The 576716-nt window shown below is 38.1% G+C and overlaps 22 protein-coding genes, 3 long non-coding RNA genes, 1 other non-coding gene and 1 pseudogene across 51 annotated transcripts; 16 read left to right on the top strand and 11 right to left on the bottom strand.

Moving 5' to 3' along the window:
• The first annotated feature begins 79775 nt into the window (after positions 1-79775).
• Positions 79776-82553, top strand: LOC143147436 (nephrin-like). Its single transcript, XM_076312681.1, has 7 exons — positions 79776-79821; positions 79943-80245; positions 80476-80751; positions 80897-81187; positions 81305-81483; positions 81964-82384; positions 82459-82553. Exons 1-7 carry the CDS (start codon positions 79776-79778, stop codon positions 82551-82553), a joined length of 1611 nt encoding a protein of 536 aa, XP_076168796.1.
• A 966-nt stretch (positions 82554-83519) lies between these two features.
• LOC143147247 (uncharacterized) lies at positions 83520-87066 on the top strand. The gene is made up of 4 exons (XM_076312336.1): positions 83520-83630; positions 83777-83904; positions 84664-84850; positions 86557-87066. The coding sequence occupies exons 1-4, from the start codon at positions 83528-83530 to the stop codon at positions 86979-86981; spliced, it is 843 nt and encodes a 280-aa protein (XP_076168451.1). The 5' UTR covers positions 83520-83527; the 3' UTR covers positions 86982-87066.
• Positions 87067-95671: 8605 nt separating this feature from the next.
• On the bottom strand, positions 95672-109169 carry LOC143147529 (cytochrome P450 4C1). 2 transcript variants are annotated; one of them, XM_076312840.1, is made up of 14 exons: positions 109152-109169; positions 103541-103814; positions 103126-103235; positions 102626-102716; positions 101948-102133; positions 101208-101301; positions 100417-100519; positions 99925-100027; positions 98258-98364; positions 98097-98165; positions 97637-97805; positions 96719-96898; positions 96011-96219; positions 95672-95934 (listed from the first exon to the last, which is right to left on the bottom strand). In XM_076312840.1, the coding sequence occupies exons 2-13, from the start codon at positions 103692-103694 to the stop codon at positions 96050-96052; spliced, it is 1536 nt and encodes a 511-aa protein (XP_076168955.1). In that variant the 5' UTR covers positions 103695-103814; positions 109152-109169; the 3' UTR covers positions 95672-95934; positions 96011-96049. The 2 variants fall into 2 exon arrangements, with proteins under 2 accessions (XP_076168955.1, XP_076168954.1); XM_076312839.1 differs by lacking the exon at positions 109152-109169 and adding an exon at positions 105548-105773.
• A 17-nt stretch (positions 109170-109186) lies between these two features.
• On the top strand, positions 109187-110544 carry Arf102f (ADP-ribosylation factor 2). Its single transcript, XM_076312841.1, has one exon. The coding sequence runs from the start codon at positions 109617-109619 to the stop codon at positions 110157-110159; it is 543 nt and encodes a 180-aa protein (XP_076168956.1). The 5' UTR covers positions 109187-109616; the 3' UTR covers positions 110160-110544.
• A 740-nt stretch (positions 110545-111284) lies between these two features.
• LOC143146669 (E3 ubiquitin-protein ligase ZNF598) lies at positions 111285-115249 on the bottom strand. The gene is made up of 3 exons (XM_076311151.1): positions 115114-115249; positions 114178-114755; positions 111285-114054 (listed from the first exon to the last, which is right to left on the bottom strand). Exons 2-3 carry the CDS (start codon positions 114589-114591, stop codon positions 111727-111729), a joined length of 2742 nt encoding a protein of 913 aa, XP_076167266.1. The 5' UTR covers positions 114592-114755; positions 115114-115249; the 3' UTR covers positions 111285-111726.
• Positions 115250-116162: 913 nt separating this feature from the next.
• On the bottom strand, positions 116163-117354 carry Taf12 (TATA-box binding protein associated factor 12). The gene is made up of 3 exons (XM_076311685.1): positions 116953-117354; positions 116694-116886; positions 116163-116562 (listed from the first exon to the last, which is right to left on the bottom strand). The coding sequence occupies exons 1-3, from the start codon at positions 117220-117222 to the stop codon at positions 116435-116437; spliced, it is 591 nt and encodes a 196-aa protein (XP_076167800.1). The 5' UTR covers positions 117223-117354; the 3' UTR covers positions 116163-116434.
• Positions 117355-117933: 579 nt separating this feature from the next.
• Ac13e (Adenylyl cyclase 13E) lies at positions 117934-127375 on the top strand. 3 transcript variants are annotated; one of them, XM_076312770.1, is made up of 9 exons: positions 117935-118111; positions 118194-118467; positions 118939-119238; positions 119302-120767; positions 120843-121097; positions 121163-121614; positions 121696-121851; positions 121970-122169; positions 122248-127374. In XM_076312770.1, exons 3-9 carry the CDS (start codon positions 118949-118951, stop codon positions 123926-123928), a joined length of 4500 nt encoding a protein of 1499 aa, XP_076168885.1. In that variant the 5' UTR covers positions 117935-118111; positions 118194-118467; positions 118939-118948; the 3' UTR covers positions 123929-127374. The 3 variants fall into 3 exon arrangements, with proteins under 3 accessions (XP_076168886.1, XP_076168885.1, XP_076168884.1); XM_076312771.1 differs by having other exon boundaries at positions 117934-118467; positions 121163-121610; positions 122041-122169; positions 122248-127375; XM_076312769.1 differs by having other exon boundaries at positions 117935-118467.
• Ranbp21 (exportin-5-like protein Ranbp21) lies at positions 125098-133814 on the bottom strand. Its single transcript, XM_076312777.1, has 9 exons — positions 133387-133814; positions 131700-132400; positions 131309-131617; positions 129637-131040; positions 129307-129561; positions 129078-129201; positions 128646-128982; positions 128196-128565; positions 125098-128112 (listed from the first exon to the last, which is right to left on the bottom strand). The coding sequence occupies exons 2-9, from the start codon at positions 132384-132386 to the stop codon at positions 127951-127953; spliced, it is 3648 nt and encodes a 1215-aa protein (XP_076168892.1). The 5' UTR covers positions 132387-132400; positions 133387-133814; the 3' UTR covers positions 125098-127950.
• Positions 133446-135781, top strand: Nup37 (nuclear pore complex protein Nup37). The gene is made up of 4 exons (XM_076312778.1): positions 133446-134026; positions 134489-134686; positions 134787-135151; positions 135240-135781. The coding sequence occupies exons 1-4, from the start codon at positions 133877-133879 to the stop codon at positions 135490-135492; spliced, it is 966 nt and encodes a 321-aa protein (XP_076168893.1). The 5' UTR covers positions 133446-133876; the 3' UTR covers positions 135493-135781.
• Rig (gem nuclear organelle associated protein rigor mortis) lies at positions 135652-141704 on the bottom strand. 4 transcript variants are annotated; one of them, XM_076312776.1, is made up of 17 exons: positions 141492-141704; positions 140759-141076; positions 140332-140690; positions 139932-140255; positions 139600-139855; positions 139294-139522; positions 139125-139209; positions 138675-139062; positions 138195-138504; positions 137867-138106; positions 137655-137802; positions 137319-137576; positions 137048-137258; positions 136770-136976; positions 136601-136688; positions 136253-136516; positions 135652-136107 (listed from the first exon to the last, which is right to left on the bottom strand). In XM_076312776.1, the coding sequence occupies exons 2-17, from the start codon at positions 141065-141067 to the stop codon at positions 135881-135883; spliced, it is 3903 nt and encodes a 1300-aa protein (XP_076168891.1). In that variant the 5' UTR covers positions 141068-141076; positions 141492-141704; the 3' UTR covers positions 135652-135880. The 4 variants fall into 4 exon arrangements, with proteins under 4 accessions (XP_076168891.1, XP_076168888.1, XP_076168889.1 ...); XM_076312773.1 differs by having other exon boundaries at positions 135655-136107; positions 136253-136688; positions 141492-141702; XM_076312774.1 differs by lacking the exon at positions 141492-141704 and adding an exon at positions 141171-141444 and having other exon boundaries at positions 135655-136107; positions 136253-136688.
• Positions 141705-143013: 1309 nt separating this feature from the next.
• On the top strand, positions 143014-150978 carry LOC143147435 (lipase lipl-3). Its single transcript, XM_076312680.1, has 14 exons — positions 143014-143529; positions 144476-144656; positions 145866-145980; positions 146492-146735; positions 146869-147027; positions 147105-147332; positions 147625-147800; positions 148684-148720; positions 148869-149049; positions 149221-149335; positions 149625-149868; positions 150304-150462; positions 150534-150761; positions 150832-150978. The coding sequence occupies exons 1-14, from the start codon at positions 143413-143415 to the stop codon at positions 150976-150978; spliced, it is 2331 nt and encodes a 776-aa protein (XP_076168795.1). The 5' UTR covers positions 143014-143412.
• A 5606-nt stretch (positions 150979-156584) lies between these two features.
• On the top strand, positions 156585-213324 carry LOC143147023 (UNC93-like protein). Its single transcript, XM_076311839.1, has 6 exons — positions 156585-157202; positions 171116-171846; positions 179659-179878; positions 201605-201767; positions 205312-205579; positions 209617-213324. The coding sequence occupies exons 2-6, from the start codon at positions 171132-171134 to the stop codon at positions 209934-209936; spliced, it is 1686 nt and encodes a 561-aa protein (XP_076167954.1). The 5' UTR covers positions 156585-157202; positions 171116-171131; the 3' UTR covers positions 209937-213324.
• Positions 213325-215373: 2049 nt separating this feature from the next.
• On the bottom strand, positions 215374-221839 carry Hs3st-b (Heparan sulfate 3-O sulfotransferase-B). 2 transcript variants are annotated; one of them, XM_076311449.1, is made up of 4 exons: positions 221496-221839; positions 219088-219705; positions 218083-218573; positions 215374-216969 (listed from the first exon to the last, which is right to left on the bottom strand). In XM_076311449.1, exons 2-4 carry the CDS (start codon positions 219588-219590, stop codon positions 216845-216847), a joined length of 1119 nt encoding a protein of 372 aa, XP_076167564.1. In that variant the 5' UTR covers positions 219591-219705; positions 221496-221839; the 3' UTR covers positions 215374-216844. The 2 variants fall into 2 exon arrangements, with proteins under 2 accessions (XP_076167564.1, XP_076167566.1); XM_076311451.1 differs by lacking the exon at positions 221496-221839 and having other exon boundaries at positions 219088-219450; positions 219534-219663.
• A 2190-nt stretch (positions 221840-224029) lies between these two features.
• On the top strand, positions 224030-254252 carry Axn (protein axin). Of its 2 annotated transcripts, XM_076312053.1 has the most exons (8): positions 224030-224443; positions 248845-249000; positions 249328-250132; positions 250479-250643; positions 251302-251981; positions 252112-252419; positions 252593-252891; positions 253012-254252. In XM_076312053.1, exons 2-8 carry the CDS (start codon positions 248934-248936, stop codon positions 253136-253138), a joined length of 2451 nt encoding a protein of 816 aa, XP_076168168.1. In that variant the 5' UTR covers positions 224030-224443; positions 248845-248933; the 3' UTR covers positions 253139-254252. The 2 variants fall into 2 exon arrangements, with proteins under 2 accessions (XP_076168168.1, XP_076168169.1); XM_076312054.1 differs by lacking the exon at positions 250479-250643.
• Positions 254253-258000: 3748 nt separating this feature from the next.
• On the top strand, positions 258001-274635 carry Esp (Epidermal stripes and patches). Its single transcript, XM_076311932.1, has 11 exons — positions 258001-258547; positions 269867-270045; positions 271087-271340; positions 271439-271640; positions 271831-272051; positions 272138-272309; positions 272480-272647; positions 272907-273068; positions 273185-273325; positions 273420-273565; positions 273766-274635. The coding sequence occupies exons 2-11, from the start codon at positions 269868-269870 to the stop codon at positions 274111-274113; spliced, it is 1992 nt and encodes a 663-aa protein (XP_076168047.1). The 5' UTR covers positions 258001-258547; position 269867; the 3' UTR covers positions 274114-274635.
• A 1911-nt stretch (positions 274636-276546) lies between these two features.
• Rpl32 (ribosomal protein L32) lies at positions 276547-278031 on the bottom strand. Its single transcript, XM_076311131.1, has 4 exons — positions 277934-278031; positions 277569-277693; positions 277295-277447; positions 276547-276747 (listed from the first exon to the last, which is right to left on the bottom strand). The coding sequence occupies exons 2-4, from the start codon at positions 277659-277661 to the stop codon at positions 276589-276591; spliced, it is 405 nt and encodes a 134-aa protein (XP_076167246.1). The 5' UTR covers positions 277662-277693; positions 277934-278031; the 3' UTR covers positions 276547-276588.
• A 439-nt stretch (positions 278032-278470) lies between these two features.
• Hecw (Hecw ubiquitin protein ligase) lies at positions 278471-284727 on the top strand. Of its 2 annotated transcripts, none has more exons than XM_076311130.1 (9): positions 278471-278605; positions 279330-280616; positions 280967-281248; positions 281464-281662; positions 281742-282277; positions 282368-282705; positions 282775-282975; positions 283060-284019; positions 284174-284727. In XM_076311130.1, exons 2-9 carry the CDS (start codon positions 279372-279374, stop codon positions 284283-284285), a joined length of 3873 nt encoding a protein of 1290 aa, XP_076167245.1. In that variant the 5' UTR covers positions 278471-278605; positions 279330-279371; the 3' UTR covers positions 284286-284727. The 2 variants fall into 2 exon arrangements, with proteins under 2 accessions (XP_076167245.1, XP_076167243.1); XM_076311128.1 differs by having other exon boundaries at positions 278489-278782.
• Positions 284728-289265: 4538 nt separating this feature from the next.
• Khc (kinesin heavy chain) lies at positions 289266-299507 on the top strand. Of its 4 annotated transcripts, none has more exons than XM_076312322.1 (14): positions 289266-289900; positions 291788-291929; positions 292091-292264; positions 292369-292637; positions 292725-292971; positions 293049-293285; positions 293349-293695; positions 293785-293988; positions 294059-294199; positions 294716-295000; positions 295083-295268; positions 295349-295552; positions 295628-295922; positions 299183-299507. In XM_076312322.1, the coding sequence occupies exons 1-14, from the start codon at positions 289742-289744 to the stop codon at positions 299188-299190; spliced, it is 2898 nt and encodes a 965-aa protein (XP_076168437.1). In that variant the 5' UTR covers positions 289266-289741; the 3' UTR covers positions 299191-299507. The 4 variants fall into 4 exon arrangements, with proteins under 4 accessions (XP_076168437.1, XP_076168433.1, XP_076168434.1 ...); XM_076312318.1 differs by lacking the exon at positions 299183-299507 and adding an exon at positions 296430-298996; XM_076312319.1 differs by lacking the exon at positions 299183-299507 and adding an exon at positions 296372-298996.
• Positions 299508-299541: 34 nt separating this feature from the next.
• Positions 299542-308538, top strand: LOC143147238 (uncharacterized). Of its 3 annotated transcripts, none has more exons than XR_012992203.1 (3): positions 299542-300786; positions 301552-302101; positions 302221-302359. XR_012992203.1 is itself a non-coding variant. In XM_076312327.1 (3 exons), exons 1-3 carry the CDS (start codon positions 302022-302024, stop codon positions 308399-308401), a joined length of 300 nt encoding a protein of 99 aa, XP_076168442.1. In that variant the 5' UTR covers positions 301869-302021; the 3' UTR covers positions 308402-308538. The 3 variants fall into 3 exon arrangements, 2 of the variants coding, with proteins under 2 accessions (XP_076168442.1, XP_076168441.1); XM_076312327.1 differs by lacking the exon at positions 299542-300786 and adding an exon at positions 308374-308538 and having other exon boundaries at positions 301869-302101; positions 302217-302408; XM_076312326.1 differs by lacking the exon at positions 299542-300786 and adding an exon at positions 302531-302657 and having other exon boundaries at positions 301869-302101; positions 302217-302408.
• Positions 303928-307021, bottom strand: LOC143147236 (uncharacterized). Its single transcript, XM_076312324.1, has 6 exons — positions 306630-307021; positions 306441-306558; positions 305787-306143; positions 305437-305715; positions 305050-305345; positions 303928-304967 (listed from the first exon to the last, which is right to left on the bottom strand). The coding sequence occupies exons 1-6, from the start codon at positions 306719-306721 to the stop codon at positions 304136-304138; spliced, it is 1974 nt and encodes a 657-aa protein (XP_076168439.1). The 5' UTR covers positions 306722-307021; the 3' UTR covers positions 303928-304135.
• A 47-nt stretch (positions 308539-308585) lies between the features above and the next one.
• On the top strand, positions 308586-310498 carry Rpt6 (26S proteasome regulatory subunit Rpt6). Its single transcript, XM_076312325.1, has 6 exons — positions 308586-308771; positions 308838-308982; positions 309099-309509; positions 309581-309807; positions 309874-310149; positions 310236-310498. The coding sequence occupies exons 1-6, from the start codon at positions 308736-308738 to the stop codon at positions 310374-310376; spliced, it is 1236 nt and encodes a 411-aa protein (XP_076168440.1). The 5' UTR covers positions 308586-308735; the 3' UTR covers positions 310377-310498.
• A 299-nt stretch (positions 310499-310797) lies between these two features.
• LOC143147235 (pre-rRNA 2'-O-ribose RNA methyltransferase FTSJ3) lies at positions 310798-314193 on the top strand. The gene is made up of 6 exons (XM_076312323.1): positions 310798-310952; positions 311135-311598; positions 311670-312612; positions 312691-313146; positions 313233-313617; positions 313701-314193. The coding sequence occupies exons 1-6, from the start codon at positions 310886-310888 to the stop codon at positions 313951-313953; spliced, it is 2568 nt and encodes an 855-aa protein (XP_076168438.1). The 5' UTR covers positions 310798-310885; the 3' UTR covers positions 313954-314193.
• A 641-nt stretch (positions 314194-314834) lies between these two features.
• On the bottom strand, positions 314835-315272 carry LOC143147433 (uncharacterized; annotated as a pseudogene).
• LOC143147240 (uncharacterized) lies at positions 314889-319741 on the bottom strand. 4 transcript variants are annotated; one of them, XR_012992204.1, is made up of 5 exons: positions 319060-319741; positions 317724-318609; positions 316268-317614; positions 315266-315471; positions 314889-315199 (listed from the first exon to the last, which is right to left on the bottom strand). It is a non-coding gene; the product is annotated as an uncharacterized LOC143147240 (long non-coding RNA). The 4 variants fall into 4 exon arrangements; XR_012992207.1 differs by having other exon boundaries at positions 315266-317614; positions 317724-317997; positions 318081-318609; XR_012992205.1 differs by having other exon boundaries at positions 314889-315220; positions 315266-317614.
• On the top strand, positions 316904-548564 carry LOC143147241 (uncharacterized). Of its 8 annotated transcripts, XR_012992215.1 has the most exons (10): positions 316904-317157; positions 317946-318601; positions 319471-319802; positions 319891-320032; positions 320108-321713; positions 322490-322553; positions 322640-322787; positions 323389-326578; positions 326952-328359; positions 329192-333624. It is a non-coding gene; the product is annotated as an uncharacterized LOC143147241 (long non-coding RNA). The 8 variants fall into 8 exon arrangements; XR_012992214.1 differs by having other exon boundaries at positions 322640-326578; XR_012992210.1 differs by lacking the exons at positions 323389-326578; positions 326952-328359; positions 329192-333624 and having other exon boundaries at positions 322490-322753.
• Trnav-cac (transfer RNA valine (anticodon CAC)) lies at positions 420518-420590 on the bottom strand. The gene has a single exon. It is a non-coding gene; the product is annotated as a tRNA-Val (tRNA).
• On the top strand, positions 482358-488808 carry LOC143147233 (uncharacterized). Of its 2 annotated transcripts, XR_012992202.1 has the most exons (5): positions 482358-482835; positions 482907-483272; positions 483360-484522; positions 484600-484825; positions 485523-488808. It is a non-coding gene; the product is annotated as an uncharacterized LOC143147233 (long non-coding RNA). The 2 variants fall into 2 exon arrangements; XR_012992201.1 differs by having other exon boundaries at positions 484600-488808.
• Positions 548565-576716: the final 28152 nt, after the last annotated feature.

Here is a 576716-nt window from a genome sequence, read left to right as displayed (position 1 = left end):
TATTCGGGAACAGGACATGGTATTTCCGGTCTAGAATCCGGCTACTCGGGGCGTATGTTCATTAACATCGTCATTAATTAGAGACATTCGTGGACGAGGTTTAATGCTCGAAAATATAAAAAAAAATTCGTGAAATTTACGTAAAAATACGTATCGGGAATTTGGTACAGTCAGCGTGATATATTGGAAATTTTATACAAATTTTATACCAAAGATATTATTTTACCATGATCGTGAAACGATGGGCTAGGGTTACGTCGACGTTTAAATCGATTTATATTTAAAATGGTCTATCGATTGTCTAGATAGAATTTGAATGCAACGGGAAACATTAAAAAATGTAAATTTATATAATTTAGGTTCAAGTTCGAGCAGATCTTTAGTACGGTAATACCTTTGACGCGAGAAGGAATAAAATGTTGAGGCAGAGATCCGAATAATTTCTTCGTACAATCTCATTCACCAACGTATATATTAATAAAGGTCGGGAGAAAAGAATAATAGCTCGAGAGATTGAATTAAATGTCTTATGTGTACCAAGAGAAGAAAACGTATTTGAATAAATATCGGTCGATGAAAAACCATGGTAAAGAAAGTGAATAGTCTATTAAAATTAAAGACAATATAAACGAGATACGTAATAAGTAGTGTACTCCAATATTGATCGGCCAGCCGTGAAAATATATTTTATATCAAACGATTTAAAATACTTATTAATTGTTTAACTTAAAAATTATTTTCTTCCAATATTCAACTCAATTTATAACTGTAAATTTACTGAAAAGCAATTTTCTTTAGATAAATCGGCTAAACGATAAAAATGAAACAAACTCGAACCAAGCAAGTAGTCTGTACCTTAAATTGGTCAGACCTGTATCGTATAATTTAGTAAAGTAAACAAACTTGGATATTAAACTAATTGGACACTATTTAGATGAAAGAAATATTACGATTTATTTCAACAATAAACGATTACACAAACCCAAGTACGAAATTCGCTCGCTATACGATGACACGCCATATTTCCTTTCTCGTTGGCGCGTTCGCGCTTGCGCCGCAAACTTTGCAAACTCGCGCACAAGAATGACAAAATTGGTAACAATAAGAATCCTCAAAATTTCCCAAAGGCTCCGTAATACCTTCCAGAGTCCCCCGAGTTTAAATAACCGATGTCAGATTTTTTTTCGCAGCAATATTCTCCGCGCGGTGCATTAAAAATTTAAACATGGCTCGGAGGTTAGTAGTAACCGCCATGTTTCCTTCGTGGCGCGTTTGCGCATGCGCCGCAGGTATCACAAGCTCGTCCACGAGTATCGCGAACCCTGTTGAAAATACTAATCCTCTCAATTTTCCAAAGGTCCACGCGATTCCTTTCAAATTCCCCCGAATTTAAATAACCGACGCAAGATTTGTTTCGCGGTGGTATTCTTCGTACGATGCTTGAAAAATTCAAACACCACTCGGAGGTTAGCAACCGCGCCATGTTACCTTTCACCGGGTCTCGTTCGCGCACGCGCAGTGAGTTTAACACACTCACCCTGGCGTATCACGAACCCCGTTAAAAGTAATAATCCTTGAAATTTTCCAAAGGTGAACGCGTTTCCTTTCACAGTTACTCGAGTTTAACTAACCGACCTACGATATTTCAGCGACAGTGTCCTCCGTACCGTGCTTGAAAAATTGAAACACCGCTCGGAGGTTAGAGTTCGGGAAAACTTGGCTCGATTGTATCTCGAAGAACAAACCCCCCGAGCGGAACACGTTCAAAGGACCCTCTTCGATCTCTCTTGGCACACGATTTCGCGCGTCCCGATTCGTCCCGTGATCGTGCCCGGGACACCACGCGCGTGTCCCCGAAACGACAGACACGGGCACCCGAGCGTTTCGAAAATACGTTTACCCCATCGTAATCCTGAATAACGGTGTAAACAATATCGCAAACAAACGCTCCCGGCTCTAATCGCATTTACATGTAGACAACATATAATGATAATAATAACAGTCGCGCAGCATATTGAAAATTAATTGCGCGGAATACCGCGTGCAGGCGCGCGCGCGCGCGCTGGCGCACACGCTCCTGCACTCTCGGCTCCGGCCTTTGAAGCCGCCACGGGTAGAGTGTAAACGCCGAACTTGCTGAAAATTAATTCGATCGGGCAAAGTTTCGTAGCGAGAGTTACGCGGTCTTTTCGACGGAGCCGGTTGCGCGAATAATTATTTATCAACGTAACGTTTCCAACAACGATACCGTCGAAATGACCAACGAACGCGAAACGAGCCAATCTAATCACCGAATCGCAAAATGGTGGCTCGGTGTTGGACGTTAGCGAGCCACGATCGTCGGTAAGAAGTTTTTTCGCGCGTTCGGTCACTTCATCACGTGCTTCTTCCTGACCTGAATTCTCGATCAATTAACCCGGAATATTTTATCAACGGTCTACAAACATGACCCCGTAACCACGGTCTGGTATTTCGAAGCGGAGATCATTCCCGACCGGTTCGTAGACCAGAGTCCCTCGCGGGCTCTCGCCTTTTTCGTTAACGAATCCACTCGAACAGCCGTGTAACATCACGGAGCCCATTTGGTGTGTTTGAGGTAGCAACCAGCCACGGGGTGTAATCAAAAAGTAGAGAAATAATGATTCGGGTAAATTGGTCGTCGATGAAAAACCACTCGTAGGGGAACGGAGCGAGTATTTTTATTGGAATGTTTTCGATCGTTGGTACCTTCGGATTTCTTCGGTGTGGAAGACCGCGGGAGCGAAGCTGCAATTGAAATTTATACGAACGAGAAACGTCTGCGAACGAAAGAAAAATTGATTGTAAATGAAAGGTTACTATTTGTCGAGGAATTTGTATAATAGCGATAGTCGTTCGCGAAGCTGGTAACATCGAGGTGATGAAATTTCATTGTATACGTGATATCGGAGTATCTTAATTTAAATATATTCGATGGACAGAGGTTGGAGGAAAATGTATTGTAAATACACTCGAGTAAGAATCGTTTGATCGAAAAATTTTTGTCACGACTACGGCTACGGGTACGGTCTAAGAATAGAAAAGTAGAAATAAAATTCTATGGAGAGTGAAACGAGATAGCAACCTAGTGCTGAAATTATCAGTGCGGAAATAATGTCGCGATAAGAAAACTGTGTGTATTCGTCTGTGTGGCACAGTGGTGGGAAAGTACCTGCTGCATCGATGCAAACAATAAGATCGGGTGCGATATAAGAGCAAGAAGCGAACCGCACAGCGAGCACTTCGAGTCGATATTGAATCCACTTATTAATAATACTCGCAGCAAGAAGTCATTCGGTGTTTAACAGAACCCAAAGCTGCTGCGTGGCAAACAGCCACGCTCAGAACACTGGTTTACCATTTATAATACAAATTCTCCCGTTCAAGCACGGGACTGAATCCGCTTAATTATAACACGTGTAAATACAATTCAATAATGCGAATCGACCAATGGAAAACACGACACACGATTGCTGATACATTCCCGACGACGAAATACTTTCACTTGCGCGTACGAAATTCAAGAAAGTGGAAAAATTTACGTGAAGATATTACGTAATTTACGTAAGAAAAAAAAAAGTGAATGGCGTTTATTCAACAATTTTCGATCGTAGGGATTGTTTGAGCTACGTCGATGAACGAAATGTAACTGTTCCCGAGAAATAACATCAAATGGAAAACCAGTTTCTTAAGAACAATTTTTATCATCTTCCAAATTCCAAAATAAGTGAATTCTATTTTCAGAGAATTCAAAAGGAAACAACCAATTGTAAATATTTCGTCTGTGTAAAGTAAAGAAAAAGTAAATAATCGAAAATGCTTTCATTCTACGAATGAGATTTTTTTTGTTCTAATATGGAAAGAAAATATTTCAAAGATTCCATGCATGCTGTGTTCTCGCACGTTCGAAAAACTTCTTCCAACAAGAAGAAATATTCTCTTTGACTCCGTAGCATCGCTCCTCGGTATCCTCTGAAACAATATTTCTCGATTCTCAGAGCAAACAATCCCATCGCCTTAAAGACCGACAACCCGGTCGAAAACCTTAACAATGCGTAACAACGCTCGAACCCTGGAAAAACGAATTCCCCTCCAATGCAAAAAAAAATACACTCTCTTGCTAAAAAAAAAAAAGAGAAAAAAACAAGATAAGTAAAGTCCAGCAAGAGATCGTTGGCCAACTTACGAGCGTACGAGCGCGTCATCGACGCGTCGCGGCGCACTAAAGGACGTCCATCTTCCCGACAGCTTGTTTTCCAGTTTCGACGAATTTACTCCCGTGGTCGAACAGACACAACGCGTAATAATTCACGCGAGGCTAGGTGACCTAGGCACGATTCACGTGGAACGGGCGAAACGGCGAATTGTCGGTGTGCCTGGTCAAGAACAATCGGTGGAAAAATCGTGAATTAATGAACTCTGTACGCCGGTGAACGAGATCCAGCGTACCTTTCCCCTACCACCGCTGCATACCCCCACCACCGGCGGTAACACGTCGATTTTTCGAAGCGGGTTTCGGAAGACATGTATACGGGCTCGCGCGACGCGCGTACCTACGTGACGAACATTTTTAAACCGGGGCGACGAACGCTTTGTCAGGACTACGGATGACCCACGCGGATGACAAACCGACACGGAGGTATCCGGGGCCTTAGCAAGCGTTTATTTATGATCCGCCGCCGTTGCGGACAGCCAGCCGCCGAATCGGATTTACTCTTTGAAATGGCGTTCGATCGGTGCTCCGTGCACGGAATCGGCGATCGGCTTCGGGGAAGAGATTATTGCCCCTCCCCGTTCTACCCCCACTCCGTACACTCGGCCCCACCACGCCCCCTCCCGGGAACCCTGTCCGTTCGTTCTCTCTGTCTTTTCCGCGACAGAGTACGTGTGTCGCGCGGCCACGTACGTGTATAAAGGGTGTCTCGAAAAGTGGCAAATTCCAAGGACGCTCGCGGTAACCGCCAAAACGAGCAAAACGGTCCCGTTCCACCACCGGTTTCAATATCGTTAGTTCTCGAGTTTACGAGACGTCTCGTCCCCCGAGCTTTCAACAGCGTAGCAAATTACAGCGTGTTTCCAACTTTTCGTATAAATAGCACGGAAGTAATCGAAACAACCATCGATAAGATCTATTTAGTCTAGTTACGAAGTAAACTACAATTTCACGCACGATATTGTGCACGCTGGAACTCTCTTTGTCTTTCACCCCGGTTACGTGTTATCTTATGGCCGAGAAGATTCAAGACAACGAGATCGCGTATTCGAATTACGGCACGTGGACTTTTTTGGGGAATTTATTTGCCCGAGATTATCGACGCTTAGGCAATACTCTTTGGGTAAATAGTGTAATAGTGTAATTCTTAGGGTAGATAGAGGATAAGAATAATTATCGTCTCATTGTCGTCGTCAATTTCTTTCGTTGTTTCTTCTTCTGGTGATTCTACAACTACAGTTAGATACAACGATACAACGTAGCAGGTTTATTGCAGTTGTACCGATATGTCATTCAGTAGCAATAGTAGTCACTTTAGAAGTCGTATCGAACACGTAGGCTAGTGTGAAAAGGGATAGGTGATACCTCACCCGTGAGAGAATCTCGTAATTCTGAAGTAATGTTATCGGTATCCATGTTTGTCGAGACTTTCTCGATGACTACCGTACAAGTTCGATACCAAGTTCCAAGGACACCTTGTATATCGTACATATGTGTAAATCGTGGAACGTCCAGTTAGAAGGATGGATCGGTTTAAGGGAAACTGATTTAGAGCACATTCTCCGCGGAAACGGTCGCCCTTTGTAGTGCGGTTTTATTTATGAAGCGGCCATGTAAGCGGAGTTTATTGGCGATACCTTTGGGCAGTACGTTTTCAAGCTGTTGAATATTTAAATGAGATCTGGCTGCCCCTATAAAGCACACTTCCTTGGAAGCTATTGGGAAATCCCGACAACTGTCTATATACGGATCGTTGATAATCATACGAGACACTGTCCGTGGTTCTTGGAAGGAATCCGCGAAACGACCTTCCCTGTGTTTTTTCATGGAACTTCGTCGAGAGGATTCTGGAACGGTCGAAAATAACGGTGTACGTATATTTTTTGGCTAAGGGACAAAACCGTACTCCAAAGTTTCGAGTTTTCGATGGCTTCTCGCAAATCTTTAGCTGTACAGTGGTGTCTAAAATCGAGACAATTATCAATACGACTGGTGGAAAGATCTCGTACTATTATAAGGTAACGAATCACAAAGGTGAGAACGACTCGTATAGTGAATCTCAGCATTTTATCAATAACCGAGGCACTGCTATACGAGGAAGTCTTTTAAGTAGATTCTATACGATTCTCGATTGCAATAACCTAGTGTGTACATCAGTGGAGAAGAAAATGAATAAAAAAGGATGGTAAAAGGAAAACTGCTTGTCAATGTAATAAATAGAGAGAACGACTGTCGATTTTAAATAAGTTGTTCATTAATTTTTAGATATTTATTCGATTGAATACAATTTCAATGTGTTCATCGATTCGATCAAAATCTTCTGCAGGGGCAACGTTTTTAAACATCCCATTGGATTTCTCGATTATTTGTAATTAGATACCGTAGTTGAGAATATGATGCTCCGATAACTGAAACATTCGTCTCATACATATATGCATAGCTTGGCAGTGGACGTGTTAATAGCTAGTTGATGGCCATCGGGAGTGGGAGAATTGATATTGAACAGTCACGATCATGAGAAGACGCATTGGCACCGAAGTGATTATTCTAATTGATACCTGTTTAAGTTACTGTTTACTTGTGTTAGGAATCGTTGATCATTGATCACAATATTTCGTTACTTGATCAAAAATGGGGGAAATGAACTCTGGACAATATTCGTGACCCGAGTTGAAAGTTTTCTCTACATTTCTCAGGGATGTGTTGCTTTTCGATTGGACATTTAATGTTCGTTGATCAGAATATTTTACAACGAATGGTATTTGGTTCTAGGACAAACTGTTGGAATACTCTTGATATTATCGCACGTTGGAATTTCGAAATTCAGAAGCTCTCGCAATAGTCTTTTGTCTTGCAACAGTAAAATTCTAAAATAAGAGATTCAACGGTACGTTTTATCTTTGGTTTCAAACAAAAACTAAACTGTTTCTTGTTTCTTTTGATGCCTAGAAGTTATCTAGAAGAACGACGGACTTGAATGCGTGAGAACAAAATGTCGTGACACCGATTTAACGAAGCTCAATTTTAAGTACAGAAGTTGCACAACTCTCGGTACTTAACGTAATACTATTTAGAAACTTTCGGGTCATCAGCGATCCAAATGGAGTGCACGAAAATAGAATTTTCAAGAAACGAGGTCCACCTAACTTAGGGGAAATCTAGAATCAGATAATTCTCGAGAGTTTAACTGCCTGGCAGTTATTTAGAACATTAGGCTTAAATGCATCGTTAATAAAACGTCACAACTGTCGGTCAGATTGGCACAATTTAGTTAATACGATAGTTGGGGTCTTGGAATCATCCGCAATCAAAATTAAATACGCGAACCTTGATTGACCTCGATTGACCTTGATTGATAATAACAAAATTCTAAGACGAAAATTTACCCGATACTTTGAACTTTATCGTATGAGATCATTAATTCGGTCACGAATTTCATTATACGATGGTGCAAATTTCGAATATCGTTAATAATTGGTATCGTTAAATAATTGTACATTTTTATCGTTTTTTCAAACTGCTTTCAAACACTTTCAAACACGAAAAAAAATATTGCTGTTCAAAATGCAAGAATCGCGTCTCGTTCCATAATCACTCTCGCGTTATTTTTAAAATAAAATTAGTTTCGTTCTTCGCGGAATATGTTTACGCGAGTGAACAAAATTTGTCCCTCACTCGTCGTCGCACCTTAATCGAAAAAATTACCGAACAAAAACCAATTGTATTTTTGAAAACAACCCGCAATCGGTATACAAACGTTAAATACAGACAATGCTTCGTTCTATATTTATCTAGATTCAAATTCTAATTTCGAAATATTTCTTACACCCGATTCGTCGACTTCGATTGAAACGATTGCAGCACTTCCCGTTCAAGGAACGCAAGCATCCATTCACCATTGAAAACAAAAATGGTAACCTTGGTAGCTCGAAAATATGTGGCCTTGTAAAAAGATTGCGTCGGTCACGTGTCAGGGTGGATGCAAAATATTTCGTTCGCCACAATCGATTTGTTCGTTGAATGACGCGTAAATCACGCCCAGTTACACAACATCTGTATCCGTTTTCCCGCGGATTAAAAACAATTTCACGGATGGTATTTTCTCTACGTCGCTTTGTAAATAACAATTTTTACGTTCCCGCAATTTTCGAGGTGGGAATCCTCTACATATACATATATATATATACATGTGTATACTCCGTTTCGAATACAGCGCGCGACAACGAATCGGTCTGTCGCGACGACGTGCTGGCAAACGCGAAAGAATTAAATACCCTGCTCGTCCACGTGCCCGATTTTCCTAGAGATATTTCGTTCGATTGTATTTTACGTGCCTGTGCCTCGAAAGCTTACCAGACACGACCCCCCATTAGCGTGGGATTGAGATACACTCGATCGGCGCATCCATGTGGAGTATTTCCGCGTGAACTACCAATTTGATACTAAAATGTCATCCAGTTGTTCCATTTGGTATAGACAAGACCTTTCCAAATCTCTATCAGCTCTGCAGGTCGATATACCAGTTGATAACGCAGCTCATCCGTCGAGATGTTCGTCATCTCTAATATGCGGTGTATAATGCACCAGTGCCCCCATGATCGGCAATAGGGGGACCATCCTCTCCATAGTCCGTGTCAGACCTCCACACGAGCGGTTCAAAGTAGTGATAAAGTTTTCGTATGCGTGTGCTCCCTATTGAGGGCCTTTCATCCCATGGTGGACCTGTGGACAGGGTTGTCAAGCCCTAAAGGATTCCAGTCACCGACTCTGTTTGGTGATTCGGTCAGGTGACTCTGTCAGGTGATTCTGGCAGATGACTCGGTCTCTCTTCTATACCGAGACGATTGACACACCACCTTACCGAATCTTTCTTTTAGAGACACTCTTAACAAAGTAATACACACACTCGACTCTACTCGACGCACCACTTGCATCAACTGGACTATTTTCATTTAAGTTCACACCAAACTCGAGTCTCTCAAGTCCACGTACAACGCACAGTCGGTAAATGCGTACAATCCTTGCGCATCACTCTGGATACGTACACACATATACACCTCGCATTGCCTACCAATCGAAACAGAGAATACAGAGAAGATTATTCGTACCATGATTGATTAAGAGATAGCACGTACAGAGTTCGAGTCCAAATTCAGTATTCGCGCTAGTAAATCTCGTATCTTTGATACACTTGTACACATTTCGGATATACTCTATCCTTTTCGCTTGCATCCCATCTATTCTGCCATTTTCCACACCACCGAGCCTCGATCAATTTCGTCCAATCATCGACACGCGATAATTTCACATCCTGTTCCATGAAAGTTCATGCGTCAGAGTTTGCACGACCTCTATGGAAACCGTTCGGCACACATTCAACAATCACTTACCATATTCATACTTCGTAACACTACCCCGTGCACTTGGTCCGTACATCACGCTCATCGCTAGCGTACCTTTATATATCACTTTCATCGTTTTCTTCCCCAGACCCTACTCTTTACGAAGTACTCTCCTCGGCCAATCTACTGTATTTGTCATTCTTCTCTTGAGGTCCATCAGGTGTGGCTTGGAACACATTCTGTAGCTCGTGCTCACACCCTGATGCTTAAATTGCTTCGCGTACCTGGCTCTTATCCCATTTACGGGCACACATGGCTCTCCGTGCGCCTGACGAGTCACCCTTCGCTTACGCAGGGACAATTAAATTCGTTCGTAACAAGTTTATCAAATTGCGGGGTATTTATCTTTCGTAGAACGATCGCAACGCGACGCGACACGAGCCCCGCGCGCCGATGCGCACGCGCAGCTGCGCACGGTAATAACCGCCTGGTCGTAAATAACTTGATCGGGAACGTACCTTTCGTACGGGAGGGACTGCTCCACTGTAGAACAAATATTTGCGATTTATATACACCGATTTATTATAAATACACATCGACGACTACCGTTCGAAACATACGCGCGATATTTCATCGTATTAAGACGCGTCGCGTACCGCCACGGCGATCGACCCGATCCCCAGTATATATCGTGCACCGAAAAACGCAGAGTCACCGATGCACCGAAATCCAGACGCAATAATGGATGTCGAGGAATCGTTACGCGACGTGTCATATTTTAGCAGCTGACGTCAACGAAGAAAACAGTGGCGCGATACCGCCCTCGGGAACGAGGGATTAATATGTTCCAGGGCACGGAGACTCTTAATCGGGAACGATTCCTCGTCGAGCACATTGAAGAGGATTTTCAGGTCAACGATTGAGTAGGCGCTTGGATTTATTGAAGAATTTCATTTCTACGATGTCAGAAACCATCTATACCGGCTCCCGTCTATGTTGGTGATTTTATTTCTTAACTTCCCTCTGGTTCGTCGTATCGATCGTAACTGGACGGGAGAATTTGTGAAATTGCGCAAATATCGGATTCCGGAGAATCGTTTCTGCGTTTGTCATTTCTTAATGTTAACCGAAAATTATTGTACGAATAGTTTTTTTTTATAGTGACTTTCATATACGAGAACCGTACATAATTCCCGTAACCCTCGGATTCATGATCAGACAAGTAGTATTGCTATATCTATGGTCGGGCAAGTAGTATCGCCGTATCCATAGTCGGACAAGTAGCGTGACTTCCGTCTACGGTCAGACAAGTAGTATGACTCCCGTTTATGATCGGACAAGTAGTATGGGCTCCCGTCTATGATCAGACAAGTAGTATGGGCTCCCGTCTATGGTCAGACAAGTAGTATTACCCCCGTCTGTGATCAGACGAGTAGTCTGCGCTACTATAATGGCTATAACATCGTTGAAAATCATCGTACTTTAATGTTCTTACGCTCGTTTGAAAGGCAAACGACTGCGCTATCCGACAATCTGACCAATAATTTACTATTTTTTTTAATGACGTTCTCCCCATAAAGATAAGCCCGAATGTAACCTTATTCGTGTTAGTTTGAAGTCACGTGTAAAATGAAGCACTTTTGAATTTCACAGACACGCGCGCATTTGAATATGGTCTTGTTTGTACTCATTCTCATCGTAATAACCTCATCGATAGATTAATAATACTTTCGTAAAGATACGACGGAAAATGTACAAAATGTTACATTGTACCGTTGGTCGACGCACCGAGGCACGCGCGGCATTGCTTTGAAGTTTCGGTCACTCGATCACTGTTGTTCTATCTCGCTTATTCTCGGTGTATCCCATTCACTACTCTCTTCGAGCGAGAGTTTGTCCAGTTCCGAGAACAAAGTCTCCCTCCGACCTCGAATTGATGGCAGCTGGCGGACCCGATTTTTTTCCTTAAAACCGAGGATTACTATTTTGAAGGGGAGTTTGTAGAGTTTGAAAAGGTAAATACCGGCTTGTAAATAATATTATTGTTTCGTACGTACGTTTATTCGAACGTTTCGTTCATTTTTCTTTTTTTTTCTGCCCCTTCAGCAATGACATTGTTTAATCCAGATTGTGAACAGACTCCGGAATAAAATTGTTATCTTACGTGTATATAGAAATATATTCCTGCTTTTATATCGTCCGCTAAAAGTTACATTTTTTCTGTAAATTGTTACGACACACCGTGTTTCGTATCTCTCATTTCTAAACATAATAATTTGTCCACATATCGGGCTACATTTCGCCTGTCATACGGTAACCAACGAATGATAATCCCGTATATTAATTTAATAAAATTCAACGACTTCCTGGAAAAAGTTTCCCGCTCGACTTATTATTATACTCGACCAACAGCCACGATACGTTACTTGACAAACAAGGAATTGCACGGGATAAAATTAAGTGTGTTTTTACGATGCACAGTTTAATCCGCAGCAACTGGTAGCTTACCCTTTATTAAACCCGCTTTTATGCGTTCCAATTTGGCAATTCCGAGGAATAGAAATACCTAACAATGAGATGGAAATCTACAAGTCGTTTAGTCAGTGGACAAGTTTAACTGAAACGACCGACCGGAAAAAGAAAGGGTCGTTATTTAACGGGGGAGTTTCGCACGGTTCTTAAATAGAAATTTAGAATTAATTGTTCCGCGGCGTAATCTTCGATAACTATTTGCGGATTAACAGAGAATCGACTCTTCATCGGGAGAGGATTATTGGACTAGTACCTGCTGCGAAATCTCTTCGCAGACGCGCGCCGTGTTTGCCTACGATATTTTGAGGTCCCTTTTCAATGCAAATAGGTCGCGAAATCCTCGTTCCAATTTTTGCGCGTCGTTCCATGATGAATTCTACTCCGAGAAACGATCCGCTTAATCTTTTTGCAAATTTACCACGTTAATTGGTAATTCTAAAGACCCGGTTTTCACAAACGTTTAATAACCCGATCTGTACGTGTTTCACGGTACGTGTGTATAAGACAGAGTACAATGTATCGTCTCTGTTTCATCGTTTCGAAGCTATCGATACGTGACACGGTCCACGGAACTGGAACAATTTGTATGTATAATTTCGAGGCCAATTTAAAAAATAACGTTAAACGAGGGGGAAAGTTCAAAGAGGGCTACACTTTCATAACCGTACTCGCGTTTCAGCGTTTTCGTTAACGAGGATATTTATTTTAAATATTCCACCGAAATGATCAGTTTTCGACCGCTTCGTGCCTTTTTTTCTTCGCGCGGAACCACGAGAGGGTTATTGCGCGTATTTGCGAAAAGTGATCTTCTTCGAAGCGTACACTAATTCGGGTACAGTCGATACAATCGTGTTTGAAATAAAATTTTCGATCGATTGCTCCAAACGTTTTTCGGTACGTAGAAATATAATAATTAAAAATAATGCACGAAATTCAAGTAAATATACTTACAGAATTACGAATTTAACTTATTGTCTTTACACGTGACAAGTTATACTATACATATCATTGTATTCCGTAATATTTATAAATGACCAATTCATTTTCCAGTATTAATTAAGAATACTTATCAACGATCCTCTACAATATTTTCAAATCATCAATTTAGATAATTTGTACCCAGTACAGTAACACAATAGAATCTCCGTTCCAAGTGTATTGAAATAGAAATACTCTTTCAAGAACTGACCCCTTTTTTTAATCGTACCTTGAATTTCTTCCAGCATTGTTTCATAGTTAAACGTAAACTCGTCAAAAATCTAGGGAACATCGATTATTGGCCCAAGTTAAACGTTTTATCCTCAAACGAACGTTCTCGTCGACGAATTCGTTAATGAACGAAACACTTCGACAAAATGAAACGATCAACGTTGAACGCGAGTTTTTCGTGACAAATAACGCGTTTAATTCTCGACAGCGTATATTAATTTCCCCCGATTGTGTGGGATCGTTCGTTAACCGTGATTTTCGGTATTTGAATAACCGTGTCGTCGATCATTATCGCATTTCAAACAGTTGGTCCGTATCGATGTCATGTTGCTCCTGTTTATCGTTTGCAAAGACAGATGGAACATAAATATTCAACGCTGTTGCGCAATTAACGCTGGAATAGAGATATCGATAGAATAGACGCGTCCGATATAAACGTAGGAAACTCGAGTTTCATTGCCGATTCGTTTAATCGTGCGACTCCTGCAAATTGTGCATCGATAAAAATATTTCCCATGAATATATTCGCAGTTTCCTGAGACCACTTCGCGCCGAGGGTTCTTCAACGGTTTGCGAAATAACCGTGTCTGATAACAGTCCGTTGTTTCACTGAATGTACAGGGTGGTCCAAGAAGATGCACCGTTAACATACAGGTAGAAATTCCTCGTGAAAAAATGAATGGAAAACGTGGAAGAAGATTTCCTCGTGGGTGGCTTCGTTTTCGAGAAAAGTGACTTGGAAAATATTACGGAGCGTGTTTAATTGAAATTAAGAGATCTATTTCTATTAGAATTGATTTAACGTTATAATTAATTAAAATTGATTTAACGGTTCACGCTACACAAATATGCGAACGAAGCTTAAAAATAGTCGTTCGTAACGAAAAATACTCTTTATTCTCGAGAAGAAAGGATCGCACGAGAAAATTGTATTCTCAATACATTTTCGATTAATCTTTTCTCAGATTATTCTCTGTCTTTGATACGTAGAATTATTTACTCGTTATTATTATTATTTCTCTCTATATATTCATCTCCCTTGCCGAAAAAAAGAGGTATGTTCGATGTTAATTTTTTCGTGACCTCGACGACGAAATTCCTCATCGTTCCACGCGTGGTTTTATTAAAAACACTTATTTACGAGTTTGTTGTCGGCAGACGTTCTCCTTAATTCGAACATTTCGCCGAGGAGTTATTCGAGTAATTCCCTATCGAAAAATATTATTTCCAAGCGTCGTATCACGTTAGATTTTTTTCGTTGGGAAAAGTCTCCCTTGTTGTAGCCGGCACTCGTAAAAAAAATTCTCGTCTCCGATATATTGTCAGGGGGGTTCCGACATAGTCGTGTCGCAGAACCATTTTCCCAGCTGCTTTCTCGAATTCCCAGAGCCCCGACGACGGCACGAGCTCGTCTTAAATCTTCCACGCAGAAATTCCACCTTGATATCATGTATGCTTTCGGGGTTACATTCCAGTTTATCCTCTAACGATTGCTTTGTCGGGCCAGATTCTTAGAAATGAAGCCCTGCGAACGACAGTCGGTCTCTCATTTGAATCGTCTTACGGTGCACCGAGAGTTGCATAATGTCGTGGCACGTGCTCTTTAACGTGGATAAATTCGCAAGATGGTCCCCATTCTTTACCAGTCAGTGAATTAAGAGCACAATAGCACAACGATAACAAGAATGTCCCAATTAAATATATTATTTAAATCGTTTCTTCGATCGTTACGAACCTTCTAATTAACACTCCTCGCTTTCGATGACCTGCTTGAAATATATTTTACTCGTATCTACAGAGGCAGTTCTGTGAAAATTGAAAAAGAGAAACAAATATTTAATAGGATAGGAAATTTTGTCCTTGTAAACGTATTGATTCAATCGAATAATAATAATTGTAACAACAATAATTCAATAGAATAATAACAATAATCACAATTCAATATAACCATAAAATAATGATAATAATAATATTAACAACAACAATAATTCAATAGAATTATGATACTAATAATTTAGTCGTTCCATATTAATAGAAATCCAATCACGTTATAACAATAATAATAATAATTCAAAGGCAGTGTAATAATCCCAACATCGCGGTGTCAATTTTCAGAGCGATAAATTTCTCTAAACGTAACCTCAAAACCGAAGGATTTCTATCCTTTCGATCCCCCCTCTCGAAACAAGAGTCCCATACTTTCATGGTAACTCCGCTCCAATTTCCCTATCGGTGGACAACAGTACGCGATCGCGGTTCGATCTTAATTTTAGCTGGCGGTGATCAATCTTTCGAACGATGCGTCTCGTCAGTAACACGAGAGCGATTGACGCGTCGTTAGCGTGCGAACGAAATCGTCGATACTTCACTCGATTATAGCGCGCAAAGGAAATCATCGATAACTCCCTCGGTTATAGCGCGCAAACGAAATCGTCGATAACTCCCACGGTTACAGCGCGCCAAAAAATCCATACCTCCCTCGGTTACAGCGCGCAAAGTTGTAACGTGCATTAGATCAGTTAGTTTCTTAGTTGTTATTTCCAATATTGACTATTAATTTTCCCCACAATTTTTTGTGAACTTAATGTTCCCCTTTTTCGTGAACTCTACACAATCAACCAGAAATTTTACAGAACTTTCAAAGACTGTTTCATTTTTCTGCAATCTCTTGTAAGGAGAGCACAGTTACAAATTTACGATTTCATTATTACCGGTTACCTGACGACAATTTTCTTTCCATAATAATGATTCAATCGCTGTACAATAATACCAACAATTCACATCGTAACAATAGTAACAATTCAATCGCACCGCATTGATAACGACAATTCAATTGCAGCGAAATACATAATAATAATAATTCAATCGTACGATAGTAACGATAGTAATAATAACAATAATGATCGAATAGAGCAATTATAATAGAAATGGTTCGACTATGATAAGCTCGTAATGCGATTAAATATTTTTTGCCAAAGCCGATAAAGCAATTTGTAAGTTTTCGCTTGTCAATGGCCGTTATAAATGCGCGGACGCAGTTGCAGAAATTTTAGGTATTAAATATCGACGAACGTCATTGTCATACGCGACAATGGGTTTATCATCGATTGCGAAACTCTTTGTACGAAAATGTTCGCTAGAAAAACGGTATCAACTAGCTTTATGTTGCGATATCGAAAATACAAGTTCGTCCTGTCACTCTGGTTTTCAATGGTATTCAATTTAGACAACTGTTGCAACAGTTCCGTGTTGAGGATGTACGCTTCGACAACCGATGAAATAAAAAAAAAATAATTGCCACTTAACACTATAGTCCAAATACACCGAACAGTAGATAATAATTGCTCTTCGTTTCGTTTCCATTCGATTCGAAACGGACGAAACTCATGTTTTCGTAACTAACTAAACTATTTTGAACATCCGTACTTCGTACGCAGCGATATAAATTTTATTACCTCGATATCTCTGCCACATGATTCTTTTTAGGAACAATATCTATACGCGAACAATCCTCCACGAGTAATAATTCCCTAGAAATCTTGTTCCTCGTTGAATAAAAATTCCGAATACACGATAAATCTCGCAAGAAAATTCTTCGATGTACTCTTGTATTTGCAAAAAAAAATTCAAATTTTCATGCTCCAGGTTGAAGAAAAACACAAATACGAAAATTATTTCAATACAAATAAATTCCCATTTCAAGATCACAGGGATTTCGATTGTTTCTTCTCGACTAATCACACCCGAGCTATATTTTTTCTTCGCGTTGAAATAATTCCCCTCGATAATTCATAATTCGAAGAATACAACGCTGTCATTAAAATACACATGCAACGATGCAAAGTGAGCAAGAAAATAATTCCAATGGAAATAAATTTCCATTCCAAGATCACCGGGTAGACGAATTTTCTCTTTTCAATGTTTCCATTCGAAACCTATTTTCTTTTTTTATTTTCTGTGTTTAATAAAAATATTCTCTGCGTTATTTAAAATTTTATTTTATTTTCCACGCGTGAAAATATTCTTCAACGTGCTCGTGGTCCGTTCGATAATTCACAATTCGAAGAACACGAGACGGTGTAATCCACGGGCGTGCAGATACACATCCGGCGATGCAACGCATCATTCTCGTGCCACGAGTTTATTAAGTGCATTAGCGCAGTCCTCCGCCCCTAACCGTTGACCCGGATAGCGTAGGATACACGAGGCGCGCTCTATTTAGCGGACGCGTAATAAGCTAACGCGAGGTTTCTGCTACGCGCGAGCGACGTCGTGCCGCGGTGTCACGTACCCGATATTTGTTTCCCCCTGTAATAAAGCTGTATCCGTGGCTCCGGCTGAAAAGCAAGAAGAGGATCAACGCGAGAACCGAGTAGAGAACTTTCGGCCGATCGTGACCGTGGATGGTGGGGGAAGCTCTACGGTTGGACGGAAGGGAAGTTTTCTCACGAAAGATGACCGCGCGTCGACGAATCGTCGCGCGACGATCCGCGACGCCGATGGACTTCCGATCCCGCGATCGGTTTCGATCGTAATTGCCTGCCGGTTTCATTTCCCAGAAGCATCGAACCGAGCGACACCCTCGACGACGACCAGCTACGCGCAACGAAAACTTAACCGCTCGGCAATAGAACCGACCGAGTGGGATCGCCCCCAGCGCCGAAACAACGTAGTTTTTCATTTCTTTGCGACACACCAAGCGTACCAAACCCGTTGGGTACAATTTTACGATAAAACTCGTAAAGGGTTGAATAGTCGAACTTGTAAAGATGCGAGAACGTGTACAAGTAACGCGGTGGTCATTTCGATTCTATTAACAAGGTTTTGAAAAAGTTTTTCTTTTTGTGGTATTTTTTGAGGGAGTATATTTTTATTATAGTTTTCGATAGGAGTGGAAGATTGAGTAGTCAAACTTGTGAAGATGCGAGAATGTAAATAAATGATCCGGTGTTCATTTCGAATGTATCAATACGTTTTACTTGTATAGTATTTTTTGAGGGAGTATATTTTTATTATAGTTTTCGATAAAACGAGTGGAAGGTTTAATAGTCGAACTCGTAAAGATGTGAAAATGTAAATAAATAACGCGAAGCCCATTTCGATTCTATCAACACGATTTACTTAGATGGTATTTTTTGCATATTCAAGTACGACCTTTAACAGTTTCTTTTGTTTGCATATGCAAGCATAGTTTTCGACGCGTTATTTATTTAAACCGTTCCTATAAGGCAACTCGTATCGGTTTCTCCGTGTGTTTACTCGATTTGTTCTGCGCTTCGATTATCTTATATTTTTATACACGAAGAGCTCATTAGTATTTTCGTAATAAGTTTTCGTAATAATTAGTTGTGACATTTATGTAGACCTTATTTTATGAGTTACTTCGTTTCTCGAGTTTAAGTACCGTTCCATTCTAGTCCTGGTTCGTAATTCTGGTTTTTATTTAATACACATGTAGAAACTTACATAATGCTTATTTCAAGAATATTGTATTTTTAAGGTTTTTCAGCAGTTATTTTATTACGGTTCCCCTGTTTCTGTATTTTTCTTGCCTCTTGTTCTCCCTTTTAATAATATTCTTTTACTTTCAACGAATACGTTAAAGACTTGCACGGATCGAGTTGTCGACTAAATATTTACACATCGGACGCAACTTTTGCAATCTCGAGTAATTAAATAATTTACCACGAATTTTAACTTTTCCTGGTACGAGTCCTCCTCGAGGGAAATAATTTTAACGAAATTTTCCAAGTTCATAGCAAAACCGAAAATAATGTTTTTTTCTTTAATAACTCGTATTCCCATCTTGATAAAAATAAAGGTGGCAAAAATGCCACATGATTTTTTCTTAAAATTTCTTATCGATACTCGCAACATTTTATTTTCGAAAAAAAACTTGTTCGATGTTAAACGATCGCTGTAAATTTTAAAGCTACGTCTGTTACATTTCGTCCGAACCGAAATCACTCAGTTCGTGTGGGTTTTCTTCGTGTTTCTGTCCTCAGACACCGAGCAATCCATTATTGCAACAGCAGTTTGCCCTACACCACGCCCAATGCGACGTTTATGTGTCTTATTGATGCATACTCCCTCTGCGACGCCGTGATTAATACACTAGAACTGTTTACAATACTAAGGCCAATATTATTACGATTATTACTAACGTAATATCACGACAGCAAGACAAAGGAGACAATGATATCAGCGATTACAAGTAGGGAATGGTGTCGAACGAATTAGGGTGAAAAAAAAAGCCAGAATGAAAATGAATGCACGATACAGGAAACAACATTTTAATTAAGTAGATTTATTACTTAAAATATTAAAATATATTTTTAAATTACCATAGGTAGTCATTGAAGAGTTATTTTTTATAGTTTGCACGACCAGAGACTTCGAATTTGTAAAACGATAGAGATATAGTCACGAATGAAAATGAACGCGTTAAATTTATTATACTTGCCTTTCTTTCCTGCGAACCCAGCTGGTGCGCATGGAGACAGTAAATTTTTTATCGGGCTTGATTTTTCGATAACACTGTTTTAAATTGAACATGAATTCGAGATTCCGAATCGCACATGTGCTCTTGATCGTACAACTTGACGCAGAAAAAAGAAGATGCTCTTTTTACACATAACGAATAAAATTTTACTATCATAATGGGCAGGTTACATATTTTCTACGAAACTACATGCTAAATACGTGCATTTTTCTTTCACGTTGATAACTTTTCCTTTATATCGCCCGAGGTGAATTAAGAAATTCTACGAGTTTGTTTTAAGTGGACACGTTATTTCTGAATAGGATATATTTATGTTACTGGCAACGAGAATTTTTTTTAAATAAAATTTTATAACGCGCGTGTGGAGCATCCGTAGAATGTTTAACGAACGAGTAGGATAATATCTTTCCAAGAAATCGGAGAATATAAAAGACAATGGCTCGAAATGATTCTAATTTTTCGATAAAAGTGCAAGTATCCCTTATTATTACGATACGCAATAAGGGACGAATGACAGAATCTTAACTATGCAAATCTGTCCTGGCAACGTAAGCATATCTTGTACTAATAACGCACCATATGGCACGGACTATATAGTATTACGTCGAGATAATGCGATACGCATGTAAATGCAACTAATACATGCATACATGACACTAAACTTCTCAAAGACAGTTCAGAACTATGTTTCAATAAGCTTCCATCGTGGAAGCTAGTGGTTAAACCTGAATTGAATAATTCACAATAAACCTATTAATAACGATGCAATATCAGTACGAATAAACAGTCGGTTGTGAAACCGATTCGCCGCTTGATCAAATATTTTACCAACAATTACAAAAGCAAAGACGATCGTACGAATGGTATCTCGTTCGCGCAAATTCATAGAAACTTGTTCTTGAAAACGAGAGCAACTCTACCATTTTTAAACATTTTCATCTCGTTGGTACAAATCCGTACAAATTTGTTTCGAAAAAGCAACAATATCCATTGTTGGATATTTTTACTTCGATCGTACAAATCCATGCATGTTCTTGAAGATAGAAACAGGTGTACCATTTTTATCGTGCGAAAAAAAAACTATTCGAAAAATATTACACGAAATAAAATAATTCGAAGCAACAACGCGATACCGAATTTGTTTTCATCGGCGCCATTTTTCCACGAAAGTAAAAGGAATAGAAAAATCGACAAAATAAGAGACGATTATAAATTTGTCAATACACGTGGTAACATATTTACATCGAATTATTACAATTTATCTGCAACTTGGATCAAACATTACAAATAAACAAACAAATCTACAATTTGTCAAATTTCATAAAACCTACGACTCCCAGCAACGTCATAAATATTAAACATTTCAAAAGTCATACTTTTCGTTATTACGAAACCAGGTTTGCTCAGATGATCTACAAAACGAGCAAATTTTCGACCAACTTTACAAATAAACAAACGAATCTACAATTCGTCAAATTCCGTAAAACCTGCGACTCCCAGCAACGTCATAAATATTAAATATTTCAAAAGTCATACTTTTCGTTATTACGAAACCAGGTTTGCTCAGATGGTCTAGAAACCGACCAAATTTTCGACCAACTTTACAAATAAACGAACAAATCTACAATTTGTCAAATTCCGTAAAACCTACGACTCCCAGCAACGTCATAAATATTAAATATTTCAAAAGTTATACTTTTCAAAGTTTCCAAAAGTTATTTCGAAACCACGTTTGTTCAGTTGGTCTAAAAAACGAGTAAATTTTCTCATAGAGTCACCGGGTGGTTAGCGGATCGCCGTCACGGATACCCGATGGGAGAGGAAAATCGGTGTGTTTGTTCAAAGGAACTCCGAAAGTGGCTTCTTCGGTTCCCTCGTAGTCTCGTGGCCCTCGTGATATACGTTACTGTACGCCGTCTTTGACAGCCAATAGCGGGAACAGTAAGGACCGATTTCTGTACCTTCGATCATAGCCCCACGGTATTTACGAAATCTGTACAGATCCCCCTATTCATGCGCAACCATTTGTCTGAAATGGGGGCACGCCCGCGCGCTACGTAACACCACCGTATGCTCAATCTCTGAAGGGTGACTAGTTGGTGCGTTTCATCCCTCTTGCAATCCTCCAATTCCGCTCGGAGATTATCCCCCGCCGGATCTACGTTATTAATGGTCTCCTTTAGCGCGATTCCCAAATGGAGATCGCTGGAAATATCTGTAATTATGGTTTGTTACGCAATTTCCTGGAAAATAGGCATTGTTCCGTTACGGCTTCCTTTTCCGTGGTTAGTTAACCAAAGTCCGCTGCCCTAACCCGAGAATCGCTCGGGGAGTTGGATCGATTTTCCTTCGCAATTAAGTGACCGGGTAATATCGCGTGGAAAGTGTGGATCGCATAGGCGTAGAATCGATATAATTCGATCGATATAATTTCCAAGCGATCCTCCACGACGATCCACTGGCCTCGTAGAACCTAACCTTGAATCTTTACGGAACCTTTCGAATTTTTTCAACGAGGATACGCTGCCTCCAATGGATAGAAATTTACGCGAATCTTTTTATGGAAGTTTTCGAATTTTCTAAACGACGATACGCGACGATCTTGGTACGGATGAAAATTTACGGGAATTTTTTACGGAAGCTTTTGAATTTTTTAAGATACGCGTTCTGGGAAGAGTGAATACGTGGAAAAATTTTCGGAAATATTTTCGAGCGTAGAGATTGTATTCTATAAGTAATGGTGGTTGTGTAAAAGTCTTTTGAAGCTCGTTACGTGGCACGTGATATAGAAATATCGTTGATTTGTATTATTGTATTAGTTACCAAACTAATAGGATAAAATTGTAAAATAGGGACAGTGGTATAACTACTTTGTATCGTCAAAAATTATACCACGTATGAAGTTATTAATCGGTGTGATTTGTATAGTTACGTAGGTGTAAAGGAAAAGGGTGACATTTTACGACGTGGTAAGTTTAAATGAAAACACCCTCGGAAAGTGTACTTTTTACGTATTAACCGTGGAACGAGGTGCTCCGTCTTCAACGATCGAATCGACTCCTCAAAATTCAACAGTTCTTTCGTTGATCTTCGGAGCGATCTCCAGAGTTCGAAATCGCCCAGGTTGGGAATCTTTGGTCGTAGTCTCGAAAGATAGAACTTGCAGTCTCCCGTCCAGCAGGAAAGTTCCGTCTATAATGTCTTCGATCCTTAATTAGGTTCAAATTGCATTAGAGGGTCCGGCTTTGCGCGTAGTAAAGTGTTCTCTCTCGCGTAAAATGACCAAAGCCCCGTACAACGCGCGAGAAAAAGTCAAGAGCCGAGTGTGAACCAATGAACGAGTAAGAATTGACCGAAGGTGCTCGAGAAGTCGAAGAGATGTCCTCGAACAATTTACAAACCCTCGAAAACGTGTCGATACACTCATAAATATTCGTTTATCCAAGCTTTGCACGCAACACACCTAATAACGAGTTCACTCTATATTTATAAAAAAAACTTGGCAGAATTTCCACCAATTGATCCTCAATTTCAAAATACATTTTCTCTGAAACATGTGCTTCGTTACGAACCGTATTATTTTCCATTGAATTTGGACCAGAACGACCGATTAGATACAATGACAAAGACATTTCTTTATTTCTCGCTCTCTTCACGAATTTCGCAAACTTTCGACTACAATTAAATTCACACGATCTCCCTAACCATCGAATGCACCAACTTTTGAAAACATAATCGAACCAGATCTTGCGTAAGAAACATCACCGTTTTCGTTCCTTCGAAACGCAATCTATTCGCACCGATACACATTCTATCGATCACAATCTACGATAATCCACTAGAAAGCTCGCGTAAACGCGTGTTAAATATCCATTATCTGATACACTCGCCAGGAGTACGAGCTAATTACCGTCTCGTCGTACTCGTCGAGCGAAACATTTATCATCGCGTACGATACTCAGCCGGTGTCGCTAATTTTTTGTTCATCTTTCCGCGATACGGTTGGAAAAATAATCAATCCTCTTCGAGTTCCTTCCGGTATCCACTGTTTTTTTAAAACATCTCTCGCGTACGACGGAACGGGAATTCTCGAGAACGAAGCCGAGGATAAACATCCTCCTCCGTCGTCTAAACGTTAAACGAACAGTGTTCGACAAACAGACGCATTTCCATTTTCTATTTACCTTTCATACGTCGTCGTTCGGTGCGCGCTTCCGATCGCTCGATTCCCCCTTACGATTTCCACGTCGCGCGGTACTTAAACGCCGTTTTCTTCGCGAGTTATTTCTCGTTTCCAGCGAAATTCGCTCGCGTTTCGTCCCAACGGGCGTACAAAAATGTCCCCCGGGATGAAACGATGATCGCGCGTGACGTTCGCGAGTTATCGGTCCGCGAGTTCCATCGTACACGCCTCGTCCCAGTAATAAACGATCGGGAATGTTCGCGAGAAATCGAGCTGGTCGGCTCGCGATACATCGAGCCGGTTTATCGGCTTCGCGACCGTTCAGCCATTGACCGATCTCGCCGCGAGAAATGAAACGATTCTCGACGCTTACGTTCGCTGCGTTCTCGTAAACCAGAACGGGGGTGAACGAATTTCCACACGGCGATCTTTACTGCCGCGCATTGTAGCTCAACGAAAGCGAATAGGCGTTCCGTAGGGCGCCGGGTAAAATTTTTATCACGCGGGTACGGTTATCACTTCGGAGAGACTCGATCGAGAAATGGTAACCGTCCACCCGGTGAGTTCCTCGAGCGGACGAGAACGTAGAATTTGGTAAAAGATTGACGAGACATCGCGGAGGGAAATGTTGAATCGTAGGAATAGTGTATATTTTTTTTACAAGGCTTTTTTTTATATTGCGTGCATTCGAATAATACGAATCTATTCATTTTTGGAATAACAGCGGAGAGTGTCATTGGAACGGTTTTAATATTTTTTCGTAATACTTCGCGTAGATTTTACAAAGTTATAGAAATTTATGTCCGCGCGTGACAAAGTTTAGCAAATCGTTTCCGTTAGATAAATACGGAATGTACAGCTTTCTGTAGTTATCTCGTTTTTGGGGCGAAATTACGAACTTATTTTTCCAACGAGATCCTCGTTCGTAGTGAACCATTCTTCGATGCTTTTTACCATTTGTAAAATATTGTACAGAGTCGATGAAAATTATTAATATTGTTCCGATAGATTCGTCACGTATGTTTACAGGAACTCTTCGCGTTAATAACGTAACGATCGCTCAATTGCGTACAGAGAAGATAAAATGGAGAATGATTCGTAGACGGATAATAATATTTTCAAGTGGTCTCGTTTATCGAGAAAATCGATTTTGAAATATTTATCGAGCAGTGCTGTAGTTCGATACTATTTGTCCGGCGCGTCTGACCATCGCTCGCTGTTTCTACTTGCGTTGGTGTTTCTAAATATCGATCGTGGTACGGTATTTCCTGTTTTGATTGGTTCCAATTCTAATTAGTCACGAAACGGTAACATCGACGACAAATATATATAACATCACCATCGATGTTCAGAAACACGAACGTAAATAACACTAACGAGTAATACGAGTAAACGCATATCTTAATCTCACGCGTTTCCTAAAAACGTTCAAAATCGATTCACTCGAGAAAGAAGCTACGTGTGAAAAATTTTATTGCGCATCATCGATTCGATTTTACAGGAAAAATAACAACCCCCACGATTTTCCCGCAAATTTTGTCCCAGATTGTACGTCCGATCGTTTAAACGCTTTAAACAACGAGCGGAAAACACTGTGCTTGTGCAATTAACATTCGTACCGAACGAAATTGTTCTGCGCTTTGAAGATAAGAGCCAAACAATTTCTACCTTCGCAATCACGATAAATTTGATCAATTGCAGCCATTCAACGGCAATTTAAATGCCGAGCGTTAACAAAAGTCCAGCGAACAATTCAAAATCCAAGAGAGAATATTGAAGCACTTCGCCAGCCGAGAGATTCGAAGTTCGCGAAGGTGGTAGGTTACAAAAGTCCAAATACTTCGATGCAAAAGTTTAAAAGACCGGTTAGAAAGTTTCCATAGTTCGTTGCAAAAGTTCGCCTAGTTCCGATTTTCGAAAACCGATCCGTTGCTAAACGAAAGCTTTTCATACTCCACGATCCTATTATCCGAGTCTGTTAATTGCTATTGCAGGAAGAAACTCGGTATCTTTCGATTCGTGATTAAAATTTGGAAATTTCCTCGACAGGTATAAATAAATGAAACGTAACGTGTAAACGATACATCGAATTTCCGTATGTAAAAATTAGCGACTCGTCGCTCATGATTTCAAACTTTGGCTAAATTTAAAATATAACTACTTGAAATTTTATTCGAAATTATTATTTTGAGTGGTGAAGACCAAAATAATTTGAATATAAAATCGAACTAAAGAAAGAAAATAATTTTACCTAATTAGTGGACAAATAAAATGGTAACATTATAATTTGAAAGTTCGAGCATTGTATTTGATATCTCTTACGAAAAAAAGGATCTTTCCTCTTGTAAAAATATAATGGAACTCGGTAGTGTGTCCATGAAAAAAATGATTAAAAAGTTGAAGAAAATTATTGGTTGAAAGTCTTGGTAATATTTACGTGGTTCTTCCAAGTGCACAATCTAAAACGACGAGTCTGTATTTCATCAACTTTACAGAATACAGAATCCACCTGGAAACGCAATAAACTAGGATTTGGTCCAATCCCTTGACACTTTAGTGCGAAACGCAAAGTAGATTTTTCAAGCTGGTGGTCTACAAAGTCGTTTTATTGCAAACATTATGCAACTCCGATTCATGGTGTATTTTATCTTCGTATCGACTATTTTACGTAAATATCGAGGTAAAGATTAAAAACTGTACTCGATGTTTCGAAACCACGAATCTAACGTAACGTATAATGAATCAATTTCATTCGTACAAAACAAGAGAAAAAAAAGCAGAAAATTACTGAAGAAGTAAAATATTTAAATTTAATTGAACTGGAAATATTAGAAATTTCAATATTCAACGTACATTTGAAACACTCAAATTTGAACTACCACAGATTTACAGAGAGAGAAATTACACCAAAACGTAAAGTCGTATTGTCTTACCAGCTACGTAACATTTGCGTAAAAGTGTACCGAACCTGGGTAAATAATTACGAAACGAAAAGGACAATCCGACCCTCGAAATAAGTACGTTGCATAAATTGAAGATAGCCGATACCGTGTCGCGGAACGGAAGGTAAAAAGAATTCCCAATCGTAGTACGGTGAAAAGATGTTTCGTAGCATCAGATAGAGGTCTTAATTTCTCAACGGTCTCGATTCGAATGCCACTCGAGTCCCGAGGAAATAGTTTCCTTCCTTCTTTTCAATGATACCGCGTTAAGAGACATTATTTCACTTAATTGCCCGTAGGGGATGGGCGTTCGGGGTACCATCCCCGAGAAGCTCCCGCTTCGATAAGTCCATGCCCCTTGGAGCAACGGTAAGACACATCGGGGAAGAAGTTACGGGGTTGCGGAAGAAAAAGGGAGGAGTGGCTCGAATACCGGGGAAAATAAGCGTCGTGACGCGCAGAAGAGTAACGAGCAACGATAAATTAACCGTTTGAGTGCCAGCCGACGCGATCGCAGTTCCCCATTTACTACCAAAAAGTGTTGGTCGAACCCTTGGGAACAGTTTCGTCAGTGATACGTTACCTTTAAATCGAATAGATAACGCATCGCTGTTTTAAACGCAATTTTAACGCGCGAATTTTCGGGACGCGTGAAAATCGAAACCGCCTGTTGACTCGAAAGCGTGGTAACGATACATCGAGCACCAGCAGAAGCAACACCCAGTTTAACTAAACAATGTCATCCGACGCCCAATAACGCTCCACGTCTCCAGTCATCGTTCAATGTCCGCCCATGAGGATGTATGGATTATGTCAAGAACGTATCCCAGCCCTACGACCGACCTGTACACCTTTGAACAACGAAACAACATCGAATTATCTGCCTTCGAAGCATCATCAACGTTCAGTTTAATAGACACAAATTGTACACAGCGTTTACAACGTGTGAGAAATAAATGTATATTTATTGTCAACGAACGGTACCAATTTGGAAAGTTTCAAGGGTTTTTTTAATTAGATTCTTCTTTCTCGTAGGTAAAACTAAATTTTCCATTCGGAGAGTTTGTTGGACTATCACAGTTCCCGCTGGATGGCGGGATTCTAAAGGTAGATAGCTTTTTTACATACCGTACAACCACGTTTTGTAAAAGTATGCAAAATATGGAAATTCCAGAAAGTAATAACGCAAGACTGATTATCTTTCGTTTTTGGTAACTTTATTTCAATTAAAAAGCTAAATTTGAACACAGGGTACTTTGAACAAGGTGTAATTGGAATTATTTAAAAATACAGTAATAACGTTCGGTAGGAATATTTACCAAGTATTCGGTATAAACAGTTTTAGACGCTCCGCGATGTACAATATTATCGTACACCGTGTTTAATAATATTACTTATATCCGGTGTAACATGCAGAGCGATTTCCACTCCCAGTGGAAATGTCTCGTTTCTTCTCAAAGCGAGACAATCGCATTTAATATCGTAAATTTGTTCCTACTTTCTCCAATTCGGAAAACCATCGTGGTTTTGAATTGAAATTAAAATTCAATCACTCCTTGTAAGATACAAACGCATGTATACGAAATGTTGAAATGAAAATGTTCCCTTTGAAATTACGTACACGATTCGAAGGATTTCATCGAGGTGCTAGTTTTCGACAGCGGAAAAGCTTCGAGTCAATATCGTAAATTTGTTCCTACTTTGTACCTGACGGAGTTGATCGAGCTCGGGGCACACGTCTGTCTCGAATATCTGCACGAAAACGGGAATCATTGCAACGCGCGAAGCGTCGAATAAGAGGGACAAAGGAACGAGACGCGGTGTAGCGTCCGTTGGCATTTCTTTTTTTTTCTTTTTTCGAAACGAAACGGTAGAGGCGGCGCTATCGTCGCTGCTCGTCGTTTCCCGCGCGCCCTCTCGCGTCCGCGTTCGGCACTCGAACGGTTAACGGACGCGGTGGATAGAGCGCGCAACCGTACGTTAACCAACGAAACGCTCCAGCCGCGCAACGATTCCTCCTTTATGCACCGAGCATGCCATTTACTGAGGTTTGATACCGCGCAGACTTTGGTGGCTGTCTTTCAACACCGAGTCCCGTCGAATAGCCTCGAGTGCGCGTCGACGATTGAATGGCACCCTTGCTCGAGGATAAAATGAGAACTAAGGAGACACTGGGGAAAATTAATTTCGCTCGGCGGCCGTCTCGATGCGCGAGCTCGGAATTGAAAGGTTTCCTCGGGAAAGGGAACAATTTAGAAATTGAAATAAAATATAAAAAAAAAAAGAAAAGAAAAAAAGAAGAGAATTTCGCGGAGAGGGGGAACGAAGACGGAACGATCAACGGTCGTTCAACGGCCCGGGAAACGTGATAAATAAATTTTTAGATCGCTGACCGTTAACGATGAATAAACTGGAATGACGATAATGTTTGCTTCGTTGCAGTTAGTGTTGTTGAAGGTAGAATTTTAATTGCTATTTTACATAGCGAATACCAACGCGAATGCAAATCCACTCCTTCCGATACAACAGCTCAAGAAATACGACGGTTTTAGTCGAAGAGTCGACAAATAAAATGGAAATTTATTATTTTTTTATTTTTATACCGTCTCAAGTAACGAATGATATATATAGAGAGAGATTTTCGATCTTGAAATAACTCGTGCCCGTTGCAATGGTGGAATTTAGAGAGAACCGAATCACGATTGAATTCGATCTGAGACCAAAGTATTTCGCAGGGGTCTGAATGTTTGATAAATTTTTCAAGTACATTAGCGGATCGGTATCTTTTTATTTCAATTTACGGAAATAGCGTTTGAAGTAAATACCTTTGTTAAAAATTACACGGATAAATATTATTTTGAAATTAATCAAACTATTTGCTATTCAATATTGGAGGGACATATTTTATCGAGCTCTGATTATAACTGACAGAATGTGGAAGTCCATATTAATACGGGTAAATGGGATTCGGAGAACAATATAATTGACAAGGTTTAGCAGAGATTGTTATTCTACAAGCTAATACAAATTAATGAAATGTTCCTAATGAAGTGTGGGATAAACGTGCTGATAAATTGATGAAACATTCTCGATGAAGTGCAAGAAAAACGGGCTGATAAATTGGACACATTCTTGATAAATTACAGTGAACGATTGCCCCTAAATTGCTCAAACGTTGTTCGTAAAGTACAGTGAAAAATTGCTAACAGATCGGGAAAAAATATTATTAACCAACTTGAATGAAAAATTGCTGATACGGTATTAAATTGACTTCGATACGTACCGTGGAAACTTGTTTAATAATTTGCTCAATTGTTATTCGCGAACAGTAATGAAAGATCGTTGCGGGAATAAGAAAAATATTACCGATAAATCGATCAATTATCGTTCTCGAGTTTGAAAAAATATCAGTTGTCAACTTACCAAGGAATTAGTAGAGTGAAGTATGGCAAAAAGTTGTCGATAATTTGTAAAATATTTACGATTATTTCGTTCGAGCAAGGTTTCCTACCGTTCGTTACATTGCATCGAGCTTTCGAGACCCTTTTGTATTGCATTAACAAATTGAATTTACATTTCTGATTACCAACTTCTACACGATTAAATCTACGTTTTTAGTAGTCAATTTACCAGTTACGCTAAGCTTTCGAATTTCGTGCAATTCGCCCACCTGCTTCTTACACGATTAACATTTGAATCTTGGCTTTACTCGTCTGCTTACATTAAATCTACGAATTTTATGCCCACGGTTCCCTTTCTCTCTTATCTCATTAAAGTTAGATTCCGTACCTTTTCCCAGTTATATTAAACTTTCGTATTTGTCCACTCATCCACCGCCCCTGCATTAAATTCAGGCCTCAGCCACTTCTTCTGCCACATTAACCGTTCAGGTTCCATACTTTCGGAATTTATATTTAAGAGACAGACTTTCCTTCGCTGCATTCAAATTTTCATATCGAACCTCGTAAATTTTCCTCTCCGTCCTCGTCGTTTTGCAACACCTCGAAATTAACTTTTGATCCTCTGTACAATTTTTTTGAACTTTGCCACCGAATCCTCGGCTTCGAGTCACGTGGACCATCATTTTTTTTTTTTTACCTTTATCTGCAATTTTAATATTTAGAAATTCGTGCAACTTTTCACATCGAACATTGTAAATTTTTGTATCGTCTCTAACACGTTAAACTTAGATTTTGAACCTTTGTACAATGTTTTGAATTTTGTCACCGAAACCTCGGCTTCGAGTCACGTGGCTTTACCTGCAATTTTAATATTTCGAGATTCACTCGATCGCGAGAGTCCGTATACGAAATATTTATCGCTGTACAATTTCGCGAACAATATCCTCGCTTCTTGAAAGGGATACGGAGGCGTCTGGTCGTTCAAATTTCTTCGATCCACGATCACGTTTTTAATAGGATACCGTCGATATTCTTTATTATTCAGATTCGAACGCGCCGCCCTCGAGGGAAAATCGAAAAAAAGTCTGCGCTATCTTCGAGGGTCTCCTTCCGTTGAAAAATTTTTCATGAATTCCGTGACTGCTTTATTAAACTTTGGCCAGATAAAGCGCACGCGCACGAAACAACGTTCCCGGCTGTGCTTATCAAGGTTTATAAAAATTCATGATTCTCGAGTGGTAACGCACGAATGGATAGACGCGGTTTCTCTCTCTCTCTCTCTCTTTCTTTTTCGCTCACTCGTTCTCTCCCCTTGTACATGCATTCACTGACGTGTACAGAACGCGCGACAGAAAGGGAACAATTTGTTCCGTCGACAATCGTATAAACATTTTTTTCCGGGCGCTGATGAAATCTAATTACACGCGTATTTCGTCGTTTCCATTCCGTTAAAGAGAAACTCCTCCCGTGCATAATTATTTCCTCTTGAAATTGCTTTTTAAAAGTGCAATTCCTTTTTCTTTATTAACCATCGGGTGATCCGATATGCTTCTTACCGTATCCTCGAATTTCATCATTTTCGATCTCCCGATACATACCGTGCACGAATTTCAGAAATAATTCCAACGATTATATTCGCGAGAGAATTTTGCAACGCGTTCTTCGCGAATTACTTAGACGCGTATTTTTCAAGGTGCGAAATTTCCACCGGTGTATTTCAAACTGCAAAGAAAATGGCTGCTATCTGTGTGCTGTGTTTCTTCCTAGATTTGTTAAAGTACGATACAATTGAGAAATTACAGATACAAAAATAATATAATAATATAATTGCCAAGATATGCTACAATCGAGATTCTAACTCGAGAATTAAAATACAAAAATAAACTAATAATAGAATAATACTGTTACCGATATGTTAGAATCGAGATTTTATACAGTGAATCTTTCGATCAAGTGTCAACGAAGTGTTAAACTGCTAGAAATTTGATCGAAAAATACTCTGCGATGATAAATTAATTCGAAACCTCGAAATTCGTTACTTACGACCTATTCACGTCATTTGGATGATCCTTCAAATTTGAATTTTAATAGAAAATTCGTAACTTCTGACTCGTGTACGTCATTTGGATGCCAGAGGAACACACGGTGGAAAGAAAAATTCCAGTTTCGCGATCGCGAGTTAAAATTACACGTCGTGGAAGGGGGGCACACAAGAGGAGAACGGTGGTCCCGTCTTGAATACCATCAACCGGAGGACCGAGTCGAAATCTCGTCGCCAAGTCCATGTTTCGATTGTGTTAACAGCAAACATACTCTGGTGCAATGTCAACGTTCGGAAGTCGGTGCTCGTTGCCGTCTACAATCGAAATGTGGGTCGCGCCAATTAATATTATAATTCGTCGTACCACAAAGCTAAATGGAAACTATAAATCGTGCCGAGGTCCTGGAATCGTCGTTACGATCTCCATTATTCTGTACACGGGGACGTTAATGTCGCATTGGAAATATAGCGCGTGATGAATTTCCATTGTCTCCCACTCCGTGCCCCTTTCTTTGCACGCGCGACGTCGCTGCCCACCGGAAAAATAACGTCGTTTTCTAGCTACCTGACGTCTCGTATTATTTACTAGCACCTTTTCCTTTTGCTTCTTATTGTCGAGTGAAACTCCGTTCCTTTCGAGAGGATCGCAGCGAACACCAAGAACGCGCTAAATTTTTTACTTCGCACTTCGTGATACGAAGATCTCATCCAAATGAGGAATATTAGAACTTTCTTTGAAAAATTCCTACTCGCGTTGCGATACTACCTTCACCGTATTACCTTCTTCTATTTTTAGATAATATCGTATCCTATTTGGATCTCGAGAATAAATTGAAAATGTACACGAGGTTCTTTTTATTGCCATTACGTTAATGATCTATGAATAAAATTGTACTCGAGTATATTGTTTCTTCGAAGAACGTTACAGCTTCCATATTATTGTTCAGAGGTAAGCAAGATTCTCATCCGGAGAAACGTTTCGAGTAACGAATAGAAGATAAACAACGTTGAATTCGTTGCTCGTTTAATAAAAATTAGAACTTGAAATATAGGATTAAATATTTCACAACGCTCGATATAGAGGTTTATTAAAATTTACCTTCATCGGCTTTCATTCGAATCAAATTTCCCTGTCTCGGATTTTGCGAGTATTTTCATAATCCACTTCGAAATTCAAAGTAATTTAAATAATAAAAGGATCGGTGAATCGAGAGGCAGTGTTGTTAAAATAAATGAAAAATGTTCGAATCGACGTACAGTCGTTTGCAAATGGTTACGCAAACGATATAAATTACAGTATCGCGAGCAACGCGATTATTTTATTAAATTAATCAGTGGTTCTTGTATTTACACATGTAATCTCTTTCCCGCCATTTTCCCTAACCTCACTTTAGAGTTCTTCGTCCGCCGTAATTTGTCTCGCGCTTCACCACATACCCTTTTATACCAACGTTATACATTTTTCACAACCTTCTCGCACACAACCACCGTCCATTCATTCATCTAACCGAAAATCCAACACATTTCGAGTTGTTTGTTGGATAAACCAGAGAATACTTTTAGAATTGTAATTTTATTTTCTCTCGTCAACGGACCGGAAACTTTAATTACAGAAAAATAGAAAAGGGGTTTGTACAAAAATTACGCAACAATGTTCACCGAACTCGTTCGGTAAAGATAAATAATGTACAAAATGTGCGTAATGATATTTATCTGACTCGTTTAGAAAAAAAAAATACGAACGAATGAAAAAACGTAACGTCCGAGATAAACGATACTTTCCAAGTGATACTACATTACAACTACTCGGATAGAGGATAATTTTCCGAGTAACAGCTTCCCTGTCAGAAACAAAAAAGTAAACGCGTAAAGTTACCGGAGCTTGGAAAAAGGTAAAGCACGCAGCTTGAGTAAAGAGCGGCTTAAAAAATCGATTTCACGATGCAACTTCCGTGACTGTCGCATGCCGGAAGTACGAAGTCTCGTGTCAGTGACGAAGATGAATCGCGCGTCACGTATAACGTGACAGCTTATTACTACAACTTTTCAGCGAGACAATGTCTCGATGCAACGAAGTTAATCTGGTATCTGGTATTCTCTTATCTATCATCTTCCTTACGTTTACGTACCTTCGATGTACCGTGTAATATTCAAAATTGACCAGAAAATGATCATAATTCAATTGAGTTCAATTCGATGTCTCCGCGGTAACTTTATCGAAAATTTAACTACAAATTACTTGATTTATAACAAAAGAAAATATTCTTACATTTTTCCGTACTTCTTCATCGTCCACTTATTTTTTTAGAGAAAGAAGCGGGGAAAGAATGAACAATATTCAAAATTGATCGAAAGATGATCATAATTGAATTTGGTTCAATTCGATCTCTCCACGGTAACTTTATCGAAAATTTAACTACAAATTACTTGATTTGTAACAAAAGAAATATTCTTTCATAGAGAAAGAAGCGGTGAAATTAATAATAATCATTCATAATGTACAAATTACTTTAGCAATTGCGTACAATTTCCCTGCCCTTCTTTCGTTCTCGAATTAGTTGGCCGGAATCTGATTTTCATTTGAATATTTCGTCGTCCAGAAATTACACAAATTAATAACAAATCTCGTATATCTAAATAGAGTGCTAATCGAATCATTTTTCCACGTAAAATTCCCAAATACGTGAACCACGTGTACCGAAAGAAAACAACAACGAGAATTGAAAAAGCAATTTCAGAAAAATACAAATTAGCGTATCTCGTAATACGCCGGAAACAATTCGCATCGACGAGTACATTTTTCTATCCGGCGAGGGGGACGAAGAAAGCTGAAAATTATGTTCCGCGAAAATTGCATTATCCTCTATGGGTTTTCTATCGCGAGTTTCACCATGGTGGTTGTATTACTTCTTCCAAACTTTATCGTCAAGTTTACACGATTGTTTGCACACGTGTGTTTCTGTACCAAAACGTTATATTATTACACGATCTACATTTTACCGCCGCCCGCGGCGAGAATTATGCATAATTATCCGCAATTATTACGATGCGAAAGGCAGGTCTCACCTTTGAACGCGGTAAGCAATTAACAGCCTTTCCAGCCACAAGCAACTCTTTAACTCTTAAAGGGCGGGAGAACAGTTTCGCGAAATTCTATGGAAATACAGGCTAGACGAACGTCTTGAGAAAGTAACCGATTACAATAAAGTGCACGGCCGTGTGCAAGCCGAGCGTAATTAAAGAACGTAAAGCGACGTAACAACCTACCGCGGAATATTTCCCCTCGGTCGTCGAGAATCGATGTTTACCTAAACCGGAGAAGCGTACGGGGGCCAAAAATCGAATAATAAAAAAAAAAAAGAAAAAGGAAACTCGATAATAACGGAAGTCCCCTTTTTCTACCACGGTGTATTTAAAAATTTGATGAAAGGGGACTCGATAACGTCTCCCACTCCCGAGACGAACTTAAAATTCGCGAGGATGGAATTTACGATCCTCCAACCTCTCCCTACCGTCCTCTCCACTCTCCTTCCGGAATTGGATAGAAAAGAAAATTCGATGATAGATAAAATCTAAATTAATCCACGACAGTGGAAACTTAATACCGACGGAGTTCGCCGATAATTCATCCCGGGAATAAAAGTAATAGAGGAAGAGTAACGAGAATTAATATACGGAAAATTAAACCGGATTATCAGCACGGCTGACTTTCACCGTTACGATATTTTCGCTAATACGACATTCCTCGATAATGTGTTCCGTACGCGTAAACAATGCCGGTCGATACTCGGTCCCGCGTGAAAATCGCGAACTGTCACGAATTGCCTTTAAAAGCGCGTGTTTTGATAAACACCGTGGCGTTTCGACGAGTACTTCGACGTGTGTTTCGACAACGGTCGCGTATCATCGTTTCGAGTAATTCCAAAAATGATTCTTTATCCGTTAGATTTCGTTGGAGAATCTCGTCCGCGTTGGTTTCCCCCGTCTCGAAGCGATTTTTTTCTTTTTCTTTTTCCTTTCCTTTCTTTCTCTACCCCAGGTACGTCCATAGCGAGTTATATAAAGCAGCGGCGGCGGCGGCGTCGGCGGCGGCGGCGTCGTCTCCGGCTACCTCCGGAGGCATCTTTTCTCTTAATCCTACCAAAACGGAGGATGCGTGTCCGACAATCAAGCGGAGTGCTCGCCGCGAATACAGGATAGGATTCCCTTTGACTGCACGGAAAGCAGCAAACTTCTTTTTCGTTGCGCGCCAGGGAGGGTAGACTACGGGCGTGCCTTTCGTGCTTATTTAAGAGAGGATACTATGCAAACTTATTGTGCCCGGTTGAAAACGACCATTCAGACGCGCGATAGATGAAAAAAACACGCACGCGGGTGGCAGCGACGGGGTACGGGGGGCCCCCTCCTCGCGGTATGCGTCCACGAGGACCATCGAGCGAAAAAGAGGATCGCGGAGTACGAGGTTAAGTACCTTTGATCGGGATAACTGTTCCTTTCGTTCCCCCGTTAACAGTCTCTACTGGGTGTTCTCGGACTGTTTCGACGAACACGGTTCATTCCATTCATTTTTTATTCGACGACTTCATTCGTTGAAGAAAAATAACAGAAACGGAATGTGTAAGCACTTCTCGTTCATTTGTTAACAATTTCTACCGGGTGTTCTTCCACTGTTTCGACGAACACGGTTTATTCCATTCATTTTTTATTCGACGACTTTATCCGTTGAAGAAAAATAACAGAAACGGAACGTGTAAGCACTTCTCGTTCATTTGTTGACAATTTCTACTGGGTGTTCTTCCACTGTTTTGACAAACTTGATTTATTCCATTCATTTTTTATTCGAGAATTTTATCTGTTGAAGAAAAATAACAGAAACGGAATGTGTATTACTTCTCGTTCATTTGTTAACAATTTCTACCGGGTGTTCTTCCACTGTTTCGACGAACACGGTTTATTCCATTCATTTTTTATTCGACGACTTTATCCGTTGAAGAAAAATAACAGAAACGAAATGTGTATTACTTCTCGTTCATTTGTTAACAATTTCTACCGGGTGTTCTTCCACTGTTTCGACAAACTTGATTCATTCTATTGATTGCTTATTTAACCAGTTTGTTCGTTATATTAGGAGAAAATAACAGAAACGGAATGTGTAAGCACTTCTCGTTCATTTGTTAACAATTTCTACTGGGTGTTCTTCGACTGTTTCGACGAACACAGTTTATTCCATTCATTTTTTATTCGACGACTTTATCTGTTGAAGAAAAATAACAGAATCGGAATGTGTAAGCACTTCTTGTTCCTCCATTAATACTTTCTACACGGTGTCCTTGGACTGATTCACCAAACTTAGTTTATTTTATTAATTCTTTATTCAACGATCTTATTCGTTGTATTAAAGAAGAATAACAGACATCGAATGATATTGAAACCGGAAACTATTACTTATGTTAAAAAAGAATAACGAAAACAGAATGTAAATATTTTCGTTTCTCAGTTAAGGCTTCCGTCCCTGAACTTTTTCGCGAAATTTGGTTCACTCCTTTTAATTGTATTATATTTCCGTATTACATTTCTCTATTGTATTATATTTGTATTATACTCGTATTATATTTCTATTATATTTCTTTTATTCGACAACTGTATTCGTCGTGCTGAAGAAAAATAACAGAATATAAGTACAAAAACATCACATTCTGTAAAGGCAAGATGAAAGAGCGGAGTCCGGGTTAGGTCGAATACCTTTGATCGGGATGAAACTCTTCGTCTCCTTCCCTCGTTACCATTTTCTACAGGGTGTCCCTGAACTGTTCCACGGAACGTAGTCACTCCCGTTTATTTTTATTTAACGACATTATTCGTCGTATTGGTAAAACTAACGAGCTAAAATCGATCCACTTCTTACATTTCTCATCGTAGTTAAGATCATTGGCTCTCTGGAAGAAACACTCTCTTCACATATTGGATTATTCGTAAAGTCGTTTCATTCTCTCGATGAAATGAAACACGATTTTTTTAGAGCGTACAAACATTTTATTAAATTGTATCTCCAATTTGAAAAACGAAACGACTTTCCAAACAAGCTAATATTATTCCAAACCAAACGATTCAATTATCGATTATTTGCAACTCTCGTTTCCCTCGAACGAATCGAATTCTAGAAGAAAACCGGAGCAACGTTTCGTTAAACAATTTATAAACACCCTGTACGCGTCTCACCGTTCGTTGAAACCGGGCAAGACGTTAAACGAATCCTTTATAAACGAAAACCACCACGAAAGTTTACGATCTTTTCTCCTCCGCAAATTGCTCAATCACCGTTCGTCCGTACGGAACGTGCCTAGCCCGTGATATACCCAGTGATTTAGAATTAAATCGGCGTTGTCTCCAATTACGTCGATTAATTCAACTTTCCCGTTGATGCGCCGCGCGTCGAAACGAGCGCAGCCTCGCCCGAGCAATCAGACTTTTTAATTGGAGAAGCGGTTAAACGAAAACACACGTAACAAGAGCACTCTGTGGTTTTTCACTCCATTGAAACGGCCTCCAAAACTACACTTCAATTTCCTTCTAATGAGGCGAAGCTGTTCAGTAACTTTCTGAATGTTCCCCGGTTCTGCCCCCAAGGTGTTCGTTTTCACGTGACCGTATTTTTAACATTCCTCCGGTTTTCGTTCCGTTTTCACCGATAACAATTTGCACGATCCTCGCGGACAGCGAAGCCGGTCTCGTTCCCGAAGAATGCAAAATAAAATAAATTCCTCGCGCCAACGGGGGAACGAATGCAAGGCGAAACAACGCTTAGCTTAAATCTTTCGCGGGGAGGGGAAAAGAAAAAGAAAAAGCAAAATCGGTCGAAAGTCTTTGAAAACGTTGAAAAATTAAACCGCTGATTTCGTAATTTAACGGTTCGCTCGGTGAACGTTCCTCTTCGCTTTTCATCCGGGTAAATTAATCCCGCGAAGCCCCCCTTATTTTTCGTAATTCATAAATTTGTTCTATGAATTTTCATCCTGAGCTTCTGTACATCGCGGTGGGTAAAATTTGTCGTTTATTCTTACCGGAGGGAGCTCTGTGCAAATTTAAATATCGAATTGCCCGGTAACAATACCCGGAACTATTTTCGTTACAGTTTTATCGTTGATGTACGCCACGTCCTTCGAGTTGTCGCATAATCGACACTAGCAGTATCTGAAATTCTCCGGTATATGAAAATTACAATCCGAAAAATATTTATCGTGTACACGCTCCCTGTTCGTACATATTTAAACAAAATTTCTCAGTAAATCTTAAAGTCAAACTTTACACAAAAAAAATCGAACAAACGTTTCCGAATGTTCTCCGAGAATATTTGTTTAAGAAACTTATACAAAATCTCGAATTGACTCGCGGATTTATTCAGTTCAATTATGATTTATGAGTTAAATTTAAACTCATTTTCTTTCATTGAGACACGTCGTGACGCATTCCGTGTTAATTGTAACAAATCTCGTCAAACGACGTCCCAGTGGAATCAGTTGACGTAATAAGTTTCTCCGATCGGGATAAAAAAAGAAGCCATTGGGAAAGTTTCGAAAGTAGATACTTCCAAACGAAATCCACCCCTCGGTTAGTTAAATAGAACTCCCCGGCACGCATATCCGACTTTAAGTTCTTCCCTCCCGGTTGGTCACGTCGACTTCTGACATTTTCTGTCGAACTCTCGGCGAATGGGAATTAACTCCTCCGCCGTTGGATAGCCGGGACGAAATGAAAGGCTGTAATTGAGAAGGAGATCGTATCGGGCCGGAATCTGCATCGATAAGGGATATTAAATGCAGCCGGACCGAGGAGCGAGGCCAATTAAGCGCCACTGAAAACGGATTATCGCGATCGTCGTGGACGTCTTAATTGTCAGTAACTTCGTCAGCCTTTGAAGATTGTTCGTCTTGACGATGACTCGTCTTTTTCCTCTCGTTGAGAAAAAGAAAAAAAAAAAAAAAAAAGAAGAGTCCCCGACCGGGTAGAACGATATTTTACGGACATTCCTGCGGCCGATAAATGGTACAACGCGGCGAACCTTTCGGACCTTTGCGAAACGGTATTCTTTAATTTCGAGCTTTCAGACTCGCAGCGATCGTAAACGGGGCTTCGTGTACACGGCCCGATCGCGATCTTCTAATGCCCCTTTTTCCCCCAAAGAGAATCGTATCGTGCTTAATTGCAACCGATGCCGCGGAAAGTATGCAATTCGAATGCAATTTGTGCGCAATTTGTGCGCGGCTTGACTCCGGCGGTGGTGCCACGATATAAATTGTGCGGGAACAGTTGGTGGAACCGGTTGGAAAAATAACCGAGTACAATGAAATCTTGTTGCGCGATACTTCGTTCTTGGGAATAATCGAATTCGAATATTCGAATTTTTCGAATTTATTCCTTATAGGATTTTCCTATAAACGTTGGCGCTAGCGATACCGCGACCAATACGTAACGATACATTTATCAGCAACGATAATCATTCGCAAATACATCTAATTCTCGCTCGTTAGATCGAATTTCCGCCAACCGGTTCTCTGACCATCAATTTTCAAATTCGATTTCTCAAATTCTTGAGAATCGAGCGTTCGAACGAAATTTTGTGCTTCATTTTCGTTACCTGATTAACGAGTCGGTTGTTTCTGGTCACCTGTAGATTTATATTGTCGGGAGTTGGAGAGAACTGCCTCGAAAGGAACGCGAAGACCGATTGGTTGGAATGTTTCCCCCTCCAGTTTGCAACGCTCGCGAGCGAGCTTACGAACACTGCCATCTATTGGACGGTGTTGAATTTAGCGTACTTCCCAAGGAATCGAGAAGCGTTGCTTTTAACGATGTTACAGAACTGTATAAAGTACGATTAGATTAACAAATTGTCTTCGATACTTCTTAGCAAGAAAATATTAATTTTCATTAGCTTCGTTTGGAAAAGAATTCGATCGACTAGCCCTACGTATAAACTCAACTTATATAGAAATATGCGTTGCTTTTATCGTGTTAGAAACAGTTACATCTGTACAAAGCGCGTGTAATCCGGGGAGAGTAGCGAATTGGTCCATTCATTGCTTGGAAAGTATTTTCTTCTAAACGAACTTCAAAAACTACTTCTCTGTCCGTAATAACGGACGATCGTGTTTCATCGAATAAAGATCTTGACCCTTTATCGCGCTCAGTGTTTACCAAATATTGTCTTTAGATGTTTCACCGCGCGAACTGTTTAATAGAAATTTCCTTTAAACGCTTCACTGTCCAGAATATTTGCCAGAATTAGTCTTCGGACACTTCGTTACGCGGAATATTAATCAAAATAATTTACGATTACAAACAAATAAATACAATATTCTCGAAAGCATCGAGTGCCCTGTTCATTACGGTGGTACAATTTTTTTGAGCCAATCTGCTGCTGGTACGGAGCTTAGACACATTCAACGTGGAAAGATTTATAGTACCAGATACTTAAAAGCGATCCGACCGAAGTGTCTACAATAATGAAGCAATTCCCTTCCATCTTCCGTTGCAGGGAGTTCCATTAGAAATAATTCGATTCGATGCGGAGCAAAAACTATTTAACGAGTGAATCAGCTGTAATATTCATAATCCTTCGTTGCGCTGTTCAATTTACGTCGTATCCGTGGAACTTGGTAACGCGATAATGTTGGAAGGAGAATCTTATTAGCGCGAGGACGTCGTGGTTTATGTTCTTGGATCGGATGGGGAACAGAGAGTAGGGAGGGAGGGGGGGATGGGTACCTTTTATCGGGATTAATGCCCGTGCTAAGCTTTATGTTCGAAAATTTTACTGCAAGGAAACCCGGGAGCGAACGAAGCCAGTGGAAACGGCAAGATAAAACGGGCTTGTACCTTTATCATGTTTTACAGAATAAATAAACTGTCCTTTACGACACGCGTTTACCCGCGAAAGATACTCCGGTGGCTTCCTACTGGAAATAGGAGTAAAACGTGGAATACTATTAGAAGTGGTCAAATGTGATGAAGCTGCTCGCTAGACCAGAGAAAAGTCTTCCCTTTTACCGTGTGTCCTTTTGGTTGGAATCCACATTAACACATTTATCACCGCGCGAGCTCGCGTACAGTATACGAAGCAGTGTATTTTTTTTTTTTTCTTTTTTTTTGTTCCACCACGTGGTATAAAAACTTAATCCTTCGCGTATGATGAACTAATTCGGTTAATTCGAGATCTGGTATTTATCATACGAAGTGAAGGTAAGTAAAATTCACGATGTTGAATAACGTTTCTTAAAATCGACCTGAAATTCCAACGGGAGAATATCTTCTCGAAAATCCGACAGTGAAGATATTAAACTTTCAGTGGAACGTTTGTAAAATTGTTCAAAAATTACATACCTTATCGAAAAATGATACATTTTCATTCCAATTAGTACCGATATTATTATTCATAAATTTGAACGTAGCTCGGTTCTCGGTATCGAAACACAGAGCTACGAGTGTACGTGAACTCCATTGTGCAATACCATTCCGATATTTAACGATCGAGAAAAAGTGCCCGTTTAAAAAATAATTCGGTACAAAAATAACGTACATCTCCTCTGTTATTTTCACCGATTGGTGCTTGAACGTTTCCAGGTAAATTAATGTCGTCGAGAGAGAGAGAGTTCTCTGTACGTAAAAGGCGTAATTTCTTTTCTGCAATGTACCGAAACATCATCGAATTATCCAAGAGTATCGTAACAGTATCGAAACGCTTTAAAATATAAAAATTTCCACACAAAGTAACCCGTACCTGACAATCCCAAGATCTGGATAATTTACATTTTCACTGTATTTCGCTAAAGTGAAAGAAAATTTCGTTAAATTTCCTATAGTGGACACCGATGTTATCGTCGGGCCGCTTAAATGCAAAACAAATACCGAACGACTCGATTCGCGGCGAAGCTACTTAAAAGGGAACAACGTATCCAGACGAAAGGGACCGGAAGTTGCATAAACCATTCTTATCGGGATCCCGGATTAAGCATCGAACGGAACAACTTCTGTTTTGAATATTTAAATAGTCGATCTCTCTCGTTCGTTATACAAGCTGGCTCTCCGAAGCGTTCTGCGGTCGCTCATCGTTGCAGACACTCGGCTCGACCGTAGACAAAATTGCAAATCGGAATCTCGAACCGCTTGAAATCGAATCGGCCGTGGAAATTGCTGCGCCGCGTTTTAGCGCTGGAAGAGCACCTCGCTTACGATATTTATTAACCAACGTGTAGCGATTTACGTTAAACGGCGACAACGGTTGTCGAGACAATGGCTTTCCTTGAACGAGTTCCAGACAAATCCGTTTCGTCGACAATGGAGATAATACTGCGAATTTCTGGAGCAGATCCTCCTCCCTGGCCCCCCATCCTACCCCCCGTTAACCCCTTCGCTACCAGCACCGGCCGACGTCGAATATTTTCAGCCGCCGGACGAGTTTCTGTTTAAAAACCAGGACGATTATTCTTTATTAAATGTGTACACAAGAACCTTCAGGACGGAAACAATGGACGTCGTTACGATTGTTTTCCGCATCGTTTAGAATTCAAAAGGACGCTGCCCGCTCGGGAAACGAATTTTTCTTTAATTACAACTTCTTGAGTGCGAGTCGCGTGTTCCCAAACGAAGAAAGAACCGGATCGTTCAAACGTGTGATTTAATTTCTCTCCTTTTGACGTTACGCGAGTATATTTATACCCCATATTCTTTGATCGTGTTTTCAGGAGAAACGAACAAAGAGACGCGAGTACCACCACTGTCCTCCCCCCACCCCTACTTCTTTTAATCAAGGGGGTCGTTAAATACTAGTAACGAATGTTTCGCGATCGATCTTGTTCGGTACGCGTCGATCGAGATTGTGAAGTTTTATTTAGAAATTCTTATATTTTATTCAGCGCCATGTAAGAGTTTTGATATCGCTTTCGTTACACTCTGGAGTATACACGATCGATCTTGTTGGAAACACGTAGATCGAGATGTAAAATTTTATTTAGAAATTTTTATATTTTATTTAATTTCGATTAATGGAATATTCCAGAAACTATAAATACAGTTTAGGTATTCACACAGAAACGTCACTTACATTCAATTCTGTACGTTTAATTTGCACACGACAGGTATTTACCGTAGCAATTATTTACCGTTATCTGTCCACTCTTATCTAACGGAAATTATTATCTAACCGTTGGAAACACGTCGATCGAGATTGTGAAATTTTATTTAAAAATTCTTATATTTTATTCAGTGCCATGTAAGAGTTTCCATATCTCTCTTGTTACGTACAATTATGTACGTTTAATTTGCACACGACAGGTATTTTTGCCGTAGCAATTATTTACCGTTATATGTCAACCCTTACCTAACGGAAATTATTATTTAACCGTTTAAAGTGCGTTGAATCTCTCGCGCGAATATTCACGATCGCAAAACTTGCGTTACCGACTGTTTTCTTCGAAATTTTATCAACGAACGCGAAACGAGAACCGTGCACGGTGATAATTACCAAAGTTAGAAATTAAAGCGGCGAGAAATGTAATACATTCGTTGAAAGCGAATAATTTAATTAGACCGCGTTGAACAAAAATTTCCACATTTGCGACACGGATGAATAGAGGGAAATATTGCGGCCACGGTGCAACCATAAATCTTCGATGATGGCCTCCGTACGTAGTACGAATTCCCATTTCCTTGAACGAGATATTGACGCGAGGTGTCTGGCTGGAAAATTCTGACCAATCGGGAGCCCGCGTTCCTTCTGGGATCGTTTTCTTCGGCTCCCGACAATACACGCGTCGTGGCGGTTCGAAAGATTAAAATTCGACTACTTCGGTGGCTCGATATCTGTGATATAGTGGCCATAGAAATTGCACCGATCCATAGAAATACGATTACACGAATACGTGTACACATTGCAAATGTATCAGTCGCGTTAAATTGTCTCTTTGCGATCGATTGGATTTTCTATAACGTAAATTATACAACGTGAATAGTTTTGCACGATAATACGAACGATCGATGTTCATGCAGAAATTCGACTAAAAATATTGAGAGTTTTAAGGTAATGGAATTTTTACAACCATTATTGTACACGTATCTTGATAGTTTCGTTCCCAAAATATTGTCGCTAACGATACAACAACCGATGGTGAACATATTCCCATTTATACGTACAATACCAGGGAAATAAAAGGGAAGGGTAGGGGCAAATTAATTTACGAATCCAATCAATGTTCCGTTTCGATAATTGTGACCCGAGTATCGCGGGCAAAAGCAACATTGGTAATTAAGTAATTTCAAAAAGAATATCAAAACAAATTGACCTCTTTTTGGGTAATTCACGTGTTAAAAATTGAACGTATCGAAGTGTCACTTTCAAATTTCCTCATCGTTCGCGGCAAAAATATAATCAATTTCATTTTGTGCCCCGTTCCAACAAACCCCTTTCTATACGTGCAATTCTCACACTTACCGCAAACTGCAAAAATAAATAATCGAAATTACCAACTCGCACCACCGAGTAACCGTATCGTCCGTTTTGTACATTTACAACGAGCTCGTTAATATATTGTCAATGAAACACGTTCTCAGAACGCGTGCTCGATTTCGATTAATTTATTTACCCGGGGACCAGGTCCACGAAATATGGCACGAAGAATAAACGCGTATTCAATCGGCGAACTCTCCACGGAGATCTATGCGGGAATTCTGTAAAGAGTCCACGTGAATTCATTTCACAAAGCGCTTTCAGACTACCGGAATCGCCATGATCGATCAACTCGCCACTGCCGATCGCTGTTCCCCGAAAACACGGTTAGGGACCCGGTGAAACGCAGACGCGTCTATCCGACATCAAAAGATACAGTGGCTGCAAACACTGTAAAACGCAGCCGACACACGGGGGCACACTTTGAAAAGCGAAACGTGGAATGAAAATGCGAGGTGGGGTCTCTACGCTAACATTCAGGCATTCAACGTTGGACCTTCAGCCTCATTAACACGGTGCTTCGTCGAAAAAACAAGTTTGCACGGAGCGAGAGGGAACGGCGGCGGCAGTTTCGTCGTGAAAAGAGAAAACGCAAGTAATAAAAATTCTGAAATAAAGAAGGCACATTCGCGGACTACCCGTGTTATCTCCGCGAGGTTGAAGTTTCAGAACTCGTAAGAAACAAGAAGGTCCCTCCTCGCTCGTCTATCCCTTTCCACGCTACCGCGATAGAAATCTCTCTTGTTTAGGAGTTATCGAGTTACGTTCACGCGTTTCTCGATTACTTTCGTCCTTGCACGTCGGGATATTAGAAAAGTTTTCGCGAGCTTTGATATAAATAAACCGGTTGGAATAGGGAACCATCGATACATCTGTCCAAAGTTTCTAGGAACGAAGAAGATTCAAAGCGACAACACGATCCTCGTTCGTCGATCTTCGAACGATTGTGCGAATTTAGAAATTGAACGTACGTGTCGTTATTCCTGAAAATGTTAAACAAGGTTCTTCACGAGCAGAAACGCAATTCGTTGAACGGAGTTAAGAGTAAGTATTTTCTATGTGATTTAAATTATTCAAAGATCGTTCTTTAGAAATTCGAGTACAATTTGTCCACGAACGTCGCGAAATACATTCGGAGAATTTTATGACCGTGAAACGACGATACAAGGATTTTTAAAATGGCGATGTTTACTCAAGGTACCGTCTGGATCTCGAGCTCTGTGATTTTAGATCGTTTTCATGTATCAAAGGGCAATTAAAGAGGCGTCATTTGGTGGACGATGATCAGCTGATTGCTGCGTGGAATGAAAAGAAAATTGGGAAGTAATTCTCGAATACTGGTATCGATGTTTCGATCAAATGTATGCAGAGTACACCTAGTGCCCTACAATATTACAATATCTCTCCGACTGTGTACTTCTTTTTGGAATACTTCGAATAATGTGTATACTTAATATAACTATACGTTATATTAACGAAAGTTACGCGTGTACGCAGCTACCTTGGATAGATATTAAAATCAAGTAGACGGTAAAATTGTAAACGATTCATAATATTTTATTATTAAATTGTGTTTGCATCAACCGTTACGGATCTTAATAACACCTGGGGCAGAATCATCAACCAACATTGTAACGCCCGGGGCTCGCGAAAACGTACGTTCACTCTGCAGCTGGTGTGCAAATTGCATACCCGTTCAACTAAATTTCGTACACTGTAACAATTTTCAATCTAATCTCTATAAATATAGTCCCCTGCAGGATGCCAATAGGCATCTACCAACAGATGATATCCAAATAACCATTATTCTCGTTTCCTATCAACCAATTTATGCTGTAACTCCGTGGGCTGTTTTCCGTGATAGCCTTCGAGCAAAATAAACTGATCGTTAACGCATAACCGAAGAACAATACCGAAACGATGTATAATTTTACGAATGTTTTTCAAAATTCTGGTATCGTAAAATAAAAAAGAACAACCTCTAAAGTAACAATAAAAATGTAATCACGGTATAATACCGATACCTAACAGCGACTGACGTGCAATGCTTATTCGTTTCACTCGTTTCTAATGTATTTTTAATTCCACAAAATAGATACACGAACACAAAGAAGAACGAAAAGTGTACAAGTATACTTTAGATACACGAATTCAAAATTGTGAAATTGATTTCTTGCGAACGATTGTGGAATTGGTATCGTCGTGTCTTGTTTGTAAAAATGTACTCAAACTACATATAAAATTGATACACTAATACTTCTAAACCGTTCTTGGAATCGTTATCTAAATATCGACTCTCGACCGCCACCGTTCGTAAACCCAAAATAAACCTAAAACAATCAAAAACCATTATCTCGCGATAACGATCGTTCTTATTCCTTCAAGAAACGATTCGGACCAATCCCCTTCGAACGAAACTTTCATACGCGCTTGTAATTGTTTCGCGATCAAGGGACGAATCTCTGACACGGGGCGTTGGATCCGAAACGAGGGGTCTGGCTTGTTTCTTCCTACGAGACAACTTTCACCCCGTCCCCCGTAATCGGCGTTAGAGGACGGCCCCCCTAAATAATGCAAAGTGTCCCTGAATAATGCATGCGACCTGGTGCACTCAGGGACGCACGAGCGGTGTAAGTAACGCATTAACAACCGGCGTTAGAAGTGCGCGGTGCACGCGGTCGGACATTAAACCGTGTAGAACAGCGGCAAAACACTTTTCACGGAAACTAGGCCGCCGCCAACTTTCCCGGTTTTCAGCTTCTCCGCGCCGCGACCGCTCGGTGTTTTCTTCTCGCGCTCGCGCGCGTGCGTGCGTGCGTCGACACGCTGTTACAGCGAGCATCTGGTGAACGCTGTATTTTCCGCGTCGCCTACCGAAATAAGACGATTGTCGGGGAATAACTTGCCATCGGTTGGTCCGGCCTTTATTTTCGAACTGTACCAACGGGGAAAGTTCAACGCGCGTGCAGATTCGCCTTCCCCCTCCACAATACCCATTCGCAACGTGCTTTTCCCCTCTTCTTGCGAAAAGTTGCCCGCGAGAACGCTTTGAAAATATTTCGACGACGAGAAATTACTTTAGGGAAAGGGTTAGTCGTGATTATTGGTGGATGTAAAGAAACAGGGAGTATTCGTTGCGAATGTAACGAAGTTTGAAACCTTTGCGTAGAAAAGTTCCTCGAGAGAATGCTTTGAAAATATTTCGATAACGAGAAATTACTTTAGGGAAAGGGTTAGTCGAGATTATTGGTGGATGTAAAGAAACAGAGAGTATTTGTTTAATTTTTGTATTTGTCGAAAGTAACGAAGTTTGAAACCTTCGCGTGGAAAAGTTCCTCGAGAGAGAGCTTATTTGTTGACTTTTTTTATTATTCTACTACCAGTGATGCGCAAGTTTTGGGCCATCGTGTGGAAATCGTGTATTTAATTACTACTGCGAAGACGTTCTGAACCTCTGATTGAAAGAGCCTCTTAAGAATTTATTTGTTGGTCTTTTTATACAATTACTACGCAAGAAATTTGGAACCTCCAAGTTGTGAGGCTCTCAAAAGAGTCTATTTGTTTTTTATTTGAGTCTATTTGTTTTAATATTTTTCGTTCTTGAATATTGTACGGGTCGTGTGTATAATCTGGTAATTGTTTCTTAATTTCATTTCACACTTATCGTTTTGATTGTGCGATACTATTTAAGTAGTTTTGTGTTCTCCCGAAAATGGAGAACCGGAATTTTTACACGTATGCAATTTTCCTCCGGGTATTGTTATAGCTCTCGAAATTTCGGAAAAGGAGAGGTTCCGTCTAGATCCGCCACTGGTTTGTAAATGTTACAACGAGATTATACAGGCTTTGCACGGGAGCTTAGGGTGATTCTAGAGACAGGTCGGGAGTATAGCAATTTTCAACGTGAATGTAGACAAAATTAGTACAGGGAAACTACTTTGGTTCAACGAGGTCTGGGTTCCTGTAACCATATGTTACTCAAATGTTACCCCGATACACTTGCAAAGTATAATTCCACTTTTTCAGAAGAACAATATATATATATATATATATGTATATATATAATGGCCCATTTTACATCTATATTTAGATAAGAGATCGTACATTTTTATAAAAAAGAAAATTGTTACGACAGTAAAATAATAACAGTAATACGATGTCATTGCATCGAAATTGTGTACAATATTAATCGAAAGATTAAATAAAATATGATACGTAGAAGCAGTGCTGAGGCAAGGTATAGCTACGCGTTGTTAACCTAACCTAAATGTAATCTATGTTTTTTATAATGCAAACAAGGAGATCATTATGACATATGTTTACTTTTTTGGAACATTTGCGAAACCATACAACCCGTATAAAAGTTTGAATGTAACGAAAACTGAATACTTTATGAGATACTTGGAAATAAAACGTGTTTAAAGTTACATTAGGGAGACAGATGGTACATCTATATGGTACAACGCCGCACCGTGAAGAAGATCCAACTTTAAACATGTTTTATTACCAAATATCTTCCAATGTAGTAAATTTTCAATGTTCGTAATACTTTCGTACACTTAGAGTACCAAAATGTTATCGATGTATGTATAAAAGTACGTCGTTCCATTTAAGAGAGAAAATAATGCATTAATGGACAATTGAACACAGACTGTAAAAAATTAAAACGCATTGAACCGTGTAATATTTATTTCCGTCGATTGATCTTTTTCTGTAGTTTTCTTTAAACAACTGACACTCCTTAATCGATTTCGAAAATCCTAGATAAAATTTGATTCGAGTAAAATCAACGTGTGACGATTTTATTCGCACCGTTTGTTCGATGATCAAAATACAAAATCGGTGAAATAAAAGGGAAAGTTAACAGATAAATGATATCTACGCTATATTTCTCATTATATACGCTAAAATAAAGTTGAAGTAAATTTTGATCACACATCGCGAATAATTGAAACTCTTTATTCCCGCATCCTTGGATTTGTTTCTTTCGAACACGAGCCGAAAACTCCGTTGTGCGTAAATATAAATACACTGCTGTTTGCCAAACGAAAAGAGATACAGTTATCGAGTACAGTGCTAATCGTATATTGTTGCGAACTATCCATCGAAATCGTGTCGAAGGTCTATAAACGTTACGATTGCACCGATGCACACCGATCGTTGCACAGCGAGCAATACGTGCATCTTATCTCCTTTTTCGTAAACACTCTTGCAACTTCCGCAAATATCATTCGCGCGTTTCTGCCTACTCGAGCACGTTCGAGAACCGCCGAATCTTTCGATAGAAGAATGACACGTTTCGTTCGCCACTTTATTTACGTCACACGTAAATTACATCATACCAACACGTCCAACCGTTGGATTGTTTCTTTTGCGAATTCGTATATAAAGAGTATCTCACCGTCTCTAACCGCATTGTAGTCTCGATTGCAAAACATCGTCATGAATAACGGAGCTGTAATTTCTATTTTCGTCGTTTTCGCCGCGATCCCCTATTTGCAATCTTGTTACGGTTTCAAATACAACAATAGAGGTATCGATGTAGTGACGTACGGTGAACCGTGTGCCTCGTCGCGTCAATTCCCAATCAAGATCCAGGTACGTAGAAATTAAAGTTTACCAAATCGACGATAATTCGAATCGATCGATTTCGATCGTTCGGACACTCGGGGAACAAAATTGTGTTTAATGGAAAAACGAAAAGGAACAGCGACGGATGTGACATTTTTCAAGAAAATAATTTCAGGGACCGCATCGTACGATACCGGATGAGAAGGTACCGTTGTCGTTGGATCTCAGAATCGAAGGTGACGATCGCACGAGGCAACGTATCATAGAAAGACGTCCATCGAAAGAGGCCAAGTCGAAGAACTCTTACTCTCCTGTCATATACGTAAAACCAGCTCCGTAAGTTTCACGATCACTTGCTCGTGACCGAGCAACTTACTTTAAACATTCCAAGTTTCGTATTTACAAACGCTAATTCCTCTACGTTCCTTTTTCTAGAACCGTTCCAGAGATCCGAGAGACAATTTATCCGAGTCCGATAACTTACGACTTTCCGGTTGAAGTGCGAGCTAAGAACGCAATGTAAATTTCACGATAACTCACTCGTAACCGATCGACTTATCAAACATTTTCCAAGCTTAGTATTCGTAAACGTTAATTCACTTACGATCCTTTTTTCCAGGGCTGTTCCAGAAATCCAAGAGACAATTTATCCGAGTCCGATAACTTACGACCTGCCGGTTGAAGTTCGATCTAAGAGCGCAATGTAAATTTCACGATAACCTCACTTATGACCGACCAATTAATCTTGAATTTTCTAAGCTTCGTATTCGTAAACATTAATTCATCCACGTTCTTTGTTGTTTTTTTTAGAACCGTTCCTCAAGTCCGAGAGACGATTTATCCGAGTCCGATAACTTACGACTTGCCGATCGATGTTCGAGCTCAGCCCGCTGAAATCCGAGAAACGATTTATCCGAGTCCGGTAACTTACGACGTGCCGGTTGACGTTCGAGCTCAGACTGCTCAATTCCGAGAGATGATTTATCAACCTGTTGTTCAAGAAATGATTCTGTAAGGAGTGTGAGCGTTCGTAACAACTCGTGTCGAACGAAATCCTCGGTTCCATAATCGAGACTTCGGTGTAACAACAATGTCGGGTTATTTAAGGAATATGAAATTTTGGTGAACTGTGAAAAATCTGGTAAAAGTTAATAATAGTAATAAAATGTCTTCGGCATATCTCGTTAATTTTTCTAAACCCAAAAACTCCCCCCAAGGGAAATACACTTCCTCTTTGTTACAAGAATCGCACAATACGAATTCAATTTATCAGAAGAAAGAAAAGCAATAAAATAATTTTCGTCGCGACAATTACGATCGATTCGTCGATCTTCGAACTGTTGGCACAATTTTCCATACACGACACAGACGCGTTTGTTAAACGATTACTGGCGAACGATCTTCGATTGTTCGATCCTCGAGAAAGTTTCTCGAACCAAAGAAAAATTCGTTAACAATTTTTTACAGAATCGAACAACCGGCGCCAAACGTTCGACGCGATTCGATCGAAGCAGACACCGATTCGTCGTCCCCCCGTAGATGTAAACACGCCCTAAGAAGGCCGCCCATCGTAACGGAACACCACGGGTGTACCATCCGCGCCGAATTCCATAACAAATTCGATTCCCTACCGTGACGAAGCTAACGTCCGATCAGTTCCCGCCAATCGAATCAATCACCTCGACAAACACGCGTCGTTTCCCTCCCCTGTGTGTGTACGTGTGTGTGTTCGAGAAAAAGAACACGAAGGGAGAGAGAAAAAAAGAAAAAGAAAAAACAAGAAAAAACCTCGAGAGAACGAAAACACGGTTGACTCTTGACAGACGGAAAATAATTAGTTTTCTCCCTCCGTCGATAGGGAAGTTCGCCTACGGAGATGCTCTTTTCTTCTCTCGAACGATTCGCGTGCGTCAGCGAGCTACACTCCCCCCATCCCTCCCACCTAGCCCCCTCCCGGTACAGCTCGAACGGTCCGAGAACTTTTCAGACACACTTTGTACACTCGACGCCCGTTCGAAATCCCGTGGCGATACAGCATTCGCTCATTCAATTATCACTAAACCCTGAAACAACTCTCCGCTGCTCCCACCGCTCCACTTCGATGCCGCGCGCCCCCTAGCTCACTTAACTACGTCCTACCTCACCCCCCCTGCTCCATTCTTCGCGCATTCACCAAACCCGTGGAACGCAACGCGTGAATCCAACGTCGTCCCTCCTCCCACCCAAACCTCCCTCCCGTCCATTCTCTCGCGACCGTGCCACGTTCCCCCTCCCCAGTCCCTCTCCCTACAAGTTTCGTCGACGTCGCTGCAATCCCGCGATCCAGCGATATTGCTGGACTTCCAGCTCACTGTTCTAGAAAATGTAAAATAGGCGCTTCTCCGAGCGACACGCGCCCGCGAAATCGCGTTCAATTTTGCTTGCGTCTGATAGAGAACGGAGGGGGGACCGGAGAGACGCGGAAGGGGGCTGGTTGGATGTAAAAGGGGATTTGAGGGGGGAGAGAGAGGGGCGATATAACGAGAGCAGAGCGTGGGTGGTTTCCGGGAGGACGGAATGCGAATTGCTTCATCCACGTTGCGTCTAGACCCCCCGTCCCCCATGGGGAGTTGGGAGGGGGCCAATCTGCAACGCATCTTTTATTCGGGATTGTTCCGTTTCCGTTGGTGCGTTTTGTTTCCTTTTCCCTCTTTTCTTCTTGTGTTTTTTCCTTCTTTTTTTTCTTTTTTTTTTTTGGAGATTAATGAGTCGTTTCGTCCGCGGTCTCCGGTAAGAGGGGGCCCGGGGGGATATTTGTTTTACGCGAGCACGGACGAATGGTTTCACGCGGAGGTGTTGCAGCAGGAAAGTTTCTCAAATGGCCCGGTAAGGAGTATCTCGTGAATTTTAAAGGGACGCTTTTGGACTCGCGCGACGCAACTTATGTATATTTTGAGGTTAGGTTTCGGAACAGCACCTCTGTTGCGCCTCGCCTCTTTGCATATTTGGCTTTTCCCGTGTCTCGTTTCGCGCGGTGAACGAACGTTTACCGTGAGCGCGTGTCGCAACCTTTTTGACGGGACAAAGACGTTGAATGAAAATAGACAAACGAGACTTTGGATCTACGTTCGAATTAACGTCGATTTGGATGAGAAAGAGTAGGTTTCGTGGCTGTACATTGCAACGTGTCTTGCTAGCCTTTCTTTCGATTACCCACTTATCATTTTTTTGCAATAGTTCGAAAAACCTTCTATACTTTTCGAGCAAACGTTAGGGTACTACAGTTTCGAAGAAGCTACTTTGGAAAATAAATTTTCAGGATTTTAGACTCGCACCGAGAATTTTTAAAGGATTTTTAAACTTGTAGAGAAAGTAAGATCGACTAGGGTACAAATGTAATTTTAAAATATTTTTGTCATTTGTAGTCGTGGATTCGATAACCTACGTTCATGCCCCAAATACACCACAAATCATCTGGCAATCTATTAGAACGCAAGGTGTATTTGTTTGATGAGTTCGAAGCAAATGGTAGCTACTTAGCAACGATCAAATTAGACGAACGAACTGTATTAAGTAATCGAAGCCATTTCGTAGAATAATCGCAATTTTGGTCGATGTCAAAGCACTTCGTGAAATTAATTAATTCAGAGTTGTTGCAAAACTCTCGGAGCATTTTGTGCTCGATTGTCAGAAACTTATGTTCGAGATAACGTTCGACTGAAATTTTGCACCGAACGTTTCAAATATTGTTGCCATTTTAATTCAAAATACAAACTACCAAAATTTTGTACACAAAACTTACCGACGTATTATTAATTTCTACCTCTCACAGATTCTAGGTGCGAAAATAAATCCAAATTGTGAAGTAACGTTCCAAATTTCATTTTCAAGAAAAAAAAAAAGAATCGATTTTGAAAATTCCTTGGACACGCGTGCGATAAAATACGACTTGGACGCTACTGGCTGATCGTTACTCGTCGTTTCCGCTTCTAGGGCCCGGTGTATATATTCCCCGTTGCGATCGATTGGCCATACACCTATAAGGATAGTAAAATCGACCTTAAGCAAATAAGAGCACCGTCGATGTTTACGGAACACAAACACAAGTGGAAATGCACAGCGATAGTCGGACACGCTAACCGAATCCAACTCGGTCGCACGTGTGCCCGTTGAATATTCAAAATCGATTTTCGCGAAAACGAGGTCGTGTACGAAAAAATTTCGTTCCACATTTTCGATTTATTTTTACGCGCGAGATCGCCCCCTTGTCCCTCTTCAACTCAATTACACCACTCGTCGCAAAACTCTTCCCGCGATAAACCTGTGCACGCGACCGCTGAACAATCCAGCGGATACTCGTGTCTACGCCTCCATTTAAACCTTTCGTCCACCAAATGAGATAAATAATCATTTCGATTGGTTATTTATAACTCGAAATGGAAACGCGCATTCGAATTATTGATTTCAGCCCGGCAAATAAATATTTCTACCGAGTTTCAATCAACCTGGAAATTAATTATTTCGCAATTAACCGACACCCGATGAAAACGATTGTTTTCTATTTTTTACTCTTTTATACAACTTTCTCCTACCCGAGTTCTCACCAGATTCTTTCAACAATCCTTCGGTTGCAAAGGAACAGCCGTGAGTTCCTTTTTTCCCCCAACGAACAACGTTACGCTTCTTCGGGGGACCTTAGTCCACTCGCACGTGAAAATTTATAGTATTGCGCTCCTAATTCCTCGACGACAACCAGGATGAGGGTATTGATAACAACGAGCTGGACAATACACACCGCTCGATGATAAAAAAAAAACACTTGCAGGAGAACCACGAGGAAAAGTAGAAAAAAAGTTCCCTTCTTCCCCCTCTTTATTTTTTTTTTTCTTGTATTCCTTCGAACTTGGTTCCTTCTTCATTCCTCCCCTTACCCTAATCTTCACGCTCGGGACAACCGACAATTTCGTCGGATAAAAACGAACGTGGACGAATGCTCCGATCCTCCATTTTACCGAAGGAAAGAACCCAACGTAGCATTCATTCCCTGTAGGAATTACGCGCGACGAGGGTAAAGGTATTCGACGAATAATAGCTGCCATATTTTCTTTTGCTGTCCACCGCGATAACAGCATTACTAAACCGTGTTTACCGTTCCCCGTGCTCTCTCGCCACTTAAACGGGAACGTCTTTCTTCTCGCCTAATTTCTCCCTCTATTCCCACCAGCGAGCTTCCGCTCGCATTCGTGTACCACCGCCACCATCGTCTTATTTCTCCCTCAGCGACTGCATTTCCCTCTCCGCGTTCCCGAATTAGACACCATCGCGAATTTTCCGTGAAAACGGTCCCAGAAACCGTTGGTTTCACACTCGAACGAACCGTGACGAGAAATGACAAAAAACACGAATCACCACTTCGAGATAAGTTAATAAAATGTAAATAGCGAAGGACAGTAACGAGTGGAAGTATTGATTCTCACGTTGTTTGTTATCGAAGACAAAATATTGTACACGTGGGAGAAATTTATAGAAACAACGTTCTCCTGTACACCTGTGTGCCTGAAATTCTTGAAAATTGTGGATCGACGTTTATTCGAGAAGATTGTCTGTGACGATATCGTGCTAAAAAGAATAATTGAAACGAGAGTATTCTTAGTATCGGGAATAAGAATATTCTAAAATTGTAGAATTCGATGGAAAAAACCGCGATGAAAAAATTCTCCCACAGCGATACGATGAAAGGATGTAACGAATGAAAATATCGAAGAAAATGAATTCGAGTCTCTTTCGATCGGACTCGGTGAACGACGATAGTTCTCGTCGGATCAACGAACCCTCGAACGAAGATTCTGGAATTACAAAGAAAGAATAATCTGTCCACCGGAAGGTAGCAACGTAACGAAATGACGCAACCGAGAACAAGAGAGAGAAAGGAGTCGACGGTCCCCAATTGAGTTCGCAAAGTTTCGTTCGTTCTCGTTGAATCGCAACAGATGAACTACCCAGACGAACTTCACCCCTGTTGTATATCACGGTCCAGGGTTAAGTCCCTATCCCCTTAATCCGTTGCGGAGCGGTGCGCGCATGAAGAATTCCATGGAGAGTAACTCGCGAATCAAGAGCTACTACTGCCGTTGTATACCGTTCGACGTTGGTTGTTGGTCGAAAACGTATTTTCCAATATCGATAGCCGAGCTTCCTAGATGGAAAGACTCTTCCCCGACGATGCGCCGTACCCTTCGTACCGATCGAAAGAACGCCGCATCGGGCCAAATGAAGTGGCAAATAACCGTTACTACGGAGTTTCCTGGTCAATGCGTTTGTGGTTCCTTTTTCTTTTTTCTTCTCTTTTTCTTTTTTTTCGCAAAGATCGTTTCTACGCCCGAAACTCCGTCCCGCGAATTTTGAGAACTCTCCCGTGTTTATCGGTTGTCGAGCTCCATCGAGAAGCTTCCCTGTTCGTAAAGAAAAACGAGTATCGACGGTGAAAATATTTCCGGGACAATATACCGAGCGTAACAATGACGTGGCAGGAAAACGGGGAAAGTAGAGTAATTGGGCAAGACGGGCGACGCTGGAACCACAATTCGAGAAATCGAAAACTGATCGAATTTTGACCAACCACAGCCTCCGGGATACTTTCGGTTCAACGTGGTAAAAATCGACAAATATTTTCTCCCTACTTGTTCTATCGCGCGAGTTCACTCGGAATTTCTAACGCTCGAAGTCCTTCCGTATTTGCATCGTACATTTGAGGTTAGGTTTTAATAACAGCGCTTCAGTCGTACCTCGCTCGTTACGTATCTCCGAACTTGTTTCGTTCGATTTTACATTCGTGTTTGTATTCATCGCGTTTGTGTAATTAAAACGTTAAGTAAAGGGGAATAATAATTAAGCAAAATTTCAGACGGATTTTTGTTTCTTTTAAACTCGATTATACCGTTCGGTAATATCTTGAATTATAAGACTTGAATTATAAAATTGTAAGAAACTTTATGGAAATATTTCAGTCATCGTTTTCAATTTGCGATATAGGAACGATTAATGTTCCGTAATCGTCGAGTAAAGATGATACGACAAATCATTTTGGTGACCGTATGTATATATTTATATACATGTATATATGAATGTATGTATGAATATATGCATGTATATATGTGTGTGTATATATATATAAAGTCTTTCTATTCAACGGATACGTGATATTTATTAAACAAAATAAAAATACATTTGTTACCATTACCAATATTGATAAAGTTCGATTTATCGATAAAATAGAAATACTAAGTTATTTAATCGCACCCATAACTCAGAATCACGCACGAATCATTTCTCTTTTATAATAATACGTGTCTCGATACTTTTTGTTGCAGCGCCACCGCAGAAAGTAGAAATCAGCAACTACCCGAACAAGAAGAAGATCGAGGTGAAGGTTGGCGAATCGCGTCAATTGGAATGCATCGTTCGATCGGCGAAACCTGCTGCAACGATCGTCTGGTATCGCGGAAACGTACAAATCAAAGGGGGTGACACAACGATTACACCAATTTCCATCGAGGGTGGTAAGTAAATTCGTCGCTTCTCGTTTCACCTCTTAAAATTGACGAAGTGTTATTGCGTGCCTCGAACTTCTTATCTACGCGATAAGAGTCGACGAGCATCGGAGTTCTTAAAGAGGACAATTTATATCGAGCTTTGTCCCGAAGACTTATTTGCATAAGAAGATGTATTCGGGGCATTGTTCAGGATTCCTGTTTACAGGACGATTAAAAATCGGTGGGAATGAAAAATTCGCGGATATATTCCGGGCTTAAATATTAAGAAAATTGTTGCGTTAAATACACACTCGTCGTCGATAAACGATGTTCACGAATGTTCAAATACTCCGAATTTGAGAAAAACGTATGCGATTCAAAGAAAATTGAAAATTTTTAAAATTCATTATTTATCGTATAATAAGTTTGCTTCAGAAATAATTACACTGTGAAAGACTACGAGTGGTCTTTTATCGTTAAATATAGTTATCGAGTTACAAATCTTTGAAAGCGTTCTCTTTTAATCGCCCTGTACGAGCTTGTACATTTTTTGAAAATTATTTTCGATGTAAGAAAGTTGTTGACGAAACGTCTGAACGATTTCTCCAATTCTTACACTTACATAAAATTTGCTTATCGTATTTCCTACTATAAATGAAACTACCTTCGAATGTGGAATATGTATTGAATTTTCGTCGTAAAATTGTTTCGCATAGTTTCGTTTAACGTACAATTATAAAAATGAAAAAATTGTTAAAATCGTGTTGAATAGTTTGTGAGAAACTTGATGGCGAGAAAATTGTAGAGTTACGAGGTATAAAAAACAGACTCGTAGTTTAAGTCCGAGGCTTGGCACGAAAATCTTGGAAAGTAACAATCCCAAAGCAGAACTCGAGTCTCGACAAGATAGATCGAGCGAAAATAATTGACACGGGCTGATAATAGAAACGAGACGAATGAGTTTCCTTGCCGAAATTAAGTTCCCAACCCTCTACGATCTTCTCGAGCTATGATTAATCTTTGTTTACTCGATCGTGGATTACAAAGTTAATTACATTATCGCCGTAGGAACCAGTGGGGACGAACGGATTCTTGTTAATCAAATTTAGGCGAACAGAGATCGAAAGGTTTCCTCTGAGAACGCGATCGGCTTGATTTAAGAAAAAAATATTAAACTCGTCCGCATGAATATTCATTAACGTAATTTTCTATTGCACCGAGAGCTCGTGGAAGAGGTAGTTAAAAAAAATTTTAATTATTAGCGATATTTCATAAAATTGTACTCCACGTGGATGAAACCCGGATATTTTTTAAATAATATTATTATTATGATTGTACGAACAATAGCACGTGTAAAATATTATTACTTTATTTTATTTTGCTTATTCAACGTTATTACGCGAAATGAAAGGGCACTGGTATGCGATGTAAAAACAAACGAAACGACAAGTATACAAGCGTGTAAAAGACGGAGGGCGACTAAAATGTTATTATTAAAACCAGAGCCCGGTCATTATTACAATACATAAATATTAATGCGTTACGTTTCACGATTACTTCAAAATACAATCGTTGTGTTTAATTTTAAAAGATAATTGCAAAAGCAATGAATTTACACCCGAAACAGTGAAACAATGAAGAACGAATAATCCCGCATCAATATTTTACCTAAACGATAATAACTGGCCTCGCGGTGTAATTCGATTTCGCTTACTTGTAATTCTCTTGATCGTATCTTTTTCAACGAATCGTAATTTCGTTCGCTATTCGACCGAAGTGAATTTAAAACGTAAAAAGGTGCCGGTTTGCAAAATTACTTCTTTAATCCTACTCCGATACCCATTTAAACGTCGCACAAATTTTCTGATACGGCACTTACGATCGAACAGTGTCACCATAAACATTTTTCACCAAGTGTCACTCTTCGCGAAGGAGACATCAACGCGAAAAGAAATAACAAAACAGAAATTATAGAAATAATAGCAAAGAAACAAAAAAGAAATTATAGAAATAATAGTAAAGAAACAAAAAAGGAATTATAGAAATAATACTAAAGAAATAAAAAAGAAATTATAGAAATTATAGTAAAGAAACAAAAAAGAAATTATAGAAATAGTGATAAAGAACGAGAAAGAAATTATAGAAACAATAATAAAAAAAAAACAAAAAAGAAACTACAGAAATTGAAAAAAAAAACAAAAAAGAAACTACAGAAATTGAAAAAAAAATTAAGAAGAAATATATACGAATAACAAACGAGTAACGAAGAAATAGTAAGAAAGAAACTAATTCAATTGTTCGATACTGTTCACACCCAAATTGTCGAGCTCCCCGCGGTCTTTTGCGTCGCATTAAAATTCAAAACTGCGAGTAACGATAAACAGTACCAACGTGGCCCAGTTTTAGCTCAAGAATCGCCGGAAAAGGCGGGTCTCAGCCGCCCTGGAAGCCAAAGTAGAAATTCTTCCGCGTTAATCCCGCCGAACATCGGTCAATCGATCAGGCACAAAAGCAACGCTTAAAGTGGATTCCGCGCGTCGATTCGGGCAGACCTTTCCGAACCTAATTCCCCTTAATCCATTTTTACTGACAATTAAAGTCTCGAGGCACCGGGAACGTGGGTTACAGAGGCGTCGGGACGCTGGCACAACAATTCGAGTCGGAAAGCGACGGATAGAACGAAGCAAGATAAAACGAAGAAGAATCAACGAAGTAAAATAAAACGAAGAAGCGAACGAAGTAAGATGAAACGAAGAAGAACCAACGAAGTAAGATAAAACGAAGAAGAACCAACGAAGTAAGATAAAACGAAGAAGCGAACGAAGTATGATGGAACGAAGAAAAACCAACGAAGTAAGATGAAACGAAGAAGAACCAACGAAGTAAGATGAAACAAAGAAGAACCAACGAAGTAAGATAAAACGAAGAAGAACCAACGAAGTAAAATGAAACGGAGAAGAACCAACGAAGTAAAATAAAACGAAGAAGCGAACGAAGTAAAATAAAACGAAGAAGAACCAACGAAGTAAGATGAAACGAAGAAGCGAACGAAGTATGATGGAACGAAGAAAAACCAACGAAGTAAGATGAAACAAAGAAGAACCAACGAAGTAAGATGAAACGAAGAAGAACCAACGAAGTAAGATGAAACGAAAAAGAACCAACGAAGTAAGATGAAACGGAGAAGAACCAACGAAGTAAAATAAAACGAAGAAGAACCAACGAAGTAAGATGAAACGAAGAAGCGAACGAAGTATGATGGAACGAAGAAAAACCAACGAAGTAAGATGAAACAAAGAAGAACCAACGAAGTAAGATGAAACGAAGAAGAACCAACGAAGTAAGATAAAACGAAGAAGAAGCAACGAAGTAACATAAAATGAAGAAGCGAACGAAGAAGAAGAAGAGCGAACGCGCGGAGAAATAAAAGAAGAAGAAGAAGCAGATAAAGAAAAAGAAGAAGAAGAACAACAACAACGAGAAGAAGAAAAAGAAGAAGAAGATAAAGAAAAAGAAGAAGAAGAGCCGCCCAGGGTTTTCGCTCGACGGTGAAGAGATGAAGGAGCAATCTTCAGTAAGTAAAATCGGCCCAACCCGGGAGCACTATCGATCCGCACGAAATGCACGACTCCGAAACAAAGGCGAACGTCGCGAGAGAGGGAAACGTTATAAAAGACGAGTGCCGCGGAAGCAGAAGTAATAGGCGGGACGCGATGGAAAAAAGGCCGTAATTGTCCAACCGGGCAAAGACCATGGCTCTCCCGACCACCCAAACCCCTCCTCTTCTATCTCTCATCCTCACCACCCCCCCGATTGTATACAATAATTAATGAATATGAAACAGACCAGTTCGTCGCGACTCGGCTCGTTATCTTTATTTAAATCCCATGAACGTTGAACCGAGTGGAGGGGGGGTCAACAGGGAGTTAAGGAGACCTTGGAGGATGACTTCGAAGGTGGTCGACGTTTTAATCAACCCGAAAGATCTGTTTATCCCTTCGTTCCGGATACTTCAGACAATGCATTATAAAAGCACCGGGTACCGACGGGTGGTTGGCAAGGGGTCAGGGTGGGGAACACCGAGAGAATGTTTAACGAAAGACGGTGTCCCGGTGATCCGTGGCAATTATCGACCCAAGTTGTTCAAGGATCGTCGGAGCGTGTCCGATAACGCGAATGCAAACGCGATCGGTTCGATAGCGATTGAACGATGCGGGGACGAAGTCAGTTTCGTGGATTTTTAGCTTAACGGATATCCCAAAGTTCTAGGGGGTTATTAGAAATCTGTTATAGCGAAAGTTGGGTCCGGTGAATATACTTCGTCGTGGTTCAAGATCGTTGTTTTATTAGAAATCTGTTATAACGAAAGTTGCGTTCGGTGGATATATTTCGCCACGGTTTAAGATCGTTGTTTTATTAGAAATTTGTTATAGCGAAAGTTGCGTCCGATGAATATATTCCGTCGTGGTTCAAGACCGTTGTTGAACACGTCGAGTTTTATTCGCGCGAAACTATCCTTCGAAGTCCCGTGGTTCTTAATCGATACGCAGTAACGTGTTTTTTTATACGAGGGACAATATTGTCTCGAGCGGAACTCGAGCGGAACACTCGAGAGCGATTAATCGTTCGAACGGTTTTCAAGACGCGGGATATTCAAATTAGCACCGAGAACAAGGAGACGAAAATAAGTGGGAAAAATTTCCGGTAAAATCGAAACGATTCGGTGACTCTCGATTCGTTGCTTCTCAACGTTCACGAGTGTCGATTTTATGCATTTGCGACACTATGAAAAACATACCACGCGTACGTAAAAATTATACGCGATAATATTTTATTTCGCACGGATGCACAGTTTCTCCTGCACAATTTTCTGCACGCTTTCGTTCCTCTTGTTCCCCGTACGCTATCAATCCATAAAATCCAATTACCCCTACGAGGAGAATTTGTAATCGTAGTTATTTTACGCGCGAACAATCGTTCGTCCCGATGTTTCTCGTTCGCTTCGAAGGGCAGAAGTTGTTCTCTCCTTATCTCGGTGTAGTCGTAGGCCAGATCCTCCAACAGCGGAGACTTTTCCACATTATTATTCTTCGCGAGTTTGAACTCGTGTTCAAAGAAACGTGTCTATACATATTCTATTACCGATTCTTGAAACTTTCTTTCTTACCGGTCTCGTGTACAACGAAGATTCGAAAACTCTAATGGAGGAAGATTCGCGTCAAAGTGTCGCGGAACTTGCCGCGACGGTTTCCAAATACCGAAGGGAAATTGATAGAGAGGGAAAAAGCTGGAAAAGTGGATCCCACGTGAACACAACGAGAATCAGAAGCACCGGGGACGCTAAGTATGCAGTTCACCGCTTCGATGCTATTCCATCGCGCCATTCTCGGATCGAGAAGTGACTCGTAACGAGAATTGAATAATGTATGATAATCGACGTCTCCTCGATGGCTGGTTTCATCGACCACCGAAGCTCCTGGTGGAACCACCGTGGCTACAACCCTAAGAAGGAGTTGCTGACTGATCGTGGCTACCTTGTTGGATCACCGGAGAGTCATGATTATCTTATATCGGCTGGTATAGAATCATGGTCCGCTACTTGGATTATCCGAGAGTCACGGGCCCCTAATTGGATTACCGTGTGTAGCCACCCTAATTGGACCACTACGGTCATAGTTAATTTCGTGGTCAACGCTCGGTATTCGTTACATTTTCCAAAAGCGAGACGAGGCTGTCGACAGCACGCTTTAGACGATACAGAAATTAACCGGTCAGATTCGTCCTCTCAAAGTTCTTTCGTTTCAACTGTTCTCGTCGCGTGGACGATTCTCGAGAAGATTAAAAGAAAGAACCTTCTCGAGGAGTCGTGCGAAACGTCCCTGTTCAAAATTCTTCGAAATCGGGACACTTGAACAGTTTTACTTTGTAAATGAGGTTCGAAGCTTTGGTTCGTGAATATCCTGATCGATGAAATCAGTGGGTTGTTCGGAAAATCGTTTCGTTTGTTTTTTTTTTAGTGAAAATGAAACACGATTTTTTTTAGAGTGTACAAATATTTTATTAAATTATGCATTCTCCATTTTGGAAAACGAAATTACTTTCCTAACAATTCGATATTTTCTTCTTGTACCTTACCTCGACCGAATGGAAATTTCGTTAATCGTGATCCAACGTTTTCGATACGACTAGTAGTATTTCGACGGAGAATTAATTATACGAGTACTGTGTTTTAGGAAAAGTTTTTAAATTTGTTTATCCTCCGTTTGTGTGTAACGTTTTAATCGTAGTAAATTCGTTTCGCATTGTATCTCACCGGCCTTCCTATACAGTAACGATGTATGCGTAGGTTCTGGACGCTCGTAGAAACGAGACTTTAAAAGGAAATGTAGTTACTCTCACCTGTACTGCTATACACCATGAACGGTAGAACAAAAGGCAAAAGAATTAATTTCTGTACCGACGTTTTTATTTCCGTTTTTTATGCGTTTAAGATTGCTCGACGAGCCACTCCGGACTAAAAAGTACAGCAATTTGAATGTTAAGTACCTTAAAACAAAGGATACTTCAGAAGGATACAATTAAACAGAAGTACCGTATTAGTACTTTCTTTTTTTTTTACTTTTGTTTATCATTAAGATACCGGCACAACTTACGTTTCAAATTTACCAGTCGTTGCACTGCTCGAAATAATTTCAGAGTCGTTCGTACAAGTTGCAAATTCACTAAAGAGTGTAACGACAGTTTCGAATGGTATAATAACAGAGTTGTCTATCATCCAAACGATTTTACATTTTCTTATTTATATTTTCATACAATCCATATTCTCTTATTAAATAGAATCGTTCATCGTAGATGAACGCGATCGATCGTAAATATTTCGTCTTTACGAATCGAAGAACACGTGAACAATTTAAATGATAAGGAATCGTTTCATTTTACAGAAAGAGACTACAATTTGAGGTGAAACACGTATTTTCGTTTAAAAAAAAAAAAAGTATCAAAACGAAATATTTTTCTCCGACTCTGCAACATTATCCTTAAAATGATGTTTGTCAATTTGCAACGTAAATAATTTTATCGTCAAAGAGGAGCTGCAACGAAATAACAAGGTGTAGGAACAATGAAGAATCCTCGATGGCTGCAAGCATAAGTTGCGTTTACGCAAATGTTTGTTTTTCGACCTTGTTGAAGTTTTCTTGTCACCGGTTAACATTACCGAAGCAAAAACAAGCGCGCTTCGTCGAAAAAGTTGTATCCGGAAAATAGTGAGTAACGTTAAACCGAAACAGAAGAGAACACCGGAGAAACAATTGCAATTAATATCGTCCCTGACGAAAATATTTTTAACGGAACGAACGCGGCTGAATTACAGACGAAAAATCTTCGTGCAGCCTGTACGACTATAGATTAAACTTTCAAGCTGCTGGAACAAGTACTGCAAACCATAGTTACGACCCTGGAGATCATGAAACGTTAACTATGTTGGAGGAGCACGAAAAGAAGGGAATATGGGGCGAACACAGAGGGAAGTGCATTGTTGGAAAGGATATAATGGAGCAACTAAGACACTCTATTAAGTTATTCTCTAGTGTGCTTTCAAAAAACACTGCAGAGGAGAAGAGGGCAGCGTTTAAATATTAATACGTGCGAAAAAATAATTCAACGCTTTTTTTCAAAAGAAAAGGAACCTCTTGATGCCTTTTACAGGAATATTCGAGGCAACGCATCGGGTGAATCGAGTAGAGCGTACAATAGACTCCATTTTCTTTTTTTTTTTCTAGAGACATACGCCGGTTAAAAAGCACAAATTATCGTCTAGCAAAAATTAATCGCAAAAATTGATTCCCACGAACGAATCGAAACGGGACAGTTCGAAGTAAATGATTCAAACGTTCGAAACACTCGAATTCCTTTGAATTAACAATATTCCTTTCCGTCGATTAATACTTCATTCCTGACACGGTTTATTTTCAGATTTCCTTTTCATACGAAACAATTCGAATGGAATATAGTTTTCACCGATTAACTGGAGACTTATTACGCATCTTTTATTTATTAAATATTCTCTGTCAGAGTACACTGCGATTAGACACTCGGTATATCTACGTTCAGTTCGCAAATCCACAGTTAAGTGTTCGAAATTTCGTTCGTATTAAATTCCGAAGAAAAAGTGACGTAATCTCGAAACAGAACAAGTCTAGACACTATTATTAAAATTACCAATAGTATTTAAATCATTACTATTGTTACAATCCTTAAAATAATCGTAATTATTAAAACGATTCAAATTACAAAAATTATTACTATTATCGAAACTTTTCTTATCGGATATTACATCTTATATTACATCTTTTATCGGAACGATTCAAAATTCAGATCGATTATCGTTATTGTTACCAAAATTCTTCAAATCGTTCTTACCGTTGGAACGAAGAAAATTATCAGAATTGAACCAACATCGTTAACAACGTTCACCACCTATCCACGTCGAACTTGCGGCATATAGAAGAAGGTAACCCGATTTCGAGAACGTTACGCCGTATACTAAATACAAGTTGACGAGATTCGAGCAGAATAAAAGTCTGAACGAAATTGAGGTCGCGGCTGGATCCAAGTTTGAAGCGGCGCTTAAACTTCTCTTCGACTTCCTCGGACGTTTTTCGTCAAAGTGGCCACTTGCTTTGCCGGATTTATCAAAGAATACGAACGTGTCCTGAGGGCCCACGGATCCATGTCATCGTCCTCTTTCCCACTTGTTACATCTTTTAACGGAATAGTTGCTTTTGTGGTAGCTCGCCACTTCCTTACCTATTCGAAAACTTTTACGATTTCCTACGTAGGTTCTCCACCGCGCACTGTGCTTTTACGAGGTATTCGACGGCCACCGTGTTCCCATACTCGCGCGGGCGAATTTTTAAAGCATTCATGGGGTCTCTTGGACCGCTCGCGACAAAGTGTCGCTCCCCTCAAAGGAATTCTCGGCCATGGTAATCGCATCGCTTAATAAAAGCGGTACGACGGACACGCAAACTTTGTACGTTGTAATCGCTGTAAAGTTCGTTGCTCGGTATACGCGACTTTTTCTGTATTTTTTTTTTTTTTTTTTTTTTATTTTTTTTTTTTATTATTACTCAACGTTACGTCACGCGTGCAATATTCGTGCGTTCGAGCGCGTTTCGCGTCACCATTTTTGCGCAACGTACGTTGTATAACCGAAGAGTACGACGCTGGATAAAATTTCGATTCAACGAGAGAAATTTTTAAGAAAATTTTCACTTCGTTATGCGTCGAGAAATTTGATTTTATTTGCGAATCAAAAAACGGATATCTCTCACCATCGAGAACGCACGAAGACGGCCGGAATTTTTTATCCGGATTCAAATTTCGAACGAACAAAGAATGGAACTATCTATTACAAAAAATATTTATTACATAACGTTCTCGTTACAATCTTTCAGTCCTCGTATTTTCAATTTCTCCGGTAATCTTATTATTAATCAAAATACAAATCTATAATATCTTCTCCGATAGAGAAAACTAAACTTCAACTCGCGTTGAATACAAATTATTAGGTTGTTCGAAAAGTCGTTTCGGTTTCTTTTTTTTTGGTGGAAATGAAACACGATTCTTTTAAAGCGTACAAATATTTTACTAAATTATATATTCATTTTGGAGAAGAAAATGACTTTACGAACGATTTGATAGAATTCGAATTTGTGGAATGAAAATTTTTGAAGAAGTAACAATTGATAATGTGTCCGATCGAACGAACGTAATACAGTTCGGTATTCTTCGTGAATTACAAACCGGTGGAATGTCGAGATCGGGAGAATTTGTTATTTCTTGGTACGTAAACGAGAATCTGAAACAGTAATTTTGCAACGGCAGAAAAAGAATGTACGGTTGTAACGAAAATGGAGGAATAAAAAGTAGACCGGAATTCGACGAATATTCGCCCCGTAAAATAATTGCGAGATAACAAGATTTTTGCATTTCGCAGCATTACTGTTGGGAGACCGACGGGCTGATTTATTAACAAGAGAAATTAAACGCGGTGAAACGGGCGAAAACGTTATTATACGTGTACAGCGGGGGGAAATTATTTCATCCCGCCAAAATGGAAAATAATTTTCGCGAGAAGAAAATTGGCCGGACCGGAAACGTCTGGCGGACAGCGCGGCACCGCGCTGGTGAAAATCCTATCGCGGCCGGGAGAATGGGAAAATTTCTTGAAAAATTAAAAGTCAACCCCGTGGTCGAGCAAACACGAAAGAAACAAAAAAATCCAAAATTCCGATGTATTTGTTTTCCGCGTGCTTCCGACCGATCGGAAGAACGGAATTGAAACTCGCCCGACAAATATTACCAAATCCCTCGAAACATCCGAGCAGAACGAAAATCCAAAACGAATCGAATTGATTCAATTGGTTTGAAATTAACCGAGCAAAATGATACGAGTTAATTTTAATACCGTGGCCTCGATACGAAAATATTTATCGAAGAACGAACGAACGATGTCCGGGTTCTACGTACCGAAATTACAACTCGAACTCGAATTCTCTTCCGGGTTTTACAAACTTTGTTCACTTATTTAAGGTACTCGAATTACGTTTCTTTTTTTTTTGTAAAAAAGAAACTTGTACTCGTTTTGATGATCCGCAAACGAGTTTACAGACTCGCTGAAAGTAGATAAATCTTCATGAAAAATAAAGGTCCCGGCTCGAAATGTCCGTTAGTTTTTCCGTTATTTAAAATTCCATCTGCTTTTGCTTCCGAACCAAATGAGCTGTAAGCCAACGCGGAAAAAAATACAATTTCGTTTAGAAATCAAGAGAAAAGGAAGAACCACGATTCCCGCACTTCAGGAAAAATATAGAATTACCAATTACATTGCAGTTACTAACGCGGAAATTAAATTTCATTTAGAAATGGAGACTCGGCAATGCACGTGCGTATATCTTGCGAAATTACCGAAACATATCACGGAAAATTCACTTTACAACCGTGAGGTTTCAATCTTTCTACGTGCACCGCCGTTCTTAGCGTCGGTTAGGAAAAATAACGTAAAAATAAAAAAATTGTAATCTCTCTCGCTGCTCATAAATTGATGTCGGTAATGGTGCCTTTAACGTTATTCAATATTAAAATGTACTCAACGTGTCGACTGCTTACGTACACCGTGGTACAAACATCACGTTTGTAATGTAAACGTAAATATACGAACGTTGCGAAGTAAGAAAGTAAAGAAACGATTAAATCTCGTGATTGCTTAATAAATTTCTTGCTCTCTTCACTTTACAATGTTCGCGATACGCTTGAATAATTGTCACGCGTTCTTTCACCTTGTACTTTCACACGATTAATCTCCCATTCATCTAGATAACACGTGTCGAGTTTCGAGTCAATCGGTTTGACGTTTAAAAAATAACGCGGAATTCAAATCGACCGGTGATGATCGGGACACCCTGTACACGGTCGAAACGTTGACTAAATTCTACACCTAAATATAGTTACAAAAAAACCTTAACCTTACAACCAAAGATATATCTCTATTACCAACGAAGATGAACAAACAGTTCCAAACGATTTAACAAATATTTATCCCTCGAGAAAGAACCGAATCTTGTCGCAAAAGTGTTCGATAAAAGTTTCTAATATAGTTCTTTCGAAGATACTTTGATCTATCCGCGCAATTTGACTACAGTCACTAGAGTGTAATTTTACGGAGCACTTTCCGCGTTGAAATAACGGAGTTGTTTAAAAACCGATCAAATTGGATTTCGTGGAAGTCTCACGAAACGCAGGAACTTCTTGCGGAAATGAAATACGGATTCGAAAGGCACGTTCGCGCGTACCAGCCATCCGCCAATCGGATTTCGCACTTCGAGGCAAAATTTCGGTGGTTTACGACTAGTTTACAACTAAGTTCCGCGAGTTAGTCTACTTCTAACTGTGCACACGCAACTTTCTCTACTCCTGTCGTTTGCACACGTTCCGGCCCACCAAATTCCACGGATGATCGTTTTCTAAGTCAATAGAAGCTTTTCGCTGATTGCGTCTCTGCGTTGTCTCTCCGTTTCATTCGATGATCTGCCATTAATTGGACAATTCGAATCATTCGTTCTCGGTTTTACCTCGAGATTGCCAATTGCTCGAAATCGATACTTCGAAAAGATGTAAAATTCCGATAATGGACGACGCAATTTTTCTTAAACGATTCGACTAATCGTAATCGAGACAACTGTAAACGATCTCGTGAACATGGTACGGATGAAATAACGTGTAAATAATTTATTCATACTGGTACCACACAATTTTGATATTGGTCTCGCTGTTTCATTTACTTCGAGCAGCGGTGAAGCGCGCAGAAATTTGTTATTCCAAAAGATTCGATACACTTTTAAAGTCGCAAAGTTTGCCATCGATACGAATTTCTTATAATAAATATTTCATATTTTAAACGATACCGACGGATCCCCGATAGATCGGATAATCAATATTAAAAATACGACGAGATAATCGTTTGATTAATGCGGGAAAGTGTATACGATAATATCGTGTGCGTATTTGCATCGTTGAAGACACGTATCAATTAACCGAACAGCAATATCGTTAAAATTAATTAATATCGGACAATAAACTTCAAAGTGTCAAGTTCTTGGTAGAATAATTAATGAACATTTTGGGACCGCGGACGTGAATGAAATTTCATCCAGGTATTTTTAATATATTGATCATTTCGCTCTGGAGGTAAAAAATGTGGGAGGGACGAACAAATTTTTCCCTTTCATCAGAGACTTCTCCTCCGCGCCATATTAAAAGATTCTACTTACCGAAACTTCGGAACTCCTCCTTAGAATCTTTAAAAAACGAGAGAAATTTATTCCAAGCCCCTTTGCTCGATCGAATAATTTTCATTCCGCTAGGAACTGGAAGTAAATACTTTTCGAGAAACGTGAGACGTTATTTATTACATAACGTTCTCGTTAAAATCATTCAGTCCTCGTATTTTCAATTTCTCCGGTAATCTTATTATTAATCAAAATACAAATCTATAATATCTTCTCCGATAGAGAAAACTAAATTACATAGCGCTCCGATACAACTTCGATACTTGCACGCGAACCTCGTTAATCGCACCCTGTTGACAAATGTTGAAAGGGACAGTTGCATAACGAGTGAAAATGCGCTGAAAATGAAAGTAACAACTGGTAATCGGTAGTGTGGATACACACACGACCCTCGAAATCGTTCTTATCGAACTAAATTCCCTGTATAATCGTACCCCGATACTCGCACGAGTGTCCGACCCCGTTTTCTTGCAACTCTTCAAATTTCACTGCATTTAAGCGATAATTTCCGTAATATTTAAATCCCCCTTACTTTCGCATCGTAACTAGTCACCGTTTCCTTACGAACAAAATATACGATCCCTCGTTAACAATCGCCGTATCGTACGAACGGTTTCCAACCTCGAGGAACAAACGATTCGATAGCGTTATCGAGGTAACTCGAGAAAAAAAACGCATTACCCCATCGATACACGGCGTCGTTCGTTGGTAAATAAATTTTTACTCGTCGATCCGCATATTTCACTTTTATTACCGATTAATATATGTACGTGCGCGCACGATCGCCGAATAAACTCGTGTATAATTCTTCGATATTCCGGGCTCGATTAAAAGAGACCTAATAAGCGTTAAATTAATTGGCCCTCGATCGATAACGCGCGGTACCGTGGAATTTGACATTTTTCGGAGGGAATCTTTTACCAAGCGCGCCGCCGCGTTGAATGTTCGGTCCCGCGACAGGTCTGCACAATGAAAATTCTCACCGTATTAATTAAACGGCGTATTAAACGGCGGTGTTTCGGCGATTAGACGGATCGTCTAGGCGAAACGAATTGCGAGGATATTCTCGAGGTGGGCGTATCGAACCCGAGCGAGGCACAAAAGGGACCAAGTTAAAAGAAAAACCGCGGCGGAACTTATCGCGCGATTCTCGAAATGAAATTGGACGAGAAACGCGCACGGTATCGTGGTAAATGAAAATGGTGCAAAACCGATCGCTCGCGGATTCAACGAGAATCCCCTTTTCGCTGCCTTTTTCCTCGACGCAACCGTGGAGGAACCACGGCCGCATTTCCGGTTTAATACCGTTCGTAACTGACATCGTTGCTGAACCCGCGACTTCTGAAATGAAATAAAGAGGCATCGCTACTTTGGGTAAAAGCCTGTCCGGTCTTGTTTAACGATGATTCAACAGCTTAACAGCCGGTGGTACCGGCCCCGACACTTTATTCGCGAACGATCGAGAATGCGACCTAAATAAATATCAACGTAACACCGGTGATGTAACGGACGTCGAACTTCTTTAAAATAATGCCGGACCGTTTATTGGGCAAAATGCTGTCACAGAAAGAAAGAGAGAGAGAGTTAACCCGGCGAATATTTCGTTTGTCGACGTTGAAACATTTCACGGAGTCATACAAGTAGATGTACCCCGTATTTGATCAGACAAGTAGGATTGTCCCGTCTATGGTCAGACAAGTAGTGTTGCCCCGGCTGTTGCCAAACAAGTAGTATTTATTTTCCGTTTATGGTCAGACAAGTAGATTTACCCCGCGCGTGGTCAGACAAGTAGATTTCCCTCGCTTTGTGGCCAGACAAGTAGATTTCCCTCGCGTATGATCAGACAAGTAGATTTCCCCCGCTTGTGATCAGACAAGTAGATTTCCCCCGCTTGTGATCAGACAAGTAGATTTTCCCCGCGTGTTGTCAGAGAAGTAGATCCCCGTATATGATCAGACAAGTAGATTTCCCCCGCGTATTGTCAGACAAGTAGATTTCCCCCGCATATGGTCAGCCAAGTAGATTTACCCCGCGTGTGGTAAAACCAGTAGATTTGCTCCGTCTGTGGTCAGACAAATAGAATTGTCCCGTCTATGAGCGGACAAGTAGTATTTGTTCTCACTTGTGGTTAGACAAGTAGTATTGTCTCGTTTATGATCAGACAAATGGTGTGACCCCGTCTATGGTCAGATAAGTAGTGTGGCACTCGTCTATGATCAGACAAGGAGTATTGCCCCGTATGCGATCGGAGAAGTAGTATGACCCGTCTATGATCAGACAAGTGGTCTGCGCTACTACAATGGCTATAACATCGTTGAAAATCATCGCACTTTGATGCTCTCGCGCTTGTTTGAAAGGCAAATAACCGCGCTATCCGATAATCTGATCAATGATTTTGCTAACTTTTTTTTTAAATATCGACGACGATAATTCGCCCGAAACGGAGATAAATATTTTTCAGACGTGGGATGTCGGTCGATTTTGATGAGATTTTATTCTTTTTTTTATCGATTTAATTCGGATATTTAATCAAGTTTGTAACGTTTATAACGGAGTTTTAATTTTATCGAATGAGAGTTTGCGAAGCTGTATGTATTGTTGAAATTTAAATCGTAATATTGGACGGTATTAATAATCGCGAAATTTTACCAGCTTGGAAAGAAATGATTGTTTAACGGTGAACGTTAAAGATTTCAATATTTGTAAATACATAATTTCGAAATAAAGAGGTTCCGGTATGAAACATTTATGCGTGATTGTCGAAGGTGTAATCGTTTCGCGTAATAATTAATAGCGTTTAGTTCGTAATAAGAAAATCCGAAAAAAGCGATATAATTTCCTCTTTGTCGAAAGAGCACGTATTTTATATTTATAACGTAATGACTATTCCGGACGCGTACAGCATAATTAATTGTCTTCAACGAAATTTAGTCAAATAGATGTACATGGATTAAATGTCTGATTTAAAGTATTAGAATTATCAATACTACACGTAAAATGAATAATTCTGTAATAATTCTCCGTTTATGAAATTCTAAATAAGTGACTAAATAATTTTCATAGAATTATTCATTAACCAATGAAATATCAGATTTGTACATTAGTCGATAGAAAAGTTTGTCCGTGGGTGTTCTATCCCATGAGAGATTGAAGGTACCTGTCCTTTCAAACGTTTATTATTAATTGAAAATAGAAAGTGGATATAATACAATTATCGTGGTGTTAAAAATACCGTGTAAAATCATCGCGAATTCTTCAATGGTGTTTCAGACAAGGAACTGCAAAAACCTGGCGAAAATAAGAAGGAATTACTCAAATACGACACCCATGGTTCCATTACCATAATTCCCACCGCGGATGACAATGACATGGACTACACCTGCGAGGCCAATCATACTGCTATACCAATCGACATGCCCTTAAGGGCCACTATCAAGCTTTCCGTGTTTTGTAAGTACAACGTTTCGCTATACTTCTTAAACAAACTGCACGAAACGTTAAGGGGCAATAATATCTATTGTTCGTCGAATAAAAACAACAAACGTATTTGTACTTAACGAATAAATATTTTCTCGATCGGACAGTTGTGCAAATAATTTTTCGTTCGAATGAAAATTCTAAAATTATTCCAGAATCGCAAGAAATACAAATTTCAAGTAACACCTAATAAATCGTTCAATTTTCAAGCGTAATTCGTTAAATCTCGACATTAAAAATTATCAAGTCTACGTACATTGTACGAAATAATTTCTCCAAAAAAAAATAATTCCACAGCATATTATGTTTCTTTCAACAAAAATCTTCGCGTATGCGTGAAACGAACAATTCTCAAAAATACCTTTAACAGAAATGTTGTTCTACCTATTGTTACGAAGCGAAACATATACACATAGAACACACGAATAACGATTCAAATTTCATTCAAACATCCAACTTTGCACGAAGGCTCGCCCAAATAACGTTCAATCGTACTCAAGACGAATATTACACATTACGCTAGAAGATCAAAGATCCTATATTGACCCGTAATTTATACGTTCAGTTAAACTTATTACATCGGTCGAGTCACATTAATTAATCGTCATACGCCGATCCGGCAGTCACGTATTAATCTTCCGTATCGTATTTCTCGTTCGTTTCCATCCGGTGAACTTTTATTAAGAAACTTTTTCCATTAGTGGGGGAACAGAGGTGTCTGAATTTCAGGGTTTTCAAGACTCGCGCGATTGAATAATTTTCAGACCTGCCCGGTATGCCGTACATCGAGGGATACACCGAGGGTGAGACCGTGAAACGTGGACAACAACTCGAGCTAACTTGCCGATCGCGTGGCGGGAATCCACCGGCGCAAATCGTTTGGTACAGGAACAACGAACAGGTCACGACGGTGTATCGGACCGAGGACAACTTCTCCGAGAGCGTGTTGTCGATCATCGCGAGAGCCCAGGACAACAACGCGAGATACAGGTGCGAGGTATCCAACATCATGAGCGTCGAGCCCATGAAGGTCCACATCGATTTGACCGTGCTTTGTGAGTATCTTCGAACGATGTGCCCGTTGCATCGAAACGCGTCGCACGTCTACCATCCGTGACCCAAAAACCGTATCGAAGAGTTCGAGGGCGTGACACGGTTACTGGGCACATTTGGGCCACGTGTGAATCGAAGTACAGTCGAATGAAACCAATTACAACGGACAGAATGTTGTACAGGCACGTGTAAACCGAACTGTAATAGAACAAGACAACACGAGAGACAGATAGGGCGTAGCTAACCGTTAAAGATACCCCTTGAACGTCAGGTTGATTTCGTTCGAACTGTACGCCCTTCGATCCCTGTTAGTGTAAAATACCAAGTCGAAACGATCTTAGATAACCCGTGTGTATCAATATCGACTTCAAGCACGAATACAGTGTAGATCTGTCCCACTGAACACACCAACGCGTGGAACCAATCCTCGATTCACTCTCGACCCATCTGGTGCTCGTGATATTATACATTATTGTTCCAGAATTACGGTTATCGTAATAACGATGACCGAGGGTGCTTTCGATCCTCTCGTTCCGTTGCAAAGTTAAATGTTACAATACACTTGGGAACAATTTTTCACCCGTAGACATCGAGCGTATGTTAAACGGACGAACGGTTTAAGATTAAATCAACGGAAACAACTCGATTCCCGGTCAGATCCCGAAACCTCGTGAACAAACTATCCCGCTCTCCTCTTGCGGGTGTCACCGTGTTCAAGTTGCTCGGTTTCAACGCACAGAGAGCTGGAGGAGTCGATTAACCGTGGCTGCAATTGTTTCCAGTCGCTCCGGCCGGGGTGACGATCACCGGGCCCACAGAGGCGAAAGCGGACGAGCAAGTGGTAATCACTTGCACGACGGAGAACTCAAATCCGCCGGCAGACATAAAGTGGACGGTCGACGGTCACAATTTCGAAAGTAACGCCTCGAGGACCGAGCCGGCGCCCCAGGGCGGATGGATCACCACGTCCAACGTGACGTTCAACATTAATCGCAGCATCGTCGTGATATGCGACGCGTCGAACGTCAAGCTCACGGAGAACGTCGTCAGAACGCACACCATAAACGTGATTTGTGAGTACACGATGAGCAATTACCTCCACGAACGCGTTGTAAACCTGATCCGCGAGCAATCTGGACCGTAGTTACGGGATTAATACGAAACTAATCCCGAGTTAGCCGAGGACTTCGCGCTGTTCCGCGTCTTGTCGGTTTATCCCCATGGATCCGTGAATTTCACACCCACTCGGGCACCGATATACCCAGACGAACTCTAATGGGTTGTCTCGGCTCTCTTTCGATCCACACGTAGTACGCTATTAGTCGATAATTAAAGCTGTGCAACCGAGGCGAGAAAGTATCGAGAACCGGGCAGTACCCACGATGGTTGTATCTTCCAGGCCCTGTGGAAAAATTCGTGACAATAATTAACGATAATAAAAATACGACGATAATTAACGTTAAATAATCAATAATAAAAATGATAGAAATTAACTTTCGTCGACCTGTTGTTTGTCGATAATCGAGACTATTGTAATTGAGGAAGGAACGAATGAAGAATCGAATAGTAATGTAGCTTCTCAAACTTTTCAGTTAACTTTTTCATCGAGATTGTAATTCGAACGCTCTGAAAATTAACTGCTCGAAGGAGTATCTTTTTGCTTTCGATGATTGCTCAAAATTATGCGCCATGGGGTATTCTTTACTCGTTTTGTCGTGCACAGTTCCACCGTCGCAGCTCAGGATCACCGGTTACGAGAAAGGAACGACGATTGATGCTGGCACGGTGTTGAAATTGGTGTGCACCGCCACCTCGGGAAATCCGCTGGCCACTTTAACTTGGTACAAAAACGACAGGAAGGTGAGTGAATTGGTAATATACATCGCGATGTCTTTGGACGGACCTCGATCAACAATCGAAACCTCGAAACGTGTCCATAGTCGTATATAGTCGAGAGTCGAAGAGATTCGGCTCGAAGTGGAAGATGAGGTAAGGAGGAACGCTTCTCGACTCTCGTGAATTGTGTTCCTCGTGCCTTGCGAGTTGGAAAGTAGTCCAATAGATGTCACTTTGTAGACAATTGGGTTGGGCGTGTGCGTCACGAACACGGGGTCAAAATTCTGACCAATGAGAGCCGCGTTCCTTCTAGAACGGATCTTTTCGACTCCCAACGATACATCGCGTTATTAATATAAGACAAAAAATAGAAGAGTTTCAAAATTTACAAGAAACTTCAAGTGGATCTCAAGTTCTCGCATTAAACGAATTATAGAAAATTTGTATAATATATTGTACCACCATCGAGTGAAACAATTTCTCTCGAACAGAGAAAACAAGTTATATTCTTCTCGATCGATGAAACGTGAATTTTCCCAGGCGATTTAACGTAACAATTTTACAATGTTATTGCCTTCTCGGTCAACACGATATTGCAAATGTTGTACTTTGCTACTGTATTCTTTTTATCCGACTTTATTCCCAGGAAGAATATAAATATAAGCGAAAAGTGGCGACTGTATTTACTTATGGATATATTCTCTATTTCAGATACCCGGGAGCACAAGAACCAGAGACCAAGCTGTGTCCAGCGAGCTGACGATGCTCGTCAACGCGTCGGACAATAACGCGCACATACGATGCGAGGGATCGAATTCCGCGACCGAATTTCCTCTGCGCAAAGACTTCAAACTGAAAGTCAACTGTAAGATACGATCGAATACGTACAGTGTCTTGAAAACAGTTGGCGCGAAATTTTCATATCGCCCCGTCGAAACGAATGAAACCTTCTCAACGAACAATTACAGAATTTTTTTTTCTTTTTCGGTGAAACGATATTTAAAAATATTTTTGTGGCAAATTTTCCGAAAGAATGTTTCTTATCTTTTCGAAATCTATTCGGTGAATTTGTTATATTTATTTATCCGTTGCGAAATGTACGCCTGACACAGGTTAAAGTACTCCAGAGCCTCGATAGTCGTACGAGAATCTCGTTCGTTGAATTGCGATGACACGTGGAAGGGATGGTCACTTAGCAACCAATGAAATTGGACGTGGAAGGAAATAGTGATCACAAGCAGTGGAAATGTACCTACTGTATAATTGGGGCTCTTAATGGATTGATCACCTAGTTACTTACAGGATATTTATATACGCAAAAGTAAACGATCGCTTTATTGGAAATATTACAAGTTTTTATAGTTTCTTTGCATATTTGTACAAAATATCTCTCTATCGATATACGATATTCTATTAGAAGAATTAAAAGGAGAATGAAAACGTATTTTTAACTTACCGTGCTGTGGATAAATATCTTGATCGAGAAATTATTGATTATCCAAAGAAGGAAAGTTTCATTTCGTTCGCCGCTGACTTGCTTCTTCGACATTTCAGACCGATGTTCGTTAAAACTATTTCGATGATTTCTACGAATGGTACATGCCCCCAAAGTTCAGCTCCAACTTCTTTCAACGAACTGTACATTAACGATCATCGTTTTTTTTTCTATCGAGTGAACTCTCAATTTTCATCGAAAAATTTCCTTTAATCAGTACCCCGGCTGCGATCGATTAACAATTGACACGTTTTTCTGCCTCAGTCCCACCCGACAAGGTTAAGATCTCTCGCGAGCCCCACGACCTACACGCGGGTCAAGAGGGTCGTATCATTTGCGAATCGAGCAGCAGCAATCCAGCGGCAGAGATGTCATGGTGGAAGAACGGTATTCCCGTCCAGGGTACCAAAAATGGCACTAAATCTGGCTTGTACGGTGGATTTCTATCGTTCGTGGAGCTCACGTTGGACATCACGGATGATATGAACGGAATGGTCTACACTTGCCAAGCGAAGAACAATCAAATGAAGAGATCCATTCACGATGCTACCACCCTCGATGTGTTGTGTGAGTACACGACTATTAACGATAAAATTAACGTTGATTAAATCTACGAACCGTCAACATTGTACCAACTTTGATACTCTGTAATACACGCTAAAATATAGTTATCATTTTTTTTTTTATTTCGTTCTGTACGATGATACACATGTATATATATACTGATGTAAATCACGAGGCAAACTGCAACAATCGGAAAGAAAGTGCTAAACTGAAACATCGACTTTGATTCACAGACAAGCCGATATTCACCTCGATAGATCCTCACGAGATGATCGGGATGGAAGGCGAACCGTTCATGATCTCTGTCTCGGCTATAGGCAATCCTAATGAAATCAAGTATACATGGACCAGAGATGGTTTATCGTTGGCCAGCAACAGCAGACGAATATCAGTTCGAGGTTCCATGTTGAACATTACCAAATTGGAACGTCACGACGCTGGTACCTACATATGCGAAGCGACCAACGAAGAAGGGACGACGTTTTACCAATTAAACTTAACCGTTCAGTGTAAGTACGAGCAATTTGTAGACAAAAAAAAGGAAGTCTCGCGGCCGCGTAAGGTTCCTACAGTCTGCAAAAAAAATCCAAGTTCCAGAAAACACTTCCCTCGGTAAGAGTTCTTCGTGTTTGATCTTCCACCGTGTGTTTCCAGACTCTGCAAAAATTAAACGTACCTCGCAGTCCGGGATGGTATATCCGCCAGGAATCGAGGCAAAATTGTTCTGCGAGGTGGACGGTAGCCCCATAGGTGACGAATACGTCACGTGGCAGAAAGTTGGTTCGAACTCGGAGCTCTCCGGACGATATTCCACCTCTTTCATCAACAAGACTTCTTACCTGCACATCGAAAATCCTGATCAGGAGGACGTCGGTGAATATCAGTGCAAAGTCAACAATGGAATCGGCAACGTCACTTCCGAGCCTATTCTCTTCATTACGAATTGTACGTAACACGTTGTTCGATCGATGGAATTTTTATCAAACGTACTCCCATTCGAGCAAGAAACAATACTCGCTGACGACGTTTCGGTTGTCTTAATGAAATATCATTTCGTTGCAGTCAAACCGCAAATGATGAACACACCCCTAACGAGAAGGGCAGCGGCGAACAATGGGATAAACGTGCAGTTGTTTTGCAAAGCGCGGGGTTCCCCGTTGCCAAGATTCACCTGGACATTCAACGGGAAAACCTTGCTGCCGAACGCAACAGAGCACAAATACAGCATCACGCACACGGACGTAAGTTTACCTGCTGAACTCGAATCCTTGAGAAACGATAAGGAATCGTGAGTTTCTAGCAACACGGAGTAGTTGGTTGTTCGAGGCCAAGGAGAAGTTATCTTGGTTGTATATTTTGGCCACATGCGTGGTGTGTATCTTTACCACGACGTAAAAGTGGGAGTTGCGTTTAGACTTGTTCGGGATTTTTCAACGAATCATCAAAGATCGCATTGGTACATGTTGGTGACCCTACATGTCCTTGCGGGACGTGTTAACTGTCATCCTCGTAAAATAAAACGAGTATAGGATTCTTCTCAAAGAGAAATATAAGGTTGACTTTGAAGTGTCCTCGACACCGTTACAGGTGTCCGAAAATAATCGCTTCGCCTCGTGAGCCTAACTTCATATGCTTTCTACGAACGGTTAACCGAAAATTATCAATTTTATCGTTACACAGCTTACTAAATCGTTCTTCGTCCATTGTTCCCTTTCTCACAGTTGAGCGAACTATTTTCCGAGTCGACCCTAACCATTCTCCGTGTGACGGCCCTCGACTACGGTAAATACGAATGCCGAGCAATGAACAAGATGGGACAGTCGACGGATATCATACACTTGGACGTGACGTCACCGCCGGACAAACCCAGCGATCTGGAGGTTTACAACGTTACCCACGACTCCGTCACCCTGATGTGGAAGAGAGGATTCGACGGTGGCTTACCGACATCCTACCAAATACGTTGGAGGGAAGCGCTCGACTACGAGGATCGATATCACTATTTGGACGTTTCCCCGGGAGAATATAAAACCATGATAACCGGTTTGTCCCTGGGGACTTACTATGTGTTCAGCGTGAAAGCCATTAACGAAAAAGGGGACAGTGGCTTTCTACCCGACCTGGTGAAAGTTCAGACGCTTCGTAAGTCTTTGGAATTACAGTAAGAGAGTAATACCAGTCGCTGTGTGTGTGCCGTAATTATATTGCTTCTTTAGAGCGTATAGTACCTAGCCATTTGGATTTATACCATTTTTTAGCGCTAACAGTCTCCGAGTGGATCGTTGTTGCGACAACGGTGCACGTTTACTAACAATCTCTCGGTTGATGCGAATATATTCACGCGATCGCTTCAATTACCGTATACGCGTTCCCGTATCGTGCATACTTTATTTACCACGTGTTGCCGATAGTACGGCAACCGGAATACGTTTTAATATGTAGTGTCGCTTAGTAGAGGGACAGTAATAATTTTGTCGAGCGAGTGCAGCTAATTCGTACCTTGATTATAGTACTGGTGCTAGTCGGCAATTAATATCCTGCGTGCTTCCGTAACGAAATTTTCTGCAATTTCTACGTTTAACGGAATCGTACAGGTATTGTTCAATTCGCGGTAACGTATCTATCGGCGAACAATAATCGTGGTTCGCGATGCCCAGAATTTCTGGATCCCGCGGACCACGTACGGGACGTACGCTTCGATCGGCGTGAGCTCTTAAAGTGTAACAATCCATTTTAACGAGTAACTGCTTAAAGCGGATGTCGTCCATTAACAACAAAGAGGAAGTATCGCGAAGAATACGCCATTTAATCGACGACCCGCCATCGTAATGCAAACTGTCCCGTGATTGTATACCTAATCACGGATTCAAAACGAAAGATTACCATTGCTGATGGACCCTACATGTGCTAATGAAATGTCGCGCGAGAGCATTTAATAATCGATCGGCGTGCTAAATGTAACTAACATTTGTGGTCCGCCGTTGCATGAATAACAATTCGGTGATGGGTGCGTTGGCTTGGCTTACAGGGGAGGCACCACCTACCGACGTGACATCCAGCGAGATTAATTCTTCCTACATCATCGTCATTATCATCACTGTTTCCGCCTCTGTTTGCCTACTCATTGCTGCGCCCATAGTCTTTGCTACATTAAAATCGAAAAAGAAGGCTCAACGTTCCGGTAAATATAATCACTATCGTATATCTTCTTTTTCTGCTTATCCTCTAGGACCAAATAACGCGGAGAATCTGCCGGACGTTCTCTTGGAGAAGGGGGATTTTGCAATGAATTATATCTATACGTTTGCTGCAACCTCCCTCATCTTTTTTGTCATTAATATCCTGATCATCGTGTTGTGGTACATTATGAGAAAACGAAATAAAGATCGTAAGTGAAATCAATTGAATCGGGAGCGAATGCGTTCCGCCAGCGAATTATTCAATTAATTAATTTAAAAGAGATAAGAAAAACGGAGAGGCACAGGCCCGTGGAAGCGACGAGTTTCTCATCGCATCCGTTCTCTCTTTGCACAGGGATTAACAAATCGCAGACAGCGGATATGTACGCACCATCCACCGTCAATGGAGACACCATGACCGGTGAATTAAGTTCGGTGTCGGACGAGAAGAGCGACGTTAACTTCGACACTAACGATTACGTGGTCAGTGCGATCAGTCAGTATGTTCTTAGTAACAAGTAATGCCGGAGGGTAGGTTTGAGTTCTATTAACACATTTCTGTTTCGTTTTACTTCCGTTCGGACCCCTTTTCCACACTTCGGTTCGAATTCGAATCCCTGCCGAACAACTGTGACTCGAATCTCTTTCGATTATTTTTCTCTTCTGTCGCATCGTGCTACCTCTTTCGTATACTACTACTTCATCTTCTTCTTCTTCTCCTCCTCGTACTTCTTCCTTTGTATCTCTTTCTTCGTAACACTTACTTCGTATTACGATTTCGATAACCAATACAGACCCTCCTTAGCGGGGCCTGATCCAGTAGTACACTTCTTTCGTATACCAGCTCTGTAACACTTTCGTTTTCGTTTTCCAATTTTCTTTACACTTATCAGAATCTTACTTCGTTTCTTACAGTATCCTTAAGTATAGACAGGTTTTGGGGTGGATGATTAGAACTATTTCTCATGCACGTATACACACGCCGAGCAAACCTCGTAATGTATCAGAATGATGAAATTCGATAAACCCGAAACAGAATACGAAGCGTCCGCTTCGGTCGCATATAAACCATCGGTAACCTGCTTCATACTGATACGCTACGAATAAACGGAGCCACGAAGCTCCACGAAATTATTCGATCTGGTATTAGCATTTTTAACGACACGTATAGAAACGTTGCAGATTTGTCTCTGCGACGTGCGGCAATTTAACCGAACGCTTTCTCTCTGTGTAACGCAACAGGACGAAGGCCGAAAGACAGCAGCTAGCACGTATTTAATAGATCAAACTATGCAAGATTTTGGGAAAGGGAACTTGGAGATGCAGGTGCATCATCAGGGAACTTTAGGTCGTCGTGGCAACCACATTCAACCACCCATGAGTATGGACTCGCCGCCGCAGCGAACGACAGCCAGTGGGACACTTTCTGGTATGTTATTTTCCAACGAGTTTCAACTAATTCTCTTGCCACGAAACGGTGTGTATAAAATGTATTGTATTTCATGATAATCGAACGCGACAACTCCCCCGAGTGACAGACGTTTTCACGTATTAGGATCCGAAAGGAGGAATCTACGAACAGGAGCCAAGACAGAGAATTAGTATCGTCAAACGATCGGTTGCGACATTTAAAGTCTGAAACAATTCTCCAGGGTATAGTTCAACCGTTTAAAAATACGAGACCGAGTATTCGACACTTCCGTCCGCTAATTTAGAATATCAAAGAGAAAATGATCAATCGCTCGAACATCTAAAGTCCTCCTTGACATAGATATGTCGAAAAGGATCAATCTTATTACAACCTGGCTACCACGAAAAGTAACTACGAGTCTCGTATTTTTAATCGTTGGTGTAAGACACGTTGCACGTGTACCTTTGAAAAAGAAAGTGTAGTTTACACCTAGGAACCAAGCCCTCGGGATTGGAATATGTTTTTCGAAAACTGTCATCCTTGTTTTTCTTTGACCGACCCCGTTTCCGTATCGGGGTGAATCCAATGAGAGCGTAGCCCTCTTGAAATTACTCGGGGTTTGTACTCTCTATCTCCTCTCTCGAAGCAGGATTTAGCCTCAAGACGATAACTGATAAACCCCCCGTGTAGAGGGATGATTCCGAGATAGTTAGACCTAAGGTTTACCGTTGCTGCGAGAGACTCCCGGTCGACGATGAGAACACATCGAAGACCTGGGGAACATCGTAAAAACTCTTACTGCAGGACTCGAGAGAACGGATCGTCCAACGACTCAGGTCCACTTAGCTATCGTGTTGGGACAAGTGTAAAACTCAACTGTCCATCCCCCGTGAGTAGGGGCTCCTCGTATGGTCATGACCCAAAAAAAAAAAATATGAAGAACCACTCGAAGACGGTGACGGAAGATAATCGGCGAATCCCTGCAACCCCCGTTAGCTACCTCGGTTGGCGTCGTCTCCCCCCAAACAGCGTGCCTTTACCGACTAACTGCGTCTAGAAACCCCAAGCCCAGTAAATTTCCAAAGTACAGGATGATTCTCTCACCGGTAGACTCCAAAGGAGTGCCACCGCGCCCAAACATCGCGGCGATGGTTCCATATTGGTCGGAGACTAGTCAGGATGATTCAGAAGTACACAATAATCGAAGAAAATGTTCAAAGTATCGTGCATACAACGGAAGCCAACAATATACTGTGTAAAGCTGAGAAGTTGACCTCTGGAAGTAATTGAGACTCGTATCGGGTGAAAGATTTTAATCGGCTTTAAAGACAGCCTGCAGTTGACGATAAGTAAAAATTGCTTAAAGGTTCCTCTATGACGCAACACTACGTTCCCCTCAAGGGGGTACTCTGGTAGTTCAGTTTCAAAAAGTCGATAATATTCTTTTCCAATACTTTGAACATTTCCTTCGATCATCTGTTACTCGAAAACCAAAGTACACGGGACATACGTTTATAGGACACTTTTTAGATTCGCTCTTTGAAGTACAGACACGTATATCCGAATCCCTCCGCGTTCGTAAGACAGAAAGAGAATAAGTGGGTGGCGTTCCTTTGCGATGATCCACTGACGAGAGAATCACCCGGTAGCCATCGATGATCGATAACCCAAACGGCGAACAAGAGAGAGCCCCGGCCGCTGATCGAACTTTCCCGACATTGCAGTTTCGAAATCGAGCTACATCGGGAACCCGAGCCCGGCGCCGCCGAACGACGTGAACTTCTACAGCGTGGAGATCGACAACGGACGTTACATGGGCTACGAGACGAACCACAGCCCGATCCCGGTGGTGGAGCCTGGCACGGGCGCTTACTATCCATCCATGAGCCCCACGGGTCACATCGTATCAGGACACTTGAGCAGCGGAACGGGTACGTTGACGCGCAGCAGGACCCTGCCCCGTCCCGTGCCGCCGCCCGACGTCACCGTGATGACCGCGGGTTCGAAGTCACCGATCCCGCCGTCAGTGCCCCCACCACCAGCGACCTTCGCACGCTCGGTACCCGGGAATCCCCACTCCCACGGTCACCCGTTGTCGACGTTTACACCGACGCCGGCCTATTCCGACATCGACGGCCATCTTGTCTGAGGATCGCCCATCTTCGGCCCCAGTTCGGTGCGCGGTAAATACCGCGCCGTGCCGAGGGACGAGACTATCACCGTCACGGAAAGAACCACCCGGCTCTAATCCCAACAGAGAGATGAACAAAAATAATAATAATAATAATAATAATAATAATACAAACAAACAAACAAACAAGAATACACGCGCACGCGGGTGACTGAAAACGGACGGATTCACGGCCTCTGTATGTTCATGAACACGTCACCGATCGAGGTCCATCCCCACGTGGCAGCCCCCCTTTTGGTTCGACGAAGTGGGGGGCAGGGATGGCGACACTCGCGGGAGTTTCGTGTGGGTGTTCCGACGACCTTAAAAATCCTCTCTTCGAACACGAAAGAAAGTAAGAAGCATGTAAATACTCCCCAGAGAGACCGTACCCAAACCGTGTACGGTATTATTAACACGTAAGTTTATTAAGTACGCGGTACAATGTTACAAACCGGAAACGCAATTCCTTAAGTTCGTGTTTGTTGGTATTCGACTTGCGTTTCGCGCGGTGGACGGACGTTAACCACCCCGACCCGAACCCGGGGGTGTTGTCCCCCCCGTTTAAGCGCGCGCGTACAGTTTACGTTTTTCACGCATATCACGCGCGTTGATAAGTAGCACGAACAATCGACGGCCCGGTGAACCGAGCTCAGGGTGGAATACACGCGCTCCAAGCCGATCGCTCGCCGCTTGCTCAATGATGATGATCGTTTCTACGTTTTTTGCGCTCGCGTGCACAACGATCGTGATCTATCTACGTCGTTGCGCGCCGACGAAACAGACGAAAGACGTGTACGTTCGACGATTAGCGCGACGTCTATATACGTGGTCCCGGGATAAGATGAATCGATGTATCCCGCGCGGGGAAGAACGAGGGGTTAACACAGGTGGAAAAAAAAAAGAAATTAATCGAGCGAATACGTTTCCCGTATTCCCCGTGAGCACAGAGGTATATTATGGATTTTACGATCACGTTTATGCCTTACTACTCTTATCTTGGAATAAGTTACTCGTAGTTTGTACCAGAATCGTTTCGACGAACTCGTCACGATCCAATGGTAAAAACCGACCGCGAGTCGTTAGGCGAACGGAGGATGATCGACGGATCCATTGTAAACGTGCTTTCTAAACTCGCGCCGAGATCGTCGTTGATTCGGGACACGTGTGTGTTTGTTAAATCGATTCTCGGTTACGTTTCTCCGCGACGCGGTCGGTGAGAGATTTGTCTTTCGACGGTTTGCTGGCCGCCATCTTCAAAACGATCTCGGTTTCGACGATAAGTTCGAAACCCACGACGGATCATCGAGATCACGGTACGGTCGAACCGTCGACGAGCAATCGACGACACTGCTGCCCTCTATCTCGGTATCATCGTCAAGTCGCGTTCGCCATGTTTTTATATTCGTTTCGTAAATACATACGACCGTCCATGGTGTTTCGTTTGCAAATCGGTCGACAGATTGTCGGCGTCCCGTCTAACCGAACAGTTCAGGCCGGCTTCTTGTTTGAAATTCGATGGAAGCGAGACAATCGTTTTACACAGGGAAACAGTTGACGACGTTTCGTAATCGGTGGTGATCCGAGTTAATTTCCTTCTTCCCATTTTCCACTCTTGCTCGTTACACACGACGCGTTCTCTGTTAGATTGAACGGATCTTACTTATTAAACGGGGACAAGAGGCGGCGCGACGCGCAGTCGGTCGGTTGTTCGACGTGGAACCGCGTCGCGACGCACGCTAAGAAGAGAGAACGAACTCGAGGAGCTCGATAGGTACTAAAATACTAGGCGACGTTTAAATTAGGGAATCCCAAGGGGAACGCAGAAAATACGTGCTAGCGACGTTCATTCGGCCTTCTAGAGGCTGAGGATACTACAATTTAGCGGATCGCGTTATTTCACGAGTCGAGACGGACAGTCGAGACCCGATTCCCGCGCTTTTCGCCAACTTTTCAGGTTATCGTTCAGCGCTCCCTCTCGGACGCGAGACGAAGCTCGCGAACGCCGCTTCTTTTCTTTTTTTATTCGACGAGCTCCGGCTCCGTATCGCGAGAAATATATACAAAGGGTTCGCGTTGTTATTGTTCAGCGTTTTTTTTTTTCCCCCACCAACGAATAACGCGAAACATTTTTCACTATTCTTCGTAGGGAGGCTCGAGTCGATTTTTTAGATTTTCTATCGATTTAAAATCGCAATGGCGGCGAAAGTTTCTCGAACGAATATCTCGAAACTCGAAGTATTCTCGAACTTTGTTTACGATTCGACGAAACCGACGATACGAATCGAGGGTGGGAGGTTGAGCAAAGTCCCGGAACTCTTCTATCGCGTCTTTCGCGGATTACGTAACGCTGTAACTTTCTACTTGTAAAAAAAATCTCGAAATCGTTCGTTCGCGAGAAAAATGCAGGACGTTAATAACGCGATCACCCTGTACACACATACATACGAACGAGAACGTATTTTGCATTTCGTGATCAATCTTTTACTCTTTTTTACCAAAATTTAATATCGACTTTTTATTGATCGAGTCGAGTCGTTCCCTTGCGTTGCGAAACCTAGACAGAAAGCACAGTTTCTTCACTGCCGAGTCCAGAAGTCAATATTACGAATAGTTTTTAATGTTCGATTGATTGCATTTACCGTATAATCACCGTTACGAAAGCTTTCGCGCCAAGTGAAACAAACGACGGCCACGATTTCGAACATTGTACGCACGGTTACGGTGATATTCTGTTCCGCGTGTTCGACGGAATCGAGCTTTTTCATTTTCGCCAACGGTGTAATTTTTTACATTCCGCCAAAACGATTTGGAGTCGATTTTTCGGTTGTCGAGGTAGACACGTTACGATGATACGGCACAAATACGAACGACGAAACCGTGACTCTCTAGAGTTAGGAGAATATCTATAGGGTGAACCGTTTTCACGTGACGTCCAACGCGTGCTGATTTTGTTTACGTTTTGTCGCGTTTTGTGAACAATTTGGTTGCCCCGGCGAACAAAATCGGCACACACGTAGCGAGTAAATTGTTTTCGATTGTTTGTTACAAAAACGCGGTACAGTTGGTGATATTTTTATAATTAAATTTACGAAAAGGTTGCCAAATATTTACAAATATCGCGCATTCCCGATAATATTTGTAACGTAGCCAATAAGTAGCTCTCTCTTCTTTATTTTTTTTTTTTTTTTTTGTTATTGTCGACCCCTCGTTGAACGGGTCGATGATTGCCGACTGATAGAGACCATTTCTTCTAAGTAACGGAAGTTCGACTACTTTCACTGCCTGATTTTTTATTCCTGTACCGCGAACACGAACGTTTTATACTTAATTGACTTAAGATAATTACTATCACGTGAAAGCCGTTGACTTTTCGTAACATTTCGCTATACGTATTTTCCTAAGATAGCGATATAGCTTCGAGCCACTTATATACATATATATACTGTCAAAAACGAACAAAAAAAAAAAACGTATAATATCGCAACGAAACGATAGGATATTAAAAAAATCCCCCGAAAACCGAGAGAAAATACGATCAACATAATCAGCGAAGTCTATAAATACGGAGATAACGAAAACGAAACGAAAACAAACAAAAAAAAAACACACACATACACACACCAAGAAAAAATAGGAAAGGAAGTAAAAGTGAGTGTCTTGGAGTAGTGATATCTTCAAAAAAGACAATAGTACATAAGTTTAGTTATACGAGTATGAGTTTAGTTAAGAATAAACTATTTCCCTGGCACAGCCAAGTTAGAAGTTGCATTTGCACGAGGGGTCTTTGTGCAAAACGATAAGGACAGAAAAGACGTAGTTCAACTAAATGTTTATACATATATATTTTTGCATTTATTTCCATTAAAATTGATTATCCTTGTAAATAGTGCGATATGTCTCAGCGTTTCACACACTCCGGAAAAAAAAGTAATTAAAAATGGATCATATGAGGGTCTCACTTTACCTAAGCTATAATGAAATATTGTATAGGGTTATTAACGCTAGGCCACAAATTATATCTTGAAAGAAAGAAAAAGAAAAAAATAATTATTATCCAGTTATCGGAACGAGACAACGTCTTTCCGTTTATCGAAAGCCTAAGTAGTCGACATATATTTTTGAAGAAGAAAATATGAAAAAAAAGGGGGGAGAAAACGATACGAAAAGACCGCGCGCACGTTTGGCCTATTATGAAGGGGGGGAGGACATCTCGCGGACGAACACGATGACGCGTGTAACGCCCACGAGTGACGGGAAAACTCGTTGAATCAGTCGACAAGTGTAAGTTTCGTTCAATTACCATGAAAGATCACGATCGATACGCGCCCAATCTGAATAACTTCCATATATATATATATACACATACTTACATACATACATACAAACGTACATACATTCACACATACAAACAAACGTACATACATACATACATGCATACATACAATCACATACATACATATATACATGTGAATTTCAATGCAAACTAATCGTGGAAAGGGAAATAAAAAAGAAAAGAAAAGTTCACGTCCGATGTTCTCTGTGTACGATCATCGGGGCATTACGTTGAGAAATCTACGCACGTCGCCGCTTCTAATTTGGCTCGCGTATCGTACGGATATAAAAGTTAAGATAGACGTAAGTAGAATTGCTCCAAAGATACACGGAATGCGCGCGCATCGGCTCGCATATCCCGGACACACGTGCACGGACAGCGCGCAGGAATTAAACTCGCGATTAATCACGAATATAATAAATACCGAGAATCATCCGCGCGAGCGTGCAGTATGTGTTTTTTTTTTTCGAGCAATTGTACTTGTCGCGCACATCGGTGCCCCGAGCGTGAACAATCGACCCGTAAACGATGTATCGACGATCGATCGCATCCTACGCTATTTTTCACTTTCTTCGTTCTCTCGCGATCGTCGATCGTTCATCGATTCGCGCGTATACCGCTCGAGGCGCCATCTGTTATGTCCTTGGAGCACATGTAACGGAAAAGACACGAAATAAACTGAACTCGGCAAGAAGCCGGAATTTTGGGGGGGAGGGGGAAGGGTGTCGTTCGAACGGAATCGATATGTATACTTTCCGCGCCGTTGTCATGTGTGTTTTGTGCTTGAGAACTGTTTGAAAGTTTTACGAATAACGTTTTCGTAGCATGCGCTATTGTTATTTCATTACCGGGGAGGACACTGATTTGTTACAGTAGATTCTACAAAGCTTAAGAAGAAAAAAAAAAAAACGTGTATTGTTAACCGCTGCTGTTGTGTATGGAGCCGCACCGTTCGGCTTAGACTGATGATAAAATTCACGTATGCTCAATTAGAGAACATGTTTGCGCATAATTAAGAATTCTATTTACATATACATGTTTTATATTTGTAATTAATAACAAAATCATCTATACTTAATATTACCTGATATTATTAGATTATGTAATCTCCAAAGTATTTGCTCATCAAAGTGCTAGGCATGTTAGACGGACCGATATTCGTCCAAAATGGTACCTTGGAGATGGACATACCATCTAACAGTACGATATTTCATATTTTACACAATAATTAATAATTCCGTTGATTATTCTAAGACATAGTCAATCCTAATTATACAATCATTAAGGTACGAAGGATAAATTAAACGTTTTACATGTATATAATGTAAATATACACTTAGATAGACACGAAAAATGAAATGCATAACGAATTATATCAAATTAAGAGGAAAACGATCGAGAGCTTTCGTAAATAGTTCGTAAATGTATTCGTATCACTTTTGATGCTTTTCTTTTTCCTCGTATTCGTTTTTTTTTTCTTTCCATTCTTTTCCATTGTGAGAAAAAAAAAAACGAATGAAAACTGTAACGATTCTCGCCGACGCTGAAAGCGACGCGTCGTTCGCTCCGAAGAGGGCGCTGCGATGAACGACGCGGAGTCGCGGCGTGTAACTCCCGAGTTTCGAAATCGCCGAAAGTGACGTGACGAATTTTACCGTAACGAACTTATCCGTTCCAAATTACTATTTCAACAAGAGGCGAAGACTGGATAACCCTGAGCCGTTTACTCGTTTTTTATGATATTCGAACGACTCGATTTTACATTCGATTCGATTTCTCGTTCGATCGAACGAAACCACGAACTTTCGATTACAGTACGGTATTCTTTGATCACGATAATCGATTTTTGCGTTTCGCTGTACACCGACGGCGAGAAATCTCGCTCCTGACACGGACGAACGACCGATTGCTTTGAGAAGCCTCCTGAAACGTCCGCGAGCAAAAATTTGGAAAAAAAATTCCACTCGATGTTACGCGACGAACGATAAAATGTATGTAACGACAACGTTCATTTTGCGATTAGATTCATTGGAATTATTTTGTTGAGAAACGATCGCGAAACGGATACGAAAAAGTTACCCGAACCTGATAATAATTAAATTGGAAACGAAATTTCAACAAATAGGGAGAAGTGGCTCGTTTCAGGATCACAAAAGCAGATTTCCTGCCCGTCGAACAGGGAAACAACAATTTATCACGTATATCGAGCGATACAAAATAAACGATGTGTCGTAAATCATTAAGCGTATCATCGAATATATGTTGCTTCCGTTTGTGTGCCAACAAGAAAAATCGACATTCTCGATGTATAAATATATGGATACATAGCGAGACGCTATACATACATACTGTTACGCGGGCCGCCGTCACGGCTTAAATTTTGCGATCAGAATTTACAATGCAATGTAATTCTTTTGAGCAATCATCGCTGTTCTTAAGTACAACCGATAATACTGAAGAGGTAATGATGCTTTCCGATGAACGAAAGCAAAACAAAAGGGGAGACAGAGAGAATGAAAAAAAAACCGTGTAATATAAACTAAGATACCAGCAAAAAAAAAATGGTACATTAATTACTTGTATATATACATAGTATTTTTACATTCTAATTCTAAATTACATTTCCAATTCTAAATGGTATACATTACTCTGTGAGCTTCGCTTGTCATCTGTGTAAAATCATCGATAACGTTCTGACGTTCGTTCATTGTAAAAATTGTAGTCAGAAAAGCGTCTATCGCGAATCCGCGAATGCGGCGATGCTCGGCAAACATTAACCTCCCTGTCCCGTTCCCTCTCTTGTGCTCGTTTCACTGCACCCTCTGCACAAGATTCAATACACACGCCTCGTGCCTTCATCGCAGTTACATTAATTAGACACTTTTAAGGTTATGGGTCGCATCTAGTACCACTAACCGCGACTATCCCTGCGAAGAGTAGTTGTCGACTAGTGGTCGTCTGGGATAATGTAAACACAATCGATCGAAAAGCACGTCGATAAAGGCAGAATTCCCGGTTCGCGTCTCGGTTTCAATTACCGTCGAAAACTGTGTTACCAATTATTTGCGTTTCTACGTTTGTTTCCGTTGTCGTTCTTGCAAATAGTTGCGCGTATGCGCACTAGATGCGACCGTACCCGAGTAAAAGTAAAGAGAAGGAATACTTCATTGTATACATACATCGTGTTACGGTGTATTCGATGTTAATATGCGTAATTTAACTCCTACTTAAACTATGCTCATAGCGGATGTGATCGTATTTTCCGAATAATGTTCGCGACGTCTAGAACGAGGAACGACACTCACTGATGTATTCGATGATCTTTTGAATTTTTTGTCGTAAACGCAAACACGACATTGCCCGACCCGTGTAAATTTGCGCACCGAAGTTGTTTTATCAACGGAGGAACTGCCAGAATCCGTTTTATCGACTTATCGCTATTTTTCGTTTTTTTACACATAGAGACAGAGCGAAGCTCAACATACTAGTCCTTACTTTAAAACCAAAGTAAAGAGAAAAAACATTGTGTAGCTTTTAAGAATCTCCATTACGTATTCACACCTGTGTGTCTATACAGAAGACATAATTATAATTAATAATTCAATCATCGTAATTAGGTAAAGGACTAACCGATAAGCGAGTAGATAAAAGGAATAAGCCGCTCGTTAAGTGTATCGTTTTATTTTAATTCATTTTTTACGATTAACATTTTATCTAGCAACTTTTGTCGGCTAGGAATGTAAATTCTGTATCTGTACATTGTTTTCCTATTTCAACTATTAAAAGTGATCGTCAACTAAGCATTGTTTTTATTTCATTCTATCGCCAAATATACCCGAAGAACCCTTCCTCTTTCAAAATCCCGTTGCACAGGGTAGGCAACGTAACAGATTAAAAATTACTTTCTTAAGAACTATTAGTAATAGCGACAAGGATTATTTTTTTTTTACAATTCATTGGGATCCTTTATACGAATAATATGATATGTCTGCTTGCTTCAGAATGAAGAAGAGCAATACTTCGTTTTTTTCTTTTTACATCGATTCATTTGAAACGAAACGAAGATGGGTGCCCTCTTGCGGTTAAAGGAAGTCGAGAAACAATAGTACCAACGTTTGTCTCTTAAAGAATTCTAGTAAACTTTTCCGACATAAGAAATAAAAAAAATTGTTTACTTCAACGCTTTAGTTTAGAAAAATACTTAGATAGATAGAAAGGGACAATTGGTTTCATTTTAATAGTTAAAAACCGTACAAGAAAACTTCAGTCGTACGATCGATATGAAAAGTTAACTTTTGTTTTATAAATTCATGAAGAATTATATAATCTAGAATATGGCAAAAATTACTTTATTATCCTAATTAAAGGTATTACAATGTTCGCAGCTTTCTCTTTACAACATTTTTATCTTGAAGTTTGAAGCTTTAAAAAAAATAAATTTCAAAATACCAAGTATATAGAAATGGAGAATTTCTTGACCTTCAATAATTTCGAAAAATGACGTAATAATTAACGTCAAAAATGACCTTGAACTCTTTTTTTTATTCCGAAGCCACACGTCTTCTGCTTATAACCAACGTATTTGTAACACGGTGTCTAGAATTTGAAATATCATTGAACGTGAATCAATTTTTATTGTTATTATTACCAGCACGGACACGTATCTACTTACTGCTCTGGAAGTTCATGTTTCGTCATCGACGTGTGGTTTTCAACACATGGCCTCAATGGGAGTAAATTTTATTCGAAGTGAATTCGTAGGACGTATAACCAGATCGGCGTCAATAGATAGATCTTTCAAACGGTCAACCGACTCGAAATAAAAACTATTTAATAGAAATGCTAATGTTGTTTTTAGTTCCATCATAGCAAATCGCTGTCCTGGAAATGAAAGACCAAGACCATCAGTAAAAACATCGTTCCCGAAATCCATAAAGCGTTCAAATTTAAATATCTGACATTTCAATTCTAGTATAAAATATCTTTCATTTGCAATCTCTTTCAACAGTGAAGAAACAATTTTTATTCAAATTGGAGTTGGAAATAAAAAAATAAAATAATAAAGTTACATATTTCAAGTTGTTAATTTATTATTAATACTTACATTTAACCTATTCACTTAATATTTAACCTAATATTACTCATTCTTTTTAAGCAATAAGGAAAAGTTACTTGCAACCTCAGATACTTTAATGAAAATTATTATCAACAACATGAAAAGTATATAAAAATATAACAACGATATATTATTAACCAACGTACTAACGAATTGGTGTTACATAAATTTTTATATTGAATAATAAATAAATTAATTACTATAGTATCAAAAAAGATAAATTGTTAAACAGTTCGTAATAAAAATCTTGTAGGTTTTCCTTACCTATGCAATTCCGTGGTCCAGCACTGAACGGTATATAGGAATAGGGATGACGTCCTTTAATATTTTCAGGCAAAAATCTATCCGGATTGTAAACTTCCGGATCCGGCCAATACTTTGGATCCCTATGAACATCTATAATGTGCACATGGACTGTCGTTTGAGACGGTACATTGAAATTACCTGAAAACATTAAATTCCTTATCCCAATGCATCGCATGAATATCCTGTCAGACATACAAACAAAAATAAAATTCTGAACACAGAACATTTGATATACAGTAGTGCCCGACTATGTAGAAAAATATTGCCCGGATACATGTTAAAGAATCATCCCCGTCACTGTTTACGTTTCTTCAATAAATATTATAATTTTTATATTCGACGTTGCATCTTCGTGAGACTATTATCAACAGATTATTAAGGTTCTCCTGTTAAAAATAAGTCCAAACACAACTTTATTCCGATTATTTTTAATTACAAGCATTCGAATGTTATTAAAAAATGATTCGCGTAACGTCCAACTAAAAGTCGTCCGGATACGTATTTAGTTTCAATCTCGCCAATTCGTTGGCAATATTCTCGCGAAAATGCAATGAGAAATATAAAAGGTTTTAGTTTACATTGGACGCGCGAGCAGTGTCGCTTTAAAGTTCGACAACCGAGCTCCTGTAATACGAGACGCGTTTACTGTTGCATTCACTCTTGGTGTACATTATTCACTCTTCTCGTCGAATAATTCACGTGTAACTGGGTCTCAAATCGAGATAAAAAGGTAGATTCCTGAAACGAATTCGCGACCAACCCCGACTACATGAAAATGTCCAGTCTCGATTTTTCGCGTATAGTCAGGTACAACTATATAATTGTTAACAACTGTATAATTAATATACGTATATAATATATAATAATAATAGTTACTTAATCGCATATTCATTTCCGGGCAACGCGATATAAATGGTACGCTTGGATAAAGTCGAAGAGATTCCTTAATGCATCTCTCGAGGTATTGCATATTTTGTAGACTGCTCATGGTTACTTTGCCGTTATTTTCTTCCATAACAGCTTTCACTTCTGCCCTCGCACGTGCCTGAAACCAATCGTTAAACGAAATGATCTTTCATCGAGAATATTCCGTTTTTTAAAATAATTAACGGGTCCACCATTCGAAAAACTATTCACCGGACTCTGAACAGTCTAAGACTCTATCTACTCGATCCAATCCAGAGATGAAACAAACATTTATTTATTTGATGTAAAAATTGTTTGTTGATCTTTTGTTAAATTTTGTTGCTTTCTGTGGTGAATTTCATTCGTTCTTAACACTATCGTGAAATCAATTTGTTAATTACATCGATTAAATTGTTCAGAAAGGAGTCACCTGTATTTCTTTGTTTTCAGCTAGAAGCATAGTGGTGAAACAAAGGCTCACCGCCGTGGTATCATGTCCCTGAAATTAAAGAACGAGTTTTTATCGAATTTATTCCGCGAGAATATTTGTAGAATGATAGAGATGTACAAAAAATGGATGGAAACATTTACCCTAAACATAAAGGTGTCAACTTCTTCCCTAATACCTATGTCGTCTATTTGATTATTATTATGAGCTGCTATTAGAAGATCAAGCATGGCAAGCCTCCTTTTTCGAACTGTGAACAAATGGAAGCATCTCGTGCAGTATCAAGTAATAAATTGCAATTGTGAAAATTTTATTTTGCTTCAAACGAGAAATATTTTTGACGAATATGTTTTGTCTTGCGCGATAGATTCTCATTGTACAGTAAACAAATAAAATTGATATCTTTATCTGTACCTAAATTATGTTTATTTAATAAATCAATATATATTTATTATAAATTAATCATAAATAGAGAAATAATTAATTACCGTAATGATAAAAATATAAATTTCCTTTGTTTACTATAGAACAGATATCGTTGGTGTACTGAATGTTGTTGATTACGAAATATAGAAATACTAACCATACCAATAGATAAGTGCGGTCATCGTAGATAAAGTCGTTATCAATTCAATGTTCTATTAGTGAAAACGATGTTTGAACAATATTAAATAAAAAAAAACTTGTACACTTAGTTTTTAAAGTATTTTACATATGTCGCATCAAAGTAACCATTAAAATCACGAATAAATATTTATAACTAAATTTTTAGATAAAACGACACGGCAATATCGTCACAAAGTTAATAGCTGTCATGGGTCAAAATCGATTTGAATCTTTCATTCGTTCTAGAACAGAATAATTTGTCCCTGAAAAGGTCAAGAATGAAACATCTCTATCGTCGATAAGAAATATAAATCCTCAACCGTGTGCAGTCAATGATGATTCAGGAAAACGTCCACGATTTGGATTGGAAAATAATTAGCTTCCCAGAAGAATAAAACGAGTATCTTTAATTAAGAAACGCGAATTTTGTATGCAGATAGGACAGCTCAGCGATTTGCAGGCAAGGCGAAGAAACTTAGACAACAATGATCTAGGAATCTTGTTCGTTACATTGCATAAAAAAAAATGGAAGAAATGTAGCACCGAGCAACAAATTAAATTGGAGATGAAGGTAACAGATAGCAATACCCATGGATACAGTTGGAAGCTGGAAAGTTGGTTCTCTGGTTAAAAGAAATATTGTGACACGTTTAAAGAGAAGTTGGACAGTGTCGAATAATTTTTGCAATCTTAAATGACTAACTAAAACGTCTGACCCAAAACGATCCGCAATTCCTTCTAGAGGTCAACTTCTCATCTCTGCACAATAATAAAGATCTACTCTGTAAATAGACCTCCTGTTTACTGAATTGTTCTTTTCATATATTTCTTTACCAAAGTGTTTTACCTGTCTATGAATAAATAAATAAATTGTTTACTTCGATCATTGCACGAATTTCGATACTTGCACAAATTATCGAAATTCCATCTGTTGATTCAATTATGTCTAATAAAAGCGAATAAAATAGATCCAATAAAGTAGCTCTAGAAGTGAATCACACTCGTGATTATCTTTATTATGAAAATCTTCCATTGCTGATTTGGAACGTAATAAAATTGTAATTAGCAGACTCAGTGATTTTCGTGTTTCGTAAATTCACGGTATTGTCGAAATATCAGACTAAAGATTACTAATCAGAACTTTGAACTGTCGCTACAACAAGGAAATCGCAAATATTATAATCAATGAGCATCAATCGCTTACCCCCGACATCACTGCCGCCTTCTGTTTGATTAGGATCCTCAGTGAAACCAGTCAGAAATCGGCCGTTAGTCTCTTTGTGATAATCCTTCCTTTCTTCGATCACCTACAACAAATCGTTAACGTTATTAATATGTATCGATTTGAACGGGTGTGTAAAAAAAGAATCGTCGTAAAATGATACTTCCTGTTAGAACAAAATCACTGTAAAAGTTCAATCAACGACTTATTATTGATTAAAAATGAACATTTTATGTTATTTAAATTAAACAATTTTACGTACATTTTATGTTTTTTTAAAAAGAAAACAAAAATATATTTTGATTGGACATAAGAAGAACGATGGAGAAACGTAAGTACCTTGTTGAACATGCCCGTGTAACAATGTATAATACACGACTATATCGCTCACGATATATCGTTTAGGCGTACGATGGTTTAATTGAGCAAAAAAAGAAATATAAACAATAATTTTTGGTTATAAATAATATTTACCTCTGTAGTAAATCCGTGCAATATTTTGAGTACTTTCGCTTGATACCATCCTTTGGGAAAGAATTTAAAAATAAAGTCTGAATGGAACCACGGTCTTACTAATCTACAAAATTAATTATAAATAAGTATATTATTAGTATACATATATGAGTGTGTTATATGCACCTGATGTACGAATAAAGATATAACCGCAGTAATTGGTCATCGAAAGTATAAAATGAATGGTAAATCAACATTTCGGTCGTGATTTGGACAATTGACACTAAGAAGACTAGCGGAAATGCACGTTTTCAATTTAAGTAGCTACAAATATTTGTTTTAGTGTTACATAACTTTTGCACGACTGTTGTCGTTATCGAGACATCGGAATTTTTGTCATGTAACATCATTTATTTCGAGAACGAGTGATCGTCTACGATCTAACTACGGGCGTCCAATTTGAGATATTTTTCATTAAAAAATCGCGGTTCCATTTCTGCTTCTGCTCTCGTAAACGTGAAACATACAAGTTGTCTAATTACAATATTTCCAACGTACTATTTTATACGCGAGCCGTGCCCGTTGCTTGTATTTTCTAAGCTTATAAATTTCTAACAGATACTTTTTTCCAATTATTCGTTAATTCGAAAAGAAATTTTCATTTCTTAATTTAACAATAAATCGTGTTCCCTGATGAAGGTCCCAGATCGGTTTCACAAGTTATTTTACACTTCAAAAAAGTGCCAATTATTCTTGACATTTCGTCAACTACCGTTTAAAATAATTGTCAATGTGTATCTGAAATTATTTACCTGTAAATTAAAAGTTTTCCTATATCGTACACAGCTTTCCGATACTTTTGTTGGAACGGTCCTTTATCCTTCAACGAAGTTCCCATCGCGGTCTCTGAAAACGTATCCGCGTGAAACACGTACAAAAACAAATTTTAAACATCGAACTGTAACCAAAAGTCACAATTTATTGTCCCTCGTAATTTTCTAAAGACTGACGTTCTTGAACAGACACCTTCGATTCCCTTGAAAAGGAAAATGAAAATACATATTTATGGTTAAAAATAGAAAACTTGTACTGCACGAATTCGCAAATAATACTTCTCCCAAAGTGGAAAGGAGTAGTGAGAACTATAATAATAAAAGACGAAAGATTGGTGCTGTGACATTAACAAGAATATAAGATATCACGCAAGCTGTAATCACTAACATTAGAAATATCTTCGTTGAAAATTTTTGAAAATTTCTCGTCGTTGGAAAAATTGGCCTGAAATTGTTCGAAACGTAAAAAGAATTCTATCAAAATAATTGTATTAAAAAGTGTACGTGGTTCCACATCCGTAAAAACAACCCTCCTATAACACGGCCAATTCGAGAATTATCCAAATCTATTAAGTCATGTTACATTAGAAACTGTGTTACAAGAATATTGTATCATCGGAGAACTGTCGCAATTTTTTCACGATATTATATCGAAGTATATAAAGAAGTTGAGTTTGTGCTATTAGCGTACGTCCCGAGTAAGATAATTTATAATTTACCACATATTATGTTCAAAGTGTGCTCGCTGTAGAAAGGCATTAAATCTTTGATGGATGGACCCCCTTCTTTCTTCAAGTTAGTTGACAGACGCTCCGATTCCTCGATGAAAACGTCAGCAAATTGTTGTAACACATTAAAATGAAAAGCTGGTGTCAATATCTTCCTGCGTACTTGCCACTTACGACCTAAGAAAGATCAAAGCAAAAGCAAGTGATACTCGAGAAATCATATATTAATAGTTCAATGAAAAAGATTCGTGAAGATAAGAAAATCATTGTACCGAGTGTACATTTTGTGTGTGCCGATCATAAACGGAACAAAAGTTATTTTTTTTAAAAAAAATATCGGTCTAATGGTAATTTAAAAACATTTCAAAGAGAATATACAATTCTTAATACTGTAATACTTTGAATCTTCGATAAATTGTACGCTGATAATTCTATACATAGAATAACGAGAAGAATGCATCAATGTAAACAAAAATACAAACGTGATACCATTTAAAGTAAAACGTAATTACGCATTGTACGTGCAATGGTGCATCTCCGAAAGAATAAAAATCACATTTAACGTGCACCGTTTACGAATAACATTGAAACAATTCTGAGTGGTAAGAACTATTGTTTTCTCGGAATCACCCTGTAGAAATGATTATACGAAGAAAAGAAAAATGGTACCTGAACTGGTAAGAAGTCCGGTGCTGAACCAAGGCATCAGAAGATCGTAAACCTCGCTTTTCCTATTGGCTTTGGAATTTCCAAGAATCGTCTAAACGCAACAAAAGTTTTTTGAACAGCTGCTAACTAGTTCAGCTACTTGAATCAATTGATAGGCTCGGTGTAATAGAAAATAATGAAAAATATCTACGAAGTATTGAATTTGTACATTTTCCTTACGCGATATAAAACGTTTGTATCTCAAATAAATGTATAATATATTCTATTGTGAAATTCATTTACGCGTGTGTATACTTATTAAAATTATATCTTTGTTTTTATTGCGTTTGATCTTGCATGTTTATCTTGTATATATCCAATAATAAAAATAAAATGTTTGAAATATATCTTATTTATGCATACAGTGTTTCTTCTTTTTACGAAGACCAAGTACGTAAGCAAATGTGACGTTATACTAATATTTCAAAATTAGTGCCAGATCTAAACAACTTTTTTCTTGCCTCAATGTCGTCCGGGTGACGAATATTAACGAATGGCATCAGAAAAGTCCAGACTCTATAAATCGGATAATACTGACTGCCCAATTCTCGTACGTGGTTCCAAATTCCAGCTACAATAAAATACGTGTACCATATTGTCATTAATCTAGTACCTTTTCTAATCTCTGCTCGAATAAACGGAATTCGATCGTACTTTTAATTCCTTCGTTTTTTTTTCTTCTTTTTTTGAACAGATTTTAAAACAAAAAATTATTTACAATTTTGTTCAAATCCTTCGTAAAATTACACTCCTCGTACTCACTTCTATCGATACCAAAAATGCACCCACTCGACTTTGAAATTGCATTACTCGAGAAGAGATTTGAAAATTCGAAGAGAAACGAAAACAATGGAAATTAATCGAACGATTGTTTACCTGGGGAGGATGGGAACTGGTACAGATTCCCAAACAATGGCATCACTTGAGGACCCGGTATTGAGTTGATCTTCCTTCCCAAATTTCCATAATGTAAAATGAAAAAGTGCAAAAGCAGACCCAGAGCTATCAAAAATAATATCCCGGTTATCATTTTTGCCAAGAGTTTAACGCTGACCAATTTTCAATCGATTTCTTCTATACGCTCCTCAGTTTCGTGCAATCTGTACGATTTTTATCATTGACGTAATCCGCGTTAATGGGTGTAGATATGCTGTAAAATAACAAAACACTTTGTTATGTATTCATATTTCCCTATTGTATTGTTATACGATAGTTACTACATTCTGAGTAGATTGATCGGAAATTTTGTATATTTACATCGACGAGCGGGTTAGTGTCTATTTAACAAATTATTCCCAACCGTTTTCGTTTAGACAATTGCAAACTCGTTTCGTTCTAAGAAAATTATACGATATCACCCGATATTATACGTATAATAATAAAATTATAGAATTTTTAAAAACGTGCGAATCAATTGATATCTACGGATACGTATTAACAAATTAATAAATATCTAATTATTAGAAATTAACAATGTCAAAGCTGTCGCGTGAATCTTTTACGAGACGACCGCGATCCAAAATTTATTAATTATATGGTATTCTACTTTTACAATAAATTCTTCAAATGGTCTATCGATGAACTATGTATAAAAATAAATATTTCCTGTTACGAATTTGCACAAATCTATTTTCGATGAATCAAACGAATGCAAACATACTATCAACAATCACATTACGATCGGCAGTTGTTCCGATCGGTTTCTAAATATAAAACACGGCTGGTTGTTTTTATTCTAATTCAACGACGAACCTCACAAATATTTGTTACTTCACTGAGATTCTGCAAAAGGAACTGATTTAGTCAACTTTCGAAAATCCATCTCAGCCGATGATGACTCGAACTTTAATTTACACGCAAACAAATATCGCAATTCGTTAATTTACAGAAGACACAACAAAAATTTCAGATAAGAGTTTATACATCGACATAACTTTCAATTGATAAGTGTCACATAAATAAAACAAACAATTCGTTCGGGAGTACAACATTGATAAAATGATCACTGCAACAATTGTTAATATGAATTTTTTTACGAATATCGATAATACTTAAGGTTATTAAAGTTAAACATAGACTTCAATGAGATTTGCGTTGTGTAAATAAAAATTTGATTCAAGAAAATACTTTTCATCTTATAAGTAAAAGTTTCTTCGAGAACGAATTATATTTCTTGATATAAAAATGAATGGAAATTGAAACTAACACATAAAAATGACATTGAACAACAACACTTATCGCTTTCGAGACAAGATTGATATTATTCTATTTAATTATATTCACGATCACGGTAATATTTAACTTCTGTATTTAAATTTCGTGTTGCAGTATACAAACGAATTTATAAATCAGCACATGCGAGATACTGTCTTTAAGAAAATTAACCACATTGACATTTTATTATTTCTTCACTTTTATCGACTCTTTCGAGATTTTATTTCCAATCAACTTTTTAACATTGCCTAACTATCCATTCACAACGACAACTTAATACTCTACCCGACAAAAACTTGTTACATAAATACAAATTTATTTGCAAAAACCTATATCATTTTTTTAATTTTACTTCTCTACAAAAACTGAAGTTAATGCCTCTTTTTCTAGATATTATTTTTTCCCAAAAAATATACGAGATCCAAAAATTTCTCACTCATTTTTCCCCGCTTTGTGGCGTTGCGACACGTTTTACATTTTAATAAATTGATTGCAATAATGAATATTCTATTTCAACGAAAATCTAAAGCAAAGGGGTTGAAACTCGTCTATAAAAATCTTTGAACCAATCTTTGAAAATTAAGTTCGGACTGTTACTTATTTACTAAAACTTTCTCGTTGATAAAATGTTCCAAACACCAAACAAAAGTAACGTAACGAATTGCTTACCGCTTTAAACGTCCCGATCCTACGAAAACGCAACTAATCCAAATTTAAAGTCCTCTAGGTCCAGTTTCACGTAGACGGTTTACACATTTGACTCAAGGTAAGAGTGCCTGCTATAACAGTATCACATCGTCTACTGTCAACGCAGATAAGTACTCGTCACAAGCTACGTAGGCATTCCCACTACGGTGCACCACGTAAAAAATGTGCATCAATCATACAGAACGTTTATCACAATAAAATCTATAATCGTCATTTACGACAGGCAACGTGCCACCGAACTGCAAAACACTTTCTTTTTTTATTTCCTCTTTTTCTATTAGTTTTTTCTTTTTTTTTCTTCTTTTCTTTTCTTTTCCATTCGAACGTGTCGATCGTCTTGAATTCGTATTACAATCACTTCGTACGATAGTTTTCCAATTCGGAAAGGCACAACCCCCGAAGAGTGAGAGCGCCACACAATCCATGGAGGGGGCGGGCGTGGAGAGGGGGTAGAGGGCCGTGAAAGATGATTTTCAATTCGAAAAGGTGTAACCAACATAAACGAAATTTAACAACTTACCGTTTTCTCAACGGATGAATAATTATCTTCTTTTCTCGGGGAAGAACGCCTTCCGAAATGTTCGACGATCACTATCATAAGACACACCCACACCGAAACGGTACTGATTTTCCAATTGCACGTTTCGTACAAGTGTACGGGAAGTTGGTAAAAAATGAAGGGTGGCGTACGACACTAAAGTAAGTAACAAGTGCTTGGTTAATATACAGTTTCTGTATCTCGAACTGTCAGCCATTAATCGAGCATTTAATTACATTTTCTTCGCTCTCGTTGTTCTTCATTATCAACCTATATGTAAATACCCATTTTTTGGGGTGTTTGACCGTCACTTTTGTTTTTAATAATAATTCCTTTCTTCCTGTTTATCGTGCGCCAAGTCAAACGATCGTCTTCTCTTAAATGCTCGTACTTTCGTGTTTATAAAAAGTGTCCCAAGTGTTCCATCCGTATCCAAGCGTGCTTCGCATAATCGTATCACGGGTGTCTGCGCGCATATGCAAAAATTTCGAACCTCTCTCGAATCCCCCGATTCGGGCATTTTCCAATCGCTAAAGCGAAAAGGTTTTTTTATAATACCGTGAGACGAAAATATTGCCACAATTAATTGCAATATCGTTTAAATACATCTGTCGATTGTATTCATCGATTTTACGATATTATAATACGTTTCTTAACGAAGAAGAAGGAAACGAGACTCTCGACGTTAGTGAAACCAAAAATCGCTTCTCACCTCAAGCACGTACATTGATCGACTCGATGACAATAAAATGTCGTGAAAATGTCAGACAATTTGTGTAAAAAAAAAAAAAAAAAATAGTAGTTTTGTAAGAAAATAATTACCAGAGCGTTTACGTGCGTGTTTGAAAATTTACGATAAGAACACAATGGATAGACACAGACTCAATCGGTCTTTGTTCGATTAAGATAAAACGTCTGTAAAAGAAATGCTTGTGAAAGTTTACTTGAAATAAAATTTTAATAATTGTCTTTATTTCCTTCTTAACTAAAATATTTTTTAAAAAAATGTACAGTGTCTATTGAAAGAAACACAAGTGATCTTGACGACTCAAAAACTATTGTCTCGAGTAAAATGATTCCCTCGTTAACAAGTTTGCCCCTTCGGATTGAGGGGAGCGTGTTACACGTTTGATCTGAACTTGAAACTAAACAGATTAAAAATCGATTACGATATACATTTATCAAATCGATAAATTGAGACTTAACGATTTATCGTGCGATAAATTCTAAACATATCATTGATACGACTGTCTAAACGAGAATTATACAATGCGCGCAATTAATGTACAACCTGTCGTACAATGTCTCCATATCGAGTGACAGTACGGTGCTGGTGTACAATTATCGTTGCAATTTAACATTGTAAAATAAATCATTACGTCTATGACCCCCGCATGACCCCTATTTCTGTTTTTACACAATAAAAATTTTCCACTTTGAAATCAATGCGGTAAACAATTTTTTTACTGGACAAACCAAAGTACATAATTGTAATGATCATAACACCTTTATTGCTGCCGTATGTGTAAGCTTCGTTTTGGTAATCGTTTTTCGGCGATACAAAGTAAAAACGCAAATGGCCTACGCGTGCAATGTTATTTTGTTCGGATCCTGCTCCGTTCGAGCCAAGAATTTCATACTTTACGTTGAAATGCGACGCAAACATCGAAAAGGAATGCGTTAAAGAAAACTGTCGAAACAAGAAAATCAAAATTCAAATGGACCGCAGAAAGGATAACTGGAACATTTTATTTGGAGCTTCCTTGAGAAGAATGGTGTAATGAAAAAGTTTTAATTTACAAATTCGATGATTTCGGAAAATGTAGGAATTTTTGCGCAGGTCCTTTTATAATAAAATAATATTGTAAATCGTTCTGAAAACCTGAACGATTTCTGCGCCGCGCAGAATTAATTCCAAAATAAAATTCTTATTTTGCAAATTTCAGATCAAACGTCTGGTATGGAAATCTTTGTAAAAGTAAATATCACCTGTTTCGTTAAAGTTTCCTCTATAAAATATGTAATTTCTAGCGCGGTTATTTCACATTTAACGTGTTGACGATCCCACTCGTATCGTCTTTCTTATCATAATGAAAAATAATAATCGGTTCTTCACTTGTTACCGATAAGTATGTAAGCAAATCTGAAAACGTTGGAAAAAACTAATAAACGTCCATTTTCTTTAAACCTTATCTATAATTTGTTTTAAATATTATTTTCGTTGATTCTGATTTTGATTTCGATTGAATATTTTACAACTCCAGGAAAATATTGAAACTAATATTTCACGTTCGAGCTTAGAAAATACTTCTACATAAGACAACTATTATTATTTTTAGATATTCATTTAGCAATAAATTACTATTGATCGAAAGAAAAATAGATTCATTTGAAATAGGCGCTAAGAACAGAATGGGATTTTAGTTCAGCCGGAAAAGTATTAGGTAGCGCTGGAGAAGACATTTTTACGTTGACATACTCAAAAAACATCTACCAACTTTTATTCTTTGGCTGTCCTAATTTTCTTTTTCGGAAATGACGTACGATAGTTATTTTAGGTTGGCAATAAAGTTCGCACGTTTCTTGGACTTTCTAAACTTGCCTTAAAGAAAAAAAAGAAGGAAAATATATTGTATTAAAAAATTCTACACATTATAGAAGGAAAATAGAAACTCGAAAATGTTACGTCTAAACTTTTTAATCGATAAAAGAATTAAGACAATTTTAAGTCATTTCTGTAGATTAACGAATAATTTTTTATCAACGATATTTTCTATTGCCGTCTAAATATGGTACCTCGTACAAATTTGTGTCTATAATTTTAAATAATTTAATAATACTACTAATCTGATTTTAAATTATTTTAATGATCGCGATATAGAGCATTTTAAAATTTGTGCAAACTATTAACTAATATTCCAATGTCAATGTTTTCATATTATCATCTAAAAGTCAATCTTTTCAAAATCAGTAGATATAAATTGTTACAAAAGATCCACTTTAAATTACGCGCTTAGGTATACATACATATAGAGAATGTGTTATATGGCAGACTGCGAGATTTGCGATGCTCGGTTTACGCCATAATGTCTCTCATGAATTTCAATGATGAAATAATTTTATGTGAATTTTTTAACCGTATCCATTTGTACTTATAATATTTTGATACTCCAAGAAAAGTGGCTGTACTAAATTCTGAGATAATATATCGCTCGGTACTTTTAAGTAAGAGTTGGCGTGCGTGGCCAATTTTGCCAACTATTTCCGGAATAATAAGCCACCGTGAGGTGACGTTTGCTATTATTGTCCGTAAGGTGTGTTAACGGCATCATTGGAAACGTCGTCGCATCATCGAAATCTCAGAATATTGGTTTCCCATGCAAAACATTGGATCGCCTACTAAATGTACTAACGCGTGACTACAGTAAAATTTTTATCAATACAAGAGTATTAATCCGAACACTTTAAACGTGCAGTGTTTTTCCAAACAAAATGGGCCTAACAATCAGCGGTCTACTCACCCGGCTCTTTGGTAAAAAGCAAATGAGAATATTAATGGTGGGTTTAGATGCTGCTGGAAAAACTACCATACTATATAAGTTGAAACTTGGTGAAATTGTCACAACGATACCTACTATTGGATTCAATGTTGAAACTGTTGAATATAGGAATATATGTTTTACGGTGTGGGATGTTGGTGGCCAAGATAAAATCAGACCACTCTGGAGACACTATTTCCAAAACACACAAGGCCTCATTTTTGTTGTTGACAGTAATGATCGTGAACGTATTGGAGAGGCTGAACGTGAATTGGCAAACATGTTGAAAGAAGATGAGCTTCGAGATGCAGTGCTGTTGGTTTTTGCTAATAAGCAAGATTTACCAAATGCCATGTCTGGTGCAGAACTCACAGATAAATTGAGACTTAATTCATTAAGTGGACGTCATTGGTACATTCAAAACACTTGTGCTACGCAAGGACACGGACTTTATGAAGGACTAGATTGGTTGAGTAATGAATTAGCTAAGAAGTGATAAAGCACTGTCGTTATTCATAATCTTCATGAATAATTTATTCATTGAGCATGGACGTAGATGACAAGTTGCAATCTCCGTTTTATCAGTTTATGCACTATGTGTACGATTAATACCACTGTGATTCTAATTTCTAAGAAAAAAACTACTTGGAATAATAGAGTAACTTGACTGACTCAATGATCATAAAGTTTACATAGGTTTCATTTTTTAAATGAAATTTTCCTTCAATAGAGAAGAAATTATAAATTAGATGAGTGTGTGAATTTAACAGTTACATTTTATTTGTATGCTATTTACGATTCTAACTTGTAGAGTTATAAGTTTACTTGAAAGTGTATTGAGTTTGAAATAAATAAAGAATATATCTACGTTGATTTCAGTACATATATTGTTTCCATTTTAAAAAATAAGTACTGTAAATGTCATTTACTTGGAGTATTACTAACAATTTCTGTTACAAAATAGGAGAAAGTATAAGTGAATTTATACTTGTATGCACTTTACTCTGTGTCTATGCAGTAAGACAGAAATGAAATATTATATATAACATAATTTCATGTACCATTTTTACTATCCTGTTTTTTGAATAAAGAATAAGTAATAAATTATAGTATGAGTAATACTAACAATAAGTCTTAAGAATAAGCATTTAAAAAACTTTTATCTTTAACAATCATTACATACTATTAAAATTTACAAACTTTTTCTTATTCATAAAAATAATTATTCTTATTGTAAAGTATCACATATTTATAAGTGAAGAAAAGAATTTAGAAATAAAGATATAAAATAAATTATAAATTTACTTTATATTTGTGTTCCACCATTGCTATGTTCTTTTATAACAAATTTAAACTTGATAATTACAAAACGCGAAAGTGGAAAAGAAAATTATAGTTTATAGTCTTATTATGTAACTCAATCTAGTAACTTTATTACAGTACAAAACAGTACGTTTATAATAGCTGCACTGTATAATACATATTATATAAAATAATCTGTTAATATATGATACTATTTTTATACACTATAAAATTCTATTCCATTTTTATTCCATGAAACACAATGAATAAATTAAAGAAATGTTTTTACTTATGAATAATATATACAGACATATGGCGGAATGGGGAATTGTTTAAAACATTTTAGTACAAGATTTATGTACGAATATCTTATCGATAATGTGTCACAAGTGTTAAATTGTTTAAATTAATTTACACAAACTTTATTATAATACAGAGAATTATTGACTTTTTTTGCTATATTTGTATTTCATAAAATTATTAGTACAACCATTCAATAACAAATTTTCTTTATTTTAGGCAGCAATCACACAAGTCATTGAACAAATACCAAATACAATATGGTAATTAATTTGTTCAAGCTAACTTTAATACTTAAACTGACAGTTGGAATATGTACCATATGTTTTAACCTCAAGTTAATTGTGATTATCTTACAATGATGCCATCCACAAAAATAGTTTGTTCAGCATAGTTCCTTTATTCATATCTTACAGAGTCTTGGTAGAATTTGTAAGTTAACTAAAGGAACACATTTATACTCATTTACGTACCCAAGAATTTGTTTGAAGTGGTGCACTGGTTTTTCCAAGAACTGGAAAATGATTTTCTAATGTATGACTAGTCATGTGTGTTCTTAAATCAGGACCGTTCTTCAAAACTTGGCCACAGGTCGCACAAATTTCTAAACCTTTAATCTTATTACCACTTTCCTTTTTGTGAACTTTAAATAGTTCCTGTTGCTTTACAATATCAGGCAGTAAAACTAGAAGCTCGGGAAATACAGTCTCAAAAGCGCTGAGACCCATAACTTCACGACAATGCGTGTAATAGTCTTGTGCATTACATGTTCCTTGACGAAACAATCCACTTATATATCGAAATTCCTCAATCTGGTCTTGTTGCACCAAAACTTCGTTAACTTTAGCGACGAGACATTTATTCCGTTTTTGAAAATCCAGAGGAGGTACATAGTTGTATGTATTATTGTGCTTACTATCATCTGGCAAGATAGAGTAACTCTCTCCAGAACTGTTTGTAAAAGTTAATCCATTACTGCTGTTAAGTTTATCCATACTATTGTATTTTATACAAAAACCAGGTGGTGGAGGGGTTGTTGTTCCAAATCCAGGTGGTGGATTTGTAAAACCAGGTGGCTTGGAACTGCTGCTACTTAAAGCTGGGAATTCCTCTAAATGACGAACATTTCTATTAGTAGAATTTAAGCTATCTATCTTTAATTCAGTACGTTTCCTCTGTACTCCATTAGAAGTATTACAATCTGTAACTGTATTTACAATAGTTTCATTATCCAAATTTTTATGTTTTTTCTTATCTTTTTTAGTAATTTGCTCTGTTTCCTTTGAATGTTGCACATTTATATTTTTTGATGTATTCTCACTATTACTCACATTATCTGTATTTTGCATAAACTGAGAACTTGATTGTACAGTATCTATGCGATGCGTGTTCCATGGATTTTTTGATATTTTAGGTGTTTCATAATCTTTCCTTACAACAACAGTACTTACATTCATTCTTGAACTGCTAGTATCATTACTATTGGTATTATTATTAGTACAATTTTGTTTAACTTTTTTCTTCTTTGTTTTTCCTTTTGTTATATCAGTAGTTGTTTTCACATTGTTACTGTTATTGGAACTTTGTGGTTGACCCCAAGAAGGTACTACTGTAATTATTGATTGTTTCTTTGATTTGGATGTCTTCGATAATGTAGGAAAATCTTCACCAGATTGAATAGATAGTGGAGAAGCTACTAACAGTGGTGATGCAACTTTTTTAGGTTTTGGTACAGACATTGATGCTGATTTAGAACAAGTCCATTGTAAAACTTCTTTCCAGTGAGCTGAGTTTGCAGTACTAGTTGATGGTTCTACAGCACCTAATGCAGGAAACTCAGATTCCATTGAAAGTTGTGCAGGACGAATTCTAATATTAGGACCTGAAACTTTTGTAGTGACAATCCCATTTGGTTCATGATTTACTTGAATAGACACATTGGAAGTTGTACTCTTTTGAGGTTGTGTACTTGATCCTGAAGCATTACCACTGGATACACTGAAGTTAACAGTTTTAGAAATACTTGTACTTGCCGATTCTAACCCCAAAGCAGGGAAATTTTCATCCGTAACAGCAAGAGGCTGTGGTCTTATGGTGCTACGAATTGTTACATTTCCTCTACCTTTATTTTGAGTTAAGGTAGGTACAATAGGTGCAGTGTTACCCAGTGTTGGAAATTCTTCAGTACTCTGTACATCTACAGATGGTTGACGTACAAAAGTAGGTTCGTTGTTTGATACAAATACATTTGAATTGTTTGGTGTTATTGTTTGCTGATATTCCCTGAGATTATAATCTCTTGCACCATAATCTCTTGAACTCCTGGAAGTTGATGCACCTAACATTCTTCTTCTGTTCATTCGATTATCACCGCGTGGAGCTAGAGTAAATTCTAACTCTAACGTTCTTGCTTGTTTAGCAGCAGCTTTGCTCAACTGTTTACTGTGAACACTTGCCTTATGCACTTTAAGATCTATATCAGTCCTAAAGACACTTGTAAATTTTTCCTCAGAACACATGCCTTCTTCACACAAGAAATGTTCCTGTCTGAAATGGTCTCTGAGGTAATCATACGAGCTGTAATACTGATGTAAACCATCTGCATCACAAAAATGACAATACAAATGATCTCGTCTCAAGTGTCGAAATAATTCATCATTATCCATATAACGCTGATCACAAAATTCACATAATGGATGTCCTTTATGACTTTTATCATCGATATCTCCTTTTCTTCTATGTTGTGCAAGATCAGACCTTGTATAACAGCGCCTTTCATGGGAAAATATCTATTGTAACAAAAATGAACATTTCTTAAAAACCATAAAATCATAAAAATACTTCATATTTAAAACAATTCTTTAATAAACTTAAATTGATTAATTTACCACTGTAAAATAATGTTATTTTACCTTCAAATTTTCTACACACAAATCGCAATAATGCAGCATGTGTTGATGTCTCATATGATCTTTCAAGCTGTTAAAATTATGAAACACAGGTTTTTCTTTACAAACATTGCAGCTATTCGCCAATAAATCATAAAATTTACTTTGAATGTCAGATGTATCGAAATAGATATTATATCGAGTGTCTAACAAGTTGCCTTTATGTAAATAACGGAAAGGTTCTATCTCCCTCGTAAATACAACTTTTGGTAAATCTTGACGACAAATGGGACACTCATTCTGGCAGCATAATACTCTCATTCGAGTACTACATTCATAACACACAGGGTGTTCGCACATACCAATACTATATATATCAACATTTTTGTAACACACAACACAGGTGTTGTTATTCGTACTATCATTGCTGGCAGACATTCTTCTTAATGAAATTTCCCTTGGAAAATATCAATTTTTGTCAATATACACTCTGCTTGCAGAATGTTATAAATTGTTATTTTGTATTGATATTATTTAATTTTTAACGAATTTCTGATTTCAATGAAATAAATTATATTATCTCCTATAATACTCTGCACAATCTGCAACAGAATTGACATTTTAATCTCGATATTTTATTTGTTATAAATATAATTTTAGTTTTCACGATCAAATGCAACTTGCGAATAAACTTTAATCAATTATCTGATAAGTATTTTACTTAAACCGATAAAATACAATACAAATGCATAAAATCTGCTTAATATAACTTTTTTATTTAACTAGTAGAATAAAGATGTGCATGTTCAAATGATACTTCACAATCACTAGAACTCCGATAGAACAGATATTTGACAAAAAAAGAACTGTTTATATTTTAGATATTAATAGTATACAATGCTGTCTCGTAAATTACTAAAAATGTTTTTTATGGAGACGATATAAGAAAATGAATAATACCGTCTGGAAAATGTTCCAGTAAGCAGATGGTAAAATCTCACAGGACGTCCCTGAAAGAAAAAGGTTATCACGATTTATATACTAGACTGTGGTATGTAATGTCAGTTTGATGAATTCAACCCGATGAGCAAGCAGGTTCCGGTTTCTTGTCTTACAGTCATTGCTAAGTCAAAGAGTCACTAGATCGACTAGTGATTTGAATCTAGTGCCTATTTCGATCAAAATTCAGTCTACTTTAATATATTGACTCTCAGCTACTATTCGTAACACCTTCCACCGGACCAAAACTGTGAAAGAGTTAAGTGCTATAGCAAACTTGAAGCCGAATTGGAATAGCTGTTATCAATGCACATATTGTTTATCTAAAGGTAACTGAAAAAAAAATGAAAGTTACAATGTTAAGAGTGTATTTTATCCACTATTTGGAGTGTTAAGAGAACCCACGATCACCTACATACGTTAAGAAGTTCAAAACTCGAATCGTCACGTAATTCAGATCAACTTATTTTGACAATTTAGTAAAATCTTTTTTATTATATATTTTTTATTGTATTTGTTTCTAATTTTTATTGTTTAATGTAAAAATGATTACACTTGTTTCATTTCATAAACAAGGTCTTGTTTATACGTAATGATTTGTAATATAAGCAGCTCATTACTCTTTCTCGATATAACTTTGAATATCTAGTTTATATCTGTATTTGTGACTCTACAATAAATAAACAAAAAAATAAGTGGATGAATACAACCATCTAATTTGCCCTTTATGCCAAAATCCACATTAACACCATCCTGTGGCAGAAATCTACATCACCATAATAACAAGTATTACTTCTATTGCAATACACAAAAAGGAAGTATTATACAATTAACAAAATACGTTTAAATTTTAAATTTATAATAATGTTATAAAAATTAAATAATGTTATTTAAATTTCAAAAAATAACATTTTTTTATATACATTTGGAATATCACATCAAATTTACAAATGTCAAAAACCGTTGCATTTACCATCTGACTAAGGAAGAAGAATATTGTAACACATAAATTCTTATAATATTCAATTTATCTATTCCTTATTTGTATCATATTTAAGTAACTACTAATTTACTTCAAGAATAGTACTTTAGTTATTCAATTTTAAAGTCACTTCACATTTTAAATTATACATTGCAAGAACTATGTATAATTCATAATTTTCATTTACTTACAAATATCAGTGACACATGTTATTATAAATGTACTGTCATGTAAATATAAAAAAACTGTCACTTAAAGATAAAATAACAACAGGTATAGAAGATAAAATATATAGGAAGACTAATATTTTTTGATTGATTTTCGTATAAGCGCCAATCTCTGTTTATGTGCCTCTGTGACTGTTGCTCGTTTATATGGACGCACCTCATCTGTACCAAAACCAGGGATCCACATATTCCAATTCCTTTCTGAAAATAAATAATTTATATAGAGTCATATATCTCATTTGATTACAAAATTGAAAATTTAAATTAACTACGATGTAAAAAAAATTTATAGAAGTAAAATATATATAAAAGAAAAATGTAAACTAACTTACCTAAATGTAATTGAACATCTTTTACTTCTACGGTATTGGCATGACGATGCTTAGCCAACAAGCATGCTGCATTTACAGTTGTTTCCACAAAGTCATCTGCCAATTGTAAAAGCATTTCTTCAACTTCTTCATCTAATTGTTCAGTGGGATCTACCTCTTTGACAAGATCTTGTAACCGTGTTTTGGTTAAGAACTACAAATCGAAAAAATTGACAATTATGCAGTACACGATCGTCTTTAAATGCAACAAATCGCGTACCTGTGGAAAATCATTAAAGGAACTTTGTTGTTGTTGTTGTTGTGTAGATGGTTGTTGCGCTACTTGTTGTTTTGGTGGTTGCGTTACAAATTGCGTTTGTTGAGACTGAGTCTGAGGCTGCAAAATCTGTACTACTGTATTGCCACTTTGTATATTAGGCACGGTAGATGATGCCTGAGTATTAGGTCCAATAGATTGTATACTGCCAAGCACAGGTGTCATGTCTGATCCTGCGCTGGTAGTCTGTACGAGGGCAGTTTGTTGTGACATTTCTTAATCCCATCAATTATTATGCTCCCTTCACTGTCGTTAAGGAAATTCACATAATTTTAACCTGTAAAACACAGCCATTTGTTACGATCAGACCACGACTCTGCTATATCAACGTGCAAACAAGCATGAAACAAATGTCTCTAATGTCATAACTTTGTAGTTTTAATGTAGTAATATTACAGATGTAATACCAATTTTACCACACAAGATGGCGCAATTATCGTTTATATTATATGAACTAGGAACTACCATGTTCATAGTTCCCTAAATCTCTACTTTCCACTTGAACGTGTCAATTAAATTTAACTTAGTTTCACCTTAAGCATTACAGAATTTCAAGAAAAAGATATTAATTACATGTTCTTAAATTATCTTATACTTTTTGTTTTTTTATTGTGTATTTCATTTTATTATTTCATTATTAAAATTATTAAATGTTCTATTAACTGAATAAAAATTTTCATGGATACCCGATTTGAATTAATTTTGATGTTTTTCTTATTTAGCCAAGTTCATTACATTTTATACTTTACTTTCATCGAACTTTGAAACTTCGAGTACATACATATGCCTTGACAGATATTCGCATGATTTATAAACCAATGAGTTTTTTGACGTCGATACTTTGTTATAAGATACTAATTTCCATTAGATGTCCAATCTGTTTTCTATCTTATTTGTGGCGAAACGTAATTTCTTTACATTCCGTACCCCACGAATAGTGAGCAAATTTTGATAATAGCCATATTGTTATCCTAAAATGCACCTCTAGCAGAAAGCCCGCACTACATTGACTTGAGTCGCTTGGAGCCCTCTACTATGAACGTTTCAAAGCGCAATGTTTTGAACTTTGAGCTAAATATTTCTCCATTCCGTAACTTTCATTGTTAGTTTAATTTATTGTCTTTAAAGCATCACTAAATATTTTAACCCATAAGCTTTCTATTCCTGGGCGCTGTCATCGATAGATTCAAGATGGCTATGGTGCATTACGGAAGAGAAAATTCGAAACGTTCGAATGATAATTGTTAATAATATATACTTGTAATCGCATCGCAACGAATTCAATTTACGTTTTTGTGTACAAGAAGATATTTTTTTCTGCAAACGTTAAAAACGCCACGCAAAAAGGACAAAAATCAAAATGACAATTTTTGAAGCAAGCTGATTGCACGAAGAATCTCCGATGTCAGCAGGGAGGATGATTTTCTTAGTTTTGTGGCGATTTCGCCAGTGATTGAGGTGAATTAATTGGATATAAGTTTCTCTATTAAAACATTATCGTACTTAACTGCATATTTTGTTTTTATTATAGAATCATACTTTGTAGATTATGTTAGGGAACTTGCTGTCATTTAAAATAAATGTTCCATAACCACCTTAATAATTGAATAAGTCGTACATCGATTATAAGTTTTATTGTATCTTTATGTATAAATACGAAATAATTTCAAATGATTCTAAGACTTTAAAATACTATTAATTAAAATTATTATTTTGCAACAAGAAGAATAAAATAATATTAATAAAGAATACATTTGTATAATTTATCATATAACAACATAGACTCAACAAGCTAATTTAATTATATAATTCATATATTATATGATTACACTTTATTTTTCTCTTTCAAATATTATTACATAAAATGATTTACATTTACTTTTGCTTTATTGTAGAAATAATACAATCTGAAATAATTTCTGTTTTTAGTATTATTTGAATGTCAAGCATGACTCCTCCTTTAAATCGAAAGCGAAGCTCATCTGTTAGTTTTACAAGAGCTAAGGATAACAGTGAAGATGCCACAGATGAAATCCATATATCTTTAGCACCATATATACAAACCTATTTGGCACACAGTGGTCAAGGGCTTGGATGTTGTGGAATTAGCCTTCCAGTACCATTTGAACGTGCAGCACCAAGATCTTGGTGGAATCCTAAATTCGATTCGGAAATACTTGAAGAACAATTTAAAAGAAGTGCCTTTCCACAAATTAGATTAAGATTCCGGTATGTTGCAGAAAAATATTTATATAATTAGTATTAAAAATATATTACTTTGTATTATTTCAGGTATGCTCTAACATATATATTATTGGTTTCTTTATCATGGTTGGCATATTTTGTAATAATTGGAACAGAATATAGTACTACAACATGGCCAGCCATAGCAGCAGTTTTCACAACTGTCGGAGCAATGGTATCAGTGGTCTTGTATTTAACACATACAGATTATTACAAAACCTATCTACTACCAATTTCACTAGCAGTTGCATCTATGCTTTGCATCCTGTCTTTACTTTTTCTCGCAATAGTACCACCCTACATAGATGGCTTAACTCTAGTCGGACATTTTGCACTATGTTCTGAGATTTTATTATTGATTTACACTGTGTTGCCAATGCCACTGTATGTTTGTGTGGGGATATCAACAGTCTATTCCTTTCTATTTGAATTTTTGACTGCCTATCTATATGGTACAAAAACTGCAAGAGAAAAATTTTTTAGTGAACATAGTTTATCAAATAATTCTACAGGAAATGATGCAGTACTAGATTATACCAAAATATCAACAGTTGCATACTCTTCTTTGAGAAATTTCAATGACAGTCAATTTTCAAATGTGATGCACAATGACAACGAATATATAACAGCAAATGTAAAACAAGCACCATATTCTCAAGATTTAAAACTGTTATCTATGCTTGGACTGAAGTCATCTAACCAAGAAACAATGATGGGCAGATTATCTGGAGTTTTGAACGATACAAATGTTCTTAAAAACTTGAATTCCAGCATAGTATCAGCAATAGCTAATGTTAATTCCACTATAAATGCTTCATCTGACAACTTAATTTCCAAAGGTATAAACAATACAACCTCAGTATTGGGGGAAAGTGTATTGACCCATAAAAATGGTGAATTGTCAAATTATTTCTTAAGTAGCAACATATCCAATCGACCATTTTCGGACGATAATTATTTTTCTACAAGTCTTGGAATAAGAGTCCTAATGCAAATCTGCATCCATCTGATAGGTATACATATTTTAATAATGACTTTTGTAAGAATGCGTGGTACATTTATGAAAGTTGGTCAATCCCTACTGGTCCGGCGTCAACTAGAAATGGAAAAGCAACTTAAGGAAAAAATGATTCACTCGGTAATGCCGCCCAAAGTTGCAGACTGGTTAATGGAAGAAAGTGAGCGTGAAAGGGAGCGTGAAGATTCTTTAAAAAAAGGATCAATACCGTCCAATAATACAGATATACGTTCACTGTTTCGGCCATTCAATATGCATTCAATGGAGAATGTTAGTATCTTATTCGCTGATATTGTTGGATTTACACGAATGAGTTCTAATAAGACTGCGGAAGAACTAGTAGGCATTTTAAATGATCTTTTTGAAAGATTTGATGATTTATGTGAACATCATGGGTGTGAGAAAATTTCCACATTGGGAGACTGTTATTATTGTGTAAGTGGATGCCCGGAGCCAAGACCTGATCATGCAAAATGTTGTATTGAAATGGGATTAGGTAATTTATCTTTTTTTTTATTGTTACATTGTAAAAAGATAACATACAAATAAAAAGTAACCTATGTATGTTCAGCCATGATAGAAGCTATAAAACAGTTTGATATCGAGAGAAGAGAGGGTGTTAATATGAGAGTTGGGGTACACACTGGAACTGTACTCTGTGGAATTGTAGGTACTAAAAGATTTAAATTTGATGTATGGTCTAATGATGTGACACTGGCAAATAAATTAGAAAGTACAGGGAAACCAGGAAGAGTTCATTTAAGTGAAAACACTTTGAGTTTTCTCAATGATCGATATATTACAGAAGAAGGGGATCTGGTAAATGGTGTGTAAATTGTTTGAATTCACTGTATTCAAGATTTGATAAAAACTATTGTTTTCTTATTTTAGGTATTAAGACTTATTTCATCAAAGGTCTAAAATCAGATTTCACCAACCAATTCATAACAAATATTGCATCTCCAAAAAGTATATCACCTCTAATGCAGACGCGGCATCGCTTGGCCTCTTGCAATAGTCAATCTAAGTCGAAATATCATTATCTCCATATGGTCACTAATGCAAGTAATTATAGAATGAAAGCAAACTCTCTGCCGAGTATTCTAGACTTAGAAAATGGAGATACTGACACTGCAGATGAAAAAGAAAATGTGAATAAAAGTCCGATATCTGTTGCTAGTTATGGAAAGAAAAAGTTGAGGAACAAACCATGGAAATACTTACAACGACAACGAACTACTGAAGAAATGACTCCACTAGAAATGGAAGAAGCCAAAGCAATTATTACCGAACGATCGAAAATTGAATCTCAATCATATGAAGATCGCAATGGATTTAGGCAGGTCAATCACATCAATAAAAAGTTTTTACTTCAACCTTTAATCATGTTGACTCATTTGTATATAAGTTGTATCTCTTTGCAGAATACGTCTCAAAATGATATTGAAATGGATCCAAACCCTATACCTTCTAGTCCTTTATTGTCTGGTCAAGAGCCACTCAGTCGTGCCTCTTCTATGTGCAGTAGAAAAGATTCTGGAATCAGAAGTAATAGCAGACGTAGCAGTATACAGCAGCAGGTATTACAAGAAACATAATGATACAACCGCATTAAAAGAGTATCCCACCGTTATAATTTCATTCATCTACAGTGTTGGTATACTTCTTTTCCTCCTGCAGTTCATTTTCACGTTTTAGTTATTTTTGATGAATGGTATGGCTCAAGGAGACTTATTGGCACACAGAGTGAGTGGCTATTATACTTCTAGTTCGACGTTGAACTCTGTCCATGAGCCGTCGTCTTCGGTACCACCTTATCCGTTTCCTCCAGCAGTCACGGATACTTTTGGTGCATGTTTTCATAAGTTAAGAAAACAATCTGATCTGCAATTAATAAGGTGAATCAGATAATATAATTTCATTTCATGAATTTTAAAGAATGTCGTATAATTCGTACGGTTTTATTTTTCACGTAGGTGTGTTCAAGATAATGTAAGTTCTCAACGCTCGTACTTCGTGAAACCACCACTTTCGAGTGTAACTCTTTTCTTCAAAAACAAAGAAATGGAAAAGGAATACAGAGAGAATGCTCATAAGGTCAGCGAATGTATCAGTGGTAATCCGCCCACCCTGGCTACCTCGAGATTCAATACGTATTTTGATATTTTAATTTCGGCGTTGGTATACACTGCCGTCACGGTTTCGCTTTTTTTACTTTGCGAGCCGACATTATACTATATAATATTTTTTGTGTGTGCTACTACAATCCAAATTATAGCAGTGTCTCTTTGTGTTCGGCAACTTTTATATCCGGACATGGTTCACGCAACGTTTATACAACAAATATTTAAATTCTTTTCGCAATGGTATCCTTGGCATACTTGCGGTGCGATTTTGGTTGGTTTACCAATTACGTCTATACTTCTCAATTATTCGTGTAGCAATTTACATCACTTGAAAAATTTTGAATATTATTATGGATATTTGATCTTTGTCGGTTTAGTTCATTTTTGTAATTTTACACAACTCAATTGCTGGATGAAGAATTTCTTGGTAACGTTTATGGGTGTACTATTTCTTTGTCTTGTAATGAATTACATATCGTACAATCAAGAAAATCTCGGTAACCAACTCACTAACGATTCGGTACATCATCCACGTTCCTTGGCAAATCAACGTGTCACCGATTTAATTACGAATAAATTCAACGCAAGTGCTATGAAAGAAATGGACGACAATACTCCTGCTTTTATATTAAGCTCCGCGTCGAGAATTATTCTCACGAGGCAACGAGAAGCAGAAATCAGATACAACGAAAGATTGTATAGTTCCGAGATTTTTTTAGATATGATACTTTTACTGATGTTAGTTTGGTTTTTAAATCGTGAATTTGAGATCAGTTATCGGTTAAGTTTCCATGGAAATGCGGTAGCGGCACGAGATAAAAGTCGTGTCCAGTCGATGAAAAATCAAGCCGATTGGCTTTTGCACAATATTATACCGAAATATGTTGCTGATCAGTTAAAAACAACCGCCAAATATTCGCAAAATCACAGGGCCGTAGGAATCATTTTTGCAAGTATAGTAAATTTTAATGAACTCTATGACGAGTCTTACTTAGGCGGCAAAGAATACCTACGCGTGCTCAATGAACTTATTGGTGATTTTGACGAGTTGTTAGAAAAACCGGAATTCTCGAACGTGGAGAAGATCAAAACTATTGGTAGTACGTTCATGGCTGCGAGCGGTTTAAATCCACAAGTTAGACAGCAAAGTAAACACGAACAAGCACATCTCTTTCAATTGATAGACTTTGCTATGGCAATGCATAAAGTAATATATGACTTTAATAGAGATTTGTTAGGTTTTAAATTGATCTTGAGGATCGGTTTTAATTATGGCGATGTCACCGCCGGAGTGATTGGTGCTACGAAATTGTACTACGACATCTGGGGTGATGCTGTAAATATAGCGTCTAGAATGGATTCTACTGGAGTAGCTGGAAGAATACAAGTGGCCAAAAATGTTTTGGATGTTCTATCAGAGCAATACGAGTTCGAGCCACGTGGTCAAGTGTATGTTAAGGGGAAAGATAATATGGATGTGTTTTTGTTGATAGGAAAAAAGAACGATATCAATACAACGACACACACTTAAAAACGTTTCCAGCGCCTAACGATCAAGCTGAACTAATTTGCCTACGAATTATTCGATTGCACGTTACATTTATCGAACGTACGATCTATTCTGGATTAGGCTTTTAGCGATATTTCGATCTCGTAATGAATTGTATGAATTGCGATGAACGTAACCGTTAACGTTGCAAGTAAAAACCAAAAGTACCTTACTCTTCAATTGCTCGCTCATTAAAGATATTTATTCTTAATGAAATGTTCACTGTATTTTTTTTACATAATTTAAGAACATCAGATGCGAGACCTACCAAAACCTACCTTTACAAAGTACAAAATCAGATTGATTTTGAAATTATGAAATTTTCCCTAAATATTATTGCGAAGAATCTGCGCGAGACATCTATCGAGATAAATAGTACGCGTCTCTATTGTTGTGTGCTTTCTGTATGAATGAACGAGTATATGACCGACTACTGGTCATTGTCGACAGTTCCTAGTAAACGTGTGACTTATTTGATAACTTAGTTATCTCGTGTATGAAAAGCTTTCTGATATTTTCTCTCATTAATTTTTTCGGTTTCTACGAGATTATATGGTCCACTTTTGTTTCCTTGTTCTATTGCGAATTGATCAGAATTATTTATACAGTAAACTGGATATGAAAAAATGAAAAGTCAGTTTCCAAAATTATAATAAAATATCTCGAATTTTACAATAACTTAATGTTTAGTCTATCAGTAATTTTTATGTGTGTAAATCTTGAGGATCTAGTGGCCGAATGATAATATTCTCTTTAATTATTTTTAAAAACAAAAGTGGAACTAAAAATAGCTCTAAATCCTTTGGAAGATTAGTGATGGTTATATCCATTGAATTGTTATTTGAGAAACGAGAGGTTAAGATTTAAAATGCCGTGACCACTGTTCTTTTTTTAAGTTCTATTACAAAGACTTCAATTTCGTATACCTTTATTTTTATTTCAGAAGTATTGCAATTTCTATACATAAATCCCATTTTAAAAATATACAAATGATGCATATATTTCTTTAAAAAATACTTTATAATTTTAAATAGTTTCAATTTAAAACGAAACGTTTTTACAGTTTGATATTTTAACAAAATTAATTCTTTACAAGTCTTTATTGTATAATTCTTTATAATTGTATCTTATAATAATCTATACAGCTAGAATGGTATGTGTTATAAAAAAAAACAGAAACAAAAATTATTTTCAAATTGTGATATAAAATTATATTTTATACTACTTACATCATTAGAATAACGTACTTAATTAAAATTAGAGATAATAAATATAAATGTTTTCCTAATGACGTAAGAGATAAGGGATGTAATTTTTGCTAATTTTGTAGTTTGTTTGACTATATTTATTTTATATGTATGATGAGTGACGGTATACGAAATTTAATTATTTATAATAAAATTTGAAAAAGCGGTCACAGCATTCAAATTTAAATGTTCGCTTCCGAAGCAGCCGCACAATGCACACGCTTATCACTAATCCTTACAAAAGATTTCAAGCTCTTTGTAGTCTCAGTTTTAATTTGTAAACAAATGTATATGAAACGAAATATTTTACATAATAGTAGCGTCGGATTCTGTATTCACATCACAGAAATTTTAGCAAAATCCTTGAAAAACCAACTGTAAGGTTTCCTTATCAGGAGAACATTCTTTAAGACTTTACAGACCAGAAAATTATGACCGAAACTCTCGTCTGACTCGGCTGCAATCATAAACATTAATTAGATAAATACAATTCCGGATTATTTTCCACTGACTTCTTGTATGGTCAAGATTACACCATAAAAAACCTGTTTTAAGGTTATTATAATTATCAGAAACATAGTACTCGGTAATTTCATATAAAATTTACATTCTGTTCTAATTAAACATATAGTAGAAAATAATGATTGGAATCTTATTGTAATATTGCTTTAAAATTTACATCAATGATTACCGTTTCAATAATAAAGCCGCGTTTCATAAATTATCATTCCGCCATTTTTTACCTTAAAGTTTATATATTTTTTTTGTTAAATATCGGTAAAAAGATATACAAAGATATAAAAGAACAGTGAAATATCGTTCAGCATTTTACTGCAATCGTATCCCAAAGACTATCTTTTACAGGTTCAGAACATGAAGTTTCTTAATGTCCCATTTTGTATGAGCATACATACATATGTACAAAAAATACAAAACATGTTTTTGACTCTATTTGTACTTATTTCAAAATGAGTTAACAAGTTTTGTGATTTTGATTAATGTACAGTTGTAAATGTAAACAAATTGAAGGAGTTAGGGCGAAGTATTTCGATTTCATTGATATCTGGAGCACGTAACTTCGTGCATTTTGAAAGGAAAACTTTTAGTACCTATCACGGTACTTAGTTTAACTTGTAATAAAATTTGAAGCTGATCAAAACTTGTACTCTTATAATAATCTTAATATTTTGTGGTAAAATATAGATCTTTATGAATTTTGTTTAATAACATATGACTTTAATATGATAGGCAAATTTCTCATATTTAACAAGACGTAATTTAATATCGAGTGCTAGTATTTGAAACATTTCGAAATACGTCGAAATAACAAAAGTTGTCGATATTTTTAATCGCTACGTGCCCATTATTATAAATCTTTTTAAATAACACGGCCTTTATCGCGATAGTGCTTCGTTTCTTTTACAATATGCTTTACCATAAGATTTCTAAATTCCACTTCTGATGATTGTCGCATATTAAATAAGTGATCATTAATGTCTACGATGTTATGTAAAGTACTGTCACTATTTGATGTCTAATAGCGACTATACAAAGTACTAATCCGAGTTTCGTGCGATAGTTACAGTGCTATATTCTTCACAATAATAGAATAAAATTAAAATAATTAAAAGAAATGTAACAACAAAACATGGTAGTATTACATTTTTAAACATATTTAACATTTAAAAATATCCGCGTGTAAGCAAGTGGAATGCTGCATTCTTGTCAATTTTAAATGTTAAGTAAAAATTGCATTTAATTATAGTAACCTGTATATAAAAAAAATTGTTCTACATTAAATGACTCGACTTTAAAGAATGTTCACTTTGTATCTTTTAAGCTACCAAGAACTCCTAAATGAAATGTTTAGGGTAAAAATATTGATTAAAAGTTATAATGTACAGCGCTTTGTGAAAGTACCGAGAAATATACACGTGTTACTTATCCAAAAATAATTACAAACGATTCAAGTATAAATTTTTACACCAAATTGTAAAATTGTTTCATATAAATCAACAACCTCTGTATTGTATATTATAGCGAAATATTGTTTACAAAAACTGTACTACACATCACATGATTTTTAAAAATCATGCTGTTTTACATTGTTATAAGAGATTTTATGTAAATCCAAAAGAATAGGAATAAATGCGTGCAACTTAATATACATTTGCTTGATAACACATTTAGACATTTTTTCCAATTTGTCATATTAGAATTGCTGCATGCTGCATGCTGCTCTTTAGCGTTAAATGTCCTATGTTACAAGTTGCGTATTTATACGCACCACGCACACAAACATACATGCACTCTCTCTCTCTCCCTTTCTCTCTATGTGCACGCATTCTGGATACTCATTGAACAAAATGTTTCCTGTATACGATGAAATCCCGAACCAAAAATAAGACAGTTTTCATAAGTAACATAAAAATTTTTACAAACTATTCACAACTGAAGTTGAATACGCGTATAAGCATAATATTTTTGTATTCTGTCCTTCCTATATCTATGTTGAGTACAGTTCGTGTCACTACGCTAATCCAGACTACATACACGTGTTCAACCCCGTAGATAATTTAAACAAAAGAATGTTGTTCGTAACAAACTTATTTCATGAAACCTTCTTATTTTAGGTACAGGATTTCTTTATTTATAGTTCAATCTTCTTTCTGTAGGAAATCGTTTTCACGACGACGACTTATTCTTTATTAATTTAGACCATGTCTTTGCAATATGGTCATCTAAATGTAGTTTCTGCTACGTAGGTCCTACAAATAAAGCTGCAATCCCACACTCAGTCGCATTCTTAGAGATTTCGTCCACGTGTATCGATTGCGGTTTTCCAAAAACTTCTATTCGTGGTAAGTTATCTATCTTAACTTCTTTACGGAATAATTGACCAACGCTTCGACCGATGAGCTGTAACAAGTATTGTGTAGTATATATTAAGAAAATAATATTTTCTTGCCCCTTAATTTTGAAACTGATCCAACAAATTTTACCTGGTTCGTGATTTTCTTGAAAAGATCTTTCTTGCCTTTCTCAACTTTATTTCCTTTAGTACTAACTACAGCCATCTTTTCATCGAAACGCTGCAGGTCGGTAGGATTAATACCCGGAATTTGCTGCATTACTTCGATAATGTTTGGAAATTTAGGTCGTAAACATTCATAAACTTGTGCACCCAAAGTTACAAGTGAACCTTGATTGGCTTCATGTTGTCCATGAAGCTGTAAACCTTGAAGAATTGCTACCATAATATGAGCAGCCATAGCTGGTGTTAAACTACCATCAGCTGCTAATGTTCGCACAACTGGCCCTGTTAACATTGTAGCTTTCAAACTTGCGTTTGAATCATTCCAAGCCAAAGCCCTAAACAGAACAAGAGTTGTTTATTTGATATTTATTTCTATATTTATATAAATAAATACTTAATTAAAAGTAAAATTTACCCTAAAACGCATAAAACAACACTATGACACGTAGATGAGTGTCTGAGAACAAATGTTCCCAATTCGCTAACAACTTCAGCGACTATGCTATTTCCACGTGATGTCGGAGGATCTATAGCCATACCACACATGTCTTGTTCCATAGTATCGGGAGGAGTTGCGTCACTAGCAGCACCTCCAACAAGAGCTACTTTTAGCACATCCACAAAATCCCTCGTCAAATTTCGATTTAACATGTCAGCAATAACTTCCTGTGTATCAGTATTTTCTTCGTCCAAACCACCAGATTCATAGAGATGTGCAATATATTGCCACTTGGCACTTAATCTTTGGCACACTATTAAAATACAATTAAAGTTTACACTTTTATTTATATAAACATGAAGAAAAAAATAAACAGCAATGCGAAAACGAAAAATTAAAATATCTTACTATGTGTAGAAACATGAGCCAATACAGGTACAAGAACACTTTCATAAAATGCAGGTGGGCAAGAGTATATAAATGGTTTCATGAAGACGCGTATGATTGGTCGTAATCTATAATCTGGAATCAACTGAAAGAAAAAGATGAAACTTTGCTAAGATGTAAACAGCATTTAGAGTCTTTTCTATTTCTAGAATAGAAATATTTATTAAACTAAAGAAAAATAAATAATTACCTCCATGTTAGAGAAAACTGAATTGATAAGTGCTGGTGCCAAACCAGGTAATTGATAAAAATCTCTTCCAATCATATGACATCCACTACCTAACATATGATAGCACTGATCATGAACAGTACTGAGAAATGATTGCATACGAACTAAAGCTGTACTAGTAGATTGATCAGGTTCAGAAGCATTATCATTTGTTACATTTAAACCTAAAAGGTTTGCCTTTTCAGATTCCAACAGTTCATGAGCATTTTTATATCCCTAATAAAAAAAAAAAACAGGAAGCATTATGTATACTTTTGTTTAGTTGAAGGAAATTATTCATGATTTTATTACCTCTGATAAAGTTGATAATGCTGCAGGAGTGAAGAGTGCATTCATTGTCCTGAGCAATGCAAATAATGTGGGTAGTACTGGAATTACATGTGGAGTAGCAGGATTTCTATATACCGGATTTCCGCTTTCGCTAAGTGCAGCTACAAAACTACCTCTTGCGGCACGATCCGGATCATCCGGAATAGAACACCGCTTCACAACACTCAATATTGTACAAACACAAATCATTAAGTCACTTCGATTTTGGCCGACAGGATCTTCAGTTATACTTTCAACTGGTGATCTATTCAATCCTATGAATCTCATTAATTCAAGTGGACCTTTAAATGCTTCATGTCCAAGAGTAATAAATTTTGCAGATCCTTCACCAATCACTTCGGCAACGAATCTAGTTTGTCTTTCATAATCGCAAAAATGATTCGATATCAATAAAAGTGCTTCATAAAGCATGATAGTCTCCATTTTAGATAATGAACTAGGTTCTCTCGCTAACCCACGAACCATTGTATGTATTTGATCAAAAACTGGAAGAAGTAACAATGGATATTTTAAACTAATCTTGACCATAAGGCTGGCTGCATGACGTCTTACATTCTTTGCTGCTCTAGATCGAGTACCCTTCGTTTCACCGGGCGCTTCAAATACCAGAGCAGCAAAGATTTTTTCCAGAACTCTCGGTAGGATGGCTACTCCTGGCATAGCCATTGAACCAGTTGACATGGATAAGAATACGAAGAGAGCACTAATACAAGAAAGTAAAGCTGATAGTAGCCAAGGGTCTTGTGGAGCATAACCAAGGCACAATTCCAATAGTTGAAGGCCAGTTTGTACACTTGGTCGTTCGTTAATCAATAAAATTCTTGATACAACAGAATCTAATGCTTGTGCAAGAGCTTCCCATTCAAGATATTGTGGATCATTTTGATCACTTTTATATCGAAGATTTGCCATACTTTTTGTTATTTTAGCTGTCAACCATTGTTGTACATAAGTAAATGTTACTAATGGTGCTACCATTGTTGCTTGTCGGAATCCTTCCAATAAATCAGTTCTGAATCGATGAAGAAATACATTAAATTCTTCTTCTGAATCATAGTCTGCAAGACAATAAGTGCTCATTCCATTACTTTGTCTACCATGTGGATATGCTATTTTTATTAACTTTGGTGCTGTGCTTTCTACATATTTTGGTATGTATGTTAACAACAATGGATCCTGCTTTATTTGTTCGTGTTTAAACAACATTATCCAGATTGCATTTGCCATGTGTATTAGTGTTAAGCTTGAAGACATGGTAAAAGTCAACACAGTATCTAAAAATATGTTGAAATGTGTTGGTCGGATGCTAGAACCATCATCTTTACCCCAAAGTGTACATAGTTGAGTTGCCATTCCAGTTAATACCTGCATTTATATTTAATATTAGTCGATTGTTAATGACACTTAATTAAAATGAAGTACAAATCAACTGGATGTCTTTTGAAAGAAATATTATTAAAACGTAACTTAAATTTGAATAAGGTGCAGTAAAAATTTGTAAAATAAAAAAATAAATATATCATAAAACATAGGTTTTCCATATTAAATGATTATATAATAGATATCAAACCATTATGAATATATAATCAATTTTGTACTCCATGAGAAGAAATAAACTAACAATAAGAATTACCTGTGTAAGTTTCTTTAAGAATAAGTAATGGTTTTCATGAAACTCGTTTGATCCAGTAACAGATGGTGCTGCAGTTGCTGCAGAATAAATGTATCTCAAAGCATCCTCAGAAAATAAAATCATTAACTGTTTCCTATCTTCAGCTTTTCCTCTACGATTTACAATTTGTAACAAACATTCAGCTGCTGAACATTGAAATATCGGATCTCTCAACAGAAGACATAATATTTGCAATAATCTACCATCTTCTGCCATGACATGATTAATTGAAATCCACTCCACAAATCCAGTTAATGTAGATAATACTACCTACCAAATAAGAATAATTTAATACAATTTTATAAATGTAACTCACAATTTTTATTCCTTAAAACTTTTGTATTAAATGTACCTGTACAACTTTACTGTGTGCTGCTGCTTCAGAAGTACACCCTAAACTATTCTTCTTTTGAAACTCAGAAAAATGCTGCTCCATTAATCTCAAGAAAAAGCTAAAAATCTCAGCCATATTTGTATTAAGTGCTTGATATATATCCTTTCTTCTTTGATTAGATTCTAACGTTTGTAACAATGCAACATCTTCTACGAGTCTTAGAAACACTAGAAGGACTAATTCAGTTTGACTTTCACCTCTTGTACAAGCCTGACTGAGTTCAGCAAGTAATGTGGGCCATTGTTGTGGCCATTCTCGTTTAATCATTTCTACCACAACACGAGAAAGAGCATCTTTAATATGAGCTTCCTCTTGCAATAATGGTTCTGTACCTTCTTGAAGTAGCTTCATTGCATTTTCTTTTATAAATATCTTTTCTGATTGTGATATTTGTGTCCATCGATACTTAATACAATGCTCCATAAGTTGTAATCCAAAATGACGAACTACAGAACTTCTGTTGGGTGACCTCTGTGCTAGATATAAGCCACATTGTGCACATAGAGGGGAAGATTCCTTAAATCGCTCACAAGCATTATATACTTCTAAACGTTGCTGTTGTGGTACATTTGGTGACATCATCACCTCAACCACTTGGGCAAGTTCTGCTGATATTTGGGCAACATCGCCCACTCCGAACTCCATTCCTATCTATTGCACTGTAATGAAAACAATGCATAATAATTGAGTGTAATTTTCTGTATAAATTTAGATAATCTTTTCATTAAATAATAACTTAAAAATAAATTGTACAATGTTTAGATATACAATTATGATTCATATTATTTCTTCTTAAATCCTTTTTATGCCAGATCTATTGTAATGAATAAAAAAGATTAATTACAATTTCTTAAATTTTCATATCCTTTTATTTTAGTTTATTAGTTTTAAATTAAAGTATTGATATAATATCTATAAAAAGTATCGGAAACAGAATTACAAAATCTCTTGTGACATCTGCATGCTTCTTTTAATATCTTAAATATAAAGAAAAGATTACACTAGACATTAATAGCGTTTATTAATTAATTAAATTAACTTCTTAACCAAAAGAATTAATGACTTATCATAATATGTGCAAATGATGAGTACTTTTATGTGTCATAAGTTTAATGTAAAATTATATGTAAAAAACATACAATTGGTTCTGTAATATTAAACCTCTAAGACTGAGTTCAAGAGACATAGACTGATTTATCAATTTCTACACCAAGTGAAGAGAAAAACCTATTAACAATGTTTTCATCATTTAGAACAGCACTTTTATAAATATAACATATCAGCATTGAACAAAGTTTTATTTTGTCTTCAACCGCAAAATATTTGCAAATTATACATAGGAAATCTTCTTAAATGATAGAAATTTTAAAGAAATGAATTATAAAAAGAAGTTCTTATATTTCACAAAATAACATCTTTTTGAAAATTCAAAATCAGAGATAAATGAACGAAGGTAAAGATGATTTACGAGATATATTAAACCTTTGCACGTTTTACGAGAGTTTGTGTGGCTTAATAAAAATTAATACAAAAACCAAATAAAGCGAAATCGCGTAATTATAATGCAAGAAAAACACGAGGCGAAGCAGCTTGTGAAGTGTGCACAGCATGTCTTGGTGAGCATGCCTTGACAGAAGGTACCCACCTCGTAACGCGATCGTGGATCGAGACAGATCGAAGATACACGTCTGGCAAAATTGCTGCCAATACAGCCTGTCAATTCATATCTGGTCGTCGTTCAAGTAGTCAAAAACTCGCGGCGTGCATAAGCGGCGATCTTATATTTAGTCAAAGAAGTTCACTTCCGAGAGATACGCGGCACGTTGAACGATTACATATATCACACGTAAAATACGTACTGCCCTCTAGATGATTTGAATTCGATCTAACCTCACCTTATAACGCGTGCATGTTTTTATGTTTATACAGATCGGAATTGAAATTTTAACATAATATTATTAGCAATAATTATGCTATACAAATATTAAAAAATTACAGAAGAAATTTTTAACTATCGTTTACCGTTCATACACGATTTATTGAAACTCCTTCAGATTAGATTTTTGAGTTAACTTTTTTGGTGAAACTTTGAAGGTTATGCCGGCGGTTTCTTAAAAGCGATAACACAAAACACGATGGATGAGGCTTTGATTACACCGCCTACGTTTCAATTACATTTTTCCAAACAAATATATTGCGTTGAATTATCTCCGTATGAATGGTCTCAGCATTTAATTTGTATCGCACTTGCCGAAGAAATTGTAATTGGTACTATTAAATTTCAGGTAAAATCTTTTAACTTCGTCACGTACACATTGCATGTATGCCAAACGCTTAAAATAAAAGATATGTCACTTAGAGTCGAGTAAAATTTGAAATAGTAATACTTAATATATTATTTTAAATAATGAATACCGAAACAAATTTAAATAAAATAGGATTCTATTTCAATCATAATGAATCCATTTTTTCTTTTTAGTGGCATATTGTATTTCATATTGTAAAGGCTTTGTGTAGTACATTTAAGTTACATTTTATAGAAAACGAAATATGTTTCTAATTAAGAAAAAGAAAAAGAATTCAAAAGTGCAATTTAAAAATGTATACTTCTACATTTGTAGAATAACAACTATTTGCAGAAGATATCATAAGCTATCTGAACAAATGTTCTTATTTAAAAAAAAAAAACAGTTATTAGAAATAAAATAAATCCAATAAAATCATAATTATTATTTATACTTGTTCAGGATGAAGATGAGACAGTAGAAGATATTGCTTATAGTCCGTTTAGAACATTTCGTCATGATACCAGACCTCATGCTGTTGCTTGGAGTCCAGAAACCTCCTTGAGTGTTGTACCAAAAGTTCTTATGTTTTGTGTTGCTGGGGCAGATTTTAAAATAAGATTATATAGTAGTGATATGAATAACAATATTGTGTATGAGGTATGTTTGAAAAAATATAAGATATAATATACAGATTACTATCTATTTTATATTCATTATTAATGATAATAATAATAATAATTTTCTTATCTAATATAAGCTGGAAGGACATAAGGATTATGTAAACTCAATTTGTTATGAAACCGAAGGTGAAATATTGGCTTCAGTATCTGATGATCATACATGTAAACTTTGGGCTGTAAAAGAAGATGATAAATGTATTTCTACATTTTATTTAACATCTCCTGGAATGAGCATCTGTTTTCACCCTGAAAAATCTGGCAAACTTCTTGTAGGAGAAAAGAATGGACTGATTCGCATGTATGATGTACGAAGTCAACAAGCAATTATGTCTTTAGATACAGATGTTGTTCCTTTAATGTCAATTGATTGGGGACCTAATCCATTGAAAGTAGCAGGCGTAGCTGCTGAAAAATTAATACTTTGGGATATATTTAAAGTTAGGTAATCACAAATATACATCAATTAGAAAATTATTTGAAAAATAAGTTAATAAGTATTATATGTTCAATGAAAATGTTTTTATTTCTAGTCCACCTCAGGATTCAAGGCCTCTTCATATAGAAGGTGGATTAATGGTAAAATTTTCACCTGCTTATGAATATTTTGTAGCAAGTATTGGCAGACCAGATAATTTATTAAAAGTTACAAATATAAAATCTGAACAAGAGGTAATTTGTGGTCAAGTCAAGTTAATAGGTGGAATATCATGGCATTATAAGTTACCATATATTTGCGCTGCAAGTGACAGAGAAATCCGTTTTTGGAAGGTGACTTTGAATTAAAAGCAATCATTATGCTTTGTTGCATATAGTATAATTATTTCGTTACAACTAAAAATGTAAATGTTTTATAATGTTTACTTTTATAAATAAAAATCGTATTTTTCTAATTTATTGATATCCATAATTTATAAATCGCATATAAATATGTTGTATGACTTTAAAATTATGTAAACACATGTTTAGGAACTGGTATACTATAGGATATGGGATATACTATATAATTTGGTACATTTATTTTTTATCTGTACATTGCATGTAGAACGTATCCTTTTTAAAATAAAAGTTTTTATTTATTAAAAAACGAACAAAAATTCTTTAATGATTAAAAACAAAATATAACAAAGTATTGAGCATTGAATCTTTTGATTACCGACCATGACAGTTTTATTCATGAAGTAGCATTTGTCCATGCTTTGGAAACAGTTTCTAGAAACTTAGTTTTAATAGTTTCATCCAATAATTTGCTAGCTAATTCATTTGCCCTACTATAAACTATGACAGGATTAGGAACACAAACTAGTTCATCAAGTAACTGTTTCTTTTCGGTTTTTAACTCGTTCAATTCTTCTACAAGAGGTTCTGTATGTTGCTCATTTTCATCTTCTTGTGATTTACCTAATGAAAGAATTAATATTATTAATAAGACTTTTATTTAAGTTTGTTATAAATATTCTAAAGTTTTTAATACATCAAACAGATATTTAAATTTAACAAAGTAAAAACGGTTTTAAATTAATTCGATAATGTTTACATTACTTACACAAAGTGGATGCTACTTGACCTTCTAGTTTATTAATTTTATTTGTAATTGACCACTGTCTTACTGCTCGTTTGTTTAGAACGTCCTCCATTAAATCATTAATTAAAGTTATATAAGTCTGAATTTTATTATACACATTTTCTTCATCTACATTATCAACAAGCCAATTTAAAAGAGCATAACATAAATAAGCCCGTAAACTAATTGATACAGGATATTCAGTTTTCGTATAAATGCTTCCTTCATTTAGTGGACTTTTAGCATCTAATTTTATAATAACTCCAATCAATAAATTATACTGATTTTCAAGATCTTTTCGATGCAATAATTCAAATTGAGTAATGGTACCTAATGCAGTGACAATATGTTTTAACTGTTGTCGTTTTTCAATGGAAACTATTGCCATTGCAAGTTCGTAGCTAACTGTCAACCATAACTGAAATTAAAAATTATGGGATAGAACGATTCAAATGCGTATAGTCACTAAGTATTATTTGTTTAAAATTATTGATCTTACCATCTGCTCATTCTCCAAAGTACAACACAAGTTATTTTCACATAAATTAGTGTAATAAGAACTACTGTTTTCACAAATTGTTTCCAATTCTTGAAGCAACCCATAATTTAATTTTTCATTCAACCACATTTGAATCATATCATGTGTCACATTTTTGTCAATTACTTTTTCGATTTCTTGAAGGACTAATAAGTGTACTTCTCGGTACTAGAGTATAATTATGTTTCTGTAGATATTAAATATGTAAAATGTAAGAAGAATATATTATATAAACGTACCTTGAGGTATGAAAATTTTGTGATTATACTTTGAACTAAATTATATTTTGAATTTTTCAAAGCTACAATTACTGCTTCCTCAGCTAAAGACTTACTAAGAATATTGTCACCATATAAAAGTGCAATTTCAGCTGCAGTTTGTAAACAAGCTGCATCCTCACGACGTGTAAGGTATTTTACTGTATCAGAAAAGGCTCCTAATTTAGCATAACTGAAAGTAAAATTCAAAAATCATATACAATCTATTATGATTTATAACTTGACAACTTACATATATGCTGCTTCTTCAAAATGACCTGTATGTGCTTTATATTTTGCCCAATTTGTTAATACACTTATTAGGACTGGATCGTCTGATTCAAGTTTACATCTTGCAAGAACGTAAGCTTCTTTGAATAAATTCACATTTTGAAATACTTCTATGGCTTTGTAAGTTTTGTGTATGCAAAGTAAATATGATACTGCTTTATAAGGATTTTTTTCACTTACTAATTGATATGCATATAGTTCACACATTTCTTTCCATGTTCTAAAATATATAATTGCTAGATTTGTTTCACAAAATTTTATTCCAATTACATTTTAGAATAAAAATAGAATTGTATACTTCATAGAGAGACTAGTTGACAACGAAACAAGAAAGTCATTGAGACGTTTCTCTTTAGCAGCTTCTTCTAAAGTTTGTTTAAGATTATCACACCATATGTCCATTTCTGTTGCTTCATTATATCTATTTTCCTCGACATGACTACATCCTACATATTGACAAAAGATAATAATAGAGATATGATTATTTTACTTAAATAATAAACAACTTACTTTCATTAATCAAATATGCCATAAAATCTTCCTTTTTCGAAAATAATGGCGTCAAATGATAAGACATGTCTTGCTGTTTTTCTTCAACATTTACATTCTCACTTTGCATATTTTTTACAACATTTATGAGAGTGTTAAGCAAAAGTGTCTTATTATTCATTGTCTCAGTACTTTTTGCAAAATATGGTATTCGATTAGCTTTTTCCTTTTTTACTTTTGTCACTGACACTGTCTTTGATTCTGAAATTAGAGATTGATAAAAGTTCATTATTTATGTTATGGTAAGAATAATGTTTTAATAGTAGATCCATGAATATAATTTTCATACTTTGTGCAGTTTGAGAAATGTTTGAAATTGAACACTCTGATATAGTATCAACTAATTCTGTTACACTATTTTGAACCAAAATGTCTGTGATTTTGTTTGCTTTTGTTTGCTTCTTCTTATTTTTCTTTGTTGATTTTTCATGTATCTTTTTTTGAGGCAAATTACTAGCGATTTCCCATATTCGTACTGTAAAATCTGCAGAGCCTGTTATAATATAACCAGGATCTAGTGGACTCCACATGCAACACAGTACAGGACCACAGTGTCCTGTATAAGTAGCTATTAATTCTTGTGTTTCAATATTCCATACCTAAGAAATAATTATTCTTGTATGTAAATAATTTGATTACTAATCAGTTTTTATTTGCTTTTAATACTATTTCATTTTTAATTATTATTTTAATACATACAAAACTTTCCCCAATTTAATGGGAAAATTACTTTAAGAACTACTGTATTCTGACATAAAATTGATCTTACCTGTGCAGTATGATCATAACTACCAGATATCAGTTGTCCACTAATATATGGGCTCCATGCCAAACAAACAACACTTTGAAGATGCCCAGTTAGAGTAGCTATAATTTCATGCACCTTATAATGATCACACTTTTCCTCATTCTCATTCTCATTCTCATTCTCATTTTCTTCGGAATTTTCTAATTTTGTTAAATGGTCTACGAAATTGGATAGATCGAATATAATTATTGTAGTTGATTCAAAAGCAACAGCTAAATAATTTTTGAATGGAGAATATGTCGAATCTGTTGCTGTACTTTCAGGATGCCATACCAAGCAATGTACCATTACTGAGGATGATTTAGCATATCCACACAGTTCAAACTTGCGATTAAGAAATAAAATTGATCTGGAAGATAGTTAAAGTACTTTTACTTAAATGAATTTAATATAAAGTATCTTAGAACTTACCCATTCTCAAATCCAACTGTTAAGCAAGAAAAATCTGGTTTCCAAGAGAATTCTGTGCATTCTTTTTTTAATACAGATGTCGGTTCTAATGAATAGAATTACAATTTTATGGTAAATACTGTTTAATAATATTACAAATATTAATTAATAATTAAATGTAAATTACTACCTTCATTTGGTTGTCCTGGATTATAGAATACAAGCTCTCCTTCTGCGCAAGAGTATAAAACATGCTGTTTACTCTTTGGATGAGGACCCCAACCTATCGTATATATTATATTTCTGTGATATGGCCTACACAAAGTGGGTGGCTTGTTACCATTCACATCAAATATACCAATTCGACCTTCTGCAGTTGCATATGCTAATAAATTTTCCTTTTCAGGATGCCATGATATCTGTGAGCAATATAATTGCTTCATGTGATTCATTTGTAATAATTCATATATAATTTAAAAAATATATATATTCTTACCGTACGAATCTTCCCTTTAATCTTTTGCCATAAATATGTTATATCAAAGGAAGTATTATGTGGTTCTGACAAATTCCATAATCGTAACATAGTATCCCCAGATCCAAACGCAATATGTGAAGTATCTAATGGACAGGCAGCAATACAATAAACATATCCACTTTGTGTGAATATGTCATATTCTATTTCAACATTATTTCCTTTTATTTCACAGCAAATAACTCTACGATCTTGTGCCAAAGTCCAAATTTTCAGCCTGTAATTGATTAAAAGTATTTTAATTTATAGCTGCTTTATATATTGAATTTTCTAATTAATTTCTAATTAGAAACCTGTTCTTTATTCTCCAATCTTCTGTCAAATTTGCTTGAATATTTGGTACATGTGCAATACAAAATAAACCCCTGTTATGACACCCATGTATTAACTTGCAAATGGGTTTGTTCTTTACCATTGTTGATAAATCCCATGAAATTAATTCACCCCAAAAGGAACTTGAAAGTAACAATTCAGGTTCTACCCAACGAATTGCAATCCAATTACCTACTGATGCGTTTAATTTGCTTCTATGTCGATGACTACTAAGAGGATTCACAGGCAATGGAATTGTCATTTCATAACGTCCATCTCCACCAGCTCTCCAAATAAAAATTGATCTATATGTTAAAATATTACATGGGTAAGTATTTGAGAAAATATCAAAATTATAATTATGAAAATTGTTCACATTACCTGTCTTTCCCTCCTGATGCTAAAAGTAAATCTTTATTGAAATTTTTGCTTATAACATTTTGTTCTGTAGGACACCATGATAAACTAACTATTTCTGTATCATGTCCTCTTAGTTTATAAACTATACTTCCCTTCCCTTGAAAGCTGACAATATAGATTAAACCACTCTTATAACCTACAGCCACCAGATCTGAATTATGTGGACAAGAGCAAACACAAGTAGGCATTTTCTTCCCGAGTAAAATGGAAGAGGTAGTATTGAAGAACATATTCCATAATAATAGATAATCATCAGAACTTGCTGAATATATGACAAAAGGATCTTTGTGTGACCAATCTATACCTATTGGTTTTTTGTCCTAAAAAAAGGTTTAGACCAGAGAACTTTTTATAAAAGTATATAAAGCATATTTAGGTAGATACTTACAGTTCCAAAACAATAATTGTAAGCTAAAGATAATGTGTTCAAATTCCATATTTTAATTATATTATCATCTCCAGTAGAAGCTAATAAATTGTTTGTTACTTGTTCAAATTGGGGAGTAAAGGCAAGGCAAGTCACTGTGTCCTTGTGAGCATGTTTAATAATTGAATACTGTAATGCCTTTTCATTTTTCTTAGACTTAGCAACAACAATTGTATTTCTTCCACCCCATGCAACAGTTCCATTAAAAGAACAAGCAAGAACATTACTTAGATACCAATTTGGTGAAGGAGGTAAAGTAGCTTCATTCATTTTTATATTCTGAAATAGACATAAAGTAAGACACGGCCGTATGTTTATAATGTTTTAAGGTTAACCAGAATTTAATTTACGTTAAAATTATAATTATACGAACTATTAATACTAGAAATTGTTGTATTTAAAACATTTGTATGTATACGTTTAATCTACTGTTATTTTGGTGTAACTGTACTAACTGAACTTATATATAAAAAAATAGTGTTTTGTTTCTTGTGTACGATGGATTTGTCACTTTGAAGTGCTTCCTTATTTCACACACAATATTACATATAAACAATTTATATGCAAATGTGATGCAATGTCACTTTTTCAAGAATCGATATTTCATTCATTATTGAATTTGATTGAATCGGACAACTTTTGCAAAACTTTTTAAAACAAATTTTGTTTATATTGATAAATGAATAATACTAACCGTCTATGTGTAGTAACTCTATAGATCAATAAAGCGTTCAAAACTATGTTCAGTGTTCCCACCTTAAGTATGGGAAAGGACCTTGCGTTAAATGTAAAAATTTTATTCCTACTACTAGGAGAGACCCTCTTCGGAACCAATGAAGTAATTAATGCGACGGCACGACATCGGTCACCGAGTGGTGTAATACGATTTGGGTCAAATATTCGTGGACAGCACTAGGGAATAGACAAAAATTATTTAATTTCTAATTTTTTTTTCCATACATTTTTTTTATTAGAATGAAATCAAGCACGTCATAATTTTAATAATATTTATTTATGTAATAAACTCATAACTTATTATACTTTACAATTGCTACTAATAAATTATAAAAGCAAGTTCTTAAGAAAATGTAAAATAATATTACATCTGCCATGTATATAATGTGATATAGTTTAATATTTCATTTAGGAATTTATGTATTTTACTAAAAAATCGAGTTTATTATGAGATTAAGTAAAGGAAAAGTTTTTTGATGATCGATTTAAATGACGAATAATAATGTAGATTACTTTATGATTGCAATTTGCAGGATACTTTCTTTTAAATTGTGTCACTTTCGTAATAGGGATGTATTGTGTTTATTTTTCGCATAATCATTGAAATGCTAAAAAAAAGAAGCGGCAGAATACACACTTTAAACTGATCTTGTATGCACATTGTGTTTTGAGCTTGTCGCACTGTGGAATTCGTTTCTGGTTAACGATAAATATAAATGTAAACAAGAATGTCATTATCTCACACGGACATTGCTACTATTTAACTCTCGGTTCCTCTTTTTCCTTTGTTTGCTATCTCTTTCTACATTTAAAGCGAGCAGTAAAATACAAAGAACATTGTCCCTTCCTTTAAATGTGATTTTTCGGTTTCGAGAAACGCGCGCTTAAGGCGAAAACATTGTACATATACTTAATATTATCATTCATTTAGTAGAATAGTAATATGAATTCGATCTGTAATCAAACTAACAATCGCATGCAAATAAACATTTAACGTTTATACTTAAACTGAAATATTAGTTTTTAGTACCTTTATACATACTTTAATAATTTTTTCGATTGTGATTATATTAATATTAATCTAAAGAAAAATGCAACAAAAAGTATTCATGAAAGTATGATTTAACCTCTTCATAACATAACCCCAAAGTGTGAAAGTGATTGCATCGCTATAAAAATAGGAATTTGGTATTCTTAATAAGAAAGTTTAACATGCATATTTATCAACTTGAAACTCTAATTTTTCTTCACATAAAATAATTGCATTGAGTTTTACCCTTTATTGTCAGATTCTCATCATTGAGTTGCGTGATATGATCTGACTTTTGTGTTACTTAAAATAATGGCACGAAAAACGTAAAGAATTAAAATTTTTTTTTGAAGACATACTAGAATTTAATAACCGTTATAAAGTATTAAATAAAGACACGAGAAAAAAGTAAATATTGCAAGGTAAATATACAAAAAGAGAAAACAAAAAGTTTATCCACTATTTTATGATACTGTAACACCCAAAATAATCAACATAATAATCATTTGATTAAAGGAGAGTTCCTTTAGTTGAATGTGGTATGATGCAATGTTCCAAAACGAAATAAATGAATCTAAATGCTTTAAAGATAAGCAGACAGAAAAAATAAACTTTTCATGAATCACATGTATGACTAATATGTCACATACAAATATGATTATAAAATCATTACCAGTGGAAGCGACAAATGATTATTAATACTTCATTTCTACTCGGAAGAGTTTCAGTTGACAATATTTCTCAACAGTACTTAACAAATATTGGTGATAAGATATATTAGTAAAACATTTTTTGTCATATTTTGTAATACTGTTTTCTTTGTTTTGTTGTTTGTGCAAAAATTCTCAGGATGAAGGATTTCGTCACATTTTTGTTATTGTGCATCCTTTCTCCTGCAGTTTCGTTTCTTAATATGAAATCATTCGATTTTAATAAGGAGCCTGATCCAAATGATGAACTTGACACAGTAAGTAAAATTGTATTCTTCGATATCAGTATAAGGTATATCATAATATCTAGGCACCGATTCAGAATACTAAAGTAGAAAGAAATTAATATAATATTTGTACAAAGTTTGTATGTTTTATTTGATCTTGTTCTTAAGTTACTGTGTTTGTGTCACACGAATTATTCACTGAGTTGTAGAGAAAATGTCTCATTTTGCATGTATACACAAACTTGGTGCAGTGTGAAGTATTTTGTTTAAAAACTATAACAAAATTTTGAAAATGAAGATAATAATAAAATGTTTACTGTATTTACATTATGGTACGAAAATAAGTTGACAATATTTATTTAATTATCATTCGAGTTATTTTTCTGATTTTGAAATTTTTAAAGGTCATCAACGTAACCTATTTCAATACACAGAATTATATATTGTAAAATACCATCATCCTATTCGAACGAAGAGTACGCGAATATGTATTTCATTTACAATTTTTGTAATGGGAACGCTTCAACTGCTGTAAAAGAATATAAGCAAGGATTTCCTAATAGAAGTGTGCCACATTATTCTGTGTTTATTAGCCTCCATTCTTAGTTACGTGTGATAGGTTCATTTTGCACTTTATCCGAAGGGCATCGTATGGATGGCGTTCTGTTTCAACGACGTCAATCTGAAATAATCACATTGTAGGTAGTCTTCGGGAAGCTTTGTGGCAATTATCAATACCTTGATCTACTGTTTTCTGAACAGTAAGAGATTACCTTCAAATAAGAATGACTGTTAGAGCCGCTTATCTTTGCAACAAATCGTTCAATGTTTTCGTTACGCATTTTTGTGTTTCTTTAACGGTAAAAGTGATGATTATTATTTTTTTATGAACCACCATCTATATGTAGTACGCATGTCGACATTATTTTTACCTTCGCGTATTCGATCAGTGTTTAAGATAAGTTATTCGTTATAGTTGCAAATGATAAGAAGGGACGGCTATACTGCGGAAGCTCATGTTGTACAAACGGAAGATGGTTACCTCCTGACAATGCATCGAATTCCGGGGAAATCCGGAGCCCCCGCGATCTTTTTGCAACATGGCGTATTAGGTAGCTCAGCGGATTGGGTTATACTTGGAAGAGGCAAAGCTCTCGGTACAGAAATACATATATAGTAAATAATTCTTAGATCTAAATGTGTTGCAATGTTAGGTATTCACACGAAAGAAAAATTAAAAGAAAAAAAAAAAGAAACATGAAAAATATAAAATTCGTTCAAATTATCGGTAGCAGATGTCCTGGATTTGTTATATCAGTTCCGTATTACAGTCGGAATAAAATCGATTGACCGTTCAAGGTCGTTTTCCCGAGCGTGAATCATGTTAGGCACGACGATACGACTCTCACTTTTATACCATACTATTTTTAGCGTCATATGAACTGGCCGCTCAAGGCCACTGCCTCGACCGTGAATCACGCAAGGTACAATTCCCATTTTTACCTTATACTATTTTTAGCCCTAAATTTTTGGGTCGGACCATTTCGAACGTGTAAGTGCGTGTGTCACTGTGACGCATTTTCGTTATTTTTTTTTTTCCACCGCCAATTCACTTTTATTCATACATCTATTTCATTGCACTTCTGTTTTCCCAGGTGTTTGCGTCGTTGATTCGTTGTGTTCGTTACTTCGACAAATAGATCATACAGTGGGATTTACTTCTCAATGGCCTTGAGCAATCAATTGATTTTGTGCTGAGAATAGGTTTTTTGTTCGAGCAGCGGGGACCTAACTTATGTGTCGATAAATCAGAGATGTCGGGTTCCCTGCTACTGGAGTTTCTCTCGTATCATCGAATGGCGGGGGAAGGGACCTTCAAGTCTGGTTCCTGTATGATTTCTTCTCTTTCACTCTTATCCCAGCCAATAGCATAGAAACTGAATCAAAGCGGTAGCAGGAAACCTGGCATCCCTGCTGTAGGTTAACCCAAGGTGTTGAGAGACAGTGTTAGGCTAGCGAAACGGTGTGATGGGAATAAACGACCTCGGAGTACAAGCGGGGATGCAGACCCTCGGTGACTTTCACGGACCAATGGATTTTATTTCGACTATAGCGACTTTTTTTCAAAAAATGTTCCGGATTTGAAATATTTCCTAGCTACTCGGAGAAATCTTCGAGGGCGAAGAGTGAGACTGTGTTTTAGTTTGTTATTGCCTTAAATTGCACTTTCGCGTATCCGATACCCCTGCGTATAGAAATTTAAAGTACACTGCAAAAATGTTCTGTACAGTATATCACACCCTTGACACTTACATGCTTAAATTTTAGCAATATTATATACTACTGGTACGTTTCGCCATTTATAGCTTATCTGCTAGCCGACCAGGGTTACGATGTATGGCTTGGAAATTTCCGTGGCAACACTTATTCAAGAGGACACATTTCTTTGTCCACCGAGGACCCAAAATTTTGGGACTTTAGGTACTTGTGACGAATAATTACGATAACTATAACTGTTCGAGAAAAAACGGTTACGGTTGAAAGTGGCACGGTTAAAGTGTTCGCCATTTTAATGACCGATGACGTAGTAAGATTATTTAGAATTTTGTAATAACTATCACGTGTTGGTGTATGGGTAACGCAAATTTTTGCCTTTTTTTTTGCCGTTAGCGCGTGGCGTGTCGCATAAATATGCATAAATGTTTACCAATTAATTTGATCGCAGAAGCACGTAACGTGTAGCGTAAAAAGAAAACCCTCGTTCGGTCTCATAAGCGTTCAATCGATCGATGCACCGCGTACGACGAACGCCTATGGGCGTTCCTGGAAATTGTTTAAAATAATCTGCATCTAAATTATCGAAAGCAAAGTAACAGCGACCTGTTAACTAAAAAAAATGATCTCTCATACGAATCGTAAAATAAATACGTATGTACCAATTATTTTTTAACCAATGGTAAAAAAAAAAACTATGTTATAATTATTTATTTAGCTGGCACGAATCGGGCATTTATGATCTACCAACGATGATTACCTACATTGTGCAATTCAAAGAACATTTATTGAGAGCATACATTGGATTCTCGATGGGTACAACATGCTTCTACGTAATGGCGAGCGAACGACCACAAATAGCAAGACTGTTGCAATCAGTGTACAGTCTTGCTCCAGTGGTATACCTAAAACACGTACAAAGTCCCTTACGGTATCTAGCCCCGATTGCAACTAATTTTAAGGTAAAGCAAGCAGTTCCAACACTTGAAACCACTTTGCGATGAAAGACGCGATAAGTCGTGCATCCTTCCGAAGTTTTATCAACCACTTTCTACGAACAAACTTTCTCAACGAATTTTTCATTTCAAACATCAGGCGATTTTCTATCTGCTCGGAGAAGGTGAATTTTTACCGCAGAATTTTCTTATAAAGCACTTAGCGAAATATTTATGTTACGTCAACTTTTGGGAAGAGAAGATTTGCGTTAATTCAATGTTTGTCATCGTTGGGTTCGACAGAGCACAATTTAATTACGTAAGTATAAAGTGTGCATATCTACGTTACCAGTTTCGTGTATCAATTGTTTCATTTAAAATTTCCATTTGTTACAGTCGTTACTGCCTGTGATTTTGAATCATACTCCGGCTGGCACATCTTCCAAGACATTGGTTCACTACGCTCAAGAAATTAAATCCGGATACTTCAGACAGTACGACTATGGTGAAACACGAAACATGCAGATCTACAATAGCACCGTGCCCCCTAAGTATAATTTATCGAGGATTAGGGCGCCCATCACACTATTTTGTGGTGCTAACGATTGGTTATCTAGCTCCATTGTACATATTGCGTAAAGTTAAAAGAAGTATAGTCGATGGAAGAGATATGGCGACTTGTACAAGGCGTACTCGAACGGTATACCAATTACTATAGATACTTTTGTGGATCAAGTTTGCAAAAGTGTTCCTCTTCGTTAGTTCTAACACCATACGGTCGGTCCAAGAAAAGAATCAATTACTTCTTTAGTCTTCCCGTCTAATTTGATTTACGAGTTCACTATATTCCTTCTACTGACTACACAGTTACGTAACCGTTTGTACTTTCTAGTATTGACGTAAATTCCTTTTTCAGGATGTGATGAGGTTAGAAAACGAGCTACCATACAAACCAACCAAGTATAATATACCATTTACGAAATTCAATCACATTGATTTTTTGTGGGCTAGAGATGCTCCAAAATTGGTTTACAAACCTTTGCTTGATATGTTGAAGAATGATACATTGAAAAAAGAAATTTATCACTTATCGTAAGGAGTATTGCCTTTCAGTATAGGAAAGTTATAAAAATATATAGTATTTAAGAAGATAGATTTATATAAATAAATAACATTTTTGTATCATTTGTATTTTAGTTTGTAGAGCTTTTCTTTATTATCGTTCACTTTTTCTGTACAATTTTGACAATTTTGATAAATAAATAATTTTCTGATAAATAAATAGCAATAAGTAGAGGTGCTATTGTTTAATTACTTACCGATTTTTACTTGTTGCATAACACGTGCAAGGAAGTCTAAAATTTATTCATTCGAATATCTGGTCTGCTTGAAAACTACTTATACGTGACTAAGCGAGTTATTAGTTTCTTAGTTCGTTCGTACAAAATACTTAAAACGAACGATTTCATAATAATACTTCAATGGTTGCTCATCTTTGTTTCTGCGGTTTCATCTCTTGTCACAGTAGTCTCAGGTTTTAACTGGGAGCATCATCCCGATGAAGATCTCAACGTGGTAAACATAGTTACGTTTTTCAATATATGCAACGATTATAAAGGAAGGTCTTTTTCATTAAAAATTAGGCACTTAGCGAAGTACAATGTTTTGTATTTCAAACCCTATGGAATACATTCTGACATTTGCACAAGTTTAATTAACATTAGATAATTTTAAGATAGGTATAACATTTTTCATAATGAAATTCATATAGGGTGAATCATGTATCGTGTACTTAAATTTAAATCAAAATTATCTCTTTTAAGATGTGACTACATTTTACACGTTTCAATAGAAATTTTACCTATTTTGTATCTGTAAAAAACGCTACAATTTTTAGAAGATGACTATAGGATGGTAAAAGTTACGAAAAGTTTAGGAACGTGCTCCAATTCGTAGGTTCACTATCAATATGTAGGTTAAATAAGGCAAGTGAATTCTCAAAGAAGACTACAGTCAGTATACTATACTTCATTTCATTAATTCTGGAATTATGGCACATCCCTAAATTTTCATGCACATAAATAAAAGTTACGCAAAAGTATTTTACATTTATCCAATCAATGATTGATATTGTTTTCTTTTGTTTTTTTTTTGTTGTAGTTACAATTGATAAGAAAGAATGGTTACCCTGCAGAAGCTCATGCAGTATTGACGGAAGATGGTTACCTCTTAACAATACATCGAATTCCAGGGAAACTTGGAGCCCCCGCGATCTTTGTGCAGCATGGTATATTCGGCAGCTCGGCAGATTGGGTTGTGCTTGGCAGGGGCAATGCTCTTGGTACAGGAATCCATACGCTATGAAAAATAATTAGACGTAAAAGTTTCACAATTTTAAGATTTTTTCACAAAAAAGAGACTAACATTTTTTTGCACCGTATATCGTGTTCGTGATATTTACACGTACCGATTGATCAATATTGTGTATTATTACCGGGTTTTGCTATTGTAGCTTACTTATTAGCTGACCAGGGTTACGATGTATGGCTTGGAAATTTGCGTGGCAACACTTACTCGAAGGGACACATTTCTTTGTCCAGTAGAAACTCCAAATTTTGGGACTTCAGGTATTTGTAAAAAATTAATACAAACGCGTGTAACAGTGACAAGCAAAATGGTACAGTGATGCGCTTTTTCAACAGTCAGGAGAACGAAGTACGATAGAAATTAATTATGTAATAGCGATACGTAATAACTGTCGTGTACCAGTTTTCGTGTGATGCACAATTTTGATTTATTAACAGTATTGTTCAGTTATATTTCTAGGGAACGGGTAACCCCCATTTATGCATAAAAATTGTCATTTGTGTTAACGGATGTATAACCAACGATATTATTTTCTAATTATGCCTTTAGCTGGCATGAATCAGGTGTTTATGATCTACCAGCTATGATTACCTACATTGCTGACTTGAAGAAAGATATTTTAACCGCGTACATTGGATATTCGATGGGTTCGACATGCTTTTACGTAATGGCCAGCGAACGACCTCAAGTTGTAAGTCTATTGCGAGCTGCGTATAATCTAGCTCCAGTCGCGTTCATGAAGCATTTAAAAAGTCCCGCGCGATATTTAGCTCCGTTTCGAAATACTATCAAGGTACTGAACAACTACTACAACTTCACGAGTCAAAATACCTGCTCAATTAATTAAAAGATCACGCTCCTCGATAATTCAGGAAGTGTACAAAGTATCACACGTGAGAAATATATTGCACGCGATGTCTCAATATAAGTGTCATTTCTATTAGCACAGTCTTTCAATTTTTGTAAATAAAATCGAACAGGTTGAGACTCGTATTTTTCTTTTTATTTTTGGAAAACGTGTTCATGGTCAATTCAATTTTTTTAAACGATACGCTACATTCTTCTGTTCGTGTTTTATCGAACGAAATAGATGTACCCTAGGATACCATATCGAACAATAAAATCACTCAAATAGATAAAATCGTTTAATTTTTACGAGCAGTGTACGAAACTCGCATCGCTCTGAAGTTTCGAATTTTTCGCAAAACTGTTTCCGATCAATTTTCAGAATATCGGCAACCTGTTCGGTGAAGGCGAAGTCTTGTCGCAAAATTTTCTCACCAAGTTTCTAGCAAAATATTTATGTTACTTCGATACTGTCCGCGACAAAATTTGTGCCAATATGATACTTCTTGCTGTCGGTTTTGATGCACCGCTTTTTAATTCCGTGAGTATGAAAGTTACGTCCGTTGACAGCGTTACCGTAATTCTTTTTCTTCAAACTTTGACCTGTTGCAGACGTTACTGCCAACGATTTTGAATCATGCGCCTGCCGGCACATCTATTAAGTCTTTGGTTCATTACAGCCAAGAAATTTCGTCCGGATATTTTCGACAATACGATTACGGTGGAACGAAAAATATTGAGATTTATAACAGCACCGAACCCCCCCGTTATAGTTTATCAAAGATCTCGATACCAATCACGCTAATTTACGCCCAAAACGATTGGCTGTCTAGTACCGCTGTACGTGTGTTAAAGAGTCACAGATATTCGTGTAATTATACTTCACTAATAAAGTAAATTTCATTTTCAGGATGTAATGAAACTAGCCAATGAGTTACCGAACAAACCAACTATGTATATAGTACCGTATAAGAAATTCAGTCATATAGATTATGTATGGAGTGTAGATGCTTCGAGATTAATTTACAGAAAGTTGCTTGATATGATGAAGAAATGAGTACGATAATGAAAATAGAAATTTTATTTTAAAGCGATGTTCTTTCACAATATAGCAAAGTTGTAAATATATGTAGCATTTAATGTGGTGAAGAAAGTATGCACATATCGAAGAAAATATTGTATTACTTGTGTTTTGATTTTTAATCCCTTTTTGTTCACATATGTCTGGGAAAATTTCGACAATTAAATTGACTTGAAAAAATCGTAATCTAATAATGGAAATGCAAAAGTAAGTATAACCGTATAAATATATTCGCATGAAGTATTTAGTTTGGATAGTTTTTTCTACAATTAAATATTAACCGTAAATACGGACAATAAACGCATTGTCGGATTTCCACATATGGTACATGCTAAACCATCAAACCTTAACACCGAAAAAGTTAAGTGAAATGAGATGAAAATGTACTTCGGGCAGATTCAACTATGTGATATGTATATACGACCTTCAAAGTCACACAAGGTCAGAAATGAAAGTAATAGATTGAACATTTCATAATATTATATTTACTAATATGTTGTAAAGACCACATCGTGTTCAAAATGACTTCTATTACATTACCAAGAATCCATTTTTGAGGTCTGTTAATTACACTCTTAGTAATTTCTGCTAATTTTACGGTGGGTATGAATGCACTATATATACCTATATATATATTACAGAAAATCAGTGTCGTGTCGATACTATCGATACTAACATTACGTACACGCAATTGTATTAAATTACTAACGAGCACGTGCTAGTTGACTAAGCAGTTGCGAAAATAGGTGGTATCGTATATAATATTCTCACTAATTGTAAGTGGAGACATCAACGCGCGATGATATGACCATTTTGCTTAAATGCGGGGAGATGTGTATCAAATTCATTTCTTATCGTAGACTACAATAAACTACATTGGAGACTATGTATGTTGGTGACTTTTTAGTTCTTCGTTCATATATTCCACACTTCTTCGTTTTGCCGATTGAAGTGAACAAAAATTTACACAATACAGAAAATCCTATTCTTCCATGTACGAAATAATTGTAAAATTGTTTTGTTGATAAATTTACGGATACAATTAACTAAAATAAAACAAAAGTCTTAAAAAATATCGGTTCGCATTTCTGCTGATAAAGGGACAGTACAATAAAAATGCCTGCAAGATTCTCCATTTTAAGTTTGAGCAAAAACACATTTTTGTTTACGTATTATAAATTTTATGAACGATATTAAAGGTAGTTTATTATATACCTCGTAAACGATATTAATAATGAACTTTTAAATACAAGTGAATGCAGACATACCCGTTGTGTTTTATTCAATAGATACTATTTTCAGACTCGATATTTGTTCAGCTTTCAGAAACAAGTCTTCATGACGTACCAACGATAATGCACTACGATGAAGAAAAATATATAGAAGATACACTGGACAAGTATATCGGCTACTTGACATATACAACATATTCCTAGATAATGATTAACGAACTACTGGAAATAGCCAAATGATAATTAATGTACATTTTTTTCTAGTAACGTATACGAAGAATATTAAATATCTAGCAGGGTATCTATCTTGCTTATATTTTGAAGACAGAAGTAAATCATACCGAAATTTATTCGTGAACAATATAAATTTTACATAGTATTGTTCCCATTTTTTAAATTGAACGCATTACAAGCACACGTACAATATACGTTTGTAGGTATTTTATTATTGGCACAAATTTTCTTCTCGTATTGTTGCATAAAAAGTAATTATACAAAGCATTTAAGCTATTCGTATAAATCATTCATGAACCGTAGAGAATCTTAAGTTATAAACCGTAGCTCCACATACTGCGAAATATAGGCTGCAAGAATCACAGACAAGAAATGACAAGATTTTAAAATATTTGTTGCGTAATCCTCAGACAATAACTTTTCCTAATGTGAAGAAATTATAAAGATATTTGCTTTCTTATAAAAGTAACAAAGAACATCTGTGTAATAGAAAATTATTTGTCTCTCTCTGGACAATACGGAAATTGATTTGAAGATATTTTTCAAACTTGCATTTCGGACAAATTGCATTGGTAGATTTAGTTTCAAAATGTTAGTGTGTATATGTAATCTTTGCTTCACCTTACTATTTTCATTTTTCAATTTATCTTTCTGGAAAGTACCTCCTTTAAACCTATTACAACAAATGAGATATTGAACGAAAATACAAAATACATAATATTCTATAATATGCACAACTCGATTACTTATAAAATTTCATAGACAAATATTCTATTACAAGAAATTCTTAAAAATAATTGAGTTTCACGTAGACAATGTTTTATTTTATATAATATTTTACAAAGCAAGAGTAACAAATTTCCTTATTGTTCGTTTCGATCAAAATTTGACGCACATCTATCTTTCCAATAAAATTTCACGACGAAGAGGTGCTCGCGATTACACTTAAGAAAATGTTGTTTGCCTTAACAATGGAAAATTTCAGCCTTTCGGTCGAACACTCTTTATTCTTTATACGGGGTACATCGAACGTGTAAATGACTTTGGACGTGAATAATCTGTGCGACGGATCGATTCAGTGGTGCATCCTGAATATAAACCCAACTTAGGTATTTGTCGTTCAACGGTGTTACGTAAAAAGTATTGATGTCATAATCTACGGATCAGCCTACAAAGCCATGGCCTACTTGGTTAAATTTCAGACAAATTTCTATTCCGGACGACCAAATATCGATGTATCGAATAATAAAGCAATTTTGCAATCTCGTTTCGCATATTTGTCGAAAAACATTCCAACGGTATTGCGATCGATCAGAAACGTTCGTTCCTTTTTATCCTACAATTAGGAAATTTGTAAAAAATAAAAAAGAAAAAGAAACATCTGACAGAGGTGTGGTCATCCTCAAGGTATTACTAGAGTTACTACCATTGACGAGCATTCTAGAATCAGTGTCGATGGGTGCTGTTAATGATTGTGCAATGGAAAAATACTGCTGGTATCCGAGGGTCCCTCAGGGATACTCCAAGGATTAACTTTACATACGGGCTTTAGATTTTATTATGCGCACCTGGAGAACATCCTTATTGCATCACTTGGCAAAAAGCGAGCGTCTTAGACTATTCACGATTACTTTTCCGTTGGCTAGATCCATACAGGTCCCCGTGTTAACGAGTCACTGACGAAACGAGCAGAAAATTTACAGAGTACGGGAAAACAGCAAGGTCGTCCGTTAGGAAAGTTGCCCCGCAACAGGATTTTCCAGGTCAGAAGCCATAAACTTCTTTCGATGATTCTGGAAGATGGACAATACCAAAGTTCTTGCGAGGACTCGAAACGGTTGTAAAACTGACACTCTTACGATCTACCGATCACGTACCCGTTAACCGACAATGGAAACGTATTAACGGGCATCACCATCGACTACCCATGATACACTTTAATTTCATTATGACGTAGAGTCACGTCCATAAATATTCAAACAATAATTGTACACTCAAACGGTGTATTTAATCACTTTTCTCCTTCGAGAATTTTGTCCACGAAGGTTGAATGTGTCACGAAAATGAAACACGAAGAGACATTTATTTATTCGAAGTTTATTCGAAGATCGACCCTATTGCCCTAAATTAAATAAGATTCGACAAGGAATAAAGTTAGTCGCAATTACGGTACAAATTCGAGACTCAGTTAATGTACTACGATAATATGTTACGAACTTGACCCTGATTACAGTAGAAGTCGAGGTACAACGGGTGAGAAATACTAAGTGGATTGTAAAGTATAAAATAACAAACAACAGAAAGAGCGATATGACGAAAAGGAATCGAACAAACAGAGTGATAATATTAAATTATAATGGTGCAGACTGAGTGTGAAGTTAAGAAAATTGGGACATGTGCGTTGAATAATATTATATTGTAGAATATACATTGGAACGTACTGTTTACTTATTAAAAGTTGCATTCTAAGTGTATCTTTCTTCTGTGAGCTATCTACATAGACTGACTAAATATAATGACTATAAAGCAATTTAACGTTAGGTCTCTTTTTTTGTTACCCTTTCACAAGTTATTCTCGAGAAGCAATAGTAAAATTTACTAAATATATTTTGTAATAAAAATACAATCTCTACTTTTTTTTTTATACGTAGTGTAACAAATAATACATGACGATAGGTTATGGTCAGTCTCTACAGACCTGTGTGTTAAGCACAGCAAACAAAAACCAGAATAGCTATTAACTGTCAGTGTTGCTAATATTCTGAAATTCATTGCAAACATAAACAGTCCTATGATAGCGTATATTCTTAGTTTGCTTTAGGTTTTCACACCGCATTAGGTAAGTGTACGTAAAAATGTCACAGATATTTTAAAGTTTACAAAAAATATTCCCACTATTACATTAACGATATTGCATTGTAAATACAAATAATCCTATAACATTGTACAATCTTAGTTTATTTTGGTTACATGCACTTTATAAGTGTGTGTGTGTAATATATTTACAGACACTGTAGTTTTGTTACAACATAATAGATAATTGTTACATTCGAACAATAATGAAAGTGTTTAGAATCACTTCGAGCACGAATTTCGTTGTTAGTTCCGTGTAATTCCATTTATTCCATTGACTGTTACGATACGCACTGATAAAGATAAAAATTCCTATTGTAGATGAGTTGAGATAAAACTTTTAATCTCTTTGTTTTCGATTTGTTCTAAGAACGCTATATTTATATAAAGTTGGTTACTTCTATCACACATTAATCTCTTATCCTCTTACCCTTCGTGTGTCGTACCTGTTCGTTGCTTTTTTGCATTTTGTTATATATTTTATTATAATCGATAATTCATTAGTTACTCAATGTTGGGATATTAACAAAGCATTGGTAAAATTAGTTTGTAAAATAAATTTAATAATTTATCTTTACTTTTAATCTTTCAAAATTGTTATAACGATAAAATCAGGAAAAACTTGTGTAAATTATATTTGACGAATTCGAAAACGTGTAATTTTTGTTTATAATTTAAAATCTGTTCTGCCTCGTAAATATTTAGATGGCTGCAGTATTTAAACTGTACAGAGATAGCACAATCGGTGGTCTTTTAATTTAAGACTTACACGAAAGAGTTAATGAAATATAAATTGTTTTTCACGTACAAATTGAATTTCGATTTTAAGTAAAAATTCTCTTATTTATCTTCCATTCGACTGAAACGTTTCATAAAATTTCCTGCATCGAGCGACATTAGAAAAATGTCTACGCCACGACTAATACGAACGGGTCTTATTTACACGCGGAGTGTGTTTCACGGATGCAAGGGATGATGGACGATTTTCGGTGCGTGCGGTAGTACCCGATTACAGTCCCACCGGAGGCCGGGTTAGCCACGGCTGCGCGCGGACAATGCAAAACTTCACACGGAGGACGAAAACGTGGCGGTGCGCGCAAACACGATTTTCATTGTACCATTTTCATCGACGCACGAACAAAGTCGCGAGACACGCACGTGCGTGCGTGGCCGCTTCTGCGGTGGCTCCCGCGTGCTGCGCGGCGCGGCGAGGCGAGGCGAGGCTGGTAATACAGAAAAGCCACGGGGCAGAAGGAACAAAAGGAGCAGAAGGAGAACAGGAGGAACAGAAGCGAGCTCGTCGCGAAGGTAGAACGCGCGTGTACCGTGCACTTGGTGTACCGTGTATTGAGAGACAGAGAAAACAACGATCACGACTGACTCGAACTCGAGAAGTTGAGTCGGCGAACCGAACCGCTCACCGATTCCAAAGTCCGCCGGTAGGCTCAGTTGTCTCCGAACCCCCGAACCGTTCGGATGTAGCTGAACCTCGCTTATTTCCACGTTCTCGACACTTCTCATCCACGCACGTCGACGTTGTGTGCCCGTTGTTGTCGCGGTTTACTCTCGTGGTCGTGGTTGGCATGTCACGGGCCCGATCTTAAACGACGTCCGATAGAAATCGAGTGTGCTTCCTCTCTTTTTAACCCGAAAAGCCGGAAGAGAACCGAACCGTTTGTTGTCAACGTCGGGGGATCGCGTGCGGAGCTTTGCCAAGAATACGAAAAAAAAAAACAAAAACAAAAAACCAAAAAGAAAAAAGAAAAAAAGGGGGAAAAGAAGAACTACTGCCCGTAGGTGCGACGTGTGTCGGAAACGAGAGAACCAGATTCGACGGAGGGACAAGATCGTCGTCCAGGCGAAGGATCGAACCGTTAAGACGTAAGACACAAGACATTTTCTAATTCCGTTCGTACCCTGAATTTTCCCCGCGCGAGGAAACCGTTCCTCGCTAGCGGCGTTCGGTTACGGCGAGGCCTCTCGTTGTATTTATTCGTTTCTCTATCGTTCGTCAAAACGTATCGCGTGTTCCGCACGACAGACGTATACGCGAGGAATTATTTAATATTTATTACCGGCGACCTCATTCATTATAAGGTAGCGCGGGGGTATGGTAATGTCTCGTGCGAACAACGAGGAAAATGTTGACGCGTGGAATACCAGGCGGCATCAACAGGTAGAGGAGCGAGAAGGCGCGACGCGAAATCGTCGCCCGATACACGGGAGCGCGTTCCGCCGTGGCGCGGTGCGGCGCGGCGCGGCTCGGCGTTGCGCTCGTAAAAGCGAATTTAAAGGTCCCCCCCTCTTGCCCTTCCTTACCGCCCACTCTGTGGGCGATTACCCCGGGTGGTGCGAGGATTTACACCGCGGTTGTCGATCGTGTTACGATCCGCGTGCCCCGCCGTGTGGATCGGTACGGGGCGCGCGATCGGGGATTACCGAATTCGACGCGAATAACGGTAATTCGATCCGAGTGGCACAGTGTCCCAGTCGTGTGAGCGCGCGAGCGAGCACTCGTTCGTTCGCGCGGCCGCGCGCGCATACACCACACAGCTGCCCGTGTCCACCCGTCCGTACGTCTGTCCGTCCGTCCGAGTTTTCATTGAGTTTTACGATCACCTATCGGTTTCGATTCAACCCGATAGCGGGTCGTGTAAGGTAGCGAGACGTCGTCGTTCAACCGCGACACGGAATATTCCCGAGAAGAAATCGAATCGCACCTGGGTGATACTTTTTTTTCTTTTCTTTTTTCTTCTTTCTTTCGTTGTGTTTTTTTTGTTTTGTTTTTCATTTTACGAAACGCACGGGAGTTACACGGACGCGAGCGCGCATGTGCGATCTCGCGTCCCACTGTACGAATCCCCCCAGTGGGACGCGGCGACGGAGTCCGCCGCGCGTGGAATTCCATCGTGAACGCGCGCGAGATCGCAAACGAATTCGATGTTTTACGAGTGTACCTCCCCCGTCTGCTCCTCACCGTTCCCGTGTCGTCGAAACGGAATAAATAATCGACCTCCGAAAGCGCAAGCGGCAAACCATATGGAAACACGTCCGTGTATTCGTCCGGGGTATTCGCGACTTTCGATCGAATATCCGGTTCGGTGACTCGCGTCTTCGGCCCGATCGAAACGTACGAACGAACGAACCAACGAACGAATGAACGAACGAACGAACGAACGAACGACTTGCCTCGTCGTCGGAGAATCTATACGGGACGGGCACGTAACGCGAGCGGCGACGCCGCGAAACGCGTTTAGATACCGGACTACACTTGACTTTTTCGACGATAAAATACGCGCGCGAGTGGAAAAAATTTATGCGCGTTTTCTGGGTACGTTTTACGCCCGCGTTGCTACACTTGGCGTATAGAAGTAAAATACGCGCGATAATTTTGCGCTCGTTGAATTAAATGGTATACTCGGATCGGAAAATGTAACATTATTTTCGATCGTACCGTGCACACGGATAATATAATCGGTGTATCATAAAAAGTTCGCACGTTTTCTCAGAAATTAAGGTAACGTAACTTACCGACGTGTCTAACGTTTTTTATGTACCGTCTATTCAATCAATAGGCTACTTTGTATGCAAGTAAAGAGATCATTACCGACGTTTTGGTGTACAAGCAATACGTTACGTTACTTTAAGTAACGATCGTGTAGAATGATCGAATCTATTACACGAAACGTATTAGACGCTAAACGATCGACTCTACGATGAATTTTATCGAATTTGGACTTTTGGGGGTTGTATGATTAAATTCGATCGAGTTTCGATTGGATAAATTTGTAATATTTATGAGAAAATATAGTGTGATGTACAGTAACAAATATTAGTATATTTCCGTTTATAATAAACGAAGGTATACAAGGAATAGAAAACGCACGACGAATGATCGCATAGTAATCGATTAATTTTTTACTTAACGAATGCCACGTAAAGAGAATGGAAAGTTCGTTCGAAAGGTGTGCCAAAGACAATAAAATTGATTTGAAATTTATCATTGTCACATTATACCGGAGTTGTATTCGTCGTAATGTATTACCTGCCAAGACTAATTCGTTGGGTAATACGTTTTAATACACGGTACAACCTCCATTATACGAACCTCCGTTACTCGAATGTTTAATGTCCCGATAGCTGTACTCTTCGAACGTTTTATTATCCGAATAGAGTATGTTCACATAGACTACCTCTTTTCTTATTAAAATATTCTTTTATCGCGATAAAAATGAATTGTTAGAAAAAAAAAACCCAACATAAATCACAGCTGTATCAAAGCGGCACGATAATAATTTATACTTCGATAATAAAAGTTACCCGATACTAACAAAAGGGAAATGGAAGGAATGTAACTACGTAGTTAAGTACGGTAAAAATTTAGTGGAACGTAGTAACCAAAAAGACGTGCAAACTTTTAAGAAAATGGTTCTTTTGTGTCGTCTATTTATTTTTGTTATTTTACATTGTTCCAAAATTCCCTCGACCCAACAATCGTATCTTTCCGTTAGATCGAATAATGGAGGTTCTACTGTATTACGTTTCTCGTTTCATTGTTCATTTTGAACGCAGTACAACGATCTACAGGCTGGTTAAATAATTGTACATAAACGAAGCGAAAGTTAATACTCGAGAAACGCGAATAAGCTGTAAATAGTTTGGAAACGTGACGTCGGTCGAGACTTCGTGAATTCTAGGATACCAAAGATAAAAAAATCGATTAGAAAACCGAATGATAAAAGAGCCTTGCGTTATTATCAACGAACTCCATGGATACGACTCCATGTTCGTGAAACAAGAGAGTGAAACGCAGAAATTGAATAGAAAATGTAAAAATAACCGACAATGCGAATCCTAAGTTCAAAGACACCTGAAAGGAAAGTATATTGTTCGAGGGACTGTTCGTGCTTCGTTCCAATTTTTTTCTCATAAAATTCTCCCTGTGGTATTGTCACCCGGTCCATTGAGAATTGAATTAACAATGTCAGCCCGTATCGTGAGAAGTGCGAACGTCGATAGTTCTATTGTATTTGATCTCTCAATCGTAAATCATCCAGGTATTATATCTGCGCCGCGTATGACTTCTCGCAGCTGTGTACTCTGGATCGCGGGCAAAGAACTTCGCGAAGTATAATTCTAGAAGTTTTTCAGCCCGCTAACTATGGAAGTTTTCGCGACTCGGAGTCGTCGCGACGAAAGTGTGCACGTGTTTTTACCATGAAACGTTTTAAGAAATTGTAGCTTCGACGATTCGGTCGACGTTACATCCATTACGGATAAATCTTGCACTATGATCGATGATTCTTTCGTTTCGTTCGTTCGTTACTCCCCCGATACGACGTGCCCCCGATATAATATATAATTGTTCCGAAATGACGCACAACGGTGGAATGTAAACGAGCAACAACGTTACGGTGCTAGATCTCCCTCGGCGCGCAGCTGTTCGAAATTATCTTTGTGAACTGTGTTCTTTCGTGGCACCGCACGCTGCTTTCGTGGAACAGAAAATCGACCCTCGTTTTTTTTTCTCTTTTTCTTTTTTTATCGTTCGTTCTTTATCTCCGGGACAACCCAAACAGAACGAAAGATAGAGAATTCAACGATGACCGATCGATACTGTTAGCCCGCGACCAATTAAAACCAGTGCCGCGTTATTTATCGCGTACTTTTTTTTATTAACGATTCATCGTCTCGTGGTTCTCGCGAACGAGTCGGTATCGCGTACGGTTACGAGACGTTCCGAATGGCCAATTATTTACTCGACGACAGTTGTAAAAACAGGCAAGCTCTAAAACGGTAGCAACAATGGCACGGTGCTCCTGCAATATATTCCGTGACGGTACATTTCACGAATTACTCCGGCGCACGATTTGTATTTGTTGGGATTACTCACAGAGCGCCATTTACGGTGGACGTTTACCAAACGGTTCGTCAAACAGGACGTCACGTTTTAGCGAATGTTTCCGTTTCTGTATACATTTCGCTCGGCGTGTTTCGTATTACCACGTTCTAACGGACCGATCGATTTTTTTTATAGCGACAGTCGCGTTTCATTGAGATTCATAGAATTCAGACGCAAAGACCAAACACCGATGACTCAGTAATGCAACCGCGCGTACCTATTTCCCCGTTAGGGACCAATAATTCTGCGATCGTTCCGAGTATCCTGTTCCTGTATACCAAAAACCATCGATCCGTTGGTTTCTTTCTCGGTATCGATACGCGTACTTTTCATACACGATCGCTAACTTTGTTTTCGTTTCCGTGCCCGCGCATAGTCTGACCAGTCGCGGCTAAATCGGTGTTTACATCGGTACCTTCACCTCGCGGTCTCGTTGCTCGACCGAAGACCTCGGCGAAAGCAACGCGCAGTCACTCTGATCGTTTAAACGGATTTACGAGCGAAACATAAAAAACGTGTTTTATATGCGCAAGTCGATCAGGACGGGTCCGTTAAAAAGTACCATCGAATGTTGTTGAACCTATTGCCTCTCTTCCGCTACAGTCTCTCTCTCTCTTTCTCTTTGTCTTTCTTTCTTTTTTTTTCCTCTCTCACTCTCTCGTGGTTTGATTTCTGTACTCCATCCACGGAGACCAAAACGAGGAAGACAATTTCTTCTTCTTGTCGTTGGAATTGGAAAAAAGGACCCGGTCGAAATTCTCGACACGTTCGAATATGAATTTAAGTCATCCAACGGCGAAACGATTCGGAGGCGGGGAGGGGGTTGCACCGGTTGCGGTTTTTAGCGCGTTTCTGCAACAGAAACTTTCGTCGAAAGATGATCACGGCATTACGAGAGCGTAACTCCAAGGCTGGACACGATAAAGGCTGCATAGTAGACGGTACGCTTGCGCCTTGGAGCATTTCGTTGTGAAACGATTGAAGCATTTACGAGTCGATCGTTCCCGAAGACTTTCTAATCCGGTGTATATACATACAGGGTGTCTTGCAAGGTGTGCCGCGTGCTACAAGTGACAGATTCCTGAATCGAAAATATCGCCGTTTCGTGTGGCTTTTCGCGCCGATTCGTTCGGTTTTCGAAATGAACCTATTTTTGGCACGCGGGGGCCACCAACATGTCCGGAATACGGCACACCGGAGCCGTATGGATGCCGTTGCGCGCGTAATGTCCCTGATATCGAATATGCGCGTACATTTATTTCGATGCGCCGATAAAGGCGTTCAACGCGAAACGGACTTGCATACAGCTCCAGGAATGCGGTACACGGAATGCCATTCAGATAAGACACGATTTTCGCCGCGAACGGTTCATTTAGGCGTATTTTTACCCTTTACCTTGGAAGGGTACAGCCTTCGGGGTCTTTGAATTTTTACACGTTGCCGCGGCTGAGAACGTTTTCGAAATTTCGTTGGAATTTCGTAACGATAAATTTCTCGTTTTATTTCAAATTGCGTAGGACATTTGTTTAAAATCGATCGTGTCTCTCTTCCGAACGCTTCATTTCCATCTGTCGATCACTATTCATAATTGTCAATTTCAACGTTTTCGTCAATGTGACTCGATACGAATCAAAATCGGATAATTTCACGTGGGAATGACTAACGAAAAATTCTACTCGTAAAGTAGAGATTAAGAACGAGTTTTAGCAATAGCCAGAGTACTTTTGCCCGCAGTGTTATCAACATCGTTATCTTGGCCTTTGTATTTTCAAGTTCGGAATGATTTTTTTCTGAGATGCAATTGCATTGCTCGTGCATCGATTTTCACGATTGTTGGCGACCTTATCGTCGAGTGTTCGATTAGTTTGTGACTTTGGGCATGAACGGTATTGTTTAAACGGAACGATAACATAACGCACCTGAACCGCTTGCATCATTCGGGTCACCTTTATGCGTATTTACAATGGTGTATACGGGTGACCACGTACCGTTGCAAAACAAATGCGGAGATTTTCGAAAACAGCGTACCGCCGGCAGGGAAATTATTGTCCCGGTGATATCAGCCGGTTCGTGACTTTGAACGACTGTTTCTCGAATTGTCAGCAGGTGTACGTTTATTAATTATTGCCGGTCTCTTCCGAGTGTATACTCTACGTTACCTGCGCAAAAAAGCTGACGCGTTGACATTTTATAAGAGAAAAACGAAAGAAAAAATGAAAAATCAAATAACCTTCGTGTACGGTTCGTCGTTTCGACGACGACTAGTACGTAATTTCTTTTTTATGACAAAAGAAATTGAGAAAAACGCCGCAACCTTCGACCACGAAGGCCGGCTTCAGGCGAGGCAACTCGAAGTACGAAGTACTAATCTAACTGTATCCTCGACCAATAATACCGTCGTCAGATTTTCCAATGGTATTTTTCTCGTGATTTATTTTGCTCCCACCTCGATGGATCAATGTTTTTCCGCAATTTTGTTTTCTCACCTCGTCGTAAATTATTTTACGTCCACTTCCTTTTTTCATCTTCCTCCGTTATTCTTACATATCTGCAATTACTAGTTTATGTTTCATTATCATCGCCGTTTTCGTAACAGTAGTACATCATCGACTAGAAAAAAAAAAGAAAAAAACACAAGTTTCAATATCAATTCTCTGTCCGATTAATAATAAGATTGCACACGGCAATTAGCCTGGCCACGTACGTTAAAGTTGATCGGTTAAAATTGAATTCCAGTAGGAAGATACCTATCACGTTGATTTCTAATTCGCGTTCCCACATTATTTTTAGAATAATAAGTTTTAATTTCCATAAATTTGTATTTATTGTGTCAATAGCAACGTTTCGCGGACAATACATATATATATACAAAAATAGAATTCCATTGATACGTATTATTTTTCAACGAGCATTCTTTTGGCTTTAATCAATTCGGTAGTAATAATATTTGCATAATCTGAACTAGGGACTCTTTGGTTTATACATATATACGTATGACGTAAGTGAAATGTTATCCATCTCGTTAGGCCGTGTACAGGTGTAACTAAATTTTTACGAAATCAATTTTTAATTTGTAATATCGTTCAATATAGTTTCGTCCTTTTCGTGACAAAAATGTTCAGTATACTCGAAGACAAAGTACTTATTAATACCTTGGAGTTGGTGCATAGAGTAATTGTTGCTCGATTGATGTAAAACAATTCAAGATTTTCAGCTCGAACAAAGTCATACGGAACATTCGAAGTACGTTCACATACTCCGAGATGTGACGAGTATTTTTTTCCCTAGAACAGAAAAACGCGACGGTAGGAAACGCGGGGAAATTTTGAATGCTAGCCAAGCCATTTATCGAACCTTGACCCCGTCGCGGTGCAAGTTCGCAGTCCAATTAATTTCAAGTCTGCGCACGCCTCTCTGCCTATGTTTATTCGCTTGTTGATAACGTTTTGTTACATCGACTTCATACGTAATGCAGTCGAAGCACGCAGAAAATCGTTTTCAGGCCGTTATTAGCGCCAGCTGGTTTCCCAGACGGTCGATAATGAGGAATAACGATTAGTTTCTTTTACCGTATTCTGAGAATGTGCTTAAGTGCATACAATTTTTATACAAAATTCCCGGAATAAAAAAGCTTGTCAGTCAAGATAGTAAACCTGCTCCGATGGTAATCGCCGAATTAACCGATGCTTTCCCGTACGAAGCTGTGATTCCCCGAAACGTAAATCCATTAATATCCATCAAATTTTACAAAAATTTTATTCCCGCCTTCGTCATCTCCTTCGCCCGATCTTGAAGATCATTCTACTCGGAATACCATTTACATTTTTCTTTGTTTCCTTCCCTCCCCTCATCCCTCTTCCTTGCTTTACGGTGTCGTTAAGTTTCGATAAACAAGGAAGAAAGAACGACCAACGGCATAATTGCGTTACGAAATAGGATTATTGATAATACGGCGACGATACGCACGGAATCGATACGTTCCCGTGTATCGTCCATTTGTTTGCAAGAAGAGGAGAAATAGTACAACGAGATTCGCGGTTAAAGCAGAGTTGAAGGTCGTTGGAAACTGGTTAGGGTGGGTATTCTGTTCGTGGTACTGCACTTTGGTGGCCGAATCGTATTCAAGTAAGTCAGGGTCATATGAACCGTGTTTCTGTGTTACTAATATAAAAGTGGGAATGTGTTTACGTATATTTACCACGTCGAGCGACACTTAATTACGCATGCGTCGAAGGAACCTGCCAATTTTTCAGAACGCCGCCGCGCAGAGATTCTCTCGATCGGGAGCAATCCTGTGGATCGTCGGATCTTACGATTTCAATTTTTCGATATTACTCCCGATCGGTGCCAATTAGATGCGCACGCGCGAGCTACGCGTATAAATTCACGTCGATTGTGCAACCGCGGGATCAAATTTCTCCCGACGTCATCGGTATTTCTCGATTTCGACAAAAGTTGCGCGCCCGACCCGCGCATATTTTACGATATCGCTTTCGTACCTTTGATCGATCTCAATCGGGTGACTGTACCGTTTAACGAATCTGTATACGTCGCGCAATCGTAACGAAAAATCTCTGGTAAGGACAACGATGCACAACGATGAAAAAAAAAAAAAAAAAAAACGCGAGAGGCGTTTCTAGATGCGAAATAAATGGAAAAAGGTTTTTCTTGTATGTTCGCATCGGTTAGTACCGATACGTACAATGTTGACTAATTTATTTTGTCGTAAATTATTGTACAGAAATATTCAAGTCTCAGATCCGTCGAATCGAACTTTAATCAATTTTTCTCGTAAACTACGCCTCGTACGAACAGATTTTCTTCTATGTTTCGGATTTATTTCTGCACGTAGAATAACCTGTTTGTTCACGGTGTTTGTCAAACACGTCACGCTTAGGAAAAGCTCCCATTTCTGTACATATTTGCTCCTTGTGATTTGTATTACCACGTCGTCGCGGAATAATAAAGTTTTACAGCAAGAAGAATACGTTTCGTTGAAAGTCGTAAAATTCAAATGCGAAGACCAAACAGCAATGACTCGGTAATGCAACTTATACCTGCCTATTAGGAAACAATTCTGCTACATTGCGTGTAAGCTCTTTAATAACCTCTTTCTCGGTTGTACCATTCATTTTGGATCACCTTGTACTTTTGGCTCGTGAATTGCTGCACGTGTCATTGTCGTACGACCGATAAACGTTTTACAACAATTTGACATTTTTGATAAATAAGTTACGCGTACAAAGACTTTAACTATTATGTAATCGCGATACGAAGTCCCTCTTTAATATTAAAAAATTTTGATCGGTAGGTCCACGCCCGAGTTTTATACCATTATTAAATGTGCCACGGGTTCTTTCAAGTATATAGTAGATAGCCGCGCTTGTAAAAATTCTACTCATTATGTAACCGTAATATAAAACTTTCCTACGAGGAAAACGATATTACATATTTTGATTTATTGCAGAACTCAACGTGTCATTAGTGTATGACTCATAAAACACGAGTTCTACAATTTCAATTTCGCATCTTCGGTTGGTCTCAACTGTACATAATTGTACTTGGAAAATTTCTACGCATTGCGTAACCATAATATAAACAATTTCCCCGTGGACGATTGTATATTTTCATTGGTTCGAAACTTGCACGTGTCGTTGCATCGATATCGATGAACGTTTTAAAATTTCGCTCGATTCGAAGTGAAAAGTTTTTTCGGTCCCCGGTATAAACAGCGGTGGATACGAAATTTTTTTTTTTACAGATTATGTAACCCTGATATAAAATTTAAATTACAAAGTAATTGCGCCACTCTTGTAGTTCGATACTTCGAGACCCGTCACACGAAACTCGCGTTTCAACGGAAAAACAATTCCCACATGTTTTCTCTTTAGAACGTGTTTCCTCGAAGAACGAAACGAAGAATTCTCGTATCGTGCACTCGCTTGGTACGGCGCTACTCTTGTTATGCAACCGAAAGATTACTATGTGTTTTTGTCCTGCTTTTCCGTAGCTTTGTCTTTTGCAAAATGTAAACGGAAAAAAGAAAATGACTGCTCCCATCCGGGGAAAAAAAATCTACGGAACGATTTACCATGTTAATCGCGCGATATAAGGAAACGCAACTTTCTGTCACGGTAGTGCAGCGTTTACGCAAAAGTCCGTTATTGCCTTTTGTTATTTATTATCCGAGTCGGTAGCCTTCTACGCGATAATTCGATCTTGATGAACAATCGCAATGAAACCAAGATTCAATTATTCCTCGATCGTATTTCTACGCGATTATTGCGATTATTGCGATTTAATCGTTTTAAAATATGGTTTTTCCATACGTTTACATCGTTTTTAGATAGATTTTTTAACGGATAAATCTACCTGTTGCAATGCATTTTACATACATGAAGGTATAGTTTCTGTATTACGTACCTACATTGAAGTAAAACGAAATACTTTTTGATAGCATTCTCGTGCGATTACGGCAATCTTAACTGTTTCGAATTATTACTTTTACGCACTTTTACTTACTTCTTTCACGTATCCTTTGGGCAAATAAACGCGTTCGTTAAGATGCCTTTCACGGGATACACATTTTCCATCAAATATTTCAAAATAAAACACAGACATTCTTTAGCAGTATTCTCACATGATGACTGTTATTTAAACGTATCGAAGGTCAAAACATATATTTGCCACGATGTCTTTCGCAAAACATACATTTTCTGTTAGACATTTTTTAATCTACGGTACGTACGCGTATTATTTTAATAGGTTATATGAAATACCAACATTATTGTTTGTAATACAATTTTCTATTTCACATTCTTCGAATTAATTCTTTGTGTCATATTATGCACTATACCGTTCTAACCTATCTATTGCAAGAAAATGATATTTACTGAAACGTGAAAATACTTTCTTTGTTGTCTGCTTGTGCACTAATTTAACGTTAAATGTTTTCAAAATTGAAACGTGTAACGTGACCGACATCGTGACATATCTACATGATACTATAATTTGTCCAGTGAATAATTCGACTTACCGACACATGGTCGTGTTTCTAATTTTCGAGTCGAGTTTACATATCAATATTATGACGTGTTCGCGAGGACAGCGACTAATCACGACGAGTTTTCGGAACGTTGCCCCATTAATGGGCAGCCAATAGGGTCGTTAAATATTCCACGGTCGGGTGAAATTAGTTGTCCGCCTTTTGAGAGATTTTCTTCTCCGTTGTAAACGGGAGAGTGTTGACGCCGGTCATCGCGCACACGAGGCTGGTTGGCGCGGAAGAAAGTAGTTTGAGAAACGCTGCCAATGAAATCAAAGATTCGGAGAGGGGCAAGGAAAGAGCGGCGAAGGAGGTGAAGGTATTGCGAGCGCCGCTTAATTGCGATGCACGCCGTACGACACGTGTCACGGCATTGTGCGGCCGGTCACGCATTCCCATCGATTACATCGACGACAAACGAATTTACAAGCGCAACTGGAACGTGCTTCGCGAACGCTTCAATAAGGCCTTTCCAAATAAAAGAAAGGATTCTCTTTAACTCGCGATTCGTGACGAGGTCTCCGCGCGCCCCCTCATACCAATGAACGGTCCGTTATGCAGAAGGTATTTTTCTTTAATAACCTCTATATTAATCGTGCCTTAGTGGTGGTTGAGAGATTTGTGCGATATTGATTATAATATATCGAATAGAGTGCGTTAACGATCAAACAACCGTGAATACGATAGTTCTCGTTCTGTGTTTATCTGTTCGTTTTACAACAGTGATTTGTAATATCTTTTGTGTCATAGATTTTTTAGGAAGACATTTCGAAGAGAAATAACATTGTCGTTTACAGTCATCATTGAATGAAAAGTTACAGTCGAATTAGAAGCGAGTGAAAACAAAACAAGATTTCGTTTTTCACTCGAGTTTATGGACCTCAAGAAGTTAGTAGACATCAGGTTAAGAACCCCTGCTGTACACTCTCTCGATCTAACCTTACTGACTCTCTCGAAGTTCTCTGAAAAACCGAACCAAACTGACTCTTATTCAACCATTCTGACGTAATAATACGTCTTTATTACACCAGAATTGCATACAAATGAGTTAAAAGGATCAGTAGAATTTAAAAAAGGTATGAATACATAATTTTGATGCAGAGGGCAAGGTATGCTGTTATAAACGTAACCTATAATATGTAGATTGAAAGTATACGAATAACGGTCGTAGAATCTAAATATTATGAGACGAAGGAGATATTAAGTGTCATAACGTAACAGTAGTAAATATCCACCTTCTTATAATACTTGCTTTCTTTTTAAAAGGTAGTAACCAAATGTAAAGTTTAAAAAATAAAAGCATCGATGTACGCAATATTTTCCGTTAATTACGTTTACGGAAATATCGCAGTTGCATATTGTGTGTGCGAGAAATTGTTATCAAACTTCAGACACGTGCGGAACTTATTAATAATAAACAAAGAATATTTAATAAACATTAATTAAAAAATTATTCGTACCCGAGTTATAAGACATTTTCGTTAGTTAAATGTTATCTTTGTTGACAGCATATTCTCGACACATCCTCGTTCATTTCAACAGGTTTCTTAAGGAAATGTCGCGCTCGTTCAATGATCCCACAGCTTTCCCTTACTTTTCGACAATACTGTTTAATTCGCGATTTCGACGAGGTTTCAAATGAATGCTGCCACTTTTTCAGATTACAAAAGTCGGACCTTATTGGTGAAAAAATCCTAAGAGAAATATTAGAAGTCAATGAACTAATTATGATGTTTGTTACCATCATTTATGACATGTTCTATCTCTTCTACTGCACGATAACCTCAATTCTTTTTTTTTTTTTTAGAAAATTCAGACGTTGAAAGGAGAGACAGTTCTAACCTCTGTAAACTTTGCAAGCTATAAAATTCGTAAACAATCATAATCAAGAATAAAAGATTGGGAAGACGCTAATTCTAGTTTCAAAATTTCTAACCTATAAAATTTTGTTCGTATACATCTTATTACGCAAATTCGTATGAAAATTAAAATATCGGCGAAGAAAAACCATACTTGTCATATTTTCTTAATTGTTTTGTACGACTGTCATTATGCTAGTGGAAAAACAAACTTGAAAAATCGTTTAAAGTGGACAATATGGCATTGGAAGAGGTTAATGTTTCGATTTTATGATCGAGGTCATCCAGCTTTGTCTGGCATCAAACGTAAAACTGGTAATAATTACAAAGGATAGAATTCTTTCCGGTAACAGACACCAATTACAATTTTAACTTTCTGTTAATTAACATCGTAAACATATCTCACCTTTATTTATACATGTAGATATTACAGAGCTAGATATTATCGCGCACCATTTGACAGTTTCAATTAACATTAAAGTGTTTAACTCCGAACTGTAAATCAATCTTGATGAAGTATTTTACCCGATCGGTTAACCGTCTTATAACTTCTCGTATTAATGTTTATACAATTATTTTATTATAGAATTTGTTATTACGAACACAGTACAATATAAATTATTTAAATGCAACGACCACCTTAGTGACCAATATCTCGTTATAATTCAGAGTGTTGAAAAAATTTGATTACAATTTCTAGGAGTATCTATACACTTTTAAATCGTTCAGGTGTAGAATTGAGTCCAAATGACCGATTCCAACTGCTTGGAAGCTAAACAAAGAAATTTACTTTGAATAAAAATTTCCGGAAGACAAACAAGATTTTTCCATTCTATAAATACTATCAATTTTAAAAATTCCTCTTTTTCCTCGGCCATCGGTTTTCTTCTACTTAAACTTATCGGTACTTCTAGCGTTAAACACACCCCCGTAAACAATACTGACATTCAAACGAACCAATAACCGATTCGATGTTAATTTGTTGCAGGTAGCAGCCACGTAGAATGGTAGCTTCACAACACGACGGTACCAGAAGTGTTGGTGGCGGGGGCGGCGGAGATGGCGGTGGCGGTGGTGGTGACGGAACCGTTTATACGGTGACCGTGAGTGGGGTCGGTTACAGAAACGAGGGTTACAAAGACGATGGTACCGACGGTATACCTCCCGAGCCGCAGAAACCGCCGCAGTTGTCGTCCACGGACGACGACACCCAGTCCAGAAAGTTCAAGCTTTCACGTGGCGAGAAATGGCGTATTTTAAAGAACATTAGTACCGTCTCCGTAGCTTTTATGGTGCAGTTTACTGCGTTTCAAGGCACAGCGAACCTCCAGTCGTCGATAAACGCTAGTGATGGTTTGGGTACTGTGTCTCTATCGGCGATTTACGCGGCGCTGGTGCTATCCTGCATCTTCGTGCCCACCTTCCTTATCAAGAGGCTCACCGTTAAATGGACGCTATGTGTCTCTATGCTGTGTTACGCCCCGTACATCGGCTCGCAATTCTATCCGAAATTTTACACCCTGGTACCGGCTGGTGTCCTCCTCGGTCTTGGCGCGGCACCGATGTGGGCAGCGCAAGCCACGTATCTCACACAAGTAGGTGGCGTCTACGCGAAGCTCACCGATCAACCCGTGGACGCCATCGTCGTCAGATTCTTCGGGTTCTTCTTTCTAGCCTGGCAGACGGCCGAACTATGGGGAAACCTCATTTCGTCTTTAGGTAAGTAGCAGTCTTGCCTATTCTTTTTTTTTTCTTTCATCTCCTCGTATCGTTTCGTTCGAAATGGATAAACAATTAACCCACGATATGTATACCTTGCGACGATATTACTGTATCGTTAAGTAGTTCGGAAAGTTTTGGAAAACGAAATGACTTTCCGAACTACCTAATAATACAATATTTAAATCGTGTTTCATTTTTACCAAAAAAAAAAAAAAAACGAAACTACTTTCCAAACAACCCGATACATCGTAGAGGTATTCAATCGTATTCGTTAAAAATTTCAGTGGTTACTTTCACGTTGCTGTATTTAATACAACTCGAGAATTACGCGTACACGGTTATGCCGGTGTCCACGAAGAGGTTATCAGCTTCGATGCAACGTTTTCAACGAAAACCTAAAGCATATTCATTGCTTCATTGTCTCGCATCTCACACGTCTTCCTTTGTTTTCCTTTCCCTCGCCATCCAGTCTAATACCTTTCCCCCTCTTTCGGCCAATAATCCTTCTATCGCTTCAGTCTTTCTTTCCAAACCCCGTACATTTCCTTCAGATACATGCCGGCATTCCTTTCCACGCATTCTACGGTTTAATCTCACCATTACCTTTTGGGTACCTCTTACACTTTATCTTTTTAAATCCTCTTCACCGGCGTACGTTATCTCCAACGTACGTTATCCTTATACGTCTCATTGTATCTTTAGTTCTTTATCTTTCCGTGTAGCTACTGACCGTGTCTCTCGTTTTCCTGTAGATAATCTTCTCTACTACAATTATTTCTCCCTCCGGCTTAAACATTCTTTACCCGGGACTTTATCACTGTCTCTTAGTTTCTTCTCATACTCGGTTTTCACCGACACCGTCCAAGTTTCAAACGGTCGGTATCTGTGCATTATTCTTATATTTACAAACGGGATAAATCAATATTTGAGTATCCGTTGTGTCGAAGGGATAAACACGTTCGCACCGGTAAAATCTACTGGTGGTTCTATGGAACTCTTTGTACTTGTAATAATATATACTGGTATCCAAACCGTTCGTAATAATTCGAGAATCGTACGCACAAAAGAAATACTATAATACTTCAGAAGTATCCAGAAACGCGATTCTCTGCTTGTTTCGAGCAATATTTATTTATTATATATTCAAACGCGTACCGATTAAAGCAGACACGAAATAGCGTGGACGTCATATATATTATTAGCCTGTTTATAACCAAAAGCGTGTATTTTGACTATTTGTTCGATAGGAGTGATTCGTCGAAGGACACCGAAGAATATAAAATCGTGGCAGTAATTTATGTCCAAATAAATCTCACGAATTTATCTATTTATGTACTACCGAGAATATTTTCTGAAACGTGCTAAAAGTTTTTAAGGATTTGTTTCGTTAGGGATCCATTGGACATTCACTTTGTTCGGGTTCAGTTTTCTAGACGCAAACTTAGGGAGCGGCCTCGACAAAGCGAAAGTTAGTAGGGCACATTTCCCAAGGATAACCTTACCTACAGACATTACAAATTAAATTCAATTCGACCGTTAGATCGAACAGATTCCTTCCCCACCGAACGCGAACGAACTTCGCCGAATTCGTAGTTCCGTGTATCATGTGTTTAACTTCAATAAATTATTAAATTGATAAAGTTCGAAGTTCTGATTTTTCTACGAAAGTTGCTCGTAAATTGATCCGAACCACGCCCAGAGGACACGATCGGTGATCCCAAGAAAGAAACGTTTAAAATGCAAATGTCCGGGCAATAGGCCGTTCCTGTAAGTAACCCATTCCAAACGAAAAATCTTGATATTCGAGACGTTCGACCATTTAAAGTCTAAATAGACAACCGTTCCTAGAAAAGTTGCTCGAGGACACGAAATCGGTGTCAATACCGATCGAGAGCGTTGTAAATTTGGCAGCGGTTTGGCCCTCGAGAGAGGAGCAGCATCACGACGATTATCGTATCGATACCTAGTGGTTCAAGGAATGCGTAAAACCGGTGATGGGACCGAGACGTGCCTCGATACTCTCGATACAATTACGATTGAAATTAATACTCCTGTATCGGACCGTTTCAAGGAATGTCTTCAACGGAGTTGAGATTTATGGTGACACGCGGCTATCGTGTCGGTACCTATCGATTACAGCAAGTTTAGTACCTGTTTATAAGTAACTTTCGAGTCGGAATCTTATAGATCGTACACAGGTGATTGTACCGAATCGTTCGGAGTCGTAGAGAAGAAGTAAATAAATGAAAATAATTTTACACTTTCTATTCGAATTTCAACTTCCCGGTGATTGCTCGAAAAAGAATTTTTTCCACGTTGTTACGACACCGACGTCGTTCGGTATCGATGACGATCCTACTTTTGATCGAGGTTCAAGAATTCTTACAAAGTTGGTAAAGGTCTTTTAAAAATGAAAAATCGTGCAAATAATTTGAACAACGATACGCGACTTTCTTGAATGCGATATATATCTACATCGCTTTTCGGTTGAGGTCTGGACGATAGTCGGTATTGGATTTGTATCGTTGCTACGAGAAACAAGTACACGTACCGGTGGTTTATTTCGACACGTTGCTCGGAAATTGATACGTGTCGGTATTAACGAGCGTGTGTCGTTAGATCGGTCCCATCACTGCGCGAAACGTTCGCGAGAGATCGTGGCGTTTCGTGGCGCCTCGTAGACAAGCGTTGCGACAGACCGTGCATAGCGGTAATAACGCGTGTGTGGTCAGACAGTCGGGCCAAACATTCGGTCCTTTCCCTGCCGAGATCAGTAATAACCTCGCCCGTGCTATATAACACGCGTCGCAGTCGTTCCTCACGGACACTTGTTAGGCTTCGAGCGGGTCTGACTGACAACGCCGGCGAGAGACTCGCCGAGAAAGACGGGGAACCCCGCCGCGGCGGAGCAACAGCGACGGAGAACGCTTCGCACGCGGGAAGAAACAAGATTTATCCGGTATAAACCCGTGATAGTCGGTTTCCGTACCACCTCGTACGCATTCTCCGATACGGCGTGGCGGTAATACGCGTTTTAACCGTTTTCTACCATTCAGACTCTTCGATCGAGTCGGAGCTTCCTCCGTGCACAGCCGGAGTCTCTTCCGTCGACCTGGACGACATATTCTCTACTCGCGCAGCCACGGTGGCCCAAGTTCGGTGTCCTGACGACTCGGACCGCGGAATCTTACGTTTATCTTTGTAGTCTCGTAGACGTTTCGATCGATTTCTTTTTTATTCTCCCGAAAAGAACTCCTGAATGGAATTACGCGGTATCACGCGAGTTTGAAATTACCGTACACGTACATGTAACGGTATGGTATATACTCGAGGTCGTTTGGAAGTATTCAAATTTTGTAGGTTACATTTCGGAGAGATTCGATATTTGGTCCGTATAATAAGACGTTCGTGTTTAGCGGTAGGTACGTTTTATTGGGTTGTTCGGGAAGTCGTTTCGTTTTCCAAAATGGAGAATATGTAATTTGATAAAATGTTTGTAAACTCTGAAAAAATCGTGTTTCATTTTCACAAAAAAAAAGCGAAATGACTTTCCGAACAACCGAATACATTTAACGCGCAATAGTAAATTCTGATCGCATGTTCGCTCGATATTGGTATTCAAACGTTTCAAGTTCTTCGGTCGTTGTTCCTAAAGCGAAACCCAGAGTACACCTAAGTGTGATATTGTTACTCGCATGGTTGCGATTTCTCGGATTTTTATCGAGATCTCGATGCGTCCTTTTCAAAGATTTCGAGTTCGTAGGGTGTATGCTCGACGTCGGTGCTCCGAGGTTTCGACCCTGCTCTTTAGCCCTTACCGCAATTTTCGTCAAGAACGATCGAACTCCCGCAACGAACGCGTTTGAAATTGAAGAATGTGAGACGCGATACGCGAACGAAGGATTACTTTACAAAGTGTGGCAAGAGAAATTTAAATGATGTGGATCGTACTCGTTAGATGCTTGAAAGGGAAAAAATAAATACAGAAAGTGTCAATATATGGTGCATTCTGGTTAACTGGGACAGCTGGTTAGTTGAAACAAGCTGTAAAAGAATGAATTCATTATGTATGTAATATTCCGGGGAATTGAATAAATTTCTTAGAATTTATGAAACTTACTCAAACCAATATTCGTTATTGAAAATAGAACACACGGGCAATATATAATGCTTGGACAAAATAAATAATATCTTGCGTAAAATTTGAACTGCGGGTATCGAATAAAAGAGAAATATATAGAAGTAAAAGTTAGTGTACCTACAATCACGGATACAAAGGCGTGGTGCAAGCTGTGCGCTGTTATTAACCCAATGGCAGCTTGTTAATCGAGCCAGGGGTTTCTGGTCGCGATGTGTCCCAATTAAATGGAATTCACTGTAATCGGTGAACACACAATAAGCGATCAAAAGAAAGGATTCCGCTTTCTATGGGGTTTTGTTCGATTTACAACATGCACACGTCTCTGTGGTATATTCTACTCATGCCGCGTCACATCCTATCCTTGTGTCATTTCAATTAGTCCTTAATGTATGCGGAGGATCGATCAGTATTTAGTCGCCATCTTGTACCGGCGTGTAACCTTCGCATCAGTTAAGGGATTACGTTTCTGCATAATTCGACAAAAATAGCCGAGACGGAAAAAATGCTGTCTGCTGTATACGAGAAAATTTTGCATAATAGTACTGGTAATAATAACAACTTCGAGACCCTTGAGGATAATTTCGTACACCCGATTTGAGTTTTTTCACCCAATTAACGCGTACGTAACAATCAAACGGAAAGAAAGATATCTTGGTGTACGGTACCCCAACTTCTGCGTATACTTCTCAGCGCTCAAAACTCTCGCTGTCGTGGTCACTAGTGTGCTCTATCCCCCGCTTCCTAATATCGAATTTAGGAAAAAGAACGGTACGAGTCTCGAACTCTCGAGACATTAGTATTGACGACCAGCCATTTCTCTAACCAACCATCGTCGAACTGCTCTTGTGTATCTCGATGTTGTAGAATACTTTCCTTTTTGGGTCGGGAATCCAATCTCGCATAAATTATTTTCGAACTTGCTACTATTCACAGATATACAATGTACTCGGAATTCGTTTTGGATTTTTCTTTCGCAAACCTAATTCCACGATAAATCGACGAGAAAAACGTTTTGCGTAATTTTCGATCCACTTTTGGAAATTGAAATTTCGTAGCAGGTATCTCAAAGCATTACGTGCAATTAGGATTGCCCGTGGTTTGAAGTTAAATTTTGGTTCAAGTAAGTTTCATAAATTCTAAGAAATTTATTTAATCCCCCGGAATATTTCTCACAAGAAATATTTTTCTGCAACGTTCACCTATGTACAGGTCCCATCGATACTTACAAAATTGTAAATGGAACAGTCGGTAAATCCTCAGAGACTCTTAAACCTCGTTACTCTCGTTATTTTATAAATTTACGAACGTTAAATTCATAGAAAACGTTCCGGTAGTATATAAATTCCAATTATTCGGTTGATTAATTTTTCGTGCTCGAACGACGATATATCTGTCTCTCGGATAACGTTAATCGAATAATTTGTTACCAATTCCATAACTATTCGAAGATAATTATACACAGATTGTATGTACCAGTCGGAGAATATTTATCTTTTTTTTTTTTTTTTTCTTTTACTTACGCCTTACCTTCGTGGTCTACTTTTAATCGGAATAACTCGCTTTCGAAAGGCGTCACTTTTTCCATCGTTTCTCATTTTCCTCATTGACACATATCGATGCGACAATTTCGTTGAAAACTCGCGAATATCCTTGTTGCTAAATCATCGAGGAAGTTATCGAAACATTTTAATGGCGGCGATTGTACGGTGCGTTTCAAATGTCTCAATTACTCCAATCGAGTAAATTGCGTACCAGGCACACAGAACAGAATGTACGAGCGCGTACATTCGCGTAACAATCGAATATATTATACGTCGATAAGTAGGACTCGCGGACAATCGGAAACGATGGTGGTAGACGTTATAAACATACTATGATATTATCAACGACGCTCCGGTGAAAGTTCCTGTCGTTCGCTGTCCGATGACCGCGTACACGGATTGGCCAATGTGGATGCCAGAATGCCGCTACGTTTCGTGTTAGTGCCGTATAATCGCTACTTAGCTCTCAGTATTTGCATATGTGAAAAATGAGATCGTCTGCGAATAATGAGAGGGAAAAGGTGAGAGCCACGTCTCGAAGCAATTTTAGCATCGATATCGTTACCTTTTTTTTTTTTTTCTTTCACGGAACACGTCGCGTCGATCAATTTTCTCTCCTCTCCGTTAGACGCTCGACGAAGGCTACCAAACGAAGCGTAAAAAGTATATTTTTATACTCGGAGCATTTTACTTCCCCGGACGCGTTTCTTTCGATTGAATTATTTCGACGTGAACGAAATAGAAATATACTATTGGATTGTTCGGAAAGTCATTTCGTTTTTTTTTTGTGAAAATGAAATACGATTTTTTAAGAGCGCGTAAACATTTCATTAAATTATACATTCCCCATTTTGGAGAACGAAACGACTTTCCGAACGATCCAATATTTTCAATTTCATTTTAGAAATTCGATGGAAATACAGTAGTATATTACTCTATCGAAAACTGGTATCGCGTTTCCAGGCAATTTCAAATCGACTAATATTGGGCAATAAAGAACCGTGTATTGCAACGATTTCACTGAATGGCTATTTCATACAGGGTGTTCCGTAATAAGTAGGACAGTTACAGAGTCGAGAGCTAGTTGATCGTATACGCGAGGATAACCGTAAAGGAGGAATTGCACTTTTTTCAACGAAGCTTAGTTTTCGAGAAAATTGATTTCTCAAATATTACAATATTTCGCGCGAGCATTTGGCTAATAAATATTAGTACTATGGATTCGTGTCGTGTTTATACCCAAATTACGCATACTTAAATTACGCATTAATTACGAGGAACCTAAGTTCTTCTTGGCTCGTTATTTATGAAGAACAATTAATCCAATCCCATAATTCAAATGAGATTTTATTCGTCAAACTCGTATCGATTATTCTTTACAGGAATAACAGTCGACGTGCGTATAAATTCCGTTTATTATTTAAACAAAGAGGTGTTTAACAGTCGCCGGATCGATTAACAATGAATTTCTCATTCGTTTCCTGTTATTCGTATATCATTCGAATTGATGTCTCCGGCGTCTCTGATTTCCCCGCTTTACGTGTCGGAACGAGGCTTAATTTACAGTGGAATAGTTTCATGTTTTATATTTATTCGCGAGTCGTTGGTTAAGTATGAGAACCGATATCGGATCAACGAAACATTACACAGCGTAGTTTCGATGGAAATGTTCAAGTTTCGCGTCGTAGATAAGAGTCTCTTGTATAATGTTTCGTCCGTCACCTGCCATCGGTTACACCTATAGCGTGAAACCGAACTCCGATAAAAGAAAAAAAAAAAAAAAAAGAAAAAAAAGGAGTCACTGTTTTGCAAAGACAAACGAAACTTTTGAAGGCGCACACATCCGACAGCTCGTTGTGAAGGATCCTGTACATTCTTAAAATATTGTTGAATTTTCGAGTCGAGGTATTCTTCTTTCGCTCGCCAATAGGAGAAACATCCGCGGTGTACCCGGAAAACAAATAGTCAACGGTCGGTTAGATTTGCTCAACCGCAGCCGTGTTGTTCCACGAGCAACAAATTCTTTTTTTTTTTTTTTCTTTTCTTCTTCTCTTCCCGACCAAGCACCGACCCGTGCCCGAAGACAGTTTTGTTAATCGAATCTCTTCGTTCTGTTTGAATTCCAAGTGCTCAGCGAGGGAGAGTTTGGTAGCGCCGGAGGGAACAGCACCACCAATTGGAACAAAGTAAAACTCTGCGGCGCTGATTTCTGCGTCCTTGGGAACGGAGGCCACGACAACCTGGAGCGTCCTCCGGAGTCCGAGATCTACGAAATTTCAGCGATCTATCTAACTTGTGTAATCGTCGCCGTAATAATCGTCGCCCTCTTCGTCGATCCTCTCTCGAGGTGAGTTGTTTGCGTTTCACGCGCCGTTTCTGTGTGTGTATGCGTGCGTTTGTTTGTCTGTTTGTGTGCACGGTTGCGTGCGTGTGATCAACCTAATCAAATCCTTAGCTTTCCACTCGCGGCTGACCTTTAATTTTTCAATCGACTCGCGCGCGGGTGATTAATACTGGTTACAAATGTCGGCTGCAGCCCTGTAATAATTGTATTTATTACTTTATTTATACATTGTGACATTCCCCGGCCCGTTACGAGGCCATGAAAGGAGAAATTCCACCGACAAAGACGCATACCAACGTTTGAAAAATTACTTTCTAGACGTTCGTTTCGTAGTTGATAATTCGCGGTTGCAGTTTGATACAACGTACCGTTCGGTTTTCCCGCGTGGCTTTACTCCTTTGTCATTATCGGTAATTTATTGTGCGATTTGTTTAACATACCAACACGTAGGTAGACGTTTTTCACGCAAGGATAATAATACGGATGAAATATTTTATCAATGATTTATCGGCGTTGGACGACTTTAATATTGTTGCCCGTGCTCCGTGACTACGATTTGAAATTTGTCTCGAGTAACGATCGATATTTCCGGTAATAATCGAATAAAATGAAATATTACAATTCGATTTGTTTATGATTATCGAAACCGTGCTGCGCGTAAAAATGATGACGAATCGCATCGATGTTCTTCAATGTTACGTTGTGCGAACAGCGTGTCATGTTTCGTGCTAGCGCTGAAAGACTTCACGAAGCGATGATTCGTGTATAATGAACTTTCATTACGATGAACTTGGAGACTCCATCGAGAGGAGTCATTCTTCGAAATAGCTTCACTTTAATGTCAATATTGGATACCGATGTCTCAGCTTCTTACAGATTCTGAAATCATTTGTATTACTCAAGACAGGTGAACCTTCTCTTTATTGTTGAGAAAATACCGAAGGCTTCTGCAAAACCAACACACCTTGAAAAGTTATTTCAAGTTAAAGCAAATATTCTCCACTCCAAAGTGGACGATTACTAAAATAACCGTTGAAATTTTGTATTTTTCCGATTACGGAAGTTGTTGTTCGTTTATTGAGCTCGGTAACTTCACCACTGACATTTCTATTTTACATGGATAAAAGTATCGCGAAAATATAACGTGTCTTCTTACTTTTTAAAAGTAATTGATTTCAATATCTTTATATTTTAATACAATTGATCAAATATTCTGCACACTACCGATCGTGGGTATTCTCTTGTTTGAACTTTGTTTCTTTTCTCAAACTTGTGACAAGTATTTCCAAAAACTTAGATCCAACAGAGAAATACAACTCACGATACAATTTTTATGTACAAGTAATTTTGATCTACATGCAAGATCTTCTTCAGGGTCACAATTCGTAGATATAGAACGAGGTAAAAAACTAAGCCGTTACGACAGAAAATTATTAAAACAATTATGTTAATTGAATGGTTAATAGCTATTAATTACATAGTTTGAAAAATATAATAAAATTATCTACATAATGTATCGTATCCTCGACTAATAACACTTACGTTAGATGCCTTGTATTTAATTTCATTATATTTTTCAGAGTATGTAAATAACTATTACTACAGTAATAACTATTACTTATTTGATTAACGTTCCTCTTACAAGTATAATCATAATGCATAGATTAATATACACGTATGCATAGGAAAGGAAACATAAAATTCCTCTTTCTGTCGCATTAAAGTTAATACGATGAATCTTTGCGCAGAGTACGAGATAAGATTTTTTTATATCGCGTACAGTAATGATATTTCAGTAATTGTAACTGAAAGAAAACACATTTGGTATTCGCGTATTGAGTAATGGATATTTCTCCTTCGAGTGGGCAAATATATTTATGAGCGATAGTGTATAATTCTTTGAGATTCAGCGATAAACGTACAGATACACATTGACACGCATAATTACACGTATCAAGAAAATACATACTACATTTATCTATGATGTAGATGTCAATCTTAATTAATTCATTGGTTTATGTTTGTATTTCTACACGGAAAGAATGTATTGAACGCGAATCCAAAAGTGACGTATCTCTCATTTGCATATACAAATATTTGCCGCACGTAAATGCCGCATTCTTTAGATTTCCATACGATCGGTGTCGATACGAAATCTAATTCTACCTTAAAATATGAAACTCTATACGTTTTTATCCAGACCAACCTCATTGTTAAGTGACTTTGATTTAATGGGCAGGTCGTAAAAATCAGAAAAGTTACGTAACATCGGCATCTACTTGAAAAGTTATAACGATACACGTGTAACCGAGAGAATATAATCGTGATCATAATTCTTCATTTCAATCATCGAGAAAATGTGTATGTAAATTTATGGACGGCTGGTGTTATGCATATAACTGAACGAAAAAAAAAGAATCAGAAAATTGTTGCTACATAAGTGCAACAACTGACAACTCGTTCGCCAACCTTGCATTTGCGTGCATGTTCAAGAACAGCTTCAAGTCCGCTTTTCTTTTTATTTCGCCATACGTAAGCAAAGTATTTAACACACTTTGAGCGACGAGAGTGTAACTAACCATTAAACGAGTGCTATTGTAAGAACCAAGATATTGTTGAGACATTCTCGTACTCACACATGTCTATTAGAACTGTTTCATCGTACGTCGATCAATCTTTTTCTCATTGTTCATAGATACGACCTACCCACACGTATAACTTCATTCTTCCGACCAGTATCTAAATCTTCATTTTTTGTCATTCTCCTTTAAGTAAATACTTTATTGAATATTTTATCCTCTGCTTTAAAAAAAAAAAAATTGATCATAATTTACGATTCATTATTCTGACGTTTATCCCCTTTTAAAATATAAAGTCGGTTAATCGAAGTGTTAAGGAATAAAAATTGTCAAATATTTGAGGTAGAATAATACCTGTACTTGTTATTCAAGTGTTCGATCTTCTTATTTTTATCTCTGTGAATGGATTATACGAAAGTTCGCCGATCGACGATAATTATAACGATGGATATAAATAGAGACTAAGACAAACAATAGTGTCGATCGTGTATGATAAACACGTAAAAGCTATACTGACGCAAATGATAAAACTATCTGCAAGCAGATTGCTATCAAGTTATATTGATATCTTCATATTCTCATCATGAAATGTGTCTACGAACTCAGACTGCACGAAATCGTGGACGCGAGTAAAATTTATTTTTCCGCAATTATCTCGCAGTATTTATACGTGTCAACTGTGAATCATTGTGCGTGCGTAATTATACGTATACATATACAGGCATAGCGATCGTGTGTAATAAATTTTATTCGCATTCATTATTTCACACCACATGTGATTCATGTCGCGATCTTTTTGTAGGTGCTTCGATAAATTAACGGATAAACATTTTTGGCGCGGGATTTAATGTGTTTCTTTGTTTTTTTTTTTTTTTTTTTTAATGTAAACAAAGGCCTTCCTACGTACTTCGAAAGAACGTCATACCTTTGGACAATAATGACATTGAACGGTAATTATTAATTTATGTTCGACCTCGGTTAAAATTAAACGTTCCATTTCATTTGTTCAATGCACTACGTAAGGCTCAAATTAAATATCGACAAGCATCAACCAGTTCCTCCGTATCCGCAAAATGACGTGAAAGGACATAATTTTCTTATGCACTTTTTTTTACACGATCCATTTGCTTTTGCATTTATTATTTGCAATTGCATTCACGATTGCATTCACATACGCCATTTTGTATTTTTCAAATAATTTTATAAATACTTTTTGTGTAATTTTATATTCGTCGAATCAATCGTGTTAAATAAATTATTCATCAATTTTTAAATAGGTGTACATATATATTAGAACACTCGTGAGCGATACTTTCTAGTTAAAATAAAAATGATAATATACGTTCGTATAATTATAAATAAGTGAGTTATTTGAAATATAATTTCGAATGAAGAATATTTTAGTTTAACAAAACCTTGCAGGTGTTTTCTGTCAGGAGTTTCATGAAAAATTGACAATATTTAAAATCATTCAAATTCTTAAGCAAACGTTAAAATTTATCTTTCGTATGTGATACAATATTGATTTTAATATATATGGAAGTCATAAATTTTAAATCGGATAAATTATCGGTAACATTCTTAAAAGTGATTGCATTTCGATTAGTGAATCACATTGTACACACATTGAATTTGTTGCGATTAAATCCAAACACGTAACGTGTTTCTTTTATCTAGTAGAATATAAATACCACTACTATTGAAATTTTGAAAGACAGTAGAAATAGAATAACACGTAACAAATATTTTTCCCAAGTATTGCAAAATAATTTATCAAAAGCGTCACTGTAGTTTCACGAAGTGTAACCGTGACGACATTGTACGATCGATTAAATTGAAAAGAGAAATTCTAAAAATGAAGCTGAAGCATCGAGAGATTTCATATTTATTTTTAAAATCGTTGCAAATGTATTGATAGAAATTCGAGAAACCGCGTAAATCCGTTGAAAAAACACGAAAAGCATCGTAAATTAATTCCTAACCAGGATGTAGATTGCCGAACTTACTATACGAGAAATTAATGTCAAAACCACTTTACTTCTACGAATTTCCTTAAAAAAAAATTGTACAAAAATATGCCTCTATACGATTAATATCAACCCGGTCCCTCGTAGTGGATAATTTAAACGATGCAGTAATAGACTTAGAAGGAAAGGATATTCGTATGCCAAATAAGAAAATAAAAAGAAAAATCAGTTTCGGTGGATCTGATGGTTGATAATAGTACATTGACGTGACACGAAGGTGGGCAAAAAATTATAAGTTTGCTCAGATGGATGATGGAAGCTTGATGATCTGGGTTGGTGCCTCTCTCTCCGTTATGGAAGTTTGCCCGCGGCCAAATAAATTATACATATTTTTTCGGTGGATAGGTGTCAACAAAAAAGTACCAGAAACCTTCTCAGTTAATACTTTAAAAACCTACGTTTTATTCCCCTAATCGAAATTTTAAGTTATTTCTTGCTGTTTTACTATCCAAATTATCGAATAAAAATTAATGTACAGTATTTACATTTGTACATACATCTAAAGAAATTAAAAATAGGTAAAAAGTAATATCTATTAATATTAATTTGTTTTTAAGCTTTCTTATCACATTCATAGAGTTTTTTCCCCAGTTGGCTTCTAATATAGTTATTGGAAATTAATTAATGACTTGTTTCATCAGAAAATACTGGTGTAATAATTTGTCTACTTTTGATAGTAGACAAAAATGCTTCGAACGTATCTTGTTTAATATCAGGGGTTACACAGTCTGATATAAATAGTTTCTTTTTTGTCTAAGTAGAATTGTAAAAGAGATACGAAAATTAATTTTAGTTTCTTTAAACGCAATTACCTGCTCTTTACTTACCTTCGAATACAGCGTTTTAAAACGCGTACAATGACCTATACTTGAGGGTAATTCAAGGTCGTTGAAAGTCAGCTACAATGGAAAATAATTAACTTCAAGGAACCGATCGAACACTTCCGTGACTTACTTATTTACATGCACGCCGTTAATATATGCTCACAGTTTTCAAACAAGTTCTAAATTTTAAATCAATTGTTCAATGTTTCAGCAATCGAAGTTTCTCGTTAACGTTTGTAATAAACTTTCTTTTAACGGGTCCTCTATCTTTTTTTCTCACATGCTCGTTTATCTTCCAATTCGGTTAATTATCAATGTATCGTGTAATTATTAATGCACTATGTACACGTTACCAATGTAAATAAAAAAAAAAAGATACGAAGATACACGAGGCTAAAATGTCGAGTTATTACAACTATACAAATTGTTTTTTTCTTTTTTTTTCTTTCATAAACAAAAAATTTCTTTCTACGTGTGAAAATATTTCTCTATATATTGTAATTCAACCATTTTTCTTCCGTACGAGAATAATTCGTTAAGGGTAGTCGTTTTATATATCTCGTGAAAATTCTTTCTCGGTCGATGGAATTAGGCGATCGTCGATTCGAAAATCTCGTTATCGGATCGAGTTTCCAGAAACTTCCGGTATCCGGTGCGCTTCTTGAAAACTCGCCCACCTAACGGAACAGAAAAAAAGAGCGAGAAAAAAGACAGTAATGTTTTTTTCCAGGAGTATTACGAAACGCGCACCTTAATAAGCGTGTATCGCGCGAGATCCGTGCAAGATCCCCTCCCCTTCTCCCATTCAGAATCACTATAAACATTGCTCTGCTCATGATTACAAAATAGCGTACATCCGACACTGGATGCACCGAAGCACAGCGGTTACGCAAGCAACCGCCGCAATTTGTACTTATTAAAACTCGATAAATTTCTGGCTGTTGCAGGCATTGAAATCTCCGCATGCAAAAGTATACACTGCCATAAGTATTCGCTCATTGAAACTTTTATTTCTCTTTCTAAACACGCGACAAGAAATTTTCGAAACAGTTACAGCGAACAGTAAATACAGCTCGTGATTCTTTCTGCGGTCTCTTCTTTTTTGAATTTTTCTTTCATTATATTTGGAAAAATTCTCTCGTTCGTTCCAAAGGTTTGAACATCAATTTTATACTTCTTTCTATTATTTTCGAATTTATTCTACTCCGAGGAGACAAATATAGCCGTACAGAGAAAACCTGTCGAACGTCGTTTTCGTTAGTACGAAAGATAATTCAATTTTAGTTTATCGTGCATTACAAGAGACAAATTGTATACGTACGTATATAGGTTAAAAATATGGCATTTTGTTATAAAAATATAGCATTTTCAGGTATCTGTTTGTACGAACTTTTTCATCTTGGCCTCAATAACACATGGTATAAGTTGGGCTCTAATATTTTTGATATCTTGTATACGTATGCGACAAGTTCAAGATTTCGATCCACTTTGAGATTTCAACAGCTTGAACAACAGATTTGAACAAATTTCAGAGGGGTCAGCTTTTGAGAAACTCCTCAACGATTTCTATTACTCGTAAAAACGAATTATTACGGATGAAATTACTTCGGAGAAACTTATCCGTCGAGACGTAAAACTTCGCAAATTGTACGAAAACAAACCGAACTGCGCAACAGTTATTGATTGCACAAGACATTTCACTATGACGTAGAAAACGAATTAGCTCCGGAGGGTATTATTTTTAATCGAGCACGGTAATTAGTGCGCGAAGGATTCGCAGAAACACGAGCAGAAGGAATTTTGCGCGTCACGGAGGTGTTATCTCGCGGACAAGTAGACTCCGTTTGTAACAATAGTTGCGCGTATAGTTCTGAAAACGTGCGATCGTTGCCGCGTCGTAGCGAGTTGCACATCTGCCGTGAAAAACGTGCCGGAAATCTTGTCGGGGAGCAGAAAAGGCAGCTGGCTACGAAGAAAAAGAAAGTGTGAAGGTATTTTTGGTTACGTAAGAAAATTTCACCGTGAAATAGAGGACAAGTTGGATGGAATTCTTTTTCCAATTCGAACACGGTCGATCGCGAGCGAGCGCCGACGAAAGATTTATGCAAACGGGAACAGGTTATTCGAGGCGACACGGAAACGATATTCGACAACCGCGAGTATCGTTTACGAATATTTCTCGCGACAAGTGTCGCGCGCGTCCGTTAATAACAATCTTTTCGTGGATGTTGCCACGACCGTGTTTAAATAACAGTAAACTCTAACGCGAACGTACGTTTGAGGAACGATCGTTGCGGGTTCCCGCCGAATGGTCAATAATTAGCGTGAAAGATATTCCTCGGGTGTACCGTGGACGATCACCGTATTATTTACAAAAAGTTCACACTCGCGGCCACTCGAGAACGTGAAAGCTCGTTAATGGTGAATAGTTTCGGACGTAGCCGAACGATTAACCGTTACACGTAGTATTAGCCGAGGACGTGTAACTTAACTGGCGCCAATGATTCGTTCGAGGGAATTCTTTTGGTCGTTGATCGGCACCGTACGAACGAACTGGTTCGTCGAAAGATTTGTCATTCGGACCCTTACGGAACGAGCTGCTCCCGTCGGAGATTTCTCATTCTGACCCTGATGGTCGTCCCGGTCGACGGTGATTTTCGTACGGGTGCGTACGGTTTCGCATACCGAGAGATTTATAGCCGTAGAATTTGTCCACATCGGGCCGACCGGGGCACGGCGTCGTTTGCGTTTCAATCTCTGTCGATGGTACCTCAACGTTATTCCTGCCTTTTACAACGGTACGCATTATCGCCCGAAGGACGTTAACGCGTCCTTATCCGGACGTTGGCAACACTTAATGACACGGTGTTACTAAAAATATTGGTAACTCGCGCGAGAACGGTGATTTTCTATCGTAGCACGGTCCGCGATGACGTTCCTCGCTGGATGCATACCAGTACGTGCATTTGCATACATCTAACCGCCTCATTGATAATTAATGCGTCTGACCTTCCACTTCGTTAGATCGAAAGATACCCGTTGGCAAACACGAAACAGTGACGACACGTCTATCGCCTAATCTACGGTTTCGCTGTGGAAACTGTAATTTAATGTGTCAACAAAAGATAAATGCGAATACACAACACCGAGATACTCGGGAGCAACGCAAACCGCGGCGGTGTCCCGTATCGAACGAGAGAGAAGGTCCGCTTGGCTTCGCGCGTTCCTCTACCCCACCCCCCATCCCCCCTTTCACCTAATTACGGGTCACACGGGTTTCAGTAAATACATTTAGGGCATTGCTGCGTCGCGTTCGTTTCAATTGCTATCTAGATATTTCCGCATCGGTCCAAACCTTGTCCAGCAGTTGGCTCTTGTTACTCGTTGGAGGTTATCGGATCATTTGGTTGTTTTCTACACAGTCCACGCGTGATGAATGGTTCGTGTAATTAAGCAGTTCGCCAGTACGTCTCCAGCCTTGTTCCATACTTTTTTGGAACGTGCTCCGTTTCCTCGCGAACAATCTTGAATCTAATGTCCGTCCTCGAGGTTCTCGTTTCTCGTACCGGCGGGGAGTATCTCTCGTCGATAACTTTTGTTTGTTTTTTTTTTTCTTTCTGGAACTTCGATTCTAAAAGTTCTTCCACCGACGAAAAAGAAGTCGGCCGATACAACGCTCGATTTAAATATTTACGCGCTAATCGTTGCTCGGTTCGAGAACTGGGTCGTACTTTAATTACCCGTTTCGAGACACGTTGAAAACATTCGAAAGGAATCGATTACAAATAGTATAATGCACGAAGTCGAGTATATATATACGAACGTATTTCACCCGGTTGCGAATAAAAAGTATCGTTAGAATGCAAATTTTACGATCCTTTATGAATTACGTAAAGGCGAGCTGTTGCGTACACCGTATTACCGTGAATCCGTGCTTCATTCATAGGATCGTCCAGATATGTAGCTCGCGTTGATGATTGTACCACGGCTTTACAATCGTAGTGCATAATACCGGAGCGGTTAGAAAAATTGTCGTTTTCCTCCGTCACAATACGCGCGCACGCGCATGCGCATGCGCACGCGCACGCGCACGTTGTTATCTACGGTTTTACCGCACGTACACAAACGCTCGTGTACACTCGAAGGTACGAGAGCGCCGGGCATACCTGTACCTCCTTTGTCTCTCAGGTACGGACATTAAAAGGCAGGAGAGAAAGGTGTGTATCTCTCGCGCCACGAACACTTGACGTACTTTCGATTTCCGGCATTTTGCGCTTCGATGAACATCCAATTCATCGGTCACCGATTCACCTGTACAATATCAGTGCGCGCAGCTCGCGCGCGAGTCCTCGACGACGATTCGCATTCCATCTTCAGATCGTGCAAGAACATCGCACGTGTCATTATTCCACGATCCCCATGGAATTCCATTTTCTCGGAATGATTAATTCCCGATTGAATAACCTGATCGATTATGGTCCTAAATCAAGTTAAACGGATCTAAACGATCAATTCCAACGATCGATAAGAATCGTTTTTTTTTTTTCTTTTTATCGACTCGAGTATTGACAAACTAATACCCGCCGCGTTTATCGATGGCTTTTTTCGCATTATCAATTACACTGTCGCGTAAATTACAGACCGGGTACGAACTCGGGACGAACAGATGGGGAATGATGCATCGGCAAGGATGAAGCGTCTTTTTCTGCGTTTCTGATCGTTTCTGAAGTAACGTTGCGCATTAATCGATGGTGTTGCACGCTCGTGTCCGTGGTAAACGTTAGAGAAACGGGAACAAATGTTTATTTCTTTCTAATTGCTTCGCGAAATTATTATTACGGTAATATTTATTTTTGCACGTTACCCGGAACGGTTGGAACATCACCTAATCGAATAGGTGTGCAAATTACTCGTTCGATTAAGGCGCGATCAACCTAGGCACCGGTATAGAAAAACGCTTTGTTAATTTATTTAATTTATACGGTCTATACCGGTACACACAATCGTATAGAAAGCTTACATTTATAGGAATTGGTAATTGAAATCTTCTCGATTAATCGTATTACTCTTTCGAGACAAAAATGTTGCGTATGATTACTGTTTGATAGAAAGTAACACGTTTTTGGTGAGAACGAAACACGATTTGTTTAGACTGTATAAACATTTTCTTAAATCATATATTCTCCATTTTGGAAAACGAAATGATTTTCCGAACAACCCAATATATATAGACCCTGATAGGTATATTAATCTTGGTCTTCCATTTTCCTATTCCTCTTTCCAAAAGACACTTGCCATTCGTTCTCTATCGGTGAAAAATTGAATCGTTTGTGAAATCGAATGTAATCGTTTTCTACAAAATCGATGAAAAATTGCTCGTTTCCGAGCTAACCGATGTCGCAAATACAGAGAAGACTCTATTCGCGAAACTTGCAAGTCTCGATTCGACGTGGCTGTCTATTATTACACGAAGGTTAGAGTTATCCAATAAAAGTACATTATCTCGATACCTAATTTCTTTTACTTAGACAACTCAAGGACGCGACAACGACTCTCTTCTCCTCTGTACACCCCTTACGGATCAAAAAAAAAAAAAAAGAAGAAGAAGAAAAAGGTATATAATCGGTCGGATCTATAATTCTCGGTGTACGAGAATAACAAATACGAGGTTCTCAACTGACAATCACCGGTCACGATCACAATGATCGGTTGTGTACTTGTTCAACGCGGTACTCAATTCCCCACTTGTGTAACCCCTATTGAGTAGGCATTTCTGGCATCACGGCAGCACAATAGAAAAATACTTGAACAATCCTCGTCGGACGATTTATCGTACAATACGAATGAAACAATTCGTCCGTAGTAAACGAACCATCGGTGATCCTTTAACGTGTATCGTAAGTCTCGTTGAAGGTATGCAGGCCTTACGTCTATTGTGCCTATATAATAAATAATACGGGCTCTCCTGTACCGTACTGTACACGTATGCGTGGATACGCGCGTGCAACAGTATCTAATTACGGTTCGCATACGCCACTCGATAGTAAGTGGTACAACCTGTGCCGGTTGCAGAATCATTGGAGAACGACGTTACGCGCGGTGCATATTGCGAATCTTTCGTTTATTCCGTTTCCACTGTCTCTGGTACGCCCGCTCCGTAACGTCTGCGCGCTCTGGGAGAGTAACGTTCGTTACATAAGAAGCGAACACGTTAGATCCGTACGTATCGTATCTCGGGTTCTCGATTTATCGTTGCGGAGCCGTTTCCGAATCAACACGCCGCCGCGACGACCAAGTGAGTTATAACGGTTCGGGAGCCGGTCTCTCCCGGCGCGTCGAAAGGAGCTGAATCGCGCCAACGAAGAAACCAGCGCAAACGCCCGGCTGACAGATCACGGCATTTCCGATTCAGTGGCCGTCTATCGCCGCTTCTTATCCTTTCCTTTCGAGATAAAACGATTCCCGTTGACCTTGCGGCATTGTTACGAGCGGTATCGCCGGTACCGACGTTAAACGGCGTTTAACGACGTTGGATTTTCTCTGCTTTTCAATGTTTGCCCGTTATTACGTACCGCCCGCGATACACGGAACAAAGATCACGTTTACAAAGGTGATCGCCAGAAAAACGGGTATTTATAGGAGAACGGTTTACGTACGATCAGAAACGACACACTGTTAACGGGGAAGGTCGATCGAGTCGACAACCTTGGCTAGATATACCGCGATTTACGTACCACCGTGCGATATTTTCTCCGTTTCTGATTTTCAGGCGCTGTTGTACACTATGGAATATCACGTGAACGTAAACTTTTTCGTAGAATTATAGGTATTGCCTGAAAACGATTATTTTTTGGTAGATTAAGTGTAATTATGTCCCATCGTTCGATATTTCTTCCGATTTTGATTTTCATGCGTTGTTGTTTGCTATAGGATATCACGTGGATAGAAACTTTTTGATAGAATTATAGATATTGCCAGAAAACGATTATTTTGTGGTAGATTAAGTGTAATTATGTCCCACAGTTTGATTTTCGTGAGTTGTTATATACTATGAGATATCACGTGGATGGAAACTTTTTGATAGAATTATAGGTATTGCCTGAAAACGATTATTTTGTGGTAGATTAAGTGTAATTATGTCCGACCGTTCGATATTTTCTACGTTTTTGATTTTCGGGAGTTGTTATATACTATGAGATATCACGTGAACGTAAACTTTTTCATAGAATTATAGACATTGCCAGAAAACGATTATTTTATGGTAGACTCTGTATAATCGAAAACAACACCACTAATGAGAACGTCTATCGGGATAACCTTGGCTCGATACACCATGATTTATGCACGATTTGATATGTTTTTTTTTTTTTTGGTTTTTACGCGTTGGTAAATATATCCGTGACACGTGTGCATAGTTTTTTTACGGGAAAACCTAGATTCTGCCAGAAAATGATTCCGCGTAATCGAAAACAACATCGATAATGAAAATGCTGATCGGAGTAACCTTGGCTCTATATACTATGATTTATGTACCATTCGATATTTTCTATTTATAATACTCGCTGTTTCTTGCTTTTCTTTTCATTGGCACGAATAGTAGGAAATATGCGGAATTAGGACCGTTTAGGAGGGTTTGAACCGGATATCTTTCTATTTATAATTCATTTTTTTTTCATTGATACCAACAGTAGGAAGCGTATAGAATTAAGTTTATATAGAATTAGGGCTGAACATGGACGAAATGTTGGGAAATTTGTTTAACCCTCGCTCAGATGCGCAGAAGTCAAACAAACCCACACTGGATCAAATTTATGTGTTGTTGATTGATAGATTGGCTATTTTTTAATTTTTAGATTTTTCTTTGTTAGATTATTTTATACCGAAAGAATTCTATTTACAATTTAAAAGAAAACAAATCGATAGTTTGGCAGACCACCCCTATGCGTCTGATTAAGAGTTAAAATATAATTTGATTGTTTCCACAACTCTTTTACTTTTATACAAAACGTGTATTTTATTTTGCCATAAGGCAAACTCCGATCTTAAACGCGCCTATTAGCACGATGTAGTCTTCTATAGCTGAAATCTTTAAATGAAGCTTAATAACGAGAAAGAGTCTTTAGTAATTTCATTTGTATTTTAAAGTTAGAAATCGATATTTAATAATTAGTCGTACCGAATAATTCAATTCGTAAACATTTCGATAGTATTTAGATTGTTCTAATTTCAAACTAAAAACGAAAGAATTACGCTAAACCGAAGGGAAAGAAATTATTTATAGAATATCTACCAATGAATCGATTTTCGTAATCGATGTATTCAGATACTTTTCATTTAACAACCAACTGATCTTCAGCGGCGTAATATTTGTGTTCTGTAACTTCTTACGTATGCTTCTTTATTTTACATTTCATAATCGATGCATATACAATCGAAACAACATTGCTCGCGTTTGTTCAAATACATAATACTTTTCCCGTCACGGTATTGCGATTAATTAAAAAGCAAATTCAATCGAGTGTATTATGCTGTTTTCCAAAGGACCCGTTGAATAATTATTCCTGTGAAATCAAGATATACAAATTTATTACGATAGTAGAGATAACGAATAATCGGAAGGTCATTTTTGAATTCATATTGTACACTTCCTTAGTCGAGTTCCCGAAGAATTAGTTCTACGCGATGAAAATGTACATATGTGTTATAATAAAAATCGTGATCGTAATGCACCGGTCGATATCAGTTTGACAGAACGATAGGTGCACCGATATTTAAAAATTCACTGTTTCCATACGTTTCGTAGGTTGTTAAACTTTCACTCGTTTATTTTTCTATCTACGTTTCTGGTATCGCGAAAGATATTGTAGACGAGAATAGTGGACGATATCTTCTTTCTTCGCTGAGGTTACACTCCTATCAGGATATTTATATCATACGGCAGTTGAGCATGGACTGCACTTTGACACTGTGAAACCGCGACTGAAATGAAACTGATACAAAATCGATCGACGAAATCGAATTACGCGAGCAAAAAGTCACCCAACGACGACCCATCTGTGTTAATTAGGCCTACCGTGTGAACGTGATCGTAAAACGGTTTTTCAGCAATCTGCCTAACTTGTTTTTTCAGTTTCTTATAAGCTGGAAATGATAAAAACATTGTTCTGTCGAAAGAAAAAGTGTCAACGATCACGAGAACGTGTGAAAAATAGTATACTTAAACGCATTGATCGAACGTGTTTGTGGTGTCGCGCTTATCGGCAAAATCGATGTAAACGTTTCAAATTTTAGTGTATTACTGGCACAGGAACCGATCCAAAGAGAATGAATCATCGAACGTACTTGTTTGTTGACCCCAACTCTGTATCGAAACACTTGACACAGACTTGGGAAAGAAAACGGAGATCAAAACAAATAACTTCGTATTTCTGTTCGACTCGTCGGTGAGTGAAATCCTCGCTCGTGACTCGATGCCCGTATTTCATCGGTGTACGGAGCAGTTGAGACAGAATGTTTAAAATGATTCGAAAAGTTCGATCTTTTTCTTGCGCATTCTCGCCGAGGAAACGATTTAAAAATCTAATAAATAAGAAAAGTCACGGGAAGGTAAGCAAAATATGGAAACTTTATTCGAATTTAAATCAGCGGTAGCGAGTAAGGGGATAATTTAAAAAATAAAATGAAATAAACCCCTTTGGCTTTCCTTATTTGTCCATGAAATCGAATAACACTTACACCGTACGGTCCCCGATATAAATTCGCACGATACGAAAGGTTCGAACGAAACTTAAAAATCGAAGCCAATAGAGAAGGAAGTAATAATTTACAAAGTACGTCGGTTAATCTGACGTCCGTTTGAGTGAAATCGTATTATGCGATTCTCTCTCTCTTTCTCTCTCTCTCTCTCGAAAAAAAAAAAAATAAAGTTCGAGCGGTACGTATGCTTACGATTGGGCGTACGTGATCGTTCGAAGAATTTCACCGTCCACCATGGGCGAGAGTTCTTATCGTCGATTTGTGGCGTTAATCTGTAAATTAATATAAAGTCACGACGACTCAATCGGCCTTGAATTCGACAGAAGCCAAAGGCTTCTGCTTATCGTCGTGAACGGTTTGCGCAAGTAATGTTTTCCTCGGCTCCGTGCATACATTTACAATCGATTAACGGTCCACGGCTAATAGTTTATTCCACCTCGCGACATATTTACGATCGACGAGATATTGTCCCTTTTTTTTCCTCCTGTTCGCGATAGGTGGGAGCCGTGAGACCAACCGGTACCGGACCATGAGTCAGACATTCTTGAATTATGTATCTGGATTAGCTGATGGCTTGTTTAATGTTTACAAGCTGACACATTCTAGTTAGAATGTACACGTGCATGACTCGCCCGTACGTTGACATTCGTTGTACGCAATCAGCGTCCGCGTTGAATAATATTTGACGTTTCCCCGCAACTAACAAATTCCTTGTCAACAGCACTTTTCACGATTCATCTATCGCGTGGCCGTGTCCCTAACCGTTATCGGTGATACAAGATGAGGCACTCCTGGTTGCTTTAATAGAAGAACGATAATATTGGGCCTGAACGTTGACTCGTGTCGCGTGACGTTTGAAGAGGAGTCTGCCAATACTGCAGATAAGTTTATCAATGCTTCGGTTTAAAACCCACGAAGAACACGTTACGATCGTAATTTAGATTCTCGAAATATATTTACTATTTGTACACCGAATATTCGTTCGATACTTTTATTCGAAACGAATGGAAAATTTTCATCGTTGAAATTTTCAACAAATATTACGTATTTAGTAGGATAATACTCTCGCGTCGAGACGCAGAATCGATACATTCCGTCAAGTTTTTTTTAATGTTTCACTAATTCGAATTCTCGAATTAAATATACGAGTACAGAGTTCACTTTTATTCTTTTGTGTTCCGTGCTCGCGAATTCTTTCGAGAAAAACAACACGGCGATTTGTAACGATTTTCGCGTAACTGGGTTTACGTAAATCCTCGCCAACGAACTTTCGATTACTCAGACGTCCAGCATAGCATGTAATTAATTTACTCCCGTTGCCCGTTCAATTCAGAAAATCACGTTAAGTCTCTTTCTTACAAAACATGGCATTAAGAACGGAGCCGTGGTCTATGCACCGTTAAACATTTATTAGGTCCACGTTTCTTCCGACTGTCCCGGTCGATTCCTTTTCCTTTTCGCGCGCGAATAAATTGCTAGGTCAAATTCGACGAAGTTCGAAACTACGCGAGCCTTAAAACTTTCTCGTGGTGCGGACCGTAAGTTTGAGGCCATCCTTTTCGTTCTTGGGTCTTGAAAACGAAGTACAGAATGTTTCGTCGAACGTGCACGTGGCTTCGAGGTTGAATTGAACCACGAAAAATTAATAATCAAAATTTACTCAAACCTTTGTCGCGTCTGACCCCCTTTTCAAGTTACACTCGTTTTCGGTAGATTAATGATTCCTTTGAACTCGACTAACTTATTCTTCCATTTGTACATTCAAAAGTTCGATACTTCATAAATCGGTCCCGTTGATTATTTGGAAATATTCGAACGCGAGAAAATTTCGATAGATATTTGCAAAGATGGATCAACAATTGCAAAACCAGCAGACAAGTTTCGTTACCACGAGTTTCGTTATTTTCACGTATAATATTTCACGAAACGCTTCGTAGTATAATTATACAGCGTGAGCTTAGAACGTAGACCGGGATATACGTTTCTAAGCAGTCGGGGGAGTGTAACTCTTTTGTTTCGCTTTGTATACCCTGTTTTTACGCAATTGTGCAATTACGGTCTGTTACGGTGTGCACAATTTCGTCCAATTTACGTAATAAAGACTTTATTATAATAATAATACACGCCCGATGCAACATCGTTAACACCTGACACACATTACGCTCCGAAAATGCTTCCAAATTGCCAAAATAAAAATGGTTACCATGTACAGTCCCGGGAAACACGAATATAATAGAAACTAACAAAAACACAGACACTGATATACCTACCTCAATGAGGATAAGGTTGAGGCACCGTTACATCGAAATAATGTGAGCGATCGATCAAAATTATACTCAGCTGCGATAATAATAAATCCAATCCGCTTAAACTTGAAACAAACCAATTTTCAAAATCCTTATTTTCCAACGAGTTTGTATACAACTCGATGCTTCTCTACGATATTACAGAACGTGAACGTCCATTGTCTGTTAAAAAAAAAAGAAAGAAAGAAACTTTTGATTTAAAAAAAAAAAAAAACAGAAACACCTAACCTACTCGCAAGTTTTCCCCGCGGAAACAATTCGTTCCAAGTTCACGAGCGTCTCAAACTCCATGACCGGTAACCACCTCGTATGTACACTCGATGCTTCTCTAAGACGATACCTCTACGATCGATATTGCGGAACGTCAACGTCCGTTGTCTGTTTAAATAAAAAAAAAGAAAGAAAGAAAGAAACATTTTGATTTGAAAAAAAAAAAAAAAAACAGAAAAACCTAACATAAGAACAGACCTACTCGCGAGTTTTCCCCGCGGAAACAATTCGTTCCAAGTTCACGAGCGTCTCAAACTCCATGACCGGTAACCACCTCGTATGTACACACGCACCGAGTTCTAGAAACAAGAAGCATTAGGCGCGCGCGTTCAGCCACGGAACCTCAAACAACGAACGTGTTCGTTGGAATGCTGTCTGGGTTGGCGCATCAGGATGGCATCGTCGTTTAACACCACCATTAAGATTTATTTTGCGAATTCACTGCCGGTCGCCTGGGGCCCGCCGAACGAATCTAAAACCTTGCCTCGGATCTTGGTTCTCGGTCGTTCCTTACACCGGCTACGACCTGATCCTTCAGGCCCTCGGGGTAGATCGTATTCAAGTGCTCTCCGTGGCTAAATTTAGCGCTGGATAATTTACCGGATTCTGCTGAACGGCCCTTTTACGAGTCTTCGCTTTCTCGGACGGACACGTTCGCCCAGGGACTTCCGCGATCTTTCTCGAAATTATTGACCTCCACACGGGGGATAAACCCACACGGTGGCACGCCAACGACAAAAAACGACTCCACCGCGCCACTCGGGGATTTTTCGTCCGCGTCCTTCGGCCTGAATTCGAAATTTTCTCGCAATTAAAAAACCATCGGAGGGGTGGCTGGGAGGTGGGGGGAAAAAAAGGGGGAAAAATAAAAAAATTAAAAAACAAAAAAAAAATAAAAGAACGAAACACCCGTAACCGGTTTCCTCGGCGAGTATAATGAACGCAGCGAGCGTTCATGAAACGGAGTAACCATGTTCTTGCGCGCGGATCCGTCCGCGAGATGGAAGAATTCACGACGAGAAACAACTTGGTGCGCTCTTTGTTCGACATTGACGCAAATGAATCCGTGCGTAGTTGCGTGATCGGGTGCTACCCGGGCGTCGCATTTTTTTCGTATACCCCTGTATCCGGTTTATCCGTTTTTATTTCGTCAGGAAACGTAATTATCGAGCCGGGTTCGAACGGTACGGAATTAGATTGCGAATTCCAGCTTTACCCGAGTCGTATATTCTTCTAATTAACATCTCCGTTCCCGAGAGACTAATGCGTCTTCCAGTACACCGGCGTCAGAAAAATATCCACACCGAGACAAAACCTGTTCGGGGATTATTCGAGGATGGTTAATTAGGGCGTGGTGTTATAACGATTTCTATTACCGTGGACCTTGGAACGTGGACTGTTGCTCGTTAAAAATACGATGCTCGTGACTCGTTTTCTTACGGTGTGAATTCGGTTCGTTGAAATGGGTCTGTGGTATACGATAGAACCCCGCGGTGAATGCAACCTCGATGCTTGCACGGGGAAACTTCTATTGCTGCGTTGCGTCGAGAAGTGGAGGGGATGGTTACTTGGCAACGAGCACGCTGGGAGGCGAGGGTGCGGTAACACCCGCTTACAAGATTACCCGTATCGGTCCGCTGGTTCCCATGTATCCGAGGAAGGTAGGGTTTCTATTCCAGGAGTCGATCTTCTCTGTCTTGAAACGAAACGGTAGTATTTTTTCTTTGGGAAAAATTGTCAGTTACACGACTGTAACTCCCGTTTACAAGACACCGTATCGGTCCGCTAATTCCCGCGTATTCGAGGGAGGTAGTATTTGTACTCCAAGAGTCGATCTTCTCCGTCTTGAAACGAAACGGTAGTATTTTTTCTTTGGGGAAAATTGTAAACGATGACTGTAGAAAACGAAGATCGTCTATAAGCGAGGATCTGTCTTATTAGATCGTTGACCTCGATAATTGTAGTTTCACGCAACTATCGAAGTTCCACTGTCCGTACAAAAAGTTCAAAGTTTCGAAAAAGCTTCATCGTGCAAACACACATCGCGTACATACATTAGATACAATTACACCACTTTCATCGATCCTCGAAGATGTATTTCTCGAAGTTTCAATGCATATCTTTCACACGCCACAGCGCTTCCATCTCGTAGAACGTTTTTCGCGATCGTTCGAGTCCAATAATTTCTGTCAATATTTCACAATACGTGTACAACAGGATTCTAACGACGAGCTTGAACGTCACTCGGCCGTTCGTTTAGCATAAGAAACAAGTAACGCGACTACATTAGACCCGTATCGCTGAACACGTTCCATTCTTTTGACAGAAAATCGTGCAACTCGGAATTACGGTGACATCAGAAAATGACTACATCGCCACGTACACGCGCCATAAAAATCCTGAACAATATTAACATCGTGAATATTACCACGGCGATTTCGATGAGTAGCCACGGGATATTGAAGACGAGCCGGGGCAACATACTCGTCTCGTAATAGTCAGGTACCTTGGACGTAATTTAGAGACGCTATTCCCTCGGTTCAATTTCCTGAACCGAGGCTTCTCAAAATTAAACTACGAAACGACGTTACGGTACACATTCACGCTGTGGCATTACAGAAACGCCGTCGGTAATTATCTTGCATTTAAGGCTACAATTACGGTAGAACCACCTTGATTCGCAGTCGATCATTTTCTACGAAATAACGCCCGGTTCGAGACTGCTTTCGCGTATCGTCGTCACTGTGCTCTGTTTGGCATACCACGCTTCGAATTAATTGCCAAACGAATCGTGGCTCAAGATCTCCCACGACAAAGCCACGCCGAGGGACCTTACACTAACATCGAGATCTCCGTGTCATTGTTTCCCTCGTTTCGAATTCGACCAACGAAACCTACGAGATTGTAAATTAATAATTTATGTAAAATGTTCCGACGAGTACGTTCGCGGGACGATATCAGGTCGTTCGGAAAATTGTTTCGTTTTTATTTTTGGTGGAAACGAAGCCGAATTTCTTTAGAGCGTGTAAACATTTTATTTAATTATGTATTCTCCGTTTTGGAGAACGAAGTGACTTTCCGAACAACCCAATAACTCGAACTTATCGTAAAAGCGTTTTGTAAACTGTGATCGACCTTTACGATCCAACGAGGGATCGTCGAGTGTCGATTTTAATAACACTTTGCAGATGTGTAGAACGGTCGAAAATGAGACACCTCACAAGAGGTGAAACCACCCTAAGTTTTACCTTCTAACGCCATCTTGGATACTGTTGGAGATGTGGAGAAATTGTCGGGGCAAATTCTATGTGTTTTTTTTTATGAAATATTACATGGTTTGGGTATCGGTTAGGAAAGTGCAAAAGTTACTTTTACCATTTTTTAATTTTTGTGCAAACGAGATAACGAGATACTTTTATCTCGAATTCGATATTGGTTGTAAGTACCTTTCTTCTGCTTCGAATATCAAACTATTGTGTACCTGTTGACGATTAATTATAAAACACGAGTACACGTAACGATCTCCTTCGAACGAAGAATTGTCACTTTTACATGGATGACGTAAGATACGAGACTGGTTGAAAGTAGCCTTCAACTTTCATATTAATTTTCTAATGTGTGTACCGTGTTATTCTAATGTGTCTGAATCTCTAATCATTTTCGCGATAACATTAGCGGGTAAAAATGTCAACGGTAGTTTCACCCGTTAGAGTTGAATTTTTATGGATTTAAAAATATAAGTATCGGTGTTGGAGCATTTGGCGGAAGTTCCTTGCAAGAACACTTGGCAGTACGCTCTGTGCGGAAATCCGATAACCGTATACGCGAAACGTACTCTTTGAACGCCTATGGGCGTTCATCGCACGTGGCGCACAGTACTCGAAGGATTTAATTATTACGTTGTATTATATTATGTACACACTGTGGAGTACCATCGAAAAGTAACGTTTCTCTTTCTGTGTTACAGGTACGGAGAGAAACAACGACGTGCTGACAGTCAGGAGCTCAGTGGTATACAATTGCTCTCTGCAACTGCTTATCAACTGAAGAAACCCTATCAGCAACTTCTCATACCGATCACAGTATGGATTGGCATGGAGCAGGCATTTATCGGAGCAGACTTTACACAAGTGAGTAATTAAGCGTTATTGTCGCAAAATTGTTTAACCAGGCAACTTCATCCTTATTGCGAAACGTTCGTACACGTACGTCGTGGATAGTTTTTTATTGTATTTCATAGCGAAAACTGGAGAACGCGAAACCAATTGCAATCTCTCTGAGAACAAAATCGTTTCAAGAGGTTCATTTGGAAAACGTTCGATCGATTTCAAAAATTGTTACCACCAAGACACGATCCCAAAGCGAAACCTTAGTTACTCAACGAGCTTCCAAGAGTTTAACAATGTATATTCCTTAGTCATTGCTTAACAACCGAAGGCATAATTATTCGTGACTCACAGGGCAGAACAATTGACCAGCAACCAACAACGAGAGTCGAGTAACTTATTTACTCTTAACAGAAAACGAGCAGCGAGTTTGTTATCGGTAAAACAAAAAGTTCGTTCCCCGTTGTCTGCAAACGAACGATTACATACTCTTGGAGGGAATCTTTGAAGAAAAGAAAACAATGAAACACTTGCTAAAAGGTGCGTGTAAACGACCACGTTTGACACGACGAAACGATCCGATGTCAGTGAACAAGGTAGGAAACAAATACGAATGGAAAACTTGGACGTTAAAGAACTGGTTGTTAATCTTTGCAAACGTATTTAAATTCCGTTAAAATATAACAAAGATTAGATGCGGGGAGTTAATGTTAAATGTCAACGTTTTTCTTCTTATCTCGAGTCAGCGGAAATTTGACGTCCCGTTACGTTATTTTGTATAATTCCGCAATATCGTGTAAAAATATCTAAATTAAAATTCTCAGCAACATTCCAGCTCAATATCATTATTTAAAATGTTCGATCGAATCCACGTCGATTCTTCGATGCTCGATCATCGTAGATGTTCGACTTGCTCGATTCGTGAAACTTGCGTTCGAGGATTTAAATTTGAAAAGTTTACTCGTATTTTTAAATCGAAAGATTTTTTTCAATTGAACGTAACATCGTCCCGGTAACGTCATTGTGCAGAAATAATAATTCGCAAAGGAGGATCGTCCTGTTCGTTAGGGAACAAAGGGAATCCTGTTGTTCGGGGTTACAGGGATCTAGGAAGAGCCATTAATAAACCGAAAGAGGTATCCTGAAATTGTTAACGATTATCCTCGTCGGATAGAGCACAAAAAAACTGGCTTGGATCACCCGGATACGAACCGGATACAGAACGGCAGATTCATGATGCGCAACGGCCATCCGAGGTCGTGCAATTGTTCTCCGGAAATACATGCTACTCTGATCGCAGATACGCTGAAATATCGGCCGAAGCACGCATCCTTTGGCTTTTAAAGCGGCGAGCATATGAGTTTCGAATTATAAATTGTATAACGCGCGATTGGTTGCGTATCCTGCGGTGGGCAAAGAAAATAAAGAGGATGATACAGTTTGTAAGGTAAACTTGTTTGAAACCAGTTCGATGACGAAATATGCATATACACATACACAACAAAATGGCCAAGGAATAAAGTAATTGGAGAAATAAATGCTACTGGATGGCATCAGGATCCCGCGAAGCTACCTTCCCATTGAATCAGCTGGTTCGACGTGTTATAAATAGCCCAGAATCTTATTCTTGCAGCAATTCCCCGATACCACTTCCATACCTGGAATCCCGTGAACCAGTATTTCTTGTTTTTTTTTCTCCTTTTTCTTTTTTTTTCGTTCTACGTGCACCGGTGATGCTGAACGTACAGCTGCACGCACACACGTGACCGAATGAAAGCGCATAGACGCGCGTCGAACGCATCTTTGCACTCGTCTCTCCGCGTCAGTGAAATTTCCACGATTTCGCGGCGAAACGTTTTACCCCGTTTTAACGTTCACGTCGGGCGTATCGTCCCGCGTACGTTCAGACACCATCCAACGATTTATCTATTTTGGTTTTTTTTTTATTCAAATTTTACTCGAACGACGCACCGTACGCGTTGCATCGAAGAGGGTGATTCCTTCTCGGGAAAACGAATCGAGAAACGTATCTTTTCGACGGGTAGAAACGACTTTGAAAATTATTGAATAGCGATTGATAAAAGAGAGCGATTAAACGGCGACAGGCCTCGTCGTATCAAAGTTCGATACTTGTTTTTATCTAAATTTTATCTTTATACATCTACGACGACGACGAGCAGATTCCTGTTTGAAGGAAACCCTGTAGATTAAGCATGGCGTCTAAAGGAGGGTGTACTGGATACGCCTTACTAATGAGTCCAACTGCAGACGGAAGAAATTCAGTTGACCGCTCAAGGCTACGTGGCGCCATCCCCACCACCGGTATCTTTTATCTCTCCGCGCGGGAACCTGTTTCTTAATCTATTAACTTGGCATTTCTCAATCGGAATCAGCTCGGTGCATGTAGCTAGAAATGAGTTAAAAGACGAGTGGAAATATATTCGCCCTTTTGCAAATACGTGTGCACCAACGTGGTGTTTATTTCCAATGCAGATACAATGTTATAATCGAAGACAGGGAACCTCGGATAAATAATTAAAGGAGCGGAAAAAAAAAACATTGGAAGATACGATCGAGTAGAAAGTAGTCGACTCGTCTTCCCCGGTTAACGGGTCGAATAGAGACAGTAACCGGGATGGCGTAAAAGCAGAAGTCGTGTCCCGAACGAACAATTTGCTTGCAACAAAACGAAACACCGCTAATCTGACACAATGTACATTTCACGTTCTGTTTCCTTAATTGCTGCAACGAGACAAGTTAACGCAAAGCTTTCTTTCGTTCGATGTTTACCGTTGTAAACGTCAATTTTATCACGATAAAATTGTTCCTCGGACGGTCGTGTAACGACGTATGTAAAATAACAACGATCAAAGATTTCGATCAACTTTGGAAACATACTTAATTCTACATCGTCGAAAATTCGTCTTCGTTTGAATACAACTGTAAAAACACGGTACTTGATATTTAGTTATTTTTAAATAGTGTTCGATTAATTATATTTCGTTCGCGAAATAAACACACTCGCTTATAAAAAGATTCGTAAACGAGAACTAAGAATTAGAACTAAGAATTCGTAACGTACGTTTCGTCCGAACCGATTTATCGAATGCGTAACCGTGTGCCATTGTTGTTGAAAAAAATTCGAGAGCAAAAGTGTCTAATATTCCAGAAACGTTCACCGTTTATCACGAGCGTAGCTAATTTTAGCTTTTAACGATGCGAAAGTTCGATCGATTCGAGACCAGAATATTCCTTATCGCACGATCTTTATTCACGGACACCCTGTATATAGGATAAGGTTACTTTTATTGAAGTCGTAAAAACCCTCCTACTGAAGATCATAAAACCCGGGGACATTCGATGAAAATCCTTTTTTCCTTTTTTCGTTTTTTAATTTTTGTTAACGGAATTCCATTAAGTGCTCAAAATGATGGTATATATTTGCCGGTCGCGAAAAATACTCCCAGCCCGTCCTGGACGTTCACTGAAATATAGTAGTGCTTGTTCGAAGTAGAATATTATCGAGAGGTCGTTACATTTAGCGTTCGTTCGTTTCTTTTTCTTCCAGGCGTACATTTCCTGTGCGTTAGGCGTGCACAGAGTGGGCTACGTAATGATCTGCTTCGGAGTGGTAAACGCGGCCTGCTCTCTGGTCTTCGGATCTTTAATGAAATTCGTCGGGAGACAGCCGCTCATGGCGCTGGGCGCCATCGTCCACGCTAGTCTTGTCGTCGTGCTACTCCACTGGAAACCGCACCCTGCAAACCCTTATGTTTTTTTCACTGTTTCTGGACTGTGGGGAGTCGGTGATGCAGTATGGCAGACGCAAGTTAATGGTACGTATTTCGAAAGAATATCTTCTTGAAACGACCGTTGTTTTTGGCAGCAATTTTCTTTTTCTTTTTTTCTTTTTTTTTTTTATAATTAAATCGTTACAGCTGCCTGCAATATTTTCGAAGCAATTTTTGTATATTCGTGTACACACTCGTTGTTAGAGAGTTTATTTCAATGGACGCTGTTTAAAAAGAAAATAGTAATGGAACTTTTGTAGTTCTTAACGAGATCTTATCTTTCTTTTTACGAGTATTGGAGTATCGCGCGCAACGTTACCGACGTAGCGATACGAATAGAAACGAGATACAGAGTGCCCATATTATTTTCTACTTTGAGCTTATTGCGATTTACAATTATCCTTCTTCATTGTAATTTAATCGTAATTGAAGAGAGAAGAGAGATCGAAAGTAATTGATTAATTTATTTTCGGTCTGAAATGAGTTATTGATGGACGAGTATACTCAGAGCTTTCTACCTTATCAACTATTAGTAAAAACTTGTTAGTAAAAGAAATATAAATTTAAAAAAAAAAAATTAAAAAAATTATTTTGCAAAATAAATGTGTCTCTCTTAAAATGCTGTTGAATATAACTGATTATTAATAGGATATTTAATAATGTGACAACATTTGAAACTATTTTTTCAACATAACATCGCATAAAAATAATACCAATTATATAAGTACTTAAAAATTGTATTTTCGTCTTAAAACGTAATCGTTCGCTTGATTTTAGATTGTAACTTGAACTTTAATATTTCGGTTATTTAATATCCGCTACAAAAACAAACGTAAAAAGTAACCATTAAAATTATTCGATTCTAACTAAGATTTGATCACTTAGCACGCGTTGTTCGCAGAAATGCAGTAATTACGTTTAATGTTCATGTTCAACGAAATAATTAAACCGTAATACAAAATAGTATGAAATTACTCGCCTAAATAATAAACGCACTGATAAATAATTTAACGTATGAAACATGAAATAATAAATACATTGGTAAGAAAGATCGAAAAACTGTCGAAGTGTATCACGAGAATCTGGAAAACTAAATTTGATGAATCATTCGTGTTATCACAATTGTGAAAATAAGTCAATGTTTCTGCTTTAATACGTAATTGCATTTTCTTCTGCAACTCGTTACATAAAAGTGTCAGCTCTCGAGGAGATAAATGTGCAACGTACACGGTACATATAAAATGCACACGACCCTCTGCATATCTGGAACAATGAAGTACAAGTAGCGAGCATATAGACGTGTAGCAACAAAAATGGCTTTTTCTCAGTTTCAAAGTGAACTTTGGTTTACATTCGAAAACACACGGTCATTAGTAGTTATTCATTGGGTATATACTACATAAGCTTTTGTTTTTTCGAACAACGTTCTTGGAGTTTCGCAACTGACAACTCAAATATTTGCCTCGAAAAAAGAAATTGTGCAACTAATTGAAGTAGTAAAATGTAAACGACCAACAATTCTAGAAATATTTCACCAGACTATTCACCTTATTTCATTCATTAGATTCCCCATTTTTAACTCTAAAAGTCTTGACCTTCAATCGATAAGGTGACACAGTTATTACACAACCGGTTGAGTATGGTTAATTTGGGTTTAATTAGAGAAACAAATGAATGTCCAAGCTTTTCTCGACTATTTACACACATGTAAATCTAAATAGGTTACACGATACACAGAGTATTGGATAAATAGCTGCATTTATTAATCAGATGGCAAGGATACTTTTCACCTCGCTGTACCAGTTCACGGTAAAAATATTGTCCTTCAAACTGTCATAGAATTTTATCACCCTTGTATTTAATCTAATCGCTTCTTTTATCGACAAATATATTTCATAAATATAAACCCGGAAACCGTTGTTTCTATCATACATTGGATCTTAACATTTCTTCTTTCTTCAACAATTCGTGTCTTCAACATCAACTCCAAGTGTCTCTAGTCTCGTGTAATCTTTATTTTCCAAATTCTTTGCAATATTAACGTTCGAAACTTTATGCCAAATATTTGCAATTTGTTTCTCGAATATTCAGGAGAACGACAAATAAATGAAATTTCTATGTACTTAATTGGTATATCAGTTTTCGATTTACAATCGAACTGAAAAATATTTGAAATTACAATTTTAAAAATTTAAGAATGTTTCACACTGTCGGTTGGATATTCGTATTATTTTACTATTTCTTCAAATAGAAAATTTACTACGAAAAAGGAATGTTTTCCAATTTCGTCTCATTCCATAGTCGAGTCAAAGCAACACTGTTCAAGGTCACTGAGGGGTTATCCCACGTCACCGTTTACGCTTTATCTCCTGTCCCTTCGTGCTGATTTACAGCGTACGCTCTTTGTCCCTCGTGACGTAAGAGTAAGAGTCATGTCTGGCATGATTCACGGTGGGGGGAGTGGCCTTGAACGATCAATCGAGATTGCTCGTACCGCGATGAAATTCGTTACTATATTTCTGAAGGGTTCTCAACCTTGCAATCGTTCGACTTTACAAGTTAATTAGTTCTGCAAATCGAAAAAAAAAGGAGAACGACGATGGTACGGGATTGAAAGGATTGAAAAATTTCTCAATTCGCATCGAAAGGTTAGACCACTTGTAAATATACTCTTAAAATTTTTATTTTACAATTCGAAACAATAACAAACCTATAGAATATTATCGAGAGCGTGCCAGATTGCTCGAGCACAATGTTCGACAAGTTTCGACTCGTTCGCCTCGAAACCGTGTTTTTTGAAGTTATTTATAAAAATTTATTGAAAAACAATATTGAACGCATTGACTTCCAATTTTAACACTAGATTCTCGAATATAACGTGTATTGCCCGATCTGATTCTTTCTCGTTCTTTCATTCGACAAGCAGTTTGTTATAAATTATTATTTTGCAAAAAGTTACGATAGCAAAATTTCTTCCGTCGGATACTCGAAGCGACCAAAAAACTCGACAGCCATGAAACAATGTTTTTTACCTAGCGATCAATTTCGACGACAAATAACTTTAAATAAAATTAATTTTTTTCAATGGTCAATTAACAAATCCGAATAAAAAAAAAATAATTACCCAGCTCAGAGATAAATTGCAAGGGTGATCTAACTATTCAACCCAGCGTCCTGGTTATTTTCCTTAATGAAATTCTCGAGATGTTTCTACAAAAGAACTCAATTTTACAAGGTGTACAAGGTCGAGTACCGATACTCTGCCCTTGCAACTCTTACTATAAATAAACCTTGCGAACTTGTTTAGAACACTGTAAAATAATAAGTTCATTTCAAATTCAAACAAATGTTTGTGATAACCTAGAACGACTCTATTATGTTAGACGTCTATTTAAAGCGTTAAGTAATTTTTCAATAAGTGCTCTACATTCCCACAATCCCCTACGATACTTTCTTTTCACAGTTCCTGTCTTTAAAGTATCTTTCAGTAAATATTCTGCACCCTACAAGTCCTACGACACTTTACTTTCACAGTTCCTGCCTTTAAAGTATTTTTCAATAAGTACTCTGCACCCTAAAAGTCCTACGACACTCTCTCATCACCAGTTCCTGCTTTTAAAGTATTTTTCAGTAAGTACTCCGCCTTTAAAGTATTTTTCATTAAGTACCGTGCACCCTAAAAGTCATACGACTTCTCCTCCTATTTTCTCTTCACAGTTCCTGCCTTTAAACTACCTTTCAGTAAGTACTCTGCACCCTACAAGTCCTACGACACTTTCTCATCATCAGTTCCTGCTTTTAAAGTATTTTTCAGTAAGTACTCCGCCTTTAAAGTATTTTTCATTAAGTACCCTGCACCCTAAAAGTCGTACGACTTCTCCTCCTATTTTCTCTTCACAGTTCCTGCCTTTAAACTACCTTTCAGTAAGTACTCTGCACCCTACAAGTCCTACGACACTCACATCTCGTTAAATTAATTTTTAGCAAGTACTCGTTAGCAAGTACATCCTACCCGAGCCCCGCGACACTTTCTTTCCGGAATTCCCGCCGTACGAATTACATTAGATTTGTCTCGTCCGCAGGTCTGTACGGCACACTGTTCAGGCGCAACAAGGAGGCCGCGTTCTCGAACTACAGACTATGGGAGAGTGCCGGTTTCGTGATAGCGTACGCGTACAGCACCCACCTGTGCGCTCGTATGAAGCTCTACGTAATGCTAACAGTGTTGATAATCGGCACCATTGGCTACATCATAGTCGAGCTGCTGCACAGGCGTAAGCAGAAAAGGCTCAAGGCTATCGCGGAGGATCCAAAGGCGGCCCAAGCGGAGGCGAATCAGGTGGACGAGACGGACGACGAGAAGGATGATATTGACGACGATATCATTATCACGCATCTGTGAACAACGCTCGTCCACCGACGAGGGAATCATCTCATCGGTGTACGGGCACGATCGACTCTCCTCTTTCATTCTTCCTTATTGCTCCGCTATAACGAACGCGGTAACTTTCTACGGCAACGACGACCCGACGTGACGCAGAGGTGGTTCGTCGACGAACGATCGAGATCTGCCTGGAAAACCGTAACCTACGCGTTATCTTTCGTTTATAGCTGGTATAAGGACGACACGTCGTAACGAAGAATGTAGAGAAGAAATTTTGATCAGTGATACGATCATCAGCCACGCGCGGAAGACGCATCCATGATCGTGTACCGTGAAACTCCTCTCGTGTCGCTGAAACGCGCGTGAACAAAAAATTTCGCTTCTCGTCCATCACCGGTACCAACCGATCGCGAGTACCGAATAAACCTTTGGAATATTCGTTCCACATTATGTAGACATATAGGTATATATGTATATATACATATGTATGTATGTTACGTAGAAAAAAAAGAAAATGTATACATATGTATGTATACATATAGATATATATATATACAGAAATTTTACGTTGTTCGACTGTCTCCATCTTTAATCTCTCATTCTGTTACGTTGGACTCGAAAGCTTCGTCCTCGCTCGCGTCGAGAACAATCGACGCGCGTGAATCGCGCGCGCTCGCTCGCGGACAGTACGTGTACGTGTGTGCGTGTGTATGTGTATGTATGTGTGTGTGTATGCGTGTGGGCGCGAGGTCATCCGTTGAAACGACGACACCGAGAGCGACATCGCGGTGAAGAACGAAAGAAAGACACCGGCTCTCGTGCAAAATTAACGAAGGAGAACCGCGAGAGGGTGTCTCGATGGAACGCGAGTCACCCCGATAACGATCGGGGTGTTCCGACGGCGTTATCGTCGCCCGCAAACAACTTTTGTCAAACCCGAAACGAATTGCTTTACCATTCACGGTGCTAGAGGCGCGTTCCCGGCCCCGTGCTCCGTCTACGCGCGTTAACGCGGCCCCTTGTGGGATTGTCGTTCGAGCGAACGGTTCGAAAAGCATCGAGCAGCGTTAACAACTTTACAACAGCCCAGACACCGAACACCACCGGGTGTACCGGAGCTGTTAGGAGAGTCGACGCCGTTACGAATCGCGCGCAGTACAAAAAAATGGGAATCGATGTAAAATTTGCGGTTGTCGAACGTGCGACGTGTATGTGTTGTTTGCGTGTGCACGTTCGAGGAGAAAAAAGGAAAAAGAAAAGAAATGGGAGAAACGAAAAGAAAAAGAAAAAGAGAAAGAAAATGAGACAACGTTCACGGGACAAAGTCGAAGAAACGATTCGAGTATATATCCCCGTAAGATGTAAGACCTCCGATCGCCACTACGCGGAAACCCTTCGTAGCAACTTGCCATTAAGTTTTATCGGAATTTGTGTCTGAATTAGTGATAAGGATCGGGAGTTCCGAAAGAACGGTTCGATCGCGGAATCCGCCCCCTCCCCCTCCCCCTCCTCCCCTTACCATGTGTGTATATAATATTATATATGGATAGCGATTGTATATGTGGTGAAAACCGGCATGTTCTTTCAAACGCGTAATACTGGTTCGTCGATGACCGGATCCGATCCGTGTAAACGATCGATTTCGCGTCCTCGAAATTTTGTTCGTTTTTCTCGCGAGTACGCTAGGTGCCCCGCGCGGACCGTACAGAGGGGGGGAAAAACCCCCCACGGCTTGTAGACCCCGAGCCTGCCGAATTCGACGAGGAACCGAATTTCAAATTCCGGGACGAACAACCGCGAGAGGAAGGGATAAGTTACGCGTTTCGTTACCGATGTACAGCCGAACCTCGATAGATGCACCTAGACAAGTGGAGGGGGGATAGAGAGGAACGGGTAACGGGTACAGGTTAGTGGAGATTAGCGGTGTTGCTCGGTTATGAGATACCAAATCCGGTTCGTTTCTTGTATCCAGGTAGGGTGACGTTTTTCTCCATTCGTACCGTTCGATAACGAAAACGATGAAACACGATCACAGGATACATTATTGATAGAAATTTTTAATTTTTTTTTATTTTTTATTTTTCGATGTATCTTCGCGAAAGTCTCGCCATTGAATCGACGAGATTTCTTTCGATGAACTAGTCGAAACTAGACCTTGTTCGAACTATTTTTAATCGTACGTTATTCGAACGACGTGTAATTAAAAATAAGCCAAAGTATGTCGCGTTTCGATTAATTTTCGTCGAGAAAACCTTGCCGGTCCATTGACAAGACTCTCGCGAAGAACGTGACAATTTTAATCTTTACGTTCGGATTTTTACATTTTGGATCAAATTCGATCTCGCGATAACGATCGTTTCTATTGGTTGAATAAGAACGTCAGTCCGGGTGGTATTGTCCAAGTGTTGTCGCTGCTTCTTATTGAATCGGTTACCTCGATGTTTGCACAAACCTCGATACTTGCGAATATTTTCAGCTCTCGTTTCTTTTGAAATTATCGAGGTTCTACTGTACTTACGATTCGAATCTCTGATCAACTTCGTGGACAACTGGACGGACCGGGGAGCGAATCTTTTATTTTCATTGGCTTGAAGCAGGCTGGGTCTGTGATCGAAGCAGGGCTGTGCTCCTGCGTACGCGCGTTTGATCGACGTACTGTTACGTCGAAGATAGAAAGGATCGTAAGGATTGTGAAACGTCAAAGAGTGTCTCGCGTCGAGTATCGTCGACGAATCGCGGAAACGTGAGAAACGTGAAACTGTATCGCGCGTTATTTTCACGCACTTCGGAATGCTCTCGGGATCAACGGCGCGATTGATATTACCTTAAAACGTAGAAGCGGAATCGTACTCGTAGAGCCTCGATTACGTTCGAAAGAATATCGAAAGATCACGATGCGTTTAGTGGTAGACGTAAGGAACATTGTAGTCGATAATTTAATAATAAGTAAATGCAACAAAATTAATTTTATAGATCACACCTTGTTTCTTAGATGATAGTGTAAAGCAGACGAGACATGTAACGACGAACGTTTGCCCTTGTTATCGCGGAAATTCATTTCAATCGGTTCCCATTAACGAAGAACCGAGCCACGTTCCATCGTTGTGTTAGAACGTAAGAAGAGTCCCTTCCCCCTCCTCATCCTCCCCTCCCCTAAAAAACGAGTGGTATTCATTCAATCCCGAATGCGTTGAATCAGTATTTGTTACCCCAATCGAATTGTATTATGCGCTAGTTTTTACGATTCCTCGACGATTATGTATGATGAACATACTGACATATTGTATTGTAACAACGTCTCTCTCTCCCCCCTCAGCAATATGTATTCCGTCCACCAATCGATAAGATTGCTCAAGAATCTTAAACGTAAGATTAGAGTATCGAATAAAAACGTATGTGCCGCACATTTACATTTCCCCCCCCTTTTTTTTTTTTTTGTCAAACGATGGAGCTCAAAATGTGTGGAGCGTTTCGATTTTTCCGAGGGAAACTCGAAAACTCGATTCGTGAGATCGAAATTTGTCTTCCATCGAACGTGTATTGTTAATCGTTTCTTTTTTTTCTCTCTCTCTTTCTTTTTTCGATAGTTCAATAGACGTGGAAAATGGATCGGAGACGCGTGTTTCTTTATACCCAGAACGAAATTGTCTCTAGGAGAGTGGACACTCGTGAAAACTGTTAATGCGAGATACATTATCGCCTATAACTGGTTCCAAATATGTGACAGTCGACCAGGTGGGCAGAGGTTCCAGGAATTTTCCGAGAACGTCCAACACAAGAGTGAGAAGTAATTACGTATGTGGTAGGAATAAGTACGCGCAGCTAACGAGGCAGAAACTGCAACAGTTAGTGAGGTATAACTGTAGCCACCGCAGCTGTGCAAATACCAATATACGTGTGGACCGTGTTGTTTGTTTTCGAAGAAACGAAAGCGATATTTCATTACAAAATTCGCAACAGATACGCCTTCGTTTTTTATACGTTTTGCCCGCAACGGTTAAATTTTAAACCGATGTTCACGTTCCTTGAAAAAGAAAAAGATATAAATGTTATGTTTTCGTTGCACCGCGAATCTCTTGCACTTGTATCTGTCGTTAAACGATCGTACGTAAAATTAATAGTTTCTTCTGAACGGAATCATAGCGGAAGTAATTGTACCCGTTGTTAATGATGATGAGTACTCGATTACTTTTTGCCACGCATGCTGGAACATGGGAACTTAACCGCGTACCTAGGCAAAAAACATTTGTTCCAGAAGAATCCCGTCTCATCAGAATTATTTATCTACATCCAACAGTGTCTATTTATACAGTCTGAGTCACCTAACTTGATGACCTTAAATTACACATAAACCGTTCGTTTTATGAAAAATTTTTCAAACAAAAGTTGCACGGTATTGAGGGTATCGTATAATATAAGGACATTAATACAGTGTTCCTCAAGTGAACAATTTTGCCCCCACCAGGAGGCAGAGCGATTATCTCTAGAAACGCTGGAATATAATTTTTCAATGTCCTTTTTAAAACGGGCTATATCGAACATATTTATTTTCTTCAATAGGACGTAATAATATTTTTATAAATCAAATGGCATCGGGAATCGGTTCATTAAACCAGAGGAAATTTGAGAACCACTGCAGAAATAACTCGTTAAATGTTACAGGACTGGGATCAAATTATGCTATAAGTGTCCCTCAATATCATTCCAATTTGCTCGAAACACTTTTTCATAGAACGAAAAATTTACAAGTTATTTAAGGTCGCCATGTTAAGTATACCATTCTGCATACAGGATGTCCAACCTTAATCGATGCAGGTAAATTTATTCCAAATTAAATCGGATACGATATTTTGAGAGTTACATGATTTCAAGAAAGAAGTGATTATATAAAAATAGGCTTTGATAAAAAATGATACGAAGGATTTAAGCATATTAATTCATCGTCCCAGTGAAATTATATCGTATCAAAGATTTTCGTATTATCACGAAATAATATCAAGAAACTGAGAAAATACAGAAATATAAATTTTGTTCTAGCTTTGCATTGTTATTTGACCTTGAATGACCTTAATTGGATCGTTGAATTCTAGACTGGATAAAAATGTAGATATCTAAAAAATATTATTATTATTTTAACGTCTTTATTATAGAAATTAGAAGAAAATGTACACACCAAAATTAACCACACAATTTTGTAAAAATAAAATAGAGATCAAAGTTACTTTTAAATCTAACCTCAAATATGATTGTACCTGAGAAAAAATTATTTTGATGGAATTACATTTCCTTCAGCATTATACTGTAGAAACAAGATATTGTATTATGTACATCTCTGTCATTGTCACGTTTAGAAATTATTTTTGTTTAAAACCATTGAAGTTTCCTATCAATAAATGAATATCCTTCTTTTTAATTTCACAATTGAAATTACACAAAAATTCCAAAACACATAGAACCGAGAAAAAAGTAAGAAATCGTTTGATGCAACTTAAAACTTTGTTAAATACATTCCAAGGTATTGAAATATAGATGCGATGTAAGCACACATTATGCAATATATTTTTTTCTTAACTAACGGTTTATTTACAGAGTTTTATTCCTCAAATAGATTAATTAGGCCACTTGAGCAAAGTAACTTAACATATACTTAACTACTCGACGATATGTTTATTACAACTCATCGAGCTACGAATTACTTAAATTTAACATTACTCGGAAATGTTTTTACTAATAGATGACTGTTTTCAAACGTATCGTTTGTTTCAAATCGATTCTAATAATTAACGACTATCATTTACTAATATCCAATTGGAACTTACTTAATTTTATGATTAGATTTGTACAAACTGTTGCTTTACGTTATGTGTGTATGTGCGTGCACGTTTGCAAAATATAAATGAATTATTTGTTTTGCAATAGGTGCAAGAAAATAATTACATGTTGCCGCACTGTTATACAAATTTCTCAATAACTTTCGTCGTTAGAAATTTGTAATTAACGTTAATCGTATTTCCATATTTTAACCGAAGTATGCTTGTTAAAGTTATTTTTTAAACATGGTACATAGATTTTTTCTATTTTCGAAATGAACATGGTTCAATTATTTTACGACATTCAGACGATACCTTTTCGTACGACACTGAAAATGAATTTTCTCTATGATACGAAAATTGAAAATTACGTGTCTACTTGGTACATACATACTTCGGTTTAATATTGATATTATTTAATAATCTAAATGCATAACACATTGGAAGTATTGCAATTCAACAAAATGTTTAGATTGACTCTCAGTTCTGAATGTAACGTTACATAACTAATAACACATTGTTTCGATAAAAACATTCAAAATATCACCCGCTTTATTAGCAATAACGTAATACTTTAAAATGCTTTAAATTATTATATAACCGATACATTGATATGTATATACAAATTCTGAGAACTCACTGGAAGATACATAATTTAAAATTGATCGTTATTTCTATAAAAACCTTCGTAATAAATAAGAGATATTTCCTAAATTGTTTAATTACTTTTCTAGCGTGTAAGAGTTGAGTTTATAAACTTTTCGTAGCATTATGTATAAAATATAGTGTGATATGTATACTAAAAATTATACGTATAATTAATAACATTCATCGCAACTATATTGTGACTGGAAGTAATATCACGAACAAGAACAGGAATTCTTTCGTATATTGTCAACACATTAAAACGATGTCATTTTATCTTGCGCATGTAAAGAAAATATTTTGAATCACGTGAGAACAGATGAGAACAGACGAAAATGAGCTTGATTAATTCTTCGCTGATATTACTTGTCGTGCAAGCTAATGGCATCCGCATGCGCGTGTCGTATCTCGATAAAAATTGACTATGTTTACTGGACTATTTTCGATATGTATTTACTTATCGCATTATTCTCACAACCAACCGAAATCCATCCCCGTCAATTGATAGAAGCGTTGGTTGAATGGACGATAAAAATCTCTCAATCGTTGTATGGCTACGGGGTCTATGTAAGGATGGCTACGACCCTTGTTCTTACCTTAAAATGATACACTTCTGTTAGAGAAATGTCATAAATTATGTACTATAGTTATGAAACAGCGCTTATACACAACTGGATAGAAAAATTAATGTACCCGATTGTTTGGAAACGTGAAAAAGTTTTGTCCCTTTTAATGAGAAATGTGACAGAACCTTTCCACGAACCTATCATTTCGAGGTGTAGAGGTGGTATTAAGTTATCAGTTAATAACAGAGTATCAAGTTAATAACAGGGAACATATTCTAGAACTGTTTTTGTATCATTAAAATATGTAAAATTTGTAAATTGCTATTATTAATTTCATCAAAATTCATTTCTTGTCCTATGGAACTTTTAATGGTTTAAGCACTGTAATAGAACTTGAATTACTATCATTATTGTTCAAAGAACCAACATCGGTACTATATTATTCTTTGTCAAAAATGTTAAACTTGGATTTGTGATCGCTCTTAATTTAAAAATTATAATTTTCGTACTAATTGTATACGCATCATTTCTACACATGTGTGTGGTTTATTTGCAAAGAAATCAACAATATTGCAAAAGGATACATTTAAGCTAAATATTCTCTGTGTGTTATTTTTTTTTAGTTCGACACTTGTTGATACGCAAAGAGAAGGTCTTTTGAAACATTTCTTGGAAATATAAACGTGCTTCCAAACCTACGCTTCATATTTATGTTCTCAAATTATGCAAAAATGTTTCAGGAGTATATTTATGTTCCCAAGTTATGCAAATGAATTTAGAAACGTATTTATGCTCCCAAGAAATTCTCCAAAAGACCATAATTCCTTTTCTTTATTCTTTCCGGAAAGCAATGGGTGTCTTAATAGAACAGGGTTTCATCTTGATTTATAATCTATTCATAACGAATATGATTTCAATCCCGTAAGACATGTTCCTACAAAACTTTATACTTGTAAAACAATTCATTTTTCATAGTACTCTCTTCAATGAGCACTATACAAAATTAATTGATCTCCAAATATATATATATATACTTTTTTTTAATTTTTCTTATATATATATAATTTTCTATATACATTATATTATAATATATATATATAAAATATCGTGGAATTTATTACACTTAGTTTGAAATTAACTTACCAAGGCAATGGGGAGTAGGACGTTCCTCGGATTTGAGCAGACAAGGGAATCCCTTGGTGGCGTTAAAATAAAAGTGTTTCTCGCAGATAACCCTCTTCAGGCCCAGGAAATCCTGCACCCTTGTGATCTCGGCGACAGGATCGACGATCAATCGTTCGCCAGAAACGAATAAAAATTGCGACAGCGAAAAATATTGGAGCCACCTTTCCAAGTGTCGCGCGTAGACACCAATTTTCAATGGTACCCACGATGTGTCCACGATCCTCGATCCGTTCAGAAACGCTAGATCCTCGAACTTCGGCATGTTGGCTCGTTTACTTCTCACTTGCGTATAATCGGATATCGCTCGGGTAACCGGATCCCTCACCACAAGAATTAACTTCATTGCTGGATTCATGCGTTGAACTCTCCTCGGTACCTCACTGGTCACAAAATAAGATGGCGTCTTTTCCATTGTGATTTGCGTGGCTAAGGTCGGAGGCATCCGGTGTCTGTAATATGTCGTAGAAAGAATTTTTATCTCTTCGCTTCGTTCCCCTTTGTCTCGAGTTACACCCTTTTCATTGCAATCGAAAGGGTTCAATTTTTTCATTACCCTGGTATAGTATCAGCCGTTATACAGAAATTTTAAGTTACCCTAACAAGCATTGAAATATATCTGCTCCAATATTGGAGGGTCTATATTATTTCGTCGATAATAATTTGAAAAAATAGACTTTCTGCCTTCCAATATACTTATTCCAAGAATTCTGATTATAGTGAAATTAACTCTATGAGTAGTACACCGCAAAAATTGATGTTACATCCTTTCAGGCATTTGCTTGTACCCAATTCGATAACCAAAGTAAGCTTCGAGATGCGAATTTCCCGCGGAAAAGAATCACAGAAACATCTAAAACTCGCACAATGAATGTTCATCTCGAACATTTGACAACGCATTTATAATTATCGATGAACAAACGAGACCGTATCGATGGCCACAACGAAGTATCCAAGTATACGTGCCTGTACCAATGAAATCCTTTGATGTAATGATGATCAAAAAAGTGAACCTCAGAGCCAGCAGCGCGAATAGCAGGATGCAACCTTAGAAACTCTAACAACGCTCTAGTCCCGCCCTTCTTGACACCGATTATCAACGCTGTTGGCAATTGTTTGCTGGGCATTAAACCCTGCTGTTTCAAGACTTGATACTTTCGCGAGGTGGTTGTGTTTCCCTTAACGCTGTTGTTGCCTGTCCAAAGTGACACCACTTGAAGTTTCGATACCTTTGAGAGTTTCGATTCGACATCGTTTATCAAAGAGGGTTCCTTCATGTTTAGACGGTCCAGATACTGATTGTGTGTGAGTGTAGAAGAAACGGAATTTCTGGGTTTTTGTAAGGTTGGTTTACCAGACAGGCCAGCGAGGAGTAACGAATTGTCGATTAGAAAGATCCAGATTAGAATTACCAAAAAGCAGGCTGGAACTAAGATCTTTTTCGACCAAGGTCCTTTTCTGAGTTCCATCCTGAACTTAAGAATCGTCGTACTTTACTGGCATCCTGGATTCCATTCTATCAAGCTTTCAGTCTTCCACTTCCATTCTGATATGTTAGGATAGATATCTTTGTATCTATCATATCTATAAAGATTTACTATATCTATAATATCTATAAAGAATTAATCGTATCTATATCTACAACGAACCAGCAGCGAAAATAATTGATGAAAAGCTACTTTACTTTCACGATAATGTATCGTTGATCGTGTACGCATTTTTAATGAAACAAATCGTGTAAACACGACTAATCTATAATACATGCGTTTTTTATTTTTATATCGACTGGTTACATTATCCTTTGCAATTCTAATCACTCAATGTTAAAAACATTCACCGTAATTTCATCAAATCTTAAAAGTGTACGATGCAAAATATTTTCACCGTTACTAACAATTTTTATCATTTTTTATAGATGTATTACGAGTATCTTATCGTTTATTAGAGAAACGTAAACCAATATTTGTCAGTTTACCGGCGCTACAGTCGAGCTAGATGTTTGCCGTCATCAAGGAGCTGAAATTATCATTCGATAAATGTATTTTTACTTGAAAACAAACTTTGACCTTGATTAAAAATAAATTTAGATGAAACATCGTAATAACTCGTTAATTTTAATAATAAGAATTTTAACGAAACTTTGACCTTGATTACTCGAAAGAAAAATAAATTTAGGTGAAACATCGTAATGACTCGTTAATTCCAATACTAAGAGTTTCAATGTCGAAGGAGAGATCAGGTATTCCGTTTCTATTCGAAAAATCTTTATATCTTCACTTTTTTTATTAATGCATTGGTAGATTATTATCGATATAAAATATATTGTATCATTTCTATGACAAAATTATAGACAATTCGTATTCTAGCAGTAATTGTGAAATAAATACATGCTTGTATATTGTACGGTTAATTTGACAGTATCGCGAACTTTATTGCGTCTAGATTGCCGTGTTATTACTTCGCGTAATGTGGACAGTAGTGGTAACACGCTCCTCAAAACAATTATGTTAATGTTTCGTCTACAATGACAAGAGTCAATGAAATATCAGAAGTGAAACAATTATTGTGTCTTCAAAGTCTACTTTCACGCCTACCTCTTAATTTATGTTAAACCTTTTAAAATATTCGATACCGACTTAGCGATATAGATATTCGAACACGTATGTGAATCTTTAACTTTGAACTGCGCAGTACTCGTCTTTACCATTCAATCTTTGTGTACAAAATAATTAAGGTGTAGTAATATATTTGTCTTCGATACAGATAGAAACGTAGGTAATTCATTTTATACTGCATTGCATAATTAATAATGGATAAATTCCAAATTAATTGACAAGCGAAACGATTGTTATTAATTTAATAACAAAAATTGATTTCCGTTCTACCTTACGTAGGTAATACATTATAAAATATTTAGAGGTTCTTATATTTTTTCCATACGAAAATATATAATAAAATTAAAGAAATAATTTTCATCTCTTACAATGATAACGTAACGTTAAACTATTATACCAATTTTATATAATTATAACAATAATGTTAATTGAATAAAATATTCACGTGATAAGTGTTTTTTTAATTAGCGTGTATTAACGAAGGACGAAATAGTAATAATATCGACGGCAATAATGAAAATACACAAGATTATCGTAATACTTGACAAAATGAGTATTTCTATGTACTAAATTACAAAACATCCAAACTAAAATTGAAAAATCTGTACTTTGTACAAAACATTTCAACTTGTCAAAAACACATGCTTATGTTACGCAAAAAAAGCGTTGGGCGAAAATGAATATTTAGCTTGTACAATATGTAATACGGCATAAATTATTGCAGAAAAAACTGTTTCTATGTTTGTTGTATCGACTTACCTCCGTGCCACACAGTGTACAAAGCGTACGTTAATTTTATATGGTGCACATGATCCCGATTAGATGATGTTCGCTTCCTTCGGCAAGTAAATGCAAGGATATGCGATTTCGGTTAAAAGAAGTGCACATTTAACGCATTATCAGGTGGCGCGTTCGTAACAATCGATAACGCGGAGCAAGTAGAAGGGAGAAATGGTGTATAACGTGAGGCGTATTGATGCGATTTCATAGCTACCGAACCGCATAACGAGAAGTTAAATTGATCCTCATCCTTGTCAGGCCCTGTCCGCTTCGTTCGAATTTAAATATCGTGTAACGTTTGTTAATCGCATCGCGCGCTATAAACGTTTCCTTCTCGTGGTGTTCTCCAACATAGCTGCGTGTTCGAGTGACATAGAGCACGACGATGGCGCCATTCGTTAACGCGGAGAAAACGAGAAACTAAGCAGAAAGCAGTTTAGATCATATGATATCGAGTGCACAAACCGGGCTGCAAATCGTAATAATTTTGTCGAGAAACAATCAAGGTCGAGATAGAGAAAATTAAAAAGTGATTTTATACTCTTTGAAACGTCGTCATAAAATATTAAATATTGAAATTTAGACATTTAAACAAATGGAATTTGCAAAATTGGAACCGCTAACTGCTAATTAAAGCTTCACCATTCACTTGATACAGTACAATTAAATGAAGCATCGAAGTACGTAAACGTTGGTAGACAATAATTACTACGTATACGATATCAGCCAGAAAAACGTGTTAATTACATGGTATCGTAGGTGCAGTATCATATGTTTTAAATTTTTTAGAAATGTTACAAATCATTCATAGCTATATTCTCTCTCTAAGTATTTGTAGATGAAAAAAGTGTTAACCTCATTATTTTAAACGTTTAACATACATATGTAAATAATGAGAGGTTACGGCAAACCTCAAGGGGCATAGATAATAACGCGCTAATTCCATAGAACGATACTGACATATCTACGAATCCTTTATACGTACAATTTGCTTGTTACAATAGATTTTTATATACCTCTAGCTGTACTTATAAGACAGATAATAAATAGTAATTTATTACAAATATTAAATATTGATAATAAATGCCTGACAAAAAAAAATGGAAAAATTATAATCTTAGTACGAAGTGTAATTTATGCTTAAGATATTAATAATAAGTAAACTACCTGAAATAGCAAAAACATTTAATGAAAATAACACAACGTACACATATTCATAAATTATATAATTATATACATTATTAATGTATAATACGACTAAATGTAATTCTTTATTAGTTAACATCACGTGTTTTACAAGATATCACTATCCACAAGTTGAATTTGTGTACAAATCACCTGAAATTGATAATAAAATAAAAGTCTTTTGCAACTGCAGTAATTGGTTCTTAAATGTTATAAATTAGTTTCAATATACGCGTAATAAGGGCCATAGACGTAACGATTTATTCTACGATGAGTCGTACGTCGAGTTGCAACGATAGTCGAATGGCAGCGCCGTACAGCCATTCAACACGACTGCGTTGTACGGCAGGTTGCACAGCAACCCCATACACTTTACAATTACCATTCGAACAGTCGTATCAACGATATTTGTACTAATTACCGTCCGAAAAATCGTTACGTCTGTGCCCCCTATGGTTCTCGAACAAATAAACAAAATATTTCTACCCTATTTTTTAAGTTTAATCACTTATTACAATTCGTGCTGTTGTATACTGGATTCCTTGAAATAAGTCGAGCTAACAAGTTATGATAAACTATTTTTAGAAATGAACAATTTATGAAATATATATAAATGTTACAAAAAATGTGCGTTTACGTAGACAGAGTACAAACAAATGTTATATAGTCCTGCAATTTAAGTTATCCGCTTCATTTTAACTGAAAATATATTTCATACAATGTTTATTTTAAAAAAATTTAAATATCGTTAAACTGCAAAATGAATTTCCGGAAAGAATTATTTATTCGTTTGTAAAGTAAAATTTGATTCGTATTTCTTTATCAACATTTAATGAACGAATATATATATTTATCAAAATGAAACGTCCGTAGTAAACTGTTTTCAACTTTATTACAAAATTTTGCGACCACGGAGGTGCTAAATCAATTAGGTACGTGACTGGCGACTATACACACGTACATCACCGAGCATATGTGTGTGTGTGTGTGTGTATGCGCACTTCTTCGTAGTAACATTAATTAGTTATGCGTAGAAAACAAAAATAAATTCATTGACGATATTTTCGCAAGTCGTAACGTACGAGTAACGAACGGTTCGATTGTATAGCCATCGGAATAAAGAAATCGATCGTTCCGAAACAATTCCGGAAAAACAAAATTCCAAGAGATGAATGAATGACGGCGCGTCAACTAGATACAGGACTGCTCGCGGCAAGGGCATAGGCCATGCGGCACGTTGATTGGCCGGCCTTTGAAGGGGCAAGTTTGGGCAGGGGCCGCAAGAGTGCGCGTCCCGCGCGCGCACTCGTGTTAGATCTCGATGGCGACCAAGATGTGCCTGAGAGACGAGCCGCGAAATGCCTAGTCGAACCGTGTCCGATTTCCCGTGACTTCATCGTGGTTTCTGTTTACTCGATGCGACCGGGAAACACTTTGCATGCCTTCCGCGTGTCAAGTCGGCTTTATTACTCCGCGGAATCCGTGCGGTGTGTATTTTTCTTCGAGAGTGTGGTGCGTGTGTGCGTCGTGTCGAAGTGTCGAGAGTTCACGCCGAATCATCGTCGTCGCTAGGAGAGAGCGAGAAAGTAAGGACGAGAAAGAGAGCTACAATGTGTCTGCGTTTCGGCTCGTACCATTTCTCGATCAAGAGTTGACATTTTCGAGCATGGAACGTCGGTCTCGCCGGAGAGACGCATCGTCATCACGGCATTAGCAAATACAAGCACTGTCGGATATACCGAGTAAGTCCACTGCTGTCTTTTCTCTTTTAAGAGCACCGATTCCTTTCTTAAAATCCCTCTCCCTCTCGCTCGCTCGTTCATTCGCTCCTTTTCTCTCCTATTTCTTCCAGCCCTTCTCTCACTCTGTTTTTTCTCCACCTCCTCTTTCTCCACACCGCCTCTTTTCCTTCTTCCCTCCTATTTTCTTCCTTATCCTCCACCTTCTTCATTGCCTCTTCCTTTCTTGTCTATCGTCTCTTCCTGCCGCAGGACCGAGCGTGTTCCGCTTCAACCATCTACGATCAAACTCGCCGATGTTTGGCTCCAACGTCTAGCAAACCTCGAAAAAATAACGAGCGTCGATGTCCTCGTGCGTAACACCGAAAATCATTCACTCCAAAATACACTGCAATGTTTACACGTCTCGGGTCCGTTTTATTTATCTCTTACTCTATCACTGGCTCTTTCACTCCTTTTTCCCCTGTATTTTTATTTCCTTCTGCTCCCTCTTCCTTTCGTTTGCACTCTGTCTCTTTCTCGTCGCCTCTGTGCCCCGTTCTGTCTCTCTTTTCTCTCCTCCACCTTTTTCTTTCACCGAGATCAACTCTCTTTCCCTCCCATTCCCTCTCTTTTACTCTGCTTCCAACTACGAGAGCTTTGCGCGTCTCGGGGAACGTGTATTCACGAATCGAGCTCTCTTTCTTGACGTGCCCGTGCCCACCGCCGAACGCAGCCGTGCGTTTTCTTCTCGAGTCGTTCCACCAGCTTTTCTGCCAGTCGCAGTTTCGTTCCTCTCTTCGTGCCCTACCTTTTTTTCTCTCGAGCCTCCGCGATCGTTCCGGTTCCACGTCCGTTCGTTCTTTCCTCCATTTTCATCCCACCATCCCCCCCTGTCGCTACATGTGCTCTATCTTTATCAAAACAATACATATGTTACGCTGTAAGTCTACGCTTTGACAATCGTGAATATCAATTAGCGATTTTATAAATTATTCAGCAAAACCAATACAATCGTCGAGACGACGTGAATTCCCCGTTATCATGCTTTCTTCCATAATTGACAATTCGAAGTAAATCGTAACGAATAATTAAGACACCATTATTTCTTGGACACTTGAGGATACAAGGAAATTTTTTATGCGAAAAGTGCTCCATTCGGAAGGGTAAATCCGAGAGAGGAACTGAATTTTTTGTCGGGTTCATTAGTCGTGGAAACTTCAAGGTCAACTTGGCTTTTTTCACAAAACTATGTATGTTTTTAAATCTTATTATGCGTTTGTGAATTCGTGAAGAGTTATCGTTTCTTATTGACTTTAAAATACTGCTCCTATTTTCAACGAAGAATAATCACTCTTATTCGTTGCTCCAATGTGCAATAAAACAGTAATTTATCAATCCCTATAGTAGGCTAGAAAATGTAACAAATTTAATATTAATATTCAAATCAGTATCTTGCAAAAATTGATTAACACCGTATGATTTTTTAGATAAATAAGAACCTAAAAATCTTTTAAACAATCGTTCTAACACCGTTATTTGTTCAACAGTATTTGGAACGAAAAAATGATAAAGCATTCTCGTTGAAATTTTATATCAATCGACAAATTCTAAAAACCATTATAGTATCGCGTTAAATAAATCAAATACGAGAACATATAGAGAGTTTTAGAATCAGTCATCAACTTGACTAAACATTGACGAAAATCAATGATTTCGAAGATATTCAATTGTTCAATTTCAAAGTTTACTCAAAACTGGAAGCTACTTAATTAATACCGGTTAATAAAAGCGCTCGAAGTTTTAGTTAATTTCTCCCGTACACTCTGAAATTGTTCCGTATTTAAGTACGTATATTCTTTAAACATCGCGCTCCGACTCGATTCACAAATATTTAAACCGGTCAAGGATGAATAATCAAGACAGTCGGTCTAAAACTTGCACGTTCCTACGGAATGACTTTTTTTTTTAAATAAATTATTCATTACCCACGAATAAACAATCTTCCGTTACTCTCATTCGTTAGTCATTATCCGAATAAAGGCTGACTCACACTACCGTCGGACAACCGTCCGTCGAAACATTCTTCAATGGATTTTGCGTGTAGGTATTTACATTGCCCGTCACCGTTCCGCCAGGCGGTCCCTTTGAAGATTGTCTTGACGGATGGTCGACGGACGGTTGCCTGACGGATAGTGTGAATCAGCCTCAAGATTGTGCCCAACACCGATGCGAACCAACTTCGATTGATATTTCGTGTTATCGTTGCATTCGGATATCGAATTGGGTGGCACTTTATTTTGAATATACGAAAACAAACGGTGTTCTTGAATTTCGTGATCGCGAGTAATTTGTACCGGGCGAGTAGTCGACACTGCCAGCGAAAAAGAACGCCCTAAATCATAGGCGTTACGCCCACAGTGTTTCACGGTCGAGATTTGATATTGCAAATTTGGAGGTGTGTTAATACGTCCATAAATAAAAAGAACGTTCCTCGGCCGCGTTCTATCCTTCTCGACGTACCGTAATCTCAAGACGGTTAAAATTCATTTTAGCTTCACCCTTCCAAACTCGTCCAGGTGGTTCCACCGTTGTACTTTTTATCGTTGTAATTATTTTATTATCCTGTTCGTACTCCACGAACTAACGAACTCTGCTAACCCGTTGTATCCGTATATTTGAAGCATCTATAGTCGACATAATTCTTCAAGGAGAATGGAAGAAGATATAGGGCATTGATAAAGCTGTGTCAGCGTTCAAAGAGGTCATAGACACGAATATTCGAACGGCCAAGTATTCGGTTGGTTCGATGAAACGATTTTACTCGGCTCGAAATTCAAATGGTCGGGTGTCGCAGGTACTCGGACAGTGCTGCCTAATTAACCGCTCCAGGAGACTGAAAAATAATATCCAAGTTGGTTTATTCGAACCCGTGTTTCGATCGTACGTCGCAATGCGACTCGTTTGAGATGGTAATGGATGTTAATAACCACCACCGGTACAGGAACTCATACGTGGTAAATGGTGGTAGGGTGCACATTCGGGGGTTACTGTCTGGTTGCGTGCACAACCTTGGCAGAGCGAATGGACGTCAGTGGTAGTTGATAGAAGTGGAGGTGGTGACGAGATGACGGTGAGGGTTCAAGTAGAAAGGGAATAGAGTTCAGAAGCGGTCGCTTTGATGTAGACACGCTCCACACTCCTTCACGCCAATAAACCTTTACGGTTAAAGTTTCTTCAAGCTTTCTTGATATTGTCATCCCTGCCTTTGGTCTTCCGCGTACAATGGAACATCGGTTACTCGAGAAGTTCGTGATTCTTTCTTTCTTTTTTTTTTTTTTAAATTTTGCTGCTTTGTAGAGGAAACCGAGACAAGTATCGGGCACATTTTTGTAACTTCTGCTTCGCCTTTAGAAATGAAACCAACCCTAGAATAATGGCGGGCGTTTCTCCTAATAACTTGATAATTAAACCGAGTACGGGAAAAGTATACGAGTGAACGTTTAACGAATTGTGTTCCATGATATTGTGAAAGAATTTTATTTTATTTATTTATTTTTTTTTTTAAATTGAAATTTCAATGAGAATCCTCTGGAGCGGGTTTGAGTAAATTTGTTAATATTTGTTACTAAGTGCTTTTTATTTAACTATACAATGGTTCATGTTATAACAAATATTTACAATAGTAACATTAGTGAGCATAAGTATTTAAATTTTTCTCTTTACAAAAATAAACATAAAGATTTTATTTTATAAGATTAATATTTTCTTTAATATCTTCATTTTCAAGGCAACTTTAAACAGTTATTTTTATTTAATAAATAATTGCAAATGATATGTATTCGTTAGATTATACATTGGGTGTATGATTTACAATGCAAACAATAGTGTGATTCGTGTAAGTGAACAAAGTAGAGAGTACCTGACTATTATATTCGTTTATCTCGTATCGCGCGTATAATAATTGAGTGAATGTCAAAAGTACATAATAACAGAATGATGAAAGATAGCTCGTATTATCATGATCACTAATCAGTTATTCTCGTCAATGTAACGTGTCGTCGAGTAGGTACAACACGCATATTTATATTTAGAATGGAATTTTACTTATATTTTCTTCAATAAAGATGTTGTAATAAAAGACGGGTGCTTTTTATTTAACTATTCTTGTAATTTTTTTAATATTAATGGAGCTAGGAAATCTTTGTTTCCATCAACTTCGTTCTCCCATTCTTCAAGAAATAGCTTCACCAGTAAGAAATAAAACTGGATCAAACAGAAATTACTCGATACTTGTGTCGGGCCCTTCTACAAAGCTGCAATATTTTAACAAAAAAAAAAACAAAATTTTCGAGCAATCAAACCTTACTTATCAGATGTGATTTCTATTTAAGAAAGGAATGGAACATAGAACGCTAATGTTTTGTGCTTCTGTTTTGTTTCACGACTATTATATACGTTGTCAAATCTTCTTCAAATGTTGTCGATACAATCCTGATTAATTACAGCCCTAACAAAATTTGTAAACTGTCGATACATCGTTACAATTTTTGACTGTAAGCTGGTTTCGTATAATATCCCAAAATGTTACTCAAATGAATCTTCGGGGGAAGAAAAAAAAAATAATAATTGTATTTTCAACGTTGGCCGTATTATTATTATACGTTACTAGTTGAACGTGAGAGAAAACGTACTTGTCCACGACACTGCGTTGCACACAATATACTGCGGGAAAGATCGTGCCTTCCTGACCCTTCGTTTGTCGCATCTAACAAGCTTCTTTGAACAACAACCCTTCCTCTTCTGCAATTATCGGCAATAAAGTGAAAGCTTTTACTAGTCACTCTTGGTACACGTGAGGGTGAACCGTACAAAAATAAGAGTTAAGAATAACAGAAGATGAAGGAGCCAGGCGACGAAGGGACGTTACAGGCGAAAGCTTTGTAAAGTCAAAGAACATCGATTTAGAGATTCTTGTAAGGGGACTCTTTGATATCAAAATGAGAGAACGTGAAGTTCCCCTGTGCTTTAACCACACCGAGCACGTGGTATCAAACGGCACGATCACAAATGGTCCCGCCCACTCTTCCGATCTTCGGCTCACGCTAGGGGATTCCCACAACCGTGTGTGCCACGACAACAGGGGGTGGCTCATGCGTTGCTCCCTTTTATACAGGGTGGCTCACTTAACCCTATGACCTGAAATAACTCTTTAAATCCTCCAATCATTGTTTCAAAGGACTGTCCTCTGTTTGATTTCAAAGAACGTTCAATGCGAGCAGTACTATTCTTTTGTAACGTTACTTTTTCAGCTTAGAGCGAACGAGTCGGCTGTCGCTGAAATCACAAACGATTTCGGTACTTTAACCGTTAAATAAAATCCTTGATTCGAACAATTTTTATTCAACGTAAAGGAAATTACTTAAAGAGACTATTCTATGTATAATAGTACGACATTTCTTTCTCAGTCTCATTGTTCGTGAAATTTAAAACTTTTTAAGATACAATTGCAAGTGGTAACGTATATTTCAACCTGTACTAGATTATTTAATTAATTCTTTCACGTGCAAAATTTTAACAAAAGACCTTACGTTCAAAAACAGCAACTTATATCTTCAGTATATACTTCACTATCTTTTTAAGATTTTACCTCCTTTCTTAATATTCATTTCTAAAGAATTATTTTGTTGATTTTTGATGGCAGAAGAAAATCATTTATACAAATATTGTTCTGTTTGTGAAGAACAAACATAACGGTGGAATTTAGCATTTCTATCTTCGTACCTTTTACCAGATTATTTAATTAATTATTTCACGTGTAAAATTTTAACAAAAGACTTTACGTGCAAAAACAGCAACTTATATCTTCAGTATTCAAACACGGGAAGTCAAAGAATGCAGGGTAGTTCAGAATTACAGGTGCAACCTTAATTGGCTACCGGAGTCCAAAATTAACTCCAAACTCTTCTCTCAAGAAGAAGTTCCTTGTGAAGTCAGCTTCTCTCACTGTTGTACTTCCCTATTGTCCTCGTTATCTTTTTCCTACTACCACTACCGTGCATCTAAGCAAACATAGTCGATCGATCGTTTCGAGTCAAATGGAACCAATGATAACGTTTCGTTCTAATATCCACAAATAAAAGGCGACGCGATCGATCATCGAATTTCGTAAGGTTCAAGAAACCCGAATAAGGTGAAATTTTCACGCTCGCCCGAGATCGATATAAAATTTCGATTGGCCGTATTTTTACACGCTTGGATACGATTTTTTCAAAGCCTACAAAATGCTTAGAATTTGCAATTTAATCTACTTTTTGTACATTAAACGTTCCCCGGAGTGTCTTCCAAGTATCGGCGAAAGAGATACGTTATTTCATTAAATGATAGGTTCATAGCATGAAAGCACCGTGTTTGCGTAGTAATTTCAGTGAAATGAGTAGTTTAGTGTGCGACGCACGTGTTGAATCGTGTTTCGCATGCCTGTATCAAAGCTAAACAGGGTAAAAGGCGAAATAAACGCGAAACATATTATGATAAGAGAAAAAGAAAACGCGCCGCAAGGAAAGTAGTGGGGGGAGAGGGGCAGGGGGGGCGGAGAAGACAAGTGAAAGAAGATAAAGGGGGCGCCGAAATGGTACCGCGTTTGATCCATCATCTCCTTGTCTGTGTGCAATAATTGTCTCTATTGTCTGTAGCACTGTTCTCACTGTTTGCTCCCCACCATTCGGCCGTTCTCGTTCCTCCACTACCACCCTTTTGTCATTCAGTTTCTCAGTGTCGTTGCGTCGCTTATTTCAATTTGTGTGTCAATCTCTTATGCGACCAAAGGGGGGCACCTGGTATCACTGGTATCGATGCACGCCGTGCTCACGCCTCGAGTACTCCAAAACGGAATATATCTACATACAATTATACACGAGACGCGAGATGTTCGGTGAACGAGAACATTTTTAAGGAGCCAGACACCCGAGCTCGTGGGCGTACATCGTGTTCCGGGTTCCGTGATTCGTGCTAGACGGAACAGAGAGGAATCCCTCGACAAACGTAGATCGAAAATTTGTAGATAAAATCGTACCGTGCCGGGTCTCGTGCACGAAAAAATCAATTTTGAAAAATCTCTGATTTTTTAATGCGATTTCTTTCGAACGAATTTCAACGTGAATCAACGTTTCGGTTCGTTCTGCGCGCAGAATTGTAGAAAAGGTTTATCGTGCGAGGGTTCGCGTATAAATTGTATGGGATGTTTCGAAATTGTAGCTTCAAACATCTAAAGGATTAATGGGCCGGAAAGTAAAAATTATTCCGCGAAACACAGATCCCCGAATAAATCGTGTTTGAAATATAGAGAAGTTTATAAGCTTATAGCTTTTTGCGTGATTACTGTGGACTGACATTTCGTGTTGCCATTTGCGTGTTCGTACATAAAATGAATAGCCGTCGTTTCTGCAATCGAGCCAGCGCAAGGGGCCATTTTAAATTAACACTACTCGGAATCAGTTCTGATACCGCTGAACCTGCAGAAAAATGATATCCATGGAACATACTCGTTCCGAGGTCACCTGTTAATTTAATCATTCTACAGCATCTGTAATAGTACAAAGAGCTTTCAACCCGCGAATTAAAAAGAACTAAGTATCTTGGAAACGATCGAACCGAACCTTTTTATTCCTTTGTACGAGTTCATCGGTTACGAACCGAGTTCAACCTATGGACATTTGTATTTTATTACATAATCAGTAAAGTAGAGATCCCATTTCTTCACCGCTTATCACTGATGACGAATAATAGGTTCTGTACTACAATTCTAAACGTAACACAGAGCGCCTACCCTACAGTGAACTATGAAAGTATACAATGTATAAATTATAGTTACAAACTTAATTTTATTCATAGACTGTGTCTATAATTTTATTCATTGTTATATACGTATTTATTTCAGTTATGAATTAGTGGCACATAATCCTTTTCCACGACAAATTTTTCTATTTTTCTAGTAATGTGTATCACTTCGACTTTCTCGCTGTACGAATACTTTCATTCGGCATTATACACTGTATCCAAGACTTAAATCAGGCCCAGACCACACAACAGATTTTTACAATCGACAACTTGGTCAAATTACATACAGGTTTGTTAAAAAGACGATCATCGTTAGTTAATCGCAAAGAAATTCTCGTCTGTCGTGACAATGTTGAATTACGTATACCCGTCATAACAAATATGGTATTTATTCTAATCCTGTTAAAGAGTTTTAATTAGCGAAAAGCTTAATGATACTGATCGCTTGAAATCCGCATCAAAGGAATGCTTTGATACAAAGCACGAAAATCTTTTTATACAAATTAAATTAACCGAGAGGTGGAAATGGTTATAGAAAATAAATTGATAGTTCGAACTACAAGTATTTTGTCACGTTTTAAATCAATAGTCCTTCAGAAATAGTACCTACCAGTCGTCGTGGCTTAAAATCAACATCGTAAAATAACTGTAGTAGCTGTTTGTTGAAACAGTGATTAAAATGAATTTTTTATTTCAACCATTGATAAGGATCGTCTATACAGTTGAAAATCGTAACCTTACAAATGCTGGAAACGTACAATCATTTGCGATTTTTTATTCTCGTCCAAATATTTAATTTCTTTGTAGACCGCCACTCTCGAAACGTAAAAAATTTATTCTAATCGCTGTTTCAAGAAACAACCACTAGAATGTACTATCGATCGACGTTCACCTAAGTCGATGTATTTTAATATATTTTTCTTTTCCACATAATCATAAAGTAAAGCAGTGAAACGCAAATTAATTAATAACTAAAATTTCCCCAGATTTTAGACTCATTGGACATTTTCAAAATCGCCGACCCAATTATTCCGCTTTAAATTAACTTCAAAAACGACACCGCCTGTAGAACGATGCCCATAATTACTAATTCTACAAAGTACTTATTATCATCATTTATTCGTACTTTCGTGCAAATTTCTCCAATCCATTGAACGAGACTCGTCCAGGTTCGATTCGCGCAACGATCGGACAGGAGTTATCTCACGGTGTGACATTTCGAATGCAAAAAAAAAAATCCCCCCCAGCGAGATACTTTCCGAAAATTGACGAATGACCGCGAACGATTTACGCGGGAATCGATCGCACGGAATCCGTAGGAAATTGAACGTAAAAATGGTCGGCGTGACGGAAGAAAAAGGGACGGGGCTCGGTTAAGTCTAGTTACGCGTATAAGGAACGGGGAGGGGTGGGAGAGAAGAGGGTGGAAAGAGGGGGAGTATGTCTGTATTGTCGCGAATGAGACGAAGGGGGAGAGAAGAAAGCGAAAAAGATAAACAGAGTCCATTAGGCCGTGCATGCGACGGGCAAAGAGCGCAGACAATGAGGGTCAAAGGCGCCACTTCTCTTGCCACGTTTTTAGCTGGGCGATCTTCATTCTTTGAGGACTTTGTTCCGCTACCGTGGACCCACGGGAAATTCTCTCTGTCCGAAGAGGCCGATCAAACAGTCATGAGTATTACCTTCAGGAGGCTCCGGCGCGTATCGTCTTTATCCGCTTACCGCGAACGATACCGGCGCGGAACGTTTTGCATAACCGACGACGATTCCAATCGCGGTAACTGATTTTTCGTTGCAGACGGATTCGATTAACCTTCCGGCTCCGTGCGTCGTCTGCTGTTGCTCCTGGAACAGATGTCGCGAAGACCGTCGATCGTACGGAATGCCAAGCACGTGTAACAATATAGAAACGTGTTCCTCGGTTGGTGCACCCCTCTGTACAGTATTTATTAAATGCCCGATAATGGGTCCCTTTAACCCGTCGAGCACCGGTGTCCTATTTAGAGAGTAAACGGAAAAACGTCTTTTTCCCCGGGATTAAAAATTATTCGAATATCGCGCGATATTTTCAACGTACGAAGTTTAAGACCCGAATAAAGCGCGAGGTAATTTTTTCAGAAGCTTTTTTCATCGTGTTTTTGCGGTGAGAAAAAAATCTGTTCAAATAAGATCAAATAATTCCGTTGATATTGGATTTCGGTACGTAAAAGCGATTCTGTGTGTCGCGTTCTCGTGACTCGTCGGTGAACAAAAAAAATTTCCGTAGAAACTCACGGTACTAAGTTTTACACTGCACGGTTGTACAAGTGTCCGAATATTATTAGATACTTGTAGGTGCTGGTCTTCCATTTATAAATAGTACACGTCGTAGCGTCGTAAAAAAAAAAAAAAACATTTTGTGCGCGAAAAAAATTAATTTTCCCTATTTCGTTGAGTATTTTTAAACGCAACGTATATACACGGGGAATAAACTTCAATTTTGAGATAACAATCGTTCGGTACGTAACAGGTTAACGGTCGCCCACTTGAATTTCATTTTCGCGAATTACGGTCGTTCGGTGTGTAATTATAATTAGTATTAGTGATAAATTGAATTCGATGCGTTTGTTACCGCGCGCAGCGCGCAACAGACCTCGCGTCGATTTACGAGAAAAATGATTTACACGAAACGATTATTATCGGTTGAAAAGTATTTAGACCGTGGAAATACCGACGACGTACCGAAAAGAATACTGTTTTGCAATTACAACGGCATAAAAAGAAAGAAAGAAAGAAAGAAAACAAGAAAAATCATTTCCATCCAGGTTAGGAATACGCAGTCATTGAATTATGCGCATACTGAACCGTGGTTTAAATACTCGGTGGCTGCCGCTCGTGTGCGCGCATTAAATAAAATATCAGCCTTAAGGATATTTTCCCGAGATTTTTTTTTTGTTAAGAACCGTATGTGTATATTCGATAAGAAAAGGCAATACAAGAAACTATGACCGGGGGTTTGTTGAATGACGACTCGCGGCATGCTCGAGCGAATCGAATCGCGCTCTCGGCACGGTTCTATCCCTCGGGCTTGTACAACGATCCCGTTAACGAACGACGCCATTAAGGGCGCATTAACATATAATTTTCCGCGAGAAATTATAGGCGACTCGGCTGAGTTGGCTCGCACGGTGTTTATTATACACATCCAAGAGCAACAGAGTGCCCGGCGTGCACTGTCGATCGAAGCAGGACTGAGCAAGGTGAGAGAGAAGGGAGATTTTAACCGGCGCGATGTGTTAGTGCATTCATGCGAATCCATATTGAGAGGCCAGAACATGCATACATGTGTGTGGGATCGCGTGCGGCGGCAAGATCAAACGGAGATTCTCCTTCTCTTATACCCTCTCGTCGTAATTCTCCCTCTTCCGTCCCCTCCCCCTCGGTTGTCGTCTGTCCCTCTGTCCCTCTCTCGCTCCCTCTCGCTCCCGCCTCGCGCAAGTGGTACCAATGCATTGCTATATAGTTTCTCACTTTTGCTCACAAATGGTCTTTTCGTAGCTTGTCCTTCTCTAGCTGCTCGGTAGACCGTTTCTCGACTATTCTCCTTCTCTTTTCGTTCATAATTTCCTGTTCCGTTCGTGGCCTCCACCTTTTTTTTCCTTCGTCGTCATCATAATAATTTAATCTGCATCGACTCCCGATCCTTCTGTAAGCTGAAACTCGCGCTCACCGCGAATTAAAAAAATTAGGACACGTGGCGCGTGAAAAAAATAAAAATAAAAAAGAAACTACGATTATTCTCGGTATTGGATTTGAAAATTAATAGAAACAGAAATAATTGGAGGAATTGAATTTCGGTTATACAGTTCGGAGAAACGATAACGCCATCGTATATGTAGATTGTGTATTTCGGTGTAGCTTAAAACTGAACGGTATAGCAACAAGGTAATGTCGATTATAGTGTAGGTGGTATTAAAAAAATTGTTCTTCCGTCGTCAAAGAACAGAAAAATAATTCTAATAGTTATACGACCTAAACGTCGCGGCACATTTGTGGTTAAAATTGCTGGGTAGGACAAATCAGTGCTTCGGCTTGTAATTTACCTGAAGGCAAGTTAGTAGTTGCTTGGCAGCGACTTCAATCGAGTTTCATTGAACACGAAGTTAAAGAGATCGTCTGGATTGGACAAGGGTTGACAACAGGCAAGAGGTTTTTCTTATTCTTTAAGCTTTCTAAACGCAGGTCTTTATGCGTGCAGCTAAGCACTCAATTTAGTTTTCGAATTGATGTTATACAAATTAAAGTGTTCCTACGTCCAGTTAAAAAAGTTCGCAGAGGTACAATTTAATCAAAACGCTTTCAACTTGGATAAGTTTTGTACTGCACAGTAAATTGGTATTAAGATGAATAAATCTTGCAAACTACACGAGAGTCTTAATTAACTCGCACCATGTGAAGTGAAAGTTTTCGTACATTTTGCGGTCGTTACTATGGATGAATATAAAAATCATTGTTGGAGAACGAATTAAATAAAATATAAATACGCGACGTTGTTCGGTATGTAGTAGTAGAGCCGTGCAACGCTAGATGGCGCAACATTGCCGATATGTATTTCTAATGCAAACTGTCAATTTTATTAGCGTACCAATATTATATGAATGTTTAATTTTAACAATTTCGAATAATTTAATATTGATAACATTTTTTTTTTTTATATTACTATTCATAATCGTTTACAAATTTCGATACATTGTTACAATCAATGTACTGTAATATTACATGTAAATATATACCACTACACGCTAAGAATCATTATTCGATAGAATTTTTAAAAAGAATTTCTACGTACAACAAATACGTAGATAATCGGAAAATAGTAAAAAAAAAATGTTTACTTCGTAATACAATTTCGCTTAATTCGATACGATTTAAGTGAACAAATTCAACCGATACAGCTACGATGTATCATTTATTTATTACTCGTTTTTTATTTACAGTTTTAATGGCGTGTTTCCACTTAAACGGATTCTTGTAAATTTTGAAACGAATTGCACAGTTTCGAATGACAAAGTTACCAATATTACCGAAACATTGATTTTTTAAAAAAGGGTAATAGGTTCATCGATACAAGAGTTCGGTTCTGTTTCGTTCGAATTTTTTCGGCGTTGATTAGTACATTTCTAAATGCTTTATTCTCGTCGCTAAAGCAAACTGCTTGTTCAAATTTATGAAAATCCTCGTATTTCCCTAAGAGTTTTAAAGTATGGATAGGTATATATAGCTCAGAATTTGCCCTTATACCTGGACCCTACCACTTTTTTGTCCTGCGTCCACCATGCCGGGTGGGGAAGAGGAAGGGAACATGTAAGAGAAAGAGGGAGAGGCAGTTGCGGCCGTAAGGGAGGTGTGGCAGAGTAAGAAGAAAAGAAGACGAAGAAGGACGGTATAAGAGCGAGAAGGAAAGCGAGGGAGAGAGATAATGCTCGCTCTCCCTTGGCTCTACGGTCACTGTGTAGTTTCAGTCTTACCGTGTACGTTGTATGGGGCACAGGTCTTCCTCGGCATCCTTTGTCGTATTCACATTCAACCGAGCCGTTGCTTCAGCCCCTGTTTTTGTGCTCGTTTCGCTGATTCGGTACGAACGAAAAGATTTCACGGAATAAAGTTTCGAGCGGCAATCGAAAAATACGCGTCTAACCAACGAACAATTTTTAATCGAATTACGATGCGGCCATGTGTTCGACCGTTTACTTTGCTGACATTTCATGCGGTCACTAAAACACTATGTAGTTCGGATTGACTATCTATCGTCTTATGCGAAAATTAAATTCAAATACAACCGATCGTATACGAAAATATTTATTTATATAATTCTATTGCATTGAAATATTTTTTATTAACTCTTGGTGTCTGAAAAGAAGAATGTACAATTTCTCTCGTTTTTTTGTTGGAGACAAACAAAACCATACAAATCGAGAATGACACGCATACATTGAATACAATGTAAATCAATTAAAAATTTCAACGAACTCAATCTGAAATACTAAGTTCGATCAACATACTGCTCGAGTAATGTTTCGCGACGTGTTGTACGGACTTGGCACAACCGAAAATGTTTTTGAAATACAAATACGATTTCTACAAACCTTTCGTACAGCAAGAAGTTTGTGGTTTTTTGTCAGTTGAACAGTTATTTTTAATATTTATGGACTTAAGTTGACCGGCCATAACCTTATCCAAAATTTCGTACTTAACGTAGTTCTGCATTACACGATACAACGCTTCGTCCATCTAGGAATTAATTTTTATACGGACCTACGAAGAAAAGAATTTAGTGGTTTTTGTATCATCGAACTGGATACAAATTTTAATGAAAACAAGGTGTGTTAGTGCGATTATAGTTTGGAGAGTTCAGCATGGCAAATGATTCCGAAGAAACGTTTCGTATTCTGATTCACTTACTCGATGAGCTGGGTGACTGTAAACAAAACGAAGAGAAGTGTAAAAACACATTGAGGCGAACTAGCAAAAACATGCGGAATGCTCGACGTCTTGGATGGTTTTATTTGGAAAATCCTATTTCTAAGACTTCCTGCGGACAGTGCAATCACCTGAAAACTATAGTTCCCGTGCGATTGATGCAATCCTTCCGCGTGTGAACTGCAATTGTGATTTTCCCCCCCTTGGCCTACCAGAGATCATTCGTGTTGAGAGGAACTTTCAAATCCTGAATCGTGTATGACAAATTTTAACGTAATTTTGTATACGGACAATATACACAAAACATCGGAATCCGTACGTAACGATGAACAATCCGATTTTACAAAAAATAGATTTACATGTGATTAGTGAACATTTATAATGACACGTAAACAAATTGTCGCCTTGGAGGCATGTAAATGTATAGTTAAATGAAACACGTGATTATGAAGAGCGTTCAACGAAGAAAACACATCGATGTATTGCTACAGGTTCGAGGTATTAATTTACAGTAAATTTAAAAAGTTAATAATAACAGAGAAGTAAGAGGCGTTCGTAATAACGACTCTCTATTGTAATTTCTGTACTTTGTATTCAGTCGTTACTACACTGTTCAGAATAATATATATACATTTCATTTTGCTCGTTAGTTCTTGGTATTAGAATAATATTATTATTTTGAGCGGTGAATTATTTTTGAAACGCTTACATTAGATTATCCATTATTACCGTTGTTAACAGAGTAACTATTACAACGCCTCGTTACATTACATGTACATTAACATTAATAAGATTATACACACACATCGGAAGCTTCAATGCTTTCTTTTCGAAACGCAAAAATTTATCTACGGATTCGCTACGTCACGATAATTTATCAAAGTTTTTCGCCGATCATCGGACAGGATTTTTTTTATTCCTCCGAACACCGTAAACAATTTTTCTTTGTCCAAGATATAAAATATTATCGGATTGAAGTAACACTGAATAATCTGAAGCACATATTTGATCCGAGGGACGAATGAAGGTCAATCGGGATTGAGAAGAGAAAGGCGGGGCGACGAAGAATCTTGACACGTCAGTGAACATTCTCCTAAGTCGATGGTCGAGGGCCGGCGGTCGTGACGGTCGACGACCGACGGTCGGTGTAGCTGCCGGCCGAGCGGTCCCTTAGAAGTTTCTTTGAAAGATTCGCAGCTCGCGAGGCATAATACCACTACATAAAGTCATCTGGCGATAACGGTGACACGCCTTTGACCGTTTCCGCTCGGTCTTTCACCAACAAATCCTTGTCGGTGCTTCAAAAGACTTTAGAAGCCGTGTTTATGGCTTGATCGGGATCATTTCCGTTTCAAGCTGATAACACTCCCTTTATTATTTAATTCATAATCATGGTTCCCGGTGATGGACATTCGATATCGATAGACTTCCCCGTATCTCTCAAAGCAAGTACCCGTAGGGGACGGTATTAACCCTTTGCGGTCGATGGCCGCCGTGTACGGAGACACAAGGAGTTTTCGTCGTAAGTCCACGGGCAGCACGTTATTTAATTATCGCGGTACGGCGCGATATTTATAAACAATAATTATAAAGCGTCAACGTTCGCGGTACAATAGTTCGTATCTCTATCTGATAAAGGCAATGATGTCATAGGCTTGTCCCTGCGGTACGGTGCCCGCCGATCACAAAGGGTGAAGATTGCACACTCTACTCTTTGGTGTGCTGAATGATCTAAGCTTGGCTTATATAGGCGTTTTTTTTTTTTTTTAAACCCTTGCTTTAAGGGGAGTAAGTGCTCGGAGACAAGTAGGGGTTGATCAATGCCCTCGTCGTGTCATTGTCAAGAATCCTTTCCGATACGGTTGATAAGGAAAGTTCACTCCTTGTCGGACGTTGATTACTGAGCATCCCTAACATACCGATAGTTTCGATTCTGAGTCGTCGCGTTAGGTTAATAGATGGGAAAATTTATTCTAAAATTTTATTTTTCGCGTAAAATGTATTGATTTTATTCGAAAAATGTAATTGTTGCGCGATTAATTAATTTATGTAGTAAAATTCGTATACTTTGAACGGGAAATACTCACGTTTTTGTACAATTTTAATGCAGAGAAATCGTGAATCAGTACGAAACCCGAGAATTCCTTTGCGATCCCTTTGAAGATAATTGATTCATAACCTTGTTCAAAATACATACCGCCGTGAAACATCAGAGATCCTGAATGTACTAGGGCTTCTAAAGAAAGTTTTATTTAGTCGTAATGACGACCTCCCAAATTAATTTCTGGTTTCCCTTAACTCGCGAAGCAAAAACTTAACGAATCAGCGTGAGGGTCTAGAGTGGTAACGCAGGCACTCCGCTCAACATACCCTACCCGACTTGTTATCTATAACAAAAATTCTGCTAATGATTATAGAAGGTAAAATAACAAGATACGGTATTCCTTTATTTCTTTGGCTGCTGTTGGGAATTCTTTATCGTTAGAATTTTTACATATTTCACATATATATTGTATCTTCCTCAATAATATTGAAGTTGCTGAAATTATTTATCACGATTGAATATTAAACTTTTTCCATCGATTGGATTTAAATTATCGATATTTAAATACGGAATGATACACGTGACTACAATACCCGTTACACATAACCTAGAAAAATTCAGAATACAGGTGCGTTTAAATTGTCGAGCTAGCGCTCGCACGAGCAGAAAAAAAAATATTCAAACCGCCCGATTTATTTCTGATACGCATCGTTTCTTCGACCTTAGCTTCCCGGGAAGGCTTCCTAAAATTTTCCCAAACGGAGAGCAGAAATCTCCGCGGACGTGTTAGCGGAAAGTTTTGTAACTGTCTGCGTGGTGAGAGGAAGGTCGGCAGGAGAAACGAACGAAAAGTCGAGGAAGATAAAAAATTCGAATTATACTCTGTAAAGCCATGTGGAAATTTAAATGGTGGCCGTAAGAAAAGCATAGAGTCGTCTGAGACAGAGTTCCTCGGTTGGGCGCGTAAAAGAGATTTTACCGAGGTCGAAGCAGAGCGACCTAAAGGTGGAAGAAGGAAGAAGAAGGTGACGCATGAGGAGGATAACTGGGTGGGTTGGTAGAAAACTTACAGGTACCGGGAGGGAAGAGAGAGCTGAAAGGGTTAGCTGAATGGGCGCCATGTGTGCTTTTCTCGTTTGAGGAGCTTCGGATTGCCCAGTGCCGTACTGAGATTTCTCTCCGCTACTGATCTCTGACGAATGACTTTAATTTACCAGTACGTTATTAAACGTAGAAATACATCTCGATATATGTTTTCAAGACGTAGAAATACACGAAATTTGTGCCGAGATACGATTGGACATTCGAAAATGTCACTCGCGTACGACGATAACGTTTCAGCATCGCTAACGTTACCGACGGAGTAGATTGCCCGGACGATACTGTAGTATCGTAGAGATACGGAAAAATCGTATAAATTTCGAGCGGCGCTAGAATCAACAGAAGCGCACAAGCAACAGGGGAAAAAGTAAAAGAAATCGAAAGAGAAACGAAAGATGTGAGTAGTTCTTTCGTTCGTCTCGCTTCTCCTTCCTCCAGTACTCTGTTTTTCGGACAATTCCAAGTAGCGAGTCGCTAATCTAAGATGTGAAAAAGAGACGGAGAAAGGGGGCGGGTAAAAAGAAGAAGACGAAGAAGAAACGGAGAAGAAGTAGAAAGAAACCGAGAGTGAGTAAGTAAGTAAAGTAAGAGGGTAAAATAAAAGAGGAATCGGAGAGCCCTTTGGACGCGGACCGACGAAGAGAGGGAGGGGGGGAAGGGTCAAATAAGGTGGACCGCTGTCGGAGTCGAAGCGGGAGGCCGCTCAAAGTGGACAGAAAGAACGAAAGAGAGACAAAAGAGAAAAGAAAACGGAAGAGTGAAAGAGCAAACGTGCACGTGAGTGAAACAGAGACGGTGGAAAGAAAGCCACGAACGGGACGGCACAGGTAAAGGCAGAAGGAAGACGAGGAAGGCGATGAAGGAGAGAAAAAGGCAAAAAGGGAGACGGAAGACACAGACCTCGCCGGCTGGTGGCTGGCGGCTGGCGGCACCGCTTGATGTACGTCGGGTCCGTAATTACAGGTTTTCGGAACGCCTCGCTCGGCGAAGCACGCTCTTTGAGAGCTAGGGCCCTTCCCTCGCCTCGTCATCTAACCGGTGACTTCGAAATACTTGTCATTTCTTCGATCACTTTTTCTCGGTAAGAAAAATATCGTTACCTTCAGGAAATGTTAATGCGTTCGAAAGAATGTGCACAATATGCCTTTTTCTTCCCCGCCATTATGTCGCCTTCGCGTTTCTCTCCTATATAATAGGGCGATAAAAATTGATATTTCGTCAAATTACGTTTACGTAAAAACTCGTTTCTGTCTAATGACGTTATTTTGGATATAATACGATGTTTTGTTGTTTTACTTCTTGCAGAGGTGATAGTTCGGTACACCCGGTACATGGAAGTTAGATATAAGTTTGAAGCGTATACACTCCACGGTAAACTGCGTAAAACACTGCCATCCAGTGTGTATTCGGTTTGATACGAACGTGTCTAATTTTGATTATCGATACTTAGAAAACTTATAATTGATAATAATGTGGAAACTTTAAAAAGAATTTATTTATCATTTTATGACGTTATATTTTGCAAATTGAAAATCAATATCGAAATTTGTTATAATTGTAATTTGTACCGTATTTCTCAATGTTGGTAATAGAATTGAAAAGCACTTTCGATGGAAAGCGCAAGCAGAAAGAAGTAAGACTCTTTTAAACGTACTTTTAAAGCACTGGATATACCTCACCGAGCGATAAAGTCATTTGAGCAAGTTATCCCCCAGTTATTTTGTCACAGTATATGCATTGACATATATTTAAATAAAAATATTTACGATTTGTGTAAAAACAGAAAACTACCGAGCATATGGAATGAGATCATCGAAATACCGATGTGAAAATCACGGTATCGTGCGTTTTAATATCTCAGCATTCGTAAGAAAACCGAGAAATGTTTTCGGACGAGTAAAGGCAATGCGAGTAGGAAGGAGGGTTTAAATTCCACACGGTTGATACATTTTTGCACGCTTGAAAAAATTTCAATATCTTGGAACATCCTTTTATGGGTTCTTAGTATTTTGCTCGTCGATATCAAACAGCTTGGTATGCGAGGTAACGCCGGTCCTAGCATTTACCGACCAAGCGAAAGGAGAATATAACGTGTCGTTCAGAGATGAATTTTGTACCTATCGTGTCCAGATGGCTTTTCTACATTCTGGGGGTTAGCCAGAGACTTTCACCTTCTGAGAATTCAATTCGATTGTACTTCATGAAATATTGCGAGTTTTGGATAACAATGTTTATTTAATACATGTTTTGAATAATTTTTCAAATTACGATCTGAAAAAGAAATAGTAATAATAATTATTGTCATGAAAGATGTAATTTTGATCATAAATCAACATTATACATTACTCTAATTATTTGTAAAGCGATATCGATTTATTTTGAAATATTTGTTGAAAAAAGATTAATCTGTAAAAATTTTGAGAGAAGAATATGTATAAACAAACTTGCAAATATAAATTTATTCAATTTTATACAGATAATTTCAATACAAGATAGTATTTTCAATATTTTAATAATATATCGTACAGTTAAAAGTATCGATACAATTTTTATTTATCAAATATCATAATTAAGAAGAAGAAAAGTTTCGAGCTTAAAAAATTTCAAGTGCTAAAATCTTCAAGTCCATTCAAACATTGATACAATAGCCTGAATGCTTCAGCAGTATTGAAAACTCGGAGGAAGACATCCGTGAAATATATCGGTCTCATTCATGTGAGAAGACCTGGCTTTTATTTGAAATTGAAATTGAACGAAGCCTTTCATCGCGAATAAAAATCTTCGACATTATAGGCAACAGCCCTAATAGTTCTTCACGCGACGCATTTCTTTCGACACATAATTATATCTCACGGTACTGCACTTCGAATAATTATAACGACGGACATCATTAAGCAAGTAGAAAATAAAGAAGACATTAGAGAAGTGTGTAAGGTGCGCGTTGAAATGATTATTCTCACACTTTCGTCATTATTAAAATTGAAAATTCTAATGAAGTATGCTACGTTGAATGGTGAAGAATCACCCTTGGACCTCTACCCCACACGTTCGTGTAATGATTAACGGTGAAGTGCTCCTGTTAAAGAGGTCGAATAGTTTCAAGTTCATCCCGTCTGATTGTAGAATATTGACAATAAATCCACTTCAAATTGAGCGCTTTTAAATCGTATAATCATTAGTTTAATGAAAGTATTAATTTCTCAAAAATTTTTGTGATATTGTTTTATTAAATGTGGAATGAAATAAATTTCGTTTTTTTAGTAATTGAATATTACCTTTTCAATTAAAACATTGAGTTGTTTCAATTATTTGATAAAAATTATAACATTATCAGAATTCGGTTACAATTTCGTTATAAAATAATAAAAATGTTGAACGGTATTTACTAGGCAGAGTACGGTGTCAAAAATCGTAATTAAAAATTTTTGGTCCAAAACATGTTTGTTATCGGTCGGTAATTGTAGATTTGAATAACTGATAAAAATTCCTTATTCTTTACTCGTTATTCTTTTTATCTGAATAAAAAATTTTATCCATCTCTCTTCGTATCAACCTCAAATCCAAAGTCTTTTTGAAAATGTGCTTGACAATAGTCTATACAAGAAATAGATCAATTGAGAGATGTTTTAACAATGTGTCATTTAAGATACATATACAAGATGTTTTACAGGAAGTATTAAAATCAGTTTTTTTTTTACTATTAAAAACGGCTTCAACATTCTTTTCTGATGTTTCAAGGGTAACCGGGCTTCTTCAATCTTATATACATGACACTACTACCAGACTATACCCTGAGGTGTGGTACTTTCCTCATTTTTTAAATGGAACAGCTCATAAATTTTTACTTTTTTGATAAATGCGTTTAAAAACAAGTAACATTTGTCTGGAATATTTTTTTTGTAATTAAGGAAATATAACGACAAATGTCCTTTATTAGGAAACCTCATAAAGTAAGGTAAAACATATCAAATCGATGTGTGACTTGAAAATAGTTTTAAAATGTGCACATTTATTTCATATGCAAAATTTAGTAACAAATTTTACAGAAGTTTATCTATTAAAAAAAATATTTAATCAAATATTTCATAAATGATTTTTAAACCGCAATATATTGATTTTAATGTTTGTCGCGCTACCTTGAGTTTCTATTAGTAAAGAATATTTTTCATCATATTTTACCGAATTATAAAAAATGTGTAAGTATCTTAAATAAATGTTATTTCTAAACAAATCATCAATCAGAAAGTCCAAAATTTGTATACTTATTCATTTAAAGAAATGAGGAAATTGTTACTCTTGTAGTTTAAAAGTGACTCAGGAGTTATATACATTTAATACGTAGAGAGTCTCAATTAGTCCTAAAGATTAAAAAAAAGAATTTTATACTATCATTAATAGTTTCGATAGAAAACAGTTGTGATGTTTTCTATGAGACACATTGTAAGATGATAAATTGTAACTACTGCCATCTATTAGCACGGATGGAACGAAAATTGTAAATAAAGTCGTAACGGTTATTTAGTGAAGCTGTGTCGCGCGCTGTTAGTTACAGGTGGTTGAAACTTCGTGTCTTATTATTTGTGAAGTGCTAGATTAATTTATTATGCATTAATAAACTAAATCACAATTTTAATTTTTCTATAAGTAATTAATAAAGAAAAAAATTGTATTAAAGTCTAAATATTAAATTAAAACCAAATACATGTAAATAATATCTCTATTTTCTCAGCTTTATTATTTAATATCATTTGTATAGTTCGAATGTAAACAGATTTTATTTTCTGAAATTAACATTTTTTTAATTTATGGTACAGTTTTAATTAATTTAAGATAAGTATCTCCCAGTTTTATGTAAAAACATTGTACAATTTTTTTTATGGTCTGAATTATAAAATTAACCCAATTGTTGAATATCTTTTTTTTTTCATATTTCTCTTAAAGTAGAGAAATATTAAATGTATTAAAATATTTTAGAATATTAAAACAAGTTTTAATGAACATTTTATTAATATAATTTATATTGAAAGGTCTAAGTTTCCTTCTAATGCTATAAAATAGTATGAAACATTAAATATCCTTCAGCGCTTTTCTTATGGCTATATTTTATTTTTAATTTTTATGAGCAACATGTATAAAAAAATTCAATCTGTAAAATGAGTGTTACAATGTATATTTTTAAAAAATAAATTTTGTTGAAGCAAACAGGATCTTCCAAATCACGAAGTATAATTTTTCAATATGACTATATCATGCTTTATTAGAACCATCTACTTTTCTTTTTTTTTTCGAGAGTAGATATATCAGAACTCTGCGCTTTACAATCTGACAAGAACAGATATTGTATCCCTACTCCACCCTTCCTGTACCAATGTGGCGTCGGTCCTGGGTCAGGACGCAGCCTTAGCTCAGTTTGCCTAGAGACGCGTCGACAGTGGTATCGCATGTTCATTCTGTTCCATGACAATAGAAGTTAGGACGCGCTTGTGGTTGAGGTCGATAAACTTGTAAAGATTATAATAGATTTTACACGGGTATACAGGTTTCAAGGTCACTTGTAGGAAAGCGCTGGCAAAATGGTATGTACATTCCTTTTCATCCCTTAACACAGGTAAATGTGCACTGAAGTGAGATGATTCATTATGACAGCTTTTCATTTCATATTTTCCCTTCTATATAGGTAGAGATCAGATTTCTATGGTTGCATAGAGCTTTTATATACCGTAAACCTATTTACACGTATTACGATATGATCACATATGTATTTCCCTGCTGTATATTCCAGTTTTTGCTATCAAATGCTTAATGTTCATTTTAACTACACCTAATGCGAAGAATTTTATTGCACAAGTACTTTATATGTACTTTACTTATTTAAAAAATGCATAAATATAAGTATATTAATTTCTTTATGTTTAAATATATGCTAGGTTTGAAAATGGTAAATGTAATTCAAATCCATATCATTGCATACTTCAAATTCAGATGCAATCATTTAAAATTACCAAACTAAAACTATTTTTACTTGCTGTAAAATTTATATAAAAGTACTTTGAGTTAATGATTTATAATAACATTTATAATTTTGTATAATGTCAGTATCCTAAGAACATATTGGAATTACATACTTCAGCTGAATATTTTGTTAAAATAACTGGTAACATTAAGTAATTATTTTGTAACATTATATCCTGCTTTCTATATAATCAAGTATATAATACATAAATGGCTGCAAGAGGATCCTTATGAAATCATATTTCTATAGCCCATCATAACAAAAGACTGAACCTTTGGGATATAATGGCCTTTTCTTTGTGTAGGACATACCTTACCCTATAGATCTATTAATATCTATCCAGCCTGTCAAAATAAAATTCTACTCTGCAGTGATTTTATTCTAGAAACTGAACCGTATTTGGGGTTGACTGTAGTGTTCAATGGATTGCGTTATAATTTTTGTCGATCAATACCACACAAATGCTCTGCGCGGACCAATAGGGATATATAGAGAGGCATCTTTCAATGCGCAGACTGCCAGAAGCTACCCTACGGTTTTTCTGTCAGGCTCCGCCCTTAGAGTTCTTCGGGATAGGAAAACCATCCTTAGGTGCTTAATTGGTACATGACTCACCGCAGGGCTCGATCGATCCAGCATCCCTAGCTTATGTCTTTTGTTCGAGTACTCTGAATTCAGAGTGTGTTCCCCCCATTATATGTTATTGCATACTAAAATACATATTATTTTATGCAAATTATATAAAATTTAAAATACAGAATATTATGCAATTTGCATTAAAATATGAAATTCCTCTTAATAACATTTTTTATTTTATAAGTGGCGATAAGAAAGTCACATTTAGAAAATTTATCTTCATTTTATCTTATCATAATCGTCTATACTAACATTTATTTATAATGATCAATTTATTATGTTCATTTAAGAATATAAAAATATTCATTTGTTAAATCATTATTTTTATTTTAGGTTTGGATTAACCATGTCCACTAAGAGGCGTCGTGGGCCTAAATTAAATATAGAACGTAAAATAATACGTGAAGGCCATAATAGATAGGATGAGTGGATCTCAACAGAACGAAGCACGTTGCTTCAATGAAAACTCTCCACGGCCACCAGTGCCTGGTATGTTTTTATACATATATTTCAAAAATATTACAGTAACATTGTAGTAATGTGTTATTTATGTCAAGAAGAACATTTTAAAATTTACCAAAATATTACAAATAAATGGTCACATACATTTGTAATCTCTTATAAGTATTAAAATTAATGTTAATAGCTTACATACATAGTAATACATTACTATTTTCCTTGCTAGGTAATATATTTGTTATTTATAAGGTTTATTATGTTGTTACTTAAACTTATCAAATGTAAACAATTAAGGTTAATTTCTCACAAATAAAAAATTTTGAATACAAATAAATTGTTATAAAATTTTAATTATAGGAGAGGAAACAGGAAACTACGTCAGCAGGTTCCGTCCACAGAGTCCAACTCTGACCCCTAGGCGCTCTTCTCTTGCAACTCCAACAGCTTCAGGTTGCGATGCTTCGGCACCTTTGGGATTTGAACCGGAAGGTTGCTGTAGTACGACAAGTATGGAAAGCGTTTCACCGCCTGCTTGCTTGCGGTGGGCCAGGAACCTGCATTCTTTGCTGCAGGATCCAGTGGGCTTGGAATTGTTCAGAAAATACCTGGATCAAGAAGGCAGACCTCATGCAAATCCTCTTAACTTCTGGTTTGCCTGCGAGGGTCTCAAGGAACAAGATGATCCCGAAAGGATACATCAATTGGTTAAACTTATCTACAGAAAGTTCTTCCTCAAGTCGCAGTTAGCTATACCAGAAGATGTACGAAAAGAGGCTAATCGTCGGGTTAAAGAAGGGCGGGCAGACGAAAAAGTGTTTGATGCTGTACAGTTGGAAGTCGAACGTCTCATTAATGAGACTACATATCCAAACTTTCTTCGGTCTGATATGTATCTTCAGTATGTTCAGTCCTGCCAGAATCCAGATTCTGGTGGATGTCCTAGTTCAGGATCCAGTCGAGAAATGTCTGTTTCTTGTGGGCCAAGTTTATTGCCCACTGTCCATGAAGACAGTGAATTTGTTAGTTCCGTACATAGCTCACATTCAGCTAGTGAAACGCCTGGGGAATTGAGGGGTGAGCTGAGATTGACCAAAGATATGCTTATGGCTACTCAACAAACTAGAGCAATGGATCTTCGACCAAAGCCAGAAGCATATGCTGGGTAATATATTTTTTATGCAACTATGGTTTTTATTTAAAACATTCATTACCTAGAATGCTTTAAATTAGATTTGCATTAAACGCTTTATTTAGCTAGTATTATTTTTGAGCTTGTTGTGTGGACTTTTTGCAATGTTTTGTAGTGTATAATGTTTTGTATACATACATAGCATTTATAAAATTGACAAAATAACTGAAAAATATCACATTGTGAACAAACAGCATATTATATGAGTGTTTTAATTTTCTCTTGTGTTTTTTAAATTTGTGATATTTTTATCAAAACGTTTTCCAATCTTTTGTTTGTTTTTTCTCTTTTGGTTTGATGTTTTGCGTGGCGCTCATAGCGTTTACTTGCAACATGGAGCTAGTCCATATCATATGCTCGTACCCAGACTGCACGCACAATATTCCTCATACAACCCAGTATCCAGACAGGATTCAGAACTTCAAAGCTTGAGCAGTGATGCACGAACTGAATCAGACAATATGTCTCTCACCGATTCATCAGTGTAAGTTTTCTTTATTTTATTTAACATACAGAAAATGAATCTTTATTCACTAAAGACTATTAACGTATATTTGGTATTTTTGTCAGATTTACCTAGTTTTTATAAATTTATTACATATACTCTTGTGTACAAATACATATGCTTATACTATGAGGTTTTCTTCATATTTCAGGGTCTCTCATTTTAATAATTCAATGATCTGATATTAAAGTATTGTTGAGAATTATATGAAAAATAATGATTTTGGTACAAGAAAAAATATTATTTTAAAATTAGTTATGTTTACTGTGTTATTTTATCTTTTTAAGATTTTCTACAAATATTTATTTATTTTTCACAATATTTTTTCATAGCAATGTTGAGTATAAAAACTGTATGTTTCATATATTTAAATAATTTTTATACTAAGTGTTGAAACTGCTTTAGTGAATCATAATATCGAAAATAACAATTTAATGCTTGAATGTGTATCAATTGTTACTTTTAATTCAATGAATGAAGGAAAATTTTCTGTTCTGTTTTTATATTTTCTTCCTGTGATACATTCCCTACATTTCATATATTTCAATTGTATTACTAGATCAATGTAGAAAATCTAATTTTACTCGTGGAATCATTACGTAATTACTAAAAAAATTTGTTGCATTTTTATTTACAGTGATGGAATGTCCATGGGAAAACAACGAAGTAAAAAACAGTATATAAGACAATGTAGAGCTATCAAAGATTCAGCTAGTTTAAATCGTGATCCAATGGCACATCATTCAATCATCCCTCGTACGCAACGAGTACCACGTGATCTTATGCATCCGCTAAAACCAGAAGAATTTGCTCAAGTGCTTATTGAGAAGTTAGAGAATGTCAAACGCGAAAGAGAATCTCAGGAAAAACTTGATAGGCATTTGCAAGAAAGTGACACGATTAATAAGGATGTACCTTTGGAGATGCCAAGTGGGGCTCCAAAAGCGCTAGCTGACGCACTGAGAGAAAAATTATCGATAGAAGAAGATAATGATCAAGCAATTCTGGACCAACACGTATCACGAGTTTGGTCAGATTTGACACCTTCTCGATCACCTGGACTCGCATCCCCAAGACTGCATTCGCCTGAAAGAAGACGTTCTACGCACAATTATCCACGGTCGTACAAACAGAGGAAAGAGAAGGACGTGTTCTCTACATTTTCAGCAGATAGCGGTAATATTCACGATTTTCAAGAAGGCAGCGATCTTATCGGAGCTGGCTCCATGAGTTCACTAGGATCTCACTTGCCTAAATCTAAATCCGTGCCATCTGATTACGCCGATTCCCTCCATAAACAAGACCTGTATCTTCAAGGTATACATTAGATTCAATAGAAAATACATTTTAACACAATACTAATATAAGAAGTTACTGTTAATATATGTATATAGGTATATAGGTTTGTTATTTTATTAAATAATTATTGCATTACAAATTTTTATAGGTCATGATCAAAGATTCCGAAGGTCAGACATGACTAGGAGATCAGCCACAAAGAAGTCTATGACGGAATTAACCGATAGTGGTGTAAGCGTTGTAAGTGATGCACCACCGTCGACGATTAGCAAAGATATTCGTCTTTTATCGTGGCTTAAAGAAACTGACAAGAAAGATGTCAAGCATAGTCGTCATGGGAAAAAATATGGATCTCGCAGTGGTTCTTTGGAAAGGACGAACAGGGAAACATGGGGTGTTCCTGCCCAACCTTTTGTTGCTGATCCAGGAATGCCGCCTTTACCGCAACCTCATACAGTAAATATTCATCTATTATTACTTAATATTATTCTGTATTTATTATACGTTTTTATAATTAGTACAAATATATCGTTCATAGATAAATCGATATGCGAGATAATAATATTACGCAAGTTATTTCAATGTATGTTTATCATGAATCTAAAAGTATGTTATTATTTTATTAAAAGGCAACTCAATTAGAAGAAGCAAGAAGAAGATTAATCGAGGAAGATAGGGCACGTTCAAGTTGTAAACAACGCCATTCTAATATTTCTAAGCAATCATCGTATGAGCCTACATTGCAGAGTCAATCTTATGTCCAATCAAATCAATCAACGTTAAAGAAGACAAAGCAGGATATTGGGGATTTTACCACCGTTGTGTTCAGTTTCTGTGACGAACAGTTTCCTTATAGGACTAAAATTCCTGGTCATAACGTCACTTTAAAACAATTTAAAGAATACCTTCCTAAGAAAGGCAGCTATCGGTAAGTACAAATTGTATTATTTTGTATTACACGGGGTAATATGTTATAATGTTTACAGTTACTGTATTTACGCACACGCGCACGCACACATGTATATGTATATATATATTCTTTTTGTAGATATTTCTTTAAAACTGAGTGCGAGGACTTGGATACAAAGGTTATACAAGAAGAAATAACTGATGATTCTGAAGTTTTACCGTTGTGGGAGGGTAAAGTTATGGCGCAAGTCAAGGCGCTTGAGTGATAGACTGAAACAAGGATACTCTCAATAAAGAACGTGCTAACTTCGAACAAGTGCCGCAACTAATTTTATTTAAGAGGACCAGCATTCTATAAGAAGAAACCTAATAAGGCGATACTCGGTGTTAGTTTATTAAAGTTGCTAAAGCGGTTTCTTCCGCTTCAGTTAACCGAGCAAGTGCGTTTAATCGATGAAACAAAAATCTGTCAACGAACAAACCCGTTATATGTTTATTAAGTAAAAGAAAAGAAAACAATACCGTATTTAGCTACATATAGATTTTATTGGACATTAATCCTTAATTAATGGAATTTTTTACAGGATTCGCATTTTTTGTTTTTTTTTTTTTTTTTTTTTTTTTTTTTCTTTTGGCATTTACTTTTGATTTTAACAAAACATTGCTTCAGATATTTAATAATATTCCATGTTTGTTCATTATCATTATGAATTCGACAATGGAAAAAACACGCACGTGGTGTCGCTGAAATGTATATAATTCTAACTATGATTTTTATGAAATGTGTCCCTTTTTATAGCGAAGGTTTTGCTAAAAAAATCAAAACGGAAACGGACATAATTGTAATTTGACCACTTCCAATAAAACTGGATAAATTGCAATTATGTGCGACTTCATTGAACTTTCAAAAAGGCAACATTCATTTCGATAACAGAGATTTCGCAGAAACGGAATACCATCGTAATTGCATTTGGTTCTCTCCAATCAATTTGGACAAGCTGCAATAACATCAGAAAACACTGTATATTGATTGAATAATTTCTTCCTCTTAAAGACTTCCCATAGTTTTCCAAACGACTGTACAAAGGCCCGCGTAGTTCATCGCCTTAGTAAGGTCTGTATAGGCCCTAGTTATACATAGGAAAGAACATTATTACAAATTAGTTTTTAAGAGGATATATTACGTGCATTATAAATACACACGCTCTGTTTAATATACGTAATATATCGCCCATTCGAAATACTGTGAAAAAAAAAAATATTAAGAATACAAATCATGTTTTGTCGTACCACCATTATCACCCATTTGACATTGTAACATAAGCTCCTGCATAACGTAACACATACCGGAAAATAGACGCGCAATATGCAAATTGGCATCCGGGGGGGTGGGGGGGTGGGGGATTAAAACTACTTTGGTGGAAAAAAGAATCATTAATATCTAGACCGTAACAATGTTTTATCAGGTGCGAAAAATTGTGCCTTTTTAGTGCAGTAAGATCGAAGTAAGCCTAAGGAAAAAAAAGGTTAAGAGATACTTATAAATTGGAGACCAGCGGGTCTAATATCGAGAGGATAAATTTGATACACCGAACGTTTTGTATATATTTTTTTCCAAACTTCATCGTAGTCTTTGCAAGCTTAATCATTAGTATCGTTAACGCTAAAGAATATTATCAGCATCGTTATTTTAAACACTTGCGTTTCAATATCGAATTCTCGACGATAATACACGACGACCATTCTTTTTCTTTCATTTTCATGATTCTGTTAGGAAATGAATTGTATATGTATAGAAAAAAAGAAAAAAAATCGAACGTGTGATTAAATCTTCTCGAACGGCCTTCGCATACTGGTTCGATTCTTATAGTCGTAGGCGCTCGCTTCCTAAAACTGATTTTTAAATTTTTGACAGAAATGCAGAGACGAAGAAATGTAGTATCTACATTAAAATGAATTCAATGACGCCGAAGCTGGAGGCGATGCACCGTGGCTGATAACAGTTTATTGTATGTAATTGATTATCTTTAATTAATACCACGAATGATAAAGTGTTCCTGTACCTAATTAATTAATAATGATTATTATTGTATATCAAAAGTATTGAGAATAATAATGCCATTTTCACTGGATTACATGAAATCTATTGTATTGTGTTATTTTGGAGAGTACCTATGTCTATATTATTCAAGGAATTTTGTGTATTTTCAGAGCTTAGTTGCAGGTAGTTGATAAGTTATTGTAAGGCTTACCATGTGTCAGAAGTGTAGAAGAAGATTGAAATGCGTGGAAAAGAAGATTAACATCGACAATCGTCTATCCCTCGTCATCGTATCGTCTCTATCCATTCACTTAAGTTATCGTATGAAATTAAATGGCGAACTTTTAAGCATATAACACAGAATACCAATTCTCGTATGTTACGGCTAGCTCTTTTTCGATTATCGACGGCGATCGCTACACGATATTTGTTTTGTATAACTATTACAGGTATAAGAGTGTATTTTCTATTCTTTACACGAAAGAAATAACAAAAGTGGATTAGCTCAAGGTGGATGTCATTATGGTTAGCGTCTTCAATAACAACAGCGGATGCGGTCATGCAGAATTTTGAAGAGGCAATTTCGTATCGTTAATTTAAATAAAGCTTCAGTTGGGTTTAAAATTGGCAGCACAATAAAGAAACAGTGTGTGCGTAACTATATAGCTTTACAAAATACATTAGTTGTAATAGAATATACGTATATTATATAAGCAGGCAAGTGAATACGACGACGTTCTTCAAAATCTTGTGTCATTAACCGGCGAAATAAAAATTATTTCTTAAAAATGTGACTACGAAACAACAAACTATGAGATATCAGTTTCTGTTTTGCAATACTTGTACATATATTTCCATTTTTTAAGCAAAACTATCGTCAAAACGGCGTATCAACGATACAGACTATTAAACAGTTGGATCTGTAACGAAACCAGTTTGTAGTTGAAGTTAAAAGACGTTTAATTAGAGATATTCACTTATTTCTGTCGAATAAAATATTAAGTTCTCAGAAAGACTTGAATACGACCAAAATGACAAAATGAACACAATGGAACCATTTTCTAGTTTACGAGACATAAATCTTCGTGTATTGAGCAATGCACACTTTCTAAGTTTAGTATTCTCAGTGTGCTGTTACAGCGCGTTATACATAAGCTGTATCGTGACGAAAAATTGTATCATGGATACGGAAAGCGACGCGCAGAATTATTTATATGATTATAATATTGCCCAAAATATTTTTTATTATAGTTGTCTGAGTACCTTCTATTTTGTTATATTGAAATAGGGAAATATATATACACGTTTATACATATTTCTATATTGTTTTAATAAATAATTTAGTATTATGTAACGTTAGGACTTGCGATACATTGGTACCGATCAATTGTTTTCTCATTTATGTTCGCATCCACTTTTACCTTCCTCTTTACGTAAAAATCGGAACGAATGTTCATTTCTTCTTCATTTGTTCGAACGTTCATTTGAAAATAAGTATCTCTTTATCTATTGGCTTAAGACGTGTATGCGCAACTACAAATTTCCTCTCGACCCTTACTACGTTACTTGGTGAAAATACTCGTATACCTTGCACCAGTACATCCTCGCATCTTCTTTCAAATTTTATGTAAATATGTAAAGAGGACTGTAGATTTGTAGGACACGTAACCTTGTTGTTTTCAGATGTCAAGACCAGGCCCAGCAGGAGACATTATCAGCGGTATAAAGTAATGATAATGATGCACACGATGGTGCCTTGACCATGAAAGTAATAATTGTTAGGTATACTATTTTCTAACGGATACACTTACGTCTTTCCTCGGTAAACGAAATTATAATTACGGTTTCAAAGATTCGAACAAGAATGTTACGTACGAACGTACGATTATTTTTTAATCGATCGACGTGTTATCTTAAAACACACGGGACATCCTAAATGTATCGATTTTGGGTATATCTTCTTAAACCTTTTCTCTATTTTTTTTTTTTTTTTTTTGCTTTTAAACAATAGTATATATTTAAAGAGCATTACATTTCGTGAACTTTTCAAAGACATCGGAATCGTTGGTAAATATCCATCGTGATCCCAGAAACGACAACACACCGTGACGAACGTAATAATTTTTCAAACAAAATTAGTCTTGGTCTAGATAGTCTTGAATCAACACGAAAAATCGTGATTTCGAATGGGTTCATCGTTGAAGATAAACACCGAACATTTATCTCGTGCTGCGCCAAGAAACTCAGAGTCTCGGAGATTGATTAAAGTTACGAACAAAAAAAAAGAAAAAAAAGTTGAAAAATAACACAACGACCGAGACATTGTTACCATGGTGCAAAGGTGGGTAAGTCGTTCGTGTGTCATTTTTTAAATAGTTTTATCGTTAACGTTCGACGACGTTACATAGTTTCAACCGGGATATTGGCAATAATTCGAAAAAAATGTTAATACCGCGATAAATGAATAGCGCAATCGATCATTTCTATTCTCACAGAGGTCTCGACGTGTTGTCGTCAGAGGTACGATCAACCCTCGAAGCTAACGAGGGATTAACAAAAAGATAAAATACATACTATCGATCGCACTCCAAGAGATTACACCTGAAAAGATAAAACGAAACGCGTCCGTCTAAATTTCATCGTATTCTTTTCGAAACTATACCACACGGTCGCTAAACCAAAGAAAAAAAAAAAAAAAGAAAAGAAACTTTTCGACGAAAGAACCGAAGACTAGTATCATTGATTCGAAAACGGGTCTCGTTGTCCTAGAGCCGTAACGTGTTTCGAATTTGATACGATGTCGTTGTACATTTGTTTATTTCTCCCCGATAGCGCTCGAATAGGAATCACCTTTGCGACAGTACCGAGTATTTCTACGGTGAAGTATCGGTGAGCCCGTTAATCGGGAAACTTCCGAATTTCCAGGTTTTCTAAATCGAACCGACGTTACCGTGCGCGGGGTTGGATCAACAATTGCCGAGAGAGCAGACATCGATACGAATCGGCCTCACGCAGTGTCCTTATGCATCCGATTGGATTGTTCTCCAGTGACGTTATTGCTTTAAAGACGGTAAACGGAGAAGGGGAGAAGAAGTTACGGCACAAACTGTCGAAGAACCACGACGCATTTAAATGGTCGATCGTGTATTGCCGTGGATTCAGTCGTCAGCCTCACGAAACCGGATTGAACTTCGCGCTTTACGCTCGTGCCCTTACGGTCTTCCTCTTCCTTTCAGTTTTTTCACATAAATGTGTCACGAGACCGTATCGATAGCGATCTATTCTTCGAGGCGCTCGTTTCCGCGAAGGAAAAGCTCGCACCAAAGTGGAAAAGTTTTGTGATCGTAACACGGGCTCACATGAATCGTTTTCACCGTAATTTCTTTCGCGGTATCATTTATTTCAATTGATCGCGGATAGAATGTGTCGTGGATGCAAGAACAAGTAACTTCCGGTTCTTGGTCGTACGGTTGTACGTCGGTAGATCGAAATTAGGACTAATTTTCACGGTGATCCTGTTCGCGTTTGGTCCTCGTTTATCCCCCTCCTCCCGTCTCCACGAAACAACGGTTGACAAACGAGGTGACAACTGGAACAACGAGCGTTGTAAATCGTTTACTGTGTAACATTTTAGGTGAGTGGAATTTTCATTTTCTTTCCGTGTTATTAAGTTTTCGGGCGAACGATCGTTTCGGTGTGCTTCCACACACGCTTGGGAACGATTCGTTCTCAGAAACGATCAATTTTTGTCTAACGTTCGTGGTGAAAATATTAATAGTGTTTAAAGCACGACGATCCCTAAAACGAAGTCCACGATTCGATACCGGTTTGTGGAAAAAATGCTGCTCCCTGGAAAATGTAGAAAATTGCATTATGTTGTTACAATTATTAGGGAGGTGGGAGAGGGAAGGGGGGGGGGCGTTTCTTTTTTATAGATTCGTGTGTAATTAGGAAACTGTGTACGCGGCGTGAAAATTGTTCGAAAAATTATAGAGCACGGTAGAAAAATTGTAAGAAAAAACCGGTTCTTATCGGTTGTGTTTAATACAAGGTACACCGTGGACATGATTTGATATTAGAGGAACATGTGTCTATTGGGTATTAATTCTTTGGCCTTTTGGAGCCTTTCATTAGGTAAAGTTATATCTTGCTGTCGTAGGATTAAATTGTATCCAACGAATTGTATTTTAATACACGATTACCGTATTCGTGGAGATTTTTGTCAAATGTTTACAATCTAATTTTTGGCTGCCATTTTGGTCTCCAGTACAGAGGGTTACACATTAGACAAATTTTTATGGAAATAAATCGATGTAATTTTAACGAAAATTTTCATCGAAAGATGTACTCGAAACAGTATTCGAATATTGTTATACTCGAACGATCGTATTATGAATCGAAATTTTGTTTACGTAGGTTTCGCTGCATTAATTTAAAAATAATTTTCTCGACCAACGTTTATCCACACTGGTCTAGATTCAATCAAAAAGTGTTCGCTAATACGTTCGGTTGATCGAGTCGTTTATTCAGTTTTCTTTAAGAAAAGTTAGATCGACGAAAAAAATAAGCCAGATTACACGAAACGTTTTCTAGAGCATGTTGATGAATCACATGATGCCTGGAAAGACAAATATTGAATGTTACCGTATCACGATCAATTCAATTCGGTTTATCTTTGGTAGATGTCGCATTTTTAATGATCAGTTTAATTATTATTAGTTTTTGATGACGGTAAATAGCGTTGGGACTCCACCTAGTATATACTTGTTTGACTAACATTAAACGTTCCCTAATAATCGTGCTCAAATTGTATCGTGAAAATTCTAGCGTGTGATTAACAAGTTCACAGAGTACCAATAAACGAATCGGTTTACAATGGTTACAAAACGTAATATTGACTCACGGACACAAGCGAAGTCGGTACACATGTAACACATCGTTGATTCTCGCTTAGTCATACATTAATATTTATTCTTCCCAAATCATAATCGTGTAATTGTCATTGTAGCGTTTACTCGAACGACGTATTTCAATATTTTGAAAGCTACGTGTCTCCGCGAACTAAATAATAAAAATTTTAAATAACTAACCAACGGTTTCATTTTATGCAACACTTTTTTTCATTCGTAATATTTGATTTATTTGTACACTTTGATAATACGTTAATTTTTCATACATCTAAGTAAATTCCTTAAAGAAAAAGACTATGTCGTGTACGCTTTACGTTGATAAAATTTGGCTTTGTTAAGTATTTAATCGATTATCGATTCATTTGTAATTCATGTACATTTTTTGTTGTAATTGAAATTTGCTAAGTTATCACTGTTTCTCCGTCGAAAGGAAGAACGTACATATTTGATATTGTTAAATACTTATGTACGTGTATCAATTTATTTTATTACTATTAATTGCAACGACAAAGTCTCTTCGACGACATTCGTTTATTTTTCAAAAATTCATATTCTCGAATAATTTTCAATAGTTTCGAGTTTCGTGCGTCACGGACGGATACAAGATTTTTTGCGCATTATAATTCGTTGATCCGAATTAACAAATGAATGAGAATCGTTGTCGCTAAAATTGTGTAAACATCAAATTCAAAATTTTGCACCGCGGTCAATGATTGAAACGTGTAGTACGAGCTCACAAGGTTACCCGATTCTATGATATATTATCTTGATGAAGTACTAATTGCTCTTAAATCCCAAGTTATTGACTCGTATCAACAATAGCTGTTACACGAAAGTGCTGATTGCAATCAATGCCAATCGAATCGTTCGTTTCAGTATACTCTGATATTAATGTGTAGTTGAATCGAAGTAGAAGCTTTGGTCTACGAATATCGTTGTTCTATCATTTTGCAGTACACGAAATTAAACAATTCTATTAAAATAGGAATAACATTGCTTATACGTATCTTTGATTACAGATTCCAGTGAAATTCTTTTACAACTATCGAACATACAAAGTCTTTTGTTAATAGACCTTGCAGATTACTCGTAAAATGGAATGTAACAAAATTATATATTTACAATCAACGTAAGAATATTTTATCTACATCGATACTCTATGGAATGTAAAAAATAATACAAACATTTTATAAACTATCAGTGATCGATCAATTTATGGGGATTCGTGTATATCTTTTACACCATTTTTTTTTCTTTTTAAATATAATCGATTCGACAAAAATAATTGCTCGAATCTTTGGAAATCATCCGTTTTCCTAAAAATGTCACTTACGTTCATTTAAATATCCCTAATGACATCTGTATGCACCTAATAAGAATTAAAATCGTACTTTTCATTCCATCTTCGCGAAAATATTACCAATGAATTGACGAGGTTCCCTCGATGAAAATGAGTCCAATCACGAGTACATTGAGACTACGTTTAACTACACGTGTTTACAGAATTCAGAACTGATTCAAAGTAATTAAAAGTAGTCCTAACGCGATCGTATTTGGACACATATTCATCGGGAGACATTCGCCAATTCATTTGTAATACTCTCGTGAAGATACAACGAGATCCAGTTCGAGTATTTTCACACGAAGAAGTGTAAAACGTAGGAGAAACATTTTTCGTAAGAGATTTCCTTTTTTGAGAAAAATGACGACGCGTTGTATCGTATACTCGATCCACCGAGCAATACAGTCAACAATTTTTCAATGAGAAATTAAGATCCACCCAAAGCGGTGACCTTATCTCATTATGTATATTTGATCACCGAATGCAGCATACACTTACGAAACACTTGTAACGAAATCGATTAGACCTAGTTCACCGTGAAGTGCACGTGTATCCAGCGTACACTGCTCAAGACTCGTCTTTCACGAAAAACAAGGCCCTTTGCGACTCAATTTCTCACGTAGAATTATCACCGTCTCCACGTACGACGATCTACGGGACACCCTGTATCGTTAAAGAATGTATCTAGACGCTTGTTCTACAAGGACGTGCTCTATTCATTTAATCGGACCGATTAGATAAAATCTACTTCCGTATTTTTCCGTCTGCAAATCTCATATATTTACCTATGTTCTCATCTAACATCGACGGAGACGCGAATCGTAAAATAACAATCTTCTCTCGTAATATAAACAGAATCGAAACGCTTCTTTCGCGGTTCTAAGTGCAATGCTTACATCGGCTACCGTTAACCCGGTACCTGGTCGTAATAGGATGAAATTTTCACGAAGAAAGATACGGACAGTCCAAAGCGTTTACCTAATTCCGCTTGCACGTCTTTATCGCGATCTTCGGAGCTCCTTTTAATCGCCCGCAACTAAGCATTTAAGTAAGTAAGACGCCGAAGCGCACGTGCCGCGTGGAATAGCGCATATTAACTCCTATTGTGCTCGCGTGGATCTCTCTATATTAGTCAAAGGACGTAATACCGTGCGCGATGAAATTGCTGCTGCTTATTTGCAATAGAAAGAACGCTGCTGGATCCATTATCGTCGATAGCGTCGCGTACGTGTCAATAGTGGTACTTCTCCCTCGGTTTGCAATTAAGACCGTTCGGTTTTATATTTTCGGCCAGTGACGAATATTTCCCGCCGCGGCGATAATTTCTGTTCTCCCGTAAATTATTCCTAATAGATGGAACGCGATGCAACGGAACGATAAGAAACCACGTGAAAAGGACACCGGGTACCGATACATTTGCGAATAATAATCGCGAATGGACGTTTCAACGGACTTGAACGCATCGAGTATCATTTGTATTGATCGTTCAAAGTATTTAGAGCAGAGTCTAGTCAAATGATTTATTACCAAGATTATAAATCGTATCATCGGATAATTATTATTATATTTAACCGAAGTGGTTAATTTGGCCTGCTTCGGACTTCGTTTTAAAATCAATGGATAGTTAACGATGTCTTTGCCGAAATGTTCAGCGATAATTATGGAAATAAAGAGGTTACATTCGTAAATTAATTCGCCTTTTCCTCTCTCCTTAATTTTAAAGATACGTACATGGTTCCGTACAGACAACGATACGTTCACCGTTGATAGTTCTAGCGTTACAATTGTAAATTGTACGGTAGGATAATTATTGTTAACAATGGACTACAAATCGTGCGATTCAATGATCGGACGAATATTATTAACGTTATCAAAATATCGAATATTTCGTTCGATACGAAATATTATTATACTGATTATACGGTATCACTTTCTGGTAAATTATTCAAGAACTCGATTCTTTAATTATATTCGATCGTGTTTGAAGTAGTCATTTGGTCCTGCGGACTAACGATCACGTAGGTGCATACAGATTTTTACGCGTGACTCGGTAATTTTCCGTTTCATTGGTTTTCGTGACATTTTATTTACTATTCAGATCTTTCTGGCGATAATCTCGATGAAATATGTTCATACGTACACTCGGTGTTACCTGTTGCCTGGTAGGAGATCGACGTCCATTGTCTACCATATTGAAAACTTCTAAGAAGTGTTATCAGTCGCTCAGATTTTATTATCGAAGAGAGCGAACCTCGCCATCCGATTTACCTGCTGCTAGAATCCTTGCCCGATGATCGAATGTCGAACTCGGTGAACTTTGTATCGCTGATTCCACCGACGAGCGTCCAGCTAACTTTCCAAGCTCTTGATTTTACCAATTTTCCATCCGAGAACTGCCATACCACTTATACCGAATCGATTTGCAAGTTCCCTGTCAGTCTGTACACCGTAACCGGACTTTCCGTTTTTAGAGGCTAAAATTATATTAGTAGATTTTTCGAACAGACGTTTCGTACGTTCAAGCCTGATGCCTCTTCATTAGAATCGTGTTGTGTGCAATATGCACGGTTACGTCATCCTATACAAATGCAAAGTTTCGTCCAGCAATTTTCCCCACATATTTTACCATTCTCTCGTGTGTTTAATTTTATACAACTGTAGAAATAAAGGTATTCGATGTCTGTTTATATCACACCGTACCATCCATTTGTCGACGGTCCAATGATGTTTCTAGTTTTCACGAATCATAATAGCAATAATTAAAGAGAATTGTTTTGATCTTTCGAAGCGTTTCTTGGAACTGTGAAACTGGTTCCAACACCTCTTTGGGTTTCGTTCTGGATTTGTCGGTTGAACTCGTCCGAAAGACTCGATCCAGCATCTAATACACTTTGTGCGAAACGATAATAATTTCAGTCATCCCTGAAACTCAAATAATTCAAATTTCTTCTCAGCGTGGTTCATTTTATGTTTACTTTTATAAATGCAATTGATTGTACTGCCATTGATGTTGTACGTGTACTTAACGGGGTCTCAACACCCCGAAAAAGAATCGTTATTATTATTAAAAAGGTGTATACCGTCGGTATTTAAAATAAGTCAGTGTTTGGTCAGTTATTAAAATAAAACGAAACGCAGCACGATAACTAATATTGTCAAATTTAGGAGAGAACGTGAAAGAAAGATCGATATTATGTTACAAAACGAACGCGTAAAATTGCGCGAAAGTTGCTAAAGTTCAGTTGCTGAAAATATACCGTTATTATCACCGCGCTAATAACTCTCTAATTTTAAAAAACAAAGGATATGATAAATTGCACGATTGGCGGCGAAGTTGCTAAAAACACGACCGGTATTTCTGAAACAAAAATTCGTAATAATAACAGACGATCGAATACAGCGGTGAGAGATATCGATAATTTAAAATTGATCGTTATTGCGGCATAATTAATCGGTGTTTAAATCGACTAATAATATTTACACTAAAAAAATATATGTCCAACGATACGGATACGGATCTTCTAATAATTTCGTTTAGAATGTTTCTAATAATAAAGTTTAAAAACGTAGCGTATATTCTTTTCACGGACTCTTTCCGTCTTTCAACAATATCTCTAAAACCTAATTAGAAGCTTTATCTATCGAAATTAGTACGTTTCGCTTCCATTGTTGCTAGTTTTTCTCTCTTTTTTTTTTTTTTTTCTTTGTCGGACGATTTCGGAGCTTCAAAAGTGAAACCCGACAACCTACATTTGCGCAGAAGTGTTCCAACCTGGAAGCCTGTTTGATAACTTGTATTGCATAGTTTTCCATAATCATCGGCTTTGGATGCATATATTTACGATTTCAAGGTAATGGTAGCAGTTCCACCAACCGACGATTAACATACGGCATAATTTGTGAGCAAAGATTTAAATGTGACGCGGCGGGAGTTATTCGAGTGTATCGCGTATTTGCATAGAAAAACACTGTTGATATGAATTAATTTACGATCGACACCGTTCGAGAGGAACGTATTAATTGCTCGAGGCCCGGCAAAGGAGAACCGCGTGACCGACGGAGTTGACTCAGAAGCACGTGAGTGGCACAGAATGACCGGTTGCACCAGCGAACCATGTGACACGCCCGCGGTAATACTTCTTTTTTTCATTTTCCCTCGTTTACGACTCGTTCACCTGTCTGAAAAACCGTAGCGCGTGACCGGGCAGGGGATTTCAAGATCGTGTGGATTAAAATTAGATCGTAAAATTAACGCAACGTACAGTGGAAAACAAAAATATTCGTATCGGCGCGAACATCGATGTAATAGACTTGCGTCGCGCTAAGGTTAGAATTCAGGAACTTTTTTCGAACCGAATAGCACAGGTTACCGGGCACAGATTAGGATTCGGCCACGACGAAACAATACGGGTCATTGGAAAACGTTTAGGATCTGAAGGAAAAGATTAGGATCTGGAACAACAGAGCATTCGTTATATAGTTGCAATTGGATACTCGCGGAAATACATACGTACATATGTCGCGTGCAACGAGCACGGAATTGGAACAGAACGCATGGAACGTGTTATTTAACGCCGAGAAGAATGCGTCGTGTTATAATAGCATCTGAAATCGAAGAAATTGAGGTAATTGATCAAATTAAGGGCACGTACGTGCGTACCTTTTTTTAACGAAAATTCACGCAGCACCGTGGACACGTCGTTTGCGAGGAACGTATTGTAAAACTGATGTATAAAATAAATCACGGATAGCCGGGAATTCGAAAAATTTGCACAGTATCAACATATCCGCGTCAGAGGAACACGTGAAATGGATTTTAAACGAATAATAGGATTATACGTCACATGGTTGATAAAAAAATTTAGTATAACAATAACACGCGGATCACGCAAAATCCAGCGGGAATCGTTTTCCAGGAAACGCATGACCGTGTAAATTCATATTTAAATAAATATTGTTTAAATATGAACTTTCGTTGAAATTAATTGGTAGATTGTAGTCGTAACTTTGATTTTACGTTCAATGTGTTTGTTTATGTCAAACTTTAGCGTTATTATAACAGATTATTTATTAATGTAAAACGATTCGTTTAGAGGTTATAACTTCGATTGTAATTTTATTTGTTGTATAAATTTTGTTCTCTACTGTACGTACGAGACGCACATTATTGTTTGTGTCACTTTCGTCGATGCAAAGGATCAACTTTTTTTGATTGCTCGCTGACTTTCATGCATATTTACTTGTCTCTTTCAACAAAGGAAATTCAAAGAACCGGTACTGAGATACTGCGGTTGGTTTTAAATTCTTAAATAAAGAATAGAATGCGATAGAGATATGGAATATTTAGCAACTGACAATAATATTCATACGCCGAGGCTGTAAATCGATCGCCGTCATAGTTCAAAACGTATATAGACACAATGTAATAATTTGTAACGTACAGATGTGAAATTTGGTGAAATCGTAACAATAACGAAAACACAACTCTGCGTACATAAGAAGAATCTCTTATCAGAAATGGTTAATCTTTGTTTTCTTCTGAAATTTTGTCCTTAATTACGATGAAAGTCAATCATTCTTCCTTTACAGATTGCTTCTTTTTAAATCCCATTTTTTACTAAAGGCGTTTAAAATGCGCAGTACGAGAAAACAATTTAATGAAAATTAACTACCAAAGATTGCTGTTCAAGGAGCCCTCTAACTTTTTAGGCGTGAAACTTTTGTTGTACTTTTTGTACATGTCGTTACATATGTGAATCCTGTATCATCGCTTTACAAAATTTTTCTATCGCTGTTTACTTTCAAGTGGATAACAATATAGATGAAATGTTCTTACATTGATCGTAAAAATATCATATCTGTTACATTTTATGAAAAAAAAATTAAACACGGAGATTCTGCTCACCTAAGTTACGCAACTGCAGTAATCTGCCATCTAGAGTTTCTGCTACGCCACTACAAGAAGTTATCGAGAAAGGGTAGCCATTCCCCTTGATCGGCAGAATCTGTGGCGCTACGTGTAATCGTTGAATTTTGGAAACAAGCATATACATATACATACATACATATATATATATATATATATATTCTTTCGTTAATAGATTACTCGATACGTAAACGTGTACAAATATTAAAGGCACAGGATTAAAAAAAGATATATTTGTAATAATAATAATTTATAAGCTAGAGGATGAGGTGGAAAATCGAATCGCCTATAAGTCAAATATTCTCTAGGTCGAGTGTAAACTTTAAGGGCCAATTTTTCGAAACGAGGTAGCATTCTCTTACGCCACGAATACGGTTCACGCATGACGGAGCTGCTTATTTTAGTCGCATTGCTGGAGAATTTCTCAATAATAATTGCACCGGTGGATTTGCAGATGAGGGCCAATTGCGTGTACTTTCCCCTGATTTAAGCCCTCTGAATTCCTATTTATTGCGAAATCTCTCGGTTTCTCGTATGAAATACTCCGAAATAAAACAAAACAGAACGAAGTACACGATAAATCGAAAATAGGATCGTAATTACGCAATGTCTCAAATGGATGTTTCTATCAGTCAAATATTTGTTATACTCACGAGATCAACGTGAACCTGGCTAAACGAACTATCAAACGCGTCATCGTAAATCATAATCCAGCTGACAAACATAATTTATCATTAATTAAGCGACGCGTTCATACGTAACTCGTCGCGTTTCGTAATGCGATTAATTAAAGGAATACGGGACAATATATTTTCAAGAGCGTGTTGCTCATAACACGCGCGAATTCAATGGAATGTACTGCATGCAGTTCGCAATTAATTAAACTCCGTGTGTTCGGAAAAAATTAGGGTTATGTTTTTCTTTTTCATTTTTTTTTTTTTTTTTTTGTTAAAGATGCATGAAAATTTTGTAGTTTACACTGCGAATAACATCTGAGTCGGTACATAAATTTTCGAAATAAACAAAATAAAAAAGAATAAACGATACTGTTTACGTTTGATCGTTGATATATTCTCCATTATTATCTATTATACAAGGGTCTGCCATCTAACGAACGATGATTTTAATACCGACTAAACAAAGCGATATTAATCTTGAGGCGAAATATCTTAAAACTACAATTGGAGACCCGATTGAACCTTGCACTTTTATTTTAACAAAACCCTATAAACTTCTTGCTTCGTTATTTTTTCAATACTATTATTTGTTGACGTTTCAAGAACCTAAAGGATAAATCGGGGAATTTATCGAACTTTTTCACAAACTTAATAGATGGAGCTCCGTACTTTATGATTGATAATTTCTTTCCAATAGAGTGTCGCAAAACGATAATCACAAAATTCGTTGGATAATACTGTTTTCGAAAGTTACAATGCTTCTCGGTATTATACGATTCGTGTTACGCCCCTTCACCTGCCTCGATGTATTAAACCATCGTCGCTAATAACAACCTAGGTGCAGTTGATACGGCGCTAAACATATACTTAAAAAAAAAAAGTTTACACGCGTATTCTACACCTCGATTCTAAGAAAATAGTCCCAATACCTATAAGTCTGAAAACTTTTTATCTCCAAGTATGGTCGATTTAAGTATCGGTATGAGTATATCTTATTATTGCATTTGCACAAGTAATCACGAGGGTTGTTCAAAACGGCCTCCGCGTGTGCAATATTCGTCAGTATTTTCCATTGGCCTAGAATACACTATCGAATTTAAGTGACTCCGTACAAAATGAATTAAGGACATTTGGATCAGGTAATCGAGTCAACAGGTACAATTGATTCATCACGTTTTACGTGCCTCGACATTTCTTACCCGATGAAAGACAGATTTTTCTATGTTAACGTGCAAACATGCTGCAATTTAAGTCCTCTGTATTTCATAAAGAATGCTTGGTAGAATTGTTTTTATAAACTTCGAGGTGCAGGATACGTCTGTAAATTTTCTGATACTACTATAGAAATACTCCGCACTCTTCTGTTTTAATTTATACTATTTCGGGTAAACTTGTATTCAAAATGATATTGGTGTGTAAAACAACAATAATGGAATCACGTTCTGATATCAATCGTAACTTTACGTGGCACGCTTCCCATTAAAGTAGGACAAGTACGATGTTGAATCGGGACAACGCATTATTCGGTGATGGTCGATGACGTTCGTTGAATTAAGTCGAATAAACAAACTAATTCTTGCATACGTACGTACTGTTGCCTACATTTACTTTATAAGTTTCCATTGAACCATTTAACAGGAATTGATCAACAAAAATGTAACTTTAAAATCAAGCATTGAAATTAATTCGATTCCGTTACGAAAGATTTGAAATAATATATTACGAACGGAAATTGAAAATATTATAGTTATCGAAAAATAGTCGAGTATAAAGAAAGATTATACTTTTAAATCGTAGATAACAATATTCTCGTTAATTATAACTTAACTGTCGAATAATACGAAAAAATAGTTCTCTCCTATATCTTAATTGTTATTTGTTCTGTTATCAAAAACCATAATCTATTTCTATCTTACTCTATTCTACTTTCTTCACTATTACTATACCTACGGAACTCTGTCGTTAGTATATATATGAATCATAAGTTCAACTAAAACTCAAATACAGAAGAATAGAGAATCATTTTTAGATTAATTTAAAAATATATACTTTTTTTTTTTTATTAAAAGCAATCTGTAGAGTGATCTCGTATTTTCAGGATGAGCAAACGGAACGCTAAGGGAGATGAAAACGAAGACAATAGAACCGGAACATACGTGAATCATGCCTTGAGCGGATCTGGAGATAGTATACATCTTGATAATTCGAACAGTTCTCGGACCCTACACGACTCGTATGAGAATCATCAAGGAATACAGGGTTCTTCGGATTTTATATGTAAATATATATATAGTAATTGAACGCTTAATTAAACATCGAATATAAACGATTGATTCTGAGAAAAGAGGGAATGCCACTTTGTCACGATATTACGTCTCTTCTTCTTTCCCGAAACTTGATCTTTTTCTTCGATCTGAAACCAATCTCGTTGTGTCTATAGGAAAACTGTATCGTTCTTCTCAATTACTATTTACCGTGTTGAAACATGAACGAACAGTGAGATCAATTTATGCTATAGTGACCATTATAATCTAGAAATGTTTGCTATTTACTAAACAAATCGTTTGTCTTATCTAAATTCGTATTTTTAACTAAAAATCTTGCAAGTCTAACTGCTTTTAACGAAAAGGAATGCTTGTGGATCGCTTTCAACGTGTATGACTAGTTACAGTGTTCTAAATGCACGATTCAAATTGTACTGTCAGTTTGTACCGCTGTATCGTCCATTTGATACTCATCGTCTACACAGTATCGCAGGTGTACTTCGTCAGGGGACACCTTCGCTCTATGGTATCCATAAAGAAATGTTCCTTAAAAAGGAACATTTCGTTTGCATTTTGTATACACCGGATAGTAGATATATAAATAGCGTGGTGTAGATCATAAGTTAAGTTCAGCAAATTCGTTGTTCCTTTTTAAACTTTATTTTTTACTCAATATTCGTACATTTGAATAATGATATCCAAATTCGGTTAATCCCGATCCTACTGCATTTTGTAGTTTAAACTCTATGGAATAACTCAGGGAAAGTTGTAATAGGCGATTTTTTCGCTTATTACGAGCAAATGAAAAACATTACAACGAGTAAAACGATAGAATGATACTTAAAAGATTGCACTTTGATACACGGAGTGTTCTGATTGTAAGTTCTATAACAACGCGATGTTAAGTAATTTCTGAACTAAAAATAAGACGGTTCTTAATTGTCTTTGAATAGGCATCAGCAATTGATCATTTAGTTTATTTACAATCAATGTAGAAGAAGAGATTTTATTAAACGAATAAATACACGATGATAAATGAGTTTGTTTTTCATAGTGGTGGAGGATCCTGGAGATGATGTGATCCAGGAGGAGAGTAGCCTCTTGAATTCAGTGTTACAATACACGAGGCGACGTTTTAGGTCAACATGCACGAAGAAAACTGTTTACAAGAGGCTACCGATTTTACGCTGGTTACCAAGATACAGTGGACCCGATGCACTCGGTGATCTTGTCGCTGGTGTTACCGTCGGTCTCACTGTCATTCCACAATCATTAGCGTATGCTAACGTGGCAGGTCTGCCACCTCAGGTGAGTCGGTTTTACCAATTCAAGCAAACATTCAATTTTTACGTTCAAGAGAAACAAAAGTAACATAGGTTTTTAATGTACGCCATTATATTTTTCAGTATGGATTATACGGTAGCTTCCTAGGTTGTTTTATTTATGTTATATTTGGATCCTGCAAAGATACACCTTTAGGACCCACTGCCATTATATCTTTACTTACTTATCAAACAGTTGCACACCTTGATGCACCAGTACAATATGCGATACTTCTTTGTTTTTTATCCGGAATAATAGAATTACTAATGGGTATATTTGGCCTTGGTAAGTATAGAAAAGCAACTCTTTTTTTAAATCCAAAATAGAAATAATTGCAACAATTTTAATATGCTTCTTAACTTTGTAAGATAGGAACACAACAATAAATTATGGTAACTTTTAGGCAGTAGTCTTAACAATTTATAACATTATATATATATATATATATATATATATATATATATATATATTTCAGGATTTTTAGTCGATTTTGTATCTGGACCTGTTAGTTCAGGCTTTACATCAGCAGTAGCTTTAATAATTGTTACTTCGCAAATAAAAGATATTCTTGGTATTCCTGCCAAAGGATCACAGTTTCTTGAAATGTGGAAAAGTCTTGCTGGACAAGTACACAAAACTTCAGCTTGGGATGCTGCACTCGGTGTAACTTGTATAGCACTTCTTTTACTTCTTAGGGTAAATATCCTGTGTCAAATACTTGTTAGTATTTTCTAATGCATTAGTGTAACAAATGAAATTCTGTTTGTTGTATTTTGTTGCAGCTTCTGGCAACATACAGTATTGGTCCTAAAGATGAAGAATTGCAGACCTCAAAATATCGTATTATAAATAAACTCATTTGGTTAATTGGTACATCACGAAATGCATTTCTGGTTATACTTTGTGGCCTTTTGGGATATAGTTTTAGCAAAGAATCTCCCTTCAAATTGGTTGGTAAGAAAAAATAAAATAGGATTAACAGTTTCAAAATTTTAATTAAAACAAAGAAAAAGTATGATAATTGAAAATAATACATTAGTAACATAGAAACCTAAATTGTATAAATAACAACGTAACATCATTTGTAAAAGTAATACTTTGTAAACATTTAATTTTTCATACAGGATACATACCGGGAGGTTTACCAACTGTACAATTACCAGCATTTAGTTATACCAAAAATGATAATATAACAGTGTCATTTGTTGACATGATTTCAAATTTGGGAAGTGGTATTCTTGTTTTACCACTCATTTCATTAATGGAGGACATTGCTATTTGCAAGGCTTTTTGTAAGCTTATATTTTATTTTGTATACTACACATAATTTTAACAAAGAAAGATGTTAGGTCTTATAGAATATTTTAGGCCTAGAAATCTTAGATCAAAATTCTTTTTACATCTTAAAATTGCCCTCTAAATGTTACATACAACCGAAAAAAAATAATATCGTATTTAAATATATTCAATACATGATGATAATTTTAAACTATTTGAGAGATTAATTCCATTTATTAATATTTACATAACTTGTAACATTACTTATTTCAGCAACTGGAAAATCAGTTGATGCAACACAAGAACTAATAGCGATTGGAATAGCAAACATTGGTAATTCTTTTGTTCAAGCTTTTCCTAGTACAGGATCTCTTAGTAGAAGTGCTGTAAACAATGCTTCTGGAGTTAGAACGCCGATGGGTGGTATTTATACTGGTAATTTAATAATCCATTGTTATACTTAATAACTTGCACTGTGAATTTGATAAAATTTTATCTTACCAAACTTACTTATAAAAGTAAAAGTTTCACATATTTATAATTTATTTTAGGTGCTTTAGTAATATTAGCTCTTCTTTTTCTCACACCGTACTTCAGTTACATACCAAGAGCTACATTAGCAGCAATTATCATAGCTGCTGTAATATTTATGGTAGAAGTTAAGGTCGTAAAACCAATGTGGAGAACGAAAAGTAAATTTATAATTTAAACTAGAAATTAAAAATGAAATTTTACCGATGTTAAAGAAATTAATACCTATTTTCTATATTGTTATTCTTTTTGTAGAATCGGATTTAATCCCTGGATTAGGAACTTTTATTGCATGTTTATTGTTACAACTAGAAATTGGAATTTTATGTGGTATTGGAATAAATATTTTGTTTATTCTCTATCATGCAGCACGACCAAAAATATCTGTAGAGAAACTTACCGTACGTATCATCTTTTGTTTTTAATTGTTAATTGCAATAATTTAAATAAAAATTACAAAATGCTTTTTCTTTTTCTTATCAGTGTGGATAATTCACAAAATTATTAATATTTTTCTAAACTGAGTTTTCATTGTCAATGAATTATGATTTATTTTGTATAGTATCCTAAGTGTAACAATGTAAAATTTTTTATGTTGCAGACTCGACATGGTATTCAATATCTCATGTTAACACCAGATCGCTGTTTAATTTTCCCATCAGTAGATTATGTACGAAATTTAGTAACAAAATATAGTCAACGTGCCGGAAGCGTGGCCACCCCAGTTGTGATCGATTGTTCGCACATTTATGGAGCAGATTTTACTGCAGCGACAGTAATTGAAACTTTAACAAAAGATTTTGCATCAAGAGGCCAACCACTTTTTTTCTACAATTTAAAACCCTCTGTTTATGCTGTTTTTGAGGGTGTTGCATCAACTGATTTTGTTGTGTATTATACTCAAGAGAAGCTGGATAATCTACTAAGAGACAGAGGATACTTAAAATAAATTAAATAGAATATGTTATTTATATGTATATGTTGATTTTGTTGTTACGAACTGAGTTATCACAATACCTTATATTAGTTATATAACTTCATTCCATAGAAAGTTGTTAAACATCTTTCTTAATTGCCTTTGATCACAGAAGTATATGAAATGTAAAACAGATACTTCTATATTTTCAATGAATTATATCCAGCTTCATAATATTTTATATTTAAAAATACATTACAAACAATGTAATGAATATTCATATTAAATGTATTACATCATGTCATGTTTACAATAAACAACTTTGTCATACATCATCATTAGCTATAAAAAAATATCTATCAACAATTACTGTTGGCTGCTAATTTTTTATGCGATCTACATTGAATAAATAAAGCTGTCCACAAACAATAGAATGTGACACTTGTTAAGAGTTTTGAGCAAACACAGCATATAATACAATTTTACAAATTTTATTAATTTTTCGTTATCCCTTATAAACTGTGATTTGTATAAAATAAATGAATGTTTTAAATATTGAAATAATTATTAATAATGATAAAGTTATTTTGTAAATAGTAATAATAGTAATAGAATTGCAGTATAGAGTAGACCTATTTTGTTTTTTACATTCGTTTAACTTTATCGACTTTGGTGATTTGATTGAACATGATTTCCAGGACCATCGTCGTTAAATATAGATTGCGTTGCAAAGTCACCAATTTTTCACGATGTCAGTACTTTAGTTATGTGCCTCTGTTTTCGTAAGAGGCTGAATTTATTCTACACAAATAAGATATAGAATAAACATTTCATCTCACGAAAGTGGTATCACAAATGAGGTATTGAGTAAACGTTACATCTTATAAGAATTATTGTCACATGATCTAAAATACCAATCTCATAAAATATTAATGATTCTTGAGCGACCTCTTTATTTACAAATAGTGATTCCGGAAACTATATTCACTAGAACCAGTGAGGTCGGTAAAGGTAGTAAGTATAGAAAATCTATCAATCTCAGAAAATATTGTAACAGTAAATGCCATTTGTTCTCAAAAATAAAACATAGAACATTTTAAGAACAAAAAACCAAGAATATTTATTATAATAGAGATTAATTATTTGGTAGCAATCAAAATCACAGATGAGCTATAGATGAACTTTGATTTCAAGAAAATAAAAATAGTTTAACAGCTTACTAAAGTTGTCCAACTAATTGTCTATTCTCAGACCTTTATTTTGCAAAGTGTATCTTATATTCTAAGGAAGGAATGATCAAATAACACTTGATAGTTTCATGTCACTTGCCCTGCCTCTTAATTTAAGATCACTTAAAGAAAATGCAAGCAAAGCAGGAAAAGAAAGGTGAATAAATACTCCTATTACTCGAAACGAATTTATTGAAGTAAATCAAAGTTACATTCGTATTCTTACGGGTACACTTCATTGAAATATGTTACAATATTCTACTTATTTGCCTATCTTAAGTAACTATACTTAACGAACAATAATCCTTCATTGCGAGTAATACCGATTACCAAGTCATACCACGTGGAGGTTGCTGCAAGTGAAATAGATGGAATCCAAAATCCATCGATCTCCCTTGACACACAATACAAACGAAATTACTAAACCGAGGAGATGGAAGGAATTAAAGTTTCTTCGATCTCCACGTTTAGTTTTGCCAAACAATTACATTGTCGAACAAAAGGAGGTAAAATTGAAAAAGACGCGACGTGAACCATGAAATTGATCCTACTAGATCAATTTCGTTGCCCCGTAATGAGCCCGATTCAGGAGGAAGGTGACTCACGCCATCGTAAGAAGTACCTTATTTCTCCACAACTCCGCGTCAGGAACACATGCAAGCGTAAACCTGACTCACGAAGAATGACATAGAGAAAGTCTTAATCCCAGAATTAGTGGCTTCCATAGAGACAAAAATAAAAATATCTCTCTGTATTCGCAACATCTTTCTCTGGCAATAACGAACGCATCAGAAGGGACGGTGATCAACCGTACACAGCCGGTCACTTGCTTAGGTAATAAGCAAAGGTGACTGGACTGAAAACGAGTGAACAAGCAAAAATAAGCTACTTTTTGTTCTAGTTTTAATCAATTACGTTGGAAGTGATGAGATCTCACGAGTGCTCAATTTGTGTAATACGATAAAATATTGTCTGCAACGTTTATTTTATACCAATTCTATATATATTATAGCACGTTTATAATACGGTATAAAAAATTAAAAATGAAAATAATTATTCTATTGAATCATGAAGGTAAATGGAATATGTGCATACACAAAAATGCATACATATCTACAGATAGACAGAAGTAAAAGAAAATTATGATCAAATGTTATCTCATCTTTTAAAGAAAATCTAAAAGTTTGAACACTATTTGGGAATAAGAATCGGGAGAGAGTTCTAAATGTAACAGACATACTGTAAATAGTTTATTATGAAACCAAAAAAGAATGTAATCTTATTCATTCTCTTGAGAACGTAATCTTGCACTGGCATTTGTTACGCGTATGGAAAGCTGTTGTGCTCGTTCAACAATAGATTTACGTTTTTTACTGCTTACACCATGAGCAATTTCAGCACAGAATTTTCGGTTCTGCATCATTAGAACTTCTAATTCCTGCAAACACACAGAAAACATAAATTTAAATATTGATTTTACAAATAATTTGGATTATTTTTAGATTATCTTTCATAAAATTAAAAATCAATTTTCTTAAAGTATATTGTAAATAATAGTATTCCTTTTTTGTACTAAACTATAGAAATGTTTATTTTTCTGCATTTTAATTAGGATGATGTGTACATGTAGCAAACATTTTTAATAAAAATGTGATGCACAAAATGTGGCAATAGAAATTATAGTAAAAAAAATTACTTTACTTTAAATAATAAATATAAATATCTGCAAAATGATTCAGTATAATATGTCTACAGTTTATGTATAAGTAATTAAGCAATTGGGTTATATTGAATGAGTTACTAATCCTTTAGCTGCAATACACTTTAGGACATTTTGTGATATTCATTTCAATCATTTTTGGGTATCACAAAGTAATATATCTGAGAGTGGAATGATTAAATATGAGCAAAATTTACTAAACATACATAGATAGTTTCACAGGTTTTTAAAGGTTTAAAAAGTTAATTATGTTAAAACTACTTACCTTGACATTATGTACCAAAACTTTTCTGAAACCAGTAGGTAGCATGTGACGAGTTTTTTTATTACTTCCATAACCAATATTGGGCATCAAGTATTGACCCTTGAAGCGTCTACGAACTCTGTTGTCAATACCTTTAGGTTTACGCCAGTTTCTCTGAAATATTATTTTAATAACTTCACATACTATTTGATATATACTTACAGCAGCTTCAATAATGAAAATTTAAAATATTAAAATTGATAAAAAAGAATAAATAATGTAAGAAATATCACACCTTTAGTTTACTGTAACGGTCACTTTGATGGCGAATGAACTTCTTAGTTCTTTTCTTGACAATTGTAGGTCTATATACCGGTCGAATAGCCATTTTGATCTTTGTAAGATACTACGAAACGGGAACTGAAATTATTAACATAATGTACATTATTTTCATCTTCATTCATGTAATAATTTCAATGACAATACTACACATTTGTATTGAACATTATTTTATTCATATAACTGTGATGTTACATTATTTTCAAAAAATATATTTTACTTTATCTCTCTTCATTTCTTTAAATCAATCTACTACATATATATTTTACATTGTACAAACGATTTTTGTTAAGATTATGGATTTTCCATAACATTACGTACCGTTTCTCGTTACACCCCAGGCAGAAGAGGTTATGTTGAATCAGAAATAATAAATTGTCGTGTTAAAATATGAAGCAAAAGAGTCGCCACCTAGCGGTAAGAAGGAAGAAATCAAATACTTGAATAGGCGATTTGATTGATGCTCGTCAGCTGATTATCTTCAATTTATATTACATAGAGAGAATTATCTAACAAAATTGTACATTGCTTTAGGCGTCATCTACTGGAAAAGTTCTAGATTCAAGCCTATTACAAATTTCTTATAGCGAAAGTAGCATATAAATTCATTAAATGCGTTAAAAATATAAATATTGGAATGTAAATTAAATGAATAGATGAAAAAACAAAAACAACATAATTTTCAATAAGTATCTACTTCTAAGAAACAATTGAACAGTATTTGTAATAGTTTCGTTTACACTTTGTATAAGTAGCCAATAAGATACAACTATTACTTACGATTGATGCACATGAAAAACTGGGATAAGTGACACTATGAAAAGTAACCAGATAGAGTCTGCTATTGTCTGCTATATCTTTCTGTCAAACGAACGCGTTCCTCGATGTATTCGTGTAATGAGTGAGAAGAGTGAATGAATATGTAAATGTGACGTAAAATGTCTTTACCGGGCCTTTTCGGTTAAGATATTCGGAAAGATGTAACATATGCAGGTAAAAAGTACTGGATGTGATAAAGTTTCTTTGTTTTTAATTTGTCTTAATGAATTGAAGATGTGCCAATTTTGAAAGATGAGCACAAGTTATGTTACACGCCTTGCGACAATCGTACTGCACATTTACACACATTTTTCATGCTTTTTATATACAGAATTTTGATATTCCCAAAAAGTATGTATAAATACATTGATTTGACTTATAGTAACGTACTAATATCTTTAAAAATAGAAGCAGTATAAATTGAACAAAATATTTTGTATTCGTAAAAAATTATGTCAAATGTAGTCTAAATTTCGTTCGACACACTTTCTTCGTTGTTGCATTAATGCTTTTGTTATTCAAGAAAAGAAGCTTTGTGAGAGATCTTGCAATTATTTTTGTATATTTGTCTTTATTTTTCTTTTAAAGTGTTTTTTTTTTTTTAATACAATATAATCATATGAAAAATCATAATGGAAACAAAAGACAAAAGAAAATTTCAGAAAAAATATATTCTTACTAAATAAGAGGATAATACAATAATGTTTTTACTAATCACAATAGTGATAACCAAAATTACAATAATTTATAAAAACAATGAATATTAAACTAAAAATTATTATTTTTCTTTTTTTTCTTTTGAATAGATTTTACATTATATCTTGTAAAATCATATAAATTTTTAATAATTTAATCTTTATTCATTTCATTGTTATTTCAATCTTATTCTTATTTACAGCATTATAAAGAAATACAATTGATTGGTACTATGTCTTAAAAGATGCCATCTGAGGTTAATATTAGTGATACAGCTTCTGGGAAAGACAATGGAGGGGATGAATCTGAAGAGCAAACCGTTGCTTTATTAACAGTTAGCACGACAAATCAGGATTCTTCAGCTACAGTGAAACATGTGGAAACGAACACTATAAAAAATAATAATAAAGCATTTACATCTGAAATCCAAAATGATTTTATAGAACAAACTGAGAATGCTTCTTTACCATTAGATACAAATTATTTGCCAACTGAAAATGGTTTGCAAGCAGAAGCATCTTCTTGTCAAAGAGACATAATTGATCAAATAAGTGATACTAATATATTGAATTCCCTTGAGGAACAAGACACATGTCCCAAATCAAAATGTAATAAGGAAAATGCAATTTTGAAGGTTGTTGCTTGTACAACATCAGCATCAGTTGGTGAAATTGAAGATAGTAGTATTTCATCTAAATTAAATAATGAAGTTACACAAAACTTAAGTCAAAGGCTTATATCATTGTCCCATAAAAATTTAACAAGAAAAAAGGGTTATTTAGCTAATGCAGAAAATAGTACTGGAAAGATAGTAAATATTTCAGAACAATTGCCTTTATCCTCCAGAAATATGATTAGAAAGAAACAGTTTTTTAGTAAAGACTTACAATCTAGTAGTATGGAATCTCAATTTGAACAAAATACAAGAGACCAGCATAACAATAATGAAGATAATATATTCAGTGATAATAATAGGGATTCTTGTGGAAAGGATTGTAGTTTACCTTTGGAAAGTCTAGCTTCATGTAGTTTTGATGAACAATCACAGTTTCAAAGCACTTCAATAAGTGAAGTACATAGTAATATCATCAATGCTCATAAACCGCTAAGTTTAGCAGAAAATAATAATAAAAGTATATGTGAAAATTTAAGTAAATTGAATGAAGCTGGTAGTTCATTTTCACATGTATCTAAAAGTGTGCCAAAATCTCAAAACACTTTGGCAGACTTAGTATATTGCAATGATATTACAAGAAAACCATTTAAACTGCCAATTTTAGAAAATTTACATGAAACTGCCAGTGCACAACAAATTGAATTTGAAGAAAATGCTATAGCACTTTTGGAGCCATCTTCTAATAAACAAGTTCGCTTAGAAGAAGCCCAAGGCATAGAAATAGAACCACATCGTTCTTCAAATAGCAGTGATGCAAGTAATTCTGATACAGAATCACAACAGGCGGTTCTAGGTCACAATGGGACCAAAAAGGTATAGTTCCTTTTATTCTATCAATGTTTACAAAACATTAGTCACAAGTAACCAATTGATTTAGCATGTTACAGTTATTTTCAATGTTTCATGATACTTGCATATTTATGTTTTTTATTATTATCATTACTAAATCAAATGATTTTGAATATTTAATATATTTAAATACACATGCTGTTTTGCACTTTTATGTATGCATGTGCATTATAATTTTCATTTTTAAACTTTTAACAGATCAGTATTACACTCCTTCGAATTTATAAACTAAATTTTGATCACAATAGTGCTGAGGCAATTGTACATATTTATTGCCTTCAAAACTTAGATTCATAAAATATATTTCACTTCAGAGGCCATGTGACACAAATGGTGTTGTAACAAAAGAAGGTGTGGAATATTATCAGTTGTGGTGGAGCACAGGGGGCTTTTCATCTCCTGAACGTTTATATGAAACATTATATCCAAGTCCTCCACCACTTCCACCACGGACAACGCACAAACTTTTACACAGAAGTAATGCTGGTCCACCAGAATTACCTAAAAGACATCTTCAAAAATACCCTGCACCCTTGCACCCTGAAGATTGTTTTGGATTTGAAATTGTAGATGTTGATGAAGCTTCTAATTCAAAGGTAATTTTATATAGTATATATACACATTGCAAAAGAACTGATAAGACAGGTAATATAATTTTATGACTTAAATTTGATGTGTTTTAATTGTAAATATTGATGTTTTTTACAAAATTTGCACAATTTGTTATACTCCCAAAATTTTCCCAAAATGAACTATTTTGTTTCTATTCATAACTAGAAAAAATACAGAAATGTGTAATGTAATATTTTAGTCGCGGACAGCTATTACAAAAAGTATAGCACTATTGAGTTCACCAAGAGCACATAGACCCCTGGAAAGACCGGAAACCGGATTAACGAATCAGTTAGAATGTCCACCAACGCCTACACATCGTCCAAAACCATTGCGTCCGTTACCGATGTGCCAAACATCAAATGTACCATTGTCCTCTGAAGAACCTTTGCCCCCATGTAAGATCATAAGAATTAAAACTATTCGAAAAGGATTTTTCAAAGGGAAGAAAATTATTAATTGCCTTAATATCTATAGCATGGGAAGCAAGGATTGATAGTCATGGCCGAGTATTCTACATAGATCATGTTCATCGAACTACAACTTGGCAAAGACCCACTTTAACAACGCGAAACACTGGCTGCGACCTACGAAGACAGCAATTAGATAGACGATATCAAAGCGTTCGTCGAACTATTTCTCGACCAGATAATATTGATCGTGAGCCGACTAGTTCGCAACATGCAAATGGAAATAACTTCGAGAATGTCGACCGACCGAATGAACGAACCGAAAGAAATGAATCTGAACCATTTGACATTAATACAAGTCCCCCGGTATTATTTTTAACAAGACCTGACTTCTTTACAGAATTACATACTAACGCGGAGGCAATGGAATTATATAATCGTAATTCCAGTCTAAAGCACATGATTAATAGAGTCAGAAGAGATACAGCAGTTTTTCCGAGATATGAGCACAATAGAGATTTGGTTGCATTGATTAATTTCTTTGCTGATCCAGCTAAGGAACTTCCAAGGGGCTATGAATCAAAGCTTGATAGAACAGGCAAAGTAAATATGTTCATATTTAAATTACTTATGTTATTGAAAATACTCCCTCCAAAAATGAAATATCATTTAAACGTGTTAATGTAATTTCAGAGATTCTTTATCTGTCACGCTAGAAAAGCCACATCTTTCATTGACCCAAGATTACCTACTGAAGCTGCACATGCACGAACGTTATTAGACGAAGCACCCATGCCACCACCCAGACCACAACAATCAGCTATTACAACTACACCTGATATACCTGTTGCCTATAATGACAAAGTTGTTGCCTTTTTGCGTCAACCAAATATAATGGATATCTTGAGGGAAAGACACTCGGCATTAGGACAAAATATTGCACTTCGAGAGAAAGTTAATACTATTCGAATTGAAGGCAGTACTGCTTTACAACGATTGGGACATGATGTACCCCTAGCTTTATTGTTAAGGTACAAAATATAATAATTTTTTAAGGCAATAAAAAACGAAATATTAACATATTCAATTAATTATTATAGCTTATTTGAACAAGAAATTATGTCGTATGTACCTGGAAACGTGGGCAGATCCCCACTAGGTAGTCCGCATGCTTCACCTGGTTTAACAAGAGCTTCTGCTAGAGCTCCAGCTCCATATAGACGAGATTTTGAAGCTAAACTTAGAACATTTTACAGGAAGCTAGAAAGTAAAGGGTATGGACAAGGTCCAGGGAAATTAAAGTAAGTTTATAGTAATGTAGTATATATAATGATCATAATATATTAACTTAAATTGCAGACTTTTCTATTCCTTATTTTTCTTAGATTACATATTAGAAGAGAACATCTTTTAGAAGATGCTTTTACTCGTATCATGGCTGCTTCAAAGAAAGATTTGCAAAAAGGCAAGTTAGTAGTTATGTTTGACCATGAAGAAGGTTTAGATTATGGTGGACCATCTCGTGAATTTTTCTTTCATCTGTCACGTGAGCTTTTTAATCCTTACTATGGATTATTTGAATATTCTGCTAACGATACTTATACCGTTCAAGTGTCGCCAATGTCAGCTTTCGTAGATAATTACCACGATTGGTTCAGATTCTCAGGCAGAGTTTTGGGTTTAGCGTTAGTTCATCAATATCTGCTGGACGCCTTTTTCACGAGACCATTTTATAAGGCTCTTTTGAGAATACCAGCAAGCCTCAGCGATTTGGAGAGTTTAGATCAAGAATTTCATCAAAGTTTAATGTGGATTAAGGAGAAAGATATAAGTATAGAGCCATTGGAATTAACTTTCTCCGTTACGGAGGAACTCTTGGGACGAGTAGCTGAGCGCGAATTAAAACCGGGAGGTAGAAATATTGCTGTTACTGAGAAAAATAAGAAAGAATATCTTGAAAGAGTTGTACGTTGGAGACTTGAGCGCGGTGTTGCAGAACAAACGGAATCTTTAGTCCGTGGATTTTATGAAGTTGTAGATCCACGATTAGTATCAGTTTTTGATGCACGAGAGTTGGAGCTGGTAATAGCTGGAGCAGCTGAAATTGATCTTAACGATTGGAGAACACATACAGAATATAGGAGTGGTTATCACGATGCACATCCGGTAGTCGAATGGTTTTGGAGCAGTATAAGTCGATTTACTAATGAGCAGAGATTGAGGCTACTGCAGTTTGTTACTGGAACGTCAAGCATTCCATATGAAGGATTCGCAGCATTACGTGGATCTACAGGACCACGAAAATTTTGCATTGAAAAATGGGGAAGGCCAAATAGTTTACCCAGGTATACAAACTTTTATCGTAACAATGATATCTATAGGAATAAAACAACTATAATTTTTATGCTGTTTCTATTAATATCGACTTTCAAAATCGTTATGTTATTGAAACTACTTTTCGTTTGATAATAATATTTTTCAAACGAGATATGTTTTCAGAGCTCATACATGCTTTAATCGTTTGGATCTTCCACCATATCCCACACCTGAAATTTTGTATGAAAAGCTTTTATTGGCTGTAGAAGAAACAAATACCTTTGGAATAGAATAAAATAAATCCTTTACTTGATTACAGCAGATATACGGTAACGTAACATCGCGCTTCATACTGTTTGAAGCGAATTAAGCATCTTTACGGATTTAAAGGTATATTGGTCATATATTTTATTCTTCAAAAACTCATAATTGGATTTTTAAGATTAATACAATCAAAACTGTATCAAAATGTAAATATTTAGTAGAAAAACAGTTGCGCATATTTTGAAAATTTTAAATATTGTATACATGTTGCTGTAATCTATTTATATTGAATCTGAAGGATAATTCGCGCACTACACGTCTTGTATAAAAATAAGAGATTTAATACATCATTCAAAATATTTCGATACAAATATATACAATTATCTTTTCGTTCAAATTTCTATGATTATAGAGCTTGTTGAAAGATCATTATAGATATTATAAAAAAGAAACTCGAGTTTAAATTGATACAAAATACGTGACTTATTTAGTGTGATTTATACAAGAGCCTCTTTTCTTCACATTTTACAAAAATACTATTACAACTTTTTAATGAAAATTGAAAAACGAACAGTGCATTTCACAAAAATATATAATGCAGCTATACTAGTAATTTATTCTGTGGTCTATTTAGTTCATAGGTATGATGATCATTTCTAGTCTATATTTTTAAATATTAAATTCGCAGCTATTTTTCTAATATTTCCAGACATTCCATGTCAATTTACTTAATATTATCGTAATCAGTTTAAGATGTCACACAAGAAAACAGGAAAAATGTTTATAAGACAAAGAATTTTTACTGCACATTTAAGAATATCTTTCTGTAGGATATTATGTTTTATAAACGTTTCTCCACTATGTATGTTTTATATAATTTATCCTCAGGCCAAGTAGAAATTTAATTAAGTATTTGTAAAATGTCCAGAAAATCTGTCAATGAATACACAACGAAAGTATGGATAGCATATGAAGAATATAAAGTCAATGAAAGTAGTAATAATGATAATAATTAAATTATTGTTTAATTATTAATTTTGCATTTAGTATTAATGTAGACATTTTACAGAATTGTATTTGATGTGTAGAGCATGTTTTGCAATTTTGTTTATACAATTCTTTAAAAACAATTGTAATAAGAAAATGTGTTAATGAGATATTGTAATATTGTTACTTGAAGAACTTATGGACGCGTAGATGCTCCTATGCTTCAAGGATTACTCTACCTCTTAAACTATAATCTTGCTTCTGCAGTTTATTGCGTGAAAAATTTTCATCTCTTTAGTCATTTCTTATCCAGAAATAAAAAGAAAAATATGCATGAAATATAAAATATGTGCAGATTCCGGACAATGTGAGAGAAATAATAATAATAATAATATTAATAATAATAATAATAATGTTTCTTTGTTTATATTATCTCTAAATTGTACCGAAGAATAACAATTTATATTAAGTGAAAATATTTGTTCAATGCCTAACCAAATTTGCATCAAAGTATTAAATATATGTAATTATTGGCAAATGGTTATCGAACATACGATACTATACCATGTTCATAATATACAATTTTTACTTAACAAAATTTCAAATTGCGATCTTTCTGATCCTGTATGACGGTAATAATGATAATATTGTTAAATAACAATAATAATATTAAAGTAGTAGTGCTAGTAATACTATTTATTAAATGGAAATACTAATATTATGTGATTGTTGAAAATAAGTTGCACTTTATATTGTCTGTAAACTAGTCATGTAGCATAGCAAAACGGTAGAATTTAGTATGTACTGTACATAGTACAGGCATGTTAATCTTAGATAACACAATATTTACAATGAACCATGACTGTGTGAGAGCATTCTTTACTTTATTGTTAAAGAAAATAAAATGTGCCTCTTTTGTTATGTTACATTAAACATTGTTGTTTTCCACTTTTATTCGCCGAATTTCTTTCTTTTAATCATAGAACAACTATAGTAATTATATTTCCTAAAAATGGTAAGATAAATTAAATACAGTTCTACAAAGAAAAAATATTTTGGAACATTTAGAAGAGTAACCAGAGTCTTCCGAAAAGTTTAATTTATTCGTGATATATTATGCAATTTTTTAAAAATATGTGTCGTTATACTTATATGACAGTACACCTATATTCATAACTTAAAATCAGGAATTATATAATGTGTTAAACATTAAACTTTTTGTACATAATGTACTTTCTTTATATCATATATATTCATTAAAAAGTATATGTACATAACAACTATATTATCGGAAGAACACGGAATCAAGCCAATGATTCGTAATTTCGAAGAATGTATGAACTTCGTATAAGCGTCAAAGTCGTGAATGAGTCAAATTATCACTAAAGTTTACAGTCGTTCCGTATCTACAAGGCGTTCGTATTCGAATTCTGCAGTTTTCTCGTAAAATAATGATGTAAGAAAAAACAGAGAAAAAAGTTACGCAATTTTTTATTAGAAATACAATATCCATTATCAACTTAAAAAATTTACAATAAATTTAAAAGTGTAAAAGTAACTAATATTCCTTTAGGTAAACAATTACAACTTCAACAAAATATGATACAGTAATGATCAAGGTCATACGAGGTCAGAAGTAAAAAAAACAATAAGGAAAATCTGTAAGATATGGAACATTGGAAGTGAGATTCCAATGGAGGCTCTGATTTTAATCGTTGTTTGATTTCTAAATGAATCGATTTTTTTTATTTTTCAGTTTTTACTTCATATAACCTCGGACATTGTTGTGTTATATGTATTTGAATTCATTTTTACAATCTTTTTCATATTATATAACAATAATTATAATTTTCAATTAAGGTCACTTACTTAATTTTAGTTATCATAATGATTTAAGTTAATATACTACTTAGAAAAGATAGTAATACTTTTTCCTTTCTTTTCTCTTGCACGTATTTTTCAATAATATATTCATAAATATTTCTATTCATTATGTAATAGATTTTATCTATGATGATCCGAATTATATATAATGTCAAACGAATTTAGGAAACAAAAAGTATTGTCAACATTTATGGCATTCAAACTCATTTTTAATAAAATAACTGGACGATAGATGGCTCATGCTAGAGACCATACAGAGATGTATCAAATCTGTAAAATCAATAAACGTGAGGTTATGAATGTTATCGCAGGATGTAAGAAGGCAAATAAAGAACGTAAGACGTCACAAATGACGATACTTAAATCGAAATAAAATTTAAGATTATACATTATAATGCCACAGGATAAATATTTTTGAAAATAATTTTCATTGTACTTATTGTGTGTTAAATTTATTGCAGCAACAATAAATTTTGCCTCTGAAGAACAGAATGTTTAAATTTCATTGGGATGATACATTCATTAAAATGATAAATTAGTTAAACTGTTTTGTTATGCAGAATATATATTTTTCACTATGAAAAAATAGTTCACAATTTTACAAACATAGAATTAGGATTTTGCGAATTTGTTATTAAGTATTATGATAAAGTTATAAAAGATCATAACTTCGCACGTTTTTGTGATAAACAAATATTTTTTTTACGTGCAATACAAAAAATTCGTTGTTTATATTCATGTAATTTACATATCTTGTTATAATATTTTAATTAAAATGAGTAGACCTAACAGAAATTAGATTTTTTATGCATGTTATGCATTAATCATCAACTATTATCTAAACAATTCGATGACTTTAAATTTGAGGTTAAGAAATTATTCATCGTTTGATCTGTCACGACAGATCATATCAATACCAAATTTTAACTATTTGGTCTCATATTGTGACCACAAAAAAAGAAAATGAAAATTTTTGAATTTTCGAAGTAACATATCAACGAATTAAAGAAATGATTTGTAACTTAATAATTCCATAATTTGTCGACAAATTGTATCCCTGATGTAAAAGAAACGCAATATTCAAAATTGATAAATTTATACTTTTAATACAGGTCGGATAAATAGAAAATTTTGAATTCTCCCAGTATTGTACAAATGAAAATAAAGGGATGAAATTTATAACAATTGGGCATACATTTGCTTCGAAGAGATATGAAAAGACGAACGCAAGCCCTCTGGTAGAGAGATTACAAATTAATTTGTAGTGATCTATGATTCAAACACTAGGTTTTTAAAGGTTATTTCTCGTCTTCAACAAACAGGTTGTACAAAATTATGCAATGCATAGCATATAATAGTTATTCATTATTAATTTCTTCCAACACTACTTGAAAACAATTTGTTCGTTGTACTAAGAAATGTGCAATAAAATTATTCTATCGAAACACAAAATACCGGTACTACACTGATATTTCTTATTAATTTTAATAGAAATAGATGTTTAAAAACATACTTATGACGTCAATCCGGTATATCATTACCAATATTCCTTACGGTATTCTTCATTGTTGATGGGTATATTATATATTTTCGTACGATTACAATTGTCAGAGAATTTTCAATTACATTTGTACAAAATGAATTCAAGAGAATGCTAGGAAAAGTGTAGGTATTTGAATCTCTGAATCGATTCAATTAAGAAAGTATTTTTTATTGTAACTTATAAATTTATATATTTTATATTGGTTATTAATATTATCGGTTAAATCGATAATATATTCAACAAACTGTTGATATTAAATTAGGGCTGAAGTAAATGGTTCATTGCTAGAAAACATAAACTCTAACGTATCTCTGTAAACGTCTCACTATAGATAAAAATCGGAAATATTTTGGTTCTATTAAAGTATTCTTTTCGAAAATAACAAACAAATTTCAACAAGTTACATTTTCAAATAATTACCATTAAAAAAAATAGTTTCAAGTTACACATATAAATTCTCAGAACAATATTTCAATACTGTACGTTTTTACTAAAAAGGTAATTCGAAAGAAAGTGGTATAAGAAGTGACACCCACGCATATTACAGCCCTGACACCGTATGATATCCGCCGACAATGGTGTATCGAGTGCGCAAGCAGGCGAGTCGAGACGAGCACGGTAGGGCAGTCGGCACGCGCGCGCGCGCACGTTTACTTGGTTGCGTTTGCGTTAAACTTTGTCTAGAATCTCATCGATTGCTTTTTAGAAAATCAAGTATAAGCAAATACTTCTTCCGGGCTTAGTCAGCATAGTAGTAATGTATTAGAAAGTAAAACTGCCGCGAGTAACCTATTGTCCATGTTCCTTGACCGATCTACGAATAAGTACAGTCGCCGATTCTCACCTTTGCACACGCAAATCAACCCAGCCGCAAAATCATCGAGTAACGGCAGCCATCTTTGCTGCCTTCGAAACAGGCTGTGGTTTGTGACAGAGAGACGGTAGTGGTTCTTCATGCGGTTCACGCGACTATCCCGTCGCCTATGCACTCTACGAAAGTTCGGAAATCATTTTTAAGTGCAGCTAATTAAGAGAAGTAAGGAACTCGTGTCACGAATCCGGACTACCAAAATATGGCAATGGAGACGCCGAGGCAGCGTGAGATTGCCGCGGAGGACAGTATTAAGGTAGTCTGCAGGTTTCGACCTCTGAACGACTCCGAAGAAAAGGCTGGCTCTAAGTTTATCGTCAAATTCCCTTCCGGCGGCGAAGAAAATTGCATCTCTATCGGGGTATGTTTTATACACGTCATTGTCTTTTTTAGTTATCATGCTCGTTAACCGTTCAGCTTACGTGTGATGTCATCGTGCTCAGCTGACAGCTGCTCTCAGTCCTCCTCTGCATAGTGTCGTATCTGCGAACCGCATGCCATGCTTTTAACACTGATTAATAATTTTTCAAATGACGCTAGATGATTCACTTTTGTTATTTGCGCCGGAATCGATTTCGTTCTGCCATCATCGTTTCTCCTTCCCATGAACGATTTTCTTGCGGGGACGCAATATTACTTCAATGGCTTGATTAAAACTTAATTTCGAAATGGATATTCTTCCAAACTATCGACGACGAAACTTCTTTTTGAATCATAAAAATAGTCGATTACTTTCGTGATAAACCTATTCCCCATATTCCAGAGTATCGTTGTCGTGATATGTCCGTGTTCGATTAAATGTAATTTTAGCTTTGAGAAATATTTAATTAAGTTCGAATTCGTTAGACATTAATTTAATCAACGAATCACAAATTTCTTATAACTACTAAGATTATATAAAACTTTTGCTAACTTGCATTTATGATTTCTTTCTTTCTGATTATGTATTTAGAAAGAAGGTAGTATGTACTTTTATATCGTACGTTTTATCAGTCTAATGAAAAAAACTTTATATTCTGTGAAGTTGAAAAAGATTATATCATCCAATCACTTGCGTGATTAGTAATTTCTTTCATTTTTATGATTGACTAATTTTATATAAGATAAAAATGCAATTTGTAATTATTTATAATTATTTTATTAAAAATATTAATCAATGCTTGTTATAAGCTATTAATAATGTTTATTTAATTTTTTACTTGCATGTAAAAAGTAAAAGTAGCTGAATTCCATTTTTAAGTATTTTTAAAAATATAATTTTTAAACGATTTGGAATACATGTATTTCTAAGTAAAATGTCTATGAAATATACTGTCTTGTATAAAAGCTCTTTGATCTCCTTTGGTGCTTAGGAAAACTATGTATCTCTATTGTTTCAAGGAGTTCATGAGACAAAGCTTTGGTGAATGCAATTGTATCCCTTTTTCCTGCATTCTTCCAAGTACATAAGAGATTTGGAAGTCTATAATGTGGTACATCTTTTCTTATATAATATAGATTCAATATCAATTGTTTCTACGAAAAAAAATGTCATGGGTGAAGTGCCATACTGTATTATATTTAAAAGTTACAGATATTTTTCAAGATTTTTGTATTATATTATTTAGACGCGTTCTTTAACCCTGTGGCGACAGACGCCGGGTCATTTTCGACCCTCCTTCAGGACAGTGTGAGTTGGGTCGGCCATGCGTTTACATTGTAGTTGAGACTTGAGCCACAGCACTCCCCTCTCTTCCCACAGTTCTCATTTTAAAACGATAAGATTTTGTTTCTGTCTCTGGAAAAATGGATTCTGTGGCAGTTTTTAACAGCGAACAAGAGATAAATTGTACAAATTTTGCATCAGATGTTTCCAATATGTCAGTAAAACATTTAAAAATTCAGAGAAATGTTATATTTGTATATTATACAACAGAATAAATATTGTCTAACTATATTTCATAAATATATTTTCTTCACCTTCAATCATTATTCAATATTATAAATTATTGAAACAAAATGTTGTGGAAAAAATAGTTATTTAAAAAATGTAATTTAAAAAATAATAATTTTCTGAAAAAATAGTTTTTAGAAATCTTATAATGTAAATGTAATATAAAAATTTAACCTAAAACTTGTGAAATGGAACAAATGTATTTGGAATGTGGGTCATTTTTGACCCGGTGCCCGGAGTCGCATGAGTATAATTTGACCCATACTCGTAACCTTCTACTTGGAAGGTTAATTCAGTATTATAATATTATTTTAGGGAAAAGTATATCTTTTTGACAAAGTATTTAAACCAAATGCTACTCAAGACAAAGTGTACAATGAAGCAGCTAGATCAATTGTCACAGATGTTTTGGCAGGATACAATGGCACTATTTTTGCATATGGTCAGACTTCTTCAGGTAATGAAAATTTATATTAAATAAAACGTACAATATTTTATTGATTGCTAAAAAAATCTATGTATCTATATACAATTTTAATAGTCATCTTAAAAGTAAATGCCCAATGTAAAAGAAATCTGGAAAAATTTCATTTATAAAAATGTATTATCTGTAAACAGGAAAAACACACACAATGGAGGGTGTTATTGGAGATTCAAATAAACAGGGTATTATTCCCAGAATTGTTAATGACATTTTTAATCACATCTATGGTATGGAAGAAAATTTGGAATTTCACATTAAGGTATCATATTTTGAAATCTACATGGATAAAATCAGGGATCTTCTTGATGGTAAGGACTTGTTTTGGATTTTATTATTACTTTCAATATAATTGTCTCATTCTTGATACTCATAATTTAATTTTTCCAATTTTATCATTTTTATGTATTTTTAGTGTCTAAAGTGAATTTAAGTGTTCATGAAGATAAAAATCGAGTTCCATTTGTGAAAGGTGCAACAGAACGCTTTGTATCTAGTCCTGAAGAAGTGTTTGAAGTTATAGAAGAAGGAAAATCAAATAGGCACATTGCTGTAACTAATATGAATGAGCACAGTTCACGTTCTCATTCTGTATTTTTAATAAATGTCAAACAAGAAAATTTAGAAAATCAAAAGAAACTTTCTGGAAAATTATATCTTGTTGATTTGGCTGGTTCGGAGAAGGTTGGTTATATATTTATTTCCTTAAATTTTGATCTCTTTTATGTTTTTATTATTGTACGTAAGTTTCATATTTGCATTATATTTTAGGTTTCTAAAACAGGAGCAGAAGGCACTGTGCTGGATGAAGCAAAAAACATTAATAAATCTTTATCAGCACTGGGTAATGTAATTTCAGCTTTAGCTGATGGGAACAAAACTCACATTCCTTATCGTGATTCAAAATTGACTCGCATTTTACAAGAATCTCTGGGAGGCAATGCTAGGACTACAATTATTATTTGTTGCTCTCCAGCTAGTTTTAATGAATCAGAAACAAAATCGACCTTAGACTTTGGTAATATAAAAATTCTATGATTTCTTATTGGCAGTCAATACAAAGTTACCAAAGCATTACTTTATGTATTTTTTCAGGTAAACGTGCTAAGACTATCAAGAATGTTGTCTGTGTCAATGAGGAATTGACGGCTGAAGAATGGAAACGTCGCTATGAAAGAGAAAAAGAGAAGGCTGCTAAATATAAAGGAAAATTCGAAAAATTTGAGGCTGAATTAGAACGTTGGCGACGGGGTGAAACAGTTAACCCTGAGGAACAAGTTAATTTGGTTGAAGCACCAGATGTTATAACACCAATTAACATATCCATTGAAGGTATACTTTAATTTATAAAAATAAAGATGTCCTGAATTTTTATTAAAATATAATTGTTTTTAGGCAAACTTGATGATGGCCCAATGCCAGCCACTCCTGGTGGTAGCTTGATGGCTGGTTCCTTATCCAATGAAGAAAGGCAAAAACTAGAAGAGGAACGCGAAAGACTTTATCAACAATTGGACGACAAGGATGAAGAAATTAACCAACAATCACAATATGTTGAGAAGCTGAAAGAACAAATGGAAGAACAAGAGGAATTAATTGCAAGTGCAAGGCGGGACTATGAGCAACTTCAACAAGAAATGAATCGAATACAGCAAGAAAATGAAAGTGCTAAGGAAGAAGTCAAAGAAGTTCTACAAGCACTGGAGGAACTAGCAGTTAATTACGACCAAAAATCGCAAGAGGTATTTTTATTTTAATAATTATTTTACTATATTGTATGTATCGAAAAATATATGTATATTGCTATAAAATTAAATATTTGGATTTACAGGTTGAAGTGAAAAATAAAGAACAAGAAGCTTTAACAGAAGAACTTCTAGCAAAACAAGCTGCATTAAACACTACTGCTTCTGAACTACAACAACTACGAGACATGTCTGCTCATCAGAAAAAACGTATTGCAGAAATGTTAGCGAACTTCCTAAAAGATTTGGGCGAAATTGGAGTTGCTATTGGCGGCGATGAAAATTTAAAGGTAAATAAATAATGTAAAATGTATTTACGAAGCAAAAATGTAAACGTATTTAACATTTCATATTTCATAGGTTACGCCGGAAAGTAATGGTAAACTCGAAGAGGAATTCACAGTAGCAAGACTTTTCATTAGCAAAATGAAATCAGAGGTGAAGAATTTAGTACAACGTTGCCAAGGATTAGAAAGTTTCCAAGTAGACTGTAACAAGAAAGTAAGCGTTCGATTTCGTATTCTTTTAATTCATTATGTTTCATTTATACACCATGTAGGAATTTATTTAAGTAGTGCTGATGGTTATAAGGGTGAATAAATTTCTATGATATACGTGTATTGAATGAGGTAGTAGTAGGAACAAAACATTAACAAATCACACAATTAATACCTACGTTGACTACGCTGACTACACTATTCCTTCTTTACGCGATACGACACGCTTTGACAATTTTCCAACAATGACTGCTCTTGACTGCCAGTGACTGCTCTAAATGCTTTTCTTTCGCATCTTATATCCTCACACGCATTCATTCCCTTTCATTCTAATTTCTCTCATTCAATGCGTCTGGTCACGTACGCTCAAAATTTTTCAGTACGGCCCTATCTCAATCGCTCTTCTTTCACACTTCACTCGCTCATCTATTCCAAACACTTCGAATTCTCTCCGGGCCACACGCAATCCCTTTCATTCTCACACATTACCACAACTATGATACTTACTCGCATATTTTAGGTTGCCGAATATGAAAAAGACTTGGCCGAATGTCGTTTACTCATATCGCAACATGAAGCTCGTATGCAAACATTAACAGAATCAATGAAAGTGGCAGAAGCACGAAAACGTGCTTTGGAAGAGGATGTCGATGCTTTACGCGAGGAATGTGCGAAGTTGAAAGCTGCAGAACAAGTACAAGCTGTCACAAATAAAGAAAAAGCAGAAGAAAAGGAAGCAGCAACAAAGATGAGAGTGGCACTGGAAGAACAAATGGATCAATTACGAGATGCTCATCAAAAACAGGTGAAATTATAGATACGCTAAAATATGTCATTAGTTGGTTATTGATACAACATATTTTTATTAATACTGAATATTATTATAGGTTGCTGCACTCAGAGATGAATTATCTGAGAAGCAAGAATTAATCAGTGAACTTAAAGATTTGAATCAGAAATTCACATTAGCTCATCAACAAATGCAAGCCGATTATGAACGATTGAAGCAAGAAGAAGCAAATAAGTCTATTAAACTACAAGAACTAATCTTGCTTAATGAACGCCGTGAACAAGTATGTATGAATTTAATTGCAAAATACGCTGGAACAATTATAAAAAGAAATATTGTCCATTATTGATTAATTGCTTACAGGCTCGCAAAGATCTCAAAGGTCTGGAGGAAACAGTAGCCAAAGAACTTCAAACATTGCACAACTTGCGCAAATTATTCGTCCAAGATCTCCAAACTAGAATAAAGAAAACTATAAATGCAGAGGATAATGAAGATGACGGTGGATCGCTTACGCAAAAACAAAAGATTTCGTTCCTTGAGAATAATTTAGATCAGCTTACCAAGGTATATTATCATAAATACTTATTACGATTTTTGTACTTTTCACACTAATACGAAGTGTGTTTTTGTTTCTAATAGGTTCACAAGCAACTCGTGAGAGATAACGCCGATCTTCGTTGCGAGTTGCCCAAACTTGAAAAAAGATTACGAGCTACAATGGAGCGTGTGAAAGCTCTCGAAACAGCATTGCGAGACGCCAAAGAAGGTGCAATGCGAGATCGTAAACGCTATCAGTTTGAGGTCGATAAAATCAAAGAAGCTGTAAGACAGAAGAGTTTGGCTCGTCGTGGACCTAGTGCACAGATTGCTAAGCCGATTAGAGCCGGTCAACACCATATAATCAATGTTAACACTCTTAGAACAGGACACCATGGTAAGTAATAACTTTGAATATATTTACACATTCTGTTTATACACAACTCTTTTTTTTAGATGTACATAATTAAACATCTACATTCTGATTGTGAAATCGTGGGTTTGTTCGATTTTGTACAAAAGGAATCGACTTGGGACGCTTTACAATTTAGAGTAAGTGGGTCGTTTTGATCTGTTTAATACTTCGCCCATCAGTTTCACTAAACCAATGTGCGAATAATAGTTATTAACAAATTTACACAGTTTTCTAAAAAGATATCTGAAAAAGTGGTAAATATTAAAAAAACGAACAAACCTTGCGACAATTCTTATTTAACGTTTTTGTTTGTTTGTTAAATAAACATATATGGGTGGTATTATTTACGAGACAAAATTTTTTTTAGTTAATCAATATTTTTGTTGATGCAGTTTTGATGTTTGTTTATTTTTTTTCATGTTTCTATTCAGATATGGGTAACAACGTACAGTGATCGTGAGCATAATGCCAAACCCTTCACTTTTACAGAAAACAAATGCAAGAACGCTTTCAACAATGAAAACAAAAGAGTTCCAGAGACTCTAATTTGTAGAGAATACACATAAATGTTACAATTATAATAGTAAGGGCAATAGACGTAATATATCCACAAGGAGCACCGCCAGTTCTTTTTATTTGTTTCGAAACAAGCATGTGCTTAGGTATATTCAAATAAGTGCATTAAGTTATGAAGTTAGTGCTGCATGTCCTGTCGATTTGTAAATAGTTAATTTTTATAAATTATTTAATTTAATATCATGCACGATAAATAAAGGTGAATGTCTATCAAATAATCATGCAAAGGCCTCTCGTAGAAAATATTTCAATTATTTCTATTGGAATTTTGTACTACTACATTATATTCCAAGTATTTGAATATCTTTAAAAAAAAAGACAAATGAATTCCACTTATTATACAATAACGAATAAATTTTTGTGATTGACTCTAATATAATTTGACCGATTTGTCCGTAATAGTTTTATTGAATCTGCTATAGACGTTAAAATTTGTGAACAATGGAGGCAGTACCATTTAAGATTTGGTAGGTATCGCTAACGTGAAATGCGATTGGACATGCGGCCTTGAGAAAATTGTAGGAATTATCGTGGCTTATAAGTATTTATAATTGTAAGAATTCTCTCCATTGCTATTAACAAATTCGTGACAGCAGATAACTCCAGACCTTCCTAGAGGGCTCGCTTAACTCAGAGTTAAGTTTGTTGGCTTCTCGAACAATTATTAAGGTCCAAGAACCAACGGCTTTACGAGAGAATGTTTTCGACAGAACAATTTCATCCCAACATTCATTCACGTTTATTTTATTAATTATAGTCCAGTTTTCATTGCATCAATCTTTATATAATCATCTAATTTAAATTAATTTATTATTGCTTATTCTTGTTTATATCAGAGGCTTTTATACTACATTTAAAGCTCGCAGCCCAACGAAATTGGTCTGTAGGAAAGTCTTTTGTCTTAGGTAAACAAGATAGTTTACGTTTCTTCGTTATTGAGCTCGTGCTCAGAAGTTACCTAAATGTATACTGTACGTCTAATTGTGAGCTGTTGCACAGGTCTGCTTAAGTTCCTAAAACCTGTTGCAGGCCACCGATAATTCGCTCACAACACATGATTCTTTGAGTATATCGTACACACAAATGCATTTTTTTTTTTTAAGTAAACTCTGTTCTCTATCCATATTTGTCGATAATTAATGCTTTTCAATGTGTACTTTTTACATACTTTTTGTAACTTTATTTATGGTTCTCTTAGAAATTTGTGAGCCACACGTACTTGATGTATTGTCTAATACAGGAGAATTCTAAAGGTTTATTAATGTAAGACATAAGTTTCTGTAAACTGTGCGCAACAAAATACCTATTTGTTCGCGATGTACTGGAATTTTGTTACGCTCAGACATTTTATGGTATGTAGAAAAAAAATTAACGTTTTCTTTACGAATTGTTCTCTCTCTTTGTGGACAATGACGAAAGAAATCATATTTCCACACAAGATCATTTTTGTCATCTTCCGTTTTTTAACTTTTGTGATATCGAGGGTGAAATTGTGTTTGCTAGTATGCAAAGACAAGTGCGTGGTGCATAATGAGTGCAATTATTACTAAAATATTCTTGTCAAATGTATATAAATATAACCGTACCCCATTACATTAGTTTGGCAAATCAACAAAACAATCTACGCAAAATGCTCTACTCGTAAAAGGCTACAAGTACATATATGTATTTATCGCAAAATACACGTAATATTAACGTTTTAACGCCTTAATGATCTTCAAAATATTGTCATACAATAATGTATTTTTCATTCTACTGTGCAAATAAGGTATTAACATATTTGCTGAATTTTGGATCATGATTCAACAACCTTTTCTCAAGCTACTGAATCGTGAAGTAAAATATCAGCCTAGCTAATTCTTTGATTGTGAGTTTACAGGCATCGGCCATTTTTCCTTACGAAATAACATTTATTTTTATAGAGTATTATAAAGGCATTATTGATTTTTCAATGTGGATAAACAAGCAAAATCTAAGATACTTATCGAATAAGTTTGTCTTATGATTAAAATATAAAAAAATGATGATAGTTACTCAAATACACGAGTTTATAGCCTATTACGATTAACGTAATCTAAATCACTTACATACATTTTTTTCGATTGAAGTATCTATTTGTTTTGTTTTATTTTCATAATTCCTATTATTTACTCCCATTCTTGAAAGAGATAACAGAGCTTGGAATAATTTGATGAATTTTATTTGTATAGAAAATTTCTCAAGGATCAAACAATCATTGAGAAAGTCCTTTTAATCGGAAATTCCCGATATATACATGAAAATAAAACCAGAGTTATTATTATTTTCGTAATATGTCATATTTAAAATTATAATGCAAAAAGTTGTAGTGATATGTATTCACACAGGAAAAGAAGGATCACTATTAAAGAGGAGGTTGATCTATTACTGCTGCGGTTTTTTTTTTTGTAAACTGTATGAAATATGCGAACGTGAAGGAAATAAATAAGTTGACAGATGTAGATATTCGTTTCATTGTTTTTGCTACATGTCGAAAATGTGTTGTATAGAGAAAGTGTGACAAACGTATTTGGCTATTTTATATAGTTTTCTGTACCGTTTTATTCAAGAAATTGTGTGTCTCTTGTATATGTTTATTGAATTAAGCTTCACAAAATTTTCAATTCGTAAAATATTTTTCGTTACAGATCAATAATACAGAACTCGACGAAACTACACAAGTAAGAGGAAACAGAAACTACAATATAAAATTAAAGAAAAATGTACTTGATGCTGATCTGACTCAATCCACGGGCATTCCGTAACATTGTTTTCAACTCGACATAACTCGGCAAATAACATCAACAATTATACCACTATCATATTTATGTAACATTTTTTTTTCTATTTTACGCTGCAGTTTCTATATTCGATATTACATTTTTATCTTAATTCCTCCGTTCACCGAATGTTCGATGCACGATTAAAAATGATCTCACGTTTCTCCCATTTTGATCATCAAATATAAAAGGACGCGTGTCTGATTGGGTAAGGGGGGGGGGGGTGAAGGATTAGGCGTGTCTGTAGGAATGGGTGTGTCTGAAGAAGTGGGCGTGTCTGAAGGAGTAGGGGTGTTGGGAATGAGATTGCACGATGAAATGTTCGGCTATCGGAAGTTCTTTATTGAACACGTGTGAGCAACGTAGATAGAAATATAAGGTAATTTCTAAGCCCGAGGAATGGGAAAAGTAACAAGTGATTCTATTGTATTGGTACACCAGGTATAAGGTACGACACAGTATAGTTAACTACAATACAATAGGTACATCCGTTACTTTTCCTACCTCGCCCATGTAGCCTTGCCCCACTCCTTATACATGGAATTCATCTTACTTTTCTGCCTACGTTGCTGGTGAGTGGATAAATTGTTTAAGATTGATAAGTAATGAATGAAAGTAACGATCGATTAAATAAATTAGAATAGTATGAGGCGCCATCGAGGAGCTAAAGTCTGTGGCGATGCTTGGTGGGAGAAGAGGTCTGGATCAAGCTTCTCCCATCATAGGAATCTTTTCTAAGTGGTCGATCTATACATTTCTATACACATTTTCTGATTGATCTTCCTATTAGACTGCTCAAGAATCCTATTAGATTTTCGTATTCAAAAATAGTGTCTGGTTGAAACAATGCACATTGTCATTATCGCTCGATAAGGGCAAGAAGTCCAAACACGTTACAACATGTCCAAATACGTCCAAACATTACACATGTCCAAACATGTTACAACATCCAACTATGTCCAAACACGTTACAACGTCCAATCATGCCAAATATGGTCAAACATGTTCAAACACGTTACATGTCCAAACAATATGACGTGCGGTAAAAATATTAATAGGTGCGGTGAACAAATTCTTCTTGCAGTATGCTTATATTTCTCTCATTCTTTTTTCGCTTCTCTTCACTTGTTTTTCGTCGTTTCCCCTCCAGCCTCATTTTAAATGCATTTTCTTTGGCCCTTTACTCGGCATTCTTATCTCTCAAAGTTCCTTTTCACTTATTTTCGCTTCCTTTACGTCTACCTTTTCTGTTGGTCGTCGTTTAATTTTGTCCGTTTACTTCTACTTTTTTCACAATTCTTTCATTCCGGTTAGAATAAATCGTACAGCAGATGGAAGGACTGCATCAAACAACTTTTTAAAAATTAACCCCGAAGCACGAAAATTTTTCACTTACTACGAAAATTACATACCATTCGGAATTTATGTGGACCGACGAGAAGAACATTTTTTCAACTTTTAACAATGCGCAGGTATTAGCATTGTGATAAAAAATAACCATAAACATTTGGGTGAAACTTGTGAATGTATGAATTACCGACATTAAGAAAGTTTTATTGCAACTCAATGGTGTGTAGCGACATATATTTGTATTGAAGTAGGTTTGCTATAAAACTGCAATGCAAACAATAAATCCTTTTTCATTGCATGCTCTGTGTCCACGTTACAATAGTATGTATATTCTTTGAAGTCCTTGATCATGTTCAGATCTACCTCATCTGAAGCAGGAAACAAAATGCAGTAGCAGTTCTAAAAATTTTCCTAGATAGATGATAGATTTATATTTAGGATCTAGAGAGGCTGTAGCTACGAAGTACTATAGATTATGATAAACACAAACACTCATTTAATTGAAACTACTTTTAAGGAAATTTACTATTATCATTCTTATCATTACTTATCACTAATATTACTCGATGAATAAGATCACGATGCTTGCATTAAAAACGTAAAGTGAATGCATTAAATTTTTATTCATTATAATACCACTTAAACCTTAAGTAATAATTCTTGGATAGCATATTTATTTAATAATAAAATAATTTATATTATACACCTGCGTTTTTTTTATATTGAAATTATGGATAATTTCAATTTTCCTTGTTGATTTTATAATAAAATTTATGCAAATATATAGTGATAATTTACAGCATAGTTCAATGTAGTAAGAAACTAAACATTTATATAATAATATTTCTTTATTCAAACCACTTGCTTATTTCATTATTTTTTTAAAGATGGATGTAATGCACTGGAATTTGAAACAGCAATGTTTAGAAAATACATTGTCACTAACAGATTTACGAGCAAAAACATTTCCTGCAAAGGATCAAGTACTTGATCGTGCACCAGTATTAAGTGAAGACAAATACACTCCAAAAACTTTAGAGGGCAATTGGTTTGAGCGTAGAATTGTTTATATACCCCCACTTGTTGATTGGAAAAGTACATATGATGCAGACTATAAACTTCATATTAATAAATCTTGGAAAGAAAATCAAATTATAAAATGGAATAATAAACTTGATCTTGAGGTATAAAAATATTTTAAAAATATAATTTGAAACAGAGTTGACAAAAAGTGTACTGTTTTAATACACAACACCATTAGATTATTGAATCTTTGTAATATACTTGAATACAACTTTAATATAAGGGTATATATCGAGAGAAATTATTTGGTCATAAAAAGGAATATTATAGTAACATGACAACAACTTCTGATTTGTTTTATAATATTTTACCAAAAGATCTTGAAGGACCTAGAATCAGATCATATCATGCAAGGTACATATTACTTTTCTAATTAATAGTAACTACATTTTATCGTATTTATTGCAACTATTATTATAGTTAATATTATGTTGATGTGCTTTATAAAATTTATATTTTATATTTGGAGACAGCAAAAATGGGTTCCTGAAATAGACCTGACAAAAAATTATGGTAATTTGACACAATTTGGATTAAAGGAAGCATTGAAAAAAGAAATATATAAAAATTCAAAGGAGGGAATAGCTTCCTGTCGATGGCAAACCACTTATATGGAAGAAATTGGGCATCTAAAAGATCGAAAAGTTGAACAAATCACACTGTAAGTTATTGTTTAAAAAAATTTAGTTCAAAATTATTTTCAGTAATACTAATCCTAAATATTAAAATTTAACTTAGTTTAAATTTTATAGTATTTTAGCTAAATGTAACATTTTGTTAAAGATTCAATAGACGGCATGTGGATTTCAATGTACCAGATCTTAAACATTTTGAACATAAATCATCAAATATTGAACGCTGTTTACTTCCATTTAAAATAAAAAATTCAGTTAAAATTTAAAGAAAAACATTAAAAACATAAATTAAATTTAGGATAAAAATTAATTAACTTATTATAGATTGTAATAAAATTGTGATATATCAGATAAAGATATTATGATATACATTTTATTAAGTTGTTTTGATGTCAAGTTGTGACATAATAAACATGTTTATATTTTTACAATGTGCAGGGCACTTTAAATTTACGACTTACACATGTACAAAATTGTTGAATGTTATGTGTAACTTAAAAACTATCTTCTTAACATTTATCTTAGATTGATTTAAAATCGCAATTAAATTAGTAGTACAGTCTTGTCATTGTGTACTTCAAAAAAACGCAATTCTTATATGGAAGCACGCAGATGTGGATATTAATAAGTATTAACAAAATTCATCTAGAAAAAATTAAGCTTAATTTTAGTATAATTTTAAAGTAATTACAAAATATTTTCAAGATGTAACAATGTTATTAAAATCTTTATTCTGATATTCTGTTTCACTTTATGGTATTGCTAACTTGTACTTTTACCGCCTGCGGTTTTTGTTATGAAGTCATTCAATAATCAAAGAGTTGTAATTTTTTTAACACTGTAAGTAATACTCGTAATTTTTTTACATCTACATTGTGTTAAAATGTACTTTATGCTAATGTGATAAAATACTAGAACATGTTAATTAAATTGTGAAATAAACTGAAACATAGACAATATACATGTAATTTTCTATGAATTTTGTCAAAAGATTACAATAAAAATTTAGAGTCTATTAAAATTGAATGTATAGCTTTTTCAAATTTATTGTTTTATTTTCAAATAAGATAATAGTACAAGACTGCAAATACCAAAACTCATACAAAAGATTAACATTTATTTTAACACCATTGTTTTAACATGATTTATAATCTGTGTGTTAATATATTTTAATGTGTCATAAGAATCAAAAAGGTGGTACAAGTCTTTCTCACATGTAAACAAGCAGTAATAAAATTAAATCAAAAAACAATGATCAATATAAAATGAACATAATTTCACATTATATCATTAATTCTTAAATTTGTTAGTCTATGTACATATTTCACTAATGAACACACATGAAGAACATTTTCTTTATCACAAGATTGACATTTAGAATGTCATTCAAATTTTTGTCCATACCAGTATCTTACTTTCCATTATTATTCTTTTAACTTAATGTTCAGATTATTGTCTAAACTTGATTGATACTAAAAATACATACAAAAGAGAATAGTAATATATAGTTGTATTGACTTGTGCTAATAAAAAAATTGAGGGATATTAATAGACATCTATGATATCAACAGAAAATATTATATTGGCAGTAAACTATCTGTTCATTAATCAAGTTAAAAGATTCTATTTCATTCATTACTACTTCTTAAAACAGAAATCAATGTAATTGATAACCAATAACTAAAATACACATAAATGGCAAATCTAAACTAAAAATGAGTGACGAAAAAATATATTATGATTTATACCCTGTTTAACATAGCAAAGTAGTACATAATACTATTATGTTTAATATAAGTGAACCGCATAGAAGTGCTGATAACCAAACAGGACTCATAACGATAGTAGTATGACTAGGAAACATTTGCATTTCAGATGAATTCTTAATGTCACTAGTATTTAAATTCTGTCCTTGCACACACTGATCCATAAGAAGGGAACCATTGCTTTGATAATTCTGAGATAGTAATAATTTTTTTTGAGAACTGACATTAGATGATGCAAATTTCATAGTTTGGTTACTAATTGAATTTTTTAATTCTGAGAATGGATACTGCAAGCTTTGTTGACAAAAGGATCCAACAGGACTAATGTTATTTTGTCTTGAAGTATAATGAGATTGTGTTCCATCTGACGTAACTGAACATTGATCAAATTCATGTATAGATGGCTCCCTGGATGGAGCAAAATTAGAACCTGCAGAACCAAAGCCAGAACTTTGGCTAGATGATCTGGATAATGATGGTGGATCAATATCTTCTTGCCAATATCCACCAGCTACCCATGATGCTTGTGTAACTGACTTCAGTTTGGGTGGTGATAAAATACACTTTTTACCAGATGTATTATTTAATTTTTTAAAAAGCTCAGAACTTCTTGTACTGTACACTTTTTTTTCAAAAATTTTGGGTGTTTTAATTGTGAACTTTGGTTTATCTTCACTCAAACACAATGTGCTTAATGTACTTAAACTATCATTTAATGAATAGTATTCTGCTGGATAGTTTTTATGTGGAGATATGGGTTTATAAAGTATATTGTTACCATTAATAGGTGTTGATAATAATTGTGATTCTTGATTTGTACTATAATAACAAATTTTCAATGAAAGTACTATTATTTTATACTGGATATATATAAAGTCAGTGAATAAAATATATTACTTACAGTGGACCTTGAAATACTTTAGATTTAGGAGTTGCTGAATTTTCCATACAAAGATGCTTATAGTCATTTACTATATTTGGTGATAATTGGTTAGTGATTGTTTCATTTAAACTGTTGGTAATTTTAGTATCAAAATCATATTTATCACTTGAAGTTTTTGCCACACATGAATCAGATAACATTGTATCTTTTGTGAAAGATTCGATTTTTTTAAATGACATATTTTTAGTCAATGTACTTTTATGAGATCTAGGCTTTACATTAATAAAGCCTATAATTGAAATGAATAACATTATCTAAAACAAAATTAAAAATTAGTAAATCGTCAATTTATAGCAATACATTGATAAATGTTAATGCAATACATTTTACTTTAACTTATCTTACCATGTGGTATTGAGTAATGTATTCAAGAGAGAACCATGCATTCTGTAAACCTACTTTAATTAATTTTGAGTCTTTAAAAGGTAAAAGTATAATAATACAAATCCATAAAAATATAAGCAATATATCAGAATTTTTTTTTTTGGCAGAAGCTACCCAGCAAGCACAGAATTGAAAGAACAGTCCTCCAATTGGCAGAAATATGAAATCCGTGTTATATATTATCATAGAGTCCAAAATTGTTGAAATTATTCTGAATATTGGTTCGGAATATGTTGCATTCTATGACAAAAATGTTACTGTGAAAAGTAATTTCATTAAATCCTATTTCAAATTAAATGATGTATACTTACATTAACAATAATAAGAAAAGGTTTCTGCTTAAACAACAACATTTTGTATTTAGCAAGCCATAATGCTTGTTTGTGTAATGTATTATGTACTGTAATTTTACAATTTGCACACAATGGATATTGTTGTTCTAAACCATCTTTAAACAGTTTTATCTCATGATCATAATTTTTTTCATTTATAGGTTTGTAAGTAGACAATTTTGATATTTTTAAGCTTTCGTTCAATATACATTGATTGCAAAGGCCATTCTTTGCAATCTTATCAATTTTTATATCCTGGCTGACTCTGCAGTATCTTTTGATTTCATTTGGAGAAGTTTTATACTGTTCTGGTATATCGTATGCGTAATCACCATTCTAAAATTTGATGTGGAAGAAAAAATAGAAATGGTACTTCAAAATATACATGGAATTCTAAAAGATATTGCATAGATAGTCTGTTTCAATTCTGTATCAAGATATTCCCATAATTTTAAAAATGTTTAATAAATCAATTAATTTGACCTGGCAAAATAATTAAAATACATTATGTGTAAATTCTAAATAATTAAATTAACATTTTCGATTGTATTTTTTGTTATATGAACATATACCCTAACACGTACCATTTGATTTATATGCTCTATCAAATTTTAACTGAGTATATTGATTTACCTTAGAAAAACCATTATATTGTTCACAATGTGGACACAACCACCAGTTAAGTTGTTGTCTCCAAATCTTAGTGTTATTATTACAAAACCAGCAATTTACTTTCACAGGCCACCTCAGTCTAACATGTAAATAAACATGATATAAATGTCATTATATTTAAAAAATGGTAAAAAATAGGATTGCTCTTACTTTAGTTTTTGGAAGACCGTGATGATGGTAACGATTATTAACAAAATAGTAGAAAACATTGACATAAAACTGAATGACAAATCGAATTCCATTTTTTATGTGAATAAAATGTAAAAATTAAGGGTAGAGTTCATCTCCCGCCAAGCGGCTAAAGAGTGCTTTCACCTTAACCTATACGATCAAAAATTTGTGTAAAAACCATGTAGTCACGTGGCATACTAAACTTTCTCGTTGCACTTTTAGTATTATACAGTTTATATTAAGTGTTAAAGAACACTGTTCATCACTCACATTAAATTTTCATATAAATGTATAAAATAATTAAATTGTAGTATCATAGATTTAATTTTCCATGCCGCCGCTTACTTTATCCTACAAATTTTTAAGCACTATCAAGTACCGTTACGCTCTCAGCCTTACCAACTGTACTTACCACACATAGGACTTCGTAAAGAAAATTTAAATAAGATAATTTATTGTAGATGATGTTGAATGCTAAAAAAAACTTAATTTTAATAATTTTATAATTACTTTTAGAATAGCAGAAACTTTGATAAATGAGTCGAAGAAATGAAAAAATATTTTAACAGACTACTACAAATATTAATAAAGTAAATGTTATTTGAATATTATTATAAATAATTAAAAAAATGATACATTATAAATATTAAGTTTGTAATACTATAATATTATTCTTCGTCCAGAGAAGCTTGAAAGATATTAAATAACATAGGGTGATTGTAAGAGACTCCAATTGGTTAGCGGTGACTCTGGTTAGAAGTGTATGTGAGTAGTCTACACAGGTTGAAACACTGATTTGTGGATCTGTATACATTATTTTATTACATTATTTGAAGTTTTGATACATTTTATTTTATTACCTCATACTGCAGAATTGTAAAAGGTACACTGCTATTTTTATATATATATATCAAATTAAATGCATGATACATAATTTATTAGAATGTTTACAATTAAAAACAAATACAAAAGAACTTCCTTTATTGAGAAACTATTTATTTTCGTTAAATATTTTTAAAACTTTTCTTAAAATACGATTTCTTAATTAGTAACTGCTGAAATTATCTAAATGGTTTTACCACAATGTTTGTTTTTACAATGTCTAAAATATTAATTTAGTTTCCATATAGATTGTTCCAAATATGAACTTTGGTATGGTCATAATGTAAGAGGACAAACCTAATTTCTTATAACAGTCTTTACTGTACAGTATGTTAATTATATTAAAAATCTAAAAACTCTTTCTCTGTAATTTAAGAACCATACTTAATTATGTAATTACTGACATATTCTTTTGTTTTATTAAACCCCATAGTTTTAAATATGGTAATGTAGTATATTTTAAATATCTTCTATTAGAAAGTTCACCAATTTTATCATCCTTTTGAAAATATACTTCGCGTATTCAATAATCGCAAATCTACTCTAGACATAGTAATACATCATTTTATTCAAAGCTAGAACAAGTTTTTCTATTACATTTCTTATTAATTTGATTTATCATTTATTATTAATTCAGCATAGTTAAAATTACTACTGTTGGTTACAATATTACTTTCCTATCGTTTGGTAACATAAAAAGCTCATGGCTCATCATTTTTTGTAGATCACTATATAATATCTGTATAAAATTAAAAGAATATTAAAATGTATTAATCGTTTTGTTCTGATACCACAAATGCTGACACTCATGATATTCTAACCAATTGATGAAAATTTCCAGTGAATTCCTGGCGAAAATTTCCCGCTAAAATGGTTGCTAAATAGTTCAGTCATAGATTATGAATAGATTATATACAGAGTTGTTTAGTAGGCGTCGAAAAAGATGATGTTAGCGCCATTTACGTTATGCCATGGAAACTCAAAGTTTCAGAAGGAGTGCTCCAGACCCTGGTAATATCGATATTCGATATTAAAGCACTCTTGTAATGATTGACTTCCGTCTTAAGATTGAATATAGAAGTCAGTGACAAGCAATTCTTGTAGTAGCAGTGGATATAACTGTTGAGTTTTGAATTTTACTTTGTTTCATTTTACAAGTAAATGGCAATATAAAACAAGAGTAATTATTATTTGCAATTGGTTATGAGTAGTGAGTGCGAAATGACGCTCACAAATGTGGTAAGTAGGCTAGTCTAAACACGATGTAATGTTTTGTACTAATTTCTAACTTCTCAAATATTTTAGACGGAAATAGATGAAAAAATTGCGAAAAGAGAAGGTTTCAAACCATATTACATTACTAAAATTGAAGAGTTACAATTAATTGTAGCAGAGAAAAGTCAAAATTTGAGGAGGTTACAAGCGCAACGTAATGAACTTAATGCAAAAGGTTCTCTTTATTCTGATTTGTATATTCCTTGTTTTATGCAATTAATAATTTTTGCTTATTTTAATAAACTTCATTGGGCATGATATATTTTGTACTAAAAATGTTGTTATCTTTAGTACGCATGTTACGAGAGGAATTACAACTTCTTCAAGAACAAGGATCATATGTTGGAGAAGTTGTAAAACCAATGGATAAAAAGAAAGTTTTAGTTAAAGTGCATCCTGAGGGAAAATTTGTGGTGGATATAGACAAAAATATTGATATTAATGATGTAACACCAAATTCAAGAGTAGCATTGCGTAATGAAAGTTATACTCTGCATAAAATCTTACCAAATAAAGTGGATCCACTTGTTTCTCTTATGATGGTTGAGAAAGTACCAGATTCTACCTATGAAATGGTTGGTGGTTTAGATAAACAAATTAAGGAAATTAAAGAGGTTATAGAATTACCTGTTAAACATCCTGAATTATTTGATGCACTTGGAATTGCTCAACCTAAGGGAGTTCTCTTATATGGACCTCCAGGTAAAGGAATAATCAGAAGGAAGTACTTGTTTATTTCTTATCAGGAAATATTTCTTATAATTTATTTTTAGGCACTGGGAAAACTTTATTGGCAAGAGCTGTTGCTCATCATACTGAGTGTACTTTCATTCGTGTGTCTGGTTCTGAGTTAGTACAAAAGTTCATTGGTGAAGGTTCACGAATGGTTCGAGAACTTTTCGTAATGGCAAGAGAACATGCACCATCTATAATATTTATGGATGAAATAGATTCAATTGGAAGTTCACGCATTGAATCTGGGTCTGGAGGTGATAGTGAAGTATGTTTTATATATTAGATTTAAAAGTTTGATTTCTTATTAGAATTTAATAAGTACTATGATTAGGTTCAACGAACTATGCTTGAATTACTTAACCAATTGGATGGTTTTGAAGCAACAAAAAATATAAAAGTTATTATGGCAACAAACAGAATTGATATATTAGATCCTGCTTTACTAAGACCAGGACGTATTGACCGTAAAATTGAATTTCCACCTCCAAGTGAAGAAGCACGTCTTGATATTTTGAAGATTCACTCGAGAAAAATGAACTTAACTCGTGGTATAAATTTAAGAAAAATTGCAGAACTTATGCCTGGTGCATCAGGTGCAGAAGTTAAGGTACTTGATGTTTTTTTGCAAAAGTAGTAATGTAATTCCGCATATTAGAATTCTTTACTCATTCTTTTCTCTTTGCTTTTTTTCAGGGTGTGTGTACAGAAGCTGGCATGTATGCTCTGAGAGAACGTCGTGTTCATGTTACTCAAGAAGATTTTGAAATGGCTGTAGCAAAAGTTATGCAAAAAGATTCAGAAAAGAACATATCGATTAAAAAGTTATGGAAGTAGTCGATTACACTCTGTATTCATTCTTTCTATATTATTTGCATTTTTTGTAAAACCTTTTGTGAACTGCATATAACTCTAATTGAAATATATACAAAATAAAGATTATAGTTGTAAGAAAAGGATTATTTAAACACTTATTATTCATATAATAAAGAATGTAGTATTACTTAATGTTTCTTTAATTGCATACATTAATTAAAGAATGTTATAAATTATACTAGTATTTAACAAATGAATGTTTTTTTACTTTGAGAAATATTTTATTTTCTATTTTAGAAATAGCTCATTGTTCTTATCTGAAAAGTTTCAAATATTATTACAATAAATTTCATTTCGACGCTATTTTACAAAAATAAAAATATGAACGTCCTAACAATAAATGTAACGCTTCATTTTTCCTTTAGTACCCCCACTCTTCTATCGACCGCATATAGCTGTGTGCAGCGTGTATTTTTTAGTTATTCAATGTTTTGAATTGTAATAGAAGGTACGATTATTTATACTTCAAGATGGGTAAAAAAGGAAAAATTGGAAAACAACGGAGGGATAAATTTTATCAGTTAGCAAAAGAAACCGGTAAGTGAAAATATGTTTGTTATAAAGAGTATAATATTATATTAATGTATCACCTTCAATGATCTCAAATTTAATTTATTTTTAACATAAAATAAAATATCAAATACTAAATTGGATTTTTTTTATAAATATTTGTTACGTCTTACATATAAATAACATTTCTCATAGGTTGTGTTTTATAGGTTATAGGTCACGTGCTGCTTTTAAATTGATTCAGTTGAATAGAAAATTCGAATTTTTACAAAAATCTCGGGTATGCATAGATTTATGTGCAGCTCCCGGTGGGTGGATGCAAATTGCTCGCCAGAATATGCCTGTATCTTCTATAGTAATAGGCGTAGACTTGTTTCCCATAAAACCAATCCCAGGATGTATTGGCCTAGTAGAAGATATCACGACAGATAAATGTCGCGTTTCAATATCTCGTGAATTAAAAACTTGGAAAGCTGATGTTGTACTACACGATGGAGCACCAAATGTTGGTAAAAATTGGCTCCATGATGCATATCAACAAATTGTTTTAACATTAGCAGCTCTTAAAATGGCAACACAATTTCTAAGATCTGGTGGATGGTTTGTTACCAAAGTTTTTAGATCAAAAGATTATCATGCATTAATTTGGGTATTGAAACAGTTATTTAAAAAGGTACATAAAGTGATTGTTATGATAATATGATTTTTGTTATACTGATATTTTATTTTAGTATTTTATTTAAGGTTCATGCTACTAAACCACAAGCATCACGTTCTGAGTCTGCTGAAATTTTTGTTGTTTGTCAATATTATATTGCTCCAGACAAATTAGATCCTAAATTTTTAGATCCAAAGTATGTTTTTTCTGAATTAGAGATAGAAACAACAAATAAATTAAATGTGTATAATCCAGAAAAGAAAAAATATAAAGCAGAGGGATACCCAGAAAATGATTATACTTTGTATCATAAGTTATCTGTTAAAGATTTTATAGCACATGAGAGTGCTGTGGAAGCATTGCAAAATGCTTCTGAAATTGTTTTTGATGATGAAACAATAGCAAATCATGAAAAGACAACCAAGGAAATAAAGGAATGTTGTAAAGATATTAAAGTATTAGGTAAAAAGGATTTGCGACGTTTACTCAATTGGTGGAAAACATTGAAGGAATGCTTAAAAAAAGAAGAATCAGTAGCAGAAAATGCTGAAAAAGATGTGGCTACAGAGTCAACAGAAGTACCACCCATGAGTCAAGAAGAACTAGAAGATTTAGAAGATGAAGAAATTATGAAACAAATTGAAGAGCTTAGAGCAGATGAAGCCAGAGATCTTAAGCGCAAAAGGAAGAAAGTTAATAAAGAAAGACAAAAGTTAAACGAACGGTTAAATTTAAAAATGATACATAAAGGAAATGAAGGTCCTATATTGGAAGGAGATGATATGTTTAGTTTGAAACAGATTAAGACGCATCAACAGTTAGAGGATGTAATGGATCAGCATCCTGATGTAGTGGCAGAAAATGATATAGATTCAGATGAAGATCAAATAAAACCAAAGAAAATCAAATATAGCAAAGATGAAGGACATTTGGATAGTTCAGGATTGTATTATAAAACAGAGATTAGTGACCCAGAAGATTCAAGCGATGCATCGGATGATGATTTAGATAGTGAAAAATCAGGCTTAGGTATTTAAATACTTGAATATTATTTATATCAGTTTGTTATGTACACGAAAGATTTATATAATTGATTTTTATTCTTAGGTTTGAATGAATCTGATGATGAAGATAGAAATGAAATTCAAAGAAAGAGAAAGAATAATGACGAGGAATTGAAAAACCCTCTGTTAACTGATTTAGATCATAGGGACAAGAAAATTAAAAAAATTCACAAAGCAGAATTGTGGTTTGAAAAGGATATATTTAAAAATTTAGAAAATGAAAAAGATGAGGATTTTGAATTGGATAAAATGATAGAACAGTATAAGAAGAAAGGTGGTCGTTTAATAGGCGAAGATAACGAAAAAGAAAATATTGTAAAAAGAGAAAGAAAGGTAAAAAAGGAACAAAATGGCGTTGGTGATGATGATGACGACGATGATGATGATGATAGTGAAAATTCTGATTATGACATGCAAGAAATAATGGTTTCAAATACAAATGTTAAAACAAAAAAGGTTGGTGGCAAGAATGGTTTTGAAGTAGTATCACAGACAAATGGTGGGTATACTGTTGTTTGTATATTAAATAATAAATATATCTACTAAGTAATTGCTATATTGTAAATATTATGTTATAATATTTAGGTATAAAGCCAAAGAAGAAGAAACGTTTGTCGGAAGAGGATCTAGCATTAGGGTCATTAATAGTTCAAAGTAAGAAAGTTCGAAGAGATTTGATCGATTCAGCTTGGAACAGATATGCATATAATGATAAAAAGTTACCAGATTGGTTTGTCCAAGATGAAGAAAAACATATGAAGAAAGAAGCACCTGTACCTAAAGAACTTGTTGATGAATATAAAAAACGAATTGAGGATGTAAATGCTAGGCCAATAAAAAAAATATTGGAGGCAAAAGCAAGGAAAAAGCGACGTGCAATGCGGAAGTTAGATAAAGCAAAGAAAAAGGTGGAAGCAATAATGAACAACACTGATATCAGTGATAGAGAGAAGGCAAAACAAGTACAAAGGTAAGTATAATTTTCTACATACTACTTTCTATAATGAATAAACTTGTCTTTCTTATGTATATTTACATACATTTCTATTTTAGTCTGTACAAGAAAGCCCAGAGACAACCGAAGAAAGAAGTTGCTTATGTGGTGGCAAAGAAACATATGGCACAGAAAAAAGCGGTGAGACCTTCTGGTGTTAAAGGACGTTACAAAATGGTTGATCCCAGAATGAAAAAAGATTTGCGTGCAGCAAAAGCAAAAGAAAAAACTAAAGGACGTGGAAAGAAGAGTCGTATTGGCAAACCATCTCGAGGAAAGCCTAAAACTAAAACTCACAAGGGGAAGAAATAAAAGTAATTTTATTCGCATAAAAAACGTATAATAATTTTGTGACTTTATATTTAAATTACTCTAAATTTAAATCTTTAATAGAATATGGTAAAGCAATAAAAATACAAAATACATCTTTCAGATGTAAAGTGGATTTTTCAGACGTTATTTTGCAATGTCTTGTAACTGTGTATATATAGTACGTTTTGTACATATGTATGTGTATCCAATTAAATAAAGACCGAAATTAACTATTTTGTACATATATGCGTGTATCGTGTATTGAATCTTATATATTCTTGAGTAAATGGTTTTTTGTTTTATTAAAATCAAGTTCGTGTTAACTCACATGCATCAATAAACAGTTATATGTATTATGAGTTATTTTAACGATTTACATGTCATTGGCAAAAATAGATTGTACATATCTATATTATTACCAAATTCATTATAGTGTTTACAGTGTAGAAGGCAATATTATATTGCAATTTGAAATCAAACTATTTTCGAATTATATTTGAACACAGAGATTATTTTTACTTTACAAAAATAGGTATCTTCAATACACAAATATGTTTATAAAATAAACAGATGACAAGTTTTAATATGTTCAATATCTTTTCAAATTTATTTTATTAATTAAATAATTACATTATATCATTATCAAAATGTAATTATACATATCTCAATATATCGTTAAACGATTATTTAACTTTGTTCCTTATCAATTTAATAAAAATAAGATTGTTAATTTCTTAACATCCTTAAATAATCTACACAATAGTAAGCAATTAAAATATTAATTATTGTAGGTTTTATTTAAATACTGGACATCGTTTTATAAAAGTAAATTACGGAAAAATGGTAAATAGAATTGACGAAATTGCAAAAGGCACCGCGATTTATAAAGCGAGATATTGTGAGATCAATTGATTTAGACGGATACCACCGCCCACCTGTTCAGCTACGCGAGGGCCTCCCCACCATGAACGACTTAAGTATACATAGGCGCGCCCCCCAGCCCCTACAGAACCGACAATGCTAACGGCATCTTTGCCCGGTGTATTCTGTGCATCGAAGATTCTGATGCAACCGTGGCCTGCGTAGCGTCGGGACGCTGCGGTCGATGTCAAGGACAAGGCCGATAGCATTTAGAAAGATCGTTCTATGTCGACGTCGTTGCAATGAAAGTGGCGTCGACGAAACTTTTTTGGCTTACCGCCAAAAATCGCATCACCGCCTTCCGGCTCCGTCACTGGCGTGGTTTCTAGAAATGTGCATACATAGCCTTTATCGATACGTTGCTGCCGTAAATGTTTCCTCGCATATTTACCTTTCATTTTTTTTGTTTCGTTTTCCGATTTGTTTCTTCGTCATTCTGTAAGTTTTTCGCTATATAAACGTTTATTTTCTTAATTGGCAGGAAACACCGACGATGATGTAACTACACACGGTGACGACCCGTTGCAGCGGTCAATGTCAAGGTTGAGCTTAGCGGCACGTATAGGTTTCGTAACACGACGAAATTCAATTTCGTCGCTGCGTGGGAACATACAGACTTTGAAAATCGTTTCGATAGTATGCTTCTCAATTTATGTAAATAATTGGTATGGTATTTTAATCGTTAATTGCATCTATTATTGCATCTTTTATTGCACACTATGCTTAATAAGTATGGAGTCTGAAAATTGTTCGTTTCCGAATTATGTGTATAATATTCTAATCGTTATTAGGAAACGAACGATTTCTGCATATATCATTATTTTTTTGTTTAGTTTGTTGAGAATCTTCAACTTTTCCAACAATCATTTTGTTCACTCTGTGCGAGTAAGGTTAGAGTCAAAATATTACTATACTCGAAGTCAGATTCGGTAAAAAAAATTATGTCAAGGCGAAAGTTGCCGCCCCTATTAGAGGGGTTACATATGTTTGTTGAATATAATCAATGTCAAACTAAAATTTGAAACGTTCGAAACAGTTTTTGTACCGCTTCATTGAGGCTAGTAAACAATAACTTTGTCAGGAGCGCATGGGAATAGCTGCGTGTTAAAGTGTAAAAAGGTAGCAAATATCTGATGCCGACAAAGATTTACGTTAAACGTTTCACCGAGGTTATGTATTTTCTAGTCGAGCAATTTGTGTTGATGTTTCATTAACACACGTAAATATTGATTTATGACGTTAAAGTGGTGTTGTGTTTAATATGAATTTCAAATGCAAGGCATTTGCTACGCGTTTGTTTTTTTTTTTACCGTCTCAAGAAGGCGAGTTTAGAAAGTCATAACAGGTTTAATTTTAAAGGACACCGGTAGATCCCGGGTGTCGTAATACCCACTTGTTCCAATTTGCTTAGCGCGAGCCAAGTTTTGCGTTGGGCGCCAAACACTTGTAGGTGCTGCAACCGACACTCGTAAATCTTGACGCACTAGCGCCGGTAGCGACGAGTTTCGGGTTTAGGAAGTGTTACCAACTTTCGATTTTCCTCGTACTTACGACCTCGTAAATAGGTACAATTTTATTACAAATCGTATGTTTCGGTTTACACATCACGTGTGTACCGTTCTTGTCACAAAATTACAAATAAATACTAAGAAATGAATACACATTAATGATTCTCATTGTCGCGATGAAATAACGTTTCGAACAGCTTCGGGTCGTTAATCTTCTTGAATCCCGCTGTAGTCTGGGAATATGAAACTTTAAAGGTGAACTACGTGAATCTCAATACCTTGAACCGTTTGGATGGCTTGTGAGTCAAGTAAAAATTATTACGTGGAATTACGTTGAAAATATCGGCGATGGAGGAACAAGTGGTATTGTAAACGAACAACGTAGTTGTCGAAAAGTTTCTCTGGCGCAGAAAACGTAGAAATCTTGGCTACATTTTAACGATTAAAAACAGCATAAATTATATCGTAGGCATTCAATTTGCGTGTTGCTCAGCAAATAATTTTATAGGTGGTCAATTTCACCAAATTAAAAAATTTGTAAAATGGTATTGTTTTTATTTATGGTACTCTTTTTCAAAAGTAGCCACAAAGAATAACTGATGCATGTTGCTTGGTCAATTTTCCTGGCGTAGATATCTTTTATGAAAGATTGTCAGTGTGTCCGGATATCTTTACGCGGTTGGCGTTTACGTCAAGGGCGACCTCGACTTTCCACCGTCTAATCTGTACGAGAATCGGTCGAGACAAGCATTTTGTTCCAACTCTATGACGCCAGGTATAAGTCACGAAGACCTTATGATCCTTTTACTACAATATTGAGAACTTTTTCTCGATCGATGATACAATGTTGTTAATTAATTCATTAATCTGCTTAAAATGAAATCTCATTCGGTTCATTGTCTAGTCGTGTTCTAACAATTTAGAACCATTTGAATTAAACTTTGTTCATGTTCTGCTTGTTTAACAGCTTAATTAAACATTTGTATCTTTGGAAAACAGTGGTTGGATCCATCCAATGGATACCATCCAATAATGGTACGATTATTAATAGAATAAAACCGATGAATCCACTTAGCAAATTATTATTAGTTCTTTTTTTTAGATATCTGCAAAATTCCATCTACTGTTTTCATCAAGGTATATCGATTAGTTGTTAAACTATTTATAATTACGTTCTTAATTTTGTTTGTTTGTTCGAGCAGATATTTGCGAGGCAATGGTTCTTTGTTTACCTAAAGCGTTAAAAACGATTGATTTTTAACGTTGTTAAAGTTGACCGACTATTCTTACAGAAATAATTATTTTTATTTCACTGTTAAGAAGCATAGTTCATTTTCTTACCGATGGCAAATATTAACGGACATTCTAACGCAGAAGTCGTCCGCTCGGAGAAACGTTATGTAATATTACAAAACAATTAACGCGAAGTTTCTGAAATTCCAGTGCTTAATTCCATCCGATCACCGAAACAGATTAAAAATTCAATTGTAGAAATACCGCCGACGCGTTCTTTTCTTTCGAAATATGTGCACCGAGATGATCGTTCTCTCGTACAATTTTCAGTTATTTCCGCGGGACCTTGATCCACGAAACCGAACAGCCGGCAATCGAGCAACTAAGTGGACCAGAAGAAGACGCTGTGATTGATAGTAAAAGTAAACCCACGCGATCATATCGGAATGAATCGGGCAGACGTACCGATGGTGGAGGGAGTGAGCGAGAGAGAAAGAGAGAGATCTAGACGTGGAAAAAGGGACAAAAGTCAGGGAGGAGCCGTTGATATAACAAGACAAGGGCTGACGTGCGGTAATTGAGAATCGTTAACGCGTCCTCGAGGGAGATCGAGCGGCTGGATTTTGTCAGGTCTTCTCTTACTCTCCACCACCGTTACCATCAGCTCGTCTCCCTCTTTTCGTCCCGGCTTCCTGGCCACGGTGCTGGTGACCTTCAACCGTTCAGGAGTGGATGGACCTTGTTGGCCAGCGGGCCGAGGTATAAGGTCAAGGTTGCCGTTCTCGGTGTGCACGGGATATGCGACCTCCGGATGCATCGAGCGAGATGCGCGCGCAGCCGGCGCATGCGCGTCACTAGCCGGCTTGTCGTACGTCGCAGCACGTCGCGCAAGCCATTGCCAAGGTCTTCGCTGGTCACGGGCAAACCGTTATAAGTAGCGATGGGCACGATCCAAAATGTATACGGAGTCAAATGTTTAACACCAGGTAATAAACTAAACAGAAATTTAACGATCGTTGATGGGTATACGAGAAACGGAAATCGCTGTCAAAACGTTACAGTTGATTAGGTTAATTGATATTCATCGAGACCGGAACACTGGTTCAATTAACCTTTAAAAGCGTTCGCGGCCGTAATTGTTCTACATAGTCTATAACCGATACGAACTTTATGAAAACATTGATCGTATAGCATTTGAGTACATTTTCGAAAATTAAATTATTACTTGCAATGTACGCCACTTTGTTATTTCATAGTTCTCGAACGTCGTTAAAAGTCGTTGAATTTGTTATCATTTACTGGTAGCGTCTATTTATGAAAATTAAGCGGTTTCTCCAATTATTCGAAGTTTTATGTTAACACTGTTAGTCGGAATCTTTTTATAAATGTGTATATACAATTTGAGAGTATAAAATATGTACCTATAGGAAGCATCCGAACTTACCTATCCCAAGTTCGTTGCACCGTCGTTGATACTCACCTAAAAGAGTACAAAGAACCCAAAGCGAGGTTCTGAGAATTTTATTCGACTCAAGTTACTACTCCACTAAATTACTTTGCTTTTGAAACGACGTAAAATAGTAAATGTATTCACAGAAAAAGCTTCTAGAAAGCATTATATCGCTTTCGTTCGAATATGTTTATTGAAAAGAGCATCGACGAAATTTTCATGAAAATAAAGGTAAAGACATGCACGAACACTTAAGATTAGGTTAGGTCTCAGCTAAGCCTGGAATTGATTATTGAAGATTACGTCTTCTATTATATGGTCACAAGAATCAAAACGAAAACATCGAAAACTATTTAACTAGTAATGCAAGAACAGAAATAGATAATAGGGAACTATAATTTTCAGGAACTGTGGACGTGCAAGGGAATAAAGGATGAAAAAGTACACATCGAATCTCCCGAACAAAATTTCAATCGTAACCACTTGATCTTATTTGAAAACTGAATCGAATTCAAGTATACTTAACCGCCAAACGATATTGTGGGATCCTTTCTACTCAAATGTGTATTCGGATGATTTATTACAGTCGCTAATTAGAAAATGGAAAATATTAATCGTGTTGTACATTTTTACGTTAGAACAGAATAAGAATTTTAGTACTTTTCAATCTGGTCGTTTTTCATTCCACTACACCGTGTATGTCTACAACCAGGAGCAGAAGAATACTATATTTATAGGTAAATATCTTGCTGTTGCGTCATATGTACGAACGGTCGAACATAGATAAAATATTTTAATTAACATTTAACCGATATGTCCACTAAGGTATTTTAAATACGGATATGATTACGTTTCGACGAGTTACTGTTCACGCAATTGCTGAGTCAAATATTAAGTCAACATCGAGTGCACGTAATATTTCAACTAAACGCATAACGTTTTAGTTTTTTTTTTATTAAATATAATGGTACAGTATCAATTGTAGCAATATAGTCGACAGTGGATGTTTGAATTGAAATAACATTTTTGCAATTTTTTTTAGAAACTCGAGTCTCCGATGTTGAAACACGAGGATATTAATCCCATCGCTACCTGTAAGTTGCCGGTCGAGACTGATGCGAGGTCGTCGACGATTGTTTCAGGATAAGCTGTACTATTAACGCCTGCCCCACCGAGCTTCTTTTGCCTCCTACGTCGTGGCACGGAAAGATAAGTTTCAACGGATTATTGAAAACTATAGGTGACATCGATTAATGCAATACCAATTGACGCAAAAGCTATTAATACGATCGAACAACTAGTCTTTTATTATAACGTTGCCTGTTAACCGTATTTGTTTTGGGCCTTAGACGAAAAAGAGATTAGACACGGTTACAATGTTTCGTCGCAAGAAAAAAAAAAAAAGAATTGGATGATTCCGATGTTTAGATCTACAACGTAACTTGGTAAAGTATCAACCTTTTACGAGTTTTCCCTCCGAACTGGGATCTACTTCCACCTCCGGGTAATATTAGTCTTGAGAATACTACGATCTCTTTTCTGATGTAACCTACTTATATCCTTGCTACAGAAGGTATTTTCCAATACATTCGCTGCTCGAGTACCCGTCAGGGGAATTCGCACAAATCTCGTGTCAATAGAGTGCAGAATATTGTACGCGGTTCTTTATTTAATAGAAAACTGAAACGGAGGAATACCGAGACTGTATTGGTATGCCCATGTGACTTAATCTGATAATCTGATTGCAGCTCGAAGCTATTATAACACTCAACAATATACGATTATTGCGTAAGCTCCGTTTGCCAATTTCTGTTGAATAAAAAGTAAGGATCTTATCGGTTTTAAGAAATTTCCACTGCGGGTATCGTTTATAAAATATAAAGGAGAGAAACGGAAGGTCTTTTCGTTCACTTAACATTCGGAAGATATATTTGGAAATTTTAAATAATGGAAAATACAGTTCACAGAAGGTTGGATCGTAAATTCGAGAACAATAACAAACGGTAATCCGATTAATATTTTGCACGCTTGGGTATGAAAATGATTGAAATCATTTTTTCTGCCACAATACGTTAGATATTTGTGAGAATCTAGAGTAAAATGTATTTTCAGTATAAATTTGTAGAATAATTAGCAAAATATTGATCCGTGAATTTAAAATTTCACCAATTTGAGTAAAGGGAAGAGAATTTTTTTAATCGATTTTCAGTCTATACTGATTATTCTGAAAAATGTAATAGACTGTACAAGTTGAACACCGTGTGAGAATACTAGTAGTAGTGCTCATTCTGTTGCTTCGAATAGTACGAGAAAGAATTGCTACGTAATACAACGCCTGTGACCTGCAAACAATATTAATATTGTACACCGCGAAAGAAACTTTCTTCGTAACTCGTGTTTGTTTATTTCTCTTCCTCTTAAATTATGGCAGGGAGATAGGTTCATAAAAGGAGCAAATGCGCGCGTCGCGGCGCCTGCGTCACGACACCCGGCGTACATCCATGGCCAAGGTCCTCCCCGGTCACGGGCAACCCGTTATACGTGGCCGGGAGCCGACACTTGCTCGAGGTCGTTCATGATTGTCTTGTTCGCCCCAAGGCTCGAGAAAGGTTGATCTCGGGCAGATCCACCTAGAACATTATGAAAAGGTACTAGCTTTATAGAGGTAACCGTTGTTTTCGTATCTCGACGGTGTTCTAAGTCGAAACAAATTTTCTTTCGACAGAGAGATTTGTCCCCTTGGACAATTAAATCGAAATGTTCAATTCTCTACAATTTTCGGGATTTTATTACAGAGCAGCATTTCTTTGACTAATTGTCTTCAGGAGGTACTTGATCCAGCTTATGGAATCGTACCAAACATAATTATGCCCCTGAGGACAATTTATCGAGCAAAAAAGGACTTAAAATGTAACGAGAATAATTGCATGCTCGTAAAGAATGATAAAAATTCAATGTAGAGGTTGGAGGTATTAAAAGAGCACACAATATCGATATCAATTTTTCTTACGAGAAAAAGGAATTAAAAGCGAGAACGATAACTTCGTCTTTGTGTAGATTCGTATTTTTTTTTATATATTTTATTTATTTACGTTTACCAGTATTATTGTATTTTTTCTGGATATGTGAAATTTGTTTTACGTGACCAACGAAACTTTTTATTTTTATTCTGTTGGTTCGTACACGTATAAAGTCCAACGTAAGTCTGGTTATAATTAATTTCTCATGTTAACATGGAAACAAATGTATGTCGATTTTGTATTCCATTACGATTACAGATTATTATTTATTAATAAGTTATTGATAAGTTATTAATAAATATAAAACTTGCGGAGGTTACAATAAAATTCTGTAAGATGTAAAATTTATTTCATGATTGTTTAAGTTACACTAGATCCACTAACCGAAGCTCTTCTGTTTATAGCATCAAAATGTTCGGAGTATTGAAACCAGTCCGTGAATTCTCGACGCAGAGGCATCTTCAACAGGTGACAACGCCATTATCATATTTCTATCCTGTCGCTATCTCGTTGGATCGTGACCAATTTTTAATTCAATTCTATTCGGTCCCCAGATACGTGTTTTCACCGAACGATGTTTTCGTGTAGGTCAGTTCTCGATTTGGCAGATATCGTGTGCGCAGAAGGTTGCGACCTACCGTGGAATGCGGTAGATCTTGACTTCAGGATATTTTCCTCATCGTCCAAAAAGAGAAGAGAACCGTAAATACACAATTGAATCTACCAGAATTAAGAATACTCTCAAAATTTTTCTGAAAATATTTTCAAATCAAGATAAAATTGTCGATCGTTCGAACATTGCTCGATATCGTAAGATTCTGACGGAACATTTTTCACAACGCTTCAGTTTGCTTTGTCTCCATTATATTAGAATTAAAAACCCCCAAAAATATTCTAAAATTTTTCTAAAAATAACTTCGTACAAAATCGAAAGTACGATACGATACGATATTGTAGGATTCTAACGGAACATTTTTCACAACGCTTCAATTTGCTTTGTCTCCATCGTACCACAATTAAAAACCCCTGAAATTTCACCGAAAGTATTCTCGAGCCAAAGCGACGGGATGAGAAATCTTCTAAAATTTCTCTAAAAATAAACTTCGTACCAAATTGAAAGTGCGATACGGTACGATATTGTGGGATTCTAACGGAATATTTTCCATAAATGTTCCTGTCCGCGGATTTCCTGATCGCTTTGAGTCGCGTCGTTTCTCGAGATGCAGTTTTACGAGCTGCGAGGTGCGAAACGACAGTAGCCCGCCGCTAGAGCTGAAAAGTAAATTCCCCGTGGTATCTTTAGATTTCCGGTTATTTTCCTCTCTTCCTGAAACCGTATCCCCGGTTTCCATACTTTTCTCGCGATGGAAGGGGATTGGGAGTTGATGTTGGGCCATCGGAGGGCGGCAAGTTCAAGGTTGGCACGTCCAGGCCACGTCCGGGCACGCTAACCCAAATACGATTACGGTCTGAGGACAGAGGAGAGTCGAGACAACAAACTCGAGATCCAGTTGGAGTTTGCCGGTCCAATAGTACATACAAGAATCTAGGACCCAATTCATCGTTTATACGTATACCCAAGTGGCTGGACCAACGTGGTTCTTCTACTCTACAACGATCGAACGGTTCGCACGACTCGATTACGGTAATTCGATCGTCGATATCGCTAATCGCTCGAAAAGTTTTAATTGCGTGGGCGAGTCGGACTACTTTCTTTCCATAATAATCGAGTTCCATGAAATATTCGTACATCTTGACCCGGCCCTCTTACCTCGACGTCACCTTATTTTCGAATATTTATAGAACACACTCTCTGTTTTCTCCACTTTTTCAAGTGATACCGTTTCTCGCTGTACGGCGCCGTGTTCGCGAATTTTATTACGATCGCCCGTTACGAGGCACGAAACGACGACGAATTAAGGTAACCTCCGGTCGCACCTTTTAAATCCAATCTCACGGTTAATCCCGATTCACGGAATTGCATCGTGCCGGCGAAAGAACAATAATACCTAGCAGCGAACGTTTCGTGTCGATTACCTTGAACGCGCTATCGAAAAAGTAGATAAAATCAATTTGTAAAGAAACTATCGCGGTCTTTTCGTAACTTGATTCGTTACTGAATAAACTCGGTCTGTTGAGAACTCATTTCTCAAAGTGTTCGATTCATTTTGAATCGTCACGTGCATCTCGAAGTATCATATTTCTTCTTAAGGACTGGGAAACAGAATAAGACGAGGCATAGATTGGGAACAGAAGGTTAGATATAAGAATTGAAAGTAAATAACGCGTAAAAAAGTTACGCAAATAGTATAAATAGAGAGTCTGAAGCAATTATAAACCAAGAGAAAAATACACGGAATGTATATACCGGTACTTATATTTGGTCATTTACGAAACCTTCTGATTACATTCGTCGTGATGTGTTTTCGGTGGCCAACCACTCTATAACACGATCTTACGTTATTTTGTAATTTAATGCGTCGTGTGTAGTAAATAAAATTTTGTTACAGTTCGGGCGTTACGTTCACGCACACGCGTGTGGATCTAAGCGCGCGACGTCTATGTGGGAGGATGCGGTGGACGCACAAGTTTGTCGACTTCGTCATTGCGCTTAGTCACGAGGATTATCGCCTCGCAGTAATGTCACCAGGACGTCTCATTACAAAACGCCCACCGAACACGCGACTCTCGGAAACGAGCGAATCAGACGAGCAAATATTCTTGTTTATCACTTCCTTGAATTTACCGGTAGCTGGTGGCTCGCAGCAGGTGCATCATTACCGATGTCATCACCGACACGTAATCGTAATTAATGGTCATACGTGTTTATAAGTTATTCCCTAACGAGATAAAAAAAAACTTCTCAACGTTCCACCCTGTATACGCGACCGATTCGACGACACCCTAATTCGGATGGTTCTCGTTAGAAACAGCGCTGCGTGTTACAATTTCGCGCGGTATACGTCAGCGGCTTACATAAACTTCCAGGAGCAGTAAATTCCACGAGTCACGCAGTCGTCGGTGTCGTAAGACGCGACTCGTTATCGCGTAAAGAATACGAATCCAATGTGTCTCACTTCGAACGAGAAACAGCAACGGATACTTTACGACCGAGAAAGCCGTGCGAGCAATTTCGTGCTAATGTCGTCCATTCTGCGAAAAGAAACTCGAGAAAACGCATCCGTCGCAGCTAACGAACGCGTCTCGTTTTCAATCGAAGCACGATTACGGGGAAGCGATCCACTCGTAGCTTTCGATCGAAGTTTCCAATGGCCGATCAGGAAATCACGGTATCCCACGAGTAACATAACCTCCCACCGTGTATTTCCTTACGGAAATCGCCCTCTGACTGTTCACCGTACGACCGACGTTAACGTGTTTCCTCGAAGCTGGAAAATCCGTTCGCCCTCTTTTTCCTATTTTCCGCGTGGGACGTGCATTGAAACGCGGTAACCTTGAACTTCATCCACCGTCCTCTCGTCCCCTCCCCGCTCCACCATCCGACGTAGTCTCCTTCCTCTCTTTTCGCATCCTATCTCGTTCGCTCTCGTTGGTCACTCTTCGTCTTCCTCGCTCTCTATAAACAACTCTTCCCTCTATTATCGTTCTAACACATTACATCTATCTCTGTCTTCCGCTCTGTTCTCTCGGTCGTGTGATCCACTGACGTCACGGCTATCGACCCGAAATTCCGACCCCCGGTGTATCTATAAATATAGATTCCATGCACGTGGAACGCTCGCACGTGTACGTACGTTCCTTCGGTACGTTCTGTCATTTACACGCATTACGCGGTACGCACGATCGGCGAGCAACACGCGTATGGCTCCATTCTATCGAAGGAGCGGAGGTTTCGGATTGGTCGAATCACTCGACGTTGCTCGTAATGGGAAATATTGTTTTGGAGATTTTGAAACTTCCGGTATATAGTGATTTTTGTTCCATTTCTGTATTCAAATCGGTGAAACGTACCCTTCGTTGCGGCACACGAGTCACCGAACCTGGATCATAAATTTGAATTTGTTTTAGAACTATACAAGCAGGAAAGTATCAATTTTAGTCAAAATATGCACGGAACGTGAATGTTTTCAAATTTAATTTGCAACAAGTTGTATGTTTTTCTTTGCAGGTAAAAGCAACTTTGAGCAAGATAATCGCTTAAACGTTTTATAATTACAATGTTAGGATTTTATTTGTATATACTCGCACCAGTCCGCTATTCGTCGACATTATGTGTATTCTCATTAGACGGGACATAAAAGTTGATTTTTTAATGACTTTTTCTTAAAATTTAATTCTAAGAAATAACAAAAGTACAGTGATTTGAATCCCGCTTAAAGCGGGAACGAATTAATGCTCTCGATCTTGGTGTAAGTTGCAGAAATGGATCGAAGCTTCGGGTCAATAATCTTTACGAATAGAAAAATCGAAGAAAGAAGAACTTCGTGCAATGCATAAGGACACACAAAATATGTATAAGGACACAAGTGAAGGTATAATCGTGTGTCTACGAATTCGCCGTAATTCGAGGACGTACCGTACCTCGAAACACGCCGTTCGCGGAGACGAATAAGGTGCATCGAAACTTGAAGCAATTTCTGAGATTGTATTTACGTCGAAGCTTTCTGCTCGTGCTGTAAAAATTTGAACCAATTTCGACGATTGAACATTGAAACTCGCGTGTAATTTTCCGGATTGCATCGGTTATTTTGTCATTTTTTTATATTCGATCCTGCAACCATCTGCCCGAAACGAGGTTATCTCGCGACAAAGATAACCAGAAGTTTTGCATGCATCTATTCGCCGATCGTTAAAGTAACGCAATCATGATCTCCATTACATAACGTTCATTACGACCAATTGCAGGTGGTTCATCTTCGACCAGCTGACCACCAACGTTTCCGGGATAGTTTCTTCGTTGCCTTATGAGCGATTTTTGTTGACGCACGTAAACACGCGTCGTGTATTCATGCACTAGGAATACGTCACGTCCTCGTGACCTGTGTCCAGTGTGTGCACATAGTGCACATCGGTGTGAACTTGTATATGTACGTCGTGTTGAGACACGTCAAGGGCACGGTCGTAGAAGCGAGGATTCGCGATGGAAAATCACGGTCGCTGATGACAGGAAAAAAGAACCTCTACGGGAAAATCGGATAAGTAATTGCACATACCCTCTTTACACCTGGTATTCACATTCAGTGGACGATTAGTCGCCTCCTGGTGTTTCTCTCGTCGGTAGATATAGACGAGAGATATTTGGTAAATTACTCTGCCCGATTAGTTTAGAACGAAGCTTTATTTACTTTGTTACGCAAGTGTAAGGTTAGTGTAGAAACAGATACACGAATGTAGAATAAGAAGTGCGTCAGTCGCGAGAAGCGAGCTACAGCCACATAAATGTTGAAACGTAACATCGAAGATCTACTTGACACTCAATTAGTAGCATGAAATGTTATACGACTGCTGAAGTCGATTTGATTCTCATGGAAATAGTAAATATTGAAATTGCCTTCGTTCGATGTAATATCGGTACTATTTTTTCGTTAATTTCGAGCATGATTCAGGAATAGAAATTGTGCGTTGTCCTTGGACCCAAAGCAGGACCGTGCCTAAGTATATTGGCGCCCAGGGAGAATGAAATATGGCGTCCTTCGCTCATTTGCTTTTCGGTGAATAGATACACGGTACATGCGTGTTCTACATTGTTGTAATGAAGTTTTTATACAAACTATGTAGCCGGTAAAGCCTTGGTAATTAAGGTAATTAATTCAGTGTACACGATACACTGTATGGAATCAATGCAGTGTTCTCGATTTGTATACAAGTGACAGTGAATTAGAATTGTGTTAATCTACGTAAAATGAACAACTAAACATTTAACCGTACACACGAAACAGGTATCGAATTGTCACTCTACACGTGGATAAATTATAATTCCTCGCAAACGCGCTCAATTAAATACCAACCGTACCGTTGAATCGTTATTACTTCGCCATAGATATAACAATGAAATCTCAAACGTACGATCGGTACGTTGAAGCGGAATATCAACGATAATCGTGCAATTTCTCATCGTATTGCAGCGGTGTTCGATCGAATCGGACGTTTTCCTTTTTTCTAGCGTTTCATCCCGATTGTCTCGGGAAACTTCGATTACAATTAGCATCGAAAGTGCCCCCCCGGCGGGCGTGGAATACGCTATGATACACGTCGCGGGTGAAACAAAGGAAGAATGACGAGCGATGGCGCTACTGCTTGTGAAACGGCGTAGGTACGTAGGAATGCGAAACATCCGATCGTTCGCTAACGACATTCGCGAAGTAGAGATGTGCACAGATTAAAAAAGAATCCTCGACGATCAGCCTCTCGTGATGGCCCATTGTAATACACGTAAGTCAGGTGCGAGGGCAATACGTGAAGTGTCCTTGACATCGGCGGCCTTGTCAAGAATTTTTCCGCATTCGATTGTTGTTCCGAGCATACTCCGCGAACTGCACTTACGAGAGGTTATGGTGGGAGGGGGAGGGGGGATGGAGAGAAAGAGAGAGATGGAAACCGAGAAAGACATCGGCTACTGAATGATAGACGTTGGCTCGGCCTTCGGAGAGCCCCGAGAGAGAAAATAAAACAGACTGGAAGAAAGAACTTTTTTTTTTATAATTCATCGTTACTCGCTATCAATACAGCGTCGAGTATTACGAGGAAATACGACCAGCGAGCGAAAGCTCTCTTGTCGTCGGTAATGGCTACCTGAATTTTTGTTTTTAACGCGAAAGGCGTTGCATGTAGAGCATTAGTATACATTAGGTGGGAAATAGGGGAGAGAGATGGGGAAACTGGGAAACAGAGAAAGACGAAGCGATCGGCTACCGGACGATAGCCGCAAGAATGAAAATAAAAGTGTACCATTTATATTTAACAACTTTTCGGGCACCGTGTTAATATTATCGTTTAATTCAATAAAATTTCCTTTCGAAGTTTACTCATTCGAAGCAAGAAAATTCGTTTCTATCGAGCGTACAGTATCGTCGCGAAAAATTCGTAAAAATACTCTCTGTCTGGTCTACGTCAACTTCTCAATTTAATCGTTGCTTTGTTCGCAGAGAGTTGAATACATTTCGTAAAAATCGCCTTTATTCGAACGGCTGTCCGACGGTGTCCATATTTCCAAGAGCGTGTCACAAAGGACCGAGGAACAGACCGGCAAACGTTTACGAGCTCAACTTTTCTCTCATAATCGACTACACCTGAAACTGGGAAAACATCGTGTCCCGCTCTTTTGACCGCTCGGGATTTACGATTCCTCGCGGACCGTTACGCCTTCGATACTGGCAAACTTTCGGCCCTGAAATGTCGTAATGGATTTCGGGGGAGGTCGAAGGGTAAGTGGAAATGATTTATGGCCACGGTTAGTTCGTATTCTTTGTCCTATTTTCGCGGCGCGAAACAAAATCTTCCGCGGTGAAAATGAGAATTTCTTTGAAAACGTTAAAGGGGAGACCTTGAATCGTCCTTTTTCTTTTTCACGCCCGGTGTATTCCAACGCTGGAGAATATTTTTTTTTTTTTAGACTCATCGAATCACTTCGAAGAGTACACGGGATCCGCGATTCGGAAACGATTCGAATCGATAGTCGATAGTCGTGAAACGGATCCCAATTATTGGGTTGTTCGGAAAGTCGTTTCGTTTTTTCTCGGTGAAAGTGAAACACGATTTTTTTTCAGAGTCTACGAACATTTTATTCAATTCTACGTTCTCCGTTTTGCAAAACGAAACGACTTTCCGAACAAACTAATACTATAGAAATAAACAATTCTGTATCGTCTTTAGGAATATTTTCATATTTTCGTCGTTCCAAGAACGAAGTAACAAAATCAATTTCAGTGGGAGATTTCAACGACAGAAACGTCGCCATGGAATTCGCTAAAAGTCGAATTATGACTTAACAAATATTGTTTCCGTTCTCTACATTCTTCCATTGAATTATACATTCTCCGTTTTGGAAAACGAAACAACTTTCCGAACAAACTAATACTATAGAAATAAACAATTCTGTATCGTCTTTAGGAATATTTTCATATTTTCGTCGTTCCAAGAACGAAGTAACAAAATCAATTTCAGTGGGAGATTTCAACGACAGAAACGTCGCCATGGAATTCGCTAAAAGTCGAATTATGACTTAACAAATATTGTTTCCGTTCTCTACGTTCTTCCATTTAATTATATATTCTCCGTTTCGGAAAACGAAACGATTTTCCGAACAATCCAATTATTTCGTATCGTTTGCGCTTCTAGCGATACTCTCTTCGCGTCTGTTCACGTAGAACGTTACCTCGAGCACGGAGATCATTTTTGTTTCGGAGAACGATTGATTTACAAAGTCGTAAAAATCGCTTGGAGGGCATCCTTCGAATTTACCTGTGAACGAAAATCACGATACGTCCCTCTCGAAGCAGCTGGGGTGTTCTCTAATGTTTCCCGATCGGCTTCGTCCCGGATTGCTTTATAACCGACACGATCCATGGAACAATGGCTCGTAAAACGCTCGATGACTCCATGGCTCGTGTTACAGTCGCTTGGTTGCTGTTCGTTCGCAACAAACCCGACAAAGATGCGCACACGAGCTTTTCAACGAGACAAGACACAAGGGATCTCCTCGTTCAATGGTACGCGAATTCCTGAAAATCGTTCGCGATCTCTATTCCACGCGTACAGAGGTCACTTTCTGGCGTTCGAATTGGTCGAGACGTTATCGTTTGGAGCCAAGGTCAACCTGTTATGTAGTTGTTATTAATAAACGTGGTCACCGGCGAAAGTCACGCCATGTCGTGTCGCGATACACTCGGACCGGAAACGGTCAGCTTTCTGAATGAACCGTCGTCATCCAGACCGATAGAATTTACGGAACCACGACCGAAAGTGTCTATTATTAACTGTGACTTGAGGAAACTTGACTCGTTACTAGGAAACAGGGCCAATTGTTATGACATTCGCTGTACTCCCTTTCGATTTCAATTGTACCGTTAACTGGGTACTTTGGGGACCGAGCGCTATTAAATTGCGTTTATCGGTACGGGACGGTTCGGTTCTTCGGCCACCGGAGTAAAAAATAATATCAATACACAATAATATCAACACACAACCAATTGTCGAGATTTCCGATCGAATCTGGCGATTCTTCAAGTGTTTCGAAAGTTCGATACAAAACTCGCACAAGAGTGTAGGATCCGTGCATTGTTCATTGGGTCGTTCGTAAAGTCGTTTCGTTTTTTCTCGGTGAAGATTGAAACACGATTTTTTCAGAGCGTGTAAACGTTTCGTTAAATGATACATTCTCCATTTTGGAGAACGAAACGACTCTCCGAACGACCCGATAAGAGCTTGTGGGAAGCACTCGATTTGTGAGAATTGTAAAAAATGATGAAAACATTTCCTTTTCCCATGGGAAGTGTGAAATTTGCTTTTCGTGGTCTTACAACCGATACACAGAGACTATCTCGGATCTTGAGACACTTTGAAAATTGATTTCGACAATCGAGCGAACTTTCCGTCGTGAAATCGGAGATCGAACGAGATTTGTAAAATCGATTGGAAGGACATTGTCGTGAGAAAAGATTTCGATCGATCGTCGCGTATCGTTCATCGTGAATTTACAACGTCTCGAGTTCGCGAATTGGGTTCGTGATCTTTCGAGTAGGCGAAAAAGCAACGCGTGCTATTCCAGTTATCAAAGTCGGTTCGATTTCCGTGTGCGCGCCGCGGATATTGTTAGAACAACGAAGTTACGTGCTCGTTTACTCAAGTGGTTGATGTACCGGCTTTAACGTGTGAGCACGTATGTGTAAAACAGAGGCCAAAGTGCACCTATGCCCGCGATTTCAGGCTAAAAACGGAGCCAAGGATATCGGGACAATAAGCAGGGCTAGGGTAATTCAAGCCCAATACTGCGCCGGTTCTTTGTTGACCAAGGACTGTCATCGATTCTAAAATTGTTCTACCAGTTTATTCCATGACTTCACACGCCGACAGTAAATACATCGTTGCTGCCTTTTACTTCTGTTTTATCAACGACTTCGAGCGTTAACACTTTCGTTGAACGTACGAGAAAAAGAAAAAAAAGAAAAAACCTGTAGGATGCACACGGTGTTGAAAAAAGTTAGCGTCAGACTTCAGGGACATATGCTAACGATCAAAAAGTCTCCTTAACACGGGTTCAGGAATCGTTTTCGTCCAGGTTCCACACGTGAAATGATGTTTTCACCGATCAATGATCGTAAAATAATAACCTGCGCCCGTTTATTTCGGTAACGTAAAGTTCTCAAAGAAATTTCACCGTGACAAGCTCACTAGTTTATTTTCGTATAAAATACAAGTATTTAAAATGCATCAATGTTTGTTCAATCATTTGTGTCAGGACACATGGTCAAGATTATTGTATTTCTTTTGGTGAATAATGTTCTCGAAATTCGATTCCAACTTCTCTTAACGCTCTATTCTAATAGACGATCGTGTTTAAATATAAGTATAAATACAAGTATAATCGTACACTAAGCCCTGTACAATAGTTGTACAAACAATTTACAAATGTTGATCTACGAACCGAAAACACGAATCTATCCGAAACTATTCGTTCCAGAGTACACGCGTTTACCATCGAGTCTATTTCCTCTCTTTCGTTTAGTTCTATCCGTCTTCGAAGTTTCCATCGCTGGTCTATTTACATTCTACGTATCGCCTCGTTTTCTCTCATCGATCATAATTGCTTTTAAGGTTGAGTCCACGGGACTTCCCGTCTTGCGTTTATCTGTTCGTGTTTCCCATCGGTCGTTTAGAATTACTTTTCCGTTGAAACATCCTTGGCCGAAACGAGGGTCTGCCAAGGTAATCTGGATGATTCGTCAAGGGTCATCTTCGTTCCAGAGAAAGCGTGACTTTCTAGCGATGTTTACGAAAGTCATAAGGCTCCAAGGGCAACTTCTCGAAACCGAGTTTTCACCGCACAGACTGCTCGACAGACCTCTCTGCGGTTTCTTACCTAAATTTCAGATCGATGCACGCTGAGAACCAAGTCCGATTTCACGGTCCTCGGGGGACACTCGTCGGATGAGAACTTTGGAAAATTTCAGAAACCTTTTCTCCCACGGTTACGCAATTACGTTGTTCCGATAACACGTTTGAATCGATGCTCCTTCGTACCCTTTGACAATTTTCCAAAATTATTGTCCGTGCTCCGGATAATAACAATTAGCGCGCCATCTTCCTCGTTCGAAGTGCTCGTTGACTTGGCGTTCGTATCTATGTTCAATCCATTTCAAGAGCGTACTCGAAAGGTGTGCAGTCACGTTTCGTGGCACCAGCGACGAGATTATTTCATCGAGATTAATAAATAAACGATGTTTTTCGCGTTTCTTTTCTTTTTTTTCTCTCTCCCGATGATGTACAAAGTTTTGCAACATTGAACGCGTCATCGCGCAAAAACGGGCGCAAAAAATCTTATTTATTATTCGTCACCGTAACACGTCTTCTCTGACTATAAAATCTGGACGAGTAAATATGCTGGTACTGCTCGAATCTGTGTTATTACTTTACACACCAGAGAGATGCTAAACTTTTCCGAGTCTCTTTGAAAAATAAAAAATTTCTATATCCGAGATGAACGGTAGGTTTAAAATTCTACAAGGTATATTCCTACGCTTGTTAAATTCGAACGATGTTGCAAAGAAAATTGTTACGAAGAAAATTATAATATTTCTATCGATAGAAAATTGTTCTGTATTGAACATTTTCTTCCGCGATTTTAAGATCTCTCTTCTATTGAATTGTTCGGGAAGTCATTTCGTTTTTTTTTTTTTTATTGAAAATAAAAACACGATTTTCTTAGAGTGTACAAACATTTTATTTAAATTACATATTCTCCATTTCGGAGAAAACGAAACACGATTTTTTTAGAGTGTACAAACATTTTACTAAACTACGTATTCTCCATTTTGGTGAACGAAATGACTTTCCGGGCAACCCAATAATTCGTGCTCTCACTTCGGAAAACATTGGTGTACGTAATCAATGGTATACATTGTAAGAGACAAAGCATCGAGCATAACGTAGCAGAGAACCTCGTAAAAGCCAGTGCCGGTAAATATATGGCCATAGAAACGATAAGAATGAGCTCGGGAGGGTCTATGATTTTCGCGTGCAATAATCGTATTTCGTAGCGTCCGTCACGCGTTGCAAATTGACCGTTTTACGCTTGTCGTGGAACGCGGAGTAATTGGATGAAATACAATTCGTCAGGTACCGGGGGGCTGTAAATCTCTACCGGCTATAAACGACCGATTCTTTTCACTTTCGTTGAGACGAGCGAGAAATGTGTGTCAGGAGGTCATCGGGCCATTGGCAGTGTTCCACTTTCGAGTCTCCTTTCCCTTTTCGAGAGCGAACGACGCCGCGTTTACTCTGTGTTCGCGTTTCGAGAAAGGAAACCAATACAGAAGAAACGAATCTTTTTCCTTCCTACTTTTGCGCCACGCGTCTCACAGGAAACGATCGACCGTAAAAATAAAACCACTTCGCTCGGTGGTTAAAAATTGTCGATTCGTAGAAATTGCAATTCGATTTTTTTCTCTTCGAAGGAAATGTTCGAAACGATCAAATAAAACTCCGGCTACGAATCAATAAGGGGGAAATGGAAAATACGAGATTTATTTAACGGGATACTTATCTATACTTGGAAGAGTTAAATAATTGAAAATGAGGCAATTTTTATTTTCTAACTTGATAGGTACTATTCTATGGTCGTTGTATTCTATAATAAGAAACTATTAACTTAAACTATTAGTTTACTGTTAGTTAGTATAGGTTAACTTAAACTATTCATTAGTTATTAGATTCTGTAATAGGAAAAATTGAGACACATATTTCTTCGATTCATTTTCTAAGCGTGTAATGTACCATACAGTATATTATTTCCCAATTATTGTCCAATCGTTATTTTTTGTTTAGTTTGTCGATTTGTAAATGTAATTTGTAAAATGATTAATATTTTATGAAAATCATCCGAGAATCTCGGGTTCGACGAGTGAATTAAATACGCGTCAGGAATTGAATATATTGACCTTAAAATATAAATTAACCTTTGCCAGGTATGAGTAACTTTCCAAGAAACGATTGCCTCATTTACGTGACCGATTTTCCAATTATCAGAAGGACCATATTTCAAAGATAAGCAATAAAATATCCGTAGTTACGAATCTTCAATTTAAAATTAATTATATATTTTTATACCCGTATTGTCAAATCGTATACTTTTACACGCGGACGTGAAATTGGTGTAATTGCACACGGAAGCTACGTTACCTTTTTTATTAGTAATTTAATGGATCGTATAATTACAAGAATCGATACTGGCAAATGAAGTTCTTTACCAACTTACATCAATTTGGTACGTTCGTCAAACCGAAGATTGTTTAATACGAAAAAAAGAAACGATGAAAAATAAACGTACAGCATGAATTGTCTCGGCATTAAAGGTAATATAATTACTTAGAAAAAAACTCTAATATCGTAGTGACCGATTGCACGAATACTTTTACGACTTACACGTGTTTAGATAAAATATTCCATAATTGGTCATGAGCTCATACTTGTGTCTCATCGCAACCGTGTCAATTTCTTGAAAATAATCTATCTATACAACGTTTACATCCTGTTTATTACCGTTTGAAATCGCAACCGTTCGAATACTTCCCCGAGCCATTGTACCTAAAATACGAACCCACTCACGGGCAAATCTCACACCGATCGAGCAGTCGGTAATATCGGCCCACCCTTCCGACATACAATTCTTTTCTTCCCGCTAGTTACATAAATCCATCGGCACGGCGCAACGTCGCTGAACTGGTAATACAGGGCGTGTATTGTCACACTTTCTACCGTAATTACTTCATCGGTCGGGAATCAGATTTATCTTCCCGGTAAATATCACGATGCGAGTAGATTGTCTTTAAAATATAATAGTACAGCGTAGGCATTTCTGACGTTCAATCCGAGACGAGAAGGAACGATCGTTCGAGAGATCGCCAATTTCTTAGGCGGGTAAGTATATACATCGCGAAAACTGGCGTAATCGAGTAGCCATTAATTCTGGCCGGCCTACCGAGAATAATAAATTCTTTCCGAGACACACGCACGGACCGCGTTATATAATATTAGTTTACGAGTCCGTAATGACACCGTTAAACGGCGACACGGTGGTATTCTAATGCGCCGCGTTATCGTCCGTTCCAGACGTCGTAAATACGGCCGTGGATGGACAGGAATCGTGTAATCGGGCAGTCATTAATATCAGTCCGCCTCCTCGATACAATTTCAAGCTCCGGCCGCCAGGCTTATCCCGGAAACAGCTTTCACTTTCTCCCCCACTGCCGTGCCAAGGTAACTTTCACTAACGAGGCCCTCGCGACGCGGCTCGTGCGCGCACCTACGATCGCGGATCGGGGAAAAATGAGAGGAAGAAAGAATCGGGTTTCTGGGTCGCCGGGGAGACAAAGAATTCCCGCCTTTTCTTTACACTGACGACCTCGTGAACCCCCTTTGTACCTGTCCAAGCGTTGCTTAGACGCGAACCGTCGTTCGAATAAACTGGACGTTTATTCGAACGTCGTTTAACCGAGGAACCGTTTATCGGAATATGGAACGGTTCGCGTGTAGTTCGAAGACTCGTGAAAGATCCCCGAGGGAGCGTTATAGCGCGCGATGGTTCGTGTAGTGGTGGGGATGAGACGTAGAGTCGCGTAGCTGTTGAGTGATCATCCGACACTCTTTGAAACAACGTTGCTAAACGCGCGACGTGATACGAAATAACTAAAATGCAAAAATAGATCAATTAGATACTTAATTATGAAATGGAATGTCAACGGTTTCACTGTGCAACTTTTATGGAGTTGTTTCAGTTCTTTATAGTGGGTTGGAAAATATCCATGCGCGTCAGAGTATTGAGAAGGTGGGACGTTTCTTAACACACTCTGCTCCGAAGAGTTAAAAGCGTTACCTTTATAGTAGCTATTCACGAGATTAGGAAAGAATGGACCCGAACGTTGCATTCGTGAATAATAGGGATATTAACGTACGTCTCGAAAATTGTACGACCTGGACAAATACTTGGGATTCAAGAATAAAAAATATCATGAAAATGTCACTAATAACATTTATTTAACATTACAAATCACAAATACTTACATAAAAACCCACTGAATTAATTAACTATGAAACTAGAATTAAAATTGGAAAACGAAATGACTTTCCGAACAACCGGATAGATTTCCACGAGAAGGAACAACTCGTGTACGAATGAATACCATCGTTCGATGCTCGATTCGATTTTGCTCCATTTAAAAGCGAAAGTGCGATACTCGAATCTCGACGAGAACGTTTATAAAATTTTACCACCGTGCCCGATCTCGAATAAAAAAAAAAAAAAACGAGGAACTCGAATCCAGTCGCGTTATCTCGTGTCTCGTAGCGTTCGGCGGCTACATATTTTATTCGTTTCGCCGTGTCACGTGACACTTTCACGTCACAAGGATCGCGCGCGAGGAAATTGATATTTTTCAAGGGGCGAGGCGAGGCGGATCAGCACGTAGCGTGATTTTTCCCAGGGTTGCAACGGGGGACCGGTGGGCTCGACGAACGCTTGTAAAATCGAGTATACCTCGTGTCGCTGGCAGACACTCGCAATTATGGCCGGGCAATCGAGGCCCGTGTCAATAATCGTAAATGCATAAAACCGTAAATGGCGGGCACGAGGAGGCACGCGAGGGCCACGCTCGTCGAGCCGGCCTCGCAAAAGCGGGAAACGTTTAACCGTGTGCCTTTCGGTCAGTTTGCTAGAAGAGACGACGACGATGTTCGTTCGTTCGCTCGTATCGATCTCTACGACCTTTGCTTCCTTCTTTTTTCGGGAAACGATGGTTTTACGATACGAACGATCGCCTTTAAATTTCGTTCTCGAACCGAGACCGCGACAGATGTTCTCGCCACTGACTTCGCGTTATTAACGAAAAATTGAATCTTTCGCGACGTGTTTATTGTTATCATGGGTGGGTATCTTTGTGGAGGAAATCGGGGTTAGGTAATGCAGTATCGTTTCTTAGAAAACGGATACTCGATAGATTGTGATGATTGACCATGTGGTCGAGTCGAAAGGATACGTTAAATAGAATTTAATCGGTGCGGATGAATTTTGAACGAGATACGGTTAACAGTGATGGGGTAGCTCGGTGACAACCCGAGAGACGATACTGCACTTTGCTTCTTTTCGTTGTTATTCATTGACACTGTACGAGAGCGTCTCTTGGTCGTGTGTAGATATTTCGTCGAGTATTGTATTTTTCTAATATGGGATTGGAAACTTTTGTTGGGTTATATAGTGTTCGATTGGAGAAAGAAAGGGAAGTATAGCGAAATTTGACGAAGAAAATTTGCAAGTTGCGGAAGAGGATAAAATACAAGGGTGACGTTCACTAGTTGGATGGAATCAGTTTCGAAATGTGAAGGTTGTTTATGCCTTCTTTTTTTTTTTTTTATTTAGAAGGTTAAATTTTTGTATTTATTTTCCGGCAGCTGCCGTTGACATGAATATTATGACCTATAACAAAATGTCATTTGAGATCGTTGACAGTCGATTGCGAGAAAGAATATTTTATGAAATATCGAAGTTCGGAACTGTGTACGAGGCGAACTATTAATTTAAATAAATAAAACGTCCGACGATCAAGATTTACCTCACGTAAAATCAATCTTTCCAATTTTCTACCAAGTTCGTACTCTTTTTTATTCCATTATAAATAAATTAACCGACGAACGAATACCTTCGTTTACATAGTTATTACACGCGTGTACGTTAATTTATACTTTCTAGAATACTTGAAACTCCATTATCGTTGTTCGAGAAAGCTCAAAATCGATGATCGGAACGTAATTTGTGATAAAAAAAAAGGTATGCTCGCAAGGACTTAAAAATTACGTCTATTCCTGAAAATAACGATTGAAACGCGATTATTTCAAGATTGTCGGTTGTATTCTTAAATCAATCTTTCCAATTTTTTCCCAAGTTCGTACTCTTTTTTAGTCTATTCGAAGGTATTCTAAAACGAATACCTTCGTTTACATAGTTATTACACGCGTGTACGTTAATTTATACTTTTTAGAATACTTGAAACTCCATTATCGTTGTTCGAGAAAGCTCAAAGTCGCTGGTCGAAACGTAATTTGTGATAAAAAAAGGTATGCTCGCAAGGACTTAAAAATGAAGTCTGTTCCTGAAAATAACGATTAAAACGCGATCGTTTCAAGATTGTTGATCGTATTCTTGGAATTGTATCGGTGAAAAGGACGATCTTGAACTTATCGCCGGTGTATGTACAATATTTTGTCGCAGAAACGTAATCGGGTCGGTCGATTGAACCATGGGTGGAAAACGGCTAGGCGAGCACGCTTCGAGGTCGATGCTCGTGAAATACAAAGACTGTATTATGCCGACATCGGGCCAGGGAGTCGAATGTAGCACGCGTATCAAGATGTATTATTCGGGCTGATATCGGAGGTATTATTCGGGCGGTTGGTGGCCTTCGTAAGGGATCGAACAGGGACACGGTTGGCGCGCGTTCGAAGAGCTAAGTGTGTCACGACCCCGAAATATATGCCACCGAACTGTCTACATGCACGGGTTCTGTAGCACATTGGTTTTAGGCCGTCTGCCTTTCGAGGTTAAAGGTCAGCCGGCTTCTACGTCTCACGGAAAATGTATTTATAGAGCCCCAGGATTGTTACTTCGACTCCGCAATCGCTCTTATCGATCTGGAACGAACTTTCGTCCGTAGGGGATCACTTCCAATTGGAATTTATTACTCACGGGGGATGTCTTCGATCGGGGGGCTTTTTCCGATGAAACCTCCAAGTCCACGAGGGGATATCGAGTACGTACGAATCCTACAAGAAATTAACCGTTAACGTTCACTCGTACGCAAAACGAAGTTCCCAAACATCGAAATCGTCGAGTGGACTCGTTGTTCTTACAAAATTCTAAATTTCAACGAAAGAATAAAAATAGAAAAAGCGTACATCGTTGCCCTTACCGAGCAACAAATCATCCAAAAGAGTAACGTCTTTCGTCCAGAAAGAACAATCTTTTTCACCGAACGATTAATCCTCACCCAACGACGAGCAAGGTTTCCATTGTTCCTTTCGTTAAGTTCTTCGGTTACAAATAGAACTCGTCTCGACCTTCTCGTATTTAAAGCTCTTCGTACGGAAAATGACCGATATTCTAGCCTCGGTGTATACACGTGCATCGGGTTCTATACTTCGTCGAGACTCCTCCTTGCATTTAGAATTCGGCTAGTCCAAGTTGTGGCGGTGGATCCTTTTCGTTCTTCTTCTCCATCTCGACTCTGTTCCTATCGTTGTTAAATTCTCTCTTGGAACAACGAGTACGTCCGATGGCGCGGAAGATTCATCGATTTTCCAAGAGCCACGGTGTTCTCGGGACGGACACCGGTAGTCACCTTCCAAGTTCAATTCACTTTCTACCAGTTCCATAAATAGTTTTATGCGCGAGCGTTCCTCGGCGCGTCACGTGCAAATGGGATTGATGCATGTCGATGGCTCGTCGGCGAGGAAAACGATCTCTCGACCTTGTTTCCGATCGTCGAAAGTAGAATTCGTGCGAGTCGTCGGGACGAATTCCTTCGGGCTCATTGTCTGTCGGTGAACAATGGCGGAGGGGGAATAAGCTAAACACGAAGTGGGTGAATAGGTCAGAGGAGCTACGGTAGAAGCGGAGCACACGCTTCTTCGTCTTTCACCTCGGGCAGAGAGGACCCCGAGACACGGGCTAAATCGAAAGTCGACAGCGTGTGTGGGAAAGCTTATGGAATGATACACTATTGAAATTCGTCGCCGATTGCTCGCTCGCTCGCTTTCGCCCGTGATACTTAACTAAATGTAAAAGTTTTCGTCGCCGTTTCGACGCGAGCTCCTCCGAAAGGGCGTTCGTTCATCGAGAAGATTCAAATTTTTTAAATTACCGCTCGATATCTTGTATATTTTTTTGTACAATCAGAGGCTAATCGACTCGTACGATTTCCATCGGATAGAAAAATATTCGATACTTTAAATTCTTTAGGGACCCAGTATATTTACGTATTCGATGCAAATATCAGCAATTGGACGATTGGTAGAAGAGGAAGAAGGAATTGGTATTACGAAACGATTCGATTTATTCATTTACGAGGAAGACACGGACCGGTGGGTGATAAAGAGTATCCAAGGTGAATCAGAGATCTAACGAAACGCGAAAACAAGATAAAAATGAAAGCGGGGGAAGACCTTGTTCAAGATTAATAGTGTTGTCGTAGGTTAACGTAAGTTACATTTTTTATTTTTCTTCCGGATGAAACGGATCGCTTCCCGAAGACGTTGAATAATCTTCGTCGAGTCGTTAAATTACACGATACATCGAGCGAAGATGTTACCTCGAGTGTACGTCGAACGAGTGTTTCGTTTCTAACCGCGTGGTTCGATTTTTCATTTTATTTGCGCGGAATCGCGACACGGTAACTCGTTCGACCTTACGTACGAAAAAGTAAAATAGAAACGGAAAATATTTTCTTGTTCGCGGGACGAGAGTGGATACACACGGTATCGTATTTCTTCGAAAATAATATTTTTAGGTGGAACACGCGCCTTTTCGCATCTTCTCGGCTCGCTTCGAGCTTTTGTTATGCTAATCCACGGCGATGTTCCTTCCCGATTATGCTGATGTAGGTACAGTCCTTGCCTCGAAATTCGCGTTTTACTCAAAACTTTGATCGTACGGTGCTCCGGTCCGGTGTGTAACCGAAAGTAAATCTTTAGCTTCGATTCGATTATTCGCGAACTCACGGTTACACGTGTCGATCGATTTTTGCGATCGATCGAGGGGGATCCAAGGTCTGGACTCTACTCGAATTCAAATTTCCAAATTGCCAGTTCCATCGACGTTGCTTCCATGTTGTGTTACTTCTTCGAAAAATTTTCCTCGAAGACGTTTATCCTCGGTTAATATTTACAAATTCAGTCTCCCACTTTTTGCGTGTGTTTTTTTTTACTTGAATTCGAAGTATCTTTTCTTGTTCGCTTTTGTTTGTTCGGTGACTCGAATTCCCAATGTTGTCGCTCGTAACTCGAGTAAGTCCAGAATCAACACCGTTATCGTTAACGAAGTGAATCGAAAAACAGCGAGTAGTGTTTCACTTGAAAAGGATCAATGTATTTGTAATATCTAATTTCCCGTTAAACCGATCTAATTTTAAATAAATTGCGCAATTCGGAGTCGATTGAATCATCTTCGTGCACTTTCGTTCCTGCATCGAATATCATCCATTAAGTTTGCTCGAAGCTTTTCTGCTACCAGAAATTAACACCTCGATGAAATAACATCAAATCGTGTAATTAATTTAAAACGGAGCATTTACATTTCAACGTTTACATCTGTTTACATATTTACGAGAAAGTAATTGAATTTCAATTTCAATTCCAAACCACGATGGTTTCCCAAATTGGAGAAAGTACACCGAGTTAAGTGGCGATCGAGGATCGCCTCTCGAGCGGAAGAGAGGGTTAAAATTTTCCGTAAAGAGGTGCTGCCCTCTGCACGATCTTCCCCGAGCCAGGAGTCGCGGTAGATCCCGATTCACGAGATCGTTCGAACAGCAGCAGCTGCATCACGATCGCAGGAGGTTCGCCGATCGTACTCTCACTTTCTCTGCGATATTCCCAACGACCCGGTTTCAGGCGACACAGTTCGCTCCGTGAAACGAGAAAGTGAACGCAGTCCTCCTCCTTCTTCTTCGTCTTTTCCGTCTCGTTTTCGCGGGAGAAATCCTTTTGCGTAGGTGAGACCGGGACGAAAGCTTTTGTCCACGCGGCGCAACGCGGTAATCACTGAGTCAGGGAATTATTACTTTCGAGAAACGACAGTGATAAATCTGTTTCAGCGACTTCCTAGTAAAACGATAGACAACGATACGGAGAAAGCTTAACCCCGTTTGAACGCAGCTTTTCACGTTCGAGTCTTTACTCCCTATAGAGCGTTCGAACCTTTCCTTGGCTAGATTACTCTCTCTCTCTCGCGTTAACCCGCGAGGAAGAAAATCTTTAATAACGAACGAATAACAATGTACGTTTTCTTTCGATCGATACGTATTTTTAGATCTTTTGTAAAATTTACGTGTAAATCTACGCGAAACTGATATACGCGACGCAAAGACCAATTACAGGGATACGATCAAACCGGAAGCGAGAACATCGATAAGTGTATGGATTTCCAGCAATCTGGTATATTCAATGTTGCGATAATTCTATAAAATTTGTACACGATTAATATATATATACAGACATACGTATATACATAATTTTACAAACCTCCAAAATTATCAACGTCGTGACTTCTCTCGTACCGTGTAACATTTGTCGGTGAAGTTTCTCTGTGTCTCTAAAAATAACGGAGATATTCAAGGTGATCAAAGTTACTGCCGCACCCTGTGGTATACACTCATGTATCCCCCTGTAAACGTACACACCGCTCACAACTATAGAATGTTTTTTTGAGTCAAGTCACTCTTCGGTTGACTAAATTCTGTCCAGTGTTCCCCACGCAACCGACCAACTGTTTTGGATCATTATCGTGTCGGAACAATCGTTCCAGGGACATCCTGCTACCCGACAAACAACAGGATGTTGGTTTTCAAAATAACTTTGCGTCTGTTCCAATTCGCGGTCCGTTCGAATCCCAAACGAACGTTCTTACCGCAAACGGTTACGTTTTTAGAGACAGAAATTTCACAGTTGGTTCCCAATGGAAACATTCCGTTTAATAAAAAAAGAAAAAAAAGAAGCTCCACCGCAGTGGGTATCGAAAGAAATAACGTTGCAACGCATTGGCTCGTTCGGAAATTCATTTGGTTATTTTTTTTCATTGAGAACGAAACACAATTTTTTCAGAGTATATAAACATATTCGATTAAATTACGTATTCTCCAATTTTGGAAAACGACTTCTCCGAACAATCCGATATTTTCAACAACGACAACTCGCACTTTTCGTCCACCAGCTGTCCACGTTTCTCGATATCGTTCGTTCAGATTCCACGGTTTCTAAGAACGCGATAGAACGAACGAATTTTCGTCGCGTACGATTCAGTTTACGAACTCCTGCCCCGTAACTGTACACGTACGCGTTACGGAACGACGCCGTGTCCTTTTTTGCGGTTCGAGTATCGCGAAGAGCTCGAACGGAAGGAAACGAACGACGAAGGAGGGTACGGCTCGGCCACGGTACGGAATTCGTGAGCGTGAACCGTCAAAATACGATTCCTACGGGCAAACAACAATACACCGTCGTAAGCCGGTATTTTCAGCGGGATGACAAACGCACGGGCGGAGTGACGTCAGGGATCAGAAACGACGCTGCATTGTCACGGAGGTCGACGATTCGTTCCGACGTAAGAGGAAAGCACGAAAGTCATAGAGGAAGTAGTTTATTAGGGAGGTCGCCGCGAACAATGTGCATTCGATACGTGGTGTTTATATTTAGACGCGACAGTGTCCTACGATAGAGTAGGACGATCTCGGTCGTTCCGTTTACATCTGACACGTATGTATTTGTCTTGCACACCCGCTTCGTTGTCAAGATCGAGAAACCATCGCCGTTATCCCGTCGTGTATGAGTTTCGCACCTGGTACGTGCGAGGGTGGCTAATAACGAACCACGCTGATAAATAAGATGGAATATATCTATCGGGTTGTTCTGAAAGTAATTACGTTTTCCAAAATGGAGAATATATAATTTGGTAAAATGTTTACACGCTCTGAAAGAATCGTGTTTCATTTTCACCGAACAATCCAATACGTGTCACTTATAGGTACCTGTAAACGTTCCGGTTAAGTTCTTCAACTGTTTGGAACACAGTGGATCGAGAAATGACTCACCTTTGTAGTATACGCACGGTGAGATATTTTCGAACCCTCTGTAATTTTACACGGTAGCTTTCCTCCGTGTCGTTCAATTTGTCGTTCAATTTGTCGTTACCTAATTGATAAGACGAATGGCGCTCCGGCGCGTCCATCTACGGCACGTAGGCAAACACGGTCTTCCATCGTTCGAACGAATGTACTTTCGTCCGACGACGATAAAAAGTCGATGTTTATTCCGTTCTCGCATCGAGACACAGGCTTCTGGAAACGTTTCGCGACATGTGCGCGCCCGCCGCTAGGTGCACGCGTGTGAGATCATCCACACATTAAGAGGCTTTCCTACGTGAGTCAAGGTCGGTTCTCAAGGTTCACCGAAGCGTTTCCTAGTTGATTATGTTCAATGGAACGCATTATGCATGTGCGTTCGACTGGATGTCAACCGATAGCTGGCTGTCCTCAAACGCTTCAATTCGTTTCGTCAGTAACGCCAGATGCACGTAAGTATACCTGACGTATCGTTTCGCGACACACGCGTCCTCTAATTGAGTCGAATCGAAGATTTACGTCTCGTTCGAGCGATTCGAATCGCGTACGACGACGACGAAACTCGATCGTTCGCAATCGAATTTCGTCGATTGGTTTTTTTTTGTCTAATTTGTTCCTTCAAGGAGAAGGATATTTTTTTCCTCGTCGCGTGTCTCTCGTTGTCGGTATGTAATAGGGTTGCCACACGTTCGTGTTACAATGTACGAAGATTGTGGAATTGATTGCAGAGAGTGGCGAGTGTAAGCCCAGAACCTCGCGTCACGTCGGATGACCTCAAGCCACCTCACGTTAACTCACGTGACCTCGGGTGACTTCCAGTGACCACCAGTGTTAGATTATCGGATTACTCCGAATTATCTCGGATTCGCGGATAATAGATAATAGATAATAGATAATAGATAATAGATAGTACATAACAGATAATAGATAACAGATAACCGATAACCAATAATCGATAACAGATAGTAGATAATAGATAATAGATAGTAGATAGTAGATAATAGATAATAGTAGATAATAACCTGAGCTAACCCTGACCTCACGTGAACGTACGCAAACTCACGTGAACTCCAGTGACCTCGAGTGACCGAGGTTGCTGAAATCCGTGTGTTTGTTAAGCAGCAAGCTTTTGCGAAAGATTTCACCTATGTGTGGTAACGAATAGGAGGAATTACGGGTAAATAGAGTCTTCGTGCACGGATAACGGATGACAAATCTGAGTGGTAAGAAATTATTCAATTTCAATCACGGAAATGGTTCTGGCCCGATGAAAAGCATTTAACCACGTTGGTTTGCACGATTTTGGATAATTCTTGGGGAATGGAACTTTGAAATATTCAGTCGAACGATAAAATTCTACTTTGTACAATTACTATTAAATATCGAGGTATCGTTGTATTGTGTTTAATATTTGAATAATTGATACAATGTGGCAGAATTAGTGGGAGTAGGTGGACCGGGGTTTGAGTAAAATTGAATATTTAAATAATCGATACAATGTAGCAGCGTTAATCGGAATAGATGGACTGCTAGTTCAGTCGATATACATAGCCACACGTTTAGAAACGTTCTTCTAAAATTTACGTAAAAACGGTAAGATTTGTATCATTAGAGTTCAAATCATTTGCTACGGTCAGATTCGTTCAATATTAAATTTCAACAGTTACAGTAATTAATGATCAATCGTTCTAAAAACCGTGTACATCGTGATAGATAAGATTCGCGGTTAGACTGGAAAAATTCACGGAGAAATAATTCGTAAAAGAACAATTGTGTTTTCGAATAATCAACAACGCCACTTGACACAAACCTAACAGAGTACCTGTGAGCAACACTCTCAAAAGTCGTACACGAGAGTGGAAAGCAATTTCAGAACTTTAGCCTGAAAAAGAATTTTAAGCTCAACTTGCATCCGTTTCAAATGTGCATTGTACAAGAACGGAGCGAACCTTGGGACAAAGGAACGGTGAATCGTTTGAAATCGTTCGTAATTAAGAATTTTCTTGCGAAAATTGCGGACAAATGGAGTTTTGAATCGATTCATCGATTCGCGAATGGAGCACGATGAAAGTTTCGATTTTGAAGAGAGTCGAGTCGAAGAAACAAAATGCAATGGAATGCCCGCGCTTGTGCATTGCAATGTTATACGGATGTGTAATGGCGACAAGGTCTACGGCTCGAGCCGTTGAACGAAATGCGTAGACAAAGGAGTCGCGAGCGAGGCCTTCGTAGCACGTGTGTAACTGCCTTTGACGCTATGGGGAAACATAAATAAAGTCAGGGTCGAGTGACCACACGTCATCGTCCCTTCGTGGCACACTGTCGTCCTGTTCCGCCCAGTGAACGATGCTTATTTGCTAAATGTTAACCTGGACGAAAATTTTACGCTCGGGGACGTTCAACGCGCCAGGATTTTTAATAGGTTTGCTGGTGTTTGACGAAATGTTACTTTTTCTACGGAACGATCGGAGCCCGAATCCAATTAATTCTCGGGGACTTGAATGTTCAATGTTTCGGGAAATGTGAATTTAATTATTCACTAACATGTCGGTTGTCTCTTCGATGCATTGTCGAGCTGCAAAAACAATATGCAGTGAGTGGACAAAAATTGTGTAAATATTGTAAACGACTATCTTACCGGATCGCTAGATGAAAATTGTTCAATTCTTTGTTCCTCTATATATTCTTCGCGTTGGACATTAACCCGAATTCCTTTAGAGCGTGTAAACATTTTCTTAAATTTAATATCGGAGAATATTATATATTCTCCATTTTGGAGAACGAAATTACTTTCCGAACAACCCGATAAAAGAAATTTAATTACACATAAATCAGCGGTAGAGTTAAATTGTACATTGTACGATAACACGTTTGTCAAAATATCTACGGGTGATGTCACTTTACCAGCGACGTATTAACAATTTCGACACTTTCCCTCATATTTCCAAATCGTGTTTCGCGAATCGATTCTCCACGATACCCTATGAAAGGATCGTTGCGCGGGAAAATTCGTACGCGTGGAATCCGTCGGGTTACCGTGCCGATTGAACCGTATCGGAGTAATTCGAATTAGAATCGACATCGTCTAATGGACGAGTTAGCAAAGTTTGCGGGTAGTTACACGCCTAACTAGGACAAAGGAAATTTGCTGCGTTGGAGGACGTCTGCTCGTTTGTATAGACCGAAGGTCCTACGAGGCTTTTGTTGCACACAATGCCCGGAGTTGTTCGGTTAGACGAGGGGGACACACGCGCGATATTTGCTTTAGCCTTTGCGCGCGATGATCGGCCGTGGATCCGGCCGTGCCATTAAGGCGATTGTTGCAGGTAGATAAACAGGTGTGGTAAGGACGCGAGCGAGTCAAATCTTACATGGAAGTTGACCCCGATCGTTTTCATACGGCTTATTAATTATGCACGATAAATATTCATTCCCGGGTAAAGAGATCCACCGATGGTTATCCGAACACAAAGGATTCTTTACGGCCTCGTTAAAAGTTCGAAGCTGCCAGGTGTTCGTTACCGTTCGTTCCCTTCGGTTGATTAGTTTCGTTGGTAATTCGGTAAATTGTTATTACGTATTGTTTACGGGCCGTGTTCTCATTCGTGTTCGTTCGTTCGAGAACTCGCGAAACAACGATTTCCGAGCTGGAATCTCTGCTCGAGATAGAATCGATCTGGTGAACGCGATGTAAACGGTGAGTGGATAGTCTTGTTGCGAAATTTTCGTTCCACGAGTACGAATTAACGAAGTGGGATTCCAAGGGAGGTTCTCGTACGTATTTTGTTCTCGAGGTACACTTTCGATCGTTAGTTTCCGACAAATTCGCGAAACGATCCTCATTGGCGGTTAGATGTCACCATGAACCGATAATTGATCGTTCAACCGAGGAAGGTATCGTTTTGCTCCGAAATCGATCATTTTTTCATTCGATCCAAGAGATAAAGTACAATGGTACCAATTAACGAAGTGGAATTCTAATAGAGGTTCTCGTACGTATTTTGTTCTTAAAATACACTTTCAGTCGTTACTTCGTGACAAATTTGCGAAACGATCCTCATTGGCGGTTAGATGTCACGATGAACCGATAATTGATCGTTCAACCGAGGAAGGTACCGATCTTTTCCGAAATCGATCATTTTTTCATTCGATCCAAGATATAAAGTACAATAGGAAGAACAAATTTTCTTCGGTTATTCGATGATTACTGTCTACAATATTCTAGATGTTTTTCGTACGTAATTCTTGAATATTTTGCACACACTCGAGATACTCTTCGCATTCGTTATCTCTTGTGTCAATTCGTAAGTTCCGCGTATAATTCATGGCATAACTTAAAACGGCTGTATTTCAAAAATAAATGCTTTTCGGACCCGACGTTCCTCGGATCTTTTTTCTCAATTTGCAATTACGTAACAAGCTTGCAAATTCTGCGACACGATGTTCAACTCGTGTACCGTACATTCTTACCGGTACCACATTTCTCAAGATCGATTCTATAAATCAGTGTCGAAAATTCTCGTACCCTTTTCAACTTCTCATCGAGACGTGGCCCTAACGATCGAACCAACCAAAGTAGAAAAAGAGAAAAAAAAAAGTAAAAAATACCATCAAATCGAACGTTACCGGAAAGTAAACCAACAACCGTAAAGCAACGAAACGATGTCTACCACGTGTTAAATAGATGAGAAACGATTCGTTAACGTTTCAATATTCGATATAACCTTTCGAATCTGTTCCATTGATCGCAATGTTATCTTTACGCGAATCCGGGTCAGTTGGTAGGGCCGATGATAGGTTAAGAATGTTTGGGAACCACTGAGAATTAAACCGTTGGTATTTACGGACGTTTGACACCCGTCGCGCGCTGTTATTAATTAGAGGCTGGAAACGACAGCGACCGTCAAATATTTATCGGTGTGTTGGCTCGGTGGTGTGTACATAAGGACGCCTTCGGCAAAGATCGTTCCCGGTTTCTCTTTGAGGCCACTTTTGCCCGAAGGACGCGTGCGTCGACCGATTAAGTCGGCGCAATTATCGCACGGGGACCAGTTCCCGCTATTCCAGTTCTACTCTTCGTTACGTAATCCCGATTGTCGGATCGCATAAATATTCTCGCGGGATCCGTTATGCCGTTGCACGCGTGAATGAGCCAACGCAGCCTTTATGCAACGACCTTCTTCCGATTCGAAGCCGCGCATTCACGACTGCATTCTTCCACGACGATTGCTCGGCTTCGGAGAGGAAACGGTGATTTCATTCGCTGATGTCTTCTTCTTTCATTCGGTTGGATCTACCGCGGAAACATTCGTCAAGATCGTTTCAACGCTCGGTGTTTCCGACTGGGACACATTTTGCCTTTCGATTGTATCTGTTCTTGCGAGGAAAGTCATTTCGTTTTCCAAATTGAAGAATATGTAATTCAATGAGACGTTTGTACACTCTGAAACAATCAGCAAGAAATTTTCGTTCTATGAGTACAAATTAACGACGCGTATACACACGTCATAACGACAAATATACACGCATTTTCACCAAGAAAAACGAAACGACTTTTCGAACAATCTAATAGGTATCGTGTAATTCCTTTCACCGGGTTGCTTTCGTTTCGAAGTTCAATGTGGATTCGTCGTTACACTGGGTTACCGTGTCGCGCGCCAATATTTTCATTTATTTTATTTCTCATTAAGGACGAGCAAACATGGTAGAATTGTCGAACGATAAACGTCGCACAACTCTGTGTTAACTATTTACTGGCAACGTGTTTATTCGATGGATGGTAGTTTAGATAAACGTTTAATCGTTCAGTGTGAAATTTGCTTGCAATTTTTTTACCCAATATTATCTAAAATGCTAAGTTACTTTACTTGTAAGTTTTTTTTTAAATTTATTTTGCTTTTTATTGTGAATTTCAATCGAGTATACATTCGTTGTTCAATTTTAGAAAAGATTTCAAATCTTTGTATTTTCATTTGAACGTGTTCATTTTCGTTATTTGTTCGATCGTAGGATGATGTTCGTTGTTGAAAAATTGATTCTCATTTGGGAATATTAGCGAGTATACATTCGTTGTTCAATTTTGGAAAAGATTTCAAATCTTTGTATTTTCATTTGAACGTGTTCATTTTCGTTATTTGTTCGATCGTAGGATGATGTTCGTTGTTGAAAAATTGATTCTCATTTGGGAATATTAGCGAGTATACATTCGTTGTTCAATTTTGGAAAAGATTTCAAATCTTTGTATTTTCATTTGAACGTGTTCATTTTCGTTATTTGTTCGATCGTAGGATGATGTTCGTTGTTGAAAAGTTGATTCTCAGTTGGGAATATTAGCGAGTATACATTCGTTGTTCAATTTTGGAAAAGATTTCAAATCTTTGTATTTTCATTTGAACGTGTTCATTTTCGTTATTTGTTCGATCGTAGGATGATGTTCGTTGTTGAAAAGTTGATTCTCGTTTGGGAATATTAGCGGTGTGAATGACTCCTGATCGTTTTTAGAGGGAAGAAACGTTTATAAATTCTTTGTTCGATGAATTGGGAATTTCCACTGTCGTCAGTGATCCTTCTTTGTTATTCTTGAATTGTTTTCCACCGAAGCATCGAATCTGCAGGAAAAGTCTGTCTTGAAAATTTCATGTCTGGAAATAATTTTGGAAATGATTTTGGATAGCATCGAATGACAGTTTTAAATCACTTCGAACGTTTCTTTGTGTCGCAGCACATTTTGTCATTCGAATAAAAATGACTTTGTCTCTTCTTATTTGTCATAATATCGCACTGTTTTTTTTTCCTCGATAAATTAATTACTGGAAAATAATTGTAGATACTGCACAGTGGTAGATCTGTACTACGTGGTAAAAGTCGACTGATTATTAAAATCATTTGCATTCGAACACACTCTGCTGATGCAATTTTATTTTTCAAGTGAAATCTAATATATAGAAATACGTAAAGAATTCTATTATTTCACATTATTACGCGTACAACACGATCATGTTTACAGACACGAAGTTTCGCAAATGTTAGATTCGATAAAGACTCAAACTGGCCCTTCGCACCGTATCAATCCACAATTTTATTTATACATTCTTAATCCCCTCACGGTTGATTATTGCAATCTGCATTCGAACACACTCTGCTGATGCAATTTTATTTCTCAAGTAAAATCTAATATATAGAAATACGTAAAGAATTCTACTATTTCACATTATTACGCATTCACATATCTACAGACACGAAGACCCACAAATATTAAATTCGATAAAGACTCAAACTGGCCCTTCGCACGGTATTAATTCACAATTTTATTTATACATTCTTAATCTCCTCACGGTTGATTATTGCAATCTGGGAGCGCGGTGAAGTCGTATCATTATCACGACAAAGACAATCGTGTTCGAGAGACAATTATAACCAGGCAATCGTTACACAAAGACGTTGTTACGTAATTGTGATCGTAGTAATTACTACTGGGTCCAATTGCGGTATTGCAAACCGCATCGCTGTGCAATGTTTTGTTCGGAGCGTGTGGGCAGAAACAAAGGTGGCGTCGAAACGGTGAGTAACGTTGCTTCTGGTTTATCGAAAAAGAAAAAAAAAAAAAAAAAAAAATGAAAAGAAGGAAAGAAAAAAAAGAAAAGAATCACGATCGAGAAATCAGGAGGTCGCGATGACGTGTTGCGAGTACCGCTATCCTCTCACCTGCGTGAGAGGTGTCCTTCATCGGCCTTGGAGTCTTGTCCGTTTTCTTCAATGACAGGCGCGGGTTAATTATTCATCCGTGATTGTTCTACATTTCTCTCGCTTCCTTTTACACTCGGTCGCGTTACGATCACCGAACACTTTCCTGTCCAATTGTGCGGTTAAATCTCTCTGTTCGCCCGGACGATCTGGAGCTTCTTGCTCCATTTCTTACCAAGCGGTGTCTCACATGTTAACCCATCGGACAAGAACAAATCAGTCTAGGTCCTGTGTATCACGAGTAACGCTCAGCGAATACACGTCAAGTGAAAAGTGTACACCAGAGTATCCTGTGGTCAGGACTGACCATGGTCTACATTTCCAATGACGTGGTGCGCGATCTTGAAAATTGTTTCAATGTGACTCGTGACTTTTTTCGCGACTAAGAACACGGTGTTCATTTTCCTGTAATTCATTATCAGCGATTTTGTATTCAGATTGTGAGGAAAAATCGTATCGAGGCGCTAAAACCGAATAAAAACGATACGAATATTGCGCTCAAGGTGGGGAAACGCGCAAATATGATTTTGTAATTTCGAAAGAAAGTTTTAGCGGTTATTAAATATATAAATTAAGACACTAAAAAATAGATCGTTCGATTCGATGGTAAATTTTCAATGGAAGAGTCGATTCGATGTAAATTTGATACAATGTTTCGATTTTTGTTTTTGGATCCTCTTCGGTACACTTTTGTACGATTAAAATTTTACAACAGTAAGAAAATATTATTTGATCGATTCTAATGCAAGATTTCAGTCAATTTGTCTGTCAGCTGTTAGATGACTGATTTTTGGTCAAAGTTTTGTAAAGTATTTACTTGGAACTGTTTAAAAAAATTAGAGATATTTATTTAGTACATGTTGATACATCACGATCTCATTTTTGTATTCGATTTTTGAAACGATTCGAAGAAATATTCTCCGCAAAGAAGGCAGATTGTTACGTTTGCTTAAGTTTGTTTGACTAGGTTTACGATTAAGCAGCTGCGTCGAGGATATTTCAGTAATGTTTATCTCCATCTACATCTCGAAGGACACTGCATAGAGAATGACACGATCGATATCTTGGAATTGTGCTTCGCATTGTATGCAGTTTGCTATAACGGACCTCCAGCTAACAATCAAGCTGACCTTTGTCACGTCACATTCTTTTCATCGTAATTGAAAAATGTTTACTCGACAGTTCCCTATGATGGATTTCGCGAGTATCACTCGATATCGAAGGGTACAGTTGGGAAAGATTTCTCCTTCTTCAACTTTTGTTTAAATTGGGTATTCTATACCTTTTGTAAATTGGTAATGGACCACTTTGAAAGCTTTGTGGATCAAGTACATAATATATATACCATATAGATTCTATCTAAATGCATAAATATGGATATAAAAGTACTACAAGGTGAATGGTAAAATAAATGAGAAAAATAATTAAAAAAGAAAATCATTGATACGAACTCTGATGGGATGCTGTACAGGATTGATAAAATTTACAGACTATTTGAAACTGAACAAACTTAAGAAATATAGATTTGTAAAGCTTTAATTTTTGTCGTAGAAACTATTGGAATAACTATAAATATTGGAATAAACTATTCGAAACTAAACAAACTTAAGAAATATAGATTTGTAAAGCTTTAATTTTTGTCGTAGAAACTATTGGAATAACTATAAATATTGGAATAAACTATTCGAAACTAAACAAACTTAAGAAATATAGATTTGTAAAGCTTTAATTTTTCTTGTAGAAACTATTGAAATAAATCCCTAGAAATTACACGATAATATTTACAGTCTTCTCTCGAGACAAACTCTATATAAATTGTAGACAATATATTCAAGTAATTAAGAATCAGGGTAAATGAAAAGTTCACGGAGCAAAATTTATTCAGATTTTCTTGTTAGTTTGAACAAGTGCGGAGGACGCTTGTAGATTCAACCGTGTTGCGTGTTCCAGACATTCGTTCGTACGAATAAGAGCTAATAAAAACAATGAATCGATAGCATCATACGTACGTCCTTCTGCCTCGTCAAAGTGTCAAGGATATCTTAACAATTAATTGCCAGTGACGTTCAGATTGCCGGCTTTAAGGAAGTGTTCACGACTCGTCTAAACGGAAACGTTGGTAAAAGGAAGGTATCTATCAACCGCAACGTCCTGTGTCGCATTACAAACTTTCAGGGTCGTTGTGAACGTGAAAGAAAGCCATTATGCTTGCCAGTTACCAATCACGATCGCTCGCGAATTTTCAGCGAATGTATTTATTGCCCGGCCGTATCCTTAATCGAAACGAAACGCATTAAAAAGGGTCGCGGTACGTTTCACGTTTACTGGAAACGAACCAACCAGTTTCACAATTAAAAAAACTCTTATTCAAATTTACCGAATACAATTTCTTAAATTTTCTTCCTCGTTCGTTGTTGATCCATTTATCAAGTTAAAAATTATACCGTTTCCAGAACGTAAACAGCACCGATTACTCAATCCACGAAAACTTTCCATATACGTTAATACAATAATTGTTTTCTACGAAAGAAAATTTTCTATCAATAAGAGAAATATTTTTCAAAGGACTATACACAAAACGCAAAGTACAAATAGGTCAACAACGTCAACCGTCGTTGTTATAACGACTGTTACTGTATCCCTTGATACATTTTTATTTAAATAAGTATTTCACCTGTCGATTCAATATCAGGACGATCGTCCAGGCTTTCGTATTTGCAGCGTGCAACGATCAGGGACATCGGCGACCCTGAAATACGATATTCATGTGATTTTGGAGCAGGCTTGTACAAATTTTACGTAAACTCGATACGGAGGAGGCTGTCCAGCGCCGCGGTGCTTTGCAACGGCCTCGTTTCTCGCATAATTCCAGAACGAACTGATTTCACGTCGAAAGAGGGAAAGTACAGTGTCCCCGAATTCGCTAGCTGCAGGAAGTTGCGGTTTTTTTAAACGCGATTGTCGTTCCCACCGCCAACGCGAAACTCAACATTGCACGGCCGCTGGTGAAATGTGACACAGGACATTGCGGCCATCCTCGACAACGTTTGCTCCTTCTGGAAGTGTAACGCTCGGCAGGTCGTACGATCACCTTCCCACCGTTGTTGTTCGAATCGTTTTCAGAATAATCGTGTACACTTAGACTACAAATACAATAGTATTTCCAAACGCGAATGATCAGTATTTCCAAACGCGAAGGGTCACTAGGAAGCTTTCAACTGTTATCAATTGTTTGTGATTCGATTTGGGAAACTGACAAATTTTTTTAATATTCTCACGGAGAAGGATGCAGAGAAGAATTCCATGGTGATATTTCTATCGTCGAAATCTTACACTGGAATTGACTTTGTTACTTGGTTTTTGGAACGACGAAAATATGAAAGTATTCCTATAGACGGTACTGAATAGTTTATTTTTATAATGGTATACCATTTCTATAATAGTGTACCATTTCTATAATAGAAATATAGAAGACTTCTGTAATAGTTTAATTCTATACCGGTATACCATTTCTATAATAGTGTACCATTTCTATAATAGGAATATAGAAGACTTTTGTAATAGTTTAATTCTATACCGGTATACCATTTCTATAATAGTGTACCATTTCTATAATAGGAATATAGAAGACTTCTATAATGGTTTAATTCTATACCGGTATACCATTTCTATAATATTGGATTGTTCGGAAAGTAATTTTCGGTGAAAATGAAACACGATATTTTCAGAGCGTAGAAACATTTTCTTAAATTATACATTCTCCATTTTGGAGAACGAAATTACTTTCCGAGCGACCCAATGGTACACCGAACGAGACGATACGCGGTTGGAGTGTGAAAAAGAAAGCGTTGTAACTAGAATTGACCAACGTCGATTGGAATCAGTTGGAAACGTTCATTGAAATCACATCTGGTTACTTTGTCTTCGAGACTGTGACAATATCCAACTCTGAGCGAACATCAACTCCGAAGGGAGTTACACCGACTTATCTCTTCGGGAAACTTTACGATGAAGTTTTGCACGGTGAACAAATTTTCGTTCGTTGTTCGAAAATTTGCTCCGTAATATCGATATCCATCGGGATCGAACCAAAGGGACTCTTCGTACGGAACTGGAGATCGCGCGAAAATGTTCCCGAGGTCGTTGTATTCCGGACGCGTGGTTATTTTGCTTCGACGGTGCAAACTCGAGTCCGTTTCAATTGAATCCGCTCCTATTGATCGCGGGGGGTTCAACAAACTCGTCGTGCCGGTGATAGGAAAATAAAAGAAGCCGAAGCTCTTTATCTCGGTGCTCAATTATCAGCGAGCGAGCGATTCGAAGTGATCTCGGTCACCCTTCAAGATCTGACCTGACCTCGGATCAGAATTGAACGTCGGGACTTAAAGCGCGCGAAGCAGTGCTGCAATCCTAACCAATCAGCGAACAAACAGACGCGCCGGGAATAAAGGTGAGCCTAATTGGCGCAATTCATATTCAAACGAGGTCCACGTCCTTGACTGCTCATCGCGCGACAGTAAAATTGATAACCGTTCGCGTAAGGATTTAGGGTACGTCCAGACGTGAAACGAACGCTGAACCTGGTTAGCCAAGCCTGGTTGCGGAACACGGAAAAAGGGATCGATTCTTCTCTTCTTAGATTTTCTTCAAGCGGAGATCGCACACGTTCTTACGAAAGGATTCCATAGAGATTCGAGAAACGAATCGACTTTGTACCGAACTCTGCACACACGCACCGTACGTCGAAAATTGAAGGTATTTTTCTCGGAATGTTTTATAACTTGGTCGACGCGATATCTCGAGAACTAAGTGACTTGATATTTGATGCACGTGTGAAGTAAATTCGTGAGGTTTGAATTTAAACGAACTCGATACGTACTACGAAAGTTTTCTTTCTATCGCTCGAAGAATGGACCAAATTTTGACGAGCGAATCACATTTTTTGTTCAACGTGTTGCAATTGGGTTCAATTATTAGAAATTGTCGATTTCGTAGGGCTATAGTATTGTTATGCTGAATAAGAACTTTTTTTGATTTTTATCTTTAGGATTCTGAGAAGGAATAGTTTTTTAAGAGATAGAAATTTTGCAGAGGAATCGAGTCGAAATTTTCTTAAAAAGTAACGAAGATTAATTATTAACGCGTGGAACTATGGAGAGTGTATTCGTAAACGTAGACTTCGAATTTCGAGTCGACTGGATGAATGGTTTCGAATTCTGTCTGAATATTTTCAAATAATAATATTCTTGAAACGTTACATTTCGAGTAGTACGGATCTTTTAAAATCGAGAAGGTGGTGTTTCCTTTTGAGCTTATTGTAACCTTATAAAAGGCGCGAATCCCGTTAAGTGTAATGTAATTGGTTATATTTGCTTTACATATCGCACGTGCTCTGTACAATTGCTTCGAAACGACCACAAGTTTCTCTACACTTGGTCTATGCGAGTGTGTGGGTGTTACGTACTGTCATTGGTACAACTACTGTCTACACTATGCGTTACTACGATACAAATACTCTCTACAATGCGTATTATCAACCGTTTACAGCGTACCGATTGTCCACATCGAATATCACGGTTTCTTTTCATCGAGGTTGCAACATAAGCGTCTCTCTAAACGAGTAACACGCATAGTAGGTAATGTGGCTTTAAGTGGCTCGGTTTGGTGGCCGGTTCAGGTCTGTACGCACCCTAAGTCGGCGACAAATTCTGACGAGACATTCTCGTTGTCGTCGTCGACGACGTCGGGGTCATTCTACGCCATTATCAGCCTTTTATTTCACTTTCGTCGCGGGGACGTTGCACCCTGAGGAAGGTCAGGCTGCGGCATCGCTCTTCTACCGCGTAGAAAACAAGCCTCGAAGAAACCGCGCTCCATTATCGGAAATTTCAAACGCATACTTGGAGTTGTTGCACCGTGATCACTCGTTGCGCGACGATTTTCATACTTACAGTGTGCCGACCGGGGTAACATTGCCTCGACGTATATATACGGCTTCGAAGAATGACCGTTCATATACGAAGAACGTATATCTACGCCCTCGAAGAATGATCATTCATATATGAGGAGCGTATATATACGGTCTCGAAGAATGACCATTCATATACGAAGAACGTATATAGACGTCCTCCAAGAATGACCATTCATATACGAAGAACGTATATAGACGTCCTCCAAGAATGACCATTCATATACGAAGAACGTATATAGATGTCCCCCAAGAATGACCATTCATATACGAAGAACGTATATATTCGTCCTGGAAGAATTACCATTCGTATAGGAAGAGCGTATATGTACGGTCTCGAAGAATCACCATTCATATACGAAGAACGTAAATAGACATCCCCCAAGAATGACCATTCATATACGAAGAACGTATATATTCGTCCTGGAAGAATTACCATTCGTATAGGAAGAGCGTATATGTGCGGCCTCGAAGAATGACCATTCGTATACAAAAACCGTATATATACAGCCTCGAAGAATGGTCGTTTATATACGAAGAGCGTATATATATGCTATCTCGAAGAATGGTCGTTTATATACGATGAGCGTATATATACGCCCTGGAAGAATAACCAATCGTATACGAAGAGCGTATATACACAGCCTCGAAGAATGACCATTCATATATGACGAGATATTAGTATTTCTCGATTTTTTTTTTTAATTAAATATTCCAGGACCAAATTTGCTCGAATATGACACATCTCGGCACTAAAAGTAACAATGACTGTAGATTTTTGTACCTTTAGCGGTGTGGATGTTTTTGGAAAAAAAAAAGAAGAACAAATTACGCAGACAGTAGAGAATGTTGTATCAAAAATTGAACGTTCTTCGAGTCACGAAGTACAGTATCTAATTATATTGCTGTTAACGGAGCCTTTGCAGCTATCGTGTCAACTATTATTGTCTCTGAACGCGTTGTGATAAGACAAGGAGGGGTCATCCTGCGAGGCCATTAGCGTTTATTTTGCACCTATCAGTAGGATATCGCCCCCTGAGAAAGGTCAGTCATGGACTTTGATCGTGTTCTTACAGAGAGGTGGTTGGCATTGTAGATTGCCAACCGAACGCTCTTTATCTTTCTCTTTATTGTCGCAATAGAAGCTGGAGATCTTCCAACGCGCACAATGATTCAATTTAGTTTAATTTTCTTTACAATGACGTAGCACTTTCACGCTCGTACAAGATCGAAAGAGTACACGTAAACGTATATTTACGTCTGTACTACTTGTGAAAAATCGGTGAGAAATGTATCGCGAACGTAACTTGAACATTTTTCATTTCGACGTCAGCTTCGACCAGCCACACGCGATTGAACAAACAAGATTGTCAGTGATAATGTGGAATTTTCCGATGGATAGCAGTTTTTCTTTCGATGTGATTTTTCATACAAGTTCGATACTTGAACAAGTACAGTTTTCATTATTCGATGCAACGGTTCACTGCAAATCGTACGTCGGAGTCTGTATTTTATTTATTCATTCACTTCGCCGGGGAAAGGTATTTTCTTGCGAAAACGCTGAAGAAATGCTCGCAAGAACTTTTTAGTAAGGTCGTTAAGTGAAATTGAGTCTGTCGAGTGTACCGGCGATTAGTTTTAATTTAAATCCGACTTCGTTCGTACGATTCGATGCTCGTTCGATCGCGAAATAAGCTTCGAAACTCATGGGTATTCGACTGTCGCTCGCAGAACGACTGTTTTTTGCGAAACGATCGCAGATCTTATTTTAACGTCACGGGATCGTTACCAATCGGTAGAAATAGAGAAAGAAAGCGTCTAATTATGCGTACGAGCGAGCAGCAAATATGCTTTTTAATTACAACTTGTTTGAGCGCAGTAGCCAATATTTAAAAATACAAAGAGCGTCTATCAAAAGTGTCGATTATTTCAGTATTTTTAAATCACAGGGGTGGAACGTTAAAACTGTCGTTTAGAATATTTCCATTAATTTTGACGATGCGAGAACGAGTTTGAAAAATAAATTGTTTCGATAGGAGAGGAAAATACGATTGGCAGATCATTTTCTATATGGTCGTATTTTTCGAGATTCAAAATTTATCGATGATTTTTTCAAAAAGAATTACTCGTTAGTCGTTGTGCACGGCGTGTCGGTTGACAACGGATTCAATGGTCTGTAATAACACGACCTTTAAACGACTTGGGGCACGAAAATATTTGTATGGCCAGAACATAATGTTCTGAATAGACACTTCGAATAATGCTGGTATATGCTTACAACGTTACGTTCCGACAATATAGGTTATCGTACTTGAGATCGTTCGAAGGTCTCGTTGTTATTGGCCAATAAATTCGCGAACACCGTACCCGAAACATATTCGTTTCAAGGGCATGTGTTTCGAGATTTGAAAATCATCGGTGCTTTGTTCCGTTTAATTAGCCACTGAAACAATATACGTAGATGTTCTACATAGATTTTTTCAAAGGAACTTGAAAAAAATACTCCACCGATCGTAACATTTGCCTCTCGAATCGAATAATTTCTTCCTTGCGCTTATTTCTCGCGAAAAAGCAATGGTGATTTTTCATACGATAACTTTAGATATTTCGTCCTGTACCATTAAGTATACAAACACGAATTCGAGTATCAAAATTGTCCGTGATAAAGTACGCACGATATTCTGTTTAATCACTGCTAGTTCGATGCTTCGATGAATTACTCGGAGGGTGTACAATAATATACAGAAAGTTGGCTCGGTAAGGGTCCGTAAAAGTGTACGCGACTCAAAGGGTACACGGAGGCACATAAAACACAATATCGTCGCATAATTTACAATAAAAAAAAAAAAAAAGAAAAAGAGAAGCGTTTAATCATCGGGGCTCTCGAATTTTTACGATCCAGATTGCAATTCGCTCCCTTTGTCTTTGAAGAAGCGAAAGACGAAAGCGTTGGGGAAACTCCAAGAGGGGTGGTAAAGGGGGCGTACTAAAAGTGTCTACCCGAGCTCGTTCTTGTCGCGTGGAACACGCCCGGGAAGACGTTTCTTTTTTTATCGAAGAGGGTGAAAGTTATAGCGCAGAAAATGATATTACAGATGACGCGGCTCGATAGCCCGCGGCATACTGTGAACTCGAAAACGGTCGAAGGTCGACGAATTCGACCTTCACCGACCCGTTGATTACTTGAAAATGGTCGTCGTTCCGAGTACATAACGCGTGGACACACGATGGAGATGTCCTTCGGTCGAGTTCTTTCAACATTCCACGTGCACGTAAGTACACGCGCGCGTGTATGCGTATGTATGGGTGTGTACGGGTGTGTATGCGTGTGTTTGTTCCGCTCGTGTACGAACACGCGTTTACGTCTACGACGGTGGATGTGATCAAGTTCAACGTGTACTACGGAATATCAATTAACTCGATTAACTAAAGTTCGTCGAGATTCGAGCAGGGTTCCGCGAAAACGAATGCTCCATTTTGGGTATCTGGAAAGTTGGATACTGTGTAACGTTCGGGTGAGTTGGTGATAATGGTGCACGAGGTACAAGGTCAACGTTTATTGGATAATTGTATTTGTTAGATAGATTTCTTCTTCGAATTTACCGAGCAGAAAATCTCTCGAAGAAAAGATAATAAACGAATCTCGTCGAACGTAAATACGAATTGCGAAGTTTGACACGCGATTGGCATTTAATACGATCTCCTCTTCTCGTATTTTTTAATCCGTAATTACCGCGATAACAACGATTGGACGATCAACGTGTTTGAACATCATTGGGGGATTCAATTCTGGCATTCGAAACATTTTTCACGATTAACGTGCCGGCGTCTGTGGGGGGAACGCGAGTGTCTTGGTTTGTTCGTCTGTTTGTCTGTAAATAATAAACAACCTCGATAGCCTTTGGCACCGGGTCTTGTGTACGGCATTCGTTTTGTCGTTAAGATTCGCTTCATTTAAACGAAGATAAGCAATTCGGGAATTGAGGAAGTCAATGATAGAATATGGTTACTCGAGAACCGGGTAAAAACGAAGAAGATTCGACGCAGTTGATAAATAACGTGTAAAGTCGTTGTGGATTATTTTGGATTGATGAAGTTTGAAACACCGATCAATGTTACGTTCAGATTTTTTGGAAAATTCGTTCAACTCGTGGATAATTAATTATTCCATTGCTCGTGAAAAAGTGGTTTTAAACTTCGTGCTTCGTGTAGGATGATAACACACTCGGTTTAGAAAATAATTTATGCGACCTGTTGCTGTATACTTTATGAAAAGTTTCCTCGAGTGCAAAGTGTCGTAGGCCCATTCTGGTTACTTTCCAAGATTCAATACTTGCGTATCTATCGTGTCGAATTGAACAAATTGAAAGTATTCCTCTCCCCTTCGAGATAATGTTTACAGTCGATTGATTTTTCACGCTCGTTAAAATTTCCCGTTAAATTTTCGTGTCAGCAACCCGAATTTTTCCCCCAACGATGACTGAGTTAACGGAAAGATTCCAGCATTCAATTAAACGGACAAGTATATAAACATTATCTGACATTGCTCGGACACGATAGTGGAATGTAAACAGTCATAGTTACACACCGAATGACGATAAGATTGATGGTTCGCACTTGGTGTCGATATCGCAGCGTAAATAGCATAGCGTAGCAGTTTTAGTTAGCAGATAACAATAACAGTACCGTATATTTGTTAGCTCGTTTTCGTAGAATGTTGAAACACCGAAGTGGCAGAAATTTTATTAGTATATTTATTTTTAAGGAGAACCTTCAAAAATTACAATAATAGATCTACGAGGTTCATTAGGCGCTATCGCGTGTAGCGCGTTAACAAACTCGGTCAAACGGTTTGTCGTTACTCCTAATAAAGGAGCAGCCTCGTTGAAACAATGAACTGGCAGATACTTCGTTAGCATATTTATTTTTAAGGAGAACCTTTAAAAATTATAATAATAGATCTACAAATTCATAACGGTATAGAATCATTAACAAACTCGGTCAAACAGTTTGTCGTTACTCCTAATAAAAGAATAGTCTTGGAATAACGAAGCAGCAGTTGTTTTATTTCCACTTTAATTGTGAAACACCTCCTAATCAAATTACAATAATTAGTTACAGAGTTCGTAGGGGACGATCGGTACGAAACCTTGGCAAATTCGGTCAAACAGTTTGTCATTGCTTCGAATAAAGCAACGGTCTTGTTCTATGAACGAAAGTTTTCCCTGTTTGGACATTGCATCGTTGTCCGTTGAAAAGCACCGTGCAGCGTTCGCGTTTCACCCTACAGGGTGTGCCCATTGCAATCCCCTCGACCTACTTTCGCCTGTGTCTAGTGGAAATCGAAGAGGGTCAGGCTCGATGACAGGATATCCTGGGGTCGTTATGTGTGTTGCGAACGAGCGAGAACGTAATTTGCCGCCATATAATTTGCCGCCGTTTGCGCGCGTTTGTAGCGTCCGTTGTTAAGAGGAGTCAAGTTCACGGGTGGAAAAGACAATGGCCATTTCTTATCGTATCGCACGGTCGATGCCATTGCGTTCTTGTCTTTACACGATAACGAATTCCGCGAATGTCATCCAATAACGAATTTTCAAGAAAATTACGCGATCGCGGAATCTGGTCACGTTGCGTTTTTGCACTTGTTTCGGAAATTTTTCTACGTTCCAGGCGCGTCGCTTTCCGGTCACATCGGTCCGTAGATAAAATTCGCTCGAATCGTAAATTCATTGTTACGATTCAACTTCGTGGTGTTTTATAGCGCTAAACAAATCGTACATCGCTTGTGAAAATTCTGGAAAAAAGTTTGCCGAAATTGTTCGAAATTTTTCTTGAATCGTTTGTTCACTTTTCATTCGAATGTCGATCGAGAACAACAGTTGAATAAACTGTTTAAAATTTGTTCTATCTTCTCTGGAAACATGTTATTATTGTAAGATATTCGATCGTTGTTTTGGTTTAGTTTCGTTTGGAAGGGTGGTTGGTTCGAATCGAATGAATTGCACGTGTTATTCAAGGATCGATTATCAAATTTATATGATATAAATGTAAATTGAGAAGCGAGTTTAATACGGGAAAAAATTGAGAAGTTCGTTTGTTTCGTTTGATCTTGTTTTTAAATTACAATCTTCTATGTAGTTACCAGTTTGGAAAGAAAATGATCAAAACGGTCGTCTATAAATGTAAAAACGGTTCGGATAAAAACACTCGAACATTTTACAAAAGTAATTCTATCACGGATCATGTGACAAGTTTCTTCGATACATTGAAGGATTTCAATGTCAAAGGTGGCTTGACCCGAATCTATGTAGATAAATTCATTTACTTAGTAATCTACGCATGTAATTTTGAAAAAAAATGCAATAATACGCTTCTGTTAATCACGTGGAGAAGATCAAAGGTCTTATTAAAATACTAAATTATTCTGTTCGTGCATCAATTTCAACCGATAGCCATTCTCGGAACAATTTTAACAGGAAAACGAGATCAAATAGGAGAATTTTTGTATTAATTTTGCACGTTGTATCCGCACATTATAAAACACTGTGTATCACGAATATTTATGGTTTCGTGGCAGGGAAAAACCACGAAAAAAAACCCCATTTATTTTTCGTTAATAAAATCACCGATTCGGAGAATATCTTTTCAAAGAACTCGGTATGGTACACGAGCGATACTGTACGTCCGCTAATGCATTCAGTGGTTAAATCCTGCAATTAAATTAATAGCGTTATTAACAAGCGAAGAATACATACATAGTTACAACCGACGCGCACGTTGACGGGACATCGAATTTCAATATGCGACACGTACAGAAGCAATATATTCTTTAATAGCACACCGTTACAGTCTAATCAAGCGATACTTCATCGATACGCGCTGGCTTGCATAATGCATTTTCTCACTGTCAAGGTAACGCGTGTACCATTGCACGTGAATAAGCTTACGTTACACGTTGAAGTGTCTCGCTACCAGAAACGATTGACCTTACGATATCGAGAACTTTGGTACTCGCGTTACGTGAACAACACTTACGTATCGTACGCGTACACGTATACGGGTGTATACGTGTACGGTTGGCTGTTCAATAAGGTTCACGTGCGCGTTGTACGTATGACTGGAGAAGCTTCGCGTGTCGTAAGCGAGATATCGCGGCGGTCTTCCCGATCGTTTGAAAAATGCACACGATCGTAACGCATAAATCCAGGAAAATCTCGAATCGATTCCGCCGTGGATAGAAGAATACAAAGTATCGTTCCTCGAATCGCGATACAGAAACGATTAATTTTTCTTTCGAAGCACTCGTCGTTGTTCTTCTTCTCCTTCTTTTCTTTTCTTTTTTCTTTTTTTTTTTTCATTTTTCTTTCCACGAAGAAATCGATTAGTCCGTATCGGCTTCAATTCGAGAACCAAGACCCTTATCGTTATTGTTTATTCTCGCATCAGATTAACTCGGCGTGCATCTAGGCGCCAGTTTTTCATCTCGGGTTTCTTTATACTCGTCTCGGATAAACGGTCACGTATACGCGTGCACACACACGCACATACGTACACATTCGTCGGTTAAAAAAATTAAACGCTGAGTAATGTCTATCCGCACACGTACGGGCGCAATTACTTCTGCGTAAATGTGACGCGACGCGCCCGTACTCGGTGACTTTTTACTTTCTTTGGCCGTCAATGTCAGCGTAACCTTGGTTCAGTCGAACGATTGAGAACCGATAGCGTCGATGCAACGAGTTCGAGTATATTAATTAATCGTAAAGTATACACCAATTGAAAACGAGTGAGGCCCGTCGACGATCACGGGACTCGGCCTCAACTAGAATGCAACGCGGTCACCGCGGCGGTGTGTCGGTGGTTCATTTGAATAATTTGCGAACAATGTTGCATTCGACGTCTCGCCTCGAAACGATGCATTAAGTTTATAGGACGCGTTCGTGTCTCGGTTTCGAATCGGTGTGCATCGCGAGTTGTTACTTTTCAAGCGGTTTCTCGAGCCACCGATGCGATAAATATTGCGCAGTTCTTTTATCGTTTTTCACGGACGCGTCAAACCTCGTATCGATGCAAATTGATCACTCGAGGAATTTTATATCCAGGAATCCTAGTGGCAGGCTTCAACGTCGCGTTGAGAGAGATAGAGATAGAGATGGATAGATAGATAGAGAGAGAGAGAGAAAGGAAGTACGTAGATCGTCGTTGCACGATCGCTAGAATTTATTATTCTAACCGGAGGCATCCCCATTGGAATCAGCGAGACGTGAAATATGACACGTGCTATTACTACTTTGTAAGTGGCCGCCGATTAGTTTATTAGAAGCCGCCGATCGACTGGCATTTAAAGACCACTGGCTGAGAATAAATGAAATTTAAACACTTTTGAGTCTTAGTCTCGCGACAATACCTCTAAAGCGTTGCTCAGGTTTCTTCGACGAAAGTAACATCAAATGGGATGCAATTTCGATAATTGTTGGTTACGTTATTATAATCGTTCCATTATCTTGCGGCTGGAACAATCAAGAGTGATTTACAGCGGAAGGATTCAAAAGTTAACCGTTTCGAAACGAACAGCGGACGAAAAATCGTGGTGTATTCGATATTATTTTATTCCACTCTCTTTCTTCGTTCGCTTTCATATTTTCTCGTATATCGTCCTTTTCTTTGATCGTTCTTCGTTCTTTATCATTTACTCGCCACTCGTTCTTTTCTTCGACTGTAATTGGAACGATAAGTAATTAATCTTTTTTTCTAAGTCGGTGACACTTTATTTAAAGCAAGAGGGACTGTCTTACACGCGTGGATGATTGATACTGTTGCCATTTGTCTCGAGAGTGATAAATATTTACTTTTGGTTATTATATACCACGTGAATACTTTTATATTATTTCAATAGATTATCTTTGTGAAATTTAAAAGTATCAACGTATCACTCCCGCCCTACACGTTATGAGATTCGGTCCAGTCCCGAGCGACGATTTTATAACGAAACTCATGGAAGATCGGTGCCACTAGTATTTCTCTCCAGCATGATAAATAAATATTAACTTTTGGTTACCATATACCACGTGAATACTTTTACATTATTTCAATAAATTCTCCTTGAAAATTAAAAGGTGAATTTTATAACGAAACTTATGGAAGATTGGCGCCACTAGTATTTCTTTCCAGCATGATAAATAAATATTAACTTTTGGTTACCATATACCACGTGAATACTTTTACATTATTTCAATAAATTCTCCTTGAAAATTAAAAGGTGAATTTTATAACGAAACTTATGGAAGATTGGTGCCACTAGTATTTCTTTCCAGCATGATAAATAAATATTAACTTTTGGTTACCATATACCACGTGAATACTTTTACATTATTTCAATAAATTCTCCTTGAAAATTAAAAGGTGAATTTTATAACGAAACTTATGGAAGATTGGTGCCACTAGTATTTCTCTCCAGCATGATAAATAAATAATAACTTTTGGTTACCATATACCACGTGAATACTTTTACAATATTTCAATAGATTCTCCTTGAACATTCAAAAGTGAATTTTATAACGAAACTCATGGAAGATTGGTGCCACTAGTATTTCTCTTCAGCATGATAAATAAATATTAACTTTTGGTTACCATATACCACGTGAATACTTTTACATTATTTCAATAGATTCTCCTTGAACATTCAAAATTGAATTTTATGACGAAACTCATGGAAGATTACCGAATATGGCACCATGGATAGATGGTGCCACTAGTATTTCTCTCCAGCATGATAAATAAATATTAACTTTTGGTTACCATATACCACGTGAATACTTTTACATTATTTCAATAGATCGTCCTTGAAAATCCAAAGGTGACCGTATCGCTTCCACCGCACACGTTGCGAGATTCGGTTCAGTCCCGAGCGGATTTTATAACGAGGGTTTACGGTAACGAGTCACAGTCTCCACGTGTCGAGCGCGAGTACGTTGTTTGTCATCCTGTTTTGATCGAAATTGCTATTTCCCTGAATAATTCGAGCGCGAAGATAGACACGATCACGTGTCTCCGTATCCTTGAACTTGGCGGCGCTGACGCATCGGCTTCGCCGCGACTATTTGCGCCACGCGGCTGATAGCACACGATTGTCATTCACGTACTGTTTTTCCCCTGTCCTTCGACGACGAATCTATATTATTATTATTATTATTATTATTATTTTTCATTTTTTTTTTCCCTCCAATCTCGGTATTACGCGCTACTTGGACGTAAAAGTCACACGTAGTCGAAGAGACTACGGTAAATAAATGCTCCGAGTGGAACGTTACAAAGGGAGCTCCCTTCGCGTTCAAAGGGACCGATGGAACTTCGGCAAATATTTGTGTACACCGATAACCGGGTACTTAATAATATTTACCGGTAATCTAAAAAGTAGATAACAGGATACAAGTGCAAACATTAAGTATCGCGCGAGAGGCCTTGGTTTTTTGCATTACGTAGAACCGGACACGACAAGGTAATCCGCAGTGTTTTGGTCACACGGTTAGCGATCGATTGATTTTTCGTGACGTGAACCTTCTTTCTTTTTCATTTTTTTCATTTTTTTTTATCGTCGAAGAAAAGACACACAGTCGCGCCCGTACGCGATCGATGAGAAATACATTTTAGGTTACAGGTGCTGTTAACGATAACGTCATGGACTTGTACCGATATTTGTCATCAACTGAACCGGAAATCGATAAAAATCAACGTCGAGAGTGTCGATGTTCGAAGGTGAAATTAATTCACCGATTCGTAACGTGTACACGGATATCGTTTATCGATATTTTCGAACAGTCGCGATACAAGAAAATACAATTTATTCGTACCGTTCCGCGATTGACGGTAGATTGAAAAATGTAAATTATCTCGAGTATCGCGGATGTGGACGACAAACACGTTACGAGTTATGAAATTACAAAGAATCGATGTTGGCTAGGATAGAGAAGACGTTAAGAGTTACGAGGTACGATCTAGCAATTCTAGCACGGAATAATCGTCGCACCGAATAATTCGGAGCAAGTTAATAATAATAAAATACTCGAAAAGAAGTTAGGGGACGCGTACACCTACTTGCACGTGGATCGGTAAAAATTCGCCTGGTTATGTTTACGGTATGATAACCTTTATCGCGATATTACGTTAATTAACGTCACGGAAATGTAACCGTTGGTATACCACAACTATACGTAAATACGTTTCTCCGGGAATTATTTACGAGGTGATTTCGGATTTCCGTAATTAAGATACGATTCTTAATAAGACGCATCGAAGCGATTGGAATTAATTGGACGACGGGATCCGTGAGGTGTAAATTTCGTACGCTCGGCGGCGTGTTCGTGGATAATTTACAACGATTGAGCCGGTCGGTTGACGGTGAATGACAACTCTGTCGATTACTCAAATTAAGCGAAGGTGCGTCGAGCAGATATCTCGGAGTTCCAAGGGCGGCGATCATCCGTGATAACGTGCAACGAGACTCGTACGCGTGGAAAGTTGCGGGAAATGAAAATCAATAAATGGCGGGAACCCGCTACGTAGTTGAAGGAATTAAAAACGTAACGCACGTGCGCTACCTGGAAACCGACGAGGCTTTATCGAGTTACGTGAAACGCGCTCGAACAGTCGAAAACGTTTCGAGCTTTTCAACGAGACGGTAATGCGACTCCCCGTGATTCGTTCGTGGTTTGCACAAACGTACGAATAATATCGAAAACGAAACAAACGCGAGAATTGCGTTCGGTGAATCATATTTTCGATTGCGCACGATTTCGAGTTATTCGCAAATATTTTTACCTTCGAACATTTAACTTAACTCTTTCGATAAGAATTTTTCGAGAAATCTTTAATCGTCGAATTTCGTTTTGAAAAATTCACCGACAGGCGATGCGTCGAAATAGTGTTCAATTTTATTCACAGTCGGGGAGTATGCACTTTTTGTTAAGATTTCAGAAAGAAATTGCAACTATTTTGTACACTTTTTCCAAGTCAACTGACCGTTTGTCTAATCGTTACCGAGGTGAGAGACTCACCGAAGGAATTTTCCTAGAAATGGGATAAAATCACTTCTGACGGTTTAAATTCGTTTGAATTTTCTATAAATAATTTCAGTAGACTTTTTGAGAAACTTTGTATCTGCGTGTGATTGTATATATACATTTCTCTTGATTTTTTATCTTCGAACGTCGTTTTCAATCCTGTGGACACTATAGTGTATCAAACCACATCTGTTTGTACATTTGGGAATAGTACGATTTAGTTAACATATATTAGTAACATCCACGACAAATAGGTTCGAAAGATTTTCCATTACTCTAGTATCACTTGTACGATATTTTCTGACAACCAGATTGACAGTTCACATATTTCAGTAATATAAATTTTGCACAGTTAAAAACGTTTATACATAGTCACCTTCCACTAGTCTGGTATTGCATAAGTTATTATTTTATTTGGTTCCGTGGACGATTAAAGTTTCAATATAATTATTACGTTTAAAGTTTCAATATATATTCTTACGTTACGTAAGAATGTTTTACTTATGATCTGTGATTTTCTATCAATTAAATTATCGACAGACACTCCGATATATTTGTACACATCGTAAATTGTATATTTTCACCGAACATTAAATAAACGTAATTGACTTTTTATTCAAGATTCACCGGTATGCATATTTGTGCACAGTTTATTGCTATACCGTGATAATACCATCAAGTTGAACTAGCTCTCGAGGTGACGAGTGTCGGTGTTAAGACGTCGAGAAGTCGTAGAAAAGATTCTGAATGAATAGCAGGGAGTCTCCCTCGACGAATTTTTTTTTTTTTAGCCTTGACCTCTGACCTGTCGCTCACGACTATATCTTTTCGAGCTTAATTCGGTAGGTCTACTTTTCTCTTCTTTGATCTTTCTCTGTTAAACGATAAATATCGAGAAACTTCCAGGACCAGGAGCCCAGGAAACGCGTACCTTTGTACGCAATCTCTTATTAAACTGAAACAAGTGTGCAACGTATCGTAACAAACGCACGAAATTCTCTAATATTCGATTTAGGTCGATTCATGGGAAATTTTCCCGAAAGAAAGAAACGTAGATCGACGAATTCGTTTTTGAAGCGATTTAATTTCCAAACGTTACAATTCTTGCGTAATGGTTCTAGCGTTGAATTAATCTTCGATCGATTTTATCAATAAAATTCGAGCTCGTGTTTTCCACAATTTTATTCGGTTTCGGGACTCGTTGAAAGCTCCAACGACGCGTATCATCCAGAAAAACTACTACGAATACTCCGTATCGATTTCGATGTGACTCCATTACCTAAAATTGCGTCTACACCCTATTATCTACGTTGCCTCTATCTCGTGGTCGTGAATCTGCTCGAAACGAATTTTATTTCATCCGCTCCCTCCATTCCGTTACCATGGGTATACATCATCTCGTCGACGTACAGACACATCGGGACAAATGTGAATCTGATTTTCGGTTCAAGTTATCGTGAAACACTTCCAGATATTATACTATCTTGTATCGTAAAAATGATTAGCAAATTCGTTGCTACGTTTCCATTGAGCACACGACAATGTGTTACGACACCGCGAAGTTTAACGAATTTGTTCCAACGACTGAATAATCAAAATTACGAATCGTTGAATGGAAAATAATCCAATCGTTTAAAAATTAAATACCGTTTGTTTGGTACGATCGCCGAGCGTCTCGCCATGACTCGAAGTTTCCAAAGAGCGATACGCGAAACTGTTCTACGCTCGAGTTTGAGAAGTCGTTCGTATACGTAACGAAACTAACCGAAAAAGTAGAAGCTAAACTTTCCATCTGATCATCGTTCGTAACAATCTCGAGTTCAGGATCGATGTCTTCGGAAGACACACAGGGAAGACTTCGTTGGTCCAATTCGATGACAAATTTCCCAACTGTCGTTTACAAGGTATACATATCCGAGGGAATCTTTTTCATCTTCGTCATCCGCTCCTCCCCGGGGGTTTGTTTTCGAGCTGACCGTGATTAATAAACCCTTCTGTCCCTTCCACGGCGTGGATTTCAGATTTCAATCTCTCGAACCCTCTTTGAACGACCACGTTGCCATTCCGGCGGGCGAGAATGTTTCGTCCTTGGAAAGGAACAAGTACGAGGCGTACAGGGCCACGCACGTGTTCTTTGGGGATATTTGGAGGTCGTTCGGGAGTGAAAGCGATGCTAACCCACCCTTCTCCTCGCCTTCTTCGTCCGGAGAAGACGAGGGACGAGTAGAAGGGATGTTTTCATCCCTTTTCCATTTACACGCGCCCGTAATCACCCCTCTTGCTCGTGCTCGGAAAACTTCGGTCCTTGAATTTTCGAGACCTTGACTCCCTTTCCGTGAATGTTCCTACGAATCCTCTCCGCGAGGCGTCGAGCAGTGCCGGTTATACCGAGAGCAACCCTCGGATTGGTCGTAACGACTTAAACCGAGGCTGATCTCTGATTAAGCTTCGTTGAGCCTCAACGACGATAATAAAGTCGTACGCGGGTCTCCGTTTCCGATTTTGTGTCGCGAATCACGCCTCTCCACCCTGTACCCACACCCCGTCGTTTATACCACGCCAGTGTGGAACCTCCCCACGTTCACGGGACACGAGGACGGAGGGAGACTCTTTAATTCTGGTTACGAAGCAAATTGTACAACCCGGCTCGAGTTTTCTTGTCACGTTACCGGCCAATAAACAGAGGGAACAGTCTGCTCGATAATGTATTGCGGGGGTGGTTCTACCGGGGAATGTTTAGGGATGAACGTTGATGAAGACACATCGCGTTACGTATTTTCTCGAGAGAGAAAAAGAGAGAGAAAGAGAAAACTCTTTTCGGAGGAGGAACGTCTTCTCGTTCGTCGAGCAAGATATTCTCTCTTTCGAGAACCAAGGGACGACCCTGACTCCTTCACTTTCTCGGCGCAGGGCTAGTTTACAATCCACCCACGTGGGAGGTGCTCCTCCAAGTCTTATTTTTTTCTTTTTTTTTTTTTCTTTTTTCGAATCGAGTTCTTAGGCAGATCTCCACCCACGGTTCACCGATAAGCCGTGCTTCCTTTGGGCCAATATTCCGTCGTTGAATACGAAATTGTCGCACACCTCGCGTTTTCCACCGGAATATTGTCCGCAATCGTTCCATCGATGCCGAGGAGATATCGAAACGATGCTACCAGAGACTGGCGTTGCAGATATTGACGGATAACGAGATATCTGTGACATTGTGACAGGTGGCTCGGTAAGTTTTGTCGTTTAATAGGAAACGAAGCTATTAAGTTTCTTCTGGCTGTTTTTCTGAAGATGGTACTGGTGTTTGATGAACGTATGTTCGTGTAGTTTGATAGGAAACGAAGCTATTCAGTTTTTTCTAGCTATTTCTCTGAAGACGGTACTGGTGTTCGATGAACGTATGTTCGTGTAGTTTTCTGAAGAGTGTGTTTACAATTGTTCAAAGTCGAAGTGTCGTAGTATTTTTTCTTTTTTTTTTACAATGGAAAAAATGACACTTATTAAATAATCCAGTGTATGAATGTATACGCTAACCGATGGAAATCTCGGATCATTTTTATCCAAGAATTTTCTCGTTTCATCAAAATTTAGGAGAGTGATAGGTTTTCTTGTACTTTTTTAGCGGGAAACGAAACTAGAGTATGTTTTTAATCTTTGACTGGTACGGTGGGGTCTTAATATATTTGTAGGCATTTTTAAGAAAAAGATCTGATGTGAATTATTCCTATTGACTTGTCACGAAACTGAGTAAATTGAATTTTTGAAAATAAGAAGTTTACCAGTCACGGATTAATGAAATTTTTTTTCTTTCAATTTTTATTATTATTACGCTGTGCAAATATTGTCCCGGGTTGTTAACAGCACGTTGCTGTGTACGCTAACAGTGTAGAAAATAAATTACAAATTCTGTCTTAAGGATTACACGAATATATGCAAATACGATATAATTCTTATATTCGTTATAGATAAATATAAGAGTAAATTAAAATTTAGGGTTATTGATAAATTTGTGAATATATTTGTGTAAATTCAAAATCCAATGTATGTTGGTAAAATAATAAAATTTCGTGTTCGTTATATTCGGTACTAGAAACAAGATTGCGAAACGGAATGAAATTTTTTCAATCGATATCGAATACAATAATAATTATCATTATTTTACGAATACGTGCACGAATCTGTATGCCAGGAACAATTTGGTACTATTTTTATGCATTGTATAATACTTCTTACGAGGGTAGGTTTTATAACAGAATTTTTAACTGTACCATCCTCTTACGCACTTGCTTATTCTATATATGTCGGTAATAAATGGTAGTATAAAACCTTATAAGTTATAAAAGCTACCCTCGCAAGGAGCAATGTATAAAAATATCAGTACCTTGAAAATTCCGAAGACACAAGACATCTGCGTCAGTGTGGCCACCCCGGATGAATTATTATGGCGCATTTGTTATTCAAGAAGGGGAGTTGTCCATTAGAGACATTTTTACGGTTGTTTCGCTCAGGAGAACAATATCGTTATTATTATTATAACACGGAGTGTTGCCACTTTCCAGTATCTTCGCGTACTTATCTATTCCACGTTCTACATTGTTACCTAATTCTGTGAAATTTCTATTTCAATATTTTTATAATATTTTCATCAATCGTATCAAAAATTCACTAATCGTTTCGAGCTGTTTATGATCGTTCGAGGGCAACGTTTTCGATACACTTTGAGCAAACTTGGGAAACGAAAGTCCGCGAAAAGTAAAGTTTATTTAAAAGTTGCGAAGTAAGAAGTTCCTAAATTAGTTTCAAAGCTCTTAATTTTCAGTCTGGACTACGTACGTTTGGACGATCTTGGCTCGAGATGCTTAAACCCCGCATACTTTGCATCGAGGTGCGATTCAATTAGTAAAACGCAAAGTCGAGTGGGTCCTTGCGAAAAAACAAGAAATTAAAAGGAAAAGATGTTGAACATTAAAGGGGAAAGCTGCGGCTGGCATTGAACGCTCCTTTTAATATCTCGCGTTTTAATGAAACTCTTTTAATTACCTTTGCTCCACCTTGGGAAACTCAAGGGCTGCCCTTTTATTCGAGCATTAAATTTGACACTCGATTTCATTCAATTATGGAAACAAGTCTAAAATACGTGTATCGATGAAGAAAGAGAGGAAGCGGTTAAATATGAAACAAAAAAAATCGAACAAATAACCCGATAACCAGAGTCAATTTTTAAAAATAATTTGAAAAGTCGAGTTATTTTTACGTTATTATTACTCGCGTCGAACGAATAATTTTAATTAATTGAGAACAGATCGATGTTCGTTATAACTGCTGGACGAATATCTATCACAAGTGTATGGGTGTTTAATAAGTGACAGTATATTTTATTCTACGTATAAAATAATTGACATCTCGAAATTCAGAGTGCAATCAACAGACAAAATTTCCAATTTCCTTGGTCTTTTTTCATTCCAATACATTCATTCAAAATGGCTTTGCACACCTAACCAAATCTAGATATCACAAATTTTGTATCATAACAAAATACAAAGAACTTAAATACAGAGAACTATTTTCTCACGTATTAAAACCTTGAATATGCCAAGCACGATTAGTTACGACTCCATGTCCAATGATGTCCCGTTTAACAATATTTATTAACCAGTAAATTGCATCACGGTTTTGAAATACTCCGCATTTTCCGTTCAAATGTTCCGTTTCTTTTTTTCTAACGATCATTGAATTTAGACGAGATTTCCGAGCTACTTATCGAAACGATACGAAACGCTGACGAAACGTCTCTCAGGACACGGATACCTCAAACAGAATCAGCGGTTTCGAGGAGTCCACGTTGTCGTCGTACGAACAGAAAGGTGAATTTAATCCGATTCCTCCGTTAACCGGAGACGTGTAAATAGCTGCCTGTTGCTATGGTTGAGGGGGTGGAAAAGTGGTGGGTCGTTGCTAGCTGGGTTGTGCACCCCGCTGCAAGCTGCATCGATCCGTCGTTCTAGCCGGTGCAACAACCCACGCGTACTGACCCCATACGTCCTTGCAGCTCGCGGAAGGACCGCCGGCACACGGTGTTTTTGAACCTCGACATTTTCTGCTGGTAGAGGGCGATTGGGCGTCGACGATACCAATATCGATATCTCGTTGATAATTAGACAATAGTCGAATAATCGTCGAATAAGCTTCCATAGCTTTGACATTTTTTAATGAAAATACGCTCGGATAGAATCGTCGAGAACGATCGCTTATTCGAATCACTCGTGTTGCATTTAAAAGCTTTTGCAACATTCGACGTATTTTTCGAACGATAAGGTCATTCGAACGCATGATTTATTTAAACCCCGTGATTCTATTCTACGATTTGATTTTTCAACTGTTGTCATTTGTATCTCGGATGCAAATATTTACGGAGGGTGAACTTTTAGAAACTATTTACAGTGGTAATTTTTTTTTTTAGGAAAGAATGTTTCAAACTATAATAGATACCTTGCGGTTCGACGAGCTCGCGAAACAAATGGTTTAACTCTTTCGTGGATGAGGGTAATAATAATATATAATCACACATGTGTGATACGTATACGTGCATACTTGTGAAATTTTCGTAATGAGTTTTTTCAATGCATTTTACAATATATTCAAAACTGTTTCTAATAAGGTATTTTAGATCGTTTGTACTTTGTGTATTAAATACATAATACATTTTTCATTCCCGATTTTTGGCGTTTTCGCCAGCATCGTCAAAGAAACGCGACTCTGTAAATGTTTCGAGCAGTTCTCGAATGTTTTCAATTTTCAATATACGTATGTTAATGTCTCCCTTTGACACAAGTCCGTTTTGGTAAAATTCAGTGTACCGGAGAGTGTCGCAACGAGAGTATAATTTCACTCGAATTTTTCATTTTCAGTTGGATTTTCGAGCACATAATAATTTACAAAGGTAAGCAAACGCGATTCGAAAATACAACGACGCGTATCTTGTATTTATACGGATACGTTTAACCGCTTTTCATTGTTGAATTCATTCCCGTAGTGGTTACAAATTATTAATAACGTGTACGCGTTTATCGAACGTTTACATTTTTGCAGATCTCCAGAATGCGAATTATTATATTATATTTCGAGTTTGTTCTATGCGTTAATTTCAATGACGAATAATTATTACAATCGATGCGAAATTATCGCAGTGAAATAATTGGCGTTGAAACGTTTAAGGGCATTTTGTTTCGCGATCTTGTTACGCGTAAATATTTACGAAAAATGTATAGGGTTGACAGCTTTAACCGCGCATCGACAACTCAATTTTCTGTATTTTACCAAATTTTCAACTGGTAAAATATTCTTCGTCACAGCTCGACACAGAACTCGACGAAGCTACACAAGTAAGAGGAAACAGAAACTACAGTACAAAAATGTTCAAATTGTTACAAAAACGTAGATGTGTCAAGCCTCGTACACAAAATTGCGAAGAATAAAAGAAAAATCTACTCGACGCTGATCTAATTTTTCTCTTTATCGCGACGATGAAATTAACAAGGTTAGAATTTTCGGATTTACATAGCTAAAGGCATCTAACGAATAACGCTCGAAACTTTTTACTTCATCCATTATACGCATTTATCGAATTCCTGGTAACGTTTATCGAGATTGATTTTTCATTTTCCACTTGCAGTTTAATAACAAGTGGTAGTATTCTGTATTTGCTGTTCGAAACGTGAGATGGAGCAAACAATGTTCAATTCGGTGGTAATATCGTAAAAATAAACGAACGGTAAAGCGAACATTTGTTTTTCAAGCGTACTCGATCAAGGGTATTGTAGTAGCGGCGGCTAGGTGGCTATAGTTCCGTTCGACCTGAGTGTCTGTATATCAATCGACAGTGAATGTGCAATTAAGAAACGTCGACAGCGAGAGAACAGCTGTTTTGGTCATTCCAGTGGGCTAAAGTTTGCTTTGATCAAATTTGACCTCCTGTTATCGAATACGAGGAACTTGTATAACGAATCCCTGAATATGTCAAAGGTTATTTTGCGTGAACATCGAACCAAGGGTACGGAGAACGATCGAGAGGTATCGAGGATGTATATAAAATCAGATCGATAAGTATTTCGCGAACTATATTTAATTTTACTCACACATTACAAATATCGTGCAGAGAGAAAGAGAAATTCGCTTGAAACGATTCATCATTTATTCAATATCTCAGCATCGAGTGATTCTGATTATTTCACACGAAATACGATTAAATAGTTTTTTCTCCATTCTTCGAATTTGTTCGAGTGCTCGAGATACAATCGATACGGAGCTATGCTTTCGGTTAGCATCGTCAAAGTGTTCTTCCATGAGATTTTGGTATTCTGCAGGAACGTGTGGCATTGCTATTCGTTCGAGGTCCTTGTGCAACTTGCTTAGGTATTCCTTTGATCGCAAATGACCTCTCAGATGCAGCCACTTACCTCTTGCGAGCCGATAACGTATCGTGGGATCCGTCAAAGGGGAGCTACATACCAAATGCTGAAGCTTATCGAGGCAAGGTTGTCTAATGTGAAAGCTGATTTCGAATCGATACCAGTGTTCTGAAAAACAGTAAATATTTACACGGGGAATAATGGCTAACGATACTTCGGTGATTCAGATTGAACGCACACCGATAAGGGGACTATTTGTCGTTAACTTACACTTCCTTGTTTACACTGTCTTTCGTTCAGACAAACGTTGGAGACAGTTGAATAATATACGTAAACTCTCGATCTTCGGGTCGTGTTTCCTTAGAAGTGAATACGTTACTTATAAAGGAGTTGCTCCAAAACCTTACTCGAATGTTCATTCAAAGTTACATCTACCTAATTAAAGGATCATGCTTATAGTCCACTTAGAATATTGAACTAAACCACAAGAATGAAAGAAACACACGTGTATTTCGTACAGTAAAATTTCTATCGACTGTTTCATTTGAACAGAATTATCATTTTTGTGTACATTTGTGTATATTTTTTTTACACACGCGTAAGAATACTATTATTGGTATACCGTTAGCAATAATAATCGTAATACGTTGATTACCGCGTTAGGTATTTATTATCGGAAAATTTGAACGGATGATTTGTTAATTATTTGGATGAGAATTACGTGAAACGGTTTTGAGAATTTTTTTTTTTCAAATTCGAAAAACATGGCGCGTTCGTATTCGTGTTTCTGGAGGCCAGTATTCCGATCGACTCGTTATGGTCGTTTCGGCGGAAGCTGAATGTTAACCTCAATTAACACCGATATCCCTGTGTCGTGGCGCTTTGCCATGAATAATGCGCGGGTGACTAAGAATTCTTCTTCCTCTTTCTACCACTGATTCCTAAGTGATTTCATCGCGTCGACCCAGCAAGACCTCGAATTTATTTCGTACGTCATGCTGCTCTATTTGCTCGTCACTGGAACCGAATTAATTCGAAACTCTCGTCGGAATCGAAACATTTCGATGCACAACGGCCGAACTTTTACTTCGCTGAATTCGAACTTCGAACGATGCAAGAACATTTTTTGTCTCCTCACTTTGGATCTCATCGGGACGAAGTAACGTCGAGTTTTTGAATGTTACTCAATTATCCGATAATTGACACAGCAGACAGTATCGAGCCTCCCAACGATCCAATATGGAACTGCTCCGATTGAATTGTCCAAATTTCAAATTTTTAACAGAAGACTCGAGAACCAATGTTCAGTATCGGTGACCTGTATTTCATTTCTCGTTGAACGAGTTGAATTATTTACAATGTGTGTAAATAAAGTTGGTCGATTGAAAATGTAAGTATGAAAGGTTAGAAGAATTTGGAGTCGTGTTAGGGTGTTTCCAAGTTGAACAATCAAATTCAATTTGGTCATGAGTAAAAGTAGGAAAATAATACAATTCATCTTACACGGACAAGAATGACTAATATTTAACAATTTTTATTAACAGTAGGTAGCTCACAGAAGTCACATCGATCATTTTGAACGATTTCACTCAACCTGGAAACCAATTATGATCATTTAATTTATATTTATGTGACGTTATTTTTTTATTTCCACTCTGTGCAACGGTGGTCCTTTTACCTTACAATTGGTACAACAATCTAACAAAGTGTACGCGTCGCTTTAGTTATTATCACGGTTGTCGGCGCGTTTTCTATACAATTGAATTCACCGTTCGTTTTTACAATCATCCATTCTGATACCTTTGCAATAAATATTAGTTCGCAATTAACCTAGACGTTACACGCGCACATAAATTCACTCGGGACAGATATAGATCGTAAATAACGTACAGATAATTATCGTTCACTTCCCGAAAGTGTACCGCCTTGTCAACAAATTTTCGCGCGAAAATTTATCTTTCTTTCCGGCTGGGTAGCCACCCTTCATTTGTCCATTAGCACACCCGCGTTCTAGGTTACGCGTATGTGGGACTCCCGCCTATATACATATGTATATAATATCGAAGTTTAGTTCAACAAAGGCCTTGGCACCGTTTCTCGTTGGTCAGGGTAGTCGAGGTGAAACAGTGGCCAACAAGAATGCCGCGTAAGGTCTTACAATTAGTTAATAATTCCTGGCCGACTGTAATTTCGCGTCAACACGAACACGGTTGTCCATTTAATTAAACGACACCGATCGAAACAAAAGCGACTCGTTACGTGTCTCGCGTTTCGAACATCGTTCAAATGGTAATATTACGATCCCTGTCTTATTGTTTCCACTTCCGCGTCAACCATTGTCCCCGATCTTATCCTTTTACGCTCGTTTTGCCATTGAATAAACATCAGAGGCGAAACATTGTTCAACACCAGCTAAACTTACAAAAGATTTACTTTCATTCTATCCCAGTATGGATTTTACAAGTTCCACTTCCATCTTTTAGTTCGATATGCATCAGAGGTGAAACATTGTCCAACACCAGCAAACCTTACGAAAGATTTACTTTCATCATTATCTTACTTTCGTTTTCTCCCAGTAAGGATTTTCCAAGTTCCACTTCCATCTTTTAATTCGATATGCATCAGAGGTGAAACATTGTCCAACACCAGCAAACCTTACGAAAGATTTACTTTCATCATTATCTTACTTTCGTTTTCTCCCAGTAAGGATTTTCCAAGTTCCACTTCCATCTTTTAATTCGATATGCATCAGAGGTGAAACATTGTCCAACACCAGCAAACCTTACGAAAGATTTACTTTCATCATTATCTTACTTTCGTTTTCTCCCAGTAAGGATTTTCCAAGTTCCACTTCCATCTTTTAATTCGATATGCATCAGAGGTGAAACATTGTCCAATAACAGCAAACCTTACGAAAGATTTACTTTCATCATTATCTTACTTTCGTTTTCTCCCAGTAAGGATTTTCCAAGTTCCACTTCCATCTTTTAATTCGATATGCATCAGAGACGAAACATTGTCCAACACTAGCGACTCTTGTAAGAGATTTACTTTCATTTTCTCCCAGTAAGTATTTTCCAAGTTCTACTTCCATCTTTATAATTCTATATGCATCGAAGTCAGAATGTAAGAGTCTTATTTTTATTTTCGTCGAATAAGGATGTTCCAAGTTTTATTTTCATCCAGTTATCGAAGATAGAATATTATTGTTAACGAGAGATTTTCTAAATTTTGTTTCCATCGTTTAACGGTTCAGAAGTTTAAGTAGGTTTTTCAATGGAAAATGATTCCTGGAACTGGCTGAGAAATTTTTCCTCTTCTTCCTTCCAATTAACAGAACTTTAATTTCCTGCTAAACGAGCGCGGATAGATTCTAAAGACGAACGATGGAAAATTAACGAAGACTTTCGCTCTTTTCTTTCTCTATTGTTTTCTTTCTTACTTTTATTACCGTGTCTGGACGCGATAATCTAATGTCATGCATCGCAGGGGCTGAGAAAGCGATGTTGTAACACATTGTCCGTAGCGTGTCTGAAATTTTTACTCTTTGTTTCTTTCGACCGACTCGAACTGTAAAATACGAGTTTCGAATGACTTTTCAAGAAGCGGCTCGAAGAACTTTCGTTCAATGACGCACGAAGAACGCGGCGTTGCACAGTATCAAATATTTCCCACGAGAGATATCTTACATTCCGAAGACGAAAGTTACTCGGTCGAGATCGATAATAATCGATTCCTGGTCGTGTCGTAACTTATTGTAAGTTGTTTCAGAGGGCATTCCATCCCCATAAAGTGCAACCTTGGCTGGGAATTACCGTTCAATGCGGTACAGCTTTTAGGTATATTCGCCGGGTTGGCTGGAAGGGTTAATGGTTTAATTAATTTTGCGCCGCTTTCGCCCCGTAAGTCAATTAAGCACAGCACTTTCGTCTTCCTCGGTTAGAAGAGCTAAATGACGCCGTGCACGAAGAAACAACTGGAATGAAAAATTCCACGTAACGTCAATCGGACGCTTAATGACGACTGGACACGCGCTGATTTCAAGTACACCGGTGAAACATTGTTCTCAACTTCCCTCGTTCCGTTCAATCTTCTTTGCGAGGAATAAGACGAATGTTAACAGTGTAGTGCAAAGTGTGTGCTTTCGTTGTAACATTTTTTAAACTGGGTTTATCCGAGCTTCTCATTTTGAGTAAGGTAGAAGGTGATTATTTTTTATTTAGACCATGCTTCCATGTTCTGTATCATTTAAATCAGTGTTCTTTCTTAGAAAGTGCAAGTAGAAGCTTGTAACGTATTCACACTCTGTCAAAAAGCGTTTTTCTCTCTCTAATTCTGCTTAGATAAGTTACACAGTCACAGCTTTCTCACGATGATCACTATTGGTAACAATAGGACAATAATGGATAAAGTAGAAAGTTAAGAGTGTGGTACAAAATGTGTGCTTTCGTTACAAGATTTATAAACAGGGTTTATCCAAGATCTTCACTTCGAGTAAGGTAGAAGGTGATTATTTTTTATTTAGACCATGCTTCTATGTTCTGTATCATTTAAATCAGTGTTCTTTCTTAGAAAGTGTAAATAGAAGCTTGTAACATATTGGGCAAAAAGCATCTCTCTTTCTTTAGCTGACTCTTTCTCAACTCAACCTACATAAGTTACATACTCACAGTTTTCTCACGATGGCCATTATTGGTAACAATAGTAATGGATAACGTGGAAGCTTGTGGCAGATGGGCATACCTTGGTACAAAGAAGGTCTTGCACGTTTTACAAGCTGTAAGATAGGACATTTTTTTTTCTTCTTCAAAGAGGTGGATCACCTGTTTACTTCGGATGACGATCATCTGGTATGCGAGAGATCGAATGGTTCGTTTCAAAGGCGAAGGACGATTTCTCCTCCTTTCGTCACCTGAAAGAGTCTGAGCACAGAAAGTATCAGGACCTTGAAAAGGGGGTCGCACCTGCAACCGACTGTGGTCTTCAGGGTCTTTGGTGCTTTCCACCTGAGATAGATGAATTCGAACGTTCTTTGCCCGATTACCATAACCGGGCAGTTCTTGCGCAATAATTTTCAGGAATCGAGGTTACAGAAGCTTTCGGACCGTTATCTGGTATTGATCATTATTATATTCAAATACCACTGAACTGTAGTCAGACTTTTTGGAACGAGACATTGCTTGGAAAATGTTTCAATTTTAAAAGAATTCAGATACTACGCACACTGACAAATCAATATACAATAATTGTACATCTTAGTGTTATTATTCGTTTCATTCGAGGAAATAAAATTTTGACGCTATGTAAATAAATATATCTTCGAGCTCTACGAAAGAAGAAAAGTTATATCGATAACGCAATACCAGAAGCTATAATTAAATATCGATAGAAACTACGACTAGAGCAACTTAGATACAAGAACTAATAACAGTGGACGATTCAACATTGTTACGATAAAATATACAATGTTACTCTCGTTAAAAAGCATCGATTTTCGACTTAAACAAGAGATGGTGAATTCAAGTTCCGTAAGAAGTACCAAAGTGTAATTTAGCGAACAGAATACAATGTTCGTTTCACTCACTCGAGGGGTAGTTCGAAAGTTACCGGTAGTCGGAGAGTATAGGTTTCTTTGTTCGCTTGCGTGGAAAAAAGTAAAGCCACGAATTAGACATTCCCTCGTAAATCAGGGTTCCTTTCATCCTGGAGCTATTTTTAGAAATTTTCGGCCCGCAGGATTACACGTTCGAACTTAAGAACGGTGAAGTAAGGCGGCTCGTGGCTGGTGGCACGTGGAGGGCTGCCATCTTCGATGGAGAGGGTAAACGAGGACCCCGAAGTGTGAATACAACGTGTGGTATACATTCAATAAAAAATGGGCAGGTGGTTGGGACACGGACAACAGCGGTTGCCCCGTAACACCTGCCAAAGTAAAATACTTTTTATGAGATATCAAACTCGTGTCTGACATCTTGCCTCCGTGAGATCTCGATCGTGATCGATCCACTTTATCCCTTCGCGTAAAAACAAAACACGAAGTCGGATAATTAAAGAAAAGATATTTCCACGCGATGGTATCGTGGATCACAATCCCCGAATATTTTCAACGAATGTTACAAGTGTCTCTATTTATTGTGCTCGAAGGAATCGAGTCGTTCGGACGAAGTAAATCGTTTATCGTAAATCAATCTCGTAGAAGTATTCTTGCACGAAATAATTACTTTTCTGGTAATCGAGAAGGAAGGAAAATGCAACGAGCACGAAAAACTTTTCAATTTTACAATTTTAAATCTTACAGTTTCGATCGTACTCGGTGAACAATACTGTTTTTCACTGAGAATCTAAAATAATATGTATTACAAAAATAAAAGAAAAATAAATAAAAGAAAGTAATACATGTTTCAATGATGCAACTCAACTTTGAAAAGCTTCTGTTTGAAAAGTGATCGACAAAGATGAATAACCATCGTCGACAACGAAATGGTCAAATTACTGTGTTAGGTTTCTCGTTCGTTTCACGCCACTGATAAATTAATGGAATGGTATTCGGGTGAATCTGTTGTTGATCCATTATACATGGTTCGAAATTTCAATCAACGAGATATGTTCGATTTCTCGACTTGTGCGAATAATTGGGGTCTGATAGTTCTCCCAGGATCTATATACTCTTCACACATACGCAGTATAATGCACATATGTACGTATAACCCAAAGTGACCTGGAGCTCTTTCAGCCACAACTGCGGATGTTATAACCCCATGCAAGACTTATGACCTACATAACAAAATAAATAAGCTGCCACGGATCATCTGCCAACTGGAAGCCTCGAGGACCGTTTTACCGTTATTAATTTTATCGTTCTCGATCGAGAAAAAATGAACCTTAATATCGAAGTGAAAACGAGATTTCCAAAGAACACTTTTCTTTTCGACCGAAAATATTCTTCGAAACGAAGATCAAACGGGTGAAATTGAAATTTTATAATCGAGAAATTCGATAATCGAATTAAAAAGCCAATTCTGGGAGGGGGTTGTGAATAATTTAATTATTAGAGATATTATAACACGATTGAATAATATTTTAATCGTTTGTATCACGTTATACGATTGTAATGTTCACGTAACACGTGTTGCTTAATTTGCAAGTTAATAATTCATCGAAAATAGAGATTAGATTAAATTCCCCGTAGTCGACCCAATCAAATATTCATCGTGAAATATGTTAAGCATTCTGAGGAACGGTACGAACGATTTAATTACGTCGTACGAAATTAAATTCTACGTGTTGTAATTAGAGTCATTTTGATTTCACGGTAGAAGGAAATACCGAAACTCGTAACGCTCTTTTGTATAAAAATTTTTATCCAATGTTTTCAAGATTACGTGGGAAAGATACACATTTGCATCAGTGCGAATCTCTCTAGAAATTTGAATTCGTTGATTACGTACAAGAGTGTTATAAACGACGTCGTAAAATTATGAACTCTTGTACATTTTGTGTAAAAGAATCCAATAAGTGTGCACACAAAAATATAATAGATATATAGAAATATAATGGATATATTTCTATATATCTATGTAATGAAATATAATATATATATAATGAATATATATATAAATATAACGAATATAATGAATTATTTATTCAAAACCAATATGTATCTTACAACGAAACAAATGTATCTTACAAGTGTTCAATTTTTTAATCTCTAAGTTTATAAAATCACATGTACAGTACATTTACACGTGGATTATATTTACGTGCTCTCTGATTGTGTAAAGAAATTAGCAAGGAAACATATTTTAGCTTATATTGAACCAATGATATAATGATACAAAAATAATTCTAGGTTAGCATCAGTCCTTCAATTCTTCGTTTGCAAGTTACTTGATATTGTTCAGACACGACAGAACGGAAACCATAATAATTAAAGACCCAATACCGATAAGAATTGTGTTATTGGTTGAACCTAATTCTATTTTTACTTAATTCAAGGACCACGTATCTCTTCTTTCTCACACGGTTTCTCTCCTTTTTCATCGTTCTTGTTTCATACAAAACACGTTTTGTAGAATTACATCGAGTACAGTAAATTCTCAAGTTCGTCTTATTTCAATGATACATCTAATATCGGAAAAATCTCCAAGTGGGAGTGAAATGTTACAAAAAATTGTACGGGAATCCAAGAAGCTCACTGATCCAATATCATCCGTCTCTTTGTTTCAACGTATCTCGTCCATTGAAATTTCGAACCATATATAATGGATCAACAACAGATTCACCCGAATACCATTTCATTAATTTATCACTGTCGTGAAACGAACGAGAAATCTAACACATAGTAATTTGACCATTTCATTGTTAACGATGATTATTCATCTCTGTTAGTCACTTTTAAAACGGAAATTTTTCAGTTGTATTATTGAAATATGTATTAATAGATTGTTCAGAAAAATGTCTTCATACTGTTCAATTTGTACTTTTATCGAACGAGAAAATTTATGGAACAACCCGGTACTTTCCTTTGTTTATTTATTTTTCTTTAATTATTGTTATTTTTCTTTAATTATTGTTCTTCTTCTTTGATTATTATTTTTCTTTAATTATTGTCATTTTTCTTTAATTATTGTTATTTTTCTTTAATTATTGTTCTTCTTCTTTGATTATTATTTTTCTTTAATTATTGTCATTTTTCTTTAATTATTGTTCTTTTCCTTTAGTTATTGTTTTTTTTGCTTTAATTACTGTCATTTTTCTTCAATTATTGTTCTTCTTCTTTAATTATTATTTTTCTTTAATTATTGTCATTTTTCTTCAATTATTGTTCTTCTTCTTTAATTATTATTTTTCTTTAATTATTGTCATTTTTCTTCAATTATTGTTCTTCTTCTTTAATTATTGTCATTTTTCTTCAATTATTGTTCTTCTTCTTTAATTATTATTTTTCTTCAATTATTGTTCTTCTTCTTTAATTATTATTTTTCTTCAATTATTGTTCTTCTTCTTTAATTATTATTTTTCTTCAATTATTGTTCTTCTTCTTTGATTATTATTTTTCTTCAATTATTGTCATTTTTCTTTAATTTTCGTAATACGTACTATTTTACTTTCTCGTCGAAAAACAATATGGTTCGCCACGATCGTTCTCGTGGCGTACGGATCCGTATCACGAGGAAGAAAACAGTTCTATCGAGGTGTGTTTTTCGTATAATCTAGAGATCAGCCGCAAGCTCCAATCAAACCGTACATCATAGGTCCGTGCACGGCGCGTGTGACCTACATCGAGCCAGTAAAATGTGTTCCCGACAGTCATGTGCCAAACGCAGGATTCGGGGTGTCCGTCTGGCGTGACGACCCAGAAAATCGGCGTTGTTGCGTTGCTCGCCTGGAACACCTGGCCGCCTTCTCGGCGCTCGTGTTCGTTTACGTGTTCCCCGGCAGTCGAGCAGGCCTTGACCAAATATAAGAATTATTAAAAATGAAACGCTTAATCTGCCCTCGATAATAGCCGGCTGGTGCATCCGTTTCAGAAATTGTCTTTCCCTCGCTCGATCCAATTATTCTTTTCCGTCGTTGAATTTTTCCTTCCGTTAACCTTCGTTCGTCTGTCGGAGTTCACTTTCTCAGTTGAGCACGAGAACGTCTCGTGCCGGTTGATTTTCTTCGGGAGAATCAACACGCGATACATATCAACACGGGTTTCTAAAATTGTTGAAAATTAATCGTTTCGAGCGTTGAGAACGTACTGTACGCTATTTAGTGTTCGTATTCACCAATGATCTTTCGTTTATCGAAATTCCAGATCAGTGAACGGGCAAGGGGATTTCTCGGTTACTGATCGAACGGATCGAGATTTTTAATCCCTCGTTGTGTACAAAGCTCGGTTATTCGACGTTCAAATTTTCGGTTCCGTTTATCGTTGCTTTCTGGAATCTCTGGAAGTGACATGAAAGTTGCACCGTTCCCTCGACACGTTCAGATTGTGGACGATTGTTTAAACGGTACGGAGTGTTGTTTTGGGTCGATGGAAAAATGAAAGACAGGTTGTTTCGCGGGACTATTTCCCAAGATAAAAATAAATCGAAATTATAGTCGGATATAATTGGGATATAGTTCGTAATATTCGTGTTTACAGGATGAGAAGAAACAAATTTGTAATCTTTAGGACAGGTAGTGCTTGTCAAATGGAACAAAAGTCCTAGTAAACGTGAATCGAGGAATTAATATCTATAAAGATTGCAAACAATTTTTTATTTTCGTTTCGTGGACATTCTGTAATTGTTCACCGATCGTCAAGATGTGCAATTAACGTTTCTCGTAATAAAATAATTGCTACGTGTGTAAAATGGAAAGACAGATAATCCATCGTTCATTGAAGTGAAAACAAAAATTGTTCGCAATTTTGTATCAGTTTCTCGACCCACACTTATCAGAAATCTGCTCCATTTGTCCAGTACGATTCACCCTGAAACTTACGATCTCTTTCTTCTTTCCAGCCTGTATTAATAATATTTTTCGTAAAAAGTTTCGTCTGCTAGAAAATCGATTTTGAACATCTGCCGAGTTAGCGTACAGTTGGCGGGTCTCGTCGTGAAACTTCGTACACGATTGAAGAAATAAAGACGAAACGCTGAATTGAATTTCTGTGTAATTTGATTCGGTGGTGGGATCGCGTACGTTTTCAAAATTCATATTTTTATCGAAAATTCAACGGTTACGCGTAAGTGGGTTCTCGGTTTTATTAATACAGCAATGCTCTCAACGGGTTACAATTACGTTGGATATAAATTCGTGAAACGTTCAGAGAAACGAGAAGAGGTCACTCGAGGTTGCAATTATTTCTGCTCGGTGTTGATACCGTAGAAATTCTCGGTGAGTTCACGATGAATAAAATATACAATCCTTTTAACGCCGTATCTCTAAGGTGGCACCTTTGATCCTTTAAGTGTCATCGATGACGATACGCTACCCGAACCTCACCGAGAATGTCATAGTTTATTCATCGAGGACTCGCCAAGTACTTGGAGTAGAAGACACTATTAAAGGTAATCGATGAAGTCGCTTCTCGAGCCACCACGAGTTCCTATCTCCTTAAATTCCTCGTATCTTCGAAATCGTGCAACGACCTCGAACTAGCAGGATCCTCGGGCAGGTGGCCGACCTGTGGTGTTCCGAAAAACGAGGATGGCCGATCGCTAACTTTAACCGATGGTGGTGAGTTCGACCTGGACCGAGACTCTCACTTTCTACTCTACGGTTAGTAACTATCCAGAATTACGAAAACGTAAAATTGTTACGATAATTCAAATCCGAAAATCAAAGCACTTCGGTTTCTATTAGAGATTCTAGCGTTTGAATCTTATCGATCGTGGTAGTAATAGTTTCAGATTGATTTTTCCATAATTTTCTCTTCTTTTCGACTTTAATCTTCGCGACGAGAAGTTCGAGTAGATACGACGTACATGGCTGAGAAAGCAAAACGAAGAGGTTTTAATCGTTAGCGTTTTACAACCTAAAAGACGTAACCCATAGATTCTCCGAACTCGAAACTTCAACTGTTCTCTAGATTCTACCCGGTGAGAAGATATCGATCATCGTTGCTCGATTATTCGTTCATTGACTGACCACCTATCCCACTCCACGCTTTCGAGCTCCTGTTCCTTTTTTGGCATTTGACCACCCGAAAGCGGTGCACCCATCCAGGTGGACGAGGGTAACTCGAGATTCTGAGGTGCTCGTGCTGGTACCCAATGTCAGAGCTCTTCCGTTGTTCTTTGTTTTTCAGAGGAAGCTTCGAGGTTCGTTGAAGAGGGAGGGTCCACGCTCGAGACACTCGGCTTCGGTCCTGTCAACGTATCCTCTAGGGTCCTTGATGCTTCCTTCGTCGGACTTTTCCATTTTTGTTTTCGTTTTCTTCTCATCGATGAGACTTTTACCCATCGACTCTGTCCTTCCTATGTTCCCTCGCTTGGTGTACAAATTACAGGGACTGTACAGTGATTATTGGCAAAGATTGGTGAACATTTATTATCGAATATTGGAGACCTTACTTGCTCTTAGAGGCACTTGGTTCACGAGCTTATATCGCGAGGAAAATTAACAAAGATCGATCAAAATTCATTATCGAACAAGAGAGTCCTTATTTGCTTCTCGACGCACTTGGTCCACGATTGCACGAGTCTTACCGTAAACAAAAATTGGCAAAGATCGATTAAAATTTATTATCGTATAGCGGAGATCTTACTTGCTCTTCGAGGCACTTGGTTCACTGTTGCACGAGCTTATGTCACGAGGAAAATTAACAAAGAATGATAAAAATTCATTATTGAACAAGAGAGTCCTTATTTGCTTCTCGACGCACTTGGTCCACGATCGCGCGAGTTAATGCCGTAAACAAAAATTGGCAAAGATCGATAAAAATATATTATCGTACAGCAGAGATCTTACTTGCTCCTTGACGCACTTGGGTCATCGTTACACGAGCTTGTACCGTGAGAAAAAATTCTTTACGCGCGCATCATTTCCTACGGTTCTCCGCCATGGTGTTTCACAGGTGCTGGGTTCCAGTTTCGCGAATACCACGAAGCGTGGTATTTTAATTTCGAAACCCCAGTTTTCAGCTTCAAACACAAAGAGAATCACCTTGTACTTCCAATCTCCAGCTCGATGCACGAAATTCGATCCGAGTGGAACTACTCGACGTAGTATTTCAAAGTTAGAAAAATTGCCACAGGTTGCACTTTCACGGACTCGATTATTCTTCGCGTCGACGTAGTCTTTTTTTTTTCCTTTTTTTTTGCGCGCGAATCCTCTGCATTTTCCCGAACGACGCTCGAAGATCGAGGCCGATTCGAAGGCGACGCCGACGGAGGCGTCGGTGTTTTGTATTCGGCGCACGAAGCCAATTATCGGAAGAGTTTCCACGGTGTTCCTCGAGCTTCGACCTTGGACGAGTGAATAGTCGATCGGCGCCTCCCTGGGGTAGATACGATTAGAACGTTTCAATGGCGTTGCTTCCCTCGCAGACGAGAACCAATTGCCGATGTCGCATTCTACGCGAAGACAATGGCGTTGGATTAAACCGGGATAAGCGAGATCACTCTCCTCGAAATTTAGTTCTTAATTCTCACGTTTTGTTTCGAAACTCGTCGATTCGAAACTGTTCGCACCGATTCTGTGTGTGTATGTATTTTTATATATATATTCTTATCGGTGCGAACAGTTTCAAATCGACACACACACACACACACATACATACATACATAGATACATACATTTCTATTTGTATATGTATTTATATATATTTCTATTTGTATATATATTTATATATATTTCTCTTTCGAAAAAATGAATTTTTATCGTCAAATCATAGTCGGTTCAATTTAGCACAGAGAGTAGCTTTCGACAATTCGTATATCGTTCTGCGAAATGAAGCCACGTCGAAATTTCATTCGCGTAGGTATAGCTTTTCCATGAAAACTGAATATAGTTTGATGGAAACGTTCCGCGTGTTCGTCGGTGATAGCTGAATATTGAGAGCTTCACTGTCTGTCCGAACATGCTTAAATGTGATTTAACCTACTTTACCACGCGACGCACGGTACACTCCTTTCTACGTCTCTGTACCATTTTCGCAAACTTTGATCGCCACTTATTATTCAATTTACATCGAAATTTACGCGTTAACCGGAATTCGTATCCAATTAGCAGAAGCGTTGCCTCGATGATGCGAAATTACGACGATACATCGAGAAGAACGATTGGACGAGATTTGTTCCACGAATAAAAAAGAACGGTAATATTTTTCATTGCGATTTACCGTGGATTGTAATTTGCACTAAATTGATTTATCTCTCGAAGCCACTTCTCTTCATTTTCTGCTTTTTGCCAGTCGTATCTTACCAATTTACAATTGAGTCTTTATACTTTGTAAATTTATCCAAAAATACTTCTTTGTAACATCTTTTCACATATACGATCAATTTACGCGAGAGTAATTATTCGTACGCAATTCTGTAGAAGTAACTTTCGTTTAAACTTTCCTCCGATATCCATCATTGTTCGTAGCTATTTCAAGAAAGAGAAAAATTCTAATTTTTTTCAAAAAGTGATTTTACTTTTCCTCGAATCACATTTCGACACCGACGAGAAATAGTTTTATTACGAAAAAGTTACCCCAATCGTCGCACACTGTTTCCAAATTTTCCGAATTTCTACGTTCCCCAATTTTCCTTATTAATTACGATTAATATTTTAATCTTAAGTCCAGCTTAATTTCCAAGTTTCTCGATTTCCCTCGCCGGTTACAGAATATTTGATAACTCTCAGATATCTCGGGTTTGAAAGAGTTACGTGCTACGTTCCCACGTATCCGAGTTTATCGTCAAGAATTGGTACAGTGCCATAAAAGGCTTCTTTATAGCCTAAGTATTAGGTTGTTCGGAAAGTCGTCTCGTTTCTTTTTTTCGTGAAAAAGAAACTTCATTTCTTTAGAGCGTACAAACATTCCATTGAATTATACACTCTCCATTTTGGAAAACGAAACGACTTTCCCTAGAAACCCAATAGTTACCTACCGTGAGGGTAGGTCGAAGAGGTTAAAAGGGTTGATTTTTCCCCAGTCCTGGTTTTCCCCAGCTACGAGTCTCGGATCTCAGACGCGATAGAGTGCCGATTTAATTTCCAGTCCCCTCGTATAGCTGATGAGATGGAACCACCATGAAGGTAGTCAGGGAGTCCCGTATCGCGGGTTAAAGTTTCCACTTGGTGTTAATCAAGTTGCTCGTCGAGCTGCACGCACGGTAGGGATTCAGAAAGGACACCGACAAGTGTGAATACGTACAGATTGGCTACCCAGTGATACGTACCGGTAGTTCTTGCTCTGTGTGAAACGCGTTGATTGCGCGTACCTCAATTTCAGGTCCACGGGGACCACCAACCGACTCTACGGAGACCCTCTGGGTGATAAAGTGTACTTAAACGCAGGAAAAGGGAATGTTGGATGAAGGTTCGATGGTAAAGGGTAGACGAAACCTTGCCAGAATAGGAATTTGTCGCGAGGCACTTTCGCCTCGACGTGTCTTAGTTTCTTGAATTAGGGATTAAAAGGTTCGTTCCTTGGCATCGATGTATACAAGCGATGGAACGTGCTTCGACTAACGATTCGATCGCCGAGTATTATACAGGGTGTCTGTTTTACTTGTATCAGGAGTAGCTCGAAAGCAACCGAAAAAAAAATGTTCGTACGTGTGTTGTTCGGTACGCGGAAGAGTGGACGAATTATTTATACCGTGCAATATTTCTACGAACGTATTTTTGGTACCTTCGATTCCTCGTGAAATATTTCACCAGTCTTTGTATTCGAACGTTAATCGCGATCGTAACACTCTCATCAAACGAAAGATGAAACTTTCAATTCGTTTCTACTCGCGTCGGAACTAAGCAATATTGGTTCAATTTCGCAGTAGAGAATAATTACAAATAAGAAACCTTTATTATTCTATTCTTTCGATCTCTACATTCTGTATCTCCACTTCGCCATCATTTTCGAAGAAGATTCGTTTCTTTGATCAAAAATTACAACAAACAGTGACTCCTTTTGGCCACATTGGTATCGTTCAACCTGTCGCGAATAATCCGAGCGCCACACCCGACAATTTTGTTCACTCGAGGTGAGAACGCCCTCGGTGAGGATAATTTTGTCGAAAAAACGCCCCGAACATTTGACGATACGCCTGAACAATTTACACGGGTTCCATCACCGTGTACTCTTCCCCGATTAATTTCCCATCTGTCCGTAGAATGTACGTCGAGTTTCAGTTGAATCGGTTCGACGTTGTAAAAATAGCGGTAAATTCAAACCGACCGGTGACGAACGGGACGGACGGTCCGTGTACCATTGAGTGCCGCGCGCACGTTGCCCGCGAGTCGATTGAAACGCGTCGTGAACACGTGCCCGGTTTGTTGTCACGGTTTCGAACGAGCACGCACGAGGTGCTCGGGCGTCTGTCAAAATGCGCGAACGTTTAACGAGCTTCGTAACACGAAACGATACCGTCCCCCCTCCCGTTTGCTCGCGTCTCGAGTATCGTTCGTTGAACGATCCGTCAACCCTTTAAGGCCTGTACCGCGACGCCCGTGGCCTAGCCGCGCTCCGCCGCGTTCATCGATCGCGGTGCACACCGTCGTCGTTCTAGGTATCCCGGTATTTTCCATAATGAGGGCTCGGGTTTATTCTCGTCTAGATCAACAGGTTGGGCCGCCTCGGTGGCAGTGTCGACGACGAGGCGCGGCTTCGCTTCGGTTGGAAAAGGCCAACGTTGTCTGGCCGTAGCGAGCAGCAACCGAGTCGCGCGGGAAGGAGTAGGCCGGTCGGTCGGTCGGTCGGTCGTGCAAGGGCAAACAGCCCGGAGGGTGTAAAACGAAGGGGTTGCTCTGACGTCAGGATGACGCAATGCCGATGCAAGCCCCTCTTGCCTCGCGTATCCGAGCCGGGATTGACATTGACACTGCTCGAACCATCGATCTGTCCTCGAACGAGGTGAGAGCCGACCAACGAGGGTCACCGCGACTGTTTCGCCAGCGTTGTTCGATCGGAGGTCATCCGAGTGATTTACCTTCTCGGTTCTCTTGAGCGTAACGCCATCGATCCGCTACGTGTCGCTCGCGAGTCAATCGCTATTAGACTACGGACATCTCTACCGATGGATCGCGAGTCTTAGGAGCCGATCGTTCGCGCGTGGACACCGGTTGATCGAAGCTTGAAAGACGGAGGGGGATCGTGGTGAGATATCGAACGGGGTGATGTCTTTCGCGGGGAGAATTTTACGAAAAGAGATGTTTTTCGGAGATAATTCTCTAGTACATGGGTATCTCGGTACATGGGTATTATGAAGTATTTTAGTTTTTTACGAATATTGGGTCTTTCGGGGAAAATTGTATGAAATATTTTTGGTAAGGTATCTCGGTACATGGACACTACGAAGTATTTTATTTTTTTACGAGCATTGTGTTTTTCGAGGAAAATTGTATAAATAATTTTTGATAAGGTATCTTGGTACATGGGCACTAGGAAGTATTTTATTTCTTTACGAGCATTGTGTTTTTCGAGGAAAATTGTATGAAATGTTTTTGGTAAGGTATCTCGGTACATGGACACTACGAAGTATTTTATTTTTTTACGAGCATTGTGTTTTTAGAGGAAAATTGTATAAAATGGTTTTGGTAAGGTATCTCGGTACATGGGTACTATGAAGTATTTTATTTTTTTACGACATTGTGTTTTGTCGGAGAAAATTGTATAAAATATTTCTGGTAAGAAGAGATCGATGAATCTTAGTATATACGGGCGTTATAAAATATTTAATTTCTTTAAGAATATTATGTTCTTCTGAGAAAATTGTACTACAATTTTTCTAGGACACGGTTCGTTGGATTACTCTATTTTTTAATTTTTTGTACCAAACACGCTCAATGTTGCACACCCAACGAATAGAATATTTCATACGTTCGATCCCAATAATGAAAGTCGATACGATAAACAAATTTACCGTGTTTCGGTAATTCGTACTTATTATCAAACACAAAATGTTTTCATTCTATGGAATTAAAGGTTGTGTTCTCAGACGAGACTGTGGTTTCTCTCGTTTAAACGAGGAGGAATGTAAGTTTGTTATTGAAAGCATCGATGTGGAATCCGAGTTATCGGAGTTTGCTGTCGGTTTTAAAGTCGATGTTTGCGGTGCTCGCGTTTCAATTGTCGATCGTCGTTCTCCTTGTTCCCGTCGAGGAGAAAAAAGTGTAAAATTCCGTTCATTTATCAGAAATCGTAACTCCCGGTACGTTTTACCTTCTGCGATTCTATTACGAGAACGCGATCGATTCGTTGACGTTAATAACGAGAATATAAAAGCACCAATTGTATTTAACTGATCGCGTTGTTACGATCTAGTATATATATTGCTCGAATTTTAATTCGCTTGAAATTGCTTCTTTCGATTCGTCGAGTGAAATTTATGAATAAATAACACACTTTGAGAACACAATTGGAATGAATTCGCAATCTTCCAACGTGTTTGTACACAAATTGATACAGATAAGCGATATCTAGAAAATACGATTCTAAAAATATAATAACGTTTCTATATCTTGTACCTTTCTTCGTTCCTATTGAATAGAATATTAATTCGAGAGTTAAAAAGAAAATAACAATGTAATTTAAATATTTAAACGATAAGTTTCCATTCGCTTAATTTTCTATTTAAGACCGGTCAAAGAGAGGACCTCCTCGCGTTTTTAACATTGCATCGGTAAAAAATTGGTCAATTTCTACTCCTTTTTTTTTGTTTTTCTTTTTGTTTATCGACCGATACGAATGTCTACACGAGAATAGACACAGCGCTCGAACGATCCAAGTATTTGGTTCGTGGTTCAATGATTTTCCTTCGGTGTTAAAATTAATTACATCGAGTTCAAGGCTCGGCTGTATCATACGACGAGCGTTCCTTTTAACATTAGAAACACATTGTTAATTTTATGCGCATCTCGTTATGCAAATACTTTTCTCCAGCCGTGCAACTTTCCTCGGTACGTCACACATACGTTAGCATTTATTCAACAGCGATTTATTATTTATGCCCGGGCCTGTTTTCTCAAAGCGTAAAGTCATTAGCGTATCTCCGGTGCCGTGTTTTGCAAAATATTTTTCCGTTCGTTCGATATACACCGGAATCGTTACACCCGGGAGACACATACGTTTACGAGGAACGTTCAACCGTAAATAATTGGATCAATTGTTCGAACGATCGCGTTCAAGTTAAGCTGGATTATTATATTCCCAGGATGATATTCCGTCATTGAGAAGTGTGCACTTTGTATTTATACGATCGCTAACATTAGCGACATTAACTCGCCGACAGAAATATGCCCGCTATAATTAAACAACCTAGATTGTACTATGGAATCTTCGAGAAGAAACTATTAATGGAAACCGATAATTATAACGAATCGATAAGTGAGTCTCTTGCTATTCCTTGCTGCAGCCGAGTTTGGATCCACTGTTTACGAATCGATTACGAATTGCATTTAATCGAACTCGGTGAACTTTTATCAAATGATAATAAATGGTAATCGAGACGTTCGGAAAAGACGGAAGCAAAGGAAAGCAAGCCCCCTTTGTTCTCCACGAGTCACAGGCGTCGCCATTTTCGTTGAACAGCACGATCGCGTTTAATATGTAAATCCACGGGACACGACCACGCAGCTCACTTTCTTCTTATGGTAGTTTTCTCGAGGTGGCTAGGCGAGTACGACGATCGTTTTCGAAACGATTTATGCCAATTGAAATAAGAAGAATTGCTCGACGAAAAATGTTTGCTCGTGTCTCGACCGATTGCAAACTAACATTCGAATCGTGTTCTAAAATCTCTGAACGTGTGGCAAGATCATCGTGCAGCTTGCTAGGTATTTGAATAAAACGATTCAAGTTTGTTTTTTTATTAAATTTATGTAAGCTTAAAGTGAACGAAACGGTTGTCGTTGAAAGAGCAACGTTTTCTTTCCAGTGTCAAATTTTTTTTCTTTCGATTCCAGAAGCATCGGTTTGGAGAAAATTTTTAATTTTTTCCAAATGCAACGTTTTCTTTCCAGTGTCAAATTTTTTTTCTTTCGATTCGAGAAGCATCGGTTTGGAGAGAATGTAACATTTTTTCCAAATACAACGTTTTCTTTCCAGTGTCAAATTCTTTTTCTTTCGATTCGAGAAGCATCGGTTTGGAGAAAATTTTTAATTTTTTCCAAATGCAACGTTTTCTTTCCAGTGTCAAATTCTTTTTCTTTCGATTCGAGAAGCATCGGTTTGGAGAAAATTTTTAATTTTTTCCAAATGCAACGTTTTCTTTCCAGTGTTAAATTTTCTTTCTTTCGATTCGAGAAGCATCAGTTTCGAGAAAATTTTTAATTTTTTCCACCGACACTCTCGATTGCGTTGCTTCGTTACGAATTAATTTTTAACCGATGTATACAATTCGTGCACTTCGTTCGTACCATTTTATTCCGATTTCATCGTTACAAAGATTACATTTTTCAACACTCGGCCGTTTATATTCTTCGTTTCGGAAGTGAACAGTCGCGCGAAACGATAAGAATCAATTTGTTCGTTATTAAATGTATTTCCTCGACGTAGAATCGAAATGTTTAAATACAATCGCAGTCGTACGGATTATTTCTTCGTTTTTGTTCCGCGAGAAGAACAATCGTTTGGTACGTTTCGATCGAGATGGAAAAATGAAATATTGCGAAGAAGAACATTCTTTCGAAAATTTCGAAATCAATTGATCAATTCGAGAAAACGTCGCTTCGAATTTCACGAAACTACGGTACCCGAAAGAGAAACGATTCCTCGAAGTGCTGGAACCAGAATATCACGTTCGTTCGCGGTTAGTTCTCTATTCATCGTTTCAACGCAGAAACGTTCACGCTACAAAGATATGGAAGACGTTTCGAGGGGATGCAACGCACTGCATGGCAATCCCGAGCACGTGCCAAGGTCAACCCACCGGAGGATGGGTTTAAGGTCGGAGCAGTGTCTTCTTTCCAAGGGTATCGCGAGGGAACATGCGAAATCGCGAAGAGGCAACGGTATAATAAGATAGAATATTTCAATAGTTTGCTAACTTCTTGCTCGCTGTGCACACTGCATGCAGAATTGTACGAGACGCACGTTTTCGAGAATAGAATGTATCTGGGTGAAGAACGTCATAGAGTAATAATACATGGTAATTATTCCAACACGCGATCACTGCTCGTGGTATACGTGTGCTCATTATGTATTCGTGCATACGGTGTACACCGTACACACAAGGTGCAAGTGTTTCGAGTGCAGTCGTAAATCACGAAATTATATTTTCTGAAAAAATAAATACCCCCGATAGTAAGACGCACACGTACCCACGCGTACCGTGGAAATAAACTCAGAAGCTACAAAAACGGAGGGGGAATTGGACGTTTAAAAAATCGACACGACGATGAAAAAAATATTTGCCAAGGAATTGAAATCCCGAGTGGTAGTTCTCGATCGCGAGGAGACACCGAGATATTTTCGTGTCTCGATAGTCGTCACGCATTGTCACGGATACGGGGTTTCTTTTGTAACAATGTACGTGGGCGTCAAGGCATAGGGGAACATTAATTTAGCTATTGATAACCACTCGTGACCTTGGCCTTGCTCGCCACAGCAAACTGTTCACATTCAATCAAGATGATTCACACGTGCACTCGAGCGGACTCGTGCCCCCTGATATTTTTAGAGGCGGCCACGCTCGTCGTTATATTTTTCGATCGAGCCTTTTGATCCGTACGATACAATCTGGCATAAAGGAAATCGTTTGAATTCTTTTGGAACGAATATTATAGATTAGCCCTGCGAAAGTAAACGAAATCGGTACCGATCGTACATTACAATTGATTGAATATGTTTTGTCGTTCGGTAAGAAATGGAGCTATTAGATTCGTTGTTTCATCTTTCCAAAAATGGTACTATTATTTTACGAACATGTGTTTACGAAGTTTCGTGTAGATCTATCGATTCGTTCGTTTATTTACTGTTGTTCAAAGTTGAAGTGTCGTAGTATTTTTTTACAATGGAAAAAACGACAAAACTTATCGAACAACCTAGTGTATGTAGTGTGTGTAGTGTGTTGTTGGAAGAACTAAACATTTCAAATTGGAACAAGGTATAAAAAGTAGTCCACGAGGTCGAAGTATGCGTGTTTGAACATCTCGATCCTTGATTCGAGGTCCTTCTCAGTGCGTAATAATTATTTTTAAAAGAGAAGAAGGGAACTTGAAATAAGTGTATTTAACGAGTCGGTAATTCAACAATTCTTTTAATAGAGAAGAAACGAATAAATATTTTCAATCGTTCTTTTTATTCTTTAATTAACGATTTATTTACAAGTTACGCGTGCTTAATTATCGACCGATACCTCTGTATTTACTCGAAATACATGCATACACTAATTTTGGTAAACACTTTTTTGTTTTCAATTCCGAGTACAAAATATGTTTATGCACCTTATCCCCTTTTAAAAATAATTAAACGTTGTTGAAACTTTGCCTGTGTACTACTTCGTCGCGTAATTAATTCTCCGTTTTTCTTTCACGTGTACTTCTTTTTTTCAATTTTCCTATTACCGAACGTGACTCTTAACGAAGAATCGAAATGTTTAAAAGTAATCGCAGTTGTACGGATTATTTCTTCGATTTTGTTCCGCGAGAAGAACAATCGTTTGGTATGTTTCAATCGAGATGGAAAAATTAAATATTGCGAAGAAGAACATTCTTTAGAAAATTTCGAAATCTTGATCCAAAAATAGATGTAAACTTCTCGAAGAACAATCGTTTGGTATGTTTTAATCGAGATGAAAAAATTAAATATTGCGAAGAGGAACATTCTTTAGAAAATTTCGAAATCTCGATCCAAAAATAGATGTAAACTTCTCCGAGACCAATCGTTTGGTATGTTTTAATCGAGATGGAGAAATTAAATATTGCGAAGAGGAACATTCTTTAGAAAATTTCGAAATCTCGATCCAAAAATAGATGTAAACTTCTCCGAGACCAATCGTTTGGTATGTTTCAATCGAGATGGAGAAATTAAATATTGCGAAGAGGAACATTCTTTAGAAAATTTCGAAATCTCGATCCAAAAATAGGTGTAAACTTCTCGAAGACCAATCGTTTGGTATGTTTCAATCGAGATGGAGAAATTAAATATTGCGAAGAAGAACATTCTTTAGAAAATTTCGAAATCTCGATCCAAAAATAGATGTAAACTTCTCGTAGACCAATTGTTTGGTATGTTTTAATCGAGATGGAAAAATTAAATATTGCGAAGAAGAACATCGCGCGAGACAATTTGGGAATCTGGATCCAAAAATAGACGTAAACGTGTGTCACTGTTAGTTCTTGGGAAAAAAGGAGAATCGAGTAACGATTCTTCGTGTCGTGTCTCGAGAAATAACATTTCCGATAAAATTTCGAAATCGTAATACGAAAATAGGTGTAGACGTGCGTGTGTCATTGTTGTTTCTCGGAAATAACAACGTTATAAATTCGTTACGGGGAACGATAAAGTTTGGCGCTTTAACGAATCAAATTGGCGACTGAGACGATACGGTTCACAAAAACGGAAACGGAAACGTCGGGTTGTACCATGGACAATGACAAAGCGGTTCTTTCGCAAAGTATCCTCGTGGAAACTTTCCTAATTAGAGGAGTGTGCAAGGACTTATGATAAAGAGGAGCGAAGGAAGCTTCAGAACTGCTTCAACGACACAATAACTCCGTAGCAGCAATTAACATTAAGGATTTAACAGAAGCTTCTCCCGGGATTAAGTGCATAATCGTTCAGAAACGATGCCGTGAGTTTTTAAACGAAGATAAACATCGCAGTTAAAGAGATCGGCAGCTGGAAATTTCCTTATTTCTCTCCTAGCCGGGAAACGAGTACGCGAGATCCAGAAAAATGAACAATTCTTAAAAAATTGAGAATTACACTGCACTCTTGGAGAGAACCGTGCAAAAAACGGCGCGAACTTGGAACAAAAGTATCAATTACTAAGTACCACTGTTTGTACAAGTTCGTGTCGTTTATTATGTTCACTTTCTACCATACGGGCTAACAATATTTATACCATCCACCGTGTTGATAATATTTATAGAATACACAGTGCTTGGAATTGGATTACAGTGTTCGCTACACGGACAGAATTAATTATTTTCGAAGTGCGACGTTTCTTTACGTTCGTTCTGTAAAATTTTTACAATGATCCCGGTCTCTCGTCCCGAGGTTCCGGGAACATTTCGAATCGTCGTGTTTCGACGATGTTTCCAAAGGTTCGAATCGAAACGATCGTCGAGGGGAAAAATTCATTTCTGTTTCTATTTTTCTTTTTCTTTTTTTTTTCCTTTCAAAGGTTTCGAATCGAAGCGATCGTCGAGCGAGAAAATAAAAATTCTTCGTTTTCCGCGCAACGACGAAATCCTTCCCATTGGACAATTCCCCTCCGGAGAGCTCGGCGTGTGTGTATATTTCTAAGAAGAGGCCGGCGAAAAGGGATAAATTTCCCGGCAGATCGTCCGCGAAACGTTTAAGCAAACTTCGCTCGGCAATTCAAAACAACACTCCCTGAAGATGGAAATATGTACAGGGAAACGAGACATATGCGATTCATCTTGATGTTGACTTGCCAGAAATAGGGCCAGAAGGAGTACCGTAAACCAAGGATGCTGGTACGCGTCCATATAGCGAAGTGCCATTGAATGCTCGCGTGAACTGCATCGTTTCTCCACTATCCTTTTAAAACCGCTTTTAGTTTGACATTGAAAGCCGCACGGGGGCAAGGAACTTTGCAACCGAGCGAACAGCTCGCAGCTGGCGGCTGTCTACCAGCTACGACCGAATTTCGTTCAATTTATCAGATTTCGATTCAACGTACCTTTCACCTGGAAAGATCTCGCGATAACGAGCGTTAATTCGTTTATTCGCGCGCCCCGGCACAATGATAATATTTATTATCGCCGCGGTAGCTACGTCGGCGTCGCGGTGCTTCGGTGCACGCGCCGAATTCCACGGTTTCGAGCGTTCAACACCGGTGCACGGGATCGAGTGTGTCGTGTGTGCTCACACGCACGGTGTGTTGTCGAGAATGTGGGTTAAATTGATTATGTTAAAATCGTAAGACGAGGAACAATAAATCTTTCGCTCGATACACGGCCATCGTTCGCGAGTATTCGGTTACTCGATCGAATCGGACCGGTGGGTTTGTATCGTTGATGTAATTTAAATATTTGTAATGGGACGTCGATTTATTAATATCGACGAAGGGCTCGATCGTCGATTTATTAATGTCGATGAAAATTTTAATATCTATTGATTAATATCGGTGGAAATGTTCAAATCTATCGATTAATATCGGTGGAAATTTCAATATCGATTGATTAATATCGGTGGAAATGTTCAAATCTATCGATTAATATCGGTGGAAATCTTAATATCGAGTTATTAATATCGGTGGAAATCTTAATATCGAGTTATTAATATCGGTGGAAATTTTAATATCTATTGATTAATATCGGTGAAAATTTTAATATCGATTTGTAACATCGGTGAAAATTTTACCGATTAATGGGTGAGAAGATTCCATTATTTTATCGTGCTTTTCTAAATTTTTAAGAACAGCTATATATCTCTCTGGGTTTTAAAAGACCAAGTGGTACGTCGAGGGTTAATTAACGTATCTTCTCGAATCTCTTTCCACACGATTTTTAGAGACGTTTGTAACTGTTTTTCAAATTTTACATTATTTTCTTTCCTTTTCTCGATCGGATTTAAATTCACTCATCGTAACGATCGTTGCATTATTTTAATTTTACTTATTTTAATTTCACTGCGAAATACTCGAGACACGACTGCCAATAGATTTTGTTTCGACGATAGATTAAATTAAATTCTACATACAGGGTGCGTGAAAAAATTTGAAATGGACCCTTTCTTCTTTACGTTAGGGATAGAGGAAAATGATAGAAAAAATACTCGAATAATGTATAAATTCTATCCTTCTCGTGACTCTTTCTTCACAAATGCAACGCGAAGAATTTACAATGTTTTTATTACGGAACTGTATGTTCCTTTTTTTTTTAGATAGATTATTCTTGTCATTTTCCGCACGAAAGAAGGTTTTTGAATAATGGACACTTCGTGTGATATTTTAAGCGAAGAAACGATTCGGAAAATGCTTCTTATGTAACGTTCGGCCATCTTGGATGAAACGCATGTCACGTTAAAACATTCGAAATATCTCGCGAAGTATTTATTTTTCGAACAATTTTCCCCGAAGAATACTTTTGTACCCGGAACGACAAGAAGCGTCGGTTTAGACGACGAAATTACACGATTTCGTGCGAAGAGGAAAAGGGTAACTGCACTTTGTAGATGCATCGTTGCACTTTGAGGAAAACGTGTCCGTAAGAAGATAAATCGTATCGTACGATTTAAATACGTTATTCAATAATTTTCTTTCTTTTTTCAACGATATATTTCAACGACTTTTGCGTAAGGGTGATCAAGGATTTTTCGATCGAACCGTGACGTTATCTTTTACAAACAGAAATAAGAAAGAAATTTTATATAAATAGTCGTAAACGCTTTATAAAAAGGCCGTGAAAAAAAAAAAAAAAAAATACGAAATTCAAAGGCACCGATAACATACTTGGACTTATTCTTAGTACGGTATGGGGTAAGAATGGGTCAACGATATTTATCTAATCGTTTTATACAAGCTGTGTATACTACTTGAGATCGTTGAAGGCGATCAATGTAACTAATCGCTTACTATTAATACACCATTTCGAAATATCGGCTGTTTTTATCAATACAAGACGAACAGCGTTGACTTTATTAACGTACGAATTTCGTGCCAATTTCGTTTCGTCTCATCGTATGGAATATTAATAATTTTCAATGGTAACTCGAGCTAGCAAAAATTTCACAAAATATCGTCGATCTGTTTTTAATCCGAGTAAAAGCTCGTCGTCGATTCTTACGCATTTTGTATTTTCGTACAACCATCGGAGAAAACAACAACCGGAAAAGCGTGTATTTTTCATTAATTACTCGCGCGCAGTTTTGTAAAAATAAAACGCTCGTACCCTCGTCGAAACTTTTTTCCCGGATTTCTCTCACCGTTCTGGAGATACGTGCTCCACGTGAAAGATGAATCTGCATTTATTCCAAGGGGTGATTTCACCCCCTGAAACCGTGATATAGCACCGGACGAAGTGGTTTCGCGTTACGGATAAATTACCCTACTCGAGCACAGTGCGTCGATATTTTCTCAATTTCCCGATCGGCGAACGTCTTCCGGCGGACTTAACGCGCCATGAAAACATTTCTAAATATATTCCAAGCGATCAGCTTCGAGACGAATAAGTTGAATCCGTATCCAAATCTATAATAACGCGCAAGTTAACGCGTATATTCTTCTAGAATATTTTCAAAAATGTAATATTTTTATCGCCAGTAGAATAAATTATATTCGTATATTATACAAATTATATTCAAGTTCGTACAGCACATGTATTATATTCTAATTCACGTATACATCGTATTCATATACCATAAGATAGAAATACACTCCTTATTTTAATTATTCACGTTCCGAGGCAGATTCGTGAACACGCGCATCGTCGTGAAAAATCATTCGACAAGAATTTCCTCTGTTTCGTCTCCGATGAAATTCCACGCGTAAATCATCCGGTTCGGATATCTCGTTGGTGAGTTTCGGTGCTGGTCGAAGAGCCACGATATATTTTCGAAGCTCTTTTGCCAGCCCTTTGCGAATTTCGAACTCGCGAGTAGGCGAAACGATGCGTTCGTTTTCGACTGTCGTTGCTCGATTCCGTTCAAACGAATCTCTCGTGAGTTTCGATCGATCGATACCAGAGCGAAACGCGATCTCTTGGATCGTTCCACGTGTTTTTCCTAGGTGATCGTGTCGCGTCAATTCGCGAGGAATGCGTCGTCGGTTAACGAGCACCGCCCCCTTCGGTTATCCGGACAATAAAAATGATTCGACGATGAATGAGGGTAGACACGGTGTTTAGGGGAGGGAGAGAGAGATAGAGAGAGAGGACCAACCGACGTAAGATATTTTTATTGGACGTCTGCAGTCTGGATGCACAGCCGGCCGTTCACCCGATGCACTCATTGCTCCGTGGCAATCCATATGGGATCCTTGCACTCGATTCCTCTTCGCGCTGCTCCATCTTCTTCGGGTTCTCCGCACGCCCTCGCACTTCATAACACTCGTGCAGAAGCGACGCGTCGCGTGACTCGAAGCCTACGCTCTCGAGGCGTTCCGAGATATACATTTAGACAGAAGGCCGACATTGAAACCGGGAACGTACCCGACCGTCGCCGAAACGAAAAACTCCAAAAGCACCGTACGTCGCTTTCTCGGTAAACACTTTCGCGCGATAGGCTTTCGGTTTAGACGCGCATATTTCGAGCTACGATTTCACGACCGAGATTTCACGAGGAATTGAACGAAGGTGAAGAAAGAAGAAGCAAAACCCTCGATTTAAAAACCGGGGCTTTCTTTCTTTGCTAACGAACGGGTGGAATTATAAGAATAGTAATAGTAACGACAGTTTTATGGAAGATGGAACCTAGTTTTGGAGAAATAATAGGAAGAATAATGATAGTAAGAAGAGTAATAATTAAGGATAGTTTTATAGAAGATGGAACCTAGTTTTGTGTGAATAATAGTAAGGATAGTGATAGTAAGTATAGTAATAATAACGACAGTTTTATAGAAGATGGAACCTAGTTTTGGACAAATAATAGTAAGAATAAAAATAGTAAGAAGAGTAATAATTAACGACAATTTTATAGAAGATGGAACCTATTTTTGTGTGAATAATAGTAAGAATAGTGATAGTAAGTATAGTAATAATAACGACAGTTTTATAAAAGATGGAACTTAGTTTTGTATAAATAATAGTAAGAATAGTAATGATAAAAATAGTAACGGTTAACGATAGTTTTATAGAAGATGGAACATATTTTTGTACAAATAATGGTAAGAACAGTAATAATTAACGACAGTTTTACAGAAGATGGAACCTATTTTTGTATGAATAATAATAAGAATAGTGATAATAAGTATAGTAATAATAACGACAGTTTTATAGAAGGTGGAACCTATTTTTGTGTAAATAATAGTAAGAATAGTGATAATAAGTATAGTAATAATAACGACAGTTTTATAGAAGATGGAACCTAGTTTTGTATAAATAATAGTAAGAATAGTAATAATAAAAATAGTAACGGTTAACGATAGTTTTACAGAAGATGGAATATATTTTTGTACAAATAATGGTAAGAACAGTAATAGTAACGATAGCTTTACTACTTTATTTACTAATATATTGGAAAGGAATTCAAACGATACGTGTAAATGCGTACAAGGCTAGATACAGCTATCGCTGCTTTAAAATCTAACCTCAATGTCTAGATTTACACAGAACTTTTACAGATCTTGTTTACCGGGTGAATCGAGAGTCAGGTGTATTTCCAGAATTAGGATTCGAACGTATCTTATTAGGTCTCGATATCACGATATGTTTGTGATTGTCGCAAACTAGACATCGAGATAGATATTCCACGAATTGAACTCTGTTCTTTGGCACGAGTACGAGATCGTGGACGAGTTTAACGACTGCGCGACAGTTCGAGGGACAAAAAATGCGACGATTCGAGAGGCAACTCCGTACGTCAGTGCGGAGTGTCAGAAGCAGCGGGAGCGTGCGAAATTGAACCGAACAATTGCGCGACAGTTACAGAAGTAGAAATACTGACAAATAGAGAGGTATCGGTGTATCACAGAGACAAAGAGAAATTAGCACTAAAAGGACTAAGAATTCGACTACTTCGACTAAGAAATATACATCAACACTGTTCACGTTCTCTGTACTCGTATACCAGATTGTTCGATAAGTTGACGACAACCTAATATCACTATCCCCTTAATTCAGAACCGATTTTCTTTCGGTCCTACGATACATTTTAGTATCTTACAATTACAGGAAATTCTCCAAAATATTCAAACACAATTAACCCTAACAAACGCGTTTTCGAGAATACAATCTCCGTAAAAACTATCTAAGTTAAAAAGTTACAATACGAGAAAGCTTGTAAACTTTACAAAAAGGAAACTTTTACAAAATGAAAAGATTGTTCAATAAGTTGACGACAACCTAATATCACTATCCCCTTAATTCAGAACCGATTTTCTTTCGGTCCTACGATACATTTTAGTATCTTACAATTACAGGAAATTCTCCAAGACATTCGAACACAATTAACCCTAACAAACGCGTTTTCGAGAATACAATCTCCGTAAAAACTATCTAAGTTAAAAAGTTACAATACGAGAAAGCTTGTAAAGTTTCCAAAAAGGAAACTTTTACAAAATGAACTCGAGTTCTCGATACTCAATACTCAGCTTGTTAACGTTGATTGTTCATTCACCGGTTGGAATACTCGCGATACGCTCGATCCCATCGCTAGCGATTCGCCTGTTAACCGGCTCCTCGCGTCTGATTTGTCGGTCCCGTTATTACCGCTGTTACGAAGACGAAGAAGACGGTGAAAATATTAGGGAGTTCGGTGGGTTCGTCACGAGGCATTGAATCATCAAAAGTCGTGCGTCTTACGCAACGGGGTAACGCGCGAAAATTACGGTCGCGGTTTAATTGCAACAGCCGGAAGAATTATAGATCGTTCGGCGCTACGTGACTCCTCTTGTATCATTCGTTGGGACGCGAAAATTTTAATTTACCGCCGACAGCGCGCAACGTCCACGTGCCGCTCGTGAAACCGCAAATTACCACGGCCGGAGTAAATCCAACACGGACGGCCCCCGTCGTTCCTCTTCAACGTTTTATCGTTTCGTTTTTCGTTCGCGTTTTGCACGCAGCGGCACGAGGTAGGGACGCGGGCCCACACGGGGCGCGAGCGAAAATTTCGGCCCCGGTGGTTTCGAATTCCCGTGCCAAGTAATTCGTGTTACGCTGTCACCTTGCGCGTTCGCGGACGATTTACGTACGCGACCGTGCTCGATTCGCGGACAACATCGACGTTTTTCTTTTCCCCTTTGTTGCCCGGTTGCCGGTGTCGTGATTTAGCTGTAACATTGTCGTCTCGCTGGTAAACAGAGACTTGGCAGTGGTACAAATCTCGGTGGCGGGTAACAGACGATATTCGTCGCGTCTTCGATCCGTTTGTCGGAGCCCAGGTAGAGAATCGGTGTCTAGTGGGGAACGTTACACTTTCTGGGTAGTGTATTTTTAATTATTGTAAGGGGTATTGCAATTCTTTGGGTTGTCGCGATTTTTAACGATGCAAGTCTTACGATTTCTAACGATTCTGCGGGTATTATAATTTTTTGATTTACATCAATTTTTAACGATTGGACAAGCATTGCAATTATTTGGGTTGTGACGATTTTTAACGAAGCAAGTCTTACGATTTCTAACGATTCTGCGGGAATTAGAATTTTTTGATTTACATCAATTTTTAACGATTGTGTAAATTGCAATTTGCAATTGTTTGGGTTGTGGCCGATTTTTAACGATGCAAGGGTTACAATTTCTAACGATTCAGCGGGTATTATAATTTTTTGATTTACATCAATTTTTAACGATTGTGCAAGCATTGCAATTGTTTGGTTTACACCAATTTTTAACGATTGTGCAAGCATTGCAATTGTTTGGTTTACACCAATTTTTAACGATTGTGCAAGCATTGCAATTGTTTGGTTTACACCAATTTTTGAACGATTGTGCAAGCATTACAATTGCTTGGGTTGTAACAATTTTGTAACGATACAAGTATTATAATTTCTTGATTTACATCAATTTTTAACGATTGTGCAACCATTGCAATTATTTGGGTTGTGGCGATTTTTAACGAAGCAAGTCTTACAATTTCTAACGATTCTGCGGGTATTAGAATTGTTTGATTTATACCAATTTTTAACGATTGTGCAAGAATTACAATTGCTTGGGTTGTAACAATTTTGTAACGATGCAAGTATTATAATTTCTTGGGTTATAATAATTTTTAACGATGCAAGTATTATGAATACTTGCGTTACACATTTTGTCAATTATTATATTAGGAATATTATCGATCGTAAATTACTGAAAATATAAAAAAATTCGAATTGAACTTTCGCAAGAACGATAAAAATGTATGGTTCGTTTTAAAAATAAATAAAGACTGAAACTGAAATTTGCTCTTCGAATGGAGCAACATTAAGGCGAACAATTTTTTTTCAACATATCTTTTGCGTAATATTTTCGACAATTAGCGGGTCCTCTTCAAAGTATAATTCGTCACGTTACGACGAAAAATTACGCAAGAATTACGAAACGATACAGGAGGAGCACGTTTCTGTGTGCAACGTAAAACATTGTAACGATAAAATACAGATTAGTTGTATTAAATCCAGGTAGGCTCGTTATCTCCCAATTGATCTGTTTTAAACAACCCGCACGATTACTGAATTCTAAATACTTATTTTGTTGGGAATACTTGAACGCTCGACGTTACAAAGAAAAAGTTCCAACAACGAAAACCTAATACTTGAGGCTTCTCGAATAACCCCGAAAAACAAAAGCATGCGTGCCCTTTTTCGAAGGGGTCCATATATTTCCTAGCCTCCTTTCCGCTTAAATGCGTCGCGTCCTCGAACGTTGCTGATCGACAAGTTTAACTCGCGCGTCTCTGAGTTCGGTGATCATGGTCGCGTGCGTGATTTTACCCGTTTGGAGGGGATGCATCCTTATTTAGACGCATCGTTCGGTTCCATATCGCGCTGAAAATGTTTCGAACAACCGTCGAGGTTAACCGAGTAAACATCTACAACGATGAAAAAAAGAAGAAAATATCAAGACGATTAATAGTACCGTTTATTAACACCACTAATCGATAACAACGTAATATTGATACTTTTTCCAACTGTTGCAAATTTTTGCATCACCCCAAATTAGCTTGAAAATATTTCGACGAATAAATAACAGAATGTTCGAAAAGTCATTTCGTTTTCTTTTTCAGTGAAAATAAAACACGATATTTTTAAAAATGTACAAACATTTCACCAAATGATATATTCTCCATTTTGGAAAACGAAACGACTTTCCCAAGAGGAACCAATATTTTGAAAGAATCACAAGTTCGATTTACTTACGAACGAGATAAACCGTACAAAAACATATCCTTCATAAAGCTTCGCTAAGAAATTTATAGATACAAAAAGAAGTCGTTGAATCGTCCATATATTTCCACAAACCTTGCAAACTTTAATTCCCCATTTGGAGCGTAACCGCCCATAAAAATCGCGCTCTTTAGATTAGGAAACACCCGTTCCCTGTAAACGTCTCGAGGAGAGAATCACATCGGTCAGAGCTGTCCACCAGTTTCCCGTGACAAAGGGAATCGCGGTGTCCGATTCGTTTTTCGACATCGGAGGCATCCACGAGGCGTACGTATAGGTACAGCACGCGTATCCCCCTGAATCGAGTCGGGCTGGTCGCGTCGGTGATTTCGGCCAATTGGAGGGGATAACTGACGGCGGTCGGCGGTGGTGGGGGTCGAGAGGGCGGGTCGAGAGACGGTCAACCGTGGCACGGACAGACGAACGTACGGGGCACCGATAGGGATGCACCGACCTTGGAGGGATTTTTGCGTCTACCGTCGTACGTTCACCCCGTCAGCAGCGGAGCGAGCATACTCTCGCGCTAGTGTGCCGAGAAACGCGACTCCCTCTTCCTTGGCTCTTTGTCTCCCCTTTCGTTCTCGGCCCTTCACCCTTCTCCTGCCCACTACTTCTGTAGCCGGCCCTTTTTTTTTTCTCCATACCGTCCTCGTTCCAGGCTTACTCGAGAGACTCAAACTCGCCGGGAATCGGCCGCCTCACCCTTGGACACCCTCTCCTGGCGACGCTCCAGGGGCGGAATTTTTCCAGTGGCGTATCCGTCAGGACACACCTTCGAGACAATGGCCGAGAAGAATTTATAACCTCTCGAAGGGGTCACGAGGATATCACCGGGAACTTTTTTTTAGTTTCCTTCTCTTTCGTGGATTAATCTCCGGAAGGACTTTCGATAACTCTGTCGTTCAATTTGAAGAGATCTCGCACGGTTGTCGAGCGTGTAGCGGACTCCTCGAACAAAGACTTTTAGCGGAGCGTTCCTCGCTTCGGTGTAGGGTACGCGTGTATTTTCTGAACGCTCGGTGTATAAATTGACGTTTGCGAAACGGGTTTCGTAGACGTAGGTTACGATCGTCAGCAAGGTCTCCAACGACACGCGATTTTCTCGCAGGTATTTCGCGTAACTGGCGAACCTTGCGTCACCGGGTCGCCTTTGCGCGCGAATTGATTAAGGACGTTTCTACTTCGTTTGATACAAAGCGAACTGTTCTCGAAACGGGTCCTGAAAACACGAGTTGCTACGGATAGCGAGTAAAGTCATTCGTGACGTACGAGCTCTTCCGAGCGTACGACGAGTCTTGTGTTTGTTGTCGTGTCCGTACACGTGATGATCGATCGAAATCTCCATAAGTTGGGTTACCGATCTCGAAACGAATTCTAAACGCGCGTATTACGATGTATTTACAGCGGTGAGAGATCCAAGTTGAAAATTCGCGCAATTACAGTGACAACGAATTCGATAATCCACTTACACGATAAATCGTGTAAGTAGATTAAGCGGTCGTCCCTTCAGCTTGTCAACACGGTGCAACGAACGAGGCTCGAATGCAAATATCGAGGTTCCACTGTAATTGGAAGATCTTGCATCGCTGACTCTACCGACGTGAATTAATAATTTTCCAGCACACGATAGAAACTAATTTCGATCTCGATCGCAATATCGGGACAAAGCGACTTTAATAGTTTTCCAACGCCCGATAGGAATTATTCAATTATCGATATGTAGCGATTAAATAATTTTCCAGCGTTTAATGGAAACTAATTTTTATCACGATACCGATGCAAATCGATTAAACGGTTTCCCAGCGGACGACGGGAACTAATTTCACTCGCGATACCGATACAAATCGATTGAGTAGTTTTCCAACGTTTAATGGAAACTAATTTTAGTCACAATACCGATGTAAATCGATTAAATATTTTTTCCAGCACCTGCCGGGAACTAATTTCTATCGCAACACCGATACATATCGATTAAATGATTTCCCAGCGTTCTATAGAGACTCGTTTTCAATACCGATACAAATCGTGTAAAATATTTTTCTATCGTCCAATAGGAAGTAATTTATATCACAATTTTGATGTAAATCGATTAAATAGATTTCCAGCACCCACTGGGAATTAATTTCTACCGATACAAATCGATTAAATAATTTCCCAGCGTTCGATAGAGACTCATATTCAATACCGATACAAATCGATTGAATATTTGTCTATTGTCCAATAGGAAGTAATTTACGATGTAAATCGATTGAATAGATTTCCAGCACCCACTGGGAATTAATTTCTACCGATACAAATCGATTAAATAATTTCCCAGCGTTCGATAGAGACTCGTTTTCAATACCGATACAAATCGATTGAATATTTGTCTATTGTCCAATAGGAAGTAATTTATATCACAATTTCGATGTAAATCGATTGAATAGTTTTCCAGCACCAACTAGGAATTAATTTCTATCGAAATACCGATACAAATCAATGGAATAGTTTTCCAACGTTTAATGGAAATTAATTTCTACAATACCGATACAAATCGATCGAATAGTTCTCCAGCACCTACCGGGAACTAATTCGATCGCAATATTGATACATCTAGTTCGGTTGAATAGTTCTTCAAGCTTCGTCGCGATGGAATTCCTGATTTTTCAATTTTCCTAGATGGATCACGATTGTGGCACGTGGTTACCACGAGCCAGCCCTGGCGCTGCGATGCATCCCGCAGATTAGGCTGCACGTACGTAGCATGCACGTGCGTGGCGTGTGCCTAATAGTGCGTGCATCGCTCTCTGTACGAAGCGGAGGTCGTGACCTTGATGGCAGCTGTAAAAGGGTCGGTACTTAGGCCAGCGATTTACGCGGTCAGGAGTCGAGATCGGGAAAGCAGATAGGACTCGGTTTAATTAACGATGCTTTTCACGTATTCGCGTATCGGCGAGTCCGTGAAGTCAGCCCTTGAAACGAAATGTTCTCCTTTGCAAATAACTGGCTTCTGGCTATTACAGCGATGTTGTCGGTCTTGCACGTGAACGGTGGTAATCGTGAACGCATCCTCCAGAACCGATGGAAAATTTATACAAAGGTTACAACGTAGACATTGTCTTGTCTCGAGCATTATACGCGACAATAGTAATCAATGTAAATAAATTATCGTAATGTCGTTCCGAGCACTTCTTACGTATCAAGCTCTTCATTCCGGCACGCTTTAGAAATTGATCCAAAATAACGAAACGGATATTAGATATTATATCTAATGTAATATCTAATAAATACGTTTGTATAAATTTTTTTTTTTATTTTGCTTTTTCCATAATTTATCTATCGTACATGTGTTTGTATAGCGATACTCTTTTGTACATTGTTCTTCGTGTTACTGTTCTTTTAGACTTATCGTTCATTATATTTTTCTCGTACGATTTTAACTAACGATAATTCTTTTGCGCAGAATTTTCTCGTTTATTTTGAAAATATAGCTGGTTGGTTTCTCGATACTGTAACGAAGATTCGTCACCGTGTTTAATTTCCAACCCAGGAAGAATTTTTGATTAACAGGAAGTCGAAGTTTGTTTATTTCAGGTGGTAGTATTTACTTCGAAGAGGAGTTTATTTATTCCATCGAATGTACATATAGGTAGATACGTCGGTCGCGTTGAAGTATTTTTGTTCCAAGATCTTTGAATTTGATCAACGAGTAAGCAAATCGTATGAGAAGAAAACAAACGATCTTCTTTTTGTTAATAGTTGTTTATTTGGTAAAGTATCTTCTTTTCAACACTTGTTTATTCGGTGAAATATCTTCTTTTTGTTAAGGAAGTTGAGGTTGTTTATTTGGTGAAGCGTCCTCTTCCCAACAGTTTCTTATTTGGTGAAACATCTTCCTTTTGTTAACTTGTTTATTCGGTGAGATATCTTTTTCTCAACAGTTGTTTATTTGACGAAGTGTCTTTTTTTTCAACAGTTTCTTATTTGGTGAAATATCTTCCTTTCAACACTTGTTTATTTGGTGAAACATCTTCCTTTTGTTAACTCGTTGTTTATTCGGTGAGATATCTTTTTCTCAACAGTTGTTTACTTGACGAAGTGTCTTTTTTTTCAACAGTTTCTTATTTGGTGAAATATCTTCCTTTCAACACTTGTTTATTTGGTAATACATCTTCCTTTTGTTAACTCGTTGTTTATTCGGTGAGATATCTTATTCTCAACAGTTGTTTATTCGACGAAGTGTCTTCTTTTCAACAGTTTCTTATTTAGTAGAACATCTTCCTCTCAACACTCGTTTATTTGGTAAAACATCTTCCTTTTGTTAACTCGTTGTTTATTCGGTGAGATATCTTATTCTCAACAGTTGTTTATTCGACGAAGTGTCTTCTTTTCAACAGTTTCTTATTTAGTGAAACATCTTCCTCTCAACACTTGTTTATTTGGTAAAACATCTTCCTTTTGTTAACTCGTTGTTTATTCGGTGAGATATCTTATTCTCAACAGTTGTTTATTTGACGAAGTGTCTTCTTTTCAACAGTTTCTTATTTCGTGAAACATCTTCCTCTCAACAGTCGCTTATTCTCTAAAACACCTTTCTTTCGTCAACAGTCGTCCATTCGACGAGGTATTGCAGCAAATGTTGAAACCTTTCGTTGACGAAAAGATCACCGATCGACCTTGCCGAAAGACTCGTCATCGATCTCAGAGGTCATACTTAATTAGTGCGAGAAGCTCGACGACTATTGTCGTTGAATTAATTGCCCGTCGAGCCGAGCCAGATAAACCCACGGGTGTATACCCCCCAAGAGCTTCGAATCGCTTCATAATCGTCCGGCACGCGATAGGGAACGACGAACGGATCAAGGTCCTGCCGGTTAAAGAAACGAGATTGCTTCGAGAGCCGGCTATTTTCAGTTTGCGAGCAACGTTCACGTACAGGAACGATTCGTAGTAATATCTTCGAGTTCGATGTCTCCCGTTTCGGGTTTTCGTCGACGCGACGTTGAGGGATCGGTCGATCGATCAACGAACGTTTTTCTTAATCGTTCCCACGACTGAGGAATTTTTTGGCTCGTTAAGCAATTATCGTTGATTGCCTCCTCCGCTGCCCACCTTCGACGAATATTGAATCACGAGGTGTAGCCTGCAATTAACCGAAAGTTGTTCCGATTCGAAGGTCTCCTCGTTAGATAGCGACCGAGCGAAGGACTAGATAACCACGGTTCGTGCTTCCAGCTAATTTTTTCCTTAATATTTAATACAGTGCCCGTTATTTACGACCAAGTGGAATCTATCCGAGTGGTTCCGCGCTACGAGTCTCTCTCCTATCGGAGCCACCGGAGGAGGGATAATGTGGTGCTTTTTAATTAAAAATTATCGGACAACTGAAAAGCGAACGGGGTAACCGGGATAAAGTAGAAGTTTCTTCTAATATGGTGTACCAAAGCGTTCACAATTTCGTCTAATATTTTTATCCGTGGAAGAATTCATTTCTACGGAATATTTACGAGTTTCGTTTGGAGAGATATCGTCACGCGAAATTCTACATTTTTATGGATATCTTGCGGACATCTTTCTCCGGCAACTTTCTCCATTCGGTTTTCATTTCTCGAATTATCTTATCTACGGTTTAACGAAAGACAAAAATTGTTTCTTCTTTGTACGAAACACCGATCGGATGCATTGACACGACTTTTCACTGCTCGAAGTAAAGAAACTAATCCTCACGGTGAAACGAAATGAATCTCGGTAAGGTCTACGAATTGCGATGTTAGGAAAGTAAATAAATTACGTAAAGTAAATTACAAAGTTAAATGTACTCTACGTACAAAGTTCTAGTATCTCCGTATTTACATATACAATATTCGCATCGTGTCTAAAAATTTTACAAGAATATCACCCCGTTGTAAAATCAAGACACTACTGTTAAGAAAGTAAATAAATTACGTAAAGTGAATTACAAAGTTAAATGTACTCTACGTACAAAGTTCTAGTATCTTTGTATCTACATATACAATATTCGCATCGTGTCTAAAAATTTTACAAGAATATCACCCTGTTGTAAAATCAAGACACTACTGTTAAGAAAGTAAATAAATTACGTAAAGTAAATTACAAAGTTAAATGTACTCTACGTGCAAAGTTCCAATATCTCCGTATCTACATATACAATATTGTTTCGCATTTAAAAATTTTACAAAAATATCACCCCGTTGTAAAATCGAGACACTACGAATATTTATTCACAATTCGAACGATCGCTTCCAAATTATTTAACTCGATCCAACGTACACGCGTAACGTGGGTGTATCCCCCGTAGAGTCGAAACGTGTATCGATGGTGGACGGTGGAACACTCGGCTATTTTCCGAACTGAAGAAACAAAGGGTTGGGGCCCTCGAATTAATTTCAATTGAAGCAGTAACCCGCGTAAGAAAACAACGACAGTTAACAGGCAATTAATAAAGCCACGGGCAGAAAAAGAAATCAAGCTGGCCGTGTGGGAACGAGATGGCACGACCTCGAAGGGCGCGGTCGAGTTCAGACTAGACTGAAGCTGCCCTTGTGCCTAACCGACCTTGAGACAGCCCGTTTCGCCATACCCTGACTCCACCGGCCCCATGCCACGGACGCATCCACTCTTGCAACACAAAGACTGTCCTCACTGGGAGTCACCTATGTCCCTACGAGGAATTTTGCAAATGGAATTTCGTCGTTTCGAGAGGACCGTCCTCTAGGAATCCTTTGGACAGGTGTCCGCCAACCCTACGTTCCTTGCAGCAGCTCGGTGCTTTTACGCGACGAACTGGGTTACAGCGAGCGAGTAGAACAGTAACTCGTTTCTTCGACAAATCTTTCTTTATTTGTAAAATAATCTTTGAGGGAAGATTTTTTGATTTTTTGTTTTTTTTTTGTTCTTTTTTTTGAGGTAGAGTTACGAGAGTAATTCTTGAGAGTGTGTTTTCAAGGTTGCCACCATTTTGACGAGGGTAGGTGTTAAGGAAAGTATTTTTTTAAGCGTTGTTACAAGGAAGGAATAGAGAAAGAGATTGGAGAAGTTGTTTCGGGGGAGGGATATATTTTTTAGTTGCTTTTTTTTTGTAATTTTTAGACAGAGATTTAGGGTTTGCATTTGTGGGAATAGATTCTGTAGCTGCGTTGAAACTTTTTTAGCGTTTTTAGGATTGGAAGTATGGTACGATATTATGTATTGGAACCTTGTGTGGAAATTAGTTTTTTAATGGAAGGATTATGGAAATGTCTCGTTGTATCTAAATAATGCTCTGTTTTTAAAGTGAGGTATATGTTTATTTTTTTAAATGTTCAGTATTACTGTCTTTTGTACGATAGTAGGTCGTTGGAGAGTTCATTTTCGGGGTTTAAGTTTAAACGAACGCGCTTCCCTTTTCAATGTGTTTTGAAACGATCGCAAATGTTTGAAAAATTATAGTCCGCAAACAAGGTAAGGAAAAATGAGCGAGTGGAACGTTCAATCTGTACTGAATTTTTTTGCAATGTGTTTGACGTTATAATAGAGTGAAGTGTCGATACATCTACTATCGCTCTTTATTAAATTTACAAACTTCTCCTTGGCATCTAAATTCTTGGAATTAGCTGCACCTTTCGAAATTAAAATTTTTTTAATTAAAAAATTCCAGATACTACGCTTTGACAAAATAAAAGTATGACTATGGTTATACACCGTAGTATATTTGAAAACTGTTTAACGAAATTGAGAAGGATTCGTTCAACGATCTAATATTTAATAGATACGTTAGTAGTAAAAGTAAATAACGAGGGAAAAATAACAATACTGAATTAATAATATTATTTAAAGAAAACACTGAAAATTATTAATAATTTAAAAACGAAAGAATCGATGTATTAAATAAATATTTAAATTACATATTAAATTCGTATGACCTGAAATACGAGAGGCAGAGGATGTTGTACAAATATTTTCACTGCAAATTAATGCAGGATCTGGCAATATCGTTGTTTTATTTTTCTGTCGAAATGTTTCTTAATTTATCATTTGACCTAAAAATTTATAACTGATACGCGACTTCAAAAATTAATCCACCTTCTTGTTCTCTTATCATACATATTCTACGTTCCTTTCTTTTTTCTTCCAAACATAAATAAAAGTTATAAAATTATATTACTATAAAATATAAATATGCGTTAAAAATTCGTCAGATACATTCCGCCTAGCTAAGTTATTATTCTGTACATATATAAATACGACTCTCGGTAATCAAGATATATATATTTTTTTTAAATATTAGTTGCGGATCGTTATTTAAGAAAATGTAAAATTAGTAATTATTTATATCCGATCGTAAAATAAATGATTACTCACGTGAAGAGAAAAAAAAAAAAGATTCCTGTTTCCGCCCGGGATCGAACCGGGGACCTTGTGCGTGTGAAGCACACGTGATAACCACTACACTACGGAAACGATGTTGATCACTTCTCTCCTTATGAGTCACATTGTCCAAATTTCGCCTAAATATAATTCACGAGGAAATCAAGGTATCACGATCGCGAACAATTTCAAGAAATGAACCGAATAACAGGAATAAAAGAATATTAAATATTTCATACCGTAATATTTTCGTTAAATAACATTCAAAGATTCCTGCGACTGTTTCTTTATATTTTAATCAAATAGACATACGCACCATGTCCTCGCAGAAAATATTTTTAATTACATCACTACGTTTTTCCGTAGATAAATTTTCAAATTAAAATTATATATACATTTAGTGTACATTTAAAATACATAAAATACATACCACAATTTTACCAACACTCTGTATATGTATCTCTGCACACTCGCAGTGGTGCAATTATCGTAAATTCGTTTTTTGGTAGATCGGCGGGCAGAGATGCCCACGATTGAAATTTATGCAAATTTTTGGCCACACTTTGATCACGTTGTTTTGCACGAACGATTTTGACGATTCGTTGTACCCAGTTTCACGGAAAAAGGTGGAATTCGGACATAAATAGAACTGACCTGCGCTATCGGGTCCGATGCTTGCTGCTCCTTTGTCCGAAGCTTTCTGGGAACATGGTCGTTGTTCTCCGTGGAATATCGATCGATCGGGGGTTTTTTTTTTGTCGTTCGCGGTACTCGAGGTACCAATTTATACGGGGAAATCAAATTCACCCGAACAGAGCTCGAAACGTTCGCGTGAAGCGCCCTAAATTTCTAAAGGGAATCGAAATCGTGCGATTCGGGGCGATGGATCGACGCAGGTGTTTCTTTCACGTGTCTCTGCAACCGATTCTTTCGACGAAACTTGTCTCCGGAAAAGGAACTAAAATGGAAAAATTAAACCTATGAACGTCGAGATAAAAATTACATCAATGCGTGTAAATAATTTACCGTTTCTACTGTCCACAATTGTTGCGCTGCAAACGATATATTCGTTGACAAAGCAGTTTCGTTACTAAGGTTCGATCAAGGTCTGAAATCCTTAAAATTTCCATTGAAACTCTCCACCATGCAAACGATAAAAAGTTTGCAAATGATAAATTGTTCATCGTTAAGATCTCGAGCAGTGACCAATTCTAAAAATTGCAAAATTCTCACCTGCCTTCCGCTTCGATAATAATCGAGCCTTTTAAGATTCACTCCGACGAAATATTCAAAATATGAAAAAATGAAGACAATTCTGAACGTTGCGCGTTAAAATTTTCCTAAATCATTTTTCAAATTTAGGACACACTCTCGACACCCCGAGTGTGTATCCTAAATTTCCAAAGGTTCATAAATATCCAAAGAAAATCGCCTTTGGTTCACCCTGTGCCAGGTATCGTGTCTACCTGTCTCTCGAGTTTCCTTTTCTCCTTTTCACCGGCGAATCAAACGTTGAACGGGTTGTCAATCTTTCGGAAATTTTTACCCGCGAAAACACTCAATTTAAAATTTCCTCGCACTGCTGGCAGCTTTCAAATTGCACGTTACCCGATTCGAATAAGCGATCGGTTAATTATCTCGGGCAGAGGGTACAGCTTTTCGCGCGCAAACGCAGCTTCGAGTTTACAGGTGACTCGTATACGTGATAAGTATCATGCAAATCACGCGGCGGGACACCAGTTGCGTTAATATCAAGCCACGGCCCGATTCGAGGGTATCCGTCGAGTTACGTTCGTGATCCGGTATGCCCTGAAATTGCTACAGTGCAAGATTGTCAGGTTGGAAAGGATAGGGTACGTCGTCCCAAGAATCGCCGTAATGTTGGGCCCTGTGAAACGGTGGTCGATTTTAGCATAATCGAAAGCCAGGGCAACGCGATACGGCCCGTAATGAAAAGCTGCCGCGGGAGAGGTTGACGTTCTTGCAATAATAGAAAGCCACGGTTCTCCCACCGGGCGTACGCTAAAACTCGTTGTTGCACCGCGTTGTCGCCGTAGACGCTGGCGAAACTTTTACTTTTACTAGGGAGAAAGTGCACCGTTGCTGCTGCACCTATCGCGATTCCGCTTAGAATGCAACGTTCCGTATAATTCGCGCCGGTACCGTGTTCCCGTCGCGCACGCGTGCGAGTTAGGAACACCGATCGCTCGTTTCTATCATTTTCAGCAGTTTCTTCTTTTCTTTTTTTTCTTTTTTTTTCTCGTCACACGCGCAATGTTTACAATTATTTCAAACATCGTTTCACGTACGTTACGGTACACGTGACGTTACAGCGGTCGAGTGGTTTTTGTTTTTGTTTTTTTTCTTTTCGTTAAACGAACAACAACTTTCCATTTCTTTCGTCTCTTCGGTGAAACTAGACATCGCGCTGGTAAAACAATTTCTCGGTTTCGTTTCGTGTTTCGTACGCGTAAATTCTAGTCCGCAGCGAACAAGTTAGCTATTCCAGTTACTGGATTCTTCGATCGTTTTTTTTTTTTTTTTGAAATTCTAGATTGAAAAAATTGTTCTTCTCACGCGCGCGGGTGAAAAACTAATATCGTTTTACAAACGTTACGACACACGTGACGTTGCAATTTTTGTTAAACGAACAATACTTTCCATAATTTCATTTTGTATTTTACACGCGTAAATTCCAGGTAGTGCATTTTTTCGTCCTTTATTTCAACATTTTAGTTTCTGATTTTTCTTTCCGAACAAATGTTTCCAAGTCTTAAATTTCTCCATCGTGGGAAACGATCGAAATATTCGATACGATCGGAACGAATGGAAACTCGGGGCTAATGAATTTCCCGTGTCTTTTGAAATTGTTTCGTTCGAACCCTGTTAAACGAACGACACCGGTACGGATCTGTCCGCGACTAAAAATTTCTGTCCAATACACGTAGAGACAACAATTGCGCATTATACCGAGGATACGTGTAATTAGTGTATAAATCATAGCCGCGACTATTAATTCGCGTGTATTCGGAGCATTAAGGATATTAACTTGTTTCTCTTACGAAGTGTAGAAAGCATTATCGTACGTACGTAGCGTATCTTAATTAAATTTGGTAGAACATTTCCACGCCATTACTCTCGGCTCTGTTCGCGATTTGTCCTCCATTAATCATCCTCGTTTGCGTTCACGACCCTCTTTCTTCTCTCTGGCCAATTCGTTGGCCAATCGGTCTCCGATTTACTTACGAAGTAAATCTCTTCTTTCTCCCCGCGATACGGTAAACGTACTATTGTACAGAGCGTTTCGAAAGTGAGGTCGCGGTACTCGTAAATGGATTCTGGGCTCAGAAAGAGGGCTCGATGAACAAATTTGCATACGTACACGTCACCGATTGGAAAATACACGTCAGGTTGTATCTGATAAGAGGTAGATCACGGCGGACCGATCGCACGAGACCCGATTTAAATTCCAACCGATTTTACTTCATGGATCCATTTACAATCGATAATTTATTCTAGACCGGAAGAATTATTAGCATATCGTTCTGCGTGCACGGGACGCGATAAGGAGCACTCTGAATATTTTTAAACGCGGACGATCGCTATGGCGTGACGTATAAATGCCTCTGTGGTTGGCAATGGTCGCCATTTTGAACACCACTTGCCATTACTCGCGCGGCAATTACGGTAAGCTACGTTCGCGCTATTACTTAAATTGGCCACATTTCGAAAACGAAAAGTTCGCGGAGGGCCCCGTGCTTATTAGAGTCTCCTTTTTTCTTTTCCCTCTTAGATCCAAGGTGTGCAATTACCGTTGTAAACTTCGCGACACAATTTTTGAAACACACTGTACACCCTCGACCAATCACCGAAGCGAAATACCCGCAATTAGGAGACTGAATTATTCACAGAAAACAACTTCGTCGAAAGATCCTTCCCCGAGTGTCGAAAGAAAGATGTTGCGAATTTACCCCGTAAGCGAACAAAATGGCGCAATCGGAAATTTCAAATAAAGGGATCGGATAACATTTCTTTAGGATAACATAATTAAAGTTAATTATTTCTGTTTGCAAATGTAAATATGAAAAAATGTTACCCGATTCCTCTATTAGAAATTTCCGATTGAAGATGACTGATTAAAGGATTCGATTTTGATTATATTATATATATACATAAATTCAAAGTTTCATAAATATCGTACCAATTGACGATTATGTAAACCAGCGAGGAAATTTATCGATTGCTTTCACCGGGGGCCATTTTACCCTTTCTGGTCCCGCGATTACCGGCACAATGGAAATCAATCGACGTTAAAGATCAATAAGCTCGATAAGCGTCGAGGAACTCAATCGTCCCGGTTGCAACGATCGATGACAAAACGATCAAAGTTTAATTATAAAATTAATACTCGACGTGCGCGGTCGAGGTTCGGTAACCGAATCGTTGAGAAATAATCGTATAATTGCGTTCCGATCGATTCTCGTATTGATCGTTGCCGTGGTTTTCTCGACACCTTTGCAAAACAAAATGGAAGTTCAATTAATCGATAAATTCGCCGTGAAATAAACAGTCCGAGGTGCGGCGCACGTTTGACGACGTATTGAAAAGTTTCGAGTGGTACACCTTGCGAAGAAAAAAAGAAAAAAAAAGAAAAGAAAAGAAAAGAAAAATCATCGATCGGTTTCGCCATTGATCAGCTCACGGGCCCGATCCCTGAGTCACTTTCGGTTTGACGTTAATGAGTCTCTGGAACGTTAACGGCATTGTACTTTTCCCATTTAAGGGGTGACACACTTTCCGAAGCCACGATCGCGTGAAATACGTACAACTCCACGGCGGTTCATTTCATTTCCTGGTTGGAGCAACGATCTGGCCGGTCGTTAGCCGCGGCACGTTGCATCGTGTACACTCTATTGCATATTGCATCGTCCGATTGTCTGACTCGCAATCATACTGAAATATAGGAAAGCTGCGAATCAGCCAGTCATCTCGTAACCAGCCCAATTTTTATGGATTAAAGGAGCCCCGTTAATATTTCCTCGTACCGTCCCGGTCTTCGAACGAGGAAGGAAGATACCGTCGGATCCCAACGTTACGAAATCAGCATTCTCTATTTTTTTCTTTTTCTTTTCTTTTTTTTCCGTAGATCGAAGCGAAAAGATATTATTTTCATCCGTCTCGGTTTCATCTTCGATGAATAATACAGCAACGATTGAACGATAAGCGATAATACGCTAATTATTTAGGTATCGCGTTATGTAAACAAATTTTATCTAGACGATTATTCAAGCATTGTGTTTAAATTCGTTCGGTGTTTGTTCTCGTTTAATTACTTCTATTATCGATCGAAACAGGTCAAACGGAAATCCAATTAAATTTATACACTCGGTTGATTTATTTTCACGCGATCGGTCCACGAAGAATCTCGTAACCTGAAATATAACCCCTTAAATCTAGCGCGACGAAATTATGTGGATCGTACTCGTGGTTTAGGTTGAAACAGTTCCTGTAGAGGGTTAGGTCTGGGTTAGGTCTAGTATGACCTAACCCTATATTTCAGTATAGGCTCCGAGTATTTCGATTACGAGAGTTTCTGGATTCTAGAGTTCACATGGTTCAAACGACTGTTTTCTAGAGTTTCTTTTATTCGAAATGATTTTGTGAATACAGGGGGCTTCAAGGTGCAAGAATCTTTGTCGAATTGTGAGTAAGAGGTCATTTCGAGTAAAAAATGTACGAACATGGATCCTGGTTTAAACACAGACTCTTGATTTGGGAAAAGTGCCCCTTTGGAAAATTATTTAAACAACAACGAAAGTGGTAGTCGATAGAAGATACATTTCGAAACCACTTGTCAATTTTACAAAACTTAATTTTACAAAACTCAATTTTACAAAAATAATTTTAATAAAACTCATCCAATTCGAAGAGATACGTCCTTACCATTACGTAGAAAAATGAACTCTCTGTAAATCAACGTCAATTATTTTCGAGTCTACACCAGAACGGGAGTTCGACTTTAATCGAACGCAACTATAAATTTAGATTGCAAATTTTCAGAGAAAAATTACAATTTACAAGCTTCTGTGATATCTTACACCGGCACGATGCCAATGGTAAAAACTTGGAAAAATTGGGTCAGAGAAAAGAATATTTCACGGTGGCGAATCGTTTACCAAGGAGAGCCAACCTTTCGTAGTCGCTGCTCAATTTTTCGTTGGTCACGGTGACCTAAAAAAATGTATCAGATTGGCTTCCAAATCCCTCAGAGAGATTTGTTAAGTCGCTTAGGAACCGGTAGGCCACACACTGTGGACGTATCCTGCGAAAAGGACCGACCCAATTATCCACGCGCCCGTAATGGAAAGTAGAGCGAATGGCAAAACTTTCGGTTTCGCTGGTGTTGTCTTTCACTCGGTAGCCTACGTCTGAGCGTCGTCAGTTTCACGCGTTCCCCTTTAATCGATCCAACGCAGACATCTCGCTTTCAAGTACGGCGATACCCGCTTTCGCGCGACGACTGTTACCCCGGATTCGAGTGACTCGATGTCCTCGATGCTGTTCGTGTTTACTTACGTTTACAGAACAAGCACGTGGGATCGAAAAAAAGATCGTTACATCCACAAGTTCACCAGAATCTACTAACAAACGACTGGTAAAAAAAGAAAGAATAGAAGACTGAAATGGAAACATCTGACCGATCGACGATCTATTTCATATAAATCGTTTGTTTATATTTACGTTTACGGAACAAGCAAGTCTGTTTATATTTATTTATGTTTACGGAATAAGCACGAGTACAAATGACTGGTACAAAAAAAAAAAAAATGTAAAATCTACGATCTATTTCGTATAAATCGATAGTTAATCATTGATACGTACTAATAATGTGCTTGTTGTTCAACGAAACGTAGGGAGTCGAATGTTATTTTATTTTGACAATTTACCGAGTATATTTTTATAAAGATGAAAAATACAACAAATTTGATTTGATTAGCGATCGACACATCGGTAGTCGGGTGACATCGCTTTGAAGTTTCCAGCAAGTGCATGTAACGCGAGACTCGCTGTCTGTTGGTTCGTCTCGCTCGCTCTCGGTGTATCTCGTACTTTTTTAACATCGTGCGAGAAATAAATAAATGTATCGAGTAAAATAGTCGAAGCGAAAACTATTTTACCCATTGAGTTATTCGACACTTGATTTATTATCTAATCCGTAAATCATTCGGCGAATATAAAGTTACGAGGTCGTTCAGTATCACAGGATCGGACAGATTGTAATAAAGTTGGTTACAAGATATACAGTCGATCGCAAAAGTTCACATACATCCACGAATTTCAAACGTTGCGCAAAACTTGTTAAATTGTTTCACAATTAAAGTTAAAGGAACGTATCGACGAGTACGCGACACAATCCCACGAAAATGTACACACGCGCGAATCGTGAAACAACAATCCATCGAAATTTATAAAAATCCTCTCGTCGTATCGATATTTTCTCGGCATTCTGTTGCAAAAACACAAACGACCCTGTAAATACCGTACTTCGGTTCTCCCGATGCATTAAACGCACACGCATTCGTGCGACCGACTGTACACCGTTCAACTTGTATCTATAATTAGAATTTCATTAGGCTGCGAAGTGGCTTATTAAAATTAATAGAAAATACGTTACTACCGATGAAACAGGAAAAACGTCAATTTTTATTAAAAAAGATGGAACATAATGGTCGATGAACAAGAATCCGAACGCAAGGTTACCGAACGTAATTTTTTCGTATTCTTGCTTCGAAATCCTTAAAAAAAAAAAAAAAACAAAAAACACAAAAAAAATTTAATTCCATCGCTCAAGAACCGAGAAAACACTCACCGGTACTCAAACACCGATATTTCTCGCGCGAAGATAATAAAAAAAAAAAAAAAAAAAAGTACGTTCGTCAAACGATTTGCACGATACCCCTCGGAGAACGTGGCCGGTTCGCATTATTCCATTTTTTTATCGTCGAATCTTTTCTCTCTTTCTCTCTCTCTCTCTCTCTCTTTTTTTATCGTTCGATTCGACGAACGAAAATTATCGCGTTCGTGTTTCCATTCGATAGGTTTTTTACGATCAGATCGAAATCGCGCGAACGAGCGCCGATATCGAGTCGATTCTTCGGCGTTCGTGTGACACGACGTTAAAGTCTGATGTGCAGTAACGTGTCTAATTTTATGCGATATTTTACGATCGTGTACGCGCGTAGAACTTGTGTATGCTCAAGGTGAAATTCCCCGCGTTTGTACGGTGCAACCCTATTCGCGTTTTATGTCTACAACTCGGCTGCCACGTGTGCTTCCTTCGTATCTCTTGGCGGTCGTTTATCGTACTTCGCGCGAAGTTAATCGCGCGGCTCGCCTGCGTCGCGTTCAACGATCACACGTGAGATTTTCGCGACCAATTTGTCCGTTAACGTGTTTCCCCCCGTTGCGTGGCACGTGGGAGGGGGAGAGGGGGGTTTGTAGAAAATTGAAAAGCGACAGGTGAGACGTAATATTTACGGGCGGCTCGCGATCAACGCGACGACTTCGAGCCCCGCGGAATTCGATTTATCACGGATTGTAAATTGACATCGCGTTTAATACGAGTCGATAATTCGATTTAACGCGGGTCGTAAATTGACACCCGGGCTGCATTAACGCGGGACAGTTTAGACAACCGTGTTAAAATACAACGTCAGAAACAATGGACGAACGCGTTCCCGGGAACCGTGGATGGAAAATTAAACGAAATTTCAAACACGATGGAAACACTCGGAATGATATCGCTTCGAAAAATTGTCGCCTCGAGTGTATTACGGTATTAGGTCTACCGTATTTCGCAATATCGTAAACATTTGTGTTCGCTTTTAGACGTTGAGCGCAAGAGTCACGCGGGTGATCTCGTTTCGAAGTCTTCCAGCGGAAGTCGAATTGTGCGAACAGGATCTATCGTAGAGGGAAGGAGAGATCGCTTCTGAATTACGGAGAACGTGGTAACACGAGTAGAGCGAACGAGAACGGTTCTAAATCTCTCGGTGTAAATCGAATTGTGTAAATACGATGTATTGTAGGGAGAATGAAAATTGGTTTCTTTCAGAAGAACGTGGTATAGTAAATGTGAAATATTTTTTCACACTAACAACGTTGATCTTTCTTTTTAGAATACAGTGGTATCTCTCTATTTGTCGCGATATCTTTTCTCATAACTGTCGTGGAGTTACCTCCATCTGTCTTCCATCTTTCGTTTCCTTCTCTCTATAGTAATAGGTCGTTCGATAAGTTTTGTCGTTCGATAAGTACTGTTCAATGTAATACTTTTCAATAAGTTTTATCGAACGACAAAACTTACGGAACAATCCAGTATATTTGGAATACAACCTTTGAAAATCGTTACCTGTGTAATAACACCGTCGTAGAGGCAACAAAGTGACTCTCGAAGGATTTACACGCCTTCTAATAAATCGGCGCACAACTGACCTCAGCTAACCGACTAGCAGCTGGTCAGTTGCTTCCTTCAAGATGTTTCTCTACTGTAACAGTTGTGCAGTTACCTACCATCTATCTTCCATTTTTAATTTCCTTCTCTCTATAGTATTTTGGTATAATTTTCTTAAAAATTGTTACCTGTGTAATAATATTGTCATAGAGGCAACAAAGTGACTCTCGAAGGACTTTCACGCCTCCTAATAAATCGGCGCACAACTGACCTCAGCTAACCGACTAGCAGCTGGTCAGTTGCTTCCTTGAAGATGTTTCTCTACTATAACAGTCACGCAGTTACCTCCATCTATCTTTAATTTCCTTCTCTCTATAGTATTTTGATATAATTTTCTTAAAAATTGTTACCTGTGTAATAATATTGTCATAGAGGCAACAAAGTGACTCTCGAAGGACTTTCACGCCTCCTAATAAATTGGCGCACAACTGACCTCAGCTAACCGACTAGCAGCTGGTCAGTTGCTTCCTTGAAGATGTTTCTCTACTGTAACAGTTACGCAGTTACCTCCATCTATCTTCCATCTTTAATTTCCTTCTCTCTATAGTATTTTGGTATAATTTTCTTAAAAATTGTTACCTGTGTAATAATATTGTCATAGAGGCAACAAAGTGACTCTCGAAGGACTTTCACGCCTCCTAATAAATCGGCGCACAACTGACCTCAGCTAACCGACTAGCAGCTGGTCAGTTGCTTCCTTGAAGATGTTTCTCTACTATAACAGTCACGCAGTTACCTCCATCTATCTTTAATTTCCTTCTCTCTATAGTATTTTGATATAATTTTCTTAAAAATTGTTACCTGTGTAATAATATTGTCATAGAGGCAACAAAGTGACTCTCGAAGGACTTTCACGCCTCCTAATAAATTGGCGCACAACTGACCTCAGCTAACCGACTAGCAGCTGGTCAGTTGCTTCCTTGAAGATGTTTCTCTACTGTAACAGTTACGCAGTTACCTCCATCTATCTTCCATCTTTAATTTCCTTCTCTCTATAGTATTTTGGTATAATTTTCTTAAAAATTGTTACCTGTGTAATAATATCGTCGTAGAGATAACAAAGTGACTCTCGAAGGACTTTCACGCCTCCTAATAAATCGGCGCACAACTGACCTCGGCTAACCGACTAGCAGCTGGTCAGTTGCTTTCTTCAACGTATTTCTCAACGATGACAGTACACGTACATACTCTCGAATCCAAGATAACGTTCCTCTTATCCATCTAAGCATCCAACATCCTTCCAAACGTAACAAAACGACTCCCGAACAATTATTATACTATCCAACGAATGAATCCACCGACCTTGGGTGAGCAAGTCGGTCCTTCCTCAAGATCGTGCACCGTGCATCGGTGCTTCTTAAGATACGTCCACGTATCTCGATGTCCAAGATAATCTCTCCCAATTCGTATTTATCCCACACCGGTTAGACGAATACCTCTCCCTCCCCGTAGCGAACCGTGTTTCACGACGAACGGGTAAGCGATGCGCCTCGCCGGTCTCGTCGCTTTCTTGGCCAGTTACGATCGCCGGATTAGGTGAAATTCAGGCTATCCCGATGGCTTTTCACGCCGCGCGGCGAACTCGCTCGGTTGAGATCCAGGAAGATGAAGAGCGTCTAGATAGCTCGAAGTTTCACAGGCTACTCTCTCCCGCTTGGTCGGGTCAACGGGTCACCCACGCCTCAATTACTCGAGTTCTCTCTATCTCCGGTAGGGGTGGTGGGGGCGACGTGGGGGGTACGGGGCCCGTGGCGGTTGCGACACCTCGACTTTACGAGCGGGCCCCCGCTCTCGTAAAAGTCCCCCAGATGCCACTGGGTCAGAGCATCGCGTCTCGTCGCTCGTGCACTTTCTTCGGGACTCTTACTTTTCTTCGCTCGGCGATCGCGAGTGCGCGCCGCGATCCTTGGATCAACGACACCGTCGATCCAGGAAGATGAGCGGTTAAACTTTCTCCGCTCGAATGGGCCTGTAACGAGTTCGCTTCATTGTAACGGGGACCTCTCTTTGTCCCGAGGAGAAATCAAACTCTTGTTTGCGGTCGCTGTTTAGCGACGGTACGGCCGTAAGTAATAGACGCGATTTATGTCGGGCCCACGGACCCGGGGCAATTTCTATGCTTGCTCTCGCGGTGATCTTACTTCTCGATTGTTCCAATTGCGTCGGATGATCCTTGGCTCTCGAAGAGTACGCGATTTTTGTTACAACGGTTGGAGACTTTCACGGTAACGTATCCTTGGCGGGGGAAGTTGGGCTTCGATCCTTTTCGGAACCTTCGTAGATGGTGGTCCGACTCGGTGATTTGAACGATTATTCTTCTGAACAGGAAACATTCTTGGGAAAATTGTCGATGGAGGTAGGAAATAATGTAGATTGCTATTGCGAGAAATGTACAGGAGTAAGTGTATTCGATGATTTATGATAATTTTGAGAGTGATTTAAAGGTTCTTGAGAAACTTTGACGCGTGCTGAATTCAGGCTACGCGATATTATATATCTGGGACCAAGATTTCTTTTTTATTGTATAAAAATAATGTTAATCTACTTTAAGAGAAGGAAATAATCATTAGGGACTTTCACGGTTAACAAGTTAGCTTTCGACCCTTTTGATAGCTTTGTAGATGGACAGAGTAAATAATGTAGATTGCTATTATGACAAATGTACAGGAGTAAGTGTATTCGATGATTTATGACAATTTTGAGAGTGATTTAAGGGTTCTTGAGAAACTTTGACGTGTGCTGAATTTAGGCTACGCGTTATATATCTGAAACTAAGATTTCTTTTTTGTGGTATAAAAATAATATTAATACACTTTAAAGAAGAGAAAGAAATGATCGTTAACCTATAATAAAAAGTAAGCGATAATACGTATTATAATTAAAATTGTGATACATTAAGTTGGGTTTGATGATAAATTAAGGAACTTAATTATAACTTAATTAAGGCTCTTGGGGAATAATAAGAAAATATTGATCGTAATCGTACAAATTATAAATTTAGATAAATACTTGACCGTTTGGTAAATCTTTCATTTTTGCGTTTCAAGTAAAGTTGATTCCAGGAAAATATGTACACATTCGTAGAACTAATTAATCATCCACCGAATGGCCATCTGCTTGCATGATTTCATCCTACCTGTAGATTAATTTATCGTGCTCTATTCGTAGAAATCGATCGGTTTATTTCCAAGCACCGGTTCAAGGTCAATTCCAATGTATTCAGGTTGTTTCAACTTTTTGTTTTTATCTAAACGAGGTTTCACTCTCGCTTTGTAATTTGAATTGCGAATATTTCTAATTGGGCACCTTGATTGCTCACGGTATAGATTACACGCTGCCGAGTAAAAAATGACACGAACAATTTTCAATTACTCGATCAAACGATTATTAACAATTACGTTGTTACATTACGAACAGAAATGGCGCCGCAAACGGTCTCGAAAAATTCCCTGCTCGATACGAAATTTACAAATCGAACGAAAACTGAAATTGTAAAATTTGACGATATCTCGTTATCGTGACCAATTAAAATGATGGATCGCGTAATTTACAGACATTTTCGTTCGGATATTTAATACAGTGCGGAGATATCGATTAATTGTGATCTTTTTTTTTCCATTTCTTTTGTAAAATTTTTTTCACGTTATTTTTCCTCGCGGGGAACGATACACATATACGGTTGTAAAAAAAGAAAAAAAAAGAAAAAAGAATACAGCGAGAAGAAACAGTTTATCATCGGTGTCCTCCGAATCGATGGAACATCGTGAACGATACCGAAAGATTTCGCTCGGTTTTACAGTATTTTAATTACTCGATTTTATTGCTGGTCGTTCTCGGTGTCGCGGCAGTTAACGAGGAAGATCGAAATCAGGTGTTACGACCGAAATTGAGGCCTCGCGAGCAAATCGGCGAAAAAGTGGGGATTAATCGATTCGAAATGAATCACGAGGCAATTTCGAGAAATAATTGTTGCCAGTTAATGGCGCCAAGGTCTCGCGAGCCGTAAATATGCGCAAGGCCGTGATACGTGAATTACAATTCTTATCAATTCTACGCACGGCAAGGTCATCGCGTTTATTATCAACAGTTGTGTGTCGCTCCTAATATGCTTACGTACGTTCTTGCGGTTGAAGACAAAAATACTTTCGTCTCAGTTATCTGACAAAATGTTGCTGGGCGTGAATTTCTATCGCACCGATCGTGACGAAAAATTCGTACACCTCGATACATCGAAATATTCGTATTTACTTTTTCCTAAATTTTAAATACATTGTACGAACGTGCGAAAATCAACATCCTCGGAATTAAGATTCATTTAGTTACGTTTCAACGTCATCTCGAGCGTTGTAAAAAAATTTGTTAACGCGTAATAGTAAAATATTGCACGATTAGCGATTTACGTAATGAAACGACTGTTATCGTTCGCTGAATTTTACACTGTTAAAATGTGTTAAAAAAACAGTGTTAAAAAAAAGAGAAATATTTCTCTTCTGGGTACACGTTGCTTTATTTTCTTCGTTCCGAAACTTTCAATTGAGAATCGCGATAATTTAGAATTCTGAAGTTTCGAGTACTTTATTTATCGCGCAATTGCGACGATTTCAGCGGTTGAACGAGGAATTAAACGGTAACTCGAAGATCCGAGAAAAATATTATTTTTTTCAGAACAGGAAACACTCCTGTGAGAATTTATCAGCCACGGTACAACAAGTGTCGTATAATAGCAGGCTAATGAATTTCATTATATTCAGTTGCTTGCTCATTACATTAAGCTCGATACATATTGCGCAAAATAATTAGGTCATCACCCACTCAAACTACTCTGTTGCTTAATGAAATATCAAATACATTACAAGCTGTTTTAATTCTTACTTTTGAAGGGTGAGTATACTTAAGTCCCTCGAAATACCTTTAATTCAGCGGGACAGTAACTTAGAACGAAACTCCATTTATAGTAAACATAATCTTTTCGTGCAACCCTCTTACTTTCACGCCATCTTGAGCTACGCTCGTGAAAGTTGTTAAGATTCTATACAAGACTGGTTTAAAAATTCGGTAAAAATGAAGTTTCTTAAATACCTCGTACTACTCATTGAACTACGATAATTATTTAATCAAAATGTAATTTAACTGTCGAAACAAAAATCATAATTTCCCAATTACTTCGTTCAGTGTATTTTCCTCAAAATGGCAACCTATTGAATCTATCGATGTACAGATTTCCTGTGCAATAAATTTGATCGATTGTATTTTTACGTTGAATATTCATTCATTATTTCTTCCTACCGGTTTGTCGTCACTTAAATATGTTTCGAATTGTACACAAACGTTGGACCACAAATGCTTCGCACAACGCGTCGATAATTACGTAAAACGCGATCATGGAAAAGTTAGGTTAGAAAGAAGTAAGGGGTTGCAGCGGTAGCGTAGCGAAAATGAAGTTCGCCTAGTCGGTCCGTTAACAGTTCTTTTCTTTTTCGGGCATTAGCCCGTGTCAGACGTTGACGTAATCGGTCTCGCAAGCCGGGGCGACAAATCGGAACAACTAGACGCGACCTACATATTGTTTCGACTGTGTTACACAACCTGTAAACGAGCTCGAGGAGGGGTCAATGGCCGCCTTTGTCGCCATATTGTGAAAGCGGGAGCCGGTACCACGTGTACCACACCGAGTGTCGCGTAGCGTAGCGTCTCTGAAATTGTCTGACAAGTCTGTCAGGGAGTGTCCATTGTCACTATTTCGAGGTCGAGCAATGAGTCGCGCGATTGGCGGGCAACGCTCGATAAATCGACCCGATGTTTTCGAGAACACGTTACAGTCAAATATTAACGGGTTCACTTTTTTTATGTTACCGGAAATTTTCACTTTTATATACATTGTTTAATTCGTGTTTAATCTGTTTAATTCGTATTTAATTCTGGTAAAAGAAATTACTTGGAAAAGAAATAGAATAAAACTTGTTGTAGAGAGACAGAATTTAATCGTACAATCTATATAGGTTTCGTTACAGTGAAAAATTAATGGGTTCACTTTTCTGCGTTATTGGTAATTTTCACTTTTATATACATTGTTTATTTACATCGTGTTTAATTCTGGTGAAAGAAATTACTTGAAAAAGAAATAGAATAAAAATAATTACTTATTGTAGAGAGATAGAATTTAATCATACAATCTATATACGTTTCGTTACAGTGAAAAATTAATGGGTTCACTTTTTTGCGTTACCGGAAATTTTCACTTTTATATACATTGTTTATTTGCATCGTGTTTAATTCTGGTAAAAGAAATTACTTGAAAAAGAAATAGAATAAAAATGATTACTTATTGTAGAGAGACAGAATTTAATCGTACAATCTATATAGGTTTCGTTACAGTGAAAAATTAATGGGTTCAGTTTTCTGCGTTTTTGGTAATTTTCACTTTTATATACATTTTTTATTTGCATCGTGTTTAATTCTGGTAAAAGAAATTACTTGAAAAAGAAATAGAATAAAAATAATTACTTATTGTAGAGAGTCAGAATTTAATCATACAATCTGTACACGTTTCGTTACAGTGAAAAATTAATGGGTTCACTTTTCTGCGTTATTGGTAATTTTCACTTTTATATAACATTGTTTATATACATCGTGTTTAATTCTGGCAAAAGAAATTACTTGAAAAAGAAATGGACTAAAAATAATTACTTGTTGTCGAGAGAGAGATTTTAATTATTCAATCTGTACGTTTCGTTGCAGTGAAAAATTAACGTGTTCGCTTTTTTGCGTTACCGGTAATTTTCACTTTTATAACATTCTTTATTTACACCATGTTTAATTCTGGTAGAAATTACTTGAAAAAGAAATTGAGTAAAAATAATTACTTATTGTAGAGAGACGGATTGTAATTACAATAAAAGGAGTAATAAGACAAACATAAAGAACGGTATTTGAAATAGAAAATCTACGTTACAAAAACCGGACTCGATGATAATTTGCATAAAAGGTTATTAATGCAAGTATAATTTTAGATTAATTCTATTTTGATCCGCGTTATTAATTTAGAATAAATATTTTTACACGCGATTATTAATCCGAGTAAAGTTCTTCCAGTACCGAATAATTCATGTGGATGTCAATTATAAGTTATTAATCGTTTGTTTCGCGTATATAACCTTTCAACTATTCGTGCGGGAATGGTACTCGAATCATATTTATCGAGCTCATATACGTCGACGAAATACGTCGAAATGTTTCATTTTTCAAACGAACATTCCCAAGATTAACATTGTCTTGTCCACGAAATTGGCGAAATCGTAACAACGACGTATATATTTTCATTTTAATTTCATTTTAAGATGATCCGTGTGCAGTGAAACGCGTTAAAAAATTATTCCGATTTTGCTTTCAAAAACACGCGAGGTCCATCAAAATTTATACAAGCCTAAATTTTAAAGTCGACAGCCAACCGACTTGTCATTTCATTACTTAAAAATTTGTTTCTTTTTTTACTTAGTATTTGTGTTTCTCCACACTTTGTATGGTGTCACTTGTATCATTGTTTGAAATAATGGGAGAGTCATCGTTACGATGCACTTCTAAGTGCATTCGAAACTTCGATTAAAGGGTGTTTACATATTCACGGTGCAATCTTCGCGTAGTGTTCATCAGACTGGTCAGAATAGTGTCAGTACACAAGAATTCGAAAACTAATGACATTCAGGGTTGCAAGGAGTTTCTTTTATGTCTTTTCTATTAGTAATCAGTCGGTGATTTGTCCATATCAGTTAGCCTCATTTCCTGATTCTGTTGGCGTGCGAAGGTTGTACAACTTCATTTAAATCCTTTGTGATTGCAATAAACAGGTGCTTCTGTCCAGATCGAGATTTGCATTCAGATGACTGCAAATCGAACAATTCCTATAACGAACGAAAGCATCGCTCTCGACCGTGGTATACGTCTCGGTTTTGCGAGACAAAGAGCAACGTACGCGTAAAAATTGCTTTCAATAATGGAAATAAAAATGATCGACCTTTTGACATTCCACGAAAATGAAAACAAAGGTTAACTCTTCGCGAGACTTCGCGAATCGAAGTACTTCTCGAATTGAGAGAGTTACTTTTTTAATTTGTTCCGTGAAACTGGTAATCGTTCTCAGATTCAACGTAATCGACCGGTGACACATGACCTCGGAATGTCTGTATCGTTACGGATTAAATTTTGTTTACATTTTTAGCGGTAATGCGAAAATAACAAGGAGAAAACATTGGAACGCCGAAACTTGTATCGAAGCGAACGAAAAAGCTGACACCGCCGAGACGTGTTGCTCGTCGTTCGTGTTTCAATAAATTCGACGGTTAAATTTGTATTCGTTGTGAAATATCTCGCCTCGAGATTCAAATTTTCATTCTTATTCGACGAACAACGGATAAACGCGGTTATTGATTTTTTTACGAAACTTCTTTCGCGAAAACAAATTTTGCCGGTCTCTGGTTCGTTGCGAAGGAAATCCGATCAAGGCCGATCAGATGAAATATTATGCAATATATTTTCGATAAAAACGAAGCTTCCTACCAGTGACGTAAATAGATCCATTGAACGGTGCGTTACCAAATTGCATAACACACGTTGTCGCCATCGTGGTGGCTGTACGTCATCGAGCCGACACTTTGCAAGAAATGGGTTTAATTTGTTTGTTCTGGTCCTCGATTGAGTTTGAAAGAAACGAACAAAGTACAAAGCTTCGGTGATAAAGTACGTAATCTTGGAATGCTTGGAAAAAAAAAGAGAGAAGAAAAAAATGATTCTCCACTTTCGATGGTTCGTTTCGCCAACTCGCGTCTCGACCAAGGATTTAATGGCAGCTTGGGTTCAAGTATTCGAGATAAACAAGAATTTGTTTGTCCCGAGTTGTGCGGTCACGGGAAAAGATATCTGTCCGTGATCGACATACGCCACGTTCGAGGGGCAACGACAAATCTTTGGCATATGCCTCTGGTCTCTCGTGCCAAGCCGGTGTCAGTGTAATTACAATGTTTCTGGAATAATTGGGGAGCAATTGATCTCACGTGTCCCGAATCACGGCAAACATTTCTCGAATTGAGAACACCGTGATCCTTTTGATCTTTTTCGAAGGTACTCTAAATTATATATTTTATCGAGTCACGGAGTAATCAGCTAACAGCTCGCAACCATTTTTAAAATAGATGTTCGTTACGAACGAAACGAAACGAAATCGAAACAATCGCTCCACGGGAATAATATAATTGACGATATTTAGTATTACGAAAGCTTCTTTGGAAATAATGCAAATTAATTGAGCACGGTTCTATTCGCTCGTTGTTATAAACTTACATTTATCGTAAGAGAGAAGTAGAAAGAGGAGAGAGATAGAGAGAGAGAGAAAGAGGGAAGAAATATAATTAATCAATCCGGTTATTAAATTTCTTTTCGAGAAATATAATTAATTACATCTAGAAGTGAATTAAAAATAAATCCGAAGAAATAGATACCGAGTAAGCGAGATACGGTTAATTGGTAAATATAAAGAAATATCAAAAGCAACAAGGAACAGATACTGCTCGTAAACTTACAAATTAGAAAATTGAATATCTCCGTGACGATTAATTTTTCGACCAATCTTTCTCAAGACTTTTTCGTTCCTTTTTGCTATCTGTGGCAGCCAATTAAATCGCTATCATCAATTGTAAAACACCCTACGCGGAGCAATTATAATTATTCGAAAGATCTCGCACTGGCGAGGAGCGAGACTCGAATTCGTAATTATATTTTTAATTGTTCGGTATCGTAACCTTCGCACGATAAACTACGTATAAAAATGTATTTGTCGACGATAGCGTGAATGAAAAAGGAATTGCAAAAATTGTACAATTTGTGTATCGAGACACCGGTGTCTCGAGCGAATGTAAACCGCACCTGGTGCCAACGGAGTACTATTTTTGGATAAATATTTCCTCGGTACGACAAGATGACCGCGATTTTTAAAATTCTGATAAATATTTAAACATTACAATCGCAATTTCACCGATAACTTCGTCTCGAGAATACGAAAGAATCTTTTCGAGAATAAATCCACGAGTCGAAGAAACGATGCAACGGGAGCGCTAAGATTCACTTTTGTTCGACTAATTACGAACGATAACGTTTCAATCAAGAGAGAGAGAGGATAATTTCGTGGAAAGTTTCAACGATCGATGAAACGCACAATTCGATTATGGAATTCGATCACTTTCGAAGAGTTTCACCGCGAGACGAGGAACGAACGAGCGCTTCGTAACGACGATTTCGTTTCCCGATTCCTCGCGAACAGGACAATTTACTTTCGATAAAGTTTATTTAAATGTGTTCTTCCTCCGCTCTGTTCACGAAACGAAGTCGAAAGTCACTCACTCTTTCCTCGAGTGAAATCATAGTGCCCGTAATATCGAATCGGAGTCGCTTTCGGTCGGTGGGTACACGCGTCGAATCGCTTTCGAGCGTCGAATATTCTTGATCATTCCAACAAGAATTCGTTGCTCTTGTCGCTGGTGGAAAGATAAGCGACACTCCGTATCGAATGTTTGGTAAGAACGATGGAATCGTTCCGTGCGAACCCATTTCGTCGATGTAGCTCCTCCCGTTGGTAATTATTCTGGCATTGGCTCGCCATGGGTAACCCAGACCACGTGTCAAGGACACGCATTAATTACGGCCACACGTGTTGCTTTTAGGTTCCTTTGGCGTTCTTACGTTCCATAATCAAATTGGAAATGGTTCGCCGGCAACGTGGGGAGAAAGATGAAAAATAGAAGGCTGAACCGTAGGACGTGGAATTGACTCTAATTAGCTTTATGGGCCTTGCTCCAATTAATGAGGTTAGCCACTTGACCCTTTGTTTCGAACTGTCTATTATTTTGTGCTACATTTACTTCGAAACGATTCCCAGCTTCGAACACTTAACGATTTTTCGTCGTGAAATTTAACGATTTCGGAGTGTTCTTTTTTTTCCAATCGATGGCCAATTTTCCGAAAATTGAATTCCAGTGAAACTTTCCAACGAGGAAACTGGTCTTTGTTCAACGGGACTAATTTTTCATCGATGAGCACGAAAACGAGGTGGAGTTTTTCGAAGAATTTGAAATACTCGCAGAGATGAAATTTTCTCCAGCTTTCTGAATATCGTGTTGTTTATTATTGCACAGGTTCTACCGTTCGATAGATCAATCCTACCAATGTCGTGAAATATAGTAAACTTTCAATTCAAATTCGAGTCCTTCCAAGAGAAATCAAGATCGATCAAAAATGGAAATTTAAAAGTCTCGTTCAAATTGTATTTCTTTCGAAACTCGTGCAAGAAGACTCGTAAATTCTTAACGATATTGAAAGTATCACAGATTCAATAGAACGTTGAATTGGCACAATGAATCTCTACGGTGAACATAGCTGGTAAAAAGAAATGGTCGTTTAGAATTTCGAACTGTCGAGTTTCGAACGACCGTTGTGAAAACCAGAGCCACGCGTCAACGAAGCGCACTCAGGCTTTATTTGACATCCCTAAACGGCTTCTGGATTTATTTAACATCCCTAAACGGCTCATCGATCCTCGATTCTAATCTCTGCTCGGTTTCAGGCCACTTTTTCCTACGAGTGGCGAGTGTGGCCGCAAACGGGGCCAATCTGGGTCACTCGAGGGACACACACGAGGAGCAACCGACACGCTCTTTATATCGGACGAGAGTGGATCGTGATTATCCTCCGAGGAAGAGTCCTCGTCGACCGTGGAGATAGTCCACTCTCACTGTCGGACATTTGCACGGTGAAAGTAAAGAGATTACTTTTGCCACCGTTGCTTCAGCCACCTCCGCGGTGCCAACTTCTTCGTGGCTGACAACGAACAACCGACAATGCGCCGGATGAACTTTCTTTCTGTCCTGGAGAACGATGAATTTCTCTCCTAGGGGGATAACAAGGGGCTAGATGTGTTCGTGCTACGGGGTGAGAGTAAACAATTATTTATACATTTACTACTAAACAATTTCTCGTGTCGAGTACACAGGAGAGAGACCAAGAGTTGTTTAAATGGTCGTATTGTACTCGAACGTTTCCATAACTGTTTTTTTCTTATAATATACATTATAAATATATATATTATAATCTTCCATTTTCGTCGTAGACAAGAATTTACGTTTTGGTGAAACTTGTAACGTTTGAACATATTTTTCGAACATTTGACTAATTTTCTTTATCGAAAACGTTCTATGAGAGAAGACTTAATGTATTTTGATATCGAATTTTTGTCTTTTAATTTTCACGGTAGTGGTTCACTATATGGAGATTGATAATTTATTATTTTGAACAACTCTCTCGTTGCACCGTGCTCTTTTCTTTTTATGCAATACTTTTTATATTTTTGAGTATCAATGTGATCGTCGAGCTTTGTCTCGGACCGATCGAAGAATTCCAAAATTTGGTATTTATTTAAGTTGTTCGTCCGGATGCGTTCGGCCTCGTGTCCGATTTTATATCGGTGGGGCCAATTCGGACACTTGAAGTGGCATTTATTTATGCGTATCGAAGGAATGGACTTTCTACTAGTGCATATTCAGTCCGGCGCGAGGCAGGGAGAGGAACTCTGCATTTATGTATAAATGCATAAAATCGTTTAACTATCTTTCTGCATCTGTTTCCGAACAAAGTCTCCGATAGAAAAAACATCGTGTCACAGTATCGATGATGTATTTTTAGCACGGTCCCGATATTACATTCGAATAAAAAAAAAAAAAAAAACGTACCGCGATAGAATAAAAGGTATCACGGGCTCGATTTGAAATTCGAATTAAGTAGAGTATTAGTGAAATCGACATCAAATGTTTAACTATCTTTCTTTCGTCGCAAAAGAGGCTCAAATTGTATCGACGATTCATTTTTAAGGTTAAATTTAAAAATACAACAATTCACCATATCTAAAGAAACCGTACAAAGTAACCTCTGATATATTATTATTTTATCGTATTGAACATCTTCGTTGTGAACATAAAATTTTTTTAAAGTGCTCTATATTTAAAAAATTTTTAAGTACAATTTACCAAGCCTAAAATAATCGTACAAAGTAACCTCTGAATACATTATTATTTTATCTCATTGAACATCTTCGTTGTGAACATAAAATTTTTTTAAAGTGCTCTATATTTAAAAAAATTTAAAGTACAATTAACCAAGCCTAAAAGAATCGCACAAAGTAACCTCTGAATACATTATTATTTTATCTCATTGAATATCTTCGCGGTGAACGCGAAATTCCCGCGTCAAAGCATCCTGTATTATAATACAATGTCCATCGATCGACAAGTAAGAATGATAATTATTTTCCGAGAGTTACCGAATTTCACTCGAGAGGAAACGACCGGTCGAGGAGATTACGTCGACTCGGGAAGGAAAATGGATTGTAAAAAATTGTCCGAACGCGATCAAAGTTAACGCCGCGTGGAGAACCGTGCTTTTAAAGCCAACTAACTAAGCCAAACGAGAGGAGAATAATATTTTTACGACTTTGGACCTCGACGGAGTAGAAAGATGAAAGTTCTCTATCGATGGTTTCTGTTTCTTTTTTTTATTTTTTTACTCGGGAGAGGTGTACACGAGCGTGAAACGTTTCGAGCAACGTAATCCTCGTTAATTTCAACGCGATTCGAAAAATTCACGGTTTACTCGCCCGGTCGGTAGCATCGGGCGACTCCTTCCGTCTGTTTTCAAGCATCGCTTTTCAATTTTATCGGCGACAGTAAAGGATTTCACGCGCGAATGAGCGAGAAATCGGCCGGTCGTCCCCTGGAAACCTCTATTTTCTACCCTCTTCGTTCCCCGACAATGAGATAGCATCGTTCTTTGAACGTCCACTTTCCTTCCCTTTTCTGCCCCCTTTTATTTCATCGAGGACGCCTCAAATCCCGACAACGAACCACTGTTCTTTCTCTTCGTATCATCGCGATTTACTTTCATCCCCTCGTCGAGCTGACTTCTTTGCTTTCGCTCCACGGTGAACGTTTACGGTTAACGACGTCGAAATACCGTGGGGAATAACGGTTAATTATCGTCAACGAGATCGTGGACCGTTCGCGGTAACCGAATCGTTCCAACGATTCGTTCTAAACAAACGTGAAAAGCTCTTGTTGTTTTAATCGTTCGATCGTTCGATTAAGCTCGATTATTTTTAACACAGTTTTGAATTTATTTTCGACATTTTCGCGCGTAGGCGGCCCCTAAAATTGGCCGGTACGTACCCGTAATTAAATTTTTCCAATGATACAACACGTCGTCGCAAAATTGATAAATGTCGCGGGTCAATGTCAGTTCGAGTTTTCGTTCGCTCGAAAAACAGTAAATTCGTACACGATGAATTTCAATTTACGTCACGAAACTCGCGAGAAATTCTTTTCTTTTTTTCAATAAAACGACGAACGATATTTTGCTTTTGAAAAATTTTGCTTCACTTTGAACAAAATTTTAGAACATTTCACGCTACAAGTATCGATTCGAATCTTAAGAATATGCATTTGTTTCGATAAAAGACAGTTGTCGATCGTTGAATTGCAAATCGACTCTCTGATGTATCTTCGATATTTATTTTTTTTTTCAAATTTGATGACTTTTCGTCGCGATTGCAAGAAACTTCTATCGCATCCTTTGTGCACTTTTCTTTATCGATTGTTTTCACTGCTGGTCATTCATAAGACATCAACGGTCGAGCAATCTTTTTCCATTCTATCTTCAATTGTACCGTATCGTTAAGATAGCTCCGTGGAGACTGAGAATTAATTAGAACAGAAGGATTGCCACAAAGCTAATTATACCTCCATTAATATTTATGAATACGAACGTAAGCAGAAATGTTAGACCAGAGAAGATCGAGATCTTTCGTACGTTCATATTCTCGAAAGGAAAGTCACTTGTGAATAAATTTTCGTTCGCAGTATCGAGTTACTTTTCCCAAAAATCGAATCATCTTGTCTTGGCACGAGTTGTGTTCCACTTCGTGTTGCATTTTGCCAGTTATTAATTCGATACCGTGCTAAAGAACGAAATCATTTGAATACAAGCATCGTTCTGAACATTGTACGTACACTCGACTCAATACAGCGGACCAATTAATGAATTTACCAAAGTTTATGCGTCTGTTGTTCGCACAATCGTAACAGAGTCGAGGATGCTTTATTGCAGTTTTGCAGCAGATGCATACACGCGCACGCACGTACACAGTCACGCGGAAAAGTCATCGGGACGATTTCTTTGGCAAATACCGGGCAAAACACTCGCACAGGTGTCTTCCTTGAGATTCTCGAATTATCTTGGCCGATAAATTCATTTCTCACGTGGGCGTGTAAGTGGATCAAGAACGATGTTTTAAGGTCTCCACTATACTATATATACATTGTGTTCACTCGACACACGTTGCTCATTGAAACTTACAATATTCGTGCGTATTTCACGAAACGTTCGCTCCGTGGAATGCTCAATTGGGCTCGACGTCCATGAATGTTCATCGAAGCGTTTGAAAAAACATTTTTCGTCAATTTCGTACGCAGGCAGGCACATTCGGAGAAAAAGCGCCGCGGAGAACATTTTTACCGTAAATTAAATTAATATTTTAGACACGTTTAATCCCCGATCTCTCGAGCGAGGAATCATTTCATCCTGTATAATTAAAAATTTAAAACTATACAGGATTCATCGCATCTATCAATCGACAACGATGTTCTTTATCATTGACAAATTTTATTATACATATTTACAATTTCACCGTGCACCGTGTTCTACGTTTTATAACATACTAAATAACTCCGAAATTGAACAGTACGCCGGTATCCCTGGATAAATTACAAAATGGTAAAATCAAGGTAACGATGAATTACTATTAGGAAATATTCAAAACAAGTCGATTATTTAAATCTTGACGAAAGTTCGTATCTCACTTTAACTATACAGATCAATCGAATCAGAATTTCTGTTCCATGAATAAAGATACCTATATAGATATAAAGATATTTATATAAAACCAAAGCACCATTGATATTCCAAAAAGAAACGATCAATCGCTCTAATATCTCACCAAAAGACACACAGTATAAAAACACAAATTATACCCATCCGGTGAGAATCTTTCCAACCAAAATCCATAGAGATATTTCGATAAAACGAACAGGTTATTTTCGATAATAATTCCTATATCGAGTCGCTCGTAATTCTAAAATCGGTAACCGATTTTAATTCCCAGTTGCCACCGTGTAGAGCAGATCTTCTGTCTCTTGAATGGGTTGGATAAAGTTGTCAGAGAGCGCGGGTGTGTTTATGGTTTGGCGAGAAGCGTGCTCATGATAAAACCCGAATCTCGATGTCGAATTGCAGTCACGATTCGGTCAGAAACCAGAGAGAGAGAGAGAGAGAGAGAGGAGAGAATACACAGCAAACATCCGAGTGTACGAAATTAAGCTGGTCGATATTTTCTGAACTTTCTCCGCGCGACTTTTTCTGCCAGGACGGTTTTTCAGCGTCTGTTCTCTTTCTCTCTCTCTCTCTCTTGGTGGTCATCGCGACGCTCTTGGCAACCGACGACGCGGGCGTTCGCTGGTGTCGTAAACCACCCACGGGTGGACCATACTTTCGGGGAAATTACGCGGCCAGCACTCTCCAGGGCAAACAGGACAATCAAGTACGCGTGTTTACAGTCGACATCCAGCCGCCGCGACGCGCGGGAACAGAGGCGTGGTTTTGTTCTCGAACATCCACCGATGACGATTCCGTCTCGTTTCAGGGAACTTTTTTTCCTATTTCTTTTCACACGCGCCTCGATCGTGGACGCGTGATCATCATGTGTGTACATATGTGTGTATATATGTGTGTGTATGTTCTTTCTTTATTTTTTTTTTAAGACGAAATTAGCGAAACGAGCAATAACACCAACGACCGATAATGTCAGGGATGGACGCGTTCGAATGAGTTTAAGATTGAAACACTTTGTATGTACGCACCGTAACATGTACTTACATTTTTTTCAGGTACTCTAAAGGTGATATTTGATGGTACTTCAGTACCGAGAACGAGCGATTCGAGACTTTTTCTTTCGTACGATTTTAGGTTGATTTTGGTTGCTTTTTTTTTTTTATGTATATTTCTTAGGGTTTGTTTCACACGCCTGTTTCACATTGATTCGCGATTTACCCTTGGACGACCGCACGGTGTACATCGGGGACTCCGGTTGTTTCGTTAATAAGTCGTTGAGTTAATTGAATTAATACTTGTAATTTTAGGTAATCCTCTCGTTTAACCTCTTTAATCCTGTGCCGTGGTTACGTGTTTCAAAGTTGTCGCGAATTGACCGAAATTGAATAATTTAAGGGGTCGTTTAAAAATTCCACGCGATGCTCCACGATGTAACATCGTTGCCGGGATCGAACGAGCGGAATCGTGAATTGTATTTTTATTCATCGATCGTGTTTCTGGGTCTCGTTTCTGCGCAAAAATTTACATACTTTTTCCTTTCGCAACGTCACCTGAACCGCATCGATGTTAACTATTTGTCAAAATGCAACGTACAGGGTTGACTCGGAACCGATGGAAGCTCAAATAAGAACGATCCAGACGAATTATTGGTCAAGTACTATGAGCGTCGAAGAACGAAGCTTCGTCACGGATTAACTTCGCATCGTTCTCCATCCATCGCGCCAATTATATCGCACGATACATTAATTAGTGTTGTGCGACGAGCGAAGGGTGTACGTATGGGGTCCGGTTAATTTGCAACCAATACGAATCGAAATGAAAATGATCCACCTCGGTAAATTATCTAAGTATGTTATCAGGGGATAAACCTTCACCACGGATTAACTTCGCATCGTTCTCCATCCATCGCGCCAATTATATCGCACGATACATTAATTAGTTGTGTGACGACCGGGGAGTATACGTACGGGGTCTGACCGGTTAATTTGCAACCAACACGAACCGAAATGAAAATGATCTATCTCGGTGTATTATCTAAGTGTGCTATCGGAGCGAAAACCTTCGTCCTGGATCAATTTTGCAAAGTAATAACGTTCGCGGCAATTGATACGATGTATTGCTCAACTTTAAATCGTTCTTCCGTTACGCGTGGAATATTTAAAATCGTTCGATAAAAAATGTACCGAACGAGTCCAAGGAGATACCAAGAGCATCCAGATGCATCTGTAATAATCGTAATTGTAAGAAACAATACATCGCAACGACACTCTTGGTAGAGAAAGTCCCGAAGAGAGCACCAGAGTCGCACGATCGTTTTACAGATACACAAATTACGACGAATCTTCTCAATTCGATTTAAAAAGGACCAACGATCCACCGAAACTATTCAAGTACCGAAGGACGAACCTTTGTCCCGAATCAAGTACACTCCCTCTACCATCACGAAGATCGTCCCGACAACAACGGTTCCACGGAGAACGTTACCGGGGATCGTTGTCGCGATCTCACATGGTCACCGGCGTTACGAGGATCCGAGGACCAACGGTGAGACCAAAAATGGTCGCCGCGGGATTGTTCGCCGACAGCACGGGGGAATAGGGTTCGTTCCTTTTGCGTCGAGGCGTCTCCAGGACGTCTCGTGGTATCCGCTCGCGATCGTTCTCTTTCCCCGTTTCTACCGCGGATGCCCTGTTCGGCGACGGGGGCACTAAAAATATCGCGCGAAAATCACCTTCGCGCACCCGACCGACGGGAACAATGAGCACCGTGTTTATCCTCCCCGTCTTATTATTATTGCCCGTTCGACCGTAGGAGGACCGCGAGAGCTGCCCGCTGAAGGGCACGCGTGGGCGTCGGAATCGGCGAAAAAGCTGCGTAAGCGGCAGTCGAGAGAGAACGAGTGACTGACGGAACGACAGAGAGAGCGAAACAGCGTTTGCCGGTGAGCGAGTGAGAGCGAGGGAACGAGAGAACCAGAGAGTGAGAAAGTAAGAGAGTAAGAGAGTAAGAGAGCGAAAGAGCGTTAGCGAGTGAGTGAGTGGAGTGAGAAGTGAGAGAGTGAAAGAGTAAGAGAATGAGAGACTGAAAGAGTGAGAGAGTGAGAGAGTGAGAGACTGAAAGAGTGAGAGAATGAGAGACTGAAAGAGTGAGAGAGTGAGAGACTGAAAGACTGAGAGAGTGAGAGACTGAAAGAGTGGGAGAGTGAGAGATTGAAAGAGTGAGAGAGTAAGAGACTGAAAGAGCGTGAGTGAGTGAACGAGTGAGAGAAAGTGAGAGTAAGAGAGAGAGAGAGAGAGAGAGAGAGAGGGGAAGAGAGAATAAGAGTGAGAGTGAGAGACTGAAAGAGTGAGAGAGTGAGAGACTGAAAGAGTGAGAGAGTGAGAGACTGAAAGAGCGCGAGCGAGTGAACGAGTGAGAGAAAGTGAGAGTAAGAGAGAGAGGGGGGGGGGAAGAGAGAATAAGAGTGAAAGTGAGAGGCGAGAGAGCGATATAGTAAGAAAGTGAGAGAGCGAGATAGCGAGAGATTGGTACAGCTAGGCGGTAAAAGAGCGAGAAAGTCGTAGAGTCGGAGTGTCGAAGAGCGAAAGGAGTGGGGGTAGGATCTGAGGGGTGGGGATAGTGCGTGAGGAGTGAGTGCGCGGCCAGTGGCGGTGTTGAGTGCGTGCGTGCACACGCGACTCGTGGCGGGCCGTCTACGTGCAAATGTCAATGACGTCTAAAAATAGGCGGTCGACCGTGCGGGAGCGTCTCCTCCAGATATACTGGAACGCCGCTGGCCACCAGTCTCCGACGCTCTGGATCCTATCGGCCGCGATGACCTTGACACGGCCCGACCGCGCCGAGATTAGGGAGCCGGGAGGGGGGATGGTCACCTTGACGCGACGATGACAGGATACACCGGGGTTCCAGTCTTTTTTGTCCGTCGCGATGCCCGTGGACGGACGACGCCTCTTCTCTTTCCTGTTATCATTCCTCTCGTATTCGCCTCTACGGCGAAGATTCGCGCACGCGTTCGTGACGCATGACGATTCGCGTACGACGTTGGCGGTTGGTATTTTTTTTTCTCGATACACTTCCAACGAGTAGCGTACACTTGTATCGTACCGGTGGATGTATAATACTTCGAGGGGATTTTATCGAGGGTTGTTCACCCGTTTGCCGTGCGATAGAATCGAACGATTTGGATCGTCACGAGGCAGAATGGAACGATTCTTGGAGTAACACTTCGAACGTGTTCGCGGCTTTACTGTTGGGATACTTCGTATGGACGCGAATATATTCTGTACGATTGTTTCCGACCATCGGATGATTTTTGATCGAGCAGTTCGTTGATTTACTTTTGGAGTGATTTGTATGGACGCGAAGATAACTTGTATAGTATTTTGGTAAGTTTCGAACGGTCGAGTTTCGCATTAGGAAAAATATTTTGGGAGATTTTATCGCTGGGTATTCATTCTTCGGCTGTGACAGAGGATCGCGCGATAATTTGGATTATTGTCGCGAAATGATTTTTCGATCATTCGTACAGGCGCGAACATTGTTAAAATTTTGTACAAATCGAGGGAAAAATACAAATATATAATATTGATTATAAAATATAGATGTAACGACTTATGTTCTCTTATTGTATAGATGTCGTGAACTTCAATCGATATATTTTCTTAATTCCAGCTAACAAGTGGTTCTATACTAACGCTACGTGTGGGATAGTAACAAAGTTACGGAACTAATTAATCATACGTCTAGCGTCTGTGTTTGCTACGATCTCATAATCAGGTACAAAACGTGTCGTGTAATTGTTGGTGCAAAGTTACCCTCGCGCATAGTGGAGCTGGGCGCTCCAACTTTTGAACTATGGTAGACATTAATTTCAAATTTCACGCGCAGCTTTGTCTTGAGCGTGGCATTTGGGTCAACCTTCGTCAACAGTGACGAAATAAATTATCATTACTCGAGAAACGCTCGAATCTGACTTTTCTCGATTTTCTTAAACTTTAGAAATATTCTCGGTTACTCTCTTGTTACGAACTCACGATTCACCGACCGCTCTTAAAAATACTCAAACTCGAGTTTCGATCGTTTCGTTCGAATCATTATTTTTCAAATCCTCCTTTCTTGTCCGAGTTTAAATCCGTTCGAGAATTAAGAATTCTCAGTTCCTTCCAATAACGTTATCGTCGCTTCGTGAACAATTTTGAAAATTCTCGATTTTTCCCTCTACCCGATTCGAAACTCTTGAAATCGTATCGCGTGATTTTTCGCTCGCTTCGCAGAGGTTTCTTTCTTTATTCTTCGTAATTTTCCGCTTTGATTTACGGGACGTTGCATATGGCCGATGTCTGCACCCGCGTTTCGCTCCTTATTTTCGTCTTCTTCCTCTTTGTAAACGCGGTGCGAATATACGAGACCTTGTCAACACGTTCGCCATATTTTTCTCACGAACCGACTCGTATCGTTCGAATCGTGTCGTCGATACACGTTCCACTCTTTCTCGATTACGCATACCTAAATTTTTCATACTCCTATCAGTCCACCTTTCGACCTTTCCGACAACAAATCATTTTCATTCACGACATTTCTCCGCAGAGACACTCGAATCGACGTTCGTCCCGTACGGGTGTTTAATTTTCTATCGGAAAGTTCGAACGTTTTCATTCTCTGGCAACAGGTGTAGATTCTCCCCGAGCAGTTGGCCATTAAATTGGCAAAGCGTGCTGTTCCAGCGAGATCCACTCCGAAAGTTTGCACGAACTTGTCTCCGTAGCTCGTATCGTTCGACCGTCACAGCCATTACGGTAACATCTGTACCGTGTCGCGGATATAAAAAGTGAAAATGGAGATCGAGAACGAGGAGGGACTTTATGTAATATCTTTCTAAATGTGTCGTCGCTGTTTCCTGTCGTGTCCACACCCACCGTAGCTCCGATCTTGGCGAACATCGTTCCCTATCAACGGGACGTTAAATTTTACGTAACGAGTGGCGAGAACTCGTGAAATCGGGCTCGACGATTGGACAGTCCCGGACCGGGGAGAAACGTGTTTACAGGAACGAGGTTACACGTGGTGTTGGACGGATCGCCCGCTGAGACATTTGAGACACGTTCCGAAATTAGGGCTATCGGGACGATGCGGAGTAGAAATAGATAACTGTGAACCCGGGTAGGACGAGGATGATACATCGATACGGATGACAGGGTGAGAAGGAGAACCGATGTTTGGGGTCTTGTAGAATCAACAAACACGACGGATCCGTCTCTGAGTCCCTTTGAGCCGGTCGATTCGTCGAAAGAGTGAAATGTGATTCAATTTACGATCGTTAATGTCGATCAGAGACCAGTTTTGACATTTTGTATCTTTAGGAGGTGGGTCAAAGATCGTGGACGATACAATGTTACGACTATCGAAGAGCGAAATTACGAGAAACCGGGACAAGAGGAGTTTCCGACGAATGGATAAAATATGAGACCAATGTGGAATACAAGGACGGGAGGTGAGTAGCGCGACACGGTGTTGAAAATTTCAAGCTGGTTCTAGGTGAAGGACAATTACGATTTTTTGAGATTTCAACGATAGAACAACGATGGTGTCGATGGAGATGGTAGTGGATTGGTTCTGATTTCAGAATGAAATAATCTTTCGCTTAGTGTTTGGGAGTTCTTCAGCTGAGCGGAGACTCTTTAGCTGTAGCCTCTAAAATTCATCCTTGACCCTACCAAATGTCGTTAATGATACTCGACTGTAGAATCTTCAAATATAGTCTGTGAAAAAATATCTTTCGTTTCTACCGAGCATGTAACACCGATGCTAAATGAATAATAAAAGCCTAAGGAGAGTGTCTGGAAGAACTTTTAAAAGATCCATGGACCCGGAACGTTGTTCTGCGAAGTTTGGAGAGCATGTGACGAAACTGCATGATGAAAAGTTCAAAATCATTTTTGATCAGGACCTACCAATTGTCGTCAATGACACTCGACTATGGAATCTTCGAATATAGTCTGTGAAAAAATATCTTTCGTTTTTACAGAACAGACAAAGAAGGACGTAACACCGATACCAAGTAAATAAATAATAAAGGCCTAAGAAGAGAGTCTGGAAGAGCCTCGAAGACATCCATGGACCGAGTACGTTGATCATGATCCACTCTGCGAAGATTGGAGAACATTTGACGAAACTACGCGATGAAAAGTTAAAAATTATTTTTGATCAACCTTACCAATTGTCGTCAATGACACTCAGCTAAGGGATCTCTGAACACAGTCTCTGACAAAATATTATTCCGTAAATCGCATCGTTTCTATAATTCATACAAAGGAAGGTGTACCAACTGAATGGTATCTTCGTTGACGAAGATCCGGCGATGATTGGAGAGCATCCACGACGAAGAAGAAGCACACGCTGAAGAACCGAGGCTACTCGATTTCGCAAGCTACTACGTGTCCCGAGGATTTCTACAGCTCTCGTAAAATTCTACGGGGAATTAATTAGCAGAACGTTTCCCGTGTCCCGTAATAGACACGATTTACATACCGCTTTGCGACCGTTTGGTCGAGCGTGTCGATGACCTTGTCGGTTTCGACGGTAGGTTAGGTTATGGGTGGCTAGACCTTGCCGAGAGAAGCCTGGCCCCGACGACACGGGATTACTGGACGTCCGAAAGGAATGTCGTTAGCGTAACGAGATACCTTCCTTTTCCCGATGGAGGGTCATCGCGATTACTCAACATCGCGGCGATGTTGGTAAATATAACCTTCTCTGCTCGATCGTCGATGGTCGTGCAAAGGGCGATAGCGCGTCGCGGCTCTTTAAAAAGAGCGATTGCGGAACAGCGTGCTGCGGACCTTGACCCACCTATTGAAAAGTACCACGACGAGGAATCGGATAAACCTTGACCTGTCTATCCGAACGCACGATTGCGCGGAGAGACGAATGGGAGCTCGACGTTCGTGGATGGATCGTGAAAAAAACAAAACAGAGAAACGGGGGGGAAAAAAAGAAGAAAAAATACAGCCAATGAATAAAATGGTCGTCCTGCGTTCGAGGACGGTAACGTTGAAACGATCGAACGAATAGGAAGAGGGACAATAGAACGACGGAAGAGAAGAATCGAACAATCGCGAAACGATAATACCGTTCGGTTGTTGATATTATTCGGAGGTAACGAGAAACACGCGCACTTCGGGCCAGTCGGAATCCGTGGCTGTCAGGGGGAGATATCGGGCTCTTGGATAATGTCCAACTATCTATGGTGAATTAATCCTTCGAAGACGCGCGTGGTGAAGCAGTTTACAAGGACAGTTCCAGCAAGTACGCGTTGCGCGGAAAAATGATATTTATTGGTGCTTCGATCGCTTTTTCGCTATCTTTGCTCGAAGGAGTACTTAGAGGTGCTTTTTAAATTGTCTTCTTTTAATGTTCGAATATTCAGAATTTCACATTGGCGAAAATGCAACAATTCGTCAATACAGAAAAGTTTACACGCAAGTTTAATTATGGACGTTACTTTCAGTGTCAGAATATTCTCCGAACATTTTTCTCTTCAAAGATAGTCCATTGGATAATATTCTACACAATTCATCTTCTATGTAGACGAACCTACTTTGTCAGTTGCTGTATCACTCTTCACGAAACACCTTTACTCGATATTATTTTGTAAATCACATCGTTCAATTATGTACATTATTTTCAAAGTCAGAAGATTCTCCAAACACTTCTCTCTCAAAAGTTACTCCATTGGATAACATTGTACCCAATTTATCTTCGATGTAAATCACATCGTTTAATTATGTACACTATTTTCAAAGTCAGAAGATTCTCCAAACACTTCTCTCTCCAATGTTACTCCATTGTGAATAACATTCTACCCAATTTATCTTCGATGTGAATCACATCGTTTAATTATGTACACTATTTTCAGTGTCAGAAGATTCTCCAAAATTACTCCATTGGATAACATTCTACCCAATTTATCTTCGATGTGAATCACATCGTTTAATTATGTACACTATTTTCAGTGTCAGAAGATTCTCCAAAATTACTCCATTGGATAACATTCTACCCAATTTATCTTCGATGTGAATCACATCGTTTAATTATGTACACTATTTTCAAAGTCAGAAGATTCTCCAAACACTTCTCTCTCCAAAGTTAGTCCATTGTGAATAACATTCTACCCAATTTATCTTCGATGTGAATCACATCGTTTAATTATGTACACTATTTTCAGTGTCAGAAGATTCTCCAAACACTTCTCTCTCCAAAGATAGCCCATTGGATAACATTCTACGCAATTTATCTTCTACGTAGACGAACTTACTTTGTCGCTCGCTTCGTCACTCTTCGCGAAACACCTTTATTCCGATGGTATTCCGTGACTTTCTTCGAAAACGTTCCTCGAATCCGAGAACATCGAATACGCGATCGTGGCAACGATCAACGTCCATTTTCGCGAAGAGCGAGAGTCTAAAACGATCTCGTCCGTATTGTATACGGTATCGGCGACGCGACGAGGGTTAAGAATAAAGAAAATAAAGAGTGCGGCACGCTACCGCCGGGCTTTTGACCGGCGACAAGACGGCTCTTTAATTGAGATTCAACTCCTGGCACGGATAATCGAGTGAGTCAGCGTTCGCAGTTGTCTATCTGCCTCCCTTTCTGTCGGTTGGAATTCCAGTCTGACGAATCAATCGACGAATGAAAGCGAGACGCAATCTGTTGATCGATCGACGCACCTTGGAAAAATCAAAGCTCGGTACCTTATCGTTTCTTTTCGAGGATCGAAGGTTTAGGATCGGAGTGATAACCCGTTCTAGAGCTCGAAAATTTCAACTACGTTGCACACCGATCGGAGCTCGTTCTAGAGCTCGAAAATTTCAACTACGTTGCACACAAATTTCATTCTTCGTCAAGAAAGACGTAGCACAGGTTTAATTTGATTCTTATATAAAATTTCATTAGGTTCGTCGAAGATATTTAAAATATTTCTTTGCAAATGATGATACTTATACGAGGTAGAGCAAGAAAAAAAAATTAGAGGTATTTCGTACACCGATTATGTTAAAGATTGAATTAGATCTTGAGTTGAAAATATATATGAAAGAGTCTTTGTTTCTACTAATTAAAATGTATACAAGAGGAAGAGTTGATGCTTGTTTTTCTCGAGCAATCTTTTCTTTCAAATTTCTCCCGATTGTAATTCTTTTCTTCCTTGTAGGTTAGGGAGTAGAAACGAGAAGTGTTCGAAACACTTTTCTTGAACGTTTCACACGTATTTGTGTATATCTTAGGTAGTAGTGTTTTTCTCGAGTATCGACGGATCGGTCATTGTCGAGTTATGTATTCCAGGGAGAAAGAAAGATCACTCGATTGAGAAAAATGGGCCACGTTAGGGCAAGAGGAACGCGATACCATTAGGAAGGGAAATGTGAACAATGTCGGACAATCTTTTACCTAATGGCAAACCTTACGACGTCCAACTAAAATGTCCGACCCGATACTAGTCGTAATTCCTTCGAGAGTTGATCTTCCTTTTTCTTTCCACGATAACTATCGCGTCCAAGGACTCTCTTCCACCTCTTGGACCATCAAGGACCATCTCTGGACGGTGTCGGTAATTGAAGCAGCTACAGTCATCCGAGCGAGAACAACTGAAAAAGATACCGATTTAGCACGAGTACGGCTATTGTTGGAACCAGAACGAGAAAAGAACAATCAAGTTCACGATATTACGACTTTTCGGAGGAGAAAAGTTCATTTCTGTCGGATGTATACAACATTATCGCGCGCACAGCACTAAAAGCTTTTAAGATATAAAGTCGATTCCGTTCCCGACTATAGAGGGACACGTAATGTTAATTATATCTCGCGGTTACCGCTAACACACGCCAGTTTGAAAAAGTAACGTTTCGAGAAAAACGCGTTCAATGTTTTTGAACGACTTTAACAGAATTTCCACGACGCGCATTCCCAGTCAGTGATGCACACCAGGGCCGTACAATACGTTCACATCTTCCCCGAAAATTCTCGTACCGTTGAAATATTTCGTCTCTGGTGGCCAACTCGGTTTCTCGAAGGTTAAGGGGGGGTATTCTGGTCTAGAATTATTACACGATGAAAATATTTTTATTCTTCGTTCTAGCGGAGGCGTCGAGGAGAAACGAAGAAGGCTACCTTGTTTTTCTTCCACGCATTTCGGTAGAATTTGTTCAGTAGTATCCGATCGTTTTCAAGACCAGTTCGATGACCTGTTCAAGGTTATCCAAGATGGACGAAGGTCACGGTGGACACGGTTTTTCTCATAATTTACATTGACTTCTATATTCGATTCTTCGTAATATTTGTGAGTTTTATTTTCGAAATTCAACTTCGTGCATTAGTATGTGTGTTTGTGTGTGCTTTTTTTTTAAATAGAAAATACAAAAAACAGTATGTGTAATAGACGAAGCAAAGAAGAACTGGTTTGGTCGATTATTGTAATATTATTCCTAAAATAGTTACGTAGCTGAACTGTTACCAGTTGTCTCGTTGTATTCTCGAGCATTTTTGCATTCGATCTTACCACCTGCTTTAATTTTCTTGCACCGTGTCTCGTTTGAAAAAAAAAAAATATTTCTTCCGCTCTCCGTTCGCCACAGATTTAATTACGTTCTCCAATTGATCGTAACGTAATCTCGCGTGAAATCACCCGCCGATATCTTCCCCGTTAGACTTCAAAGTTTACACTTCGAATATATACATATACGTTCTGTTTATTTTATGACGAACGCATTTCTATATTTACACTTCAATATCGTTTCGATTCTTTATAACTTCCTGCAAAGCTTTATGCGACGTTTCTTGTATTCGTGCCGGTTTCAATGGAATATGCAAATCCTACCTGTTTCTCTTGAAATGTGCACATAACTGTGACCTTAACAAAGTTTACAATGCTCCGCAAACATCCTGTTCCGTGGCTGTGTCATTTTTTGTCTTTTCTACTCGCGAATCATTTCGTACGTATTTACAATATCGAATACCATGCACAACCCTTCTTCGAGAGTCTCGACATTTTTCTCGCGGAGAGATTGCAAAAAATCGCCCAAGTTGCAAGAAAATTGCACGAATTCCAATCCAATTCGACTCTCATAATATTCAAATAGACGTAGAGGGTGACTGTTTTATCTCGACACAGTGGAATATCAATCGAGGTTATTAAAGGAATCTTCTCACGAATGTTGTTCGGTATAATGAGGGGGTGAAAAAATTATTTATACCGTGTAATGTCTCCCACCGTAGCAAATAATTTTTATAAAAATATCTTTTCGATACCTTTGGCATTTTGCGAGATATTTCAACGTATTCAGATACCACAGACACTTTGTCCATAGTTATATTAATTGTTCTCATTCGAAACAACTAAATGGTTCGCTTTGGTTCGTTTTTTCCCTCTTTTTCTTTTCTTCTTTGCTCTTCGCCCCATATACTTTCTTAATTTAAAAATAAGAAACTTGTGCAACCTGAAGAGGTGTCGTAAAACAGAGACCAAAAGTGTCGTCGTAGTTAGAACAATAAGGACAAATTAAATTGCTTCCTGTAGCCTTGAAAAAAATTTTGTTTACTCGTCGGGACCGTTGGTCCGAAAAGAACGAACCAGAATGTTTCCTCGATTATATTTCAAATTTATAATACAATCTTTCGCGCGATTTTTTCACCGATTGAACGTTCGACGTGTCTATTAAACTTTTTAAAATTTCTAGTCGAATCCATGCAAACGATAAAAATCCAGGGCTCTCGATTTCCGTTTTCGAATATCTCTATTAATTTGAAATTTCTCCGTCGATATTATCGAAAAGGTCCCCTCGTTCGAACATTTCGAACTCGCGACGAGTTCAGACGGAATTCCTGTAAATGATAAAAATTCAAGCATCTCGATCGCCCTTCTTGAATTTTTTTTTTCTTTTCCATTTCAAATTTTATCGCGCGCGAACCACGTGAAAAATACTAATTAAACTCGTGTCGAGTGATACAAAAATTCTCTCGGTTGTCCCTTCGAGTATTTTTTTTTCTTTTCATTGACATTTCGTGGCAAAAAAAAAAACTTACCGATTCGCGAGCTAGCCAGCGACTAGGGCAAACGAAACAAGTTCCACGATCGTTTGCTCGCGAGGTGGACGCACGATGTGCGTAACCTTGGAGTCTTGAAATCAATGCGAGTTGCATTGTTCGCTCAAACGAGCGTCCCGCGAGACCTTGGATCCGCCTTCGTTCTCTGAATTATTAGGGCAACAAACGTCAAACGGTTGATTTTAATTGGTCGTGTAACGCGATAAAACGAGTACGCACCCGCCACGAAGGGAGAACTGCTCCTCGAGTGAGGTTCGGCGAGGTCGACGATCATTTAATAATTTTCTGTGCGCGCGGACATTGTAATTTTCATCCATCCATTACACCTATCGCCTTTAATTACACCGGAGGGGTCCCGGCTCTGTCAACCGTGCGCGAAAAATTAGGGATGAAAAATTACACTATCGGTTCAAAGTTTGGAAGCGGTTCGACGTACGATCGATGAATAATGGTACGGAAAACACGGTAAAATACGAATATTGTTGACCATTTTTTCGTGAAATAATTCCAAGGATGATTGAAAATTAACCATCGAAAGTTTGAAGTAAGACGGCACTTGTTCGGTTGAAATTATATTATATTTACAAGACAGGGTTTCCTAAAACTCTGATTATTATTTGTATATTTCATATATGTTTACATATGTTAACATATATTGTATTTAATATATGTTACAGCTAGAGTATTTGCAGTGTATCTGGTTGTATCACGTAGTTGTTTCATATCGATTAGACTTTGTTTCTTATTTTCGATTCATTTACAATAGTGTCGATACTTACTTGGTTTTACAGAGTTATTGACATTGACGTTAATACTGAACACAATGCTCGTGAATAATATAAATAAATAGAGGTCAATGGTACAGTTTTGAACAGTCTGCTTGCCAGTCGTTCAAATAAGTAGAGTTTAGTATTACAACCTTAACACTGAAATGACGTTTCGGTATTTTATCCACTTAAACGTATACTTGAGCAATTATTACGCGTGCTGATTAGAATATTTAAAATATTGCTCGTGCTTTACGTTTTAGATTGAAATAGATTAATGTTTTCAGTACCTTCGACACCGGTGCCATTCTCGACTCCAGGTTATTATTCACGTACGTGAAATTTCACAAAACGAACTAAAAAGTTCGTTCAAGACTGTATTATTAATTTCTGGAACTTGGTATCAATCTTCTATACCGATACCAACAGTCTTAAACAAGCTTCTTGATTTATTTTATCAGTCTCTATTTAAAAGTATTGCTACTTTTAGTCTCATAGTCCGCCACTTTTCGTTATTTCTCGTTAAATACTTTGGTATCGATGGCTAACAGTATCAATCAATAGTAATTCCAATGTACGAACGTATCGAGGCACCGTATGCAGATTTTTGTATCGAAAAAAGAAGGACATTCGAAGAAATTCCAAGGAGGTACGGTACATTAGTTTTCAATTAGCCAGAGGAAACGTTGAGTGGAATTGAATTATGGTCCCTTTCATCGAGCTCTTTTTACTGCCCTCGAAACGCGATAGAGGATTTTAAAGGGTGCCTGAGAGACCATAAAGACAGATTTATGTCTCTGTCTCGAAGGACAGGGGAAAAGAAGCACCGTCGGGCGCATCAGCGATACCATGGAAAAAAAGACGTCCAATTTCGGAATATGTATGCGCGGATCGAGCCAGGGCGAGCATATTAAACATTCTGGAATTCATCATCCTCGGAGCCATCTTGTCTCGTTCCGTTCCCTCTTCTCGATGACTCGTCCCTGTCCTTTGATTCCTCATCGTTCGTACGCGCAGAAAAACCGGGAGAAGAGGAAACGACTGAACGCGATCTGAACTGTAAACAACAAAGACAAGGCAAACTCGTTCATTAATTTTTTTATTTAACACATTTTTCTCGCATCTCGATTAATACACTCGAATAAGTTTATCGGGAGCCTGACACGGAGATGGGTAAAATTCTTACCTAAATTGAAATTTCTGACATTCAATCTTTTGAGAATGAGAATAAAAATTTGAACTTTACTATAAAACGAAATTATTTCTCGTGAATTGTAATCGTAACGATTGCATTTCCTTCGTTTGTTACTTTGTTCATCGTAGGGATGCGAAGTTAAAATAAAATCGAAAATGAAAATCGATTAATAGAAAATGATACAATGGTAAGATAAATAAAGAAAAGAGTAGTTTTGAAAGAGTAGTTGGGTAAGGTTACAATCGAAAAGGTGTTATATATAGGGGTGAGGGTGCACGGAACGATTAAAAGTTTTCTTTTTGTGTTATTAATACTGGAATATTTTTAACATTCAACTTATATGTATACGCGACAAAAATATAGTAAAAACGTATTTTTAAATGAATTTCTCTTTCGATATAATTCATCGAAGCGATTTGTATAAACCTGCTTAACGTTCGATGAAACACTGTACTTATTTCTAGAGAAAGGAACTTGAAATTTTCAAAAGGAAGTTAAAAATTGAATATGGACAGCGTCTTCTGTACAATGCACTCGTAGTAGTTGCGATTACTAAAAGAAACATACGGACAATAATTCGGGCCTTATCGCGTCACAAATCTGCGACACAAGTGAACGACCTTAGATGTCATTATCCTTTCCAGCAATTCGCTATTACTCATTCTACATTTATTATGTACATTGAATTTCGTGACAGATGAACTGCGTTGAATACTCGGGCCCAAGATATACTTTTTGGGGTCGAACGTAGCTTGAAACGGTCAGTAGAACCTCGTCTCTGAGAAAGCGAAGAACCGTCTCGATCCGTGCTTCGTGGATATTGGTACTGTTTAAATTCGAGACGCGTGTGAAGCGTTAGTGTTATAAAATTTCGTCTTTATTAAAATTCCTCGGCGCGCGAGCAAAATTACACGCGAGAAAATTCCTTTTCGTTGAAATTCCTTGACGCGCGAGTGAACGTTACAAATCCGGACATCCACAACGCAAAATCAATTTTCTTCGATTTCGTATGGGGCGAAGTCATCCCTGAAAAGAATGCAAATTTTTCTTTTCCATGGAATAGCTGCAGAACGGTGAGAAATAAAGCAAAAAAAAATTGATTTTCAAGTTACCACCGCTACGAATTCTTATAGTTGTGTAGAAAAATAGTACGCGTAAATTGATTACACGTATGTACGAATAGAAATCACTCATCAGTGTTTTTGCAAAATTTGCAAAGTACAAACACTCCGTTGTGAGGATTGGCGATTGTAACTCGAAATTTACTTGTAGATATCTAATTTTTCTATTAAAAACTTCTATTAAAAAAGTGCATCCTTTCTATGGGATACCACCCTCTCATACTGTATTATAATAGAAACGAATCAATTTTCAAAAATTTTTAAACTTTCAAAGTTTCTTACATTTCCCCATCTCTCGTTATATTCGAATCAAATTCGTCTCGTTTTATTTACCATATTCAAATCGAATACGTTCCGTGTCATTTATTACATTCAAATCAAATTTCTCCCATCTCGTCTACTATATTCGAATAAAAATATCCATTTCAATTACAGTATTCCGATGAAACTTCACCCGTCTCGTTCATCATATTCAAATAAAATTTGTCCCGTGTCATTTATAACATTCGAATAGAATTTCTCCCGTATCATTTATAACATTCGAATCAAATTCGTCCGATCTCGTTTACCACATTCTTAATAAAATGATATCCATCCCAATTATTCTATCCGAATGAAACTATACCCCGTCTCTTAGAACGCTATAAAATTCCACATTTCCATCGTCTGCGATGATCTCTCGTTCACGGTTCGCGTTTCGTCGCGTTCGAGAGTTCGTCGCGAAGCGATCGGTTCGATTTGATTGGGAATTGTGTCGAATCGCGCGTGTCGCGAACGTCGATTCCGCGGCCGTAGCGATTAATCGTCTTCGAGAGCCGATAAATCGGCGACGCGAGCCGATCGAAACGGTTCAGCGATATTTAATTCAGCGTAAACCGCGCGCGCAATGAATAACGCCCGAAGGACAAGCACCGCGGATCCATTTACGCGGATGAACGTGTAATTTGGTTAGCGGCCGTGTACATCGTCGACGAATCCACGGCTCACTCGATACACGGCGAATCCAACCACCGCGTCGTACCCGTGGCGCTATTGTTGAAAACAATTATACAAATTAGCCAGAAGGAGTACGAACGCGATCCGGGACAAGGTTGGCTATAACGGGAATTAGGCGAATCAACGAATTGCTCTCGTTAAACTCGCGTCGTGAATTTTTGTTTAGACACGATCTCTCGATCTTCCCGCCTCGGTAGGGAGTCACGTACTTCGACGCGATAGCGTCACCATAGGGGAGGTCAATGGTGCAAATATACAGCGCGTACAGTGCAAAGTACAGTAGTCATCCACTGTACGGAATTAAAAGAAATTTTTTCTTTTTCTTTTTTTTTGCATTTAATAGTTTCTATTTGTACAATCGCGAACTTTCGAGTACACCGACAGAGAGAAGGAAAGTAAGATTCAGCGGTGTGGAAAGATAGTTATTTTTACGCGTAAAATGTATAAATTTGAAACAACGTTTTCTCTCTGGTATCTGAAATTTCCAATTGCGTTGCTCTTTCGGTTGTATTGAATTTTCCCTGTCGTTTTCCAACGACGAAAGACAGTGTTCGAAGAGATCGTCTAAGAGACGCGTGCCGTGTCAAAGGTGATTTTTTCACTACGCTCCGACGTGAAAACATCATAGGGACATTTTGTATTTTAATCCGTGAGATTCTCGTACGCTCGAACGCCTCGATTCGAAACACGCTCGAGCGCGTGGACGATCACGAGTATCACCGGGATCGGAGTTTTCCAGCGGTGAAACAATATCGAAAAACTCGTGCGATAACGAGAAGCGCAAACAATGATGCGCGCCGTAAGGTGTCGAAAAGTTACAAAACGGGACTTGCGTCGTCGGTTGTTTGTGGAAACGTGTTACGTTTCGCTCGAGAACTACGAACGAACGTTGTTACTCAATCGACCGTTAAAGGTGTTGGGAAACAGCGAGACGGAAAAAGTGGAAGCTCGAAAGAGAGTATTTCACGCGACGACGGGACTCTCCTTTCTTTCTTTCTTTCTTTCTTTTTTCTTTTTTCTTTTTTTTGTTTTGTTTGCCCCCTCTCGGTTTTCTTTTCATCGTGGACGACCTTCCGCGCTTTTTGCCCGGCGTGTGTACGCGCGTGGTCACGGAATGTAGACGCTGGTAAGGATCAAGGTTAGTCCGCATACACGCGCGTTGACTTTCAGCTGCGTGTTTACAGTTATCGGCCAGGTACTATGGAAATCTCTGCGTATCGGACCGCTTTGCTGTAGCGAGAGAATTAACATTTCAATCCCGACGGATTGCGCAAGCACGTGTACCCCTTTTACGATAAATCTTCCCGCGCTCTCCGTGCGCGTGCGCGCGAACAGCTTCTACGTACGCCCGGGGAGAAAGTTGTTTACCGGTATCGATACAAGTGTCTCGTTAAATCGACCTAGTTAGGGGATCGAGGAAGCGTCCGTACGTATAAATAACTATAATCGGAGAATTTTAAATTTGCTAGATTGGTGGTTCCGAGTTGGTAAATATTAATGCGCAATTTCGGATAAATAAATACACCGAGATAAATTATACGTTTGGTAATTTACCGTTATTACTAGCACGGAAAATTATACGTCTTTATTTGCCCCCGAATTGTACGTAATATAATCCATAATACGTGGAAAAGATGAAGAACAAACGAATGGAGAATAATTCGTTACGTTTCCAACTTAGTTTACATTTGCAAAATGAGTATAATTAAAAAATACCATTTACCGAACAGTAGAATTACATTCATAATAAACAGATATTCAACTTCCCAGTGCTTGAAACTCTCCTCGAATCAATCAACGTTAATCTTTCATAAATGAAAGAAACTCGAGATCGTTATTTCCATTCCAATTTCAATAATATTTCCAAAAGCGAGATGGAAACATTCAAATACGAAACGTACTCTATCGTTAAAAAAAAAAAGTATACCGAATATAAAAACGAAAGAAAAATTGTTTAAAAACGATCACGTTCGCGTGAATTATTTTTCTTCCATCGCTTTCGACGATCGAGCACGATCTCTGAAATTATTTTTCTATTTCACGAGACGTCTTGGAAACTCGTCGAACAAAGGGCGAAAATGTGGAACAGTCGCGAATGGCGAACGGTGGACAGAGAGAAGGAGAAAGAAATGGGACTCGAAAGTTCTCCAACGAGAAGAAGCCCGGTGGATGTTCGATTGTCCGACAGGAAATGTCGCACGGCAGTCGTGAACTCTCAAGTTCGCCTCGTTGCGATGGCATTCTTGTCCTCGCCGGTTTGGTATTTGAAACGCAAATGGAACGGCCGCTTTGCTCGGGGTTAGACCGGCGTCGTTGCCGACACGGCCTTTCTGTGTCAAGGATACGAACTTTCGGTCAAAACGGAGTCAGTTCATCTTCGCCGTGCTGGACCTAAATTCCCTCATTTGTCATACGCCGCGCGGGACACTGTTTCAACGGCCACTTTCATCCCCGGCGTTATTCGGCTTCGGTTCGTTCGAGGATCCAATAAATAATCTCTGCCGTTGCACGCGGTATTAAAGCCACCGGATCCGGTCACCGAAAGTTATACAGTTACACGAGCCTAGCGAACAATAGTTTTGTCAAAACGTTCGCGAACATCGGATCGAGGCCACCTTCGCTAAATTAATTAATGCGCGACCTAAAAACTTATTTCCAGCAAAGTTTACTGCTTTCTCGATCGCGAACTTTACGAACGAGTCCAACGAATCAATTTTTCCAAAGGTACTCTTTGTTTTTTTTTAATACTTTGCTCATCAAGGGGATATCCGGTTTCTGAATTTTTGTTGGAAAGTGTTAGGAATATTTTACAGACAGGAAGAATATATCTGTCCAACTTTGAAACGAATGTGTTTCGAATAAGAATATTACCAATTTTAATCCAAACGTAGTAATGTCTTTCAGGTTGTCACAGCGTTATTCGAATCGCACATACTATAAATAAGTGTATCTCACTCTCGGTATTCGTCACTTTGTGTACAAAGTAGATCAAACTTCACCTACCTGTCCTTCAAGTTGTCACAGCTCGATTCCACAATGACATAAAAGGTAACACTGCGCAAAATGTATTCTAGAACGAAAGTATAGATTACAAGTCGTTCTTTCATCTTATCAAACTAATGTTTACACAAATAACGTACTTAAAGGTGACGAATTTCCACGTTAGAAACACCGTGGTATAATTTTCTTTGCATTTCGTTCGAATGTAACCGATTGATAAAAGAGTCATCGATAATTCAGCGACGAAGAATATTTGATCCAGAGTTAGACGATACTCCACGATGAATGCTCGATAGATTTTAAAGACAACGGGTAACGTAACAACGAAACCAAGTGTCGTTTCTTCAAAGTACGATTAATAGTCACGTTCTCGCCACCGAGGAAGCCATTTAGACGATTTGTCAGCGACGCAATGATAACTTTATTTTTCCGTGCGGTGTTAGCATTACGATGCTTGGATAGAAGGTAACATTCGAAGCTCGCTTTGCAAGGTTTCCGCTCCTTGACTCGTTGGCCGCAGTCCTTGCTGACGTTTGTGACCGTAAGTGATAACCCGTTTCTCAATACAAATTTATCTGCAATGAAAAAAAGCCTCGTGTGCGGATAATACGGTGTCTCGCAAAAAAAATTCCGTCGAAAATATTGAACTTAGATAGTTGTATAGATAAATGCGAATCAAGGACACAGAGGTTGAGACGTGCTTGCAAAATTCAATCTCGAACGAGTGGACGTTACACGAGAATTTTCTCGAAGCGCGAAACGATTAACCGAGTCTTTAACTGGTGTAAATTACATTCGTGTTTAGTGACGAATCAACGGTAAGCGAACAAAGGAATTGTACAGATGCACGATAATTGTATAATCTCTCTTTCACTCGTGTACAATATTTACACAAGTCGGATCAATTATCGCGGAGTTTCCCCATACGTGTTTCTCAGCTGGTGATTTTCTCAAACGAACTATGATGATACAGGCTCGCTTTTCTGAAACTAGATCCTCGTGGTGTGTGTACTTGGAATTCTGTTTTCCTAAGTCTCGCCGAGCAGTTATGTTAACATTCGGAATTGAGCAAGTGTCCATACGTTCGATACGTTTCCCGTAGAAAATTGCATTTAACTTGGAGTTTCGATTAATTAATTAATACAATATGTACAATTTATGGAGAAAATTAATATTTGTTTTGATATTTCTTGCTCTTGAACGTATCGAAGATAATGCAAATACGTGTTGTAAATTGTTTGACAATCTCGAGCAATTTCTGTGGTAAACATTATTTATTGCGAGCACGATGCTTCGATTCATAATTCATGTTCTTCATGATCGATGTAGTTTAATTTTTGTTTTTTTTTCCCAAGAAAACCTCGATACGTAGATTTTATTCATATTTAAACATTTTTTTCACACGAATTTATTTTCTTCACCTACGAGTGGCCTCTCTCGTAGTCGACTGTTTACATTGAACAATGTTTCGGATTATCAAATAATTTACAACACACTTGTAATTTATTTTCGTAAATATGTACTACCAAGACTGTTCAAACAGCCAATACAGGTCCAATTCGTTCGGTCGATTTCTCGACAACCGTCGAGAGGATTCTCAAACTGATCCCAAACAATCTATTGCACGGAACAATCTGTTTGGAATGTTATAATCACTCGAAATAACTTTGCCTGCAGACGTTCGAGTCACTTGCATCCCATGTAGCTATCGAATGTTGTTTCGCTGATCTCGAGCGACAGCTTCCACGAATCGTAAGAGCAATGTGACAACTCTGCGGACAGGTTTCCGTTCTGCGCTCAAGCACCTCGAATTAGTGCACTCGACAAAGTGGTTCTCAATGGTACAATAGAGTGCCGCGGTGGCTTATATTTGCGGCAAATTGCATTATCTAGTGACACGTGGTGCGATGACGCGAGACAGGATCGATAAATCGTTTCTCTTAGCTACCGAGTGGTAACCATCGATCGTCGTTGCTCGAATTACGTGACGTCAATCGACCGCGAACCTACGGTGATGTCGTCAGGGGAAAAAAATCCGGTCGACGTGTATTGATTACCACCTAAATCGAAATTTTGAACGCGTAAACATTTAGTAGGGACAATCTAACCAACCACTGTAGTTGATATTTGATTCTAATGTTTTCCAAAGGGGTGAGGGGAGGAACTTTGGAACGTAGAAAGATGTAGATATTCAGGAGAAAAAAATCCTATTCACAGGTATTGATTAGCATCTACATTGAAATTTTGAACGCATAAACATTTAATAGAGAAACTCTAACCAACCAGAGTAGAGGATATTTGATTCCAATGTTTTCCAAAGGGGTGAGGGCAGAAACTTTGGAACGTAGAAAGATGTAGATAGTCAGGAGAAAAAAATCCTACTCACAGGTATTGATTAGCATCTACATTGAAATTTTGAACGCATAAACATTTGGTAGGGACAATCTAACCAACCAGAGTAGAGGATACTTGATTCCAATGTTTTCCAAAGGGGTAAGGGGAGGAACTTTGGAACGTAGAAATATGTAAATAGTCAAGAGAAAAAAATCCTATTCACAGGTATTGATTAGCATCTACATTGAAATTTTGAACGCATAAACATTTAGTAGGGACAATCTAACCAACCAGAGTAGAGGATATTTCATTCCAATGTTTTCTAAAGGGGTGAGGGGAGGAACTTTGGAACGTAGAAATATGTAAATAGTCAAGAGAAAAAAATCTTGTCGATAGGTATTGATTACCACCTAAATCGAAATTTTGAACGCATAAACATTTAGTAGGGACAATCTAACCAACCAGAGTAGAGGATATTTGATTCCAATGTTTTCCAAAGGAGTGAGGGGAGGAACTTTGGAACGTAGAAATATGTAAATAGTCAAGAGAAAAAAATCTTGTCGATAGATTTTCTTTTTAGGTGTATTACCACCTAAATCGAAATTTTGAACGCATAAAAATTTAATAGAGAAACTCTAACCAACCAGTGTAGAGGACATTCGATTCCACGTAGTAAAGTTTAATTTATACTGGTTCGATTACGACTACAAACTCGAAACGATGGTTACTTTTGAGAGCGGAAGAATTTACAATGATCAGTACTCCGCTAATGAATAATGTGAAGTGAAATATTTTCCAATTGGGTAAAATTTGCAAAGTTTTATGAAATTTGACTCGTTTTTAAAAACGATCGTGGTTAAGTATTTACCATAAATTTTTCAAACTTCAAAGCACTCCAACAGTCGAGTGCTTCGTTTAATTAACGACAAAACTAGGTTGAAAAATATATATCGATCGCTGCAATCACGAATGTCGAGTTTGTTGCATATTTATTTAACGGTGGTATCGACTAATGGCTTATCATTCACGATGCGCGCACATCGGCTTTGACGCTGCGTCGATCGGAACAACGAATTGAAAATTCGAATTTGTTCCGGATGAGCGAAAGAGATATCTGGCATCGTTGAACGTGTGCCAGTTTCTGCGAGAAAACACATTCGAGGGTCTATTAAAATTATCGCGCGTCAACGTTTGCTCTGACCTGGGATTTCATTCTTGAAAGAGCCTTTGTAATTTCAAAATGGACAGGTTTAAAATAAACACGTGTATTTCGTCTCTGTGTCAGTGTACCGTATGGTTTTAATTCGATACAACTCGTTTTTTTATACCCAATACAGCGGACTCTGTTTTATATTCCGTTAATATCGATTGAATGGGAAGTTCGTGCAGTTTGTTTGCTGGAAAGTATATCTGTACGTTTCGAAGAGTAAACATTTATTTAATTAATGTATTTAATTTCCTGCGCTAATAGCTTTTAAATGTTAGATTTATAAACGTCTGTCTATTTTCGAATCGAAACACAATTGCGTTATTAAAATATTCAAAATGTTTCATCGGTTGAATAATTTTTCAGCGATCCGGCGTAAATGATAATTAGAGAGTGCCAGTGAAATGAAATTTTGTTCACGAGCGATAAGTGAAAAGCATGTTGACAATCGGTCCAATTTAGTTTTCTGTGAACACGAAACTCACGTCACATGTCGTACATTGAGATTATTCCAAGATTTCTGTAAACTCTCGAAATGTTACTCGACAATTTAAAGAAATTGTTTCAAGCTGAGATGTGATTTCAATTTCTCGAATCACATTTCACATGTGTCTTTACATATACGTACTTTGCATATGTATTTTATCGATCGAGATTTCTTCCAATTAATTTCAAAGTACTATTACTTCAACAAAAAAAAAAAAAAAATAAACCAATCCATCGACAAAAATAAAAAACCTATCGACAACAATAGAATGGAAAGCTAGTTTGTCGATACTTAATATAAAAAAAAAATTAATCTATCGACAAAAATAAAAAATCTATCGACAACAATAGAATAGAGCGCTGTACTTCGTCAATACTTAAGAAAAAAAAAAGAATCTAATCTATCGACAAAAATAAAAAAATCTACAATAGAACAGAACGTTTGTCAACGAGCATGGCCGGTATAAAAATAGCTCGATTAATTTTCCAATCGATCCACGCGAACGTGATTTTTATCGAAAAACTTTCCGTTCAGATGAATATTTCGATCTGGAAGTTCGTGGTCGTCGAGGAATTTAAAAGTTGTCCACTTCGAAGGCTGCGTGTCCAATGTCGTCCACGATCGAACGATGCTCAAGCCGAAAATAATTAACACTGGCTCTTAATGACGCACGCAGCTCCACGCACACGCGCGAACAGGTGATATCGATCTAGTTGAATACTCGCAAATTTGCGTACCGAAATAATTTCTCGTTGATACGAGTGCAGGGTGTCAATAAACTTCTCGAGCTGCTTCGATTGCTTTTAATATCGTAATTTCTATTCGAGCAAGCTCGCATCGTTCGAATTCAACGAGTGTTGTACTACATCCGTTAATTTCGATAACAGTGACATGGAAAATTTTTGTATTTGGAAATTTCAACTCAAATTATTATTATTATTGTCACGATTATCATCTTTATCGTTACGATTATTATCTTTCGAATTCACGGTGTTACATTCTACTCATATTGTATCCAATTTGTTCTTGAAGAAGACCTTAGTCATTCACCGCAACGTCGAACGAAATAAATAATTCAATGTACAGCTCGCAACCGTATGAAGTTTTTACTTTACTCGGTTTACGAGTTGAAATTTTATCTATGTCGAGTAAAATAATTATCAATTCATCGTTCATTGTATGGGGCGAATAGAAAAAATGGAGCAAGTATCTAGTCATCGGATAAGCAACAAGAATACGTTTCTGAAAATAACATCCATAGTCGTTCAGAAGCTTTCGCTTAGATGGTGCGAAGCAAAGAAAGCAACGTCACCGAAATAACTATGTTCGCGAAAATACGCGTACTGGCAGCTAGACGAATTGAAAGAATAGAATGGAGGATGTATAGATTGTCATAAAGGAGTTTGCAAATGTTTTCAAAATTTTCATTTTGCTTTCTTCGTAGAATATAAATAACTTCTCTTAATTAGCCTCGTGACTAGTTCTCATAATCGATATTTCATTGACAATTGATTGCACAATTTGTATTCGAAATTAGTTCCGTTAAAAATTTATTTATTATAATATATTATAATTTTTACTAAGTAAATATCAGTTGAACTGATATAAAATTGATACACATGATATTTTAAGCTGTTTATAGAATGTTTGTCTAGTATAGATATACATAAATTGTTCTTAAAATATTAGTTACCTCGTACAGTTTCCAGATAATCGGAGAAATTGTCTAATATAAATATTTAAAATGTAAAAAAAAAAACAAAAATACTATAATCGTGTATTGTCTGGATATGGTTTCTCTTTCAACGAATTGCGCGGCAATATTATCACGCAGATAAATATTTCGAATAACGAACAAAAGATAAACAAGTTTTTATCCGTTGCTCGTTGAATAAAAATAAAAATTGGAATTACGGAATGAAATATTTCGTAATGAAGAAATAAAAATTGAACTGTCCAATCGAATATGCGTCGCGAATAAATAGTTGTTTTTGTATCTTCACCTTTTGTTCGAATAAAACTCGGCTCGTTTCTGTACCAGTGTTCGTAAAAAAAAAAGAGGAATTCTTTTATCGGTATTAAGATTTAGTCGAATATCGTGTAATTTTCATAGATAATAAACATCAACTTGTAGAATGATACGAATTACGATAAAGCAAAAATACGCAAAACGAGCAGTGTCGACAATTACAAATACCTAGATTTTACGTACAAGATATTTCAAACAAACTTCAATTCCAAATTTTTCATTTATCCATGAACAGAACTTTTGTAGTAACATTTACTCTTTCCATGTCTCTTGTACCATCGTAATTAAAATTCGAAAAAGGAATTAATTTCTACACAAAAATGACACGATTTCGAAAGTTGTTGTTCGTTAGTTTAAGAGACAGAGAGCTTGCAGGTTTTCGCGCGAAGACGAGAAACAGAATAGTACGGGATAAGCTCGATGACCTTGAACTGCCATATAATTTGGAGCGAACAGTAGTTAAACCGAAATAACGATTCCACGGTTGTCGATAATAGCACCGTGGTTCTAGAACACGATCTCAGGTTTGTATTTAGGGAGGTTGACCTTCAGCGATTATTGCAACGCGAGTAGCAATCGATCACGAATTATCGGTGCGGTTTATGCGCTTATTTCGACGCTGATTAGACGACCGACGTTGGAACGATCGAAACAGCGAAAGATTGCGCGTTTCCGGCTCGAGACAAGAATGAAGGCTGTCCTTGATACCAGAGTGCCAACAGAAACTACGAAACATACGACTAAAATATTTCAGTATGCGGCGGACACGGATTGTACACAATCGACTGGGTGCATTATTGACTGTGTGCCAGACGAGCCTCGATATGTACGAAATCACGAGAGTTCGTATATTCCCTCGGTTTCCAGCTTCTTTTAAAGGGGGATGTATCGATGGTTGCACGCTCATTTTATTCTAGCTTGTTCGATAAGTTTCGTCGTTCGATGAAACTTATCGAACAGTATAATACCGGGTTGCTCGGTAAGCATTATCGTTATCGAAAGGTACTGCATCGAACAGTACTGTTCAATAAGTTTCATGGAACGACAAAACTTAATGAACAACCTATTAGTAGGAGACACAATTGTTACTTTAATTATACTTATTATTGTGAAAAGATTTTCGATAAAACAATTATTTGAATTTTTGTCGTCGTCGATCATCTTCCATTGATAAAAAATGGGAAAAGAAGAACGAAGGTCAAAATAATAGAAAATCGATTTTTGGAAAAGTAGTGACTCTTTGATCTTTTTGGCTGTTATTTCGGAAGAGGGCGGGGTTGTTTTCAGTATATTTGGCCGTGTATCGTTAATCCCACAACCGTGCCAATATCCCCAATTTGATGGCACTAGGACCATTTTTCGACCTATAAATTATCCCTTGTTTCGTTTCTATTGTTGTACCAGAGGTTTCGGTGTCTGGGCTTTTTAATTGCGCAAACGTGTTTATTTTCATTCGATTAGATTCGTTTGGGTCGGGATTGGTTTACATCGTTGTAGAGAAACGACGCGAAGACAGGAGGAGAGACTTTTTACAGAAGATTTTTCAACGGAAGTTTTGCTCATTAATCGGTTAGTAGAACGTTCGAGTTATACGGTGTTTGGATAATGAAGGTTTTATCGTATTTACACCCGTGCTTTTCACTTTCGCGCCGATAAAGAGCAATATCGAGACCTTCGATTTTTACGACGTTCTATGCGGATCTATAGAACCAACGGTGGTATAAAAAACATCTCGTCGGCCTTAAAAATTCTACACACTGTCGGAGATGAAAAAAATCTAGTCGGCCTTAAAAATTGCACACCGTCGGGGATAAAAGTCCCGCCGGCCTTAAATATTGTACCGAGTAAAAAGAACGCGAATCGATTGCGTAAATTTTACTTCAACAGGATGTTCGAAAGATTACGATTCGACTGGAACGAAACTCTCGTCGAAATCCATTGGAAGATACCATTTTTTTTTCAAACAGAAAATTCACTTTTGCGGGTTTCCACGTACTCGCACGTGTACCAGAATGTTCGGTTCACCCTTTGTGCGAGATGTGTGTTTCTCAATTTGCACCTAATATTAGATATTCCAATATTAGAAAATCAGAATTGGATTTTACAGGACAAAAATACTCCACGACGAAATAATACGTAGTATTGTGATACTTTTACGCAAATGAAATTCTTAAATTTATCCCCGACATTTACATTTAATTATTAATTCGTAAAAGATACTATATTTTATTCTTCGTACAATTCTTAATTAATTTCTCCTCTTTGCACACTGATTTGCATTCTGCTCGTTTCTTAAATACGTAATATCAACCGTCGACGGAACTCCGTGCGATACAAATTGCAAATGAAATTTCATACAATTTATTCGTAGACACATTTAACGGGAAGTTTCGCTAATAGAGACTTCTGACAAACATCGAAACGTTGCTAAGTCTCTCCGTATTGTTCGAGAAGTCTATTCAATTTTCTTCCTGGAAGACATAGATTGGAACGCGTAGAATGGAAACCGACTCGGTGTAACGAATCGAGTCATCGCGAGAGATACCAACCATAATCGAGCAAGTTTCGTATTACAGACCGATTAGGCGCAAGTCAGCTTCGAGTAGCTCTAACAACACCTTCGGCGCACGTTGCTTCTTTTCGCGTAACCTTGACGCCATTATCTAACCAGGAAACGTCCTATTGACTAATATTGTTTGCAATACCATTATTATGTCATCGTTGAGGTGGTCATCGTTACGCAACACCGCTGTTATTCCTGATACCTGAACAATACGAGAACACGTCCCGAACATGATCCCTCGACGTTTTCAATTTTACCTATGGCTGGCTTCGAACTTCGCAGAAGCATAAAATTCACAGGTATACACGTGTTGCACAAGTGTGACGAGTGTACACCGTACACGGTTCTCTGGAAGATGATTCAGAATTCTTTCTGTAAAAATAAACCGTTTGTTGCTCTTCACGATCGTACAAAGGGACGTAAGTTTGTTTAACGGGTGTCTTACGACTATTCCGGAGCAACGAAGAAATTTCATCTGTGCGTGAAATCTGTAAAAATATGTTTAGTCTCCGTTCGGGAAATTGTTCGTTTCATTTGACGAAAGATCTACGCGTCGCTCTGTATCGTTGAGAGACGTCGTTCGCGCGTCGTATCGAGATCGCAGATGCTTCTTCGTATATTTTAATACAGCGCGATACCGGTACGAACGCAGACACGAATTAACGCGATAAAAACGCGTTACGATGATAACAAGTCACGACGAGATGAACAAGATTGAACCGTTTTGTATACAAGCGTTTATCGAGGATCGAATACTGAGCAGGTCGTGACAGTCGGAACGCGGCTATTTCGAAAAAGGTTAAAGTGTATCAGTCGACGGTTCAAACGTCACAGCTGTCGTAGCTTTTCGGCTATTTTTTTTTCTTTCTTTCTTTTTCGTATCGATACGTTCGTTGCACGGTTTCGGTATTCTTATACAAACGAAGACACGAACGAATCGAGTGTCGTAACGCGACAAGGATCTCCGTGCGTTCGTAGATACGTAAAATTTCCTAGGAATCGTTTTCGTTTATTTTTCACGTCGCATGGTTGCTCGAGGGCCACTGTCGAGAACTTCGTAACGGTTCGTGCGTTCATTAAAATAACATCGATTGATTTACCCTTCACCTTCCACGCGCGTCAACTATCGTAGGTGGAGAACGGTAGGTGTACACGAGCGACGAGTTAATTTCTACGGTCTACACGACACAAATTTCTGATAAAAGGTTTCGCACACCTTATTATACGCTTTTAACGGAGTCGCCGCGTGACCCAAATCCTTAAAAGGGCTCCTAGCGTTCGACGAAATCGAAAATCGATCGTCGATCGAAAAATTGATTCCTCGGCGAGCTAGACGGTGTTCAATTGCGCTATCCAGACACCAGCTTCGTCACCCGAGGTCTCGTTCTGTGTCTATATTGTTCATTCATTAGTCACGGAAGATTGGTCCAACGTGTGACGTGTAGGTCATTGCAGCCTACGCAACGCGAGAAAATTCCTCGCTGTGCATCGATCGATCGTCGAAGTGTCTACTTCCGACGAATCGTGATCGTCGAAAGTGTATCGAGAGCTCTTGCATGAAAAAGGAAAAAAAAACAACAACAAAGCCCCGTGTGAAAAGAAATTTATTCTCATTCGTATTTAAAAGTTACCTTACCAAGAATCCAACTCTGGCGAAAATGCTCGTTTACAACAATTATCATTCGATAGAAATATTCACGACACTCTTCTTTCGTGCATCTTTCGTTCGATTGAAATCCATTACTCCATTTCCATCCATATCTGAAACTTACCTTACCAAAAATCCAATTCTGGCGAAAATGCTCGTTTACAACAATTATCAATCGACAATATTAATTATACACTCGTTTACAGAAATTTTCTCGACACTCTTCTTTCGTGCATCTTTCGTTCGATTGAAATCCATTACTCAATTCCCAACCCATATCTGAAACTTACCTTACCAAAAATCCAACTCTGCCAAAAAAGCTCGTTTACAACAATCATCACTCGACAGAAATTTTCTCGACACTCTTCTTTCGTGCATCTTTCGTTCGATTGAAATCCATATCTAAAACTCACCTTACCAAAAATCCAACTCTGGCACAAAAGCTCGTTTACAACAATTATCAATCGACAATATTAATTATACTTGTTTACAGAAATTTTCTCGACACTCTCCTTTCGTGCATCATTCGCTCGACGAAAGTCCATCGCACCGTTTCCCATTCGTATTTAAAAAAAACCACCTTACCAAAAGTCCGCAATTCCGTCGAAAACGCTCGCTCGTTCGCAACAATGATCGCTCGTCGTGGAATCGCTCGATACTCCCGTTTCGCTCGTATCTCCGCGCGTCCCACGTAAATATCCGGAATTGCGGCTTCCCGATGCCAAGAATGCGCTTCGATCACGCGGATCGCCGTGACCCCGGCTGCACTTTCCGCAAGCGCAACCCCCCGGTGCGAGAAATCAGCGAGCTCACCTTCGCTCGCTGGCAATGCCAGCCAACGACCTTGGCCTTGCCCGAATAAGACGCGGCCTTGGCGACCGATCGATGCGACCACCAGCCGGTGCAACTGCAACCGGGGTGGGAGGGTGTATCGGTGGGTGGGTGGGGTGTCGGAGAGGGGGAGCCAGGAGGTAGTACCGGATCCTCGAGCTGGTTCTCACGTGTTCCCCGTTTAGATGCATCGCGTGCGTCGTAACGCGACCGGGGATCCTCGCGTCTCGAAACCACGCTCGCGCGCGCGCTCGCTCGCGCGTACGCCACGTGTCCGCGCGCCGGTCCTCCCTTTCCCGAGCGTTCGCGCGCATCGTCTTTCTTTAGAGAGCCGCGTGAGACGCCACGGACGCGGTTTTCGTTCCTTTATGCAATTCCGTACGCCACAGTTCCGTGACTCAGCGCATATAACTCCGCGCGAAACACGGATCGTTACCACGTTGCCGTAGCCTAGCCCCGCTTATTGGCTCTACGTGACGGATAGCGTTTTATCCTTTTTCGCTGATTGCGTGTGTCTCGTTCGTTACGGGATCCGTCTGATGCCGAGCTTCGGTGAAACCGCTCTCGGGTTTCCCTCGCGGGTGTTTCGTTACGGAAACTGTTCGTACGAGCTTTTATCGTTGTTTCGTCACGGTATATCGGAAGTTAACGCGACACCGAGGGACGAGTTCGAGAATCGGAGAACCGGTGAAATTTTTATCCGGTTGGAAATTTTCGAAACCGTGGAAGACGAATTTCACGATTGTTATTCGAGCAATGGAAATTGAAATCCGAACGTGTATGGAACGGATCGTTTCGCAACGGGAGGAATTCAACTACCGCGATTGAAAATTCGGACATCGGATCCGATGTTGCTTCAATCGTAAAAATTCAATATGTTTTCGAAATGGTCGTGGAATTGTTAATGTACGTTCTAGGTGGTCGGAGTATCTTGTATACTTTGGATTGTAATTTGATCGTTTTTCAGAAAATTATGAAACATTTCAAGAAGAATTCGATTATTCGTAACCACCTGATATTGGGATCCGTAAAAATTGAGCGTACTTTGGAAATAATAATGTAACATTAACTCAAATTCTCTTGAGCGTAGTATCTTTAAATGTGGATTCTACTTTGTTGGATAAACACTTTTCGGAAAATTGTGAAAAGTTTGAATAAAATTTCAACCGATTTGTACGCACCCCATCCGATATAGTAAATGGTAAATAAAGATGCACAAGGGTCGGTGCAAGATCTTTACCAAGCTCGTGGAGAAGAGCATGCGCAATCACGTTGTCCATACCGGAAGATCTCGTCTCTTGTTAGCCGGATTGCACAACGTTGCGCGAGATACGAGGCAAAGTAGCAATTTACTTATTTTTCGTTCGATCTACCGAACAGTTTGCAGATAAATCTTGGAAAAATACCAAAGAAGTCTCTACCGTGATACGACATACGATGTCGATTAGAAAACCGAGTTCTCAATTCGTTTAACACGTTGGCTGCCACACCTATTTTACATATTTAAGGATGTCGTCGATGTTTGTTCAAACCTTGGCGTAAAAAGTCGAAAAATTCGACAATTCGTCGGTATACTTGTTATCCTATAGCATCACCAACGACAGAAACGTTATTTTAAAGTTTACGAATACAGAGTGGTTCCTGAAAGACTTCAAAATTTTGCAAAATTCGTAAATCGTTCATTTTCAAAAAATTGACGATGTTGAATATTTTTTCTCACAAATTTAGCAACCATTGAGAAACTCCCGGAATGTGAAACAATTTGATTACCGAGAGATTGGTTTCATTTGTCGACTAACATTCACGAGAGGAGAAACACTGTTTGCAATGTGACAAAGAACGAGAAGAATATTTTATCTTTCAGCGACTGCTCTGTATTAGGATTCATTCTTTGTAAAACCTTTAAAGAGATGTTGTAAATTTGAAACACCGGTCATTGAGTGACCACCATGGTCACCATGAACACGTTTAACGTGTCAATAAAATAAAATTATTCTATCTCGGTCAACGTACTTTCAACAAGATTCAACCCTTTAGTGTACCAATAACCATTGAAAAATCTCCGAAAGGAGTATCAATTGCTCAGCGCCCAAGAGCTCGATTTTTAAATTGAAAGTTTTAAATTTAGTTTGAAAGTTTACAAATATTGGGGTTTACTTCTTGCGAGCCCTTTACAGTACCATAAATTTGGAACACCGGTGAGCAGTGACCACTACGGTGTTAATAATTACCGCGCGTTAAAGCGTAACTCTAACTGCGAACGTTTATCGAGTGTCGGTTGTTCGTATTAGCGAGGTACTTTGGACGGTAAACCCGATAGTAACGTGGCGTTAATTGGCTGTTCGCGGTGGGACAATTCTCGCGTTGGCAGACACGAAGAATCTGAAATTGAATGGCCAGGGAACGAGCCGGTCGAAAAACGCTTTCAATGGCACGAGAAACGTTGTTACACGCCATGTGCCAATCAGAGTTTTGGTACATCGTGCGTCCATTGACAGCGACTGTCGGCCCGGCTAATAGAAGATCATCGGTTAAACGAGAGTAGCAATTGTAACGCGGAACGACGTTCATAAATTACGGTACGTTCGATTGTAACGTGGAACGACGCGCATAATTTATGGGATGTTCAACCGTACCGTGGAACGACGGTTCATAAATTGTCTAATGCCCGTAGAGAGTTGCATACGATGTAAAATTGTTATAAATGATGGGCGATTCGTCGGTGGATGTCACTCAATGTACAGGGACGAGCTTACGGGGTGCTGACGTATGAAATGTTCATTTTTCTAGCCACGGAGTAGAAAATTGTCTGGATTATTCGCTCTACGAACCGCGATCGTCTATTTTTGCTCACAAGCTCTTTTTCAAATCTATCCTCGCGCAAAGGTGTCTCGATTTTTTTATATTTACGAAATCGTCGTCTTCTCGACTCTCGAATCTAGAATTTTTAAAGTCGACGTTTTTTTAGACAATTTTGTATCGTTTTGTAATTCTACATCGTCAAGTACGATGAATGTGTATTTAACTTTTTACTTTTTGAGACAATTCTGTGTCATTCTATGATTCTACATCGTCGAGTACGACGAATGTGTATTTAGCTGGAACGCAAAGGACGAAAATAAGAACACTTTTGTTATAACAATAGTTCCTATACACTAGTTGGTAAGTATGACAGAAATAGTGCATACTTTGCAATCACGATTCACAGGAATTGTAAGTGTAACGACGAACGAGAGCTTTCGATAAATCGTTTCGATCGTACACCACCCTTGGAATCTTGCGCAACGAAACAAATACTCCGAGTGACATTTTCCACGAATCCTGCATCGACCTAAGCTTTTGTCGTTCTATCGTCATCCTTCGAACCACGAATTATCGTATCACCCTTATCTCCGCTGCGAAAGTTCTTCGAACTCCGATGTAATTCCACAGTTTGGTAGAACTTTTAGGAAGAACCAGGAAACATAAACCTCGTTCGTGTTGTATCAAGCCAATGTTGTGCTACGTTAACGGAATCACCTTTCTAAACATTGCAGAAGGAGAAACCTAATATCAGAGACGGGAGGAATGCTGTTTATTTAATAAATGTATCTACCATAGCCTAGCAATTAATTCACGTTGGTAGGTTGTCGTAATTATTTTAAGTAGAAATTATTACAAGTAACTGCAAGGGCAGTGCGTGTCTCGAGACGTCGTTAGGTACTTGGCTAGGTACTCAGAGACAACGGGTACTTTATCGATGTACCTGTTCATCTAAATTTACAGATCCGTCGATTTTTAACAAGTTTCGAACCTCGTTGCACCACACCGTATTAATTGTAGCGAGAATCTCGGGTCTGTTTCGACCCATCGCGGTTTTACAATACATTGTTTCTCTAGGATTAAAACTGTTACAATAGATGCCGTCAAATCCTCCTGAATACGTTATTTCGTTGTACGATGAAGTTAAAAACACAAGTTGCATACACTTGGGACACATTAGACTCAAATTACAGATTTCACAATTCGATGTTTCTTCTATTCTTTTTGTAACGAGCTAAAAGCGAAAAGGACAGGAAAAAATCGATATCGAAACTTCGAAAGTGCGCATTGTTTAATTTTCGAGATTTTTCTCTCCCCCTCCCGTGGTTCTAAACACAGTCACTTCTATACTAATCGAGATACTGTTCGGTTTTTCCGTTTTACATAATCAGAACCACAGGAATCGTGAATTCTGAAAACCCGCGTCACTCAAGATTGCGCAACTCTCGTAATATTAATTATCGTCGTTTATAAAAAAATCGTGAATCCCACGCAAACGTGGACAAACGCGTTTGCGAAGAATCCGTGCCGAAAGTCTCGCTATTTCTTTGTAAAAAAAAAAATCAGGAATTGAATACGTAAAACTGGCGCGAGAGTGAACGCGTTAACACGTCCACAGTCCACTGACCTACATGGATGGGTCAGGGTAATCTTGATTCAACAGATATCGCTCGCCCAATTAAAGTGAAAGTTTTTCTAATACCGTGAAACACACTTAAATATATCCCAGCGATAACGACGCATATCGTTCGGAAGAGAAGCTAAGAATATTTACAACTATGAAACTCGATAAAATCGTCTACACGTTCGAGTGGTACTCGAGCTTTCGAACGTGGACAGTGAATATGGCAAAATCCCCGAAAAGAGTTTGTTCCCAATCGAGCACGTTCCAAAAGTTCATATTACATCCAATTTATTACAGTACACAGAGATCTCGCGTATTCGATAATACAGCGATCGAACTCGATGCGAACGACGAACGGTGTCGTGTGCTTTCCTCGACTCTCTGCTTGCGACCGAATCGAAGAAACTGAAAAAAAAAAACAATAGAACCTTTCTCGAGCAATACGAAATACATTGGCCGAAACCCAACGTAGACTGTTCGTCATCGATACGTAGCACTATCCGAGTCATTGTCGCATTTATCCCAACGGAACGCGATGAAACGGATCCCAGAATCGGTTGCAGCATCTAGAGAGGAAAACGACGAAATTATCAGCAGAATGTGAGTCAAGCTTTCGTCTATCTCTGAGTCAACTCGGTGTACATTAATACGGCCGACCTCTGGCAACCTCTGAGTCACCTGCTGCGGTCAGTCACGAAATAACGTCTCTCGGTCGAACTTTACATAGTTCGCCACCGGTGGTATCGTTTGTCCGGTATCGGTGTACGTTCGTGGAAACACGGGGACAGAGGACACCTGGACGATCAGTCTCTGGTCTCCCGTTCGGGTCTCGATTATTCTCTTCGTCGTTCGAATAGATCGTTCAAGGCCTCTTCCCTCGACGAGTTTCGCAAATGTCCCGTTTCGAGCGGGCGCGTTGCGTAATTGGCCAGTCCCATTACGGACCGCCCAATCGATAGGTAGAAGATTTACAGTTACGATGACGCAGTTCCCCGTCGGCGGCGAGACGGATTACTCGCTCGTAATTCCGAGTTTAAACGGCGCCTTCGCGATACGTAACGTCCAGGAACACGTACACGCGTCGATAGAGGGGCACACGAACGCTTGCTACACCGTGCGTACACACACGTAGACGAGGCGTACGTAGGTAGGTTGCACACATCGGAACGAACCGGCGCGCATCTCTTTTCCTCTCCTACCGCGGCTGGTTGTACGTAGGAAGGTTCCACGACGAACGACGACGGGTGTCGGTGGCACAGAGTGCTCGACGTCGACGTCGTACAAGGACAAGGCCGCGTGGTCACGGGCGGCCGGGGCGGGACACGTCGTACGTATAGATACATCGACTGCCAGTCATGTGCACTACCACCGCCACCGGTGTCTATAATCGGCACCGTTTACCCATCGCTGACCTGTCCGCGAGCCGCTGCACCGAGGTATCTTGGTCGTTATCGGAACGTGGGAGTCATTTTTACGTAAGAGGATGGAGTTGTTTTTTTTTTTTTTTTTTTTTTAAATTCTTTTGGAGCGAAGAGAAAAATGTTCGCGCGGTATTCAAGATGGTACAGAGAGCTGGGTATGCTGGTAAGTCGACGAGCCGCTGCATCGAGGTATGAGTTGTTATCGGAACGTGGAAGTAATTTTACGTAAAAGAATGGGGTTTTTTTTCAGAGGGTAATTTTTGGAGTGAAATAGAAAAAAGTTTCGCGGTATTTAAGATGGTTCAGAGAGCTGGGTATGCTGGTAAGTCGACGAGCCGCTGCATCGAGGTATGAGTTGTTATCGGAACGTGGAAGTAATTTTACGTAAAAGAATGGGGTTTTTTTCGGAGGGTAATTTTTGGAGTGAAATAGAAAAAAGTTTGCGCGGTATTTAAGATGGTACAGAGAGCTGGTAAGTCGATGAAACGCTGCATTGAGGTGTGGATCGTTATCGGAACGTGGAAGTAATTTTACGTAAAAGAATGGGGTTTTTTTTCAGAGGGTAATTTTTGGAGTGAAATAGAAAAAAGTTTGCGCGGTATTTAAGGTGGTACAGAGAGCTGGTAAGTCGATGAGACGATGCATTGAGGTATGTATCGTTATCGGAACGTGGGAATAATTTTTACGTAAGAGGATGGAGTTGTTTTTTTTTTTTTTTAAATTCTTTTGGAGCGAAGAGAAAAAGTTCGCGCGGTATTTAAGATGGTTCAGAGAGCTGGGTATGCTGGTAAGTCGACGAGCCGCTGCATCGAGGTATGAGTTGTTATCGGAACGTGGAAGTAATTTTACGTAAAAGAATGGGGTTTTTTTTCAGAGGGTAATTTTTGGAGTGAAATAGAAAAAAGTTTGCGTGGTATTTAAGATGGTACAGAGAGCTGGTAAGTCGATGAGACGATGCATTGAGGTATGTATCGTTATCGGAACGTGGGAATAATTTTTACGTAAGAGGATGGAGTTGTTTTTTTTTTTTTTTTTAATTCTTTTGGAGCGAAGAGAAAAAGTTCGCGCGGTATTCAAGATGGTACAGAGAGCTGGGTATGCTGGTAAGTCGACGAGCCGCTGCATCGAGGTATGAGTTGCTATCGGAACGTGGAAGTAATTTTACGTAAAATAATGGGGTTTTTTTTCAGGGGGTAATTTTTGGAGTGAAATAGAAAAAAGTTTACGTGGTATTTAAGATGGTACAGAGAGCTGGGTGAGCTGGTGAGTCGACGAGCTGCTGCGTCGTAATATGGGTTGTTATCGGAACGTGGGAGTAATTTTACGTAAGAGAATGGGGTTTTTATTCAGAGGGTAATTTTTTGAGTGAAAAGAAGAAAATTTGCATGGTGTTTGAGATGGTACAGAGAGCTGGTAAGTCGATGAGACGCTGCATCGAGGTATGGATCGTTATGAGTAATTTTTCGTAAAAGAATGGGGTTTTTTTTCAGGAGGATAATTTTTTAATTAAAAAAAAAAAGATTTGCGTAGTATTTAAGAATACTATAGAGAGCTGGTAAGTTTGATGAACCGCTGCACGGAAATATTCTGACGGTTATTGGGACATGGGAATGATTCTTCGCAAAGGGTGGTTCACGAGGATGATTTAGTTCTTGGAGGTTAATTGTTGAAATAAAAAGAAGAAAGTGCGCGTAGTACTCAATCTAGAGGAAGCTGGTAAGTCGATGAGTGGAACGTCACAGAGTCAAGAAGTGTTTTCGTGTTTTGGTTTCCGATGAAAGCACAGCCACAGCATCCGAGTAAGGAAACATAAAACTGACAGTTTCTGAAAATTGCAATTATTTAAAGTTTCTCTCGATAGAAATGAATCTAACCTCGTTCCTCAGAGTCGTCAATTTTCCAGTTACCTGTAGCACGTTTTTTATACGACGTTAATTATCGTGACGGTGTTTTTGATTATTTTCCACAGTTACGTGTTACGTGACATTTGTTACTCTTCGAATGGAAGAGTAAATCAATTCAGTATTACAGTAAATTAATTTCAGCATCCGTTCAGCAATTTTCGAATCATTGTCACGATGGTGGTAATAGTCGCGGCAGTCTTGCATTGGAAACAGGATTGTCGCATTGTCAATAAACCCGGTGCTTATAGTAATCGTTTCGAGACGATCGCTGGGTGCCTTTGCAATCATCTTTGACGTTGAAAGTCGACAGTGTCGTTGGTCGACTTCTCTTTTATTTCCGACGTTGTTGCGGCTTCGGAGTTGTTAGAGGTGTATTTTGTATCGCGCATTAATATTACGATAAGTATTGTTACGTAATTCCAATTGTGCTCCGATTTCGATTTAAATTATACCGCTACGATTTCGCTGACTTTCCAGCAACGTGGATTTCTCTTTGATCTTTGTTCCAGGAGGAAAGAACAAAAGGAGGGAATTGTACACATAGTTGAGAATTTTAACTACAGAAAATTTAAATTCAATCACAATGAGCTAAAAGAAAGCAATTTTTTTTTAATTTTTGAACTCTGTAAGTTAAATATATTTAAAAACCAGCGATCTAGATTTTACATCCCACTTCTTAGTTTATTTTTCACCATTTTAATCGACAAGCGCGGTTTCGCTTTTTTCTACGCTGATTGAATCGTCCGAGCTGTTTCGCGCGAAGGTCAGGAGGTGAAGTAGTGGGGGTAGCGTAGGAGGTGGGGAGAATCGAGACGGCCTTGAGCGGTCAGGTAATATAAACGAGCGGTACTAACCACTTGTACGTGTCACGCTGTAATTGAATCCCTCTTACCGCCGAAAATTACATTGTAAACGAGGTCGTGCTTAAAGAATCGCTTCGAAGTTTCCCCGGGTGAAGTTTCTCGACGAGTTTTAAAGTCTTCGTATTTAAACGAATCCTCTTTACGTCCGATCTTAACACACTTATTTCACTTGTACCGGCAAATACGCGGCTACCACGACAGTTCAAATATTTGTCGCGCGTTCCGGCACAAAGAAACGATAACGTTAAGTGTAGCACCGGTTAGAATCGTTTCTCACCGGCACGTAATAGTGCTACACATTATACGTAAACGTTCTGTACGTAATTCGAACACTCGGTACTATAATAAAACATCCAAAAATATCTTGAGCGCGGGAAATCGATACTATCGTGCCGCAACAATATGCCACGTACTGTTCCACCAAGAATACGTTTAATTTAAATGTGCGATGCGCGCGCAAAAAAGAAAAAGAAAAAAAAGAAATAAAAAAAAAAGTAAAATTTCAACGCAATTCAATTTAAACGTGCGCCACGAAAACAAATTTTAAACGCAATTCATTACGTGACTCGTTAAATTTACGGTTCTTCGTATTTCATTACCGTACCTGCACATTAAATGTTCGACAGTATCATTTATTCGTGGATATTTTCTCTCCGCGCGTTCCCCTTTAAGTTTTTTTTAGGGCAGTCTCCGCGACAGAGGCACGGTGTTACGAAACGATATTAAAAGTTATCGCATTGCGTAATTTTCCATCGTTGGCACATCGTGCCACTAAGTGCCGATCATATTTTCAAAAGCTCCTTCGCTTTGTTTATTTTCCTCCGATTTTCCTCTTGTGTTCCGTTACGCGTACGCTTCGATCGTGCATTGTTAAGGAGAGACTTTGCTGCTGTGTTTACGTTTCTACGACATTGGGTACCATCTTCGATACGCGTCTTATTAAAATATTAAGTTCCCTGTCAGAGTGCGGAATACTTTATAAAAATATCGGATGGTTTGTTTCATTTGGAAAAGTCCTGTAACAGAGTATCAGACACGTTATTTAAAAAGAAAATCATTAGAATATCGCGATACCTTGTTAAACTATCGAATACCAGATTGAAAATGCGTTTCATCGAAACGTTAAATACCGCATGGAAAATATTTCTCGTTAAAATATCGAGTACATACCACGTTTGAGAACTATCTAATTACAATATCGTCTATCCTAAAGAAAACATACGTTATCAAAATTCATTTACCACATCGATTACCGTATTAAAGTATCGAGTACCACGGTAGAAGAATACCGATTTTACCGATTTATCGAGTACCGTCTCGGAAATGGTTCCTTGCTAAAAATTCCATACGACCTCGTACTTAAAATAATTCACCAGGCCGAACAAATTTTTTATCAAAATACCAGCTACCGTATCGAAAACATGCTTTATTAAAACATCAAACATCTTATTAAAATACTACCTCCTAGAAAAGGTGGGCGAACGGTACTCGAAGCTACCGAAAAAAAAAGAAAGAAAAAAAAAGACACACACACGCATATAGGCGCGCGCGATTCGAAACATCCGTTCGGGTTTCTCAAGCGAGTAGATTCTACGGTGTTATTTTTAAATCGATGAATCCTTCGCAATAGACAATTCTCGGGTTCCTCGTGGTCCGGCGTCTTCCGTCGCCCTTCGCGGCACCTACTATTTCGTTTCAAGGATCCACGAAGGTGAGGAACACGAAGATCGTACGGCGGCCGACCTTGGGGGAATACGCACGTGTTCTCGTGCGACGTGTCGCGGCCTTGAGATTTGTACGGATCGACAAGTTTCGGCGCGCCGCCGCGCGGTCACCCGAGACGCCTCCATTACGACGATAATCTCCTCTTACGGGAGCAGGAAAACCGCACACGCGGACTTCGCGATAAGAATGCACTTTTTTCTCTCTCTCTCTCTCTCTCTCTCTCTCTCACTCTCGTTCTCTGCACGGTCGCGTTACGTCAGTCGAATCGTCCGGTCCGATCCTCGTTAAACGTGTACTATGCACGGCTCGCAAGAAGTCACTTAATACCTTCGCGCCGGGGGTCGTTACACCGAACCGATTTCCCCAGTATCTTACCGAACCATCGTAAGACAATTGTAGAAAGTTACGCTCGAAGTCACGGGGAACCACCCCGGGACATTAATAATCGTAGAACGTTACATATGAAGTCATGTAGAATCATCGTAAAATATGAATAATTGTAGAAAATTATAGCAGAAACGATGGAGAACCATTGTAAGGCATTAATAGTTGTGAAACGTTACACTTGAAGCCATGTAGAACCATCGTGGGTCATTGATAATTGTAGAACGTCACGCTTGAAGCTACGCAGAATCATCGTCAGAGTTCGATAAGAGTGGAACCTTACGCTCGAAGCCATGTAGAATCATTGCAAGACTTTTGAGTGTAGAACCTAACGCTCGAAGCCATGCAGAACCATCGTAAGACATTAGCGAGTGTAGAACGTTACGCTCGAAGGTACGTAGAATGTAGAATCATCGTAAGACGATAATAAGTGTGGAACGTTATACTTGGAAGTGATGGAGAATTATTGTAAGGCATTGACGGTTATGAAACGTTACACTTGAAGCCATGTAGAACCATCGTGGGTCATTAATAATCGTAGAACGTTACATATGAAGTGATATAGAGACATCGTAAAGTATGAATAATTGTAGAAAATTATAGGAAAAGCGATGGAGAACCATTGGAAGGCATTAATAGTTGTGAAACGTTACACTTGAAGTCATGTAGAACCATCGTGGGTCATTAATAATCGTAGAACGTTACATTTGAAGTCACGTGGAACCGTCATAAGACACGAGTAATTGTAGAACGTTGCATTTGAAGTGACGAGAAGAACCGAAGGAATCAAGTCTCGTTGTAGTTATTTACATTAGTGAAAGTTTGGTTGTCGTACAATTTAATCGGCAATATAATTGTATGAAATTTCTGTAATTTCTTAAGAATATTTCACTCACTAACACGTGTACCAAAACTTTTCCCCGGTGGTGTGTACAGGCCCTCTTGTCTCTGGGTTCTCTCGGATGACTTCTCGCGAAACGTGCACAGTACTTACGCTCGATTCGGATTTATGAACTTTTCCGTCCTCTCGGAGGACGTTTCAGCTCGTTTCGCGTGCGAAATTACATACGCTCCGGCGAAACCAACGACGACGCGCGTTCGCGCACGTTTTTATCAGCGGCGAGGGATTTATCGCGAAATCGTAAAAATCGCGTGCGTTCGTCCGACGAAGGTTGAAACTCGGGCATGAAAAACGCGTGAGCTTTTTTTTTTCTCTTTTTTTTTTACGACGTCGTGTCACGCGTGCTGTCGGCGCCGATTGCCACGCAAATACGTCCGTTGTGTTCCTCTTTTTTCATTTACAATTAATTCGAAGCCATCAACGACTATCGTTTCCTTTTTTTCTCCTCGCGATGGTTCGCGGCTGTTTCTCGAACTTATGTTGCAACATTGCTTATTTTATTTCTCGGTTGTTTTGTACGGATTTTTTATAAGTTCTCGCCGTACGGCGTCGTCGGATGGGTCACAAGTTGCACAATAGGTTCGATTAGATTTATCACGGAGGTGGTGAATTGTGGGCAAAATTAAAATTTTTATGGCGAGCGATCGCGAAATTGCACAATCTCGAGAGAGAGGATCGGGTTTTATCGATTTACGATGATAACGTGTTCTTTCGATTTTATTAATGGTATAAATTTCACCGATATATGTATACAGCATACCTTCGTATATTTCTGCTAACGAAGATGACACTATTCGGGGGAAGATAATGGCGGTGATTAACGATGCATTGTATTGCAGTTGGGATGCACGTGGCCAGTGGCTGTGGCGCAATATTTGAGAATCAAAAGTCCGAGTTGATACGAAAGTAAAATTACGCGTGTTGTCGTTCCTTTTACGGGATACTTACGTAATCGAGGTACTTTAATTGTATTGCTCGCGCGTCATAGTACTACAGCCAAAAATCTGTTCTTTATCTCTTTTAGATAACAAGAGTAAGAGAAAAAGTGTATACATTATTTTATACATTGTGTACGTTCGGTTTACCTTCAAACGGAACGGATTTTCGAATCAATGTCAATAGTGGCATCGTTTGGCCATTTTTTTTGGCGATGAAGCTCGAAACGCGTAGGTACCGATATTTAAGCATCGAGCGACACATCCAAAATAACATCTCCGCAAAGATTGTGTACCTTATTAAACTCTTCATTGATAAATTTCCTCCGACGTATATTCCGTATCCAAGAACTACCTTACTAAAGTACAACAAATACAATTTCTCGAAAAGAGAGTTTATCACCCTACCGAGTTTGTAATTTTACTTTTCGCAAGTTCGTAATCGTAATTTAAGTACCGGTACCGAATCTCCGAGTATCCCTTTGAAAATTATACATTCTTCTTCTCACATTTGACACTCTGTCCTATACAAATACCGTGTTCCACGTCGAAGGTACTCGATCGAAATTATCGATGAATTTTTTTTTTTTTTTAAACTACCCGCCGATTAAATCACCCGAACGCGTGTTCTTCGTGGAAATAATCTCGAAGCGTACGCTCGGAAAGGTCACTTGTCTTCGTTGTTGATCGAGCTCTCGGATGGTTCGCAGAACTCGAATCGAATTCCGTTCGAATCTTTTTGCGCGTAAATTACATAAACCAAGTCTATCCACGCCCTTGTCCTTCTCGATCGATCGATCGATCCGGTATAGCAATTTTCCGTCTCGCGATGGATTACCGCCGCTCTAAACGGATTCTTCTTCGAACGAAAAGGTTATCCAGCCGTGTGTGTACGCGTGTGTGTGTTCGGCTCGTTATCGGCTCCTCGCGCTCTCGGTTCGCGATATCGGGCATGATTCAGCGACGACGAGTTCAAAAGCAGGGATCTCGCGGCGACGTCGGATCTTAACCTCGAACAACGTCACGATCGTTTGATTATCCTGGGCCGTTTCGCGGAAACTTTATCCACGGTCGTGGCGACCTTGGACGGCCACCGAGGCTGTTTGGACTTCGATTCTCGTTTCGATGCTTTGATTTCGCTTTTTCGTCCGCGTATCGTGCTTTTTCGGAACCGCGTGTTTATTATCGTTGCTATTCGTGTTTCGGTGTTTTCGGCACGCCGGGTCTCTCCGGTTCAAGCGCGATCCTACGAGTGCTCTCTCCCTTCTTTTTCTCTCTTTTTCTCTCTTTTTCTCTCTCTCTCTTCCGCGATGAGAGAAGCTTTGTTTTCAAAAGGTTCGCGTTGTTTTTCCAGATTCCTAGGAATCATTGCGGAACGATGTTCCCGTGAAAGAAATTTGTATTCGATCCTAGCACTCGACGCGACGGTCTCACCGCGCCATTTTTTCAACTGACAGTGTATTAAAAAATCTAATTGACCGATTTATTTCGAAGTTGGGGAGAATCTTCAGCAGATGTAAATTTACTGCAAAAATTACGATGGGAAGAATTTTTATAAGAAATTTTTATTTGCCTTTAGCACTCGATTGTCTCACCGCGCTACATTCTAAACTGACAGTGTATTATAAATTCTGGTTAATCGATTTATTTCGAAGTTGAAGAGAATCTTCAGCAGATGTAAATTTATTGCAAAAATTACGACGAGAAGAAATTATTTTATAAGAAATTTTTATTTGCCTTTAGCACTCGATTGTCTCACCGCGATACTTTCTAAACTGACAGTGTATTAAAAAATCTAATTGACCAATTTATTTCGAAGTTGGAGAGAATCTCCAGCAGATGTAAATTTATTGCAAAAATTACGACGAGAAGAATTTTCATAAAAAATTTTGATTTACCCCCAGCACTCGACGGTCTCACCGCGCCTTTTTCCAAACTGATACTACATTCAAAGTTTCATTCGACAGTATTCCTTAAACACCTTAAAACACCCCTTCCGCGACGAGAAACGTTTTATTTTCGAGTTCCACGTCGTTTTTACCGATTCGTAAGAACCGTTTGGAACGACGTTTCGGCGAAAAAAATTTGTATTTACCCGGAGCACTCTACGCGGCGGTCTCACCGCGCCATTTAAATCTCCCCACCCTTGCGTTGCTCGACCAATGGTTCGCGTTCCGGTGTCGTCCCGCTAAACCGACTCGCGCGTCGAGTACCAGATCCGGATCGTCGGTTCGATCATAACCTCGAACAACGCGATCGCGAGCGCTTGTTATCCTCGCGACGCGCCGAGGTCGGAGCTCCGTTTCGTGGAAAGAGAACAACGAATGATCGTCGAGGGGGAGTGGTGGGGGTGATTCGGGGATATCGAGAGACACAATTCGACGACCGATCGTCTCTCGTCTCTCCGCTATCGGAGAATTATCATCGTTTATTATCTGGCGTCACAAGGCTGCCGGAATAGAATACTACCGACCCGCTTATCGATAAGACATCGATAACGTATCGGGGAGTCTCGGTTTATCGATAACACCGTCGAGATGTATCGTTTTCATACATAATGATCTTTCAAGGACGATACACTTTATTTTTGCCCCGACACGTTCCCGCGCGGACTATCGCCAGGGATCGAATTTGTTGTTCCGTCGGGAACTCTTATTGTTACGGCTCCTCGTGGGGAAATTGTTTCGTTCGATACAGAGACGAGTGCAAAATGTTTACACACGGGGGTTTGTCGATTTTACGTTTACACCGGGGTCTTGTATCGTTGAGAAATACAATCGCGACTATTTATTCAGAGAATATTCATCGAACATTTATTCGCAATTTTAGCTATAACTGTAGTGTTGGAGTGTTTAAAAATATTTATAAATATACATAAGAATATGAAATAATACCGATAACTATTTTCACCGATTGAGATAATCCGTGATAATACGGGAAATGATAAAAATTTGTTATAAAAATTCTTCTCTTCGTAATTTTTGTAATAAAGGAACATCTGCTAAAGATTCTCTCCAACTTCGAAATAAATCGGTCAATCAGAACTTGAAATATACTGTCAGTTTAGAAAATTATTCTTAATAAAATATAATTTTACCATGCGATAACAGAGCCAAAGGTACAGATATTAATTTTCTTAGGTAGCGTCATTTTTCTTCTACTCTGTAGGCAATGAGCACTTTTTCTCATATATTCTAATATTTACCTTCCAATAATATTCAAACCCATCCCGAACACCTGGAAAACACGCTTCGGTACGAAATTCATATTTAGCGAAATTCTTCGGAAGATCGTTTCAACGTCCATTCGAACCAACGACACCCCTAAAAGCGCAATTTTCGAACGAGAAGATTCTCTCATCGAGAAGATCGTTCGTTGTCAGAAGCAGTGTCCGTGCAAATGCTACTCACGGTACGGCACGTTCGTGTACGTATTATTCTAAACACTCCCGTATCTTTTCGATCGGCGTTACAAGTGCCATACCAGCCTACCGATAAACATCGACAACGCTGCATGACGGATCCACGAATCGGTTCTTTGTGTCCGTCAAGGCTACCGAGGCCGTGGAATTTTCTTTTTTAACCTACTAGCCAGGATATTATGTCAGCATTATGTATAGACAGCGCGCGTACAGGCCGATGGTTCGATCTTTTCGACCAGAAATCACGTCGAAGGCCGTGCACACGACGTAGACGACGGACGTCGGCTTTAAAACGTACCGTACCGTTCCGTTCGTCGTCCTTGCGACAGTTTTAGTTCGCGGGTAGTTCCGCCGCGTGGAAGACGGTGCTTACGTGTTACAGTTACGCGGTTTAATCGCTCGAATCCCCGATGGCATGTGGCCACCGAGCACGAAAAATTTACGTAAGCGAAGACGCCACCTAGTTGCGCCATCGGTCGTTCCCGACCGTAATTAATCGACGAACAGTGTGCAATACCGAGTCGCGTATGGTCCGTTCTTTTCGTCTTCTAGATACGGGGATGAAAGCTCACTCTTTCATGAGCGACACTATTCAACGTTGTCCCTCGCTATCGATCGCTTCGATCCGAGACCGACGTCGATCGGTTTATTCTCTAGCGATCGAACGATGGAACATTCATTTTTTGCAAATGGATTCGGATCGGGAATTTATTCACTGCGGGGTAATTTTGGGAATTTATTCATTGTGGGGTGATTTTGAAAATTAAATTGTCGTGGATTAATTTTGAAAAGTTATTTTTTGTAGGGAAATTTCGAGAATTTATTTATTTAGGGTAATTTTGGGAATTTATTATTTGTGGGTGATTTTGAAAATTGATTCGTTGTGGGGTAATTTTTGAATTTATCAATTGTGGGGTAATTTTGAAAATTTATTCTTTGGGGGGAAAAATTTTGAGAATTTATTAATTTAGGATAATTTTGGGAATTTATTGATTGTGGGATGATTTTGAAAATTATCATTACTTGTAGGGTAATTTTGAGAATTTATTAATCGTGAAATAATTTTGAGAATTTATTAACTTTGAGGTAATTTCGAGAATTTATTAATTTAGGGTAATTTTAGGAATTTATTATCTGTGGGTGATTTTGAAAATTGATTCGTTGTGGGGTAATTTTGGAATTTATCAATTGTGGGGTAATTTTGAAAATTTATTCTTTGGGGGGAAAAATTTTGAGAATTTATTAATTTAGGATAATTTGGGGAATTCATTGATTGTGGAATGATTTTGAAAATTATCATTACTTGTAGGGTAATTTTGAGAGTTTATTAATCGTGGAATAATTTTGAGAATTTATTAACTTTGAGGTAATTTCGAGAATTTATTAATTGTGGGATAATTTTGGGAATTCCTTGATTGTGGGATGATTTTGAAAATGATCATTACTTGTAGGGTAATTTTGAGAATTTATCAATCGTGGGATAATTTTGAGAATTTTTTAACTTTGTGGTAATTTTGAGAATTCATTAACTTTGAGGTAATTTTGAGAATTTATTAATTGTGGGATAATTTTGAGAAGTTATTAACTGTAGGGTAACTTTGAAAATTTTTTAAGTAATTTACATAGGAATACTCGTTACACGGAATGATACTGAGCCACGACAACTATCGATCTTGCGACGATGTGCCGTATCGTTATGTAATTCAATCGTGAACATTTATTCGCAACACTTGGAGGCGACTTGTTAAAATTCCTAAAATAACTTAAAAACGAAACATGCACGTGTTCGTTAATATCCTTGAAGAGGTTAAGATCTCGAGACTGAAAGTTCCACGAAAGCGTACTAAAAACACGAGAGGAAAAAAATTACACGTGCGCATGTTACAAAGAGTACAGTATAAAGAAACGTAAAATAAATATGCACGCTTCGCTCGATTCTTGTACGTACAATATTCCTAATCGTGATAAATTGTAAGTGAAGATATTTCAGAAGGTGAAAAAAAATTAATAAATAGAAAATAAATATGTATGTTCTGGTTGATTTTTTCACGCACGGTATTTGAAATTGTAATAAATTGTAATAAATTGTAAGTAGAAATATTTGAAAAGGTGAAGGATTAATACGATTCTGCCACGCTAGAACGCGATTGCATCACCAACGTGGAATGAAATCTGCAACGGTTCTTCGAAATTGTTAAAAAATACACGATCCGAGCGTGTCACTTTTCCGCGAGGTTATCCGTGTTTTTATGATCGACGAGCTAAGGTCGATGGGTCTTAACACTCCAATCGAACCATGGCCTTGGCGTGGCAATGATCATTGGTGTCAAACACGGTTCAAGGATTATTACGAAAGCGATAGATTTCAAAGACAGTTCAAGGGAAATATTCTTAGAGAACTAGGTCTCGAAGGGAGACTTCACAGATTTCCAACGTCGCTTCGGTCTTACCGAAAAGGCATTGCTTGCAATCTGTTACACTCCTACCAGCTCTGCTAAAACTCGATTCCTTTACCGCCCGGAAATATCGTCCATCTTCGAATTTAAGGGAGAATTCTACTTGCAACCACCTGGAAAAGGATCACGTTCGGAGATTTCTAACCAAAATGGTACGGTAATCGATCGTTTAAAAATTGTTCGTACATCACCGAGGGTATCTTCAGCTCGCGAACGATCAAAAATAAACACGAACAATTTCGTATTTTTGTTCATTCGTCGACGTACGAACGAAAACATCAATAGAACCTTTTTTCTCGACGATTCTCGTTCGACTTCTCTTTTTACGCAATTAATCTGAAACGGAAAAAAAATGAACCGAGCACGAGAAAATAACATCGCGCAGAAATACTCGTCGATGATTTCGCTACGTTATTCGGCTCGATGCATTATTTTCGCGTGCTCGTTTCTCTTTCGAATTAATTATACAAAAAGAGTAACGAACGTCCGAGGATGACCTTCCGAGGTCAAAAACATTCGCAATATTGATGTTTCGGCTCGTACGTCAACCAACGAAAGATACGAAAATTTCGTAAAAGATACAGACAGCGTATTATTAATGTTTATTTGTCGTTGTTGTTTACCGACTATTGGAAGAATATCGCGAAATAAATTTCGCGGTAAGAAAATAAAACACGCCTCTGGAGAACAATTCTATTCGATAGGAGTCACGCGTTTTGATTCGTGTTCGAATAAAAAATTGGGATTATCGATTCGAGAAATTCGACGGGATTTGAAAACCGACGAACAATAACATCGAGTTATTGTCCATTGATACGCTACCACCAAATACGCCGTACTCGTGGCTCGCTTATACTACTTGCGATATCGCGTCGAACAATTCGAGCGTTCGAGGACGCACGTACCCGGAGCGAACGAATGCGTGTTACGCTCACCGAAATGGAATACCAGGAATAATCGATTCCGAACGTAAGATTAATTTATTCCACGGATAGAATCGTGTAACAATCGCGTGGCACGTATCGAGTGGTAAGACGGAACACGAGCGTGACGTAACACGTTCCACGTACGAAAACGGGACGAGGCGCGCGAAAACCGAAGGAAGTGGACGTCTGTTATGTTTCCGCGTACATCCCAAATATAAGGACGTGAAAATAAGCAAAACGGGAGGTTTTGTAACGCCGCGAAACCGTGCCAATGTAACGCCGCTCATTGTTTCCATCTTTACGATCGGAGACGGAAGGAGAACGTGTTTCATTTCCTGGTTGCAACTTCGAACGTTCGAAAACGAGAGAATCGATTTTTTTTTAATAATTCGAGAAAGAAAAAAATGAAATTTAATAATAAAGAGTAATACGAGCCGAAGACTAAAGAGTAATTTCAGTTTGCACGGTCGCGACAAAGTCTTGAGTTGTTTGAAATGTTCGGAGAACGTTGAGAAAGTTTTCTGAATTTTTCCACCGGGATATTTTAAAGGAGAAACGATAAAAGCGGAACCAACGGAATGTTGACAACAATTGTAAATTTGTTGGCCTTCGGGAAATTGTGCAACGCAAACTTTACTTGAAAAAATAATCCATCGTTTCTACCTTACCTTTGAATACACTTCGGGTTGATGTATTTTGAAAAAATATATTTTTGTTCTTTTTCGAGGTATATTTTACCTCGAAGGAGATTCAAAAGTAGAGTCGTAGTGTTGGATTATTTTTTTGAACAAAGTGCGTTGTGCGATTTTTCCATTTATTTGGTAATTTTCACAGAGACGAAGATAATCTTGAAGAATAAACTTCCATTGTCGTTGAATCGAGGTTTCGTAAAATTGGAATCGACGTAAAATTGGAATCGACGTAAAATTGGAATCGATCTGCTTTCGCGATCGTGAAACATTTTCAATAATTTTGTTCCAAAAATTGATACAAATTTCGCTATGTTTATCAGCCACGATTCTTATACCGTTTGTGTGAGAGCGAAATAAATTGGTCGCTCAAGGCCATCGAGTAGTTATCCCCACCACGATATTTGGTTATCCCCACCGCTCAATCCTCTTCGTTCGAAAGTATAAACATTTGTTCTTTCGTTTACGAGGAAGGAGACGAGCTGGTATAACGTGTACGTAGAGGTTGCGTCTGAAAGGATTTGCAGTCTCAGAGGTGACTTTGATCGGTTGATTTTGAGATGATTATAACAAATAGCGGTACGTCTGTAAATTGCCATCGTAAAACGTATGGTTACTTTCAACGCAGGCTTAGCCCGATTGCCATGGCTTTAATCTTCTTATGACTGTTTGTCGTAAAAAGTAACAAAATGTCCGATGATCTCATAGTCGTGACCAATCTAGATTAACGATACAGGGAGAATTGAATAATAGAGCTACTATGCATGTCTGTTGACTCATGTTCGGTGTGCTACGCTATTTATTACTTTTGTAAAAATATTCAAATTTTTCAAAGAATCGGGTACAAGGTGTTAACAAATACTTTTATCGATGAGTCTACACGCGGAGAACTCTTTCGACAAAATTTTATATCGAAATATAAGGTTACATGTTGCATTCGCGTACTGCATTCGACGAAAAGAATGGAAAGCTGCACGTGTCTAAACTGGGTCAAAATTTTAAAAAACAAGACTCAACGCACGTAAAAGAGAAGTAAAACAGTCTCGTGATTAAACGCGTAGATTTTACTTGGAAAACAAAAATAAATAAATAAATTAAACGCTCTCTACGAATATTAATATTCGTTTCAATTTTCGTTTAAACGATCTTCGAACGATTCCTTTGTCCTCGCGAAGGGAAAACTATTTAAAATTTTCAAACGTGTTTCAGAAGAAGGATTCGTATACGTATGAAATTTTGTCTCCAGTAGATTCGTTCGATAAAAGTCGATCGTTGTGTATTCGTTCTTCCCCGCGGTTGTGTCATAAGGTCTAATTTCGTTTGCCGCTTCGCTATGTTTACTCGTAGCTGAGACAAGATTGTAAACGGCTCTCGCAACGGTAACGTTCATCTGTGGATCATTAGCCAAGAATCCAAGTTACGACGAGTCGAGTATTCGATGTATGTTTATGTTTTACGTCGTTGCGGCACTTTCTGGCAATTTGTGAATCGAACGCTTGGAATTACTCGAAACAACCGAGTCGAGAACAATTTCGAACCGATTCAACAATGGTCGTTCGTAGTAATAGATTGGGTTCTATTATTGTGATAATAGTGTTACGGGTTGGTTGAGGGTTAGTAAAAAAAAAAAAAAGAAAATAAATGAGTAACGTAATTTATTCGCAGAAGAATTTCTCCTTGTGATTTTACGTTTATCTCCTTAGACGCAAGACGTGCTTCTCAGAGTCGGAATAATTCTGATAATCTGATATCTGTGAGGGGATTAATTTTTATTCCTTTATATGAACTTCGTTAGGCATTTATGTTCGCAGCTTTGAAACGCAACGACGGAGACATAAATAATATTAATACCGGATCATCTATTAATCGGATATGAAAATACGATGCGGGAGAATGGATCGTAAAACATTAATTGTCTTCGTATCTCGGTGTACGGAATGCCTGAAAACATCGTCATTACAGCGAGTGGTCTGAGAACTTAATTCTCGCCGCCTATTTCCATAGTAAACCAATATAGTAAGTCCTCGAGTTACGCGGAAGCGTAGATACGCAATTGTGCCCCCTCTTGTGCAATTATACATATTTTATAGTTTCGTATGTATTTTGACGGTAAATCAACTTTTTGATTTTTTCTTTCGTTTCTTTTTTTTTCATTTACATATAATTTTCTTCAACTTCGATTCATTTTTTAAATACTAAATACTACATATATTGTATACTAAATACATTGCATCTGTGATTACTGTTAATCGACACTGCCCATGTTCCTTTTACTCGTGATACCACGTCTCTTTTTACCCAGGAGTGATCTTTCCTCGTTCGTACAATACATTGTATTTATACAATTCGATTTACTCGGACAAATTTAAAACAACACTATCGTTCTCCTTATTAATGGACCACGTTCTTTTTAACCTAGGAGTGATCTTTTGTACTTCATACAATAAATCATATTCATATAATTCGATTTACTCGGACAAATTTAAAACAACACTATCGTTCTCCTTATTAATAGTATCACGTTCTTTTTAACCCAGGAGTGATCTTTTGTACTTCATACAGTACATCGTATTCATACAATTTGATTTACCCGAGCAAGCTTAAAGCAACACTATCATTCCCTTTATTAACGATACCACGTTCTTTTTAACCCAGGAGTGATCTTTTGTACTTCATACAATACATCGTATTTATACAATTCGATTTACTCGGACAAATTTAAAACAACACTATCGCTCTCCTTATTAATGGACCACGTCTTTTTTTACCCGGGAATAATCTTTCCTCGTTCATACAATACATTGTATTTATACAATTCGATTTACTCGGACAAATTTAAAACAACACTATCATTCCCTTTATTAACGATACCACGTTCTTTTTAACCCAGGAGTGATCTTTTGTACTCCGTACAATACATCGTATTCATACAATTCAATTCACCCGAGCAAGTTTAAAGCAACACTATCATTCCACTTTATTAACGATACCACATTCTTTTCAACCCAGAAGCGATCTTTCCTTTTTCGTACAATGCATCGTATTTATACGCTCCAACTTACACGAAGGAGACTCGAGACGAATCGACCGATTCTAAAAAAAAGTAAAAAGTTCGAAAACCACGAGATTTTCCCCGGATGATCCTCGCCGCGGGACATCGTCGCGTCTGTCGCATCGCGAAGCACGTTCGGGCGGGAATCGAGCGTAAAGAAGAAAAAAAAATACACACCGAGAAACGAAGCCAAGCCGGAGAGGAAACAAAACAGCGAGCGCATTATTATTCGCGAATATAAAAGGAAGGCTGACGCGCGCTCGAGCGGGAGTTGCGCTAATCGCTGGTAGTCCGACGCGACCGCAACCTCGGCGTCGTCCGATAACGAGGAAAGATTATGCCCAAGGACAAGGCCGCGCCGACTCTGTCAGCGTACGGAACGCTCTGTTCGCGAGACATTGCGACGAAATCGCGAACGCGGGAGATACACACGTTCGCGTACTACTCGCTGGTTCGCTCGCTCGCTCGTTCGCTCGCACGAACACCGCGACGCGCCAGCGCAGACACGTACGCGCAACACGCGCGCTAGCTGACCTTGCGACGTCGCCAGAACTTGTCAACAAGAACAAAGTGTCAGTCCCGCCCCGTGGTCCCGGGCTTTATCGTCCAGGCTTCCGTCGAGTCGGAACGATCCCGTGGGAGAGATCGATCTCGTCCTCCCTGTTCGAACTCCAGGGAGATACGATCTGGGTACTCGAACTTCGAACAGCGAACGTAATCCGTATCGATGAAAGATCAATACGTTGGGTCGTCTCTTTCGCGTTGACTGTCCTACGAATGCATCGAAGTGCAACAAAATTGTATGTTAAGAAATATGTAATGGTAAGAAATAACGAAGAAATTGGAACGAAACCTCGTATTAATAAAAGATAAATTCGTTGTGTTTTTTTTTTTTATATTGACTATCCTACGAAGTCTTCGAAATGTAAGAGGAATTAATTCTTAAGGGATAAAATGGTAATAATTGAAAGTGGGGATAGAAACGAACGGAACCTGATGTGTAACAAAAATGAAATCGTAAGGATTGGAAAGGAAATAATTGAAAGTGAGGATACTTTAGAAACCTACTTTGCCCTGGAGGGCTCCCTAAAGTGAGCAGTCGGGGAAAGTAGGGTACAGTCTTGACAGACTATGTTCAAGCGAGTAATCCGGGAAAGTAGCGTCCAGTCGTGACAGTATAGGTTACGGTTAAAATTAACGATCGAATTAAAAAAATGATAAAGTAATTTTCAAAACGTAACACTGTTTCTTCAAAGCACCTGACGATGCTCTTTACCTTGCATTAATTTTTTTTCACTTTTGTATAGTTTCTTATCTCTCTGCGTTTCGGTATATTGTAATCTTTTATGCGTTTCATTCCGTCTTTGGTAATGAAGTCATGTATACAAATTATTGCAAAGGTACTTAAAATACGAAGTGTTAAGCAATGATCTTGCAGTTTAAGGTTGGACAACACGATCCGATCTCTCCATGTATGGATAATCGTTACGTTAGGTCCAATCATCGTCACTCGAACGCGGATTTGTAGAAATAGTCAACGATGCAGTCAAGTCGGTTATATGTACATTCGATTTTTTCGCAGAGGATACTCGCTTTATAGTTCGATTGATTTAATTACGAAAAAAATAAAAAATCACATTCTCGCTTATTTCGTTGTAAATTTTTCTTTTTTATTCCGTCCAATCAAAAAAAAAAAAATAAAATAAAGAATTTTTTTATCTCAAATATCTCGTTCAACTGAACCATTAGACACTCTACTCGCTTTAAGCGAATCTTTGCTAGCTATTTTCGAACGATTATTCGTTGATATTGGGAACCAACACGGTATTTGTTGTACGAGTGTTGTTGACGATAACGTGGAAACATTTTGAGGTTAACTTCGACCGATTTTTCTTTGTAATCGATATTTCGGTTTCGTATGGAAGACCTTGGGGAAGATTGCGGGAAGAGGAAACTTTTTCACCGTTGTTTTGACAAATCGGAGTTGCGCACGACGTTCGAACTGGTGTTTTTCAATCGATTTCACGGTTTGTTTTGAATTCAGATCGATATATTCTCGATATAGTGTCGATTCTTTACGATCGAATCTTGAAAAAATTGTAGAAAATACTGTTGCATCGAGGTCGACGAGGTCGTTTCGATGGATCGATGTCACCGAGCATTTTTTTGACCATCGTTTTTTTTTTTCGATCGTTGATTGTGATCGATATTCCGAGTATAATTCCAGCACGATCGTTTTCATCCCGACTGTTGCAAAACGTGCAACGAATTTCGTTGCATATACGATGAAATCGTTTTAGTCGATCGATGTTGCGAATGAATTTCAGATTGTTGTTCGTCTCGTTCGTTTGTGGCCGATCGTAATTAATATCTCAAGTATAATGTTTCATTTTTTTCTCCGTCTTGAAAATAATTATAGAAAACCTTGTTGCACGTACGACGAGGTTGTTTCGATGGATTAACGTTGTTGGTTCTTCGTTCTCCTATCTAGGTATGTTTAAATCGGTCCGGGTTCAGATTAATTGAAAAAATTCAACGAAACTTTGTTCCATCGATATTGTACGAATAGTTGTTAACGGTGTCGAAAATCTTCGATCGTTCGGTGATTTCCAGGATGTTGTTTTTGCTTTTACCAATACTATCTATTTCTCTACTTTAATATTAATTCCACTTATCGTTCTATCTGCAGACCGTCGTGAAAATCGATCGAGAACTTTTTCAATCGTAATATCTCGAGTGATTTTCCAGTCAGTATTAAAATTGACCTTGTAATTACTCGGTGCTATGGTACACTGTACATAATCCGTTCAGATATCTGTAAGAAGATGGAACACACGTGGTGTCGAAACGCTGCCGTATTGCACGCTATTGCACCACATCGATCACGAAGTAGAATCGCTCTCGAACTTGAACTTCGACCCACAATTTAGGCAGAAACCATTACGACAGATTGATACGCAATATCCCTGGGTGTTTGCGCGCATCAAACGATGGCGACGTAACGCAAAATGCATGAACAAACAAATGCACCTCTGACGTAAACGTATTTACTGGCCGGTTACATTGCATTAAATGTTATAAAAACTGTCTCACCGGTTACGTAATCGGGACAACTAAGATATTCATTTACCTACCGGGCTGCCTGTAGTATTCAAAAGAACGATACACGTGTCATAAATTAAAAGAATTCCATCCAGAACCACGGTAATTATATCCAAGGTCTTTGTCGGTTCTTCGTAACGAATGTAGTATTCAAATTTGGTAAACATAACGTATTTTTCTTTTCTTTTTTTTTTTTTTTTCGTTACACGCCAACGAAGAAGACTTTCGTTTCGGATCGTTGGAAACGTTCCTGGCCATCCAAGGGCTCGTTTTGGCGTTTTTTTTTCAAAGAAATACTCGCTGAAACTTTTTTCCACGGAACACCGAACACGTATGTTCGATAGGTTTTTCGTGAACGTTTTTACGTTGCGTTACAAGATGATTTAACATATTTCTTAAAATATATCTTTTCGTATTACGAAATTTTGATGTGGCGATTATTCCAGAAATAAACTTTATATCGTATGTGTCAAGGTTGTACAAGGAAATGGGTTATCTTTCTTTTTCTACTGGTTAATTGAGGCGATATACGACCCTGCTTAAAAGTAAATAAAAAAATTCTAGAAGAATGGATCGAGTACGGAGCGAAGAAAATAAAGGTTTATTTTACTTTGTACCGATAAGTTAGATTCGCGAATAAATATGCGTATCTATGCGTAAATTAAAAACACGAAACTGAAGTTTTAACTTGCAAGAAATGCTTACACCGCGAAAAAGCGAAAAAAAAAAAAAAACTAAAGATAATTTGCTTCTAGTCGCATTGAAGTGTAGTAATTTCCTGTTTACATCAGTAGTCGCTTATTACATAAATTTTGCATGGAAAATAACAATGGATGTAACGACATTGACTAAAAAATTTTGTAACAAAGGAAATAACAGTTTTCGACCATTTTCACTTTTTCGAAATAATAATTACGCCACTTTGTAAATGTCCTATTAGTTGTGTTTATTCCAGTTCAACGTGTATTCAGTCACAGTGAACAATTTAAGCGTTAGTACCGATCGATTATCGCTTCCTCGATGATAACAAATTTTTTGTTTGGACACATATATTTAACAACTGTTCCTTAAAAGATTCTATCGGTATAGCAAATTTTAAGATGTTTATCGAAAGTATTCCTTTTTCAGACTGTTTAAAGTAGAATTATTAAGTGTGTATCAGACATGGGAAAAATCTTGATTAAACGAAAGTTTCGAACAACGAACGAAGAGGAAACAATTTTTATCTACTACTCGTCGAAGGTTAGAATTTTAATTACAGAATGAAATTATCTTTCTTATCGAATGAATGGAAATTTATAAGAATAATTGTTCGACCGTGCCAACTTTACGAATAAATTTGTCTGTGTGGTCTTCATTCAAATATTATTCGATTCAAATTTTGTCAGTCTCTGATGCACACTGCTTATATATATATATATTGTTTACACATCGTCGAAAGCCGGTGTCATTCTCGTGGAAAGATTTAATTTCCAAGAAAGAAACAATTCTCGCCCACACAGCGTATCGTTTCACAGATGCTTCAATTTCAAGCGAAACGAAGCATACAGACTCCAGAAAGAAGGAAACAGATTCGAGAATCAGTTACGAACGGAGTTCGAAACAGTTACGAAACTTTTTAAACAGATTCCGTTTAAACAGTATCTGCGCGACTTAAAAAAAAAAGAAGAAAAGTTCTCACATTATAAGTTTCACCAAGCGCGGACAAATGAAAGCTCTCGAAGATGAAAGTTTAAGATCGAATGAAATTTACGAAAAACAAAAATAAATATTCTTGTGCAACGAAGATAAACGTTTCGCGTTCATCGATACAAAAAAAAAAAGAAGTTCTCCCACCCGTGAATATTTACCTTGTCACGATACTCAATATCATTCAATTACGTCAATGACTGTAAACATAATACATACAATATTATATATACGTCATGATATATTCTCTGTAACGTGACATTATCATCGGTTATTTGTTTCGTAAATTAAACATTCCTGATAATTCTCCCCATCGAATATTTAATACAGAAATTTTAAAAAGTTCCTTCCAAAAATCTACTTTCCAAAAAACTATTCATTTCGAAAGACTTCTCGCAAAACAAAAATTTCAAATCGTTCGAATCTCTCCCGCGACAATCTCACTCCTATAAAATCTACTAAACAAAAGATGCACGCCACAGAACGGTTAAAAACATTCCTTCGAAAAATCTACTTTCCAAAAAACTATTCATTTCGAAAGACTTCTCACAAAACAAAAATTTCAAATCGTTCGAATCTCTCCCGCGACAATCTCACTCCACTAAAATCTACTAAACAAAAGATACACGTCACAGAACGGTTAAAAATATTCCTTCGAAAAATCTACTTTCCAAAAAACTATTCATTTCGAAAGACTTCTCACAAAACAAAAATTTCAAATCGTTCAAATGTCTCCCGTCACGGATAAGATCGATACGAAGGATGTAAGTTGCGAGATGATTAAAAAACAAAAAAGAAAATAAAAAAGAAAAAAATTAACCGTTTCTTTGGTTGTTCGCAAATGTATCATCGAAGCCGACATCTTTTTTCTCGCGGGTTCGGGTAGACCTTCGAAGATCGCGCGCGCTCGCCCGGTTAGAAACAAGCTAATTCTGGGTACTGGATATCCTCGAGCCTTTTTAATCATTGACTACTAATCGGCATCGTCGGTCGTTCAGGTGAGTCATCGTTCTGCATTCGTTCCAGCGGTCAGACCGAGGTGACCCGCCACGGTGGAAAGGATCCCGCGAGGAGTGACCCACGAAAAAACGCCGGAAGTCGGCCACGTAATCCGGTTGGGCACGCCAAGGTCTTCGAAACGACGAGCCCTAACCGGCGCCAATTATCACGGGGGAACGGAGGCCCACGAGGCACGCTTTTTACGAGCTTTTCATCGCGCGCCGATCGCCGCGGTATCGAGAGCAACGCACTCCCCGCGCGCGAAGCTCGCTCAGTCGATGTTCAAAGCGCGGTTTGCCGTTTCGCTATCTCTCGTCCTAAAAATACTACCTGCCTTATCGCGCGCGGTTTAGTCGGAAGAGTCTTTTTTTCTTTCTTTTTTTTTTCTCTCTTTTTCACGCGCCGCGTAATAAATTCGTTATCGCCGATTATTATCACCGATGCATGCGTCGGTTTTTTGTTTACGCTCGCGTTCACCGACCAACCCGGGTACTCCGTGCCCGGAGCACGCGATTTCGTGCAAATTGATCCAAGTGTCGAAACACTTCAACGGTTCGAATCGGTCCATCGATAAAAAATACATATATGCGTGTCCGTGTGTTGCGATACACACGTTTCTCTTCACAGGTATACAGCAGGGAAAGTATTCTCGTTTCGCAACAATTACGATTACTCATGGATCATTTTTACCGACGAACCGATTCGAACGGCCGAAGTGTTTCGACACTTCGATCCATTTGCACGAAATCGTGTACCTGGGGCACAACACGAGGGTAAATGAAAAATTGACGCGTGTATAAATATACACATAAAAAAATATATATATGTGAAATCGAGAAGTATATGTAAAGTATAATTTAATTATGTATATAATGTATTACTGATAAGTTTTGGATTTTATATATCAAGTCGATTATTTTGCGATTCATATATGCGTTTATAATACGAATTCGTAGAATATAATCTATATAAAATTTAATGTACACACAGTGTGCGAGTGAATTAAAATTTTGAATCGAATTCCAAAAATTACTGACTCGATACACGAAATCGATACAATTATTTAAAATTGTATGCACACGTGCTTGCAACCGCCGTGTTCGAAAAAGACAAATACGAGAAACAAGAAGCAGAAATTTACGATAGATTCGAGTAATATATCCCGATAAGATATTGTCGGCCATGTAATCCGGTTGGGCGAATAGTCCATACGTTTCGGTGTACAGAGTCAAGATTGCTACGACCGATCGTGTCGTTAACAGTGTCGTTCTCAAACACTTTGAGAAGAGACTCGAAGAACTTCCACCTTGACGAAAATACAACCAATTTGTATGTCACTTCCTAGAATCGATTACACGCGATACGTCGAAACGCACGAAATATTTACTCGTCTCGCGAAAACTCCGAGATTCGAACGATCGAACGAGAATTAGAACCAACTTGGATCGAACCCACGCCCCCGTGATCGTGTCATTTACCTAAAAAGCTACGTGTGGAGCGTGGAATAAGTGTTCACCATCGCGAGTACGCACACCGTGTAAACGTTCCTTTCGAGACCACCCTGTTGTCGAAAATTCTCCATTATTGTACTTCCTTTACGCGCAAAGGTGACTCGTTAACGACAATTCACAGAATTGAGATCCCGCTTGGGGCGCATCTGCTTCGTTAACCGCGGTAGGACTTTTACGACGTGGATTCTTATCTCATTGAACGCGTTTAAACTTTACACACGAAATTCAGGGTCGATCTAATCGCGCGGAGAGAAGAAGATGTACGCGCGGGCCGCGATACGGGGGCGATGTACACGCGCGGCCGAATATTCAATTTCGAGCATTCGTCATCACTTTTAGCGCCCATGAAAAGGTCGTTCCCGCTCGCCTCGGCCTGTCTTTACGATCGTGACGATGATACAAGAGGGAGGAGGAACGGCTCGCGGAGCAGGAAGAAACGCCGCGGAGGGACAGGAGGAGGATCCCGCGCGACCTTGCGCGATTCCAACGATCCGACTAATAATAATACCAAATCGTTTCGCAAATACCGCAACACGCGCCGCGAAGTTCCATCTCTTCTTCTTCTTCTTCTTCTTCTTCTTCTTCTTCTTCTTCTTCTTCTTCTTCTACTACTTCTCCTTCCGTTTCCCATCCGTCCGATTCCTTTTACGTGGCTCCGCTTCTATACCACCTCTTTCGAAACGAAATTAAGATTCATCGTGTATCACGTTTTCTATTTAACCTTCCGAATACGTTCCTCCTCTATAGTTCAGCCTTTGTCTTCCGTGTTGGCAGTGAGAGCCACCTTGGTGATTATTGGAGCGAAGAGACGAGTCTCTTTCCTCGATACTCGTGGCCATTTTCTATTTTTCTCGAATTTCCCTCGACGAGTACAAGTATTTTCAAATTTTTTCTTATTTCTTTGGGGAGGTTTCTATCTCATCATTTTATTTCTTTAGAATGTATTTTTTTTTTTTTTTCGATTCGTTTGGAAGGTATTGCGAGGTTAATGCAAACTTTGTAGTAGGTTCGACGTTGGAATAATATACATCTTGTGCGTTGTATAATATAATATCGTGTATATCGTGTGTATTGAGATACAAAAAATGTAGATTTTGTTACACCGGACGAGTACAAGTATTTTCAAATTTTTTCTTATTTCTTTGGGGAGGTTTCTATCTCATCATTTTATTTCTTTAGAATGTATTTTTTTTTTTTTTTCGATTCGTTTGGAAGGTATTGCGAGGTTAATGCAAACTTTGTAGTAGGTTCGACGTTGGAATAATATACATCTTGTGCGTTGTATAATATAATATCGTGTATATCGTGTGTATTGAGATACAAAAAATGTAGATTTTGTTACACCGGACGAGTACAAGTATTTTCAAATTTTTCCTTATTTCTTTGGGGAGGTTTCTATCTCATCATTTTATTTCTTTAGAATGTATTTTTTTTTTTTTTCGATTCGTTTGGAAGGTATTGCGAGGTTAATGCAAACTTAGTAGTAGGTTCGACGTTAAAATAATATACATCTTGTGCGTTGTATAATATCGTGTATATCGTAACAACTAGAGTTGTTTTACTCTATTCTTTATTATTGAATGCTTGTTTTACATTGAAACGTTAGCATTTATTGTCACGTTAAAGCTTTCCTTTCGTTTTCACTCGTTTCTGGATCGTCAATACGTGTACAGTAACATTTTAATTGAGATACAAAAAGTATAGATTTTGTTACACCGGACGAGTACAAGTATTTTCAAATTTTTCCTTATTTCTTTGGGGAGGTTTCTATCTCATCATTTTATTACTTTAGAATGTATTGCGAATTTAATGTGAATTTTATGGTGTTCGTTGTTAGAATAATATCTATTGTGTTGTTTTACGTTGTAGCGCATATCGAGACACGAAGAATACATTTTTCATCGCATCGGACGAGTGCAAGTATCTTCGTGTTTATTTTGTTATTCTTTTTTCTTTTGCGTTGGATTCAGTAGGGAAACAAATGTTGGAAATATTTTCATTTGTCTCACGTTGTATGAAATCATTCAACTTTTGTCTTCGACAATTTTTCTTATCTTTTGTCTCCTTTATCGCAAACTTTGTCTTCATCGATACACTTTCTAAATAAATATTTCAAAGTGCTACGCTCGTTTGGAATACGTGCACTAAAATATTGGACATTTTCTCGCAATAATAGAACGAACAACTCACAGTTAACCTTATACCGTTTAACGTTTCTAATTTCCATTTCAGAACGATGAATTATCGTTTGTTCTTCGAATCCACGTATCGTATAATTTCTACTCTTTCGTTGAAACTTTCAAACCGTTGTAACGATTTGTTGCTCGAAATTAGCCCAAAGTCCTTCGAAGGAAATCGTTTATCGTTTATTCGTAAAAATGTGAACGAAACTAAATTAAAATCGAATGGAAATCACCCGACTTCTGGTTCTCACGATCGGCTCTGTTCTAATTTATTGTTGCTTTTTACAATTATCGTGCCAACTGATGCCCGCCTGTTTATGCTCGCGTGCTCACGCATTTTAAACATTGGATAAACAACTGTACGTTTTTCTTCGTGCCCGATTGAAGCTCTTCATTCCCTTTATTTTTCCACCGTTGTTCCTTATCGAGTCGTCAAAAAAATATTTTTTGAACAATCATTATCTTGGCCATGAAAGAAGACAACTTGGTCGCTTTTGTGGATTTTGTATTTCAGCCACGTTCGATGTTCGTGAAGTTCAATTGTCCGAAAAAAGATGCACAATGATCGACAATCTCATTTGAACACTCGATTTCCATGACAGCGTTATTCGTGCATTTTACGGACATACTAGGTTGTTCGATAAGTTTTGTCGTTCGATAAAATAGTATTAGGTTGCTCAATATATTTTCTCATTCGATAAAATTTATTTAACAGTACTACATTGAACAGTACTACATTGAATAGTACTACATTGAACAGCATTACATTGAACAGTTCGATAAAATTTATTGAATAGTACTGTTCAATGTAGTACTCTTTAATGTAGTATTGTCCAATGTAATACTGTTCAATGTAGTATTGTTCAATGTAGTACTACTCAATGTAGTACTGTTCAATGTAGTACTGTCCAATGTAATACTATTCAATGTAGTACTGTTCAATGTAGTACTGTTTAATGTACTACTGTCCAATGTAGTACTGTCCAATGTAGTACTGTCCAATGTAGTACTGGCCAATGTAGTACTACTCAATGTAGTACTGTTCAATGTAGTACTGTCCAATGTAATACTATTCAATGTAGTACTGTTCAATGTAGTACTGTTTAATGTAGTACTACTCAATGTAGTACTGTTCAATGTAGTACTGTTCAATGTAGTACTGTCCAATGTAATACTATTCAATGTAGTACTACTCAATGTAGTACTGTCCAATGTAGTACTACTCAATGCAGTACTGTTCAATGTAGTACTGTCCAATGTAATACTATTCAATGTAGTACTGTTCAATGTAGTACTGTTTAATGTAGTACTACTCAATGTAGTACTGTTCAATGTAGTACTGTTCAATGTAGTACTGTCCAATGTAATACTATTCAATGTAGTACTACTCAATGTAGTACTGTTCAATGTAGTACTGTTCAATGTAGTACTGTCCAATGTAATACTATTCAATATAATACTGTTCAATGTGGTACTACTCAATGTAGTACTGTTCAATGTAGTACTACTCAATGTAGTACTACTCAATGTAGTACTGTTCAATGTAGTATTGTTCAACAAGTTTCATCGAACGACAATACTTATTGAGCAACCTATTACTTCTTCGTACGCGTTCCAGTCTCTTCCCTGTCTGTGCATTCCATCCGTTTCCACTTAACTCGCGCAGACTTATTTTCTCGTTCGTTTGCTTATTTCACTCAACGCGTCTGTCGTTGGTCTTTAGTCAGTGCTTTTTCTTCCCTTTCTACTTCGAGCGTCACTTCGCACAACCCCTGGCAAAAAGTGCGATCAAACGAGATTGGCAGGACCACGACGAGAATTACGTAACGCGTTAGGGACAGATATTACTATCGCGAGGAGTTTACTTCGATCGAACGAAACGTTTACGCACCGATAAATATTTTTAGACAAAGTAACGAAGGAATCGATCCTTGGTGTAATAAATAGAAAAAAATCCAGTCGAGATATTCGTTTATTTATTTCAGATGTTCCTATTGTATTTTTATTTTTATTATTGTACGATATATCTTTACCTGTCGAGGTCCCTGTTGTCGGTTTATAAAATGCAACAATTTGTTGCTTCATCTCTTTGAATACTCGGAGGTAGTCACGAAACTATATTTACAAATTTTTATTCCAAATTTTCTATTGTTCCTTTTACTCTATTCTTTATTATTGAATGCTTGTTTTACATTGAAACGTTAGCATTTATTGTCACGTTAAAGCTTTCCTTTCGTTTTCACTCGTTTCTGGATCGTCAATACGTGTACAGTAACATTTAAATTGAGAACTCAAAAAGGAAAAGATCAGAAACGTTAAAATTGGCTCGTTAAACTAGACTGGTGTAATAAATACTTATGTTAAAATACCGTTTTGTCTGTCTGTCTGTTATCGTATCACAGGAAAACGGCTGAAGCAATTGTGATGAACCTTGGAGCATATCTATAGAATAGTCCGACTTAAAATCTAAGCCGCGTGACATCGCAAAATACTTTCGGGATGGGGGAATGGTGGATGGCGCCAACCATAAATTGTGCGATATCTGATTGACCGTTGCTTCTATGAAAAAAATGCATACAACGTAAAACTGTTGCACTTTACACTTGGAAACTTTTGTAATCTATACCGATTCTTGATAGAATCGATAGCAACAGAGATTTGGAATCTTGTTCGTTACAATTTCAATGTTTAAATGAAAATCTCCACCTCACAATTGTCCGTTAGTAACGAAACACGTGTATAAATTCGTACAAACTTAACGACAAAATTGATCCATTAAAAAAATTACAATCTTCTTTGGAGTACTCGTTCTTTTTCAATAATACAATATCGATAGTGATCCACTTCGAGTGGAGTTTGCGTCATGCTGTTATTAAACTAACGTTAATCAGATGTATTAATTCCTACACGATAAGAGAAACTTTACTTTCTCCGCGATAAGAGCAACTCTACGTCCACCAAATGGTCCATTTTCTACAGACGACACAAATACTTGAAAAGTAATTCTCACTCCTGCACGATGAGAGAAATTTTACTTTCTCCACGATAAGAGCAACTTTACGTCCACCAAATAATCCATTCTTTACAGTCGCGTAAAAAATACACAAATATTGTCCCTTAAAAGCAATTTTGACTCCTACACGATAAGAGAAACTTTACTTCCTCCACGATAAGAGTAACTTTACGTCCACTAATTACATTATAATAAGAACTGACTCGATCGAATCAAGTGGTCTCTGTTACACACGCGTGAAAGATTCCACAAATATTTTCCGTTCCATTTTCACGTCGAACTCGCTCGTGACCCGTAACATTCTCGCGTCCGAGTACGAGTCACCCTGTACGATCGTCGGGTGCGCCTCTACTTTAAAATCGAAGACAAGAAACGGTGTTTCCTACGCGATAGAGATCGTCGGGCCGTACTCAGCGTTCCTGTTCTCGATACTTGTACTTCATACGGGCCTCTTCCCTGGTTGCACGTTGCTTTCGCGACGCGACGCACGTGCCGTTGCGTCGAGCATTTCGCTTTCCAAGGACAGCGATAGCGATTTCGCTTCCTAGAACAACGGGGGTATCGCCGATAACGGGGACAGAGCGCGTTTCGAGATGACGGCTCGGCCAAGAGACGAGATGGCCGCGTTTATCGGTTTTCTTCGCGGAAAACGCTTCGAAAGCGCTCCTGTCCGCGATCGAGACGTACAGCGCGACCGGCGGCCATCAACCGACCGATTCTATTTTTACGATCGCGATCGTAAATTTCGTTTAAAGCCGAGCCGAGTGCTCGTGTTACGCTCGTAACGCTTCGGTTCTTCCCGGGTTGTGCGACGCTTTGGGGGTCACCGTGGCGCGGACGTCGTCTTTCGGTGATTTACCACGTTCCGAGTGGTTAGCTTGGAAATATAATTCTCGGCTGGCCGCGTTTGGAAATTCGTGAAATTCATTTATTTCGCCGGAACGTTGAATAAAATATACTCGAGTCGAGAATAAAAATGCGCAACGTAGAAAATTTCGTTTCTGGCCCGATCAGGGGAACACGAGGAAACAGTTTATGGAACTTGTTCGCGTAAAATTTATCGAAGACATTTTCGAAATTGTTCGCGAACGACGAATCGGTTCCTCGGGACGAGGATATAAAATTTGAATACAAAATTTGGTCGAAATCTTGTCGTTAACTATTAAATTTTTCGTCTATTCGTATTTTCGCGCACTCGTCGTCAAATTGGTATACTTTACGTGCTCCGTTCGATGTTATCGGGGAATGTATATTTTATACAAAATCAATCGATAAACGAGGTACTGTACTCTTGGAAAAAAATACGTTCTTGAAAAAAAGCACTTGAAAAATAAAATATTCTTTTTTCATATTTTATAAAAGTACTCGAGAGTAAAATATATATATATATATATATAATTCCCAAAGTTTTATTTTAAAATTCGAGAAAGCGTCGAGAAGTGTCAAAATCGCATTTCCCCAGAAATTGCCAAAATTTCACGAAATTCAATTCAACTCGAATTCCAGCAGCGCGTTCTAACGTTTATCGAACGATCGTACACCTTTTCTGTTTTTCGTCGTGCTGGTAAACTTCGATCATTCGTCGCAAGGGATGCATCGCGTGAACGAATGGAGATATCTGAGGGAATTAAGCGCGCGGGATTGGTCTTGTAACGCTCGAGAGCGAGTCCATCGATGCAGATCGTTTATTCTACGCGAAACCACGCAGAACCTCGTCGCGGTTCTCAGAGGGACGTTATTAATAAACATTATTGCGTCCGTGACGTAACGGCGGTGCCCGGTGCAACAGGTTAACACAGTCCTTTACAGTTACACGGCGCAGTTCGTTGCATCGTAACGGAACCGCTGCTGTTCCGGAAACGTTGCGAAGGATCCGCATCCGATCGCCATAATTGGATAACTGCCTTCTGCCAGTCCAACGAGAATGCTTCGAACCCCGTTTCGACTTCCACGTTATCGAACACGGTCGAAAGAAACGAGCCGATAGACGTACAAAGCTCGAATTTAAACGAAACGTCAGCCCGGTTGGACTTCTTCACGATCAAGCTCTTCCATTTAGCCTTCACCTACCTCGACCTCTTGCATATTCTATGAGAGTAGATAAGAACTTTATATAATCCGTGATAACCGTGATAACGATAATAGACACGTGTGTAACGTACACGGTTGAATTTAATTTTGACTAATCTCCTCGACCGCGTAACGGGAGATACGCGACACAATTTAAACAAATACCGTTGACCTTGGTTACTACGACGCAAAACTAATCTTCTTAAAATTCTCCCCGCGTTGTGAAATCGTTCCACCTATGCGTCGAACGCGGTTCTTGCTTTCCGGCTTGGGACGCTTTACTGTGACTTTTTTTTTCTATTTTCTAAAATTAAAGTAAAACCAAAAGGGAGAATATTCGACAACGACGGACCAATGACACGACGAGGAGGTAAGTAGAGGAATCCTCGTTTTCGAGTGACGAAATCGCGACTGTTGATTCGCTTGAAAGCGAGGTAAGTGTAATATTAATTTCGATCCGAGGCTAAGAAGAATCTTTCTCGCGAGTGAACGAGCTACTCGCTTTGTCCGAACGTGAACAGTGGGGGTACGATTCCGTTACTTGAATGCGGTGTAAAAATTGTCACTTGAAAGCGGGATTTACTGTACTCTCAGAGTAATTACGAAGCAACGCTCATGTGTTCAAGTTACATCAAAAATTTGATTCCGAACCAAATTTTTTCCAATTTTGTAACAACCTCGTACGATTTGTCCCGTTCAATACACAATAGATTATTGAAAATGGTAATTAAATAACCGTGAAATTTCCCTCGTTATTCGTCATTATCATTATCAACAGAACAAACGAAAACGAAAACTGAGAGTGAAACAGTATAGAACACAAGCGTACGGAATGATGTTAAACAGCTACAAAAAAAAATATCTACTTCCTCGCGATTGATGTTAACAAGCTCGGTTATTCTGGTTACAGGATCCGAGTGCGCGAAGTTTAAATAATTTACGCTCGAAAGATGGAATATTGCCGATTCGACGAAACGATGCGTTCGAATTAATGTTTTCAATTATCGAACTTCGATAATTAATTCGCTATCGAGTATCTCTTGTTAACGAACAAAAACGCGGTTATTTTCATTCTGTTCGCCAAAGTGTGTATATATATATACAATAAATCGAGAGAAATTTTTCCACGAGATTGACGAATGAAAATTATTTCGAACGTTGACAGTGGGTCGGAGAAAATTGTTCATAAATGATTTTTACGCGACCATACGGAGAAATTTCGGTGTTTAATGACAGCGTTAAGCGGCGTGAACGTTTCTGGTGGCGGAGGTACGCAGAACTATCAGGCGAATAATTTCTGCGGGTCATCTGCATATTCATGAGGGCGCAATCGCGTGTAAACGTTTCCCACGTAAATCTCATTTCTTAATTGGCTCGCACTCGCGTTCTATTCCCACTGTAGAGGCTCACGCAGGCGGCTCAGGTTATCTCATCGCCGGGATAAAAACGGTAACCTGTAAATCCATTACATTGAAATTCCTCCCGACAACTCGAATCTAACGTAAACGTTTATTCTCCGAGCCAATAAAATGGAACTTCCTGCACACGCTATACTCGTTCTGTTTCTTTGAACCGCTCGAATCTATCTAACGATGAAAAAAGCTAACCTTGACATAAATGTGTGTATATATATATATTTTTTTTTTTTTTCAAAACTCGTAGAGTGTGCGGTAACGAGATACAAAATTATTTTCGAACGCGAAATAATAACGATTCGATAGACGTTGAAAAACGAGGAATTTTTCAACGCCCACGTTTTCGATTCTCATCGCGAGCTGTCGAGCTTTCGTCGAACAATTTATTTCTTTGCTATTTTATGGATTAACTTTTTTACGAGGTCCGCCGTGTTGCGGCGGATGATATCATTTTCGAGATATCGATCAGAAGAGTGGAGAATTTCGATCGGTAATACATTTTTTACCGCACATATCGTGTACACGTATACATCGTTGGTGTTCTGTTTCTCGTAAGCGTACACTTTTTTCTGCTGCTTTGCTTTCCTTCCAAGTAGTCGTTTTCCCAAGTAGATGGCCCTGGCTCTTTACTGCTTCCTATTTCGTTTAAAGTGTACACTCGACGTACCAGCTCTCGAACATAAATTTTAGTAAGTGCAACCTCGACTCGGGTCGTAACCTTGACCAGCTTCGTTCCAACTACCAATCACGAAGCGTTATTAACATCGTGAGTGGTTAACGGTAACATTGCCCAACGTTAGGAAAATTCGATCGAATTTTAATCGGTTGTAGTTACTACCAGCCGAGGATGGTAAAATAAAACAGCAACGTAACGCGTGTAACTGTAATTACATAAGTTTCGTGTCGAGGATAACGTGAGAAATTCACTCATTTTTCGAACTCTCCACTTCCGGGTTAAATATATCCAGGCTGGAGAATTTATTATCGTTCACGGTGTCTTGTTTTCCAAATACATATTTCAAAAGTTCCGAGCTGTAAGGTAGAGAACCGGTTATTCCGTACTGCCTCACATTCGATAGCTTTAATTGCAGAGACAAACGATCCAAGTTGATCTTTTCTGTTCCCAGGACGGATCGTGTCCTCCCTTCCCTTGCATCCTTGGCGCGGTTTTCTTAGAGAAGGGGCCAACAGACTCATCCTTGTTTGGGCCATAATCTCGGCGCCTCGGCGACCAATAAAAATTTCACAGCGAATAGTCTCAGTGACCACTTGTCCCTCGACGAAACGGTCTCGAGTTCTATTTTGACGGAAAAAATAATTTATTCACTCCTCGAGGACAATACTTTCGCGTTTCAAGATCCTATTTCGAAGTCCACGGGACACCATCGTTCGCCAATTTCACTCCGGAAGTAAGTGATCGATACTTGATTTCTTCGTTTGTAAAGATTTATATTTATATTTCTTCGAAATATTATCGTACGAGCCATTGTGGTGCTCGATAGCATGTAGTCGGGGTTGGTAGCGAATTCGTGCTTAGAATCGACTCTTTTTGGTCTCTACTTGAGATTCAGCTATCAAGTGAACTAGTAGATAGATCAAGAGTGAGTGTAACAGCAAACGAGTCTCGTATTGCAGGCGCTCGGTCGTTGAACTTTAAAGTGATAAGCTCGTGTATCGGTGTGGCAATTCCCAATGCAAATTGAATAGTTTTATATTTTTCATCGTATCCTCGGGAGTGTGTCGTCGATAGATTGGCGAGATTCTCCCGATGAAAATGAGCCCAAACACGACCATATTCGGACTATTTTTACTTTTATTTTGTACAAGTCATTTTTGAAAAATTTTCAATGGCTTGTAATTGAAAGTTGTCGGAACGAGGTCGTGTTTGGGCTCATTTTTAACGTAGAGGCCTCAGAAATTTGTTGACAATACTTTGGTGAAGATATCCTCGTAAAATAAAAATTTTCATTTTCGTTAATGAATAAAATTCGCTTCGTCGATCGCTCTAGTCGAGAGGTCTGAGAACACGTAAAAAGCGGTAGGAATAATTCCCTTAGACATTTTCGAACATAATTTCTGCATTTAGTTGGACAATATTATATAATAAATTTATATTTTTCTAATGTTAGTTTTGTACAATTTTTCTTCATAGTATGCTCGTAACCAAAAATGGACAACATTTCAATCGTATAAAAATTGGAAGTTAATTTGTTATTCGTTCATCGTAAAACATTCCATTCCATCATTTTAATTTTTATTTAACGAGTGAGTAATAATCTCTTTTATTAGATTTTTTCCCGTTTTCAATTGGCCGAAATCCTTACCGTACTTAAATGTTTCTTACCGTTACCCCGGTTTAAAGAAATCCGTGAGTCATCCTAAGTTTCGTGAGAACGCATATTCGAGTATCTAGCGACCTTGAACTTAGCATAGGTGACCCGGTCAGCCTCAGCTCGGACACTACAAAGTCGGTCTTATCCATTCGACGTATAAATTAGGTTAGTTTTGCCGCTTTACGTTCGAGGTCTTCGTAAGGAGGCTACGTGGTAGGTTGAAAATCAAAAGTTGATCGATATTATCGTTTTTCGATTTGTATCCTGTGGTATGAGAAAATTTAAAGAAATGTACGAATTTGAAGAGTTCAAAGTAAAATAAGTTGTTTCCATCCTATCTTTACCGTATTTCGGAAACTAAAGTCACAATCGTGCGTGTTTGAATCAATAAAAGAGTAATTTATTCGTTCGTCGCGAAGACGTGATATACAACGCAGTAAATTTTCATATCGCACGAGCAAAAATATTACGACGTCCTGGATCACTTAGAACAGTGTCGAGGAACTCGCGACCCGCCAAAATTGTTTGCACGACCCACTTCGATCAACGAACGTGATTCGGGACACGTGAACGAACAAACTTATAAACGACACGTTGGATGAAATACAAGCGTTTGGAAGTAAGTTGAAACTATGGAATTGCCAATTTGAAAACAATGAAATGACGCGTTTTCTAAGATAATAAAATTTCTACGAATTAACAGGATTTAAATCAATGAATCAATTTAAAGTCAATTTCAGTTCATCGAAACTGTATTTTTCATTTTTATGCGATGCTAAACGAAAAAGATTGCTCGTCGCTATCCTATCGGACTCTTTGGCTTTATTTCTATCCTTAGACACAGTTCCAGTTTGCAGAGTATTTAAAAACAAGAACGAGATTTAAAAAATAACTATCTAACGATCACACTAATTGAGTTTTCAATTTTTAACTCTTAAAAAGAAATTACTCATCACTGACCTAGGCGAGTCTTTGTTAATGCTTCATCCAACTTCTGCCTCAAACACGGTTCCTGTTTACAGAGTATATATTAAGAAGAAAAATTTTGAAAATCTTGAAAATCTTGAAAATTATGAAAATCTTTCAAATCTTCCAAATCTTTCAAATCTTTCAAATCTTTCAAATCTTCAAAATCCTTCAAATCTTTCAAATATTTCAAATCTTTCAAATCTTTCAAATCTTCAAAATCTTCAAAATCTTCAAAATCTTCAAAATCTTCAAAATCTTTCAAATCTTCAAAATCTTTCAAATCTTCAAAATCTTTCAAATCTTCAAAATCTTTCAAATCTTCAAAATCTTTCAAATCTTCAAAATCTTTCAAATCTCGAAAGTCTTGAAAATCCCTATGGGTGATACCTGGAAAATTCCTCCAGGTCGCGTAGTTCTAGTATAAAATTGAACGTTGCTCCGTCGAGGCATCGAAGCTTGTTGAGTTCTCACACGGGAACGATTGTTCGATGGATCGACGATCGAGCGTTGTATAGGTGGAAAGGGGAGAGGATGTTGTACCGTAAACAACGGATGTATAAAGACACTCGATATTCGTAATCACCTGTCGCTCGCGTTATCGTCCCGAGCGGTGTCGTAGTTACCAAACTGAAGACTCGGTAACGTCGATATCGGCTCGCTAGTGTCCGATTTCCTGTTATTCCGTGGTGATCGGGGTTCCCCCGTCACCGCGTGACACCGACGACAATATCCGACGCGCGAGCACAAGCATGCACGATCTTTCGATATTTTTAGTCACGTCGATCGATCCGATCGATCGAACGTTATTACTTCCAGACACGGCTTTCATCGTTTCGACGCTCCGCGATTATCGCGCGACGTTCGTCGAGCGTTCCACGAACGAGGCTGAAGCTCTTCCGCGAACAAATCGGACCAGATCGACGCCATTGGGGCTTCGGAGAAGTGTCCACGAATAAACGACTCGCTTCTCGGGAACGATAGCTCCTTTTGTTTTTTAACCGTACGAGGACGGTTATATATAATACAAAAGATACTTTTGTACATTTTTCGACTTGTAAGCGGGGAATGTATCGAGACGAATTTCTGAGATCTTTAAAAAAGGGAAAGTTTGAGAGTACGTTCGAATCGTTGGAAAATTTTTGCTCTTTATCCGGACGAGGATGATTTGAACGTAAACGAAATTTTTGTAAATTTTCTACCCATAAGGGAGGAATAGCGATGAAGAAAAATTTTGATATTTTTTTTTAAACGAATAGACACACTCGAAGACTCCTCGATCTCGCTTTGAATATAAAAAAAATTCTTTCGAACGCACGTATGTGTATACACGTGTCTGTCTTAGGACGATTGCGTCTAAATGGAGCAATGGATTTCAATCAAACTTTGTATTTAAGTTTTATAGGCTGGTCTCAAGATCCGATTCAATTTTCACCGTAATCGATTCACGGATAACAACGACTACTTCTTGAACTGTTTTACTTTTTTCCCAATACGCGTTTGTCGTTTGAACGAATTTTAAAAAATATCCTTGATAAATCTTGAAGAGAATTGAATTCCACGTGACAAAGTTAAACGAACTTTCTCTCTATCTTCTCCAATAAAGAAACAACGAAATAAAAATCTTATCGCTTGGGTTCACAAACCGCTTTCGTTTACTTTTGTCATTTTTTACATAGTATGAATTAACTTGTGTACACTTTTGGCGGGAAATTGACTCCGTTTCGATACAAGTACGGTGAGAACTCTCGTGGATAAGGGACACCGATCGTGCTCGAATTTTTTCATCTCTGTACGTCATCGAAATTTTCGACAGTTTTTGATCGCTGCGAAGCGGAAAAAGGGAATGTTTTTAACGCGTCGGTTCGCTGGCACGCGCGATGATTAATAGTCCGCGAGATTTTGTTCAAGGTCCCGCTGGCTGGTAAAACAAAAAAAAAGAAAAAAAAGAGCGTTACGCAATCTCCGCTGCATTTCGAAGCGGTTATTGCATCGCGTCGGGACGTTCCGCTCGGACCTCGCGGTGATTCGACCTTCTAGATCTTTTCACGCAATTAAGATAGACGGTGTAATTACGTAATCGGGCCTCCTTAGCGCGTGTGTAATTGAATTTTTGCGCCCGCGGCGATTCGTACCGACCGCAGCGGTTAAATTTAGTTCGTACGGTCGTGAAGCGAGCTTTGAATTGATCTCGAGGCTTTGATACGCGAACGATACACGGCACTTAACTATAGTAATTGAACTTGCCTGTTGGATATGTATTTCGATGTTTATCGCTCGCGGAGATCCGCGTACCGGTAAACGAAGTAAACGATAACGTTTAAAAAATATCGGCTCGAATGCAAACGGGGAATAACGAACTTGAATGAATGTTCCAACTGTCCTTAGTGAACGTGTACGTTGCTCGAAATAAAAGAATCTGTTTTTTTTTTAAAGATAGCTCGGTTATTATTAAGATAGTTGAAATTCCGATGCGAATAGGAACAAATCAAATTTTCACATTTTAGAAAGGAAGAAATAAGACGATCGTAATTGAAATATTTATCTTTACCAATTTACGAAAATCCAAAGAAGATGAATTCGGTGATCGATGATCTGATCCTCCGCTAGAGAAGCGTAGAAACACTTGCATCGAATAGATAATTTATTCGATGAAAATTCAAGATTATGTTACAAAAGACCATTTCGCTTGATCTTGTTTCTTCCGCAAAGCGGTACGGCTACGTGAACTTCCATTTTGTTTCGTTACGGTGACCGAACTCGTTAAGTAAGATAAATAAAATGGATACCCACTCCGGAAGAAATATCCGAGAACAGCATCCGACCAATAGCAACCGATCACTGGCGACTTTTATTCAAACAAGGGAAGGACTGAACTCTTCCCCCTCGGACTTTAATACACTTTCTCGTAAAATAAACTATAGTAAACTATACATCCCTGTTAGACTTCGTGGAACATCGAACATGTACAATCGATAATTCCGTAGACATGATCGAAGCTCGAGTGTCCAAACCCCGTATACCCACAATTTACAATCCTCCGTAGATTCTCAAAATTATCCAGTATCAACACCCGACTTTGTTTCTCAAATTCCAAACAAGCAACTCCTCTCTTCGCTCCGCAAAGTCCCTTCTACATAATCGAAGCTCGAGTGTCCAAACCCCGTATACCCACAATTTACAATCCTCCGTAGATTCTCAAAATTATCCAGTATCAACACCCGACTTTGTTTCTCAAATTCCAAACAAGCAACTCCTCTTTTCGCTCCGCAAAGTCCCTTCTACGATCGAGATCTCGAATTCGACCCAAGAACCGATAAACAACTCGAAAAAAAAAGAAAAAGAAAAAGAAAAAGAAAATGCACATTCGCGTCGAATATTTTGCCCGGAGAGTGGTGTAAATTCGATCGTTGTTTAGCGCGCCGCGAAAGAATCGTCGTTGTCACTCGTGTACTTGAATCATCCACCGTGCGAGACAGAAAATGGGGCAGATGTTTTTCCCGCGATCGGGGAAGGCACGAGCGCGGCAGCGAGCCTCGAACACGTGTCCGCGGATCACGAGCACAGGGGGACGCGTGTCCAGAAGCATCGCGGCGTCTAAGAAAGGATTGACCTCGATGTCGAGTCCCCCAACCGTCCCTCTTAACAGCCCCCGGCCCCCTCCCCCGTCCACGAGTCGTCGATCTCCCCCCGCGAGAGTAATCACGGCCGTCTCTCGTTTGGATCCGAGAACGAAGTTTTTCACTGGCGGTGCAGAGAGTTCGGGGAGCACGAGCGGTGTACGAGGACGGCTGTGTCAACGGCCTGGCCACTATTCAGCGCAAGTGCGGGCCGCTGGTCAGCCGCTGGCGCGGGCGTCGCGACGAGAGAGTGCCAGAGGTCGTTGCCTCCACGGCTCCCGAGGCTCTTCTTCGTTGCCCCCTTCGCCGGCTAGCACGCACGCACGCTCGATCGCTCGCTTACTCGCTTACTCGCTCGCTCCTTCTACCCGGACCAAGCTGGATAACGTATTGTTTCGCGTTCTTTCTTACAGAGTGGCGCGGTTTTAACCCCTGCCACGTCTGCTTGAACTTGACGCCGCGCGCCGGAGCGATGTTCGTGTCCTTGGCTGCGGACGGACCGCCGCGTGACCACGGCGATCGTTGTCCATCGGTGGACGCAGGAAGTAGGAATTTTCCGCCGACGGTACATACCGGATCGAAACTAGTCGTAATGTTCGGATATTGGGATCGATATACTAGGTAGGGAAGTTTTCTACGGAGGATTGTAGTATAGAATTTTCCACGGGAGGATTTGTGATCGAAAGTAGGGGTAGTGTTTGGGTAGTGTTCGGAAATTTGATCGATTATCAATATGCGAGGCGACACGGTAGGAAAATTTTGTACGGAGGATTGTAGGAAATGGGAATTTTCCACGGGAGTATTTGTGATCGTAAAGAGTGGTTTGGGTAGTATTCGGAAATTTGATCGATTATCAATATGCGAGGCACGCTAGGAAAGTTTTGTACGGAGAAGTATGGGTGTGAGAGGATTGTAGGAAATGGGAATTTTCCACGGGGGTATTTGCGATCGAAAGTAATGGTTTGGGTAGTGTTCGGAAATATGATCGATTATCAATAAGCGAGGCACGGTAGTTTTCTACGGAGGATTATAGTGTAAGAGGATTGTAGGAAATGGGAATTTTCCACGGGGGTATTTGTGATCGAAAGTAATGGTTCGGGTAGTGTTCGGAAATTTGATCGATTATCAATATGCGAGGCACGGTAGGGAAGTTTTGTACGGAGAAGTATGGGTGTGAGAGGATTGTAGGAAATGAGAATTTTCCGCGGAGGTATTTGTGATCGAAAGTAGTGGTGTGGGTAGTGTTCGGAAATATGATCGATTATCAATAAGCGAGGCACGGTAGTTTTCTACGGAGGATTATAGTGTAAGAGGATTGTAGGAAATGGGAATTTTCCACGGGAGTATTTGTGATCGAAAGTAGTGGTCTGAGTAGTGTTCGGAAATTTGATCGATTATCAATATGCGAGGCACGGTAGGAAAGTTTTGTACGAAGGAGTATGGGTGTGAGAGGATCGTAAGAAGTGGGAATTTTCCGCGGAAGTATTTATCGGATCGACGATGAAAAGTAGTGTCTTGGATGGTGCTCGAAAATCGAGATCACAGATTATCATTATGCGAGGCTACGATAAAGATCTTTGTTACGAAGAATTTTAATTCGATAGAGGACGTTCGAATCTTCCACAGATGTGCCGATCGAATCGACGATCGAAAGTAGTACCTTGAGTAAGGTTCGAAAATCAAGATCGATTATCAATATGCGAGGCACGATGGAACATTTTTACACGGCGTACCGTGTACAATAGGGGACTCCGGTTCGTTCGAGTCGAAGAAACGGTAACTATGGCGGGTATAACTCCTGATCGTGAGTTCGAGCAGAAATTGTATCAATACCCGAGACATTTACCGTCATTGGTCGTTAACAAGAGATATCGATAAGTCAGAGAGTATTCTTCGCGTACTCGGAGTACTCTGGGCGTTCGATCGAAAGAAACGACACTGTTTACAGTGGTGCCACGCACGATGTTCTAAAATCGGAACCAATTATCAATAAGCGAGGCACGGTAGAAAACTTTTATACAAAAGACTGTACACAATAGATGACTGTCCTCCGCTCGAGTCGACGATCGCTCGAGTTAAAGAAACACATGGTGGGGATGACTCTCGATCACGAGTCCGAGCATAAATGTTATCAATACCCGAGGCATTACTGTATCCACTCGTTAATCGGAGCGATTGGTAAACTCCGGGGTGTTAATCTATCGGTATTGCAATTATTTATTCGTCACATTTTACAAACTTCCAAATTGCTATTGTTTCTTTTTTTTTACAACAAATCTTCAAAACACTGTCGCGATGGAAATAAAATCTTAAATCATTGCAATTAAATCCCGGGGGACACCCCGTATACGCTTCCATGCTCCGGGATTGCTTTCTCCGAAAGCGTGCACGCGTACGTAGCGCTCAAAGGGTTCACAAACATACTATTTACATACTCAATGGTGCACGCGCGAAGTTACGGTTGTTCAACGCTCGCCGAATCTCGTCGCTTTCTCGGACGAGTCTGTTTCTTTTCCCGTGGCACTACTCGTGCTCGGTTCTGTTTAGAAAGCGGCGGAACGAAACGCGCCGCCACGGAAACGAAGAATACTGGAAACCGTTTAATTAATCTGTGAAAAGCGAGGGAAAAAAGCAACGCGATACGTTAACCAGGCCCGCGGCCGTAGGAAGAGCGAAAGGGGCCGAAGAGCGCCGCGAGTATGGCATCGGGCGTCGTGGCAACGACCTCTGTTACTCTCCCGTTTTTCTTCGACGAGCGAGTTACGTGGATACGAGACTTTTTCCTCGCGGCGTTCCAATGCCCACCGATAATAACGCGAGCGCTCGAGAAAATCGCCCGCGAATCACTGGACAACCACCTTCTCCGAGAACGCGCGTTATCACCGCGGTCATTTCCGCGGTAACGCACAGTACATTCTGCACCGTGATTGATAAGAGAATCGTAACGGTCGTCTCTCCGAGTGTCTCCACCGAAACGAATACGTTGTTGTTTGACGAATCTCTCGAAACGAAGAATATTTTTGTCCATATTTTGTATTCTTTACGTACGAATGATGCAAAGTTATAATATTTTTTATTTGAAAATTTTCTAATATTTAGAAAAATATTATATATATATGTGTATATACAATTTTATATATATATATAAAATTTTTCTATATGTGAAATATATATATACACATAATATTATTATATATGTATATAATATATATATAGTAATATATGTATATGTATAATTATTAAAAAATCTACATTTTGATGAAATTCTATCAACGCAATATTTATTTGTCATCAGCATGCGTTACCTAAATAACAATCGTAAAACACATGTACGAATAAAACATATGTCCGGTGAAATTAGAACGATCGTCTCGAGAAGATCGTACAGGTAGATTTAATAACGACAATTGCGATGCAGGACGGATTTTTTTCAAATAATTAATAGAGAGCGATCAGAATTATTCCATCGATGCCCCTCGCGAAATTTTACCCATTTCGGAGCTCGGGTAATCCATATCGAAAATGGTTTTATTTGAACAACGATATCGCGCGTTTGAAATTATTTAATCGAGCGTTGAAGTTTCTTGATCGGCTCGGATTAAATTGAGCAATAAAAAAAAAAAATACATGCAAACGTAACGATAATTCCGAAATTACGTTTCGATTCCGATGCAGCTCTGACCGTGTTTAAATCGGATATACTCTGTCGTACACGTAAAGGGAAGAGCGGTTATTTAAGAGAGTTTCGAATAGTATATTATAGCAAGATAGTGCAAAAATGGCGGTATGTAGAATCGAGATTGCAACGATCGTATTTTCTTCGCCAGCGAGTAATCGATTTCTAATTTTAAAGCGAAACCGTATTTATTGACGGTACGAGTGATACAATTAATTGCAACGAAAGTGTTCTTTATTATTTATTTCGGTGTTTCCCGTGTTGGTTGTAGACCATCTTCGAGAGAAACATAAATTCTAGAACCGTATACGGATCATAACCCTTAACATTAATTCGATCGATACTCGCCGTTTAAAAAAATCTCTCTTTCAACCTCGGTGATCCTACACCCCGGTTAGATGTAACCGAGTAATCTTGAATCGATCTAACGATTAATTTATGGCACACGAGAAGATTGCAAAGATAAAAATATCGGGCCGTCATCTTACGTAAAAATCTTTTGTTTTCAATTCTCTCGGATTTCATTGTAAACAATGTTTACGTAAGTTGACTTTCCGATACTTTTATCTTGGTAATCTTCTCGCCTTTCATAAATTAATCTTTCGTACACTTATCTGTATTTTCTGTATAGATTAATATTCACTCACCGAAGAAGACCTACAGTCGAGCTCGAAACGTATCGATATCGTACACCAGTATGCTTCTTCAACCCTATTGTGAATTATCGGTCCAAATTTACTATCAACAATCATCCAAATATTTTTTCACCGAGGTTTGTCGTGTGTAAAAAATACAGCGCTCGTTCGAACATTGAATAAAAACAACGACGAAGAACGTTCCTCCGGATCGGTTCTCATCGAGAAGAGGAGAGGATCGGGACCCGTTACATTTTTTCCTTGTTACGGCGTTGATTTGCGCGCGAGATGTTCGCCAATAATAGCGCGAACACCCCGTATAGCGAATACAGTCGAAAGCAGAGGAGCAGGAGATTCGAGCGCGCGATAGACGGTTCTCTGGTGTCGTCGAAACGGCCGTTCGGAAGTAACGAGATACAAATAGAACCTCCTCGCGATTGCGGCAGTATGGAGCGAGCCAGAGGTGACTGCCCCCGTATTAGGTCACATTTGCGCCTGCTCGAACACTGCTACTCGCCGCCGAGACGATTACGCCGCGTTCACAGGACCGTCGAACCTTTGACCCGTGACCGACGATCGCTGATCCGAATTAACTGGCTCGGCTGCCCGCCTGGCATCGATGATGCATCGATCGCGGATAAACGATCGAGACACCGATCGAGATTCGGTTCGAATCGCGCCACGGATTTACCCGATGAGTATGTGTCGTATCGTATCCTATCTGGTAATCGTGAGTGTACGTATTTTGATTTCTCGATTCTTTTCGAACGTCGACGACAATTAAAATCGATCGCTGTCGAGATACGGTTCGAAAGACCTCGCGAATCTTACTGTTCTAAACGTATCGTATTTGGAAATTGTTACAGTAGGTATTTTGAGTTTGGATTTTTTGAAACGTTGATGAAAATTAAAATCGATCGCTGTCGAGATACGGTTCGAAAGACCTCGCGAATCTTACTGTTCTAAACGTATCGTATTTGGAAATTGTTACAGTAGGTATTTTGAGTTTGGATTTTTTGAAACGTCGACGAAAATTAAAATCGATCGCGTTTCGTGTCGTGATATGGTACGAAGGACGTCACGAAACTTTCTGTTGTAAGTTTTATCGAATAAAAAAACTTATCGAACAACCTATTATATTGCATTCGATTGGATCGAAATCGTAGTAGATTTTTTTGACTGTGGATTTTGAGACCTTAACGAAAATTGAAATTTATCGATTTTGCGTTTGCGTTATTTTAACGTTAGAATGTTTAAAATAAGATGGATAAATTACTCGTGCGGTAGTATTTTTTGAAGACTCGTGGAAGTTTACGAGGTTTAGCGATTTTTTGAACGAAAAGAGACGATTTGTGTTATAGACATTGTTGTAAATGTGTTTCTCATTGTTCAGTTACACTTTAGAAATTTGTAGAAAGCGGAGTTGACCGGTTTTTGACTTTTGAGAATGTCAATAGAAATTGTCTATTAATTCGACTTGATCTTGTTCGTTGACCCACATTGGAAGAACATACGTTTGAGAACTAGTAGCAATTAATTTTCAAATGTAAGGGGAAAGCATTATAAAGTAAGAGATTTTCGTCCGATAAATAATTTTTATCGATGCGTTAATCGTTCTTATTATCAAAACACTTATTTACGTTCTGTTTCGCATTTGTGGCAAAGTGGAGCAAAGCACCTTATTATCAATTACGATAATTGCAATGTAAATGTGCACAGTTTTCGTTGCGTTATCGTAAAGCGAAGAAGAGAAAGTAACTTCTGTGTAATACGGTGATACTAAATTACGGCAATTAGTACATTCTCTGTACGGGAATGCGATAAACGTACATATGTACGGAACAATAAGAGGAAATATGTTATTTAGAGTGAGCATGCATCGAAGAAACGATAACAAAATTCTTTCCCTGTGAGTACGAAGAATCGGTTCCAACGATTCGATCGGTGGCTATACTGGTAACAAAACTACGAACAATCGTAAATATCGCATAATGTTGCAAATATTGCACACAACGATCATTTGTTAAAAAATATTAGTAGGTATTCGAAGAACGATTAGAAAATTGGATCAATTAACGCGATATACAAAATACATCCAAGTTTGTTTCACGTACCAATGTGTACGTCTGTTTGTGCATAAATAATTTCAGAGCATACTGTTTAAACAAGTATCTGTAAGAGTTCTCTACAAATTCTGCAACAGCTACGGTGAACGATATTAATCGTTTTCGACACTTAGGTAAGTGTCGTCTTCTTAAAATTTATATCGAAATGCTGACCGCTGAAAACCAGAAGAAAACGCTGGTTTTGCATTAAAAGAAGTCGAAACAGATACGTCAAATTACCAGCCAGTCGGAAATAAAACAGAGCTGCAATTGTCACCGTATGTCAAACGTATGATCTACATTCGTGTTGTAAACGCAGACAGCCATTATCGCTATTAATTTCAAGCAGATTAATCAATCGCGTGGCTCTGTTTTCTATTTATATCCGATCTCCGTGTTGTACCGTGACCGTATATACCGCAACGGAAAGAAATAATGTTTGTGTACCGTTTTTCTGCGATTCCTATCATTTCTGAATCGAAGAAAATTCGATTCCCTCTTCGAGAGAACATTCGGTGAACTCGCAAGTGAAACAATATTCCAAAGAACTGAATCGTTTTACGAGTGTTTCGTTCGGTACGTCACTCGGTGTAACTTACTTCGAACGTATCTCTTCCACTCACTGCGATACCTTTTCTTATTTTTCGCAACGAGCCCCAGTAACCCCGAAAATAATCTCTCCGGAATACTCAATAAAGAAAGTTGTCTCACATTCAACGAACGGTTGGTTCCGTCTCCCCAAATCTTGCATACACACGTACCCGAAATTTCCATCGACAACATTGCAAATCCATCGCGAAGGTTACAACGGTACACCCTTACAATTTCATCGATATTCGCTAGTGAGAAAGACGATGTCGGATACAACGAAGCACACATGTACGCACACATATCGTGTACGAATTTCATCGAACGCTTTCAGTCGCGTAGTTTCGAGAAAAGCACGATTCGCGTGTAAGCTCTCGCGCGTGCACGGTGCGCTCGCTCGTTCGAAAATCCCGCGGATGCATTCGAGAAGGGCCGAAAAGTGCACGTGTACGTAACGCGTGGTAAAATACGTTCGAGAACGCGCCTAAAAATGTATCGAGAGCAGTATGTTAAGTGCTCCGTAGTGGCGGGGGAAACGGAGGGGGTACGGAGGTAAGGTAGGGGGGAAGAGGGACCCTCGAAGAGGAAATAGAGGACCATAGAGCGTGCGGTGAACGAACCGCCGACTCGTTTTCGTACGGCAGACCGTATAATTGCGAGTGCTCGTCGCGGTTCAATCGACAAATGGGTCTCGGTGGAAAAATCACGTGATATCCGAATCGTGCCACGGACGACTTCCGCGATAGCCTCTTTACCTATCCGCGTTAATTGAAACCACAAGTGTATCGTATGCCGGCGCGATCGCTTGAAAATTGACAGGGGAACCGACGCTACGAAGCACGCAACGCGCGCTCTACTTACACCCGACCCGATTCGTAGGCGTCTATGACGCGCGCCATTTTACAATCTTTACGATCTACAACACCCGGGAAGTATACGTTTCATCGAACACGGCTACGTGGACTTTTAGGAGCAATTCCGACGCGATACGAAAATTTTCTCGACGGTTTGCCGGGTAACGGCTTCGTATTTAGGTTGGGTAAGCGAATCGACCTCCTTCGTGTTCCCCGTTTTGTCCAATCGTTTAGAAATTATCGAATTATTTGTACTCGAGGTTTCGTTCAACTATTTAAGAGTGTAGAATCGAAAGTTGCAAATTTTCGTGGTTCAGGGAATTTTTTGGGATTTTATGATTATTAAATTTTCGCGTTTCAGGGAATTCTTCGGGAGTGTATAATTATTAATTTTTTATCGTTTCAGGGAATTCCTTGGGAGTGTGAAAGTAGCAAATTTTCGTGTTTCAGGGAATTTTTGAGATTTTATGACTATTAAATTTTCGTTTTTCAGGGAATTCTTCGGGAGTGTATAATTATTAATTTTTTATCGTTTCAGGGAATTCCTTGGGAGTGTAAAATTACCAAATTTTCGTGTTTCAGGGAATTTTTGGGGATTTTATGATTATTAAATTTTCGCGTTTCAGGGAATTCTTCGGGAGTGTATAATTATTAATTTTTCACCTTTCAGGGAATTCCTTGGGAGTGTAAAATTACCAAATTTTCGTGTTTCAGGGAATTCCTTGGAAGTGTAAAATTATTAAATTTTCATGTTTTAGGGAATTCCTTGGGAGTGTAAAGTTTTTTACACCCTTTCGCGGCATCTTGGAGGAAGTATAGCGATTGAGCGTGCCCTTATGGCAGTGGTTCTCAAACTTTATACTTCCTCCGCCTTTTTGATTTCATAAACTGATCTCTAGTGTCTTCCAATCCATAAAAGTAATACTAGGATCCTTTGGTTAGATAAAAAGTAAATTAGTGTATCAATATTCACCCCGCATGATTTCCTGTTCGATGAAAAATACTAAAAAATGTCAACCCAACCGTCTGTATAGGTAACTATGAAAACCGCTGGAGCTTAAATCTACGAAAATGAAAAAAAGTTAATCTTCGCTTGTTTCGTTACATTGTTACAATTCACAAAAAAGGGTAAACATGTTTAATAAAATGAATAAATAAGATAGTCACAAGTACTCACTTTTTGTTATCAATTATCAATGTACATTGGTGACGAATGAAAATATTTACAATGATCGTAAATTATAGAATAAAATAGCTCGGTATTTTTTCGTTACGAAAATGTTGACAACAAAGGCGACGAAAATCGATTTTTTACTTACACATTCCTCTTTACATCGATACGCGCACCACGTTATTCATCGTAATAAATCATAAAAAGTTTGTTTCGGAAGCTCCCCTGTATCCCCAATAATTGTCAGGATAGCATCGGAGGAGTAAAACTTCGAAAAGTAGTTTCGCCCCTCGAACCCGAGTCAGGGAAGTGACTGAAAAAATAGCCCTTATTTATGACCGCTCTGGAAACCCACAAACTTTCGTCAGAATGGTTTCCGTCGCTGTCAAAAATATAACAAAGATGCTCGATAAAAACCATTCGATCCTGGAATGTGCAATTAAACAATTGTACCAAAGTTCTACCTATCGGTAACTTTATTCCATACAAAAAAAAAAAAAACAGTAAAAACAATCATTTCCAATTGTTCGATAATTCTAATACCAAGCAACCATTGATTTTCGCATACCCCATCGTTCATTTGCATAACATTTCGTGCGCGTAGAATTTTCGAAGAATCGATAAATATTCACCGGTGTGCAGCTCCCGTACATTTCCAATACACGTTGGTACCGCGAACCCGACTCGAAGCGAATGCCTCATTGCGCACTGTAGGGTTAATTCCCTCGGTAAATTGGCCGTGCCGTTCCACTCGAAGCCCCAAATATAGAACCACTTTTCCTCGACGGGCAGGGGTTACGGTTTAATAACGCACAAATTCTATGTACCATTGTCGTGGCGAGAACCGGTACCAGAATCACAATTTTCAATTTAATCGTATTCAACGTCCCGGTCGAGTACGGGGTTGCGCAACAGGCAATTCAAATAGAAATCAAAAATCGTGTCTGCGGTGCGCATTTTTCGAATCCGTTGGATGCCTCCTACGAAACCGGAGCACCTCCTCGCTTACCACCTCTCGCGTATTTACCAACGCGAGCGAGCGAGCGGGCGAGTAAGCATCTCTTGCGCGCATGGCGGCACGTGGCCAGCTACGAAACGCATCGCCCGTAGCATACCGTAACTGCATGCGCGAAACTCGCAGAGTGCCTCGCTCGAAATCCGCGGACAATCCGCCGGTCGTTGCACCCGGGTACACGTACACATTCTCAACTGGTTCGCTCGGCCGGCTGGCTGGCTCACTCTCTTTTTCCCTCCCCTCCCCTCCCCTCCACGCCACGCCACGCCTCCCTCTCCCCTACGCTCTCCCCACCACCGGGCGACGTCATCGCGAGCCCCATTCTCTCGTCCATCCCGAGCGTCGCGCTCGTAATTATTTATTCCGTTGCCCATTTTTTTCCCCGGTCCCGCGAGCATTCTTAATCCGTCTAATTGCGCCAACTCCGTCCACCCTTTCTCCTGCTTGCCCTCACCCCTCACCCCCGGCCGCGAGAGAGTCGTAAATCCACGACGAGCGTAAATTTACGTTTACGCGCTCGTTACCGAGTCTGTTGCCGCGCTGCTGCTGCTGCTGATGATACTGCTGCCGGTGCTGCGCGCGCCTTTTTCACTTTGCAGTGCCACTACCTTTTCGCCGGTTCTTCCCTCGCGATTTTGACAACCCGCGCCCAATGGCCCGTTTCACGTTGCGCGCGACTCGGGAACGGGTCCGAGTGCACGTAGCATGTTTACTGCTCCTCCAGAGCTCTTTATTTTCGGAGTTATTCGAGCCGGAGTACTTTGATTGTTTGCCGGTGAAAAGTAATAATTTACTATTAATAACTCGCCGGGAGGAAAAATGTTAAAGTTTGAACACTTGTTTCTGGAACGTAATGTTTATTTTGCTTCTCCAGTGGTCTTTGTTTTTGGACTCGCGGTGGAACACCGCGATTCTTTGACGATATTACGTAGTGGTTGATTATTGATAGTTTGCGAGAAGAAAATACTAGGACGGAGATGTTAAAATTTGAATATTTATTCTTTCTCCGGAGCTTTCCAGTTTCGCTGGTAATAAGTAGCAATTCGCTATTAATAATGAATGAGTGGGGAATGCGAAGATTTTGGATGGTAAAAATTGCGATTGTTTGCCGATAGTAAGTAGTAGTTCGCTGTTGACTTGTGGGAGGAAAATACGAAGATTGTGAACGTAACAATTTAACAAGATTCTAAGCATAAAATAATAATAAGAATTTTAGGGACGAATTCTACCGTTGGAGTTGTGGATGAAATTAGCCATTTATATCTCGAAAACTATGATAAAAGAAAGTATCGAATGTGAAGAATTTGAATAAAAGAAAACGTCCATGTTCGTGCAAGTCGCTTTTCTCACATATGTGAAAAATGTATCCTGCGATTGGTCGGCGAAGACTAAACTCCTTTTACATTCAACGTTTGTTTATATTCCTTTTTTATCTTAGAAATTACTTTTACATCCTGTCCTGTATTCGGGTTGTTACTCGTGCAACAAATTTCATAAAATTTCTTCCATTTCTTCCCCTCCTCGTGTTATAATGTATGCAACTGTGCTACGTAATGCATAAAAAAAGGAAACTCGAGAAAATAGTGTTTCCGTTTAGAAATTTGTCCGATCCATAAAAATATGCAAATACCAATTTAATCGCTCTTCCGATACCAAGCTGCAACAAAAATCTAGTCTCGAACGACCGACTAACGTCAGGAATGATTTACTCAAAGTAAACACGGCATGACGGTGTGGAACGATGTCTTCCATTAATCTCGATTTAAAATTCGACAAAATATCCGGTTAAATTTGTTTTCTCACTTTTCACCGATAAATTACTTTTATTTTATAATTCCTTTCCTTTTCGTTTCCATAAATATTAAATATAAATTTCACCGTCTAAACAACGAAAAATTTCCCGGACGGTATTTCGTTCGAGAATCACCGACGATACATCACCGATGTTCGAACGTTCGAATCCACTTCGTAACGTAAAAAGGTTTTTACGATTCGCGGGATAAAACAAAAAAAAAAAACGAAAAAAAAAAGAAAAGAAAAAAGAAAAGAGAAACAAGAGTGAAAGAGTCGCGCGGAGTATGAACCAGATTCCGTGCACGGCCCACTCGCGATTCTTTTTTTCCATAAATACGGAAGAGGAGCCAACACGGCCCAACGAGCGGTTTTAAGTCGAACGTCGGGCTGCTCGGATGAAATTCATAGAGAACTCTCACCGTGGAACGTCGATGGATACCGAGGCGTGTAGTTTACATCGCGGCGGTGCCGAGTGGTTCAACGACCGACACGGTTTCGCTCGCGTTCGAATCCACAGCCCGACTTTACTCGGCCAACGAAACGTCGAGCCGCGATTACTCTCGCGATACTACGGCCTACGAGAAACTGGCGTGCATCTATTAACCCTTTGCGGTCGAAGTTGTTACGGAATCGTCAAACACCCGAGTGAGTAGCTACTTCGTGGCTACACGTGTACGTTATCCACGCACACGAACCCGGAATGCAAAGACCCAACGCCCTTAAGGGGTTGCACGCCCAGATTGGGGGACGTGAAATATTTAAACGTTTTTATCGCATCGGAACCGTACCTTCGAAAAATTCCTCCTCGTGCACGCATTATTTACGGAGTATGAAAATATTTTTATTCTTTCGAAAGTTCATTTTTTTTTCTTTTCTTTTTGGATTGAATGTAACTAGTTTGACCAGAGTGGTGTGCTTCAGAACACGGGAAGACGGTGTGGAATATTCTAATTCGAAACCGAATTCCAAGTTGAAAAACGATTCGGTTTCGCGAATGTATTCTTTTCTCTATTCGCGTGGAGAATTTTTGAGGAATTTTCAAATATCAGAATGGAGAAGGTTTAATGTTTTCGTTTTATCTTTTTACCCGAATATGTGGATTGTTTCTGTTTGATATTTTTGAATGTATATAATTAATGGTGAAAATAATTTGATGAGAGATTTTTGGAACTGTTAGTTCTATGACGACGATTCGGTGCACCTACTTCAGAGGTAACGAAAGAGAACGTGAGTCCAGGCTCGTGTCGAGCCACCTAAAGCCACGTTCTCGCCCAGTCGTTTTATTTTTTTAACCAAAGAGAATCTACGTTCAAAATATCCTCAAGTAGGTATCCTAAAAAGCCACACTCCCACTTACACGTGTTACACATTTGACGAGAAAGAGTACGAAAGTGAACAAGTGTCGATAATGCATTTATATTTACACCAAATGTACAACTGACTCGCATAAAGCCACATTCCCACTTATATATACGTATTAACCATTCGATAAAATAGACGACGATGTCTTATGACTTACAACGTCAGTGATACTCGTGTTCCTCAAAGTGTAACGTAGCATCGTTTATCCAGCAAAGTTGTCCGTCTTTCAACCCTTCGACCTTTGAAATTTCAACCTTTCGACTCGTTACGATCAGTTTCGGCCACGTGCTGACGATCACCAGCCGCAGAAGCGTCGATGCTATTTTATCATTCGCGTATTTGTCGTTACGCAACAATTGGGTAACGTTGATTCGTTGAAGTGTACGCGAACGTGGCTGTACGCGTCGTATAGACGCGTTTTCCCGTAAATTTTTGGAAATAGAATTCCCGTGACCTGCGATCCCGGTGCGAAACGGAGCACAAAAGAGCGAGCAGAGTTCTCCCGTGGCCACGGAGAACGTTTCGGGATGACGAAAATATACCAGTTAAGGAGCACGGTCAACGACCCCGCCGGCTTCTTCCTATGCCGCCGCGACGTAACGTCGTGATGTATTTCCGGGAACCGAGGCCGATTAATTAGGCGGCGGTCCGCGCCATAAATTAGGCCACCTTATACACCGATAACTCTATCGCGGCGTGTTGTAAATTCAAACCGCGTCGCTTGTATCGAAATTAATTCGCGAAATCGATTCACCGAGTCGCGGTGATTTACGTCGAACAATTGAAAATAAAAGAAAAAAGAAGATGAAAGGAAACGAGAAAGAAGAATGTACCGACGCCCACCGGATGCCACGTGTCGATGATTCAACGGTGACATTGAGGCATTTTTACATCGCGCGTACGATTTCGGTTGCGCGTACTACCTCGTACGCGTTGTACGTTAAGCGGAGAATTTACTTTCGCGGAGAACGGGATCAACGTTGCCCCTGTACGCGTAGCTCTATTCGATAACAGTCGCGGTTACTGCCTCGTTAACTGTCCGTGGTTATCCCCACCCCTTGACCGTGTCTCGCTCGCTCTCGCTGTTCACCGATCTTCCAAACGGTGGCTCCGCTCGCTCGCGTTGTCCCTCGTTCTCGTCTACGACGTACGTACGTGCTCGGAGTCAAGCGAACCGAAAATAGATAACAGCTGAATTTCTGGAACGTCTGCCTCCCTCGCTAACTGTACACGTATATTCTGTTGGTGAGAAGCAGGGAACGTTGCGCGCGATCCTGGAACGATACGTTCGCTTCGCGGGTATTTATCGAATTTGTCAACATTTTGTAATGAATTGTTACCTTTGTCGCGCGAAGAATGTTAATAAAAATTTACGCGTCGATGTTTACACAAATCACCCGATAACTTCTCAAGATTACAATTCAAGGGATGAAAACACACTCTCGCGTTCACAAGCTCGAATTTATTTTATCCTCTTCGTTCTTTTATCATTTGTAACGTTTTCGAAATTTAAGTTCAACGGGTATTTTATCTTACATTTACAATGTTAAATTTGGAGAGATTCGACGTTTCAAAATATTAATTCAAAATAATTTATTTTATCTTACATTTACAATGTTAAATTTGGAGAGATTCGACGTTTCAAAATATTAATTCAAAATAATTTATTTTATCTTACATTTACAATGTTAAATTTGGAGAGATTCGACGTTTCAAAATATTAATTCAAAATAATTTATTTTATCTTACATTTACAATGTTAAATTTGGAGAGATTCGACGTTTCAAAATATTAATTCAAAATAATTTATTTTATCTTACATTTACAATGTTAAATTTGGAGAGATTCGACGTTTCGATTTTACATTAGCGTTACAATCTTCAGAGTCAACGATACACGAGAAATTCATGCAGAAATTGTTCCAATTGAATAACCGCTCGATAATCGATGCAAATTTTCTAATCGACGATTGATACTGATTACTGTAACCAAATAGTAAGAGATTTTATCGTGTAACAATTTCTCTGGAAATGAAAATCCCCTCGTAGCGTACGCTACGCGATACGAATATCGTAGCTGGAGAGTACGTTAGGGAAAATACTAAAAAATCGAGTAATTGAAATATTAACGGCTACGATTAATCACGATCCACGAACCGTCTGACGTGATAAACCTCATCGGGTGAGAATTCGATCGAACCGGTTCGTAACGAATTAAACGGGCGGTGAATTTTATTTGCTCGATAAATTTCAACGCAACGGGACCATTATTGTTATTGATTCGATTCTGTGGGACGGGCTGCGTAAAATCGTTCGCTCACGGTCGATGTCCAGGGTCTCGACTTGATTTCAAAACGCGTGACCCTCGAAAATTAGGCATTATACCCACCGATGGTTATCGAGTTACGCTTCCTCCGTCGGTCCGTTAGCCCTTTCCTCGCTTTTTCCAGTTCGAGGTCATGGGTGCCGCTTGACCTTGAATATTCCACGTCGAAACGATCATCGTTGCCCGGTCGCTATTGTTCGATTTCCACGAAGGCTTCTGTCGGCATGAAAAGAACAATTTATTCCGTGCATTTTCGTCTCGACGTTAAAATATCGATCCGATATCCAACCGTGGTCGATAAAACGAATTTATTCCTGGCTTTCTACTCGCCGGTACCATTCCCTTAATTACTATTTATTCGACACCTCCGAATGCACAATAATTCGAATATCTTTCCATTTGGAATTATTCCACGGTTTCGTGGCACTCGGGCAAGTTTTCCATTCTCGTTCTAACCGTATTGCTTTCTTTTTTTTTTTCATTTCTCTTTTCGCCCTTTAGTTTTTGAAATGAAATATTTCTCGAACCTTTAACAATCTTCCATCGTGGTTATTCGTAACTTTACTCGTCTTGAAAGTCTTCGTTAGAGGGTGATTTCAAACGTATATCGGCATTTAAATTCTAGTCGTTTACTATTTATTCGACTCTCCGAATACACAACAATTCCAATATTTTTCCATTTGGAATTATTCTATGGTTTTGCGGTTATCGGAAAATGTGTTCTCATCGTGTCTGTACGGTCTTTTTGTTTTTCGTTCCTTTTCGCCTGTTAGTTGTTGAAAAACAAATATTTTTTTTGGAACTCTAACAACTTTTCACCATAGTTGTTCGATTTGTGTCTTCGTCAGAAGGTGGAGTAAAAGTTATTTCGACATTCGAAACTTAATTAAAATGTGACACCATATTTTGTGAAAACCAAACGGTCAATGTTCGAAACACTTTTTCCTATTCGCTGTACACGTGCCATTCTCCAAGTTTTCACCTGCATAGATTTTCTTTTTTTTTTTAAACGCGAACAAAATTTATTTTTTGTTGTGACACGACGCTACGGTACGAAGCTAAGAAGACATAAATTCACGCAGAGAAGAAGCATACGAGCAAGGATCCACTCGAAATGACTAATAGCGATTTTTGCTTTTGTTTAGACGTACACATACATTATTGGTGTATCGCATCTTACGATGTGTCTAAATACGCGTTAAATTTTCTCCGTACGATAAACATCGTTCGATACTCGAACGAGGAAAGTTATCGGTGCTCGTTCGTGACACCACGTAACTCGTTTCAATTACAAATTAGTACGCAATTAACTCTATCTTCGAAATGAAAATTTAGGTGTTGGACAATCTTGTATGTCCCCCGATTCTCGATACGTATCTCGCGACACTTTCCAGCCGGCTATGGTGTCTCGTTAGCCATTACAACCCTTCGAAAACATGAATCACGCGTTTCGATTACAAATTATACAAAATGATCTCTTCCCTCGAAATTAACATACTTTCTGGTCAATCTTCAACGTCCCCCGATGTTAATCTCGATCCTGTGACTGAGCAGCTGCCCGTTAAAATTTCGATAACATCGATCACTCGTTGCAAATTGCTCGGAATTACGTCTTTTTTTTTTCGAAATTAAAACACACTTTCCGTACAATATTGTATATACCTCGATCGCGATATCGATTCTTCGGTTTTTCAGCCGGTCGTGTGTCCCGTTAATCGTTACAGTCCTTCGAGGACATTGATCGTGCCTATCCGCGAACCATCTCTCGTTCGAGACAGGTGTCGCTTGAATTGTTATTTTCTTTTCGTCGTTTCAACGTATTAATTACACATTGGGAAAAAGTTACCGGTAGCTCGACAAAGGGAACGCGAACAATATAATCGGAAACGTTTGCAGGGTCAACGGGGCCAGCGATCGGGTTCGTTTCCTCGCGATTCGAATTTGACGCGCGACGTAGCGGTCGGTCTTTGACGAGGTTCTGTTGTGTCGCGAACGTGAAATGCAAATGGCTTTGCCCACTTTTGTGGCACTCTGCGTGAGCCGGGTTCAACGAACGCTTTTATTTATGCCCGCGAACGAGGAGCGCCGCGACGCGCCGCGGTGCACGTGTCGAAGATGAATCGCGTTACATTTCACTGTTGGTTTCAACGTTTCCCACGTATAATCCGTTCGACCGCAACCGAAATAACCGATGGTGATTGTAAATGAAATCCAACGTCGATCGACGAAACTGCACCCGCCGAAGTCGTCCTTATCAGTGATTTATGGTTGTCCGTCGTCCTCGAGCTCCGTAGCTTGAATTCTTCATTGGATCTCGTAGCCAACGCGAATCGAGAACTCGGCGCTAATTTTATGCGACTGGTAGATATCGACGTCTCGATTCCGTTGTACAGTTATCGAGGTTCATCGCCTCCTTATCGCTGTAACGTTTGCAGCTGGAGGCCAAGAACCCACGCCTTTATCAATTCGCACGTTCCGTTCGAATTAAAAGAAGTTCTAATTCTCCAGCAGAGAAGGGGTGCAGTAATACTTTTCTCCTCGAAAATATTCTTTAGCGAAATTCCCTCGAAGGGTGAACAACCCTCTTTGACGTTATCGCGCGTACAGTGTTTGCCGAGAATCGTTGAAAGGAGAATCTCGTTCACCGTAATCGAGACTTTATGGATTTGTCGCTCGAAACCGTGTTTTTCTTTAATCTTAACGTAGGTTTTTTCGCGTCGAATTTTATAACGCAACGAGAGGACTGAGGGAATACCGGAGCATTCAGTCGCGTTTATTGCGAATAATAGTTTTAACGATAGACAAATGATACATTTGTTATTTTGTGAGGGGGCGATAGATCGAAAATAACCCGTCTTTGAGTATTTAGGGGAAAAAATATTCCAAATATATGGAACTCTAGCTATTACGGTGGATTTGAGTAGAGAAAAATAATGTATCGCGAGGATGGGTCGATAAAGACACGAGGAATGCACCGAGATTAGGTCTGGGTTAGATGTTAAATTTCTGGAGTAAAAATACTTCAAATATATGGGACTCGGGTTTCTAATTTTTTAACACGATTGTACGATTAAGAGAACAATTTCGTATAGGTGTTACACTCGTAGCAGGTTTAATTGTGGAAATACTAGATATTCTGTGGACGCGGTGGGTCGAAAACGATTCGAGAAAAGTATCGGGATTAAACGAGGTACAAGACGAGTAATTTAAGTAGCTCGAGTTAGACTGATTCTGGACAAAAAATTCGTAACGAACTCTTCCGTTGTTGTCGCGGTCGTCGCGGAAGGAAGTGAAGAACCTCGTTTCTTCGGCAACCGACACGAATTAATCCCTCGACGTCCAGACTTTTCTCTCTTGTTAACTTTTTCTCGTTCTTTTGTATCGCGAAGTCAACAAGTCGCCCGGAGACCTTGGAAGAGATTTTCTCTCATTGCGGTCCGCTTCGTCTCGTAATAACTTAATTGAATTCAAACCTGAAGTCGCAGATGGTCGTGTCATTAAAATAATTTTATTTTCTCCGCACCTTCGCTCTTCGTTACATCACACACGGTTACGCAGTTACGAGCCAACGATTAGGTTGAGCAATCCCCATTTTCCTTCTACCGTCTACTTCTGGTATCTTTTCTACGTGAAAAGTATTTAAATAGGAAAGCTATATGTCATCATTTTCTTGTCACTCTCCAGGCGACGTATCCACATCGTTTTCCTACAATAAATAACTTATCGATGCACCGCGTCAATAAAATACAATCGAATCAATGAATTGGAAAACTGTAATTTTGATTCACTTATACACACCCAAAAAGAAAAAAAAAAATCTCCCTCTGGAAAATGGTCGAAAAAGTCCCCACTTGTGGTAAATTTTCAAGAACTTCACACTACTGGAACGAACTGTAATTTTGATTCACCTATACGCACCCAAAATGAGAAAGAAATCTCCCTCTGGAAAATTGATCGAAAAAGTCCCCACTTGTGGTAAATTTTCAAGAACTCCACACTACTGGAACAAACTATAATTTTGATTTACCTATACGCACCCAAAAAATCTCTCCGTGGAAAATGGTGGAAAAACCTCCTCATTTGTGGTAAATTCTCAAGAACTCCACACTACTGAAACAAACTGTAATTTTGATTCACTTATACGCACCCAAAATGAAGAAAAAATCTCCCTCTAGAAAATGGTCGAACAAGTCCCCATTTGTGGTAAATTTTCAAGAACTCCCCACTACTGGAACAAACCGTAATTTTGATTCACTTATACGCACCCAAAAAATCTCTCAGTGGAAAATGGTGGGAAAACCTCCTCATTTGTGGTAAATTTTCGAGAACTCTCCATTATTGGAACGAACTGTAAGAATTGTAATTTTGATTCACCTATACCCACCCAAAAAATCTCTCCGTGGAAAATGGTGGGAAAACCTCCTCATTTGTGGTAAATTTTCGAGAACTCTCCATTATTGGAACGAACTGTAAGAATTGTAATTTTGATTCACCTATACCCACCCAAAAAATCTCTCCGTGGAAAATGGTGGAAAAACCTCCTCGTTTGTGGTAAATTTTCGAGAACTCCTCAGTGCCGGAAGACGCGTCGTTTCATCGTCCTAAATGTTGAGCACATATTTACCTTGGTTCCCGGCTCCGTTGTTACGCGAGCCACGAGCCAGCCGTGGCGTTAATTAACAGCGCGGAGATAATGTCGGGGGCGTAATTCTATCGGGCGTTTCGCTAAAACGATAAGACTCGAGTGGCTCTAAGGCGAGTTAAGCGACCCTGAAAGTTCAAGAACGCCGGGTGAACGTCCGCGCTCGAGCGATTTCGCCCTTCGTGGTTTACCGCTGCTCCTTCGGGTATCAGTTGTTCCATCTCGGGTATCAGAAGGCGGGTCACCGGCTGTCCAACCGGGAGAAATATTATATAAACAATTTCGCCTTGCGACACATATTTACAACTCGGTTCGCGCCCCGCGCGATAGTTTTCTAAGCGCTTCCGATAAGCCGCGGCCAATAAGAACACAACGACTTAGATGTGACCTCGCCATTCGCGGGAGTGCTGCTCCGTTGGAGAAGTTCGTTGAAAATTTTTGTAAAAATCGTTTCGAACGAGTTTCTCGGAATATTACGACGATAGTCGAGAGCTGGGGTTTATTTATGAGTTTTCCAAGATGTGGAAGGGTCTTTGTGCGGTGTGAATCAAGCTTCCTTTATTTTCCAAGGGAGGAAAATTTTCTTGTAACGTAGAAGCTCGACGATGTTAGATTTCCAGGGAAATTATCTCGATAATTTCGGTGGAATACCGGAACCGTGTATCATCATTGATTTTGTATTTTTTTTCAACAGGAAGGTCCGTGGAAAATAAAAGTCGATAAATTGTAACGAACAAAAATATGTAAGAGTATTTCTTTGTAAATGAATTGTCACTTGTATTTTAACGTGTTACTTGAGTTTTCCCCTTCACCAGGAAATTATACAACGGAGGTAAAAATTTCGATTATCGTGTTGTATTTTTTATAGTAATCGCGCGATACAACGAATGCAATTTATTGGAGAATAAAGGAGGGAAAATAACGGAAGTCAACGTTTTGATAATCGTATCGTATTTGTTGCAGTAATCGCACGGTGCGAGTGTAATTTATTGCAAAATAAAGGAAGGAAAATAGGGGAAGTCAACATTTCGATAATCGTATTATATATGGTATAACAATCGTACGGTGCAGCGAGTACAATTTATTAGAGAATATATATATATATATATTTAGTGTACGTAATGAACACAAATCTTCGTTTCATTGTTCTCATTCGCAACTATTTATTTTCTTCGTAATCGCTTTATTCGATTTTGTACAGAATTTTGATGCTACTCGCATATTATTACGATCATCACCAATATCGTTGTTTCTTCGCTAAACGATTTTCTCTCATTGTGAATAACCATTTCACTACGGGGTGAGAAATATATCGAGTGAATTTTTGAATAATGCAACTCCTTTTTATTTTACATTTCGATGAAATGATCTTTAGAATATCGATCTGCCTGGAAAGTTGATAAAGTGTCGAAATACAAATTGCCACGAAAATGTTGAGAATTTAACCAGAAATTGGCATAAAGTAACTCACCCGCCACGGAGCTCACGTAAACGTCGCTCTCGGAGTTACGAACGCGCGTTTGTATTTGTTTTTAAATTGCTTGGAAACACAGTGTTATCATCAACTGCATGTTACGTGACGTCACGTTACCATGCAGATCAGTTGACGCGTCTCACGCGTCTCTCATTTTCTGACGGAACACATTTTTCGTGAACCTTGAGCCGTGAGTCGCGTGAGCCGTAAATGATGTAAGAATTGCGCACAGAAAAAGTGCGCATTTACGAAACGATACCAAGCACGAAATCTTCCGATAAGAGAGATCAAAATATTCGGCAAGCAGCGCGGAGATATACGCGAGACTGTGAACGTAGCCTAAGTCAATACTTCTCAACGTTCTTTTTCTCTCGACATTAGTGTAACGTAGATCGATACAACGCAAAAGACGCGATCATTCGATACGGTATGTATTAAATTCATGACTGGTCAAAGATAACGATAAAAACCCACCGTCGAGTCTTGTGTAAAATCGCTAAAAATTATTTTTCTATTTGAAAATCCAATTTTTTTCAGACATCGTACACGTACTACTTTTTTAAAAACATAGACGCGAGTAAAAATTATTTCTCTATTTGAAAATTCGATTTTTTTCAGATATCGTACACGTACTACTTTTTTAAAAACATAGACGCGAGTAAAAATTATTTTCCTATTCGAAGTTCAATTTTTCTCGATACGTGGAACTTATATGGATAGTAGTATGTAGTTTTCTATAATTTGATATTTTCCGAAGGGTATTTTTACGTTCGGTGGAAGCTTGGATATTAATAATGATTTTTTATGGAATTCGAATCCGAAATACTCTCTTAAAGTAATTTGTATATGTATTTAAACGAATAAGGAAATTTATGTCCCATTGCCCTGAGTACGTGTGGTAAAATAGACAAGGTAAGTTTCAATCTCTATTTGAAGATGAACTTTTTTCCCTTTCAGTTGGGAAATTATCAATAATCCTGTTAGAATTTTATCAACCTGATTATACGTACGAAAATGAAACTATATATATAGTTCGACAAAATGAATATCTAACGCGAGAAAAAATAGTTGAAAAAGAGAAATCAATATACCGAAGAATTTCACCGTTTCAACGTTTATCTTTCATCCACGCGCTCTTTCAATCACGTGTAATTAAATAACTTTGGTTCGAAAAACAGTATCCCGATAATTCGGAGATTTGGATAAGATAAACGTCCATTGTTCTTCCCCCCGGAAGAACGAACTTCAGTTTCGATCTTAGTTCAAATGAAATTTTACACCACTGTGCTTCAAAGATTGCATTATTTTCGCACACCTATTTCTCTCTCCAATTAATCGTACAAGAAGAACAAGTGCTCGAGAATGACCTCCTAACGTCGAAAACGTAATTCGATACATGGACGAATAAAGAATACAGTTCTCGTTACGATTGCAAATCGTTGATAATTTATTTTCAATGATTCGCAAGCGAAAGAATATCTACGAACGGGAGAGGTTCGAGTGATCTCTGACAAAGGAGAGCGCGTTAAGAAATATCTAACAAAGGACGTTGGTGTAGAGTATACGAAGTTAGATTTTGCATCCGACGTTTCGATCATTACAAACGATCGCGATTCCAAGCACGAAGCGAGCGTCGGGCGATGCCCCGCGTACAGAGCGATCTTTCGCGACATTTTTTTTTTTTTTCTCTCTCGATGACTGGGAAGTCATCGCCCTTGATCTAACAGTGAGCCACGGACGCTCCATTACACGAGGCTGCGGTACGAGCGAACACTCGAAAATTCGCGATATCATTATCCCGGTGTCGTTTATTCCCGATAAAATCTGACCTAGATGCGGTTCACTGAACTCCCCGCGAACGTGTAATCTCTATTGTCGCGTCGTTCCGTCGATGTCCGATATTATCTAACGTTTCCGATACCAGCCGCTCTCGAGGACCTTTTTATAGCACGGTTCCTTGTATTTCGACTCGCGAACCCGACCTCGACGAATTTATATCCTGTCTCCTGGCGATGCACACGGTGTGTCGACAAAATTCCCATCGCTGGAACCGAAAAGTTCCTTGTTTCGGTGCCGGTCAAAAATTGACCACTCCTGGAAAGGTTCAACGACCCGACAGGACGAGAAACTTAACGACGGTTTAAAATGCTCGAGCAGGTGGAGCGTATTTCTAAAAGTATTCCGCTGGGAAATGATTTATCAATGTCTATTTGTAACCGTCGGAATAACGCTCGAGAAACGTTCTTTAAAATCTCCGGAATATCGAAAAAAGATACAAATAGTTACATACCGGAATACTTAATGTAACAATAGAATTTCGTAATCCATCGATTCAAAGAGCCAGGATTTCAAATCTAGCGATTTCAAAGCTGAATTTATTTTACACAAAAGGGTATATTTGATTCTCGAACCCATTGTGCCAAAAAGTATTACTGCAGCGAAAAGTTTCTTCTTTCGGTCACTGGAGAAGTTGAACGACCCGAAAGAACGAAAAACTTAGCGACAGTTTAGAATGTTGAATCGGGAACAGCTGAAGCGTATTTCGAAAAGTATTCCGGTAAGAATTGATCTATCAATTTCTATTTCTAACTTTCGGAATAATGCTCGGGAAAATTTCTTCGAAAGCTCCGGAATATCAAAAAAAGATACGAATAGTTACGTACTGGAATACTTGATCCAATATGAAACATTCGAAACTGAACGTTTTCAAAACAGGAGGACATCGATGATTTAAACATTTTTCAGTATTAACGTATTATCGATTCGACGCAGAAATTTCTTTCTTTTTATGGAAGACACCATCGAAAGAAATTTGAATATTATTCCTACGTGGTACAAATTTTTTCTACCATTTATTTCGCGTAATTTATCGATTGTACAGTCGCAATAGATTGGTCCCCTCGGAAGCAAAACCTATTTATTATTCCCGAAAATAAACGTGTTCCTAGTATCGCTTTGTTCCATTTCTATCGCGTAGCTTGTTAAACTTCTACACTACTCTATCGTTTCCTCCCGATACACCAGACCTCTTGGAAGCAAAAGCCGCTGCTTACAAATTCCTCGAAACTAAATTTCAAAGAACCATGTTTCAACCGTGCGTATATTAATTTTTTCTATCGGTTGTACCACGAAGAGCGATTTCTTCGCGAAACGTTGACCTCTCCCCTCGCGATCGAAACTATTCGTTCCTCGAAACTGACTAAAACGTGAACAACGACGACTTAACAATGACGTTCCTAACAGCGTTGTTTTCTCCTGTTTGGATAGATGGACTCGTAGCACCGGGAACAACGGAAACAATAATTCCACCGGTGGTGGAAAAACCGAAGTCGAGCGGTCAACGAGCGGATGTTAATAGATAGGACGCGTAACCTCGACGAAGGCGACGAGAACGACGCGATAACCGATGCCATTTCTGGAATTCTCGAATGGTACGCCCGCGATGGACAAAACTGGAGCAACGACCTTCGAATTCGGCGCGGTCGACGGGGTTCGTGAACCCTGAAAAGAGCTGCCAGACCACGGGATAGATGGTACAGTTATGCTCTCTTCCTCCACCTGCTTCCTCCTCCTTTTTCCTCCATCTCGTTCTCTTTCCTCGTCTCCTTCTTCGACCTTCCCTCCCCTCTCCTCTCGGTGGTGCTCCCCTCCCCGCCACTCGCGGTCTCTCGCTCCCCCACTCCAACTCTCCAAGCGCTCGGTCTCTTTCTCTCTTTCGCGCGCGCGCGCGCGCAGTTCCCTCCTTCTCCCTCAACAATGAGTTCGCGCACGCCTTCACTCCCGCGCTGTTACCCGCGCCGGAGGAAATACCGTATGGTCACCTCGTCACCGTGGCGAAGAGGAAATCCCTCCGGTTCGACGACCTGGCAAAAGGTGACTCCGATTGTCTGGAAACGAACGACTCACCGGGACGTTGCGATCGATCCGCGAAGAAAACTGCTTTCCTTTTCTTTTATTCGATTAGGCGTTGGAGCGCGCATGCGCGGACCGTGCCGGGTTCGCTGCACCGCGAACGCCGAGAGAAGTCTCGCGGAGAAACGAAGGGCCGGATGGTGGGGGAAGAAAATGGGATGCGAGGTGATTCGCGGATTTGATTAAACGAGACTGATGTAACGTGTACTTATCTACAGTCGGTGGCAAGAGTGCAAGCTCCGTGGATCCGAATCTTACGGACACGGTGATCCCCCGCTTTGTTATTTATTTATTTTTTATTTTTTTCAAAGGTGGGCGTATCAAAGATTCAAATTACTCGTGGGAAATCAAACTCCCGGGTTTTTCGAGTCGCGTCGAGCTTACCCCGTTACTCGCGAGGGAACATTTGCTCGTAGGTTTTTCGAACTCTCGTTGCGGCTAGATTTTCGATGATTGTACAGAGTTTGGAAATGAAATTTTGATTCGCGGTGGCAATTAGGGAAGATTCTCGGTGGGTGGTTGCGATTTTAACGAAGAACAGTCGGCCACTGTTGCGAGAACTGTTGCCGGTGATGTGGAAAACGAAAGTTTGGAAATATTTTGGGATAATTAATCATTCGTTACGCGAAATTAGATCAGAGGCTGGGTAGGGTTGGACGAATTTCAATGTGTAGATTTGACGATTTAGGAAGTGGATTCGGTACAATTTCTTTAACATTTTTATCGCGACAATTAGATACACTATTTACAAAATTTGTACTTATTTTCTCGCACCGTTTAACAAAGCACGTAATTTCTCTTTCTAAATTAATTAAAGACTTTTGAACAATTTCCAGCTGAATTGTGAAACTTTTCATCGGGTAAACGATCGATTGAAATTAATTTTCAATTTTCGTTACACCAGAATCGAGGAATATCGAGGAATTTTTGTCCTGGTAAGAATACATACAGAGATAAGAAATATTTTCCCTTATTTGTCACGCGTTCTTTTGGGGACGTTTCGTTGGTTAGAAACGACGAGTGGTTCTCGAGGTAAGTTTTCTTTCACGAAATAAACAATGACGCGAAAGGAAAACGCGACAGATAGAAGTTTCTCGACGCGGCAGGCAAACGGGAAGACTCGGAAGGTCATCGACCTGTCTGTGGTCAGCGAGGACGAGTATGGATCGACGATGGTGGTGGAAGAGCGGGGGCAGCAGAGAGGAAGAAGACGTTTACCCGTAATGACACGCGAAACTTCAGTAGTACACGGGAAACGTGAGAAATTCTTACGCAAAGAGGAGGCTCGAGGTAAGTGGGTCGCTGATTCAGACTAGTCGGGGCCACTCCGAGCTGATATCAACGGGTTTTAACGGGATCGTGAGTAATCGACTCTTGCCGTCAAGGTGCAGCCACGAATTGGAACCGAAACGAGACAGGAAATGCTCGGCCTTCCGATCGGTATTTCGATATAGGCTGAGTCACGTGCTTGCTCGAATACGACCACCGTATTCGCTGCTCCGAATTACGCGTACGCGATTAATTCTCGTATCGCGATTAGGAAAAGTGGAAAATTCGTAGCCGATGAAACGTACGAAATTATTATTCAACGAAGAGTACGAAACTCTTGTCTAGTGAGAAACACGAGATACTTGTCCGATGAAGAGTAGAAAATTATTATCTAGCAAAAAGTATGAAATTATTATCTGGTAAAAAGTATGAAATTATTATCTGGTAAAGAGTACGAAATTGTTATTTAGAAGAAGCACGAAATTCTTATTTAGAAAAAGTACGAAATTTTTATTTAGCAAAAAGCACGAAATTATTGTCTAGTGAAATGTACGAAATAATTAATCAATTTATTTAAACGAAGCTAATCGTCTGAATTATACGCACAATTTTATGTTTGGTATTGCAATTAGAAAAAGGAGAAAATTCGTACGTACAGTACTACCCGGATAACCGAATGAATTTTTGCCCCCGATAAGTGAATCATAGCAATACCTACGGTACATTCAAAGCTCGACCTCGAACACGAATCTTGTAAAATAGCTTCCTCTATTTATTTCCTCTCTAATTATTAATCGTAGCTTATTTTGTCGTAACATAATTACATTCATATTGTTCTGCCTTTCACTTTTATCGTTGCGTAGGATACACCGTTTGCTATTTGTTGCTTTTTCTTTCTTCCTTTATTGTATTCAACTCCGTCTCGAAGTTATAGTATTCTTAAATTAAACACTCGAAAATTTACGAGTCGAAACTTTCCATAACCTTTCGTTTAAGGTTACAAATTTCTCGTTCTTTATCGACGAAAGCTGCCCTAAGGTATCTCGTTAATAAATCTCGTTGAAATTTTTATTTCCCTCCGAAATGTTCAGAAAACGTCCGAATAAAGACGACAGACAAGCGCGAAAGAAAAATAAGGTTAACAAAAAAAAAAAAAAAAAAAAGAAAAAACTACACGGGAATCGTGCGTGTAAGATTAAAGATTTCTGTCACGATATCGAGGATGTTTTCGCGATCCGTGTGCCAGCAACTTTCGAAAACGTTGCTTTACATCGAACGATGCGGTTTCCGATCGTATTAACGCACGCGACGTATGTTTCCATTCTTTCGTTGCTTTCACTTTCGCGGACGTCGCGCGGAGATAACGAACAATCGGCCGATGACGTTTTATCAGGAAAGAGGAGACCGCTGTCGTCGTTACGGAGCCTCATTTTCACGAAGCGCGAGTTATTGAACGGTTAATTAAGTCTTTTAATCGAACACGCGCGCGCGAGGTGTGCGTAATAGTTATTTCGTTAACAGGACGCGACACTCGATACTTAAACGAAACGAAAGTCGAGTCGAACGCATTATATTGTATAAATAAATACAATCGATAATGTACCAAAGGCGGTAAAAGCATACGCTGTAAAATGTTTGTGTAAATAATGTGCAATTGCTCCTATTATCTTTGACACATTTTTTCTTATACTTAAACTTCATAAAAATTTAATATTTCATTCTCGAAGAGGAGAATTTACGATCGGTCAACATTGATCGAGATCTGTCGACGTAGTCGTAAATTGTCGCGAATTGCCGATACAATTTTGATCAAAACGATGCAACGTGCGAATTCTCGCTTTTTCGAAAAGTGGAAATATAAGGTTTAGCGAGCAATCAACTTCTCGCGTCTAGATTGATGGCTACGCGAACGTGTACGTTTCTCCAATCGGTTCGGATAATCGAGATTTCACCGTAATTTAACCGCGAATTAGCAGTTATTTACCGAACACTCGCTGACAACGTCGAAGGAAATAATAATACTAATTTTCTGCCGTCGCGAGCGAAGAATTGATCGCGTGTGCGCGCCAGTCATTTTCGACGATTGATACGAATGTCTATTAAAACGGAGTGGAATTGCATGTAATCGCGGAAAACGAACGCCAAGAGCGGATCATTAATCGTGAAAAGCAGCGATTTTCCTTTCTATCTCTTTTTCTTTGCTCCGCGCCGGTCGACGACCTTTTTAACCCGGTAACCACTTGTACGCGCTTTAACCGCGCTTTCTTTCGTCACGAGTTCCTATTTCACTCTCACGCTTTTCCATTTGTTTGCTTCTCCGAATCTCCGCGTTCACGAGCCTCGTGCTTTCCATTCGCGCGAACGTAGCGTCGGAGTGCAGTAGCGCTGCGGAGACGAGGGACAGTGGGGGTGACTCGACAGTGTGGTGGGGGTAACTCGAGAGTGTGGTGGGGCTAACTCGACAGCGTGGTGGGGGTAACTCGACAGCATGGTGGGGATTGGATCCAGAGTGTCCCTGAGCGGTCAATTTATTTCGTTCTTACGGTATCCTAATTGAACTCAAAGCGTCGAGTATTCCTGTGCCGATGATAACGCGCAAAGTGAATTTTACCGTAAAAAATTTTCATGTAAAAAATTTCCAGTACACGACCGTTTCTATTCTTATAGAAGATCGAATTACATTGAAATTTTGAACAATTTCTTTCGACCTTCTACGTTTTTAGAAAGCTTTAATCGTAATAAGTATTTTATTATCATTCAACGGTTATTTAAAATTTTTTATTTACTATGGCAACGATATCGAAAGTTTCATTTTATCGTCTTGTTTCTTATTTTCTTATTCATTGAAGAATTTAATAACAGTGAATCCCGGATTAGTAAATCCTCGCGGCGTGTTTAATCGAACGTTAAGTTTATTGTACGCAGCGGGACTTCAGCAACTTGAATAAAACTTTGATCGTAACATTTAATCATACGTGTATTGAAGTTTTTATCTCGCAACAATATTCCGGTTTACTCCGTTTATCGTGCGGTATTACACAAAGAATACAACCTTGAATAAATCCTTCGTTATACATGACAATAACTTTCGCTCGCTTTGTGTAAAACATGAACACATCGATGATACACCGTAACAATGGACCGATAAATTGAAGCGACGGTATCATTGCAGTGACGCGATAAATTGTAATTTAGAAACTATTATCGTGACTATCTGCAAAATCAATATACAACGCACGTATAATTACTTCATGTATTACTTCAAACTGTTCTCTACAACACGTAGAAAATCGTCAGTTGAATCATTAAGTACCAAATTTTTATCCGAGCTCTTCTTTGTGAAAACATACACAATAGTAGCTGTTAATTAGAAATACAAACGTACGTAACGATATTAATTTCTCAATGTTCGGTGCAAAATGTATTCGTTTAAATTAAAAAAAAAAACCATTACGAAGTGGTATCGAGCCGATGAAAAACGAACGGAGAAGATTCGACGCATTATTTCACATTTATTATCTCTTCGATGCAAAGGATGTTAATCGGTTAATACCGATTTGTTCTTCGATTCCATGTGTCGGTTCGAATTCCACGCAATTTCGTAGCAACGACAGGATCCTTGAAGCACCGAGCGCGTGAAACCGATTACCGATTCCCAAGACGTTCATCCCTTATTTACATCGCGTGTTCGGCAGCGGCGCGAGTGGATAATCCGTTTGCGTTTAACGCGTGGGGTAATTCGCGAAACACGCGTGCACGGTTCACGTAGCGTTGATGTGGAGCAGAAACGCGGCCATAGAAACAGGAACACGCGCGGCGTAAATGCGTAGAAAATCGATCGACCGATAATCCGACGATAGAATGACCTCGTTCCTGGTCGGACCTCCAGCCGCACCGGGGACCTCTCGTAGTTCTCTGTAGCTAAATATTTGATCTGCTAGACCAACGATAACCCTTATCTCGGTTCACACGGTAGGCGAGTGTGCGACGTTGCAGAATAAATATGCTCGGATGGGTGGCGAAAACCAGTACCTGGAAAGTATCGCGTTTACACGCGCTTTCGACGCGATTTACCCACAACGGAAACACCGTTTTTCATTTCTCGTTCGATCCTCGCGAGATCATCGTCGACGAATTAACGAGATTCTCGCGATGAAAACGAGCCCAAACACGACCACGAACGGACCACTTTCGTGCTCGATAACTATACAGGGTGAGTCGCGCGAAACGGAACACCCAGGTTATGTTCGTCAGCGTCGAGGGCGAAAGAAATCGTCAAAGAGGAAAATTTTATCGTTCGAGGGATCAAATACTGTGGTTCGAACTGATCTTTTTTTTCTTTTCCGTTGCTTTCAAGGTTATTTGAAGGTCGTGAATGTTTTTTTTAAGAATACCATGAACGATATTGTATTTTTGTACGTATACATATTGTATTGTATTTTTACACGTATCTTTCTTCATTATGTGGTAATTGTCAAGACGTGTTCAACGACACAGGATACCATGACCTTGAATTGACCTCACGAGAAACGAAATACCTAAATATCTATATCGGTTGTATTTAAAGATACAAAAACATCCACGGCGGAGGTAATTCTTTTCTTCTCGAGAGCATTTTTGTCAGAGTTATCAAAGCCACGTGTCTTCCACGTAACTCGCGGGACTACACGTGATGTTCTTCTATTCAACCGGGTACAATGATACGACCTTGAACGTAGAAATTTACAATTAAACCGTGGAAACCGTCCGGTGTAAAAACGATCGTTTCGAGCCTTCATATTTCATTCGTAACCGTGTAATATGTATTATGTGCAGTATATTTGCCAACTTAATGTCCAAGTAGAAGGTCTGCTCGTTATTATGGTAATCTTTCTACGACAGTGTATCACTGGGGAAAACTAAAAGGCGATGTTTACTGCGAATAGCCAGCCAGTGCGAAATACACGAGAGAACGAGTCACGAGGACCCGTGGGTTTTGTTAGAAATTATGAAAATTATATTTAAACCTGGAAGTTTCTACGTTCAAGGTCGTTTCACGCTCGTGTCGTGTACCGTAGAATTTGTCCGGACAGCTGCTACAATGTGCAAGCGATAAAAATATGTAGTTATATTTTTAAGAGTCGGCGACGACCTTGGAAAGCCTCGAAACAGTGACCTCAAGGAAAAAGATTACGTTCGTCGAATTCGGTCCACGGAACCGAATCTGTATATTTAAGTACACGTGTTATTCCGCGAATCGTCCAACATTTCCATTTCCTTGAAAGCCAATTCTTTCGTGAATAAATGTTTGTTCTTCCGAGAGGAATTGTTGCATTGTCGGTTGAATCATAAATTCCTTCATTGTTATCGTATACGTTGATTGATATATTACTTCGCTTCTGGCACAGTAGCTGCGAACTAGCGACAGAAAGTATTCCTCGATAAAAGTCAGAAACTTGGGTTCTCGCGGAGACTTTTAACGAGTACGGTAAAAGTGAACCGAGAAGAAACTTCGAAACGATGGCACGAGTGTATCGGTACGTCGACCGTTAATACGGAATAAACATTCTTACGTTTATTTTACAATTTTACAAAATTTTTTGCTATATCTTCGCGAGAACGTTACAAATGAATCGGCGATGTTTCGCCGATGAAAACGAGTCCAAATACGACCCCGATCGGACAATTTTTAATTAACCACTTTTTCGAAAGCGATTCAAATAGCGTCCAATTAAAATTAAAAGTCGTATTTCGATACATTTTCATCGGGAAATTCTCTGGAATCCGTTAAAAGCATTTCCTATACGAATATAAAAATTTTAAGTTTCATTGGTAAATAATTAATAGAAATCTATATAATCTTACGGACGATCCTTTTATCGAGGTAAGAATCCTTTCAACGAACGTTAGTTATTCTATATTCTTACGTTTCTCGTGATTCACTCGGTACATGCGAATAGACGTGCCCTCGCGATTCGTCAAACTCGATTTTCTCGAAAACAAATTCTGTTACGAAAATGTTTGTTTTTTTCACGAGGAATTGTCACCTCGTCGGTCGAGCTATAAATTCTCTTTTCGTCATTCTACGCACCATCCGATGCGTTGTTTCGTTCGCGACTTTTTTTACACGTTGGTAACGCTACCGGTGGACCTCGACCCTCGAGCCAGAGGTCAATTGCACCCACCCTATCGGATCGATCTTTCTAGTTACCCCGAGAATAGTCCCCAGGGTGAAAAAAAGGGTATCTTAATCCGCGAGCGTATAACGAAAGACGTTCCACCCTCTTCTCTAAGCGAGAGAGCTCGTTAATTCGTCGAGCATCCAGGTACCATAAATACGATGGCTTTCCTTACCCCATGAAATTTGTTGCAACCCGTGTTCCAAAATAACCGCTTCCACAAAGTTCTTATCCCACGAATCCCAAACTATTTTCAACAATCTCTAATAGTAGAAACATCGAACGAAACACAAAACGAAATCATTTAATAAAAAAGGTACACCGTCTCTCGTATCGTTGCAACCGAGATTACTTTTCTCGTGTGCATTCGTTTACAAACACCCCCATTCGTCAAACGACACCTCTGCCCATAATTTTGTATCTTCTCCATCGATTGGCAAATGTATCGCACTATTTTCGAGTGTGTTTCGTTTTCGAAAAATGTAGTTTCCACTTTTATCGCGACACGGTCTCGAGTGGAAAGCGAGGAGAGAGAAAAAGAGACAGACGGTAGAGAGAGGGAGATAGAGAGAGAGAGAGAGAGAGAGAGAGAGAGAGAGAGAGAGAGAAACTTGACATTGCTCGTCGCTGATAATGAGTGTTTGCTCTTTGTCGGCTCAAGGTCTTCGGGGTGCCCCCCTCCCCGCGTCACGACTCCCTCGATGCGTCGACGAACCGCGGAATCGGTCATTTATCGAAGAAACGGAGACAATAATCCCCGCTTTCGTCGCAGAGTGACGGCCAAGGATGACGGGTCAAGGTACACGCGTATGCTCCGCTCCGTTCCGCGTCTTCCTCGGTGTATCCCCTCCCCGCCGCTCCGCTCCCCTCCACACCCCTCCACTCCCCACCCTACCTCCCACTGACAGCTCGCTAGCGCGCTCGCGCTCACACGTTCGGCCGTGAAACGTATTTGCGATTGTCTCGCGAGCCGACCGGACTCGTGCCGGCTGATACACGCGGCTCGAGAAGAGATCGAGAGAGGACGGGTGGTGGGGGTAGCGGAGAGGGTAAAAAAAAAGGTGTCTTTACGACGTCGGCCAGATACGCTCTTATCCCCGCGGATACCCGATGGACCGTAAACATCCGATTTTATTGGGTCCCGGAGCGACGAGAGGGCACTTCTTTTTCGCTCGGCAATGATTAGAGGGAGATGTATTCCTGCATGGGGTCGACGGAAGGACGACTTTTTTTATAGCCTCGCGCGCGAGACCGCTCGTTTCGCGGGTACGTTGATTCTTTTTCCTCCAGAGTTTTTCGGAGGATCGATGATGAGGTGGGGGGGAGGGATGCTCCGTGTCTGCTTCGAGAATTCACGAACGGAGTGGGGGAGGGGGAGGGGAGATCGTGCGCCCGGGATTACATCGTGAACACCAACCGAGAAGGTTCTTCGGGAATTAATAATTTAGAAGAAGAAACGGGCGAGAGAGAGCGAGAGGGAGCCACCACGGTTTACGATCGGTTTCTGGAGCGAATCGATCTTGTAAACGGGGTTTCTTCTCGGAAGGGGCGTGATTGGACGTGTACAAGCTCCGTGAACGAGATCGATGCTCATCGATTGACGGTGGAACAACTGTGTTCGGGGCGTGATCTCGAGCTTTGGAATTTGTCGCGCGCGATCGAAACGCACACGTGACGAGCGTGTTTTACGAGTTATCGCGCGGCTGGCCCACACGCGTTACGATTATCGCCCGATACAGTCGTATCGAAGAAATCGTACGATAAATCGTAACGTCTGCTGTCCCCATTTGTCGGATTCGCTCGTTGCACCTTCGTGGATCGGTGTTCTAAGTGTTCTTGGAATTGCAGTTAAGACACAGTTGCTACCTGCAGGGTAAACGTTGTTTGTTCGGTGAGTGTCGCATTGAAGAAAGAAAAATTGTTTCATTTTTTTTTTGTTTCATTTATCTGCAATACCGCTTAACAGTTCCCGGATCATTTACAGGGATGATATCGATCTTCGAACTGTCGCAACTTCGCGAAGAATAGTTATATAACGACCTTCGTGGAGCCATTTCGAAGGTCGAGGCCTCTACTCTCGTGGCCTGGAGTTGAATTTTCCTGAAAATGTTCACCCATCGGGAAGCAAACTGTTGGAAAAAGTGACGATGGTTTTCTAAATAGAATTAGAAAAAGATTCAAGCTACTATCCGTTGTTTAAAAAATTTTTCACGCATCTAGGATCACCGTGAATTCGAAGATCGAAGTCTCCACTTCGTAACGAGCCCCCAAAAGTTTGTATACGATTTTCTTTTCACCGTTTCGTTCCACTTTGAACGAAACATATCCCGTCGATATTGAAACAGAGCATGCTGTGGATCAAGTAACTATCCGAACACTTGTAAAACGTGCAACAACAACGCATAAACCTTGATTGAATAGTAACTTTTCATGTGTGAAAATCGTAAAAAAGATCGATTTCAGCCATTATTTTAAACGTTTAATTCAAATGGTATTTTTTAATATAAAATCTTACTTGATCCACCATTTAAACCAAATGATAAAAAGTCTGTTTCAATTATTATTTGATAATTTCGATTATTATTACCAGTGTATATGTAACACCCGAGACGTCTCTTGTTAGCGATATTTTGTGCTCGTAGGTTATTGAATGCTCCAAGGTTGACGGTATCTTTCGATCGGCCGATGGAATATAACATTACATTTACAGTTCGATCGACAGCTTTAGTGTCGCGATTAAAATTCTTGCGTTGCACCGAGCTGGGGCGTGGTCGAATCCTCGTGTTGCTATTAGCGATCAAGGTACAGCAACCCCGCGTTGAAACGCCCGGTCTCCGGTACGCCCGAAACGTTTCAAGGAGGGACGGTAGCGAATTCGTTTCTGAAACCGACCTTTCGTGTCATGGGCTCGCACCAAGTCAGAGGAGAACGAGACAGATGCTATAAGAGTAAACGCAACAAAGAGTCTCGTATTACGGGCGTTTGCTCGTGTTGCTCGCGTATTTAGCGCGACACTGTCTTTAAGTTGTTCTTTTTTCAACTGTACGCTAAACTTATCGGTTAAAACTCGTCCCGATTGTTTTGAATTCGTACTCTTAACTTTGGAGTACAATGAGAGAGTCAAAAAAATGGATCTAATTCGATGGGTTACGGTGGCTTTGATTAAAGAGAAAGAATAGATTTTGGTAACGATGGGTCGAAAAAGACCCGAAGAAAGAAGTCAAAATGAAAAATGATAATACTACTAATTGCATCTCTATCGTGTTAAACGTAACCACGAGGTTTTCTTTTACGATTTACGAATCGTTTTTGGAAAATTTCTATTCGTGTATAATTAAAAAAGTATCATTCCGTCTCGTTCATTAATGAAATGCATTACCACGTAGATGCTCAAGAAGGGTTAAAGAAAAATCTTTCGCGAGTCCTCGACCTACTTGTTCCTGTTTATTTTTAGATAACAATATTTTCTTTTTTCGAAAGATCGTGCAACAAAGGTCGACGCACAAATACACGCTCGATACGATTCACGTTCGTAAAATTATTTCTCGTTAACAAGCACGGACTTAATAGGCTCGGGATTCCTACTCTCGATGCATGTTTTTTAAGCTGCTTTCGGTTTTTTTTCTTACACGGATAGTATAAACTCTTCAACGCCGGCGTTTCTCGTGAACGTGTATCCGTGTTTCAGTAACGTTCACAATTTTTTTAACGGAAGAGGATCAGTGCGATCCATCAAAGGCACGTCGTTTCTAGAAACATCTTTAAACGGTTTCTTTAATTCCAACCGTTCCGCTTATCCGAAATAAAAAAGAATTAAGAAGATTCGTAATTAATCCTACCTTGACTACCGTAGATAAATACACAATACAAATTCATTTTAGTTTGTTCAAACTTGACAAAAAAAAAATTCTTACTTAACTCCGTTACCCAGAAGAACGACACGCTCGTAATGCGCGCAAAATTTGAAACCAATCGATAGCCATAGTATCGACCAAGGTCGTCTTCTTCGGACCTCCGCGAATTCAAGAGGCTTGAAAAGTTTCGATAGTTTTGCAGGTATGTGTAATTCTCGTGTCTTATTTCTTGAGAGAATGAAAAACAAAAAATTATTCAAACCTCTATGTAGGACGGTGGTAGAAAATCTTCGATGAAACGAACCGTTGCGGAAGAAGGTTAATTATTTTCAAGGGGATTCGACGAGGTGGATTCCGTGAACGGATAAAATCGATTTCTGCACGCGCGCGAGCCGGCGCGTTGTTTCGAATTGCGCGACAAACAGTCGGGCAGCCGTGGAATCAATAGAGCCGGAGCCGATAATGTTTCGCGATAATATCGATCGCCTTATCGCCTCGCCCGTTTCGTCCTTGATCGTCGTCAACTTTCCTCGTGCTCTCTCTCGTTCCAACGATCCGTTTCCCACCGAACCGGATCATCGACGCGTATCGAAACCGTGCGCAGAGATAAGCGAAAGAGATCCCAGATTTCCATCGTACTGCCTCTAGAAGGGAAGCCTACTATATAGCCGAGTATAGTACCGAAATGAGATTTCCACCGTGGAGGAGAGTGCTCGGTTCGAGCACGGTCGAGAAGTAAAATTTCCACCGTGTCGCTTACGGGGAAAGAGAATACTTTTACGGGATATATGGTCGCGAAGTGAGATTTCCATCGTGTTACTTATGGAGGGGAAAGGAAACTTTGCTCGAGTATGGTCGTGATGAATAATTTCCCACCGTGAAGGCTGTGGAAAATAATGCTTCGTAAAAGTGTACAGTCGCGAAGTATGGCTTTCATTGTACTGTCTATGGGAAAGAAGTACTCGAGTATAGTCGTGAAGTAAGATTTCCATCGCGTTATCTATGGAAGAAAAATACTTTGCTCGAGCATGGTCGTGTTAAATAATTTCCCACCGTGAAAGCTGTGGAAAATAATGCTTCGTAAAAGTGTACAGTCGCGAAGTATGGCTTTCATTGTACTGTCTATGAAAAAGAAATACTCGAGTATAGTCGTGAAGTAAGATTTCCATCGCGTTATCTATGGAAGAGAAATACTTTGCTCGAGCATGGTCGTGAAGAATAATTTCCCAACGTGAAGGCCGTGGAAAATAATGCTTCATCGAAGTGTATAGTCGCGAAGTGAGATTTCCACGGTGTCCACGATGGTAGAAAAATGTTTCGCTCGAGTATGGTCGTGAAATGAGCAACGTGTGACGCGCGGAGCGTGGGTTTTTTCGTAGGTTTCAATTTGCTCCTGTTTCTCGGCGCGTCAGGTCGCAACCGAGGGAGAAAAATAAGCGCTATTTATATACGCGATCCTCGCGATACGAGACACACGTGGAACGGCGAAAGGAACAAAATTTCCAGTATTTCCAGATACGCCACACGGAGAAAGTTTCAAGTACCGTGGCAGTCCAATTTCAGCTCGTTCGATTCGCTTTTTACCCCCGTCATCTTGGGGGCTGATTTACGGGATCTCCAGGGGGTGGAGAAAGAGACGAGCAATCGGACGTGGGGTAGATGGTTCGCACCCCATATTAGCGTACTTCCTGGTCGAAGTTACATCGTGGGAATTGGATGGAGGAAATTGTACGAATTATATTTAGCATCGAAATGTGGTTAAAATTTCAGATTTTGAATTTTAAGTTCGCGTGTAAAAATGACGTCTACGTTTTCCTGGACTTTGTTCTCTGAGCAGAATTGGTACAATTTTGTTTCAAAATACAGGAACAGTATTTGAAAAAGAAATTTGTTATTTTTTAAATTGGTATGTTAGCACAGTTGCAACTAAGTTCAGTTGATTTTGAAAGTATCCTTTTCGAAGTATAAGCAGGGTAACAAAAAATAGAAAAAATCATTCCAAAAATAGTTGAAAGTTCCCGGAACGCTATGCATTAATAATGTAACGTAAAGTTTAATCGTTGTACGCAACGTAATTCTGCTCCCGTGGAAACGGAATTATTTAAATTGGAAAACATTGAAGCTGCGGATAGCTTTTCAAAGAATTTCACCGTTATCGTGTAAATAACAATAACGATACATCCTTCTCGCGTAAAATTAAACAAGATACATAAACAAATAAACAAGAAGACGTAACTCGTACGTTAGGTACTTGCGATAGTATTATTTGTCAAAGTTATCGGTGCACTGTCATGCACAAACTATAATACATGTGACGTCCCAACACCCAGAATGTAATAGTTTATTTAACCGATTACTCGACAAATTGACACAAAATCGATCTGTTAATCTCCCTTCAAGAAGAACTAGTAGCTACCGAGCATTGTATACAAACAATTCGCTAGAATCAGCCACGTTAATAAATTACGATTAGAAAAATTACCAAAGTACAAAAATGACTACAACTTGAAAACAAATTCAGAGTACACATTTCTACGAATCTTTTTCATAATTTTTTTCATCCCTAATCCATCGCTGCAGCTGGTTCCACCTGTTACGATGCATCAGTAATATCCAATTAACAATTAATATAAAAAATTCTCGGCTATCTTCAATCAATCGTATACATAATTTTACTTTTATCGAGAAATTTTTCCATACTCGTGTCACATTTTCGCCACGAACATCTCACAATGTTACGAAACTCGCTAAAGGACGAACGTATTTAAAAATGTTCTTTGGGCGTCGCGCGGGTTAATAAAAGTAGGATCAGTCGCGTGCACCAGCGAGACGTTTTCGATATTTCGAAATTGATCGCGGTGGTTCTTTGTTCGAGGATCCCATCGAAGCATCGATCGCGGTTTTGCTCGCAGTAACGTTTGTATTCCAATACGTTCGAAAAGTATCACCGTGGACCAAGTAACCGTGGTCTCGATCGATCGAAGTGGCTCTACGATCCAGGTCGCGAAACGATCGCGATTCGTTGGAACGAATACGCGTCTCCCGAAGGTCCCATTCGACTTGCTTTCCACCCTTGGACGTCACAGCGACCTCACCTTCTTGGCTCTCCCGGTACACTTTCTTGTAACCCTGATCGCGATATTCCATTCCGGCTTACCTCAACATTCTATCTGCTCGGTCTAGATAAGTCAGGTAAATCGAACGCCTTGCCCCTTATTGTCCTTGTTGATCGCGCTGTCCCCGATAAATCGTCACAAAATGATACAGACCAGCGTCTCTCAAAGAGTACTCCCGGTGAACCAATGGTCCCGTGTACTCGCAATCGTAATTTCAAGAGTTCAGGGTTGCAGCGAAGATGCAATATCGGTAGGTATTTTACGGATAATTCAATTTTGGTAATCGTTGCGACAGTAATATACGTAGAAATAGTAGCAGTAAAAGTAACAGTTCAGATGTGTTCTTACGGTTGATGCGATGTTTTTTGTATTTTTCAAAATGTGATTCCAATGTTAAGAAATGTTGCACCTTGTAGCTACTGTTACCTTTTACTGCTACTGTTTCTACGTATATTACTGTCGTTACGATTACCAAAATTGTTATCAATAATCGTGTTCACCTGTGTTTGCATTCGGGATATTGCTTGCAAGACAAGTTTCTATGAATAAGAATAAAGTGACTTAAAATGAAACACGACCGGTCAATTGTAATTTTGTTGTATTTCTTTCCCTTTCCTGTTGCCCTTCGAAATCCCCTTTCGATTTTTCGATAATTTTGGAATTGTGACGTCACGCTCGAGAAATCCCGCGAATTGAAACTCTCGATCGAGTTTCGAAGCACCGTATCGGCGGAGGAAATATTGAAAACCGTGTATAAAAATTATTGAAATTTTGCCAAAAGTGTTGCCAGATTTTTTAAGTTCGGTATCAGGAGAACACGATGCTCGAGGAGATAGCTGCTTCGCTAATATAATACTTGGAACACGGTGTCGTTTCCAGGAACTCCTTCGAATGGTAATTTTCAGATTATCGACTATTTATTTAATTTCTGATGTTTGTCCTTACTCGATGATCGAATTACGAAAATTAAAGAAACGATCGTTAGGCCAGGTATACGAAAGATTTAATTAAAGGACACTCGAAACACTTCGAATTTGTACAATTTACCAACGACGAATATACGTTTCGCAAATGTTGATAACAAACGTCCTGTACGAATGTATGCGCAATAACAGTTATGTATACACAATGTGCCGACGTCTGTGCATTTTGAGGATGTTTCGAAAGCGGATAATCTGTGCGTCATTACGCTTTCTAAAGGTTCGTGGCTGGGTCAAGGGCTGAATGGGTCCTTGACATAAGCTGTGCATCCTCATGGGCGGACGCTGAACGATAATCGGCGACTTACAGTCGCTTGGTTATTGGGTGTCGGATGATATTATTTAAGTATCTTCTTCGAGAATACCGAAACGAGTTCGTAGAAAATAGAATTTAGATGTTTGCTCGAGCTAAACGTCGCGAATGTCTATTTGTGCCCATGCACGACCTTACGGAGCAACCGAGAAAGGTTGCTCGCATAAATTTTGAGCTGTTTTCGCGAACCAGGGAACAAGCAGAAAATTCCACGTCACCTCGAAGACAAACCGAGCCGGAAACCTCAACCGAATTTTTACATTTCGTTGCTCGCGACGTTATTTCCTCCCAGTTTTCAAATTTACACTCACCGTGTTATTTCAATATGTCAATAGGTCCAATAAACGCGTTACTAATTATTGACTTTCGTGACATCGATCAAAATTAAAGTTTGCCTCCTTCGCTGCTCTTCTCATCGCTACCACTTCGCAATACCATATTTCTTCAATGTTTCTTCGAAAACCTTGTAACGATATCAAATAGGATAACAAATGCCCTAAAATGTCGCGGTAGATACACGAAGGGAGAAACTTAAAATTCAATCCCAATCGACAACTAAATATTAAAGAAAAAAAAGAAATATTCCAAGCCAATGTTCTAAAATGTCTCGATTCGTGTCCAGTCAAATTAAAGAACATTGAACGAAAAATTGTAACGTTTCTTTCGTCTTTTAATCAAAAGTATAGTTACTGCCTGACGTTACAGCCGTGAATAACATCGCGATGAGATAACGTTACCAAAATCACGATCTCCTTTTTCTAGATCAAATTCTTTGGCTTCCTTTCGTCTGGACCTTATCACCGTTATCGGTGACATTGTTCCCGTTCCTCGTGTTGTAACAAACTCGATAACAATATTAAACAATTATACACGTGCGCGATATTCCGTGCCCGATATATTTTTACCTTATCGATCGTTTCCTCACCGAATCTAAATACGATCGTACGATCCAGCGACGCTTATATATATACGACCTCTAAATCGGTATACATTATGTTGAAAACATCGACGGCATGCACGTCGGGACGCCGCGGTCGTTTTTGCGCAGATCGCGCGACGACACGCGGGAATCGGATTCGATCGGGTGTCAAGGTCACAGCGTCGTTTATTTTTACATACAGATCTCGAGAACACGAGGACTCCCGGCTTGACAATAAGGGACCACATCCGCGCGTACCGACTTCTGTCGCCCGAATGTCACGCGTTTTGGCACGGGTCCCCCATCGTCGATCTTCAACGTCTCGACGACCAGTTTCGTGCATCGGAGAAAGATCTGACCATTCGATCGACCATTTCGGGGGTTTGTCGTCCCGAGTGAATCATGATACCCGCCCTCATCCCCCCACGGGATCCAATCTCTGTCATCGATTCTCTGGTCTTGCCTCGTAAACGCCTCGAGCCCCAACCCGGAGAGTATCGGGTGCTCGTAGAAAGTGGTATTCGTGACGGGTCAATCTGTAATATTTTTAAACGAGGCAGATTGCCTGTCCCAGTCGATACACACCGTCAAGTGTATACGTTGAATCGCCTCCGTTTTGAATATTTGGAACGGTTGCTTTTCTTCTATCCTCTTCGGGAAATAATCATTTCGGTGTATACGAAGCTGAGGTTAAGTGGGTTCATTGGAAAATTAAGATTCGAGGAGATAGCGTAGGAATCCGAAGGGAAAACCAGTAGGGGAAATTCCAAGCTCGATTTAAAGTTAATTAACCGATTTGTATGGATGGAAATAAAGTTCATTTTAAGGCGACGGTTTTGGGGCTTCTTCGGTTTACGGAGGTAATTTTTGACGATTTATAGAATTCGTTCGTATGGTTCAAAGTAGGGAGTATTTGGGTAAATGTAGTAATCTGGTTGTATTTAAAAATGTCGAAAATGTGGAATGAAATATTTTGAGTAACGAATAACGTGTAATTGTATTTACACATCAAAGTAGGGAGTATTTGGGTAAATTTAGTAATCCGGTGTATTTAAAAATGTCGAAAATGTGGAATGAAATATTTTGAGTAGCGAATAACGTGTAATTACACAGATGTGTAATTGTATTTACACATCAAAGTAGGGAGTATTTGGGTAAATGTAGTAATCCGGTGTATTTAAAAATGTCGAAAATGTGGAATGAAATATTTTGAGTAACGAATAACGTGTGATTGTATTCTTATAGAAAATTTTTATATTTCTTATGCGAGGTGATTGGTCGAGATAAGATGAAAATTTAGAATTAATTTGTTTTAACGAGAGAAAAGTTTGTTTTTTGCATCGAAGATATAGTACGTATGGTTTTTATACGGTATAGTAATTTTATATGATACAGTCTTTCGAATGATACAAAGAATTTTATGTTTTAGTACACATTGTACACTTTTGAAACTTTCCACGCTGAAAGTTAAAGTGCATAACGAAAATTGCAAAATTAACGATAAAGCGTGTACGCATGAACGTTTGCTTAAACATTCTGTTGTTAAATTAAAGCATACGAGCTATTATTTCGACTATTACGTGCCATAAAAGATAAATATCACACGAGCGTAAAAGTTTATGCTACAAAATGACAATCGTAAAATATATACGTACAAAATTATACGGAAAAATTTAGAGCTCTTTTTCTTAAAGACGATTCCGATGGAAAAAGAACGCTCCGAATCTCGACACTAGGGATAATTTATACTTCAAAACATCGTTTACAAATCGTGTAACTTTATTTCAAAAAGTTATTTAAAAATAGCGCAGACATTCGAGTATTTCCCTTTCATCGTTCCGTCCTCTATGTTCTTTTGTTAGGAGATCGTACGAAAGTTAACTAAAGCTCGAGACACATTAATTTCCATAATATTCTTGCAAACTAAAAATTTAATTAAGATATCCATTTTGTCTCCGAGCAAATAATTCTGATATAATATTGAAGTTGGAGCGGCATATTTTGATTTAAAGAAATTAAAAAGAGAATTTCTCGAACTCGATCAAATAATTGTTTATAAAATGAAATTTAATATAGAATATTGAAAAGTAATTCACAGAATATTGATACTTAATTATTCTATACAAGTTGTAACACATTAAATCAGAAATGCGAGTCTTTAAATTCTTCTCTAGATAAAAATTTCGAGTAACCAATAAAAGATGAATATCTGTGTATTTTTTGTACGATCAAAGTAATTAATATGAATTAACCTTTTAAATACATCAGACCCAGTTGACCAGTAATTTTTATAAAAATATAGATAATGTTAGATGTTCAACTTTGAATGTCGTTAGATCGAGGGTGTTTAAATTACAGATTACCACAAGTTTTGAATCGATGTTACTTGACAATGCAATTGTCTAAGCATTTTCATTCCAAAACTGCTAGAAACTTTGCTCAGTTCAACACTATTTTGTTGTATATGCACGACTGAGTGCGAACCAAATAAGTTGGCCGCTCGAGGACAATGTGTGGTTACCCCCACCATACCGGCGACTGCGTTCCCCACTTCGTTTCTCGACTCTTCGCGCGACAAATCTACAGACTCGTTTCACTTAATTACTCGTGGAGAAGTAGTGTCAGAAACTTATTAAATTTTTAATTACCAATCCAGAAGAATATCAACATCGAGAAATTAAACGATGAAAATTCTAAATTAATTCAAATATTCATCAACGCACAGAAGGGCTTCATCCAACTTTATTATTTTATATTTCATTGACTATTCGATAACATTATCTGAAATATATATTTCTATTTTTACACCATAGATGTTCCACTCTCTTCCAAGCAACAGGTAAACATTATTTCCGATCAAGCTGAAAAAAAAGTCGACAAAAAAATTGAAAAACCCCCCACCCTCTCCCTCGGGACAACGAAAAATATTGTTCTGTTTAGCGAAGATTCAACGTGGCCAATTACAAAATAATTTGCATAATATGTGGTTACGTGTAATTTGTGTCGAGAGCGGGTTTGTATTGGCCGATCGTTGTCACGCAACGCGGTGTGATTAGCGTTATCGGGGAAACAATTGCGTTTACAAGTTCGTACAACCGCGAGATAGCCGTGAACGATAGCACGCGATACTTTTTTCCGTTTTTTTCTTTTCTTTTTTCACGAATTTGTAATTGTAATTTCACGCAAGCACGCGGGTACGGTTTACTTATTCAACGTAACGTTACTACTATCACGCCATTATGTAAAATCACGTAACGCGGCTCGCGCGGAGAATTAGATCGTAAAATTTCTTGCATCATCGTGAATCACTTGGAAACAGCTTCGCCCCGACATGGATCGCCAAGAGAAATTGAATCGGAATGAAGAAAGTGGCATGGCCGGCGAACGGAGCAGCAGTAAATTAGTTACTGTCGATGTTTACCGCGAGATAACGAACAAAACATGCACGGGAGAAATTGCAAGTGTAGAAAGTTTGTAGCCAGAACGATCGAGTGGTTTTTTTCGATATATGAAATTTATTATCAGCGAAAAGATCGGTGTACGTGAACGTACAAAAATTTCCGCCTGCACTGTTACATTTCATTGCGCGAAGAAACAATTCGATTCGACGACTGACGAATTCCAGCTTTCGACGCCAATTTTTAACGAAAATAACGACGATTAAATATTCTCGATACTTGAAAATTTATTTATACTCTTCAGTTCCTTGGAAGCGAGGGACGAGGATAATGCATCGAGGGTGGAGCGCGTTATCAGGGCTGTGATAAGGTAGGAACAAAAGGGGTACGTATTTTAAGGAAGTATTTTGGTAATTTGGCTTTAAAAAATCGATATTTGATTTTAAAAAGGTTTCATTTTTAAAATTTTCGACATATTCTTCATACCAGTCAAGATGTTATTTGAATGCCAAAAATCGTGTCAGACGTTCGGACTAATTCTTTCTTAAAACACGCATCATCCAAAACTACACAACTCTTGCGATTTTTATTGTTATCATTTATAAAAAATCCTAAATATAATGTAAACTCCGTATCGAAAAGTTTTATGGTTTCTTTGGAAAAAAATCAAGAAGTCGATCATTTTCAGTCAAATTATTAAAATATCTCCTTAAAGGTAAGATAATTAAAGTAATTACTCGGACACTGTACTGAACAAATTTTTTAGAACGATAATGTGAACCATACTTACAGATACATGTATCTACGATAAAGAAAATAGTCAGAGGGGAGTCCATTTCTTCCCAGGGCTCTAAAATACCTAGACACGATCCTGGGTGTTACTAATGTAACAGAGAATTCTTACACGGTATAATGGAGTCTGTTACTCGAGATGCCACGCAGACCATCGAGAAATTAGGGTCAGTTTACACGAGCGTCGAAACAACGTGTCTTGCCACCAGAAATGAACAAAATTGTTTAATTTTTATCTAAACTCAAATTTCGAATGGAGAATAAATTTTGAATCCGAATTACAAAGTGAATTTATATCTCGCGTTGAATACCAATTTATCCGATTAACTGTCCAATGAGACTCGTCTATTATTCCATCATTGGTAAGAACGCAACGTCAACGACGAATGGCAAAGGTAAGTTGCACAAAACCGACGTTTCCCCGGGTATAGGAATGACGTCCGTTGTTTCAACGTTTGTGTAAATAGATCCTCGGTCTGAAGATTGTTTACGCGCGGGAGGTCACCGTTAACGGGTTTTACGCACAAAACGTCGACGATTATCGAGAACGTCATCGAGAAATAGGAATTTCCACGCAGCGAGTGGCGACGATGTCACGATCGATGTCGTCATTCAGGAGATTTGTCCAGAACGCGTATCTCGAATTACGCGCAATTTAATTTCCCGTTTCCTTTTTTTTTCCCCTCCCCCCGAAGACGGACAAATGAAATGGAAATATACACGGGGAATGTACGAGGAAATTGAAGTGGACGGGTACCGAAGACAGAGGAAAGATCTTCAATTTAATCCGAGTTAAATTTAATCGAAGGAAAATAGAGTGGGTCTCCCTTTCGAGTGACAATTTTAACGTCGGAGTCGAGTAACGGAATCGTCACCGTTCGTGTGTATTCGGTGTATTTTCGCGAACGAAAATTGAAATTACCAGTAATTGAATTTTCGTAAGAATACTATCCGTGGATTGGGGAAACTTTCGCGATGAAAACGAGTCGAAACACGACCTTGTTGAATATAGTTAAAGATTTTTCAGAAATAATTCAGACAGTGTATCGTTAAAAATAGAGAGATTCGGACCTCGCCGATCCATCGATAACACTCTCATAAAATTATAGAAATAATATCGAATTATAAAATAATAAAATAATATATAAAACACACGTGTGCATATCAGTTGTAGAAGTTACAGTTATCGAGGCATGTAATGCGAGTCTCGCTCGCTGTTGTTCCGTCTCGCTCGCTCTCGTTGCGTTCCTCTTTCACTTTTCTCGTCGCACGACTGACTCCCAACTCGAGATGAAAACACTTGGCTCGCTCTCGAGCGAATTAATCTCGATTTTGTCACTCGAGAGCAGAAATTGTTCAAATTTGAATTTAATTCGACTCTCCACCGTTTGCACCACGAACGAGTTCTTTTCTAATCGTATTACTACTCGTACCCGACAAAACCGTAACAAATACAAGGTAAAAAAAGGTTTATTCGTATCGCGCGCAAAAGTTGATCTCGTTATTGCACGTATTGGCTCCGTGTATAGCAATTTGCTAAATTTATCGTCGGAGAAAATTTATTCCAGTCACGCGGGAGGCCAAAGAAAATTGCGAAGAAATTTATTCGAGCTGGATGATCCTACGGAATCGACGATGATGAGCGATTTAGGCCATCGCTAACTCGACAGCCTGAATTTGTTATCGGAGATCAGAAAGGCGAGTATTTGCCCCTCCTGGGACCGATTCCCGGGAAAATGGTGGAAGGCAGGTGTCATTAATCGGCGGTGGAACGCGGAAGAAGCGCCGTACCGCCTTATTGTCCGTACCGCGCAACAAACAGAAAGAAAATAAACGGTAAGGACATGGATAAGGTCATAGGGAGAAAGCATCCGAGGTATGTTGAACATTCCCCACGAATTCTCCGAAGTATTTTGAAATTGAGGAGATGCTTCGACCGGCAGATGTTTGTAAAGAATTCTAACGAAGAAATTGATAATTAAAGATCGCGAGGTGGTGAATTATAATTAGGGGGATCGTAGCAGAGTGTTCGAAGAAAACGAAAATAAATGACAAGGATAAAGATTGTCGATAGGTAGACACGTATTATTTTCCAACAAAGAAGATGTTCATCTCGAGGAAAATGAAATTTCTTTATCCGTGGAACACAATGGAAAAATTGAATAGACCGAGTAATAATTAAAGATTGCAAGACAGTGAGTTGTACTTACAGATGACTGTACAGTGAGTTGTACTTACAGATTACTATACGGAAGAATGGAATGGAAAGAAAATAGGGGATGAAGATGGCAGCTGGAACAATCAGAAGTTATTTTATACACATCGAACGTCCCTTGTAAATTTTCTCGGTTGTTGAGAATTTTTCCGAAATTGAGACAATTCAGACAGTGATGATAGATTGTGAAATGGCGAGTTGTATTATGAGATGGTTACAAAGGATAACGAAACAGGAAGAAAATAAATGGTGAAAACAAGAATGGTAACGGGGAGGGTGTATCTCGTATATGTCGAACATCCTTCATAAATTTCCCCAGTTATTCGGAAGTCGAGGAGATTCTATGGGCTGCTGATGCTGTGGAAAATTGTAACGAAGATTGTGAGTCGCACTAATGGAGGATTATACCACGCTGAGTGATTTATAAATAGCCGGTGCTACAAGGGATGGAACTAGCCACCAAAATGAGTAAACAATGTTACAGGAACACCTTCGTGTCTGAATTACCAAAGATTAAAGGAAAAGTTCGACGATTGCTCGACATTGCTGCACACTTTTCTTTTCACAGTTTAAATGGTATTGAACAACGTCTTGCAAAATGGAAAACTAGACGCACAAAGTAAATTACTTTCGATATGAAAATTTACCAATTCGATAATTTTATCGTCGGTCCGTTAAGATCTGTATTAACGAGCAGAGAATTGCGCCAGGAAAATGTTAAACGAGAACGTTACTTTTCAATTTTCTCTCGATACTCGGAGATTGTTTCGTAGCGAGTGAAATATATTTTTATTTAGCTCGTAATCTGAGTTTCCATGGCGTACGAGACGCGTAGAAAATTGTTCCTTAACGTGGTAGAAAATTGTGAAAACCGAGCGACGTCGGGCGATAAGGAAACGTGGAAGTTCCACCGTGAGATTTCCATCCCCTTTCGACGTAGTGGATGAGTGAAAAAATATGGGGAGGCGGATGGCACAGGATGATGCTATTGAAACGGAATAGAGAGGGTGGAATCGGGAAAGGAACCTTTCAGGGGTGGTTGCTGGCCTCCTACGACAAATAAAACTGGAAGCTGCCGTCACGAATTGCTTCCCGGGAAACGAGCATGAAATATAAATTATAATAATCCGACGTTTCGCCACGATTCGTACAATCGTCTACGAGGGTATAAATCAAAATCAAACGGTTACGCGAAAAATGATGCGAGGTAACGAGATGAAAAAATTCGCGAGAAATTTGTTGAAAGTGCGAGCGAATATTTTGGAAGAATGAAATAAATGTTTTTTGAGAAATAAAATAACGGTGTTCGATAAATATTCTCTAACATCGATCAGAGTCGATGTTATCGTGTAGACTTCGCCTGCGTCGCAAACAATTTTATAATTTATGAAAATTTAATAAACGGTGCTATAAATTGAGAAAAATGTAGGAGGAGAGTACATTTTACTTTGCATAAAAACGCTCGTTGATTATGGATCGATGGAAAATTGTATGAAAATGTTACTGTACACAAAACCCCTAAAGCCTCTCTTTCAGAATATTCTACTCTCTCGTAATTCATGGAAAGTCCATAAAAATGTGTGTCTAGATGCTTTCAGACTAATACCTGTGGTAAAAGGTCGAAGCATTGTATCGATTGCGGGCTACAATCTCAAGTTTTTATTTAACAACGCGGAAATACAAAATTATTTTTAAGTCGCTGGATTAAAATTGCGTTCTCGTGTTTCAGGGGTTTACGAATCACTTCGTATGTAAATATCACCTAGCGTGTAAGTATAAAATAGAATGAACAAGTAATTCGGTCACCGTTAACAAACAAACTCCAATCTCTGCTTTCCGATTATTAGCATACAAAATAATGTTGCACGATGCATTTTCGATTCCCGGAAAACTTCTTCGAACAATCGAAAGGAATACACATCAACGCATCTACGATAAAATCCATTACAAAGTATTTTACCTAGCCATCGATGTACCTACATCGTAGTTCGTTCAAAAATGGTTTAGACACGAATATACCTACATGATAAAATTCATTAGAAAATACTCAAAACTAATATACTCACACGATACAATTCGTTAAAAAATATTTCGTACAGACACGAGAATACATCCGTGCGAAATAATTCGTTGAAAAGAATCTATCCCTCCGTTTCACAAATTCCAATTTCTATCCTTTCCTTATTAGCAAACGGGCGAAACGCTCGAATGGCCGGTTCTCTCGTTCCCTGAATCTCGAAAGATGGGAAAACGTATCGGAAAAAGGGCCCGATGGAAACTAAACCGAGATAACGGAAATATGGAATGCGAGGTACGCGGTTTATCTATTAATAGACAATTCGATCGGTTCTGTTAGGTTAGACACACGCGAAGCGGTTGATCGCTAAACGACAACACGTGAATGACCCGTTCAGGGTTCCAGCGTCAAGGCAGGCGCGCGTGCCGCGGCTAGTAGGCGTAGGGCCGTAAATTCTCCCTTCGACGAGGGGTAGAAAGACCCGGGCAAGGTTGCCTTTTCGCGGGGATCGTGACCTTGCCACGTGGAGCCCTCCGGAGTGGTGGGTGGGAGGCCACGAAGGACGAGGGAACGTTAACCCGGAAGAACGGCACGAGTCTAATAAAGGGGAGCGTCGGATTCGGCACCCCTCGACTACACGTTCCACTAGCCTCGAGTAACTACACGATTCGCGAGTGAAAATAAATGATCCCAGGACCCCCGATAAGCCTCGACCGATCGGACATTCGCGTCAGCTACGAATGTCTCCATGAAAACGCTACGGTATTTGCGCAACCACCAGAATAACCGATCGCGACGATAAAGGAAACGTATTTCCCTTCTCGACTTCTCTCGAATTACAAGTAATTTTCATAGCGGTGGTAAAGAAAGAACGTTGTAAATTATTCTTGGAAATATCGTGTTTCAATGTTTTCGTGAACTGGTAAGGATGTAACGATGTATCTCACTGTGTCGTTCGCGAGGAAAACTTACCTTGATTAGGTGTTGCGTGTAAAGGATGAACGAAATAATAATTGTTTCACTGTAATTGTAATTTTTGTTAAATTACAATTGAGTAGAGGAGTGCTGATAAATTGAAGAAAATTAAAAATTTTCACTTGGATTGTTGTATTTAAAAAATCACTCATTGTACGAATACATTGTACAACACTTGTTATGTGTGAAGTGGTATCGCATAAAATCGTTGTCTTAGAATTTTTTAATTTTTAAGACTTAGTAGAATGTTAAAATGAATGTCGCAGATCGATTTGAAATGGTAATGAAATAATCTTTCGCTATGGTTCACGCGCACAGAGTTGTCGAATCGAAAATTAGTGTCTTGGGGCACGTCTACTCCGAAAAGAGAATCTAAAAATATTATTTTATCACTGTTAAGTTTTCACGTATCAAATTTGAAGCTAAGTGTACTCTGTAAAGTATATACGTACAAAATGAGGGCAAAGCGTGGTTTGCAAAGTGTACGCGCAAAATTTGGACGAAGTGTACTTTGTAAAGTATACGTATAAAATTAGAACAACGTGTACTTTCAATCGAACAAATGAAACTCGCGTAAACTGAAATATTCAATTGCCATTGAAATTCAATTTTTAGCGTTCACTTGGTTTTTCTGAAACATTCAACCTTCAATTGGAGTATCTTTCGTACCCTGCTCGAATTGTCACAAAGTTGTCATTCATCAAGATCGTACGTTAGCTAACTCTGACGTACACGTGCAGCCTCGAGAGTTACTTTTCGGTTTCGTTCTACGAAGATAGCTGCGCAGAGGTTACGCGAGTATAGAAATTTGATATATTGACCATTCTTGATACGAAAGAATGAACGAACCCTCGATAAACCACCCCAATATAGTTGAATAAAACTCGAACGGTTGCTGGAGCTCGTTTCCCCGACTACGAGTTTCGAACTTTTGTGCGGTGGCTCTTTATTCGAGTCCGGGAGCCGAGGTACATTTTCGTGCAACACGGAGTCGGGATTTGCAACGTGACACTCGTAATTGGAATGTCGCGACGTTTATGTTTTCGCGATGACAAATGTGACATCCGATGTCACGGTATCGTAACTTCGTGTTACGCAAAAACGGACCTTTAGAGTGCTGGGGTGGCTACATAGTATTATACTTGGGAAGGGGAGACTCCCTCGGTGACCTTCAGTGGTAATTTATTCTATTCGCACTTAGCTGATCACTTTTTTTTGTTTTTAAAATACACGTATAAGAGAATCATCGTCTGTTTACTCGATATTAGTATCAAAGATCCAATAAAACGTGCGATGTCGCCTCTTTTAAAATCCATTCTGTCGAATCAATGGAATTAAGTTCACGTTGTACATTAAGTAACGATAATGAAATTTTGTCGTCTTTAGGTATGAAAATGGTATTGGAAATTGTTAACTAAATTTCTTTCGCAGACGTTTTTTTTTCATGGAAAACGACGACGAGAATCAATGCGACACTCAAATAACGTTGGGTTCAACGGATCTTGTGATTCTTATTTGTCGAATCGTATTAAACCAACAACCATGAAAATCGTTTTCACTCATGAAAACAAATCGCTCCGGCGGTCGAAGAGACGAGAAAGGTTAGGGTGTCTTGGGTCAATAAAGGCTTAGACTTTTTTTTCGGTCCGACTTCGTATAAAGTAAAGGAACGTAAAGATTATAGGTTAAATGTGTTTCTCAGGAAGGTATTCAATATTTCGTCCCATTTAGGTTAACTTTAACCAAGTCTCGAGTACACGATGACGATAAAATACGCGATTTGTTAAAAACTTGAAAGTTAAATTTTACATTATTTCGGTGATCTGTTCTGAATTTTCAAACGTATTAATATTTCAAGGGTTTGTATTATCTGAGATTAGATCAGTGTTCT

Source organism: Ptiloglossa arizonensis, chromosome 5, assembly GCF_051014685.1.
Source record: "Ptiloglossa arizonensis isolate GNS036 chromosome 5, iyPtiAriz1_principal, whole genome shotgun sequence".
In the NCBI taxonomy this organism is placed as follows: domain Eukaryota; kingdom Metazoa; phylum Arthropoda; class Insecta; order Hymenoptera; family Colletidae; genus Ptiloglossa; species Ptiloglossa arizonensis.
The sequence above is the reverse complement of the archived record's forward strand: the minus strand, read 5'-3'. Positions and strand labels throughout refer to the sequence as shown.

Coding starts and splice junctions, on each gene's coding strand:
- LOC143147436 (XM_076312681.1), top strand. CDS start 79,776: ATGGTACATGCCCCCAAAGTTCAGCTCCAACTTCTTTCAACGAACT. Junction 80,752..80,896: donor ATTAAACTTAACCGTTCAGT/GTAAGTACGAGC, acceptor GTGTGTTTCCAG/ACTCTGCAAAAATTAAACGT. Junction 81,484..81,963: donor ACAGCATCACGCACACGGAC/GTAAGTTTACCT, acceptor CCTTTCTCACAG/TTGAGCGAACTATTTTCCGA.
- Rpl32 (XM_076311131.1), bottom strand. CDS start 277,661: ATGGCTATTCGACCGGTATATAGACCTACAATTGTCAAGAAAAGAACT. Junction 277,448..277,568: donor ACCGTTACAGTAAACTAAAG/GTGTGATATTTC, acceptor ATAATATTTCAG/AGAAACTGGCGTAAACCTAA. Junction 276,748..277,294: donor TTTTGGTACATAATGTCAAG/GTAAGTAGTTTT, acceptor GTGTGTTTGCAG/GAATTAGAAGTTCTAATGAT.
- LOC143147235 (XM_076312323.1), top strand. CDS start 310,886: ATGGGTAAAAAAGGAAAAATTGGAAAACAACGGAGGGATAAATTTTAT. Junction 310,953..311,134: donor TCAGTTAGCAAAAGAAACCG/GTAAGTGAAAAT, acceptor TGTGTTTTATAG/GTTATAGGTCACGTGCTGCT. Junction 313,618..313,700: donor AAGGCAAAACAAGTACAAAG/GTAAGTATAATT, acceptor TTTCTATTTTAG/TCTGTACAAGAAAGCCCAGA.
- LOC143147435 (XM_076312680.1), top strand. CDS start 143,413: ATGAAGGATTTCGTCACATTTTTGTTATTGTGCATCCTTTCTCCTGCA. Junction 145,981..146,491: donor CCAAAATTTTGGGACTTTAG/GTACTTGTGACG, acceptor TTATTTATTTAG/CTGGCACGAATCGGGCATTT. Junction 150,762..150,831: donor ATTGGCTGTCTAGTACCGCT/GTACGTGTGTTA, acceptor TTTCATTTTCAG/GATGTAATGAAACTAGCCAA.
- Hecw (XM_076311130.1), top strand. CDS start 279,372: ATGCCATCTGAGGTTAATATTAGTGATACAGCTTCTGGGAAAGACAAT. Junction 281,249..281,463: donor ATGAAGCTTCTAATTCAAAG/GTAATTTTATAT, acceptor GTAATATTTTAG/TCGCGGACAGCTATTACAAA. Junction 281,663..281,741: donor TGAAGAACCTTTGCCCCCAT/GTAAGATCATAA, acceptor TAATATCTATAG/CATGGGAAGCAAGGATTGAT.
- Rpt6 (XM_076312325.1), top strand. CDS start 308,736: ATGAGTAGTGAGTGCGAAATGACGCTCACAAATGTG. Junction 308,983..309,098: donor TAATGAACTTAATGCAAAAG/GTTCTCTTTATT, acceptor TGTTATCTTTAG/TACGCATGTTACGAGAGGAA. Junction 309,510..309,580: donor TCTCTTATATGGACCTCCAG/GTAAAGGAATAA, acceptor ATTTATTTTTAG/GCACTGGGAAAACTTTATTG.
- LOC143147529 (XM_076312840.1), bottom strand. CDS start 103,694: ATGATAACCGGGATATTATTTTTGATAGCTCTGGGTCTGCTTTTGCAC. Junction 100,028..100,416: donor TGCACGGATTTACTACAGAG/GTAAATATTATT, acceptor GATTTGTTGTAG/GTGATCGAAGAAAGGAAGGA. Junction 98,166..98,257: donor TTGACACCTTTATGTTTAGG/GTAAATGTTTCC, acceptor CTTTAATTTCAG/GGACATGATACCACGGCGGT.
- LOC143147238 (XM_076312326.1), top strand. CDS start 302,022: ATGACAACAACTTCTGATTTGTTTTATAATATTTTACCAAAAGATCTT. Junction 302,102..302,216: donor ATCAGATCATATCATGCAAG/GTACATATTACT, acceptor TTATATTTGGAG/ACAGCAAAAATGGGTTCCTG. Junction 302,409..302,530: donor AAAGTTGAACAAATCACACT/GTAAGTTATTGT, acceptor ATTTTGTTAAAG/ATTCAATAGACGGCATGTGG.
- LOC143147236 (XM_076312324.1), bottom strand. CDS start 306,721: ATGGAATTCGATTTGTCATTCAGTTTTATGTCAATGTTTTCTACTATT. Junction 306,144..306,440: donor AATATAATGGTTTTTCTAAG/GTAAATCAATAT, acceptor ATCAAATTTTAG/AATGGTGATTACGCATACGA. Junction 305,716..305,786: donor CTTTTCTTATTATTGTTAAT/GTAAGTATACAT, acceptor TTTTTGTCATAG/AATGCAACATATTCCGAACC.
- LOC143147023 (XM_076311839.1), top strand. CDS start 171,132: ATGGTAGCTTCACAACACGACGGTACCAGAAGTGTTGGTGGCGGGGGC. Junction 179,879..201,604: donor TTCGTCGATCCTCTCTCGAG/GTGAGTTGTTTG, acceptor TCTGTGTTACAG/GTACGGAGAGAAACAACGAC. Junction 201,768..205,311: donor TCGGAGCAGACTTTACACAA/GTGAGTAATTAA, acceptor TTTTTCTTCCAG/GCGTACATTTCCTGTGCGTT.
- Ranbp21 (XM_076312777.1), bottom strand. CDS start 132,386: ATGGAGTTCGGAGTGGGCGATGTTGCCCAAATATCAGCAGAACTTGCC. Junction 128,983..129,077: donor GGCTCATGTTTCTACACATA/GTAAGATATTTT, acceptor GTATTTTAATAG/TGTGCCAAAGATTAAGTGCC. Junction 128,566..128,645: donor GTTGTTTTATGCGTTTTAGG/GTAAATTTTACT, acceptor TGTTCTGTTTAG/GGCTTTGGCTTGGAATGATT.
- LOC143146669 (XM_076311151.1), bottom strand. CDS start 114,591: ATGTCTGCCAGCAATGATAGTACGAATAACAACACCTGTGTTGTGTGT. Junction 114,055..114,177: donor TGTGTGTAGAAAATTTGAAG/GTAAAATAACAT, acceptor TTGTTACAATAG/ATATTTTCCCATGAAAGGCG.
- Axn (XM_076312053.1), top strand. CDS start 248,934: ATGAGTGGATCTCAACAGAACGAAGCACGTTGCTTCAATGAAAACTCT. Junction 249,001..249,327: donor TCCACGGCCACCAGTGCCTG/GTATGTTTTTAT, acceptor TTTTAATTATAG/GAGAGGAAACAGGAAACTAC. Junction 252,892..253,011: donor CCTAAGAAAGGCAGCTATCG/GTAAGTACAAAT, acceptor TTCTTTTTGTAG/ATATTTCTTTAAAACTGAGT.
- Hs3st-b (XM_076311449.1), bottom strand. CDS start 219,590: ATGGAACTCAGAAAAGGACCTTGGTCGAAAAAGATCTTAGTTCCAGCC. Junction 218,574..219,087: donor AAAGGATTTCATTGGTACAG/GCACGTATACTT, acceptor GACATATTACAG/ACACCGGATGCCTCCGACCT. Junction 216,970..218,082: donor TCCTACTCCCCATTGCCTTG/GTAAGTTAATTT, acceptor TATCATTTTAAG/GTAAGAACAAGGGTCGTAGC.
- Arf102f (XM_076312841.1), top strand. CDS start 109,617: ATGGGCCTAACAATCAGCGGTCTACTCACCCGGCTCTTTGGTAAAAAG.
- Khc (XM_076312318.1), top strand. CDS start 289,742: ATGGCAATGGAGACGCCGAGGCAGCGTGAGATTGCCGCGGAGGACAGT. Junction 291,930..292,090: donor ATATGGTCAGACTTCTTCAG/GTAATGAAAATT, acceptor ATCTGTAAACAG/GAAAAACACACACAATGGAG. Junction 295,923..296,429: donor TCTTAGAACAGGACACCATG/GTAAGTAATAAC, acceptor TCACTTTTACAG/AAAACAAATGCAAGAACGCT.
- Rig (XM_076312773.1), bottom strand. CDS start 141,067: ATGAATGAAGCTACTTTACCTCCTTCACCAAATTGGTATCTAAGTAAT. Junction 139,523..139,599: donor TTAAAGGGAAGATTCGTACG/GTAAGAATATAT, acceptor TATTGCTCACAG/ATATCATGGCATCCTGAAAA. Junction 136,689..136,769: donor CTTTGGAGAATGAGCAGATG/GTAAGATCAATA, acceptor TTTTAATTTCAG/TTATGGTTGACAGTTAGCTA.
- Taf12 (XM_076311685.1), bottom strand. CDS start 117,222: ATGTCACAACAAACTGCCCTCGTACAGACTACCAGCGCAGGATCAGAC. Junction 116,887..116,952: donor CCTTTAATGATTTTCCACAG/GTACGCGATTTG, acceptor TTCGATTTGTAG/TTCTTAACCAAAACACGGTT. Junction 116,563..116,693: donor AGATGTTCAATTACATTTAG/GTAAGTTAGTTT, acceptor ATTTATTTTCAG/AAAGGAATTGGAATATGTGG.
- Ac13e (XM_076312770.1), top strand. CDS start 118,949: ATGTCAAGCATGACTCCTCCTTTAAATCGAAAGCGAAGCTCATCTGTT. Junction 119,239..119,301: donor CAAATTAGATTAAGATTCCG/GTATGTTGCAGA, acceptor GTATTATTTCAG/GTATGCTCTAACATATATAT. Junction 121,852..121,969: donor GTAGCAGTATACAGCAGCAG/GTATTACAAGAA, acceptor TTCACGTTTTAG/TTATTTTTGATGAATGGTAT.
- Esp (XM_076311932.1), top strand. CDS start 269,868: ATGAGCAAACGGAACGCTAAGGGAGATGAAAACGAAGACAATAGAACC. Junction 270,046..271,086: donor GGGTTCTTCGGATTTTATAT/GTAAATATATAT, acceptor TGTTTTTCATAG/TGGTGGAGGATCCTGGAGAT. Junction 273,326..273,419: donor ACCAATGTGGAGAACGAAAA/GTAAATTTATAA, acceptor TTCTTTTTGTAG/AATCGGATTTAATCCCTGGA.
- Nup37 (XM_076312778.1), top strand. CDS start 133,877: ATGGATGAGGCTTTGATTACACCGCCTACGTTTCAATTACATTTTTCC. Junction 134,027..134,488: donor TTGGTACTATTAAATTTCAG/GTAAAATCTTTT, acceptor ATACTTGTTCAG/GATGAAGATGAGACAGTAGA. Junction 135,152..135,239: donor TGGGATATATTTAAAGTTAG/GTAATCACAAAT, acceptor TTTTATTTCTAG/TCCACCTCAGGATTCAAGGC.
- LOC143147247 (XM_076312336.1), top strand. CDS start 83,528: ATGAATTATATCTATACGTTTGCTGCAACCTCCCTCATCTTTTTTGTC. Junction 83,631..83,776: donor GAGAAAACGAAATAAAGATC/GTAAGTGAAATC, acceptor CTCTTTGCACAG/GGATTAACAAATCGCAGACA. Junction 84,851..86,556: donor AGCCAGTGGGACACTTTCTG/GTATGTTATTTT, acceptor CCGACATTGCAG/TTTCGAAATCGAGCTACATC.